Below are 526,376 nucleotides of genomic sequence, written 5' to 3' on the forward strand. Positions count from 1 at the left end.
GCTTTGAAGTAGACCCCGAAACCGAGGGTGTAAATCGGCGATCCGGTAAACAAAGAAGACAGTTTTACAGCTCCACCCCAAGCTGGGGAGGAAGAGGCCTCATCACACCTGGACAGTCTCTTGACCTCTGGAAGACATGCCTTTCCATGAACAAAGGCATACGGCATGGACACTATTTTAAACATCTTTAAAGTGTGCCAGTAGGGCAAAACGTATTTACATATATTTACTCAGGTCCTTTTATTCCTGTGTACATGTTTGATTAATCTGCATAACGTTCAAGGTGTAATCAGCATTTACAAACCTTTTTATTAGATACAGGAAGGAATGAGTGGGTAAGATATGTAATGTTTGGTGTCAATCTCAAGCTGGCTTTATTTCAAGAATGTTGGTGAACATGGGTAATTGGTAGCATGAACAGAGCTCATGCAAAATTACTTTTTATAAAGTATTAAAAACTCCAACCGGATGGGTCACACGTGACAGCCGAAACACCTGGCTAATTTATGCATGGAAAGAGGGACCACGTGAGGTGTGGCTAAGCCCTGCAATCACATCCGATTGGAGGAATCACCTGTGGGACGGACTGACCCCCAAGGGACAAAAACCCTTAGGAAGTCCACAGGAAAAGAAGAAGAGAAGATATCATCACAACTGCAACCTACAACATCTTCCAAGCAGCTCGGGCTCCCGCCCTTGCGGGCGCTGCGCCGCCGCTGCTGGCGTCATCCGCTCTTTCAGAACTCTCAACGAGACTTCGTGCCAGAACTCCAAAGTCCCACAACGAAGGAGACCTCAGGAGAAGTTCCAGAGCGCAGCCATCGGTAACCAGGCAACCAACGCCTCACCGAAGGGCTTTCCTGACTGACGTCATCTCTACAACAGCGCACCAACCAACCAGCAACGCCGTGATTCCCTTCGTTGGAGGTGAACCAAAGGATGAGAACGAAACGTAACGCAAGTAAACAAACAATGCTGCATACCTTGCTGAAGTTGGTGCTCGTTTCATAACTAAACCGTAAGATTGAACCCAAGACTCTGCTCTTGTGACTTTCGTTGATCTAGTAACCAGTACTAGAATAACTTCATTCATTTTCACTTGCCAAATTGTTTGTGTGTGTGTGTGTGTGTGTGCGCGTGCTAGATTTTGTGTTATAGCCGTTGGCCATGTGATAACCAGAACTGGTAAGATACACTAAATTGTGCTAAACGCTGGACGGGTAGTCAATATAGTGTACGTTATAAATTTTGATTCAATTAATCAAATTAAACCAAATCGTTAAAGATTCGATACAACTCTGACCCAGAGCTAAAAATTACTTGTTAATGATGACGGATGCGTTGGCTTTGTGTTCACATTAAAATGTCTATATTTATTGGTGGACAATGCAACCGTCATTCGTTGTCTTGATTATGTAAACCCTACGTATTAATGATGAAGAATGCCGTAAACTATTCATGGTCATTATTATGTTAAAACTCTACCTATACACAGTATTATGGTGGAGAATGCCGGCAGCTTTTCATTGTCATTATAACGTTAAAACGCTACATATATAATGGTGGAGAATGCAGGCAGCTTTTCATTGTCATTATAACGTTAAAACGCTACATTGCTAAATGCTAAATATACATGGGATTTATTACAGTATAAGTAAATAAAAATTTAAATAAACATTTTGTGACACTCACACATTAATAGGAAAGCTGTATTTTATTTAAAGCCCATATTTACAAGTCTGTAGAACTATTTCAATTCTGTATTTGTAATGTGACCTGAACTGTTAAATATTTAACAACATTTATTTTATTTTGGTCAAATATGTTCACGACCAAAAAATTCGCCCAAAATTTGTCCCTGTTCTTGAACTTCCCTTCAGAACACGTCCAAGAAACCGCCATCAGCTGAACAAAGACATTAGTGTGTCACCCAGCATCAGTTTTGTTCAGTTGCGAAATGCAGTGACGTCCAAGCCTTGGCCATGAAGTATCAGCCGAACAAAACTTTGACAAACAAAGTGCTACAACTCATAAACAATGATGTTTATGGAACAATTGTGTAGCACAGCTACCGTATGAGATCGTGACATGATCGGACATCCTAAGCTGAAAAAAATGTGCCACATTTACTAAACACATGTATGCTTAAAATGAAAGAAATTTTACTAACTTAAAATACTACAAAATCCATTGTACATGTTGCAGAGCATTACTCATGAGTCTTAAAATAAAATCATAAGTGAGTGAATTGTACGCTGAGTCGTACAGTAGCAATTTTTCTCATGCAATTACATGCAGCGTCCACAAGAGGAGAGGGTTTAATCAAGTTTCTTTGTGCATGCTTTCCCAAACGATTTGGAACAACCCCAACATAATGGCAAGTATGCTGCACACTATACAGTATGGCGATTGTAACAAAATCAGGAGACTCTCCTTCAAACTGCAGAAACTCTTTCCCAAATTGCTAAATTTTGTTGTGCAAATTTTTGTTGTGCAGTGGTACATGAGCTAATGCATTCAATTAAAAAAAATATATATATTGGAGTGGTTAATAGTATCTTAATGAACACAAACCAAACATGATCTACTCTTATTTTAGATAAAATGTGCCTGTTTTATCAACCTCCCCGTTGTGCTCCCTCGTTTGGCTCCCAGCTGTGCAGCAATGTTCAGTCTTCGTTTTTTATATCTGAACTGATGTCATGTTTCCATATTTTGTCTGACAAGTGCTTCATATTCTTCACCCCTGTAATTTCCCCATGCTTGTGCTCTCTCTAAAGAATTTTTAGGGACAATGTGTGCAACCTTTGAACAGGAAAGCGTTCATTTTAAGGAGTCAGTCTATAGTTTGTTGAGGATCTCTCCAGAATACATGGTGAAAACTGTGGCCTCACACGACCCACAACGGAGGTAAAGAAGCATTCTTTGTGTAAGGTCGGGCATTTGGCAGTTGCATTACTATTGGTATGCTTTTGTAAGCAAATACATAAGACAAAATTACAGTATAAGTGATATTCAAGACTTTACATAGTACACCATTTAAAGTAGAAACACAAGCCACACTTGAGAACAATGAATACAAAGGTTGAACAGTTAACAAAGGAATAAAACTCAGCAGGGTTTGTTGGGATATAAACAAGAACAACAACAACAACAACAACAATAACAACAAAACTCTAACACTGATTTTTCTCCTGTAAGAACACATCCTAAAGTGTTTTAGTCTTGTTGCAAAACATCAATTTGACAAGTGTACAATTATTTATTAGAGTATAGAGTATTTTAATCATTAACTATCAATAAATGGGAATGAAGCATGACATTAGCAAGATAAGTTATTTTTTGTTACAGCAACTATGAACACTTATCCCTTCTGTCTCTGACTTTCTCTGTTAAAATGATTAGGAGAGATATATTGTAAAATTAAGGTATCCTATCGTTTTACGCTGCATAATTTATCATTGCCAGATTGGACTTTTTGAAGCAAACAACCATCATACTGTCTGCCATCTTGACAGTGTATTTGGTATTTAATCGGTTTAACTGGTCAGTCACTAAATTAAACACACCGCGGTTTTAGACTACACAGTAAGCTTAGCAGGAAGAGGAACTGCTTGAGACGCTACTGACAGTAACAACTTTTCCGAGAAGCAGGATGCAAGAAAACCTCACATTTTATTCAGCATCAAAAACAATTCTAACATGAGCTTATTTACCATTTTTATTCTCACCATTTGCTGTAAGTATATTTCTTATAACCTCTTTCATTATATTATGGATTTTTGTGCAGAATAAATCTATGAATTTATGTGCATAATAAATCATTCCTAAAATATTGAAATAATTTATTAACCTTTAGTAATGTCTTGTAATATCAAATATCACATATTTTATTTTCACTGAGTAATAGTAGTGTTTTTCTGTTCTGTGTGCAGGTGTTGCCAGTCAGGCATACAGGCATTTTAATGTTAAAAGTGGAGCATCTGTCACTATCCCATGTGCTTATGATAGGAAGTATGTAAAGTATAAGAAATACTGGTGCTCTGGTAGAGACTACACTTCCTGCACAATTCAGGCGTATATCAATCAAACAAAAGGAAAAGTGACAGTGACTGATAACCCAGCTGAAAGTCTCTTTTCTGTGACTATGAATAATCTCCAGGCAGGAGACACTGGACGGTACTGGTGTGCTGTAGAGATATATGTATTACCAGATGTTAATGAATATCTTTATATCACAGTAAAACCAGGTACAGTATTATGTTACAAACTGCAAACAATCACTGAATTAGTGATTAAAGATTAATCATGCATAACTGACTCTACATTTGTGCTTAGACCCTGATCTGTCTGTGAAGGAGAGCAGAGTGAGAGGTGAGGTAGAAGGCAGCATCACAGTCCAGTGTCTTTACAGAGAGGCATATAAGGATAAACAGAAGCAGTGGTGCAGATTCAAAGACAAGAACTGTAACACATTTAGGGACTCTAAAGCATCCCAGAATTCAGCAGTGCAGCTCATAGATGATGGAAGAGGATCATTTAGTGTGGAGATGAGTAGACTGAAGAAGAGTGATGCTGGCTGGTACTGGTGCAGTGCAGGGGATCTGCAGGTTCCTGTTCACATCAGTGTCCGTGATCCACCTCCCGGTATTATCACATACATTTATTCCTAATTTAACAAATAATTCAATGTAAAATACACTGACTTTTTTTTTCTTAGTTGTGACTAAAACAGTGACTACAACCACTCACCATGTCAGTATTTACATGTAAGTATAAAAACTCCATCTAGACATGCTGCTGTCCTCTGCTGTTTTACAGATTTTCTATATGTACAGTATATAAAAGAAAATCTTAAAAGAAGAATGTGAGCTTAATTGCCCAGTATATTATCTTGTTAGTTCACCTTTCACATGTCATACAAATTTACAGTCACTGACCACCTTATTAGGAACGGCTAAATACCTGCTTATTTATATGATCATACAGTAGCATCAGCCAAAGCATCAATCAGCGGGTGTTCTTAATAAAGTGACTGGTGTGTGTGTATGATGTGTTATGGGATATGAGTGGATTACAGTTAATTGTGTAATAAATTGTGAGCTTGAAACAAGCATCAAATATTTTACCAAATAGCCATTAAATTAAATTTCACATTGTTTATTGCATTGTACAAAAAAAAAAAAAAACTTTAGTATCACATCCAGGCTTCTCCTTCTTAATATAGGCCTTCTCCCAATTAATCAAGGCCTTCATTAATCAAGGCTCATAAATTGAAGGTCACTTTATGTATAAATGTACAGTAAGTACAAGTCAAGAGGATTGGAATTGGAAAAATACAAAATTTGGTATTAAAGAGGAAAATATTAATTTAATCTGCCTATGTAAAAAAAAAAAAAAAAAAAGGACTGCAATCACTATTTTTTTTACATATTTTTCAATCAAGCTTTCTGTCTTTTGTTTTAAATAGATCTGTTCCAGCGCACATTTCAGGTAACGCTGGATATAAAGATTTATAAGAAAATTACTCCAACTGTTCATCTCGTCATTGTTCATCAACTGTAATTATTTCTCACCTATAGCAGCACATGCGACTACAGTTTCTGTCAGTGAGGAAACCACGTGAGTGCCCACATCTGACCTTTACGCTAAATTTCTTGCTTGTTGAAACCTTTTCATGTCTCAAGTGTTTATGTAAAAAACCACATAATGGTAGCTACAGGCCCAACTACTCAATCATCTCACGACAGATGGCATGGGCTCACATGAAACAGGAAATCTATATTTATGACATGTTCCCATAGATGTGCAAAGTCTAGTGGTATGGTTATTACAGCATTATAATAGGGCTAAAAGAATGAATATTCTGCAGTGCAATTGATTTCCTGCCAAATGTGTGTATAGTGGGAGCAAGACCTTGAAGATCTGGTACCTGATTTTCTTTTTTCTTCTACTGGTGATACTGATCATCATCATATGCATGCTAAGAATGAAATGCAGTAAGTATCCCTGGTGTGTTATTCATTTTGCATTTATAGTTATATTTGTTAAGCAGCAACATTTATGTTAGGTTAACAATTATTTTTTATTCACACAATTAAATAGATTGTAGATTTAAGCAGAACAAAAAAAAGTGTCACCATGACATTGTTTTCCATACCTTATCTGTGTTGGCTAATCTGGAGCCAATTCATTACAGAATACAACCACACACTTGCATAAGCTGCAGGCCAAACCTGTAAACTCCACCTACACAGACCAAAGCAAACTTCAAAACCCTAATGCTCTACGTGCAAGACAACTTGCAGCTATAACCACTAAGCTACTGTGCCTCCACTACAGAGCCTGCTAATGAATTTTCAGATCGCCTCCCTTCCAAAAACTAACCAGGCTCGACACTGTGTACATATTTTTTTACAGTATTTATTTAAACCCATATCATACTGTAGTATTTTAGTTTGGTTAACCAAAATAAATACAATTTATTTAAGTATATTATTGTATTTACACAATATATATATATATATATATATATATATATACATACAATAAATGTACCTTTGACCAATGAAGGTTCAAATTTTGTTCTGGTCTGTGTGGGTGGCAGTTGCAAGTTTGGGTAGGTGTTATTGTGCCCTGCAATGAGTTATCAGTTGGTTTCCCATAAGCCAACACACATACAGTACCTTGCAAAAGAATTCATACCCCTTGAACCTTTTGTCACATTAGAACCACAAATGTAAATGTGATTTATTGACCCCCCAAGTCAATACCTTGTAGAACCAAGTTTTGCTGCAATTGCAGATGCAAGTCTTTAAGGGTATGTCTTTACGAGCTTTGCACATCTAGACAGTAACAATTTTGCCAAATCTTCCTTGAAGGTCTCTAAGAAACCTTTAAGTGATGCACAGAACAGTATATATTTAGCATATGTATTTATACTGAGATTAAATTACTCGCAGCTGGACTTTATTTCCTAATCAGGTGACTTTTATAGGCAATTAATTTTACTGGATTTTGATTCAGGTAAAAGTATGGGTCTGTTATGATTTTCATTTGACAATTTCGAGTCACGTAGACATTTGTTCTGTTTAAAAAACACTGTATTTTTAAATTAAAAGTATTTGTTGATTTAACATACTGTATACATTGAGGGTAATTTAACTGTCATCATCAAAATAGCCAGATGTAGTAATGAATTTCATGTCCATGTATAAACATTTTGAGTGCAACTTTTAAATGAAGAGGGCAAATTTGGATTTGCAGTGTAGCTGATGTTCTGTTACTGATATTATTTGAAATTAACAAGACAAAAGGTGTTGTGAGAATCCATTTGCTGGTGGTTTATTACCAAAACATTCTACAAATCACTAAGTCTACAAAGAGGCATCTTCTTCTTATAACTGAATTCAGTTGACTAAAAGTAAATTATCTTTATTCTCTCCTTAGAATTTTTAAAAGCAGAGGATCAAATTAGGACCAGAACAAGGAGCAATGACACCACTCTTCATACCGTTAGTACTGCATTTCATGTGTGGTGGAATGCCATCTATTATAATAACACATAATACAATTTATTTCAGTACCTTAGAACCCTAACATACCTTTAATAGACTATTATCGTCACAGTTTCTCCAATGCTATTGTTTAACAGCTAATAATTTTTTTCCAGACTGAGACTAAGCTTAACTTTATTTAAGTAATTTTTCCCTTTAATCTAATACAGAGCCCATATATTTCTTTTTAGTTATACATATACTGTATGTTTATCTTAATTAACACATAGAGATTTTTTATGAATTAATTAGTTAATTCCTTGGTAAAATAAGTATTTGGTCACCTACAAACAAGCAAGATTTTTGGCTCACAGACCTGTAACTTCTTCTTTAAGAGGCTCCGCTGTCCTTCACTCGTTACCTGTATTAATGGCATCTTTTTGAACTACTTATCAGTATAAAAGACTGTCCACAATCTCAAACAGTCACACTCCAAACTCCACTATGGCCAAGACCAAAGAGCTGTCAGAGGACACCAGAAACAAAATTGTAGACCTGCACCAGGCTGGGAAGACTAAATCGGAAATAGCTTAGCAGCTTGGTGTAATGAAATCAACTGTGGGAGCAATTATTAGAAAATGGAAGACATACAAGTCCACTGATAATCTCCCATGATCTGGGGCTCCATGCAAGATCTTACCCCGTTGGGTCAAAATGATCACAAGAACTGTAAGCAAAAATCCCAGAACCACACGGGGGACCTAGTGAATGACCTGCAGAGAGCTGGGACCAAAGTAACAAAGGCTTCCATCAGTAACACACTGCACCGCCAGGGACTCAAATCCTGCAGTGTCAGATGTGTCCCCGTGCTTAAGCCAGTACATGTCCAGGCCCATCTGGAGTTTGCTAGAGAGCATTTGGATGATTAAGAAGAAGATTGGGAGAATGTCATACGGTCAGATGAAAAACTCAACTTGTTGTGTTTGGAGGAGAAAGAATGCTGAGTTGCATCCAAAGAACACCATACCTACTGTGAAGCATGGGGGCGGAAACATCATAGCTTTAGGGCTGATTTTTTTTTTCTTATTTTGTCTCTCATAGTTGAGGTATACCTATGATGAAAATTACAGGCCCCTCTCATCTTTTTAAGTGGGAGAACTTGCACAATTGGTGGCTGACTAAATACTTTTTTGCCCCACTGTATACACACCACTGTTTCCTAGACAGTAGTAGTAGTAGGAGTCACATTATTTAACATTTCTTATTTATTATAGAAGATTTATCCAAGCAGTTCTTTTACATCCACAGTTTTCAGCATCTAAAGAGCAGGACGTTACCTACCTAAATTTTACTTGCAAGAATAAAACTGTAAGTAAATTCCATTTAAAAAAGTATATTATAATACATTCCAAGCTCAAATTTACTCTCTACTTAGCCAGGAGCTGGCTTTATATTGAGACTCTTATTAGTCTTTATTCATATCCTGTTTCAGGTGTCTCCAAATGATGATGATGATGATAAGATCATCTACAGCTCTGTGGTTTGCCGGTAAGAGGTGGGGGACTGAAAAAACGAACAAACAAACAAAAACTTGTCCTGTTCAAATACAGTGCTGTGAGCAACTAGATATTTTTTATGTTTGATGTATTGCAACAAAATATATAAAAATTAATAAATAAAATTATATTTTTGTGATGAGAGACTTGTTGGCAGTTATCGCAAACACTTGAGTGCAGTTGTTGCCACCAAGGATGGCACAAGCAGTTAAAATTAGATTTACTGGAGTACTGTTTGGCTAAAAGGAAACTGTGGCTGGTGCCTCAGGGATCTATACTGGTCTCATGGTTATCTCCAGCATTATGAACAAACCTGATCAGGACAAGGACAACATGCCTCACACTCATACTACAGACTTACATCATGTTATACATTCTATAAATAGAAATACTTTAAATTCAATTCAAAAGTAAAACTCTTATTATATAAATTTATTACACACAGGCCAATATATTTCCATTGTTTATTTCTTTTAATTTTAATGATTTTTAATGAAAACCCAAAATTCTGTATCTCAAAACATTTTTAATTTGGTGAAAACGTTTAATATTGGAGACTCATGGTGTCACACTCTAATCAGCTACAGTAATTACCTCAACACATCTGCAAAGGTTTCCTGAGCCTGTAAATGATCACTTTGTCAGGAAGGGTAAGACAAAAATGATCACTGCTAAAGAATTTGGCTGTTCACTGACTGCTGTATCTAACCACATTATTGGAAAGTTGAATGGAGCTTTAAAAAATTGTGGTATAAAAAGGTGCACAAGCAACAGGGATAACTGCAGCCTTGAGAGGATTGTAAAATGAAGCCCATTCAAGCATCTGGGGGAGATTCACAAGAAGTGGACTTTAGCTGGAGTCGGTGCTTTAAGTGCCACCAGGCACAGACATATCCAGGACATGGGCTACAACTGTTATTCCTTGTGTCAGGCCACTTAAGAACCAGAAAAAACGTCAGAGTCTTCTTACCTGCTGCTAAGTGGACCAAAGTTAAAATAAAAAATATAAAAGTAAATTTTGCATTTCATTTAAAAATCAAGATCCCAGAGTCTGGAGGAAGAGAGGAAAAGCACATAATACAAGTTGCTTGAGGTTTAGTGTAATGTTTGCACAGTCAGTGGTGGTTTGGTAGATTCATCTCATCTGTGGGTGTTGGTCCGTTGTGTTTTATTAGATCCAAGCTCAGCACAGCTGTCCACCAGGAAGTTTTAGAGCACATCATGCTTCCCTTTTCTGACCAGCCTTAGGGAGATGCTTATTTCGTTGTCCAGCAGGACGTGGCACCTGCCCACACACTCCCAAACATTTTGTGTTTGAACAACAATTTTTTTCATTGGTCTTAAGTAATATTTTCTGAGAATTTTGGGTTTTCATTAGCTGTATGTCATAATTATTGAAATAAAAAATAAATAAACACTTGAAATATATAAATCTGTGTGTAATGAATCTGTATTTTTTTTGCTAATTTATTTTTATAAGAAAAATATAATATACAGTACAAATATACAGTATAAATCAAGGATTTGTTTGTTAAAAAATGCTTGTTAAAAGCAAAGTTCACCTTCTGAACCTTGTATTTAATTTTAACAGGAGCTGATTTTTCATGGTGAAAGAGTTTATCCTGATTCCCTTGGATGCCTAGAAAAGGCCAGCACAACTAAAAGCTGTTCACATGCGGCAGAGCCAAACAGAGCTTCTTAATGGCTGGAAAGCAGCTGTCTGTGGCACAAACAAGAGAATCATCTTCCTCTTTATATGACCAGCAGCCTTATGTTGTCTAGTACAGACAGTAATTCTGGAGATTACTTTGGCTTGAGGTTGCAATGTGGAAATTCACTTTGAAAGCTGGCTGTTCTATTGTTGCAAACATGCTGTAGATACTGTAAATAAAATTATGAAAGTAAATTAATATGATGACAAGCTTGTCAAGAGTTTTCTGTTAGACAAGATGCACAAGTGATAGATGCACATCTGACATGCTGGCAGGCTTATTTGCTGAGAGTTTGTTTTGCTGTGGTTTTTCGAAGACTTCCTGCTGTCTCAGTTTTGTCGTGATACTGGTTCTCATTAACCCTAAAGAATAATACAAATATTTTTCTATGTAATCTGAAAAATCTCACAACTGTCAGAATTATTACAACTGTCAGAATTATTATACTTATATTATAAGTATGTTTGGATCCTACACATTGCTGCTTACTTTAGCAATTTTTACTAGTAATATTTTAATTCAACAAAATTAAATTGAAATGAATAATCTTGCTTTCATTTTATTTTGTAGTTTTTTCTTTTATTCCTGTCTTGCTGTATACTGTATGTGTCACAACTCTTGATTGTATTTTATGGCTCATGGCTTTCATGGTTTTCAGGTTTGTGTTGGTTCATGTTCTCCCTCTATTTTACGAGACCTTAGCAGATGAATTTCATACATTTACATTTACATTAAGGCATTTGGCAGACGCTCTTATCCAGAGCGACTTACATTTTTATCTCATTACACATCTGAGCAGTTAAGGGTTAAGGGCCTTGCTCAAGGGCCCAACAGTGGCAACTTGGTGGTTGTGGGGTTTAAACCTGGGATCTTCCGAACCGTAGTCTAATGCCTTAACCACTGAGCTACCCCTGGCTCTCAACAAAAGTTGTATGATCCTCTAAGAAAAAATAAAAATATATAAAAAAAATATATTTTACATAATAATAATAATAATAATAATAATAATATGCATTGTGTAGCATGATATTGCTAGCAGGTAGTTTTCAATGGCTTTGTCCTTACAAACTGATGCCTGAGATTTACTGAGATTTTTTGATGACAGGAGATTTGAACCACTCCATATCCAAACGTTTTTAGAGGTGGTCACGTCATGTGTAAAACTTATTCCTCATGCTCCCTTGAGCCTGTATACTATTAACAATTAACCATATCAGGATTTTTATAGTCGCATGCTTAACAAAAAAGCACCCCATAGATGATTGTTTTCCTACAGCAAGGGTTTTTGGGTTTTCTTATATCATAACAATTTGGAAACATTTTTTTTAGTGTATATTATTACATAACGATGGTTTTAAACATTTTTAAAAATTTTGCTTATGATTTCTTTAGACAAGCAAAAACATGTAAGTTATAAATTTGAAAAAGCTTGAATTTAACATAAAGTAGATAAATCTTTCACAGTGATTATGATCCTGTATTCTGTAGCCACATTAAAATCAAGAGTGCATAGGCTTACTACACTGTTTGGAAGAGCAAAAGCATTTGAATACTTTAAACTAGGTTTCTGTGCATTAGCCAATGGTTGGGTTTGGTGTAACAGCGTACTGTAGGTGCAGTCAGTGCTTTCCTGAAAGAGCAACAGATCAGAAAATAGCTTCTTGTGTCTTGAAGGAAGCGCATGTTCACCTTTATCCCAGTAAAACACATATTTAATTGAAAAACTTGTTAATATTTAAATTCTTACATTTTCTTTTATATTTTAAATACGGATAGGTTTTAAAGGACATTTTATGTACTATCAAATGTAAATTTAGTTTTTTTTGCATTTTGTGACTATGAAGGTAATTATTTCACACCCACAGCAACATCTGTGACTGCTGCTTCTAACAGTGAGCACAACACACACCTATTATTTCTTGAAGAAAACATTGGGTGTCAAAAGTGTCTTTAAACTGTAAATTAAATATCAATATGTTGTAACTTCAATTCTTTAACAGTAAAGTTAAGAATTGAAGTAAAAACACACAGAAGTGTACACTCTCAGTAGTCTAACAGGGGCACAGAAGTAAGGCTGAAAGGTCTCTGACGCCCTCTAGTGGCTGACTGCAGTACTTTCTTCAATCTACCCAGTCCCACGTTGGTGAATATAAATTTTATCTTTACAACTTGGCCTTTATCTCTCCTGCATATTTCTTTATAATAAATGTGTTTATGTAGATATTTGATAATCATAAAAAAGGTGAGGTTAATGCGTTGACAGTTTTGGACATGATCTTCGTGTATTGGGAAAGTTTAGACTTTTATTTAAACTGGCCCTTGTGTGTGTGTGTGTGTGTGTGTGTGTGTGTGTGTTTCTTTGCAGTGTTTCTGGTATGTTGCTTATTTTTTATGCCTAAACTAGCTCTCTCCACGTATATAAATAGCAATCTGATGTGAGTAAATAAAATGGCTTGACTATGACTATTAAAATTACTACGACTGTTAAATTAAGGCACACACATTGTTAAATTATGGATTTTAATGTAGCAATAGAGAGATAGTTGATATTACTCAAAGTATCATGTAAATAACCCTATAGTTAAGGCAAAGTGCCTAATTTTCCTCGTTGCTTAGCCTTAAGTATCTACCTCATGACCTAATCGACTGCATTGAATGTAGTTAGGGGCGCTAAACTAGAATGTGGTAGTTATTTTCTTATGCAGTTACATGCAGCATAATAATGTTTAGTCACTTTTATCTGTGCAAACTTCCCAAACAATTTGGAATATGTCCAAAATGATGGCAACGAGGCTGCATACTGTCTATGCATTCTTAAAATACATGTATGCACATTGTGCATAGTTTTAATTGTAACAAGACCAGTAAACTCTCTTATTAACAAGATAAACATATAAAATGTGAAACCTTGGATTACAAGCATAATTTATTGCTGAAGCATGCTTGTATATTGATGCACTCTTATATCAAAGCGAATTTGTAGACAATTCATTCCACAACCTAAAAAAATTTCTATACAAATAATTAATATAAAATGTAAAGTAAAAATAAAACTAATTATTTAGCACTTTACTTTACACACACACACACACACACAGCAACACACACACACACACCAGACTCTCACTCACACAAGCGTGCGCACACGGACAAAAGAAAAAATGCTTTAAGCGCACACACATGGTCACAGTGTTATAGTAAACAATATATGTGCATGGATGTTGACTATATAAGTGACACATGCATACTGACACTGAGCATAAGAGACGGTTACCCACAATACTTGCTCATTTACAAAGTAAAAATTTATTTAAAATTTTTGCTCGTTTTTGCACAACTCGAGGCCAAGGTACTCGCATCCAAGGTTACACTGTACTCTTTTTCCTGAATGATGAGCTATTGGTTCTCACCTTAGTTTACCAGCTAATGCATTCAAGTCACAATTTGTCATTGTACAGGTTAACAGTATAGTAATAACTACGTTCATGAAACTTACTACAATCTATTATTTTGGATAGAATGTGTCTGTTTTTATCAACCTCCTCATTGTGCTTCCTCGCTGTAATCATGTAACCATCATCCCGCAATTTAGAGACGTTCAATCAACAGCTAGCTTGACAGAGTTTTGCCTTTTGCTATTTGCCCTTGTGGTAGTATGGAGTTAATTAAAAAAAGAGTTTTTTTTTTTTCAACCTTTTTCTTATGCATAAAATAGATCAGTCTGGAAACACAATCCAGGTGCACCTTAAGGCTACCTCAAGGGACTGTTTTTTTCTTTCGGTCTGCCCGTTGGACTGGGGGTGAAAGCCTGAGGACAGACTGGGGGTGGCTCCAATGAGTCTGCAAAATGCCTTCCAAAATTGTGATGTGAATTGGGGCCCACAGTCGGAGACAATGTCATTGGGGAGACCGTGCAGCCTGAAAACGTGCGTTATCATGAGATCAGCGGTTTCCTTGGCAGATGGGAGCTTGGGTAGCGGAAGGAAATGGGCAGCCTTAGAGAACCGATCCACCACGGTCATGATGCATGAGTGGCCGTCGGATGAGGGTAACCCTGTAACAAAGTTGAGGGCAATGTTAGACCATGGACAGGATGAGATAGGTAATGGTCTAAGGAGGCCTGTCAGCGCGGTGTTGGTGTGCTTGCATCTAGCACAGGTGTCACATGCTGCCACGAAGCTGGAGGTGTCCTCCTTGACCGTGGGCCACCAGAAATGTTGTTGGACTTAAGACAGAGTTTGAGCTGAGCCAGGATGACAGGACAGCTCAGAGCTGTGTGCCCATTTCAGAACTTGAGAACATAGAAGAAGTGGAACAAACAGGCAGTTAGAAGGCATGTTACTTGGCCCGGGTTCATGAGACAGGGCTTGCTGGATCTTGGTCTCGATATCAAGCTCAGCTGCTGCGAGCAAGCATGATGGGGGAATGATGGTTTCGTTGGCAGTGGAGTCATGAGTAGGTTAAAACTGCCTGGAGAGTGCATCTGGCTTGGAGTTCTTGGACCCAGGACGATAGGAGAGGACGAAGTTGAATCTGGCGAAAAACAGTGACCACCAAGCCTGACGAGAGTTTAGCCTCTTGGCGTTCTGCAGGTGTTTAAGGTTCTTGTGGTCGGTCCAGACCAAAAATTGAGTCTCTGTCCCCTCTAACCAGTGTCTCCACTCTTTTAGGGCCAGCTTGATGGCCAGAAGTTTTTGATCGCCAATGCCATAATTCGCCTCAGCAGGGGTTAAGCGGTGAGAGAAGTAAGAGCAGGGGTGTAGCTTGTTGTCGTGTGCAGCTCTCTGGGAAAGGACACCGCCCAACCCCGTGCTGGAGGCGTCGACTTCCACAACAAACTGGCAATAGTCTGGAATCTGGAATAGTCAGGATTGGGACAGACGTGAACCGTTTCTTGAGTTCCGAGAAGGCTTTTTCAGAGTTCATGTCCCAACGGAAACGCGTCTTGGAAGAAGTCAGGGCTGTTAAGGGGCAGCAATAGAGCTGTAGCCTCGGATGAAGCAACGGTAAAAGTTGGCAAAACCCAAGAATCTCTGAAGTTTCTGTGTTGAGGTGGGCGTGGGCCAGTTCGTGACTGCGTAGAGCTTAGCAGGCTCCATTTTAATGCCTGAGGGGCCAATGACGAACCCCAGGAAAGTGGTGGTTGTTGTGTGAAATTCGCACTTCTCTGCTTTGACGAAGAGACTGTAGCACCTGCCGAACATGATGTTGGTGCCCCCCTAGGTCTCGTGAGAAGATTAAAATATCATCCAGATAAACAAGCACAAAAAAGTTCAGAAAATAACTGAAGACGTCATTAATGAGGGCCTGAAAGACGGCCGGGTGTTGGTCAGGCCAAACGGGACCACAAGGTACTCATAGTATCCTGTTGGGGTATGAAAAGCAGTTTTCCATTTGTCACCCTCTCTGATTCGGACGAGGTTGTATGCCAGTTTGATAAAAATCTTTGCTTCCTGAAGGAGTTCAAAGGCAGTCACCATTAATGTAAGGGGATAGCGGTTCTACACCGTGATCTGGTTTAGGCCCCTATAATCGATGCATGGATGAAGGGACCCATCTTTTTTGCCCACAAAGAACAAGCCGGCTCCCGCCGGGGAGGAGCTGCAGCTCGCAGTAGTAGGTAATGGCGCATGACGGGTTCCAAGCTACGATTGTGTTCCTGACCTAATCAAGTTGAGGATTGTGACGCGTTAGCCAGGGCAGGCCCAGTAGCATGTGATCCCTCCATGATAAACAGTGAAGTCTCATCTAAATGGTTGCCCGAGACTCTTAGCCCGATGAGGGGAGTTCTGTGGGTGATAGATGGGAGCGGGCTGCCGTCGAGTGCCTGAATCTTGAGGTGGGTCTCCAAGGGGAGAGCGGGGACTCCTAGGCTCTTGGCAGAAGTCGCGTTGATCAGGTTGCGGTCTGAACCTGAATCAATTAGTGCCTGCACCAGGTGGGTCCGTTGCTAGTGAATGAGAAAGACTGGAAACAGGCGGCGTTGATCTGGGAATCTTCCTGGTGTCACACCCTCCAATCCTCCCAGCTGGACTAGAAGACGCCCCCTTTTTACAGGACAGTTCTTGAGCTGATGACAAGATCTCCCACAGTAAAAGCACGCACTATCCACTCTGCGTCGGGCCCTAAGTGACACCTTCTTCTTCTTGAGCATCCCAGAGTGCAGTGCTGCAGTCGTGGTTTCCGTTGCTTGCAGGGGACCCCACTTTGTGCAGGAGAGAGATGAAGCCGTTGGAGCTGGGTCATGACATCAGCAAGGGTTTGCTTGGTGTTGAGCAGCTCCTGCTGGTGAGCTCTGAGAAGTGCACCTTGACTCTCCAGCGCTGATTTCATGCAGTCAATATCTGCTGGATTCATTTCGGTGGCTGGATTATTCTGTCACGGGGCGGAGCGCAACCAGGTAACTCCAGGCGCAGATGAGTGACAGCAACGTTAAACAAGAGTGCAGTCGAAATGCGGAAGCGGAGGTCAATACCGGGAAATCAGTCAGCGCAGCGTCTAAGCCAAATCGTAAAACGAGAGTCGTAGTCAGAAGAGAAAGCGTTAAATCCGTAACCGGAAAATCAAGCAGCGAAGAGACAGTCCAAAAAACAAGAAACAAAAGCTGTGGTCAAAACAGGGAAGCGCGAGGTCAAAACCGGGAGATCAAAGAACGAGGCAAACAAAACTGAGACGAGAAACCAAAAGCAAAAACGAGAAACAAAGCGGGCTTGGCAACGTGAAAGCAGGAAAAAATAATTGCAAGAGAAAAATACACAAGATACTGTAATCCAGCGATTTAAGCAGCGCACAGCGCGTGCTTAAATGCTGAATTAATCAGACGGGGATTAGAGGCAGGTGTGCAGACGGGGCGGAAACAGGGGCGTGGGACAGGCTAGGGTAAACATAAGCACATGGAGAAAGTGACAGCGTGGGAAAAAAGAAAGCACGAGGTAGACAGGGCATGGATCATGACATATACCTATGATGAAAAGTACAGGCCTCTCTCATCTTTTTACAGTAAGTGGGAGAACTAGCACAGTTGGTGGCTGACTAAATCTAACCCGGACCCTGGGTGTGCAAGGCGACAGTGCTTACCACTACACCACCGTGCAGCTAATGGCACTTTTGTAAATTTAGCGTGTTTGTTCTCCCTGTCCATCAATCAATCAGTGCAGTGGTTTCCGGGGGTGCATTTTTTTCCCTTCTCCGTTGCAGTATTTTTTTTTATTTTTTATTTTCATAAATTTTTTTTTTTACTCAGTAGCGACTATGATTTAAAATGTAGCGAATTGCAATACTTCAAACTAAATATACTCATATGGAGCGATATCCCGGGCAATATTTAAAAGAAATTGCAAATTATATTTGCAATTGCGTTTCCCATATGTGGACGCACAAAGTGTGCCATAATTCAAATGCAATTGCAAACTTTGCATTACTGTTTGCTGTTTCGCCTTCGTGAACGCACACTGACTGCCAAATTTCAAATGAAAAAGAAAAGTCCATTTGCATTTGTATTTCCCATATCTTACAAGTCATGAACCTGCCATATTTAAATAGCAAAATCAATGACCACGTTTGCTTTTTCACTTTCTCTGCGTCGCGTGTCAAGCCAGCCGAAATTCAAACGCAATCGCTAATCCATTCGCAATTGTATTTCCAACACGTTACACAGAAACCTGTCAATCAGCATCAGGGGCGGGTCTATACTGTGGGGCGGGATTGTGTGGGAGTGACGTCACTCGCAGTCGCCGACCAAGAGGGGGAAATTTGAGCAATGGAGGTGAACCAAGATTATCTCATTTGTTTATCAAGAAATAAACACACAAAAATGACAAATCACATATTTTCTTACTCTGAAGTGGACAGAGAAGCTATTACAAATAAATATATATTTTTAGATCTTCTCCTGTTACAGCCTGCTGGAGCTAAATCTGTCAGAAACGCTGCTTACCGGAGCTTTATAACGATGAAGTCATTAAGGGACCGTATAAAAAGTGCATAACCAAGACTCAACTGTTTGTTTACAGAAGAATACACAAGATTACAGAGAAATACGTCACAGGACATTAAACATATCACACTGTTAGGCTACAGTATGGCTAATTTGTTTATTAATTTGTTTGTTAAATTGTTTGATTAATAAATATTTCAATGTACATTTTAAAATTAATGATTACACAGACAATTCTTGTGGCAATAAAACAGATAATTTGTTAAATGAAAGTTAGGATGTTTTTTATTATTAAAATAATAATAATTGTGAAGATATGTATGAAAATGAATGCACTTCGGTACAGTCTATTATGAGTTGCAAAAATGACAATTAAATCAACAAAATTTAATAACTTTTTTGCTATAGAAATTTGGCATTTTAAAAATGTAAAACCAACCGTACTATAATGCACTCTATCCTCGCTAATAACTACAACCCTTCCCTTTGCAATGTTCAGTTTGATATTAATTCAGTTAATCTTTTTATTCATTTAAAAAAAAGAAATTAAATAAAAATGAAATTAAACTGAAACTGAAAGAGTGGATTATAGTACAACTGGTTTTACATGTGTAATTCACATAACAAAAAAGCTATTGAACTTTATTTTTGTAATGTTATGCGTTAAAATGCCTCCACGGATTGCCCCTCCCCCGACATAACCTCTATCAAATAATATATTAGAACATAAATTAATAGGTTTATGATTTACAAATTGCACCAAACGAATTTGATTATAAAATAAGCAATATAAAAAAAGACATGTTGTATTGGGAAAATTATATAAATTATATATATTTTTTCATATATATATATATATATATATATATATATATATATGTAGGAAATATTTAATTCTTAGTGTGTTTCATGATATTCTGTGTTCGCGAGAACAGAGTGTCTTTTCTTTTACCACGACACAAGCTGCACTTTCAATAAACAGATTCTATAGTAGTTTATGTTAAAGGTCGTAAAACTGTTGAACGCTCGTAAATGCAGAGCTATTCCTAAATTTATGTTCTTCCTTACCTTATCTTTTAAAAGCATTCCAGACTGGATGTAAACATTCCCACATCCACCTTTTCTTTGGTTCTTTGTGTGTGTGTGCGTATATATACTCCTGTCTCCCACAATAAACTTTGAACGTCTCACTGAACACTGACTTGTGTGCTTCATTGAGGGGTTCCCTGAGCTCAGGCGGGACAGCAGCATACAGGCGGAGCACTGAGTAGACCAAAGGGGGTCTACCAAAATTCAAGAAATCCTTACAATTTGGGGGCTCGTCCGGGATACCTCTAATCAGGTAAGTGCTGCTTTAAAAAAATTTTTCTCTATAAGCATAGAGCAAGCACACTGCCTGGTTTTTGGTATCTGGACCATATACAGTACGGGGGAGGATTGTCTTGGGGCTTTTACGCCTGTTTAGCGCGCGCTCGCTTCTGAAAGGTTCCTTGAACTGAAGCATAAGTGTGGAAGCTGTATTCTGTTGCCTGCTACTTGTCTTTGTGTGTTGTTTGTTGAAGATATTGGTTATTTCTGTCGCGGGTTAATTCACATTTATAAAATGGGTAATAAGACCACAACTATTTATCTGAAATCCTTTTGTGAGCGGCTCATCTGTGCCTGTCTTCCCCGTACCCACAAAACCGTGCTCACCTTCGTCGGAAGTGTGTGCCTCAGGAAAGGGAAAGACTCCCAAGAAGGTGTCAGGACGAACTTCTGACAGCCCTCTATCGGATGATCCCGAGGATACTGATGGTGAGGATGATGATAATTCGGACGATGAAGGTCCGGATGAGAGGTCTCGCCCCAAACCTCGACAAGAAAGCACTGCGTTTGTTTTCTCTATGGGACCAAAGGGTCCAAAAAATCCTTCCACCATCCGTAAGCACGCTGAAGGACATTGTTAAGATGCTCCCTTCTCCCAACAAGCCTTTGAATTTTGTTGATATGCTGATAAAGGCTTCTAGGCTCTGTCAGCCCGTGGGTGCGGATTATCGCTTTATTTTGCAATCGGTTTTGGGAGATGGGTACGATGAGGCTGATTTGATAAAAACGGTAAAATGCTTAGACTCTAAAACAGACAAATTGGCTGTAGTGGAAAAAGAAGAAATCTGACTTTCTTTGAGGTAATTCTAATGAGGCTATGAAACTCTTAAAAGATGAGCTAACTACTTATCTTCTTGCATGTCAGCAAGCTAGTCAAGATCTGTCACAGGTAACTAATTGTAGACAAGAAAAGAAAAAGTTTCTTGAGAGGTTTCGAGAGACCTGGACGCTTTTGGATGGTATGCCCCTGCCTGAAGCAAACCCTAACTCACTTTTCCTTACCACTTTCTTGAATAATTGTCAACCAGAAATCATGAAAATTTTAAAGTTTCAATTGTCAGATGGTTCTACAATGTATATTAAAAAAATTAGGTGAGCGTGTGAGAACAAAGAAAGGAGATGGTATTTTAGAAAATAAACATGTTTGTCTGTGGAGAGTGAAGGATACAGAGGTAGAGGAGGTCTGCAGGGTCAGAGTACAGCCCGTAGGTCAGGTAATTTTTATTATTGTCACAAATAAGGTCATTGGGCTTGTGAATGTCGCATGAAGGCCTGAGATGAGGAACGTAGTGGACAAAATATGTATAATCGATTGAATGATGGTCAGTGGCATGATGCTAATGAGGTGTTTTCTCCTAATCCTTCCCAGCAGCCGCCGTAGAGAGTGCAAAAACAACAGCAATATAGACCCAATCCCTTCTCAGGGATGCAGGTAGGAGCATATGATGCATAGGGATGCCCTCAGAGTTCCAGCCCCGCGATGTTACTTCGTACTTTCGAGTCACCTCAGGAATAGATAAAATTTTAAGCTCACTGCTCAAGCAGGGTGTTGTTAAACCATGTGTAAGTTCTTATAACACACCTGTTAATCCAGTACTGAAACCTGATGGTACGTGGAGATTTACAAAAGATCTGAGAAAAATAAATGGCATAATTATCCCTGTTGTGCCTGATGTGCTGTCTATTGTTTTCTCTAGACCTTGTCATCATTTGCATTTTTCTGTTATTAACCTTTGTTCTGCCTTCTTCAGTGTTCCTGTGGAAGGGCAGACACAGCCATTGTTCGCCTTCACCCACAGGGGGCGTCAGTTCACCTGGTCTCGTCTTCTGCAGGGTTAATTGACTACCCAAATGTTTTTTCGGCTGTAGTAAGAGATGTACTTGGTGATCTAACTCTCCCCACTGATTCTGTTGTCCTATTGCACGCAGATGTTTTACTGGTGTCCGCCGCTGCGAAGAAGCCACCACTTGTCTCCTGAAACACCTGGCAAAGAAGGGTTTCGAGGTATCTAAGACTAAATTACAGTTTTGCAGAGACATTGTAAAATACCTGGGCTTTGAACTCTCCCAAGGTCAAAGAAGGCTCTTAAAGGAACGAATTCAGCTTATCATTGACACTAAACGTCCGAGCACTAAACATGCTTTCATGGCTTTTCTGGGACTGGTCAACTACTGTCGTCAGTGGATTCCTGACTGCTCATTCTACGATAAATGCATCAGGAGAGTCATCTCACACAACGATCCGCTCCGACAGCCTCTGACATGGACTGCTGAACTAGAAAAGGCCCTATGTTCTGCTCCAGCGCTGGGCCTGCCTAACTATCAGAAAACCGTTCCATCTAAAGGCCTGTGAGCACGGGGCACCGCTATTGCTGTATTGGCACAGGAACATGGGGGGGAGTGAGACCATGTGCTTTCTTATCTAAAACTTTAGATGCTGTGGCACAAGATTTGCCTGCCTGTCTCAGGGCTGTGGCCACCTGTGCGGTGATGGTACAAGATGCTGAGAAGATTGATCTCTCTCGTCCTTTAATTTTGTATTCTCTATATCAGGTTAAACAAGTGCTACAGAACCTTTCTAACACAACATATGAAGGCTTGGATCTGGGTATGAGATTATCCTTTGTCCTACAAGTAACTTAGAGATAAAATCCACCTCTTCTTTTGACACCCTCAGATATGCTCTGGCACGCTTGATCAATGCACAGGATGACAGGCTAGTAGAAACAGATCATGACTGCTGCTTAGAGATTGTTCCCTCCACTAGTATATGTCCTGATATGTCTTCTACATCAACGACTGGTGAATCTATGGACATCCAAGGTAATACGCTAGCTTATAGTGTTGCTAAAGAAGCAGCCTGAAAAGAGATTTTCTTTCCTGACTCTGGTTCTGATTTGATCAATACATCCTTTCTTGCTAGCTCTTTGATTCCAGATGTAGATTTATTTTCTTTACAAGCTTCAGAATGATTCCTCTTTTTGGCAAGCTCAAGGTGCCTACGTTGCTTCTGATAGTTTATGGTATTGTGCTGATGGTTGTTTGTGCCTGCCGTCTCATTGTCTTCCGTTTCTCGTGCGTAAGTTCTATGGTGTTACACATCGCGCGCGAAGGGGGGTTAAGGAAGATATGAAAGAACTCTTTTACATAGCTAACATGCTTGGAACAATTGATCCCTAATATCTAGATGCTTGGTGTGTGCTCAGAATATGTTTAAATATCTTCTGGTTTTGGTAGACAAGTTTTCTAGGTGGGTGGAAGCTTCTCCGTGTGCTCGAGAGAATGCAAAGGTGAAATCCTAGTGAAAGAAATAATATCTCGTTATGGCGTGCCTTATGCTATTGACTCAGATAAAGGAACACGTTTTACATCACAGGTAACACAGAATTTGTGTAAATATCTTTCACTGTCCTGGCATTTTCACATTCCTTATCATCCACAGTGATCAGGTATATTAGAAAGAAAAATTTACTAAAGCAATGCAAACTGTGGGGAGTAAAAACTGGGTTGATCTGTTACCTGCTGTTCTAGCTGAAATAAGAATGACACCATCAAAAGACGTGCACATGTCACCATATGAAATTATATTTGGCAGACCCTTTCCCGTGCCATGGAGGAAAGGTAAACCCGCGATAGGAACAACTGATCTTGATGTACATATTGCTAAATATTCTGCTGCTCTAATAGATACTCTAACTAAACATTATGAACAAATTGCTGATGTGACTTTAATACCCTCAACAAAACCCACACATCCTTTTACTGTGGGAGATACTGTTCTGGTAAAATCTTTGACCCCCAGAAAACTGGGAGATTGTAAATATGACGGACCAGCAGAAATAATCGCAATTACTCGTATTGCTATCCTAACTGATCTTTTTCCACAGTGGATCCATGCTACTAGGCTGAAGAGATGTCCTGTCGGCGTGAGACCAAAAGATGAATAAATGCGTGTGTATTATTATCTTTCTGTCTCTGTGATTTTTGTTTCCTAGACTAAAGACGTGCTGCAGTGATGTCCAACCCATGACATGACCTTGACACACAGAGGGATCGCCTTGGATTGCCACGGGTCGACTCTTTACTTTTGCTATTAGTGTACCATTCCTGGTGGTGTCTTAGCGCCTCGTGAGGTGGGACGAGTGCAGATTGGGCGTGCCCGCACTCTGAGCATTGTAGCGTCAAGAAAGGCAATAGTTCACCACTAGTAGTTATTTATGAGTTTGACATTGTGAACAAGGTTTTTGACACACACGAGTTTGCACTCAACCTGTCATGTTTCTGTGTATTTTTCGCTGTGTGCAAAATTCTTTGTATGAGTATGTTTCAGGGTATGTTCCTGCGCCGCGTCCGATGGCCTATTGTCCGCCGGCGACTTCTTAAAAGCTCTGAGTTTTATTCAACGATGTTTCTTATGAATAAAAGGGGGGAATTGTAGGAAATATTTAATTCTTAGTGTGTTTCATGATATTCTGTGTTCGTGAGAACAGAGTGTCTTTTCTTTTACCATGACACAAGCTGCACTTTCAATAAACAGATTCTATAGTAGTTTATGTTAAAGGTCGTAAAACTGTTGAACGCTCGTAAATGCAGAGCTACTCCTAAATTTATGTTCTTCCTTACCTTATCTTTTAAAAGCATTCCAGACTGGATGTAAACATTCCCACATCCACCTTTTCTTTGGTTCTTTGTGTGTGTGTGCGTATATATACTCCTGTCTCCCACAATAAACTTTGAACGTCTCACTGAACACTGACTTGTGTGCTTCATTGAGGGGTTCCCTGAGCTCAGGCGGGACAGCAGAATACAGGCGGAGCACTGAGTAGACCAAAGGGGGTCTACCAAAATTCAAGAAATCCTTACAATATATATATATATATATATATATATATATATTTTTTTTTTTATAACGCCTATTTATAATAAAAATTGCGTTGTGTAATTTTTTATCATAAACAATATTTAGTGTAAACATTTTTGTATTACATGACAAACCCCTGCAAAATAAATGTTCCACAAAATAAACATTATATGAGAATTTGTATTACGTGTCTTAATTTCCGTATATTAATTTTCACTTGCCTAGGGTTGATTATATTAGTAATAATATATTTGATAATAATAATAATAATATGCATTTTTAAATATGATGTCCTAATATATTTGATAGAGATTTTGTGGGGGGTGCAATCCGTGACAGGGGGCATTTTAGCTCATAATACAACTTTACTGCTGTTCACCTCCATTGCTCGACTGCGAGTAACGTCACTCCCCAAACAAACCCGCCCAACAGTATAGACCCGCCTCTGACACTGACACAGGTTTCTGTGTAACGTGTTGGAAATGCAATTGCAAATGGATAAGCGATTGCATTTTAATTTTAGCCGGCTTGACGCGCGATGCAGAGAAAGTAAAAAAGCAAACATGGTCATTGAATTTGATATTTAAATATGGCAGGCTCATGACTTGAAAGACATGGTAAAATACAAATGCAAATGGACTTTTCTTTTTCATTCGAAATTTGGCAGTCAGTGTGCGTTCACGAAGGCGAAACAGGAAATGGTAATGCAAAGTTTGCAATTGCATTTGAATTATGGCACACTTTGTGCGTCCACATATGGGAAACGCAATTGCAAATGTAATTTGCAGTTCCTTTTGAATGTTGTCCGGGATATCGCTCCATATACTTAAGTAAAAGTAAAATTACAGATTTTAAAAACTACTTTGTAGAAGCACACAAAAAAACAACCAAATTACAGTAATGTGAGTAAATGTAATTCATTATTTTCTACCTTGGGGTAGGTACTGTAACATATGTATATTTGAACAATGTAAACTATTTTCAGTGTACTTTAAGATATACTGTATCTTCAGTTGTCCTCTAAATTGCACAGCTGGCTCAGCAGATAGAAAATAACATTAGAACAAGAGGTCTCACTTTAACATAATCTGTGTGGGTGTCTGTCTGTCTGTGTTTGCATGTTTGGCTAAAACAAATTCAAATTCAAATTTTATTTGTCACATACACAGTCATACACAGTACGAAATGTAGTGAAATGCTTACACGACCGCCAGTGACCTTAAAAAGAGAATTAAAACTTATAAGTAATAAATATCAATAGAAGAAATATGATTTTAATAAAATTTTAATAAAAATTTAACTAGAAAAAAATAGAACCTGAAAATAGAAATATATTGTACACATAGAACTATAATTTTGTGCAAGTATGCATAGAAAAAGTGACTTTGTGCAATGGTTATTAAAGTGACTTTGTGTAATGGTCCAGAATGTAAACGTGAACATGTAGTGTAGATGTGATGTGCGTGGAGTTGTCCATAGTGTCCATGGATGTATAAAGATTGATTGATTGATTGTGAGAATTGTGAAAATATTGTGTTAGTTTTGCCAGTGGTGTGGTTGAGAGACCTTATTGCCTGCGGGAAGAAGCTCCTCCTCAGTCTCTCTGTGTTGGCCCTCAGGGAGCGGAATCGCTTCCCAGACCGCAACAGAGTAAACAGTCCATTGTTGGGATGGCTGAGGTCCTTCACGACCTTCCTGGTCTTGGTCCAGCACCGCTTGGTGTAGATTGAGTGCAGGTCAGGGAGCTCGATGCGGATGATGCGCTCAGCTGATCGCACCACCCTCTGTAGAGCTCGTCTGTCCTGCATGGTGCTGTTCCCGAACCAGGTCGTGATGTTTCCCGTCAGGATGCTCTCTATGGTGCAGGAGTAGAAATTCCTGAGCACCTTGGAGGGCAGTCTAAAGTCTCTCAAGCGTCTGAGGTGGTACAGACGCTGCCGGGCCTTTTTTACCACGGTGTTGATGTGACAGGACCATGTCAGGTCCTGCGTGATGTGAACACCGAGGTATCTGAAGCTGTCCACTCTCTCCACGGGGCTCCTGTTGATGATGGGGGTCTGGTAGTTCCTCTCCTGCTTTGTACTGAAGTCCACTATCAGCTCCTTTGTCTTGCTGACGTTCAGGAGGAGATTGTTTCTCTGGCACCAGTTCTCCAGATTTCCAACCTCCTCCAGGTAGGCCGTCTCATCATTGTTGGTGATCAGGCCCACCACGACAGTGTCGTCAGCAAACTTGATGACGGTGGTGGAGTTGGTAGTGGCCACGCAGTCAGAGGTGAACAGAGAGTACAGCAGAGGGCTCAGAACACAACCCTGGGGGGCTCCAGTACTGAGAGTGATGGAGGCTGAGACATGGCCGCCCATCCTTACTGCCTGTGGTCTGCCAGTCAGAAAATTGGAGATCCACTGACACATGGATGAGCTGAGTCCCAGGTGCTCCAGCTTGGTGGTGAGTGTGGAGGGAATTATGGTATTAAATGCAGAGCTGTAGTTGATGAAGAGCATTTTCACATAATTCCCCCTCCGAGTGTCCAGGTGAGTGAGAGATGTATGGAGGAGATGTGAGATTGTATCGTCCGTGGAACGGTTTGGACGGTATGCAAACTGTAGTGGGTCCAGTGTGTCTGGTAGTGAAGAAATGATGAAGTCTCTGACCAGGCGTTCAAAGCACTTCATCACTACTGAAGTGAGGGCTACAGGGCGATAATCATTGAGGGAAGCAGGATGAGGTTTCTTTGGGACAGGAACAATAATGGACTCTTTGAAGCATGTGGGGATCACCGACTGAGATAAAGAGATGTTGAATATCTCAGTGAACACAGGTGCTAGCTGGTCTGCGCAGGCTTTGAGAATACGGCCTGAGATGCCGTCTGGTCCTGCTGCTTTCCTGGTGTTCACTCTCTTGAAGGCTCTCCTCATGTCGTGCTCGGTGATGATGAACGCGCTTCCGGTGCTGGCAGTGACTTCCTGTCTGCAGCCATTAGCGCCGCTAGCATTAGCATCGCTAGCGTCTTTAGCTGCAGCCTCGAAGCGAGCATAGAAAGTGTTCAGCTCATCTGCCAGAGTCACGTCTGCGTTTATCATACCGGATGTTGGTGCTTTATAATCCTTTATTGTCCTTAATCCCTGCCACAGGCTCCTAGAGTCACTCTGTTGGAGTTGTGACTCTAGTTTCCTCCCGTAGCGCTGCTTCGCCTCTTTCACCGCCTTCCGGACGCTGTATGACGCAGCCTTGTACGGTTCCATGTCCCCCGACGCGAGTCCCGTGTTGTAGGCAGCGGTGCGAGATTTCAGAGCGTCGCGGATGGTTTTATCCACCCACGGCTTCTGGTTGGGAAACGTTTTAATAGTCTTTTTCTCCACGGTATCATCCGCTAGTTTCCCGATGAATCCCACAACCGCTTCCGTAAACGTGCTGTTAAGCTTCAGAAGTAGTTGAACTTGTTCTTGCAGGCTGCAGATGCAGGAAGACCTGTGTTGACTTTGAGTGACAACTTCTTAATGTGAGGAAAGGCGGGCAATTGATCCATACCTCCAGTGAATTGACATGAAAATACATTCCAGTGAATTGAAATTCAAATACATTCCGTTTGAGGGCCTAAGCTCTTCTAGGGGAGGGAGCCCCAGCACTTAGAATAGTCTTAATTACGCTGGCTGGGGGACCAGCTTAACTTATTTTGTCCTGTTCTGAGACATGAAGGTTTCAAAACTTGGGCCGGAGGTAAAATATCGTCCCCTGCGTCTGAAAGAAGATCCCACCTCATTGGAATCACCCATGGTGAGCCGTTGAAGTGGGATACTAGATCCGAGAACCACACTCTGGTCGGCCAACAGGGCACTATCAATAAGAGGCGCAAACGCTGTTGATAGACCCTTGCCAAGACTCCCAGGAGCAGAGCCATCAGGCAAAACGCATAAAGGCGTAACCTGGGCCACGTACGGGCCAAGGCGTCCAAATCCAGGGAAGCTGGAAGAGTCAGAGAGTAGTAAAGGGGACATTTGCTGATCTTGCGAGGCGAAGAGATCCACCTCTGCTACATGAAATTCGGGGTGAAGTTTCCATTTCCCATGTGTCAGAGATTGACTGGAAAGTACAACTGCTCCCACATTCATATGCCCTGGAATGTAAATTGCCCTGAGGGACAGAAACCTGGTGCGCTAGCTATTAGCGGCGCGAGCATTGTCCGCCCTGGCGATTAATTTATGAGATTTCCATAGTGTTGTCCACCCGAACTAGGACATGGCAGCCTCTTAACTGCTGGAGGAAGTGCTTTAGGGCCAGAAATAGAGCCATAATTTCAAGGCAATTGATGTGCTGCGCAAGAAGATGGCCTCTCCAGCTTCCTTGGGCTGGACGGTCATCTAAGACTGCACCCCAGCCTGTGAGAGAAGCATCTGTCGATGACAAGATAAAGTTAGAGTGGGACCCAGAGTAAAAACCGGGGTCTGACCACATAGGAAGGGTACAAAGCGTCTGGCGCGTAACCTTTATTGGGGATTGGCCATAGAGTGAAATCCCCCGGTTCTTTACCACAACTGAGATGCTCTCATGTGCAGAAGACCCAAAGGTGTCACCGTGGATACAGCTGCCATAAAAGCCAAGATCTCTGAAAGTGATGGTCATAGCTTGAATTCCTTAAGGGTGTTGAGAATGGATTCGACTTGGGCGGGAGACTGCTGTGCCCGCTTACGCTCGAATTCCATGTGGCACCCAATATGTTGTCCTTTGAATAGGATAGAGCACGCTTTTCGTTGCATTGGGTCTCAATCCCAAGAAACAAATCCCGGGGTTAGTGGTTCGGATCTTTTGGAGGCTGTCTGTGAGGAGCGACGAGCCGTACCCTAGTCTCTCCTTCTGCGCCTCTTGCCTGGCGAGAATCAGTTCCGTTGGCCAAACAGCCTCGACTCCTGAGCACGGCGTGAAGAAATTTCCCAAACCTGTTCATACAATCTAGCCTCTCGAAACCTAGTGGCGACGTTATTGATAGCGTCGCCGAATAGGCTGGACGGTGAAACAGGAGCATCAAGGAGGAAAGTTCTGTCCTTATCCTTGATGCCTGTTAGATTTAGCCATAGGTGCCTTTCAGCAGTCACCAAAGAGGCCATAGAATGGCCGATAGCACGGGCTGTCTGTTTAGTCGCACGCAGGGATAAATCAGTAGCCCGGCGTAATTCAGTAAATGCTTCTTGATTCACTGTGCTGCTCGTGCTCAGATTTTTAAGCAGATTTGCCTGGTACGCCTGCAAAACCGCCATGGTGTGCAAGGAAGCGCCGGCCTGACCTGCTGCTTGAAACGCTTTCCCTACAAGGGTAGAAGAAGTTCTACATGGCTTGGAGGGAAGTGTTGGTTTCTTTAATGAAGATGATGCCGCAGGAGAGAGATAGCCCGCAAGCGTCTCTTCTATCTGGGGCATCATGATGTAGCCTCGTGCTTTTGCATCCACGATATTCGAATAAAATGAAGTTGATGGAACAAAAATACGGGAAGAAAAAGGATTCTTCCAAGAACGAGATAATTCGTTATGGAGGTCATCAAAGAATGGGAGAGAGCAGCGTTTTGGCTCCATCTCCTGGCCACCCGACAGGAATCTGTCGTGTAATTTTGAGTGTTTTGGGTGAGCTTGCTCCTGTGGCCAATTAATATGCAGTCGTTCGACTGCACGCGTTATAACCTCAAGCAGCATCTCATATTCTCTCTTATCTTTAGAGGAGCGTTATGAGGAAGATACTTCCATTTCCATGGAAGCAGGGGAGTAAGTTTCTTCAACGCACCCACGAGAGGCACCGGAGTGCGCTCGTGCAGTGGAAGGAGAGACTTCGGGATTGGAGGAGAGGGCGAGAGAATGGAGGGGCTTCGTCTCTCGTGCCTCGGCCAAGTCAGCCTGTGATCCCCATGAGTGCAGCGCGGCTCGGCTGTAGCAGCTTCATGGGGAGAAGATCACAGTGCTCACACTCTCCATTAAGCCCTTCGAGAGCGTGCTTCTCACCCAAACATTCAAAGCAGAAAGTGTGCATGTCACCCTTCGAAATCGCATGGAGGGAGGCATCTAGCTCTAAACGCCATTATTGTCTGGTGAGTTTTATAAGCTTTAAATTCTGCTGTTAGATTTTTAGTTTGCTTGTTGACACACACGCGCACAATGCGGTGAAGAAAAAGATCTGAGGAATATTGCCGGCTCACTTCTATTTATAACCTGCAGGTGCGTCTAATCAGATGACATCACCTGACCGAGGTTATATAAGCCAAAATTTGGCGTGTTTGGTACACACATGCTTCACAACTGGCAACATGAAAAGATATTCCCTTAGCGTTTTCACGCAGCATCGAGTGTAGCCTTTAAAAGGGAACTGCAGTATGCATCTATCCAGTGACAAGTGACTCCTAAATAGCAGACCAGCAGTCTGTTGGGGTAGCGACATAATTCACAGTGCTCAGCTTTTTGACGATCATGCTCTTCATGTGCTCTGCAGGTTTCTGTATTTTTGAGCATTATGTTTTCCTTGTCATTACTAACAGAAAATCGTAGGTTGGCCTCAAAAACAAACATTAACACAAGCTTGTCAAATGTTGCCTCTGTTACTTGCTGAGAGCCAGTGAGGAAATCTGTGAGTTTTGCCTTCCTCATAGGAGGGTCAGTATAAGAGGAGGACCTTCATTTTCTGTGGGAGTCTATTTATTTTGTATACGTCTTGATTTTGTTGGGGTGAACTCTCTGTTAACAGAAACAATATCAGGCTATGAGACTACAGGGCATTAATTCAATTAAATTCAATTTTATTTGTATAGCACTTTTAACGATTTACATCATCACAAAGCAGCTTTACACAATCAAAAGAATTAAATTTGTATGATATGTGAATGTTTATGAATCAAAATAATATGATTGTCCCTGATGAGCAAGCCGAGGACGACAGCAACAGTGGCAAGGAAAAACTCCCTGAGATGGTAATAGGAAGAAACCTTGAGAGGAACCAGACTCAACAGGGAACCCATCCTCATCTGGGTGAAAACAGATAGCAGGGATTGATGTGCATAATAATATGCGAGACTGGAAGTTCAGTATAAGAGGAGATGTGTAAGATTACAGTCCAGTTTGCTCCTGGAGGCTCAGGTAGACTAAAATAAATTTTAGTCCTGAACTATTGAGGGACTAAAGTCACAGGTCCAAAGAGAACAACTGTCTGCATCAGTCGAGGACAGGACCACCTTCATGGAAAAGTGGAACCATCCCCAGTCACCACACGCATTCCAGGCAGACCACACAGGGCATCCTTGTGATGAGATCTCCAACCAGAAGCAGGACTCCAGGCTGAGTTAGACAGGTCCAGAGGGCAGCTCAGAAGCGACATTTATAGCTCGACAGAGAGATAGGTAGAGGAAAAAAGGAGAGACGGAGAGAGAGAGAGGAGAAAGCAGAAAAGGAGAGAGCAAAAGAGATAGAGAACCTAACAGTTAGGTATGGTTACAGTCGAACAATGTATAAGGTGAATGTATATTTAGTGCAGAGTGCAAGTAGAGACTCTGGCAAGACTAACTATAACAGCATAACTAAAAAGGGAGAGCCAGAGACATGAGGGCTTCCAGAGATGTAAAGCAACCAATCACCTCACTGTCAACAAACCTGAGTGATCAATGAGAGTGGGGAAGACAGCATCTAAACATACCAGTTCACCTAATACTCTACGTCCATGAGTCCCCCAGATCTGCTCCTTTACCTAAGGCTAATATATTTACAAAAATGCTTAGCTAAATAAATAGGTTTTTAGCCTGGACTTAAACACTGAGACTGTGTCTGGGTCCCGAACACTATTTGAAAGACTATTTCATAACTTTGGGCTTCGTAAGAAAAAGCTCTGCCCCCTGCTGTAGTTTTAATAATATGCAGTACTGACAAGCAGCCTGCATCCTTTGATCGAAGTAGGCGTGTTGGATTGTAAGACACTAGCAGTTCACTCAGATACTGCGGCGCAAGACCATTTAATGCTTTATACGTAAAAAGTAGTATTTTAAAATCGATGCGAAATTTCACAGGAAGCCAATGCAATGTGGATAAGATAGGAGTGATGTGCTCGTATCTTCTGGTTCAAGTGAGAACTCTCGCTGCTGCATTCTGGACTGGATAAAGCTTGCTTAAGCACCTTGTTGAACAACCAGACAGTAAGGCGTTACAATAATCCAACCTAGACGTGATAAAAGCATGAACTAGTTTTTCTGCATCATTTGGTGACAATATATTTTTTATCTTGGCAATATTTCTGAGGTGAAAGAATGCTATCCTGGTAATATTATCTACATGTGCTCCAAATGAAAGGCTGAAATCTAAAATCACCCTGAGGTCTTTTACTGTTGCACTTGATGGAACAGAAAGGCCATTTAAAATCACAGTGTGATCAGAAAGCTTACTTCTAGCTGCTTGTGGTCCTATGACTAGAACTTTTGTCTTATCAGGATTAAGCAGAAGGAAATTAATTAACATGCAATCTCCTATGTCCTGCACACATTGCTCAACTTTAGTAAACTGTTTTTTTTCCTATCTGGTTTTGCTGAAACGTATACTTGTATGTCATCAGCATAACAATAAAAACTAATACCATGTTTATGAATTATGTTGCCCAGAGGAAGCATGTCAAGGGAAAAAAGCAGTGGGCCTAAAACAGAACCCTGTGAAACACCAAACTCAACTTGAGAACATGAGGAATAGTCACCATCTAAATCTACAAACTGATAACGATCAGTCAAATAGGATCTGAGCCATAAGAGGGCCGTTCCCTTAATTCCTACTATATTTTCTAATCTGTGAAGGAGAATACTATGATCAATAGTGTGAAAAGCTACACTGAGGTCGAGTAACACAAGTATAGTGACACAACCCTGATTAGAGGCCACTAGGAGGTCATTTACTACCGAGTGCTGTCTCTGTGCTGTGATGAGGTCTAAATCCTGACTGATACAGCTCATGTATGATATTCCTATGTTGATACGAACATAGCTGCTGTGATACTACCTTTTTCAGAATTTTAGAGATAAAGGGGAGGTTTGATATCGGCCTGTAATTGGAAAGCTGACAGGGGTCAAGGTCAGATTTCTTGATTAGTGGTTTAATAACTGCTAATTTAAGGGACTTAGGAACATACCCACTGCTAAGTGAACAGTTAATTACTTTCAACAGGGGTTCTGTTATTGCTGGAACTATCTGCTTGAGAAAATGTGTTGGTATAGGATCTAATTCACAGGTTGACGATTTTGAAGAGGAGATGAGTAAAATTAGTTCTCTCGCTTCAAGGGGGGTAAAGTATTCTAGGTTCTGATTGAATGTGATTAATTTATCATCTGTATCACTTAAATTGTCTGGTTTCAAAGCCTGAATTTTTTGCCTAATATTTATGATTTTGTTATTGAAAAAGTTAATGAAATCCTCACTACTGTATGTTGTTGTTGTGGAGATTTCTGCAGTGGTCTTATTTTTAGTTAATTTAGCTATGGTATTAAATAAAAATCTAGAATTATTTTTGTTATTTTCTATAAGAGTGGAGAGATACATTGATCTAGCAGCACTGAGAGCTCTTCTGTAGTTCAGGATACTCTCCTTCCATGCTCTTTGGAAAACTAACAATTTACTGTAGTTTGACGCCATTTGCATTCTAATTTTCGAGCAGTTTGTTTTAGAGTGCGTGTGTGGTCATTATACCAAGAAGCAAATTTCTGTGTATTCATTCGGTGCTGTGCATACATTATTACTATGAGACACTTTAATCGAGACAAGACAGTGATCTGAAATAACTTCAGACTGTGGAATTGTAACTATGTTTCTTATACTTAATCCGAAGGATAATATTAAGTCCAAAGTGTGACCTGCTTTATGAGTGGGTCTTACTACACACTGATTTACTCCTACTGAATCCAGTATGGACATAAATGTTGTTCTCAGAGGGTCTTCTGGATTCTCAAAATGAATATTAAAATCTCCAGCAATTATTGCTTTGTCTACGGAAACGACTAGGTTTGAGAGAAAATCTGCAAATTCACAGAGAAACTTAAAGTACGGCCCTGGGGGTCTGTAAATGATGATTAGCGGAATCGTCTGAGCTGACTTAATGTTACTATAGAGAATTTCAAATCCATTAAATTTAAATCTGTGTTTTTGTACGATAGCCAGATTATCGTTATAAATTACTTATATAATTATATAATATAAATTATATATCTTCCTCTACCAGTTAGCTGAGGCTGGTGTATGTAGCTGTATCCAGGAGGACTAGCTTTATTTAGAGCTACATACTTGTTCTCTTTAATCCAGGTGTCAGTTAAACATAATATATCAAACTCCTGGTCTGTGATAGTTTCGTTAATAATAACTGCTTTAGATGCAAGTAATCTAATATTTAACAGTCCTAGCTTCTAATCAGAGGTGCCGGCTGCGCATTCAGTATGATCCGAGTTTGTAATATCTATGTTAATTAATTTATTAAAACAGACTTTCTAAGTCTTTCTAAATTTTTGTTTAGCTCGGGGAACAGACACAGTCTAAATATAGTGAACCCTGAGTGACAACTCTATGCAGCTAACAGACGATTGGTTTAGCCTGTCTGTCTGCTCCCTGGCCTGGGCTCTGGATTGTCATCGATTAACTAGGCCTCTACTGAGACTATGAGCTATACTACAAGAAATAATAGCAGCACCTTCCCGAGTGGGATGGACACCGTCCCATCCAAACAGGTCAGCTTTGCCCTCAAAGGTCTTCTAATTGTCTATAAAGTCCACATTATTTTCGGAGCACCACCTGGACATCCAGCGGTTCAGCGACCATAACCTGCTGTAAGCTATGTCGCCACATCTCATTGGGATAGGACGAGAGCATACTACTTCATCGGACATCGCCTTCGCTAGTTTAAACACCTCTGAAAAGTTACTCTTACTAACCTTTGACTGACAAAGGCATATATCATTAACTCTAGCATGTACTACTATGTTAGAGAACCTACGCTGTCCTAGAGCCCTAAGATTACCTACTATATTCGGTGCATTAAGCAAACATTAAGCTACTGTATGACCATACAAATTTATAACACATTCAGTTCCATTCGCTAAAGTTAATTAAAGGAGGATTTGTGGTGATTAATTGATTGAATTTGAGCATACACTGACAAACTATTGTGATCCCATTTCTGTAACTACTTATCCAGCAGAACAAATTAGAAACTTATTAGAAATGAGAAACATATTTTTTAAGCCTTTAGCTAGTTTACTAATTATATATGCTAACACAGATGACAACGCATTATGATCCTGTTCTTTTGCTACCTTGTGTAAGCGAAACATGCTTTATATATAAGGCCAAGAGTGTTCATCCTCTACCGTTGTTGAGATAATGTACTGTAGATGCCTCTGCCACTTTTATGCTTTCATTCATGCTTGTCATTGGCTGAAGATTTTTTCCTGCTATGTCGCCAGTTTGTGTTAGGTCATGTTGCAGATGCCTCAGCTGCATTTCTCTTGCAAAAATAAAGAATATTTAATGTAAAAAATAAATGGTTAGAAAAGTAACGAGTCGAGTATAGCCGAAAGTGGCAGAGTAAGAGTACTGTTTTTTCTTCACAAATCTACTCAAAATAAAAATATGGTGCTGTAAAACTACACTTTTTTTTATTATTAAAGTTACTCAAATAAATGTAGTTAATGAAACTTGTTACTACTCATCTCTGAATATAGCCTTATTAATATCCTATATTTTTTATTATAAATAGATATTCTGTGAAATGTATTAATCTTTGTCTTCACAAGACTTTTCTTGTTTTCTTTAACCAAAGTTCTGCTGTGGAGGATTGGGACAGAAAGGTGACAGAGTCTTTTGGACACTCTGTCCATAATACTGGAAGAGCATGAACAAGCTGTTAAAGTTGCTGTGGTGTTGGAGTGTCCTTGAGTGCCTGGTCAGGTCTGTGCTCTGTACATTAAATTAAAAAAGGACTGGACATACACATATGTAGCCATCCAAACAATTATTATTTGACTTGGAGAGACTTTTCAACAAATTTGAAAATTGTGATATTGTAATATATAAAAATTAGTAAGAGACTGATAAGCAGCTGATATTCTTCAAGTATTTAACTGACCTTTAAGCAAAATATTTTATCAGGACAACATTAATACTGTAGGTGTTCTCCTTCTATCTGAAAAAAAATCATACAACCAAAACTATTTTACATCAGTTTCACTGTTTGAACATTTGCAATAAAGAGGAATCTGTTAGATGGGTGCTGTTCAATACTGCAACATGAAGAATCAAAAAGGATTTGAAGAAAAAAGCAATAGGATCAATTAATTTTAGAGTAAACCGGGGAATCCACATCATTTTAAAATGGTGTGATGATTTTGTGTATTACTAACGAACCAATGCAACATATAAATACTGTACCAAGCTGCCAACATTAACTTTATCAACTGCTGTCCTTCCTTTGGGAACTTTTTGTACAGTAGGTACTTCCAGTAATACTGCACAGCAGGAATGACCTACAAGACACATTGTTTAAGAGACAATTTAACCCAGTCTTCTAAGCATCACAATTAAGCCTTGTCCAAGGCTTGTTGCTCAGATCCTTACTCTTGCACAGCTGTCCTCCTGCCAACACATCATCTTTGAGAACGGACTGTTCATTTGCTGCCTATTATAGACCACCCCTTAATGGGTACCATGTTAATTAGATATTCACTAATATTCAAACAATTCATTTGGTCAATTCAGCCTATCATATATAAGTATAAATTGAGTCAAAGCCTTTTACAGAGCTAGACTTTATACATCACATGTGGTGTTTTTAATGAAAGAGAGAGGGAGTCAGACAAGTGTCTGTAGGACCAGGACAGCTGACTACTTTTTTCTGCTTTATTGCTGTTTTAAGGACACTTCACAGTAAACTTAACTCTACAGTAGTAAATTTTAACTCCATTTAAGACTAAGCAAAGTGTTCTTATTGGAAAACTAATTTTAAACTGTCAGTTAGTACAAGTATATTAAGACACGCTGTGGTTTAGGCTAGTTTTGAAATTAGCTTGAAGAGGAACTATTTAAGGTACTAAAGACAGAGGAACATCTTACAGAGGACCAGCATGCAGGAAAATATTGCATTTTATTTAATGTCAGAACAAACTTACCATGAGCTGCTTTTTAATTTCTTCATAAAACAAATAGAAATTCTAAAGATTAACTCATATAAATAACCAAAGTACCCTTGAAGAAGAGGAGAGCTTGTAAATTGTATGTCAGAACAGGTGCAGACAGGTTGGACTCAAAAGCACTGAGAGTGATTTTGAACCTTTTATTAAAAGTGTGGGTTGGATAGAGGTGATGGAAATGCTGCAAGAAACAAAAAGAGTGCAATAACTGTCGTTTAAGTGGTTGCTGAACTCAATGTCAGGTTTTGGAGAGTTGTCTAAAACTGATAACCAGAGAAGGAGGTGAGCAGTATAGTAATCCTGTACACAGAAAAAGACTGAATTAATAAAGGTGAGCAGGTTTAGGGAGACCCAACACGGTTTTCAATTGTAAATGTACTCACATTATGGCTAGGCATTAGGGGCGAATAAGTAAAGGCCACCTTTGACTCATGTGGAATTGATTCCACACTCATGTGGAGGTTACTTCAATAGAGAGCCCAGAGGACAACGCATAGTGAGAGCGACAAGGTTTGCTAGTGCTAGCCAGTATGAGGTCAGAGCAGATTCACTAATGGGGTTCAGGGCAGATCACCAAGGCAGTTATACAGACATCAGTTGGAGGCACACTTACTGAAAACCCCAGAAAGGGCAGAAGGAGTAGATTCCCTGCACTCGGTTTGCTAGCTGTTAATCCAAATTTTGAGAGTATGATTCACTTGGTCTATGTAACCCAACAGAAATACAGAAATTAAAAGACAGACAAAAACAAGATCTATTTCATAGTGGATTATAGACATACAGGAAGTGCCCCAAACATCATGACATTTTCTAAGAGAAATATTAAAATATTCTACTGCAGGTATTTAATGAAGATTGCAAAAATAATTTTTATTTAACAGCATTGTCTGTCATGTGTTATTCCTCGCATATCAACTTAAAACAGAGCATTAAAAGTCCTACATATTTTTGTTTCTATGATTTAAAACATGTTTATATGAAGAGATTAAAATATAGGCAAAATAACACTATAGCAGTTAAAATGAAAACCAGAACAAACACTTTTCACAATAAACATGTTGTTTACAATTTAAGGGACGCTTGCATTAATAATACATAATTACAGGAATTTCTCTTACATATGGGTCAATGTGTGGTATTTTGTATGACCACAAATAAGCATCGGTCAATTGATGTGGTCAATACATATTCTCATATACTGTATAGGTATAAATACAAACAAAGATATTGTTGTCAGTTTATCATGTTGTCAAGAGAATTTCATGAAGCTTTTCACTGAGCTGGCCTTAACACATCATTACATGTGATGTTTTTAACCCAGAGAAGGGGAAGTCAAAAATGTAATTTATAAACAGTGCAAGAACATGCAAAATATTATGTACTCTATATGCAATTTGTCTGCATTGCTAGGAATGGAGAGAAGAAGTCTGGTTGGCATATGGTGTCTGTAGGACTGGGACTGGAAACAAGAACATGACATAGTGTTAAATGTAACAGAGGTTTAAGATTTCACACAATGGACAAACAAAAAAGGGTTTCAGTATAAACAACTACAATGGGCTAGATAGAAACATCAATCCATCTATTCATCTACTGTCTATTCTGCTTATACTGTGTAGGTCATGACTGAGATCATATGTTTTCTTCATATTAATGTTTGATATGAACATAATCTAAAACTCTCGACTTGGATCTGAATGATTTTATGCACTCTACTGTTGCCAAATTTTGTATAAACAATGTAAAATACTGTACCTCAACATGAGGCTTCAAAAAAGATATGAAGGAAAATGGATTTTAGAGAAAACCAGAAAAAACCTCACATTGCAGAATGGTGTGAAAACAAAGCAATTAACATATTTCCTTAATTACTGGGCACTGAACCAGTGTAACGTATACCAAGGAATACCAAGATGTGATGCACTATCATAGCCAACATTTCAGGATTAAATTGTGCTGCATTAGCTTTTCAGTAGGATTTGGATTTAAGGCCTAGGCTTTCCTCCCTGTGTGCATAAGTAAGCCCTTTCTGTCCTTGAACCTGCTGCAAGTTTAATGGTTGTCCTTCCTTTGACCACAATGATATTCATATCACCTGCCAGAGGTTTATGTTATGTCTGTTTGGTGTGCATATTGGGCAAAAAAGTAATTTACAGTAACATTTGTGGCTCATTAATTATCAATATTTTGCATACACATTAATTATGAGAGAGAGAGTAAAAAGAAAAAGTGTAAGCAATATTTAAAACAAGTGTTGGAGTTAGTAGGTGGAACTGCTTGAGGTGCTACAGACACAGCAACACAGGGTTTAATAAAACACCAGGAAAAATAAATCCAATTTGGACCACACATTATGAAAATAATCCATGTGTTTTTCCTTACTTAACTCTTATACCAGTGGTTCTTAAACATTTTCTGTCATTCCCCACTTAAGGGGGTGGGCGAATTTTCAAGCCCCACTTGTCAACAAAATGATAACAAAAATGGCCAAGTGTACTATTTATTGAAATATCAATTTCTAAACCAATAAGATCAAATAACGTCAAGTTCAAAACAGATAAAATACACGTGCAATTGTTATAACAGGCTTACTTCGTCACTTATCTAGAGCTTTCTTTCAAAGAAGTCGAGTGGCTTATTAACGTGACTGGGGTGTGTTGTCTCTAAGTGTCTTCCTACTTTGTTGGGTCTCATGCTGTCTGCTGCCAGCGGTTTAAGACACAAAACACACACAGGTCTCTCCTCTGCCCCACCATCCCCACCATGAATCCAAGCGCAACATAGGCTTTATCATAAGCTTTTTGGTTGATTAGGCTGATGCTACTGACCCAGTGTTATGCTCTAAAATGCCCCCCCTTGCCACGGATTGCCTCCCCACACACATAATCTCTTTCAAATAATATATTAGAACATAAATTCATAGGTTTATGGTTTACAAATTACAAATTATAACAAACGAATTTAATTATAAAATCAGCAATATAAAAAATGTTTTATAGGGAAAAATATATTAATTATATATATTTTTTCATATACAACATGTCCAATTTTATATTGCTTATTTTATAATAAAAATCGTTTCCTATAATTTTTCACCACAAACAATATTTATTTAGTGTAATTTGTGATAAATAATTTGTTATTTGTACATTGACAAACCCCTGCAAAATAAATGTGCCATAAAATAATCATTTTTGGGGATTTGTATTTATCGTCTCGACGGCTGTCACATGCCTAGGGTTAATTATAATAGTAATAATATATTCGATAATAATAAACCTTTGAATGCATGTCCTAATATAATATTTGATAGGGATTATGTAGCGGGGGGGCAATCCGTGGCAGGAGGGCATTTTAGCTCATAACACCTGTTTGTGTCCGATATTGATCTTCCCTTCTGTTCAGCGCCTAAAGGATCAAAAAGCAACTTTGTTGCCACACTGGCAACTAGAAATGCCAGACTAGTACTGCCTGATAAAATATAAATGTTTAACAAAAATACAGAAACATCAGCATACACATTGGAATAAATGAAATGACATATATAATACCGAATCTTTTCTTATATATTGTTCCTCTGCAATTAACATGCCGACGTTAAACCGTTATTGTTGCACTATGGTTCCAATTTTTCTCTGATGTTATTTTTAATTTACTTGTATTAATGATCCATTTCTTTGCGTGTAATTGTTTAGTTTCGAGTGTCCGATCTTTATTGTCAATAAAGAAAAGCATGAATTAGAATAGGTACTTTCGTATTATTTTCCACTAATTCCCTCCCGTTCATTGCGCCCCACCTGTCATGCCTGTATTCCCCACTAGTGGGGCGCGCCCCACACTTTGAGAACCACTATCTTATACTATGACATCATATCTCAATGAGTGAACTGTTCTTATTGAAAAAAAAAACTTTAATGAAAAATAACTTACATTCTATTCAGCTTTAGAAGAAATTTGAACCATGAACTGTTTTTGATTTCTGCATAGATTTTTTTATTGATCAACCCAATTATGCAATTAAAGAATGCATTAAGAAGAGAAAGACTTGTGATCTTTGTAACATATGTATTAACATGTTTCAGTATTTTAGCTAAGAAAAGGATAAAGAGAGTTTCAATAACATATAACAGCATAGTCTTTTCCGCATTTTTACAGTATGTCTGTTTAGGGTTGGGTGGAGTGGTGGATTAGTCCAAGTATTGAAAAAACAGATACGTCTTAAGTTGTTGTTTAAAGTTTGTCAAAGACATCTAGAGGAAGTTAATTCCACCACCCAGGTGCTAGAACAGAAAAGAGTCTGGATGAATGTCCTTCTCGATCCCTGAGAGATGGTGGAACAAGGCGAGCAGTGCTGGATGTTCAGAGGGAAATGTGGTGCAGTACTATAGCATGTGCTAGGCCTGGGGGAAGTCTGGCTGGCATCAGGTGTTACAAAAAAGTATACAGCATAAAAATTGTACAGTGTAAAGTGTACTATGGGCTAGATAGAAACATCCATTCATCCATCCATCTACTGTTGTGGGGTCATAGTGGTCCTTAAGGCCTATCACAGGGAAATCAGGGTGCCAACTTATTAGAGGCCACAAACACACACACACCATAACCACATATTAGACTGTGGGAAATTTAGTAACAGTCTACACCACATGTATTGAGGGAGGAAACCAGAGTACTTGGTTGAAACCCACCAAGCATGGGAGACTCATGCAACCTCTACGCATACCAGATGGAGGCAAAATTCAACCTACTGTAACCACTGAGCCACCATCCTGTGCTAAATAGGAAAAAGATTCTAGAAACTAATTAAGAAGAAGCACTAGATCAGAAAAAAAGAAGACATAATGGAACAGAAAGCATGCAACATGTAAATAACAAGCTGCCATAATAACATTTTTTCTGCTTAAATTTTTTGCTACAGCAGTTTTTCAGTGGGATTAGTTAGATGACTAGATGGCCTGGGCTTTCCTCCCCATATGCATGGTTAACCCTGATGCCACTTCATCGGTTGTCCTTTTTAAACCACAATTATATTAATTTCATCCATCAGATGATTATGTTATGTCTGTTTGATGTATTTCGGGGCAAGAGTTCTTATAGAGAAAAAAAATAATTTAATGCACATTGTGGTTTTATAGGATATACTGTATATATCTATTGCATTTGTGTAACATTCCTTAGCATTTGCTTGCACAAAAATTGCAAAAGAGTTAGAGATGTTGAAAAAGTATGTATTTAAAAAAGTGAAGTTAGCAGAAAGAGGAACTGCTTGAGGTGCTACAGATAAAGCAACAAGAGATTAAAAAACACCAGAAACTATATGGTGCAAAGTCCAGCTCAGTGACAGGCTTTTTAAAAATCCTGTTAAAAACTGTAAGGTTGATAGAACTTATATCAATATGCCTATATGTATACAATTGGACCACACAAGTTGAACATATTCCATGTGTTCCTCCTTACAGAATACTAATACTAACATCATAAGTGACATGCTCTAATTGAAAAAGAAAACTGTCCTAAAATATTTAAAGATATAGACTTTAAGATACCTTACATTTTATTAGCATCAGATCCTATTTGAAACATGAAATCTTTTTGATTTATACATAGTTCTAGATAGAATTCTTAATTATTAATCCAGATAGGTAACCACAGAACACATCAAGAAGAGCAATACTTGTGATTATTCTAAGATACTAAAGTATTTTATTAATTACATAATGTATTAAGTAAAAAATATTTTTTAAAAGATTTTTTAAACAGTCTTTATATATAGAACAGCATCTACTTTCTAAATAAAAAAAAAATTCTTTGGATAAAAAATAAAAACACTTTGGTGCTACATTATTGCTTTGTTAAATACAGATCTATAGTTAGAATTCATCATACTGAATTTCTCCTGATACTCTATTTTACTGATGCCATTATAAAGTTATGAAGCTTCTCCACTTCTTGATTTGATATATTTACGCAAAATATCACTAATGCAGTTAAAATAATAACAAGATCAAATACTATCTACAATCAAGATGTTTCTATAATTTAAAGGGAACTCGTTTTGACAGATAATGGTCAGAGTTCAATATTTCTTTAACATCTTGGGAAATGTTTGATCTTTTGTCTGGCTACAAATGTAAATCGAACAATTCATGTGGTCAATTCAGACTCATTTATAACTGCAGGTACAAATATTGTCAGTTAAACATTTTTTGACAGAAATTTTAACAAGCCTTTGACAAAGAAATAGATGTATGGACTTCATACATCACAAGTGGTGTTTTGAACACATATAAGAGGAAGTCAGACAAGTGTCTGTAGGACCAGGACTGCTGACTACCCTGCTTACCCTGCTGACACTTGTGAACTTTTACCGATATGTGTAATGCATAAATTAACACATTAACAGCACATGGACCTTGTGAGTAAACCACTGTATTTAGTTGAAACCCATCAGGCATGGAAAGAACATGCAAACTTCATACACACAAACTGAATGAAAGATTCAAGCCCCGACCCTGCACATGCATCGTAACTGTGCTAACCAAAAAGCTGGCATGCTGTTGTAGATAAACACATATAAAACAAATATAAACTTCAGAAATCAGAAATAAAGAAAACGTTTCGGGTTACTTTGCTGTAGCCCTTTTCCCTGAAAAGGCGGTAACGAGATGCTGCGTGAAAACGCTATGGGAATATCTTTTCATGTTGTCGGTTGTGAAGCATGTGTGTATCAAACACGCCAAATTTTGGCTTATATAACCTCGGTCAGGTGACCTCATCTAATTAGACGCACCTGCAGGTTATAAAAAGGAGTGAACCGGAAACATTCCTCAGATTGATTTGTCTGAACAGACGTCCGGTCACGTGGGCAGTGTGGCATTGGGACGCAGCATCTCATTCCCGCCTTTTCAGGAAACAGGGTTACAGCACAGTAACCCGAGATGTTCCCTTTCAAAGGCTACACTCGATGCTGCGTGAAAACGCTATGGGAACGAGAGTACCAACGTCGCCGCACTGCAAGTGTCTGAACCCCAAGGCTGTGTAGCGTGTGCGCACAAGGCCGAGAGGTCTCAGAACTATGTCTGGGAAGCTGACTCGAGAACTCGTGAGCCCAGAGTGGCATGAACATCCAGACTATAAAATCTAACAAATGTGTGCAGTCTCCTGCTCCGAAGCTGTGAAAGGCGGAGGACAGAAGGCTTTAAGAACAGCAGGGTGCATGGTAGAGAATGGAGCTTTTGGAAGATAGTTTGGGTGAGGATGGAAAATGGCCTTGACTAGCCCAGGGGCAAAGTCCAGGCAGGGTGGGAAGGCTGACAAGGCGCGTAGATCTCCACTCCTCTTAAGAGAGGTAATGGCCATAAGAAAAACCATCTTAAGAGTCAGAAACCTGTCAGGCGCTGACTCTAGTGGTTCAAAAGGAGTGTCAATTAGACCTTCGAGCATGATAGATAAATCCCATGAAGGGATCGTGGCTCTAGTGGGTGGCCTCAACTGTTTAGCTCCACGAATAAAACAGGCAACTAAAGGGTGTTTTCCCAGTGTAGCCCCCTAAATCAGAACGTGGCAGGCTGAAATAGCGGCCACGTACGTCCTGAGGGTACTAGGGCACAAGCCCGAGGACAATTTTTCTTGCAGGAACTCCAGTACTGAGTAACAATTCGGCAGTGGACTGGGTCTACCTGCTTCGTCATGCACCAATTTTTAAATACATTTCATTTGAGGGCATAAGCTTTCCTAGTGGAGGGAGCTCTAGTGGCTAGAATGGTGTCAATTACGCTGGCTTGGAGACCAGCTTGACTTAGTTGTTCCCATTCAGGTGCCAAACATAAAGATTCCAAAGCTCGGGTCGGGGATGAAATGTTGTCCGCTACGCCTGAGACAGAAGATCCCTCCACACTGGAATCATCCAAGGTGAGTCATCGAGAAGAGATATTAGATCCGAGAAATCTTTCAGCAGATCAGCCTGATACGCCTGCAAAACCGCCATGGTGTGCAAGGAAGTGCCGGCCTGACCTGCTGCTTGGAACGCTTTCCCTAACAGGGTAGAAGAAGTTCTACACGGCTTGGAGGGAAGTGTTGGTTTCTTTAATGAGGATGATGTCCCAGGAGAGAGACAGCCCGCAAGCGTCTCTTCTACTGTATCTGGGGCATTACGCTATAGCCTCGTGCTATTGCATCAACGATGTTTGAATAAAACAAAGTCGATGGTACAAAAATACGTGAAGAAAAAGGCTTACCCCAAGAACGGGATAATTCGTTGTGGAGGTTATCAAAAAATGGGAGAGAGCAGCGTTGTGGCTCCATCTCCTGGCCACCTGACAGAAATCTGTCATCTAATTTAGATTGTTTTGGGTGAGCTTGCTCCTGTGGTTAGTCAATATGCAGTCGTTCGGCTGCACGCGTTATGACTTCAAGCAACTCCTCATATTCTATATCATCTTCAGACAAGCGTTCTGAGGAAGCTACTTCCATTTTCACAGAAGCAGGAGAACGAGTCTCTTCAACACACTCACGAGAAGCACCGGAGTGCTCTAGTGAATTGAAAGGAGAGACTTCAGGATCGGGGGAGAGGGCGAGAGAAAGGAGGGACTCCGTCTCTCGTGCCTCGGCCAGATCTGCTTGTGATCCCCATGAGTGCAGCGTGGGTCATGGTTCCCTAGAGAATGCCAGGCGCGCGCGAAGCAGCTTCATGGGGAGAAGCTCACAGTGCTCACACACTCCATTAAGCCCTTTGAGAGCGTGCTTCTCACCTAAACATTCGAAGCAGAAAGTATGCATATCGCCCTCCAAAAAGAAATTTTTGCAAGGAGGGAAATATATTATTAATACCATATTATCTGATAAGTTTAAAGAGCTTTAATGCGGCTTGTTTATATTTTTGTATGCTTTTGCTGACACACACACGCGCACAATGCGGTGAAGACAAAGATCTGAGGAATGTTTCCGGTTCACTCCTATTTATAACCTTCAGGTGCGTCTAATCAGATGACGTCACCTGACCAAGGTTATATAAGCCAAAATTTGGCGTGTTTGATACACATATGCTTCACAACCGGCAACATGAAAAGATATTCCCATAGCGTTTTCACGCTGCATCAAGTGTAGCCTTCGAAAGGGAACACAAGGAACACAGCATTTTGTGTAAAATATATATAGACTGCTTTTTGTGAAAATCTCAGGAGATCAGCATCATCTGAAATGCAGAGATCAATTTTTTTTCGTCATACTAACATTTCATTTTAATATTACCTGATAAACTTGACCTGTATCTGAATGACTTTATGTAAATATATGTGTGTGTGTGTGTGTGTGTGTATTATGTGTCAACTTATTAATGGCAGTTATAATATTATAATAATGAGTCCACACTTACAAATATAAAATAAATGTATACGCTAAATATCACTATTTCAAAAAAAAAAAAAAAACTAAAACACATGCTTTTCACAATGAAGATGTACTTCAAAATTTAAAGGAACTTGCTTTGACAGATAATGATAATTTTTTGATGCATATTTGTGGTAATAATCATTTTATACTAATAATGTGTGTTCATCATTATGCAATAAAACAATTCATGTGTTCAATTCAAACTCTCATATAAAATGTAAACCTGACAATAGTATCTTTGTCTGTACTTACAAGTTTTTTTTTTATAGAAAAGTCTTAAAGGCTTTTACAGACTTCAGTCCCGGGACTGCTGATTATTCTGGTCAGCTTTTGCTGAGTAATTGGCTGTTTGGATAATTGCATAAATGAACAAGTGTTCAGGTGTTCCACTTAAAAGAATGAACTAACCTTTAAATTATGTGTTTTTTCCACAGATATAAGAAGAAAAAAATGAGGTAGTAAATCAACAAATCTGAAACAAAAAATAGTTTACATAATATTTTCAGCAGACACGGTGACAATAAGAACTTCACAAAAAATCACATATTTAGTCAGATTAATTGGTCGGAGTTTAACTGGTCAGTCACTAAATTAAACCAGGCTGTGGTTTTAGACTATCAGGAAGAGGAACTTGTTGAGCCGCTACAAACACAGTTACAACTTCACAGAGAAGCAGGACTCAAATAAACCTCACATTTTATTCAACATCAAAAGAATCTAACATGAACTGCTTTTCCATTTTTTTTCTCATCATTTGCTGTAAGTCAATTTCTCACATTCTTTTATCATATTTTAGATTCATGGGCAGAGTAATTCATTAATGCATCAAAATCTTTAAATGTTGAAAATTTTTTATCAACCATCAGTAAAAGATTATATTATCAAGTATTAAATATTTTATTTTTACTAAGTAATTGTAATGTTTTTTTTTTCCTGTTCTGTGTGCAGGTGTTGCCAGTCAGGCATATAGACATTTTCATGTTAAAACTGGAACATCTGTCACTATCCCATGTGGTTATAATAGGGACTATATAAAGTATAAGAAATACTGGTGCTATGGTAAATACTTCCATAACTGCCAAATTCAGAATAAAGTGACAGTGACTGATCACAAAGCTGAGAGGTTCTTTACCGTGACTATGAATAACCTCCAAACAGGAAACACTGGATGGTACTGGTGTGCTGTAGAGATAGGTGGAGGGCCTGATACTGGAGAATACCTGTATATCACAGTAAAATCAGGTAGTATGTTACAAACTTTTTTTTTTTTTTTTTTTTAGCATTTTTTTAATGTGGTTAAAGATTGATTGACATTATTTTTGTGTTAGGTCCTGATCTGTCTGTGAAGCAGAGTAATGTGGCAGGCTGGGAAAGAGGTAACCTCACAGTTCAGTGTCTCTACAGCACTGCATATCGGAATGAACAGAAGAAATGGTGCAGATTTAAAGACGGGTCCTGCACCACAGCCACACTAAAATCACCAGTGAAAGTGATTGATGATCAGAAAACCACCTTCAGTCTGCAGATGAGTGAACTGAAGAAGAGTGATGCTGGCTGGTACTGTTGCATTGCAGGAGATCTGCAGGCTTCTTTTAATGTCAGTGTCGGTGATCCACCAGGTATTATCACACACATGTGGAAGAAGGGGAGGGGGGGGCAATACATTTGGGCACCAAAAAAGGGGAATTTATAATGTTACTGTACATTATAATTACAATTAACAGAGTATAATATTCATAATTTAAAATAATTTATCTTTATTTATTTTTTGTGGCAAAAAAAGCCACAAAAATCCTCTGTACTCCCCCACTACTTTAGCCTGAATATTCCAGTACTGACACCCCATCACATAATATTGATTGGACAGTCCGTGTTTTGAAAAATGTTATTAAAAATCCCTAGTGTTAAATTTTACATTAAGGAGTACTGAGTTAACATTCAATGGTTTATATTCATCTGGCTAAGTCAAATGTACTTTAAAAGCGACAGACCGACAGACAGACGACAGATTTTACTTAACAATATTGCCCAAGAGAACAGTGTAATATGGCAAGATTATTTATTTTAAATATAAATACAACAATAAATTTTAAATAGACTGAGTTATTGCACATGACAGTACTACACATTTTTTTGTTTAATAGCTAATGTGTCTTGTGTACAGATGTGGCAGTTATGAATAAAAAATATAGAGTAACGTGCAATTAAGTCTGTGAAGGGTGTATATTGCAAATAGTTCCTAACATCAAGTGACAGTGTTTGTTAGTGTTTAGTTGTCGTAAAGCTCTGGGAAGAAACTGCTCATGAGCAAATTTCTGTGTTGTGATGGACATGAGGCATCTGCTAGAGATCAGGGATTCGAACAGTGGGATGAGTCTTTTGGTATGTTGTTTGCTCTGCTGTGGCAGCGAAAAAATAGATAGCTCTTCCAGGGAAGGTTCAGTACTGTAATGAGCAACCAGTAATCTTTTGGGAGCTGTTGATCTTCTGGAGTGGTGGGGATGTGAGACTGGATTTGTGCTGGAGAACAAGCCTCTCAAATCATTTCATTATGACTGGAGTGAGAGTGTCTGGTAGTCACTGAGGGTGCAAATGGTTTAGAATCTATCTAGAATTTTTTTGCGATGGCCTGACCATACTGTGAATTCAGGATTAGAAGGTCTTGGTGGTTGTATGTGACATTTGCGCAACCAAATAAAAAAGGCAAACAACAATACACATAAAGAAGACAGAAAAGTGAAGTATTTATCCCCCCTTTTTTATGTAAAACAAAACAAAAGTGTGTCTGTGTGTGTGTGTGTGGGGGGGGGGGGGGGGGGAGGTAATTGTAATTGCAATTTAAGGAGTAAGGAGGAAAAGGTGTTACCATGAGAAAGTTTACACAATTAAAGGAAAATGTCAGTAAACATGTTCTTATAATTAGTTCCATCTTCATGTGCAAATTAATTGGTTCAATCTATTTTTATACCCAGTGTTAAATTAATGTTTGTCATGCACACTCGGAACGCGACCAGCACTAGGACCCGGAAGTTAAGCAGTTGCGAACCAGAAAGTATAAAAGGAGTAAACAAACCATAGCATCTTGCTCAGTCATTGAGTTTGGCCCATGCCTCGTCGGAATCGTTCGTCGAATCGTGAGTACTCACTTTATTGGTCTTGCTTTCTGATTGAGTGTGCATTTATAGGACGCGGGTTAGATTGTGTCTTTCCCTTGCTCCCCATTCGTGAGAGTCCTTAGATTAAAGAGCGTGATTATCCTGCCTACTCGTGTTCTTCCGCGTTTGGGTTTACCATTCACGCTACAAAGGGCTAACAGCTAAGCTAAGTCTTCTGGTCACCTCAGGTTAGTTCTTGACAGAATGACTGAGCCTTCCGCGGTGAACCCAGCGGATCATGCGCGCCTCTGCGGCGTGGTAGATCAGCACGCCGAGCTGATCAACAAGCTAACCGGGGAGGTCGCTAATCTGCGCCTGGGCCTCCAAGACGTCTCGGCCTTGCGCCGCGAGGTCGCGGAGCTCCGGCAAGAGAACGCGGATCTCCGGGCGGCTGTGGATCGCGCGGCTAGCCGGCCTCCCGTTGCGGCGGCCACGGCGCCGCACCAACCCATCCCCCTCCTTACGATGTATTTCTGGTACTTCCGGATAAATGGGATGCGAGGACGGGAAGTGCAGTGTGTTTTTAACAGCGCTTGATCTGGTGTTTGAGTTGAATTCCAACAGGTACTCCACCGATCGGCTACGCATCGCGCTTCTGGTTTCGTTGCTATCTGGGCAGGCAGCTGATTGAGCCACGGCAGTGCTACGAGCGGATACAGATACTGCCCACTCGTACAACGAGTTCACCCACCAACTCAAACTTACCTTCGAACAGCCAGCGGACGAGGTGGAGACCGACACTAAACTCTACCATCTGCGGCAGGGAGGATCGTCCGTGAGCGGTACGCCGGTGAGTTCCGAACTCTCGCCGTGCAGACCGCCTGGGGGGATGCCGCGCTCCGGACATCCTTCTACAAGAGACTGGCTTCACGAATAAAAGATGAGCTCGTCGGGCGGGAGCTTCGCGCCACACTGGAGGGATTAATCCAGCTCTCCCTCCGTATAGACCAACGCCTTCTCTCTCGCCCAAAGCCAGCCCCAAGGACCCTGCCGCCTGCACCCACCTTCTCCTACACCTCACTACCAAACCTGTCGGATCTCCACCTCCTGCCGTGGTTGACACCGGAGCCCGGGAAACGCACAGACCCAGTGAGTGCGAGGAGAGACTCACCAGGCCCCCTCCACCTCTCCACCACGACCAACGCCAACATCTCACGCTTCACGGTTCAGATAAACCTCCAAATCGGCCACAAACGGGTTCGAAGTACCGCGTTCATCGACTCCGGTGCTGCTGGTAACTTCATTGACTCTACCTATGCCAAAGAATTGGGTGTGAAGATTGAGGCGTTATCCCAGCCCGTAAAGATCACTTAGGTTGACGGTCGGCCTCTATCATCCAGCCCCATCATCCATCAGACCCAACAGATCACACTCACCATCGACCAGCACCAGGAACAACTCCAACTTCACCTCACATCCATCGCATCACCACCCATCATCCTTGGCTATCTCTGGATGTTGCAGCACGACCTGCTCATCTCATGGACCCGGAATCGAATCATCCAGTGGGGGACGACCTGCTCTGAACTCTGCCTACGGGCTGAGGCTGGGACGTGTTCCAGCGGAGTCCGAGGCCCGCGACGTCGACATCAAGGCCATACCTCCCCCCTATCGTGACCTGGCTGGAGCCTTTTGCAAGAGAAGAGCCACCCATCTGCCACCCCATCGTCCTTATGATCTGGCGATAGAGCTTCAGCCAGGTTCCGTCCCTCCCCGCGGCCATCTCTACTCGCTGTCGGCCATTGAGACGCAGGCTATGGAGGAGTATGTCGCCAGCGCCCTTCGCAATGGGATTATCCGGCATTCTTCGTCGCGGGCAGCCGCGGGGTTCTTTTTCGTGAAGAAGAAAGGGGGCAAGCTTCGCCCATGCGTCGACTATCGGGGGCTAAATAAGATCACCATTAAAAACCGTCACCCATTGCCGCTTACCAACTTAGCTCTGGTGCCACCGTGTTCACGAAGTTGGACCTCCGGAGTGCCTACAACTTGGTGCGCATCAGAGAGGGGGATGAGTGGAAGACGGCCTTCATCACTCCCATCGGACATTATGAGAGCCTGGTCATCCCATTTGGACTCTGTAACGCACCCTTGGCCTTTTAACAATTTATCAATGATGTCCTGAGAGACATGCTAGGCCGATGGGTGTTCGTCTACTTGGACGACATTCTCATATACTAGCACACCACTGAAGAACTCATCCAGCACAGCCGGGCTGTTCTCAAGAGATTGCTCGCTCACCAACTGTACTGCAAGTTGGAAAATGTGCTTTTCACCAGCACTCCACCACGTTCCTGGGTTTTGTTATCTCGCCCCAGGGTGTGGCCATGGACCCGCAGAAACTCGAAGCTGTTCGTCACTGGCCTCTACCCAAAACTCTCAAACAGCTTCAACGGTTCTTCGGGTTTGCGAACTTCTACAGTCGCTTTATCCAGGGCTACAGTACAGTTGCAGCCACTGACCAGTCTGACCAGGCCCTCACCTCATCCCTTCCACCTCACTCCCGCTGCCATTTCTGCATTCAAAGAACTTTGCCACCGTTTCACCACCGGCCATATTCTGCTTCACCCAGATGCCAACCAACCGTTCGTTGTGGAGGTGGACGCGTCGGATGTGGCACCGGCGCTGTTCTCTCCCAGCGAGGTCCAGACCAGAAGCTACACCCTTGTGGCTTCTTCTCCAAGAAATTTAATCCCACTCAGCAGCGATACGGAGTAGGGGACCGCGAGCTGTTGGGCATAAAGTGGGCCTTGGAGGAATGGGGTCACTGGCTCCAGGGCACCAGTGAGCCGTTCATTGTCTGGACGGATCACCAGAATCTCATCACCATCAGAAACCTCAAACAACTCAACCCACGGCAAGCACGGTGGGCACTATTCTTTGAACAGTTCGACTTCCATCTGTCATACCGCCCGGGGTCCAAAAACACCAAGGCAGATGCCCTTTCCCGACAACAGGAGGAGGACGCCCCCCTGGGCGGACCCCGTGCCTGTCATACCCCCTTCACGTGTAATTGCACCCCTCCGATGGGACTTTGAAACGAGGGAGTACGCCAGGCTCAGGCTGCGGAGACCGAACCGGCAGGTGCGCTGCCTGGACGACTCTACGTACCACAAACCTTAAGATCAAAGGGCCTACAATGGGGGCACTCCTCGCCCGTCGCCGGACACCCCGGGAACCGAAGGACCTGGATATTCATAAAACGGGCGTTCTGGTGGCCTTCCATGAAAAAGGACATAGAGGAGTTCGTTCAGGCGTGCCCGGTGTGCGCCAGGGCCAAGGACCCAAACTGACCCACCCCCGGAGAGCTGCAACCACTTCCCATTCCTTGACGGCCCTGGACGCACATCGCCCTGGACTTCATCACGGGCCTGCCGGTTCCTGAAGGGAAAAATACCATCCTCACGATAGTTGACCGGTTCTCCAAAGCAGTACACCTGGTGGCCCTCTCCGGACTCCCATCAGCCAAGGACACCGCCGAGCTGATACTGGAACACGTAGTCCGCCTGCATGGGTTCCCCAAAGACATCGTCTCAGACAGAGGGCCCCAGTTCACCGCCTGGTTCTGGAAGGCCTTCTGCCGTCTGATCGATTCCACCAGTAGTCTGTCATCTGGCTACCATCCCCAGACTAACAGTCAGACGGAACAGACCAACCAACAGCTGGAGCGCTACCTGAGGTGTTTTGTGTCTGATCGCCAGCGCTCCTGGGCCCGCTACCTCACATGGGCAGAGCTATCCCACAATCTCCATGTCTCCTCTGCCAGGAACCTAAGCCCATTTGAGGTATTCTATGGTTTCCAACTTCCGATGTTCGACCACCAAGAACCGGAGGTTGACGTACCATCGGCCCAACAGTTGGTCCGTAGGTGTCGGCGGATATGGAACCAAGCCAACATCGCCATCCAACGCACCAACACCAGGTACATCACCCAGCATCGCCGCCGACACCCTCCGAGACGGTTGTACAGAGTAGGTGACAAGGTATGGCTGTCCACAAAAAACCTCCATCTGCACACAGAATCACGAAAGTTATCACCCAGATTTATCGGTCCTTACCGCATCACTCTGAGAATTAACCCTGTCACCTACCGGCTCCAGCTGCCTGCGGCGCTCCGGATCCACCCAGTATTCCACATTTCTCAACTGAAACCCTTCACCACTTCACCTATGGTTCCACCCCCCCCCCCCCCCCCCTGCTCCTTCTCCCCGCATCATTGACGGTGGTCCCGCCTACACCGTGCGACGGATCCTTGATTCGTGTCCTCGGGGCAGAGGCAGCAAGGAGCGATCTTGGGTTCCAGCACGGTTTATACCCCGAGCTCACCCAGGACTACCCTCACAGGGTATCCTCCACCTCAGGACCGTCTGGAGCCGGTCCTGGACAGAGGGGTACTGTCATGCACACTCGGAACGCGACCGGCACTAGGACCCGGAAGTTAAGCGGTCGCGAACCAGGAAGTATAAAAGGAGTAAACAAACCATAGCATCTTGCTTAGTCATTGAGTTTAGCCCATGCCTCGTCGGAATCGTTCGTTGAATCGTGAGTACTCACTTTATTGGTCTTGCTTTCTGATTGAGTGTGCATTTATAGGACGGGGGTTAGATTGTGTCTTTCCCTTGCTCCCCATTCGTGAGAGTCCTTAGATTAAAGAGTGTGATTATCCGCTAAGCTAAGTCTTCTGGTCACTTCAGGTTGGTTCTTGACAATGTTAATGGTAAAGTCTGCTAGTCCATCTGATGATTTTGCAATAAATGTGGTTGTGGGTGTATCCTTATTCCGTCATCAAAGAAGTAATAATTTGCTGCTTTATTCAACAAAATAATAATTTGAAGAATAAATATGATTCATGCGTTCTATCTAAATTAGTTCTATCCTGCAATGTCATCGGTTGCAGCTCCAGCAAACCTGAGGTCATTCTCTACCAAAACCCAATAATTTACAACAGCCTTAACTCAACTTAAAGCTAACTGGAAGGTGCACAAGTTGTGCTTTCATCCATCCATCAAAGCCCGTTTGGAAATCTGTGTTTGGAATAAAAAAAAACTCTTCAAAATGACACCAGAATTAATTCTCTAGTTAAATGCATACTACTGATACTTAGTGATGAAAATTAATAGGACACAACACTTATTTTAACAGCCAAAAATATTTTAATAACATCCTGTCTGTACATTTGGTATTAAGTATACACCAGAGCTGCCAGTTTGGGGCTTGTGTAGTCATCAAGTTTGAAGGTTCAGTATATAATTATTTCAATAAGATAAGGACTTAGCAGTGACCCTACACACACTGAACCCTGATTCAAAAAATGATGAGATGCAAACCACACTAATTAATTGTCTTTTTCTTACTTTTGACAACAGTGACTACAGCAGTGCCTACAACAGTACCTACAACAGTGATTACAACAGTGATTACAACAGTGCCTACAAAAGTACCTACAAAAGTACCTACAACAGTACCTACAACAGTGCCTACAACAGTGAATACAACAGTGACCACTGAAAATGTCATGTAGTAAGTAGGAAAATTCTATTTTATTAAGGCATGCTGTTGTCCTCTTCAGCTTTGCTTATGTTGAGTGACTTATCTACTGTATGTTTCTCCGTGCATTCTCTATGTGGGTCTCCATGTATTCTCTACTGGGAGTCTTGACTTAAACATATTATAAAAAAATAATCTACTGTAAAGAAAGTAATCAACTTAAGTATAAATAGCTGCATATATCTAGATAATTCTGTCTATGTAAAAATAACTGCAATGACCATGATCTTACTGTATGTATATGAATGAAGGGAAACATTTTAAGTGGTCAACCTTTACTTTCTGACTTTTTCTTTTAAACAGATCTTTCTCAAACTGATTCAGGTAGCATCAGATGTCCATATTTTGGAGAAAATTAATGCATATGTCTAATTTTAATTATTAGATTCAGTTACAGCATTTCAGTTACAAAACGACTTAACTTGACACTTGGGCTTGTAAAAATATTCATAAGAACAGCAGCATCAATTTGTGGTTATTTAGACATCTTTCTTTAAATTGTTAAATATTTTAATCTAAATCACAACGTTCAGTGTAGTAAATGCTTCATTGGTTGGGGATGATCTACACACACACACACACAAAACAAACAAAAAAAGCTTTTCCTTTCTAGGAATAAAACATTATATTAAAAAAAGTTGTTATAAGATATAAACTATTTTTTCACATGATTCTTTATTCCTATCCCAATGTAAATATATACCTAAAATTTATTAAAAGATTGTTTGGAGGTCCATTTATTTGTCTTATCCATGCCAAAGCATGCACCTGATTCCAGTTTCCAAACATTGTCCTCTTCAGAACGAAGAGGCCACAATTTATATACATTTTGTGTTATATACATTGTGCTGAACTATTTAATAGTATGTTCATGCCACCAAAGATATTAGCAAATTTGGGGGTGATTAAAGAAATTGTTGAAGGTCAGGTCATCACTATAAAAAACAAGACTAGTCTCAGTTTACTTCAGCCTCAGGACCAAGTTAAGAGCGATTGCAAGCTGATCCGGGAGTTGACTACAGGAGCTTTAGCTGCACATCAACCACACCCCCTGGTGGTTGAGACTAGACTGCTTATTTGATCTCTACTGAATGAGAGGGCTTTGGTATGGGCCAAAGCAGCCTGACAGAATGTTTTAAAAGCTGATAACATACATTATCCACTGCAGTATCGAAGCACAACTTTAACCTCCTACACAACAGGTCAGAAATTAAATCATCTCTTTAATGTATCTGTCAGGTTAGTTGTTAAGTGTCTGACATGTGAGAGTGATGTTAGGCTAACACGTCATGATCCACCACTTACACGAATTAATTTACATCTCTTACTAGGCAGGCCGAACCCGATGAATTCTTGGGGGAATCATGCAGTCATGACCTGAAAGATTTCAGACGTGAAAATATTGCTGTATGGTGCCAAGGCCCAGTTTATAGAGAATAAAAACGTGAAATACATTCTCAAAGTCAAGTGCCTGAACCCCTGACAGGCCAGAACAGTCCTTGTTCTTCATTTGCTTTGATTTTATGTTTTCATATAGACCAGACACAAAGAAACTGAAGCAGAATGGGCTCTCCAGACAGTGACATACGCATGTATTACATACTGTACACATGTAGTGCAATTGATTCAGCCAATCTGTGCTAACAAATGTGTGTCTATAGTGGGAGTGAGACCCTAATCCACTGGTACCTGGTGGCCCTTCTTTTGCTGCTGCTGAAACTGGTCATGATAATCATCATTTGCATACTAAGAATGAAATGCAGTAAGTGACCCTGGTGTGTTTGCATTCCTTGCATAAGTATGGCAGCAGAGGTCATTAATAATAATAATAATAATAATAATAATAATAATAATATAGTTACATGTGATATATCTGTTCACCATATTGAATATAAATTAATTGAGTATGATTGACTAAGATTAAAGTGACTTTTTCTCTCTTTCTAACTTCCAGAAGCAGAGAAAAAAGTTAGGACCAGAGAGAGGAGCAATGACACGACTGTTCACACAGTTAGTATTACGTTTGATGTTTGGAGTAATGCAATCATTATCGTGTTACATTTTATTTCAGTACCTTTAGAAATTTTATCACCATAGTTTACACAGTGGAACCTTGGATTACGAGAATAATTCGTTCGGGAAGTGGGCTTGTATTCCAAAACACTCGTAAACCAAATTTAATTTAAGAAAATAATGTAAACTCAAATTATTCATTCTACAGCCCCAAAAAATAAATACATAAAAATAATTACTACAAATGAAAAAGTAAAAAAAAAAAAATTAACCTGCACTTTACCTTTAAAAATAGTAAAAATAAATCCAGACAGATAAGTGTTTCCGTTTATGCGAGCTGGCGCTGTGTGTGTCTGTGTGTGTGTATGTAATGTGCATGCACACACATACACACACATTAACGGAGAGACTGTTTTATCTGAAAAATTTGCAAGAAACATTGCTAGTCACACTTGCGTTAGCATATACTAACGGAATCACTGCTGTGAGTAGAAGTGTGTGGTGTGAGTGAAGAAGCACGGTGTCAAATTACGACGCCTGCACACACATAACGACTAACACTGATACAGTGAGGGAGAAAAAAAATGGATCTTTACCCTCTAATGAGACTTGCTTTTGCTTTCTACCCGCACACACGCATGCGTGATATATGATACTCGGTATTCGTAAACCAAGACAATGCTCATTTTTCAAGTCAAAATTTATTAAAACTCTTTGCTCATATTGCTAAACAGTTGCAAACCCTGTTACTCGTAACCCGAGGTTCCAATGTATTTCCATGCTGTAAATAAATAAAAATTCTTTTCAGAGAGTGAGTAATGATACAGCTCAATTATTAAGTCAAACCTTAGTTTTAATTTTAATATTTTAGTATAATTCAAGGTATAATTTTTTTTATTTTAATAAAGTTTCAAAATATTTCCTGCACTAGTTAAGATTGCAGTTAGAAGTAACAGTAGCATGATGTGTGTGTGTGTGTGTGTGTGTGTGTGTGTGTGTGTGCGCGCGTGTGTGTGTATGAAAACAGCCCACTTTACCAACCGAAGACTCCATTATATACAGCACTGTAATAAAACAGCCCACTTTAACACCTGAAGACTCCATTATATACAGCACTGTTCCTAAGACAACAGTAAGTCTTTAATTCTTTGGTCTATTTCTATTTTCATACCACATTATTATTATTATAAAAATAATAATAATAATAAGTAGTAGTACTAGTCATATTATTTAACATGTACCAATCACAGTATTATTGAAGATTTAGCACAGCAATTTCTTACATCCACAGTCTTCAGCATCAAAAGTTAATGAGGAGGACGTGACCTACAGCTCTGTACATATTACTTCCAAGAAGAAAACCGTAAGTTAATTCCAGTGCAATCCAAGCTATGAATTAAGCACACTACAAGGGAAGCTCCGCTATGTCAGAAAATAAATGCTTATATATGCACTGTCGTATTTATATATGCACTGTCGTAACACGTTTAGCCTAATGACTAGCTCATTTAGAATCAAGTATTTATTGTAGATTGTTTGACGCGATTATCTTGACATACAATTCCGTGCAGCACAGCGCATTAAACCCTCATGAAGCCCAGCTTCCCTGGAGCTCTATGGGCATGCACAGAGGAGCTTTTTTTCTGCAGAAAAGTTGGACAGTAATTGGATTATTGCACCAAAATGTCACTTCCAGGAAAGCTCAGCTTCTCTGGGAGTGAATGAAGCAGTAGGCGGGCCAGGATGCTGGGCTACTGCATGATGATTGGAGGAGCTGTTTAAAGGGCAGAACCCCTTTTTTGATTGACAGCATGTCTTAAGTATACATCATCGCGCCACAGAGATTCGAGTTTAGTCCCATGCGTATTTGCAGGTGAAGTGGTACGACGAACTGCTGCACTCTGTATTGTTTGCTGGTAATATAAACCATTTTTGTTAATTTTTTAAATAATAAAAAAAAACATATTATAGCGTTCTTGACTTGCTCCTTGTTTCAGCATTGTAAAGTTAGTTCGTTCATATAATTAAAGTAGCTCGTAGAAGGGGAAAGTTGCCAGCTAGCAAGCTGTGCATAATGGCAGATGCAGACGGTTCTAATATTGTTGACCTGCTTTTGGCAAAACCATTTAGTAGTCTTCCTTATGAGGAGACACTCAGAATTAAACGGCAGGGCAGACCAATGCCCAAGATTGATCTGGTGCAAAAATCAGAAAAAAAATAACAGGTTTTCAGTTCTACTGGTATGACAAGGTGAACTGGCTGACTGGAAGTTCTGTGACATTTTCTGCAAAAGGAACGGAGGGCAGAATTTATGTACAAATAACATTAATTTTATGATGAAGGCCTAATATGAGCTTCCCCTGTTTCAAAAGCTAGCAGCCGCCACTGGAATTAAGGTGGTTAAATCCAGTGTTGGGTTGGCATTACTTTTCAAAAGTAACTAATTACAATACAAAATTATCCAATGTCTGCTCCCTGGACAATAAACTGGACTACATCCGACTACAGCAAGCTACACAGCATGAGGTTAGAAACTGCTGTGTCTTTGTTTTCACTGAGACATGGCTCAGCGACAGAGTATCGGATGCACATCAAGACCCTGCTGCCCCCTCACTGGACCCACTGCAATTTGCGTACCGTCCTAACCGCTCAACGGACGATGCCATCTCCACTACACTCCATCTTGCCCTCACACACTTGGACAAGAAGGACACATACGTTCGAATGCTGCACATAGATTTCAGCTCAGCATTCAACACTATCATTCCCCAACAACTGATCGGGAAGCTGAGCCTGTTGGGCCTGAACACCTCCCTCTGCAACTGGATCCTGGACTTTCTCACCGGAAGGCCTCAGTCAGTACGGATCAGGAACTGCACCTCCAGCACCACCACACCGAGCACTGGGGCTCCACATGGCTGTGTGCTCAGTCCCCTGCTGTTCACACTGCTGACTCACGACTGTGTAGCAACACACAGCTCGAATCACATCATTAAGTTCGCTCATGACACGACCGTGGTGGGTCTCACGAGTCAGCATACAGAGAGGAAGTGCAGAGGCTAACGGTCTGGTGTAACAACAACCTGTCTCTGAATGTTGACAAGACAAAGGAGATGGTTGTTGACTTCAGGAGGACACGAGATTCTCCGCTTCGCATCAACTGGGTGTCGAAAACACCAAATTCCTGGGTGTCCAAAACACCAAATTCCTGGGTGTCCACCTGGAGAAGGACCTCAGCTGGTCCCTCAACACCAGCTCCCTGCACAAGAAAGCCCAACAGCGTCTCTTCTTCCTGAGAAGACTGAGAAAGGCCCAGCTTCCACCACTGATCCTGACCATCTTCTATAGAGGGACTATCGAGAGCATCCTGAGCGGCTGCATCACTGTCTGGTTTGGGAATTGTGCCATATCGGACCGCAAAACCCTACAGCGGATAGTGAGGACAGCAGAGAAGATCATCGGGGTCTCTCTTTCCTCTATTGAAGACATCTACACCACACGCTGCATCCGCAAAGCCCCCAGCATTGTGGCTGATCGGACACACCCCTCTCACACACACTTCACACTCCTGCCATCTGGAAAAAGGTACCTAAGCATTCGGGCACACACATCCAGACTGTGCAACAGTTTTTTTCCACAAGCCATCCGTCTCCTCAACAAAAAAAGACTAAACTGATACACACACACACACACACACACACATAAACACACACACATAAACATTATCACTCATCTTAACTACATCAAAACATTGAGACTGGACTGACTAATCAACACAAGCGCAGACACACTGACCTACACTACCAAACTATCATACACACAAATCTGTAAATACTTCACTGTTTATCTCTTTTGCACAATATTCATTACTTTTTGCACTAATTCCTCAATTCTTGCTGCTGTGTTTACTACCTCAACACCATATTTTATGTTCTGTTATGTCGTTGTTGTCGCACTGTCACTTTGTTGTCGCACTGTCACTTTGTTGTTGCTCATTTGCACATTTGCTTGTGCACTTTATGTTGTCTATAAAACCTGTAGATAGTCTTCCTTAGTTAGTTAGTTTTTGTTAATTTATGTTGTAATTTCTGTTAGGACTATCTGTCTTGTCTCTGCTAGCCAGCTAACTAGGCCTCTTAGTTAGCTAGTTTAGCTTCTCTGTTAATTTATGTTGTAAGTTTATGTTGCATGTAGCACCTTGGTCTTGGAGGAACGTGTTTCGTATCACTGTGTACTAACTGTATATGGTTGAAGTGACAATAAAGCCTACTTGAACTTGAAATTAATGTCGTTCAAAAGTGATCAGTTACATTACAGCATTACTTTCTGTTAAAAAGTAACTAGTTCGAGTACTTTTCCTTTGCAGAAAATGAAAACTCCTTTGTGATTTCTTATGCATGTTGTTTTAGTCAAGATTATTATAATTATTCTAACATCCCACTAAACATTGGATGTCGGATAGACGTGTAGATCATGTCTATATTGGGTCCGTCGATCCATGACTAATTCTGAACATCTATTTGATGTCCAAACTAGGTCCACTATTTGGACGTCCAACCATGACCCAACTTGGACGTCATTTTGACGACCTAATCTGGCTTATTTTTTTTCAGACGACATTTTGGAGTCCAAACTAGGTCCACTATTTGGACGTCCAACCATGACCCAACTTGGACGTCATTTTGACGTTTAACATTTGACCTAATCTGGCTTATTTTTTTTGGACGTCATTTGGACGTCTATGGCAGTGGCAGTAAATGTGTTTTACAAAATCGAGCCTATCAACATATGATTATACATATGAATACAGATTATTTTTTTTACATTTTCCTGTTTCCCTAAAAGTTTTTATTTTATTTAAAGTAGCCTATAATCAAGTTATTTAAATGTTTATTTTATATTGTATTGTGGCGTAGGCGGGGTGGCGGCTGACGACCATCCTGCATTGCGGGAGGGTTTCTGTGTGTTCCCCATGTTGGGGAAGTTTGTTTGGGCTAGTGGCTTCGGCCATGTTTGTGTGTTAGGGTGTGTGTGACCTGTTGAATGTGCTCTGGTTCATGCTTAGGCTGAATTGGGTGTAGGTCCCGGGTGAATATGTTACTCATGCTATACAGTGCTGTGTGTAAGTAAAGTACTTCCAGCCATTAGCATTGGGCATCAAGCAAGCTCACTCGTTCTCCAAGATCCTTCCGGTGGTAAAGCGCTGCAGTATTATATATATATATATATATATATATATATATATATATATATATATATATAGTGGAGTGAAAAACTATTTGCCCCCTTCCTGATTTTTTATTCTTTTGCATGTTTGTCACACAAAATGTTTCTGATCATCAAACACATTTAACTATTAGTCAAAGATAACACAAATGAACACAAAATGCAGTTTTTAAATGATGGTTTTTATTAGAAAAAAAATCCAAACCTACATGGCCCTGTGTGAAAAAGTAATTGCCCCCTGAACCTAATAACTGGTTGGGCCACCCTTAGCAGCAATAACTGCAATCAAGCGTTTGCGATACTTGCAACGAGTCTTTTACAGCGCTCTGGAGGAATTTTGGCCCACTCATCTTTGCAGAATTGTTGTAATTCAGCTTTATTTGAGGGTTTTCTAGCATGAACCGCCTTTTTAAGGTCATGCCACAACATTTCAATAGGATTCAGGTCAGGACTTGGCCACTCCAAAGTCTTCATTTTGTTTTTCTTCAGCCATTCAGAGGCGGATTTGCTGGTGTGTTTTGGGTCATTGTCCTGCTGCAGCACCCAAGATCGCTTCAGCTTGAGTTGACGAACAGATGGCCGGACATTCTCCTTCAGGGTTTTTTGGTAGACAGTAAAATTCATGGTTCCATCTATCACAGCAAGCCTTCCAGGTCCTGAAGCAGCAAAACAACCCCAGACCATCACACTAACACCACCATATTTTACTGTTGGTACGATGTTCTTTTCTAAAATGCTGTGTTACTTTTACGCCAGATGTAACGGTTCACGCACCTTCCAAAAAGTTCAACTTTTGTCTCGTCGGTCCACAAGGTATTTTCCCAAAAGTCTTTGCAATCATTGAGATGTTTTTTAGCAAAATTGAGACGAGCCTTAATGTTCTTTTTGCTTAAAAGTGGTTTGCGCCTTGGAAATCTGCCATGCAGGCCATTTTTGCCCAGTCGCTTTCTTATGGTGGAGTCTGAACACTGACCTTAATTAAGGCAAGTGAGGCCTGCAGTTTTTTAGATGTTGTCCTGGGGTCTTTTGTGGCCTCTCGGATGAGTTGTCTCTGCACTCTTGGGGTAATTTTGGTCGGCCGGCCACTCCTGGGAAGGTTCACCACTGTTCCATGTTTTTGCCATTTGTGGATAATGGCTCTCACTGTGGTTCGCTGGAGTCCCAAAGCTTTAGAAATGGCTTTATAACCTTTACCGGACTAATAGATCTCAATTACTTTTGTTCCCATTTGTTCCTGAATTTTTTCGGGATCTTGGCATGATGTCTAGCTTTTGAGGTGCTTTTGATCTACTTCTCTGTGTCAGGTAGCTCCTATTTAAGTGATTTCTTGATTGAAACAGATGTGTCAGTAATCAGGCCTGGGGGTGACTACAGAAATTGAACTTAGGTGTGATAAACCACAGTTAAGTTATTTTTTAACAAGTGGGGCGATCACTTTTTTACACAGGGCCATGTAGGTTTGGATTTTCTTTTCCCTAAATAATAAACATCATTTAAAAACTGCATTTTGTGTTCAATTATGTTATCTTTGACTAATAGTTAACGGTTTTTAATGAGCAGAAACATTTAAGTGTGACAAACATGCAAAAGAATAAGAAATCAGGAAAGGGGCAAATAGTTTTTCACACCACTGTATATATATATATATATATATATATATATATATATATATATATATATATTGTAGCGTTTTTCACCGCTAAGAAGCTTCCTTGCTGCCCAATGCAAATGGCTGGGAGTACTTTATTCAGCACCAGCACAAAAACCATAAACAGCCAATTTAATAGTCGCTAAACTACCCCAAACACCATTCCCCAATAGGGTGATCACATAACAACCCCTTCTGCAAAGCATGATGGTGGCACTCGAAACCCCGCCCACGCCACACTGCCCCCACCCGAGCTGTGACCGTCCCTGGTCACCATGGCGAACTCAGTCTAGACCAGAGGCGTGACGGTGGTCGGCGCTGGTGTTGTGAACGCCGGAGTCTTTTTGCAGGGGAAGGAGGGGCACAGCCCTCTTCCTGAGGCGGACCGGCCTCCACAGAGTTTGATGTTTCACCGGCGTTGGGCCGATAGGGAGCGAGACGGTCCCGGTGGAGCACGACCACTCACGACCGAACCGTCAACCCGGAACAGTTTATCTTTCAGTGAACAAAAATAATCCAACCCCGGCTTCGTGGGTAAATCCAATTGGGGAGGTGGCCCGAACACAAGGTCCACGGGCGTGCGCAACTCGCGACCGAACATTAACGCAGCTGGCGTCAGCTGTGATGACTCCTGCACTGCTGTGCGATAGGCCCAAAGCACGAGAGGCAAATGTTCGTCCCAATCCTTCTGCCGGTCGCTGGTAAGCATGGCGAGTTGGGTGGTGAGTGTTCGATTGAAACACTCCACGAGGCCGTCACTTTGCGGATGGAGGGGCGTGGTGCGGGTCTTTTTTACCCTGAGGCGCTCGCACACCGCCGCAAACACCTCCGCCTCGAAGTTACGTCCCTGATCGCTGTGCAACTGCTCCGGGGCGCCGAATCGGCTAAACACCTTATCCACCAGCACTCGAGCCGTGTTGGAAGCGCTCTGGTCAGGAACAGCAAACGCCTCCGGCCACTTGGTGAAGTAGTCCATGGCCACCAGCACATACCGATTCCCGCGATCGCAGATGGGAAACGGCCCAAGAATGTCCACGCCCATACGCTCCATAGGTACCCCCACCCGAAAGTCTTGCAGGGGTGCTCGCGAGCGCTGGGTAGGGCCCTTCTTTGCCGTGCAGATGTCGCATCTGTGCACAAAGAGTTCACTATCCGTATGACAGCCCGGCCAGTAGAAGCGAGCGTGCAACCGCCGCAGAGTTTTCGTTACCCCGAAGTGTCCTGCGCCCGCGTGCCCATGTACCATCCCTAACACACGTGCCCGCAGAGTCCGTTCGATGTCGCAACCACCCACGCGCTCTTCAACCCGCTCGCAGTACCGACAACACTCTTTGCTACACGGCCGGGGGGATAAAGCATCTGCGTTAGCATGCAGTTTTCCCGCTCGGTGCTGAACGGTAAAATTATATTAACTGCCCCTCGGGCTCTTTAAAAACTAAGCAGCCACATCAGCGAAGCGTGATCGGTTCGCAGCAAAAAGGATTGCCTATTTAAATACGGCCTAAAATGTTTAAGGGCCGCGACGACCGCTAGCAGCTTGCGCCGCGTGACGCAGTAATTTTTCTCCGGTCCAGACAATGCCCGGCTGAAGTAGGCGATAGTACGCTCTTTTCCCCCCGGAAACCTGAGACTGGACAGCCCCTAGCCCTACATCGCTTGCGCCTGTGTCAAGGATGAACATACGAGATGCATCAGGATATTCGAGAACGGGCGACGTGACCAGAGCTTCCGCAACTTCGCCCAGTCCTTCCGCTTATCCGCCCGGTGGTCTTCCAACGCCCGTAACGCTTCTTCCTCCAGTGAGAGGGCCACCCAGACGGCTGTTTTCGCCAGGACCCACCCTGTGAAGTCACCGGCTAGCTCCACCTGGGCGATAAACGCGTGGGGCTCGACTGCGCCGTTGTAGGACGGCAGGTGCAGCTGCAGGTCGCCTCGCCGGCTGGCGGCGCACGGAGCTGTAGCTTGCTCCGGGGTGCGCTCTAACCCGTTACTCTCCATCCCACTTCTGACACCAAATGTAGCGTTTTTCACCTCTAAGAAGGAACTTGGAGGGACGAGTGAGCTTCCTTGCTGCCCAATGCAAATGGCTGGGAGTACTTTATTCAGCACCAGCACAAAAACCATAAACAGCCCATTCCCAAACACACATCCACAGTAATTAGAACAGACATCTAACACACACACACACACAACCTGGCCGAAGCCACTACCCCAAACACCTTTCCCCAGCAGGGTGAACACATAACAATCCCTCCCGCAAAGCATGATGGTTGCCACTCGAAACCCCGGCCACGCCACAATATATATACATTTATGTAAATTATATTTTATATGTAAAAAAAAATCATGGTAGCCTAGCCTATCCACCTTATTCCTATCTCACAAAAGACTGTAATTGGATGTCCAAAAATAACATGGAAAAGACGTTCCACCGACGTCAACATTAGACGTGCGGTAGACGTAAAAAAAAAAGACGTCGCCTGGCGTTACAAAACAACACCATTAATGGACTGAAATTGGACGTCCAAAAATGACATGGAAAAGACGTCACTATAACGTCACATTGCACAGTGGGATCATCACTCAGCGAAGTTTGGCCCATAATCTGTTAACTACTAATACCCCTATCTCATCTATGTGGTTTTGCACGGTGGTCCATCATGATTTCACACGGGTTTTGGCGCTGTGATTGCGTTTCCATCTTTTCACGCGTCGGTCATCACGGAAGCTCGCGGACCTTGCAGAAATTCCCTGAACATCAGGTGGTCACTCATGGTGGCTTTCGATGCCTAACACCGCTTCTCATTGCAAGTCAAACCACATAGGTGAGATAGAGGTATGACAGCAGGAATAATAGGGGGGCGGGTTATCGGGGTGAGGCTTGTAGGACGACTTTCTCACACACACACACTAATGGAATGACCCCTGTCTGGCTCATGAATTACATAAATTGTCTGAATAACAGATTACATTCTTGAAAAAATAAGTAAATAACTGAGTCCTTAAATGGCGGACCTAAAGCGTTAGATTACTCATTACATTAACAAAGTAATTCAAGTACTTTGTAACGCGTTACACCCAACACTGGTTAGATCAATAATCCCCAGTTTAATTAGTAATCTGCCAGGAACTGGTTTGATATTGAGACAAACAGTAGTAACTGATATTAATCTTTATTCATATCCTGTTCCAGGTGTCCCCAGATGATGTTGATGATAAGACCATCTACAGCTCTGTGGTTTGCCGTTAAGAGGTGTGTGATTGAAACAAATAAATACGCAGCCTGCTTATATATGTAGGGTAAATTTACAAATCTTTCACACAGTGATTGTATTTATTCTCTTTGTATTAATGTACTGTTTGACTGGAAGGAAACTGTGGCTGGTGCCCCAGAGATCTCTACTGCGAGTCTCCTGTTCATCCTCAGCATTATGAACAAACCCGATGAGGACAAGGACAACATGCCTTACATACAGTGCCAGAGACTTACACATAATAATAGTTACATAATATACAGTAGCATAGTTATGTATTTTTACAGTATGGCAAGCCATTTAGAAAAATATACATAAGAGAATCGAATAAAAACTCTATATATATTGAATGGATTCTGAATATATTGAATGAAAAGTGAGAATATTAAATGGATTCCGAATATATTGAATGAAAAGTATGAATATATTTATTATAACATGACGTCATCAAAACACAGCGCCATATTTAGAGAGAATTAGTGAGTCAGTGAGAAACTTGGTTGCTGCGAATCTGAGAAATGAAGAGATGGTCAACATGTTAGTGAGTTCGTGTACGGGCCAAAGTGGTGCCGTAAGCCTCACTCAATATCAGATTTCCACATTCGAATACGTTTACACCCGCCACGGGTTGTTATTACTTTTTCCTCCCTAATGTGTCACAGCTGCGTTTGGTTTACCCAGTTAATTTACGTTGTATTTAAGCCCAGAGTTTCGTCGTGGAGTTGGCTGTTATGGTCAGTTTCTTTGTGGCTTGCTCTAATTAATTTCGCCCACTGTGAATGTTCTTGGCTACGAGCTCGCCTTATGCCTAATTTTGTTGTTTGCACATCAACTGGATTCTCAACTGCTTCGGCTTGTTTGCCTTAGTTTTTGGTTTAAATACGAATCAGTGAGTGTAACCGTCTTCACTCTCGCTACCAAACATTACATTAAAGTTTATAAAGTTTCAATTAATATATACGGAATAAATTCAATATTCTCACGTTTTATTCAATTCTCTCATGAATATTTTCCTAAACGGCTTGCCATTTTTTATATATATATATATTTCTCAGTTTTGCATATACAAATGCAAGGATTATAAAACATAAAACATTTGCATGTTTAATGAATATTTAAACGTTTTTTCCTCCTTGACTGTTATTAATGTTTTACTTAAAATTAAGAACATATAAAATTTTTATGGTGACAGTGTCTGTGTTTTTATTGTAACTTTAGAAGAAGAGTTGTTACTTAAATAATAATCAACACAAATTTTTACATTTAAGGTTGCTTTTCTTTTTATATTTAACTTTTTATAAGTGTTGCATTAACAAATATTATATCACACCAGTCTTTTTTTCTTCTAATGAACTTAATAAACTCTTCCAAGGGTACAAAATTAAAAACTAAAAGACTAGGTCATTATTTATATGTAATTGTTGTTTTAAAGTTTGTTGTTAATGCTGTTTTTGACGATTCTGGTTGTGGCTCTGTTAGAAATTTTACATTTTTATTTTCATTGAGATTTCCTCAATTCTGACTGAGGCTACAGATTCCTGCAGTTAACAAGCACAGTATAGGATTATACACTGCTAATAATTAACAATAGCTGATAGACCACAATACAACATTTTTGTGTGTTTGAATTCATTTTTAGATATGTTAGCCTTTTATGTACATATTTTGGATTTGTGTGATTATTAAAATAAAGTTTTAAGAGTTTATTGCAAAATTAAGATATCTTAACTACTTTTAAAAAAGTCATTTTTGATACACTCTAAAAAAGGCTGGGTTGTTTTTGTAAACACATTGTTGGGTTGTTCATGCTGGGTAAAATTCTGGGTTATTTCGGGTACTTTAAACACATTGTTGGGTTACTCTATGAGCAAATGAGATGTAGTGGGTATAGTACAAACAAGCACCTTGTTGGGTTATTTTGACCCAACGTCTGGTTTATTATTTATTCTCTGGTTTCTTCAAACTGCAGCCTGCAAAATGTTTGAAATATTACTATTACTGTGTCACAAAGTGTAGTTTTAAGTTTAAGTTGTTTAAGCAAGAATGTATGTGTGTACAGCTCAAAACATCAATCAGTCATTAAAGATAGCGTCAATTTAAAAAAAATGATTTACCAAAATATCAGTATCAGTATTATCAGTTTTATTAACAAACCAGATCAGGACAAGGACAACATGCCTCACACTCATATCACAGTCATGATGTCCTTACTGTAGTTGCCACATGGAAACTGCTAATGCTGAATTAATACAATTCCTTATACATGACTATTATTATACGCTATCATTATTCCCTCCATTATACACCACTCCAGCTCTTAAATACAGCATGCATATAACACAACATGCCTACACATTTAGATAAAGATGTATAAAACAAAAAACAACTGGTGTTTGCTAACAAAAACACACATTTTCAGGATCTAGCATAACTATGTATTCTTATATATTTAAAAAATGAAGGTCCAACACCAAGAAAGTGCTGCATGTACATGCCTAATGAATATTTAAATAATTTTATTTTTGTCTATCATTGAAGATTTGCTTAAAATTGATATTAAGCACATTTTATTGTGACAATTTTATTGTGACATCTGTGTATTATTATTAGTAGTATCAGTGATGATGAACCAGTGCCTGCTGATGATGACCAACACCTCTCCCCTTCTCTACCAGAGTGAAAATGATGCCAATCAAACTGAACAGGTAATCTGGAATAAAATCAGTAGCAGCATCAGCTCATGTTAGTAATTATTATTGTAGTCAATGTTATTTAAATATATTTTCTCAGCCTTATTTTAAATAAATATTGTCTACAATAAAAATTTAAATGAGTAAGTTTACTAGCCCGAGCTAATGCTGCCTCTGATTTTATTCCAGTTTATCTGTTCAGTTGATTTTCACTTGGCTCGGGTACAGAAGGGGAGAGGTGCTGGTCATCATCATCCCTGACCTTGAGGCTGCTGGATCCAGACTCACTGGCCCTGACCGTAATGTTAGAGCTGTCAGACCCTGTGGAACTGTAATTTCCCCTCACGCCGAAGGCAGAATCTGTTAATTTGAAGAATTTCACAGCATCTGCTTTTAAAGCTTTTTCTTCTTGTCGCGTAAATTTTCAGCTCCACCTTTTTTTTTTTTTTCATCCGTTGCAATTATTCATTCTTTGCTGTATCGAGAAAGGATCCATATCTCTCCCTCTGTAAATTAAAAGTGAAAGGGGGCGTGGTTTCAGAACACGTATGGAATAGGATTACAATACATTCACATGCACACAAACTGTTCCGCTTTGGGACGGATAGCTGGGGAAAAAAAAACTCAGAGCCAACAATAGCGTTCAGCACAAAACCTTTATCAGCCTTTTTTAGCGTCACAAAATTATAATACAAAACATACAGTAAAAAAAGAAAAGGGTAAAACAATAAAGCGTTTCGGTGGGAAGCAGCACAGCTGAGCTCCTGCTCTGTTCTTTCCTCTTCACGTGCACACCTCCTCAGCAGACACGCGCAGCAACTCATAAAGGGCAACATACTGTACATACATGATGTGATATACAACATAGATTTGGCCGTTACAAAACACATGCACTTTATCGGCGGCGCCAGTACGATTAACGCACTCATCTATCTGCGTAAAAAAGAGATGCAATATTATATTTTCCAACATTTTTAAAATTAATTTATGTACTAACTGGGCCGGCCATATTGACCAGCGGTCCACCAGGAGAACGCCCGGTACTCCAGACGGCCAGTCTGCCACTGCCTAGCACGTTATTGCTAGCTGTAGCGGCGGTCCGCGCAGCAGGTATTCAGGGAAACTAATCAATGTTAAAAGGCATGCACATCCAACCCACTGGCGCTGATTGACAGAACGACTTATTCTGCTGAAAAGTCGCATTATGAAATAAATAGGCCATCGTGAAAAACAGGATTTTGAAATAAAAACTGCATGAATTAAATAAAATGCCTCTGCAATTATCTCTGTTATTGGTAAAAAATAATGACCATGAAATATTATTTCATAAAAATAAGTGAATTTATGTAGCAGAGTGCAATATATTTCACAATAATATGCTTTTTTTCAAAATATGTTCCATTATTTCACAATATCATTCTCATATTACATATCTGTGTCTTATTTATTTATAGAGTTATTTATTTCATCATGTCCTATTTATTTATTTAATTTTTAACACTTTGGAGTTCCATATTCTTCAGGTCTGTGTTTAAAATCCACTGCTTTGATTCGTATTAAATTAAATAATATTGTTGTTAATCTTTTGGCTGATCCCATCAGCACAGCCAACCATCTAATCCACACAACAACTTAGCACACGTTTTACAACAGATTCTCTTTCTAACCAAACCCCTTTTATTTTATTCTGGCTCCACTGCAACCAGTGGTTGGGGCACTGGGTGGGAATCGAACCTGGGCCTCCACATAGCAGGCAGGAAACCTACCACTGAGCCACTACATAAAAATACTACTACTACTTAACTACTACTAAATAAATTTAATAATAAAAAAAAATGTCTTAAAACAGTGGCGGCATCAAATTTCAACTATCAAAAGTTTCAGTTCCTTCAATAAAGCATCAACCCTCTAAGTTTATCTTAGACATTCTATATTGTATAGGTCATGGCTGTGGAAAGTGCTCTTATAGATTAAAGACATTAATTTAACACTCTGGAGCTTTTACATGTATGTGTCCATGGTTTATTTTGCATATGAATGTAAAATAAGTTACAAGAATTCATGCCCGATCTACTTACCTAAAACTAAAGAAATAGTACCTCATGTATAATTAGTGCTGAAACTTTTCATATGACTTGTCTGTAGTAAAGCAGGTTCTGTTCCTAATAAGCTTGCAGTGTTGTCTAAAGACATTATATTTGGAACTGACCATCTAAACAGGTGTTTGTGTGCATTGTCAAGCGGCTCATGTCTATGCTAGTTGACTAGGAAGAAGTATTATTAGTGACATTACACATCCTGGCCACTTCCTGTCACTGGTTAAAAGTTTGGGGTCTATAAGATCTCACACAAACTCTTTAACAGTCTAAGCTTCTTTCATAAACCTGTGGCCTCCGTCACACCTCAATTCCAAACCACACGTGGCCTCCATCACACTCCAAGTTGTTTAGCAACCTATTATTAAATAAATTGTAATGTAAATAGCACATCACTATTTTCTGCTCTTTATTAAGTTCGTTTATTTATTGTGCTTAAATGTATTCATTACTAGTGCCCCAATCCCTTGAGTTTTCTTTGCACTGTGCATGTAGAAATACTCCTTGTTTCACTATGACACACTGTAGTGAGTTTTACTGTTTTTTTTTTTTTTGCTTTACTTTTCTTTTCTTTTGAATACATTTCATACTCGAAGATGATGGTTTAATCCTCAAAGATAATGGCCAGAAAGTGTATTTTCTATTTCTGCATACTGTAGCTAATCTAATCTAAAGTCTAATTCCTTTTGTTCTTTTTATGTGAATTTTTTCTCATCCACAGCATCATTTGTGTATTGTGATATATTATACTCAGATACGCATCTATTTTTGTAGTTTAATTTACCAAACAAATGTAGAAGTTGATACTTGGCGATGCAAATATGGAGACAAGTGCTCCCACAGTTCCGCAAAAAAACTTTTCAGACAACCTATGGCCCCTATTCCACTGCGCAGAATGTGCTTCTGTATCTAGACCGATGCACATTTGTTATGGCCACTGGAGAGCTCAGTCTCCACTGGAGTGCCCTAAGCCTCCTAGGATAGGCTCCAGGCCCCTCGCGACCCTGTATACAGGATAAAGCGGGATAGAAGATGAGAGAGAGAGTGAGATAGAACACAGGTTTCAATGCAAAAATTTGACATTCAGTAGTTTTTTTCAATACTTTTTTACTCTTTCTTGGGTAATATTTTGGATGACTACTTTTTATTTTTACTAAAATAATAATATTTTGGAGTACAACTACTCTTACTTGACCACCTACCCACCTCTGATCTTGCTGTCATTAAATGACACAAAATGAGCAACAATTTAATTAAAAGTATGACATACAGTAAGAAAAACACCCTAGTTCTTGTTATAGTAGCTATGAACACTTCGTCCTGAGTCAGCCTCTTTTTTAATCTCTGTTGACGTTATTAACACAAAAAGCCACTAAATTATGCATGCTGTGGTTTTAGACTACACAGTAAGCTTAGCTGAAAGAGGAACCGATTAAGCGAAAACATACACAGTAAGGAGAAGAGACACAGACAGAGAAGCAGGACGCGAGAAAACCCTTACATTTTACTCAACAGCAGAAGAAATCTAACATGAGTTTTTTTTTTATTTTTATTCTCACCATAACCAGTAAGTACATTCCCCATGACTCTTTAGTTGTATTTTTGTTATAATTATTTAATTATACATTTATGTGTAAAATAAATTACTGATACCTCAAAAACTGATTTAATAACCATCATTAATATATTAAATAATCAAATATTTTATTTTCACTAAGTAAAAATAATTTGTTGCTGTTTTGTATTCAGGGTTTGACAGTTTTCATTCAGCAACCAGAAAACTAAATCCACAAACTGGAGCATCTGTCACTATCCCATGTCATTATGATAAGGAATATATACAACATAAGAAATTCTGGTGCTATGATGCTCATTCAGCATTTAATTACTGCAAAATTCAGGCATATACCAATAATACACAGGGGAAAGTGACAGTGACTGATCACCCAGCTGAGAGTCTCTTTACTGTGACTATGAATAATCTCCAGACAGAAAACACTGGAATGTACTGGTGTGTTGTAGAGATAGATGGAATATTAACGCCAGATGTTAAAGAAGAGCTTTATATCACAGTGAAAGCAGGTATTAAGTTATAGGCTGCAAATACTAATCAGTGTAGTGCTGTTATTGAATATTAACTCTGTATTTGTGCTCAGATCCTGATCTATCTGTGAAGGAGAGCAGAGTGAGAGGTGAGGAAGGAGGCAACGTCACAGTGCAGTGTCTCTACAGCACTGCATATCAGAATGAACAGAAGCAGTGGTGCAGATTTAAAGACAAGAACTGTAACACATTTCAGAGGACTGAAACATCCCAGAATTCAGCAGTGCAGCTCAGTGATGATGGGAGAGGATCCTTCAGTGTGGAGATGAGAGGACTGAAGAAGAGTGATGCTGGCTGGTACTGGTGTGGTGCAGGAGATCTGCAGGTTCCTGTTCATGTCAGTGTCAGTGATCCACCTCCAGGTATTATCACACACACTCTTAAAATGAAATGAAATCACACTGATTATAATTTTATATATTTTGATAATAGTGTATACATCAGAAACTACAACCACTCACCATGTCAGCACTTACACGTGAGTAGGAAGCTCCATTTTATGCTGTTGTCCTTTGCAGTTTTACCGATTTTCTATTATAGTTCAAAAAAGGAATGAGTGCTTAATGTGCAAAATAAAGCCTTTTATTCATCCTTCACACCAGTACATGATGTATTAGTCTGCTAGTAGTATTTTATGTCATAAGAACTTAAAACTCTTGGTCTCATTGACCACTTTATTAGGAACACCTGCTTATTTATACAATGACAACCAGTTAATGCCTCAATGAGCAATTGTGTATTTAATTGTTTTCTTGAAATAGCAAATTAAGCATGAATAAAGGGGAAAAACCTTGCCAATTCATTATGATTCTGTAAGCAATTTAAAATTAAGCTACCCTGTGCCTAAGGTACAAAAAAAAAAACTGTAGTCAGCTATTCAGCGTACACTATACATTCTTTATGCAGGACTTTTAAACTAGGGATTACTTGACTTATAGATATAAGTGTTGGTCAAGATCTAGCTAGAGGATGAGTAAAGGACCAAATTTATTATGAAAAAAACCTAGAATATATCATTATAACTTAAACTGTCATGCTGTCGTGCTGCTGTGGAAATTTCACATTTATTTTAAATATTAAATATCTTTTAAAACGAATACTGATATGCTATTGAAATGTGTATAACTTGTAAATATATTATTGATTATTACTAATAATTGATTAAAGATCTATGGGTATTATTATTTTTTTCTTTTTTACAAATTACTAGCCTATGTCGTACTATGCAGTAGTACTAATCTCAACTATGTAGATTTTTTGGTTAAATTAAATTCCTATTTATATTAGGTTGACCTTGATTATAATGATAATAAATAAAAATATTTTTTTTTACGCTCCAGCAACACACAATGATTAATGGGAAATCTTTAATTTTCCAGTTGTTCTCTGCACTGTTTGTCAGTTCCCCTTGAACTAAGCATTATCACTTCCTGTTGTTTGAAATCACACTTACTGTAACATGGCTGAACACCCTGTAAATTATACTGTACTTCTCAGGGTACTTCATGCAGATTGGAATGCTCAACAGCAGTTTCTTATCACCAGAGAACTCTGCTATACTAGGCAGAAAGTATGTCGTATCAGGCCTAATCTGGGCTGGGCAAGATAGAGCACAAGATAGGGCAATGCAGGGCCTGGCTCAGACAGTGCAGGGTGTGGCTGAGGGGGTGCAGATCATGGCTCAGGCAATGCAGGGCACTTGGAAGGCAGCTGAGGGTATGAGATTTTTGCTAATTTATAAAAAAAAAAAGAGAAATCACATGTACTTAAGTATTCACAGCCTTTGCCATGAAGCTCAAAGTTGAGCTCAGGAGCATCCTGTTTCCCCTGATCATCCTTGAGTTGTTTCTGTAGCTTAATTGGAGTCCAAATGTGGTAAGTTCAGTCGATTGAACATGATTTGGCAAGGCACACACTGTCTATTCGGGCCAGCTGGCGTTAATTAACATTAATAGGATCTTAGGCTTGCTCCGCATTATAAAAGCAAGACAGGGGTTTTAGTCTGGGATCCGGGAAGTACGTGATGTGGTGGAGCACGAGAGAGTGACTTGACACTGGAAATCCGCCTTTTAATCTCAGCACTGAGGACAGTGTGAGGAATAACTGCGCGAGCTCCCGCACCGAGCCCGCCAACACCATCATGAAGGAGCGTGCAGGAGCGCTGCCTCCGCGTGCTTTGTTCTGCCACTCCGCCCACCGCCACCTACCGCCAGCTGTGTGCCTGCATGCCAGCTTGGCACTGCCCCCGGATCTGCACATGCACTTCATTCCTTCTCCTTTTTTTCCGTCCTCCCTCCTTTAGCTCTTTCCTTCCCTTTTTACCTAAATAAATTACCCTTTTCCCGTGAGACCTCGCCTCGTGTCCATGCTTCACAGTGCCGCCCATGCAATTAGGGTTGAACCCGTTACACTATATAAGGAATTGTCTGTAGACCTCCGAGACAGGATTGTCTCGAGGCACAAATCTGGGGAATATTGCAGAAAAATTTCTGCTGCTTTGAAGGTCCCAATAAGCACAGTGGCCTCCATTATCTGTAAGTGGAAGAAGTTCAAAACCACCAGGACTCTTCCTAGAGCTAGCCATCTAAACTGAGCGATTGAGGGAGAAGGGCCTAAGTCAGGGAGGTGACCAAGTACCCGATGGTCACTCTGTCAGAGCTCCAGAGGTTCTCTGTGGAGAGAGAAGAACCTTCCAGAAGGACAACCATCTCTGCAGCAATCCACCAATCAGGCCTAATATGGTAAAGTGGCCAGACGGAAGCCACTCCTTAGTAAAAGGCACATGGCAGCCCGCCTCTAGTTTGGTAAAAGGCACCTGAAGGACTCTCAAACCATAAGAAACAAAATTCTTAGGTCTGATGAGACTCTCTGGCCACTCTACCATATACTGTAGGCCTGATTGGTGGATTGCTGCAGAGATGGTTGTCCTTCTGGAAAGTTCTCCTTCATGGCAAAGGCTGTGAATACTAATGTACATGTGCTTTCTCAAATTTTTTAATTTTTAATAAATTAGCAAAAATCTAAATTAAACTTCATTCGTGTTGTCATTATGGGGTGTTGTGTGTAGAATTCTGAGAGAAAAAATTAATTTAATCTATTTTAGAATAGGGCTGTGACATAAAATATGGAAAAAGTGATGCGCTGTGAATACTTTCCGCACTGTATTACTGTTTAGCACTTGGATGGTGAAACAAACTTCCTCTAGATGTCCAAATGGTGGCAAATTTTAAATAGTGTCTAAACAACGAAAATCCTTTTTTGTTCTGATGCAAGTGACACCTCAATACTGTCATGATTGTTAGGGCTATGAGACAGACGCGGATCTTATTCCCCGGGACTGTGGTGGCACAGGTGTGACAAATACATGCTGCAATATACACATGTGTATTAATCTCTGATGTGTTTTATGTTTCAGAAAGCCAAAACAATTCTGTATTGCAAACAACTGAAGGCTGTGATTCTGGGAGCACTGAGGATTTAAGAAGCTAGCACGTTTGAGTTATATTGTAAGGGACCACCACCAGAGGTCACTGTTTTTATTTGTAGTTTTTGTTGGCTAGCTCAGTTTCCCAGCAGGCACCTCGGCTCAGGTGATGCGAGTGCACACCTGAGCCGAGGTAGCCATTAACCCATCGATAAATAGCTTTTTAGACTGGGAAACTGGGTCGAGCATTTTTGGGTTTAAATACTGTCAGTTGTGTGGGCATTTTGTTTTGTTTTGTTCTTTGTTTAAGTTCATATTTTGATTTTAGTTGTGTTGACTTGGGCTCTCTTATTGGCAATGTTTCTGTGTATGTTTTGTGTGTCTGTGTTAGTGGAGCTGATTCAGTCCTGTCCTAAATGTTTGTAAGTACTGTGGTTGTTACCACCTGTGTTCTTGTGTGTTTAGCTAGAGTCAGGTAAGTAGTTAGGTGTGTGTTTGGCTAGGAGCGTGTTTAGCTAAAATCTATGTTGAGCTAACTAGCATGCTTCTAGCCATAGCCCCTTTGTGTCTCTAACTGTTTAGTGTTTCCTACCTCCCTGGTGTCCCAGTGTGCCTAGCTTTTTAGTGCCGCCTCGCCTAGCCACTGGGTATCCTCCTTCTCTGTGTTTCTGTGCCCCCAATTCCCTAGTGTGGGGTGAGCTATTAGGTAAGTGTAGCTTAGTGCATGTTGGGGCTGAAGACATGTTTAGCTAGGTGTATGTGTAGCTGACTGCCATGGTTAAGAGCAATCTTAACCATGTTTAGCTAAAAGCCATGCCTAGCTGACTGCCATGTCTTTAGCCCTAGTCCCGTCTCTCTACGTGTCTCCCCTAGTCTCTACGTGTCCCCCCTAGTCTCCCTCTAGTGTCCAGTTTCAGCTCCACGCAAAGTTTGTGTATCCCGTTACGTGTTTGTCTTCCCTCTGCCCATGTCTCGCCACAGGGCGTGTTTGTCTTTCCTCTGCCTGTGTTACATCACAGGATGTGTTCATCCTCCAGTCTGTCTTGCCAGAGAGCCCCTGTTAGCACAAAGTTATTGAGTTTGATTGTTTCTCTTTTTTTGTTGAGTTTTTACTTATACTTTTTGTGTTTTAATGTTCCTTTTTTTTTTTTTTTTTTTTTTTTTTTAAATTACACAACCCCTCTGCCCCTGTGCCTGCTCTCACTGCCCACGGCGATCAACACCTGCCCTTACACCCCATCGTAACATATATAATTATGAGGAGAGACTTTCTGAACACATGTTAACATATTATGTTCAATTTGTATACTATTACAGTATTTTAATAAAGCTTGTGTAAATAATTGATGCATCAAAACTATTTAAAGAAATGATAATTAAAATTTACAAATTAACTAATTTAGTAATCATCAGTGGTATCATTAGATGTAAAATAATTTACCTTCTAAGCAGTGTTTTGCATGCAGGTATTAAGAATTTTTAGTCTGCAGTCACCTGTTACCATCCCATGTCTCTGTGATAAGGAAGATATTAAAGAGAAATAAGAATATCTAGTGCTGTGATGCTCATTCAGCATATAATTGTTGCACAATTTATGGGTATGTCAATGATACACAGGGGAGAATGACTGTGACTGATAACTCAGCAATGAGTCTCTATTCTTAAATGACTACAGTACATAAATCTGGAAACACTAGATGGGATTGGTGTGCTGTAGAGATAGGTGGAATAAAGGAGCCAGATGTTAAAGAAGACCTTCATACAGTGCCCACGACTGCACCACAGCTATGCTAATATTCCAGCACAACATTACAACCGCTTGTGTGTTATATGGCTAAATTATGCAGCATGATGGTGTTGACAGGGGTTGCTAATATCTCACAGCTTTAGGGGTCCCAGGTTTAAACCAGAGGCCTGGTGACTTTATGTTCTTGCACCTCTTTAAAACCTATCTGAATGATGAAGATTTGACGAATGAATGAATGAATAATTAAAAGAATGAATGAATATTCTGCACTGTAACAGGTCGTTTGCACTAACAAGTGTTTGTCTATAGCTGGAATGAATCCCTGATCAACTGCTACCTTGTGGGCCTTCTTCTTGGCCCTTTTAGTGATACTGCTTATCATCATCTGCAGAGTAATAATCATTCAGTTAGTATTTCTTGCATTTGTTTAGCAGCAGCAGGATCATTCTAGATGATTTATATTATTTGAAATGGACAGGACAGAGGAATTGAGAGAATTCCTAAGATTTTAACAGGAAATTCTACAATCCACATGTCAGTGTCCATACAGATCAGAGCCAAACACATTACAGCTTTTCCAGTAGTTGGATAAATCAGTAACATGGTAGGCAGATACAGTATAACACTCATGAGTAATAACAACTGGCAAGACTTTGAGAGTTGTGTCAGGAAGTGCATCTGGCGTAAAACCTGTGCCAGGTTGTGTGCGGATCAGATGGTCCGCTGTGGTGATCCCTTGATGAAAGAAAGATTGATTTCCTTCTTTGGATAATAATATATAACTGCCCCCGCTGTTTAATGGTATAGCAGGCTCACTGAGGTGTGATTGATATCTTCATGCAGCTCTAAATGTGTGTCAATTACAGGATTAAGCAAATAGTAATAAGTGGAGCCTCATGCTGGTGTGGGACATACAGTATTTCACAAAAGTAAATACACCTCTTACATTTTAGCACCTGCTTTATTCAATTCAATTCAATTTTATTTGTATAGCGCTTTTAGTAATTGTCATTGTCGCAAAGCAGCTGTACACAATCAAAAGAATTATTTAAGTTTGTATGGAATGTGAATGTGTTTGAATCAACATGGTCAATTTTTCCCTGGTGAGCAAGCCGAGGGCGACAGTGGCAAGGAAAAACTCCCTGAGATAGATAATAGAAAGAAACCTTGAGGGGAACCAGACTCAACAGGGAACCCATCCTCATTTGGGTGAAACAGAAAGCAGGAAATGATCTGCATTTATACAGTGTGTAAGGTGGTAGGCAGTTTAGCTATAATAGTTGATGTTTATTGATGTTAATATGGAGTCCAGGTAGTTATTGGAGGTAGACTTGTAGGAAGTTCCAGTCCTGAACTATCGAACTGTCCAGTCCCCAAAGAAACAGTTGCCAACACCAGTCGAGGCCAGAACCATCTTCTAGGTAGCGAGAATCATCCCCAGACACCAGACGCATCCCAAAGAGACACACGGGGTATCCATGTGACGAAATCTTCAACCAGAAGATTTCCACCAGGATGGGTCAGACAGGTTCGGAGGGCAGAGGGAGTCTGGATCACTGGCAGCTTAGGAACGACATGTGTAGCTCGACAGAAAGAGAGAAAGAGTGAAAAGGGGAGACAGGGGGAGAAAGAGAAGAAGAGGAGAGATGGCAGTTAGGTATGGTCACAGTCACACAATGTATAATGTGAATGTATATTAACTGTAGAGTGCAAGCAGAGACTCCGGCAGGACTAACTATGACATCATAACTAAAAGGGAGAGCCAGAAGGAAACACAAACATGAGGGCTTCCTGAGATGTAAAGCAACCAATCACCTCACCGTCAGCAAACCTGAGTGATCAATGAGATTGAGGAAGACAGCATCCAAACATACCAGTTCATCCTAATACTCTATGTCTATGAGTCCCCCAGATCTGCTCCTTTACCTATGGAAAATCTATTTATAAAAATGCTTGATTAAATAAATAGGTTTTTAGCCTGGACCTAAACACTGAGACTGTGTCTGAGTCCCGAACACTATTTGGAAGACTATTCCATAATTTTGGGGCTTTGTAAGAAAAAACTCTGCCCCCAGCTGTATTTTTTATAATACGCGGTACTGACAAGCAGCCTGCATCCTTTGATCGAAGTAGGCGTGGCGGATCGTAAGACACTAGCAGTTCGTTCAGATACTGCGGCGCAAGACCATTTATTGCTTTATATGTCAAGAGTAGTATTTTAAAATCAATGCGAAATTTTACAGAAAGCCAATGCAGTGAAGATAAGATAGGGGTGATGTGCTCATATCTTCTGGTTCTAGTGAGGACTCTCGCTGCTGCATTCTGGACTAGCTAAAGCTTGTTTATGCACCTAGCTGAATAACCAGACAGTAAGGCATTACAATAGTCCAACCTAGAGGTGATAAAAGCATGAACTAGTTTTTCTGCATCGTTTAGCGACAATATATTTCTTATCTTGGCAATATTTCTGAGGTGAAAGAATGCTATCCTGGTAATATTATCTACATGAGCTTCAAATGAAAGGCTGGGATCTATAATCACACCGAGGTCTTTTACTGTTGCACTTGATGGAACAGAAAGACCATCTAAAGTTACGGTGTGATCTAAAGTTTTACTCCTAGCTGTATGCGGTCCTATGACTAGAACTTCTGTCTTATCCGGATTAAGCAGAAGGAAGTTAATTAGCAACCAATTTCTTATGTCCTGCACACATTGCTCAATTTTAGTAAGCTGTTTTTTTCTCATCAGGTTTTGCTGAGACATATAACTGTGTGTTGTCAGCGTAACAATGAAAACTAATACCATGCTTACAGATTATGTTGCCCAGAGGAAGCATGTAAAGGGAAAAAAGCAGTGGGCCTAAAACTGAACCCTGCGGAACGCCAAACTCCACTAGAGAACATGCAGCATAATCACCATTTAAGTCTACATACTGATAACAATCGGTCAAATAAGATCTGAGCCAGGAGAGGGCTGTACCCTTAATTCCTTTTACATTTTCTAATCTGTGAAGAAGAATACTATGATCAATGGTGTCAAAAGCTGCACTGAGGTCGAGTAATACAAGCATAGTTACACAACCCTGATCAGAGGCCAATAGGAGGTCATTTACTACTTTAACAAGTGTTGTCTCTGTGCTGTGGTGAGGCCTAAATCCTGACTGATAAAGGTTATGTATACCATTTCTATGTACTGTAGATATGAGCATAGCTGCTCCGCTACTATCTTTTCCGGAATCTTAGAGATAATAGGGAGGTTTAATATTGGCCTGTAACTGGACAGCTGACAGGGGTCATGGTCAGGTTTTTTAATTATTGGTTTGATAACTGCTAATTTAAAAGATTTTGGAACATAACCAATGCTGAGTGAAGAATTATTTATTCTTAACAGGGGTTCTGTTATTGCTGGTATTGCTGGTATCTGTTTAAGAAAATGTGTCAGTATCGGATCTAATATACAGGTTGATGAATCTGCAGAAGAGATGAGTGAAATTAGTTCATTCTCTTCAAGGGGAGTAAAGTATTCTAGGTTCCGATCTGACATGGCTAGATTAACATCTGCATAACTTACATTGTTCGGTTTCAAAGCCTGAATTTTATGCCTAATATTTACAATTTTATTATTAAAAAAGTTCATGAAGTCCTCACTATTACATGATGTTGTTGTGGATAATATTTTATAAAAAAATATAATATTTTTATAATATGTTCTAAAGGGACAATACTTTAGAAATGAAAATTGGATATACTTTAGAGTAGTCATTGTGCAGCTTGGATAGCAGATTTATTGTTCTCTAACAATAACTGAATATGCAGACTTTATTGTCTAAATAACTGGCAACGAAAGTAAGTACACCCTAAGTGAACATGTCAAAACTATGGCCAAAGGATCCCCAACAAAATAAAAATAAATTAGTCTTAGATTAAAAAAAAAAAAAAAAAAGCTTAGTCTTTAGGCAAAAATGGCTAGACTGGAGTCATTGTTAAATAAAAAAATAGCACAAAACTACAAAACCCACCACCCGCTGCACTTTATCTAACCATAACATACTCAAAGCCACATGACTGTTTCCGTCTGGTATATGGTCATGTTTAATGTGCACTGTATTTAAGAGCTTGTCTATCGATTATAATTTGTTTTAAAGGGAACCCTTTTATTTTTCTATGTTCATATTTCTCAGATTTACTCTTTTATTCATGTTTTATTTGTCAACATAATTAATAAACTATTTGCACTTGTATCTGCCTCTTTACTAATACCAGCTGTGATAACAGCAACATGTGATGTTTATTTAAAGAATATAAGCAGAAGACAGACAAGATCTTTATCAGTAATGTAAAATGACAGGTACCATATGAAGTTGTTTATGGCTCTAATTATATGACACAGAGCTTAGCTTAGGGGTGTCTGTGTTTCTTTCTGGCTCTCACAGTGACACAGAGCGGAGCAGAATGAGGTGAATCCAAGCGCAGATGAAGATCACAATGTAAAACGGAGGCGGGGTCAGAATGCAGAAGAGAGGGTCAAATACCAGAGAGAGAATCGAGGCAATATACAAGATAATGTAGCGATTTAAGCAGCAACAGCTCGTCACAGTTAGTTATGCTGTTATACCTGTAGTTAGTCCTGCTGGAGCCCCTGTTTGCGCTCTAATACTGTACACTGACCCTATCCATTATGTGATGGTGAGCATACCTAATCTGTAATGTACATGCTTGTAAAGCTGCTTTTGGTCCAAGGTCTACGTTTAAAAGCCCCCCAAAATTAGAGTCACATCAATTAATATAACTACATTGTCATACAGTATAATGATGTTTACTTCTACGCCTGAATCTTTACATTATAATTAGTTTATTACAGGTTTTGCAAAGACACTTTTACATTTTGCAGGAATACACAAACATATTGCATCATGCCTGTTCATTTTTACAAAAAAAAAAAAATAATAATTTATGGTAAAGACGTATACTGACACATAATAGACACATAATTATATGCTGCCACCCACTGGTGCGCTCTTGTGAAAATAAATTCAAGATCACCAAAGACATGACATAAAATTACAAGTTTAAGTGAAAAACTTTAAAAGCAGCAGTAATAGGGATTTATCAAAAAAAAAAAAAAAAAAAAATGAATATGATCCTAGCAACACATCCTACAGTAGCAACTGTTTTGTACTTCTGTTATACTACAGCAATTTTGTGAAGCTTACAGGTATTTCTTCATTAAAGTGCATCTTATTATCATTAAATGACTCAAAATGAGCAGTATGACATAAGCAAAACACAGTAGTTCCTGTTAAAGCAGCTGTGAACACTCCCTCAGTCTGCCTCTCCTTTCATTTCTGTTAAAGTGATTAATACAGAAAGTCACTAAATTATGCCTTACACTTAGCAGGAAGAGGAACTACAGCGGCTACAGACACAGTAAGGAGAAGAGACACAGACAGAGATGAAGGGTGCAATAAAACCCTCACGTTTTACTCAACAGCAGAACAAATCTAACATGAGCTGCTTTTTTATTTTTATTCTCACCATAACCAGTAAGTACCAGTACATAATGCAATCTTTTTATTTTTTTATTCTAAAAAATATGCTTTTTATGTTTTTTTTATTTTATTTTTATTATGTGTAGAGTGAATCGCTCAAAAACTAATATAACAACCCTCATTGATATATTGAAATATCAAATATTTTATTTTCACTAAGTAAAAATAATTTGTTGCTGTTTTGTATGCAGGGTTTGACAGTTTTCAGTCAGCAACCAGAAAACTAAATCTACAAACTGGAGCATCTGTTACTATCCCATGTCATTATGATAAGGAATATATACAACATAAGAAATACTGGTGCTATGATGCTCATTCAGCATTTAATTACTGCAAAATTCAGGCATATACCAATAATACACAGGGGAGAGTGACAGTGACTGATCACCCAGCTGAGAGTCTCTTTACTGTGACTATGAATAATCTCCAGACAGAAAACACTGGACGGTACTGGTGTGCTGAGGAGATAGGTGGAATATTAACGCCAGATGTTAATGAAGAGCTTTATATTACAGTAAAAACAGGTATTAAGTTCTAAGCTACAAATACTAATCAGTGTAGTGCTGTCATTGAATATTAACTCTATATTTGTGCTCAGATCCTGATCTGTCTGTGAAGGAGAGCAGAGTGAGAGGTGAGGAAGGAGGCAGCGTCACAGTCCAGTGTCTCTACAGCACTGCATATCAGAAGGAACAGAAGCAGTGGTGCACATTCAAAGACAAGAACTGCAACACATTTCAGAGGACTGAAACATCCCAGAATTCATCAGTGCAGCTCAGTGATGATGGGAGAGGATCCTTCAGTGTGGAGATGAGTAGACTGAAGAAGAGTGATGCTGGCTGGTACTGGTGTGGTGCAGGAGATCTGCAGGTTCCTGTTCACATCAGTGTCAGTGATCCACTTCGAGGTATTATCACACACACTCATCCCTGATTTAACAAACGATAAAAAATGAAATCACACTGATTATTATTTTTGGTTTGATAATAGTGACTACAACAGAAACTACAACCACTCACCATGTCAGCACTTACACGTGAGTAGGAAGCTCCATTTTATGCTGTTGCCCTCTACAGTTTTACAGATTTTTCTTAACTTACTGTATTTAAATAATGTGTGCTTGATGTGCAAAATAAACCCTGTTATTTATTCTTCACATCAGTACATAATGTATTATCCTGTATTTTATATCATAAGAATTTAATTTACTGACCACTTTATTAGGAACACCTTATTATTTATGCAATGACAACCAGTTAATGCCTTAATGAGCAAGTGTTCTAAATAAAGTGGCTGGTGAGTGTATAATGTGTAAGTCTGTGATGTGTATGGATTAAATGTAAATGTGTACTGACTTGTTTGCTTGAAATAGCAATAAATCAATGAGCAAACCTTGTCCATTAATTATGATTATACATTACTAGAGCATATCCCAGGGGACATGGTCCACTAGGCAGGGTACTGTATGCCATAGATTGGCCATATATATATATATATATATATATATATATATATATATATAGTGTGGCGTGGGCGGGGCGGCGGCTGACGACCAGCATGCCTTGCGGGGATGTCGGTGTGCTCACCATGATGGGGAAGGGTGTTTGGGTGAGTGGCTTCGGCCCTGTTTGTGTGTGTGGGGGTGTGACGTGTGAAATGTGCTCCAGTTCAAGCTGACGCTGAATTGGATGTAGGCTCCTGAGTGAAGGTGCTGTTCATGCCATACCGGCTGTGTGCCTAATAAAGTACTCCCAGCCATTGCATTGGGCAGCAAATAAGCTCACTCGTCTCTCCGCCATCCTTTCCGGCGTAAAAACGCTACATTGGTGTCAGAAGTGGGATGGAGATTAACGGGTTAGAGCGCACAACGGAGGACCTTCTGAAAATCCAAGCGGGCCGCCGAGTAGCGGAGCGACTACTCGCGCAGAAGAAGCGCTTTCTTGACGGAGCTAGCGCGAGCACACCACGTCAACCAACGCGGAGCGGCAAGAAGAAAATCCCGGCCCTGGATCCCGTGGCGGAGGCTGGCGCTGCGCAAGCGCCGGAGCAAGATACAGCTCCGTGCGCCGTTAGCCGGCAAAGGGACCTGCCGCTGCGCGAGGCCGGTTCGTGAACCTAGCCGGGGACAGGGCTACCCGTCGCGGCTAGGCGACGAGCAGCTCTCCGACGTTTCGCGGCGAGGCAGGGGACAGCGTACCCCAGCAGCTGCTAAACTAGCGCCGGGAGGACGCTTGGAGAGCCGCGCTGGGCTTTACGTCGGCTGTGTGCTGGACGGCGTCTTACTGCTGGCGCTCGTGGAGCGCCGTCGCGACGTGGAGCCCTCCAGGCTCTCAGGTGAACGGCCGTCTGAGCCGGCGTGCAGCCGAGTTGCTGCGTCACCCGCAGTGGCTTCGCTGGTGTCACAGCTGGACCGTGATCCGCCCATCGCTAAGCAGACGGGCCCCACCCGGCGCTCGCGGGCACCGCTGCGCGACTTTCGGGTGGGGGCACCTATGGAGCGTATGGGCGTGGACACCCCCAGCCGGGGGCGAGATTTTGTTGCTGGAGAGCAGGTATGGGTGTGTTACCCCGGCACGGTAATTGCTCGGCTCTCCGATGTTTCTACCGGGTGCGGTTGGCGGGGCGGGCACGAGTTGTGCTTCACCGGGACCGTCTTGCGCCTTACCAGCCGCATGCCGAGGAAACGTCGAACTCTGTGGAGGCCGGGCCGCCTCAGGACTACGTTCGCGTTCATCCCTCACCTGCCCAAGGACGCCGGCGTTCCCACCGCCAGCGCCGACCGCCTCCACGCCTACGAAACACTGTTCGTCATGGTGACCAGGGACGGTCACAGCTCGGGTGGGGGCAGTGTGGCGTGGGCGGGGCGGCGGCTGACGACCAGCATGCCTTGCGGGGATGTCGGTGTGCTCACCATGATGGGGAAGGGTGTTTGGGTGAGTGGCTTCGGCCCTGTTTGTGTGTGTGGGGGTGTGACGTGTGAAATGTGCTCCCAGCCATTGCAATTGGCAGCAAATAAGCTCACTCGTCTCTCCACCGTCCTTTCCGGCGTAAAAACGCTACAATATTAATGTGTTTTAAACAGATCTGTCTCTAAGCAGAATACAGGTAGCATCAGATGTACATATTTGAGTAAAAATATTGCAACTGGTTTTTTTCCCACATCTTAAATTTAATTTTTTTGTTTTGCATCCAAATGCAAACACACTTATTCTTTTCTGAAAGAACTTTTTGAACACTGTGATGTTCTCTGCCATTGTACGGCTTTGTACGTTAACTGCCCTACTTATAGATGATCATCTGTTCAGTGTGCAAACCAGACACAGGAGTACTTAAGCAGTAAGTCAACATGCAAGCTTTACATGACATAGTATTTGTAGCAAGTTTCTCATGCTATGAATTCTTATTTAAATATACATGAAACTAATGAGTATTAACTTACAGATATGAATGGAAAGCAGGCAAGGCATAAGTGCAGATGTTTAGACATTGAATAAATTAAAATAAACACAAGAGCCAAAAAAGACCATGCAATGATACACAACCAAGTAACATGAGCAGACAAATGGACAGAGAACAAAACAACACAGATGTGAGACTCAGGGCAGTAAACTAGGTGACGGTATAGTGGTAGGTGCATACACCAAATAGTGCCCTTGATCAGGGATTATAAAGTGATTTGGCATTACATGTAAGTCTTGTGTAACTAGTTAGTTTTGTAGGTGTATCGTTAATAGAGGAATGGTTTAAAATGACTGAGGACCCTACCATCCCATTTCCCCCATGCTGCAATCGACAGTTAGTGTGATTAACAATTTTTGGTACGCCTGTGATGCAAAGTGATACACATGGTTAAATGTCCTAGTGGTGTTACCATAGATTATCACCACTTATGGAATGCCTCTCATCCAATTATATTACTCAGTCAGAAGTAAGTAATTTATAATTCATTTATAATTTGTTTGTCATGCTAACTAGCTTCTAACAACAAATGTGTGTGTCTATAGTAGGAGTGAATACCTGATCTACTGCTACCTGATGGCTTTTCTTTTGCTTCTGGTGATACTGGTTATCATCATCTGCATACTGATAAAGAAACGCAGTAAGTGTTCCTGCATGGTGTGTCATTTAACTTACACAACTTAGTATTTCTTTTTAACAGCAGCATGGTCATGGAAGTTGATGTTCTGTTATATTATTTGAAGAGGACAGAGGTGTAGTGAGAATCCATTTGCTGGATTTTTACTAAGAAGAAATTCTATAATCCACATGTCAGTGTACAGTACAAACACAGTACAGTGTCTCAAAATCAGAAGGACAGATCCAAAGAGTAGAAAAAAAAAATAAGTCAGGAGAAGACAGTAGTTAAGAGTATATCAAGAATAACAGGACACAAAGCGAGGATCAGACATGATAGACAAATACAGTATAACACTCATGAGTTTATAACAATTGGCAAGAGAGTCAATGTGTATGACCATGTGCTTTATTATTATTATTATTATTATTATTATTATTATTATTATTATCTGTTCTCTAAATGAAATGACTGTAAATTGTATTCAACTGACTAAGAGCAAATTGGCTTTATTTTCTCTTTCTAACTTTCAGAAGCAAAGAATCAAATCAGGACCAGAGAGAGGAACAATGACACCACTGTTCACACAGTTAGTACTGCATTTAATGTTGGGTATAATGCAATACAATATCATTTTACATACGTAATATGTGTGTGTGTGTGTGTGTGTGTGTGTGTGTGTGTGTGTGTGTGTGTGTGTGTGTGTGTGATGTGATGCCTGTCTGTCTGTCTCTCTGCCTGAAAACAGCCCACTTTCTCAGATGATGACTCTGTTATGTACAGCACTGTCTCTAAGCCAAAGGTACGTCAGCAATGCATTGGTCCATTTATAAATTCATTCGAAACTATTATTATTATTATTATTATTATTATTATTATTATAAGTGGTAGCAGCAGTAGAAGTATTAGTTGTAAAAGGAATTATATTATTGAAACTGTATTTATTTAACAAGATTTAACAAAGCGGTTGTTCCACCCACAGTCTTCAAAAAAAACTAAAGCATCAAAAGTGAATGAGGAGGACGTGACCTACAGCTCTGTACATATTGCTTCCAAGAAGAAATCTGTAAGTTAGTTACCTTTAAACAAAGTCTATTCCAGTGCATTTCAAATTAATAATTAAAGTGGTTACATTTGTAATCCAGAGTTTACTTATTAATCTTCCAGGAACTGGTTTGATATTGAGACTCTTATTAGGCTTTATTCATATCCTGTTCCAGGTGTCTCCAAATGAAGTTGATGATAAGACCATCTACAGCTCTGTGGTTTGCTAGAGAACGGTGGGTAATGCAATCTAAAACATATGTATTTAACCTGCTTAAATATGTAGGATAAAATTACATACCTTTCACACACTGATTGTTTTTATTCTCTTTAGAGACTGAAGTCCTGTTTGGCTAAAAGGAAACTGTGGCTGGCCTCAGCATTATGAGCAAACCTGATCAGGACAAAGACAACATGCCTTACACTCATACCACAGACTTACATCATATTTACATGAGCTAACTTAACTCAATTTCTTCTACACCAGCTGTCATTTTTTTCCCTCCACACAGTGTACACCAGTCCAGCTCCTAAATACAACATGTGCATATAACAATGCAGTGAGAAAAATACACTGCACTGTAAACCCGAATAAGTTGGCAAAACAAAAAAATTGAGGTAATCGGTTACATAATTTTTTGTAAAGTAATGATGTTTTCATTTTTAAGTAAACAAAACTATGTGTTTTGAGTTGTTGTACTCATTCATATTAATCGTTCTTTACTTGCATTTATACTGTAAGTAGCCTAACTCATACTATTTAATAGCAATTATATATTTTTTTTGATTGTTGAAAATCAAATAAATTGTTGTTGGTCTTTCGGCTGCCCTCGGCAATGGGTCGCTACATCAGACAATCCGGTCTGCACACGAGCTTGGCATAGGTTTTTATGCCAGATGGCCTTCCTGACACAACCCTCCCGTTTTATCTGGGCTTGGGACAGGAACTTCATCCAGTTGTTGGAAATCAAACCCAGACCTTTCACATGGCAGGCGAAACACCTACCACTGAGCCACCAGTGCCCTATTGCCCTGCTGATGTCAGAAAAAAAGTAATTAGTCTAAAAGATTTTAAGTTGGTAAAACTTTAAGGTGACAGTTACTGTTACTTAGGTAATTACAGATACTTAAAATATCAAATTTGTTCAGCTAACTTGAAAAGTGTAATTTCTACAAACTCATAAATACTAAAAAGTTCTAAATACTCATTAAGGTCTATTAATCTAAACTAATTGTAATTATTTAAGTTAACAGTACTCAATATGTTTAATTACTTTGAGCATTACAGTGTGGATGAAAATGTATAAAACATGTATGAAACAAAAAATTTATATTGATTTTATATACTTATATATTTTATAAATTCAAGGACCAAAAAAGTGCTGCATGTACATGTCTACTGAATATTTAGATCATTTTATTTTTGTTTGTCATTGAAGTACTTCTTAGAATAATAATTCATCACTTTTTTGTGACAATATTTGTCTGTACAAATAATAAAAAAGCTAGACATCCCATAAAAAATACACACGCGTGGCACTGAGGATCTGAATAACCAAGAAGAGGAGAAGTCAGGATTGGGACCAAATGTCTGTGTGTTCATAAGAAAACCTAAACTCATTGGAAAAAAAGCAAGGACAATTTAGTGGTGTTAGCAGGATAACCCCTTGAGATGAGACTTCTCGTTTTCAAGGGGGTCCTCAAGACATAGGACAAAGAGAATACAACACATGTACATTAATAGTCGCTTAAGCTCTCCCTCATCCCACCTCAGCCGCCCCACCCGCCCCACATACTCATTATTGAAAATAAATACATGTAAACAAGAAAAAACACATGTGTGTATGCAAGTATTACTGTTGAAAGCCTGACAACATGTAGCCCATATGCATATGTATATAAACATATTCACATAATATACATACACACACCTACACCCATACTAACATACACACATAATTAAGTAGTAAATAAATTACTAGATAGGTACAATCACACATAGGGAAAACATTTACAGCAATACTGTACTTTGCTTGAAAGTAGGTGAAAAGCAATGAGTTGAAGGAATACAAAGAAGTAATAGATCTTAGAGACCCAGGCAGGGTGAGTCTCCACTCCTTCGTCTATCTATCGTGGACAGTATATCGGATGGTGAGGCACCCCCCCGCCATCTGATTTGACTGTTAAGGTCCGTATTGCGCTAATCATTCAGCGACAAGTGTGTTGCGGCTCTCCTGCATTTTAAATGAGAGATGCGTGTCATCTGTCAGTGATGTTGTGCTTTCGCATCTAGCCATGTCCTTCCCCATTTGCAAAGCTTCTTTACCTGCTTTGCTTAGAGTTTTAACACTGGGCTTATTATTTGACCTCGTTATTGTTATGGCACTCAGTTAGCTGTTATCTCAACTACGAGGCCTGAAATCACACCCTCGCCTCGACGCACCTACATACAGGCTTTGCAAGGAACTTGGGGTTACTGGACAGCCGCGCTACGTTCATCGCTCCGGTCGGCACTACCTGTCAATCGTACTGCCATAATTACTGTATCTCCGTCTCCATCTGCTCTACAGACACGCAATGATTGTGCGCTTCGTCCTGCATTAGCGCTGTTCAACTGTCGGTCACTTACTAACAAGGCTTCTGTGCTCTCCGCGCTGTTAAGTGAGAAAGACCTGGATTTTTTGCTGCTTACTGAAACATGGCAAATACCAAATGACTATTTCTACCTAAATCTTCTTACCCCCTATGGATACAGCTACCTGACCAAACCCCGTCTGACATCGAGGGGCGGCGGTCTGGCTGCCGTCTATCGTAGTAACATTCCTGTTAAAACCATTGACTTTCATGCAACTTCAACCTTTGAATACCTGGTTCTTAAAATCTCTGGTACATTTCCTATGATTGCAATTCTCTTGTATCGTCCACCCAAATCAATGTTAAATTTCTTCACTGAACTGCATTAACTATTAACCCTGTCTTCTTCTATAATCTTACTTGGTGATTTCAACATACATGTTAACAAAGATTGTGCAGACTCCCGTGAACTCATGTCAGTTTTTGAATGTTTTAATCTCGTACAGCACATTAATTTTCCTACACATCTAAAAGGTCACACACTGGATTTAATTTGTACAACTGGTTTACGTAATGTTTCTGTATATGGATCTCAGATTGGACTTTCTGATCACTTTCTCATTGAACTCAGTTGTGAAATGCCTCTCCCCTGCCTCGGGTTAAAATCAACCATTACTTTTCGTAAAATTACTTCTGTTGATCATTCACTGTTTACTGATTCTGTACAGACACATCTTTCAGATATTACTGAACACAGCTCTGCTCTTGATATTCTTGCCAAATATAATAACGCTCTTTCTACTGCCCTTAATATTCACGCCCCACTCAAATGCAGAATCGTACCTTCGACACACACATCACCCTGGTTTACAACCTCACTTCGCGAATTGAAAACCATTGGTCGTCGCCTGGAACGCCTTTATAGGAAAACTGGCTTGACCGTGCATCTTATTGCATACAAGAATCATGTTCAGCTATATAAATTGGCTTTAAATAACGCGCTCTCCAGCTATTATTCTACTCTTATCACAAATGCATCTTCCCGTCCTAAAACACTGTTTTCTGTAGTTAAAAGGGTTATCCAGACACATTTTTCATTAAATGTTAATGATCTTTAGGGTCCTAATGAAAAGTTTGTAATATATTTAATTAAAAATTCTTAATGGTTGTGTAAAAAAAACACTACTTTTAACTGGTAAAAACTAGCTCTGTTCTCAGCAACCTATTTCAATGCATGTTCCTTTAAATGCTTATGATCTTTGCTGAGCCCGCCCCCCAGTTCTGTGGGGCGTGTCTTCACAACACACGTGGGGTATAGCCACGGGCTATGCTTTGTGGGTAATGCAGTCCAAACTGCATTGACTCGACTTGTCTTTCTCATCACTGCCTGGGCATGAATTAACGGGCTGTTACGCTGCCGCGAGCAACAACAACAAAAGCGGAGAAACTTACTGAGAGAGATACAGACGCGATGTGTTTACTGATGTGTTTACATGACTTCTTAATCTTCGACAGACATCGTTATAAACCATCTAACGTTACAAAAGTAAGCATAATATAGTTTTCTGACTACGTACATATTTTGCAACTAGACAATCACCTCAATGCATTGTTTATTATAAACGGGCGATTAGGGATTATATAGAGACGGATGTACATAGAGAAGAAGCCATAACCATGTTCTATGAGAGTATAAGTTAACTTACACTACGCATTCATCATGATTATTAGAAAAGGCGATCTGCAAAGATTTATAGAAAAAGGAATTACACTCACTGAGCCTGGTGAAAATGAAGCAGGAACACGAAGCGTTAGTACAGATCCATTTTTAGGAGCAGCTTCGTAGCAAAACCTGCTTTATATTGACCCTCGTTTATGAAGCAGTCTGGTGAAAAATGATTAGCGCAAACATAAACGCATTTAGGTAGATCGGCGGGGACGTTAGTTTCAAAAACTAAATTCAGCCACTGCGTCCTCAGCGGTTCAGATGTCGGTAGTGAATGATGACTGCTGTGTTCGCTGTTACACCCAACAACTGTACACAACACTCGCTTAGGCGACATTTTGCTCCAGCGGCGAAAAACAATGGCCGACAGCTTCTTCTCACTCGGGACACCAGTGTCAATCAACTAGTGTAGGAGCGGCCTCTTGTGGTGTGGCATCACAGTGACAGGCATTTGCGATTGGCCTGATTTCAGAAGGGGCATGTTATTGTAATAAATGAAAAGAAAACCACTGGGCGGCTCTTTATCATTGTAGAGTGGTTGTGTACACACTCTCCGAACACACAGTTCAGTCCAAACAGCTTAAAAAAGTGCATGTAGGCCCGTATGACCCCTTTAAAGCCAGAATGTGGCGGGACGCTACAGCATGAACAGATTTATTAAGCCCTATCCTGTCGATTACGCTAGAATGTGGCGGGACGCTACAGCATGAAAAGATTTATTAAGCCCTATCCTGCCGATTATGCCCGAATGTGGCGTGATGAGGCGGCGCGCTCGCTCCTCCGAGGGCAACTAAGGGTTAAGGTTAGCACTAAAGATCCGATTACGCCACCCTGGGACACACCTCAGGGACAAAAATATTTAAACCACTCAATTTAGAGGTGAAGCACGCAAGTTCGACTACTTTACAGCAGGCAGGAGACGTGGATAAGATATAAAAAATGGAATTTTGTTAATACAGTTATTTAAAACACATTAAAAACAAAAGAAACCAAAACAAACCCCAGGTCAAACAGGTAAACACAAAATACAGAGAAAGGAAAAAAAAACTAATTGGAAAGACCGGACTGAAATGTATATATTGTTGGATAAACTCAAAATAAACAGAATATTAAGAGCAGAATATGTGTTCTTGTCATCAAAGCGCAGATAGCGCATGATGTCTCTAAAATTTTGTCGAGACATTGTCTCTTTGAAAATAGGATTTTCCAAGTCAGCGGACCAGTAATCATCCAGATTCATGCTTTTACCGCCCGTGATACCTCTCAAATAAATGAGACCAACGAATGCTTTTAGTTCTACCGGCAAGAGCAACACAGCACTGCCTCCAACGCCCGGGTACTGTAAGGATTGCCCACTAGAGGGCACTGTTTGTGTTGTAGTTTTTTGTTGGTAGACTCAGTTTCCCAGAAGGCACCTTGGTCAGGTAATGCAGGTGCTCAACTGAACGAGGTAGCTCATTAGTCACATCATAAATAGCTGGTTGTTCTGGGAAACTGGGTTGAGCATTAATTTTTAGCTCTGTTAAGTGGGCTTTGTTATGTTCTGTTTCAGTTTGTTTAATTATAATTGGCCTTTTGGTTTCTGGAGCTTGAAGTTAGGTTTATATTTGTTTTAATTTAGTATGTCTCTTTGTCTCTGTCTCCTAGCAGGATTAGCCTCTAGAAGAATTAGTCTTTTGTGTTCACCCTCATGTTTGACTAACCTCCTTTGCATGTGTAGTTTTTAGTCTGTATAAATACTAATCAGTGCACTACTAACCTGCTTAGATCTTAGTCTGTCTAGTCTTTAAGTCTGTTTAGATCTTGGTCCGTTTAGGTACTAACTTGTTTAGCCACTAACCTTTAGAGTTCTTAGTCTGTTTCATACCTAGTCTGTTCATCCCTTGGGTCTCTGGCTACTAGCCTTTTTAGCAATAAGTCTGTTTAGCTACTAGCTAGCTTAGCAGCTAATGTGCATAGCTGCTAGTAGGCCTAGCCAAGTCTGTCGTGTGTGTGTGTGTGTGTGTGTGTGTGGCCCCTTGCATGTATTGTCCCTTGTGTTTCGTCCGCTAGGCTGTTAAGTGTCTTGTCTGGTTTGTATCCGTTGTATTGTATTAGTTTGTGTAATCCCTAGTCTGTGTATGTTCAAGTGTTTTGAGTTCTGTTTATAGTATGCTCCAAGGTAAAGCAAACTTCCTTTGTTTGTTTGCATCATTAAAAGACTTTTACACCTCATCCCCTTCTGCGTTTATGCCTCAACACCATGCCCAGTCCAACATCAACAGTACGTGACAAAATGAACAGCTCTAAGTAGCTGAATATAGTCAATTTTACTATGGTGGATTCCTGCCAACAGGACAAGAACTTAAAAATATAACGCTTAGATTTGGTTTATTATAATCTTAAAGTAGTCAAATTTACCTCGTGTTTTCTATATTCATTTATTTAGGCTTTTACTATAGGATTTATTCAATTCAATTCAATTTTATTTGTATAGGGCTTTTAGCAATTTTCATTGCCGCAAAGCAGCTTTACACAGTCAAAAGAATTATTTAAGTTTGTATGAAATGTGAATTTGTATGAATCAAAATGGTCAGTTTGTCCCTGGTGAGCAAGCCGAGGGCGACAGTGGCAAGGAAAAACTCCCTGAGATGGTAATAGGAAGAAACCTTGAGAGGAACCAGACTCAACAGGGAACCCTGTTTTCTGAAACAGAAAGCAGTAAATGATCTGCATTTATACAGTGTGTAGGGTGGGAGGCAGTTCAGCTATAATAGCTGATGTTAATTGATGTTAATATGGAGTCCAGGTAGTTATTGAAGACCCAGGTAGACTTGTAAGAAGTTCCAGTCATGAACTATCGAACTGTCAAGTCCCCAGAGAAACAGTTGGCAACACCAGTCAAGGCCAGAACCATTTTCTAGGTAGAGAGAATCATTCCCAGACACCAGACGCATCCCAGAGAGACACACGGGGCATCCATGTGACGAGATCTTCAGCCAGAAGCGGGGCACCAGGATGGGTCAGACAGGTCCGGAGGGCAGAGGGAGTCTGGATCACTGGCAGCTCAGGAACGACATGTGTAGCTCGACAGAGAGAGAGAAAGAGTGAAAGGGGGGACAGGAGGAGAGAGGAAAAAGAAAGAGGGGGGGAAAGAGAAGAAGAGGAGAGATGGCAGTTAGGTATGAAGGGGTCCGTCAGACAACGGTAATTTGTCTTCAGTCTGTTGAATTCAGCGGATGTGGACTCATAGCTGTGCTTGTTGTAACTGAAAAAATGCTGCAATTTCTTAAGTCTTTCCACTCCATGATCGCTGAAATCCGACATGACCCTACGTTAGGCTACGTCTTGACTCATTTGCATACAGACAGTGATTGGATGTTTATCGAGGGCTCAGGGGAGGTGTGTGCACGCGCGTACTTGTATTGTTATAAAAATTCTAAATGTAAACAAACAAAAAACAGCTTATTTTTTAGAGGTAAACGGAAAAGTGAAGTTGTTCGGTGTCGCTATGCAGATGTTGCACTCAGTGTGGTTACCGAAATCTTTGGTTTAGTTCTCATTGAGTGGCCACACATTACTTCCAGATTTCCCTCGCTTTTATTACATGATTCTTATGTGAGCATAAACAGTGAAACATTCCGCAGGTTTATAATACACCACGGCCAGGTGCACCATGTTATTATTTATTTTTCTTTGTCCCCTTAGAGACGCTATAGTAGGTTTTCCCAGTTGAATATGAAATTTATATCGCTGATTATCAACGCGGGAATGAATGGCGCATTGTCCAAGTGCAAGTTGATCTTGGAGCTAAACTATTTTCCAATCCTTGTGTGTCAGCAACAGCTTTTTATTCAAAACAATAGCCGGTCAAAATGACCAGTAAACCGTGTTAAAAGTAGGTAACACTGGCACAAGTTTACAGTGCACATTATTTACTTTCTTGGGAAATGTAGATTATTTGTCATAGCAAAAATGTGTTCCTTTTCAAAATTATAAATTAATATTAAAATGTTTACATTAAACATATACTATGATGGTAATTATAACATTGTGATTTGCTCATATTTTTTCTGACTGATTGATACAGTATCTGCTATGGTGTGGAGGGAATAAAAAACGGCAGGTTGCACTGTACAGAATGTTATGAACCTAAAGTGCTCCAAAAAGTTCTATATAAGTTGACTAAAACATAGTGTTTGTCATCTTATACCACAGCTATTACCAGACATCTTTAACTCTGCAGAAAATAAATTAGCTTGTATTGTAGCCCATTTTAGTAGACTACAGTTCTGCTTTTAACAAACCATCTCTTACAAAGTTACACATAAACTGTCTTTACTTGCCCTGCACATTACACTGTGACTGGCTTTTGGACTTTCTTATTGGAAGCCCCAGTTTGTAAGGATTGGAACAGGACCTCAGCCAACGTTATCACAATTACAGGTACTGTACTTCACTGAGATGTGTCCTCAGCCCTATCCTCTACACCCTCAGGACAACATCATCAAGTTTGCAGGCAACACCAGTGATAGTATACTGTAGATAACTGATAAAGCAGCCTATAGATTGTAGTTGGAGAAGGAGGACTGCCTCCATCCTCAAAAAACCCACTATGAGCACAAACTTTTTACATCTCTTCCCTTAGGTCAAAGGTACATAAGTGTGAAATGCAGGACTTTCAGGCTAAATAACTTTTTTTTTTTTCCCTCACTGCCATCAGACTCCTAAACTGCTGACATGGTCTTTCATCTAAACCTGGCTGTTGACACTGATCTTTGAACATTCATTGCACAATTTGCAATCATTTCCACAATCATTGCGCAACCCCATTGTGCATACCCATTGTGGACTTTTTGACACACTTTGCACACTTCATGGACTGTTCAAAACTGTGTTATTCTCTTCTCTTGTTTTATATACTGCACACGTGTGTAATTTGCACAACGCACAGGGACATTTTTTTTCTTTACAATAAACCTAAAACTTGAAACTTACAGTGAGAAAATATGTACATGATAAGGTAAATAAAAAAATTACCAAACTAAATAAAGAGCAGTAATTAGTGATGTGCTATTTACATTATGATTTATTTTAACCTATGTTTTTACAGAGGTTAAAAGACAGCCAGGCTCCAGGCCTCCCGCGACCTTGAATACAGGATAAAGCAGTAGAGGATGAGTGAGTGAGATTCTGTAGGACAGAGACAAGTCGCTGTGACCATGCACACAAACAACAGTTTAAAAGGTCAGTCTAAAAATTTGTTCACATTGTGGTTTCAGACAACACTGCACGCTTAGCAGAAAAAGGAACTGCTTTACTACAGGAAAGAAGTTTGTGAAATTTAATACAAATTTACCACAAGCTCACTGACTCACTCATCATCTATACTGCTTCCATATCAAAAGCTATTGTAGGTTTTTCCTCCTAATCTTATTGTTGACCATTTGTCTCCATCTAACTCTGTTTACATCATCTTGCCTTGTCACTGCAATGTTCTCATGTCCTCTCTTACTTCATCAATAAACTTTCTCTTGGACTGCTTATGACTGTACAGTACATTGCTTTTCCATTTCATAATTTTATTACATTTTTATTTCAGATTTTAATCTATTTTAATACTTTTATTTTCTTTTTTTAGGGTCATGGGCGTTGGTACAAACATTTCACTGCATATCATACTATGTATGACTGTGTATGTGACAAACAAACTTTAAATTTAATTTGATTTTTTTATAATTAAGTCACTCTGTGTACAGGATTACCATGCTGCTCACATACTTCTCCAGTTCTCCAGTTTCAGTCAACTGTCCAAAACCTGTTGTTAAGTTCCCGGTGTGTGAACCACCAGCAACTTAAACAACAGTTATTGCACTCCCTTTGTTTCTTGGACCATTTCCATCACTTGTATCCAGCCCAGACATTAATAAAAGTTTCTAAAATTTTGCTCTGGTTCTGCTGTGTCCTGCTTTTGGGTTCCACTTATCTGCACCCATTCTGATAGCTGGTCTGACTACGGTCCTGTGAACTTTACCTATCATTCTTGTCCACCCGTTCGAGTGTCACTGATCACTCCTCTTACTCTTCTCCTTTTTACCCTGCCTGCACTCTTTTCTTCACTTCTCACCTCCATACTCTCAATTGTTTTGGACAGTTGACCCTTAAATAACTGACGAAAAACAAGTAACGTACTTTAATATTTTTTTTGTACCACCATTGGCTGTTATGTGGCATCATTTTGATGAGCTTATACAAAGTCACAGCATTTTTCATCCAGACTTGCATTCATTTTTCCCCAAGATTTTGTGTTGATGATGAGAGTCAGACCATTGTTTAAAAATCTTCTCCAGCACATTAAAGCCCAATCCCAATTCTATTTTCTACCCCTTCCCCTACCCCTCACCTCTTCCCCTTGTCCCTTGAAACGAAGTGGAAAGGGGAAGGGTTAAAATATTTCCCCTAAGAAATGGGACACCACTACAACACTGTTATCCGTCATCATACGTATCCGTTCATTTACATGTACACATATGGCCATAAGCAAAACAAACAATGCGGTATTAAATGTTCGCCAAACTGCCATGCTACTGAACTTTTATATTTGTTTGTAGTATGCAGTAAAGTATATAGGACATAAAAATATATTTTTGTAATATCGTGCAATCTGTGCTATCTGCTAGCAAACTTTAGCGATTTTTTTTTGCAAACGTTTCTTTACAGAAGAACACCATAAACACAAACACAAGACTAAAGGTAATATACATATAATGAAAACTTGTCATAAAAGTCCTTATTAATGGCAAAAATTCATTACATTTATTGGTCTGCTTGCTCGAGTGAGCGGCCATCTTGAAAATTTCGCTTAGCCCTTCGTTTGAAGTGAGGTCCCGAAAAATCTTCGTTTGGAGGGCTATCTGGCCCTTCCCCTTACCCCTCCAACCAAAAGAGAAATGAGACACCCCTTAAATGTATTCTTAGTGGGGTTAAGATTGACCCTTTTCCAATGTTCCACAGTCCATTCTTTATGCTTCCTAACAAATCCCTTCTGTTAGCATTTTTTTCTGATTAGCCTTACAGATAATTGATTTTTTTCTTAAGGCTACACAGCTGTTTAGTCCCAGTCCCTTGAGTTCTCTTTATTTTGTGCATGTGGAAATGCTCTTATGTTCACCGTTAAACATAGCTGTGAGTTCTACCAAAAGATTATTAAAGATAATGCTTCACCACTATAATTACAGGTTTTAAATGTTTAAATGACCAAATTTACAATAGAAATAACACTGTTTGTAGCCTGGTACAAAAAAAAACAGTTTAAATCAGTTATATCTCCATAGTTAGATATTTAATTCATAACAAATGTAAATGGGGTAGATTTTATTTAATTTATTTTCAGTTAAACTTGCATAAAGCCTTACATTCTGCATAATTAGGGGTGTGAAAACTGTATTGCCGGTACCAAACCACTAGCTGTCTGCTATGCATCACTGTAGGTAACCTTCTACCTGCAATCAATGTTGTTTGACTTACAATATGAAATATAGGGGTATTGAACAGAATCAAGAACTGCAAAAAGAAAGTGGAAGAAAATGTTCTCATCTAAACATATTTCTGCAAAGTCTGCCTTCTAAAATGTCTCCGAACATTGCTGGTCTCATGACAATCCTATAAACTTTTTTTATACTTGCTGAAACCTTTCTGGCACAGATCATTCCTGCTACTCTTCTCTGCTTGGACCCTCTTCTTTACACAAAACTGCTCTGAATATTTGTACAATTTAGGCACTTTGGATTTTTAGTTTGTAACCTCCAAACACATTACAATATTGCACAATATTAGCTAGGCCAAGTTAGTACCAGAAACAAGGCACAATAATGGAACACTGCCACCAAACACTCATCTACAGGTATGGATTTACAGACACTGTAGGTTTAAAACCTGCATTGTAATTACTTCCCTCATAAGATTAAATTGTATTTAATATATTTACCCTTATTCAATTTAATTAAATTTTATTTATATAGCGCTTTTACCAATGGTTGTCTCAAAGCAGCTTCACAAAAATGAAAGAAATTCATAAAAAAATAAATAAATAAATAAAATAGACTGTAACTTTTTAGATTATAGATAACTTTATATATTGTAACTTTAACAGGGGGGCCTTTTCTTCTTTCATGTCACCTGCAATGTTATCATTTCACATGCGCATGTTAATGAGAATAACATTACATCATTAAACCGGGAAGAAGTCACAGTTTTAATGACGTACAGAACACAATGCCTCAGGAAATACGATCTGTCTGTTTACACGACCATTACATTAGCACATATCTCATTTATATATGATTTATTTCCACATACAGTATGAAGGAGGCCTGAAACCGATCTCAAAATATCGGAATGCATGCGTTTTTTTTCCGTTTACATGGACATGGAACATATCCGATATGTGTCACATATGAGCAAAAAATCGGAATTGGGTCACATTGAACTGACAGTGTAAACGTAGCTATAGAGAGACCCGAAAACAGACAGGTGATAGGAAATATATTTGCATTTTCTAGATAAAACAATAAGGGTTCTAGCAGACAAGAGCTGTTTGGATATATATTCCCTGTCTGGTTACAGGCTAGAAGGTGTATCACATAAGGCGTCAGGAAGCGCAGTGAGGGTGAGGATGTTCTCTGTGCACCGGAATCTTCTATCAGATTTTAATACCTTACAATATTATATCATCTTACATGTAGCATGCTTTGAATCATGAGCTGTTCTTTTCCTTCCCTAAATTCTCCCTTCTCATAATTCTACTACTGGTTAATTTTGTGGTCGAATTTTGTAACTCTGTCTCTCTCTCTCTCTCTCTCTCTTTATCTATTAGTTCAGTTCAGCAGTGTTTATTGGCATGAATGTTAAAAATCACAAATTCTTGGCACCTTTTGCGTTAAAAACCAAACTGAAAGCGGCTTCCTTTTCTTCTTGCTACCGTCCTTGATAACATTCTTGGGATGCTATTTCTTAACCAAATCTTGCACAAAAAAAATAAAAAAAATAAACTAATTTGCTTGGCTTTCCACTGAAACAAACAAGTTTTGATTGGTTACCGGAAGTAAGTGCAACTGCTCGGTCGCTCATATGCCAAAAATGCTTTACATGCTAAGGCAAACTTCTTGCAAAATTTTTGTTCATAAGGCAAAAATTAGCAAAAGAGGGCTGCTCATGGACCGAGGTATCATTATACCTGTTACTCCCATTCCTGATGTAAATGTGGATTCAGAAGCAGCACAGAATCTCTTTGATACACATCCATTTAAAGAAATCATGGAAAAGGTGATTATCATGAAAGATATAAAGAGAAAAGAAGAAGAAGAAATTTAGATATAGATTAGATATACTGCTGAAGAAGTCACTTTTTACTTACTCTATTGTCAGTTCTGTAATTTGTATATGCATATTGCATGTATCTTCTGATCCAGTAAAGCACATTGTTAATTGAATTTAGTTATGAAAATATTATTTCAATTAGGCAGCTGTAATTGCAGCAAAAGGTGGTTTTACATATCGACTCAGGGGGCTGAATATTTACGCACGCCCCACTTTGCTGTTATTTATTTGTAAAAATGTTTGGAATCATGTATGATTTTCGTTTCACTTCTCACATCTACACCACTTTGTATTGGTCTTTCACGTGGAATTCCAATAAAATTGATTCATGTTTGTGGCTGTATTGTGACAAAATGTGGAAAAGTTCAAGGGGGCCGAATACTTTTGCAAGCCACTGTATTAGAAAAGTTCAGGGTCAGGATAGAACTGTGACTTAGTCTGGATCCAGTCTGCGGTTCGCTGTTTTGTGATGTCTGCTGTAGGGGATCCCACAATAATGGTTCTGTAATTGGCAGGTACCAGACATCCAGACATCTCCTCTACATAATTATAAAAAGAAAACAGAACTTCAGAACATTTTGGTAAGATATTTATAAAAACAGAAAATTTATAAGACACAATATTGATTTTTATTAACATAAAGGTGAATACATAATTATTGCAAGTATTATTATATCTAATACAATAGAAACTTAAATTGCGAGTAACCTGGCACACATGTGCTTCTTGTTTTGACGCTGAGCATCACATAATCACAACTAAGCCAATGGTTCTTCTCTCTCGCGCGCTGTGAGATTGTGGGTAATCGCCTCCCCTTTCACGTGCACTTTTTTATTATAACACACACGTGTGCACATGCTTAAAGCAAAAACAAGTGTCATTAGAGAGGTTAACACTAGAAGCGCCGCGCCAGTGTCAGTGGCGGACTGGCCATCTGGAGTACCGGGAGTTTTCTCGGTGGGCCGGCCCAGTTAGTACGCAAATATATATATATAAAAAATGACGAAAACCATAGTATTGCATCTCTTTTCTACTCATATGGATGAGAGCGTTGATCGCACGGGCGCCGCTGACAAAAAGTGTGTTGTTACGGGAGAGAGAGGTTGATTTACAACAGCTGTTTACAGGATTGTAGTCCAGTGCGGGAGATGCATTGTGGGTAATGAGGTCCGGTGTGTGTGAACGCGAATGCGAGATGTAAGCTGGGATATAGAGCCTAAATTTAGTTTTCTTTTGACTGGTTTTTAATTCGATTTATGTGCAGGATCCACCCGAAAGGTTGTATATAACCTGACAATGCAGCAAATAAAAGAACGGGCATCGACCATTTCTGGTGCGCACATAGCTCCTTTACCTCCTGCTTATGGTCACATTCATGCACTGTTTATATAGAATATGTGCATTAATTGCTGCCAGGTCTAGGAGGTTGTAAAATACAGCCACTGGCCAGTGCCGGGTGCCTCTCCTTACTCTCTTTACTGAATACAGCCGCGCCATTTGATACATAACATCGACGCCAACTTTAGTGCTGTTGTACAGTAGTAGGAAATTGTTTCAGGCAGTTTCTTTTCCCCATTATCAGCTGAAACTGCCTGATGCATTGTGCTCAGAACGCATACATTTTTTCCGTTTTTTTGGGGGGGGGTTTTCGGTGTCTGATAACTGCTGACTAGCCGCTCTACTGTCGTCTTTTCCTAGATAGAGAATTGCGTTCAATATGTATTTTGTTTCAACATCAGCGGCCACCCAGAACCTGATACTGTACTTTCAGGTTTTGGCCATGTAGTGCGTGAAACAGCAGCGTGCTCCCCCACCCCACCGCTTAGCACTCTGTTCACATACAAGGTTTAAGTCAACAACTGGCACTTCCAGCAGACCTCATTGTCCTGTTGTCTAGAAAATTAAGCTTATTGAACTTGGTCAATTTTAAATGCTTTACTGTATGTAAATAAATAAATAAATAAATAAATAAATAGCTTGAGTGGAAAAACAAAATTCCTTAACGATCATTATTGTAACATATATGTACATATCAGAAATAAAAAATACTTATGTTTTAATTAAATCAAATGAACACAAAAATATAAAAAAATGGTCATCTCTAAGCTTTTATTTTTTATTGATCATATGATTTATTTTCTTTTTGTGGCATTAGATTTCAGTGTTTTAACTAAGGTAAATGATGCATGTCTTGAAACATAATGCAGTAATGCAGATCAAACATAATACACCTGTCCATAAATAAAGAGGAATATTTAGACCTTTATGCAAACTATATTTCACTTAAATACACAGATTAAAACGAGAAAAGAAAGGTGATGCAGACAAATGGAAGGATGAAGAAAACGGAGAAATCATCTTTCATTATTTTCCAAAACTTAAAAAAATTCAGAATTATACTCAAATGATCAAATCCAACTATAAAGTCTGATTTAATTGGTACCGTCTAACGTTTTATTTTCAATTTATTTTATGTTTTGCTGGCGAAATACATTTTAGACAGAGACGTCAGCTCGGTCTTGTTATTTTGTTTTAAAACCCCCAATGCAGCCAATTCCCCCATCAGCGAAACCGGTTTGATAACTTAACACCTATCGTGAATGAAAGGTGAGAAAAAGCTTTACAGTAACTGGGGGGGTCTGCGGGTGTTCGGCTCGGAGCACGCTGTTGCGTTGCTTATATATATATATATATATATATATATATATATATATATATATATATATATATAATAGCATGCATATTTATACATTTGGAATCTGCATCCACATTTTCATGTATAGAATTAGTTTCAGCTGAAACTCATGATCAGTGGTTTAGGTTAGTGTTAAACTCAGGCTCTATATCCCAGCTTACATCTCGCATTCGCGTTTACACACACCAGACCTCATTACCCACAATGCATCCCCCACACTGGACTACACTCCCGTAAACAGCTGTTGTAAATCAACCTTTTTCTCCCGCAACAACATGCTCTTTGTCGGCGATGCCCGTGTGATCAACACACTCATCCAGATGAGTGGGAAAGAGTTGCAATGCTATGGTTTTCTTTTGATTGAGTGTGAAGTATTTTATTTTTATTTTTTTCCATAGCGGTCAAATGACCAGTGCTCGGCGCTTCTAGTGTTAAAGGTCCATTTTTTTTTCTCTGTCATACTGCACTGATTTCTTTAGTGTGTGTGCGCATGAGTGTCATTGGACAGAGTGCCCCTTCCCTCCTCCTCTTGCTTTTACACACACTAAAACACTGCTCTGTCGCGATTCTTTTTAAAGGTACAGTGCAGATTAATTTGTTTTATTTTTACTTTGCAGCAGTGATTCCATTAGTGTGTGCGCGCACTCGAGTGTCATTAGAGAAGTTTCTTGTTTATTTTCCCAATAGAAAAATGTTTCTGTTGGTGTGTATGCATGTGTGTGTGTTTTTGTGCGTGCACAAACACACATACACAGCGCGCACTAATGGAAACACTTATCTGTCAGGATATATTTTTACTTTTTTCAAAGGTTAAGTAAAGGTTGCAGGTTAATTTGTTTCATTTAGACTTTATATTTTGTATTAATTATTTTTTATATATTTATTTTTTGGGGTTGTGGAATAATTAATTTGAGTTTTCAATATTTCTTATGGGCATAATTCATAAAACGCTCATAATCCAAGGTTCCACTGGAATATTCATATATATAACACAAGTTTATAAAACTTTACATATGGCAATTTTTTTCTTCATCATAAAACCAAGCATAGAACCCTTTAAATTCTCACCCATTTTAATTTTTATATTTTAATAAGATTTTTTACAGATCATACAGTATTAGGTGGTTTCTTTTAAAGAATTATCATGAATAGTGCATGAATATGCTATTTAAGTATATACCACAGTATATACGCCACAAAAATACAATAAATAAAAATAGGGATTTTCTTTAAGTGAGCTGCTCCATCAAAGGATATTTCAGTAAAGAAGGAAAGAGGAGAGGAGAGGGACGATCATGAGAATCAAACTCAGCGTGAACCTCTCCACACCATTACACAAGTTTCCCTGACAACACTTTAAACTTGTTGCACCAATTGCTGTTCTATATCCAGCAGCAGTACATAGGCTGTTGGATATGCATCCTTTCATGAGAAGAGTTTCACTTCCTCGTTTAACTGACAGAGAATGAAAAAAAAAAAACAATTTAGAATGAAGTTAGAAAGAGCAAAAATCCTTATTCTGAATAACGCATTTATTTTGATTACTATAATGAGTTGAAGATATTTACCTGATGCTGTAATGCAGCGATCTTCATTTCCTTTACAGCTCATTCGAGTTTCTAAGCAGCTGTGACCTTTACAGGTATAGCACTTTTTGTTATTGTTCATAACGTTTTTCTCTGACTTTGTCTCTGCTCAAAAGAGAAATAAAATTAAACAAAAAGCTCATTGTGTCTCATATGTCACCAATAATTAATGCAATAAAATACATAATTTAAAATATAAAATATCATGTACTGTAATTAAATTACAAAACATTATCTTCTATCATGCATATAACACCTAAAAAAAGAACTGCCGAGTGTAAATAAAACCTTTTCAAAGTTTTTACTGTGAAATAAAAAAATATTTACAATTTACAAAAAAATCTAAATGGAAAAAATAAAACTTTTAAGGATATGTTGTCGTACCTGAGGTTGTTTTTGTAATACATTCAATAGCTTTGCAACATTTGGCATTGACGGTAATTTTCATCTCTCCCAGGTTCATGCTCCCATTAACATGCATCTGCGCAAGTGTGCTGCAAGTCTTCGTATCAGCATTTGAAGATTTTATACCCCCTAATGAACAAGTTACATAAGTGAACATGTGCTCTGCACTACATGCTGTTTTCACATTTTTTTTTTTTTTTTTTACAGTGCCAGAGAATGTGATTGGGATGTGTGTGCGTGCATGTGTGTGTGTGTGTGTGTGTGTGTGTGTGTACACATATGGGTGCCCTCAAACTTTAAAAAAAAATTTTTGGCCTGGTTTGTGATAAATCCTGGAGGAGTATAGAGTGCCCATCACATTCGTCTGCCTTGAATCCAATAGAAAAATAATAATAAAAAAAGACTGTTGCAGTATGTAAACCCAATAATCTTACTGAGGCAATTGTCCATGAGGAATGGGTTAAGATCCATCTAAAACACTGCCAGAAGCTAGCGTCTTGCAATAGCAGGTCATAATAGCTAAAGACAGCTGTACTAAGTACTAAAGATGTTTCTCATTAAAGGTTTAAATAATTTTGATATTGTAGTAGTTATATACAATTTGTGGCAATGAGCTGCTTAGTGCAGGCGCTTCTTGCGCACACACACACACACTGCGCACACACACACTGCGCACACAGTGTCAGCTGCGCCAACAGCAGAGTACACCTACAGTAACAGGTGGCGGGCCGTGTGGAACTCACCTGGGCTGAAAGCGGACATTACCTTCATCACCATGTGGCTGTAAAGCTTGTGTTTTTTACTGCACATAGCGTACTTTACAAAGAATTGCGTACTTTGCTGCTAAACCAATGCTTTTATTAAAACCATTGTTGAGAAGTTGACACCCGCTTCCCATGGGTTCTGCCCATGTGCCGGACTCGTTACAATATATAGTAAGATCTTACCCAATTTTATTGGAAAAAATGGGGAAATGGAGAGAGTTTTAAGGATGGAGGAAGGAAAGAAGAGAAGTGCATGTGCAGGTCCAGAGGCAGTGCCCAGCTGGCATATGGGCTCATGGCGGCCGAATGTTGGTGGCAGAAGAGTGCCTCGCTTTTATAGCGTTTAGAAAGCCAAAGATCCATTAACAATTATTATTCACCAGCCATGCTTAATCCAGCGGCCTTGTCCCTTTACGAACATGTTGAAGGTGATGCCACCTACCCAGTGAACCCTCGGAGTGAGCAAGGAATGAGAAAAGATGTAGGCACATGCCCATCATATTGTGATGGCGGGCTTACATCTAGTGCTCGCACATTAGTTAAAGCTTCTTCCTTGGACCAATCATGCACACAGCATAACACATAACCTAAACCACACTACGTGCCGGAGCCGTGTGTGTGAGAAAGCAGTCTGCCAATGCACCTGGGCTGGAGCGCAATTAATGGACGCCATACTCCTGTCACCACTCTATAAAAAAGGCCAAGCCAACGCTAACTGGTGAGTAGATTAAACCTTAATCTTTGTTAACATGTGCCTCTTGTCTTTTTGGACTATGCCAAGAAGAAGGCTTCCTGCCTTGTGCCACCTTGCCCCGACCCAAGGACCCATGCTGTTAACTAGGCACCACTGAAACCGCTGTTCTGCTACAGAGCGTAATTCACCTAGGACTGCATACGTTTAATCTTATTGAATGTTTTTACCTCAATAAAGACTGTTTTGGTGTAGAAATTAGGAAATTGTGTATTGTGTAATCAAAATCTGTTATTAATGAACAACCAGTGACAAATTAAGTAGCAACAGATATACACTTTTTTTATGCAGATCTCCTAAGAATTCACAATATATACAATATTTAAATGTCTTTAAGACCAGAGTGATACAAGCCAACAGGTGAAATAAAGTAACTCAAATAATCCATTGTGTGAAGAACAGAAATCTAAGGCTACAGTAAGTACAAGCACAACCCAAACTGAAAATGTTCTATGATACTTTTCTGCTCAATAAGATTACAAAACTGATTATTTTAATAATAATGTTTTTAAGCTTCTTTCTTTTGAAAGACTTTTTTTTATATTACTTTTTGTTTTTCATTACTCCAGATAAATAAATAAAAAATCTTTAAAATATCAGCATTAAATCACAAAGTGCTCACAACTAACAAAATGACTATACTTATTTGTCAGTGTAAATACATTCAAAGGCTTTTAAGGCTCATAGGGATTTAGAATCTGATTTCTTTTACTTACATCGATCCACAGAAATGGTGGCAGTAAGACACTGATTTGCACAAGTTATCGGTTTCTTCTTTCCAGATGAAGAAATGCACTGATGACAAGTCAGTGATAAAGCTGAAAAACAATGAAAAACAGTTGCATGATGAAAAAAAAATACAACTCTCTTCGTTAAACCATTTTCATTATGGATTAACTAGTTTACTGAAATGAGATACATGTAAACCTCATTACCTTTGGAGAAAAGCATGCAGAAGAGCAGCAGTGTAACATGAGACGTCATTGTTGGTGTCTGTTGTGCTGTGAAGGAGTGGAATATAGAGTTAAAATGTAAGAATAATCTCAGCTGTAACCTGCTTTTTATGGTGATGTTCAGTGGGGTGTGTGTATGGAGGTAAGGATTTTGGAGGTAAGGAAGTGCTTACAGTAAGATTCATTTCCCTGAAAGGAAAGGGGCGTTACTTCCCTGAAATCTATTGCCTAAAATCAAATAAGCTCCATCTCAAAACTTTATAGTGTTCTTCAGAGTTTCATGGCATTTAGTGTTGAACATTTAAGCATGTTTTATTGCTATGAGAATATTTTTACCAACTGTACTAACCCCCAAGACAGCTCTAGAGTAATGATCATGTAAGTTTCTGACCTACTGAAATAGAAATTAAATTAGAATGTGTTTTTTTTTTTAGCAATCCTCTGGATATTTGCAAGGCACTGGTGGGGTGCAGTTTACACCCCAGTACTACCAGCCTTAAACTGTTTTAACTGAGGTCTTGAACAAGGTTTAATCTCCAGGGGTGCGGTATCCTGGCTCCCCCTCTGCTCTGACCCCAGACTGGTATACGCAAAGAAAAAAACATCACTGTGGTATAAGGTCTACAGTATGTGACAAATAATTTCATTATTTTAACTTCATTTTTTTTGATAGCGGTCATTGTTTCAAACGTGATGCTCCAAGCTACAGAAAGTTAAAAGAATCAGACAAAGAAAATGCAATATATCTTAGACATTTACACACTGAACATCTATATGTCAACTTCACAGCACCAAAATATTTCACAATGTTGTTACAACATACGCTATTGTAATATTATCCTCCACTAGTTTTAGTTTCATTTTTAGGACGCTGACACAGTTAAATTATGCTTTCTGTTTTTGCAGAAAAATGCACAACCTCATATTTCCTGCTTGTGCAACTCATCTGGAAATCATCGCCACATCCTCTGGTACAGTACTGACCTTGCTCCGGGCCATTTACAGTACACCAGTGGCGTTTGCTAGCTTTTGAAACAGGGAAGCTCATATTAGGACTTCATCATAAAATTCATTATGTTATTTGTACGTAAATTCTGGCTAGTTTCCCCTTTCACGATCTACTTTATATGAACGAACTAACTTTACAATGCTGAAACACTGAGCAAAGTCAAGAAGGCTATAATATGTTTTTAAAAATTATTTTAAGAGTACAAACAAAAATGGTTTATATCACCAGCAAACAATACAGAGTGCAGCAGTTCATCGTAGCACTTCACCTGCACATCCGCATGGGCAGTGGCGGACTGGCCATCTGGAGTAGCGGGAGTTTTCCCGATGGGCCGCTGGCCAGTGTGGGCGAAAGTTTGTACTATAACCTGACAATGGGACTAAACTTTAATCTCTGTAGCGCTGATGTATACTTAAAACATGCTGTCAATCAAAAAAGGGGGTTCCGCCCTTTAAACAGCTCCTACAATAATCATGTAGCAGCCCAGCGTCCTGGCCCGCAGCGTTTATCCAATAACCGTCTAGTTTCAAAGCACTGAAAAAAAAACGTTCAAAGCAGCCGCATTGAAGTCAATGGACGCTGGTCTTTAACGGGGAAATGCACTGTGACGCTACGGGAATGTATGAGAAGAAAATCAAGTCAGCCGACCTGCTATATCTTACTGATTCGAACGAACTCGTCTTTGAGATGAACGTTTTCTAACGCATTTTTAGTCAATAAAATGTTAATACAATAGTACACAATTTGACCATTAATTTTGTGACATTATAGCTGAAGCTGAGCTTCCCTTGCAGTCTTAAAGAAATCGCCACTGACTTACACGTATATGAAACATTAAAGAACGTCTTAAGAGGCTGGCGTTTTAGATGGGAATCAGACAGGCAATTGGATCATGGTTCCAGCATACTGAGAAAACTTTCTACCTTGATGATATCAAAGCACTAGTGAAACACTGGAATAAGTGTTTTAGTGTAGCAGGGGATTATATAGAAAAAATAAAATCAAACAACACACCGCATCAAAGAAGTTCCTAATCGCTCCTAAAAGGACCACTTCTATAGTCTGTTACAAGTGAAATATCAGTTGTTTTATTATACGGTTAAGTTTTAATTTCCCATGTACACTTTTAAAACATTGAGTGTACAAATGAACTAATTTCATGTTAAACCAAAGTATAATCATCAGAGCATCAGGTAATCATCGAGTAATCTTTCAGTTATTTTTGCTCGGAAATACATTAAAGTTAATTATCAGTGGAAATACATTTTAGCCTTTACAATGGCTACAGCCTTTAGCCAGTACACTATTGTAATTGTAAATCAGATAATGTTCAAATTGTTAAATAAGGTTTGGGGGCCTCTAACTTCTGCTGTCCATGCTAACATGACAAACCAAGGAGTGGTCTTTGGGAACATTTTATTATTCAAAAGTCAAAGTGTATGTTAACAACTTTTTTTTGTCTTTGATATGTTTTTTAACTTGTAAAATATTGAAGACCGGAGACCATTAGTTTCTAAAGCAGAAGTGGAAATGATCTTTCATGTTTCTACATTCTGATGAATTGAATAATACAATGTACACACTTTCAATTTCACAATTCACAATGCCGATCCCTGATGTGAGTTCCTCTGCTAACTTTCTTCTTTACTCTGCTATCTCTTCATCAAACTTGGTCATATGAACAAATCTGTCCCAAGACAGTGCTAGAGGTATACCTTCAAACAAACACAACAGTAACCAAACAGGGTCCAAACAAGACCAGGGCCAAAAACCTTACTGCTTTTCCAAAGAGATGCAGATGCAAAGATTAGTTAGATAAATCAGTGACATGGTAAGCAAAAACAGTAAAAGACTTATAAAGGATAATAACTGGCAGACTAATAAGACTTTGCAGGCATTTTTATTTTGGATGAAATGAGATGGTTGTGTCAGGAAGGGCATCCAATGTAAAACTTGCACCAAGTTGCGTGCGGATTGATTTCAGTAGGGTTCTGTAGGGTTTCAGCTCTTGGTCAGAGGTGAATTGAATCTTTAATGATTTGGGTTAATTGAATTAACCGATTTACAATTTATAGCATACCCTATTATCTTCTATCCATCCACCGTATAGCACGATTTAATGTACCTTACCAATTTTCTTTATCCCGTGACCGACAATGATAATACAAAATCAGCTATTTATCAATTGTGAGCAAGGTAACGTAAGATCTGGGCAAATGTTTAGACTTTAAAATACATGACCAAGACAACAGTTCCATATAAAAAAAACAAGAAATCATTAAACTAATCTACAATACATGGAAGTACGCTACTTAAACACACACACACACACACACACACACACACACATCTTCTTTGTCTTTCGGCTGTTCCCTTTCAGGGGTCGCCACAGAATCATCTGCCTGCATCTAACCCTATCCTCTGCATCCTTTTCTCTTACACCAACTACCTTCATGTCCTCTCTCACTGCATCCATAAATCTCCTTTTTGGTCCTCCTCTAGATCTCCTGCCTAGCAGTTCCAACCTCAGCATCCCTCTACCGATATATTCACAATCTCTCCTCTGAACATGTCCAAACCACCTCAATCTGGCCTCTCTGACTTTATCTCCAAAACATCTAACGTGGGTTGTCCCTCTGATGAACTCATTCTTGATCCTATCCATCCTTGTCACTCCCAAAGAGAACCTCAACATTTTCAGTTCTGCTACCTCTAGCTCTGCCTCCTGTCTTTTCTTCAGTGCCACTGTCTCTAAGCCGTAGAGCATCGCTGGTCTCACCACTGTCCTGTACACCTTTCCTTTCATTCTCGCTGATAATCTTTTATCGCACAACACATCTGAAACTTTTCTTCACCTCCTTTCCACACTCTCCATTACTCCGGACCGTTGACCCTAAGTACTTAAAGTCCTGCACCTTCTTTACCTCTGCTCCCTGAAGCCTCACCGTTCCTCTTGAGTCCCTCTCATTCACACACATGTATTCCGTCTTGCTGCGGCTAACCTTCATTCCTCTGCTTTCCAGAGCGTACCTTCACCTCTCCAAATTTTCCTCCACCTGTGCCCTGCTCTCACTACAAAGCACAATGTCATCTGCAAACATCATAGTCCATGGAGACTCCTGTCTAACCTCATCTCTAACCTATCTATCACCAGAGCAAACAAAAAAGGGCTCAGAGCCGATCCTTGATGCAGATCCACCTCCACCTTTAACTTTTCTGTCACACCTACAGTAATTTATAGTTTTTAATTGTCCATGGTTTATTCTACATATAAATGTAAAATAAAATAGAAGAGTAGATGCCCAATCTACTTACTTAAAACTCAAGAAATAAAATTAAGTAACTTGTAGAATTTATGCTGAAACTTTGCATATGACTTGTCTGTAGTAACACAGTACCTCTTTCTGCTAATATTGTAGTGTTTTCTAAAACCACAGTGTGCAGTAATTTTGGAAATGACCATCTAAACTGTTTATTTTGTGTTTATGTGCATGGTTACAACGGCTCATCTCTGTCCCACAGTATCTATGCTCACTGACTGAGAAAGAAAGCTAGAAGCATTATTAGTGACATCACACATCCTTTTTTTTTTATTTATTTTTTTTACTATGAACCATTGTACTGAGTTCCACTATGAATTTTTAACAATTTGATTTAACCAAAAGTTTTTCCGACCACATTTCATCAGGATGTTGGCCAGGCAGTGTATTTTCTACCTCTGCATAGCTAATCTAAAAAAATCTATATGTGGTTTCTACATTAATTATGTTTTATATTGTACATACTGTATATATATATATACATCGAGTGTAGCCTTTAAAAGGGAACACAACCAACTTACATGAACTAACAAACGGAGCAAAAACAAAACGACACAGATTTGAGACACTAAATGATCAAATACAGACCTTAAATACTTATACAAATCAGGGCAGTAAACTAGGTGCAGATGAAAGCCATTGACAAGTGCAACATGGGAAATAAGGTCTAACTATGAACATGAAACACAGAAAGTCTCTGGGCGCAAGACTCAACCTAAGAGTTATCACTAAATTTCTCTCTCTTTTTTTTTAGAAAAATAGTTTATGTCAGTGATAACCCCTAGATGGCGTCTTGCGCCCTAAGGCTTTTTCTTTTTCGGTTTTAAAGTCATGGTTTTGGCCATTTTTTGGTACAGTAACATGGGGAAAATAACATGTAATTTATTTATTTATTATGAATTCAATTCGGCACTCTGACTGTTGATACACAACCAACTTAAACGAAAAGACAAATGAACTGAGAAGAAGAAAACACAGACACTAGGTGCGTTCCAATCAGCCTGAAATACCCTGTGAAGTACCATGTTAAGTGTGATTCCAAACTGCAGGGAAGGAAAATATTCAGTTCAAAGGGAACTGCTGTGCAACAAGTGTTCACTTCACCAGAAAAGGGAATGAAAAATTTTCCATAAGTCATTGTGTCTCGCGTGACATGAAAGTTTAAAAAAGATTTCTATTTATTACCATTATCAAGGACGACATCATACTAACAGAAAACAATCATTTAAATTTTAATTTAATCAAGAAATCTTTAGTATTATGTAGACTATTAATAAAATAAAATAATCTCTATAAAATCAATTATACATCATTTGATCAATTATCATCATTATTATTATTATTATTATTATTATTATTATTATTAAATCAATAATTTTAAGTTAGACTCTAGGTTCATTAATATTTTTTATAATGGGTTTTGTCCAGAGACATTCCCTTTACCCATATTCCCTGCAAACGGCACAGACAGTAGGGAGCACGCTGTGAAGTACACTTCGGAATAGAATACAGCTAGAGAGTGTATCCCTGACATGTTGCTCAGGCAGTGCAGGGCTTAGGTGTTGCCGCGCTCACAGAAGACATCTTATGCATCTTATCCTTTCCAGCTGTCTGGATTTAGAACAGTTTTCCAGCTGTCTGAAATCATCAGGACAGTGCTCTCAGATCTAACAAGAATTGTCAAAGTTCTCAAAGCACCCGTTCCCTTCAGACCAGACAGGACTACTTTACTTTACTAACATAGTAAACAGGGTCTTCAACCAGGCTAACAGAGCAAACTGGGTTTTCAGGGCTAACAGAGCCATCAGAGCCTTCAACAGCACTAACAGAGCAGAAATACACTTGGAACACAGTGTGCACCAAACCAAACATCATTTTTCCAAACGGTAGAAATATGCATACTGTTACACCCATAACTGATCTCACAATATATTTAAGCTAAATCTCAGGAGAGGAAGTCAGCATGACTTCAGCACTCTGGCTGCTCCCTTGTGCCTACGACCACATCACAGCACAGCAGCATGACCTTGGGTGTGTTATTTCTTAAATATATATTGTGATATAAGTTACTTTATTATTAGTGACTGCGAACCTGCGTGCATAAACAATAACACTTATCTGTCAGGATTTATTTTGAACTTTTTTTTATAGGTAAAGTGCAGGTTAATTTACTTTATTTTTACTTTATATTTTGTATTTAGTATAATGATAAGGTACTGTACACCAGGGTGGAAAGTCACTTCGAGTACTTTGGGTACAGTACTTTGATACACAATGCACTGTAAGGCTACTTTTCAGAGTATAACTAAATTAGAAAATATTTTACTTAGACTTAAAAATTACATTTTCAGCCTCATTTTTGTGTGGTTATGAATTCAAAACAAGCACACTGCCTTTCCAAAAATAAATTAAATATTCCAATATTTTGTTGGACAGCCTTTTGCTGAGATTATGGCACACATTCACTGTAACTTATGCAATGTCACAACATTTATTTCATCCAGAGTTACATTAATTTCACTGCAAAATTGTTCTGCAGAACATCACAAAGATTCTCAATGGAATTAAGTCACTTCAGTAATTGTTCAATAAGAGGGTTCCTAACTATTTGTTTAGTGAACTTTTTTGGCCACCTCATCCTCTAGCACTGCTTGACTGGTCCCATCTTCTCTCAGGGTAGGCATCAATATATATATATATATATATATATATATCTCTTGGGCGTGAAATGAACTTCCTCTAGATGTCCAAAACTGGTGACTTTCAATCGGTGTCTAAACTAAAATTATTTTTACAAGTGATTATTTTAACAAAAACTCTTTATCAATATTTTAGATGTAAGCTACTCTCATTCAGTGACCTAGTGAGCCAGTAAAAGGTTGTGTTTAGTGATAGAGGCTTCAAAGCAGGAGTGTGTAAGAGCACCTGCCATGTGCCATTAATGTAAACTGTAAATCCCTTTTGTGTGCTGATACGAACGTGACACCTCAATCCATGCTGTAATATACACTGTACTTGATCTCTGATGTATTTTATGTTTCAGAGCACTAGAGCAGTTCTGTATTGCAAACAACTGAAGGCTGTGATTCTGGTAACACAGAGGATTTAGGAAGCTGGCACGTTTGACTTATAATTATTTTGTTTAGTAAAAACAGCACAGTCAGTCTAGTATTTTATTGCAGAAATTGTGCTTTTTTTTAAATGGTTTTGAAAGCCAAGAGTTTTACCCTTTCCCTGCAATTGGTAAATGTAGTTCTTTTCTAAATGATTTTTTAATATGAACGTATTATGTATAATTTGTATACTATAATGTTAATTATAATTAAGGTTGTACTTTGTTTATACTTTTTTCTGGATTTTTTTTTTTAAAATGTCTAACTGACCAAGTTTTTCTGTTTTTTTTTCTGACAAAAAAACAACAACATTTTTTTCGTACAAATGGTTGTACTGTACTGTATGTTACAGTATGAACATGGTTTTTATGAAAAACATTTTCTAGCACCATATACTGAACTGTTTCAGGAATCTTATACTACAGCTTTTCACTGATCAGGGATGTGCAAAAAATATAAATCCAATTATATTGTAGAACAGCAGTTTAGTTTTGGATTTTATTTAAAAGAAAAGGCAAGACACACTGCATGAAACTGAAACACCTTACAGTAAGTACCTGTTACAGGGTGCGGTATGGAGAGCCGCACCACGAGATGTTTTTAATGATAAGAGCCCTGACGCAGGGCTTAAGAGGGGGTCAGTGAAATATGTAGTAGTTGTGAGAGTGCTTATGACAGACACGGTGTGTGTGTGTGTTAGTGTGTGTGCACATACAGTACATGTCTGCTTAAAGACACCTGCATGTTTAGATGTGGGAAAGGAGTGTAGAAATGTGTTTGAACTCTGTTTTTTACACTAATTGTAGTCTTACTCATTCATTTTCAATGACTGGTCATTTTTGACTGGGAACACCATGAGTGTATAAAAGTTCCATAAACCACACAATTGTTTTTTTTAATATTTCAAATGTATTTTATGTATTTAAATGCCATGTGCGAACAAAGTCATTGAACCTCATGAGAAATGAATAAAATTTACTGCTCTTCTTTAGAGAGAAAACTTGTAAATCAATGAGATTTGAGCAGAACACAGCATAAGGGTTAAATTAAACTAAATAAAGTTAATAAATAGGAAAAATTAGTAATGTGTTATTTACTTTTTTAAGTTATTTAGAATCGTGTATTTATTAAAGTTTGCTAGACAACTTGGAGTGTGATGGAGGCCACATGTGGTTTGCAGTTGTCAGTATGAACAGGTGTGATGAAGGCCACAGTTTTATTTCTGAGTAAGGTGAGAAATCTATTTATACATTTTAAAATGCTCTCAAGATGATGATGATGATGATGATGATGATAATGATGATGTATATAATAATACTAATTATTATTATTATTATTATTATTATTATTAATATCATCAGTAGAAGTTGTGATATTATTTAGCATTTATTAACTATTATAGAAGATTTAACAACACAGTTTCTTACATCCACAGTCTTGAAAAAGTAAATGAGCAGGGCGTGTAAAGCTAATGAAAAGTTAATTCCATTTAAATGTGTCTCATGTGTCCCCACTGTGTCTCCTTTTCATCCTCAGCATTATGAACAAACCTGATCATGAGTCATTTCGAAAAGAGCAGCTTCTTTATTGTAGCTGCCACATGATAACTGCTTAAAATAACTCAATACAATTCAATTTACACAAGCTGTCATTATTTCCCTTCATACAGTATGGTATACACCAGTCCAGCCCATAAATACAAAATGTGTATATAACACAAGACACAAAGGGATCTACACAACTGGATGAATATAAATGTATAAAACAAAAACACCTGGTGTTTGCTAACAAAACAATTCCAGGTCCAAGGGCATTGATCTCCTGATCAGCAGGTCCCTGGTTATAGCACCAGCACCACCAAGTTGCCAGTGTTGGATCCTTAACCCTCAACAGCTTACTGTAGATGCATATTAAGATAAAACAAATTGAAATTGCTTTATTATGCCTGTCATACATACAGCTTCGCAGCGCAAGCAGAAACACCAGTCCTGACCTCACCTGTGTCATCGTATATCAAAGAAATACAAGAAACAAAAGCCGAAGAATCGACTCAGCAGCGAGCCCCTAAAGCATAAGGAACTGCTCAACTCTGAACTCTGATGGCAGGATCATATAGAAGGAAAAACCCTCGTGCACAGACAATGGAGCTGGAGAACTGGAGCAGGTCGACAAAAAGCTGTCAGACCAAAGGCAGGCTGAAGGACATACTGTACATTGGGGACACTTGTACTTTATAAGGAATTTAGAACAACTTCACATGAACCTACAGGATTGCCTATGTCCAAACTTGGAACTGACTTTCACAAAACTCCGGCAACTGGCCTGAAGAAGACAAGTCCATGATGTGAAATCCTGACTGGAATAATCGACATAATCGGTAGTATGTGACATGGATTACAACGTTAATTGCAAACTTACAGAAGCCTTCCTAGTGAGAATGGACATGACAAACATATCTGCTTGAGGTTGAGAAAGAGAACATGATGACAGAAAAGATGAAGGAGCAGGGAGAGGGGACTGAACTGAGGTGATGCAGCCTGAAGGGGAGGATGAGTCAATTTTTTTTCCTACTAACACTTCTTGCTCACAATAAAGAAACGCTAGCTATTCTTGTGTTATTAATATAGCAATTTCTTATCTTAGTCATAAATATGAAACATTCACTGTAGGTACGTATAGTATGTTACGTATAATCTTGAAGTTTCAGCAAAATACCAACAATTGAATTGCTGCTTAATGGCAAACACAGTTTTGTGAAATAGAGTGGCAGATTCCTGAACTCTTTGAGCACTTCAAGACATGCAGCTAAGGAAAACTTTACACAGATAAGTGTGTGGCTTTCTCCAGGTGTACGTACTAAACTTAGACTTTTTGCTTTCTTATTGCTCCCCAGTAAATCTATTGGAGCCTGAAGATTTCACTCTCATGAAATAAGATTTGTTGCCCCTCTTGTATGTTTATGAAAGGAAGTTCTTCAAATGTTACGATGATAAACATTATAGATTATCTGGTATGTCAGTAAATCCATTACACTGTATGTTACAGTTTTTCTGATGATTCCAGATGTGTTGTTACTGTAATGTCGATATAAGCAGTGTGCACATGAGAAAGGGTCACACTAATGTAATTAGGGACACGACGAATGCGTTATTGGTTAAAAGTAATAAGGATTAGTTATGAAAAATAATAAAAGGAAAAAAAATTGGCCTTTGGATAACAGCTGGTATAAATGAGACTGATTGAGAATTAACCTCTTATCTAACATTAAAGTACAACCTCAGAGAAGCAAATGCTGATGCAGTGCTGTTAAATCATGTGGAAAAGGGTAAAAGAAGTGGATAGAGTACAGGTCACACGACCTGGCCAGGCAGAAAATGAGGTTATCAGTATGTGAGGCTTTTTCCTTTATTTTTTTTTATGACAATTCACATTTATCATTACTCACTAAAATGTATGGGCTAAGGGCAAGCATAATGTCGGTTTAATAATTAGAACTGGTGGTGATTACCCCAAAGTAAACATTTAGGTCCTAAAATCTTTATACAGTATCCCCTCCTACCCGAGTCTTTAGCTGAAATAATTCCAGTGTTTAATTCTTTATTGAAAGCTGTTGTTATAGTACACACCAGCAACTCCTTATTGTCCAGCAGAACAAGGTCATAAAGCAAATCATATCAAAGCTACAGTTCGCACAGACAAGTCTTTGGGATAAATTGTTTGGGCACAAAAAAAAAAATTGGTTCCAAGTAAAAAAATATCCTACTGTAAGACAAATAAGAAAAATTAATGTCATTGTTGTAAAAGTGTTTTTACTGCAGAAACGTTATTCTGACCTATGCAATCCTCGAGACGCCAGTGAGCTATACACTCATGGGAAGGGTTTACTGCAAATGCAGCAGTGAAGGCAAACTTTCTCTTTTCTATAACCATAACGTGTGTGTCTGATACTCTCAGCCCCACAGCTAACCTTAAAGAGCTGAGCACAGCCCCTCCAGTAGAGAAAAGATCAAGATCATATGTAACAGTCTGGAGAAAAGCTACATTCGTTTTCACAGAAAGGGTTTGGGTACGGCCCCAATCACAAGCCATGTTTACCTAAACATTTCCTTTCGATGCAAAGTTGACACACGGATAAGGACCATGTGTCAAAAGGGGGAGTGGGCGATGGCATGTGCATTTGTGTTACTAATAACATAGGTAAAGGAATTAAGATGAAGCAAGAGCGACCAAAAAAAATAAAAGGTCATTGTAAAGATAATATGTTGTGTTATTGTGCAAAATTCTCTTCGGTTTTATCTAAAGTACAGGCCCTGGGATTATAATTTAGCAACCCACAGTGCCAGATTAAATGCTGGAGTAATCAGTGGAGAATGAGAAGATGGTGTGCAGACGAGGCGGAAACGGGACGTGAAAAAGGATGGGGGAAAGTGACAGCGGTCTATTTCTACTTTCATTCTAAATCATTATTTACTTATTATTATCATTATTATTATTATTATTATTATTATTATTGTTATTACAGCTTTCCTTTTAGTCCATATATAACGAAATTAAACTTTCACGCAAACAAAAGAAACACTTTGGTATTTAAGCAGCAAATGTGACCTTTACATAAGATACAGTATACAGTAGTACCTTCTTGCTAGTAGAAACTTTCTCATGTCACAACAGCTTATGTAAATAGACATGAAATTTTCGAGGACCATATCTAAAAGAAAGTGTTATATAGCTCCTTTATAAAGATGTCCAATATAATATTATTAATTTTATGAATATTATCAATATTATAAAGATAATACTTTATGATAAAGTGCATTAGGGTGGAATGTAATGAACTACCTCTCTAACACTCTGGTTACAGTACTTTTACTTCTACACAGTTCACTCTAAGGGTACTTTTCAAAATATAATTAAATAAGAATTTTTTTACTTTTATTTTTACTTTTTTGCCACTTAAGTGACTCCCTCTGCATTGTTCTCCCTGACTGTTAAGGCCACATTTCATGATAGGAATTCAAAAATCTACCATACTTTCTCTCCCACCCCAATCCCTGCACAACAATTTCAGGATTTCATTTTCTTTCACTTTCACATTTATCTATCTGTATGTTAGACTTAGAATGTTATGAACATTTATATAGCACCACATACTGAACTGTTTTAGTGATCTTATACTACAGCTTGTCACAGATCAAAGATATACAAAAAATAATATAAATGCAATTGTATTGTAATTTTAGGTATTGATAGGATATGAAAAGTGAAAGACACATTGCATGAAACTGAAACAAATAGCAGAAAGCATGTGCATTCCCAGAAATCAGAGGTTGTAGGACAGTCGTATGTGTGGACAGGTGTCACAAAGGGCAAAGCGTTATGAAGGAGATGAGACACTGGGACATGCACGCTAGCATGAGTTTAAATGGTCAGGCCCAATATTAGTGCAAACTGTGGTTTTCAACACTGCAAGCTTAGCAGGAAGAGGAACTGCTTTAGTACAGACAAGAATTAGCAAAGGTTCGGCACAAATTGAACATAAGATTGAACATAAGGTACTTGATTTTATTCTTGTTTTAATTTTAGAACCCAAACAATTTAGAGATAATATTTTTTACGTGTGCTTTTTAACAGCCTTGAAGAAAACAGGCACAAATTCAGTTTAAAGACTTCCTGAGGACTTTTACATGCAGCTTGTGGTTTTCTAAATGGACATTTGAGTTTAGAGTGTGTAACCATGAAAGAAAGAGAGACGGAATAGGAACTAAGGGTAGCGCATTTGCCATCTGAGTCTTTTCGAAAACCATGAGTTTTTACTCACTAGTTGGTTCTATAACTCTCTTTGTGTTATTTCTCTGTTCATCAGGTAAGACCTAACCTATCTAATTCTTCTGTAATGCATGCTTTATTCCCTAAGAGTTAAATATTATTAAAGTATTAATATAATCTTATATTAGATTAATTTCTTTCTTGGGGCAGACAGTTAAAGCCTGTTAGAATTGACACAGTGATTCCTGATTCAGTTAAATCTCTGTGAATATCAGTGTGTGTGTGTGTGTGTGTGTGTAATGTTAACACTGTTTTTTATTGTTGCTTGTGTGCAGATGTAGAGAGCATGACGACGCTAAAAAATGTAGCTGCAAAATGTGGAATACCGGTCATTATTCCATGTTTTTATGATGAGCAATACAAAACAAACTCTAAATTCTGGGGCAAAGTAAATGGCAGGGATTCCTGCAGTGTAGTAGCCTACACAAACACAACTGGAATTACATCAGTCACTGATCACCCAGAGCTGAATATGTTCACTGTACAAATTAACCCCGTCTCTGATTCTGGAACGTATTGCTGTGTAGCAGAGACTGGTGGTAACTGGGACCGTGAGAATTTGTACCTGACTGTTAGTGAAGGTAAGACACCTAAACAGGGCAGAAATATAAGATTTGTGACAGATTCACTTAAACAACTTATTTGCTGTCTGTTTATTCAGATCCTGATCTGTCTGTAGTGATGGGCAGAGTGAGCGGTGCAGAAGGTGGAAGTGTCACAGTCCAGTGTCTCTACAGTGCAGCGTATAGAGAGAAACAGAAGCAGTGGTGCAGATTCAGAGACAGAAGCTGCAACACAGTAGGGATGACTGACACATCCCAGAATTCAGCAGTGTACATCAGTGATAATGGGAGATCCTTCAGTGTGGAGATGAGAGGACTGAAGAAGAGTGATGCTGGATGGTACTGGTGCAGTGCAGGAGATCTGCAGGTTCCTGTTCACATCAGTGTCAGTCATCCACCTCCAGGTATTATTACACACACTCATCCCTGATTTAACACACCATGAGAGAGAAATCACACCTTTTTTTTAATGCAGTGACTAAAGCATGGACTACAACAGGAACTCTAACCAGTCACCATGTCGGTACTTACGCGTAAGTAAGAAGCCCCATTTTATGCTATTGTCCTCTGCAGTTTTTACAGATATTATGTGTGCTTAATGTGCAAAACAAACACTGCTATTTTTTTCTTCTCACCAGAACATGATATATTATCCTGCTATTTATATTTTTTGTCATAAGAACTTAAACTCACTGACTACTTTATTAGGAACACCTGAACACCTGCTTATTTATACAATTACATAATTAGTTAAAGATTAAATGAGCAAGTGTTCTGTCCATTTTGTGAATCTGTGATAGAAAGTATTAATTTTAATTATGTATTTAATTAAATTTTCTCTTGTCATAAGTTTCTATTTAATGAACACAGTAAACAAGAAGGAATTTGAAAGTGTTTCACAAGACAAGCAAAGATTTTTTAAAATAAATTTTGACTTGGAAAATAAACAAGTCTTGGTTTCTGAGTACCAAGTATTATGTATCACGCATGCGCGTCTAGCTTTGATGCAGAACATCGCATGATTACAATCAAGCCAACAATTTTTCTCTCTCTTGCTTTTTGTGGGTAATCGTCTCCCCTGCTAGGTCTTAGTGCGCATCTCTTACTGGTATAATCAACATCTGTGCACGCGTGTACTGTTTACTATAACACTGTGACCCCGTGTTTATATTTTGTGTTTTTTATTTTTGGGGGCTGCGGAACGAATAATTTGAGTTTTCATTTTTTCTTATGGGATTTTGGTTTACGACTGTTTTGAAATACAGTATAAGCCCGCTTCCGGAAAGAATTATGCTCGTAATCCAAGGTTACACTGTACTAACTATATCTATAGGAAAGATGAATTTATAGGATTGTCCAGAAGTCGTAGTTTGGTGCGGTTTTAAAGTCATACTTGGTTTTAAAGTCATGCTTTGGGTCTTTTTTGGTACAGTACCATGAAAAAAAATAAACATGTACTGTAATTTATTTTTATTTATTATAAATTAAACCTTCAAACATGTCAGTTTTCAGTTTCAGTGGAAATTGTTACCTTTTAATCTGCTTAAAAAATTTATTTTGCATTTTTATTTTTATTAGTTATACATGTAACATGCGTGGTTAAAGCTAAACTAGATTCACTTGCACACTAAACCAAACATTCTTTTCCCAAATGTTACAAATATGCATACCAATACACAACTATCTGATACACACCTACTTTCACCCACACTGCAATTGACAATTAGTGTAATTAATAATTGTTAGAAGACCTGTGATGAAAAGGAAGGGTCTGAGATGGTTTAGTGGTTAAGGCACTGGACTACAGTCCAGAAGGTCCCAGGTTTAAATCCCATGACTGCCAAGTTGTCCCTTTTGGGCCCTTGAGCAAGGCCCTTAGCTCTCAACTGCTTACATGTATAATGAAATACAAATGTAGGTCACTCTTGATAAAGATGTAAAAGTAAATTATTCCAATAGTGCTACCATCTATCATTACCACTCATGGAATGCCTTGAGTCCAATCAGATTACTGAGTTGAAATAAACAGATATATAATTAAATGTAGTGTTCTGTTTATGGCTAACGCAAGCTACAAAGCAACTAGTAACTAGCTTCTAACATTGTTTAACAGTAACTAGATCTAATTGCAAAATCCCTCTCCAACCCCTGATTAAGGATACGATCTGGTGCATGGAATTCTAAATTACACCCTACTGTACATAGTGCACTAGCTTTCCATATTTATTATCATCACATCACAAAGTAAAAACCCATACCTGTCACAGGCCAGTTCATCACTGGGCATAATAAAACTATATTAAATGAAAAGTGGCTGCATTTATCATTACCATGTGTACTGTATATAAATGAAGAAAAACAGTTTAAGTGGTCAAACTTTACTTTGACCTCAAGTCAGTGCTCCCTAAATTCCATCAGTATGTGGATTTTGCATTGAGGGAAAAACATGCTGGATCTTGTTTACACAAACATTTCTGGTGCAGAGCCCTGCCCCCACCTGGGCTACTCAGACTACATCTGTTATGCTACTTGCAGCATACAAACTACTTATCAGGTGTTCAAACCAGTTCTTAAGCAGGTGAAAAATTGTTTTAGCAGGAGCAATCTCTGCTCTTCAGGACTGTTTTGAGAACACTTACTAAAACATGTTTAAGGAGGCTGCAAATTACGGAGACTTCATCGAGGAGTACACCTGAAGAAGTACACGTCATCAGTGTCCAGCTACATTCAACAAGTGCACTGATGACATCACTGTCTCCAAGAACATTATCTCTCGACTCAACCAGAAACCTGGGATTACTGCAGAGGTGCATGCACTTCTAAAGACCCGAGACTCCACAAGGTGGCCCTAAAAACAGCAAATGCCAAACTTTTCCGGGCCATCGGAGAGGCGAAGTGCGCACACCCAGGGAATTCACAAACATTTCAGGGACAGCAGTGACACGCGCATGTGGCAGGGCATACAAGCCATCACAAACTACAGGACGACATCACCTGCCTGTGACGATGACGTCTCCCTTCCAGATGTGCTAAACAACTTCTGTGCTCGGTTCGACATGCAGAATGACGTGATGGCGAGGAAGACCATCCCTCCTCCGAACAATTAGTTGCTGTGTTTCACCATAGCTGATGTGAGGAAAACTTTACGCAGACACCTTCAACGACATCTTTAACACCTCTCTGAGCAGCGCCGTTGTTCCCACGTGCTTCAAGTGAATGTGTGTATGTGTATGTGCCCTGTGATGAATTGGCACCCTGTCCAGGGTGTACCCTGCCTAATTACACTAACCAGCAAAATAACTGGTTCAATAATAAAACAAATCACTGGCATTACTAAATTATGCAGCAGGGTGGTGTTGGCAGGGGTCATTAAAAAATCTGCGATATTGTGTACTAACAAATGCATGTCTATAGTTGGAGTAAATTCCTGATCTACCTAATGGCTCTTCCTTTGCTACTGGTGATGATCATCATCTTCATCTGCATACTAAAAAAGAAACATAGTAAGTGTCTCTGGTCATTTATTTTGCACATTTTGCATTTCTTTAATAGCAACATGGTCATGGTAGTTGATGTTCTGTTATATTATTTAAAATTAACAGAACATTGGGCTTGTAAGAATCCATTTGTTGGAGATTTATTGACAAGTAATTCCACAGTCTACATGTCAGCATTTAAACAGGCCAGGGCCAAATGCATTACAGTGTTTCAAAACCAGAGGACAGATCTAAAGAGTAGTCACATGAATCAGCGAGAAGCCAAACACAGTTTGGTATCCAGAATAACAAAAAACAGAGAAACAAGGACAGGGTCAAACATGATAGGCAGATACAGTATAACACTTATGAGTGATAATGATTGGCAAGACAGTCAATGTGTATGACCATGTGGTTGATGTAGCCTGTAAACAGGACATGAGTGTAACTAACAGTACATTATTATTAGTGGTAGTAGTAGCAGTAGTAGTTCTTCAAATTAAATTAAAATAAATAAAATTAAATTAATTAAACTAAATTAAATTAAGAAAAAATTAAAAGAGTAAATTTGCTTTATTTGTATCTTTTTTAACTTCCAGAAGCAAAGAATCAAATCAGGACCAGAGAGAGGGGCAATGACACCACTGTTCACACAGTTAGTACTGCATTTAATGTTGGGTATAATGCAATACAATATCATTTTACATACGTAATATGTGTGTGTGTGTGTGTGTGTGTGTGTGTGTGTGTGTGTGTGTGTCTGTCTGTCTGTCTGTCTACAGCCAACTTTAACAACTGAAGACCCCGTTATGTACAGCACTGTGACTAAACTCCCCACTTCATCAGCTGAGGACTCCAGGCCAAAGGTACGTTAGCAATGCATTGGTCCATTCCAAAATGAATTTAAAATTATTATTATTATTAGTAGCAGCAGCAGGAACAGTAAAAGATGTAGTTGTAGATGGACTCATGTTTTTTAACATTTATTAAATATTATTAAAGATTTTAAAAAGCGGTTGTTGCATCCACAGTCTTCAAAATCAAAAGCATCAAAAGTGAATGAGGAGGACATGACCTGCAGCTCTGTAAAATTTGCTTCCAAGAAGAAAACTGTAAGTTAATTTTATTAAAACAAAGTATATTTCCCTGTAAATTAAGCTAATAAGTGAAGTGGTTAAATAAATCATTTTTAGCTTACTTACTAATCTGGCAGGAACATGTTTGATATTGAGACTCTTAGTAGTCTTTATTCATATCCTGTTCCAGGTGTCTCCAAATGATGTTGATGATAAGACCATCTACAGCTCTGTGGTTTGTAAAAGGTGTGTGATACAATCAAAAACGTCTGGGGTTACTTTGCTGTAACCCTGTTCCCTGAAAAGGCGGGAACGAGATGCTGCGTGAAAACGCTAAGGGAACATCTTGTCATGTTGCCGGTTGTGAAGCATGTGTGTATCAAACACGCCAAATTTTGTCTTTTATAATCTCGGTCGGGTGATGTCATCTGATGAGACGCACCTGCGGGTTATAAATAGGAGTGAACCGGAAACATTCCTCAGATTGATGTGTCTGAACGGACGTCCGGTCACGTAGGCAGTGTGGCATTGAGCATTCAGTGTGGCACGCAGCATCATGTTCCCGCCTTTTCAGGAAACAGGGTTACAGCAAAGTAACCCGAGATCAAAGGCTACACTCGATGCTGCGTGAAAACGCTATGGGAACGAGAGTATTAACGCCGCCGCACTGCAAGTGTCTGGACCCCAAGGTTGTGTAGCGACTGAGTCTACCTGCTTCCCACACACTTGCTGCAGGGGAATACCTCTTGCTAGTGCAATAGATGAGGCGATCCCCCTGGTTATATGAGCCCTGATTCCTAGAGGCGATTCCATGCGCCCAATAGCATCTCTCACCCAGTGTAGTGGCGGCCGCCCCCCGGTTGCGGCTTCAAAACATGTAAAAACTGCTCTGATTTACGCCACTGGCTGATGCGGTGGATGTAAATCTAAAGAGCACGCACTGGACAGTAAGTAAAGTCTCTCCTACTCCGAAGCTGTAAAAGGCGGAGGACAGAAGGCTTTAAAAACAATACCTTTGAGCACGATAGATAAAACCCACAAAGGGGGCACCAACTTTAAAATACATTCCTTTTGAGGGCATAAGCTCTTCAAGGGGAGGGAGCCCTAGCACTTAGAATAGTCTTAATTACGCTGGCCGAAAGAACAGCTTGACTTAATTGGTCCCATTCAGGGACCGAAAATGAAGGTTCCAAAGCTCGGGCCGAGGATGAAATATCATCCCCTACGCCTGAGACTCGGCCAAAAGGGCGCTATCAATAAGAGGCGCAAACGCTGCTAATGAACCCTCGCCAAGACTCCCGGGAGCAGAGCTATCAGAAAAAAAAGACATAAAGGCGTTACCTGGGCCACGTACGGGCCAAGGTGTCCAGACCCAGGGGGGGCTGGAAGAGTCAGAGAGTAGCAAAGGGAACATTTTCTGATCTTGCGAGGCTAAGAGGTCCACCTCTGCCACATGAAATCTCTCCCAGATTGACTGACTACTTCGGGGTGGGGTTTTCATTCCCTGTGTGTCAGAAATTGATTAGACAGTACAACTGCTCCCACATTCATACGCCCTCTCCAGCTCCCTTGGGCTGGACGGTCATCTAAGACTGCACCCCAGCCCGTGAGGGAAGCGTCTGTCGTTAGCATCTGCGACGACAGGACGAACTTAGAGTGGGACCCAGAGTCAGAAACCAGGGTCTAAACCACAAAGGAAGGGTACGAAGCACCTGGCGCGTAACCCTTATTGGGGATTGGCCCTAGAGTGAAATTCCGTGTCTTAGCCACAACTTAAATGCTCTCATGTGCAGATGGCCCAAAGGTGTCACCGTGGATACAGCTGCCATGAGAGCTAAGATCTCTGAAAGTGATGGTAACTTTCTGGTCTAGCTTGATTTCCTTGAGGGTGTTGAGAATGGATTTGACTTTTGGGTCTCAATCCTAGAGACAAAGATGAGCTAGGACGACATGCTGATGTTGAAGCGCTAGCTACTGAGACTGGGCCAGCCAGTCATCTATGTAATTCAAATACGGATGCCCTGGAGTTGTAAGAGCCAGAACTACATCCATGCATTTTATATACTGTATGTGCGGGTGAGAGAGCTAGACCTATGGAAGGACCCGATACTGGTAAGCTTCGCCTCCGAAAGCGAAGCTCCTGTGTTGTGTCATTATTTCTATATGAAAATAAGCGTCTTTCAATTGATTGTCACAAATCAATCACTTGGTAGGATTTGAGAGCAATCACTTTGACAGTCAACATTTTGAAGCTGCACTTATTTATTTTAGATAGCAGTACAGCCCGTGAAATGGAAAAATTGGACGCAGCCCCCCATTCCTCTTGGGAACCAAGAAATACCCACTGTAGTAGCCTGACTCACTGTCTGGTAGGGGAACATGTTCCATGGCCCCATTCCCCAGCAACTTCTGTCAGCAGATGCACACTTTTCGGTTTCATAGAAGTGGAGACCAAGCCATTGAAACGTGGAGGGTGATGTGAGAACTGAATCCTGTAGTTTCTCTCTACAGTGCTTAGTACCCAAGGAGATATACTCGGCAGTAGCTTCCACGCTGCCAGTTTCTTAGAAAAGGGCAAAAGTCCGGCTGCTTGGTTAAACAGGGGGAGGGAGGATGTTAGATGTTCGGCATCCTGAAACATGGCAGGAAAAAAACAAAGAACTAACACTTTATTGGAGACTGGTGTTGCCCGAAACACGAGTGGTGGTGGAGCAAAAACACAGACCTCCTGGGGGTGTGAGGGAGAACACTTCATTCTTGAAAGGAATTCTGCATGCCTTTCCCCATTGGGGGGCCACCCCCATGGTCCTGGGCACATGAGCCTCAGGGCTTCTTTGTGAAGAAGACAATATGCCAGTCTGACCTCTTTTGAGGCGGATTGTGAGGCGTGTCGCACCCCAATCTTTACAAGTGGGTGGCTGGCTCAAAAACACTCTCCTTGTGTTTCACGCTTCGCAAGAGTCAGACCCCGTCGAGACTGGGTGGTCGACAGTCCTCACTCTTGAGCACGGCGGCGAAGGAATTTTCCGAAGGCTTGTTCATATAACTTCGCCTCATAAACCTAGTGGCAAAAGAGTTAACGATATCGCCAAACAGGCCGGAAGGCGAGATAGGGGCATCCAGGAGGAATGCACGATCCTTATCCTTGATGCGCCTGAGATTCAGCCGCAAGTGCCTCCCCGCGAAAAACCATCGCAGCCATAAAACGTCTGATAGCACAAGCCGTCTGCTTTGTTGCACGCAGAGACAAGTCTGTGACCCGGTGTAATTCCAATACGCCTTATTTATTTATTTATTTTTTGAAGAGCCCCGCCAGTGCTCAAGTCTCTCAGCTGTTCAGCGTGGTAGGCCTGGAAGACTGCCATGGTGTGCAATGGAGCACCAACCTGACCTGCTGTCTGAAAAGCTTTTCCCTCCAGGGAAGATGAAAGTCTACACAGCTTGAAAGGAAGTATTACCTTTTCAGGAAGTGTGATGTCCCAGGAGAGAGATAGCCTGGAAGCGTCTCTTCTATCTGGGCGTCATCATATAACTCCGTGCTTCCACATATTTAAATAAATAAGTCAATGACAGGAAACACAGGATAATACAGCTTACTCCATGAAACTCATATGGAGATAGCTAAGAGGGGGGAGAGAGTATGTTTGGTGTGTTTGATATACACATGCTTCACAACCGGCAACAAGATGTTTGCTATAGCGTTTTCGCGCAGCCTTGAGTGTAGCCTTTGAAAGGGAACACATGCATTTACCCTGCTCATATATGTAGAATAAAATTACAAACCTTTCACACAGTGATTGTATTTATTCTCTTTAGAGACTGATGTGATGTTTGGCTGGAAGGAAGATGCGGCTGGTGCCTCAGGGATCTCTACTGGGTCCCATGTTCATCCTCAGCATTATGAACAAACCTGATCAGGACAAGGACAACATGCCCCACACACAGACTTACATCATAGTCAGACCCTTAGTCATTCAGAAAAGACCAGCTTCCTTTACTGGAGCTGCCACATGATAACTGCTAAAGCTAACTCAATTAAATTCCTTTTACACCAGCTGTCATTATTTTCCTCACACAGTGTACACCAGTCCAGCTCTTAAATACAACATGTGCATATACTGTAACACAATGCAGTTAAACCTCACTGCATTGTGTTATAGTATATTAGAAACAGTTAATACACAACTGGATGAAAATGTATGAAACAGAAAGAACAATTCCAGAATTTAGCATAACTATTCTTTTATATTTTATAAATGCAAGGACCAAGAAAGTGCTGCATGTACATGTCTAATGAATATTTAAATCATTTTAGTTTTATCGGTCAAGTATTGCTTAAAATAATAATTCAGCCCTTTTTATTTTGAATTTGAATTTTAACTGTAGGATTAAATTTATAATTCAAGTAATCATCATCAAATTATCATATATCACTAATAATAATAATAATAATAATAATAATAAAAAGATTGCTTTTCATGAAATTGGATGCTAAATAAATAAAGATTCAACCAGGATTAAATTGTACATTTTGTTGAGCTAACATGCCTCATGGATGATTCACAACATTAAGAGCAAAAAAATATGAGTAGTTAGTGATTCATCATCATCATGAATCAGAATAATTCAAATTTTAATACTGTTTCCTAATGTAGCTTTCCAAACATATAGGGGAATTCTGAACTGGTAGCAACTAATACACAAGCTAGACATCCTATAAGTAATACACATGCATGGCACTGGGGATTGAGACCAAACAGCTGTGTGTGCATCAGAAAACCAAAACTTAGTCAAAAGGGGGCTTCAATTTGCTGAAGATTGGACTTTGCATCAATGCAAAAAGGTCATATGGTCATCACGACATGTGAGTCCAGATTAAGCCTATTCCAGAATGACAGGAGTGTCAGGGTAAGACGGGAAGCACATGAAGAGTTGCTATGATCATGCATAGTGCTCACTGTAGTCAGTGAAGCCTCTGGAGTCAGTGTAATGATCTGAATTTGCTTCTGTTGGTCATGTCTAGGCTCAGCAACATTATGTGGCCCATATATGAAGTCAGATAATGACCTAGATGTACTGAATGATCTGGTTATCACATCAGTGGAGTTGTTATTTCATGAGGGCACAGGCATATCCCAGGATTGGTAAATATGTGGATGTACATTTAAGGGATATATAGCTATTTAGTCCAAATAAAAAAAATAAATGGAAATTTTGGGAATTTGGGGAAAACTGTCAGGATCCTAAGAGAAGTAATAGCCAGCCATTCCTGGAGGGAGAAGGGAACATGAGGCATCAGGCAGCCTCTGCAACACTAGTAGGCGACGCTTTAACCAAGTTTCAACCAGCAAAAGTTTCAGTTCCTCCAATAAAGCATCAATGTGCTAATTCAATCTGCAAATTTCACAGCTGCTATTAGGGTTCTTAAATAGACAGATAGATAGACTACCTTATTTATGCTAGAGAAGTTATAATGTTACTGGCAACTATTTAAGGGACAGTGGTGGGTCAGAGGGCTAATGCATTAAGTTACTGATCGGAAGATCGACCAGGTTGCCAATGTTGGGCTCTTGAGAAAGCCCTATAACCCTAACTGCTCCAAGGGCGCTGTATCATGGCTGACCCTGCACTCTGACCCCAATTGCGCTGGAATATGCAAAGAAGAAATTTTACTGTGAAAGTAAAGTGAAGAATCGGTCACAATTCCATGTCTTTGTGAAAAACAATACAAAACAATCCCTAATTTATGGTGCAAAGGGTGGGCCTTTTGCGGTGTAGTAGGGTAGCTTATGCAAACTCATTTGGACGTACATCAGTCTTTGATCATCAAGCGCAGAATAGCTTCACTGTGGGAATGAACCCTGTTCCTTATTCTAAAAACATATTGGTGTGCAGCAGAAATTAAATGAGACCCAGATGACCATGATTATTTGTACCTGACTGTAAGGGATAAATGACAGATTGCCTTACACAACTCATTCATCTTTTAAACATTGACATTGACTGGACAATCATGGACACATTCATGCAATACATATTTACATATCTGAAACCATTGCACATGTCACTTTCATAAGTCACTTTATACAATACATGTTTATATATCTGCCATTGCACATGACACACTAAGGCTAGGTGTTGACATCAATAATCCACTTAGCTTAACCAGGCGCCAACAGCCAGCAAGAATCCGTAGGCCCTGCTAGCCCTCTAGGCCCTAGCAGCCCAGCTACCATCTCCAGGCTCTGTTTGGATACTGAGGCCCTCCTAGCCTCTCCAGGCCCTAGCAGCTCAGCTTCCGTCTCCAGCTCTACTTGGATCCTGAGGCCATTGCCATCTGATGTGAAATCCATGTCTGGTTTGAGTGTAATTCACCTTAATGTTTGCAGTTTGTTATGAAAAATGGATCTGCTTAGAATTTGGGTGAATTTAACAGATGCAGATATTGTTGTGTTATCTGAAACCTGGCTGACAAAATCAATCACTGATATGGATATTGGAATGGTTGGTCATAACGTGTATCGTGCTGACAGACCAAGGAAGGGTGGTGGGGTTGCTATTTATGTCAAATCTAAATTTAATGTGAAGTTAATTTATTCAGAATCAATCAGTAAGCAGCTGGAATTTCTGGCAGTGAAGGTGAAATTGGTCAAGGGCCTTTATGTTACTGTTGTTGGGTGTTATAGGCTTACTTCTGCCCCGAGTACTGCATTGCAAAAGTTATTCAACTTTTATCCAGATTGGATTATTCTGAAATAATTTTAGTAGGTGATCTAACCTGGGACTGGCTGAAACCTTGTTCAGATGAATTTAAGTCACTTTGTGATTCTGTCAATTTCACACAACTAATCGATTCTCCCACTCGTCCAAATTTTAAGTGCCAAGAGAAATCCAGCTTAATTGATTTAATTTTGACTAATGCCCCGCACAAATTTTCTACTGTTGGTGTTTTTTGCAATGACTTGAGTGATCACTGTGTTGTTGTTGCTGTAAGGAATACTAAGATGCCTAAATGTAAACCTTGTGTAATTTTTAAGAGGAATCTCAAAAAATTTTATGAACAGGGTTTTTGCCATGATTTGTTTAATTGTGATTGGAGTAGAATAGAGCTGATTCCCGATGTGTAGTCAGCCTGGATCTTTATCCGGGATAGTTTTTTGCAAGTAATAAATAGACACGCCCCACTAAAGAGATTCAGAGTTAAGGGGCGGAACAATCCCTGGTTTTCCTCTGAGCTTGGAGACATTCTTCATGACCGCAATTTATCTTGGGCCAAAGCAAGAAAGACAGGATCCTCGTCTGATTGGCTTGTTTTTAAGCAGTTAAGAAATAAATGTTCTTCTTTTATTAAGAAAGCTAAATATGACTTTTATCTGTCAGCCACTACAGACAACTTAAATGATCCCAGAAAATTTTGGAAGGCTATAAAATTACTTTCTTTAAACAAAGATAGTATTAATGTTCCTTCTTTTATTATGAAGGGGTCTGCAGTAGTTCACGACAAGCTTGAGATATTGAACCATTTTAATGAGCATTTTATTCAGTCTGGTTCTTTGTTTGACATTGCTTGTCCTTCTACTGTGACACCGTGTAGAGATGTACCAGTCTCTACAAGTGTCTTCAATTTCACTCCTTTCTTAGTGGCTGACGTTCAAAAAGCCCTAAAAGGACTGGCTCCTGAACCTCCAGGACCTGATCTTATAGAGCCCTACTTCTTAAAAATAGCTGCTGATTATGTAGCACAGCCTCTAACGCACCTTTTTAATCTTACTTTAGAGAGCAATACTATTCCCAAAATATGGAAATCTGCATTTGTTTGTCCATTATTGAAAGGGGGTGACCCGCCAAACTTAAATAATTACAGGCCAATTTCTAACCTGTCTGTTTTGGCCAAAACGCTTGAAACCCTGGTAAGTGATCAGATGAAGAACTTCCTGCATGTACAGGACATTTTATCCCCAGTTCAGTCAGGTTTTAGAAAAAAAACATAGCACCATCACAGCTGCAATGAAGGTGATAAATGACATCTCTGTTGCTCGTGACAAGAAGCAGCACTGTGCATCACTTTTTCTTGATTTGTCAAAAGCTTTTGACACAGTTGATCATGATGTTTTAAAGATTAGGCTTCTTAACTCGGGGTTTTCAGAGAATACCGTCTTTTGGTTCTCAAACTATCTTAGTGACAGAACCCAGTGCATTAAGCATGATGTTGTTCAATCTGGTATATAAATAACCTTGATCGGCATGTGTCTGATGCAAATTTTCACTTTTATGCAAATGTCACAGTTATTTACTGCTGTGCTCCCTCTCTTAAACAAGCCATTGAACATTTACAGAATGCCTTCACTGTGGTCCAAAACACTTTGCTACAGCTGAAACGTTTGCTCAATGCGGACAAAACCAAACTTATGCTCTTCACGGACCCTCGGAATAGATCACTGAATGTTCCCTCAGTGATTACTCTTGAAGGACGTGCAATACAGACTGTTACAACTTATAAGTATCTTGGTATTGTTATTGATGATTGCCTATCATTTGAGCCTCATGTTCAGTGTTTAGTGAGAAAGTTGAGGCAAAAATTTGGTTTTTATTTTCGAAATAAGCTGTGCTTTTCTTTTAATGTTAAAAAACGGCTAGTGGCATCCACTTTTTTATCTGTGCTGGACTATGGTGATATATTATATATGCATTCATCTGCTCAATGCCTTTATATGATTGATGCAGCCTATCATGCATCGTTGAGATTTATTACTAATTGTAAAGCACGCAGCCATCACTGTGAGTTGTACTCTCGTGTAGGGTGGTCTGCTTTGGCCACACGGAGGCTCTGTCATTGGTACACATTTATATATATTTATATATTCTTGGTGTGCTTGCATCTTATTTATGTTCACTTCTTATGAAAAAAAGCACTGATCATTACTTCCTCCGATCTCAGGCTGTTGTCTTGTTTTCTGTTCCACATATTAGTACTGAGTTGGGTAAAAGGGCCTTTGTTTATTCTGCACCCTTTACATGGAATTTGCTGCAGAACAATTTAAAACTTAGTAAATTGATTCCTCTGAGTGTTTTTAAGTTAAAAATGAGATGTTTTGAGTTGGACTCCCTCATATGTCAATGTTTTTGATTGAGATTTCATTGTAAGGGCAAAATTTGGCTTTTTAACTGTTTCTATTAATTTATTTGCCTATTTTTTATTATTTTATTTATTTTTATTTGTTTATTTTTTTTTTGTGTGTGTGTGTGTGTGTGTGTGTGTGTGTGTGTGTGTGTGTGTGTAATGTGATGTAATTAAGCTGTCTATCTTGGCCAGGTCTCCCTTGCAAAAGAGATTTTTAATCTTAATGGGCTTCTCCTGGTTAAATAAAGGATTAATAATATTTCTATATTTTGTAATATTTTTATTATGACCTTATTTGTACAGTTTGTTTATTTTACTAGTTACATTTATTTTCTTTTGTATTTTATTTCTTTTTATTAATATTTATTCCTTATATATAGTTTTTATTTTATTTTTAAGGTCACTGCATATTGTACTGTGTATGACTGTGTATGTGACAAATAAAATTTAAATTTGAATTTGAATTTGATTTGCTGTCTGTAGTAAAGAGCAGAGTGAAGATGAAAGTGTCACTGTCCACTGTCTCTACAGTGCTGTGTATACCAATAAAGGAGCTGCAACACAGTGGGAAAGACTGCCACATCCTATCCTAAATTTAGCAGTGCACATCAGTGATGACGGGAGAGGATCCTTCAGTGTGCAGATGAGTGACAAGCATAAGAGTAATGCTGGCTGGTACTGGTGCAATGCAGGAGATCCACAGGTTTCTGTTCACATCAGTGATCCACTTCCAGGTATTATCACATACACTCATCCCAGATTTACCAAACAAAGAGATGGAAACCACACTGATTACTTTTTCTTAGTTTTGAAAGCAACGACTAGAACAATGACTACAGCGGGAACTATAATCCTCTGCAGTTTTAAAAAATCATCAACTCATTTAAAAAAAGTAATGTGTGTCTAATGTGCAAAACAAATTGTTATTTATTGTTTGTACCAGTATATAATGTATTATTCTGCTAGTTGTATTTTATTTGAAAAGAACTTTATTACGAACACCTGCTTATTTATGCAATGACAATTATTTAATGCCTCAATGAGCAAGTTTTCTTAATAAAGTGGCTAGTGAGTGTAAAATATTCGTTTTGAGTTTTTTATGCGAATTGATTAAATTCAATTGTGAATTGAAGTAGCAAATTAAGCATGAATTAAGAAGAAAACCGTGCATATTAAATATGGTTCTGTAGCCACATTAAATTAGGTTCTAATGTGCACAAGGAACAAAAAAAAAAAAAACCTTTACCAATCCATGAGGGTTGGTCATAAAATTTCTATTGGTGTATGAAATTAATTTAAAATATTTGCCCAAATGATTTCTCCAGAAATTAGCACGTTTATTCTTCTTGTTTAAAAAAAAATCCGTGGTATAGTTCTGCAGGATTCCACTAGACTGTCAGAACCAAAGTTGGGTTTGCATCATAAACTGGGTCTGGATTCTTCATGACAACACTCCAGTCTATTAAGCTCATGAAACAATAGAACTTGCGGGTGACTCTGCCTCATTCTCCCTACTCCCCCACCAACACTTGAAGAAACCACTACAGGGCAGGCATTTTAAAGACAACTAAGAGGTTACTGAAGTGAAACTTTTCCTTAAAGAAGACTTCTTCAAAGACAGTCTCTACCAGCAGTGTGTTGGATAGGATATGTACTGTAGAGAAGGGTTAAGTTCACAACCAACATTCATCATTACATTCTCTTTTCTTAGCAATAATAATTTTATGACTGCCCCCCATATTAAGGTACTCTATGCATTCTCTGCCCTGGGCTTTTTAAACCCTTGGGGGTCTAAGCCTTTCTAAAGACCTGCTGTGATTCAGAGCTCTTATTAAATTTGTGTAAATTCCAAATCTTTACAAATATACTAACTTATACATTTCCATTTTTGTGTAGAGCACAAACTGGGCTTTAATAATGTAAAGTGGTCTCAAGCTGCATCCCATTCCAAAGTGTACTTCACAGGGTGCTGCCTCCTCTCTGCTCCATGTGTTGCTTCAATGTCTGATTAAATAAATGTGTAAGTCCATCGGTTTTTGAATGGTAGGCTGTTATCCTTAAGCCCCAGATGCCCAACAACTTGTAAACATCTTTCAACAGTTTGGACTAAGTTTTTTGCCCTGGTCTGTCAGCATTTTCCAGAGAAAACACACAAGACAGGTCCTGAGAGGAAAAAAAACAGGACCAAGCTTACAATTAAAGTGTAAGCTTTAATTGATCGCAAAGTCTTGTAAAGACATTAGGATATCTAGTAGCATAGTCTGTAATGACTAACATTGATTTGTTCCCTGACTTGCTCCTTTCCAAAGGGCCCATAATGTCATACTGATTATTGGGAGAAGTTGCAAAGGAACTTGAGGGCAACTGCAGAACCAAGTCACATCTTAATGTAAACCAGACCAGTCAAAAATCACCAGGGTTTTGTGTTGTACCCAACTGAACAGCCCAGGGAATAGAACTGCCCAGAGTCAGAACTGCATCTCTACTTGTGACACGATTAACTGCCTCACTGACTTGTGGCAATGATGAAGAATCTTATTCTCCAGAATATAGTACTCAGTGGTAATCTTATCATTCCCCACCCCTCTTTTTGCTTTACTTAAGCATTTTGCTAGGCTTCGATCCTGCTGCTGCAACTGGCCTATATTTCAGGCATATTAAAACCCTGTAACTACCTCAGGGCATGCAACAGGGGGAGATACCACCATGTGTTTAAATATTTCCTGCCACCTCTGCCTGCAAGAAGTCTGAGATTGAGATGGTTCTACCTCTATGCCGGCATCAAAAAGTCACCCAAAGTTTGCACTAGGTCCACTATATTAGGATAGTAGGATAGACTTTTTTGTCACCATGAACAAATCAGATGGGAACTGTTTTAGTGATGCATATGAAATGAGGGGAAACATACTGTACTGTTAGTGTAACAAGGTGTGTGTGTTTCCCGTATAGGTGGATATCAATATTTTCTATTACAGGAGGTTGACCCACAACCAAAGATTGTTTTGTGTCATGATAGACTAAACTAAGCCTCCACTCCTTAAATGGCTTTCAGGGTTGTGGACTCAGGACTGGTTCTTGGAGCAAACAGCAAAAAATATATCAGCAAGGGCTGCAGCCTTAGCTGCAGTATGGAGGTCATCTTCCTTGATTCTGACCTGGAGCTCAGGAGACAACATTTCGAGATATTGATCAAGAACAATAATTTCACTTATTCCATTAACTTCTGTTTTATCTTTTGTCTGCAATCGCCAAAAAGCTGTTTAAGTCGCACATAAGCTTCATTTGAAATCTCTTTAGATTGGACAGGCAAAGATCTAAATCTCTCAATCCTTTTTTTTTTTTTTTCAAAATTGCCAACTTCATTTTATCATTATCATGTCATCATCAACATCTGTAAGCCGGAATTGAGGGAGAAACGGACTGCTAAAAACTCGATTATTTTGTCATCAAAGCAGGTTCTGACCTAGGATCAGTTTGAGCTTAAATATACTGTATACGGTATACTGAATATACATATTATGTATGTATGTATGTATGTATGTATGTATGTATGTATGTATTTATGTAGGTACAGTATGTACAGGTATGTTGTCTTATACATGCTAACTAAATAAAAATATTTAAATAAAGAGTTAAATTTAAAATTTAAGAGTTAAATAAAGAAATTATGTACAAACAAAATTCAACTAACAAATTAACTAAATAAAGCCAAAGAAGGCTTAAAATAAGTTTTAACTTTAATAAGTCCTGGTAGACTCCCCTCCTGGACATACCAGGTTGACCTCTTCCACTTCCTGCTGCTTGCCCATAAAAAGACTTATCAGGACACACTAGGATACATAAAACAGAAGGCATTTAAAATGCATGCACTCAAATCAGAAAAACTGTGAAAATAAAATAGATAGTGTATAAAACCAAAAGACTATATGAGGTCATTACTTAAAATATCAAAAGTAAAAATAGAAAATGTAGGAGGAAAATGGAATATACTAACAGTGTGATAATATGGCTGTCAGAGTGTACAATCCTTAGTTACATACTGTACAGAGGAAGCCACTAAGAAAGGCCTTGGCCACCTGAATGCCTTTCAGTTCCCAGCTAAATGCCGTGCACTCATCGAGCAGTCATCGTGAGCCCCTCCTTCTCCTATTCCCAGAAACGCATGTCCAAATTTTACAGTAAAAAGCCCATTTATTCAAAGTTCCCTTTTATTTATTTGCAGGGTGCCACCATAAGATGGCGTTGTTTTTTCTCACATAACACATAAATCAACTATTGCCGTTACTTAGAATATTGAAGTAAACAGAGGTTGGGGCCAGTGTTGCCAGTACTTTTGACAGATTCAAAACATATGAAATAATACAAGGAAGGAGGATTGTGACTAAAAATATCGTATTTTTTAAAAATGCCGCTCTGCCATTAAGATTATAACATTTAAGATTATAAGATATTTTTTTTATCCACTATTTTTTTTGACCAGATGTAAAATTGTATAGGCCAATTAAATAAATTTTGCATGCAGTTTATTTGTATAGTTACAGGGATGTCAGCGTAAGAGGAGTTTTATGTAGCTAAGTCAAAAGAACAAGGAGAAAAATATATTATTTTAACTACTATATTGATACTATATTTTATTTAAAGATAAAACCTTGTTTGTTTAAAAAAGTGCCATGAATGAAACTCAGGCTGGATAGGCACTGTGAAAACATGGTGTAAGAAAAAGTAATCCTATAAAATAATAAGGTTGTAATAAGTACAAATTGTATTAGTGGCAACGCTGGGAGGCAAACCCAGCAGCGGGTTACTGTAACCGTTACATTACAGATTTGGATGGCCTTCGTTAATCACAAGTAAGAGAAATACGTAGATATGCTTGTGAACTTGACTTTATTTTTAAATCTTGAAAGTGGAATGTGTGTGTAGCCCAACAACATATGTGATGAATACAAGATTTACAAGGCATCTATTGTAAAGGTCTGTCTCGATGCTGCACAAATCTAATGCCTTTTAGGTTGTGCGAAGTTGTTTGTGTGTTTGTGTGTGTGTGTGTGTGTGTGTGTGTGTGTGTGTGTGTGTGTGTGTGAGAGAGAGAGAGAGAGAGAGAGAGAGAGAGAGAATGTGGGACAGAGATCCCCTATGACCATAGTAGCCTACGATATAAAGATGTGTGTGTTATGTCATATATAAATAATATAGTTGACCAGTGTTTTTAACATACAGTGTGGATGTATTACTACATGACATACAGTAAGTGTGATATATAAATTAATTGTGCTTGCATTCTTAAGACTAAACCAGGGATGATCTGCTTTCTATGTAACTGCCACCATTGTGTGAATGTGTGAGAATGTATGCAGGAATAGGAAAGAATTTCATTTACAAAGCTTCAACAAATGGCACTGGAAACAAAAGGCATCAGCCAGCTTCTGAAACACTCACAGGGAAATATTTAAAAGTTCCAAGAGCAAAAGTTTCAGTTCCTCCAATAAACTATCAAATGCTAATTTTATCTCAGGGTTTCTATATGTTATAGGTCAGGGTTGTGGGAATTGTTCTTAAATAGACAGATGGATAAAGTACCTTACTAATCCCAAAGAGGAGTTATAATTTTACAGCAACCCATTCACAGATAATACAAACAACCATACAGAGTGTGGAGGAATATTACAAGGCTAAGATTAAAATCACAAAATAAAATACAGTAAGGTAAAAAAAAGGTCAGGTGAATAATCTAAGAACTGTAGATTATGCTGCTTAAATTGTAAGAATTGTACTAATTTTGGTAAATTATTATCCTCTGACACACATAGTTGTTTATAACAATATAAATATAAAATATTAATTTTATATATATTTTTGTAATATTTATATTTACCTTATTCTTTTTTTTTTTAAAGGTTCATATTAAAACTGCTATATAACCTTATTTTAGAAGCTTTAAACTTCCATGTTTTGAGTACTGACATACCCAAATAATGTTTTAACTTTTTAACTGCCTCAAAGAAAACAAAATATTCTCTACCAGTTTGCAATACTTTTTTTTTCCCTTTGTTGAAAACTGCGAAAAATTGAGTTCTCATTTCATCTCTGTTTATATGGACTTCTGTATGGCAGCTTTCTAACAAATCTCAAACACCAAAAGATGCACACTGACTGTAAATATAATAAAAATCTATCTCAACTTGTTTGTTTTTAACACTACTTGAGGACCATGAAAATCATACGTGCACGTCAGCACTTTTACCTGCTGCTTGTGGTTTTCTATATAAATATTTGAGTTTTGAGTGTGTAACCATTAGAGAGAGAGAGAGAGAGAGAGAGAGAGAGAAAAGGAACTAATCTAGAACAAAGAAAGCATATTTGTCATCTAGGTCTCTTAGAAGACATGAGTTGTTACTCACTAGCTGGTGTTGTAACTCTCTTTGTGTTATTTCTCTATATATCAGGTAAAACTGAACCTGTATTATTTCTGTATAATTTGTGTGTATGTTTCATTTTCTGAAGGTTTAAAATCAGCTTTCATAGACTAATTATTTTAATGGAGCAGACTGTTAAAGTCCTTTATTATTGTTATTTTTCAGAACTTGACACCGTGATTCCTGATTTAGTCCAAATTATTATGAATCAGTGTGTGTGTGATGTTAATGCTGTTTTCTATTGTTGCTTGTGTGCAGATGTAACGAGTATGAGGACGCTGAAAAATGTAGCTGTAAAATATGGAGAATCGGTCACTATTCCATGTCTTTATGAGGAACAATACAAAACAAATCCTAAATTCTGGTGCAAAGGTTATTACTGGTCTACCTGCAGCATAGTAGCTTATGTAAACACACATGGAAGTACATCGATAACGGATTATCCAGCACAGAATATGTTCACTGTGGAAATGAACCCCGTCTATGATTCTAGGTATTACTGGTGTGCAGCAGAATCTGGTAGTAAATGGGACCCGGATGACCGTGATTATTTGTACCTGACAGTTAATGAAGGTAAGAAACTTAAACAAGGCAGAACCATAAGACTTGTGACAGATTCCCTTATACAACTCATTTGCTCTCTGTTTATTCAGATCCTGATCTGTCTGTAGTGAAGAGCAGAGTGAAAGGTGAAGAAGGTGGAAGTGTCACAGTCCAGTGTCTCTACAGTGCTGCGTATAGGAATACAGAGAAGTACTGGTGCAGATTGAAAGATAGAAGCTACTACACAGTGGGGAAGACTGACACATCCCAGAATTCAGCAGTGTACATCAGTGATAATGGGAGATCCTTCAGTGTGGAGATAAGAGGACTGAAGAAGAGTGATGCTGGCTGGTACTGGTGCAGTGCAGGATATCTGCAGGTTCCTGTTCACATCAGTGTCAGTGATCCACCTCCAGGTACTATCACACACACTCATCCCTGATTTAACAAACCGTAAGGTGGAAATCACACTGATTATTTTTTCTTAGATTTGACAGCAGTGACTACATCAGTGAATAAAACGGTAAATAAAACGGTGACCAAAACGGTTGCTTCAACAGGAACCACAGCCACTCACTATGTCAGTACTTACGCGTAAGTACAGAGCTCCATTTTATGCTGTTGTCCTTAACAAACCCTGTTATTTAATCCTTTCACAGTACATGATGTATTAACCTACTAATTTTATTTTATTTTACAATAACTTAAAATCATTGATTACTTTATTAGGAACATTAAAACTCATCCTTTATTATGTAATTACACAGTTAATGCCTATATAAGCAGGTCTTTTTAATAAAATAGCTTGTGACCGTTTAATGTGCTTTTTATGAGTTTATTGAGTAAATATAATTAATAATAATACGTTTATTTTATATAGCGCCTTTCAGGAGACTTAAGGCCGCTTTACAATAACAAAAATGTTTACACATAAAAAGAGACATCTGAAAGACAACAAAACAAAATAAAAATAATAAACCGGTAGGATTGATCTAAACACATATTCAAAGATTGGGAAAAGAGGAGGAAAAAAGATATGTTTTAAGGTGGGTTTTAAAATCCTGTAGTGAAGAAAGATCACGGATGTGTTTGGGAATCGAATTCCAGAGTGTAGGGGCTGAAATACTAAATGTTCGTCCTCCAAATGATGCTAGTCTATGGCGAGAAATTAACAGTAGACCATTATCTGCAGATCGGAGTGTGCGGACAGGGGAGTAAGTATGAATAAGATCCGAAATATATGGGGGGGCAAGACCATGGAGTGCTTTGAAGGTGATAAGGAGAATCTTGTATTGAATGCGGGAGGGAACAGGTAGCCAATGTAGTTTGTGTAGGATGGGAGTGATGTGTGAGGATTTCTTTGAATAAGTGAGGACCCCAGCAGCAGAGTTCTGAATGTATTGGAGCTTATTTAATGTTGTATTTGGTAGACCATAAAAAAGAGAATTACAGTAGTCAAGTCAAAAAGTAATGAAAGCGTGAACCAGTGTCTCAGCATCCTTGATGTCTAAGAAGGGTCGTAGGCGAGCTATTACAGAGGTGATAGAAGGCAGATTTAGTAAGTGAAGAAATGTGAGGTAGAAAGGAAAGATGGGAGTCAAAAATTATTTTAAAAATTTTAACGGTGGTGGAAGGTCTAATCAAGGTCCCAGAAATGTTAACAGTATCAGTACAGAGAGAAACAACGTTTTTAGGTGAACTAACAAGTAAAAAATCTGTTTTATCAGTATTGAGCTTGAGAAGGTTACTGGTCATCCAGGCATTTATGTCATCAACACAAGCAGAAACAGAGTTAGTGGGAAAGGAAGGGTAGTGTCGAAAACTGATATACAATTGAGTGTCATCTGCATAGCAGTGGAAATTGGAACCATGACGGAGAATGATTGTATATTGAACTGTTCACTTGAAATAGCAAATTCAGCATAAATAAAGGAGAAAATTAATGCCTATTAATTATGATCCTGTAACAATATTCCATTAAGCTACACAAGGCACAGATAAGCCTTTAGTGAGCTGTTCGGGGTACACTATGCATTCTCTAAACAGAACATTTAAACCAGGGGTTGCTTGACTTACTATAATAGTGGTGGTCAAGAACTCGTTAAAGGATAGGGAAATTAGGAAAATTTGTTTTAAAACATAGTAGATATAAATATAACACTCAGGTGTACTTTAATACAAAACTGGCAAATATACTCTCTATACTAATTATTCTGTACAGAGTCACGGGAGATCTGGATCGGGATAGAGTCTTTGGGCAGGGTACGACAATGTGTATATGAATAAGAAAAAAACAGAAAAAAAAGTGGTCAGACTTTTTGTCTTTTTCTATCATTATTTTAAACAGAAAGAAAATTACTGCATCTGTTCTTTTTCCCCATGTATTTCTAATTCTAATTATTTCTCACCACAGCAACACCTGTGACTGCAGTGTCTAGCAGTAATGAAACCATATGACGGCATACACATACTACTTCTTTCTCAAACACATTAAATACTTAAAAGTTATTATGTTCTCTGCATTTTACAGGTTTGTAAATATGTTGCCTTATTTAAAGATGACCATGTGTTTAGTTTACAAACCCAACAAATGCTCATCTTTAAAAAATGAACATGTGATTTACATGAGATACTATTTGTTAGTATAAACTTTCTCATGTCATGTGTTCTTATGTAAATGAACATTCCAAACCACTCTCCAAATCCTCATCAAAGGTATTACTAGCTTTCCATTTAACACTATATGGGAATTAAACGCCAGGAACCGTAAGTTAGGTCATATTATAGAGCAGAAAAAGTGGAAATATATTGCGAAACAAGATTTACAGGACTGTCCGCCACTTACATGGTTTAGGCTCCTTACGTCTGGCTACATAATACTACAGTGAAAACATTTATAGTTAATTAATCAAACTGCCGTTTGTCAGCAAAATGATTGGTTAAATAAACAAATCATAATCTGTTCATAACAAATTTAGTTGCATGAAAAAAAAATATTTCGCTTAAAGTCGTGCTGTTATACTAAATATTAGCACAGCTGTGATGCCTTTAACACCTAGCTGCATTGTTGGTCACAGCCGTGCTGATATTCAGTACTACAGCACTTCCTCTTGTGTGATATGGCAGTGTGTACTCACAAGTGTGTGTCTATAGTTGGAGTGAATCCATGATCTACTGGTACCTGTTGGGCCTTCTTTTACTACTGGTGATACTGGTCATCATCATCATCATGATCTTCATCATCATACGAATAATGAAACGGAGTAAGTGTCATTCATTTTACATGTAGCTATTGCATTCATTTATTATTGTTTGGAACAGACAGAACAGAGGTGTTGTGAGAATCCATTTGCTGGAGGTTTATTAACAAGCAATTCTACAGTCCACATGTCAATGTATAACAGTACACATTACAGTGTTTTAAAACTAAAGGACAGGTGCAAAGAGTAGTCAGATAAATCAGTGAGGAGCCAAACACAGTAATCAAGAGTATATCCAGAATCAGAGGGAAAATAGAAAATGGGAAGCCAGAGAAACAAGGCCAGGGTCTACCATGATAAGCTTTATGTGCTTTATGTAGCACATGTACATTTATTATTGAAATAAAATTGCATGCAACTAACTAAGAGTAAATTGGCTTTTTTCTCTCTTTCTAGCAAAGAATAAAATCAGGACCAAGGAGAGGAGCAACGACACCACTGTTCACACAGTTAGTACTGCATTTATTGTGTGCTGTAATGCAATCCATTATTATTTTACGTACCTTTTATTTCAGTTCTTTTAGTTTACCCTTAAGTACTTTACCATACTATCATTAACGTTTTTCACTAAGGCTGTTGTTTAACAAGTAATGGTTTTGCTTCAGGCTGAGAATTAAACAGCTCAATCATACAGTTTAATGTGTGAAAGTCAGACTGCAGTTCTTTATTTAATAAAGAGCTTAAATATCACCTTTTGGTTACACCATTTAAAATGGGGTACATTGGTTACATCCTTGTGTATCATAGTGTGTGTGTGTGTGTGTGCGCGCGCACGTGTGTGTGCGTGCGTGTTTGAAAAAGCCCACTGTAAGGATTTTTTTGAATTATGGTAGACCCCATTTTGTTTACTCAGTGCTCAGCCTGTATTCTGCTTGTCCCGCCTGGCCAGGGAACTCCTCAATGAAACACACACATGTCAGTGCTCAGGGAGATGTTCAAAGTTTATTGTGGAAGACAGGAGTATATATACGCAAACACACACAAAGAACCAAAAAAAGGTGAATGCAGGAGCGGTTATATCTGGTCTGGAATGTTTATAATAGATAAGGTCGAGAAGAAAATAAACTTGGGAGTAGCTCTGCGTTCAACAGTTTTACGACCTTTAACATAAACTACAGTACTATAGAATGTATGTTTATTGAAAGTGCAGCTTGTGTTGAAAACACTCTGTTTTTACGCACTCAGAATATCATAAAACACACTAAAAATTAAATATTCCTTACACCCACCTTAGCAGCTAAACACTCAACTGTATATGGTACTGTTTTCAAGCCAAAGGTACAATAAGATTCCATTGGTCCACTCATAAATGAATTCAAAATTATTAATAATACTAGTAGTCGTAGACATTTTATTTAACATTTATCAATAATGAACATTTAACACAGCCTTTTCCTACATCCACAGTCTTCAGCATCAAATGTTGATAAGGAGGATGTGATCTACAGCTCTGTACATTTTACTCCTAAAAAGAAAACTGTAAGTCTTAAATTTAGTCTATAGAGGTGTAATCTAAGCTAAGAAATAAAGCGGTTAAATCCATAATCCCCAGTTTACTTACTAATCTGCCAGGAACTGTCTTAATATTAAGACTTATTCATATCCTGTTTTAGGTGCCTCTAAATGATGTTGATGATAAGACCATCTACAGCACTGTGGTTTGCCATTAAAAGGTGTGTGCACATCAAAAACATGAAAAAAAAAAACTTCCGCTCAAATGTAGAGAGTAAAATTACAAACCTTTCACACAGTGATTGTATTTATTCTCTTTAGACACTGATGTGCTGTTTGGCTGGAAGGAAACTGCGATTGGTGCCTCAGGGATCTCTACTGGGTCTCATGTTCATCCTCAGCATTATGAACAAACCTGATCAAGACAAGGACAACATGCCTCACACTCGTATCACAGACTTACATCATAGTCACATGACCATTAGGTCATTCAGAAAAGACCTGTTTCCTTACTGTAGCTGCCACATAACACCTCCTAGAGCTAACTTAATACAATTCCTTTGGGCAAACTGACAAAACTTCCAGCACAACTGAACAAAAAGGCACGAAAAAACAAAACAAAAAAAAAACTGGTGTTTGCTAAGAAAAAAGGAGCAGTTCTGTGATCTAGCATAATCATGTATTCTTATATATTTTATAAATAAATGCCCAAGAAAGTGCTTCATGTACATGTCTAATGAATATTTAAATATTTTTTAACATTATAAATGTTTTTTTTCTTCACTGAAGTTTTGTTTAAAATAATAAATAAACACTATTTGTCTGTGTATTCATGTTTTTATTATTAGTATTATTATTATTATTAGTAGTAGTAGTAGTAGTTCAGGAGATTAGACTTTAGAGCAATGGAAAAATGTCATATGGTCTAATGAGTCTCTATTGACTCATCAGAGATTGCCACTTTCCCTGATTGATGTGTGTATCAGGGTAAGAAGGTAAGCACATGAAGTGATGCTACTATCATGCATAATGGCCACTGTACAAACCTCTGGAGGGGGGTTATGATCTGGGGTTGCTTCAGTCACTCAGGTCTAGACTCGTTATGTGGCAATTAAATTAAGTCAGCTGACGACCTGAATGTACTGAATGACCAGGTTATCACATCTATGGAGTTTTTCTACCTTGATGGCACAATTATATTCCAGCACTCGTTTCAATAAACTGTGAAAGATGTGAAAGCATGAGGAATCATTTTCACATGAAGCGGCACCACTGAGACCTGACCATAAGACCCAAAAAATAGCCAAAAATGAGAGCCAAGAAAGTTATTTATGGTGCCTGGAGAACTATTCCTCATAGTTTTGTGGCAGTTTGTGCAAAACCAGGTGTAAATTGGCAGTTAAAAACAACATTTCAACTTGCAATGGGTGCATTTTTACAAGGTCACACCGCTCAGAAGACCCAGCTGAACATTTTTATATAATGTATGTATGGGGTGTTCGCAAAATTATGGGAGATAAATGTATTATTTATAAGTTATTCCTGGTGGAGAAGGGTTTAAACATTAAAATTGTGGGGTAAGAAATGCAATAATAGTAGTAAGGGCTTTCAGAGCAGGTAGAGCAGGAAAAAACAAACAAACAATAAAATATATTTTTTTTTATTGTAGACATGTACACAGACCGTCTGAAACATTTGGGAGACAATTAATCTGAACTATGATTTCTATAAATACATTTGTTTGTGCGTCTTTAGTTCTAAAACAATCAAACAGCTCAATCATAGAGCTTAATGTGTCCAAGTCAGACTGGAGTTTTTTAATTAATAAAGAGCTAAAATATCACCTTTTGGTTACACCATTTAAAAGGACAGTTACATCCTTGTGTATTATAGTGTGTGCGTGCGTGTGTGCATGCGTGCATGCGTGCGTGTGTGTGTGTGTGTGTGTGTGTGTGTGTGTGTGTGTGTATAAAACTATAACTTGTTTATCACAGATAAAAAGACAATAAAAAGTATGTGCACAGTCAGTTGTTTTTTTTTCATTAAAGATCAGTTACACTGTTTTGGTATTTTGTAAGTCATATTTAGTTTTGTCAGAGGTAACATCTTAAAATAGTCACGGCATCTGCCAGTTTCTGCAACTCTAATGGGGGAAGTTTCAATCAAGTTTCAACCACAATGTTTCAGTTTTCCAATAATGCATCAACCTTCATTTTTGATTTCATCAAAAAAACTTTATAATAGGGCTCCTGAATTAAAATTTAGTAAGGTCTGGTCAACACCGGACCTGAACCCAATTGAGATGGTTTGGGGTGGACCGCAGAGTGAAGGCAAAGGGGCCAACAAGTGCTAAACACCTCTGGGAGCTCCTTCAAGAATGTTGGAAACCATTTCAGGTGACCATCTCTTAAAGCTCATCGAGAGAATGCCGAGAGTGTGCAAAGCAGTAATCAGAGCAAAGGGTGGCTATTTTGAAGAAACTAAAATATAAAACATGTTTTCAGTTATTTCACCTTTTTTTGTTAAGTACATAACTCCACAACATCATAACATTCATAGTTCAGTGAGAATCTTTAAATGTAAATGGTCATTAAAATAAAGAAAACACATTGAATAAGTGAAGGTGTGTCCAAACTTTTGGCCTGTACTGTATCCTGTATATACAGTATATATCCTTAATTTACAAGCTTTATACTTAGTTAATGTACAAAACACATAAGATGTATGCGCTGTGTTGGGAAGCTGTTGTTTAAAAAGGAGGACCATTAAAAATTGCATGTGCGTGTCAGCATTTATACATGCTGCTTGTGGTTTTCTCTACAGATGTGTGGCTGTAAAAATAAGAGAGAGAGAGAGAGAGAGAGAGAGAGAGAGAACTAATCTAGAACAAAGAAAGTGTATTTTTCATCGGAGTCTCTTAGAAAATCATGAGTTTTTACGCACAAGTTGGTTTTATTACTCTCTTTATGTTATTACTCACTATATCAGGTAAGACTAAACCTGTATCATTCCTATATAATGTAATGTATGTATGCTTTATTTCTAAAAGTTTAAATACACTCATTTAGATTAATTCCTTTCATACTGTAGAGCAGACCCTTGAAGACTTTAGGCCTCAGTATTGACACAGTGATTCTTGATTTAATCCCAATCATTGTGAACCAGTGTGTGTGTGTGTGTGATGTTAATGCTGTTTTCTATTGTTGCTTGTGTGCAGATGTAGAGAGCATGTGGACGCTGGAAAATGTAGCTGTAAAATATGGAGGATCGGTCACTATTCCATGTCTTTATGATGAGCGATACAAAACAAATTCTAAATTCTGGTGCAAAGGTTATTACTGGTCTACCTGCAGCATAGAAGCTTACGCAAACACACCTGGAAGTACAACAGTAATTGATTATCCAGCACATAATATGTTCACTGTGGAAATAAACGCTGCCAACTTAGAATATGGATATTACTGGTGTGCAGCAGAAATTGGCAATAAATGGAAAATGGATGACAGTGTTTCTTTGTACCTGACAGTTGGTAAAGGTAAGAAACTTAAACAAGGCAGAAATATAAGATTTGTGACAGATTCCCTTACACAACTCATTTGCTGTCTGTTTACTCAGATCCTGATCTGTCTGTAGTGATGGGCAGAGTGAGTGGTGCAGAGGGTGGAAGTGTCACAGTCCAGTGTCTCTACAGTGCTGCGTATAGAGAGAAACAGAAGCAGTGGTGCAGATTCAGAGACAGAAGCTGCAACACAGTGGGGAAGACTGACACATCCCAGAATTCATCAGTGCACATCAGTGATAATGGGAGATCCTTCAGTGTGGAGATGAGAGGACTGAAGAAGAGTGATGCTGGCTGGTACTGGTGCAGTGCAGGAGATCTGCAGGTTCCTGTTCACATCAGTGTCAGTGATCCACCTCCAGGTATTATCACACACACTCATCCCTGATTTAACAAACGATGAGATGGAAATCACACCAATTTTTCTCTTCGTTTTGACAGCAGTGACTAAAGCAATGACTACAACAGTGACTGAAACAGTAACTACAACAGGGACTACACTCACTTACCATGTCAGTAGTTACACGTAAGTAAGAAGCTCCATCGTATTCTGTTGTTCTCTGCAGTTTTACAGATTTTCTATTATTACTAACTTGGTCAAAAACATGTGTGCTTAATGTGCAAAACAAATACTCTGTTATTGAATCTTCTCACATGAGCTATTAGCTTGCTAGTTCTACTTTATCTCATACAAACTTAAACTCCTTGACCACTTTCTTAGGAACAAGTGAACACCTGAACACATTTATACAATTACACTTGATACACAAAGTATCAATGAGAAGGTGTTCTTGATGAAGTGGCTGGTAAATGTGTGTAAAGTGCTCGTTTTGTGTCTAAAATGTTAATGGATTAAATTTTGTTGTGTATAAATTCATAAATAGCAAATTAAGCATAAATAAAGGAGCTAAACCTTGCCCATTACCTTAAACTAAGCGACACTGTGCACAAGAGAACTTTTAGTGACCTATTCAGCTTAAAAAAGTATACTTTATGCCTTCTCTATGCAGGATTTTTAAACAAGGGTTTGCTTAAATCAGGGGCGATTCTAGGATCAGACCTTTAGGGTTTAGTTTCTAATGAGAATGTAATACTATGGTGTTTTGCTCTTAATTCTTAATTTTTGTGTTATTCTCTTATTTTATTATATGTTAAACTATATTAACACCAATATCCATTTTATCCACCAACCCTACAATGTAGCCATAACATAAGATAAGGTATAAAGCAATATCAAACAACATAAAATTAAGTGCACAGTGTTGATACTGTAAGTTCATCCTACTTATCAGTCTGTTCTTCCAAACGTTACTATGAATTGGAAATTGGAAAATGACCAAATGTGTTATACAAAAATGTGAATGTTAATTTAAAAAAATTTATATTGAAGCGAAATGGACTGAATTTAACATTATCCTGTGTAAAGTGTATGAATGAAGAAAAACTATTTAAGTGGTTAAATTTTATGTTCTGTTTTTTTCTTTTATGTCTTGATCTCAGATCTGTCTTGAAGAACAATTCAGGTAGCATCATATGTCCATGTTTGAGGGAAAATATTGTGCAACTGTCCTTTTGCCTGGTTTCTAATTTCAATAATTTCTCACCCAGCAACACCTGTGACTGCAGTATCTAGCAGTGAGAAAACCACGTGAGTGCAAGCACACACTTACTCTTTCTTTAGAAACATGCGTAACACTTTAAGCTGTGATGATGTACTGTGCAGTCTTACAAATTTGTACATTTGAATGTCTTTTTGTAATTTGCCTATACTATTTTCTGCTTCCTGATAAAATAGCTAAAGAAAAGCAAATTTTTTTTAATCATTGCATTTTAGTTTTGCATATATTTAAAAGAAAAGGCAAGACAAATTGCATGTAACTAAAATTACAGAAAGCACCACATGGGTAAATTATATGATAACAGGTAAGCAGTGAATCAATTAAACTGAGAGTATAGATTATAAATTAAATTACTTAACCCATGTATGACTGGTTCCAAATTGCCAGATGTTCTTAAGAAAACTGTTCTGGTGTCAGTTTATCAAATTTAAGATAAGAATATCTTTATCACCACACTGGGTCCAATATACATTTGTGTGGCATCTCTAAAAATAAATTAAGTTAATAAAGAGCAGAAATTGGTGATGTGCTATTTAATGAAAAATTTTGAATTATATATTTATAGAGGTAAATTGACAACATAGTGTGTGATGGAGGATGTGTAGTTTCCAGTCGACTTTACAAGTCTGCATATTTACAGATGTTGTAGGACAGTTGTCTGTGTGGACAGGTATGATGGCGGCTACAGCATTATAAAAGAAGTTGCTCTTTAGCCAGTTTTTTTATGAGATCTTACTGATCTTAATCTTTTATCTTATGGCAGCAGTGTATTTTGTTTACAGTAATTAGCTTTTAAGTGGTCAAATTTTATGTTCTGTCTTTTTCTCTTATGTCTTGATCTCAGATCTGTCTTGAGGAACAAGACCACACAAGTGTCTGCAGTGTCTAGCAGCAAGGAAACCACGTAAGTGCAAGCACACACTTATTCTTTCTTTAGAAACATGCCTAACACCTTAGGCTATGATAATGTTCTGTGCAGTTTTACATTTTTTTTTATTTTTTTGTCTTCTTTTAAAATTTAAGTCTTCAAAGATAAACATGTTTAGTGTTCAAAGTGGGTAAAGATGACAGAGTTAAAGTAAAGCAAAGTAAATTTAGCATATACATTAACTTTAGCCAACTTATAATTTTAGTTATGTTTGTGGTAAACAAGGAAAGTAGGAATGTTCCAACCAACAGACAGTCTCCATTCGTTCTGTCTACAGTACATGGATTAGCCAGGGTTTAGGTTGAGTCAGTGCCTGCCAAGATGGTAACGACCAGTGCTCCCACTGTCAAGTTTTAAAACCTCTCATCTATAGTTGTCATCATAAAATGTTTGTCCGGTTCTTACAGTATACAGTATAGTCTTTGCACCTTGGCTATCTGATGTGCCGTGTAGCAATTGTACAGAATCTAAGACTATTAAAATGAAGTGGAAGAAATCACAGCTCGACACGGGTCTTCTTTCAGTTTTTTCATACAAATAAAAAAAAATAATTCTAGAAATAAAATTTATTGTTAATTCTGGAAATAATTCTGCTGAGATTGTTTCCTAAACAACAAAACGTCTCTAGGGTTACGTCCGTAACCCCAGTTCCCTGAAGGGGAACGAGACGCCGCGTCACGAAGAGACAGCTATGGGGATTGCTTCCAGAAATCGCGTCTTGAAGACATATCTAATCAATTTCATATATACGACGTCATCGCCTTAGCGACGCAGCCGCGTCTGACGTCGACACGCGGAGGAGTATAAATAGGTGTCAGACAAACCTACTACAGCTTCCGAAGCTCACAAGCGCCCAGGCGCATATAAGTATGGCAACGTGACGCGGCGTCTTGTTCTCCTTCAGGGAACTGGGGTTACGGACGTAACCCTAGAGACGTTCCCTTTCAGGGGAACTTCGAGCCGCGTCACGAAGTGACAGCTATGGGGACGAGAATGCCCACTCCGCCATGCTTATAGGTGCCTGGCCTGAGCCGAGAGCACCTGAGAGGACGGAGTTGGGTCGAGGTCGACGGCGTAAAATTTAACAAATGTGTGCGGGGTGGACCACCCGGCGGCGTCGCAGACCTCTTGAGGTGTCGCCCCCGCAGCCAGAGCCTTGGAGGCCGCCATACCTCTGGTGGAGTGCGCCCGGACTGAGAGCGGAGAGGCTTCACCAACTGCACCATAAGCCATGGAGATGGCCTCCACAATCCACCTACTGAGCGTATGCTTGGTCGCTGGTAAACCCCGCTTTTGGGGGCCGAAGCACACGAATAGCTGGTCAGACCGTCTCCACGCCGAGGAGACGTGGACATAGTGACGGAGAGCTCTAACCGGGCAGATAAGGTTTAGCCTCTCCTGTTCCGCCGTCAGGAAGGGTGGAAGACTGAAGGCCTTGAGCACCACTGGCCTGGTCACTTTAGTAGGGACCTTGGGAATATATCCAGGTCTTGGATGTAGAAACGCCTTGACTAGCCCAGGGGCAAAGTCAAGACAGGATGGTGCTACCGAGAGCGCCTCCAGATCACCTACCCTCCGGAGAGACGAGATGGCCAGGAGGAGGAGGGTCTTCAGTGTTGCACACTTCTCGTTACTGTCCGTGAGTGGTTCAAACGGAGCCCGAGACAGACCCTCCAACACCATGGTGAGGTCCCACGAGGGTACCCTGGAGTGAGCTGAAGGTCTTAACCTCCACGCGCCACGGAGAAAACGGTACACAAGTGGGTCACGGCCCAGAGATCTTTTCCCCGCAGGGGAACGGAATGCGGAAATGGCGGCCACATAAACCTTTAAAGTGGACGGAGCTGACCCAGCAGAGAACCGCTCCTGCAGGAAGTCCAGTACGGTCCCGACAGGGCACTGAGCGGGATCCAGCAGCCGGTTCCTGCACCATGAGGTGAAAACCCCCCATTTGGCAGTGTACAATTTTCTCGTGGACGGGGCTCTAGAGCTAAGTATGGTGCTGACTACTTCCTGGGAAAAGCCAGCGTCTATGAGGTGCGCCCCTTCAGAGGCCACGCCCATAGATTCCACAGCTCGGGTCTTGGATGGAGAATCGATCCGTGAGCTTGGGACAATAGATCCCTCCTGATCGGCAACTGGAGAGGCTGTTCGTCCAGGAGAGACACTATGTCTGAGAACCATATCCGGGTGGGCCAGCGAGGGGCCACTAGAAGGAGCCGAACTTTCCGCTGGCGGACCCGCTTTAGAACCGCCGGGAGCAGTGCGACCGGGGGAAAAGCGTACAGGCGTCTGCGTGGCCACTGATGCACTAGGGCATCCAGGCCTAGAGGCGCTGGTTGTATAAGGGAAAACCAGAGTGGACAATGGGTCGTGTCGCGAGACGCGAACAGATCGACCTCTGCTCGCCCGAACTCCCTCCAGATCATCTCGACCACCTCTGGATGTAGACGCCACTCCGTTGCTGACAACCTCTGTCTGGACAGAAGGTCTGCCCCCTGATTGAGGCACCCTGGGACGAACATTGCCCGTAACGAGAGGAGCTTGCCCCGGCCCCACAGGAGGATCTGGGACGCCAATTTGCACAGTGAGCGTGAACGCAGACCCCCCTGATGATTGATGTAGGCGACCACCGCTGTGTTGTCGGTGCGAACCAACACATGCTGGCCCCTGACATCTGGAAGGAAGTATTTCAACGCTAACCAGACTGCCATCATTTCGAGAGCATTTATGTGCCAGTCGCGCTGATGTTCCTTCCATAGGTCCTGTGCGGAGCGGCCCCTGTAGATCGCTCCCCATCCTGTTCGTGAGGCGTCTGTTGTCAGTGTCACACGGTGGCACGTGGCGCCCAGAACAGGGCCTTGGGACAGAAACCCAGGCTTCTTCCATACCCCTAGCGCCCGAATACAACGGGATGAAGCCCGAATTACGCGGAACGGACTTCCTTTGGGGGAGAAACCCTTGGTTTTGAGCCACCACTGGAGCGGCCTCATGTGCAGCAGGCCAAGCGGTATTATGCTTGATGCTGCTGCCATAAGGCCCAGCAGCCGCTGGAAGCTCCTCACAGTGACAGCACGGCCTAGTCTGATGCCCCTGACGGCTAGAAGGAGTGACTGAATGCGAGCCGGCGTGAGGCGGGCTGACATCCGAGTGGAGTCCCATATAACGCCCAGATAAGAGGTGATGCATGACGGGGTAAGCACACTCTTCTTGACGTTTAGCCGTAACCCCAGCACTCTGATGTGACCGAGAACTAAGTCTCGATGACGGGCCACCATTTCTGCAGAGTGGGCAAGAATCAGCCAATCGTCGATATAATTCAGGACTCTGATACCTGACAGACGAAGTGGGGCTAAGGCCGCATCCACCACTTTTGTGAAAGTGCGGGGTGACAGAGCTAGGCCGAATGGAAGCACCCGATACTGGTACGCCTCGCTCCCCAAGGCGAACCTCAGGAACTTCTGATGTTGAGGAAAGATGGAGACGTGGAAGTACGCGTCCTTCAAGTCTATCGTGACGAACCAGTCGCCTGGTCGGATCTGGGTCACAACGTGCTTGAGCGTTAACATTTTGAACCTGTACTTCCTCAAACTGCGGTTCAGAACTCGGAGGTCCAGAATTGGCCGCAGTCCCCCACCTTTCTTGGGGACGATGAAGTAGCGGCTGTAAAAGCCGCACTCTCTTTGGGACTGAGGGATCTTTTCGATAGCCCCCTTTGCCAGGAGAGCCTTCACCTCCTCTTCCATCACCTGGGACTGCTCCGGTTTCACTAGTGTACCTAGTACACCGTTGAACCGTGGTGGGGGGCTTCTGAACTGAATCCTGTAGCCCTCTCCCACTGTACGCAGAACCCACTGAGACACACCTGGAAGAGCTTTCCACTCGTTCATGTGTTCTACTAGAGGAACCAGCCTGACGGGACTGTTTCCTGGTGATGGGGGCCCCGAAGAGCTGAGTGGAGCCAAGCTCGTGGCTCCTGGTTGCTGTCGCCGAGAAGAAGCAGTAACGGCCCCATGGGCCGATGAACGCTGAACCCCTCGGGGGAGCCGCCGCAACCTGGACCCATCAGGGTAATGGGCCTTTGGTGGCAGCGCTCCTGGCCCTGATAACTTGGCGTAGATCTTGGCCATAAGAGGGCTGCCGCCCAGAGCGCCGCCTACTGCGTCTGCCTGAGCCTTTCTGCTTCTGCGGGGGCTGACGAGCAGCGACACTCTGTCTCTGAGTCAGACGATGGGAGGACCTTGAGCTGGTGCTGGGCTGATCAGTGGCGGCCTGCACATAATCAGCTCGGAGAGGGAATATGCTGGAGAACGCTGCCTCGTTCTTCTGAGATTTCCGGATAGTGGCGGCAACGTCGTGGACGGCACCGCCAAAAAGCCCGGAAGGCGAGATCGGCGCGTCTAGCAGAAGCTTCCGATCCTTTTTCCCAAAGGACGCCAGGTTGAGCCACAGATGCCTGTAGGCAACCACATTGGCCGCCATAGATCTACCGTGCTGCCTCCTTAGCCGCCCTAATGGAGAGATCGGTGGCGCGGCGCAGCTGCTTAATTGCATCCGGGCCAACTCCCTCTCCTTCGTCCAGCTCCTGCAGAAGGTGAGCCTGGTATGCTTGCAGCAGACTCATAGTGTGCATGCAGGCTGCAGACTGACCCCCTGCCGTATAAGCTGTACTAATGATCTTAGCAGATGTACGGCATGGTCTGGACGGAAGCACTGGGGGCCTGAGTGACGACGCCGAAGTCGGAGACAAATGTCTCGCGAGATCACCCTCGATCTCCGGCATCGCCCCATAACCTCTCTCCTGGCCCTGAATCAGGTTAGAATAATCATATGTAAAAGGGCCGTGAACGCGAGAAGAATATGGCTTTTTCCAGGAACGTGTTAGTTCATTATGCACTTCCTGGAAAAAAGGCAGACCCTTCCTTGAAGGTTTAATCCTCGGTTCTAGGATGCGTTCGCCCCATTTTCCCTGAACTCGTGCTTCCTGCTGAACTTGTGGCCAGGAAATATCTAATTTCTCTGTAGCCTGAACTAAGCACTCAAGCAGGTCTGTATCGCCTATAGGGGGGTCATGTTTCACTGACTTGCGCACTACATGCCGCGCTGGCCCCGCCCCCTCCTCCATGTCTGAATCAGACACTCGGAGATGCCGAGGTGAGCTAGCCGCTAGCGGCACGCTAGCGGTGCAAGGAGTAAACCCCACGGGATCTAAAACCTCTGAGGACCCGCTGTCCGAACCGGAGAAGGTGGAAACTAAGCTATCGTTAGCCGCCTCCTCCAGCTCGACGCGGGAGCCCCACGAATGCACGCTCCGCCTGAGAGGCGCCGCGTCGCCGGCTTTCAAGGTAAACAAACGCAGGCGAGCGCGAAGGGCTCCGCCGGAGAGGGTAGCACAACTTTCGCATTCCTCCCCGGTCAGAGCCGCTTCAGCGTGCTCTGCGCCTAGGCACATCACACACAGAGCGTGTGTATCACCTGGCTCAATGAGCCTGGAGCATGGATAAATGCAGCGCTTAGCCGCACACATAGTGCCTGTCTTAGTAAACATGAGTCTACGTGTTTTATTCTCTCTTTTTTTTTTTTTTTTTCTGTCTTTGCTTGTGAAGCGAAGGAAGCTGTAGTAGGTTTGTCTGACACCTATTTATACTCTTCCGCGTGCCGACGTCAGACGCGGCTGCGTCGCTAAGGCGATGACGTCGTATATATGAAATTGATTAGATATGTCTTCAAGACGCGATTTCTGGAAGCAATCCCCATAGCTGTCACTTCGTGACGCGGCTCGAAGTTCCCCTGAAAGGGAACTGAAATATTCTGCCTGATATCCTCACAAGCTCCACAATATCTTTTCTTCATTACTTAAATTGCAGACTCCTCCTGCTTTGTTCTCCCTGACTGCTGAAGAGCTTGCCACCTTTTATGACAGGAACTGTTCCCCTTTTGTTCATTGGCACAATTTTCAAATCTAGCATGCGAAGAGATTCTGTAAGTCAACCTGTCCTCCAGTGCTACCACCTGCCTATTACATCCACAATGCCCGGGACCATCCAACAAGTCCTCTTACCCTATCATCGACAGTTCCATAATGTCTGGTCATTTACCTGCTGCATTGCTCTTACAGAATGACACCCAGCACTGCACCACAGTCTCTTCGATCTTCTCTCGCTTTATTAGAACAGTGAAACTAAATTTATTTCTAATAAGTAGTTGGGCATCTTTAACAATATTTTAGACTGAGTTAATTCTTATACAGCAACCTAGTGAACCAGTAAAAAGATGTGTTTAGTAATAGAGGCTTCAAAGCAGTTATGTAAGTTCCACTGGATAACATCTGACAGATGCCCTTAATGTGAAATGTGTCACCTCAGTACATGCTGAAATATGGACTGTGATTGATTTCTGATTTGTTTTATGTTTCAGAAAACCAGTACAGTTTTGTATTGCATACAACTGAATGCTGTGATTCAAGTAGCACTGAGGATTAACGAAGTCATGTGTTACTGCATATATATCAGTTAGAGTATTTTTATGCAGAAATTGGACTTTGTTTATAGAATGCTATTGAAAAAGGAATGCCACATTTTCCCCTGAAGATATATTAACATATATTACCATATAGTGCTCACATTAAATTTGTATTTAATTATTTTGATAATTATAATAAAGCTTGTGATATGCCTATACTTTTTTCTGTTTTCTGACAAAATGTCTAAAGAAAAACAACTTTTTTATTGTAGCTTTTAGTTTAAAATTACAAAAAGCACCACATGGGTAAACTATATGATAACAGGTAAATATTGAATCAATGAAACTAGAAATGTAGATTACAAAGAAAAACCTTAAACAATGTATGACTGGTTCCAAATTGCCAGATAACTGGCAAGAAAACTGTCAGTTTATTAAATATAAGATAAGAATATATTTGTCACTACACTGGGTACAACACTTTTGTGTGGCAAGTAAATAAAAAGCAAAAATTTGTAATGTGCTATATATTGACAATTTATTTTGAATTACAAATTTATATGAGGTTGATTGACAACGTGGGTTATGATGGAGGATGTGTGGTTTCCAGTCGACTTTACAAGTCTGCACTTGGCAGTTATCTGTGAGTATGATGAAGTATGATGAAGGAACAGTATTATAAAAGAAGCTGTTCTTCAGTCAGTTTTTTATGAGATCTTACTGAACTTAATCTTTGTTTTAGTTTTCTTCCTCAGTCAGCTAGCGTGCTTCAGAACAAGCTGTAAAAACTGTAAAATGTAAAATAATTGTATTAACCATTAACAATATCTTGTATTATCAAATTTCAAAAGTATTTTGTTCACAGTAGTTAGCTCAAAGTAGTTCACACTTGCAGGTCAGATGATACTGTAGCTCTTGGCTTGTAAGCTCATCCTTGATTGAGTCAGAGAGCCCATGCAGGAATGTCTGGAACAGGTGTGGTTCATGGCCGAATGCATGTGCTGGAGGGGGCCTGAGGAGTGGGTTCTGGAGAGGATTGCATTTGCTTAATCTGAGTGGTGAGTGATGTCACGGTCTCTTTGATTGCTTGACGGGTTTTGGTAATCTGTTGGATCTCCTGTTAAAAAATGCCAAGAAGATCCTTTGGCCCTCTAATGCCCCTCTCAGCTAAGCCCTCCTCCTCTCTGGTGGTGTTCAGGCCCAACAGGCTCAGCTTACTTATTCAAACATAGACATTCAAACATAGGTGTCCTTGTTGTCTAGGGGTGTGATGGCTAAATGGAGTGTGGTGGGGATGGCATCGTTTGTGGAATGGTTAGAATGATACATAAACTGCTGTGGATCCAATGAAAAGGGTCAGCAGGTTTGTGGTGTGTCTTAGGGTGGCGGTTTTAAAGCACATATGAATAATGGTGCTGGTCAAGGAGATCTTGAAGATGTCAGTACGAACATTTGCCAGCTGTTCAGCATTTTCTCTAAGCATTCTGCCAGGGATGTTGTCCGGTCTAGCAGCTTGACTCTGCATATAGTCTTCTTCACATCAGCCATGGTAAGACACAGCACCTGGTCATTGGGAGGAGGGGTGGTCTTCCTCATTGTCACATTGTTCTGCGCTTTAAACCAAGTGTAGGAGATGTTTAGCGCATCTGGAAGGTATCCGTCACTGTCACAGTATGTGGACGATGTCCTGTAGTTGGTGATGGCTTGCGGAAAGCTGGTGTCTGTTAAATAACACAAGCAGTCTCCACAATACATGACACCAATGCATTCAGCGGAGTGATTGATCCATGAGGATTATTTGTGATCATTAGTATGATTAGGGTCTGTGATCTGGTGTACTGTATATGAATAAAGGAAAATATTTAAGGTGACCAAACTTTGCTTTTTCTGTTACATTTTTTACTGATTGGTCTTGACAAACAAGTTAGGAAGTCAGGTGTACATGTTTGAGAGAAGATTACTGCAACTGTTTTTTTACCCACATATTTCTATTTTATCTATAATTATTTCTCACCACAGCAGCACCTGCGACTGCAGTGTCTATCAGAAAATCACGTGAGTGCAAACACACTCCCTTTTTACCTTTTTTTTTTTTACATAACTTAGTCTATGATGTTGTTCGCTGTAGATATCTTTTCCCCAAACAGTACAAATATGCATACCAGTGCATACAGTATACAGCACAACAGCATGACCTCAAGTGTCCAGCACAACATCATCATGACTGTGACTGGGGAAACTAAGTTACCGTGACTTATGGTGTTGCTGGCCAATAGTTTGTGCCAGTTAGTGTACTGTAGCTAATGGGGTAAAAGTAGTTTTCCATTCCTGTTAATAAAAAAAAGTTATTCTTTCTTTTCACTTATCCAGTGACATTACCATGTATTATTACTTGTCGAATGCCTCTCATTCAATCATATTGCTTGGTTGGAACTAACTGTTGTATAATGCATATTATATTCATATTGTCTGATCCTGCCTACCCTAGCAAGGCAGAATCGGGAAAGTATCAAACTACCTGTCGTCTGGTAACAGTACTACAGAAAATGTTACATATTTGAAGGCATCATTAAATGCTAATAATATTTTAATATTTTTACTACAGCTTGTCTATGTTTATTATACATTTACTCTATTTTATCTCACTTACTCTTATTGTCTATAGCGCTTTATCCTGTATACAGGGTTGTGGGGGCCTGAAGCCTATCCCAGGAAACTTAGGGCATGAGGTGGGGTACACCCTGAACAGGGTGCCAATCCATTGCACAGCACACTCACACACCCTCACACACTTATTCACACACTACGGGCAATTTGGGAATGGCAATTAGCCTAATCTGCATGTCTTTGGACTGTGGGAGGAAACCGGAGTACCCGGACGAAACCCACCAATCACAGGAAGAACATGAGACAGAGACAGGAATCAAACCTTGCAGTGAATCGACCCAGGACCCTGGAGAAGCAAGGCGACAGTGCTAACCACTACACCACTGTGCCAACACACTTTTTAATTTACATTTTATTTTAATTCATACTATATTTATTATGATCACCAATAAAATGTAAAAATGTTCATTACATTGTAAATAAAAATGTATTTTGTCTTAATTAGAGTCGAAAAAAGGACCATTACAGTAAACCATTTGCGCATATGCAAGCATACGGCAGTTGCTCTTTGAGTTTTTGACAGCTTTTATTTGTTTGTAACACTGTTTTGAAAGTGTTAAAATTTTTAATAATGCAACTTTAATTATGTTTTTTCGGACCTCTGTGTGATCAGCGCACAGCATGGTGTAATCCCGGTCATGTGACTGGTAAAGAGCATGTTTGTAGCCCTCATATTAAACTGCTGGTTGTTGGTCTTCGCCCATATTATTTAAAGAGAGAATTTTCTCATGCGGCAATAACTTTTGTTTATGTCATCCACTCGGACACCACCACTACAGACTATTGATTGTCTGTGAACCACATGGTGAGGACATTAAAGGCATGACTGCATTACAAAGTGTATACTATATAGTTTCTATGTTATTAAAATTTTATTTGTCACATACATACCAGTATGATATGCAGTGAAATGATTTTACAACCACACATTGTCAAGAACTAACCTGGAGTGACCAGAAGACGTAGCTTTAGCGGTTAGCCCTTTGTTGCATGAATGGTAAACCCAAACGCGGAAGAACACGAGTAGGCAGGATAATCACGCTATTTAGTCTAAGGACTCTCACGAATGGGGAGTAAGGAAAAGACACAATCTAACCTGCGTCCTATAAATACACACTCAATCAGGAAATTAAACCAAGAAGGTGAGTACTCACGGTTTGGAGAATTCCGACGTGGCATCGGCAACTCAATGACTGAGCGAGGTGCTATGGTTTGTTTACCTCTTTTATACTTCCTGGTTCGCGACCGCTTAATTTCCGGCTTCTAGTGCTGGTCGCGTTCCGAGTGTGCATGACAGTACCCCCCTGTCCAGGACCGGCTCCAGACGGTCCTGAGGTGGAGGATACCCTGTGACGGTAGTCCCGGATGAGCTCGGGGTCGAGGATGAACTGTGCTGGAACCCAAGAACGCTCCTCGGGGCCGTAGCCTTCCCAATCGACCAGGTACTGGGTGCCTCTGCCCCGAGGCCGTGAATCAAGGATCCGTTGCACGGTGTAGGCGCGACCGCCGTCAATGATTCGGGGAGGAGGAGCAGGGGGTGTGGGTGGAACCATAGGTGAAGTAGTGAAGGGTTTTAGTTGCGAGATATGGAAGACCGGGTGGATCCGGAGCGCCGCAGGCAGCTGGAGCCGGTAGGTGACAGGGTTGATCTGCAGATTGATGCGGTATGGTCCAATGAATCGTGGTGAAAGTTTCCGGGATTCTGTGTGGAGATGGAGATTCTTGGTTGAAAGCCAGACCTTGTCACCTACTTTAAACAACCGTCCCGGAGGTTGTCGACGGCGGTGTTGGGTGATGTAACTGGCGTTGGTGCGCTGGATGTTCCGGTTGGCTTGCTCTTAACTGTTGTACCCTCGGCCCGTCAACCTCCGGTTCCTGATGGGCGAACATCGGAGGCTGGAACCCATAGCATACCTCAAATGGGCTTAAGTTGGTAGCTGAGGAGACGTGAAGGTTGTGGGACAGTTCTGCCCAGGTGAGGTAGCGGGCCCAGGAGCGCTGGTGGTCGGACACAAAGCATCGCACATAACGCTCCAGTTGTTGGTTGGTCCGTTCCATCTGACCATTAGTCTGGGGGTGGTAACCGGAGGACAGACTAGTGGTGGAGTTGATCAGATGGCAGAAGGCCTTCCAGAACCGGGCGGTGAACTGGGGCCCTCTGTCCGAGATGATGTCTTTGGGGAACCCATGCAGGTGGACTACGTGTTCCAGTATCAGCTCAGCGGTGTCCTTAACTGATGGGAGTCCGGCGAGGGCCACCAGGTGAGCTGCTTTGGAGAACCGGTCGACGATCGTAAGAATAGTATTTTTCCCTTCGGAAACCGGCAGGCCCGTGATGAAATCCAAGGCGATGTACGTCCAGGGCCGGCGAGGAACGGGAAGAGGTTGGAGCTCTCCGGGGGTTGGTCGATTCATGTCCTTAGCCCTGGCGCACACTGGGCACGCCTAAACGAACTCCTCGATGTCTCTCTTTATGGAGGGCCACCAGAACGCTCGTCTCACGAACTGTAAAGTACTGTTTCCCGGGTGTCCGGCGACGGGTGAAGAGTGACCCCACTGGAGGACCTCAGCTCGTAGTGGTTGGGGTACGAAGAGTCGTCCAGGCGGCGCACCTGCCGGCCCGGCCTTCACAGCCTGAGCCTGGCAAACCCTCATTTCAAGATCCCACTGGAGGGGTGCCACGATACGTGAGGTTGGCAGGACAGGCACGGGGTCCGCCCGGGGGGCCGTCTTCTTCCTGTTGTCGTGATAGGGCGTCAGCCTTGGTGTTCTTGGACCCCGGGCGGTATGACAGATGGAAGTTAAACTGTTCGAAGAATAATGCCCATCGTGCCTGTCGTGGATTCAGCTGTTTGAGGTTCCGGATGGTGATGAGGTTCTGGTGATCCGTCCAGACGACGAATGGCTCACCGGCGCCCTGGAGCCAGTGACGCCATTCCTCCAAGGCCCACTTTATGCCCAACAGCTCGTGGTCCCCTACCCCGTATCGCTGCTGAGTGGGATTAAATTTCTTGGAGAAGAAGCCACATGGGTGTAGCTTCTGGTCTGGACCTCGTTGGGAGAGAACAGCGCCAGCGCCCACATCCGACGCATCCACCTCCACAACGAATGGTTGGTTGGCATCAGGATGAAGGAGAATAGGGGCGGTGGTGAATCGATGGCAGAGTTCTCTGAAGGCCGTGATGGCAGCAGGAGTGAGTTGAAAGGGGTAAGATGCGGGCCTGGTCAGATTGGTCAATGGTGCTGCAACTGTACTGTAGCCCCGGATAAAACGACGGTAGAGGTTCGCAAACCCGAGAAACCTTTGAAGCTGTTTGAGCGTCCCGGGTAGGGGCCAATGACGCACAGCATCTAGTTTTCCAGGAACGTGGTGGAGTGCTGGTGAAAAGCGGATTTTTCCAACTTACAGTACAGCTGTTGGGCGAACAATCTCTTTAGGACAGCCCGGACATGTAGGGTGTGTTCTGTCATGGTGCGGGAGTAGATGAGGATATCGTCCAGATAAACGAACACCCATCGGCCTAACATGTCTCTTAGGACATCGTTGATAAATTGTTGGAAGGCCGAGGGTGCGTTACATAATCCAAACGGGATGACCAAACTCTCATAATGTCCTGTAGGTGTGATGAAGGCCGTTTTCCACTTATGGCCGCCGGAGATGAGGAGGGCCGGATCGTTCCGTGTTGAAGAGCGTTGGTGATGTACTCCTCCATCGCCTGAGTCTCGGTCTTGGACAGAAAGTAGAGATGTTTACGGGGGGGAACGGAACCCGGCTGGAGCTCTATCGCCAGATCGTAAGGTCGATGAGGTGGAAGGTGGGTGGCTCTCCTTTTGCAAAAGACTCCAGCCAGGTCACGATAGGCAGGAGGGATGGCGTTGCGGTGGACATCGGGGGCCTTGGACTCCGTGGAACACGCCCCAGCCTGGGCCCGTAGGCAAAGTTCAGTGCAGGTCAGTCCCCACTGGAGGGTACGATTCTGGTTCCAGGAGATGAGGGGGTCGTGCTGCAGCAGCCACGGGTAGCCGAGGATGATGGGAGGAGATGAGATGGAGGTGAGGTGAAGTTGGAGCTGTTCCTGGTGTTGGTCGATTATGAATGTGATTGGTTGGGTCTGGTGAGTGATAGGGCTGGATGAGAGGGGCCAACTGTCGACTGAAGTGATTTGAACCGGCTGGGATAACGCCTCGATCTTCATCCCCAATTTTTTGGCATAAGTTGAGTCAATGAAGTTACCAGCGGCACCGGAATTGATGAACGCCGTACTTCGAACTCGTTTGTGGCCAAATTGGAGAATTACCTGGACCATGAGACGTGAAATGGTGGCGTTGGTCGTGGTGGAGAGGTGGAGAGGGCCCGGTGAGTCTCTCCTCGCACTCACCGGGGCTGGGCGTTTCCCGGGCGAATTGGACAGATCGCCCGGTGATGAGCCGCTGACCCACAATAGGCACATAACCCCTCTCTGTACCGCCAGTCCCTCGTAGAAGGATGTCCGGAGCGCAGCATCTCCCCAGTCGGTCTGCACAGCGAGGGTCCGGAATTCAGCTGTGTACCGGCTCACGGACGATCCTCCCTGCCGCAGATGGTAGAGTTTGGTGTCGGTCTCCACCTCGCCCGCTGGGTGTTCGAAAGTGAGTCTGAGTTGGCGGGTAAACTCATTATATGAGTGCGCGGTGTCTGTATCCGCCCGGAGAACTGCCGTGGCCCACTCAGCTGCCTGCCCGGATAGCAACGAGACCAGAAGCGCGATGCGTAGCCGATCGGTGGAGTACCTGGTGGCATTAAACTCAAACACCAGATCAAGCGCTGTTAAAAACACATTACACTTTCCATCCGTGCCATCCCATTTATTCGGAAGTGCCAGAAATACATCAGAAAGAGGGGGGGGAGGTTGGTGCGGCGCCGCGGCCGCTGCGACGGGAGAATGGCTAGCCGCTCCATCCACAGCTGCCTGGAGATCCGCGTTCTCCCGCCGGAGCTCCGCGACCTCGCGGCGCAAGGCCGCGACGTCTTGGAGGTCCCGGCGCAGATTAGCGATCTCCCCGGTTAGCGTGTTGATGAGCTTGGCGTGCTGATCTACCACATCGCAGAGGTGCGCATAATCCGCTGGGTTCACCGCGGAGGGCTCAGTCATTCTGTCAAGAACTAACCTGGAGTGACCAGAAGACGTAGCTTTAGCGGTTAGCCCTTTGTTGCGTGAATGGTAAACCCAAACGCGGAAGAACACGAGACCGCTTAACTTCCGGGTCGCGTTCTGAGTGTGCATGACACACATAGCACAAAAAGAAAAAAGAGTATTCAATTAAAGAATATGAAATAAAAATATATTAATAGAAATTATACTATTTAGGAAATATAGATATTTACACTATGTGCAAGTAATAAAATAGATTTTAAATTGATTTGAAATGGAAATGTCCAGTCACAAGCATAACAGTGTGTGAAATATGTGCAAATGAGTTAAATATGCAAATGTGCATTAATATGCAATGTGCTCAGTGGTGTATGGGTAGGAGCAGAGTGTTTAGTTCTGTGGTGTTGTGATTGAGGGTCTGTATAGCCTGCGGATAGAAGCTCCTCCTTGGTCTCTCTGTGTTGGCCTTCAGGAATTGCTTTCCTGACCGCAACAGGGAGAACAGACCATTGTTAGTGTGGCTAAGTTTCCTTACAATCATCCAGGCCTTTGTCCAACACTGCTTGCTGTCGATTTATTGGTACTGTACAGGACTCTAAACATGTCATTCCATTCCAGTAGTTCTCGGATCTCTTCTATCACTTGTATTTTACGCAGACTTTGATTTAAGTTTCAAAATCACCCTCTGGCTCTGTTGTGTCCTGCTTTTAGGTCCAACCCGTCTGCACCCTGTTTGACAAGTAGGGGCTTTTAGCCCTTAATAAATAACAAGTTGCCTTCAATTACATCCAACAAGCGAACTACAATAGAGAGGAAAAAAGGGAGAGAGAGAGAGAGAGAGAGAGAAACAAATGAGTAGAAATGGAAAAATAGTAAACACAATACAGAAATACACCAAATATTAATTATTAATTGACATAAAATTCAAAACACCACAACTGTTGCTTTAACCCAGTGGTTCTTGAACCCAGGTCCTATGCCCTGCATATTTTGGTGTTTTCTTGTTGTGGGTGTGCAGGGAACTGGGGGTCACTAATACATCATATTTAAAATGTATATAAGAATAAATAAATAAATAAATAAATAAATAAATATATATTTATTCATCATAATGCACCGTTATAACTTCAAGGACAGTCCTCAGCAGCCAGTTTGAGGAACACTAATGGGGGAAGTTTATAGCAAGATACATCAAGCTAAATTTTCACTTCCTTTAATAAAACACCAGCAATCTATTAATTTTATCTCATGCACTCTGTAAGGTATAGGTTAGGGTTTTAAAAATAGACAGAGATAGACAGAGTACTTTATTAATCATTAAGAGAAGTTATAATGTTAGAGCAACCAGTTCACAGATTATACAAAAAAGCATATACGGTAAGAAACATATTTTAGAGCTAGGGTAAAATTAAAAATAACTGCAAAAAAAAAAAGGTTTAAAATCACCTGGATAATCAAAGAACATTACGATGCTTTATTGAGTTAAGAAAAGATTGAGAGCAGAATGTGTTAAATGGAATTTACAGAATTTAATTTTTTAACATTTCATTATTTAATGACACTAAAAAGCGCACTTCTCCAACTTACAATACAGCTGATGGGCGAGCAATCAGGTCAGGACTGCCCTGACATGTTGGATGAGTTCCTCGACTGTGCGTGAATAAATCAGTATATCGTCCAGATAAACAAACACCCACCAACCTACCATGTCTCGGAGGACATTGTTAATAAATTGTTGAAAGGCGGTGGGTGCATTGCAGAGGCCGAATGGAATGACAAGCTCTCGTAGTGTCCTGTGGGGGTGATGAAGGCAAATCGCTCGGTAATGCGCCGCAGACCCAAAATAGGCGCACAGTCCCTCTCGAAAGCGCCATTCACGTTCGGCCACGGTTAGGGAGGTGCGTCCTAATCACATGGGTTGTCTGGCTTTGTTGTCAACCACAGAAGGAGTGGACATGAACCACGCGAGTTATTCTAAGGACTCTCTCGGAAGGGGAGCAAGGAAAAAACACAAATTCAACCCTCGTCCTATGAACAGACACTCGATCAGAAAGTAAACCCAAGAAAGTGAGTACTCATGAAATGGCTGGCGAACTTTCAGAAACCACATGGGCAAACTTAATGACTGAGCGATGTGAAGCGCCATCTTGTCTCCTTTTATGCTTCCTGAACCGGTCTTAGTGCCAGTCGCAGAGCGAGTTTGTGTGACAGACATATTGAAATCTGCTATATAACTTGTTTACAAGTGACTCAATACTTTTGTCCTTGACCTAATTTGCTGCTACTAATTGCTGTTTGACTTACTGCAAAATCAAAGCCTCAGTTTATTATAGATTTTGATAAAAAAAAAACTCAACCAACATATTATTTATGCTAGATAGCATACTTACTGTAAGTTACCGCTAATTTATCTTGTAAAAATAAAAAAAAAACTGTGGGAGGAGGAGTTATAGCTTTTCTGAAAAATTCATACTGATATAGCAATTTAGATATTTTTATAACAATACAGTATATCAATATGACAAACATTTTTATAACATAATTTTAACACAATATTTTGAAATTTTTGCTTTTCATCAGCCTCAAAAAAAGCAGCCATCAATAGAAAATAACTACATAAATAGAGTTTTCATTAAGTTGTTAAACTGTTTAAATAAACTTCTATACAGCAGCTTTCTGACAGATCACAAAAATCAAAAGATGCACACTGACACTATTTATTTGTTTATGACACTACTTGAAGACCATTAAAATTGCACATACATGTCAGCACTGTGACATACATGCTGCTTGTGGTTTTCTATATGGATGTCTGAGTTCTAAATTTGTAACCGTGTGAGAGAGAGAGAGAGAGAGAGAGAGAGAACTAATCTAGAACAAAGCATATTCGCCATCTGAGTCTCTTAGGAAAACCATGAGTTTTTACTCACTGGTGGGTTTTGTAACCCTCTTTGTGTTATTTCATTGTATATCAGGTGCAGTAAGACTAAACTTGTATCATTCCTATATAATGTATTTATGCTTAATTCTCTCAATGTTTAAATGAGCTCATATAGACTAATTCTTTTCGTGGAGCAGACTGTTAAAGTCTTTCATTATTGTTATTGTTCAGTATTGACTCCTGACTCAGTCAAATCATTGTGAATCAGTGTGTGTGTGTGTGTGATGTTAATGCTGTTTTCTATTGGTGATTGTGTGCAGATGTAAAGAGCATGTGGACGCTGAAAAATGTAGCTGTAAAACATGGAGGATCGGTCTCTATTCCATGTCTTTATGAGGAACAATACAAAACAAACTCTAAATTCTGGTGCAAGGGGTGTTACTGGTCTACCTGCAGCATAGTAGCTTTTGCAAATACACATGGAAGTACATCGATAACGGATTATCCAGCACAGAATATGTTCACTGTGGAAATGAACCTCGTGTCTGATTCTGGATGGTTTTGGTGTGGAGCAGAAATTGGTAGTTATTTAGATGACCGTGATTATTTGTACCTGACAGTTAGTGAAGGTAAGAAACTTAAACAAGGCAGAAATATAAGATTCGTGACAGATTCCCTTACACAACTCATTTGCTGTCTGTTTATTCAGCTCCTGATCTCTCTGTAGTGAAGAGCAGAGTGAAAGGTAAAGAAGGTGGAAGTGTCACAGTCCAGTGTCTCTACAGTGCTGCGTATAGGAATACACAGAAGAAGTGGTGCAGATTCAGTGACAGGTGCTGCAACACAGTGGGGAAGACTGACACATCCCAGAATTCATCAGTGCACATCAGTGATAATGGGAGATCCTTCAGTGTGGAGATAAGAGGACTGAAGAAATGTGATGCTGGCTGGTACTGGTGCAGTGCAGGAGATCTGCAGGTTCCTGTTCACATCAGTGTTGGTGATGAAGCTCCAGGTAATCATCATCATCCACCATCTGCAGTGCTGTTATTATTATAGGAAAAATATTTGTTATGTTAAAGTTTATATGAACCTTAGCATTTTGATTAAGAGTGGAATACAGACAGCAGATTAATGAAATTAAAGCCCAGTTTGATGGTAGTCTTGATAGAAGTAAATTTAGTTTTTCCACCCAGACTTAGTAACATGAGGGAAGAAAAGAAAGAAGTAGAGGGTACATATTTTACACTAACCATCAGGTAATATGGGTATCTACGGGTAATGACGGTATGCCTCATCTGTTCCAGATAATATGTAGACACAAGTAAACTTTACCTGCATATATATTATATAATTTCTATCACAGGTTTATTCATTTTACTTTCATCCATCCATCTAGGAACCTCTGTAGCCCAACTAGGGGCCATGGAGGCCAAAGGTGATTAGCATCTTATTTATTTCCATTTTTAGCCGTGGTAAGATCTCCAGTCAACATTCATACGCACATTAACACACTACAGGAAATTTGAGAACACCAATTAGCCTAATCTACATGTCTTTGGACTGTGGGAGGAAACCGGAGAACCCGGAGGAAACCTACTAAGAACAGGGAGAACACATGGACACAGACCTGAGATAGGAATCGAACTCTGACCCAGGAGGTCTGAGGTGACTTTGCTAAGCACTAAGCCATTATGCTGCTTATTCATAGTATTTAAATCTTAATGAGATTCATGTATAATATACAAAGCAGTCAACATTTACACTGTATGATTTATAATAACAGTGAAACAATCTTCTGTTGTATTATTCTGCTGTTGGTGGGCAATGAAATGCTTTGTTGAATTTTAAGGAGTGGTGTGGCATGAAAATCTTTGCGGAAGCAAACTGAAATTACTCATAGGTCCTTTTTTTTATTTATTCACTCTGTGTGCATGTGTTTCATACATCATATGTCCCTGCTTGATTGGCAAGATGAACATTTGAAAATATTTTACATATAAACTCGCATGCTACTACACACTCCAGCCAATGCATTTACTGACACACACACACACACACACTTTATTTTATGGTTTTAACAATATTCTTGAGATTTTGATACTAAAAAAATAGGACAGTAGATGGACACGGTGGATATGAAGTCATTTTTTTCTTCATTTATTATTTCTGAGGGAAGTTGCAGTTCTGCAGCAGCTCGGACAAAAGCACAGACTAAAAAGTGTACTTATAGATGGGCAAATTAAAAAAGATACACTATAAATTATGTACAAATGTACAAATGCAAATGTATGTACAAATACATACTAATGAGATGCAGTAAATGCATCAACATACTATTCATATATACACATATACATGGAGGAAGTACGTCAAGGGTAAGACATTAGTGCAAATGTTGCTCATGCTGTGTGCAAGATTGGACTGCATATATACTGTGTGTATATTCTGATTGTGTTATCATTGCGAAGATCACTTTTAATCATAATTTGTCATTGTTTTGCAGGTTCCTGCAATAAAGGAACCATGTGAGTACAAAAATATTATTATTATTTACATTGCTAATAGGAATAAACGGGATTAGGTGATTTCTAACATTTGAAAAGCATTTTATGCTTTTTATCTTACATCAATACAATTATATATACCATGTATACACTATTTACTGTATATACTGTATATTCTGTGTGTGTGTGTGTGTGTGTGTGTGTGTGTGTGTGTGTGTGTGTGTGTGTGTGTGTGCACAAGTACAAACTAATGTTGCAGAGAACTTTTCGAGAAAAAAAGGGGGAAATTATGACAAAATAATGTGGTCAGCTTTTTAAAAGACAGTTAAAAGTCAAGTGACTTTATTGCATAATTACGTGTTCTTAATACTTCTGCACTGTTAATTGCCTTATAAACACGTGCAATTGCAACAGGCTGCAATCCAGAAGTGAACGCAAGTGTCACTACTCAGTACATAATGCTATATACACTGTAATGGATACATCTGGTGTGTTTTATGTTTCAGAAAACTCATGGAGTTCTGCATTGCAAACACCTGAGGGATGTGATATTGGTGGTAAATTGAACAAGATAAATGAAATGTTTACATTTGGCTTATTTAATTACAATCATGTAAAATCATACAAAAAGCACATCAGCTGCAGTTCCTTACAGGGTTTAAAAGTAATATCTCACATTTCTATCTATCAACAGTGCCTTGCAAAAGTATTTATACCCCTTGAACTTTTCCACATTTTGTCACGTTACAACCACACACTTAAATGTATTTTATTGGGATTTTATGTGATAAACCAGCACAAAGTGGCACATAGTTGTAAAGTGGAAGAAAAATTATAATTGTTTTTTAATTTTTATTTTTTTTGCAAATTAACATCTAAAACCTCTCATTTCCAGGGGTGTAAGATTTTCTACAGTATCGTTTTTTAGTTTATACAGTGTTCCATGCAATCCTCTCTGCTGTAATTTATGTTTGTACCCAACTAATGGACCACAACGTATATGACAAAGTGCTTTATTTCAGTTTTTATTGTGATTGTATTAATTTGAATTTTTAGTGGCAAAGCAGTTATTTGTTACAAATTTGAAAAAAAAAAATGTTGTCCACTTCTATTGTGTTTTCAGCAAAATTAATACCTTAGAACCTTTAAATAGAATAATTTAGCACTTACTGTATATGAATATGAAAGCATATTATTTATGAATTGGTATGTTTTGTTTTTTAAATAAATTAAGAAATACATACATACCCTCTTTAAATTCAACACCATGACTTACACGGTGATTTTTTGCCACTTACTAACAGGGTGACAAAAGCATTACCTTGTGAAAAATGGATGAAGCTACAGTAAGAGGTTTCTAAGGCCCTCTAGTGGCTGACTACATTTTTTTGTACTGTCCATTCCACGTTAGTGAATTTAACACAGGGTTCCTCCTTTTGTACCACTGATGATCATCATCTTTATCCTAAGAAAGAAATGCAGTCCCTGCTGTGTCATTCAACTTTTTAATATCTATTAGTTTTTTTTTTCACCTTAATAATAATCTTAATAATAATCACTTCCCTCACTAATAATCAAGGCTCACATGCCACACGGGTGTTTAGTCTCAACCCTGTGTGTTCCCATCACATTGTCTGTGTGTGATAATGCTCCGATTAAATGCCTTGATTTCTACTGTCGTTTTTGCGACTGATGATGTGATTATGTGATCTCCATTCATGGTGGTTCACTATTTTTTCCTGATCACATTTCTTTTGTGAGGTTACCAGTTGAGCACTGTTTCCAGGCTTTAATAATGTGTTGGAGAAAAATAAAAGGAAACTAAACTTATACAACACAACAAAGTAAAAATCTTTGTCATATCATTACATGGCATCTTTTAGGTAAATATGAGTTTTTATTCACTAGTTTGGATAACACAATGTGTGGACTTACAGAACCGGAACTAAACAACTGTTTCCATTAAAAAAAAAAAAAACACTTGTTTATGAAATTAAACAGAAAAAAAACCCTTTAATTTCTTAGGGAGCATAAGGATTGAACTTTGGAGTGATGGAAAAAGGTCATGTGGTCTGATGAGTCCAGATTGACCCTTTTCCAGAGTGTCAGGGTAAAAAGGGAAGCTCATGAAGTGATGCTACAGTACGATCATGCATTGGGCCCACTGGAATTTGGGGGAAACTGTCTGTCTCATTCCTTAGTGTCAGTGTTGGTCCTCCAGTCCAATCTACTGTTCAAGTGAACACCCAAGTACTTGTAGTTGTCCACAACCCCAACCTCCTCACCCATAATGGTAACAGTTTCAATCACAGTTTTACACTACCACAACCATCTTCTTGGTTTTTATGATGTTTAATAAGGGTAACAGAATTGCAGAGTGTGGAAAAGAGCAATGGCTTTATATGCATCTTTAGGCCTTGTTCACATGAGCGTTAAAATCAAGTGCTTTAATTGCGTTCGTAGCGTCAAGCGGCGAGTGTTTTCTACACTCAATGAAAGTGTTAACACGGGCTTTGGTGACGTGCGTTTGTCCGGCTGCGCGTTTATACGGCATTAAAAAAACGTTCATGCAGCTTTTTCTTGGCGCTCAAAACCCAATGAACGCAAAGAAACCGCTTCTAGTGTGTTTTCTTCACGTTTATTTTACGCTTCGGAGGACCGGATATATCCCATAATCCTACATGTTATACATAGGGAAATGCGAAAAAAGATAAAATAAAATAAATTGTTGAAAAACATCCGTGGAAAAAAAACTTCCTTTAATCCCTTTAGTCTATGTAATCAACAGATTCTGACACACCAGTGGCGGAAGCATCAACCAAGTTTTAACCAGCAAAAGTTTCAGTTCCTCTAATCAGCACTCTACTTTTATCTAATAGGTAAAGAGATATAGAGTGGGGGAAATAAGTATTTGATCCCCTAAAGATTTTTTAAGGTTGCCCACTTACAAAGTAATTAAGAGTCTATCATTTTTATCATAGGTTTATGGTAAAGGATTGAGACAGAATATTAACCAAAAATCTAGAAAAATCACATGATACAAATGTTATGAATTAAGTTGCATTTCAATGAGGGAAATAAGTATTTGATCCCCTACCAACCAACAATAATTCTGCCTCTTACAGACTGGTTATGTGCTCTGTGTGGTACACATATTAATTTAAGAAGGTGCTCCTAACAATAATGTGTTCATAATGTGTTCAAGGCTATACTCAATGCTGCATGAAAACGCCATGGGAACATCTTGTCATGTTGCCGGTTGTGAAGCAAGTGTGTATCAAACACGCCAAATTTTGGCTTATACAGGTCCTTTTCAAAAAATGTGCATATTGTGATAAAGTTCATTATTTTCTGTAATGTACTGATAAACATTAGACTTTCATATATTTTAGATTCATTTAACACAACTGAAGTAGTTCAAGCCTTTTATTGTTTTAATATTGATGATTTTGGCATACAGCTCATGAAAACCCAAAATTCCTATCTCAAAAAATTTGCATATTTTATCCGACCAATAAAAGAAATGTGTTTTTAATACAAAAAAAGTCAACCTTCAAATAATTATGTTCAGTTATGCACTCAATACTTGGTCAGGAATTCTTTTGCAGAAATGACTGCTTCAATGCGGCGTGGCATGGAGGCAATCAGCCTGTGGCACTGCTGAGGTGTTATGGAGGCCCAGGATGCTTCGATAGCGGCCTTAAGCTCATCCAGAGTGTTGGGTCTTGTGTCTTTTAACTTTTTTTCACAATATCCCACAGATTCTCTATGGGGTTCAGGTCAGGAGAGTTGGCAAGCCAATTGAGCACAGTAATACCATGGTCAGTAAACCATTTACCGGTGGTTTTGGCACTGTGAGCAGGTGCCAGGTTGTGCTGAAAAATGAAATCTACATCTCCATAAAGCTTTTCAGCAGATGGAAGCATGAAGTGCTCCAAAATCTCCTGATAGCTAGCTGCATTGACCCTGCCCTTGATAAAACACAGTGGACCAACACCAGCAGCTGACATGGCACCCCAGACCATCACTGACTGTGGGTACTTGACACTGGACTTCAGGCATTTTGGCATTTCCCTCTCCCCAGTCTTCCTCCAGACTCTGGCACCTTGATTTCCGAATGACATGCAAAATTTGCTTTCATCCGAAAGCTGCTTCTCTGTAGCCCAGGTCAGGCGCTTCTGCCGCTGTTTCTGGTTTAAAAGTGGCTTGACCTGGGGAATGCGGCACCTGTAGCCCATTTCCTGCACACGCCTGTACACGGTGGCTCTGGATGTTTCTACTCCAGACTCAGTCCACTGCTTCCACAGGTCCCCCAAGGTCTGGAATTGGCCCTTCTCCACAATCTTCCTCAGGGTCCGGTCACCTCTTCTCGTTGTGCAGCGTTTTCTGCCACACTTTTTCCTTCCCACAGACTTCCCACTGAGGTGCCTTGATACAGCACTCTGGGAACAGCCTATTTGTTCAGAAATTTCTTTCTGTGTATCACTCTCTTGCTTGAGGGTGTCAATGATGGCCTTCTGGACAGCAGTCAGGTTGGCAGTCTTACCCATGATTGCGGTTTTGAGTAATGAACCAGGCTGGGAGTTTTTAAATGCCTTAGGAATCTTTTGCAGGTGTTTAGATTTAATTAGTTGATTCAGATTATTAGGTTAATAGCTCGTTTAGAGAACCTTTTTATGATATGCTAATTTTTTGAGATAGGAATTTCATGAGCTGTATGCCAAAATCATCAATATTAAAACAATAAAAGAACTTGAACTACTTCAGTTGTGTTTAATACTGTAAGTCTAAAATATATGAAAGTCTAATGTTCATCAGTACATTACAGAAAATAATGAACTTTATCAAAATATGCTAATTTTTTGAAAAGGACCTGTATAACCTCGGTCGGGTGACATCATCTGATGAGACGGACCTGCAGGTTATAAATAGGAGTCGGAAACATTCCTCAGATTCTTGTCTTCACCGACATTGTGCGCATGTGCGTGTCAGCATAAAATACATTTAAAACACATTTAAAAGCAGATAAAAGCATAAAACTCACCAGAAATAATGGAAGAGTTTATAGCTAAATGTCCCCCTCCTTGTGAAAATTTCCTTTCGGGGGGCGATTCACATATTCTCTGCTTTGAATGTTTGGGTGAGAGCCACGCTCTCGAAGGACTTAGAGGAGAGTGAGTGCACTGTGATGATCTTCCGATGAATGTGCTTCACGCGCGCCTTGCGTTCTTTAAGGAACCACGAGCCGCGCTGCACTCTTGGGGATCACAAGTTGATCTGGCCGAGGCACGAGAGACGGAGCCCCTCCTTTCTCTCGCCCTCTCCCCCGATCACGAAGACTCTCCTTCCATTTCACGAGCCCACGTCCGTGCTTCTCGTGGGTATACGGAAAAGAGTCGTTCTCCTGCTTCTGTAGAAATGGAAGTGGCTACCTCAGAACGCTCCTCTAAAGATGATAGAGAGTATAAGGAGTTGCTTGAAGTTATAACACATGCAGTTGAGTGACTGCACATTGATTAGCCACAGGAGCAAGCTCAGCCAAAACAATCAAAACTAGATGACAGATTTCTGTCGGGTGGCCAGGAGAGGGCGCCACAACGCCGCCCTCTCCCCTTTTTTGATGACCTCCATAACGAATTATCTCGTTCTTGGAATAAACCTTTCTCAGCCCGTATTTTTGTACCATTAACTTAGTTCTATTCGAACATCGTTGATGCAAAAGCACGAGGTTATAGGTGATGCCCCAGATAAAAGAGACTTGCGGGCTATCTCTCTCCTGGAACATCATCCTCATTAAAGAAGCCAACCCTTCCCTCCAAGCCATGTAGAACAACTTCTACTCTGGTAGGGAAGGCGTTTCAAGCAGCAGGTCAGGCCGGCGCTTCCTTGCACACCATGGCGGTTTTGCAGGCGTACCAGGCTGATCTGCTGAATGATTTGAGCACTGGGGTACAGCTCGCCGCCCTTCACAGGCCGCCTCTAAAAGATCAGATCGCCGCGCCGCCCTCTTTTCAAAGAAGAAGTCCTGAAGGCTTACGCACCCAGGAACGTGGGGGGGAGACCCGGGGAGGGGCATGTAACGTTTTTTTTTACATAAGAGCACCAGGGGATCGGTGTTTAGTTTCCGCCACCTTTGGTGTTTTGGACAACACCGGTCTTTAATGACGAGTTAGTCCTTCGGTCATAACCTGCTATATTCCAGGATGCCGAACCACTAACACCCCGCCCCAGTCATCCCCCCACCCCCCGCGCAGCCAAGTACTAAAACGTGTACCCCTTTCGGAGAAGCTGGCAGCGTGAAAGCTTCTGCCAGGCATATCTCCCTGGGTGTTAAGGACTGTAGATAAAGGCTACAGGATTCAATTTCCACATTGCCCTCCGCATTTCAACGGCGCGGTCTCCACTTCCATGAAACTGGAAAGTGTGCATTTGCTGACAGAAGTTGCTGGGGAATGGGGCCATGGAACATGTTCCCCTACCAGACAGGGTATACAGTTGGTATTTCTTGGTTCCAAGAGAAACGGGGGGCTGCGTCCAATTTTTAGATTTCGCGGGGTGTACTGCTATCTAAAATAAATAAATACACAACACAGGAGGTTCCTGAGGTTCGCTTTCAGGGGTGAAGCTTACCAGTATCGGGTCCTTCCATTTGGTCTAGCTCTCTCATGACTGGCTGGCCCAGTCTCAGTAGCTAGCGCTTCGCCATCAGCATGTCGTCCTAGCTCATCTTTGTTTCTAGGATTGAAATACAAAAGTCGAATCCATCCTCAACACCCTTAAGGAAATCAAGCTAGACCAGGAAGTGACCATCACTTTCTGAGATCTTAGCTCTTATGGCAGCTGTATCCACGGTGACACCTTTGGGCCTTCTGCACATGAGAGCAGTTCAGTTGTGGCTAAAACGGGATTTCACTCTAGGGCCAATCCCCAATAAGGGTTACGCGCCAGGTGCTTCGTACCCTTCCTATGTGGTTCAGACCCCGGTTTCTAAATCTGTGTCCCACTCTAAGTTCGTCCTGTCGTCGCAGATGCTAACGACAGACGCTTCTTCCCTCACGGGCTGGGGTGCGGTCTTAGATGACCGTCCAGCCCAAGGGAGCTAAAGAGGCCTTCTTCTCACGCAGCACATCAATTGCCTCGAAACGAGCGCTCTATTTCTGGCCCCAAAGCACTTCCTCCAACAGTTGAGAGGCTACCATACCTAGTGCGGGTGGACAACACTATGACAGTCTCATATATAAATCGCCAGGGTGGACTGTGCTCGCGCAGCTAGCGCACCAGGTACTCTCCCTCAGGGGTGCAAATCAGGTAAACAACTACAAGAAACGTCTTCCCACTGTGCTTTCCAGCAGGGGTTTTCTTTACTGAGTACTAAGTCATGTTTTGCTTGGGGATCAAATACTTATTTCCCTCATTGGAATGCAACTTAATTCATAACATTTGTATCATGTGCATTTTCTGGATTTTTGGTTGATATTCTGTCTCAATCCTTTACCATAAACCTGGTAACGCTATAGCCCTATAGACCCTTCATTTCTTTGTAAGTGGCCGAACTTAGAAAACCTGTAGGGGATCAAATACTTATTTCCCCCACTGTATGCACCGTGTTAAGAAGCTGTTGGTTAATCTGTGCATATCTGTACTTTTATAGTGTGAAGTAAAACTAAAACCTGAAATGCTAAAGATGTTGCAAGTTATTGTATTGTTTTGTATTGTACTTGCATTTGAACCCCTGGAATTTATCACATTTTGCTTTCAAACTGTTCATATTTATGTACAGCAGTTTTCTTAAATAGCAAAATATACATAATGCCTTTTTTCTGTGAATGTAATAAAAATGTATTACTACTAATTCATTAGTTTTTATCACTACTTGAGGACCATAAAATTTGTATGTGCATGTTAACGCTTTTACATCCTGCTTGTGGTTTTCTATGCGGATGTCTATTTGTGTTAAATTAAGATAAAGAGAGAGAGAGATAGATAGAAGGAGAGAGAGAGACAGAGAGCAAAACTAGAACAAATGACATATTTGCCACCTGCGGTCTTAGAAAACAATGAGGTTTTATGCTCTAGCTGGTTCAATAACTTTTTATGTGTTATTTATCTGTACATCAGGTAAGACTTAACCTGTATCATTCCTGTATCCTTTGTGTATACTTCATTTTCTAAAGGTTAAAAGAAACTGTTATAGACTAAATATTTTCATGGAGCAAATTGTTAAAGCCTTTTGTCATTATTCGTCTTTCAGTATTGACCCAGTGATTCCTAATTCAGTCCGAATCTTTGTGAAACAGTGTCTGTGATGTTAATGCTGTTTTCTATTGGTGCTTGTGTACAGATATAGAGAGCATGAGGACGCTGAAAAGTGTAACTGTAAAACATGGAGGATCGGTCACTATTCCATGTCATTATAAGGAGCAATACAAAACAAACTCCAAATTCTGGTGCAAAGGATATTACTTGTCTACCTGCAGTGTAGTAGCTTATTCAAATACACATGGAAGTACATCAGTCACTGATTATCCAGCGCAGAATATGTTTACAGTGAAAATTAACCCCGTTGTCTCTGATTCTGGAATGTATTGGTGCGCAGCAGAAATTGGTAGTAACTGGGACCCGGATGACCGTGATTATATGTACCTGACAGTTAGTGAAGGTAGGAAGAAAAAACAAGACAGAAAATTTAAGATTTGTAAGAGATTCCTTTACACATTCACTGTCTGTTTTCTTCAGATCTTGATCTCTCTGTATTAAAGAACAGAGTAAGCGGTGCAGAAGGTGGAAGTGTCACAGTCCATTGTCTCTACAGTGCTGCGTATAGGAATACACAGAAGAAATGGTGCAGATTTAGTGACAGGTGCTGCAACACAGTGGGGATGACTGCTTCATCCGAGAATTCAGCAGTGCACATAAGTAATAATGGGAGTTTATTTAGTGTGGAGATAAGAGGACTGAAGAAGAGTGATGCTGGCTGGTACTGGTGCAGTGCAGGAGATCTGCAGGTTCCTGTTCACATCAGTGTCAGTGGTAATGGAACTCCAGGTAATTATTGTAGCAAAAATGGTGGTCAGATTATACTGAACCTTTACACTGATTTATTAAAAGTAGAATTTAGGCAGCAGCCTAATAAAATCACTAAAAGCATGTAGATAGTTAGGTCCCAAATTTTTGTTTAGGAGTGCCAGGATGGTTTTATTCAGAACTAGGAAGGTTTTCCTGTTTGCTTGTTTCTTTACCTCTGCAACATTTTCATCGATTGACCATGATAACTTCTACAACATGATCATTGCACATGTAGCATATGAAGAAACCGGGCTTCAGTACATTACTGTCATAACCACTGTTTTCAATAATCTGCATTTTTTTTGTTCAGAGTGGTTTATGCAGAGCTAGTGATGTTTTCCTGTTTGCTAGTTTCATTATGTTATACTATTTTTTAGCTCTTGACCATAATCATAATCATAATACAGATTTACATGTGTAGCTTATAAAGAACCAGTGCTACAGTATCACAATTATCACTGCTTACATTAATCTGCTACAATTTGGTTTGATAGTAGTCTACAAAAAATATAATTAGATTCCAAGAAGACATGAGGTAACATGTTGATGTGGCCACATCTAAATATAGCATGTTCACTGCATTGCACTGTCAAAATCTATCTCTCTTTCTCTCTCTGTCTGTTCATGTACTGCATATACAGTAGGGTTGGACAATGAAACTAAAACACTGGCCAATTTAGTGTTGGAAATGTTACCATCCTGGTGGCTAATCTTCATTGATTGCACATTCCACCAGTAAGAGCAGAATGTGAAGGTTTAATTAGCAGAGTAATAGCACAGTTTTGCTAAAAATATTGCAATGCACACAACATTATACTGTAGGTAACAGAGTTAAAAAAAAGGGACAATTGTTGGTGCACATCTTGCTGGCGCATCTGTAACCAAGACAACAAGTCTTTGTGATGTATCAAGAGCCACAGTATCCAGGGTAATGTCAGCATACCACAAAGAAGGATGAACCAGATTCAAAAGAAATAACTGTGGACGCAAGAGGAAGCTGTCTAAAAGGGATGTCCTGTTGCTAACCCGGATTCATACAATAAAACTACCGCTGCCCAACTCACTGCAGAATTAAATGTGCACCTCAACTCTCCTGTTTCTACCAAAACTGTTTGTCGGAAGCTCCACAGCATCAATGTACATGGCCGGGCTGCTCTAGCCAAACCATTGGTTGCTTGTGCCAATGCCAAACGTTGGTTTCACTGGTGCCAGAAGCGGAAATCTTGGGCTGTGGACAATGTGAAACATGTACTGTTCTCTGATCAGTCCACCTTCACTGTCTTTCCCACATCCATTAGGGTTATGGTGTGGAGAAGTCCCAAAAAAGTATACCACCCAGACTGTTGCATGCCAAGACTGAAGAATGAGGGTAGATCAGTGATGGTGTGGGCTTTAATATCATGGCATTTCCTAGGCCCAATACTTGTGCTAGATGGGAGCGTCACTGCCAAGGACTACTGAACCGTTCTGAAGGACCATGTGCACCCAATGGTTCAACATTGTATTCTGAAGGCAGTGCTGTGTATCAGGATGATAATGCACCAACACACACAGCATCACCGGTGACAGAGTGGTTTGATAAACAAGTGACGTTGATCATCTCCCATGGCCTGGACAGTCACCAGATCTAAATATTATTGAGCCACTTTTGGGGTGTTTTGGAGGAGTGAGTCAGGAAACGTTTTCCTCTACCAAGTAGTGACTTGGCCACTATTTTGCAAGAAGAATGTCTCAAATCCCTCTGGCCACTTTGCAGGACTTGTATCTGTCATTCCCAAGACAAATTGATGCTGTAAGAGCCGCAAAAGAAGTCCCTACACCATACTAATAAATTGTTGTGGTCTAAAACCAGGCGTTTTAGTTTTATTGTCCAGCCCCTATATATAGTGTATATATACCATTTACTTCTACATACAACTACAAACAACTTTGGGTGGCATAAAAAATCTTCAGGATAAAGCACAGGCACAAGTCAAGAGATGGATGCAAAAAAACATCAATAAATCAAAGCTTTTATCACTGCCTAGAGGCACAGTAAAGTCTATATTATTAAGAAGTAGAAGGTATTTGGTACAACACAGATGCTCCCTGGATCAGGACGTATTTCTAAACTGGATGAAACAGCCAGGTAGAAACCGGTCGGGGAGGCTTCTGAGAGGCCTACAGCAACTCTGAGGCAGTTACAGGAATTTATGCCAAAAAGTTGTTATTGTGAGCATGTGGCCAAGTCACAAATTCTCCACAAATGTGGCTTGTATGAGAAGGTTCCAAAAAAAAAAAAAAAAAAAATCACTTTTCAAGAAAGCAAATCTTTGCAGAAACATAGGTGGTCAGATTGGAAATTACAATTGAATAATTTGGCCAAAGCACCAAATATTATGTCTGGCATAAATTCAATACAGCAAAATACTGTTAAACTACTGATCTTGAGTAAATCTGCTGCCATGTACCAGAGAGTTCATGGAAAAAAGGTTTACCTTTTAACATGACAATCACTCTAAGCACACAGCAAAACTGACCACACAGAGGTTGTACAAGAAAAATGTGAATGTCGGCATCTTTTAAATGACTTGAAGTCTAAATCCAAATGGTCACCATCAAATTTAACTAAACTTAAAAAATATTGCAAAGTCTAGGTGATTGACAAAGAAGCTTTTTGTGCCATTGAGAAGGTGATTAGCTTCACCTTGATTGAGGTTACCAGTTATTTTTTAGGGGGGGGGGATATTTTTTCAAATCTTTTTTTGTTTGTTTGTATGTAAAAATGTGTACATACAAATGTGTACATGTGTACATGAGTAAATACAGCTGGATAAAATAAAAACTGTAAAACCACTGTTTGTGGGCAATAAAATTTACTTTATTTCATATATCTAGACACCTATGAGAGATGATTACCTGTAAATGGAATGCGCGGTCTACTCTCTGGCGCTCCTCAGGCCGCTCCAATGTTTTGTCAGCCCTTAATTCTGCCTGTCGCATGCACTGCTTACTGTTAAATTCAGTGAGGAACACCTGTGGCACTATTACTTTTTATGTTTTTAAAATAACAATGTTTTGTAGATATAATTTTGTTAATATAATGTTCTTGGATGTAATCTTTTGAAATGTTAAATGCTTTTGTCATGGCAGACCACACAATCACGAAGTGTACTGCACAGCTCCCAGGGGACAAAGTTCAAGTTCATGGCCACCAGCAGGACACAGGAAAAGGGGGTGGGGTGCCGTACTCAGACACTGGTGGTTCCCTATATTCCCACTCAACAGCTGGGAGAGCGTGAAGGGATATAAGAAGAAGCCAGGAAGCCAGCAGTGTGAGTGAGATGTTAGACTGAAATAAACTAACATCACTTGTGTATTTGTTCTCTGCAGACTCTGAAAGTTCTGGAGAACCCACAGATTTCTGCAGTAAAGAAACCATGTGAGTACAAGAATATTATTATACTGTGCATTGCTGGTAAGAATAATTAGAATTAGGTTTTTAGTACTGTATGCAGTAGCATTTGATAATGTTTCCTGCTATTCCTGGCCAAATAAATATATAAATAAATAAAATGAAATTGTACCACATGCTAAAATTTCATTCACTCACCTTTAGTTTAGATTACAGCACACAATTTGGTGGTCAGTTCATGTGTGAAAATGATTCCTCACGCACCCAGAAGCACTCTTTTACAATATATCTCTCAGGGAAGAAAAGTCTATGGATGTGGATGTAATAACCTGGTCATTCAGTACATTCAGTTCCCTTTCAAAAGTTACACTCAATGCTGCGTAAAAACGCTATGGGAACGCTCATCTCAAATCTCTAGGGTTAAGACTCAATGCCAAGAAAAGCGTTGTCTCTCCCACTTACAGGACAACGTATTTGGGAGTTGTATGAGATTCGATCAGAATACAGGCACAACTGTCTCCTGTACGTATCAAATCCATTTTAAGTACCCTAAGGAACATCAAGCTAGGTCAGAAAGTGACTGTTCGTTACTTTCAGAAAATCCTAGGTCTTATGGCAGGTGCATCCATGGTGATACCCTTGGGCCCTGTGCATGAGACCCTTTCTGTTGTGGCTGAGAGCCAGGGGATTTTAATCCAATCCCCTGAGGCAAACAGGGTACGTTCAAGGGGCTTCATACCCTTTCTATGTGGTTCAGACCCTGGTTTCTGACCTTGGGTCCCACTCTAGGTCCGTGTTGTCATCACAAGATGCTAACGAAAGACGCTTTCCTTATGGGTTGGAGTGCGGCCTTAGATGGCCGTCCTGCCCAAAGGATCTGGAGAGGTCATCTTCTCGCATGGCACATCAATTGCCTCAAAATGATGGCTCTATTTCTGGCCCTGAAATACTTCCTCCAGCAGTGGAAAGGCTACCATGTTCTAATGCGGGTAGACAACACTATGTTAGTCTCTTACATAAATCGCCAGGGTGGATTGCGTTTGCGCTGCTTGAACAAGCTAGCGCAGCAGATTCTGCTTTAGACGCAGAAAAAGTTCTTGGGTCAATTTACATTCCGGGGCATATAAATATGGGAGCAGACTTGCGATCCAGACAAGCTGTGACACATGGGGAATGGAAACCCCACCCCGAAGTGGTCATTAAATCTGGGAAAGATTTTAGGTAGCAGAGGTGGACCTCTTTGCTTCGCAGGTCACGACACAATGTCCCCTTTACTACTCACTAAATCCTCCGATAGCGCTGCTCCCCAGAGTCCTATCAAGGCCCATCAACAGGAACGTCGCCTCTTATTGATAGCGCCCAGTTGGTTGACCAGAATATGGTTGTCAGATCTAATGTCAGATCTTATATCCCTCCTTGATGGCTCATCATGAGCAATTTCGGTCAGGAGGGATTTTCTGCCTCAGGCGCAGGGAACAATATTTCTTCCCCAGCCTGAGCTCTGAAACCTTCACATTTGGCCCTTGAGGGGGCCCAATTAAGGGATGACGGTCTTTCAGCCAATGTAATAGAAACTATTCTTTGTGCTAGGCTCCCTCTACTAGAAGAACTTATGCCCTCAGATGGAATGGTTTTGAAAATTGGTGTATGGCAAACCATAGTCCACTGCCAGATTGTTTCAGTGCTGAAGTTTCTACAGGAGAAACTGTCCTCAGGCATATGTCCTAGCACTCTCAGAACATACAGTATGTGGCCGCCATTTCAGCCTACCGTGTTCTGATTGATGAGGTTTCTGTGGGAAAGCACTCGTTAGTTGCCCGCTTTATTAGTGGAGCTAAACGGTTGAGGCCGCCCACTAAAACTACAGTACCTTCATGGGACCTAGCTATTGTGCCTGAACGTTTGGCTGAGACCCCTTTCGAACCTCTAGAGTCAGCGCCTGTTGAGGTTCTGACCCTTAAGATGGTATTTCTAATAGCCATTACTTCTCTGAAGAGAATTGGGATTTGCAGGCTCTGTCAGTCTCATCATCCTGCCTAGACTTTGCCCCTGGGCTGGTCAAAGCTATTCTGCATCCTTACCTAAATTATCTTCTGAAAGTTCAATTCTCCACCATGCACCCAGAAGGCTTCTGTCCTCCGCCATTTAATGCTCTGAAGCAGGAAAGACTTCACTTATTGTGTCCAGTATGTGCTCTACAGATTTATGTCCACTGCACTAGTCAGTGGCGGCAATCGGAGCAGCTCCTTGTAGGTTATGGGGGGATCGCAACCAAGGGAGGCGGCTCCCGCTAGACAACATTATAAGGGTAAGAGATGCTTTTGCCCTAGCCTTTGAGGTGCGTGGTCACACTTCACCTCTAGGAATTAGGGCTCATTCAACTAAGGGGTTTGCAAAGTATCCCCTTGCAGCAGGTGTGTGATGCGGTAGGTTGGTCCTCTCCGGACACCTCTGTCAGATTGCATGCTGCTTCAGGCTCGTGAGTCCTAGAGTCAGCATCCCACAATCAGGTCTAGACCTTTTTGATGATTGTGCGCACACCCTACACAACCCTGAGGTCCAGACACTTCCAGTGCGGCTGCGTTGGTATTCTCGTTCCCATAGCGTTTTCACACAGCATCGAGTGTAGCTTTTAAAAGGGAACGTCTTGGGTTACTTTGCTGTAACCCTGTTTCCTAAAAAAGTTGTAACGAGATGCTGCGCTCCAATGCCGCACTGTACGCGTGACTGGACATCCTTTCTGAAAAAGTTTACCTGAGGCTGTTTCCGGTTCATGCCTATTGATAACCTTCAGGTGCACCTAATCAAAGCACGTCACCTGACCAAGGTTATATAAGCCAAAAATTTGGCGTGTTTGACACTTCACAACGGTCGCGCAAAGAGCGTTCCCATAGCCTTTTTTATGCAGCATCTCATTCCCGCTTTTTCAGAGAACAGGGTTACAGCAAAGTATCCCGAGACTTTATTTTATTGCCACACAACGTTGCTAAGTCTACCTGACCAACTAAAGTAACCTCAGATCATAACACTGCCTCCAGCGGCTTGTACAGTGGCCTCTATGCATGGTGGGTGCATCAATTTATGCGCTTCTCTTCTAACCCTGATGCATCCATTGCACTGTGAAATTAATTATCTTTTTCTTATTGCTCCAATCTTAGTGCAAATCCAAGTCTTTTTTTCCTATTAGACTCACTAACAAGTAGTTTTCTTATGGCCACACAGCTGTTTAGTCCCAGTCCTGTGAGTTCTTACTATCACATTGTGTGTATGGAAATGCTCTTACTTTTAATATTAAACTTGGCACTGTTTGTACTGTTGATTTTTTATTATGCACCTTCACCAAGTGTTTAAGTTATCTGCTTTATGATTTTTGCACCTCACAGGCACAGATCTTAACAAATTACAAATTAACAGAAAAACAGAAATATATAACAGTATATATATATATATACTGAACAAAAATATTGTGGCGTGGGCGGGGCGGCGGCTGACGACCAGCATGCCTTGCGGGGATGTCGGTGTGTGTTCACCATGTTGGGGAAAGGTGTTCTGGTTAGTGGCTTAGGCCCTGTTGTGTGTGAGGTGGGTGTGTGACGTGTGAAATGTGCTCCAGTTCAAGCTAGTGCTGAATTGGATGTAGGCTCCTGAGTGAAGGTGCTGCTCATGCCATACCTGCTGTGTGCTAATAAAGTACTCCCAGCCATTGCATTGGGCAGCAAATAAGCTCACTTGTCTCTCCACCATCCTTACCGGCGTAAAAACGCTACATTGGTGTCAGAAGTGGGATGGAGAATAACGGGTTCGAGCGCACAAAGGAGGACCTTCTAAAAATCCAAGCGGGCCGCCGAGTAGCGGAGCGACTACTCGCGCAGAAGAAGCGCTTTCCTGGCGGAGCTAGCGCGAGCACACCACGTCAACCAACGCGGAGCGGGAAGCAGAAAATCCCGGCGCTGGATCTCGGGGCGGAGGCTGGCGCTGCGCAAGCGCCGGAGCAAGATACAGCTCCGTGCGCCGTTAGCCGGCAAAGCGACCTGCCGCTGCGCGAGGCTGAGCGCGCTGAGCCCATATCGGCGGCACATCGCGGCGGAAGAGCCGAGCGACCGCCCGCAGCTCAGTGGCGCTCGGTTCGTGAACCTAGCCGGGGACAGGGCTACCCGTCGCGGCTAGGCAACGAGCAGCTCTCCGACGTTTCGCGGCGAGGCGACGGCGCGGGTGACCGTAAGGAGGCGCTGCGCGAGGTCGAGCGCGCTGAGCCCATAATGGCGGCACATCACGGCGAAAGAGCCGAGCGACCGCCCGCAGCTCAGTGGCGCTCGGTAGGTGAACCTAGCCGGGGACAGGGCTACCCGTCGCGGCTAGGCCTCGACACCGCTTCCGAGATTCCGCGACGACGCCGAGGCCAGGGACCGCCGGACTACCGCTGCAACGTTCTCAGGCCTGAGGGACAGCCGGACTACCGCTTCAACGTTCTCAGGCCTGAGGGACAGCGTACACCAGCAGCCGCTAAACTAGCGCCGGGTGGACGTTTGGGGAGCCCCGCGGGGCTTTACATCGACTGTGTGCCGGACGGCGTCTTACTGCGGGCGCTCGTGGACACCGGCTCCACTGTTTCCCACGGGTTGTGGAACTGTGAACCGCTCATCGCCAGGCAGAAGGGCCCCACTCAGCGCTCGCGGGCACCGCTGCAAGACTTTTGGGTGGGGGCACCTATGGGGAGAATGGGCGTGGACACTCACAGCCAGCTCGGCTCTCCGATGTCATCTACCGGGTGCGGTTGGCAGGGCGGGCACGAGTTTTGCCCCACCGGGACCGTCTTGCGCCTCACCAGCCGCACGCCGGGGAACCATCGAACTCTGGAGGCCGGACCGCCTCAGGACTACATTCGCGTTCACCCCTCACCTGCCAAAGGCCGCCGGCGTTCCCACCGCCAGCGCCGACCGCCTCCACGCCTCCGAAACGGAGTTCGTCATGGTGACCAGGGACGGTCACAGCTCGGGTGGGGGCAGTGTGGCGTGCGCGGGGCGGCGGCTGACGACCAGCATGCCTTGCGGGGATGTCGGTGTGTGTTCACCATGTTGGGGAAAGGTGTTCTGGTTAGTGGCTTAGGCCCTGTTGTGTGTGAGGTGGGTGTGTGACATGTGAAATGTGCTCCAGTTCAAGCTAGTGCTGAATTGGATGTAGGCTCCTGAGTGAAGGTGCTGCTCATGCCTTACATGCTGTGTGCTTAATAAAGTACTCCCAGCCATTGCATTGGGTAGCAAATAAGCTCACTCGTCTCTCCAGCATTCTTCCCGGCGTAAAAACGCTACAATATAAACGCAACACTTTTGTTTTTGCTCCCATTTTTTATGAGATGAACTCATTCAGAAATCTGAAACATTTTCTACATACACAAAATAACCATATCTTTTAAATATTGTTCATAAATCTGTCAAAATCTGTGATAGTGAGCACTTCTCCTTTGCCGAGATAATCCATCCCACCTCACAGTGTGCCATATCAAGATGCTGATTAGACAGCATGATTATTGCACAGGTGTGCCTTAGACTGGCCACCTGTAAAAGGCCACTTTGAAAGGTTCAGTTGTATCACACAGCACAATGCCACAGATGTCGCAAGTTTTGAGGGAGTGTGCAATTGGCATGCTGACAGCAGGAATGTCCACAAGAGCTGTTGCTCGTGAATTGAATGTTCATTTCTCTACCATAAGCCGTCTCCAAAGGTGTTTTAGAGGATTTGGCAGTACATCCAACCGGCCTCACAACTGCAAACGACGTGTAACCACACCAGCCCAGGACCTCCACATTCAGCATGTTCACCTCCATGATCGTCTGAGACCAGCCACTCGGACAGCTGCTGAAACAATCGGATTGCATAACCAAAGGATTTCTGCACAAACTGTTAGAAACAGTCTCAGGGAAGCTTATCTGCATGCTCGTCATCCTCATTGGGGTCTCGACCTGACTCCAGTTCTTCATCGTAACGGATTTTGACAGATTTGTGAACAATATTTGAGAGATATGGTTATTTTGTTTATGTAGAAAACGTTTTAGATTTTTGAGTTCATCTCATTAAAAATGGGAGCAAAAACAAAAGTGTTGCGTTTATATTTTTGTTTAGTATAAATTTTGCAGGGCACTTATGTTCGCATGCTAAATGCAGGGTCTAGGAAGCCTATATAGACATGTGCCCAGGAGTCGCGCATCTAAGGTGACGTCACCTACTGTGGCGAGCACGTGTGAGGTTGGCCACAGATCTACCTGTCCGGTAATCCACAGTGAAGCTGAATGCCGAGAGACCCGCAACTCTTACTCACTTACTCAACTGAGCAAATAAAAATAAATTCAGACTTGTGATAAAAACTTCTAAAAATAAAGGGAAGTAAAGGAAATAAACAATAATAATAATAACAAAAATAATAATAATAATTATATAGCCTTTGAGTATTTATATGAAATAAATATTTATTTATATATATTTTCGTGTCACTTGTAAATATTTACATGTATTGCCCTCTTTGGATACTACTCTGTGACTGCCGTCACACAATCTAGAAATTGTTGATCTGTTCAGCACTATTATGACTGTTCCAGTTATTGAGTGAGATTGCGTGATTTTCACTCTCAATGCATGAGAGTTGGCATCTTTGGAACTTGGTGTTTAACTAGACAATAGGCTTCAATGGTGCATTAACACAGAGGCTGTACACAGTACAAGTAGAGCCTGAGCCAGCTTTTCTTCCTAAAGACACTCAGGTCCTTCAATGTTTGCAACACAAAGCACTACTCTTTCAGGGCAAGTGCTATCATTTTACTATGGTGTTTTGGAGTGAAGGCATCACAACTAAGGATGCTAACTTATTAAACAAAAAGGCTGAATATGTTGTTGGCCACAAGCGTGTTACAGTGTTACATTACACTCTATAACTTATCTGCTCATGTCAGACCCGTGTGCATTGAACTAAACTGAGTCATTTATTAGTCACGTTGATTTTATGCTTGTATGTGTTTTTGCTTATTTAATTTACAGTTGTATTATTACTAATGGTATTTTAATTTATAGCTAGATTACCTATTTTAATATTACGTTTATTTTATGGGTATATTCAAATTTTATCTTACTTTTATATATTTAGCTGCTAGAGCAATTTAAATTTTCCTTTGGAGATAAATAAAGTTATCTTATCTCATCTTATCTTATGTGTTGAAGAGTTCAAATATCCTTGTCAGGATGAACTAACCTAGGAGACCAGATGACTTAGCTTTAGCGATTAGCCCAATGTAGCGTGAATGGTGAACCCAAACCAGAAAGAAGAAAGCGAGTAGGCAGGATAACCACGCGATTTAGTTTAAGGACTCTCACAAAAGGGGAGCAAGGGAAAAACACAAATTTAACGTGTCCTATAAACACACACTCAATATCAGAAAGCGAAACCCAAGAAAGTGAGTACTCACGAATCGGTGGACGAACAGCCAGAACCGACATGGGCCAAACTCAATAACTGAGCATTGAATCATGGTTTGTTTACTCCTCTTATACTTCCTGGTTCGCAACCGCTTTACTTCCGGGTCCTAGTGCCGGTCGCCGATTAAGTGTGCATGACAATCTGTCATGATCTCTGTGTAGAAGAATTGGACGCAAAATGCAGGTATAAGTTTGCAAACACACGTGAGTCTTTTATTCAGTCTTTTGTGGGGCAAAAGTCTTCCCACGATTCTCGTCTTATATGAAAAGAAACAAAACCAAAAATAAACATAAAACAAACGAACAAAAGACAGCCTCCTCAGGCTGGGTCTGCAGGCGGGCACAAAACACTACCAAGCATTAACACCACTGTCACACGGGTCCTGCGCTGCGCTCGGCTGGCGACTTAACCGTGACCTTGACCTCGCTGCCGGTTCACTACCGGCCTTACCCCGTTCCTGCAGACTCGGCTTACTCCTGAGGAGGAGATGAGGAGAGGGCGGTGAGGTGTGAGTAGCATGTAGCAAACAAAACATGTGAACAACAGTGAACGGACAAGACACTACGGGTTCAGCTGGTTTAAATAAGGACACACAGGGGAGAGACACAGGTGTACGTGATTTGTGATTAAGTGAAGACATACCAACGTAGACACACTAGGGGGAGACAAAGCTTCGGCTCAATAATCCGGGGAACCGGATCTCACTCCCCCGGACTGTGGTGGCACAGATGTGACAGTACCCCCCCCCTCAGGACCGTCGCCTGGGCGGGGGGGGGGGGGGGGGGGCCTGTTGACTGGGTGGGTTGGTCGCTGAGCGGGGCGGCCCGGAGGTCGGGGTGCTGGGCGATCCGGCCTCTCCCTGTGGAAAGTTGTAACCAGTTCGGGGCTTAAGATGTTTTTAGCTGGCACCCAACTCCTCTCCTCCGGACCGTATCCCTCCCAGTCGACAAGATATTGGAGAGACCCCCCTCTCCTCCGTGAGTCCAACAACCTAGTTACCTTAAACGCTGGGACGCCCTCTATCTCCACAGCCCCAGGGAGCGAGGGTTCGCTTGTGCCCTCGTCGAGGGGTCCCCGGACCACCGGCCTTAGCAGAGAAAGGTGAAAAACAGGGTTAATGTGCATATGGTTTGGGAGTTTGAGTTTAAAAGAAACGGGGTTAACCTGAGCGATTATAGGGAAGGGGCCGATATATTTTGGGGTGAGCTTGCGGCAAGGGAGGTGAAGATGGAGGTCCCGTGTCGAGAGCCATACCCGATCGCCTACCTGGAGCGGAGGGCCTTCCTTCCTTCGTCTGTCAGCAAATTTCTTGAAGCGGGCCACTGCTCGGGAGATTTGCGTGTGTGCGTTCTCCCAAACTCTTTCCGCTTTTTTAAACCATTCGTCCACCATGGGTACTTCGGTGGGAGTGGCATCCCAAGGACAAAGCGGAGGTTGATAACCTAGCACACACTGGAACGGCGTTAGACCGGTTGAGGAGTGGGTTAACGAATTTTGGGCGTATTCGGCCCATAGCAGGCTGAGGGCCCAGTCGTGCTGTTGACTGCTACAATATGCTCGAAGATATCTGCCGAGTTCTTGGACAGTCCGCTCTGCCTGCCCATTAGACTCAGGGTGGTAGCCCGACGTTAGGCTCACAGTGGTTCCCAATTTCTGGAAGAACGCTTTCCAGACTTTAGCGATAAATTGGGGACCACGATCAGAAACTATATCTTCGGGTATACCATAGTATCGGAACACATATTCAAAAAGGGCTTCGGCCACTTGAATTGCTGACGGAAGAGAGCCAAACGGAATGAAACGACACCCCTTCGAGAACCTATCTACCACAACAAGAATAGTAGTGTACCCGTTTGACACCGGCAGGTCCGTCACAAAGTCCACTGCAATGTGGGACCACGGTCTGTTCGGCGTCGGGAGGGGCATTAATTTACCAACCGGTAGACTGCGCGGACTTTTTGTGCTCGCGCAGATGGCACAAGATAAAACTACTGTCTTTACGGTTTCCTTCATACGCGGCCACCAGTATTTCGGTACGAGTATTTTATGTGTACGCGCTACGCCTGGATGCCCCGAGGATCGATTAACATGAGCGTCGATTGTGAGCCGCTCGCGGAACGCTTCGGGGACATAAGTGCGTCCTGGAGGGCACCCATCGGGCACGGGGTTGTGTCGCGCCCACTGAGTGATCTCTGCGTCCACGTCCCACATCACCGGAGCGACCACGAGCGGCTCGGGAAAAATGGGTTCAGGGTTCTCGACAGGCGTTAATGCCGGATAGTACCGAGACAATGCATCTGCTTTTTTATTTTTTGATCCCGGCCGATACGTGATATGAAAGCGGAAACGCGTAAAAAACAGTGCCCAGCGGGCTTGTCTAGTGTTTAACCTTTTTGCCTGTTGGATATATTCTAAATTTCGGTGGTCAGTAAGCACTACGAAAGGGTGTTTGGCTCCCTCTAGCCAGTGTCTCCACTCCCCTAACGCCGCTTTCACTGCTAGCAGTTCCCTATTGCCAATATCATAATTTCGTTCGGCAGGTGTCAGTTTGCGTGAAAAAAACGCGCAAGGATGGAGCTTCTCGGGTTGACCGTGGCGCTGCGACAGCACCGCCCCTATCCCTACCTCGGAAGCGTCCACTTCGACTACAAACGACTTCTCCGGATCGGGAAGCCGTAAGACAGGAGCTGTGGTGAAAGCTGTTTTGAGCTTTAGGAATGCCTCCGCTGCTTCTGCGGAGAGCGCGCTAAGTCTCTTAGGTTTGCCTTTAAGCAATGCAGTGAGTGGCGCCGCTATCGCGCTAAAGTTTCTAATGAAACGCCGGTAAAAATTGGCGAACCCGAGAAAGCTTTGTAGCGCCTTTACTGACCTTGGTACTGGCCATTGGGTTACCGCCTCCACCTTGGCCTTCTCCATCCTGACCCCCTGTGGCCCTATGCGATAGCCCAGAACGACGGAATGGTCCATCTGAGGAAGCACGAAAAATTTTATCTCCTCAGAGTGACCGGGGAAAGTTAAGCGGAGGGGCGCAGTAATTAGTTTAAGAGGCGAGTGGGTGAGGGCATGACCGTCCAGAGCTTTAATAGATATCGGGCACGGAAGCTTCGACACGGGAGCTTGCAGCGAGGAAAGGACAGAAGCTGAGATGAAATTACCAGCCGACCCGGAATCTATTAGGGGAAAAACAGACAAAGTGTTATTATTAAATGAAATTTGTGCTGGCAAACAAAAAGGTGTGTGTGTGCGCGGAGGGGTGCGGCACGTTACTTTCAGCAGCGGGCAGGAGCTGACTCGATGTTTTTCCCCCCCACAGTACAAACACAGCCCCGCAGTCAGTCGCCTGGTTTTCTCGGATGCGGGGAGACGTGATGAATCCACGTCCATGGCCTCGGTGGAGGACCCTTCGCGCTCCGTTGGCTGCAGCTGATGAAGGCTCTCCTTGCGGCGCGGCTCTGGACGCTTCGGTAGTCGGAGTAGCGGTCGGCGCTGCTGGCTGCGCAGGTGTTGGTCCAGCTTGATAGCTAGCGTGATGCATTCTTCAAGTGACAAGTCAGTGTCTCGACATGCTAGTTCTAGCTGGATATCTGGTGCGAGTCCGTCTCGAAATCTTGCCAGTAAGCTTTTTTCACACCACCCGCTTTCAGCCGCTAACACCTGAAACTTTACCGCATATTCTGCCACCGGTGTGTTTCCCTGCCGGAGCCTCAGCAGCTGCTGCTCACCAGACTTGCCCTGGTCGGGGTGATCAAAGACGGCGCGAAGGGCCTCGACGTAGCGGTGGTATCGAGTGGTGATGGTGCCTCCGGTGCTCCATGTGGCTGTAGCCCAGTCGAGTGCGCGACCTGTGAGATGCTGAGTGACGAAGCTCACCTTTTGCGGATCGGTCAGGTTTGGAAAGTCCGCTAAGTACAACTCGCAGGCGAGCAGAAATCTTCGGCAGCCTTCCGGATCTCCTCCATACCTCTCCGGAGGAGCGGGGCGCGGGAGCGACGATGCTACAGGTGGCTGCGGAGCAGCCGGGGGCACTCTTGCCGTTGCCAGCTGGCTGACGCTGCACGCGAGGTCATGGACGGCGCGTGCCAGGCTTCCGATTTCCTGCTGCTGGTCTCGCAGGTAGCTATGTAAACGTGCGTTTTCGTCGGGCAGGGGAACTCCTGCTGCGTCCGGACGGGTCCGTTCATCTGTCATGATCTCTGTGTAGAAGAATTGGACGCAAAATGCAGGTATAAGTTTGCAAACACACGTGAGTCTTTTATTCAGTCTTTTGTGGGGCAAAAGTCTTCCCACGATTCTCGTCTTATATGAAAAGAAACAAAACCAAAAATAAACATAAAACAAACGAACAAAAGACAGCCTCCTCAGGCTGGGTCTGCAGGCGGGCACAAAACACTACCAAGCATTAACACCACTGTCACACGGGTCCTGCGCTGCGCTCGGCTGGCGACTTAACCGTGACCTTGACCTCGCTGCCGGTTCACTACCGGCCTTACCCCGTTCCTGCAGACTCGGCTTACTCCTGAGGAGGAGATGAGGAGAGGGCGGTGAGGTGTGAGTAGCATGTAGCAAACAAAACATGTGAACAACAGTGAACGGACAAGACACTACGGGTTCAGCTGGTTTAAATAAGGACACACAGGGGAGAGACACAGGTGTACGTGATTTGTGATTAAGTGAAGACATACCAACGTAGACACACTAGGGGGAGACAAAGCTTCGGCTCAATAATCCGGGGAACCGGATCTCACTCCCCCGGACTGTGGTGGCACAGATGTGACACAATCCTTAAATGTTTTCTTTGCTTAGTGTATCCCAATAATTTGACCTTGTTGTGTGTGCGTGTCTGTGTGCAGATACTGTATGTAATTAATGTTACTGAGAGGGTTTAAAGTATCATTGTTCATTTTTTCACTATTTGAGGGAAAAAATGAGTCTTAATGTAATTCCTCCTTCAACGTTTAGCAGTCAGAAGGAAGGAAAATGTAATGCCCTCCAGAGAGGAATGCAAGTATGACTCCTCAATGCATGCTGTAATATACACTATGATGGATCTCTGGTGTGTTTTATGTTTCAGAAAACCAATGGAGTTCTGTATTGCACACGACTAAAGGATGTGATCTTAACGTCAAAATTAAGCAACTGAAGATGATGTTCATAATTGGCTTATTCAACTACTATCATACAACAGTATGGTCAGTTGTGTTCAATTCCTGATATTAGGTTTCGAATGCAGTATCTCACATTTCCTATCTATCCATCTATCTATCTATCCATCTATCCATCTACCTATCTATCTATCTATCTATCTATCTATCTATCTATCCACATTTCAGGAAAGTAAAAACTTACAAATTTCTATAAATATTTGAACACAAATTTATTGCTACAGTATAAGTTAAAGACATGGATTAGTGAGTTTGGTGTAAAAGAACTTGTATAAAAGTCCTGATTTCAACCTGATACAGTAGAACACCTTTGGGATGAATCAGGCCTTCTCGTATCAGTGACTGACCTCACAAATGTGCTTCTGGAAAACGGTCAAAAATTAACACACTTCTAAACCTTGTGAAAAGCCTTTCCATAAGAGTTGAAGCTGTAATAGCTGCAAAGGGGGTGGAGCCAAAATCATATTAAACAATATTTATTAGATATTACTTACGTTCATATGCATGTGAAGGCAGATAAGTAAATACTTTGGGCTAAATGGTATATATATCAGTGTGTGTATCACTGTTGGGGGACGTTACTTTTTAAAGTAACTAATAACATTACAAAACTACTGTCTTTAAGTAATCAGTTACATTACAGCGTTACTTCTAATAAAAGTAATATGTTCGAGAACTTTTCCATTGCAGAATATGAAAAAACTCCTTTGATTCCATGCATGTTGTTTTAGCCAAAACCTTTATAATTATTCTACCATCATCACTCAGCGGAATTTGGCCCATAATCTGTTATCTACTAATACCCTTATCTCACCTAAGCGGTAAGTTCAGTTCATCATGATTCACCGCAAGTTTTAGCCGCTGTGAATAGGTTTCCATTTTTGCGTGCGTCGTCCTCGAAATCCTATTAACGGTCACATATCGTACTATTTTTTAACAAGTTACTACAGGTCATAGAGGCCCCCTAAAGTCTGTCTGTTAATATTCCAGCTAAAACTCACATAATGTGTTTTTCTCCCAATTCCCATCTTTATCACTACTTTTCAGAAAGGTGCCACTTAAATGGGCTACTGCTCAAGCCTGTCCTGTTGTGTTGAACCAGACCTTGATACTGCCAAACTATGCCATGCTACTACCAAAGCAGATGTGATGTCTGTATTTAGCTCCCCTGGTGCTGCTTTTGTTACCATGCATAAACAAGATTAACAAGATTAACATACTTTTTTTAGCTTTTAAAATGGCACATGAAAGTTAGGTATATGGTATATATGTTGTTTTCACTCATTGGTTTAACTAAAATTGTAAAAATATAACATTTTATTTATTATGCTTTTGGGGAAAAATCCCTAAAAAGAGGGGTTTTGTATGGAGCACCTATAAGTGGCCTAGTGAGCTCGTTGGCTCAGTTTAACCGACCTGCTATCATGTGACGTTTTCTCTCCAGAGTAAAACTCCACATCATGTGGAACTTTTCTACTGTTTTTTTTTTTTTAATCCTTGTAAAAGTGTATTACCACAACTTTTAGTTCTCTGCTGTAATTTATGTTCATAACTATTGAACCAAAATATGTTGGACTTACAGTACAGGCCAAAAGTTTGGACACACCTTCTCATCCATCTGTCAATGTGTTTTCTTTATTTTCATGACCATTTACATTGGTAGATTCTCACTGAAGGCATCAAAACTATGAATGAACACATGTGGAGTTATGTACTTAACAAAAAAATGTCTCCACAGTCACCGGACCTGAACCCAGTCGAGATGGTTTGGGGTGAGCTGGACCGCAGAGTGAAGGCAAAGGGGCCAACAAGTGCTAAACACCTCTGTGAACTCCTTCAAGACTGTTGGAAGACCATTTCAGGTGACCATCTCTTAAAGCTCATCGAGAGAATGCCAAGAGTGTGCAAAGCAGTAATTAGAGCAAAAGGTGGCTATTTTGTAAAAACTAGAATATAAAACATGTTTTCAGTTATTTCACCTTTTTTTAAGTACATAACTCCACATGTGTTCATTTATAGTTTTGATGCCTTCAGTAAGAATCTTTAAATGTAAATGGTCATGAAAATAAAGAAAACACATTGAATGAGTGAAGGTGTGTCCAAACTTTTGGCCTGTACTGTATTTATGATGTTGTTACTATTTATTGGAATTGTTTAAACTATATATATTTTTTTAGTTGCAAAGCAGTTTGTTGTTTGTTACAAATTTGAAATAAATATGTATGAGCTGTGATTTTGTCCTCTTCTATTGTAAATGATTGTTTGCAGCACAGTTAATACTTTAAAACCTTTGCACTTGTGTTTTATGAAGTGGTATATTTTGCCTATTTAAATAAATAAATAAATAAATAATATGGTTTAAACTGTGATTTTGGGACTCTTCAGTTTGGTGTCACTTACTCACAGGGTGACAAAAACATTGTGAAAAAACCTGAAAAGGCCCTCTAGTGGCTGACTACAGTATTTTTTTTTTTTTTTACTTTGTATGTTTTTTTACTTTTTACTTCATTTCCAGGTTAGTGAATTTAGCACGAGGTCCCTCCTTTTGTACCACTGATGATCATCATCGTCTGTTTCCTAAGAAAGAAATCCAGTCCCTGCTGTATCAATCCTTGTTTAGTTTTTTTACCCAAATAATAATTCTAATAAAATTAATCACTTCACTCTTTTATAATCGAGGCTCACATGCCACCGTTTAGTCCCAACCCTATGTGTTTTTCATCATATTGTCTGTGTGTGATAATGCCCTTTATTTTTTGAATACTCTGATTAAATGCTCTGATTTCCACTTTCTTTGTTTTGCGACTGATGATGTGAATATGTGATCTGCAGTCACTATTTTTTCCCGACTACACTTCTTCTATGAGGCGAACAGTTAAGCACTATCCTTACAGGTTTTAATAATGTGTTGGAGAAAAAAAAAAAGGAACGGAGCTAATCCACAGCAGCTCCACCCAGAAGTAGGAACAGTATTTGGCAAAAAGAGAACTTCAGGTGAACATGAGTTTTAACTCACTGGTTGGGTCTGTAACTCTTTTTATGTTATTTCTCTGTATATCAGGTAAGACTAAACCTGTATCATTCCTATATAATGTGTTTTTATAATTTTAGTTTTTAAAGAATTTAAATATTGTATTCACTCCTTTCACGGAACAGTTTTAATTTTTCATTATTGTTAGACAAAAATTTCTCAGTATTGACGCAGTAATGATGCTAATGTTCCTTGTGTACAGATGTAAAGAGCATGTTGACTCTGAAAAATGTATCTGTAAAACATGGAGAATCGGTCACTATTCCATGTCTTTATGAGGAACGATACAAAACAAACGCTAAATTCTGGTGCAGTGGATATTTCTGGTCTACCTGCAGCATAGAAGCTTACGCAAACTCACATGGAAGTACATCAGTCACTGATTATCCAGCGCATAATATGTTCACTGTGGAAATAAACTCTGTGTCTGATTATGGATGGTACTGGTGCGCAATCGAAATTGGGGGCATCTGGGACCCAGATGACCGTAATTATTTATATCTGACAGTTAGTAAAGGTGAGAAACTTAAACAAGGCAGAAATACAAGATTCGTGACAGATTCCCTTACACAACTCATTCGCTGTCTGTTTATTCAGATCCTGATCTGTCTGTAGTGAAGAGCAGCGTGAAAGGTGAAGAAGGTGGAAGTGTCACAGTCCAGTGTCTCTACAGTGCTGCATATAGGAATACACAGAAGTACTGGTGCAGATTTAAAGACAGAAGCTGTGAAACAGTAGGGATGGCATCCCAGGATTTAGAAGTGTACATCAGTGATAATGGGAGTTCCTTCAGTGTGGAGATAAGAGGACTGAAGAAGAGTGATGCTGGCTGGTACTGGTGCGGTGCTGGAGATCTGCAGGTTCCTGTTCACATCAGAGTTGGTGATGAAGCTCCAGGTATTATCATCATGCACCATCTGCAGTGCTGTAGTTATTACTGGTTTGTCATGTTAAAGATTATACTGAACCTTCACATAGTTAACCTAATAAAATCACTCAGGATATGAATTACACCTTTGGCATTTACTGCATTAGTTTTTTTTCCCTTTGAAACTACATTACTTCGTCTTTTTGTTCAGAAGTGCCAGGGTGGTTTTAATCAAAACCAGTGAGGTTTTCCTGTTTGCTAGTTTCTTTTCCCAGTAACTTATAACTTCAGTGTTTTCATCTATTGACCACAATTATAAATTTACTCTTGTAGTCTATGAAGGAACAGATTCTAACATGATAGTGGCCACATCTAAATAAGGCAAAATTACACAAGAGTGTGCATATTTTATGCACAGACATAATATAATAGTTAGAGTTTTATCCTTTTATACTGTTACTTACTTATATGGTACAGTATGCACCACAATATACAGTACTGAAACTCGAACATGCATGTGAGTTTGTCTATGGGTATAGCTCCAGCCGCACGTGTTCCCAGGAGTAAAACGGAAGTTGTCTAGTGCAATTGTTGTTGGAAATGGGTCTCTCGACTGAGGAAAAACTATTTATAGTGGAGTATTTCGTAGTACTGTACATTCATATATTCAGTGTTCAGAGTGTGTTCAACTGTGAAGATCGGCCAAGACCTGTGCCTGCATTACTCAAGCAAATCTTTTGCATCTTCTTTTTGAGTCTGTAGTAACCATTGATCCGGGATATGTTTGAGAATCTGTGTGAACGATATGGACACTTCAGACACTTACTGTATATTACGAATACCGTGGTAAATCAATTAATAGTGTGTATGTACTGTAAGTTTCTTTCAGGATGAATAAACTCATAGATGGCAATATTGTTTGCCTTAACATTTCAGTACTGTATATGTTTGTGCATACTGTATTATTTAAATTAATTATATTAAAGGGCGGGACATACAGTATGCATAGCAGTCTACATTGTGTAATTTACAATAACGTTATAAAACATATATTTATAATAAGAGCTATAATATTCTGTTCTACTGTTTGTGGGCAATAAACTGATATGTTTAGTTTTAAGTTATATTTGGTATAAAATTCTAATTATTACTAAATTACTGTGAATTTTATCTGAGTTGTTTCTTGTTTATTTGTGTATTTAGTCATCATTTCTGTTTTGCATCTTATACTGTTGGATATTGTTTACTAAAACTGCTTTTTGATTGGCAGTTGTGTCATAATAGTAATGTAGTTACTTTCAAAATGCAAGTCAAGAGATTATACAAAAGGAGGAAATGATAAAATTGGTTAAGTCAGACACATATTAGCTGACTCTAATCCCTTTGATATTTTATGATGTTTTCATGATGATTCATTCCCCAGGTTACTGGGTTCTCTTATTTTAGATTAGGTAAATTCTGGTTGTGTTCCTGTTAAAAAATTGCTTCTAATTATAATTTCTCATTTCTGTAGGTTTAAGTGCATTAACTACTGAATCCATGTGAGTATAGAAATGCTATTATACAGTACATTGCTGATACACTTGTATATTATAACAATTGAAAACATTTTAGACTATGTTACGAAATACACTCATGTATACTATGTATACATGTGTGTTTTCTGCAATATACCCGTGCCATCAATCCATAGATGTGATAACCTGGTCATTCAGTGCATTCAGGTCGTCAGCAGTCAGTTTGTAAAAGCAATAAAACTTCATTGGTTTCTTAAAAATTGTTGATTGCATAATTGAGAGTTCTAATCAGTGCTGCACAATCAATTGCAAAAAAATATAAATAACTATATGAACCCGTGTATTTGACACAGACTGCAATGTATCCACTATAATTTAATTAAAGTTAGTAATTTCAGTGTTTTATTTATTTTTTGATAACTTTTAAGGTACCAAAGAAACTTCATATCACAAAAATCTATAAATTGCAGTTTACAATATGTGGCATTATAATCACAATGTTATTTTGTATATATATATATATATATATATATATATTTTTTTTTTTTTTTTTTTTTTTTTTTTTTTTTTAAATAATATATACATTCAAATAACATAGCCCTGGTTCTTAACCTCCCTCAAATAGTCGTCTAAAATAGAAAAGGGAATTTGAATCCAGAGATGAATGCAAGTGTGACTTCTTAGCACATGCTGTAATATACTGTACACTGCTCTGTGTATATAAGTGTGTTTTATGTTTCAGAAAACTAGTGGAGTTCTGTATTGCACATGACTGAAGGATTCAATCTTGGTGGCAAATTTAAGAAGCTAAAGATGATGTTCACCTTCGGCTTATTCAACTACTATCATACAAAAAGCAGTCAGCTGTAAACAGGGTTCGAGTGCAGTTTAATTTATTGTGTTGTTAACTTTAATAAAACTTGTTGCTCCTACATGTTTTTATATGAGATATTTAAATGTGTGACTGAAAGCACATCTATAAATCTATGATATGATGTCTGTATTCAGCTTCCCTGGTGCTGCTTCAACACTAACATACTCAACATACTCTTTATAGTTCTTCAAATCTAATTTTAAATTCATGTGCTGTATATATCTATTGTGTTTTAACTTAAATATCACTAAACAAGGCAAAATTGAGGATGTCGCTGTAAATTAACACTCCTATCCCCACAAAAGCATCTCGGTTCCTTGTTCGCAGTTAGTCTAAATGCTATCCGCTACCCAAGCCACGCTTCATAATCACTCTTCATATGGCATGACGTTAGATTTCTCTCTGTGTTTGAAATAAATGTTCTAAACTATTGAAAATGTATCATAGTGAATGATGTATAATTCCCTGCATTCTCTGCTTTCTCTCAGGTCTAACGCCCAATCTTAGCCATTTTGTCTATTTAAATAAATAAACAATGAATAAATAAATAAATAAATAAATAAATAAATAACCCCTCTTTTTTATCCAATACCAGGCTGACACAGTGAATTTTGGTGCCATTAATTAAGACAGTGAAAAAAAATTATCTTTTAAAGACAAAAGAATTCTTATTGTTGTAGAGGGTAAATCTAAATGTTGTGCTGCAGCATATAAAATCTTTTAAGAACTGAACAACAGGGTGTAAAAAGTGCAAGTCTATCTTGAAAAATTTGTGAAGCTGAAAAGTATCTGAGGCCCTCTAGTGCCTGAATACAGTACATTTATTTTAACCCTGCCCTTTAGAGAATGGAACACAAGGCCCCTCTTTTTGTACATAGGATGATGATGCTTATCTGCATCTTAAGAAAGAAATGCGGTCTCTGTGCCATGTCAATGCAGTGTCATTTATATGTTACATTTATAAACAAATATGTATAAACCTGTCTCATTCTTAGTGCCAAGCCACTCTTGACCCAGAGACCCAGACGTCTTACCTGGGCTGGGACTAGACTGAACTGCTGCTCAGTTGGCTAAAGTCCTCTTTCCAGATGAAAGTAAATTTTGTATTTGGTTTGGAAATTAAGGTCCCAGAGTCTGGAGGAAGAGAGGAGAGGCACAGAATCTAAGTTGCCTGAAGCTCAGTATAAAGTTCAGTGGTAGTTTGGGGAGCTGCGTTATCTGCTGATATTAGACCACTGTGTTTTATCTGGTCCATAACACCTCAGCAGTGCCACAGTAAGGGTTAAACCCTAGAGGACGCCAAACGCCCAGACTCTATTTGTGTTATTTGTGTTGTAGTTGCTTTTTAAGTTGAAACTTCATGTCCCAGACTGCACCTCGGTCAGGTGATGGGAGCACTCACCTGGACCGAGGTGACTCATTAGTTAATTAGTAAAATATACTGTTTTAGTTCAGTGTCTTTGACTGATACTGTTTCTTGGGCAGGGTGGTACAGTAGGGCACACAGGACTGGGGAGATAAAAAAAAACAGGCATCATTAAAAACTGCCTTAAAAACAGACATCATTCTGTAAAGGATATGACCATGTTAGTGAGTAAAGGGATTATTATTGATTTACTGTATGTAGATAATACTGAAATAGACTTTAATGGAATTTACTCAGAGTTTTATTCTTGAGAGCATATTTATTTATTAAGTGAAAGTGCAGAAAAACTGACAAATTAAAATTATTATTTAACATTTTTTTATAGGATGAAGGGGATCAGTAGTACAAAAGGAGGGACATTGTATTAAATTCACTAAGGTGGGGTATTGTATTCAGTCAGAGACCTTTCAGCTTTAACTATTATTTAAAGCAATTACTGTAAGTTATTTTTGCAAAAGGTAATGTTTTTGTCACCCTTTAAAGTGGCACCAAACTGAAGAGCACCTTGGATTGTGAGTACCTTGGACTGAGAGCAAAAATGTTACATACCTATATGTTTATATAACTATAACTATAATTTTACTTATATTAAAATTTATTTAGGTCTTAAAAATACGAGCAGTTTTGTGGGTAATCATCTCCCATGTAAAAAATGTTGTGTTGTCTGCCTATTTGTGAGGTTTAAAACCTTTTTATCACTTTTTTTCAAATGAAGGTGGTGACAGTCAAACCCACTCTGGTGCATTGATCACACATCATATTTAGCCCAGGACTGAGATAGGTAGAAGAAAACTATGGAAAAATAATCTGTTTTATTTTTAAATAGTTTTAAATATTGGTCATCCAATATGTTAAAACTATTTAAAAAAATAATAATAAATTCACCTGACCGAGGTGCAGTCTGGGACATGAAGTTTCAACTCAAAAAGCAACTACAACACAAATAACACAAAAAGAGTCTGGGCGTTTGGCGTCCTTAAAACGCTCTGGAGGTCCAGGGCTCCCTCCCCAAGGGTCCGTATTTGGTCCTGGACTGGAGAAATTGCTCCCCTTTTCTGCGGTGTGACCGCAATGGTGTCCTTGACGGCGGTCAGCGGAGCGATCATTGGAGCACCTGAGCCGAGCGGCGACGTGGGCATGACATCCTTGGAGCTCGGTGACAGAGCTGGCATTAGTGTGTCTGAGCCCAGCTGAGGAGCTGGCATGACGTCATCGGAGTCAAACGGAGGTGGATGAAGAGGAAGCGTGACGTTCTCACTGTCGAGCGGAGGTGGAGAAGGAAGCGTGACGTCCTCACTGTCGAGCGGAGGTGGAGGAGGAAGCATGACGTCCTCACTGCCTCACCAGCCGACTGCTTCCATCGTCCGCTCGCTCTGGCACCATTGTCAATGCCACCCTAAAAAAAAAACATCCATGCGAGACACCTCTGCTATGCCACTAAAAAGGTGCAGCATTCTGTCACGAATGGATTGTATGTGTCGGCGTGGCATAAATGCAGAGGCAAAGTGACAGTTTTAATGTTCATTTAATGAAAACTATAAACCAAAACTGAAAAAAAAAACACTAGAAACTTGAGCACACTGAAGACTTTACTATAAACACAATAATCATACAAATAACAACCATAACAATATCAACAAATGCTAGACAAAGTCACTGAACTTAAACAGGATATTTTACTAATTAACTAATGAGTCACCTCGGTCCAGGTGAGTGCTCCCATCACCTGACCGAGGTGCAGTCTGGAACATGAAGTTTTAACTACAACACAAATAACAAAAAAAAAATTGGGGCATTTGGCGTCCTCTAGGGGTTAACCCTTACAATTTGGGTATCTAAGTCATTTAAGATAAACAAATGAATACGTATTTATTACATTCTGATTAATCTAATTACAATAAGGTGAATGTTTTGCACCAAGACTAAAACTATTTTAATTATGAAGCTTTACAGACCATAAATAGCATATATATATATATATATATATATATATATATATATATATATATATATATAATTTAAAGCATGTAAAAGCAAGAGAGAGAAGGAAAAAGAAAAAAGGGAAATAAGCCAATACAAAGTAACTCCAGTCGGAAGTGTGAACATAAAAATCTTCAGATGGGTCTTTTACACAAACATGAGGTTTTACCCGGAAGTATAAATAATAATGGTCATATGAGTCTTTTAGACAAAGATGATTTTTTACTTACTAGCTGCGTCTGTAACTTTCTTTTGGTTATTTCTCTTTATATCAGGTAAGAATAAAACTATTATTCCTATATAAAGTGTGTTTGTTTTATTCCCTCAGGGTCTGAATAAGCCAATTATATCATAGATTAAATCCTTAATGAATTATGGAGCAGTGACTGTTAAAATCTTTCATTACTGAATTAATTTCTCTCAGTATTGGCACAGTGACTCCTTATTCAGTCCAAATCATTGTGAATCAGTGTGTGTGTGATGCTAATGCAAACTTTTTATTGTTGCTTGTGTGCAGATGTAGAGAGCATGAGGACGCTGAAAAATGTAGCTGTAAAACATGGAGGATCGGTCACTATTCCATGTCTTTATGAGGAACAATACAAAACAAACTCTAAATTCTGGTGCAAAGGTTATTACTGGTCTTCCTGCAGCGTAGTAGCCTATGCAAACAAAACTGGAAGTACAACAGTCATTGATCACCCAGAGCAGAATATGTTCACTGTGGAAGTGAACCCTGTGTCTGTTTCTGAAATGTATTGGTGTGCAGTAGAAATTGGTGGTCATGAAGTGCCTGATGACCGTGATTATTTATACCTGACAGTTAGTGAAGGTAAGAAACTAAAATAGGCCAGAAAATATAGGATTTGTGACGGACTCCCTTACACAACTCATTTGCTGTCTGTTTATTCAGATCCTGATCTGTCTGTAGTGAAGAGCAGAGTGAAAGGTGAAGAAGGTGGAAGTGTCACAGTCCAGTGTCTCTACAGTGCTGCGTATAGGGAGAAACAGAAGCAGTGGTGTAGATTCAGGAACAGAAGCTGTGACACAGTGGGGAAGACTGACACATCCCAGAATTCATCAGTGCACATCAGTGATAATGGGAGATCCTTCAGTGTGGAGATAAGAGGACTGAAGAAAAGTGATGCTGGCTGGTACTGGTGCAGTGCAGGAGATCTGCAGGTTCCTGTTCACATCAGTGTCAGTGATCCACCTCCAGGTATAGTGCTGTAGTTATTGTAGCAAAACTGGTTATTATATAAATAAATAAATAAATATATAAATAAATAAATAAATAAATATATATATATATATATATATATATATATATATATATATATATATATATATATATATATATATATATATATATATATAACCATATTATACAGAACCTTCACACTGATTTATTAAAAGTAGGCAAGCAGCCTAATAAAATCATAAAAAAATTAAATAGTCAGGGTGACACTCATTTTTTTATTTTCTTAAAAATACAATACATTTTGTTCAGGAGTACCAGGGTGGGGTTTTTTTTCGGAACTAGTGAGAATTTCCTGTTTGATCTTTTCTTTTCCTAGTACAGTAGCTACTAACAGCAACGCTTTTTATCAATTAACCATGATCATAAACTTATACTTGTTACTTTATAAAACACACTATATTAAAAATAAGAGCTTTAATTGTATTGTTCTACTATTTGTGGCCAATAAAATGCAATGTTTATATTTAAGGTAAGTTCAATTCAATTTCATATAAAATTTGAATAGCGTTACGGCTATTACATTATTACTATGTCATTTTTATCGGAGTTTTTCTCTGTTTAGATTGTGTATTTCGTTATCATTTCAGTTTTCTTGATAGCATCTTATGCTGTTGGATATTGTTTACTGAAGTGTTAAATGCTTTTTGATTAGCAATCGTGTCATAATAGTAATGTAGTTACAGTACATCTAAACATGTCAAGAGATCATACAAAAGGAGGAAATTATATCATTGTTAAAGTCAGACACATATTATGTGACCCTAATCCCTTGGAAACAATTTTACGCCCCCAATTCTCTTATTGTATCCTTTCGGCATAAAACCAGGACATTTAATTTTATATAAAGTAATTTTAATCATTTCAAATGAAGTAAATTATGGTTGTGTTATGATTACAAATATTGCTTCTAATTATAATTTCTCATTTTTGTTGGTTTAATTTTAACTACGACAGATCCTTGCAGTAAAGAACCCATGTGAGTACAGAAATACTATTATACTGATATGAATGCATAAATAGTATTAGGCATAAGCCTATTGTACCCATCGCTCTGGAACAGGCTCAATCTGGACTCATCAGACCTTTGCAAAAGTCTAGTCTTAATGCTTCCTAGAAACTGAAGCCTTTATTCAGATTAGCCTTACAAAACAAGTGGATTTCTTGTGAACACGCAGCTGTTTAGTCCCAGTCCTCTGAGTTCTCATCAAACTGTCTGCGTATAGAAATGATCACACTTTTACTTTTAAACATGGTTATGGTTTTACTGTTGATTTTTTTTTTTTTACCATGCAACTTCACCAAAAGTTTAAGTGATCTCTATTCATGATTTTTACATGACTATCCTTCCAGGGTATAATAATGTGTTAAAGGGTTCTTAACCCAGCTCCAGACATTTAACATGTCCTTAATTGTTATACTGTTTGTGTGTGTGTTCTGTATGTTTCAGAAAACCAGTGGAGTTCTGTATAGCAAACGACTGAAGGATGCGATAATGGTGTCATGTTTACCGTAAGGAGCTAAACAAGATGTTCATGTTTGGCTTATTCAATTACTGTCATACAAAAAGCATGTCAGTTGTGAGCTATTGAGTTGTGTGTAAATTAGGGTTCGAATCCAGTTTCATTTATTGTGTCGGTAACTATAATAAATCTTGTGTTTGCACCTACATGACTATAAGTTTATATGAGATACTGTATTCAAATGTGTGACTGAAATCACATCTACAGTATAAACCTCTGTGCCATTACAGTTTTTCTCAGTTGCTTGGCAGCATTTCTGAAATCATCTTAAAGCTTTAAGGAAATTTTAAATTCACTCTGGTTCACTGCTTGTTAGAAAGGTATCAAATGTATCTATGCCTTCCATGCCTTACACTACTGCTACGCTACTCTGTCAAAGCAGATGTGACGTCTGTATTCAGCTTCTTTGGGACTGCACATATTCTTTTTAGTTCTTAAAATTAAACTACACTTCAAATTTATAGACATATCATTTGTGTTTTAACTTAAATATTACTAAACAGGACAAACTATCCACACCAAAGCATCTGGGTTTCTTGTTCACAGTTAGCCTAACTGCTATCCGCTATCTAAACCACTCATAAGCACTCTTTTTTTAAACAGCATGACATACATGACATTTATGATTTAGGATTCATGACATTTCCAAATTCAATAGAAAATCTTTGGAGGGAGCTGAAACTCTGTGTTGCTCAACACCGCCCCGAAACCTGACAGATCTAGAGAAGTCTGTATGGAGGAGTGGGACAAAATCCCTCCTGCAGTGTGTGCAAAGCTGGTGGAGAACTACAGGGACTGTTTGACCTCTGTAATTGTTAACAAAGGCTTCTGTAACAAATATTAAAAATTTTTGACTCAAGTGATCAAATACTTATTTGACACAGTAATTCACAAGCAAATTGTTAAAAAATCATACAATGTGATTTCCGGATTTTTCTTATTAGATTCTGTCTCTAACAGTGGAAATGCACCTACTGTATGCTGAAAACTGTAGACCCTCCATGATTATTATTTCTAAATAAGAGAACTTGCAAAATCACAGGGTAGTTAAATTCTTATTGACCTCACTGTATATATATATATATATATATATATTTTAAGGAGCAGCTATTAGCAGCCTCGCAAACTGCTCGCTGTGTTTCAACATGCTGTCGTCATCCTCCGCTTTCTCTCAGGACTAAATCTCCATGTTAGCCCCAGAACTGTGGGAATTTTTTTGCAGTATTGTTTTTTTAAGTTTAATCAGTGTTTTATCTTTGTAAAAATGTGGTACTACACATTTCACATTTACTGCACTTGCACTCTTGCTCTTGTATGCTAATATACTATAGGTAGATTATGTGTTTCATATATACATACGCTATATGTAAAGTATGTTACTATTTGTTGTATTTGATTTAAGTTTTTTTACTTGCAGAGCAGGTGGTTTTAAAGAAATTTGTAAGGGCAGTGATTTTTGTCCTTTTCTATTGTAAATTATTGTATGCAGCACAATAAATGAGTTTGAGTGCTTGTACATTTTATGAATTTGTATATTCTTTGCCTATTTATCTAAATAAATAACCAACCCTTATTTACATGCAATACTTTGGCTTACCATGGATTTGGGGACTCTTCATTTTGGTACTAAGAGAGTGACAAAACATTTGAGAATTGAACATGGGGGAATAAAAAGTGCAAATCTGCCTTAAAAAATAAGTGAAGCTGAAAGGTCTCTGATGCCCTCTAGTGGCCCATTACTGTACAAGCCTCAATTCTGCTCATAAGGAACACAAGGCCCTTCTTTTTGTTCCAGTGATGATCATTATTATCTGAATTCTAAGAAAGAAATAAAATGCTGCTGTGTCATACATTTGTTTTACATTTATCAATTTTTCAGTTTCAATAATAATACCCTGTCAGAGAGAGGAGCAATGACACCACTGTTCACACAGTTAGTTTGGGTAGAATAATAAAAATAAAAAAGGTATACACACACACAATACAGGCAATTTAGGAATGCCAGTTAGCCTAAGCCTGCAAGTCTTTGGACTGTGAAAAAAAACCTGGAGTACCCAGAGGATACCAACCAAGCATGGGTGCTAACCACTAATAGTGGAATGAGTGCTGCTATTAGAGAATACATAGGGAAGTGTGCTGTTTGCAGAACTGTGGATGTGCGACAGCAGAAAGAGACAATGTGCGCACATGACATTCCGATAAGGCCATGGGCAAAAGTCAGGACAGATTTATTTTCATTTAACAACAGAGCATATCTCATCACAGTTGACTATTTCTCCAACTTTTGGGAAATTTATTATCTTCCTGAGACCAGCTCAAGCACAGTGATACACAAGCTAAAGGCCCATTTTGCATGACACGGGATCCCAGACAGTACAGCTCTCAGGAATTCAAACAGTTTAGCATAGCTTGGGAATTCAGGCATGTGACGTCGTCTGCTGCATATCCGCAAAGCAATGGCAAAGCCGAGTCTGCGGTTAAGACGGCCAAACAGCTCATGGGAAAAGCTAAGAGAGCGAAAGCGGATCCATACCTGGCTATACTAGAGCACAGGAACACTCCATCTCAGGGAGTCAATGCCAGTCCTGCCCAAAGACTCATGAGCAGAAGAACTAAAACATTACTGCCGACACGGGACAGCCTCCTGCAGTGTTGTGAACACAGAGCATCAGGACTGTGCCGGGAGTTACATTACCTGACAAAAACATTACCTTTTGCAAAAACATCTACTTGCTTTGAAGAATAGGGGAAGCTGAAAGGTCTCTGAGGCCCTCTAGTGGCTAACTGCAGTAGTTCACGTGTTCAAGGTCCCTTATTTGAAAGTCCCTACTGTAAGTGGAGCCCCTTGACCTGCTCAGACCTGCACTTGCCAGGCCAATGCGTCGTACTTAAGCTTTACGTTCCCATATTCAGCTGCTTGCTGCTTTTTGTTTAAAATATGTTTCATTGATCATAAGCCATTATCCATAATTGGATGGGCTTTTCTTTTGACACCTTTTATTTTATTTAGTTAAATGAGAACATAAACTTGGGAGTTTCAAACCCCGCATCCATTTATTTTTCTGAGTGATTGTAATGCTTAAAACCTCTACTCTGTCTTCTCATCGCATTCATTTCATAAGTGCGTTATACAACCCCAACCACTGACATGCTTCACATTGTTTCTGAAGCTGGTGAAGAGTGTTGTCAGCTGTTTGTCAATCAACTATGATTGTATACTCGGTTCGTTTCACTGTCACTACAGGTTACATGAAAATATTAGCAACAGTCTATTGTCTTACAGTCAATAAGTTAACCCATGTCGAAATAGACGTTATTGGAAGAATTTAGTGCAATGTTTAATTTGCACAGAAAGTGCTGTCTTTCTTAACGCTGTCATGCAAAAGGAGTCAAAAATCGATTCCAGAACAATCAATGTCAGCAAATTCAGTACCTTCACTGTAGACAGCGCCTTGTAACGTCGGACGTAAGAGGCAGCGACTCTTAAGTGACAGTTCAGGGAACACAAAGAAAAGTAAACAACTTACGTAAGATATATCTTAAGAGTCTTCTTAGCGTGCTAAGAGTGTGCGTTATTGGGAAACGCACACGCAATTATTTCATATTTAGCTCTAAAACTTTGTAATAGCCTTCCAGACAGTGTTCGGGGAGCAGACACGGTTTCCCAGTTTAAAAGTAGACTCAAGACGCATCTCTTTAATCTGGCATACGCGTAACTCATCCCATAACCTCATACTCCAGTACACCTATCCTGAATGGCAACTACGCTAATTCTCTCCATCTTTTCTGTATTTTTCTATCCATCCCGAGGCATCTGGAGATTGTGCCAGCTTCAGTAGACAAAGGCCAACCCTGCGAGGTTTCTAAGGCATCTTGAGAAGGACCAGCTCCAGCTGGATTCTGCTTTATGATGGTTGGAGCTACACATCCTGCTCCTGTGCTCCCAGTGACCCAGACCCCATCTGCGCTCTGCACCTACTGACTCATCCCTATGCTGAACTGGACTTCATGTTAATGTTAATCTACACAACTTCTGTTATATTGAACTTTTACCTGCACAACACACATGATGTTATTTCTATCTGTTATCACCCAGATGAGGATGGGTTCCCTGTTGAGTCTGGTTCCTCTCAAGATTTCTTCCTATTGCCATCTCAGGGAGTTTTTCCTTGCCACCGTCGCCGTCACCCTTGGCTTGCTCATCAGAGACATTTCATTCATCATTCATTCATCTAATTATTATCTAGACACATTTTTCTCACACATACACACTTCCAAATATTTTCTTTTCTAAAAAAAAAAATAATAATTCTTTAATTTTTTGTGAAGCTGCTTTGAGACAATGACCATTGTTAAACGCGCTATATAAATAAAATTTAATTGAATTTAATTTAATTGAAACCGGGCTCGGGCTTTTTATAAAATAATGTGATCATGTGACCAGTGTGAGCTCTATACATATTTAACTCTGTGGGTTTTTCATATTTGACACAACTGTTTGTTAAACAGTGCAACATCATTACATGCACATTTAATAAAATGCTGAGTTCCACATTGTAAGTCACTGTCATGATTCTTCAGTCGGCTTGAGTGTTTGCGTGGCATAACTGCAGAGGCGAGCTGGCGGTTCAATAAAGACTTTTATTTAACTTAAAACACAAAAGTAAAGCTCTTTCTTTAGAGCACGTTTGAAGCTTTAATGTAACAGCTTAACAATAACACAACCGACATAAACCATAATTATAATAACAAAAGCTAGACGCCTGACAGATGTTCCTTCAGGCTATTTATAATTACCTTAATTAACTTCCTCGGTTCAGGTGAATGCCTACGTCACCTGACCGAGGTGTAACCTGGGAACTGACGTTCAATCCAAACAAAACTACAAAACATAAACCAACAAAAAAAAGCAGTTTTGGGGCGCTTTGGCGCTCTCTAGGGGTTTACCCTTACAGTCACAAATAGACACAATGCACAATGATGATTTTTGCAACACAATACATCAATACTCACATACTCTGGATAAAAGACTAAAAACAACTGGTTTAATTTGTTCAGTTGGAGATTATATATTGTAGCGTTTTTCACTGCTACGAAGGGTCTTGGAGAGACGAGTGAGCTTCCTTGCTGCCCAATGCAAATGGCTGCGGGTATTTTATTTAACACGGCACGAAAGTCACACAAACCACACATTCACAGTCACTAAACACACATCAACAGGAGACACTTCTAACACACACACACAACCTGGCCGAGGCCACTAACCCAAACACCTTTCCTAAACAGGGTGAACACATAACAACGCCTCCCGCAAAGCATGATGGTTCCTAATCGAGACCCCGCCCACGCCACACTGCCCCCACCCGAGCTGTGACCGTCCCTGGTCATCATGGCGAACTCAATCTAGAAGGCGTGACGGTGGTCGGCGCTGGCGTTGTGAATGCCGGAGTCTTTTTGCCGGGAAAGGAGGGGCGCAGCCCTCTTCCTGAGGCGGACCGGCCTCCACAGAGTTCGATGTTTCACTGGCGTTGGTCCCGGTGGGGCACGACCACTTGCGACCGCCCGTCCAACCGCACCCGGTAGACTACATCGGAGAGCTGGGCAATGACCGTGCAGGGGCCCTACCAGTGAGACATGAGCTTAGGCGAGAGCCCCCTTTTGTTTCCGGGGGAATACACCCAAACCTGCTCCCCAGTAGCAAAGTCTCGCCCCCAACTGTGAGTATCATACAAGCGGCGCTGCTTAACACCGGCGTCCGCCAAGTGTCTACGCGCCAACTCGTGGACACGGAACAGTTTGTCTTTTAAAGAGCAAAACTAATTCAAACCAGGCTTCGTTGGTAAATCTAATTGTGGAGGTGGTCCGAACGCAAGGTCCACGGGCATGCGCAACTCGCGACCGAGCATTAACGCAGCTGGCATTAGCTGAAAGGACTCCTGCACTGCTGTGCGATAAGCCCAAAGCACGATAGGGCTTCTGCCGGTTGCTGGTAAGCACGGCGAGTTGGGTGGTGAGCGTTCGATTAAAGCGTTCCACGAGACCGTCACTTTGCGGATGGAGGAGCGTGGTGCGGGTCTTTTTCACCCAGAAACGCTCGCACACCGCCGCAAACACCTCCGCCTCGAAGTTACGCCCCGATCGCTGTGCAACTGCTCCGAATCGGCTGAACACCTCATCCACCAGCACTCGAGCTGTGGTGAAAGCCCTCTGGTCAAGAACAGCAAACGCCTCCGGCCACTTGGTGAAATAGTTCATGGCTACCAGCACATACCGGTTCCCACGATCTGGAGATGGGAAACGGCCCAAGAATGTCCACGCCCATACGCTCCATAGGTGCCCCCACCCGAAAGTCTTTCAGGGGTGCTCGCGAGCGCTGGGTAGGGCCCTTCTTTGCCGTGCAGACGTTGCATCTGTGCACAAAGAGTCCGCTATCAGTATAACAGCCCGGCCAATAGAAGCGAGCATGCAACCTCCGCAGGGTTTTCATTACCCCGAAGTATCCCGTGCCCGCATGCCCATGCATTATCCCTAAGACACGTGCCCGCAGAGTCCGTGGCACCAGCAGGGAGAATGTTCTGATTTACGGGGTTCGGAGAGTGTTCAATGTCGCAACCACCCACGCGCTCTTCCACCCGCTCGCAGTACCGACAATGCTCTTTGCTGCACGGCCGGCGAGATAAAGCATCGGCATTAGCATGCAGTTTTCCCACTCGGTGCTGAACGGTAAAATTATAATCTTGCAACCGCTTGAGCCAGTTGAGCTAAGTGCCCCTCGGGCTCTTTAAAACTAAGCAGCCACACCAGCGAAGCGTGATCAGTCCGCAGCAAGAAGGATTGCCCATATAAATATGGCCTAAAATGTTTAAGCGCCGCGACGACCGCTAGCAGCAGTAATTTTTCTCCGGTCCAGACAACGCGCGGCTGAAGTAGGCGATAGCACGCTCTTTACCCTCGGAAACCTGAGACAGGACAGCCCCTAGCCCTACATCACTTGCGTCCGTATCGAGTATGAACATACGAGATGCATCAGGATATTCGAGAACGGGTGACGTGACCAGAGCTTCCCGTAACCGAGTGAAAGCACGCGCGTGCACCCTGTCCCAGCGAAACGGCTGATTCTTTCTCGTGAGCCCATGCAGCGGACTGGCGATCATGGCAAAATCCTTTACAAACCGGCGATAGTACGAGGCTAAGCCGAGGAAGGTGCGTAGCTGCGAAACATTTAACAGTTCAGGCCAATTTTCAATTTAAAAAAATCCCAATTCTGTACCGCAGCAATTTTGGCTGGATCGGTGGCAATCACTTAAGCGCTAATCACGTGTCCCAGAAACACGGTCTCTTGCCGCAACAGCTGGCACTTTCTTGGATTGAGCCGCAAATTCGCCCACCGGATAGCCAAAAATACCTCCTGTAGGTTAGCTAACGCGACCTCAAACTCCTTGCCGTGCACCAGTAAATCGTCCAGGTAGACGACACAACGGTCGCAAGGAATATGGGCCAACACTTTCTTCATCAACCGTTCGAACGTAGCTGGAGCGTTGCATAGGCCGAACGGCATGCGCCGGAATTGCCATAGCCCTTGCCCGATCGAGAACGCGGTTTTAGGTCGTGCTTCCGAGGCGAGCTCTACTTGACAGTACCCGCTACGCAGATCTAACGAGCTAAACCACGCCGCCCGCAACGTGTTCCAGCACATCATCTATTCGCGGCAACGGATAAGAATCTTTGCGCGTCACCTCGTTCAACCACCGAGAATCGACACAAAACCACCACGATTCGTCCTTATTACGCACCAACACAACCGGTGAAGACCACGGTCCGGACGCTGGCTCTATGACGTCCAAGTCGGCCACCTCACGCAGCTTTTGTTTGGCGATAGCTCGTTTAGCTAAGGGAAGGTGTCTCAGATGTAACCGAACAGGAGCTGCGTTACCCGTATCAATCGTATGCTGCCCTAAATTGGTATGTGTGCACTCGCGCTCATCTACCACGAAAATGTCCGCGAACTCATGTGAAAGGGACTTCACGGTGTCGGTCTGTGTCTGACTTAGCCCCACGCTGCTACGCTGCATAAGCTCAGCCATTATTCTTGCTCGGTCTGCTACCGGATGTTTACATGGCGCGTCCACCGGAAGTTCCGCCCCCCCCTGGTGCGCGCTACTAACACGGCCGAAGCCACTAACCCAAACACCTTTCCCCAACAGGGTGAACACATAACAACCCCTTCCGCAAAGCATTATGGTTCCTAATCGAGACCCCGCCCACGCCACAATATTATCTGAGGTTTCAATTCTCAGAAAACTTCTTTAAACCATCAGGATTTTCATTACAGCACTTAAATAAGTTTAAAATTTAAAAAGACCGGAATCACATAGCAGTGCTGCATAAGTGTTAGATTGGTCCAAAAGTTATACTTTCACTATCTTTTGTCACAAGAGTGTAAGTTTCTCCTTGAGTCTTATTCCTTATAAAGTTTAAGTCTGTTTCCTCTTTCTGTTTCGTCAATATTTTTCATGACGCTCTTTTCTTGTGCTTGCTCATTAGAGATCTAAATCTAAACCCGGACTTCTGTAAAGCAGCTTTCTGACAAACTGACTCAAAATATGCAAAATGAGTTTTAGTTCTTTCATTGTAATAAAAATGTACAGTATCTCAACTTATATCTTACTTTCTTTCTTTGTTTATTATACAACTTGAGGACCATGAAAACTTTGTGTGTTGGCAGTTTTACATACTGCTTGTGGTTTTCTTTACGGATGTTCAAACTTAGAGTGTGAAACAATAAAACAGACAGAGGGGTGGGGGGGTGGGGGGTTAGAGGGGGGAAAGGTAAGTAAGCTAACACAAAGCACCTTCACCCAGAAGTAGAAAGAGCATTGGTCATATAAGTCTTTTAGGGAAACATGACCTTTTACTCACTGGTTGGGTCTGTATCTCTCCTTGTGTTATTTCTCTGTATATCAGGTAAGACTAAACCTGTATCATTCCTATATAATGTGTGTGTATATGCCTTATTTTTAAAAATTTTAAATAAGCTATAATAAATTAATACATTTCAAGAAGCAGTGGCTGTTAAAATATTTTATCGTTAGACTACATTCATGTTGTCCGAATTATTGTGAATCAGTGTGTGTGTGATGCTAATGCAAACTTTCTATTGTTGCTTGTGTGCAAATGTAGAGAGCATGAGGATGCTGACAAATGTACCTGCAAAACATGGAGGATCATGAAAGGGTATTACTTGTCTACCTGCAGCATAGAAGCTTATGCAAACAAAAGTTGTGGAATTACATCAGTTACTGATCACCCAGAGCTGAATATGTTCACCGTGGAAATTAACCCTGTCTCTGATTCTGGATGGTTTTGGTGTGTAGCAGAAATTGATAGTAACCCAGATGACCATGATTATTTGTACCTGACAGTTAGTGAAGGTAAAAAACCTAAACAAGACAGAAATATAAGATTTGTGACAGATTCCCTTACACAACTCTTTGCTGTCTGTTTAGTCAGATCCTGATCTGTCTGTAGTGAAGAGCAGAGTGAGCGGTAGTGTCACAGTCCAGTGTCTCTACAGTGCTGCGTATAGGGAGAAACAGAAGCAGTGGTGTAGATTCAAAGACAGAAGCTGCAACACAGTGGGGAAGACTGACACATCCCAGAATTCAGCAGTGCACATCAGTGATAATGAGAGATCCTTCAGTGTGGAGATGAGAGGACTGAAGAAGAGTGATGCTGGATGGTACTGGTGCAGTGCAGGAGATCTGCAGGTTCCTGTTCACCTCAGTGTTGGTAATGATGTAACTCCAGGTATTATCCTCATCCACCATCTGCAGTGCTGTGGTTATTGTAGCAAAACTGGTTGTCATAATAAATATTTTACTGCAACTTTACACTGATTTATTAAGAGTAGAATTCAGGCAGCAGCCTAATAAAATCACAAAAAAAAAACATTGTCATTGTTGATGGTGACATTCATTTGTTATTTTCTTGAAAATACAATATATATATATAAACTCAGAAAAAAAAGAAACGTCCTCTGACTTTCAACTGTTTTTACTTTAAGTAAACTTAATGTGTATATATTTGTATTGTGGCGTGGGCGGGGTTCGGGTAATAACCATCATGCTCTGCGGGAGGGACTGTTTATGTGTTCACCGTGTTGGGGAAAGGTGTTTGGTTTAGTGGCTTCAGCCAGGGTATGTGTGATAGGGTGTTCTTGTTTTAAGCCGTCTCATGTGTTTGAGTTGTGAGATTGTGTGCTTAAATAAAATACTCCCAGCCATTTGCATTGGGCAGCAAGATAAGCTCGCTCGTCTCTCCACCATCCTTTCAGGCGATAAAAACGCCACATTTGGTGTCAGAAGTGGGATCATGGAGAGTCGCGAGTTGGAGCGCACCCCGGAGGAAATCCGGAGGATCCAAATGGGCCGCCGAGTAGCGGAGCAGCTGCGGAGGAAGAAAACCCTCCCTGATGGGGCTAGTGCAGGCAAAGAGCGGCGACCGGAGCGGAGCGGCGCGTTCCAGGTTCCGGTATTGGACCTCGGGGAGGAGTCCTCCAGTGACGTGGCGCCGACACCGGAGCAAGCTACAGCTCCGTGCCCCGTCCGCCAGCGAAGCGACCTACAGCTGCGCCTGCCGGCCTACAACGGCGCCGGCGATCCCCACGCGTTCATCGCGCAGGTAGAGCTAGCCGCCAAATTCGCGGGCTGGTCCCCGGCAGAAACAGCCGTCCGGGTGGCCCTCTCGTTGGAGGGTGACGCGCTGCGGGCGTTGCAAGATCTCCGGGCTGATGAGCGGGACGACTGGTTAAAGCTGCAGCAGTCGCTCTGTTTCCGTTTCGGCGCAGGAGACCGTAACGAGGCCGCGGGCGAGGAGCTGGGAACCCGCGTGCGGAGCGCCTCTGAGCCACTAGGGGCGTTCGCCATGGACCTGCGATCTCTCGCGCGCCAGGGCTACCCGGATTTCGGACACGGCCAGCAGGAAGAGCTAGCTCGTCGCGCGTTTCTTCGGGGAATCCGGCCGTACCGCCTTCGCGAGCACCTCCGGTTAGCGGCACCGGCGTCGCTGTCCGAGGCGCTGCGCGAGGCTGAGCGCGCCGAGCCCATCTTGGGAGAACACCACGGCGAGAGAGCCGAGCGATCTTCGGTGGCTCGCGGCCGCTGGGGAGGTGAACCTAGCCGGGGACAGGGCTACCCGTCGCGGCTAGGCCTCGACCCGGCCGGCGAGTTTCCGCGACAACGCCGAGGCCAAGGATACCGCTGCAACGTGCTCCGGCCGGAGGACAGCGTACCCCAGCAGCCGTTAAACTAGCTTCGGGGGGCGCCGAGGGGAAACCGCCTCCCACAGCCATCTTTGTTCCCCCAACTGCCGGATTTAACTTCCGGTCGGGACGGGTCGGAAATCGCGCGGGGGTCTACGTGGACTGCGGCCTGGACAACGTTTCGCTGCGGGCGCTCGTGGACACCGGCTCTACAGTTTCGCTGCTGCGCGGGGGATTGTTGAAGCGCGGAGAGCGCGGTCGTGTGCTGCCGGACCCGGCCGTGAACATTCGCACCGTGTCGGGAAGTTATTTGAGGATACGGGCCTGTCGCACAGTGCGAATACAAGTAGGTGCAATCATTCTTTTTCACCCATTCTTTGTGGCGGATATCGAGGATGATTGTATCTTGGGGTTAGACATTTTGGAAAGGTGGGGTGCGGTACTGAATCTCGCAGACGGGACTCTGCGTGGTAGTTTCGGTTTAGCTAGGTTGCTAGTGCCCAAAGCGCGGCCGGACGAGTTAGTAGCACGCACCAGCGGGGCGGAACTTCCGGTGGACGCGCCATGTAAACATCCGGTAGCTGTCCGAGCGAGAATAATGGCCGAGCTGATGCGGCGTAGCAGTGTAGGGCTAAATCAGACGCAGACCGACGCCGTGAAGTCCCTTTTGCACGAGTTCGCCGATATTTTCGCAGTGGATGAGCGCGAGTGCACGCATACCGATTTGGTGCAGCACCATATCGATACGGGTAACGCCGCTCCTGTTCGGTTACATCCGAGACGCCTCCCGTTAGCTAAACGAGCTATAGCCGAGCAGCAGCTGCGTGAGATGGCCGACTCGGGCGTTATAGAGCCAGCATCCGGACCGTGGTCTTCACCCGTTGTACTGGTGCGTAAAAAGGACGAATCGTGGCGGTTTTGTGTGGACTACCGGCGGTTAAACGAGGTGACGCGCAAGGATTCTTATCCGTTGCCGCGAATAGATGATGCGCTGGAACACGTTGCGGGCTCGGCGTGGTTTAGCTCGTTGGATCTGCGTAGCGGGTATTGGCAAGTAGAGCTCGCCCCGGAAGCACGACCCAAAACCGCGTTTTCGATCGGACAAGGTCTATGGCAATTTCGGCGCATGCCGTTCGGCCTCTGCAACGCTCCCGCTACGTTTGAACGGTTAATGGAGAGAGTATTGGCAGAGATCCCTCGCAACCGTTGTGTCGTCTACTTAGACGATTTATTGGTACACGGCAAGGATTTTGCGGTCGCGCTAGCTAACCTACGGGAGGTGTTTCTAGCTATCCGGCGGGCGAATTTGCGGCTCAATCCCAAAAAGTGCCAGTTGTTGCGGCAAGAAACTGTCTTTTTGGGACACGTCATTAGCGCTCAAGGGATTGCCACCGATCCAGCCAAAATTGCCGCGGTACAGCATTGGCCTGAGCCGTCAAATGTGTCGCAGCTGCGCACCTTTCTCGGGTTAGCGTCGTACTATCGCCGGTTCGTGAGGGATTTTGCTACGATCGCCAGCCCGCTGCACGCGCTCACGAGAAAGAACCAGCCGTTTCGCTGGGACAGGGAGCACGCGCGTGCGTTCACACGGTTACGGGAAGCTCTGGTTACGTCGCCCGTTCTCGAATATCCTGATATAGCTCGTACGTTTATTCTCGACACGGACGCGAGCGATGTAGGGCTGGGAGCCGTCCTGTCTCAGGTTGCCGGGGGCAAAGAGCGTGTTGTCGCGTACTTCAGCCGCGCGTTGTCTGGGCCGGAAAAGAATTACTGCGTCACGCGGCGCGAGCTGCTTGCGGTCGTCGCGGCCCTTAAGCATTTTAGGCCGTATTTATACGGGCAATCCTTCTTGCTGCGGACCGACCACGCTTCGCTGGTGTGGCTGCTCAGTTTTAAAGAGCCCGAGGGGCAGTTAGCGCGTTGGCTCGAACGGTTGCAGGACTATCATTTTACCGTTCAGCACCGAGCGGGAAAATTGCACGCTAACGCCGATGCGTTATCCCGCCGGCCGTGCAGCAAGGAGCGTTGTCGACACTGCGAGCGGGTTGAAGAGCGTGTGGGTGGTCACGACATCGAACACACCCCGACCCCCGTGAATCAGAACATTCTCCCTGCGCAGTCTTCCGAAGCCCCCGTCGGTAATCGGCCGTCCGAGCCGGCGTGCAGCCGAGTCACTGCGGCACCTACACCATCGCCGGTGGTCGTTTCGCCTGTGCCACAGATGGACTGCGATCAGCTAATGGTCGAGCAGGAGAAGGACCCGGCATTGCAGCGGGTATTAAGTTGGGTTAACGCGGGCCAGAGACCGGATTATGCCGCAATCGCCCACCTGGGACCCGAAGAAAAAGCTCTCCACTCGCAGTTTCACCGACTAGCGTTGCGGGGGGGCTTACTCTACCGCCAGTGGGAACGGCCGTGTGGCGCTGGTGAATCTTTTCAGCTGCTGGTGCCGCGGACTTTGCGGGCATGTGTGCTGGGGATGGTTCATGGGCACGCGGGTTCGGGACACTTTGGGGTAACTAAGACACTGCGGCGGTTGCGTGCTCGGTTCTACTGGCCGGGTTGTCATACTGACAGCGAACTTTTTGTCCACAGATGCGATGTCTGCACGGCAAAGAATGGCCCTACCCAGCGCTCGCGAGCACCCTTGCAAGACTTTCGGGTGGGGGCGCCCATGGAACGTATGGGCGTGGACATTCTGGGGCCGTTTCCCATTTCTGATCGCGGGAATCGTTATGTGCTGGTGGCCATGGATTACTTCACCAAGTGGCCGGAGGCGTTCGCTGTTCCGGATCAGAGCGCTTCCACCACGGCTCGAGTGCTGGTGGATGAGGTGTTCAGCCGATTCGGCTCCCCGGAGCAGTTGCACAGTGATCAGGGGCGTAACTTCGAGGCGGAGGTGTTTGCGGCGGTGTGCGAGCGCCTCGGGGTGAAAAAGACCCGCACCACGCCCCTGCATCCACAAAGTGACGGCCTCGTGGAGCGGTTTAACCGAACACTCACCACCCAACTCGCCGTGCTTACCAGCAACCGGCAAAAAGATTGGGACGAGCATTTGCCTCTCGTGCTTTGGGCGTATCGCACAGCGGTGCAGGAGTCCTCGCAACTGACGCCAGCTGCGTTAATGTTCGGTCGCGAGTTGCGCACGCCTGGGGATCTGGTGTTCGGGCCCCCGCCTCAAGTGGATTTACCCACGAAACCAGGTTTGGACTATTTTTATTCATTAAAAGACAAACTGTTTCGTGTCCACGAATTGGCGCGTAGACACTTGGCGGACGCCGGGGTTAAGCAGCGCCGCGTGTACGATACCCACAGCCGGGGGCGTGACTTTGCTAATGGGGAGCAGGTTTGGGTGTATTCCCCCGGAAGGAAAAGGGGGCTTTCACCTAAGCTGATGTCGCACTGGGTGGGCCCCTGCACGGTCGTCGCACAGCTCTCTGATGTGGTCTACCGGGTGCGGTTGACGGGGCGGTCGCGATTGGTCGTGCTCCACCGGGACCGGCTCGCTCCCTACCAGCCCCACGTCAGCAAAACATCGAGCTCTGTGGAGGCCGGTCCGCCTCAGGAAGAGGGCTGTGCCCCGCCTTCCCCCGCAAAAAGACTCCGGCGTTCACAACGCCAGCGCCGGCCACCGTCACGCCTGCTAGACTGAGTTCGCCATGGTGACCGGGGACGGTCACAGCTCGGGTGGGGGCAATGTGGCGTGGGCGGGGTTCGGGTAATAACCATCATGCTCTGCGGGAGGGACTGTTTATGTGTTCACCGTGTTGGGGAAAGGTGTTTGGTTTAGTGGCTTCAGCCAGGGTATGTGTGATAGGGTGTTCTTGTTTTAAGCCGTCTCATGTGTTTGAGTTGTGAGATTGTGTGCTTAAATAAAATACTCCCAGCCATTTGCATTGGGCAGCAAGATAAGCTCGCTCGTCTCTCCACCATCCTTTCAGGCGATAAAAACGCCACAGTATGAACACTAAAAGAGTCAAGACCATACGACATAAACTAAAAATGTTTCACAATGTGTCCCTGAATGAAGGGAGGCTCAAAATCAAAAGTACCAGTCAGTATCTGGTGTGGCCACCAGCTGCTTGAAGTACTGATACAAAAAACCAAGATGGCGCTGGTGAGGTCGGCTGCTGTCACGACTGCTCCGACCACCTTTTCTTTGTTTTTGTTTTTGTTTTTTAAGTTAGTTTTTAGCATTTTAAAACCAGTCAAATTACCACCATTAAGTACATTAGTTATGATAGAGACACCCTTGTTTCTATTGGTTTACAATGTACTCACAATTTGACGTTTTTAACACCGGATCCGAGCTGGCCGAGTGAGATCTTGAGGGAGAACAATGCACACGACGCGAAACGGCGGCCCCGAGGAAAACGAGCCGGCGTCAGGAACAGGCTGAGAGCTCGTGCACACCTCACACCTCTGCTTAGTATCCTGCTTGACAACGTCCAGTCACTGGAGAACAAGCTCGATGACCTCAGGGCCAGGGTAAAGTTCCAGAGAGACATTCGGGACTGCAATCTCCTCTGCTTCACCGAGACATGGCTGAACCCAGAGGTGCCGGACCACGCCATCCAGCCGGCCGAGTTCTTCTCGGTTCACCACATGGACAGGACACGGGACTCAAACGGGGAAGTCAAGGGAAGGTGGCTTGTGTTTAATGGTGAACAGCAGCTGGTGCAACAGCGCGAGCGTTGTTCCTCTTACACGCTCCTGCACACCAAATCTGGAACTACTGTCCATCATGTGTCATCCTTTTTATCTACCTCGGGAGTTTACATCGGTCATAATCAGTGCCGTTTATATTCCACCACAAGCGGACACGGACACTGCCTTATGCGAGCTGCATGAGGCACTCATACAGCACCAGACACAACACCGGCGCCGAACTTTTATCAGCATATCACCTGCCCTACCAGGGGTGAAAGGACACTAGATCATTGTTATACAACGGTCAAGGACGGCTACAAGGCACAATCTCGCCCTCCGTTTGGTAAATCCGACCACGCCGCCATCTTCCTCATGCCAAAATACAAACAAAGGCTAAAACAAGAATTTCCAGTTCAGAGGGAGGTCGCGTGCTGGATGGACCAATCGGTGGCCGCGTTACAGGACGCACTCGATGACACAGACTGACACATGTTCAGGAACAGCTCCTATGATGATGTCAGCGTGTTTACGGAAGCGGGTTGTGAAATTCATTGGTAAACTAGCGGATGATACTGTGGAGAAAAAGACTATCAGAACGTTTCCCAACCAGAAGCTGTGGGTGGATAAAACCATCCACGACGCTCTGAGATCTCGCTACAACACGGGACTTGCGTCGGGGGACATGGAACCGTACAAGGCTGCATCATATAACATCCGGAAGGCGGTGAAAGAGGCGAAGCAGCGCTACAGGAGAAAACTAGAGTCACAGCTCCAACAGAGTGACTCTAGGAGCCTGTGGCAGGGTGTTAGAATTATTTTATATATAAAGGAGTTATTTCTACTCTCTTGCTCTCTTTCTCATAGATCTGATATTAACGTGTTAAATCTTTCCTGTCGCTATCTTCCTGTCTCCTCTTGCATCTGCTCCTTAAGGTGTGAACGCTCCCACGCTCACCTTCCCATTCTCTCATGTCTCTCTCCCCCTCTCTCTCTCTCCCCCTCTGTCTCCTTTCCCCTCTCCCCCTAACTCGAGCCAACATCTTGTGATCTGTCTCTGGACGGACACCTCTCTATCTTCCTCTCCTTTGATTCTTCAGGATCTCACCAGGACTTTTACAATGGTTCATGTTCTTTGTAGTAACATATGTCTATGGCACAGGCGTTTGGTCAAACATATATAAACCCCATCTTTTGCTGTTAATAAACAGAGACCTTTCTGACAGACAACGTGTGTGTGTGTTTGACTGAGTCTCTCCTGGCGCCAGAGAAGCTTACCGAAGCACAGCGGACAGACCAAGCAACTCGCCTCTCCTACTACGTAACTTTAGAAAAACTTTACACAGGGACTAAGGACAATTACGGATTATAAAGCAACAACAACCGGTATGACGAACGCGAACGTGACTCTAGCAGACGAGCTGAACACTTTCTATGCTCGCTTCGAGGCTGCAGCTAAAGACTCTAGCGATGCTAATGCTAGCGGTGCTAACGGCTGCAGACAGGAAGACACTGCCAGCACCGGAAGCGCGTTCATCATCACCGAGCACGATGTGAGGAGAGCCTTCAAGAGAGTGAACACCAGGAAAGCAGCAGGACCAGACGGCATCTCAGGTCGCATTCTCAGAGCCTGCGCAGACCAGCTAGCACCTGTGTTCACTGAGATATTCAACATCTCTTTATCTCAGTTGGTGATCCCCACATGCTTCAAAGAGTCCATCATTGTTCCCGTTCCGAAGAAACCTCATCCTGCCGCCCTCAACGATTATCGCCCTGTAGCCCTCACCTTAGTAGTGATGAAGTGCTTTGAATGCCTGGTCATCATTTCTTCACTACCAGACACACTGGACTGACTATAGTTCGCTTACTGTCCAAACCGCTCTACAGATGACGCTATCTCTCATCTCCTTCATACATCTCTCACTCACCTGGACACTCGGAGGGGGAATTATGTGAAAATGCCCTTCATCGATTACAGCTCTGCATTTAATACCATAGTTCCCTCCACACTCACCACCAAGCTGAAGCACCTGGGACTCAGCTCATCAATGTGTCAGTGGATCTCCAATTTTCTGACTGGCAGACCACAGGCAGTAAGGATGGGCGGACATGTCTCAGCCTCCCTCACTCTCAGCACTGGAGCCCCCCAGGGTTGTGTTCTGAGCCCCCTGCTGTACTCTCTGTACACCTACTGTATGACTGCGTGACCACTACCAACTCCACCACCATCATCAAGTTTGCTGACGACACTGTCGTGGTGGGCCTGATCACGAATAACAATGAGACGGCCTACCTGGAGGAGGTTGGAAATCTGGAGAACTGGTGCCAGAGGAACAATCTCCTCCTGAACGTCAGAAAGACAAAGGAGCTGATAGTGGACTTCAGTACAAAGCAGGTGAGGAACTACCAGACCCCCGTCATCAACAGAAGCCCAGTGGAGAGAGTGGACAGCTTCAGATACCTCAGTGTTCACATCACGCAGGACCTGGCACATCAACACAGGCCCGGCAGCGTCTGTACCACATCAGACGCTTGAGAGACTTCAGACTGCCCTCCAAGGTGCTCAGGAATTTCTACTCCTGCACCATAGAGAGCATCCTGATGGGAAACATCACAACCTGGTTCGGGAACAGCACCATGCAGGACAGACGAGCTTTACAGAGGGTGGTGCGATCAGCTGAGCGCATCATCAGCACCGAGCTCCCTGACCTGCACTCAATCTACACCAAGCGGTGCTGGACCAAGGCCAGGAAGATCGTGAAGGACCTCAGCCACTGCAACAATGGACTGATCACTTTTGCGGTCTGGGAAGCGATTCCGCTCCCTGAAGGCCAACACAGAGAGACTGAGGAGGAGCTTCTTCCCGCAGGCGATAAGGTCTCTCAACCACACCACTATGCAGAACTAACACAATCTTTTCACAATCAATCAATCAATCAATCAATCTTTTTACATCCATGGACACTATGGACAAATCCACACACATCTACCTTCACATCTACACTACATGTTTACGTTTACATTGTGGAACAATGCACAAAGACACTTTAATAATGGCACCTTAATAAGACACTTTTTTTCTATGCATATTTGCACACCATCTTTCTTCCAAAAATATCAAAATTTCGTGACAGGAGGATGTCACGAAACGGGCTAGCCTCGTTTCGCGCCGACAGGAATGCAGCTCTGTGCGGTAAGACTCGCGGTGGCGGCTTATGTGTTTACATCAACACGAAATGGTGCAAGAACTCTGTGCTAGTTTCTAGTTATTGCTCATTGCTAGTGGAGTTTGTGATTGTTAGATGCAGACCTTTTTATTTACCACGGGAATTCACCACTGTTTTCATTATCGGAGTGTACATTCCACCTAGCGCTAATGCTAAGGAAGCACTATGGGAACTGTATACAAAGATCAGTGAACTGCAAAATACACACCCGGATGGACTGTTTATTGTTGCTGGAGATTTCAACCATGCAAATCTCAAGTCAGTGCTTCCTAGATTCCATCAGTATGTGGACTTTGCAACGAGAGGAAAAAACACGCTGGATCTTGTTTACACAAACATCCCCGGCGCATATCGGGCAGAGCCCCGCCCCCACCTTGGCTACTCAGACCACATCTCTGTTATGCTAATTCCAGCATACAGATCACTCGTCAGGCGCTCAAAACCGGTTCTGAAGCAGGTGAAAACCTGGCCAGCAGGAGCCATCTCTGCTCTTCAGGACTGTTTCGAGAGCACTGACTGGAACATGTTTAGGGAGGCTGCAACTTACGGCGACTTCACTGACTTGGAGGAGTACACGTCATCAGTGACCAGCTACATCAACAAGTGCACCGATGACGTCACTGTCTCCAAGAACATCATCTCACGACCCAACCAGAAACCGTGGATTACTGCGGAAGTGCGTGCACTTCTGAGGACCAGAGACTCTGCCTTCAAAGCGGGAGACAAGGTGGCCCTCAGAACAGCAAGGGCCAAACTTTCTCGGGCCATCAGAGAGGCAAAGCGCGCACACGCCCAGAGAATCCACAATCACTTCAGGGACAGCGGCGACACACGGCGCATGTGGCAGGGTTTACAAGCCATCACTCACTACAGGACGACATCAACTGCCTGTGACAGTGACGGCTCCCTTCCAGATGCGCTGAATAACTTCTATGCTCGGTTTGACAGGCAGAACGACGTGGCGGCGAGAAAGACCACCCCTTCTCCGAATGACCAGGTGCTGTGTCTCACTACAGCTGAGGTGAGGAAAACTCTACGCAGAGTCAACCCACGTAAAGCTGCTGGACCAGACAACATCCCAGGCAGAGTGCTCAGAGAATGTGCTGAACAGCTGGCAGATGTTCTCACAGACATCTTCAACATCTCTCTGAGCAGCGCCGTCGTTCCCACGTGCTTCAAGGCCACCACCATCGTCCCAGTGCCCAAGAAGTCTACTGTGTCCTGTCTCAATGACTACTGTCCCGTTGCACTCACACCCACTATCATGAAGTGCTTTGAGCGGCTCGTCATGAGACACATCAAGACCCTGCTGCCCTCCTCACTGGACCCACTGCAGTTTGCGTATCGTCCTAACCGCTCAACGGACGATGCCATCTCCACTACACTACATCTTGCCCTCACACACTTGGACAAGAAAGACACATATGTTCGAATGCTGTACATAGATTTCAGCTCAGCATTCAACACTATCATCCCCCAACAACTGATTGGGAAGCTGAACCTGTTGGGCCTGAACACCTCCCTCTGCAACTGGATCCTGGACTTTCTGACCGGTAGGCCTCAGTCCTCAGTACGGATCGGAAACTGCACCTCCAGCACCACCACACTGAGCACTGGGGCCCCACAAGGCTGCGTGCTCAGTCCCCTGCTGTTCACACTGCTGACTCACGACTGTGTAGCAACACACAGTTCTAACCACATCATTAAGTTCGCTGATGACACGACCGTGGTGGGTCTCATTAGCAAGAACGACGAGTCAGCATACAGGGAGGAAGTGCAGAGGCTAACGGACTGGTGTAAAGACAACAACCTGTCTCTAAATGTTGACAAGACAAAGGAGATGGTTGTTGACTTTAGGAGGACACGAGGCGACCATTCTCCGCTGAGCATCAACGGCTCCTCTGTGGGAATCGTCGAAAACATCAAATTCCTGGGTGTCCACCTAGAGAAGGACCTCAGCTGGTCCCTCAACACCAGCTCCCTACACAAGAAAGCCCAACAGCGTCTCTTCTTTCTGAGAAGACTGAGAAAGGCCCAGCTTCCACCACCGATCCTGACCACCTTCTATAGAGGAACTATCGAGAGCATTCTGAGCGGCTGCATCACTGTCTGGTTTGGGAATTGTGCCATATCGGATCGCAAAACCCTACAGCGGATAGTGAGGACAGCGGAGAAGATCATCGGGGTCTCTCTCCCCTCTATTGAAGACATCTACACCACACGCTGCATCCGCAAAGCCACCAGCATTGTGGCTGATCGGACACACCCCTCTCACACACACTTCACACTCCTGCCATCTGGAAAAAGGTACCGAAGCATTCGGGCACACACATCCAGACTGTGCAACAGCTTTTTTCCACAAGCCATCCGTCTCCTCAACAAAAAGGGACTGGACTGATAAACACACACACACACACACACACACAGACACACACACACACACACAGACACACTAACACAAACATTATCACACAGCTTAACTCAACTACCTCAAAATATTGGGACTGGACTGACTAATCAACACAAGTGCAGACACACTGACCTACACCAACAAACTGTTTATCTTTTTGCACAACGATCACTACTGGACTAATTTTGCACTAATTCCTCTTGCTGCTGTTTTTAAAGAATGTTTACTAATTCCTCTTGCTGACTAATTTTGCACTAATTCCTCTTGCTGCTGTTTTTAAAGAATGTTTACGTTTACCCACTACCTCAACACCATATTTTATGTTCTGTAACTGTTACGTTTAACACCATATTTTTATGTTCTGGTATGTCGTGGTTGCGCACTGTCACTTTGTTGTTGCTTTTGTTTGCACATTTGCACGTGCACTTTATGTTGTCTATAAAAATGTTATACTTAGCTAGTTAGTTTTTTTGTTAATTTATGTTGTAATTTATGTTAGGTCTCTCTGTCCTGTCTCTGCTAGCCAGCTAACTAGGCCTCTTGGTTAGCTAGTTTAGTGTCTCTGTTAATTTATGTTGTAGATTTATGTTGCATGTAGCACCTTGGTCCTGGAGGAACGTTGTTTCGTTTCACTGTGTACTAACTGTATATGGTTGTAATGACAATAAAGCCTACTTGAACTACTTGAACTTGAACTTGAATGTCTTCCCTGTCCCGCAAGGCATTGAGATTGCCTGCAATGACAACAAGCTCAGTCCGATTGTGATGTGATATACCGCCCCAGACCATGACGGACCCCCCACCTCCAAATCGATCCCGCTCCAGGGTACAGGCCTCGGTGTAACGCTCATTCCTTCGACGATAAACACGAATCCGTCCATCACCCCTGGTGAGACAAAATCGTGACTCATCAGTGAAGAGAACTTTTTGCCACTCCTGTCTGGTCCAGCGAAGGTGGGTTTGTGCCCATAGGCGGCGTTGTTGCTGGTGATGTCTGGTAAGGACCTGCCTGAGCACTGAGGGAGGGATTGTGTGTTCCTGGTGTGACTCGGGCAGTTGTTGTGGCCATCCTGTACCTGTCACGCAGGTATGATATTCGGATGTACCGATCCTGTGCAGGTATTGTTACATGTGGTCTTCCACTGCAATGTTGATCAGCTGTCCTTCCTGTCTCCCTGTAGCACTGTCTTAGGCGTCTCACAGTGCGAACATGGCAATTTATTGCCCTAGCCACATCAGCAGTCCTTATGCCTTCCTGCAGCATGCCTAATGCACGTTCACGCAGATGAGCAGGGACCCTGGGCATCTTTCTTTGGGTGTTTTTCACAGTCAGTAGACGAGTCTCTTTAGTGTCCTGTGTTTTTAGAACTGTGACCTTAAATGCCTACTTTCTGTAAGCTGTTAAGGTCTTACTGACCATTCCACAGGTGCATGTTAATTAATTGATTATGGGTAATTGAACATGCATGGAAAACCCTTTACAATGAAGATCTGTAATGTTATTTGTAAAAGTGTTACGGCTATTACATTATTACTATGTCATTTTTATCTGAGTATCTCTCTGTTTAGATTGTGTATTTCGTTATCATTTCAGTTTTCTTGATAGCATCGTATTCTGTTGGATATTGTTTACTGAAGTGTTAAATGCTTTTTGATTAGCAGTCGTGTCATAATAGTAATGTAGTTACAGTACATCTAAACATGTCAAGAGATCATACAAAAGGAGAAAATTATATCATTGTTAAAGTCAGACACATATTATGTGACCTTAATCCCTTGGAAACAATTTTACGCCCCCAGATTACTGGGTTCTCTTATTGTGTCCTTTTGGCATAAAACCAGGACATTTAATATTATATAAAGTCATTTTAATAATTTCAGATTAAGTAAATTCTGGTTGAGTTACAATTACAAATATTTCTCCTAATTATAATTTCTCATTTTTATTGGTTTAATTTCAACTACTACAGATCCTACAGATTCTTGCAGTAAAGAACGCATGTGAGTAGAGAAATACTATTATACATTGCTGATATAAGTACATACTGTAAATAGTATTAGAGTAGGTATAACCCTGTTGTACCCATCGCTCTGGAACAGGCTTAATCTGGACTCATTAGAGCTTTGCAAAAGTCTAGTCTTTATGCTTCCTAGAAACTGAAGCCTTTACTCAGATTAGTAAACTCAAACTGTGTGCGTATGGAAATGTTCTCATTTTGACTTGTAAACATAGTTATGGTTTTTAACATCTAACTTCACCAAAAAGTTTAACTGATCTCTATTTATGATTTTTTTTCTGACCACATTTTCTCCACAAAGTTAATGGTTCAGCACTATCTCTCCAGAATATAATAATGGTTCTTAACCCAGTTCCAGTCATTTTAAATGTCCTTAGTTGTTATACTGTTTGTGTGTGTGTGTGTGTTCTGTATGTTTCAGAAGACCAGTGGAGTTCTGTATAGCAAACGACTGAAGGATGCGATATTGATGTCATACAGTATTTAAGGAGCTAAACTAGATGTAAATTTTTGGCTTATTTAATTATTGTCATACAAAAAGCATGTCAGTTGTGTGCTATTGAATTGTGTGCAAATTAAGGTTCGAATGCAGTTTTATGTATTGTGTCGGTAACTATAATAAATCTTATGTTTGCTCCTACATGACTACAAGTTTATATGAGATACTGTATTTAAATGTGTGACTGAAATCACATCTATAAACATTACAACCATTACAGTTTTTATCCGTTGCTTGGCAGCATTTCTGAAATCATCTTAAAGATTTCAGGAAATTTTAAATGCCCTCTGGTTCATTGCTTGTTAGACAGGTATCGTCTCAGGTTACTTGGGTTACTTGACTGTAACCCTGTTCCCTGAAAAAGCGTGAATGAGATGCTGCATGAAAACGCTATTGGGAGCGGTCTTTGCGCAACTAGTTGTTTCAAGTGTTCAAGTAACCCGAGACGTTCCCTTTCAAAATCTTCACTCGATGCTGCGTGAAAACGCTATTGGAAACGAGAATACCAACGCCGCCGCATTGATCAAAGATCATCAAAGAAGTCTGGACCTGACTCTGGGATGCTGACTTGAGGACCTGTGAGCCCAGAGTGACATGGACATACAAACTATAAAATCTAACAAATGTGTGCGAAGGGGACCTACTGTACCTGCCGCATCACACACTTGTTGCAATGGGACACCTCTTGCCAAAGCCACTGACAATGCAAGCCCCCTAGGTGAATGGACCCCAATTCCTAGAGGTGAAGTCTGACCACGCACCTCATAGGCTAGGGCAATAGTATCCCTCACCCGATGTGACATAGTTTGTCTAGTGGCAGCCGCCCCCCGGTTGCGGCCCTCATAACATAAAGTATAAAAAGCTGCTCTTATTTGCGCCACTGACTACTGCGGTGGACGTAAATCTGTAGAGCACGTACTGGACACAGTACGTGAAGTCTTTCCTGCTCCGGAGCATTAAATGGTGGAGGACAGAAGGCTTCGAGTACAACTGGGTACATGGTCGAAAATGGAACTTTCAGGTGAGGATGCAGAATAGCTTTGACCAGGCCAGGGGCAAAGTCTAGGCAGGATAACGAGACTGACAGCGCCAGCAAATCCCCAATTCTCTTTAGAGAAATAATTGCTATTAGAAAAACCATCTTAAGGGTCAGAAACGTAACCGGTGCTGACTCTAGAGGTTCAAAAGGGGTCTCACCCAAACCTTTGAGCACAATTACTAGGACTATCTTTCTAGTGGGCGGCCTCGACCGTTTCGCTCCATGAATAAAGCGGGCAACTAATGGGTGCTTTCCCACAGAAACCCCATCAATCAGAACATGGTAGACCGAAACGGTGATCACATACGTTCTGAGAGTGCTAGGACGTATGCCTGCAGAAACTCCAGCACTGAAACAATCTAGCAGTGGACTGGGTCTACATGGTTTGCCATACACCAATTTTTAAAACCATTCCATCTGAGGGCATAAGTTCTTCTAGTAGAGGAAGCCCTAGCACAAAGAATAGTTTCTATTACATTGGCTGGAAGACCAGCATCTCTTAACTTGCCCCCACATTCTATTTTAGTCTTACTGTATGTTCATTTTAAATCTAAGTAAATCATGGGCCTCCGAGTGGCGCAGTGGTAAAGTGCTCGCCCTATCATCCGGAGATCGCTGGTTCGAACCCCGGGTGATGCTGTTTTCCTCTCACAGCCGGAGGCACAGAGAGAGCTGATTGGCCGAGCTCTCTCAGGGGGGAGGGATGAGAGGTACTTGCGCTCCCACGTTGCATGCAGCTTTTTCTTGGCGTTCAAAACCCAACGAACGCAAGGAAACGGCTTCTAGTGCGTTTTCTTCACGTTCATTTTACGCTTCGGAGGACCGGATATATCCCATGATCCTACATGGTATACATAGGGAAATGCGGAAAAAGGCAAAATAAAATAAAATAATTTTTAAAAAACTTACGCAGAAATTTTTCGCTTTTTTTTTAAACCACAAAAAAAACTTCCTTTAATCCGACGTTGTGCAGTCAGAGAGTGAACCCGGTAGCGGCGGGCTTTCATATCCAGTTCCCGACACACTGCTAACACACAAACTACAGTTGGGGCTGCAGGCTGACGTTAGACAGAGACAAACGAACGCCGGTGTAGAAGTCAATCAAGCGCCACTACAAAACACAACACAAACGTCTAGGACGTTCAGAGCACGTTCGTTTATCCAAAAACTTAACGCCCGTGTGAACAAGGCCTTAGCCCAAACTGCAAGTCTTTGGACTGTGGGAAAAATATCTACTTGCTTTGAAAAATAGGTGAAGCTAAAAGGTCTCTGAGGCCCTCTAGTGGCTAACTGCAATAGTTCACGTGATCAAGGTCCCTTATTTAAAAGTTATTTTTTATCAGTTTTTCTGAAATATGCTTCTAACATGGATAGATGAATTAACCAAACAATAGATAGATAGATAGATAGATAGATAGATAGATAGATAGATAGATAGATAGATAGATTGGTTAAATGATAGACTGATTGATTGATTGATTCCACAGTTCCATGGCCTCCCTCCCTGTTACAGGAGTGTAAGGCTGCTTTCCTTTAAAAGCTACTTGACCAGCACTATGGTTGTATAACCACACACTTTTTGTTCTTTTTTTTAATGTAATAAAAATGTTTTTAAATTTATAAAGTAATTTATTTGTTTGTTTCTTATAGAAATTAAGGATAATGTGCATCTCTGCTTTTACATGCTGTTGGTGGTTTTATTTATGGTTGTTCAAATTTAAAGCATGTAACAGGCACAGAGAAGGAGAAAGAAAGGGAACTACGCTAATACAAAGAAACTCCAGTCAGAAGGATAACGGTCATATGAGTCTTTTACACAAACATGAGTTTTCACTCACTAGTTGCGTCTGTAACTCACTTTGGGATATTGTTCTGTATATCAGGTAAGACTAAACCGTATAATACCTACAGGTATATAAAATATGATTGTTTCATTTCCTCAAGATTAGAATAAGCGGATTATATCATAGACAGATTCCTTTTATGCACCAATAACTGTTAATAAAAATCTTTTGTCACTGTTAGACTAAATTTCTCTGAGTATTGACACAGTGTCTTCTGATTCAGTCCAAATCATCACGAATCAGTGTGTGTGTGATGCTTATGCAAACTTTATAACATTTTATGCTTATGTGCAGATGTAGAGAGCATGAGGACGCTGAAAAATGTCTGTATAACATGGATCGTTCACTATTCCGTGACTTTATGATGCGCGATACAAAATAAACCCTAAATTCTGGTGCAAATTGAATCACTGGTCCACCTGCAGTATAATAGCCCATGCAAACCCAACTGGAAGTACATCAGTCACTGATTATCCAGAGCAGAATATATGCACTGTGGAAATGAATCCCGTCTCTGATTCCGGAACGTATTGTAACAAAACTTTCTGACTGTTTTATTAAGATTAGAATTCAAGCAGCAGCCTAATAAAATCATTCAAAACCGAATAACTTAGAGGAAACCGATCAAGTATGAGGAGAACAAAAAAACTCGATGCACACAGACCAGAGGTGGGATGCCTAGTAGCTACTAACTGCCTTGTTTATACATGTTTATACCAAATACAACACTGATTGCGTTTTATGGTTTTAAAACATTTTGACCTTTGTTTTTGTTTTTGTTTTTTTTTGTAATTTTTATGTTTTTGGATATTGTTTATTGAAATGTTAAATGCTTCTCATTGGCACTTATGTCCTAATAGTAATGTACTTTAACTCAGCGAGGTCATTCCATGTGCATTCAAAAACACAAGACAAGAGATTATACAAGAGAAGAAAACATTTGGACCATCTGAATCACTGTTGAAGACAGACACGCGTTAGGTGACTCTTATCCATTTGAAATAGTTTGTGCCCCCAGATTATTGGGTTCTCTTATTATGTCCTTAATATAAAACATTAGAGCTTTATAGAGGCTTAGCTACTGGACATTTACAGTAGATGGACACTGTGGATAAGGAGACATTTTACTCATTCCAGGTAATTCCAAGTAATTGGTTGTGTTACAAATATCACTTCTAATTATCATTTCTTTGTAGGTTTAACTATACAACCAATTCTACAGGTTTCTGCAGTACAGAAACCTCATGAGTACAAAAATATTATATAGAGTAGGCTGTGCATGAATATTGCTAATAGGAATAAAAAGGATGAGGTGTTTAGTGTACACTAGCATTTTATAATGCCTGAAATCTTTTTAGGCTATGCCTGGCCAAAAATAAAATTTTTAAGAGTTTCTTGCGTAATGAAAAGTTATTAATAGTGCTGCACAATTAATTGCATAAAAATGTAAATTGTGATATGGACCCATGCAAACAGGCTGCAATTTATGGAAAATAATATATCTTTAGGAATTTATAAGTTAAAAGAATTTGTTTATTTTTAAGATAATCTTTGAGGTGCTAAATAAATATCGGAAAATATATTTCTTTTAACATGACCATTTGTGCTATTATTTGCTGTGATGGATCTCTGGTATGTTTAATGTTTCAGAAAAGAGTTCTGCACTGCAGCGCCTACAAGGTTGTGAACTAAGCGGGAAATTTAAGGAGCTAAAGATGATATTCACCTTCTGCTTATTTAATTACTATCATACAAAAAGCATGGCAAATGTGTGCAATTCCTTACATATTCTGTAGGTTCTAATTCAGTGGTAATGCTTTTGGTGGTCATTTTCTTTAATAATTTTTACAGTTAGCATCGGTACATTATCAAGTTCCAGTATTTTGCACATTCTTCTTACATTTTCATACAAATACAATGACCCACAAAGTGGAAAATATACCTGTACTTGTTTGATGATATTTGGAAACTTAATTTCTAACACAATTATTTATTACTTTTTACAATATAAGAGTGTAAATCCATGTGTAAAAGCTGTTTGTAAATGCCCAAATTCACGTACAGTGCATTTTTTGTCATAAATAAAAAAAGTCAGAAATGCTGTTAGTTGGGTAACTGAAAAAAAAAAACAGGAAAAGAAACAAAAAAAAAATAAGACTTTAAAAAAGGAAGAGAAAGGGCAAACACAACAAACTACATGCTTGAAAACTAAAAAGGGAACATACAAAACTTAAAAAGGTCCAAGATGAATATATCAATATTTATTTTAGATTTATTTCAGATTAGAAGTGTAAATATACACTCCAGTCATTATGTATTCTATTTGATTTATGATTTTACTTAAATTGATTCTCAATATGGCAGCATGCTGGTTTAGGCACAGCCGCCTTGCACCCCAGGGTTCGGGTTCGATTCCTACCTCAGGGTTTGTGTGCATGGACTTTGCATGTTCTCCCCATTTTTGGTGCTCTGGTTTGTCTGACTAGCGTTGCCAAATTGAAAAGACTTTGTTTCCAGACTTTCCAGCAAGCTTTTCACCAGTCATGTCATCACCTTTAATAAATTGTATATAAATACTGTAGGCTTGGTCTTCGATATATTTTTATCCCACATCTGATCTGTTTTATTTTTCTGTTTCCAGTCCGCTGTAAATTTCTGCTATTTTTGAATTGTTGTTGGTTTATATTTTTTAATAAATGTCTTTACAGTATGTCCACACCTCACCATGCCTGCATCACCATTTTCTGACAATTGCCAATTAATTGCATAAAATACCAAATTATTCTTATCACCTTGATTGTCATTATTTTTAAAAATGAGAACGTCATTAAAACATTGAATTTTACATTGATTTTAATATTTTTGCCCACCACTATATGTTAAAACAAATCTTTTGTGTTGCTCATTTTTGCCACAATGACATCTGAGGGACTTTCCCCAATATACCACATGCAGTGTATATATATATATATATATATATATATATATATATATATATATATATATATATATATATATAACATCAAGTACATCAATTTTCTGTATTTTTATATCTATTTATTTTTATGCCCTTCTTTAATTTTCATACAAATACAGGATCATACAGGATAATTTATCTGCTTCATCTGTGACTGTAAAATAATTCATTACTTTTTACAATTTAATAGTGTACGTCTATAGTATGTGTAATAAATCCTAAGAGTCAGAAATGCTGTTAGTTGTTTAATGAATACGCAACTAACAACCAAAAAAAAAAGAAAAAAAAACAGGAAAAGTAACAAAAATGACTTTCAAAAAAAGGAGGAAAAACCTACAAATGCAACATACTACATGCGCACAAATTAAGAAGGTAACATAAAATACCTAACTGCCCATGATATATATATATTTATTTATTCCAGATTAGAGGTGCAAATATACACTCCAGTCATTATTTATCATTCGATTCATGATTTTGATGCTCCAAAGTCGGCTAAACTGGCCGATCCTATTGCCTCCCTCTCGATTACAGTAGTCTGATATTGGTTTAATTAAATGCTACTTGTCAGTTCTGTGGTTGTGTAACCATGTCACCTATACTGTATGCCGGTTGGTGTTATCGAGTGATGTTAGTCATTTCACAAGTGCAGATGATTTATGATGATAGCTCGGGCTTTTTATAAAAGAATGTGATCATGTGACCTGTGTGAGCTCTATACATATTTAACTCTGTGGGTTTTTCATATTTGACACAACTGATTGTCAAACAGTGCAACATCATTTCATGCACATAAAATGCTGAGTTCCACAGTGTAAGTCACACATATACACAATGCACAATGATGATTTTTGCAACACAATACATCAATACTCACATACTCTGGATAAAAGACTAAAAACAACTGGTTTAAGTTGGAGATTATATATTATCTGAGGTTTAAATCTTTAGAAAACTTTTTTAGACCATCAGGATTTTCATTACAGCACAAGTTATAAAAAGACCGGAATCACACAGCAGTGCTGCATGAGTGTTAGATTGGTCCAAGAGTTATACTCTCACTATCTTTTGTCACAAGAGTGTAAGTTTCTCTTTGAGTCTTATTCCTTATAAAGTTTATATGTGTTTCCTTGCAGACAATTTTTTTCTTGACGCTCTTTTCTTGTGCTTGCTCATTAGAGATCTAAATCTAAACCCAGACTTCTTTAAAGCAGCTTTCTGACGAACTGACTTAAAATATGCAAAATGAGTTTTAGTTCTTTTATTGTAATAAAAATCTCGACTTATATCTTTCTTTCTTAGTTTATTATACAACTTGAGGACCATGTAAACTCCATGTGCGTCGGAACTTTTACATGCTGCTTGTGGGTTTTTTTTTACGGATGTTCAAACTTAGAGTTTGAAACAATGAGAGAGACAGAGAGAGAAGGGGGGGGGGGGAAGAGAGAGAAGGGGGAAAAAAGGGAAGTAAGCTAATACAAAGCAACTTCACCCAGATGTAGGAAGAGCATTGGTCATATGAGTCTTTTAAGCGAACATGAGTTTTTACTCACTGGTTGGGTTTGTAACTCTCTTTGTGTTATTTCTCTGTATACCAGGTAAGACTAAACCTGTATCATTCCTATATAATGTGTGTGTATATGCCTTATTTTCTGAAATTTTAAAATGTTTCATCGTTAGACTACATTCATGTTGTCCGAATCATTGTGAATCAGTGTGTGTGTGATGCTAATGCAAACTTTCTAATGTTCCTTGTGTGCAGATGTAGAGAGCATGAGGACGCTGACAAATGTAGCTGCAAAACATGGAGGATCGGTCACTATTCCATGTCTTTATGAGAAACAATACAAAACAAACCCTAAATTCTGGTGCAAAGGGTATTACTGGTCTACCTGCAGCATAGAAGCTTACGCAAACACACCTGGAAGTATAACAGTAACTGATTATCCAGAGCAGAATATGTTCACTGTGGTAATGAACTCTGTCTCTTATTCTGGATATTACTGGTGTGCAGCGGAAATTGGCAGTAAATGGAAAATGGATGACGGTGCTTCTTTGTACCTGACAGTTAGTAAAGGTAAGAAACTTAAACAAGGCAGAAATATAAGATTTGTGACAGACTCCCTTACACAACTCATTGCTGTCTGTTTATTCAGATCCTGATCTGTCTGTAGTGAAGAGCAGAGTAAGCGGTGCGGAAGGTGGCAGTGTCACAGTCCAGTGTCTCTACAGTGCTGCGTATAGGAATACACAGAAGTACTGGTGCAGATTCAAAGACGGAAGCTGCAACACAGTGGGGAAGACTGGCACATCCCAGAATTCAGCAGTGCACATCAGTGATAATAAGAGATCCTTCAGTGTGGAGATGAGAGGACTGAAGAAGAGTGATGCTGGATGGTACTGGTGCAGTGCAGGAGATCTGCAGGTTCCTGTTCACATCAGTGTTGGTGATGAAGCTCCAGGTATATTTGTAATATTGAAAATTTGAACATATTGAATAGATGAAATTCACGAAACAAATTTTTAATTAATTATATTAATTTACAACAGTGACTATCCTACTTTAGAAGGTGTTTGGACAATTGCAAACTTCTTCAGTACCACAGTTGTTAACATAGTACCATAGGTATATAATATGGTATGTTTGTACTTACTGTACTGTACTATAGTAGACATGTCTGTACATCCAGTACTACTGGTATGGTATAATACAGACAGTATCATGGCAGGTAAAACATATTTTTGACAGTATGCTGGTACATGTTCAATAGTACCTTATTAACAAACATGATAGAACCATGTACCATACTATAGTACTTGGTAACAAGGTATGTAACATGATAGAACCATGTCCTTTAGTACATGGTAGAGTGTATATAGGTACCATATACCTATGCCATGATATAATTTCTTATGTGTTGGTTTGGGGTACTTTGAGCAATTGATAGTTTTAAAGGATTTATAGACACTTAAAAAGGAGATATCGCTTATAACTACATAAATATAGGTTTTAACGCTATCTGCTTTTAGCTGGTCATACATATTGGATGTTAATTTCTTTGTCAATTAAAGTAGTTTGTAGTTCATAAGTTTGGTATACTGTATGTGTTCAGGTCATAAGGAGTGTTTCAGTTTCTTTAAATCAGAAAACAATTCATAGCCCTTAAAGCTTAGAGCATTTTAACGATCTTTTAAATGTTTTATCTTTTGTTTTTTTTTTATAAACATAGATATGGCTCAAAATTGTACAGTATAGAATGACATATCCTTTTTTTTCAGCAAAAAATAGGCAACAGGCAACTATACAGACTGAGCAAAAAAAATAAATAGGTCTCATAGGCAAGAGATACAGAGATCACATCATAATGATCATGTGTTTTTTTTTATTTTTTTGTTTTTTAGTTGTCTATATAAATAAAATATATAGAGTATACATGTATATATATATTTTTTTTGTGACATCATTTTTATATTCTGTTAGTGGTAAAATTTACATGTTAACATGTTATTAAAGTAATGATTGTTCTATCTGACCAATCCAAAAACCAGACTTTAAATTCACAGTTTGAAATCTGAAGCCTCTCCTTTAACTCACACCAGCAAGGCAAAACACTTGTCTTATCGTTATTATAAAAAAAACCTGTGTTGTATAATGTAAATGATCTATAACTTCCTGTATTATTATCTTCATGTTGACTTATCCTTACTATAATTTTTTCTCTGAATTTACTTCATGCTCCATACAGGTCTGCCCGAACACCAACAGGATCATGAACCATTAAGGTATTTTCTTTTAACCCTAAAAGCAACTGTGTAAAATTGGTTTATAAATTTCTTTTTGAAAAATCTTTGCATGTCTTTTAAAAAATTTCTACTTTAAACAACAACAATCTTTAATGTCCTTGATCTCATCCCCTCTCTCATTACAGCGGTTCACCTGTGATGGCCCTTTGCATCATCTTTGGACTCTTGTTAGTTCTTGTGTTGCTTGGTTGGGTTATCTGGAAGTATAAAAAAAATCACAGTAAGTAGCACAGTTTCCAGTAATTCTTAAACATATACTTCCAGTTTCTTGCATTTTTCATTTTCTATTCATTTTCCTTTCTGTTTCTCTATACTGTATGTGATATTTGTAACACAACGCCTGTGGTTTATATTTCTTAAGTTAATATTGACTTATCTTATTTACTCATATTGCTGAGTTTCTCATCTAAACCACCAATATTAACTAGGCCTTCTGACAACTCTACAGTCAGGACTAGAAAGAAATCAGCCCCCACCTCTTATGACCAGTGGTGGTGCTACAGTCATTAATTCAATCCAATGTAATAATAAAAAAAAAGAAAAGAAAAAAACTTTTTTTTTATCTTTACTTTTAAATAAATAAATATATAAATAAGTTTAAATAAAAAAATTCTCTCTTTTACAGTTAGACTCTTCATCACAGACAAAAGATGTAATCACAGTCTGGTAAGTCTTGCACATTTTGTTTGCATTGCGCAAACCTTAGTGATCGGAATCTGACCTTTCCTGTCCCCTTTGTCACATAAAAAACACTGATCTGGTTTATGTCCCTGTTGAGTCATGTAATGATCAGAATTTTTTGGGTACCTCTTTGTTTCTTAGAACCATAATCAGCATACAGTATAAGAAAACCAATATTCCCTGATCATTCACAAAATTAGGCTCTTCAGATGAACTCTGCATTTTTGTGCCTTCAAATGTAGGGTCTGAAGATTCCCCGTCATAATGCAGTGACGTATGGCCGTGGAGTGAATGGACAATGCACGGTATGTTTATTTGGTCCAAGGTTGTGTTGTGTTATTAATAGTCTTCTTCTTTTGCTTCTTTGGCTGTTCCTTTTCAGGCGTCATTAATAGCGATGATAATTAAATTATTGCATGTTTCTAAGTTGTTTTTTTATATATATTATTATTTCCAATAAGGTGGGTTTGGAAATCCAATCCAAACTATAAGAGGTATGTAGAGCATCAAGGGTGAGACAGAAGCAAGTGTGGGATCCACGTTATTCACACTAGTCATAAAGCTAGAAGTATGAACAGGAACTAAATGTTAATGCTAGGCATAAAACACAGAATAGGAAATGCAACAGATGCTACACTAGAAATAAAAAAAATGGAACTTGAATTCCTAATTTAAGCAGAAATAAATGCAAACTACATAGAGATGTGGGCAAAATCAGCAGCATGTGACATGCTGTGGATGCTGATAAATGTGGTCCAGTGCTTTCCCTGGACTCAAACTATGATAATATGATGTCCAAACAGTTTTTGAAGTCCTTTTTTTTGGCTTCCAACCAACCATTGTCCCCAATCCAAATCTAAGCAGGAAAGAATTGGTGATAATTTTGAGTCAGATATACATAGCATTCAAATTTTAACCACCATTCTTGTTAATTGATTCAATACACTTAAATATGTATTTAAATACATAAAGTTTAGGTTAACATTAAAATTTTGTATAAAAAATACCATTAATTATATCAGAAAATGCTAAAAAAATTTATGTTTTATATTATTTATGGTTATTAAAAAAAACTAACGTTAATATACTGTATATTGTTTATTTGACTAGTGCACTATTTGTTCATTAATTTTGAAAGCATACATTTTGATATTTAATATGCGGTGTGTACTGTATATCTGTTGACCTCATAGACGTTGAATGTGGGGGTCCCAACCCCCCACACTCCTGCTGCCAGCATCCCAGCAGCCTTTACCCCATCAACTTTACTTTTTGAATCAAATTCCTTTGAATTTCATATTTATCTTTCATGCCTTCATATAACACATTCATTGAACTCACATTCAAAAGGTAACCACTTTATTCACTGGAATTAACAACTGGTTGACCCCACCCCTTGGCAGCAATAACCTCAACCGGATGCTTCATCAAGCTGTAGATCAGACCTGCGCATCGTTCAGGAGAAATTTTAGCAGATTGTTCTTGGCAGAACTTCTTTGGCTCTCTCTCATGTGTATGACTCCATGGCATCTCTATTGGGTTGGTCTCCAGGGGTTTTGGATCATCGTCCTGTTGCATCACCCAACTTCAACAGAGTTTCATCTAATGTACAGTACAGACATTTTCACATTTTCCTGAGGAATTTTTTCATACATTTGGGAATACATCTTCTCCTCAATGGCTGTAAGCTGGCCACACCCTGATGCAGCAACCCATGAGGTTTCCTCCACCAAACTTTAGGTTTGGGATGATGTTTTCATAACGATATGTAGTGTCCTTTTTACAGCAGACATAATGCAGCATTTTCTTTCCAAACAGTCCAATTTTAGTTTCATCAGTGCTGTGGAGTGTCAATGTGCTCAACTTCACGCGTGCAGCGTAAGGTCATTAGCGGTTCTCTTTGTGGTGCCCTGCTTTGTTCAGTGTTTTACGTACTGAAGACTCTTGAACACAGATGCTAGCCAGTTCCAATGATGCCTTCAAATCTTTAGCTGTTATTATTTTAGGCACATTATTTTTGTCAAACTCTTGACCTAGATGAAGATCAGATCACATTTTATGACAAATTAATGCAGAAAACAATGAAATTCCAAAAGGTCCACACACTTTTTCTTCCCTCTGTATTTCTATTTTGCTTTTTTTATCTTCGCTCTAAACAACAGTTCAAACATGATTTAAAGTCAAACGTTGTCCAGCGACTCACTAGCAAAGTTGATTGAGATATCGCATTGACTGAATGGAATGTTGACGTCCTATTAACCTAGCACCGGTTGAAATTTACAGAATCGACAGCAGAGTGAGTCCAACCCTGCCTTGCCCAATCAGAAATTAATGTAAGAAGTTCCAATGTCCTGGTTAACATTATAGTCAAGTTTTACCTTGACAGCATTTGATAAACGCCCTTATTTAGATTTACATTTATCTTGTTACACATACAGTATGAGCAGTTGATTGTTAAGGGCCTTGATAATAGGTCCAAGAGTGGTAGTCTGATGGTGCTGGGGTTAAACCCATGACCTTCTGATCAATAATCCAACATCTTAACCACTGAGCTACCCTGCCCCACTGTACTGTACCTGTTTTTTTTTGTTTGTTAGTTTGTTTTTTTAAAGCATAACGCATTTAACAGAAATGCATAAGGACTGAAAGTAAATTTGTGTTTGTCTGCTATCTACAGGCCTCATCAGCTCCTGAGCCAGACGTGACCTACAGTGCAGTCAAAATCTCCCCTCATCCATCAGTAAGAGTCGCATATAATGAAATACTAAGGCAGTGAATTATGTGTCAGTAAAGCAGCTGAGCAAGAAATTGAAACCAAACCCAAACCTAATAACAATACATATATTTAAATTTAAAAAAAAAAAGTTCTTTTATTCATTTTCAGGTCCCTCCAGTTCCCCGTAATGACGATGTCATCTACAGCTCAGTGAAACATCAGTAATGAGAAGTGAGTATAATAATAGCTTTAAACATTTACATACATGTACATTCACACTTTCAAGTCAGGAACAAAACATCTGGAAGTGTGCTGTTTCAGAAAGAAAAGTGTGTGTGTGTGTGTGTGTGTGTGTGTGTGTGTGTGTGTGTGTGTGTGTGTGTGTGTGTGTGTGTGTGTGTGTAAAAAAAAAAACTATTATTTCTCTTTAATCATTCTGAACACATTAGTTCCTGTTACTGTGTGCTAAAATAGTTAATATACAAAATACAGAAGTCATCGTCTCATCAGCCTCGCTTTTATCTCTGTCGCAAAGTTGATAAGACAAACTGAATCCAACAAGAAGAAAGCATGTTAACATAGTTAAAACTGTAACTCTGACTTTTACAAAGCCCCGACAAATAAACGCCAAATATAAACTATATAGACAAAAAGTATTTGTCCAGATACTTCAGGTGTTTAAATCAGGCCCCTTATCCTAAGTGAAGGGCCATCTTAATGCTTCAGCATACTGAGACATGAACAAAGCAAAAAGCAACGACTGTAAAGACTTGGGGTGATGAGTTCGGTGTGGACGAACTTGAACTGGCTTGGACACAGAGAACTGAGACCCGGAGATTGTAAGCCAGTCCTTCTCGTCCAACATCAGTGTCTGACCTCATAAAATGCAATGGAAGTTGTTATATCTGTAAAAGGGGGATTGAAGTGAATGTATTTAGATACTACGTCATTGCAGGTTTGGTTGAATACATTTGTCCATATAGTGTATGTCTACAGTAGGCTACTAAAACTGCATGTGCAGAATCAACCGTACGAGTCCGTGTGCCTGAGCTGCTGTTATAGAAAATGATTATCTGACCAATCAGAATTGAGAATTCAGCGGCGCTGTGGCGTATTACACAATAACCCATTCAGCTTTTTAGTATTATTGTTATACCTGTAACATTATTTTAAAAATAGAATGTAAAAGAAATCTTTAAAGAATATGAAGAAAATAATGACTTCAATTTTGGAATTATTTTTAGTACAGTATGTCATATGACTGAGCAAGAACTGAGTTTCATAATTATTTCTCATGTTTTTCCCCCTCAGGCTACCGAAAAAAGCACCTGCACTGGAAATTCTTGGCAAGCAGCAGTGAGACTATGTTCCCTATTTGTGTTACTCCATCCACAGTCTGGAATCATTTACTATTTACAACTACTGTTCAGTTTACTCTTTCCTAATCGTAGAGTTCTCTTTTTACATCAGCAGAAACATGTGCCTGTGTTGGAGGAAGCTATCTGCCTTGTTTAGTGGACAGTAGAACGTTTTGACATGCACGTCTTACAGAAGTGTGGGTGTCAAGGTGTGTGTGTGTGTGTGTGTGTGTGTGTATTGATCAAATATTAGATAGGATTATATACTTTCTACAAATATAGTCCTTATTATATAATATTTACTATTATATCAAAACCTGTTTTTTTTTTAATCCCAGTAAATATGCATGTAATCAACACAGCCAATGTATATACAGAGTCAGTGGTTAAGGCAGTGAACTACGGTTCAGAAGGTCCCAGGTTCAAACATCCCACGACCACCAAGTTGTCCCTGTTGGGCCCTTGTGCGAGGCCCTTAACCCTCAACTGCTCAGATGTACAGAATAATGGAATAAAAATGTAAACCGCTCTTGATAAGGGCATCTGCTAAATGTAAATGTAAATATAACTAGTGTTTGCTCGCAATCAATTTTACAAATAAACAATTGTATTTGTTAAATCTATAACACTGACTGTACAATCACTCCTCACTACAGCTACTGTAGTGTTAAATATTAGTTCCTATTAAAAGAGGGACATGAGATGTAATAATCTTCCCAGCATTTAGGCTTAATCCAAATTTATCTAAGTATTTAAAATGTTTATACCTCCTCCAGTCAAAATATTGGACTCCATGTTACAGTATGTCCTAATTTATATATATTTTCTAAAGTGTAAAACAATGTTAAAGGCTACTTATGCTCTGTAAATCCTGTCAATTCTTTCCTATTCTGAGGTGCTGTTTGTTAATCTGTGATTTCTGAAGTTCTCTTCTTTTTTTTTTGGGGGGGGGGGGGGGGGGAGCGGTTGGGAGGGGGGTTAATTTGAGTGAGTTTTATCATGGGGCTTGATGCATGTGACAATACTGGTATTGCAAGAACTGTTCCAGAACAGCTGGCCTCCATGTGTTAGGTTAACAACTAACTGTTGCTGTTGTCACTTCGTTATAATGTCATATGTGTTCTTTCATAGTTGTGAAAAAAAACAGTATTGTTCAGAATGAACTGTAGAAAATAATTGAAACGTATCCAACGTTTTGATTTATATATTTATTTCTAATTGTTTTCTAGAGTACATTTTAGAACAATACAGCGAGAGTTGTTACATGTGTGTGTGTGCGTGTGTGTGCGTGTGTGTATATACACACACACACACACACACACACACGCACACACACACACACATATATATGTATATATATATATATATATATATATACATATATATGTGTGTGTGTGTGTGCGTGTGTGTGTGTGTGTGTGTGTGTGTATATATATATTATTATTATTATTATTATTATTATTATATATATATATATATATATATATATATATATATATATATATATATATATATATATTTATTTATTTTTTTTTAAACCAGGATACATTCCAAAAAACGGAAGTTGATTTTCGAAAAAGTAAATTTTCACTGAAGCTTCGATGAAGTTTAGGAGTTTACGAGTATTGAAAAATTATGTGCAGTAAACTGGTGAAAAATTGGTGTAGTGGTTTGTCACTCAAATCTTGGCCTGTTTGCTTAATATGTGCAATGAATATATGGGCTTGCTGGGTTTCCTCAGGGTGCTCTGGTTTCAGCCTGTCAACTGACACATTGTAGACTGAGTGTTATTTCCAAATTTCCAGGAGTGTATGAGTAAGTGTGTGTGCTTGGGGTTGTAAAAAGTTGAAGACCTCAGCGACGTGACTTCCCTGTTGGCGTGAAGTCATACAGCATTATGACCAACCACCAGATATATGGATGGTTTAAATATGAGTAACCTTTTTTCTTCTTTCCCTTTACACACACTTAAATAAACAATGCAGATTAAAAGAGACTAATCGAGCAAACCTCATTCACCAAACACGTCTTTACTAACGAAATACATCTGGAATATGAAGAAAAATCTGTCTATTTGATTTTGTTGCTGTTGTTGAAGGAAATTATTTTTACAGCCTCCACATACCTTTACTTTTACTGCCCTCTTGTGGCGAAGCCCATTTCCATTCTTTCAGTTCTTCAGCCCATTCTGTGCTTACAGGAGTCTGCAACTCAACATGCTGACATAACAACAGACAAAACAACATGTATTTTTTTTTTTAATTGCTTACTTGAAACTCAAGCACAGCTCTTACAGTTCTTGTGCAAAAAAAATAAAAAAAGTGTTGGGGAATGCACACAAGTAAACAGTGGGCATGCTGAGCAAATGGTTCGAGTAGTAATACGTTTCCTGCAAACTGCTTTTCAGGCACTCATGGACATTTCAGAATGGACACTTAAGAGATGCTGATCTTCCTCCTTTCTTAGATAGATCTTCCAGAGCTGATAATATGTCCAAAAAAGAAAATCCCTGCAAGCAGAAATTGTAACACTTAAATAAAATAAATAAAAAATTTCTCTTGAATCAAATGAATAAAAAAAAAATAATAATAATAATGGAATAATAGTAATGAATAGTAATAAATAAATTGTTTTTAGCATAAAATTACCAAACGTCACTCTGAGCCATGTTCCCACTATATATCCATAAAAATTGTGTGAAGGCAATAAGAACTTGTGCTGTACACTTTGGCAGGAATGCGGTAAGGACATATCACTGTCTCCCTTGACACGGAGCTGACATACTCAAAAAAGCCTGGCGACTACATGGTTGAAGCAAGACGCAGGAAGGAACTTAATAAGGATGTACTGTAGTAACACCAGCTTAGACCAGTCACGACATAACTAACACCACTTAGGCACTTCATTGACGCACTACAAGGAACGTGTGGCACAGTTGGGAGAGACTAGATGGCATTCTCACTGAGTTGACAGCTGGATGTCACCGAGTCGTTGCAACATGAATGGACTTCTAACAATGACCTCTTTAGGGTTGTGCTATGATCATTCCATGTTGTAGAAGACCACATTTAGTTATATATCACATTCTTCTGGTGCATATCATGTTTATGACGTGCATGCAGCAGGTTATCAGAACATCTATGTTCAGAGAATTAAGTATAAAAACTGGATTCAAATCCTCACTGTAAAGAGCATGGCATATGTGATAGTAGTTATACCACCCACCCCCCAGGATGCAGCGACAACATATAGTAGTAAGCACATGATAAGTGCCTGGTTAGAGTGTGGTGTGATCTGATAGGGTGTAATAATACGTAACTCAGTTCAGTGTGGGATAGGAAATGAGCGACAGCATGATAGAGGCATCGGGAACCCGACACTGACGTGGCTAGGAAGTGGCATGAATTTGATAAATGCACATATTTTACACATTGTCTTTGCCGCAGTGTAGCATTTTAGCTGTTTTTTTTTTATTTTTTATAAATAAGCACACACACATATACGCACACACACATATTGTGTGGTTCCTTTTTTTATATAAATTTTTAATAATAAATAAGCACACACATATGCACATACACACACACACACACACACACACACACACACATATATATATATATATATATATATATATATATGTGTGTGTGTGTGTGTGTGTGTGTGCATATGTGTGTGCTTATTTATTATTAAAAATTTATATAAAAAAAGGATTATATATATATATATATATATATATATATATATATATAATCCTTTTTTTCAGTACAACCTAGGCAATATGATAAACTGAATTTTATTTTATTTTAAGCAACTTTACAAGTATGACTAAACAACAAAAAAAATGGGTCACATAGGCTACAAAATAGCACGGACACATGATCACATGTTTTTATTGCTGTTTTCAGTTGTTTCTATGACCAAAAACAATAATGAGCTCATTTTGCAAGTTCTACATTTTTGCAATGTCATTCCAATACCCTGATAGTGGTAAAATTTACAGATTATAAATGTAATGAAATGACTTTTGTTCTAACTCAAATGCACAGTTTGACATCTGATGCCTTCCAGTTTACATAAAAACAATCTATCCTTAAAGCAAAAGGATGTTGAGCTTTTCAATGGTTATGTAAAACTATGATTTTTCTTTTTAAAAAAATGACTTACTTCCAAACTACAATTTAAGTAACATGGCTGCAATGTCATCAGCATCAATATCACAATATCATTCCAAATAAAGAACAACATAATGACCCAACCTCATTTCCTTCTACTCACACTCTTTAGAAAATTCCAATGTTGTAACACTGAACATGTGACTCGTGGAATATTGCACATATTTCATAGAGGTCACCGGCTGTTTAAGCTGATGGAAAAAAAAGCAGAAGCAGAGTTTTTTTGTTTATTGTCTTAACAGAAGGTCACAACCTGTAAATGCAACGGCGAAAGCGTAATTACCCCTGTTTTTCTTCTGCGAGATTTGGGTTGACTGACCTCATTTGTGGTTCTAATATATACAGTATTTTGATTCGATAAATACAATTTCCAAATACAGAGCTCTCCTACTGAAACTGTTTTCACTATAACATTTCTCATCAACATTCAATGTGACTATATTAAGCTCTGAGCTGGAAGCATCTCAAAACATTAACATTATCAACAAGAGCACACGTACAGTATCAGAGGCAAGATTATCACCGCTGATTCAGGCTCTATATCTGTCCTCACAGACTAATGCACACTTGACTTGGCAAAATGTTTTTTTCCTAGAACCCCTCCCAGCTTTATATCCCATTCTTAGAGGGGGGGTATAATATACAGTGACACATATTAAGAGGAACACATCTGTTATCTCTCAAAGGATCTGAATGCTGAGCAGCTAAATGCTTAAAAGCCAAAGTTTTAACCTTTATGTGCATTAATAATGTATGTCTGTGGTTCCTTTCCCCCCCTATTCCCTCGGGGCAATAAAGCTTCAGTCGATCATTAAAAATTGATTTAGAAAAATGTAAAATAAATTGAGCATCATGTAAAGAAATAGGATTACTATTTGTGCTATACTTACCATTTGCAGAATCCATCAGGTTACAAGATTACTGCGTGTACTGCCATGCCCTTTGGGCTAGATATCCTGTAAAATCAGGCGTTGGCATGGTTCTGCTATGCTGTGGAATTTTGCACCTATTAAGAAGTGGTCGCAGCATGGCCTTAGGGGGAATCTGGAGCTTCCTAACACAGCATTTTTCAATTTTGATTTGTTTGTAATATTGCAATCGATGCACCCAGAACTGAACATGAGGAGGTTCTGTGGTGTCATCATACAGTAATGTCAAAGAGATGGCATTTTATATATATATATATATATATATATATATATATATATATATATATATATATATATATATGTATATATATAAGCTCAATATTTAAAGAAATATCTATACAAATGCAAAAATTAAACTATTAAAAAATACAAGATCATTCATTTCAATGTACTATTATTACATCTCTATCAGCTTACTCTTGTGATGCTAACTTGTTATGACATGGATTTGCTTTTTATTTGTTAAACAACCTAGTCAGAAGCTGCTGTATGCCATAATTGTTGAAAAAAATGGTTTCAAAATGGTTACATTATTGATTGAAGATATTGCTGAATTGGTTTTAAAGGCATTTATTTAATTATTAAAGCCTGGAAGGATAGCGCTAAACCGTCAAGTTTGCAGAAGCAATGTGGTCAGATAAAAATTATGAAAGACTGTAAAGATAACTTAAACATTTGGTGGCGTTGCATCCTAAGAAAACTTACAGTACTAGTAGAAGTTATTGTGTTAAGAACTCACAGGATTGGGACTAAACAGGTGTGAAGCCTACATGGCGTTGTGAGCGTTCTTCTCTGATAGTGTATTTGTGTCACTCTGCAATTACACCACCAAACCACTAGATGGTGGTGCAGTTTCAATGCGTATGTGCTTAGTCATTTCACCGCTCTCTAAGGTTATTTTCAAATGTTGATGGGCTAAACTTCACTAGGTTATATTCTCACATACATAAACTGCATTAAACAAGTGATTTTGTACTTTTCTATGTCTTTTAATGGCAAAAGTACTTTTTTACATTACATTTTCTAAATGCACGTTTTTTCCCCCACAACACCTTTCCAACTTTCAAGCAAACCTAAACAGAAATTACTGAGACAAGAGCGAGACATCAGTAGACATTGATCTCTCGCCAAGAATTTGCTGCCATCTAGCACTCCTTGTAGCATAGCACATACAAATCGTTCCAATGTTACATTACATAATTACCAAGGACTCCTGCTAGTTTCTGCTCAATTTTGGTCAGGGTATACCTTGCTACCGTAGCGGTCCAGTCACCGTTGTCGCGGTTTGTATTGTCACAATGTGTAGTTCAATGTTTTGGGGAGGTGTACAGGCTATGCAGTAGGGTATGGCACATGGTACAGTGCATGGCTACGTTACGGTGTAGACTTTTCACAGAAGCACAAATCAAGCCTTTAGCGAGGCTAATCAGAAAGATAGGTTTCAGGTCGCTAGGGAACAGAAATATTGGACTTTGGAGCAATGTGGTCTGATGAGTCCAGACTGACCCTACTCCAGAGTAATGTGCCCCTCGGGGTAAAATGAAACGCAGATAATAAGATGACATCACCAGGTGTGGCGAACAGCAAGTTTCATCATAAAAAGCTTTTAGATGGAAGCAGCATAAAGGATAAAAAAAAAAACTGCATAATCCGTTTTCTCTAACCAGTTTGTCTTTCATTTCTTTATTTCATCATTGCACATTCCTAATCTAAGTAAATCTGAGTATTTAAAAACAGACTATGACTGAGATTAACTAGATAAAAAATTTGAATCGGTTGACAGGCACTAAAATTTTGGAAGGAGTCTCCAGTGTCAATGCATTGTAACAGTCAGAGATTCTTCTAAGTTTTTTTTTTTTTTTTATGACAGAAAGTTCTTCAGGACAAAGCATATGGCACTTTACAGTGTGTGTGTGTGTGTGTGTGTTTGCGTGTGCGTGTGTGTTTTAATTAACTTCAGAACAAAGTGAAGGAATGACAGCACAGTATATAGCTGCTGTAGAAGAAGAGATAAATGGAACAAACTCTGACAGTTCACAATATTAAATGTAACAATAAACAGCTTGCTGCTTCCTGATAAATAAAATGTGAAATTACTGTATATATATTGGGATGTGTTTTTTTTTAGAAAAATGATCAACTTTGCAGTGATAACTGTATCTCTGTTATACATTAGGCTGCATTATAAAACACCAGCACTGATTATGTTCTTACTGTATAACAGCCCAACCCTAGGTTGTTTGTGTTCTCTATCATATACTGTACATATACACCAATCAGTCCTAACATAATGACCGCCAGCCTAATATTCCCTCCAGGACAGCAGTGCACTGTGTGATCTGACACCTTTTTTATCAGAACCAGCATTAACCTTTTCAGCAATTTGATCTACAGTAGCTCTTCTATTGGATCAGGGCCAGATTGTAAAAACTAGACAACTGAATTAGAGCAACTCCATAACGACAGGTCCTGTGGGATGTTCCTGGTCTGCAGTGGTCAAGACATACCTAAAGTGGTTCATGGAAGGAAAACCGGTGAACTGACAACAGGGTCATGAGCGGCCAAGGCTCACGATGCACATGGGGACTGAAGGTTGGCCCGTCTAGTCCGATCCAATAGCTGTAGCTCAATTTGTTGAAAAGGTTAAGGCTTGTTCCAATGTGTCAGAACATACTGTTTTGGTGGTAAAACCAACTCAATATTAGGCAGGTGGTCATAATGGTATGACTGATTGGTGTACAGTAGTACTATGAGATTTGTTTTCACCTGTGTCTCAAAAGAAAGCCAGATATCCAAAATCGGACCAAAAAACAGATTTTATTTAGCTAAACATAAACGTCACATTTATAGGACATTTGGCAAACAAAAATACATACTGCTTCAAATTATTGTACTGAGCTTAAGCTTAACACCTTCAGATGCTGTCACCAGCTGTGATGAGTGTTTTTATACCCTGAAGTAATTACTAGGCTTTTTCTGTACAAACCTGGCAAGATTAAAAAGAAAAAGCAGCAAAAATACCCTACACTCCAGAGAACAATATTATAATATCATACAAAATGCCATCTGGAGACATACAGAGCACAATGCAATCGTAGAGATGTCGGTAATCGATCAGGAAATCTAGTGTCTAGGACTTTGATTTTTCACAGTGTTACTTAAACAGAGGTCAAGAGTATGAGAAAGAGCGAGGAATCTAATTAAAGACATTAAATCCAGTAGTTTGTTGCTATCACAAACACAGACATAACTTCATTCTGTCTCTGTCTCCGTGACTCACTGGTCTTCTCGTATACAAGGAAATGTGCATCAAAGTCACATAGAAGGAGGAATGAAAAACTAAAAGGCTCTAAAAATATGAAGACATAATGTGAATAGGCAGCGAGAACAGACGACAGGACTATTCACACTGTCTGGCTGAAACAGAAAAAAAAAAATGTTTGAACTGAATAAAAAAGTGGCCTTCCACTTTACTCACTATGCCGAAAAGCACAAGTGTGTGTCAGTGTACTCAAGCATCATCCCTTTGTGAATAATAAATGAAATATCTTCTTATCAGTGGGTTCATCTGAAAATTCAAGATGTTTATGTGGCAGGCTCTAAAGAAAGAAAAAAAAAACATTCATCTTTAGCAACCGCTTTAGCATGGCCGTGATTGCTCCGGATCCAGAACCTATCCTAGAACACTGGGCATGAGGCAGGACAAAACGACCAGTCCATCATTAAGCACCATGCACCCACACAGATACACATTCACACACTAAATAACACCTAGGGGCAATTTAGTTCAGCCAATTCACCTGGCATGATTTTGAAGGGTGGGCGGAAACCCCCAGGGACATGTGAGGAACATGCACATAAACTGCGCATAGACAGTAACCCATGCTCAAGATCAAACGGAAACCGTTGAGCTGTGAGGCGGTAATATTACTGTTGCTCCCTAGGCATTTTTGGGAGTTTAATTCTAAAGCATTATGTCAGGCGACAGAAAATTCTGTATCCTTTATTGTCCTGTGCAAGGTAAGCCAGCACTTTTATCCTTTTGAAACAATCTTCGGCTTATCCTGTTTATCTAACATTAACCAAAATATAGAATAGAAATTGGCAAACTAATCAGAGATCCCATCAGGCTGACTTCAAGTCCAATACACATAGAGCTTTTATATACCTGGCCTTATGGAAAGCCTTCTCTGATCAATCTGCTTTTAGTCTTCTTCAGCAATGAATCTCATACGCGATCTGTGTGTCAAAAAGCAGACTCTGGTTTATAAATAGTCCTTCTGGGTCTGGTGGTGGACCCTCAATGCCCTCTGCTGGGGCTCTGCGAGGTCCAATGGTAGAGGTTAGGGTGCCTTGACCCTGGAGCACTTCTCTAGGCTGTAGTGCCCTGTGCTGGCCAGAAGTGGGTGGTGGAGGCAGCACAGGCTTGGCCCGGTTTAACACGTACATCTCATGGCCACGTTCATCCCGATACTCCTCAAGCTGTGCAAATGTAGTGGGTCCATCAGAGTAGTCGTTGACATAGAGGATGCTCTCCTCTTTGCCGTAGGCACCATCTTCCTTCTGGCGCTGCCGGTGGCGGCTGTAGATCATGCACAGTAGCAGCAGGGCAGTCAGTGCCAGGAGTGAGATACCTACAGCGATGGCTGTTTGGGTGGCTGTGCCAAGGGCACTGAAGTCCATGCTCTCAAGCTCGTACAACGGTTCCTGACTGACATCCCCTAAGGATGGGCGGTGATGAGAAGATGATGACGAGGATGAAGAGGGGTGCAGGTGTGGCCAACCTGATGACAAAGATGAGGATGAAACATTCACAGCAAGATTGAAGGTCACACGTGCAACCCCTCCAGGATTCCAAGCCTCACACTCATAGCGTCCTGCATGTGCCACTGTTACATTACTCAAAAACAGCATTCCACTGCCTGTGTCTTGATCGAAGCTCTCCCTGTCCCCACCATCCTCTGTTGGGGAACGGTTCCCCACATTGCCCCCGTTACCTACAGGCTTTGCTGTCACAGGCTTCCTGCTGTCCCCATCTGTTCCTTCCTCTTGCACTAAACCTCGTGGTGACAACTGTGTCCTACCGTAAGACACCTTCCTCCAGGTGACCTGAGGCTGCGGGTAACCTGAGGCCTGGCAGGACACACGAATGCTCTCACCCAAACGTACACTTAGTTCCCTTGGTTCGAGCTGCACTGCAGGCGGGATACACACCAGGCTGTTAGCTGGGACCTCGACTAGGCTCAGGTGCGAGAGGCGTGGTGGCTCAGAGCACAACAGCCTCCGGTCAGCTGAGCTCAGCAGCCGCTGACCCTCAGTGTTTATCCAGCTACGGAGCCAGTGAAGAGCACAGTCACAACGCCATGGATTACCTAATCAAATCATACAGAGAGTGGAAAGGGGGAAGAGATAAAGGTATAGGATGAAATATCAGGATTGATTAGGAAGGGAATGAAATGGGTAAAAGTTTCATGTTTTAACTAAGATATGAGAAAGCAATGACTATGAGAAAGTAAATTATCTAAATATTCAAAAGGCCACATGCAGCGTAATTAGGAATGCTTCATCTAAAGAAAAAGTAAACAATAAAAAAGCCTAAAGGAGAATATTCCACCCCAAATCAAGATTTTCCTTGCAACTCGATGTCCTCATTACCTTTCGTTCTTGGCCTTCTTGCTTTTTTCTTACATTTAATATTGCTCCTTTATGTAATTCCGGTTTTTCATCACTTTGACCCTGTTCCTTTTTTTTTTGAGTCTACAAAGGTACCTGTGATGCGCAGCACCTGCAGGCTGATGAGAGGTTGGAGAGTGACAGCGCTTAGGGTACGCAGGTTATTCTTGCTGAGGTCCAGCAGAGCCAAAGAAGACAGGCCCATCAGTGCCTGCTCATCTAACACCTCCATCGTGTTCTCCTGTAGGTGCAGCTCTTGTAGACGCTGGGAGAGAAAATATCACGTTATCCTCTGCACCCTCTTAAATGTCATTTATGTTAGCTTAAACATTATTGTTCATCATCATCATCATCATCGTTGTCGTCATCGTCGTCATTGTCATCAAACAGTACAACCACCACCTAAATTAAACCATGATGTTCTCACTTCCTGCTTCTACTTTGTTTCAGGTCAGTTGAACAGCCATCTGCAGTCTTACGCTGTCACATTAAATGCACTCCACTTCACTGGAAAATTATTCGGCACAGCGTACATAATATAGAAATGAGAACAGAATAGAAAGCACACACAAACAAACCTGCAAACCACGAAAGGTGTAATCCTCTAGTCGGTTAATGTGGTTCCCTGCAAGGTAAAGGATCCGTAGGTGCTCGAGTCCACGAAAGGCATCAGCGGCAATCAGGTGGAGCCGATTGCCATTAAGCGCAAGCTCTAGAAGATGGCCCAGACTCACGAAGGCACTGGCCTCCAAGGATGAGATGCTGTTATTCTGCAGGTACAGGTAGTGCAGGCTTCCTAAACCGGCCAGGTCTTCTGCCCGGATCTGACCAATGGCATTATCCTGCAGGAAGATAGTCTGTAAAAGAAGAAATGAGCAATATTCAAGCAACGTATTTTTGTTTTGTTTTGTTGGGGTTTTTTTTTTCAAATCACAGATTGCTGTCTAGAATTATTGCCATCCTTGGTGAAGTGGGGCAAAAATGCTATGGCAAAAAATATTACTGTTACTTTAGAATACCAGCAAAATCATTTTGTTTCCTCTGCCTCACGATTCCCCGAATCCAGAGTTGAAATTGTTCTCTCTGTATGGTATTTTGCGTATTCTAACAGTACCATGTCTATGTAGGTTTCTGTCAGGTTTTTTTCTGGGTTTCTCCCACCACCTAAACATGTAAAGTGGTATAGCTAGACTGATGTTTCATTAAATGTGAATGAGTGTGTAAATGGACTGGCTTCCTCTGGAGAATATGTACCTGTGAGTCATAACTTTAAAACTATTAACTTTAAAACCACATAGATTTTTGGGTTCCCTAGGGCTGTGTGAATGGCGTGACCCTGGCCTATTGGGGCATGGCTCTGCAGTGCTTCTGAGGGTATGCTGTGATGTCTGGTACAAGGACATTGGTGGTGGATCCTTTGGGTTCTGTGGGGTCACAATGGGTGCTCGATCGGATTGGGATCTGAAGAGTTTGGAGGCAGTGTTGGCTGACTTGGGCTCTTCGCCTGATGGCTCTGTTCACGGCAGACTATGGTACACTAGGTGCTCTGGTGGCTTTTTTATATTGTTGCCAGCCTTTTTTTCCTGCATTTTGTGCTGCATTGGATTTTCCCTGCCATTGGACAGGGTTGTCTGGCCTTTGGTCTCCGCGGGCGTATATACTGTAAGCTTTGTGTGCCCGTGATCCTGTCACCGGTTTACTGGTGTATAATTGATGATCAATGTTGTTCAGTTCAGTGTTGTTCCGTGGTGGTCTGTTAATGTTTTAGGTGATCCTGCTTCCTGCTTCACAAGCTCTGATTAAAGGCCCCTGATCCATCATTACCTAAACCAGGATAAAGTGCTCACTGAAGATAAAAGAATTAAATGCGTAATTGCTTGTTTTTTTGCTAAAAGGCTGCCAATAATTGGACTGGGCATGGACTGATTAGAACAAAAATATTTGATTGTTAGTTGTTTGCGGATTAGAGCTGCAGAACGACAATATACTGTAAAAAAAAAACCTATGAAGAACTTGCAAGGCATTTTAATTCATCTTTAAGTGGTTGTTTAGTGAGTGACACCTCAGTTACAAAATAGAACCCATACACACACACACACACACACATGTAAATATATATTTGCTCATCACGTTGAAGCTTTCTTTCAGTGAGTGAGAACTGGATCAATGCGAAGCTCGAGGCACTGAATCGACTCTTTCATAATCGTTCTCCCCAGAGTCTCCACTGTGCGGCTACTCGTAAACAACTCAATTGATAGAGGCAGCATTTGCATCAGAATTTTTTATTTTTAGTATGAACAGTGTTGAGTTCGCATGGGCCTTTCGACTTGTCTTTAGTCATTTATCAACACCATATCGATTGCATAATTCATTACTTTACTTGATTGCTCATGCTCACCATCTCTCTCTTTCCCTTGCACGTTCTCTCTCGTATTGTTTCCGCAGAAATTAATGCAGGCGAGGAACATCAGCTCATTTGTATGGCACAGGTTTCCTCGGGTTATCCGAGTAATCTATGTAAAGAAGCTTATGAATATGTAAAGGGTGTTGTGGTGTTATGGTTGGGTATAGAGGCAAGGAATCGAAGCACAGCCGTAAAGGAGGATAGTTGTATATTCGTGTGCCTGGGTGATGCCCAGAAGGGGAATATTATATAATAAAATAAAATAAAATAAAATAAAATAAAATATAATATAATATAATATAATATAATATAATATAATATAATATAATATAATATAATATAATATAATGATATTAATATTTTATATGAAATGAGTTTGGCAGAGAATTTTAATTAGAATTCAAAAACCAACACGAAAAGGCAAACACTGTTCTTGGATTATATTTTGATTATTAGATGGCATGAAATGTAAATGATTGTACTGATTCCTACCCAATATTTGTGCATTTCTAAAAGTTTAATTTGAAATTGGATTCTCCTGCCCAAAGGATGTGGATTGGTGCGTTTTTAATTTGTTCTTCCGCCGCCATCAATCTTTCCTGGTGCTTTCTGCTTTCATTTTATTTTTGTTCTGTCTTTTATTAGACTTTTGCTATGCAGTTTTTATTTTTTTTTACAATGTCCGGCCTTTTACTGCATATTATACTTTTGATGCATGTAATCCAGTTTACTTTTATTGGACTTTTATTTCTGCAGTTCGATCAACATCTGTTGTTTCATTCATAAATTTCACTTCGTGTCTAATAGGCACAGGGGGTTTCTCTGGTCCTAAATATGGAATTATATCACTATTTAGGGAATAATCGTGTTATGTAAGAACCTGGCACGTTTTCAAACAATGACCTGCGTTCCTTGAGCGATTCCCCGCGGTATCTCTTTGAGTCCAATGGATCCGCACTCCACTGTCAGGCTGTAGCACCGGCAGCCAGATGGACATCCGATGCAGGACACGGGTAATATGAGCAGAAGCACCAGAAGAAGCAAAAGACAATGAAGGAGGAATGCCATCTCAGAACAGACGGCGCCTGTGAAAGGAAAGAAGACACAGGTGCATAAAGCGAGGTGAATAATTTTGAGCAAGGGTAATGGATTAGAAAAAGGTGACTGATTGAATAGGGATGGAGTGAGATGAAAAGGGAGCGGTTCAAGATGAGGATGAGAATAAGTAAGGAATAATAGTCTAGAAGGTATGCTGTTATTGGAAGACAATCAGAAACGAGGCGGTACAAGCAGCCTGGTTCTGAATGCGAAGCAGATCGCTATCACATTCCAATTTCAGATGGTTTTATTCCTCATATTGCACAACAAGTCGTTCATGTTATCACTTGGGTTATAGCTGCTGTAAACAAAAGTTCCCCCACCACCTGCTCTTTATTTTCTCAATTGAAATGAATAACAGGTGGGTTTTTTAAGTATTGACACTACTATTCAACTAATTAACAGATTAATAGTTCAATCAGATTAAAAATGCATAGTGTAACCGCCTCAATCGGTACCTCTGCATATAAATTGAATCCGTTCCCGAGGCAAGTTCTTAAGGCGAAAATTCGTATTGTAAGCGCATTTTTCCCATAGGAAATAATGTAAAGGCGGATAATCCGTTCCAGCCAGCCAAAATATTACCAATTTCCAACACTATAATTATATTTTTGTTATTATATATAAACATTTAGAAAAGACATTTATTAGTAAAATATGAAATCAATATACATTAAACTTCATTTAATTTATGATTCCTCTTGGCACCGGCTGCTTTTCTTCTTGTTACCATCCTTACTAACATGCTTGGGGCCCATCATGCTACACTATGTCTTTATTAAATTTTGCACAAACTGTGAAAAAACAAGAAAAATAAAAACGAAAACGTGCTTCGCTTGGCTTTCCACTGACGCAAACACGTCTCGGATGGCTCCCTGGCATTCATCCAACTTTGCCGGCGTTTGGTTTGACTTGGTTCTTTCGCCCATATGCCGAAAATGCTTTGTATGCCGAGGTCACTTATAATAACACTTTATCCTGGTTCCTTCTTAGTTCAATTCATCATGAGGCAGGGAGGTTATATTCACTGTATCAGTCATATTAACACTTGATCTGATTGCTTCCTACTTGCTGGAATACATGTATTTTTTTGTGCATATTTGCCCCACATGGGGGTAATATTCGGTAAGCATATTTGCCCCACATGGGGGTAATATTCGGCCAGTCTTTACTCTGGACTTTCATTCAGTGGGTCTTTGGCTGATGAAGAGCCACTGAATGTCTCACCATCTCACATGTAGTAAAGCATCCAACCAATCATAGACAATAATGAGTCAGTTATCATAACACGAGATTTATAAGAAAAGATGCTCTACTTCATCTTATATTATTACTTTTTATTCTTGGTTTTTTTTTTTCTTCTTTTGATATATTTTCCGGCGGATTAAACCTTCACAGCGGGCAAGAACAGGGAAACAAACATCTTATCAGATCAGTGTCCGCGTAATCAGTTAAGATGATCTCTAATCAGAATGATTTCAATCAGATTGTTGAAATATTGTCTGTGTAAACAAAGCAAATATTAATAATACACTGTTATGTCGTTTTACATCTGTTTTTTATTATTAGCCTTAGATTAATAAAAAAAAAATTATTAAAAAGTAAATAGTAAATATTAAAAATGGTAAAAAATAAAGTATTAGCATGAGCGCATTAATATAATCGTGATTTGAATAACGGCTGATGCTGCTGTCAGAGCTGACGTCTGAAAATTAATCCACAGCTCTTTTGACCATCTCTCTCTCTCTCTCTCTCTTTTTTTTCGATAATTTAATAGCGCTGTGGAATAAGAAGAGAATAAAGATTGTGCACGCCTTAGGAGCCTAATCAGATATCTAATGCTTGAGCACGTTTATGTGAAAATGGAATATCGTGGTGGAGAATGTGAAAAGAGGCCATGGGATATTAAGTGACAGAAAACTTCAAGCAAGATGAATCAGACTGAGACAAACTAAATCCAATCTTGCTTTACATGCCTCGCACAGGCCTATAGAAAAAGCCTCTGTCTCTATAGGAACCCTCACTGTCTCTGATTCGGGCTTCAGTTAATTAAGAATGCATGCAGACGGGTACGCATGCAGACTTAAGGAGCTCTCATCCACTTTCCATCTCTCTCTCTAGGTTTTTTTTTTTTTTTTTTACATTTTCTCAGATAAACAGATGAGGTGTACTGCGTCTTGTCACGCTGCTTTTCCCCAGGGATGCTTTCTCACTGTAATCAAAATCTACTGCCTTTGAGCCTTTTATGTCACTCAGTCTTTTTTTTTATTTATTTATTTTTTTGAGCTTGATGAAGACATGTGGTAGGAACACACAGTCATAAATTACAGCCCTTGGCACCATTTCTAAAACACGAGTGCATTTAAATCTAAGAATACTCAGCAGAGATCAAAATTGTGTACGATGATGAGACCAGATGGAGGGAGAACACCACAGCATGCTGATCAATTGTCGGCTCGGAGTCAGAAAGAGAATTTCAAACAGATTAGGTTGCAACATTATTGACCACAGTTTAATCATTTTGGCGTCGTCACAAAGTCATGGCACAAACATCCAAATTAATTCAGATATGTTCGCTTGTGAAGTATGAAAAAGTTTCAGCTCCAGTAAAGTGGCGCTTAATGCATCTTCACATAAACAGACCACTGAGCCGTGAATAAGACTTCAATATTTTATGCGAGAAAATATCAAGTCTTAACAGGAAGGAAAAAAAAGTGGATAATGTTATAGTCCAGTCTGGGGCATAAATTGGTACGGATGTTCACAGTGTCAGTAAAATGTAAATTCAATACCGAGCAAATTCATTAAACAAAAGGCTGAGAGCAGTCCAGATTGAAAAAGACTCCAGGAAGGAGTAAGGCTAAAATAATAATAATGAAAAAAAAAAAAGTCTAACAAGCATGTAAGAATAAGAGCTAATTAGGCTCAAAAATTAAACTTTAGAAACAAGAAATCTTCCCTCACTGCCTCATTAGTTAACTGAGAAAAATAATTCAATCTAAGAACTGTTTTTGGGCTTTCTGGTAAAAACCTAATCATTTACATTTACCCTGTTTGCAGCAAAAAATTCCTAGAAGCATTCTTAGAAGCCTCCAATATACAATACCTTGCATAAGAAGGCGACTTGGACAAATAACACAATAACCAGCACAAATGACTCCAAAACACAAGACAAGAAGACAGTAATTCCAAATCTGTCTCCTCCCATGTGCTTTCACCATCCTTATCTACCTCACTGTCGTGAGACAAGTATTGTGACAAGTAGCTATATCATTAATGTGCATTTGGCGGCGCAACCATGAGAAGAAAGAAAAAAATAAAGAGTCTGGAATGTATCAGGGGAATGGTGCAAACCGAATTAAGCATTACAGTGCACTCTAGGAAATGAATAGATATCTGAAGCTTGGACCTTTGTGTAGATTTAATTTTAACCGGGCAGAAACTGCAGTTTTAGAATTGGCAAATCATAATGTCAGGAAAAAAATAAATACATTATACTGCATGTCACCAGCTGCCTGCCTAAGAAAGTCCTCTTTAACAGAGCATACATCACCAGATACGTAAGGGTTATCAGGTTCAACTCGGCAATTTCAACTGCAGTAATATATATATATATATATAAAACGCAGCTTTAATGCACCGAGCTACCACTGCACCCTATATATGGTCTTTAGATATATTAAAGTTTTAAGCCTCTAATTAAATTCAGTGATGTACTATAGAGAAATGGAAACCAATGTTTTACTGCAACAGGCTATAAAGTACCTAAAGATACTATTTAACATTTAAAACCAACAGCAACCTCATTTCCCCTCTCATCTGTTTCAAACACTCAGCATTCAACATCTCCAGTATACTAATCACCGGCCTGAGCATCTGCACCTTGTTCTCACTGGTTCCTGCCTTAAGATACAGTAGATGTGTTTTTATGCTTAAACTGCTCAGGTAGAGGGACAGGACTGAAAATCAGTGCTAAAAACTTGCCATATAAAATAAATAAATCTAGCATTTTGTAAGATTGACAAAAATAAAAAATAAAGAAAATATAAGAAATACATTATTAATAATTATATAATAAAATATTTAAAAAATGAGGGATGGCTCGAGACTTTTGCACAGTAGTGTACAACGGTACAGTTGTTTTTTTCCTTAGTTCAGGTAAGATGCTTCTGATGTCTTTGGTTTAACGGTCTCTGTAGTCTATTTGCTGAAGATGTGTGTGTGGTGGCTCTTGATGCACTGACACCAGCCTCACTCCACTCCTTGTGAAGCTTGTGAAGTTCTGCTTTGCTTGACAATCTTTTTAAAGCTCGTGCAACTTTTTCTAACACACTTTACCTTTCCAATCAACTTTCCCTTAGTTTTATTTGAACAGCCAGCCTTATTAACACCCAGCTATGACCTTTTGTGTCTGTGATCGTCTTTTGGACAACAGTCATGTAAGCCGTCTTTCGCATGATTGTGTGTGTGTAACCCATAATCATTAAAATTAAAACAAAAAAGACTTGAAATATTTCACTTCATGTGTAATCAATAAAAAAAAGTCAAAACATATGAAATGTAACTATTTAATGAGATACAAATTTTTCAAGATGCACTATAAAAGGAAAAATATCAAAATATAATTGGTACCACCTTTTACTAGATTGCTGCACATATAGAAAATGGAAAGCCACACCAGAATGAGAAAGTGTGTAGAGCCTGTATCACACACTTTAATTTTGATTCAGGGGAGAGAGCCAGTGCTGGGAACAGGTCTACAAGTACAAGCCTCAATTTTGACAGAATCAAAAAAAAATTGAGAAATACGCGTCTCTGGCAGCTCAACAAGACTTCGATACTAATGCACCAAATTCTGTTTTATGTGTCACAAACTTGTCACATAATATCAAGGCTTTGGAACGTTGGAGCACTTTTCATTTTCATGCAGTTGCCAGCAGTAACCCTAACGTTGGATGAGCGTTGTATTATAGTTGTGATGGTACTCGAGACATTCTTGTTTATAAAGTTAGATTGACTTTGATAAAATGACATTGTGATAACATTAAACAAATGACCCAAACACATGTCGCGAATACAACCTCAAACCAACGAAATTGTTACCTTTGGAGCATCTCATTTCACCTATCTCTTATGGTGTGTTGTTATTTCTCTGTTACTTTTTGTTGTTGTTGTTGTTGTTTTATTACTGTGATGTACATCTTAGTTTTCAGTGGAACCTTGGATTATGAGCATAATTCGTTCTGGAAGCGGGCTTGTATTCCAAAACTCTTGTGAAATCGAATTTTCCCATAAGAAATAATGGAAACTCAAATTATTTGTTTCACAGCAGAGAAAAATAAATGCATAAAAATAATTAACACGAAATATAAGGTAAAAATAATTTAAATTTACCTGCATTTTAACTTTAAAAAAAGTTAAAATAAATCCCGACAGATAAGTGTTTCCGTTTGTGCGCGAAGGCGCTCTGTGTGTGTGTGTGTGTGTGTGTGTGTTTGTGTGTGTGTGTATGTGTGTGAAGCTAAAGTAAGCTTCCCTAACCCCCTTCTCGTCTTGCACATTTACCCTTCCTCCACCTCCACTCACACAATGGAAACACTGGTTTATCAGAAAAATAAACAAGAAATCTCTCTCTAATGACACTCGATTGCATGTGTGCTACATGATACTCGGTACTCACAAACCAAGACTTGTTCATTTTCCAAGTCAAAATTTATTAAAAATCTTTGCTCATCTTGCGGTACAATCGCAAACCGCATTACTCACAATCCGAGATTGCACTGTACTCTTTAAATGACTTCTCTGCTTGTTTGTTTGTTTGTACCATTTTAGAGTTCCACTTTAATATTTTGGTAAATTGCTGTCGAACGGTAGTTGCTGTGGTGCTCATTGTTGCACATTATTATGTACACACATTTACTAGTATTTACTTAAGTGTCTTAGTGTATGTCACTGTGATCTTGCACCTCCAGGAGTGAGGGTTTGATTCCCGCCTTGAGTCTGTGTGTTAAGAGTTTGCATGTTCCGCTTGTGCTTGACGGGTTTCCACTGAGTTGTCCATGGGCATGAAGATCAGGCTAACTGGCATTCCCAAATTGCCCATAGTGTAGTATGTGCCCTGCGATAGATTGGCACCTTGTCCAGGATGTACCGTGCCTCAGGCTTCAGGCCCCCATGACCATCTACATATAGAATATAGATATATAGGAGATGAATAAATGAATAAATGTTTATTTAAGGTCCAGCAGTAAGAAAGTGCTCTTAACTCAGAAACTGAAATCTAAATCCTGCTTAGCCCAGTTTGATGAATATTGTTTAAAAGTAATTTTTGTGTGCAAATTATTATAAACAGTGATTTTTACAAGCCAAAGAATTCCTGGTTAGTTGGGTTATCCTAACTACACACTAATGCTGATAATAAATGATTCTATCGCTATAACAAACTGCCGACTAGTTTTCTAAAATTTTAATTCACTGTGAGATTTTAACATGCTGCGAGGAATTATTTTGTTCAAGGTCATCATGGACGGACAGCAAGGATTCAGCCATAATAAAGATATTAACCTTTTAGATAAGGATGAAATAGAACATCCGAACAGTATATACAACCCGCTGTGAGACTTGAGACTTAACCGTGACTCACCGGAATCCATCAAAACCCATTTGTATTTTGTACGTAACTCCGTATTAAAAATTTAAAATCGAAAAACCTACTGATGTCCTTCTCAACTCAATATAATCTTGGTGCTCCTGAGGAAACGAAATACACGTTTTTCATTGGATCCCATATCGTATGCTTGCTCATTAAGGTCAAAAGTAGTTACTGAAACCAAGCCATTTGTACGATTTTGATCCAAAAGCAGAGAGAGACTGAACGCAGGGGGTGGACGCAGCCCTAGGAGGGAACAATGTGTGAGAATTTAAGTGTGATTCCTCTGCAATCTAAACATTTCTCACAGATGGACTAGCTGTGCTATGTTCAAAGCATTTGTCTTTGTAATTTTCATTTTGGGTTCATAGCGAGATGGAAATACAGAGATCCGGTCTACTCCACTCTGATCCACTACTACTCTGCTTTCTCAGGCATCCTTTTAATTACGTTATCTTACTAACACAACTCACATGTTCTCCCCATGTTGGCTGGGTTTCCTCCAGGTACTCCAGTTTCCTCTCACAGACCAAAGACATGACAGTGTGTGAATGAGGGTGTGTGTGTGTATGTGTGTGCAATGGCCTGGCACCCTTTCTAGGACGTACCCCACCACATGCCCAAAGTCTAATGTCATAGGCTCTAGGCTTCCCATTGTTCAGAAGGTCCCAGGTTCAAACACCAATGCCACCAAGTTGCCACTGTTGGGTCCTTGAGTAGGGCCCTTGACCATAAATTGTTCAAATACATGATGAGATTTTAAATGGAGTTGTTTTGGATAAGATGCAGTAATAAAAATGAATAAATTTAAGAATCCAGAGAAGAACACCATATTCACAGCAGTTATTGGACTTTGGGAAACAAGCTGTTTTTTAGTCTGAATAATTTTCAACTTGAGTGGCTGAGGTGTGTTGTCTCTAATAATGCCGCTTGCCTTTTTCCACAGACAGCTAGATCATACTAAATTCTGTATTTCCATTCTCATCACAATATGTTGAGTAACCTTTATCACAAAGTTCAAATTATGGAATGTTTTGAGAAAGACTGGAGAAATAGGTATGGACAACTTATTGAAGAAAAAAAAGAAAGAAAAACCTTAAGTGGTAAGATCAGAGGTAGCTGGTCTAAATTGGCTAAGCAGGGACTAAATTTTATTAAAATACATCAATATAAGCTTTAGGCATGTGTAGTCGCCTTGCACCTCCAGGGTCCGGGGTCGATTCCCGTCTCTGTGTGCATGGAGTTTTCATGTTCTCCCCGTGCTTGGTGGGTTTCCTCTGAGTACTCCGGTTTCCTCCCACATTCCAAAGACATGTAGGTAAGGTTAATAGACGTTCCCAAGTTGCCCGTAGTGTGTAAATGGATGTGTGAGTGTGTGTATGTGTGTGTGTGCCCTGTGATGGATTGGCCAGGGTATACCCTCCCTCGTGCCCTAAGCCTCCTGGGATAGGCTCCAGGTCCCTGTGACTCTGAATACAGGATTACAAAGCGGTATAGAAGATAAGTGAGTGAGTGAGAATATAATCTTACATTTTGAGTGGCGGTAGTGAATTGGGAAATTCAAAGGTTCAGATCAGAGGTTTGGGAAATTCAAGCTGTGCCATGTCGCCAGTGTTGGGTGCATGAGCAAGAAGCTTAACTCTACTCTCCATACTGTCCAGCCAATGTTAGTTGCAAATCGGGTTAGAAAATGGGAGAGTCGTGATAGGAGGAGCATCTGATGTAAAACATGTTCCAGATCTTGAGGATCAAATGGTCCAATGTGGTGACCCCCAGGATAAAATTATCAAAGCCCAAGAAAAAAAGTATAAGCTCTTGACTCAAATTGTTTTTGTTTCTAGTGAAACAAAGCACAACAGCGCCAGAAAAAAAAGAAAAATACGCCCAGTAGTATAAAGTAGTAATTCATGCAACCAATCATTGACAGGATGATTACACAGAGTGAACCCCCCCCCCCCCCCCCCAAGATTTGATCTCCATTTGGCCTGATATTTTTCAGCCTGCTTCGCTGACGCAATCATAACACCTCATCAGAAGTGATTGAGAAAGTGCTTGTGAAATAGAGTCATGGATATAATGAATATGCACAAAGTGGATGATTTATTCTATCATTCTTCTCTTTTTTCCCCCTTAAATGGCTTTGGAAGAAAAACTAAAAGTGGATAGACTAAGCACACCATGCTCGATTGAAGTACATGAAAGAAGACAGATGAGCATGAGTTTATGATTTGTGGGTTTTAAAAAAAATGTTAAAATAAAAATAAAAAATGTCCTGTTTGCCAGAAAAATTTGGTCTAGTGAGGAATGTGTGCGCCAGCCCAGTAGATCATTATACATTCAAACTCTTAAATAGAGCTGTCTATCTTACTTTAAATGTAGTGTTAGAGTTTGTCATTATCATGCCATTAATGAGACCGTGTCACACAATGCATTACTCAACTTTAATTGTTTCATTGTCAGCCTATTCATGGATATTCTATTTTCGCCTTCACGTCTAATATCGCGACGAGCCGTCAGAGGGTTGGATGCAATCAACCCAACGAACAGAGGAACAACAGGAAGCTTTCGTCACCGACGTGCTAACGTGAACAAAACAAAAGGGCAGAAAAAAAAAATCAACCGCTACGAATACGACATTGCCAGCTCAGATGGCAGGACTATAGTGAGATGACTCCTAATGAAACAGGAACTAGACCAGCTACAAGTACGGCATCAATACATCTGGTAGCAGGAGCACAATGCTGTCACTTCTCTCGGGTTATTACCCTCGTCCTCACTTTCATCCGCGCCAATTTATGACAGTCATCTCGTTAGAAAAGATCAGCTGTGCAATCCTTCGGAATAGACAAAGCGAGAGCGAGAGAGAGAGAGAGAGAGAAAAAAGAAAGAAAATCAGAAAGGAAAGAAGTGCACAGAAGTGAGATTGAGTACAACCACCACAACCAAGAACAAATACATCAACTGAAGTAATATTAGAATCTCTTCCTGCTCCACACAGCCCTATAGGACTGTCTCTGGAGAGCAACCCATGGTTTCTTTTGAGCTTCGGTTAATGAAAGACTTGTGCAAAAAGGCACGCCCTTCTCTCTACTTCACTCTTTTTTTCTTTTTTTTTCGTTTTTCCTGAGAATAAACACACAATATAGGGAGGCTTTGCCACTCACGGCCTGGCCTGGTACCTCGCAGCTCCTGCGGGAGAGTTTTGTCACTGCGATCATCTGAATATCAAAATCTACTGCCTAGAAGGCATTTCCTGTCATGGTCGTCTCTCTCCGTCTTTATTTGGAGGGTACGAACACAAACCCTCAGGCATCCGATTTAAAGCGAGACTGCATAGAAATCCAGGAATATTCAGCCGAGATCAAAACCGCGTTCCGTGATGAGGCCAGATGGTAGAAGAGAACATCAGCATGCTGATCAGAACGCGCGGTTCTGGGAAAGAATGTCAATTAACTCCAAAATATAACATGCGAGATGTGATCCCTACAAAAAAAAAAGAAAGAAACAGGGTCAGGTGGAAGAAAGGTCATACCCAAAATCCAAATGTATGACAAGGCACCTCTGATCTGTTCAAAGCCCTGTCCGGGCACGCGTTATCTTCTGGAGCGAGAGGCAACTTCAAGCGAGTAAAACTTTCGCATAAACAGAGCAGCGAGGCGTGAACAAGGCGTTAATATTTCATGCAGGCTGCCTAATTCTGGAAGTATTTAGAGGTTCTAGATTAATGTAATGTGCCCCACATAAGCCGTTTTATCTTTTCCAAGCATGAAATTAGAAAAAAAAAAGGGAGCTGATAAACATTGCCAGAAAAATGACAAGCTATTTCCATCAGCGCCATACAGACATACAGGTCTTAGCTTCAGCCACTATTCTGTTCCTGCCAGAAAGAAATAGCGAGAAAAAGAAAAAGAAAAAAAAACATTTTGAATGAGGTTTGCGTCCAAGGGTTTCGTTTGCTACGTGTACAGCCTCCCAAACAATAGAGGAGATGGAGCTATGTACTCGCTAAGCTGGAGAATGAACTCTGATGATGATCTCGAAGCTGTTTTTGAGGTGAGAGTGGATTTTTTCTTTAAAAGAAAAAAAAGAAAGCTACAAGAAGCTGATTTGAATTTATACGTCCTTTATGGCAGGGTGTGTGTGTGTGTGTGTGTGTGTGTGTGGTGGTAGAACTGAAACATTTTTTGGATAGGGTTCAATTACTTGACAGTGATTTAGCAGCACAAAAGAAACACCACTCAAAAAATCCTTGTAACCTTATATGTAACTTAAATTTACATCAGAAAAAAAAAAAAAAGAAAAATCGATGTTAAACCATTATGCATTTGTGATATACTGTATATCTGAGGCTAGCTTGAAATATATTAAATAATTACAATAGATTATTGGACATTCGTTATGGAAATGAAAAAAGCCATTCCTTTTAAAATGCATTATACCAGAGGCGTTCGAGTCAAACCAGGACTTTTGATTATACATGATAATAAACATTTTACTTATTTTTACACTAATGCACTTATCCCAGTGTTTCACTCGTGCTTAGATACCATCAAGGTAGAAAGTTTTCTTAGTACATATTTCAGTAGGCATGATCGGACTACCTGCTTCACGTCTGAAACGCTGGCCTCCCAGGAACTCCTTTCATGCCCCAACCAAGTGGAAATGGCTTGGAGCGAGGTGGCAATAACTCCCAGCCGAGTTCCTGTAATATGCAGGTGGTGTTGGTGAATGATTGTTGGTATAGTTCCCACAGACATGATGAGACGTTCCACATACTGAACGTTAACAAGAGTGACTGCAGTGGGCATTCTTTAAAAGTTCGCACCGTTCAAATGATTAACTGCGGCTCAGAGTCTCATCACTTATAGTCTTCTGTAAATGTCAATCCGTTTTCCCGTCCTTCATTCACCAAAAATGTCACCACGAGTCCCGGTTTGACCTGAACGCCCCTCATAAAGGCTGTCCGTCCGTCATCTGTTTGCCCGTCCAACAAACAGTATGTAGTACCATATTTCAAGAATAAAATAGTTATAAAAAGCAGATGAAATGATTAGATTCTGGAAGTAGCTTTTCATGGCTATTTCCAAAAATCCATGACTGTTGTTTTTTTCAGATTTTAACTTGTAGTTAAATGTTTTACATTTTAAATTACATGAAATTATGATTGTAACAAGCAGATGAGATTTGGAACTGGAACAAGGATCAAGGTTAAATGCCTAAAGTATACTTTCTTCAAAAGCATGTTTCACGTTTGAAGTGTAGTTCTGGTGTCACTCTTAGTATTAAGTTTTTAAAGAAATTAATTATGTTTTTATTATATTAATTGCAATTCCTTTAGAAAAGTATGGAAATCTCAGTTTAAGAGTGCCTCATGCAAGAACTTGGACAACTACAGTAAAACAGTTTCTAATTCCAGTTAATTGCTCTCTAAAAGCATCACGATACCCATAATCAAAACTGTCATAACAAAAATGACTGAAAATGTTAATATTTTCTATGATATTAAGGTGTTCGGAACACAGAGTGCATCAGGTCTTGCTGTGTATGATGCTGTGTGGCTGCACACTGATCAGAGTGCCCATGCTGACCTGGGGAGGAGCTGATACCAGGATGCACTATGGGAAGAAAACAAGCCGGCAGAGGCAAGGTGATGCCTGCTGTGCATTGCTCTGCTGGGAAACCTTAGATCCTGGCAGTTATGTGGACATTACTTTGGCACGTTGTTCCAGAACATGTATGCCGCTTCATGGAAACGGGATTCCGTGGCATCTTTCAGCGGAATATTACAAGTATAGTTTGAGGACCACAACAACAAGCTTATGGTGTTGACCGAGTCTCCAAATCCCCCTGATTTCAATCTGTTTCAGCATCGGCTGGACAAACATGCCCGATCCATGGAGGCCCCACCGTGCATGTCTTAATGTTCAGAGGTCTTGTAGAGTCCATGTCTCGATGAGTCAGAGCAGCACAGTGGGGAACTACACAGTATCAGGCCAGAGGATTTAAGTGCATACTTGTACTTCGGTTTCTTTCTTACAGTATAATTCCTATAATTTAATATTTATTGCATTTTAATAATTAGCTAAAAATAAAATCCTGCTTTCTCCGCATCTTTGATTTCTCACAAACATATTCAGCAAGAGTAAACGAAACTGACTGTTTTTTTTATCCCTCTTTCTAAAAGCAAACAGAGTAGCGATGTACTTGTACAGGAATATAATGAAGTCACAGTCGCATGCGTGCATTCACAGAAAACAACCCTGTTACATTTGTGCCTGCTCTCCCCTGTGTGTGTGTTTCTGTGTGCATGAGAAAGAGAAATGACTATAGTTACCAAAACAGATGGTACCCTTGCTCATACACATACTTGATTAAGGATCTTCCCTAATTTGAAATGAACTGCCAACCACGCACTGCCTTCTGCGTTGGACACACACTTTGCTTGCTAATAGGGCAAGAGTGAAGCTGCACCAGCATTGTCTTTATGCCAGCTGGAAAGCACCACTCCATCAGTTTTATGCATAGCCGCATGAGCAAAAGCACAAAACCAGTTCGAGATTGTTGCCAGGCCTGGTCTATAGGAGGTTGTCTTAAGACGTGAGATAGATCATTCATCTGTGTTATGAAACATTTTTTTATTCAAAGATCTACAGTATTAACACATTCAATACTGCAGGTTATGCCTTGGTATGAGGTTACCTGCCGTAACTATTGGTGATAATATATAAGTGAATTGCATGTACTCTGTGGTTAGAAAGGGGACTAGTCTGACTGGCTGCTTTGTATGCTTGTTCAGTTGCCGCTTACTAATCATCTGTCTACAGGCCAACGTGGTTTGTTAAAGCCCTTTGTAATCCCCTCCAACATAATCATTCTAAATCTGCCGCTTGATGCATCGTGGAATCATCATTTCATGCTGAACAAGTCACATTTCTGCCAAAAAACAAGCTGCTCCGCTGCCAAGAAACGCACCACAGAGGTCCCAGCACTTGTTCACCTTTGGATACAAGGATGTAGATGGCTAAATGGAGGTGCATCTTACAATAATGTACCTGCATACTGTATAATGTTGCAGTAATAGATACATGCGTACACTGCATCTGGATTTCTCCTGGAACGATGGTTTTAAAAAACGTAAATCGCTTCCTAAAAGGTTCTGGGTGTATATATCTTGGAGTCGTGACGCTTATACTAATATACGTGCGAGGTCGTGCTGTCGTACTGAATATCAGCATGGCTGTAATGTAGTCATAGGCATAAGCCCTTTACAAATAGCATTTATGATTAACAGATTATGTATTGTTTGTTTATATATTCAGTTACTTCGCTCTGCCAACATATATCCTTCGGTGATTGGCAACCAAACAAACCAACCGCGACAAGTGAAACTGGCGACAGACAGTTTAAAATTCTTACTGGTACTGCAGCCAAAAGAGGGCAATGGTGGCTCAGTGGTAGTTTTGTCACTTATTATGCAGAAGGCCTGGGTTTGATTCCCAGCCACTGAATGCAGTGCCGATCCCAAGCCTGAACAAAATGTGAGGGTTGCATTAGGAAAGCATCTGGCATAAAATCTGTGCCAAAGTGTTGAACGGATTGGTTGGTCCGCTGTGGCGACACCTCAATGGGACAACTATGTGGCCAAAAGGTGAGAAGAATAAACCATGGAGGTGGTGAACAGTCCTGAGAAACATATTTATACTTTGTATTTCAACCTATTCTGCTTCAAAATATCCCCTAACTTCTGAGTTTCTATGCTTGAATCCCAAATAGTGTTTGTAAAATAGTACTTTTAGGGTGTAAGTAAGAATCCATTGTTCTACACACTTTTTCACAAAGATGGTCCTGTCCTTGGCTGATGCAAACAGTTGTTCTCTGAAGACTTGTGACTTTAATCGCTTGATAGTTCAGGACTGGAGTTTCCTATAGTCTACCTGAGCCTCCAATAACGAACTGGACTTAAACACATCTCCTGTTATATTGAACTTCCAGTCTTACACAGTATGATGCAGATCAATCCCTGCTATTCGTTTCACCCAAATGAGGATGGGTTCCCTGTTGAGTCTGGTACCTCTTAAGCTTTCTTCCTACAGTATTACCATCTCAGGAAGTTTTTCCTTGCAACTGTCGCCGTCGTCCTCGGCTCGCTCATCAGGGACTATTTTATCATTTGATTCATACACGTTCACATCTCATACAAACTTCAATAATTCTTTTGATTGTGTAAAGCTGCTTTGCCACAATGACAATTGTTAAAAGCGCTATACAAATAAAATTTAACTGAATTAAATTACTTGGTCAGACCTCAAATTGAACATGCAGTCTTTGAACAAGAATTTTAAAAAAAGGGGCGGTACGATGCAGGTACACCTGCAGAATGTTTTAATCCTCTTATACCCCAACAACTTGCCAACTATTTTAATTTATGAAAGGATAATTCATTGTAGCTTCATCCATTTGTGAAACATCCTCAAAACAAGTTCTTCCATCACCAGCCTCTCTTTCTTTCCCTCTTTCAGCTTGTCAAGTTCCTGAAAAACTGCCAAGTCCTCCATCCTGAGGACTTTACAAAATAAGAAAGCTTAAAGGGAACCTATTATGCAAACAGTCATTAGTCATTTTTTGACCACCAAATGGGTCTCCACTGCACATGTACAGTACCAGCTAAAAACCTAATAAAAGTTCCCTGTTTACATTATTTTAAAAAGAACAAGCTTAATCAAGCCAAAGCAATTTACCCCCAAATGTGACCTCATATAAGAGGATACTCCTTTAATTGCTCGCTTGTTGCTCAGCTCTGCTGATCTCTGCATGGGCGTGGCCCAATAGGAGCTCATTTACATAGACACTGTAATGTGTATTTGAAGAAGGAGTAAAAAAATATATATACATCCTGGACAGGGTGCTAATCCATCACAGCAAATGCATTATGTTAGAGGTATTTTAGATGGAACATACTTTGAGGAAGCTCAGAGACCAGTGTTGGCTTGTTAAGGAAATAGTAAAATATGGGACCTTTAAAGAACAGCATAATCAACAAGTTATTCGTTTTTAGTTAATGTTGTGGAACATCTGAGATATTGGTTTCTGTTCTCCCTTACATTACAGCAGCTATAAATATTCATTGCTTTACTAGCCTGTCTTTTTTTCTAATAAGTTAGAGTCATGGAAAATTACAGCCTTATTTCTAGGTGACTCACTCAATAAATATTAAATAAATGACATCACTCGATAGTTGTTACTATACAAGTGACAATATTGCAGAATGACTATATTGAGCAGAAAACTAATCCGTACATTATGGCCAATCGGGATTAAACATTCAGCACTGTACCCTATTATTTATTACCACATTCAGCCAGATGCTCCCTGACCTGCATTGAACCCTAATCAATGCCCAATTCTCTCTCTTGTTTCCATAGCCTAAAGGCCATTTCATTCTGTCTCTCTCTCTCTCTCTAACTCCTTTCTTCCTTCTTTGAATCTGACAGCCTTCAAGTGTCCCATTATCCTCAAAGAGTGACTCAGTTGCTCTTATTATCTTGGTGACTGTGCAAAAGCGAGGACATTGATTAAATGCTCCTGTCCAAATGTGCTGTATTGATGGTACAGAATAATGCTAACGGTCAGAGCTTTTACTGCGACCCATTCTCCTTTCTGCCACTGCTGGCTGTTATCAAGGAACAAAATGCACAAGGCTGAAGATGCGGATCAGATGAATATGATTTAAGGGCCTTGAACCAATGCACACACTCACGGAGCGAAACGATAAATTATCTTCTGTTGTAGTGGGCGGCCAACGAGCTCTGAAAGGCAATAATGACTGTCGGCTGGCTAAAAAAGCGATTTTTCAGAAATAAGATTTAATCGACAATACACTGTGTGTTTCTTCAGCAGAATATACACTCTTTGATGAATGTGTTTCTAAAAACAGTATGCAGGAGCAGATATACAGTACAGAAGAGTGGGCAAATCATCAGAAAGTTTCAAAATGCAATGCAAAAATATGTAGAAATATAGCAGCAAAAGCTCGCTATTGTTGAGGGGGCAAATTATCAGCCTGCATCAAGCAAAAAAAACAACTAGGGAGATTTAAAATGACTGGAATTGGGTTCAGGACTGTGCAATGCATTATTTATACCTAGAAGGATAGTGCTGAACTACAGTATTAACTTTAAGGAAGAAATGTGGTCAGAAGAAATCACTTACATACTTGGTTGCATCATAAAAAATCTGAACATTATGATAGTTAGGTAGTAAGAGCATTTCCATACACACACAATGTGATGAGAACTCACGGGACTGTGACTAAACTGAAAATCACTTGTTCGTGAGACTCATCAGGAAAAAAAGTTTCACAAGCTTGGACGTTGGAGAAATGGAAAAGTGTCCCAAGTCCAGACTGACCATATGCATCAGGGTGACAAGGGAAGCGCATGAACGATGCACCCATCATGCATGGGCCTGGGGCCTTAGCGTATCCATCGCACACACATTACGGGCAATTCACATTCATACATTCATCCATCTAGGAACCTTTGTAGTCCAATTATGGACTGTAGTGTCCAATCGTGACTATTGTATTTATTCCCATTTAGTTTAACCATGGTAGAACCTTAGGTCAACATCAACACACTACAGGTATTATGGGCAGTGGTAGCTCAGAGGGCTAAGGCACTGGGTTACTGATTGGAAGATCGGCGGTTCGATCCCCAGCTCCACCAGGTTGCCACTGTTGGGCCCTTGAGCAAGGCCTTTAACCCTAACTGCTGACCCTGCGCTCTGACCCCAGTTACACTGGGATATGTGAATCAGGAATTTCACTGTGCTGTAATGTATATGTGACAAATAAAGGCTTAACTTAACACACCACTCAGCCCAAATCTGCATGTCTTCGGTCTGTGAACTTTGAATCAAACCACCAACCCTGGAGGTGCAAGGCGACAGTCCCAACCACTAAGCCACCGTGCCACCAACAAGTAACTTTAAAAAACAAAAGTTTAACATAAAGTTCAATCAGCAAATAGCGGAACAACTGCACTGTAATGAGTCTAACTCTATATCATTACATCGATCCCGAATCCTGCGCCAAATACCAAACTCCCTCCAAAGACTACTAATCCCACACTTGTTCCCAATAACTAATTCACTGCATTGAGACACCACAAACTGTGTTCACTCTGAAGCATTACTCCTACCTCATTAAAAGTGACATTATCGAGCGTTAATGCTTGAGTGCGCTATAGTCGGGTTTTGACCCTGTTTATTTACCTTATCTAGGTGCTCTCTTGTTTAGTCTAATCCTTTTGTTGATCACCTGTAGCTGTTGCTTAGTTGTGGCTTCGAGTCTGTCTTTGCCCTTTAGATTTGTCTGCTTTGCCATTTGAATCAATAAAACCTTGCACTTGCCTGCGAACCACTGTCCGTGCCAGAGATAATCTGCCAGGACTCGTCCTTTCACGGTATAATTAAGTAAGCATATTGCCCATACGCAGGTACTCGGCCGACCCCGCCGTGTTTCTATAGTAACAAAAGAGGGATGCTTAATGAACATATTTTCAACCAAAAAAAAATACATCATTGATGTAAGGAAGTATATTTCGGTAGACAGTGTCTGGGTTTTGTAACCGTCAGAGGTTAGAATGTAAGTGTAAGTTTTCTGAAAGGCTTCGGATGAGAATGGATTCTAAGTAACATGACAAGCTGTATGCCTTATTAACTTCAAGAGAGACAGAGACAGATGCAGAGAGACAGAAAAAGAGAGAGAGAGAGAGAGAGAGAGAGAAAAAAACTTGTTTCAGAGACCTTCCACATGATTAAACCTAAACTATAATGGATTTTATTCATTAATAAATAACATGCCGTGGTATACAAGGAGAAGAAAACACAGCTGCTTTTGTAGAATAATAACTTCCGGGTGATAACGCTAACCCTGTTCAGTGCCCAGTTACATCGTATCATCTTGTTCTTGATTATTTTCCTATAACAGCATGTCTGCTGTGCCATGCCGTGCTTCCGTCCTGACATATGGCTCGTCTTGCACGTTCGCGTGCACAATATGTTTGGGTGGCTGCGGCCCAATATGTATGTGTGGGCAACAGCCTGCTGCTCGTGTTTTACTTTGTGTTTTGCATCGTGTCCATGTAAATGCCCTCCTTTAATGTATTTATGTGCACTTCTATGTAAGAGGCAATATTAGACCAGTGAAAAACACTCAATTATCCTCTCGCCCGCACTCCAACTCCATCCTGTTGTGCCGTCTAATGCACTGCACCCCGCTAAGTGTTTTGTCTCGTCAAGGTTGTGTATATTTACTCTCTCGTCACTTCTATCTTCAGCGTTTCATAACGACACCAGACGCCGGGAGAGTAATCAATGCCCATGCTGTAGCATGAACGTCAAACTCTTATGTAAAAATAACGCACAACTCGAACCGACTGCACACCACCATCCGGCCCGAATCAGGCCTGAACGGTAATCACTACTAATCAATGACGGCTGAGGTTATGTGCCTCAGTACGGCTACCCGCTGTATCCATAGAGATTGACGTGTAATCATAAATGACGCTCGATATAGTCAGGCTGGATGGGTTTTTTTCCTGTTGTTGTTTTTTTGACGTTGCAGACTATATAGGAACAGAGAAGAAATACTAGTCTATGTGCCAAGATCATTGTGTGTGTGTGCGTGTGTGTGTGGCCTTGGTCAGCTGTGATTGCGCAGCAGGACACCACTGAAGGAAGAACAGCATGCAAAAAAAAAAGAAAAAAATGAATATGCTGACAAAAGACTCTCTTGTGCTTGTTTGGACATTTTTGTCCTCTTTGTCTGGGCAAAATGCTTTTCGTGATGATACATCCCATTTTTATTTTGCAAGGATGTTTTGATCGCTCTTCGGAAGCTTTTTTTATTATTTTTTTTACTTCTTTTACACACCGGGAGTCCTTTACTTCAGGGTGTCATTGGTGAAGGAAATTCTTTTGAGGTTAAAAGTTTAGGGAAAAGAAATCGGTAACACAATGTTCCACTTTTGTCAGTACATCTCAAGTGTCTGGTGTGTTTGTTGCTGTAGTTCTGTAGTTTTAAGCTGAAGATATACCAATATAACAATGTGAGCTACAACAATACTAAAAAAAATTCATCAGGGTCTGTCAGATAGAAAGAAATTGTGGTTAACACATGTCCTAAAGGTCCCGTATTTCATAATTTCTTTATAGTTAATACTATAAAATTTTTATGCTAATGTCTTCGCTAAAATACTCTCCAGATAATGCATTCTTTTCATACCTTACACTCCTTCTGTTTAATCCTCCTTTCGGAATGCAGTTTTAGTGTCAATGAGCTACAACTGAGCCACCAAGCCAGGGAGGGGCCCCTTATTAAATGAAAAGAAATCTACTTGGCTTCTTTAAAATCATTCATTCATGTTCTATACCGCTTATCCTATAGAGATACAGGGTCAGAGAGAAGCATGGATCCCAGGTCACACGGAGGGGTACGCCCTGGACAGGGTGCCAATCCATCACACATACACACTACAGGCAATTTGGGAACACCGGTTAGCTTACGCTGCATGTCTTTGGACTGTGGGAGGAAACTGGAGTACCTGGAGAAAACCCATTAAGCATGGGGAAAACATGAAAACTCCAAGGTGGGAATCAAACCCAGACCCTGGAGGTGCAAGGCAACGGTGCTATCCGTTATCACCCAAATGAGGATGGGTTCCCTGTTGAGTCTGGTTCCTCTCAAGGTTTCTTTCTATTGCCATCTCAGGGAGTTTTTCCTTGCCACTGTCATTTTAATTCATACACGTTGCGACAATGACAATTGTTAAAAGTGCTATACAATAAACTAAATAAAAAAAAAAGTTGCCTAATAGGTCCCTTATATACTGTATATATGCATTATTCTGCATATTATTTTGGGGTAACCTTAGCAATAGTTGCAAGATAATACACAGAATGCATACACACTATTCAAACGGTATGCACAATTAAAGCTGGGGCTGATTTTTCTTTCTAACACATGCACGTGAGTTATGTGGGTCTTTGGTGTGATAACTGGAAATGCAGTGTATTTTCTTTATGGTGCACAGGAAGGAGAAAATAAAAGTAGAGTAGATTAGACTAAACTTATTTCCTCAGTTGTCAATATTCCATTAATTAAGGCATAAATCCCGACGTACCATTATAGGAAACTAATCAGGTGACTGACAGGGTGATGTGATGTGATGTGATGTGATGTGATGTGATATGGAGCGGAGCTCCTGAACCACCACCACCCCAATGCTGGTTATTTTTCTACAAGGCTGTCATGAAAAACCCAAAGTTACAGCTTCACCCACTGACTGTAACAAGGCACTCCAACCGAAGACTCTTTTCATAACTGCTAAATAAACGTCTCCGCGGAGAAAACTTCACCTGCTAACAATGACATAAAAAACAAGGTATAATCCTCACCCGAGCTCAGCCTTATGAATAGACCCTTCACTAAATCTTAAATCTAAACCCTATTTTCTTCCCCACAGCAACTTCAGTAGATGAGTGAATAACTCTTTATTAGTGTACTTTTGAGGTTTTGAGGCTTAACACCACTCGGTTATTGATCTTTTTTTTGTTCTCTGGCATCTCCTAGTGTGCAAAAAAATGCTTTCATTAAAGAGTGCTGCACACGAGCACAATACATCACAGGCCTATAAGCCCCTCAGCCTTGATCATTCTCAGCACGGTTTATACAAGAGAAAAGGCCAAATGTGTCCCAAAGCTAACATCATATTTTTTTTCCCCCTCATTTTTCTCCAAGCTTAGGTTAAGCTTAAAATTTAACTAATACTTTTACTTTTGCGGTCTGTGTCAAAACCTCACAGATGTTCGGTATATGGTACACAGTAAATGTATATGGGTTCATTCATTTATATTCCGTAAATGCTTTTCGCTGGTCACAGAGGAGCTGGAGCCCATGGAGGAGATGCCAGGCTTTAAAATGTAAGGGCAATTTAGAGTCACCAGGCCCCATACTTTTTGGAAATTAGCAGGAAACCAGAGAACCCAGAGGAAACCCGGACATGGTGAGAATGTTAAAATATAGTAACCTGAGCTCATGGGGTGAACAAGAATAAAACAATAAGTGAAGATGGCTGAACAGGCAGACACACACACACAGGTGGACAGATTGATGATGAATGGATGGCTGAAGGGTTGGATGCATGGCTGGATGGATGGATGGCTGTATGACTGGCTGGATGAATGAATGCCCGGAGAGATGGGCGGACATTTGCTAACTAGATGGTTTGATAGATGGATGAATGGAAATTAGATAGACGGGCTAGTTAGTTTGATGGATAGATGGGTGGATGGATGCATAAAGTCAACATAAAACCACAGTGAGTACATTTAATTAGACATCATAACTTTATGTAGACGACATGATCAAAAACTCCTTGCTCAGCAATGCACAGCAAGCATATTGATGGATAGATGGACGGATGACTGGCTGGGAGGAAATCGACAGCTTGTCAAATGGACGGATGGACAGATGGTTATGTGGTTGGAAGAAGAGATAGCTGGACAGATGGCTAAATGGTCAGATGGATGGATAAAGTCAACATAAAACTACATTACATTCATTTAGGCATCATCATCACTTTTAGTTATACAACATCATCAGAAATCCCTTGATCAACTTATTATGCAAGATGTTGCCAGTGTATGTCAAGCATGTGGATTAAATGATGGATGGATGGATGGATGGATGGATGGATGGATGGATGGATGGATGATTGGCTGGATATCAGGATGGCTGGACTAATACATGGAAAGTGTGGACATCTAGATGGATGATTGGATGGCTGGACAGATGGTCAAACTACAGTGAGTAAGCATCATTAGAAACTCCAGGTTGGACTCATTAAGCAAGATGTTGGCAATGCATGTCAAGATTGCGAACATTTATTAATATGCACCTGGAATAAAAACTGTCATGAGTTTGTATGTAATTATACTTTGATCTAATCATACAAGGGCTCGTTTCCACCTCAGCTACTTGTACCTTATTTGTACCTACCTCAGTAGTTATGACTTATCGTCTATCGTACCAAATCATAGGTTTTTATCACATTGTATGTTTTTAAGCATTTGGCAGCATGATGGTTAGACGTGTCACCTTGGACCTCCAGGGTCGGGGGTTTAAAATCTGGTCTGTGTGCGTGGAGTTTGGATGTTCGCCCGGCGCTTGGTGGGTTTCCTCGAAGCACTACAATTTCCCGTACAATAGACGTGTATTGTGAATTGATTGGCATTTCCGAACTGTGCTTACAAAGGCTTGCGGGTAGCGAGAGGTCGGGGGCCTCGAGCAACGTAACTTCCTCTACAACGACGACCGCTGGAGTGAAGTCATAGGCCAATGCGGCCAACCGCTGCTTACTGATTAGTGATCAAAACACAAATACACACTTAGATTAAGTTCATGAGAATCAATGCACACACACAGACACTAAACAGATTGAAATAACAGGTTAAGATTGATTCCATCCTCCTGCATTCTCACTAGCAGCCCCAAAAGATGCAAATCTCCACTCTGGTCATGTGCTTCGCTAAACAGATCGATCGTCGCCTATTAAATTCCCGGCACGTCCAAACTGGCTGTGACACCACAGCTCTGTGCTTCCAGTGAAGCTGAACTCTTAGTCACTAGAGCTGCACTGAACACGCGAGACACACCGCTTCTCTCCTCGGCGACCTGTGGATTCCATTTTGCCGCGGTCGATACCCTTCTCCAAGAAAATCCATTCTGTCTGATACTTAACGGCATGCTTATTGCACGTATCTCAAATCCGTGACTGACAGGTCATCAAGCTGACATTCAATCCGCAGTCTCTGGAAATTTTTTTTTTTAAATGAGCCTGTTCGATGGGTCCAATATCTCCCTTGTGTTTTTCGAACCGAGGCTGAAAAGACAACTTGATTTGATTTAGAGACGCACAACATATTTCACAGTCAAAAGAACAAAGAGGCTTATGAACACATTACCTTCGCATATGTTTATCATTGTCAGTCTAGCATTGTCTAATTCTGCGTTCTGATTGGTCGGAAAGTGTGCAATCATTTTTTATAACAACAGCTATGACAGTAGTTCTGGCTACAAGACAAATCACAGACTGTCACATATTAATGTGCTTGTTATTAATACTTTATGGTTACTATAGTAACAAGTGTACGGCAAAAACGCTATAGTTTTTCGGATTATTCATAAACAGATGTGTATTTAATGTTGAATTATTGGTTAACTAATTCCTGCCAAGAGCATCAACTCCAGTTGGGTAATATATTGTACAGTAAATGGATTCGCTCTAATACAAAACTGTTTCTATACTAACCACTCATGGACAAGAGCAGTACTGTGCAAAAGTATTGAGCCCCTCATCTCTTTATATTAAATTAAATTTAATGATGTAAAACAAATGTTTTACCACAACATCCTCCGAAGTGATTTAAAAAGTGCTAGTTTATGCAGCGGCCTCATTTCCCTTCTTGTCCGTTCCAACCACTCATCATTCAGCATCACCAGTATACTAATCACCGGTCTGATCATCTCTCATCATCTGCACCTGTTTAGTTTCTCACTGGTTCACGTCTTAAATTAGATTTGTTGCTTGAACGATTTATAGGTCACAGTGTGTGTCTTTAAAAAAAATTAAAATAAATATTCCTCTTGGGTCCATGGACTGTACCTTAAAAAAGCGAGATGGAAAAATTCCCTGAGGAAACCTGAAGAACTATTCCTCAAGTCTACATTAAACATCCAAGAAAGTCTGATGGATTGGAAGCAAAATCTAAAGAAATGAGATGAGGAGAGGCTCAAGATACACTTCGCACAGCACTTTCACATATGCAATATTTACTCCATTTGATTCAGACACCGCTGTGCTTGCCTCTCCCGTGAGGTTCATCTTGTACAAGTGAGAGCACAACAAGCAAACTGTGGTGGACTTCAAAATAAGTGGTCAGGTGGGTCTCAGCAAGATGGTCTCAGTATGGTTCCAATCAAACTCTTGCACGGTTCGACCTGACCGTGAAAGCGATTCGGCTCTGAATCGACCTGACTGCAGGAAGTGAACCAAACAAACCCGTCTGTTTGGAGACGTGCATGGGACTTTTAAACACCTGAGCCGCGGGGTGCTAATTGAGCCAAAGTATGAAACTGTAGTGCTGAGGAAATGTTTTCTAAAGATTTGGACTCAACAACATAAAAGTTGTTGCAAAACTCTTGTACTGTACAAAAAAAAGTCTTAAACCCTTAAAATCCTTCATAGTTTACATCTAACGTTCCAGACTTTTTTGTATTTTCAATGTAGTCTTTAGATCTCCAGGCCTCCTGAAGGACTTTTTTTTTTTTGCCTCTCAATTTACCTTGTACCTTAGGTGGGTGGTTGTTAAGCCACACAGTGACCTTTGAATCATTCAAGCAGGAAAAAAAACATCTAACTTAATGATGAACCAATGGGAAACAGGTGCAGATGATGACAGATGATCAGGCCGGTGATTAGTATACTGCTGATGCTGAGTGGTTGGAACAGACGAGAGGGGAAATGAGGTCGCTGCTGAGGTTATTACATAAACAACCAAATTTTTTATATTATCTTTACGATTTGGCACTTTGCAGAGTGTCGCAGTATAGCATGTGTTCCCATTTATAGAATTTAATCTACATAATTTTATTTCATCAAATAAGTAGAAACGAGAGGGGATCAAAACTTTTGCACAGCACTGTATATTAATAAAAATAATAATAATAATAATAATTCTCAAAATCTTTTCTCCATCAACATTTTTCTGACCAATGAATGACGGATGTGGGTGTTTCAACCCCCCTTTTTTCCCACAAATGTAACTACACAACATGGCCAAAAGTATGTGGACACTTGACCATGTTTGTTAAACATCCCATTCCAGATGTTTCCTCCCTTACTCTTATACAAAGTATAAACAAACATATAATCCATTATATTTTACTTCAATAAATATATTTAAAAAAAAAAAAAAAGTTTCTCACTGTTGATTATTTTCCGAGTGGTTCATTGTTCATTTCTGCTGCACTGACTGTATTGTTACGATGCTGATTTACAGAATGTTTCAGGTTTAATGCTCGCCGCTGTTGACACGGGATCAGTTTTACTTCCTCACTTTCTTTTCCAGTCTGATGAGCTGGATAGGGAAATGCTTCACCTCTTCACTTCCTGTCACCGCTCATCCATCTACATAAGAGGCGGCTTTGCACCCTTCCAGCGCGCTCTTCCTGCTCCATTCCACCCGTCTCCTGTCTTTCCCTCATCTTTTTTTCCTTCCTTTACATCAGTTTCCCTAGTTCATTATTCTGTCTCACTCTCTAACTCCTCTCCCATAACCCTCTCTCTTTCATTTCCTCACTCTTACTCTTCTCCTGTCTTTTATCCCTCTTCTTTCATTTTTTTCCCTCCATCCTCTTCATTCTTCCATGTTTCCTCGCTTCCATTTTTCTTTTCACTCATTTTTATTCCTCCCACCGTTCCTCTCACTTCTTCCATCATCTTTCAGCTCCCCCTCCTGCATCCTCCTGCATTTTTCTTTCCTTCTCTCTTCACTCTGTCTTTCCCTCCTACTTTCGATTTTTTTTCTCCTCCTTTATTGTGCTTGCCTCCATCCAAATATCTTTCCTCCTCACTATTAATTCCTTTCCTTTCCCTCATTTTGTCCGTGCCTGTTTTTCTCCTGTTTTGTTTCTCAATTCGCTCTCTTTTTATCACTCTCTTTCTCCATTCATCTCTTTTACTCCATTTCTTTTTTATTACACACTCATTCATCTTCTCTCTTTCTTCACCTTGGCTACTTCTTCCCTTTTTTTCTCCTTCTGCTTTGCTTTCTTTCCTTCCTTATTTCTCTCATCTCCTGTCCAACTTCTCGTTCTATCCATCATATCCATCATATCCATCGTTCATTTCTCTCATCCTCTTTTGCTTTTTTTCCTCCCTCGTCTATTTTCACGTCTCATTTTCACATTATTTTTCATTTGTTCGTTTTTCCATTCGGTCTGCTTCACCCCTCTTCACCTTCACACTCTCCTTTTTTCCTTTATTCCTTTTCCTTATTCTCTTCTCACTTTAATGTACCGTCCTCTATCCTCTCCGTCTTCCTCTGTATTTTTATTCTCCTTTTTCTTGCTTTTTTTGTTCTAGTCTCTCTTTTTCTTTTCATCGCACTCTTTCTCATTTATCATTTGGTTTTCCTTCAGCTTCACAATCTTTTATTACTTCATCCTATCTTTTTTCCTCCTATAGGACTCTCAACCACAACCCCTTTATTTACTGATTCTCCTTCTGTCACTGTTCTTCCCTCATTTGCTCACATCTTTCCCTTCTTACTTCTTTGTTTTTTCATCTTTCATTCCCTTCCTTTCTCTCTCTCTCTCTCTCTCTCTCCTCCTCATTTTTATTTATCTTTCTCTATATTCACTCTTCTTTCTTCCTTTCTTACTTCCTCTTACCTCCCGCTCACATTTCTTCATTCTGTTTTTTCTCAATGTTCCCTTCTTTTTTTATTCCCATTCTTCTGGTAAATATTTCTTTCTTACATTTTATCTAATATTTTATCTCCTTCTTTTTTTTTTTCGCATGTTCATCTTCGAGAACGCTTTTCTATCTTTTCTTTCTTTCACTCAACTCTTTCATTTATAATTTTTTGCTGCTAATTGAGCCAAGGTATAAAACTGTAGTGCTGACAACACACAAACACACACACAACCACGCATTTCTTCATAGTTTACTTCGAAAGTTTCAAACTTTTTTTTATTTTTAATATTTTTAGTAAAATTCTCCAGGCTTAAATGTAGGACATTTTTTTTTCCGTCTCATTTTGGCTCTTATTTTCAGTCTGGTCCATGTACCTGAGCAGGTCCAGAGGAATGTTTTTTGTTTGTTGAGCCACACAGTGACCTTAGAATAATTCAAGCAGAAACAAAAACATTACTCTAAAGGCATGAACCGGTGAAAAACAGGTGCAGATGATGCCAGATGATTTTCAAATAGAATACGGTTCCTTTATTTTTTTTTCTTTCATATTCCCTTTTTTAAAGCTGCTATTGCTCATATTTTCATCACACTTATGAATATAATATACTGTATAAAGTAAACTTTTGTACATTATTTGTATTGTAAATTATGCCTGTTTCCCGCCTTCTATCTTATCATTCTCAGAGGGGAGAACAAAAGTAAGAATTTCATTGCAGCAGTACATATGACAATGAAACTCTTGAATCTTAAATGATCAGACCGGTGATTAGAATACTGGTGATGCTGAATTCTTTCTCTCTTTCTTTCTTTTCCAATGTTCACTCTCTTGCTTCATTAAATGCTCACTATCTTCCAGGGCTCTCTCTCTCTCTTCTTTCTCTCTATCCTCCTTCTCATACCTTACATTCTTTAATTTCTTCATTGATAATTTCTTTCACACTCTGCTGCACTTTTGTCTATCTCAATTTCTTTTCACCCCTCTCCCCTCTCTGAGTCTCTTCCTTTTTCTTGTTCTTGTTGCTTTCAGTGCTGTTTTTTCCACCTCTCCCTCTTTCTCCCTCTCTCTCCCTTTCTATTTCTTTCTCATTTTTTCCAATGTTCACTTTTTTACTTCATCCACTATCTTCCAGAACTCTCTCTATCCTCCTTCGCATACCTCATACCCGGGGCAGTGGTAGCTCAGAGGGCTAAGGTATTGAGTTACTGATCGAAAGGTCAGTGGTTCGAGCCCTAGCTCTAACCAGATTGCCACTGGTGGGCCCTTGAGCGAGGCCCTTAACCCTATCTGCTCCGGGTGCGGTGTATCATGACAGGCTGACCCTGCGCGTTAACCCAAGTTACGCTGAGATACTGTATGCAAAGAAACAATTTCACTGTGCAGTAATGTAAATGTCACATATAAAGGCTTAACTACTTACTGTACATTGTGCTTTACTGTCACTCTGCTGCACTTTTGTCTATTTCTATTTCTGTTCATCCCTCTCTCCTCTCCTCTTTTTTCTTGTTCTTGTTGCTGTCAATGCTGTTTTCTGTCCACCTCTCTCTCTCTCTCTTTCCAATATTCACATTCTCTTACTTTATCCACTATTTTCCAGAACTCAATCTCTCTCTCTCTCTCTATCTCTCGCTCTACTACCTTACATACATTGTCTTTCATTTCTTCCTTTATATATTTAATTTATTTAATGTATTTAATTTATCACACTCTGCTGCACTTCTCTCTCTCTCTCTCTCTCTCTCTCTCTCTATTTCTTTTAATCTCTCTCCCCTGTGAGTTTCTTCCCTTTTTCTTGTTCTTCTTTCTTTCAATGCTGTTTTCTGTCCACCCCTCTCTCTCTCACACACACACACACACACACACTCTGGCAGAACTCCACACTGCTGTGTATTGGTTGTGGATGGTCACTTCGGTCAGATGTACTCTGTTTTGCCATGTCTGCATTTTGAACGTCTGCTGTGCAGTTACAGCCATAAATATGTTGATGCTTAAATAATAATAATAATAATAATAATAATAATAATAGAGCTTCAAACTCAGCACAGATTTCCCCATGCACGCAGATCAGCTTTCAGTCTCGGTCGGGTTTCATCACTAAAATGACAAACATGATCAGTAATGAATGATATGATTATGGATTATAATAAACACACACACACACACACACACACACACACAGGAGGATGAGGAGGAAGAGAAACCGACCTGGCTGACAGGCGGGTCGTGCTGAGTGCCGAGTGTCGCGGTTTCGCGGGTTTTTTATCCGCTCTCGGTGGGTTTAGTTTAGACGGCTGGACATCACAGAGCTGAAATTGTCCGGTGCTGCCTAAAGGCCAGAGGTCTGGGGTCCGTCCACCTCCGATCACCCGCCGGTCCGCGGATCACAAACACCGAATGAGCATCAGTCACTTGATCAGATCCGCGCGCGCGCGCACTCTCTCTCTCTCTCTCTCTCACACACACACACACACTCCTCTCACTCTCCTGTCCTTTCTGCTCGGCGGTGACCGCGGATTTCACACCTCGTCTCCCTCTCGCGCTCTCGCCCTTCCGTTTCCCCTTCTCTCCTTTGTCAGGCAGCAGACCCCCCCCCCACCCCGCCCGCCACACACACACACACACACCCACTCCCGCCTCTACCCGTCTCTCTCCACTCTCCACCCCGCACCGCAACGCACCGCACAGCCGCCGCCGCTGCTCACGCACGTCCTCGCGCCAAAAAAATAAAAACAGAAAAAAAAAACGCCGGCGCGTGTCACCAGCGCGTGCTGTTCTTTATAACCCCGTGGGTGTATTTACGCTCTCACTGTACTTTAACACCCAATCCCTGGGGTGCACACAATTTTTAATCTTCTAGTACTGTATGGAAGCTGGAAGAGAACTCTAGGTGCCAAATGAAAGCAAGTTTTTTTTTTTTTTTTTTAAAGTAATAAAGTAAATAATTTTTTTTTTAATTTAGAATATAAATGATGAAACTATCAGCAGGACACATATACTATGAGTATACATAATAGTGTCTAAATTCTGTATATATATTGATATGGCGGCATGGTGGCTTAGTGCTTAGCGTTGTCGCTTTGCACCTCAGCGTCCGGGTTTGAGGCCCGCTTTTGTGTGCATGGAGTTTGCATGTTCTCCCTGTGCTTGGTGGGTTTCCTCCAGGTACTTTGGTTTCCTCCAACAGTACAAAAACATGCAGATTTAGCGAATTGGTGTTTGAATGAGTGTGTGAGTGTGTATGTGTGTGTGTGTGTGTGAGAGTGTGTATATGTATGTGTATGTGTGTGTGTGTGTGTGCCCTGCAATAGATTGGCACCCTGTCCAGAGTGTACCCCGCCTTGTGCCTTTAGTCTCCTGGGATAGGCTCTAGGCTCCTCGTGACCCTGTATACAGGATAAAGTGGTATAGATGTACTCTGTTTTGAATGACTCACACTATATGGACAAATGTTTGGCCAAACCTGCAATGACATAGTATCCAAGTACATACACTTCAATATGGAGTTGGTCCTCCTTTTGCAGTTGTAACAGCTTCCTCTCGTCTTGGAGGGCTGTCCACAAGATATTGGAGTGTTTCTGTGGGAATTCATGTCCATTTATTCTGTAGAGCATTTATGAGCATTTATATTATTATGTGCATCCCAAAGGTGCTCGATGGGAAGTCAGGGCTCTGTGCTGGCCAGTCAAGTTTTTTCAAACCATGTCTGTAAAGTCCTTTGTAGTGCTTTGTGCCCTGGTGCACCTTGGCAGTGTGATGACCAGAACAGGGAAACCGGGAAAACCAGAGATGAAACCAAGGGAAGAACAAAATTCAAGAACCTACAGCAATGTTTTGGGTCAGGGGGCAACCTCGTACCAATGCCAGCTCAGGAACAAAGAAGAAATAGAAGAAGCACTGGGGCACAGTTATGTTGGAATAGAAAAGGGTCTTCCCCAAACTTTTGCCACAAAGTTGGAAGCATAACATTGTCCAAGATGTCTTGGTATGCTAAAGCATTAAGATGCCTTTCACTGGGGATAAGGGGCCTGATTGAAACACCTGCATTCAATAATTAACAGGTTTGGCTAACTACTTCAGTCCAAACAACAAATAAAATTGTATACACTGATACCAGGTGACCTGAACATCATTGATTACCACTTAAGCCTGATATACACAATTAAAATTGATGGCCGGATCATGGCCACCTAAGCTTCACCCATGCCTACAGAGACCAAAGTACAGCCTGTCTGATACAATCCCATAGAAAAGCCAATACAGCACAATTTGTCAAAAAAAGTCAATGCCTGCCTTGTTAGAAAGGCACCAGAACACCCTGTGCAACACAGCTTGCTGCACACAGGGCCCCACAGCCAAAGAGCCCAATGCCACCCACCTGGCCTCCAAATTCTCCAGATCCCAATCTGATCGAGTGCACATAGACAAACAAGTCCGATGCATGGGAGCCCCACTCTGAAACCCACAGCACCCAAAGGATCAGGTGCCAATTCCTGGTGCCAGACACCACAAGACACCCCCAGTGATTCTGCAGAACCATGCCCCTAAGAAGCCAGAACCAGCCTGGTGGCACAAGGGGAACCCAAAATCTAGGTGGTTTTAATGTTACGGCTAATCAGTGTACATACATACATACATACATACATACATACATACTGTACATACATAAATAGTCCTTATCCTATGTATGCAAAGTCTTCATACATACATACAGACATACATAACAAACTATACACTACTACTGTATACATACATAGTATTTATAATACTGTACAAGCATGATCAGTATACATAGTATCCATAAATACATAGTATTAAATAAAATGTTTACACTGCCTGCCTGTTGTTTTTATCCACTTGGCTTTTCTCATTGTTACTGTACTTTACTGGAAAACTGAAATGCTTATTTGACACTAAAATTAAAATGAATTAAGATAAAATTTTAATATTTATTAAACCCTGGCTATAGATAATGCATTTTGTTATGAAACTTTATACATACTACTGTATATAAAAATATATTTCTATCATTCTATTTTTCTATCTATCTATCTATCTATCTATCTATCTATCTATCTATCTATTTGTCTGTCTATCTGCTTACATCATTATCTATATAACTTTTGACCCCTTTACCCCAGTACAAGTTTAATATTTAAAGGCAAAAAACATACTCCATTTGCCTGTAAGTTGCAATTATTTAATTAAAGTGGTAAAAAAAAAATGGGTGTATGAGTTGATGATATAATTAGGATAAATTTGACCTCTAACAGTTTGCAGTGATTAATTCATTTGAAGAGCTCACTAACACTTAGCAAGCGCAAAAACACGCAGCGGGAATTTCAGAGCATCACGTGACCGCGTGCGGACGTGAAAATGAGCATGAAGGGCAGGAGAGCTGTGAAGTGTTCAATAAGTAGCTTACACCAGCCACTTAAAGTGTACAAGCACCGACCCCTGCTAATTACTCCAACTCTATGAGAGACAGCCATGAATGCTAACAACGCACCATAAATCTCTAGTGTTCATACCGACACAGGAAAATCTGTACAAATGACATGTGTGGACACTGGGTTTCCACATCCTGCAAAAAGACAGGATATAGTAAATTAGCTCTTATTCACCCATTCACTGTCAGGGGTAAATGTAATATATTTATCATATGTCCCTTACATGTATTTTTTACATATCCCTATTATAATACATGCAGTACATGTATGTAAGGGCAGGGGTGTCTCAGTGGTTAAGGTGTTGGACGAGAAGGTCCCCTGTTCGAGCCACGACACCCCCAGATTGTCACTCTTGGACCCTTGATTAAGGCCCCTTAACCCTAAATGGACAGATCCAATCGGGCGTCAAGCTGGCCACCCGACCCTGTAAACAACTGCTATAGAAACAAAGAATAGTCTCATCTAATGCTGTTAATATAATGAATGAAAGCTATGCTAATTATTTTCCACCTATTATTTCTTTTTCTACCCATCCCGAGGCAACTGAAGATTGTGCCAGCTCCAGTAGACAGAGGCCAACCCTGCAGGGATCCTGAGGCATCCAGAGAAGGATCACCTCCAGCTGAGTTCTGCTTCGTGATGGTTTGGAGATCCAGGTGTCCTCTGCCCTCTGCACCTGTCTGACTTATCCTGGTGCTAAACTGGACTCCATGCTAACTTAAACATCTTCTGTTCTATTAAACTTCCAGCTGCCAAACACACAGTATAAGGCATAAAATTCCTGCTATCTGTTATAACCCAAATGAGGATGGGTTCCCAGTTGAGTCTGGTTTCTCTCAAAGTTTCTTCCTATTGCCATCTCAGGACGTTTTTTCTTGCCACCATCGTTGTTGCCCTTGGCTCGCTCATCAGGGACAATCTGATCATTCTGATTCATACACATTTTTCTCGATAATTTGCTTCTGATTTTGTGAGGCTGCTTTGAGACAATTTCAAGGGCTCAACAGGGGCAACTTGGTGGTGCTGGGGCTTAAACCCACAAGCTTCCATTCAGTTGCCCAGTAACCTACAGTCTTAACCGTTGCCCCAATTATACATGAAATCATGAAAATGACCCTGTGCACAAAGAACGATGTCTGAGGTCTATGGTTTGCCCTGACCTCAACCACCCTGAACACCTTTTGGATGAACTAGTACTCTGACTCCACCCCAGGATGTTCTTCTGGCAAAATGATCACAAATTTCCACGGCTATGCTTCAAAACCTAGTGGAAAGCCCTCCCAGAAGCTTCTTCGATTTCAATTTTGATTGACCTTTCACAATGCTCTACCATCTGTTTTAGTCCATAGCATCACTTTTTAATGTCTTTGTCATTCATAGCTGTGTTCTCGTGAGAATATCTTTGCTTCCTCTTTTCTTCACATAGGTCACTTCAAAAAACCACGTTTAGCAGGTGTTCCTCTGTCATTCTTGTGACATGGCGAGCCCAACACATCCAAGATGGTGTAACGATGGAGTCAGCATTAAGGTTCTCAGCACGTTCGAGTACCTCTACATCTGGTACCGTTTTTTCTCGCCATTTGATGCACAATATTCGCCACAGATGTCGAAGTTGCGTCCTTGTCAGCTCCTTGATGTGTCTGAGATACTGTGTCAACGTTTCAGGTGAGTAGAGAAGAGATGGTAGAACAGCACTTGTCGTGACAAAACCACAGTTGCTTCTGAAGAGCACTGGCTTTTAACAAGAAAGTAAGCATCTAGGAGGTAAGTAAGGAAGTTTTTTAAAGCTGTTATATTGTTAAGAATGTCAGTTTGTTGTTGAGAGAGAGTCTTGTATAAGAACTCAATTTTAGAGACATTTATCTTCAGCTTGAAAAAAGTGGCAGCAGACGAGAAACTGTCCACAATTTCTTGTGCAGCATCTGCCTCAGTAGCAACCCAGGCTCAGGAGCTTTCTGACACTCATTTATCTTGATCTAAGAGAAGACCTGAAATTTAAGTGGTTGAATGGTTTCGTATCTGAGGACTTTCTAATGTATACACCTTTGTCCGCTACAAGAAGATAAAGTGTGAAGAATGTTGGAGCAGGAGTACATCCCTCTTTTACCCCGTGGTTGATCCTGAAAGCTTCTCTAATCTCTCATTGAGTTGATACTTTGCTAGATGGAACAGTTTAATCATGTTGACTAATCTATCTGGGCAGTAGTACAGTATGTTCTGAACTCTCCCCACAGTGTTTCTCAACAAACCCAAAATCTTTTTTTATTTTTTTTTTATTGCCAGCTATTGGACATTAAATGGTAACATTGGTCCATTTTTTTTTTATTTAAAGAAGACACTTTGTGTCTGCATGCTTTATATTATTTCCATGCATGCATTAACAATCAAAGAGACCATTGTTTGTATTGTACATGAGAGTATACAAGGCACCTAAAAGTATTGGCACCCATAAAATCTTAAAATCACAGCCTAGTAGGTGCGTCTTAAATCGACCGCTGGATAGAATGAAATAAAATCAAAATGTCGAGTAAAAGTGATGTTATGAACAGTTATGTGCATTTAATAACCTACTTAAACTTTCTCAATGTAAACAAACACCTGCACCGAGTACTTAGCGTAAACAAGGCATAAGTTACTCAACCTTACAAATTTTTATTTCTTTGTATTAATAAGTTAGGCAGAGAGTTCTGCCGTACAGAAACACAGGCAGACATTTAGATTCAAGATTCAAGATTTAAAGAACTTTATTAATCCCAGAGGGAAATTGCTTACGTGGGCTTCAACCTGAAATAATAATATCACTGATTACATTAAAGCTGATCATCGTATTTTTAGCTTTAACCTTTTTCAACAATGGGGACACACACAGAGGGGCTGAAAAATATGTATACACATTTCAACAATTGTCATGGATGCCCTTTTTCAAAACTTGAATTGAAAAAGTCAGAAATCTTTCGAGCAACGGAAGATCATTTGAAGTGGTTTTGTACATGTGTACACTGTACATTTGTAGACCGGCTGCACTGCGGGAAGAAATTGAGGTATCATGCAGAGCAATCCCTGTCGACACTCAGTGTTGTTCATACAGTAGTTCGGCAAAATCGAAAATGTCTGGATGCTAATGGTGACCGCTTCGAGCACTTAATGTGATTGCATAATATATATATAGCACTGTGGCCTTAATACTGGTTAATTTTATAAAGTCTGCCTGTTTATTTTCCTGCTTATCTTTCTTTTTCACTTTATAGCATTATCTATTCTGTAATTATTGCACATATTCACCGAATAGCCATGTTATATAATAATTACTGCATTAACTGCACTGATGTGTATATACACTACCATTTGCGCTTTTGGTAGAGGCTAAACTGAATTTTGTTGCTGAGGACCTGGACCATGCAATGACAATAAAGTAACTATCTAAATATCTGTCTATCTGGGCAGTGGTGGCTCAGAGAGCTAAGGCGTTGAGTTACTCATTGGTGTTATAAGGACTAGTATAAAACTTCTAGACTAAAACTACTCTAAAAAAGTTAGAAAAACTCTGAGCCTGTCATAGACTAGTTCAAGGCATGCCAACGCCCCAAAAAGTACTAATCACTCTTTCATCAGGAGGTCTTAAACATAAAATATACATTGCTGCTTCTCCCCTTTTCTTCGTCTGATCCAATTGTATTAATTATATCATTAGTTGTATTATAATCTATTCCCCGATGCCCCAATGTCATTATGTTGGGTCTCAAACCTAATTTTTCGTTCCTCCCTGTATTTCTAAGTCATAATTATTCATGTCAGTGTAATGGCTTAGTAGTTAGCACAGTCACCCTGCACCTCCAGGGTCCAGGTTTATTTCTCACCTCTGGCTTTGTGTGTATGGCGTTTGCTCCCATGCTCTCTGCTTGCTCGGTTTCCCTGCCACAGTGCAAAGACATACGGATTAGGTTAATTGGCATTCCCAAATTGCCTGTAGTGTGTGAGTGTTGACCGGAGGTCCCACCACGGCCATGAAATTGGAACAAATACGATGGTAATCATCATTGACCTCAACGGTCCCTAGTTGGACTACAGAGGTTCCTAGATGGATGGATGGATACTGTAGAATTATTCATGTGAGCTGTCCATTCTGACTTTCTCTCAATCAGAATCATTAAATTTTCTCTTACTGTAAGGGTTTTTTTGTTAGGTTCTCATTTTCCCCAGAACTGGTATAGGTCTTACATAAGACCAAAAAAATATTTTTATCTTCTGATTCCAATATAAAAATGTGTAAGTAATTAAAAAAAAATCACTTAATGTTTGCACAGTAGATTAGTGTCGCCTTGCACCTCCATGGTCCGGGTTCGATTCCCGCCCCCATGACCCTGTATACAGGATAAAGCAGTGAGACTTATTTCCCTATATAGCCTGTGGCATGCTCGCTTATACACTAGAGTTAGCCAGTGTTGGGTAAACTGAGAATGCTGCACAGAGTATCACATCACAACACATCACCGGCTTTAAATTTCTCAGTCTGCACTCCACATTTTCCCTGCTATTTAAACTTACAATAAATGTATTCTTAAGGGTCCTACTGCAGTGACAAGTGATGTATCATTCATTCATCTACAATAAGCACTTTATCCTTTTCAGGGTCACAGTGGATTCTGAGAACACTAGAATAGAAGCTGAATAGCAGGGGAGACCATAATAGGGCACTGTACACATATTTAGAAATGATTTAGAGTTGGCAGTGCATGTTTTAGAAAGCCGGCAGGACCCTGGGCAAATTCATTGTATGAAAGAACGATGGACATCCGAGGGTGGGGAGTTTTCACGGTGGATGAACCCTTACCCTCTGATTGTCTCAGTATTACCTCATATCCTTTTCTCACATTTGAATTTAAACTTTAGCATTTTTAAGTGATTAAGTTTCCTTAAACCCCTGTTTAAAAAGTGATCTCTTCCTCCGTATTTGTATCCTCCTCAGGTATACAGAATAAACTGACCATGATAATCTGATCACAAACAACAAGCTACATTTTTAAGTTCCACTGAATATCAGGTAAAAAAAATAAATGATTTCCAGGCGTTGTCATGGTTACGCTGTTCATTTTTAATGGTATTGTACAGCTTTTGTAAGACTGCTTTTAGAAATAGATGACCTCTTTGTACCCAGCTATGTGTGCGTGCTTTTTGTGGGAGTGCCTTGATGATCGTGATGATGGTTCTCCCAGCGCATGCTGTGGAGGAAGAACAAACGCAATTCACCTTCAGTCATTTTAACCAGGCGTATTTTTGGCACGTCCACGTTGCTAATTAAGGAGAAGCCTGAAACATACAGGCTGCAAGGGATCGACATCCTGACGTCTCCCTCAAGGCCGTAGGGAGGCCAGAGCGTCTGTCCTTAGCTAGGTCATACCCGAGCGCCATTTATTTTTAATCAATAAAGAAAGGTGAAGGACTGACAATTGAGTATGGAGTTTTCTGGAGACGGTGCTCGCACAAAAGCCTGGGTATCCATGGTGATGCGATCCTGTCCTTTTATTGCAGCACTTGCAATTTCATTGTCATTACACATCGCGAAGCTGTAAATGCCAATGGCGTAACGTGAATGCTGGGACTACAATATTGAGTTGAGCCCCGGAGGTGGTTTTTTTTTCCCTTCTTATGATCACAAAATGGAGCATGGATAAAAGGAAATGTCTTGGTAAAGGAAAGGTTTTGCTTGTAGGTGGTGAATCGATGAGGGTGGTGGGGAGAGTCTTTGTTGTGTGCAGTGGGTTTTATGAAGGATGGACTTCTTCAGGAAATTCTATGGGCTTAGCGAGCGCTTAACATGAGTACTGTCCTCCAGCCTCGAAAAACCATCTAGCTGTCACCTCAAAAGCCGGTATAATTCATGGGCCGGGACCACCAACATAAACAGGAAGTGGTTGTTGTGGTTGAGTCACAGGCATTTTCTGTTACTTTTCAAGTTTTCATGTTAGTTATTCTACATAAAAGCACTTCAAACAATAGACACCAGGCAGGTTCGCATGCACCATAATATTAAAGAATTCATTCATCTTCTATACCCATCTTCTATATCTTGTGAAGGATCGCTTTTGACTTGAGGGGGACACCCTGGCCAGGGCCAATTAGCCTAATCTGCATGTCTTTGGACTGGGGGAGGAAACCAGAGTACCAGGAGGAAAACCCACAAAGCACAGGGAGAACATGCAAAATATACTTCTCAGTAGTAAACCTCTGAAAATCTGTTAGCCATGTAGACACTTATCTGATCGTTCCTCATGAGGGGGTACCATAAGATGACCTGACGAGTTTCTGTAAGGGGAAATTTCTCTCTTCCACCTGTCTTTACTCCAGACTTTCATCCTGCCAATCTCGCCATTTTACTCGTAGTAAAGCATCTAACCAATCGGAGATGAGACTGAATTCTTGTTCCTTATTTATAACACAGTAGCCTAACCTAACCTTGGAATTCTTTTTCTCCTCCTCCTTTTTCTTCTGTTATATTTACGAACTTGCATTCTGATTAAACGCTTTGCGCGTGTAAACACACATCTTATCGGATCAGTGTTCATGTATACAGTTCATTTGAAAACTCTAATCAGAATGAGTTCAAGCGGATTGAACAAATATTGTCCATGTAAACATAGCTACTTTTTTTCCGCAGCTCTGCAGAAATTCTGCATGTACTGTAGATTTACAACTCCTTCTCCTTGGTTTAGTAGGTTCTATGTGGTTTTATTAACACAAAGCAGCACACACACACATATACACAAACAATACAACACCATTGTATGTGTTTGATCAAGTGCTGCCGAAAAAAACCAACCATATACAGTAAGTCGAGGAGCGTTCAGGTCAAAACGTGACTTTTGATTGCACGGAATAACAGAACACAATTATAAGAATAAAAACTCAGTTTATTTCTCTATATAATCTCCAGCTGCACTAATGCACTTATCTCATCGTTTCACTAGTGCTTGGACACCATCAAGGTAAAAAGTTTTCTCAGTACACCGGAGCCATGATTAAACTGCCAGATTCAAATCTGAAACCTAAGCTTCCCAGGAACTCCTTTAATGGCCCAAAGATGTGGAAATGGCTTGGAGTGAGGTCAGGACTGTACAAAGCATGAGGCGATACATGACAGTTCATTACTGTTCTGTGCTTGAAGTGAGCTGTAAGTTTCAATCGGCTTTACATCTTCATAAAAGAGAAGAATTCACAAGAAACGTCCAGGTTAAACTTGAACACCTGTCATAGAGCTATACAACAGCAAGCCAATGTTCATATATTAGATTTCTTGGAAGTTCTTTCATCAGTCTGCATTTTCTGCTCCTGATTTTTGTCATGGATTACATTTACATTTAGGCATTTGGCAGACACTTTTATCCAGAGCGACTTACATTTTTATCTCATTACACATCTGAGCAGTTGAGGGTTAAGGGCCTTGCTCAAGGGCCGGTGTGGTTAGCACCGTCGCCTTGCACCTCCAGGTTATGGGTTTGATTCCTAGCCGGGTTTGATTCCCATCTCCGAGTTTGCATGTTCCCCGTTTGTTTGGTGGGATTCTGGTTTCCTCCCACAGTCCAAAAACCTGCAGATCAAGCTCATTGGTGTTCCCAAGTTGGGATTTTGTTGAATAAGAGTCCTGAGATAAACAGGGGTCAGTCTGTATGATTAGATGGCATATTACCAATAGATAGCCAATCAGATCGCACCCTTCAAAATTCTGAAGCATTCAGCTGGAAAAGTGTACCAAAAGTATCAGACTTTGTGCATACAAAAGAGTCTAAAGTTCGGCGTACTGTAAATCTCTGGGACTTTCTTTCCTTCCTGGTGGCATCTCCGGCTTGCTCATTAGATCCCTAAATCTACTTATGGATTTCTGTGACACTGCTTTGTCTGCACTATATATATATATATATATATATATATATATATATATACTGTATATAGAAGATGTCAGTCAAGCATGTTGGTTCGAACATTAGGTTACTGAGTGGAGAGTTTTCATTCCAAGTTTGGTGGAAGTTCAATATACCAGTCTACTGATATTGTTACTGTTTAATATTTCACACAACGCTCCCTGGGACTGTAGCTACTGTGTTGCCTGAGAAGTAGTAGCAGGTAGAAGGTGGAGACTTTAGAAAGGCAATCTTTTATCTTCATCTTGACTGGAACCCTGTCTATTGGCTCTCATCTATCTCTTCTCTGTGGGCTCGGGGAGTTTTCCCTAGCTGGAGAATTGTTAATATTTGGGTCACATCAACATCTGAGCGAGAGGGAAAGAGAGAGAGAGAGGGAGAGAGAGAGACAGAGGCAGAGAGAGAGAGAGAGCAGGCAGTGGTGATCGAAGCCTGCCATGGAGAGATGAGCTGACCCACATTTGAAGCTTTTGAATACGGTCTCTGGATAGTCCGGGGTTCTTTAGGGATGGCGCGCTGGATATGAGATGAGCTTAGGCTTTTAGAAATCCGTCTACATGCTGTGTGTGTGTGTGTGTGTGTGTGGAGCAGACTGTGACTGGTTCGTAGACGTGACAAGCTTCGGCTTATAGGAATGCGCAGTATGTGTTAAGTGTGTGGGTGTCCATATTAGTGGACGTCTATTTTGATAAGAGCTTGTTAAGCCCCTGAGTTGCGTTGATCCATGTCAACCTAGATCAGTGTAATTAACATCAGATATAAATGTCAGGGGGACATGGAGGCGGTGAGACCTAGCACAGCATGATGCACATGCTACATTTAGGCCCACACACACATACACACACACACACACACACTTTTTTTTCTGCAATGCCGACAGCATAGTGTTATGTTATCAATATCTGATGAGACCTGGAGAGAGAATATGGCTGTGTGGGTGATTAAACTATGTGTGTGTGTCTGAGTGCATGTGTGTGTGTGTGTGCATGCGCGCACATGCCGTAATGTGCATATCCTTTTTTCCTTACACAAAATGGTTTCAGGCATTAGAATCTTGCCAGAGTAATGAAGAATTAATGACTGCAGTCTAGGCAGTGCAAGGTTGGGCATAACAAAAGGAGAACAACGTGAGCAGCAGTGGGTCTGACAGATGTTTCTCTCTTCAGTAATCTTGGTTTAGGGTGGAAAAGGAATTACAGCACACACACACACACACACACACACACACACACACACACACACACATGCAAATGAAATATGGATGTCAGCTAATCAGTGACCTCATGTAGAAGCAAGCATTCCTGTGTGTGTGTGTGTGTGTGTCTGTGTGTTTGTGTGTGTGTGTGTGCCTGCTTGCTTGATATCATTTCTATGCATGCGTTAACGATCCCAGAGACCATTATTTGTATTGTACATAAGAATATACAAAGCACCTAAAAGTATTGGCACCCTTAATATAAATATAATAGTGTTACATTGACCTTGACATTTTTTTTTTTTTTTTCCGAAAAGAGATTTAAAAAAAAAAAAAAAAACCTTAGAGCATTAAAAATGCAGGCAGGTTTTTTAGTTTGCTTGTTTTTGGTTTTTAGAAACTTGTAGAGTGTTAAACATGAGTTTGTGTTAGAGTTCGTGATAGTATAATATATAGATAATATATATATATATATATATATATATATATATATATATATATATATATATATATATGAATTATGTATACAATATAAGGATAAGAATTTATGTATATGTGTAGTAATACATTTTTTTTTCTAAATTGAAGCTGATGGTTAAAAATAAGGTAAAAAGAAAAACTTTTTGTCTTTTTTTTTTTTTTGCCGCATCGAGCATGTGTGCGTAGAGACATACAGTACAGGGTAGTCTGACTGACCTTTCCGAATTGCCCGTAGTGAGTGAGTGTGTGTGTTTGTGCTTGTCTGCCCTGTGATGGGTGGCATCCCGTCCTGGATGTACTGAGTACCCAGGCCTCCTGTAACCCTGTACAGAATAAGTGCTGTAGAGAATGAATGAGAACATGCAATTGTTTTGAAACTAAGGATGAGGATTAGGGCCACCATAAAAACCTCCTGAGATCAGAAATCTGAGACAAAAAAACCCATATACATCCTCTTCCATCGATAACAAACCAGAAATGTAAAATTTGTAAAATATAAGAATAGGCCCAAGGGGCTTTTATTTGTTATATAATAACCTTACAGTGAGACACATTAGATCAATTTTCCTTTATTAAAGATGTTTTCATTTGCTTCGAGTGAAGCTATGTAAACAAATATACTACATCTGCAATCGATAAAAGTATCAGAGCACTTACAAATTTTTCATTCATCCTTGAGATAGAGCTTTGTCTCGATCAGGGTTCTGGTCGATCTATTCAGGAACATGGGAATACAATGAATAGATGATGATAAGGAAGAGGAGGAGGAGGAGGACAAGGAGAAATGTGAAGTGTTTTTAGCCTGGAAGGAGGAAGGAAGACTGAGGAGACTTAAATGTTATTGGTGCAACTCTTATAATGAGGGTTGCTTAAGGATTTATCAGTGGCTTATTTGCACATTTAATGACAATAATGTCCAGCGGGCGGCTAGTCGCTTCACACTCTAACATTTCTGTTCATCTGTTTCAGTGTAATTAGGAAAGTCTCCTTTTTTAATGTCTTTTCAGAAGCAGCACTTTGGCCGAAAAAAAATCCAGCTACTGGCTGCCAAAACACATGCCATACTGGTCAAACTGGAAGAGACTACTCGCCAGCTGGTGATTATTTCCCCAGCTTCCTTAATTAATTCTCTGACTATCTTACCCTGTGCTTCGGGACGTTCTAGCTAGAAAGCACCGGGAAAGCTCCACTCTCTATAGTATAGCTCCTGATCTAATCATTTATATGAATTACAAACTCTATCTCTCTGACAGAACACAAACAATACATATTAATATCTCCTGCATCACTGGATTCCCCCCAAGAGTGTCCTTTCTCAATATTACTTCTTCATCTTCCACCTCAGTGCCTCCAGGCCTTCACAGCATAATTGCCACGTGATGAGGGTTAAAGAAACACAGTGGACCTCTTTCCGTTATTATCTCCTCCGCAAGACCGCGTGGCCGCCCTGCGCACGTCCGGAGGGGGGAAAAAATGTGTGTGACAGCTCCAGTAAGACCCAGGACAGAACCGTGACCTTTTCAAACAAGGGAACATGCCGCGTCAGTACATTGCGTTACATTGGTCCACAGGGAGCCGGTGGAGGTGGTTAAGAAATACAAATGTCCAAGCGGTGTCTTTGATGACAAGTTATCGTCCGAAGCCAGACAGAAGAAATGCCACAGATGTCAATACATTTCGTGAAATTCAATTATACGCCTGTCAGCAAGAACATCCCAACCTTCTAGGGAAGGTAACATAACAATTTATTTCGTTTGCTGGTCCGAATGCGTTGCTTGTCAGAAAACCATACGCTCAAACATTATTGAACGCTTCCTAATATGCAAGCACGGTAGTAGATTAGTATGCACGTCAGTCAGCATGGCAGGATACTTGTGTTTATGTATGCTAGTAACAGGTGCAAGTAGCCTGGCAAATGATTATGAACATATTGGAAAAACATAGTAGACAAATGTGGCAAGATGCAAAGAAGATGAAGTTTGTACCCAAATAGGATGTCATTTTACTTGTGATTATAAGTACTTTGTTATGAAAGAATGCAAGGATGTGCCCATAATCAATCAAGCTGGTTTGCAATGCAAATATTCTAGTATGCTAGTATTCAGGAACGCATCTGTACCTAATACCTTTCTTACATACTAAACCACTTGCATAGAAGTCAACGTGCACACTAGGCTACTAAAATCTTGTTTACCTGCAATAATAGTTAACATTTCCTACTTTTAACCTCACTGTATAACAGAATGCTTGTCCACTTGCATACTAGCAAACCAACCTACTAAAAACAAATCTACCTACTTGCCTACATCTAGGAAGCTCAGTAGTCCAACTAAGAACTGTGGAGGCCATTGTATTTATTCCCATTTGGTACGACCGTTGTAGGGCCTTCGGTCACACATTCGACCACTATAGGCAATTTGAGGATGCCATAATTAGACTAATCTGCATATCTTTGGACTGTGGAAACCGATGACCCCGGAGGAAACCCACCAAAAACATGCTAACTCCATGCACACAAATCCGACCTGGGAATCGAACCCAGGACCTGGAAGTGCAAGGCGACATTTTCAACCACTCCGCCACTGTGACGCTTGCATACTAGCCTACTCACATAACAACACACGAGGCTACTTAATCTTGAATTGCAAAACTAACACACATACACTGAATACTAGTACTGTTGCTTACTAACATACTAACTTACTAATGTGATAGCATAATAGCATAGTAGCATAATACCACACTGGTGTACATGTGTACTAGCACTACTAGCTCATTTGCAAACTCCTACAGTATATATGCAAATCATACTAATCTACTAAATCTACTGTTCTTGTCTACTTGAAGTCTAACTTTTGTATATAATAGCCAACATGGCTACCAGAATAAACAAAAATAGCCTGTTTGGTTATTAGGAATATCAGCAAACTAGCATCGGGGATCAAGTGGGAGGGTTAGGCTTATTCCTATGGCTTATTTGACTACTAAACTACTTTTAGTCAGCTTTTATACTTGTATAGCCTTCTTGCAAAGTAGTTTACTCCCATACTAGCATATTAGCTCGATTGCTTAATAGCTTCCTGACAGAATGCTAGCATACTTGCCTATTTCCTTACTGACCTCTGTGCACACTAGCCTCAATCATACTTACTCAAACTATCATACTTGCCTATAATCCATATTATAACTCAATTGCACATTTAATTGATCTATACTGGCTGTTCCCTACTATTTCCCTACTAGCCTATTAGCTGCCTTGTATACAAGCATAATAGTTTACTGGTATAATACCATAGTAGTTTACTTCTATACTTACATCGCTACCCATAGGAAACCTTGGTAGTCCAGTAGTACCTGTAGTATAGTACAGTATGGTACATGGTTCTCTGTAGTATGGCACTATTGAACACATACCAGGATTTTATCAAAAATGTGTTATACATGTTTACGTACCATAATGGTCATATTTATTCACTGTTGTATGGTACCATTGTATGTATGTAACAATAATATGGTACTGTTTGTACTATACCGTACAAGTGGTACAAACATATCATATTAGAAACCTGCTGAACCAGCACATATGTATCATGGTATTCACCAAAATATTGTGGCACACACCAGGGTAGCACTTCCGTGGGTACTGTGGTAGTGCTGTACTCAGGTGTGTAGGTGTACCAAGGTAGGCACTAAGGCACTTCAGTGGATATCGTTGTAGTACTATGGTGTGCATCACCGTACTTTGGTGAATACCACGGTAGGTATTGTAGCACTTCACTGGGTACTGTAGTAGTACTGTACTCTGGTGTATACCAAGGTAAGCACTATGGATTACCAGAATAGACATTATGGCACTTCAATGAGTACTATGGTAGTACTATGGTGCATACCATGGAAGGTACTGTACTGTGGCATGGCGGTACACACCATAGTACCACCTGAGTACTTACTGAAGTGGCATAATGTCTATTCTGGCAATCTATAACGTTCTAAGATGCCTACCATGGTAATGTCTGAAGTAGCATACTGTACTAATATTAGACCATGCAAACAGAATTTACACATCGGATCAAAATTTCGCTCTTTAGACTCCAGATGTGCACAAAAGGATTAAAAAAATATATAATAATAATAATAATAATAATAATAATATACTTTGGTATATTATTACATAGTAATATCTTCTTTGTCTTTCGGCTGTTCCCTTTCAGGGGTCGCCACAGCGAATCATCTGCCCCCATCTAACCCTCTCCTCTGCATCCTCTTCTCTCACACCAAATAACTTCATGTCCTCTCTTACTGCATCCATAAATCCATACTATGGTATATTACAGGATGTACTATAGTACCATATTAAAAATGCTTATGGGAAGCATATTAAAATACTACAGTAGCTACACTTGTCTATATGGTCTGTATTAAACCTACTTGCTTACTTCCATACGAGTACACTAGATTACATGACTACTAGAAAGCTAGTCTACTTCATGTACACTATAGTCTACTAACATTCCATATTAGCAAACATGGCCATCGGTATGATGCGCACAATTCTACATACCTACATACTAGCCTACTAACATACTTGGCCACATGATTACTAATTTAACAGTAACTACTTTGCTTACTTGCCTCCTTTTATAGGAGCTCAATAGCGTAATAGCTGACTGGCTTTCTATCTTAAGTGACATTTCATAATTGTGCACGACGTACTGCATTTATTCATCGATAAGTTCAAAGTGTTGTTTTCATTTTCAATCATGATCAGCACCGTTTTATTTTTTTTCCGTCATGAATGTAAATTCAGTTGTCTTTTCACCTTTGATGCTTTTTTAAATTTACTCAAGCATCTCTCTCTCTCTCTCTCTCTCTCTCTCTCTTTTAAGGTGTCCTTGTGAGCTGGTTTTCAAAAGCAACTTGGCCAGAACATTCTTCACAGATGCTGATGTTTTTTTTGTTTTCTGTTCCTTTTTGTTTTTCATATGTCAATACTGAGAAAACAACCTTGCATTGCTTTTGATTTGATCAAACCACACAAATCACGAATATTGTATAAAAAGATCAATTTAACACAAGCCACTTACACTCTCTACTCTATATCAATTTGGAATACCTGAAAAAGTGAGTAGTCTGATTTGTATATGGAGCCCTTGAAAAAGGGAGACATGAAAAAGGGGGAAAAACATTATGTAGAAGGGAAAAAAGCCCTTTTATTCAGGAGGTCTTGCTAAACCCTGAGTGACTTCTTGGGGTGCGTTGCAATCGGCGAAGTGTTCGACCATGTTCGACTCAGTTTAAAAGGTTATGAAAAAAAAAGTTCACTGGAACGCACAAATGTACCGTATATATATATATATATATATATATAATTATTATGGTAGTCGGCATAATATTAATATAATGCAATCATTTCACATTTCATTGCTCAATATTTAGTAAAAAGGTTTGGCTACTAAGATATACAATAATTATAATTTCTCCGTACATTATGTAAAGCAACAAATTTATTTATATGACTTATACACATTTTTATAACTGTTCACGGAGAAAAAAAAAACAGTCGTTTTTTTTTTTTTTTTGCCAGATTCAATCCATCACTAGGGGTCTCCTACATAGAAAAAGTGCCCTTGAACTTCTTCAGGATGGCCCATGATTATTACATGTTTCCTCCGAACCATGTGACCCCAGCCGATGGCATCTTTTCGAACTGCTCGCTCACGCACCGCTGGGGGCGGTGTAACAGCCGTAATTAATATGAGAGCTAAGTGCCTTTCTTCCCATCCTACTGAGAAAGCTCAACCAATCAGCTCTCTTTAGGAGAATACAGCATCACTCGGGAATTGAACTAATAAACATACCTTGATCTGTCCAGACATCTTTGAAGGTTCAGTTTTCATAGTGTACTTGCCTTTGTTTGGAGTAATCTGTTCTGTGTTCGTTCGTGTTTTGTAAGGATTTAGGTGCTTTGTACTGAAGTACTGGCAAAGTTTCATTAAATTCTGTCCTGATTTAAAATTTTATGTAAATTTAATAATAATGCAGACGGTGGGATTTCTTAACCTTGCTTGCTAACACTTCTAGCAAATCCTCTTCTTACACTGACACGAATAAACTCCCGCACAAATTTTTCCTCTTTTTTTTGACTGTATTTTTTTTCCTCCGTTATGTCCTTTTTTCCATATTTTTTCCCTTCTATGTCCATTAACTGCCACGGTATGTTTATTTGATGTTTCAGACGTCTAAAAAATCCAGGAAACCTTGTTATCACCCCTTTACTCCATCAAAAGTCAAATCGCACTGCCGCTTCAGAGACGTGTAAATTGGGTAATTGCTGAGTAATGCCTGAATTGACAAACGCGAGAGCAATAATTGAAGTTTTCCTCCAGACTTATACTGGAAATGACTCAGCCTACAGAATTAAGATTTCACAACAGCTACTCAAGTCTCCTTATGTAAATCCCGTTGCAAAACTGAAAGCTGAAATACAGTACGGGCAATAGATTCTGCAGCTCTTTCAGGTTCTTAAATCCTTGATTATTTTCCACCTCATCAAGCATTATGGGAAACTCTTAGCAAAAAAAAAATTATGTTAAAACCAGCTGATTTATGAGTGCAGAACGAATCCGTTTGTATTCATAATTCGAGTGCCGTATTTATTAATAATTCTTGAGGTTCACGGAAAACACGCCGCCCACAAAACAATATCCATCAGCGCGGCTCTGGAAAGTTGAATCTCCTTATTGCTTTCCAATCTGCGATTTCTCAATTCGCTTCATTACTATTTCAGAGGCACATTGCACCACAATCGATGTGTCCCCATTAACGTGATGAACGGCAGCTTTTCAAAAGCTCTTCAGTCTGCGGCTGATTAAGTGGCAGGCAGTCAAGGCCGAGCTGTGACAAGCTCCACCGAAAGAAACATCCGGGAGATGAATATGAGCTTTATCTGTTGGTGAAATGAAGTTTGCCAGCCTGGATATTCGAAAGCATTTTAATTCAGCCCTTACCAGAACATTGAACATAAAAGCTGCAATTAATTAGCAGTGCAAGTGGAAATCATATGCTACAGGATTTACAATTACTCAAATAGTTTGGATGTGAAATGTGACGTTTTGTTATCAAACGCTTTTGGCTTTATAGGGCATATTAACATCTGAAAGTATTTATCAATTCCAAATATGAGCTGACTTTTCATATTTTTTCGACAGGTTTTTAAGAACATTCATATATTATTAGATACAGTATCATTAGACTATATTATAGCTAATAATACAGAATAGAACTTTCTTTTTCTACCAAACTTTGCCAGTGATTACACTAATTGTTTCTAACGCCTAATGCTGTATAGAGGGTCACAGGGGGCCTGGAGCCTGTCCCAGGTGGGACAGGGTGCCAATCCATCACAGAGCACACACCAACACACATGCACTTACACACTCATTCACACACTATGGGCAATTTGGGAATATCAATTAGCCAGCACAGGGAATAACATGTAAACTCTGTGCACACAGACCCAAAGCGGGAATTGAACCCTTAAACCCTTACCGTTCAGTAGGTCCAACGTCCCCAGGGTCACAACCACAAAGTTGTCCCTGTTGGGCCCTTGAGCAAGGCCCTTATACCTTTTACTGCTCAGATGTATAATGCGATTAAAATGTAAGTCACTCTGGATAAGGGCATCTGCTTAATGTATTTATTTGTTGCTATTTTTATTATTGTACTACAGTATGTCCACAAAACAAGACATTCCCATTGTGAGCAGAGGTGTGAGGTACCTGAGTACAGTACATGTACTAGTGTACACGTAATTAGTGGGCAGTGACTCAAATGGTTAAAGCTCTCAGTTACTGATCAGATGGTCAGGTGTTCAAGCCGCAGCCTCAGCAAAGCCAAGTTACTTGACTACTGATGGGCCCTTGAGCAAGGCCCTTAACTTTATCCTCTCCAGGTGTGCTGTATCCTGTTTGACACCAGCTTCCTAACACAGAAATGCGAAAAAAGAAAGAAAAAAAACTCCAAAATCATGAAAATTTTTTTTATCTTATTAGAAGATGCTTTTTACTTTTACTCCACACATAAAACTATAGCAAACTCCTGTACTTTTACTTATCTTTATGGTGTTGCAGTACCAAACCACAGTGCTGTGTAGCACTTAAAGGGGGAATTTCACCACCTGTTGACTATTATGTGTAACTGCATGACTTGGCTTTCATTTGAGACATGGCGAATGATGTAACAGGTGGTTGAAATCAGAAGTGAAGCTGGTTGCAGACAGTGATGGTAACCATGGAGAATGTCTGAGTAAAAGAAAAAGAGAGATTTTTACTATGAAAGAGGCTACAGTGAGCTAATAAACGCCCGTTACTTTTGATATTCAAATAAATTTTAAGGTGATTATTTCTGTACTTTTACTTAAGTACATGAGGTATATGATGGACTTCTACTTTTACTTGAGCAATTTTTGCCTTTGAATCTGTTCAGGTACAGTACATTACACCCACAAAAAACCCTCAGGTACAGTGTTTGTGAACTTTGCCCACCACTGATTATCAACAATACAAGGCTACAAAGTGCTCATACTGGAGACTCCTTCTTTAATTAAGCAATAAACTTGTTTTTTTTTTATTATTTGATTGACATTTCTTCCACAATACAGAGAAACAACATTCTGTGACCTATCATATTCAAGAAATTATCACTTGCCTTATTTGTACATGTACTGTATGTTAACACTTATATTAAAAATTAAAAAATGATCAATATTCATACAATCTACAACCACCTTAATCTCTTGACTGACAGAAAGGGAGAGAGAGAGAGAAAAAAAAAGAAGTAGCTGTTTGTATGTAGTGCAGCTGCTAAGTAATAGATGTAATAGATGTACCTTAAATAATAGATGGTATGGAGGAGAGGGCTGGAGGTGCTTCTCTAGGTGTGCGAAATCTGTGTTAAAATAGGCATACACACCACACTGTGCAATGCAGGGGAAGTAAAAGGACATGTCTGGGGAAGACTGCACTATGACAAGGTCAGAATCCTATTCCGTCTCTCCTAACGCATCAATCAAAGTGACGTCCTGTACGTCTTAGAGGATGATGCTCGACTTTGTTGGCAATTTTTTTTTTTCCCCAGCATAGAAGGACTGTTTCCTGATCAACTCAAGGTCATACTGTTTCAGGGAGATCATAAGATATCATGCAGCGTTTCAAAGTTGATCGATAAAAGCAAGAAAGATGCCTAAATTTGCTTCTCTTTACGATCCAGGTTTTAGATTTAAACTGTGGTATGTCATACATCCATACATTTACATTGAGATACACTTAATATGGATGTCTTTATCTATGATGTAGGTGTACCATAGAAAGTACATCATCATTTGGTGTATCGAGAGCACTTGCGATTGTCCAGTCAGCAATCAAGTGGAAGCAGCACAACGCATAAAATCATGCAGAGTGATGTCGAGAGCTTCACTTAATGTTTAAATCAAACATCCGCATGGGAGGAAAAAACGCAGTGATCTCAGTGACTTTGACCGTGGTATTTTTTTTTTTCATCTTTTTTTGTGCCAAATGAGCTTAGTTGAGTATTTCAGAAACTGATGATAACCTGGGAATTTCACACACTTTTTTTTTTACTTATACAGTGCCTGGCCAAAATAAAGAAAGTCGCCATTTCAGAAGGGTCAAATTATTGGGCTGCACTAAGCAAAGAAAACAACTAAGGAGATTTCAAATGACTGGAATTTGGTTAAGACCCCTTTAACACGTCATTAAAACCTGGGAGGATAATACCGAACCGTCATCTTTGTGGAAGAAATGTGGTCGAGGAAAACAAATCACTTGGATGTTTGGTGAAGTTGAATGATAAAAAAATATCAACGTTTAAAACCAGAGCTATGTTTAATAGTAAAGGTCAGAGCAATTCCATGCATACACAATGTTACAAGAAGTTACAAGATTGGCACTAAACAGCTTTGTGGGCGTAAGACAACCTCTTTTTAGTGAGACTTATCAGAAAAAAAAAGTACTTTTTTTAAGTTTGGACTTTGGAGCAATAAAACATGGTCATGTGTTCTGATGAGTCCAGATTGAGCCATCATGCATAGCGTCCACTGTACAAGCCTCTGGAGATAGTGTTATGATCTGGGGTTGCTTCAGTGGCTCAGCTGACGACCTGAATGACCAGGTTATCACATCTATGAAATGTTTCCTTGCTGATGGCTCAGTCATATTCCAGGACTCAGATTGTGAAAGAGTGGTTCTGAGAGCATGAGGAATAATTTTCAAACATGGACTGGACACCACATTGTGAGCTAAATTGTAATCAAAGCTAAAGGTAATCTAATGAAATCTTAGAGTATGCAATTTGTTTTGGCCAGACAGTGAGTCAGATTTTTTTTTTTGTCATTAATACCTTATTGATGAGAGGTAACAGTCAGATTGGTTCAAGCTGACAGGGACACTATGATAAATCAAATTTACAACTGTCGTAAGGAGAAAAGCAATGCAAAAAACTCTGGAAACTTTATGTTAGCCAAGAACTAAATGGGCATAGTCTCACCAAAACTGTATATTGTATTGTATATTTGTTAACATTTGTCCTTTTCGCTGTATTAAATGGGTTTCAAGTAATTTGTTATTTCCAGCAGTGTATGTGTTAGAACTAGATAATAAAAAGAATTGCATTAAACTGACAAAAACAATGGCTTAAAAGCGAAAGTAGAAAATCTGTACATTTTCAGTTAAACCTATGATTGAAATTGTGAATTAATATTATTTTATTTTATGGAATATTTTAAATAATCACACATTATTGGAGGTGTGAGGCCACAGTGCTAACCACTACCTGACCGTCCTTGTGCTCCATGTAATTAATGTCCACTCACTCATTCACTTACTCACTCACTCATCTTCTATACCGATTTATCCTGTATTCAGGGTCTCAGGGACCTGGAGCCTATCCCAAGGGGCTTAGGGCACGAGGCAGGGTACGGCCTGGACAGGGTGCCAATTCATTGCAGTATTTTTTAATCCAATTTTGAAGGTCAAGAAACAAAACAGTATTTGGCTCCATTTGAAAGGGATTTGAAAAGTAGTATGTGAATATTTTAATATAATATGAAGTATAAAAATATATATTTAAAAAAAAGTTAAAGTGGTACCAAAAACAGGTTTAATAACCTGCAAACTACACTGTTTTACTTTCTTATTTATTTATTTATTTATTTATTTTTTTTTTTTCAGGAATTACGAGTCGAGAGAAGTATAGGTTTATTCCCAATATATTCCCTGAGCCTCTGGAACAAGAATCGATTCTCTGAGTCGACTCTGTGTATTTCCAACACCTGTGGAATGAGAATCGATTCTTTGAGTCAACTCCGTGTATTCCTAACACCTCTGGAATGAGAATCGATTCTTTGAGTCGACTATGTGTAATTTCAACGCCTTTGAATGAATAAAAATCCATTATTTTAGTCGAATCCAGTCGTGTATTTCCAACTTTTGTGGAATAAGAATCGATTCATTGATTCGACTCCGTGTATTCCCAACTCCTGCGGAATAAGAATCGAATCAGCCACAATGTTGGGGACGAGCGGGCCGCGGTTTAAGCCACGCCCATGCTTACTTTTAACCAATCGGGTCTTTCTTAAAAATGTTTGATTCCGGAAGTGATTAATTGTGTTGAATCGTGAATCTCGGCGCGTAGTTTGCTGAGTGAGTGACGGTCCAGCTGTCGAGGTGTGAATTTTAAAGAAGTATTATTAGACTAGATTTAGTGCACTCTGTATGTAGTAGTGTGCTTATACAGGGAGCAGGAGGCGTTTATAACTGGACCAGTGAGTTGGACAAAGTGGCAGAGTCGTAATGTAAGTGCTGTTTTTTTTTCTTTCAGGGAATTAAATGTTCTAATTTGGTTTTTATTGCACTTATAATGCCTGTCGGGGGTTCAGTAAAATGGAGGAGGTAAAGTTATAGCGTATAAAATAAGGTTTCTGTGGAAAGCTTGAACTCGTGTCGAGGATATTTCCCCAATAAAGCCCACAGGTTAGAGATATACAGACCGGAGGGGCGCGCGCTCGGAAATAACGCAGTGACGAAGCGTTTATGGGCCGCGTTCACACTGAGACGAGCTCGTGACTCCCCTGAGCCGGTTAGACCCGGAGGCGAAACATAATAATAACCCCAACTATATTCTGCACAAACGCCTCATGTAGAAGTGTCCTGCTATTTATTATGGTTCCTCGTTCATGCAGATTTCCTTCTCAAGCTGTCCAGGAGGAAAGTAAAAAGCACCAAAGAGGGAGGAGGAGGAGGAGGACAACTTAAGAGATCATTTAGGAGAGGAAATGACTTTCCTGACTAGTGCAAATCAATACGAGTGAAAATATAATGTCTGAGTCAAAATATCATGTTTTGTCTTTTTTTTTTTAGCTTAGGAGTGGACAGAAACTAAGATGAGTTAGTGCTTTAATTTCCAGATCATGTCTGCGGTTTACAATTACGAGACGAAATGAGGATTTTAAAAGGCCATTCTCTTGGGTCGGACACAACAAACAGCCTGATGTGGTGTAGATCCACATCTGCCTTGGCCTGTCGTCCCGAATCAGATTCTTCTTCTTCCTTCTTTTTTAACGGCGTCTCTAATCCAGTAGGTAGGTTACATTACCGCCAACTGTAGGTCTCATCTTCCCCCTCATAAAGCCGAGTTTTCCCTTTCCGCATTAAGTTCCTTAAGTTCATGATCGATTTGTGGCGGCCTCAGAAACGATTACTTTCCACACTGGTCAGCGTTCACATTTTTTTTTTTACGCTTACATATTTACGCTCTCCTAAACAGCAGGTGGCAGTACACACCTATTTGGTTTGTGATCTTCCATCGAACGCAAGAGGAGAAAAGATTCTTCAAGTACATGATCGATTTGTGGCGGCGGTTACTTTCCCACGCTGGTCAGCATTCACGTAGTTTTTTGTTCTCTGTTCTCGGGTTTGCTTACGTATTTGCGCTTTCCTAATCAGCAGGGGGCAGTATGAACCTACCTGGTTTGTGAGCCACCTTCAGGGAAAAAAAAAAAAAAAGAACAAGGAAGTTAACTTTCACGCTATGATTAATATTATTGATATTTCTTTTAAAAATGCCCTACTTCATCAGCTTGACACTGAGATTTTGGAAGAGGCCGACGGCGCTGATGATGTCGTGTCTAAAAGGCGACCTATTTCCGATCTGACAGACAATTGGTTTCCGTATCTCATTCGATCCTGAACACTGACTTGTTTTTGGGCATGGTTCCTGAGCGCAGAATGATTGGTTAATTTTGATCAGTAAGAACAGTGTTTGGTGTCCAGTGTTCTCAGAAACAATCCTAATATGAAACAGCTTATGTCACGTAAGTTGCCAGGTGGGCCCTCTGTGGATCAGACTTGTTTGTGCACCAAAGTGAAGTGTGCTAGTTCTTGTCTGATGCTAGTGCCGGTTCAGGAGCAAACCTCCTAAGGACTGGCTGGTTTTTTTTTTTTTTTTTTTTTTTTCCTTTATGGGCTAAAAAGTCACCCCATTACACTACTGTACATATCCGTGTATATCTTTACTTTCCAAGCAATGCTAGCGGCAATAGTATTGGTCAAAATAATACTAGCGGCAAAAAACCCATAAAAATGCTAGCAGCGAGAACAACAACAACAACAACAATGGTGAACATGGCATTGCAAAACTACTCTGCTTTAAAGATGGTGGTCACAAACTTTCGTTTGTTTAGTTGTGATAATACCAGCACCTGATGTAGGCATTTTTTTAAATTAATTATTTATTATTATTATTGTCTTATGTTGTAGCCCAGCTAGGTGCCACAGTGGAACTTCTTTGTTTTTTATCTGTCTGAGGGCCAGTGCTTTGGTTGTCTGAAAACATAGGAATTTAACAAACTTTAAATAATTTTTTTGATTGTGTAAAGCTGCTTTGCGACAATGTCAATTGTTAAAAGCGCTATACAAATAAAATTTAATTAAAAAGAAGTTGGTTCCAAATTGTGCTCTGTCTTTAAACTATCTCTGGAACTGCCTTGGTGGAAAAGGGCTACTTGTCATGATTCTCGAACCTTTTCTGAATTCAAGCATTGTACTTGATCTGCAACAATATTAAGGTAGGTGCAAGGTGTCAAAGTAACATCCACAAATACCCGGACCTAAGGGTTGTCTCGAAGGGGATTACGCAGAGCCTCTTCATCTGCTTGAATCCCTGTAAAGCCGTGTGTGCCAACACCTTTCTATCAAAACCAGCATGATATATTCTACATTTTGACATTTGTAACAACATAGTCAGTCGTTTTACTTCACTTTACATGTCACTGGTTTTAATGTTATGGCTGATGAGTGTATAGATTGTGTATGAATTTAGAACTTAGACAAATGTACTCTGTAAATGTTCTCAACTTAATTTGCGTTTATCACTTTGTAATTTAGTTTAGCACGTTGGGGGGGGGGGGGGGTAATTTTTTTTTTTTTTTTTCGATGATTCATTCTGTACTCCTCCAACTGGCATCCAATCATATGCCCTCTAGCAGCAAGTTTGCTTCCAACATTGCCAATCCTTGTGTTGGAAGGATGGTGTGTGTGTGTATGCTTTCTTTTACAAAATTTTTATATTGGCTCTTAAACATGTACAGTCCTTGCAGATTGACCTGTAATGATTAGTCCATGCTGTCTTTTAAAATACTGTGTGTGTGTGTGTGTGTGTGTGTGTGAAATGCTGCACAAGGACTTGGAAATCTGAAAGAACGGCCTGTGTATTAGTGTGTCTGATAGAGTGTGTGTGTGTGTGAGTGAGTGAGTATCTTAATGGTTGTATTTTACTGCCTCACACACTGCCACATGGATAAGGTTAAATTTTTATTATTATTATTATATATATATCTTGTAAGGCTGCAGGCCAGTGAGAAATGAGTCAGCGTGCCAATTTGAGACGTGCTGGAACAAATCTCATTCCACACACTAATTTCGAGTGGGCCCCGTTTTTCACGTAGCTCCTTCCGGCTGAACTCGTCCGTCCTGTGTTTCTCGCGTCCGCCTCCACGCTAGTGTCGAGCAGCAAGCCATGCGGTATGTTCGATGGACTCGTTAACCTAACGAGCCACCCGAGTCACGTGGTAAACCTGACGGATTGTTAAAAGGAGCAGCATTTTTGTCTTTTTTTTTTTTCCTCCACTGTGCAAATTGTGCAAAGGAATTGTGGTCCTGTGATTGGATTCGGTTTTAAACCTCACTAAAGATTCACGGGTTCAATTAAGTGCGGCGGCGTCTTAATAAAATTACAGCTGCAACGATTTTCAGCAGAGTTAATCAGGGGAAAATTTGGGAGCCATTCGATAAGGGTGTGTCTGTGTTGGTGAAGTCTAACACACACACACACACATATACATCTTAGAGTTCATGTTGTTAATTATTCATTAAGATTTCCATATACATTTTCCTTTAGCGTGTTCCTCTTGCTCTTACTTTTCAGTCTAAGTAAAGAAGATGGCGCCTCTCAGTCCCAATGAAGGGGTGTGGCAGGTCCAGTAAAGGAGGCGTGGCCTACTACTTAAACCTCTTTAGTAGTGTATCATACTGTAACAGTAGAAAGAGCTTCATCTAAATCACGCTAATGTGGTTTAATCGCTGTGGGGTTTTTTTCCCCAGATTGATTAAAGGTGCAGTTTTGAATCATTTTAAAGGTTACGTCTTGTTAAGTCATTCGAATTACGTCTTGTCAAGTCATTCGCCCCCTAGTGTCTGTCAGAGGTGGTGCAGGTCTCTAAAAATATAATTGTTTAACTTTAATCATAGCGATTAATAAAGCATTTATTTTTGTTCAGTGGTGTTTTTGCGTGTTTCTTCGTTACAGGGACGACCTCTTGTTATGGATGTTGGCCATCCTGCTGATCCTCTTCTGCTTCTTGGATGTGTGGTACTACCTTCGCTTTGCGGCCGTCCTACTCCGAGCCTGGTTTCTCTCTCCGGTGTTTGACATCACGGCGGAGCAGGCCCTCGGAGGCCACGTGCTTCTCCACGACATCGACATGTGCCACATGAACAACGCACGCTACCTGCGCGAGTGCGACTTCTCCCGCATCTCCCTGTACGCCCGAAACGGCGTCCTGAAGGCCACGAGGGCCCTGGGGGCCACCATGGTGGTGGGCGCCACCACCGTGCGCTACAGACGGCCCCTGTGCGTGGGCGAAAAGTTCGAGCTGCGCACGCGTATCGTCACATGGGACGAGAAGGCGTTCTATCTCGAGCAGCGCTTCGTGTCCAATAAGGATGGAATGGTGGCAGCCGTGATGTTCTGCAAACAGAACGTGGTGCGGAGCAGCCCAGATAAAATCCTCCAGCACCTCTGCAAGAGGAAGGTAAGAATGAATGGACGTGACACTAGATTCCTACAAAAGCAATGAAATGTGTATAGTTCTGTGCAAAAGTCCTAGGCACCATATTATATGCTGTACCAATTTTGTTATATATATTTATCATGTCTGCATAATTATGTACAAAATCATTCAGTGTTTTCATATATAACTTAAAAATATATAAAGAAATTACATTACAGGAGAATATATGCATGGCTGTAAAGAAAGAAATATAAAGTACAAGATGTCCAGGTTTTAGATAGAAACAGGAAAACTTAATGTACGCTTCTGGGATTTAGATAAAAATAGAAAGGAGCGAGTGTGACAGTTTTTTTTTTTTTTTTTTTTTTTTCTCTTGAAGTTCATAATTTCTCCAAAAGTACTTTTATGCAAATGTACAAAAGCAAGCTTCAGACTCTGGTCACGTGACTTGAGTGTCACATAATTTCAATTCCCTATTTAAAAAAATATATATATCTTGTGCAAAACAAAAGAAATTTCAGACACCGAACTAGAACTGCACGATTCTTGCCAAAATGTCAATCACAATATTTCACCATGGGAATTTAAATAACGATTCTTTCTCCTTTTTTTTTTTTACTTGTCTACACAGAACATTCAGTTCTCTAGTTTTAAAAGAAATCGATTTTCTTTATTTTAGATCCCTATGAGGGAATAAGCTGTTGAACGTAAATAGAATGTTAACAATAATAATAATAATAAAAAAGAAATGCAGTGCCTTGCAAAAGTAATCATACCCCCTAAACCTTTCCATATTTTGTCACGTTACAACCACAAATGTAAATGTATTTTATTGGGATTTTATGTGACAGACCAACACAAAGTGGCACATAATTGTGAAGTGAAAGGAAAATGATAAATGTTTTCAAAAAATGTTTACAAATAAAAGTCTGAAAATGATGTCATACATTTGTATTCCGCCCCCTTCACTCTGATTCCCCTAAGAAAAATCCAATGGAACCAATTCCCTTCAGAAGTCAGCTAATTAGTGAATCGGGTCCACCTGAGTGTAATTTAATCTCGGTATAAATACAGCTGTACTGTGAAACCCTCAGAGGTTTGGTAGAGAACATTAGTGAACTAACAGCATCGTAAAGCCCAAGGAACACACCAGGCAGGTCAGGGATAAAGTTGTGGAGAAGTTTAAAGCAGGGTTAGGTTATAAATTTTTTTATTTTTTTTATTTGGACATCCCAAGCTTTGGACCATGGAGCACTGTTCACTCCACCGTCTGAAAATGGAAAGAGTACGGAACAACTGCAAACCTACCAAGACATTTAAAGTCCAACTAAACAAACAGGGCAAGGAAAGCATTAATCAAGGAGAGAAGCAGCCAAGAGGCCCGTGGTAACTCCGGAGGAGCTGCAGAGATCCACAGCTCAGATAGGAGAATCTGTCCAGGGGACAACTATTAGTCGTGCCGCTCCATAAATCTGGCCTTTAAAGAAGAGTGATAAGAAGAAAGCCATTATTAAAAGTTTGTGACAAGCCATGTGGGAGACAAAGCTTACGTGAAAAAATGTGCTCTTATCAGATGAGACCAAAATTGAACCGTTTGGCCTTATTGCTAACTGTGTGTGTCGGAGAACTGTGAAACATGGTGGTGGCAGCATCATGCTGTTGGGATGCTTTTCTTTAGCAGGGACAGGGAAGCTGGTCAGAGTTGATGGGATAGGAAGATGGATGGAGCCAAATACAGGGAAATCTTAGAAGAAAACCTGTTAGTCTGCAAAAGACACATTCCACATGAAAACGAACCTAATCATAGAGCCAGAGCTACAATGGAATGGTTCAGATCAAATCATATTCATCTGTTAGAATGGCCTAATCAAAGTCCAGACCTAATACTATTGAGAATCTGTGGCAAGACTTGAAAATTGCTGTTCACAGACGCTCTCCTTCCAATCCGACTGAGCTTGAGCTATTTTTCGAAGAAAAATGGAAAAAATTTCACTCTCTGGATGTGCAAAGCTGGTAGAGACATACCATTAAAAACTTGTGGGTTTAAAAAAAGATGGTTCTACAAAGTATTAAAAAAAAACCACGGTTAAACGTATACAATCCCAATAAAATGGATTTATATTGATGCTATTGTAACGTGACAATAGCATCAATATAAATCTAAATGTGAAAAAGTTCAAGGGGTATGAATACTTTTGCAAGGCTGTAAATATCCAATAAATAGCACCTGTACCTTTAGGACAATGCAACACTTCATCATCTCATGCATTCATTTATTATAATAACAACAATGTAAACATAAGGTAAATGTCAGAGTTTGTTAGGTAGTTTGTAATTAAATACATAAATTATGACATTTATTGTCAAAGGTTTTATTAGTCATAACACACTTCAGGTAAACTTCTCTGTAGCTTTCAATCTGTTCTCAGAGTCTCTGTAACGCTAGAATCAACATGTCAGGTTTAATTAACTGATACAGTAAGTTATATCCAAATTATAAATGTACGCTCGGTTAGTACTGATTGGCTGGTATTGTCCCTCTTATAGCCTCTGAATAGCTGGAATTGAGCTAACACAATGTTTGACATTGAGGAAAAAAAAGTTGAAATACAGTTTGAGCACACAGCGAGTGAGAGTTTGATGGCGCAAGAGAGTGTTTAACGGCGCAAGAGATTGTTTAAGCGATCGAAAATAAAATGAAACAAGCGTTTTACACCCAGGTTTTTGGCACGGAAATAACGGAATAGTTCTCCAGCTCTACCAAGTAAACTGACTGGCTTGTTTAGGACTAATGAGCGTGACTGATACAGAAATCTGGGATTAAAATGAGATTGTGTTTATGTATGAATTGAGATTAGACTTTTGCATTATTCGTGCAGCTTTATGACTATGATTTGCTGATCCTAGCTTCTGACGCTCTTAACAGGTTGAAGTTCCCGAGTTTCCAGAGGAGCTGCAGCACTGGATCAGCTTCATAACAGCAAGCAGCCAGGCTTTAAAGGCCGAGAGCGGACTGGAGAAGAAAGGCGAATGAGGATCGACACAAGTCTGTGATCTTTTACGAAACAACAACCACCATGTTTACCTGCTAAAGGTTTTAATAAACACATGGGACATGCATCTGGTGTTAATTTAAACTGGAATGTGATTCAATGAATCGTTTATATGTGAATCGGTTGAATCACACAGCTTAAATATTTTGTGCCGATTGTTGCTACAGTGTATTTTTCATTTTTCAACATTATATGTTGCTGGAACTAAGCATTTAACTTTTTAGCAACCAAACAAAGTGAATCACTGGTTATCGTCACCAGGACGTCATTGTAAACGTCACTGGTGTGTTTTCACAGTGTTTCCGTTATTTTCTGATGAAGAATAAAACAGTCCTGACTAATGGTCTGGCACATTTTACTTTTGACTAGCAGTCTTCATTCATGAATTAAACACATTCAGAACACATGCGAAAAAAGAGAGTGGGCAGTTTGACAGCTGTGCTAAACATCCTTTATTTGTTCATCAGCATCATCAGTCGCTATGTGAATAAGCAGTCTGTTGCAGAATCGTCAGTCATCCTTTGTTGAGCTTCCGCTTAACAAATTTTAAAAATTCTTTTTTTTAATTAATTTTACTTAGTGTGCATTTTTTTTAATCTGTAGGATTATAAAATGGCTAATATGGAGCAAAACTTATTTTATAAATACCTCTTATCTGACTTTGTGTGAAGCATTCTTTAGGATCTCAATGATTGGGTGTTTTTCTTCACAGCACCAGGGAGAGATGCCTTCATAGCACCTGAAAATATACACTGCCCAGCGGGGAAAAAAAATTACATTTCAGATGGGACCAATTATTGAGCTGGGTCAAACAAAGAAAACAACTAAGGAGATTTGAAATGACAAACTGGGTTAAAAAGTCTTTAACACATTGATAAAACCTGAAAGGATAGTGCTGACCCTTAAACTTTGTGGAAGAAATGCGGTCGGAAAAATCACAATGGGAAGTTGCATCAATAGTATAAACTAGCAAAAGTAAAAGTATTTCCATATGCACACACAATGTGTTGAGAACTAACAGGATTGGGACTAAACAGATGAAAACCACTTGTTGGACACACAAGAAGAAAAGTCTTCAGTTTGCTGGGGAGCATAAAGATTGGACTTTGGATCAATGGATAAAAATTGTGTGGTCTGATGAGTTCAGATTTCAGAGCGATGGGTGCATCAGGGTATGAAAGAAGCACATGAAGTGATGCACATACTATCCATCATGCATAGTATCCACTGTACAAGCCTCTGGAGGCAGTGTTATGATCCGGGGTTGCTTTAGTTGCTCAGGTCTAGGCTCAGGATGGATAGAATGTCCTCTAATAATATAACACAGCGGTACCTCGGCATAATAATTTAATCTGTTCCCAGGAGTAAGTTCTCAAGATAAAATTTCATATTCCAAAACACATTTTCCCATGGGAAATAATGTAAATGCAGATAATCCGTTCCAGGCAACCAAAAATCTTACCAATATTACCAATTTCCAACACAATTATGTTCTTGCTAACATCCTTGATAACATTTTTGGGACCCATGGTGTTATATATTCATTAAATCTTCCAAAAAATGAAAAAAAAGGCAGTTTGGCTCAGCTTGGTTTATTCATTTGTATGTTAAAAATGCTTCGTATGCTGAGGAATTTTTTTTTTTTTTGCAAAATGCTAGGACATTGCCTACCAATACTGATGATGAGGACACTGCCTAATGTTCTGTGAGAAATGCCTGTGAAAGGCTCACATTTTGACATAAAATTTGATGATTGTAATGACACTGCCTACCATTACATTATTTTAACTTCTGTGAGACTCGCCTGAGAATTTACATAAACAGAATTTCTTAGTTTAAGTACATACACAGAAAAACACAAACAGAATTCCTGCGTTATATACAGTGAATAAAAATATATGAGCAGTGTATACAAATATATAAAATGGTGCGGGCGGGGTGGAAATCATTAATTTTGGGATTTTAAGGATCCAGGTTCAAGCCCTGCTCTCGGTGGGTTGCCATGTTCAGAACAGAGTGTAATGTAATCTAAGAATCTAAGTGCATAAATACAGGGCATTGGTGGCTCAGTGGTATTGTAGGCTTCTCGGTTGCCATGTAGACGGCTTGGGTTCGAATCCCAGCCAATGCACAAACCACAGCCACTGCATGCAGTCCTGGTCCCAAGCCCAGATAAAAAAGAAGGGTTCTGTCAGGAGGGACACCTGTGCCCAGTTCTGTGAGAATCAGATTAGTCCGCTGTGGGGACCCCTCACTGAGAGTAGCTAAAAGAACAAGCAAAGTATACAAATGTATAACCCAATATTTATGCTAACGTTATAACCACAAACGTTAAAGTGACGTAATGAAACGGCAGAATCGTGACGTCACACGGATTTCATACGTCGCGTGTTACCTTAGAAACACTTTGATTCAGGGGCTTAGAGAAAAGGGCGGGATTGTCAGGAATGCTTGTGGCGCTTGCTGGGAGCTCATTGGCAGGTGCGTCGGTCACGTGACTTCCAGTGACGCCCATCGCACCGAATCGCGGAAGTATCAGTCTGCTGCAGCCGGCTTTCCCTCCATTAGCGTGAGTACACGAAAATGCGTTCATAAGAAAGAAATATTACGTCACTAATGATAGACACAACCAATGCGACACGATTGAGGTGTGATTTTGTTTATTAGAAATAATGTTGGAGGATTATTTAATCACATTGTAACACGGTTAGCCCTGAGTAAATAAATGAACGAGCTGTGGGACTAGCATGCTGCTCTCCTCTCCTCTCGTGTTACTGATGCAGCTGATGAGGATAGGAGTTATTTTACTGATGAGAATGTTTATAATGCTGTTATGGCTTTAATGTTAATATTTCTAAAGTAAGCAGGCCTTTACCCCTGTGGAGAATTTATTTATTCCAGAGTTCTGGAGGTCTGTAGTAATTACTGTGATGTTGTGGTGGAATAATGAGATCCTGACCTCAAGGCAGTTTCTAGTTTCTAACAGACAAGCAAAGGGTTTAGTTATAAATGTATAAAGTGTGTGAGCAGGGTTTCAGTCAAGGTTGCTTGTTTGTTGGACGATACAATATTCATTGAAAGTCATTTAATCATCAGGAAGGGGTGGGTTCCCCTCATAGGTGTGTGTGAGAGAGATCTGTGATGAAGGCCAAATAAATAAATACACACATGTAATAAATAAACATGTGGTTGTGTTTTTAGGTGCCATTTTATATATATATAATGTCCTCCTTTCAAGGGTACATCTTTAGCATACTATATGGACAAAAGTATTTGGCCAAACCAGTTAATTATTGAATTCAGGTGATTCACTCTGGCCCCTTATCCCCAGTGAAAGGCTAATTTTACTCCTTTAGCATAGCATTATCCAAGGTTTCTTGATATGCTTCCAGCAGTTTGGTGAAGGCCCTTTCCTATTCCAACATGACCGAGCCCCAGCATACAAAGCAAGGACCATAAAGGCATGGTTTGATGAGTTCCATGTGGAAGAACTTGACTGGCCCAAACACAGAGCCCTGAGACCTCGACATCCATCAAGCACCTTTAGGATGAACTGTAACAGAAAAGTGCGAGCCAGGCCTTCTCGTCCAACATCAGTGCCTAATCTCATAAATTCTCTACAGAATGAATGGGCACGAATTCCCACAGAAAATCTTGTGGACAGCCTTCCAAAAAGAGTGGAAGCTGTTATAACTGCATATTGAAGTGTATGTATTTGGAAACCATGTCATTTCATTGCAGATTTGGCCACATACTTTTGTACATATAGTGTATCTGAAAAGGCGCACTTGATACGTTCAATCCACTTTTGCTAAGGATTTTGATTAGAAGTACAGCAGAAGTCCAAGTATGTACTATTACTTTTAGGATTACAGTGCTGAAGGTACACTGCCTGGGCAAAGGAAAAAAAAAGTTGCCATCTCAGAAGGGTCAAATTTTTGGGCAGCATCAAGCAAAGACAACAACTAACACTAGTGCTATGTTTAGTAGTGAAAGTAAGAGCATCTTCAAAAGAAAATCACTTGTTAGTGAGACTTATCAGAACAAAAAGTTTCGGTTTGATATGGAGCATAAAGATTGGACTTTGGATCAACGGAAAAAGGTCATGATGAGTTCAGATTCCAGAGCGATGGGCGTGTCAGGGTAAGAAGAGAAGCTCATGAAGCGATTCACCCATCATGCATAGTGTCCACTGTACAGTTCTCTGGAGACCGCGTGTTATGATCTGGGATTGCTTCAGTTGCTCAGGTCGAGACTCAGCAACGTTATGTGGCAATAAAATGAAGTCACGTTGAGATATTGTCTTTAAAAGGCACTGAAGTCTATTTTAAACCCTTTAGATCTTTCTCATCACTAATTTTAGAAATTAAGTTACCTGACTGTACATTCACTGTACTGTTGTTCCTGCAGTGGTACTATTAAGTGTCTGACTTTTTTCTAACTTTAGTTTAGTGACTTTCATCTGTAAACGTGCACATGGTGTACCTTGAATGCGCTTTGAAAGGTACACCAGGAGTCCAATTACATGGCTCAGATTACTTTGAAGGCTTCACTGCGTCCCTCTTTTCATGTGAATAGGTACGTCCACCAAACAGCCATAACATTCTGACCATGGAGCGGTGAAGAATAACATTGATTATCTCTCATTACAACACCACCTTGAAGTGAGTGAGATATTTTAGACAGCAAGTGCACATTTTGTCCCTCATTGGAAACAGAAAAAAAAAAATGGACTAATGGAAGAAGGTGGCCTGGTCTGATGAATTATATGGATGGCTGGGTGCATATGCCTCACTTTACTTGGTAAAGTCATGGCACCAGGATGCATTATGAGAAGAATACGAGCAAGCAAGTAGAGGCAATGTGATGCTCATCCTTGGGAAACCTTGGGTCCTGGCATTCACGTGAATGTTGCTTTGACACGTCCCACCTACCTGAACATTAGTTTAAACCAAGTTTTTGACCCCCTTTATGAAAATAAATGGTGTTCCGTGATGGCAGTGATCTCTTGATGCACCCTGACACACTGCTAAAGTGCTTCATGAACGGTTTGAGGAACACAAGAAGAAGTTCGGGGTGTCATCTTGGCATCCAGATTCTTCAAATCTTAATATAATCTCAACGCTCATCTGTGGGATGTGCCGGAAAACCGGTCTGATCCATGGGGGCCAAATCTCACAACTTGCAGCGCGTAAAGAATCTGCTATCGACGGCTGGGTGCCAGACACCACACACACAGAGGTCTTGTGGAAAAATCTTTCCATCAGTTTTAAGTGCCCCCCATTTCCAACCATGTACGCCAAACTCCAGCCTCAAAAACTTATGGTTTAAAATAACTAGAGTTAGCATGATAAGTAGAGCATTCATTAGCAGTGTCTGTCTCGACATCATTCTCAAGCGTACAAGAGATCCAACTGCTTGCAAGCCGAATCACAACTTTAGAAACATTCAAGTTCTGCTCATAAGAATTTCTGAGAATATAAAGTGCCATTGGGGGCGTGGCTATAAAACGACTGACGAAAAAAAGGGGCCATATTTCATGACAGAGCAGTTTTCAGATGGAAACAAACCTAATGTAGGTTCTTGGGTTTTGCATGAAAAGAGAAAGGAGCGAGTGTGACAAAGTTACCAGAAGATCTTTGGAATATTCTCCACCACGCTCAGTAAAACCTAACAGCTGTTTTACTTCTAAAACTACTGATTATCTTTCACGCATGAAGAGTTTTTACACCAAATGTCGACTGTTATTATTTTATTACAGTTTAGAGACCTTTTATAGATTTATCTTTGATGTAGAATTTTTTTTAAAGGCATCTTGCACAGTACTGTAAGTAAAACAGTTGTTAGGTTTTAGAGTATGAGTTCTTCTGCTTACTTTGTCACACTCGCTGCTTTGTGTTTTTATTCCGTTCTTAGTGTAGAAAGAATAATTCTTTAAGAATAATTTCTCCAAAAACAACTAAGAGCTGAAGAAGGCTAGGTTAGCTTAAACACTTAACCTAGCAATTAAAAAAATTAAAAAATGATTCATATTATTTACTGTAGTTTATTGGTGCACCTAAAATGGCAGAACTGGGCAGAGTTGGGAGTTCAGTCTGTGGTGAGGGTTTCTTTTGGTATATGAGGTCCACAATTTAATGACTAAAAAGTGGTTTTACATAATGTCCTAAAATAAATTTTTTAATGAAATGATATATTCATAATATATTCATAAATGAGAGATATTAACGTGATTCTGTTTTATATTTCAGAAAAATGCTGCTGTGGGTTCTGCTCAGCTTGCTGGTGCTGTTCAGTACCATTGACTTCTGGTACTTCGTACGAGGAGCATGGGCGGTCCTGAAGTACCTGTTTCAGGCCCCGATCCGAGATGTGTTGGCCGAGCAGGTCGTCCAAGGCCGGGTGCTGCCCCATGATATCGATTACATGGGCCACATGAACAACTCCCGCTATCTGAGGGAGTGCGACTTCGCCAGACTCTCCTATTACACGCGCAACGGGATGTACAAGGCTTATCACACGCTCGGCGCCAGGATGGTGGTCGGGGCCTTGACCATCCGCTACCGGCGCTCGCTCGAACTCGGAGAGGCGTTCGAGCTGCGCAGCCGCATCGTGGCCTGGGACGAGAAGTCCTTCTTTATGGAACAGCGCTTCGTCTCCAAGTCCGACGGCTTCATCTCGGCCGTCCTCCTGTGCAGGCAGAACATCACCCGGAGCACGCCCGAGGAGGTTTTGCAGCACATCTGCAAGAGGAAGGTAAACCCGTATTCGAGTCAAAGTGTTCAGACGTTTGTACGCTCACAGGTTAGGAGCTCTCGTAACATGTCTGGGTTTTTGTTTGTTTAGGTGGAATGTCCTGAGATCACAGAGGACCTTCAGCACTGGATCAATTTCATCTCCGCTAGCAGTCAGGCGCTGAGAGCCGAATGCGGCTTAGACGAGAAGACCAAGTGACGATCGGCGGCGGCGTTTTATTTATCTAAGCACATTTTATTTATTATTAATATTTATGTTCAGTCGGTATGTTAGAGGGGAAAACTGGGGAAAATCTTGAAAACGAAATCACAGAGCCATGCATGGAGACTAGGGATGCTAGTACTGTTTATTTATCAAAAGAAAATCATCATGTCCATTTGCTCATAAAAATGCTTGAAAACATCCAAATAAAAAGACACTATAGCATCTTCCTATTAAAAATAAATACTGACAAAACACTGTATTTTTAAAACAGAGGACGATTGTGACTCGTCTGAGGACACCAGCAGTATCAGTGGGCGTGGTCTTTAAATCAGGCGAAAGGTGCCAGGAATTCTGCACGCACACTCACTTACACACTCACTACAAGTATTCGCAATCGTAGAGAAAACCTGTCGGGCATTAGAGTTGTGAGTGCTCAAAACTGTGGTGAGTCAAACTGATAATGATGATGATGATGGCAACTTGCGCTAATTTGTAATGGCACCCTTGATAATTCTGCTCCGTTTAAACACCGTAATATGTTTAATTTTAAACTCAGCATGAACAGTTTGTAGCCGTTGGGACATAAACAAAGCAGCTACAGGCATAAGCAAAGCTAAATGAAAAACGAACTTGTACTTAGTTTGAACGAAAAAAAAAAAACAAGTATTTATACACACTTAGTTCATTTAAATAAATGGAGTGGGAAGTAATTACATGTAGTGACTGTTTAGGTGGTCGGAGCTCTAGGTTGCTAATCGGAGGGTCAGAGGGGTTCGAGCCCCACCACCACAACCAACAGGTCGACACTGTTGGGTCCTTGGTCAAGACATTTAACCTGACGCCTCATAAAACCCAGCACAGTCTGGTTAGATAATGGGAGGAGGTGTTACAGGACGGGCATCCAGGATAAAACTTGTGCAGACTCCGTGAGACGGCCCCTCGGTTAAGAACAAAACCAAAGGAAAAAAAATTCTCTTTATAAATTATTTGCAATTTCTGATACTGTATTTTACCCTGAACTGACACACATGTCTTTGACTCAAAAGGGAACATTTAACCTAGCTGCGTATGTATTCTGTACAATTTTTTTTAATTATTATTATTTGACCAAGTTCAGTATAGGAACACGATTTCAAGCTTGAAAAACGATATGAAAATTGCTGTATGACTGTATAACAGACAAGATTGCGCTGATATAATAGCTGTGTCAGTCTCGTTGTATTGTTTGTAGATTTCTTTTAAAAGATTGGAATGTCATTTTTAATCGATTATTTATTTATTTAAATAATTGCACTAGAGAATAGTGATGTACTGTAACGCAGCTTGCTGCTGGCAAGACGTTTGCATGTTTTCACTTTAAAAACGCACATTGTTGTTGATGAAGCGACGAATGAGACGATGAACCAAACCTGTGTTTTGAAAAGAAGCTGTTTGAATAACGAGGTTTGTGATGGAGTTTAAATAAAAAAGAAAACGCTTATTTTACGACCCGTTTCGCAACTTTGCCTTTTTTTTTTTAATTATTTGTAAGATAAAAACCTCACGATTTACTGTATGGGAATAGGTATTTGCACTGTAGTACACAAATATAAATCTAGTAGATTGACTTAATGGCGTATTAACGATTACAGGTTTTTTGGGGTTTTTTTTCCCTCAAATCAAAAGTGAAATTCTTAAAAATATTTACTTTTGTAAGATACTAAGGACTCTTAGCAAATTACAGGCTTTTACAAATAATTAGTTGTTTACACTAACTGTCTTGAGAAATGCAGACGTTAAACGCTTCAAAGCGAACAGGAAAAATCGTAATGCTGCCATCTACTGCCAGATTTTCATTTTAGCTAGGTTAAGAAGTTAGGTAACTTGCCCTTAGGTTGTGTTAACCTATATTATTATATCTAATAATAATTATAATAATAATAATTAAGACTTAATTCCTTGTACTGGAATAAAACATACACAGGCTGACTCGTCTTATCGACCGAAATAAAGAGAATATTGCAAAATATAAAGAGATATAAAATATGCTTACTAAAGCATATTATTTGTCTTAGAATTTCACACAACGTATCTGTTAAATTCTCAATTCTGATTGCTCAGAAGGTGTTGATGAGTTTTCCATGACGACGACCCTGATAGGGGCTCCAGCTACAAAACAACTTCCACATTACTGCGCTTGTTTGGATATGTTATTGTTTCTATAGTAAAGACATGCACGGGTAATTTTATGTTCTGACATATTTCGTATAAATAAATTAACAGAGAAACGTTGATTTGGTTAAGGTTCATTTTTTGTAAGAAGAAGTCTATTTCAGATTTATGAAAGGAGTCTCCAGTATCAGGACAGATCTAGCAAGATATATAAAAATGTTTTTTAGGACTAATGAATGTGAGGGATACAAAAAGATAAGAATTACATTTTTGTTTCAAAATATGCACACCTTACATGAAACCAGAAGTATTACCTAATATTTATTTATGCATTGATTAATTTTTCGACATAATCTAGCTTTTCAACCCACTTCGTCCAACTGTCAACAAGCTTTATTCTTTGTTGTTTAGCAGCGGTTGGAATCCAGTAGGTTACATTACCATCAACTGTAGGTCTCATCCTCCCTCATCATCCCGGCTGATTTTCCAGATCAGCCTTCCTAAAACATCTAATGCAATCTTTCCCCTTGGCTTGGTCGGGCTTCCTTGCCCGGGCGGTTGGTTTGGGATCATTGTCATGCTGAAAGACCCAGCCACTATTCATCTTTAATACCGTTGCTGATGGAAGGAGGTTTTCACTTAAAATCTCACGATACATGGCCCCATTCATTCTTTCCTTTACACGGATCAGTCATCCTGGTCCCTTTGCAAAAAAACAGCCCCAAAGCATGATGTTTCCACCCCCATGCTTCACGCTTCTTTCTCCTCCAAACACGACAAGTCAAGTTTTTACCAAAAATTTTGACCCCAAGGTGTGAGATCTTGCGTGGAGCCCCAGATCAAAGGAGATTATCAGTGGTCTTGTATGTCTTCCATTTTCTAATAATTGCTCCCACAGTTGATTTCTTCACACCAAGCTGCTTACCTATTGAAGATTAAGTCTTTCCAGCCTGGTGAAGATCTACAATTTTGTTTCTGGTGTCCTTTGACAGCTCTTTGATTTTGGCCATAGTGGAGTTTGTAGTTGACTGTTTAAAGTTGTGGGCAGGTGTCTTTAATACTAATAACGAGTTCAAATGGATGCCATTAATACAGGTAACGAGTGGAGAACTGAGGAGCCTCTTAAAAAAGTTACAGGTCTGTGAGAGCCAGAAATCTTGCTTGTTTATGGGTGACCAAATACTTATTTTACAGAGAAATTTACCAATTAATTCATAAAAAATCCTACAATGTGATTTTCTGGATTTTTTTTTTCTTATTTTGTTTCTCATAGTTGCGGTATACCTATGATGAAAATTACAAGCCTCTCATCTTTTCTCATTTTTAAGTGGGAGAACTTGCACAATTGGTGGCTGACTAAACACTTTTTTGCCCCACTGTAGTTGGAGTTCCATAGGTTACATCAACACCACCACTAGGTTTCACTCTCCTCAGCTTCCCTGACATTCCCTGATGCATTGAATTACAACATTAAATGCTTCCTTCTCTGATAACTAACTCTCTATTCTAAAAGACTCTTAACATTGCTTTCTAGTCTCACTAGTTCTTGGAGCTGTAGTTCTTGGATACATTACCTGCACAATAGCAGAACATGCTTGAGAGTCTCAGTTTCCTGGCATTCCTCACATCTCCTTTTGGGTGTTTACCAACTATACTATAAATAGAGGGCAATTAAGAATCCTTTGTCCAGTTTTTGGACTGCTAATTAATACTTCCTCTTTCTGATTTCCCTACCTCCTTATCACATCTACTTGGTCCTGTACTAAATTAAAATTTTTCACTTTTGGTTAATCATTCCACTCACTTGTTTTGTCTTCTCCACACTCTACCTTTCCCCTTTGACTTTAATAGTTTGATATTTACTTCAACATCCCTTTTTTTGTTCTTTTTCTTTCTTTTATTAATTCATTCATTACTCTTCTCATTCTCTGTTTTCTTTGTTTCTATTTATCCATTGTTTTCCTTCTTTCTGATTTTAGTCCTTTCTATCTGTTCATTCATTTATTTATTCTTCCAATCAACCTTTTAACTTATTTCTCCTATTTCTATATTGTGTTCGTCTTTCGTTTTTATATATACATATATCCCTATTAGAGGATGTCATTAATTCATTCATTAATTTCTAATTTTCTCCCTTTTTGCTCTTTCTGTTTATTTATTTTTTCATCTTTCTGTTTTGGTCCTTTCTATACTCTCCTACTTCCATTCATTCATTTATTTATTGCCCTTCTCCAGTCCTCCCTCTTCTAACTTATTTTTCCTATTTCTATAACTTCTTCATTTCTTGTTCAGATCTCTTTCTTTCCTTTACTTTCTTTAATTCATTTATGTCCTTCTTCTCATTCTCTACCTTCTGTGTGTTTATTCCTTGTTTGGTTTCCCTTCTTTCTGTTTTTGGTGATTTTTATACCCTCTTACTTCTATTTATTTATTTATTTATTCTTCCAGTCCTCTTCTAACCTCCTATTCCTCTATTTTCTCACTCTCTCTCTCTCTCTCTCTCTCTCTGTCACGTTCTTCCCTTGCCGTTCTTTCTCCATGGCAACAGACTCCTCCCTTTCCTCCCTACAGGCCACGCCCACGGTCACATGACTCACTTCGTACAAAAACAAAGCCGTCAGCTTGTCACCTCGGCGCAGAGAGACTTTGCGGCGTGTTTATATATTTGGACATGGCGCAGGCGGGTGTGTTTCTGGAACATGACCAGTTTAACTGCTCGATCTGTCTGGATGTGCTGAAGGACCCTGTCACGGTCCCGTGCGGCCACAGCTACTGTAAAGCCTGCATTAAAGGCTACTGGGACCAGGATGACTACCTGGGGGTTTATGGCTGCCCCCAGTGCAGGCAGAGCTTCACTCCCAGGCCTGTGCTCGGTAGGAACACGATGCTGGCAGACGTGGTGGATAAACTGAAGAGAACGTCGTTCCTCCAGCCTGCTTCTTCTTCTTCTTCTCCTCCTTCTTCTCCGGTTAAAACCGAGCCGAGTCAGGCCGAGCCGGGGGACGTGCCGTGTGACGTGTGCACCGGAAACAGAAACCGAGCCGTCAGGTCGTGTCTGGTCTGCTTGGCGTCTTACTGCGTGGATCACCTGAAGCCGCACTACGAATCCGCTGCGTTCCAGAAGCACAGCCTCACAGCGCCGAGCTCCAGCCTGCAGGACCGCCTGTGTCCCCGCCATGACCGGCTGCTCGAGGTCTTCTGTCGGACAGAGCAGCGGTGCATCTGCTATCTGTGTTTAACCGACGAGCACAAGGGCCATGACACAGTCCTGGTCTCCATAGAGATGGCCGAGAAAAAGGTGACGCGTGCAAAAAAGCGCTCGTGCTCTGTTCTCGTGCATTCATTCTTTCATGTGTGGGAAGTAAATCATGTTTACTGCTAAAAGCAAACGCGAAAGAGTTTTAGTTGACAAATAATTACACTCCACAATAACAAAAACATACGTATTAAATGAATTAAAGCCCAGAAACGGGTTTTAACTTTTGTTCTCTTTTTGTTTTGTTTGTTTTTTAGCCTGTGTGCTAAATCTTGACAGGTCTGTTTAAACCAATCACACGCTGCCACGTCATCAGTTTGACTCTTTTTGTTTCATTTACTGGAATCTGGATCAAAAGGAGTCGACTCCACAAAACGATTCCTCTGTGTAAACTAAACAGGGCTGTATAAGTCATTAATTTATTTACATTATATATTATATGAACCGCAATGAGGTTTTAAGACTTTTATTGACTTATGTGAGACTCCCCAGGGAAAATATTGTCTTGTTAATATTAAAGAATCATTCTGTGTGCTCAAACCGCCAACATACAAGGTGGTGTCGAAGGGTTTTGAGATCCAGATCCAGTCGCTTTCACAGAAAGTCCTCCCTCAGAAGGCTTAGCAGTAGAATTCACTTTTAACGCTATGTCGAAAAGGATGATGAGCATGCACATGGTTGAGCCGTGGATCTGCGTCGCCTTTTTGTGCCCGTGGAGATGATGGGTCCGTCCACTGTGAAGACTTTTGCTTCGTCTCATGGTCGAACCCATACACCCGGTGGATGGCAGAGATACATGGTGCTCAGTAAATGTTTAACTAATGGTATAGGGAAAGGCCTAGTTCTAATAACTCATCTAATGTTTTTAAAGGTCTAAAATTGTGGCATTCGAGATATTTATAAACTCATGATACTTCTAAAATCACAATATTAATCGGTTTAGCACCTAGGTATCTTGATAATATTGTATGAGGTGATTGGTGATTCCTTACCCTGCTGCCTACTGTTATTGTACAGTCAGTGAGGACGTTGCCTACTGTTAGTCCCGATTTGACATAAAAGTTGATGATGGCGCTTCCTACCATTATTTTTTGCCAATGTCCACCTGTGACACCGCTGTTCTGTGACAGAATTACCTGTGCAAACACAAACAGGGTTTTAGTTTTCTTTTTCTTTTATGAACAAATTTTCATGGTGTAAGGGGAATAAAACCTCTCAGAATATGTGGCTACAGAAAAATAATCAACTTCAGAGTGGTAATGCTAATTCCGCTTTATCACACATCCCTGTTGTTGGTTATTGTCCTATAACAGCACACGCCATGGGAAAAAAACATTTGCTACCATTCCAGTATTATTTACAGTAATGTGTATTTACAGGACGCTCTGGCAGAAACACAAAGGAAATCCCAGCAGAGAATTGAGGAGCGAGAGAGGGAGTTGCAGGAGCTGAGGCGAGCCATGCAGTCTCTCACTGTGAGTCTAAGTATAAATCGTGTCATCTTCTTCATGAACTCTTTAATCATTCTCAGGGTTTATCTTTAAGTCATTAAAAGAGGCAGTTAGTAATTTTAGAGCCCTCTATAGCCGGAGAGGATTTTTTTTCTCTCTTTCACAAGGAAAACGAGCAGCTGGGAGGGGGAAAAAATCCAATAAATCAGCGAGTTTTATGCGAGTCCTAACGTTATTGTTTCTTGCGTGTTTCATCACTTCCAGCTCTCGGCGCAGGCGGCTCTGGAGGAGAGCGAGCGGATCTTCACGGAGCTGGTTTGCTCAATAGAGCGGCGACGGACGGAAGTGAAGGAGCTGATCTGCACGCAGGAGAGGATGGCCACGAGTCAAGCCGAGGAGCTTCTCCGGCAGCTGGAGCAGGAGATCACTGAGCTAAAGAAACGAGATGAGGAGTTAAGCCAGCTTGCCCAAACTGACAACCAGATCTCCTTCCTGCAGGTAACACTTTTGGGTCCAGCCTCATGTAAAGAGCTAGAAAGCAATGAACATTTGCGTGAACATAAATATTTTTCTTTTGCCGTCCTCTGTTTGCTGCTGTTGTTTAGAGCTACGGGTCAGTGTGTATCCAGCCTGTGTGTATGGACGTCCCCAGCATCACAGCGGACCCTGGTTTTGAATGTATGATGAGCGCAGTGTCTGAGTTCCAAGCCCTGCTCGATGACGTGTGCCAAGGTGGATTTGTCAATATTTCAGAAAAAGGTAAGCAGAAAAGAAAGAACATCACTTTGTGAAATGCATGTGTCAAAATTGTAATGCAGCTGTTAGATAGTTAACTTTTTTTTTTTAATATGTCCATCCCATTTTAATGCTCTCTACTGTAGACAACAAGATCATGGCTTTCAACTGGAATGTTGTCAAGTTGCCAAAATTATCCAGTGTACAAATATGCTGCCTGTAGGATCACAGTACAACGTACAACACCGCTTGATTAGGACCATAATGGCTGAACATGCTTATGAAATTGCTGACTGCTCATTTCTTTCCTCTTGTTTCCAGCCAGTGAAGTTAGAATTATTCAGAATACCAAGTCAAAGCCTGATGCGGAGTCGAACACAGGTGAGAGTGCAAGAGTGAAGTCTTGCAGGAACTTTTTACATTGTCCTAAATCCCATTTGTATGCCGGTACTATGGAAATAAATACATATTATATAAATATATTGATATTCTTTACATTATGGCTGCAATGCATTACTGTAGGAGACCATCAAGACTGACTCAATATGGTCGTCTTATTATCAGTAAAGAGCGATATTACAGCCTGAGGGCTGTTTATTTTTAGGCTTTTATTATTTATAAATGTTATCAAGTCAGTTTGCATTTGTGCCATTTATGCATTGTGTGTGTTTGTAAGCTTGCAGTCATGTTCTTTATGAATCCATTGCTTGCTTTTTTTGTAGATTTTTTTTCTAAGAATATAGAGCCAGATTTTCCTTCAGAGAAATAAATAGTCTCAAAGAAAGCTGGGTGTATATTGTATGAAGCTAATCACATGAAGAATTGAGTCTGGAAAACTTGGAATGAGGACTCCTCCATCTTGGAGACTTGTAATGAGGGAGTCTTAGTTTTGGACACTAGAAACCAGGGAGTCTCAGTTTTGGACACTAGAAACCAGGGAGTCTCAGTTTTTGAGTCTAGGGATGAGGAGGGAGTCTCTGTCTTGGAGTCTCTGAACAAAAAGATTCCTCTGTTGGAGTCTTGAAACAAGAAGATCTCTGTGTTGGACTCTTGGGAACGAGGGAGTCTCGGCCTTGGACTCTTGGGAACGAGGGAGTCTCGGCCTTGGACTCTTGGGAACGAGGGAGTCTCGGCCTTGGACTCTCGGGAACGAGGGAGTCTCGGCCTTGGACTCTCGGGAACGAGGGAGTCTCGGCCTTGGACTCTCGGGAACGAGGGAGTCTCGGCCTTGGACTCTGAACCATGGGAGTCTGAACCAGAAACTTGGAAAAAGAGAATCTAAATCAGATTACTAAAAATTAGTTCAACAAAACCTGATAGTCATTAGAGAATGAATCAGTGAGTCAAAACGTTTATTTGCCAAGTGTAAATGTGCAATGAATTAAACAGCATGCACTGTTCTCACAATATTCACCAAGCACTGTGCAATCATTTACCTTATATACAGTAAATACATTTGTGTACCTATCAATGTATAAATATGTTTTTCATACTGTAGATCTTCAGACACCTTCAGTCTTTCAAGCTTTTGTTGGCCAAAGCGTTTTTAGTGCTGCAGTGCCATTTGGTGGTTTCACAATGTCCTCAGCAATTGGTAAGTTTGTGTTTGTGGTTTAAATTATACAAATTACACATTTAGGAAAAATGAGTTTCACCTTAATTCTTTACGATATTTCACTGTCCATTTCTCTGAGCAATTGCTTCTTCATTGATTTTCCCCACTCGCCGTAGGCAGCAGAACGGCTCCACGACTGAGACTTCATCAGCGGAGGAGGCGGCGGTAGCGCCGCATCTGTCCACACTAACACGTTAAGCTATATTTAAATGTAACTGACAATTATAACTTATATGTTTAAGGATGTTTCTTATTTAAAAAAAAATCATAAAAATTAGTAAGATAATTTACTATATACAAATAAAAGTATTACAGACACCAGATTTATAAGTGTTTCTATTTAAAAACAAAATGTAAATAGAGGAACAAAAAACAGGAAGCGAACAAGTTTTAAGAGAGCCTGTATCATTCTGTTTAAAAAATGATTGTAAAGTATTTATCTACAGTAGAAATGTGACTGTACGTGCTATGACTTAATTTGAATGATGTGCAGAAGTTAACAAATGTAATGCAAAACTAATCATAGCTTTATTGTTTGTGGTTTGATTACACCAAGTTGTATTTATGAAGCTTTGTGTTAAGTGCTTTAATGTTTACAAATTAATGTTTTTGTTTTTTAAATAACCGCAATGCCAAGTGCAAATTTTTCATAACATGAAAAATAAAGTGTGTTTGCAAATGGCTTCGTGTTTGACATGGTTTGTTTTTTTATGTACAGTATGGGCAATTTATCCAAAAAAAATAATAATTTTGATTAGTGTTGTTGGATTTTTTTTTTAAACAACAGTTAGTTCCAACCAAGTGATCTGATTGGCTGAGAGACATTCCACAAGTGCTGATATAGAACATAACAGCACTGGGACTTTTCTACTGCTTCACACGTGTTCTAATAATCATTAACCACTAAACAAGTGCTCTACTTGATGTGTGGAACAAGGGATTGTACATGGGCACTAGCTTTCTATTTTACCATATTTGGCATTTAACTCCAGATCTAGAGGCTAGAAGCTTAAGTGTTAATATAAAGAGAAACTTGTGAGATTTATATGGAAATCTACCACCTGATATTTTATTCTCCCTACTTTCCCAACTTAGTTCCAGTTAGAATTTAAACCTACTGTATGTTCACTTCCCTGTTAATTACACTGTTGGTCACCAGCTCTGCCAGTCGCGGCCAGTTAGTTCCACCATTCGCAGAAAGAAGGATGTGTGTTGGTGGAGCAAAAAATATTGGTTAAATAAACAAACAAATCTGCAAAGCTCTTGTATAAAAGCAATATCCTACTCTGCTGAATATCAACAAGGGGGTGTCCTAATTTTTTTACTGTAGGTAATGAAGTGCTCATAGTGCATGTGATCAAATTAAACACGAACCTAATCTGCAAAATTTGCCTTTCAGTCAGGTTTAAAAAATCAGATGGGTCTCTAGTGTGTGTACAAACAAGAACATGCTGTTTCTTGTCATTCGTCTATTGTTCTATTGGCTGAGGCTTAAATAAGCCAATTAGATTTTCCCCCCAATATGATCTCGTACAGTATAAGAAGATCCCTTCCCCAAGTGCGTCACTGAATAGAGTCAAGCCAGTTTAAGGTACAAAAAAATGCGTTATTTAAGAATATTTCACCTGAAGCGTTAACATGGTAGAGCTCTGAGACCTGTTTAAACCTGGTAAATAAATAGTACAATATGGGACCTTTAAGTGTAGTACACAAGGGTTAAGAAAACAGGAGGTTGTAGCAGGTAGAATTGTACTGTACGGTACTGTATCTGTGTATTGAGTTTCAGGAAAACAAGCTTTTGTTTGTGTCTATTGTGAAGGTTAAATAAACACTGGATTATTCCTTTAACCACCACGTGACTGACAAGTTCACCAACTTTACTGTTTTTCTTAATTTAATATATTTTTAAGTCCTTTGAGTGAAATGAAGGTTGAGGGAAACTTACAGTACAATATGAATAATACGAAGCATAATCAGGGTTTGGATGTTTGCTGTTCCCTGAACATTTTCCTATCAGCTGTATGTAAAGCAATCTGTCCACCTGTTCCTGTTCCATGCCTGTAACACACAAAAGTGACCCTCCTAACTCTTCCGTCCTGGCTTCCGATTGGTTGCTGCGAGCCGTTTTGGGTGCAACCTGGATCGCCTTTCACCTGCGCGGCTCTTTCCACGCCCACTGTGTGCGGCCGTACATAAAAGCCTCGCTCTGCTTCGGCCTTATCTGTGGATAAACATGGCAGCCGCAGCTACTATCTCAGTGGACGAGGACCACTTCTGCTGCCCCGTGTGTTTGGAGGTGTTGAGGGATCCGGTGACGATACCCTGCGGCCATAGTTACTGCATGGAGTGTATTAAAGACTACTGGAGGAAAACCGAGCACAAAGCGGGATACACCTGCCCTCAGTGTCGGAGAGCCTTCAACCCTAAACCTGCCTTGGCCAGGAACACCGTGCTGGCAGGTCTGGTGGAAAAGCTCATGGAGAAGCTGAGTGACACCAGGATCCAGGAGGCTCCTGGTGCTGAAACGGTGCAGGTGGACTGCGATGCGTGTCAGGGGAGGAAGCGGAGAGCTGTGAAGTCATGCTTGAAGTGCTTGGGCTCGTACTGCGACTCTCACCTCAAACAGCACAAGAAGCACAAACTAACGGAAGTACAACCACAGCTGCACAAGAGAGTGTGTAACCGGCACGGTCGGCTCTTCGAGCTGTACTGTCGCACAGATCAGCAGCTCATCTGCCCTCTTTGCGTGACGGATGGACACGGAGGGCATCACACGGTGCCAGCTGTCGAGGAGAGGACTGAAAAGCAGGTGAGATTGAAACCTTGCAGGGATTTTACACACTTTTATTGTCGTGTACAAATGCTAATATTTGGCAGTTTTTTCGAAGGTTTCATTGTTGTAGAGTAATCAGAGTCATTTCCTCGTCATGCACGAATGAGAAAGCAAACACTGTTTGCTGAGGGAGGAGACTGAAGGGCGGAGGTGAAACGTCCGTCGCACTGATTCTGAGAAATCTATGAAGCACAAACTTATATAACAATCAAACTAACAACAAATACAACAGAAGGCGGTTTAACGCAGGTCATTGTCTAGATGAGTTGAATACATCCCTTTGATTTGATTATATTTATTTATACTTATTATTTCAAAACAATAAACAAAGATTTCAGCTTTAGTGCTCTAGTTCTGCTGTGTGAGCTGGCTGACCTTACACTCGTACTAATCATTAACTCCACACATCCTGCCTCAGGTGACCAAACACAATTAGCACTACTGATTATGATTTTTTTATTGGTCAAGTGCAAACATACTTGGCATGCTTTAGATTCAAGAGTCGTGATTTTTATTTTTATTTTTATTTTTTTCAACACACACTCAAACACATTTAAGGTTGTAATTTTGACTAAAGGCTGAACTGAATTTATTTGAAAATGCCCCTTAAATGTTTTAAAATAGTTATTTAAATATACGTTTTATTTAACTATTTATTCATGGTCACTTATTAAATCTGTCAGTCACCCATTAAACTGTGTGGGCGGATTGTAACGCTTGTCTAATCAAGTTGAGAGCTTTGAATTGCCAGTTACATACCAGCTAACTACATCTTAGAAACTAAATATTATATTAATAATTATTATAGTAAATTAAAAGATAACTATGCTTATATGCTACAGTGTTATCACTTTTTATTAGCAGATTTGCCTTCCCTTCCTTCAAAGCAGGTGTATGAGATAGATAGATAGATAGATAGATAGATAGATAGATAGATAGATAGATAGATAGATAGATAGATAGATAGATCGATCGATCGATCGATCGTTTCAATGCCAAACATTGGTTTCAATGTTGCCAGCAGTTACAATCTTGGGCTGTAAAACATGTATTGTTCTCTGATGAGTCCACCTTCACATCTTTCCCACATCTGGGAGAGTTACGGTGTGGAGGAGCCCCAAAGAATTGCATACTGCCCAGACTGCTGCATGCCCAGAGTGAAGCATGGGGGTGGATCAATGATGGTTTGAGCTGCAATATCATGACATTTTCCAGGCCTAATACTTCCATCACTGCTAAGGCCTACCAAACCATTCTGGAGGACCATGTGCACCCAGTGGTGCAAACATTGTACCCTGAAGGCGGTTTTGTGTATCAGGGTGATAATGCACCAATACACACAACAAGACAGAGTGGTGACAGAGTGGTTTGATGAACATGAAAGTGAAGTTGAACTTCTCACATGGCCTGCACAGCCACCAGATCTAAATATTATTGAGCCACTTTGGGGTGTTTTGAAGAAGCGAGTCAGGAAACGTTTCCCTTCACCAGCATCACGTAGTGACCTGGCCACTATTCTGCAAGAAGAATGGCCACTGTGCAGGACTTGTATCTGTCATTCCCAAGACAAATTGATGCCGTATTGGCTGCAAAAGAAGGCTTCACACCATACTGATGAATTAACCTACGGTATATCTACTGTTTCACAAGTACAGGATTTGTGTTTTCTTTGCCCGCCTCTGGTGGATAGTGGCACAAGCTTCCGAACAGGCAACCTGAGCTTGATTTCTGGAGAGTGCATGTGTGGAGCAAGTTTCTTAAGGAAATTGAAAGAGGAATGAAACTACACCATCATCTTCTGCTCTTATAGCTTACAAACATTACAGTGTTTAACGAAGCCAGTTGTTTGAAGGTTCTGTGGTTTGGGGCCCTGCCACCGCTGGGTTGGGCACTTATTTAGGGTCCTTAACACTATACCTATACAAAATAACTGCTCTTTTGGCAGTCATAAAACCCATGAGGAATAAGGAGGGCTAAAAACACGGCCTCATAAAAACCACCACTGCAGCACAAGAGGAAGAAAAAAGCAGCATAGGGGAACAACAAATAATAATAAGAGTAGCGTTAGCTATCTGGCTAATGGTAGCTAGTGACTTTGGTCAACTGCTGAATTAAAGATTCTAGTTATTACATACCTGATGCTAGCTACTAGTTTTACATTAATTAACTACATTAAAACTATTAACTTGAGTATATGGGCATTAAACTCACCCACTGAGTTGATGGGGTGAGATGGGTGACTTTGACAGATGTAATTATTTCACGTTTCACTGAATTCATAACTATATTGAAATAAAATGTCATAATAGAATAAAATGTTTAAATATCACTTTCAAATAGTTGGCAATTTAAAATGTAATTATGTAATGAAATTTCATTAATTGCTACAATGTTTTTTTATTATTATTTATGTGCTATTCATACTCACTCTCAATGTGGAATCACATACCATTACATAAATATTACATCTCTCCACGTTTGACTTGTAGGAACTTCTGATCACATTAAAACCATAACCTGAAAGTGATGTGAACTGAAATAAACATACATTTAAAAAAATAAGAGATAAACCATGCAATTAAATGTGAGAAAAATAAAGTGGCATTGCTTTGCAACAGAAAATAAGCTTTTGTAGGAGTTTAAAAATCAAGTATGAAAATTTGATGTATAAAAAGTATGAAAATAAATGATTTATGTAAAATATTATGTGCAAAAATATTAAATCATCGATCCTTCACTCGTGCCAAAAAAGCAGTTCTGTAGCAGGACAGACTAAAACACAGCTCGGTAGTTAAGGCACTGAAGTATGGTTTGGAAGGTTTCAGGTTTAAATCCCATGACCACCAAGTTGACACTGATGGGCCCCTGAGCAAGGCCCTTAACCCCTTAACTGCTCAGATGTAGAATGAGATAAAAAAATAATAAGTTGCCCTGAATGAAGCACGGACTGAAACATAGACAAGTACTTTGGGGGAACCGTAGACTTTGTCTTGAGAAGACAGTTTTTAAGACATCTTTAAAACTGAAGCTGCAGACTTTAGAAAGCAAACGTTCCTCAGCTGAATAAGTAAAAAAGTGTAAAATATCAAGTTATTCTAATTATTATGTGTCTTACTAAATATGATATTGATGTCTCTCCAAAATCAGAGGCAGTTTGAGGAAGCCTTGAAAAGATCGAAACAAAGGAGCAAGGAGAAAGAGAAGGAGCTGAGGAACATCATGAAATACCTCAAGGTAAGCAGAGGGCAGTAACAGGAAGGTGTCCAAATTTTATTTTATTTTATTAATTTTAAAAACATGGAATTGCGTTTCTTATATTCAATTGAATAAGGAATTAAATACTTGGGAGTATTATGTTAAAGGAAAATACTCAGTTGATCGTTTTCCAATAACAGCACAACATATGAGGGGCGTTCAAATCAAACTAAGCTTTTAGCCCTAAGGGACTAAGCTTTAAGCACAGTACAGAGATGAGACTCTTGGGCCTTGTTCACACGGGCGTTAAATCTTTGGATAAACGAATGCGCTCTGAACGTCCTAGACGTTTATGTTGCGTTTTGTAGTGGCGCTTGATTGACTTTTTTGTCTCTGTCTAACGTCAGCCTGCAGCCCAAATCGTAGTTTGTGTGTTAACCTGTGGGGGCAGTGTGTCGGGAACTGGATATGAAAGCCCGCCGCTACTGGGTTCACTCTCTGACTGCACAACGCCGGATTAAAGAAAGTTTTTTTGTGGTTTATGAAGAAATGCGAAAATTTCTGCGTATGTTTTTCAACAATTTATTTTATTTTATTTTGCCTTTTTCCGCATTTCTCTATGTATAGCATGTAGGATCATGGGATATATCTGGTCCTCCAAAGCGTAAAATGAACGTGAGGAAAACGAACTAGAAGCGGTTTCTTTGCGCTTATAGGGTTTTGAACGCCAAGAAAAAGCTGCATACAAAATTTTTTTAATGCCGTATAAACGCGCAGCCGGACAAACGCACGTCACCAAAGCCTGTGTGAACACTCTCATTGACTCCTATGTGTAGAAAACACTCTTAATCCGCTTAATCCGCGCTCACCGGACGCCACGAACGCAAGAAAAACGCTCGATTTTAACGCCCGCGTGAACAAGGCCTTAAATGCAGAAAAACATTTGAATGGTGCAAAGAGTTTAAAGAATGACGAGGTGGATCGGAGCCCACTGCCGTGGTTCATGTGAACATTCAGTGTGTGGAATGCCTGATCCTTAAAAATTGATGGACAACTTCTAAGCTTGTGGAAGTCTGACCTCGTACAGTCCTGTCCTCGGTCCAAGCCCATTTCTAAATGTTTGGGTTATTAAAGGAGTTCCTGGGAGGCCAGTGCTTTAGATGTAAGGCAGGCAGTTCGATCATGTCTCTGGTGTACTGAGATACGTGCATTAGTGTAGCTGGGGATTTATGATTTACTTTATCTTTAAATAAAATAAGATTTTGACTCCATTTCTTATCAGTAGGTTTAGATTATGTGGCATGAAAACCATTACAGGTAACTTTAAAAGTGATGTTATCAAGGAAATGATCACGTAATGTACTGTAATTCCATAAAAAAGTTAATCCTGACTAGATGCTGTGGAAATTCTTCATTTCTGGAATGTTTCCCTCCGCAGCGCTCAGCACAGGCCGTGGAGGAAGACAGCGAGAAGATCTGCACCAAGCTGCTTCGCTCCATCGAAAGGAAACACGTCGAGGTTAAAGAGCTGCTCAGGGCTGAAGAGAGAGCCGCGCTGGCCCAAGCCGAGGTCCTGCTTGAGCGTCTGGACCAGCAGACTGAAGATACGAGGAGGACCGAAGCCGAACTGGAGCTGCTCTCACGTACTGACGATCACATCCACTTTCTGTTGGTAAATTTTCTTTTGTCCTAAAGAGGTTGCTCGAATGGGCTGGTTTAGTTCCTTCTCAAGGAGCATCATGTCACTCGGGAGGAAATGATAACCAGATGTGCGAAGAAAAAACAGCAGATCCAAGTTCAAAATTAAACATTTTAACCACTGATTTGATGTATATGTGGAAGTTTTGTAGTCTGATTACATCTCATTGGAATCGTATTCCATGTCCAAGGTTTCAAATTAAATCAGAAAAAAAGGATTTAAAGTCTGGTTTTTGGCGGCACAAAAACAACCCAAACAGTGGACATAATGACGCCTCAAACCACCACCTAATTTGTATAAAGATAAAAAAAAAAATTTAATCTTCATGCAAATATAAACTATTGCATTCATTCTCAATTTGATGTAATTCGACTAGGAAACGTCAGGTACAAATTCCTTCATTAAAACTTTTTTCTTGTTCTGTAGGCGATAAAGGTGATATTTTGTATTAGTCTGATTTCTAACTTCATCTTCTCAGCATGCTGTTTATCATCTGTTTGTGGTTCAGAAATGCAAACCCCTTTTCATTCCTGCTGATCCCGATGAGCTGCCCGATGTTGATGTCCATCCATATTTCTCCTTGATTGTTCTGAGAAGAGCGATCACGGAGCTGAGAGAGCGAGTGAACGACGTCTGTGACAGGGAGTTGGTCAGGATCTCAGATTTAAGTGAGTTCGCACTCAGTGGCGCGCCGCTATGGGAAAATAATCAACAGTAAGCCGGGGGGATCCCACCGTACAGTACCAGTTGTGTGCACTCTATCTATAGCTGATCATGTCCTGTACTTTTCTGCTCTGTGCTTCCAGTTAAACATGAGCAGAGTCCGACAGCTGAAAGCACGTCCCCTGTCCCTGCATGTCCAGAAATAGGTACTGAACTCCAACACACACCAAGAACCTTCATCCTCGTGTCTTACATGAGCTGAATGCTTCTCATTGAAATTTTCAGTTTCTCCTGTGAAAAATGTGGACCAGGCACAAAGTGAGCCGAAGACCAGAGCGGACTTTTTACGATGTAAGCATGTTTTTCTCAGAGATCTGCTAATCACAAGCTTTCATCCAGAAATACAGTACAGTACTTGCTGTCTGATATTTGCTACCATAGTTTTGCATTATGGATATGATGCTAATGTCGGTAATGAGTCTGCCAGACATGTTTTTTGGGGGGTAAATAATAACTTCAATCCATTTATAGTTCCTCAGTAATAAGAAATATGATTTATCTGTGAAAATGCCCAACATTTCACCATACACTGTGGTGCAGAGCTATATGCTGTAATCTTATGGTTGCCACCATCTTTGTACTAGAAAGCTGGAAGTGTAGAGAATGATGTGATATAGGTGGCTTTGCGGCCACCTCCAGGGTTAAGAGTCTGATTTCCACCTCGGGTATGTCGGAATGGAGTTGGCACGTTCTCCAGATAGTTGGTTTCCTCCGGGTACTCCGGTTCCCTCGGTTCCTTACCAGTTTAAAGACAAGCAGACAAGGCTAATTGGTGTTCCTAACTGGCGTACTCCACCTTGTACCCAAAGTCTCCCAGGATATGTTCCAGGCCCCTCCACTACCCCAGCCAGTACAGGATAAGGACAATCAATCAATCAATCAATCACTTTATTCTCCTCACCATTTGCTACATAGTACAGGCAGGAATTTAAAACTTTTAAACTTTCACCCCTGTTAATACACTGTCGTTAAGTAAGTTCCACCAGTCGTGTATATATAAAATCACTATCAAATATTATATTAGAACATAAATTTATAGGTTTATTATTATTAAATATGATATTACTATTATAATAGACCCTATAGGCACGAGAAAGACCATCAAGACCGTTAATACAAATTATTGTATAATGTTTATTTTGTAACACATTTATTTTTCACGGGTTTATCATGAATATGCAAATAAATATTTATATATAATAAAAATATTTTTTTTATAATGAAAACTTGGATGAAACTAATTTTATCATAAAATAAACAAAAGTATACATGTTGTATTTTTATTGTCTTATGTCATTTGTAATTTGTAAACCATTAACCTATGAATTTATGTTCTAATATAATATTTGATAGTGATTATGTAGGGGGGGCAATCCATGGCAGGGGGACATTTCAGCGCATAACACGTGTTACAAAATAATTGAGCTCGCTCTTTTTCCATTTGGTCAACCAATCAAAGGGGATGTGATCAGTGTTTCTACTGTCGATGCATATCGCCTTTTAAACCAACGCACGAACGCGCAGTAATCCTAGACAACTCAATCCAGCTATACTAATCATCAACAACAGGTGTGCCCGAAGAACCAACTTAGCCGGATCGTAATTAGCACGGTGATCTCATCTTAGATGTGTCACTTCCTCCCGGGTGTGTCAAGCGACGTACGAAGAACGGACTCCTCGTTACATAAACAAACATCATAATCTGTTGATAATAAATGGTGTTTGTGGAGCTGTTGTATAAGAGCAATATCACTTTTGAAGTCGTGCTGATATCAAGCACAACAGCACTCCATCTTGTGTAATATTGCTTAATTACACTTCCATTTTCCCCCCTGACTTTCTTCCTAATTTAGTCTTGGCCTACTTCCACATAACACCCAGACAGGTCTCCTTTACACAAGCCAAGGTGCTTCCTCAGAGGCATGTGAAGCCAGTTCACAGCATACTGTATTTTCAAATAGCTGCTCATGCAGCATCAGGGGGCAGCATCGCACTCTCAGAGGATAGTGCTATCCACCCACTTCTGCATTTGTGAGCTCACTCCATTAGTGCGACACAAAGTGTTCAGAGTCCATTAGGAGATCTGGAGACCAAATCTGAATGAAGCCACCACTATTTGTGACAAGGAGTATCCAAGTCCTGTTATTCAAACAGGGATGGACTACTCTTTACTAGCCACTAGTGGGCATCAGTGAATTTATGCATCTGAAAAAAGGGCAGATACCTCTCCTCCCCAACCCCCCTGTTGCACTGCCCTATGGTGCAAAAAGATGGTTCTTATGCCTGAGGAAGTATGTTAATGGCTCTCCTTTGACAGGGGGACGTGCAAACTATCGCACATGAATAGGAACACAGGGGTGGACACAGGGTTGGTCAGAGTTCCTTAAAAAGCAGGTGGGAGAGGGTCTAAATCTTTTACCAGTGCAAATCTTCTTTTTCAGTCACAAATATAATCATTTTCTTTATCCACAGTCTGCTGCGAGGTGACGTTGGACCCAAACACTGCCAACTCCTACCTCTGTCTTTCAGACGGGAACCGGAAGGTCAGCACGTGCTACGATTCCCAGTACTATCAAGAACATCTGGAGAGATTCAGTGGCTGGGCTCAGGTGCTGGCGAAGGAGCCTGTCTCCACGCGCTGTTACTGGGAGGCGGAGTGGAGTGGAAAGGGTGGGATCGGTATCGGCATATCTTACAAAGGGGTTAACCGGCATTGTGGGAACGCTGACGGAAAACTGGGCTGCAATTCCAGATCGTGGAGTTTGAACCTTTCTGAAGGCCACTGTATATTTCAGCACAATAAGACCAAGCTGGAAATTCCATCTCCCATTTCAGCTAGGATAGGGGTGTATTTGGACTACAAGGCAGGGATTCTAGCATTCTACTGTATTTCTCCTAGAAGGGACACCATGACCTTGCTGCATAGAATACATACGACTTTCTCACAACCTCTATACCCTGGATTTTGGCTTGGCCTTAATTCTACAATTAAACTGTGCTCCATCCTTAACTTCTCAGCTTAGAGAAAAGGGGAGCAAATCCACAAAGCATGGTCCGGTGGTACTTTTAGAACTAAAAATAGACTTCAAATCTATGCTGGACTGGAGATCCCATGGACAAATTGGTACTTGTGAGTTTGAATCCCACAGGTCTTGGCAAGCACTAAGTAAAGGACTTCTCATTGAGGTCTATTGCTTAATTGAAGAACTGAAACTGTACTAATGTATTGTAATAAGGGCAGTGGTTAAGATGGTGGACTACTGATTGGGAGTTCCCAGCACAGCCAAGCTGTCACTGGTCAGTCCTCGAGTAATGCCCTTACTGTATAACCCTACATGGCACAGATGGTATAAATGAGAAAATGTAAGTCAACGCTGATTAAGGGTGCATGAAAAAGGCCATCAACGTTAATGTGTTCAGAATTTGTTTAGGAGACTCGTCTGGACAGGTTGTATTACTGAAATACCCCACAAGCTAGAAAACAAAGAGGTGACAAAGTTTTTTTTTTTTTTTTTTTTTTTAAGGGTAATCAACAAGCTTGGGTAGTTAATGCTGATATTAATATAACAGCTGTTTAAACCTGGCAAATTGGTGCAAATAAACCGACATGAAAGTCACATTAATTTTGACCAGGCGGATCTTAAAATTATAGTAAATAGCAATACATGGGTATTGCATACATAGGTGCCAACATAAACAGGTCTTGCAGGATAGAAATAAAGCCATAGGCAAGGCCACAGATGAATTTCATTACAGCCCGACGTCAAACAGTAGACGAAAGATGTACTGCTTTAAGCCTAATTGTTCTTCTTGAGCTCATTATGCCATGTTTCAGATTTCAGTTTCACCTGTAATCCAAATCAGAGCTGTTGTTTTTTTTGTTCATAGTCATAAAGTTAAATAAATTTTACACTGTATGTCAGATGAGGAAAAACTTAAATTTCATTAAGTGTAAAATTTGTATAAATACCCAACCAATATCTTTACAGGTTAGCATCTTCAGGACAAAACATCCTTTGGCCTCGCCATGCCACGAAGTTTATTCAGTACTAGCTTTTGTTTTCTATTTGTTCGTGCATTTACAGTCCAGAGGTCACCTACTGTATACAACTCCATAAACTATGAATTAAACAATAAATGACCATTCTGCATGTTCAAGACTGAACTGTAAATATTGGCACCTTTTGTGATACACCGATATAAAATCTTGTAAAACTCACATCATTAAATGTATTAATAATGAGACATTGTTGCTAACACCTGAATGACTGGAAAGTTTGAAATGAAAATGTATACAGTACACCATGTATAGTTGACACACACATCAAAAAAAAATAAGCATGACTCTGGCGGAGTTTGTAAGGCTTTGTAACGGTTTATTGGTAACTGTGCAACAGAGTAGCAGCAGGCAGCCCTTTGAAATGAGGTGATGAGTTGATTGTCGAGCAAAAGCTCAGATCTTGTTGAAAGCAGCAACATCAACGCTCTGGACCTGCGTACAGAAAATGAAAAATAATCCAAAAAGTTACTGCTTGTTTGAACATGACGTGCCGTACCTTACCAATGTTAACATTTTGAGATAAACTTGGCTCTCACATAGTCCTCAAATTTGGTGATTTCCTCCTCGAGTATGTCGACTCCGACTTTGTCGTCCTCGACCACGCAGTTGATCTGCAGTTTCTTGATGCCGTAACCGACAGGCACCAGTTTGGAGGCGCCCCAGAGCAAACCGTCCATCTGCACCGACCGCACACACTCCTCCAGCTTGGCCATGTCTGTCTCGTCATCCCACTGTTCATAAACAAACAATACAAACTATTTTAATCGCAATAACAAAGAACATACTAATTAAAGCAATAAATACATGTTTTACTTTGATCGACAAAGAACAATAAATCCATAATTTTATAATTTATTACCGTTAAAATTAGCAAGGTAATAAAACATTTTAAAGAGTAATATGGTATAAAAAATGTGAGGTGAGAATTTTCCTGTATAATGGAAGAAATTAGAAAAAAAAAGAAACTAAAAAGTTTTAAGTAAAGAGCTAAACAAATAAATAATACAATAATGAGTAAAATAATCTTAATGTAATCGTATGAGAATTTAACAATTGGCAGAAACAAAGGAAGGAATGGATAATGAAAGAAACTAACATAATTACTATATATATATATATATATATATAAAAAGAAAAATATTTATTACAATAATTCAATAATAAGTAAAAAATATTAATGCAGAAAACAACAAAGAATTAAAACCTTGTATACATATAATTATAGTCTTATAGATAATCAAACAATCATTTTAATAGTATAAATATTAAAAACAACAAAAGCACATTATTTGCATGAACACAGCGTACAGGTTTGACGTCGAGTATGATGGACGACTTGGCGATCAGGGCGGGTTTCTTCGCCTTCTTCGCTGCGTACTCCTGCACCCTCTGTGCTTTAATGCGCTCTGCCTCTTCATCCTCTTCGTCGCTGCCAAACAGGTCGATGTCCTCATCCTCGTCCGCTTCTTTCACCACCGCGCTGGGTTTGGGAGCCGGGGCGGCCTGCGGTCGAAGAGGACAAGCAGATAGATAGGGAGAAATTGAGGTTGCATAGTGTCTCACAAAACAGAATGGATACATTCAGGGGCACCAACATCATGATGCATCAGCACGCTCAATCCCCTCCCCCTCACCTGTGGAGCGGCCGAGGCTTTGGGAGCCGGACTCGAACTCTTCTCCAGCACGGACAGTCTGCTCTCTAGTTTGGACAGCATGGCCCTCAGGTCATCCACCACTAAACAAAACATAACACACAACACAATACTAATGTAAAGTCTTGTGCAAATCAAATTTTTTTTTTTTTTAAATCATACTATTCATGGCTTTTTTCATGGAACGAAAAAGAACAAGGGCGTGGCCTGACGTACATAACGTACACATTCCATCATTACAGAAATAAACTGGAAGCTTGTTGCGCTGCTGTTTCCTTATTCATATATATATATATATATATATATATATATATATATATATATATATTAATCCAATCAATGTTATGCCAATCATGTTTATTACATGCTGTTCCAACACTAGCTCCATTTTCCTCAAATAAAGCATGTTGTGTGCCAGACTATTAAAGAAAACATCTTAAAAGTGCATTAGGGAGGATTGATAATAAATTGATAGAATTCTATCTCACCCTAAGTTCACCTTCAGTAACCATCTTTATCATCATTATTATTATTTTCTAAGAATGCATAATTGTAAATTTATTTAAATTTTTTTACTTATAAATGTATAATCAAGCATCACTGTCAGAGACAATTGGTGCTCACCAATATATAAAAGCAATCCCCCCCCACACACACCTTTATGGAGGTTCTTGTTCTCCAGCTCCAGGCTCTTTACACGTGAGACCAGCCCGCTCTGATCATCTGATTTGCTGGCATTCTGACTCTAAAGGCAAGAACACAAACACAGACAATTAGAGACCAGGAGAAACAAAAAACAATAATGTGAATGCACAGGAATACACACCATGCAGGCAGGCGAATTAAAACCGCACTCCATGTGAAGGTGTGACACGGCGTCAAAACCTCAAAGCTTAATGTGTGGTTTAGTTACGGTTTATCTGATGTACTTCAAATGACCTGAGCATTAGCATTATGTGGACATGCAGCACAAGCACCGATGAGAAATGTCCAATAAATAAAAAAAAATATATATATATAAAAAAAAAAAAAACGAGGCGAGTTTATAACATCTAACTTTAGGGAAAATCATTTGAGGTTGGAGTTGATGCTTTTCCTGGCAGAGCAGTGAAAGAACAGCGTGTAGCATCAGATCGACAGCTGGCTCATTTCCACACAGTGTGGTTTTTTGGCTCAACTTGGATTACTTATTACTTGACAGGAGGAATATGATTCCTTAACCATAAATGCAGAATACAGATCATAGAGCACCACAGGATAGCAAAACAATCAGTAAACAGAAAAAAAATAAAAATGGGGCATTCAAGTCAAACCAAGATTTCTGATGAAATTTCTTGAGCGTGACTCAAGAAAGTTTCTTGAGTGATGAACACCTCATCCTTGAAAATCGATGCATAACTTGTTGCTAACTTGTCTGTGTGAACTTTACACACGATCATTCACCAACACCACTTGCACATTACAGGAACTCGGCTAGGAGTTAACTTCACATGCCCCGTACAGTCCTGACCTCACTACAAGCTATTTCCACATGTTTGGGGAGTTCCTGGGAGGCCGGTGTTTCAGACATGAAGAAGGTAGTCCCGAGAAAACTTTCTACCTTGATGGGTCCCGGTTTGACTTGAACGATCCTCTATTAAAATGACTTTCATTAAACAATGTTATGCAGAAAATAAATCAATCCTTTACAACACATTCATAAGTCATTTTCACAATTGCAAGATCATCCAGTCCAGAAAAAGTCTGATCTTTGTCTTCTAAACACAAACCGAATGTCTAGCTATAAAAAATTTTAATAAAAATATAAAAGCCAAGCAATTAAACCAAGCATGCACATGTATTCTGACATTGAGACGTACACATCACACACGGTCAAGCAGAAAGTGTGTGTGCATGTGTGTTCTCCTGTGCGAGGCCCGCGGTACTGTGGCACTTACAGACTTGCGCTCGCGAGGCTTTTGGGCACGAGGATGTGCTTTACCCGAATGCAGTGTTGCCTTCACCTGCCCACGCAAAACCCCGCCCCCGGGGCAGGAAACACAAGAGGGAAGAAGAAGGAAAGAAGAAAAAAAAAAAGGAAGGAAAGAAAACACACGAGGTTACATCATGCACGAGAGAGAGAGAGCGAGAAAATATTTAACATACAGAACGACAAATTCATCACCGTAATAAGCAAATTAACTCCTGAGAAAACAATGAAGGCTAAATTCATATTCTGTAACATCTATTAAATAAAAAAATAAAAAATAACAAAAACACATTTCAGAAACAAACTAACTACAAAATTAGTTTTAGACACACACACACAGTACCAGTCAAATGTTTGACAATATATATATAAAAATAAAGTAGGTAATGGAAAAATATTTGTTTAATAAGACTCATTATTCTTCTCACTCCTGATCTCACTCGGTATTGCGTTGTGGTACTGTATTCTTGTCCCTGGAAAAGCTGCTTGAAATTGTCCACGGATTTAACACGTATTTATCGCCAGCTTTGAAAACGTGCTCCACTAGATAAACATTCTTCAAATAGTTCACATCTTCACACAAAAATACACGGCCGATGTTAAGCAAAGAACTCAGATGCGTACAACACACTGGTGGCGCCAAACAAGAGCAGATGAACGCTCTACTACAAGTCTAAAGTCAGACCAGGACAACCAAGTGTTTTGCGGCCACGTAATGACCCTTGTAGATATATATGGTGTATAGATGATATCTTGGCAGACAATCTAGACTCTGAATATGATGAGATTTTTTACAATAGTGGCCAAAATACTGAATTTTAAACTTTGAAGCAAAAAGTAAAAGTGTGTTAATTTAAATGACCTTGTGTACAAGTTTAATTTTCCCACATTTCAGAACAAGTTTTATGCAGCGTATATCCACAAGGGAGATTTTCACTGAAGACAAGAAAATAAACCAGATATCCACTGCAGAATCGATAGTCCAAGGGGTGACGCCACATCTGCATGTCTAACACCTAAAGTCTAACCCCTCATCCATATACACACACACAACGAAATTACACAAAAAAAAAAAAAAAAAAAATCAACCAACTTTAGAATAACAAAAATCAAATTAAATTAAACTAAACCCCACCCCATGGGGTGGACTTTTTGGTGATGAGGTGGGCGTTACTTAGAACAGTCCACCTGCTGGTGTTTTCTTTGATGTGACCAGTGTGGTGTAGCATAATTACACCTTGCTGTTTTTTTTATTATTATTGTTTTTAAATTAAGTAAATCAATAAAACCAAAACCAAGTCTACAATGACTAATAAATAAAATAAAAAAAATAATTCAGTATTTTGACTATTATTCTGTTACATTTTATACAGACTTATATAGAGCCTAGAAAAATATGATTTTTTTTGTCATATTCAAGAAAAAATATTGGTCAATTAAAAAAATACAAAATGTTTCATTTTTCATTTGGGGATTTTTAAATGGATATGGATAATATAAATTTGCACACATTTATTATTATTAATTCGTTTGTTTTAGCAGTTTTTCCAAAGAAAAGCCATCAGTACATGTTTGATCAAATCTCACAGTGAAGAGAGTGTTAACAGTTCTAGCCTTCAAATACAGATCAGCCTTTAAAGTGTGGTGTTGAAACCTAATATGTTTTAATACATTTAAAACAGTACAGTACACTAATCTGTACATTAAACAGGTAAATGTTTGTTCATCTGCATGTGTGGAATATAAGCATTAGCACGACACAACAAAACAAGAACCATGAGAACATCAGGCGTGATGTCGGGCAAAACCGACTCCAACACCATCACACACAAAGTACTGGACACGACATTAACATCAGCTGATGGCATTTACAACCTCAAACATCTGGAAGAAGATACAACATTTGTCAAGTTGGAAGATTTGGACCAGTCGATGAAAAGAAATTGAAAAAAATGGGGGCAAGTGAGGAAGTCTGAGAAAAGACTACGATGAAATAGAGAAGAAAACTGGTGTGAGAGAAGAAGATGCTGTCGAGCTGAGTAACATCACGATTGGTGAACTTTTTAATGAAAAAAGCAAATGTACACTTAAAAAAAAAAAATTTAGGACTGTTGTGGCATTACAAAAGTCCTAAATAAATACATCACAGCTGAAGCGGTGTCGATATGTTTAAAGCAGTAGCAGAAGCAATGGCAAAAAACTAATAATAAATGTACTTTTATTTATATGGAATAAAAGCAAATAAATAAAGAATAAAAAAACTAAGATAAAACAACTGCATCTAATTAGTGACAGGTGCCAAAACTTAGAAGTCTGTAAACTTCCAAGGGAAAAATGAATGCATAATCCATGCATCATCCACACAAATCATCCGTTTTTTGTTCTTTTTTTTTTAAGATTGTATTGACTAGAACTTAAAAAAGGCACTTAGATTTTCCCCCTAATGTGACCTCATATAAGAAGATAGACACTGAAATGTGTTTGAACAAGGAGTGGGGTTGGAGACTAATTTGTTTGCAGAATAAAAATAAAAAAAACAGCAGATTTTTAAAGCGCGCAAAAAAAAAATGCATTTCTATTGTGAATTAGCCACCAAGTTTGTTTAGAATTGTAACAAAATCTTAATCAGGATATTTCTACACTTGTGATGTGTACCTCCCAGGAGATTCCCCGCCCTACTGATTGGTGAATTTAGAGCGTGGGGTCAGTACTCACTCCGGCTAGAGACTGCTGGACAGCCTGGCGGGCTTTGACTATGTCCTGCAGGAGGCCGTTAGCATCTGCGTCCTGGAAGCGTACAGCGGGGTGGAGAAAGCAAAGTCAAAGAAGCAAGCCAGGGGCAGACAGGAGAAACGGCAAGCAGAGCAAAGCAGCTGTGCGACGTGTTAGGTGTTTACAGAAGACACTGTGCGTTCTCTTTGGCCTCAAACAAACAAATAACAGCTGAACAAACATCACACTCTCAATAGTGTTTATTATGTAATCTCAAAGTGGTTTCAGGTCGACTTTAAACAAAAGGCTGATCTGACTAATCTCGACGTGCACGAGGTCACGAGGCACAGCTGGACTGATTTCCACAGTTCGGTTGTGTATAACGAGGTACCTGAGGAGCCGAAGGCACGCCGTTCATTCCCTCGTAGAAGCATCGCTCTGCTTCGTCATATCTGGATTTGTCGAACCAGATTTTCTCCTGGGTGAGGCACTGGAGTCCGCTCATGATGATGCTGCGATAACAGAAGGACAGAAAACACATCGTGATCAAAGGAACTAATGCATTTCACTACATTTCGTACTGTGTATGTTTGTGTATGTGACAAATAAAATTTGAATTTGAAAATTTGAAGAAACTGAAACAAAACTTCAACTCGCACTATGGTGCGCTGCGTGACCATGAACCCTTGACCTGATTTCAGTGCCTTAAGTGTCAACCTACACCCGAGCGCGGGGATATTTTATACTCCATGTATCTGTCAGTACGTCCAACGTGAACATTATGAATACTAGAGGCCCCACAAGCGAGAGCGAAACTGATCAAGACAAACAAACACATTTTACACTGAACACAGTCTCAACAAAACAATCCAAAAGAAACACCTAGTTTTTTTTTTTAAGAATTTTCATTTTCCGTCAGGATGTGGAAAAGGCTTCTCAAAATTTTCGCAAACACCCACAAAACAAGACACAATGTCTAACAAGTCTCCAAGTTCTTAATATTCCTCTATTAGATCAGCATCCTCTATATCCTATAAGGGTCAGGCCGGTGAACAGGCAGTGTTATCGTTCACAAACAGTGCGAATTTCGGTAAGTGACTTCTTTTTCTGCTGACTAAAAGTGAAGATGGCGTGCCAAAGCTGGCCATTGACAGGAAAAAAAAAGTGGATTTTGAAAACCCCGAATTTAGAGTGAGCGGACAGAAAAATATGCATTCGTGCTCCGTGTGGGAAGCAGAAAACCAAATGTGTTTACCCTGAAACGAGACGGTAGCAAGCATCAAATATGGTCACTTTGTCACCTTCTGGACACCTCCACTTCCTGCAGAAGATGGCCCTTCAAATTCTCACAACGTTTCCCTCAACGTAATGCAGTGAATTTTCGGAAATTCCGGAATTTTCACCTTTCAAATTTATATTTAAGAACCCCTGCTTTATATACATCAATACTTAAATGTCTGATGTTCGTATCTGAATATTTCTGTTGTATACAATACAATCAGATCGTATCAGAATTGTTGAATTTACGCATTTTGCGCAGGAGTTAGTGCTGCACAATTAATCACATAAAAAATGTAATCACAATCTAAACCTGTGCAATTATCCAGGCGTAAAAGATGCTAATTAGATGTAAAATAAATAAAGAAATTGGAACAAATGCTTTAGCGCAACAAACTGCATAAAATGTTTGCAGCAACCTCATTTCCCCTCTTGTCTCTTCCAACCATTCAGCATTTAATCACTGGCCTGATCATCTACACCTGTTTCTCACTAGTTCATGCCTCAAGGTAGATCCTTTTATTTTTTTTTTTATCCTTGAAAGATTTAGGCATTACTGTGTAGCTTAACAAGCGAAAACATTCCTCTGAAACTGATCAGGAACGAGAAGTGAAAATGAAAGCCAAAAAAGGCCTTCAGGAAGCCTGGAGAACTCAAGACTACATTTAAAAAAAATAAAAATAAAAAAAGTCTGACTCTTTAAAAGCAACAATTCTCCAATTTTAACAAGACTAAAAAAAATGTGATTTATACAATAAAGCTGCAAAGAATTAAGCAAAGATGTTTTATGACTTTTATGCTGTCAACTATTATGACCAAGAGATCTGAATAACATCAAGCCCAGAGCTGGGAAATATGACCACATATCACCATCATGAAATACATACATCACAATATGCTTTACTAAGTAAACTAACTGTTAAACTAACTAAACTAATTAGGTGTTGAGATTATTTTTTCCCCCAACTCACCCAGTCCTAACTGAAAGTCTCTAAAAGAGTCTGGTGATGGTGATGGTGATGCTTTCTGAGGAAATCAACTGAGATTCTACTGGAGTTCCTCAAAAGGTTTTTGGTAGAACCTCCTTAGAAAGCTGACCAACAAAGCTAAACTCTCCAATGTTTACAGAAACTCCAAAACCATTAAACATTAAAAATATCAGACTTTACCTCCAATGGTATACACAAGGAATGCAATTTCACGCCTTTAAAAAAAATAACTAATTGCTGTTAGGGTTTTTTGTGAAAAGAGTAAGAAATAGTTTTTCCATGGGTGTGTGTTTTAAAACATCAGTAAAATCCATGCATTGTTTTATTTTGCTGACGAGCCTGAACACAACAGTGCACACCCAGAACCTTCCTTTTCATCTACCGGATGTTTTTTTTTTCTATTTGTTTCCATGCAACAAACAGAAAAACACAAACCAGACAAAAAGGAAAAAGCCTTGATACCCCGTCACTGGTTTGTCAAAACGAAGACGCGACTACTAACAACACACAAGCAGACAACCGAGAGCTTATCCAAATCCCTGAAAGGTGGCATACTTGTCCCGTCTTCTCTGAGTGGGATGTTCCGTCTCCGAGTAACCCCTCTTCCTGCGTCCCCTCTGCGGCTCGGAGGACGAGCGCTGGTTTTTCTGAGCGCTGTAGGAACGGGAACGCATACGCTCCACCTCTTCGCGACCGGGCTGGTTCTCCGGTTTCCGTTTAGATCTGAACACCAGGGAGCGGTGGACCACCTGCTCTCTGGGACTCGTCCCCATTCCCGTCCCCAAGCTCAACGAGTCCTGAAAGTAGTCCTGGGCTTGCATGTTGCTGTTGAACCACACGATCTCGCCTCGAGAGCCATGCACAGGCCCAGTCGCCTCGGGGAAGAAGGCGGCGTCTTCTGGGGCATGGCTTTCAGAGTGGGATGAACGCTGGGCTCCTCTCCTTCCGCCCCCACGGGGGTTGCGATGGGTAGCGGAGTTGGCTGAGCCCTGCCTCTGGCCACCTACTTCCTTGGGGCGGGACTGAGAAACCCTCTGATTGTCCATCTTATCACGCGTTAAAACGGAGGCAAAAGGAAGAAACGAGTGATAAGGGGACAAGCTGAATGGATTCAAATGTTAATCATAAAGTGCAAATGCATCAACCTGAGAGAACTACTGGAGGGGGCACAGTAGTTGAAAGACTTTCCAATTCAAACATACCAAATTTCATGCCACAAGCGAATCTTGTTAAGAGTAGACCTGGTTACTATAAGCGTGTTAGTACTGGATCAGTACCAGGTGTAAGTGCTATTCAGGGCTTTTCATTTCAAGTACCACTGCAGAGCAAATCAGAAGGTAAACAACATGTCCACAGGGGAAGTAAACGTTCTGATGTGATGCCCAGTCGCCAGGATTGTTTGCAGAGAAACCTGACTCTCAAGGTTACAACTGGTGTTTCATTATTGCATCACATGTTAAAAATGTTTCTCAAGTCTGGACCATCGATCTTTGGACTAATTAAAACCAATATACAGTCAGATCATGTGCAGTGGCGCAAGCAGGGGGATCAAGCGAGCCTTCATGCTAGTCAAGCAAGCCTTCATTTCAGTGAATTACGGATTTCGGATTTTGGGCTTGACAGTACTTGAAAAGGTGGTCTGGATGGACGTGCCAATCTCATCCTCTGAACTACATAGCCCTAAACCGAAAAAGCTGATTCAGTACAAACCTATGCGAGTGTGCCGCTCTCTTCACTTTTCCCCTAAAACACCAATATTCTTAAAGTGTAGACTCTGAAGGTTGCCGTCCTTGTTTTCTTCCCTGTGTTCATTGATGGCTCAAATAAACCGGTCGATCAGCCAGTGACCAGAATCGGCTGGTTTTCAGTTTGATTGGTCGTGACCGGTAATCATCCGATCAGCCTCATTACGCTAAAAGTGTCCGATCTGCCTTTTTCTCCAGACTCTATGAGCGAATTAGTCACAAACAATTCTAATCATAAACAATTTACTCAATTACATCCTGTATGGTAAGACGAATTACTTTGCTAAGTTAGTTTAGCAATAATTATGGTGAATGACAGATACGTGCTGCTCAGTTGAGAGTTAAAATCTTGTATTTGATGTTAGTTTGTATTGTTGAGAAAAACTAATGTTATAATGAACGGGCTACATTTAATTACTCAAACTTTAATAGTTTGGAATTAAATAACTATTTCATATGCAATAAAATTGCAATACATATAGAATAGTAATTTTAATCGAATCGATACCTGAAAATATCGTATTGGGAAGTGACTGGTGATTTAAATCTTTAAACAACCAAGACATGAAATCTGCTTGTCCCATGGACCCAAGTTACTGATTTTTCCACCTTCGAAAAAATAAATAAATAAAATATCTACACAATAAACAGCCATTTTTTTTTTCACCTGACCATTTATGCTTCTTTCCCGAACTGTTACCACAAAGTTGTATACACACAAAAGTCTGCCAAGTCTTTCTAAGCTTTAACATTACAAACTCCCTCTCTCTTGATGCCGAAACTTGAGCCCCAAGAAGACATGGTATGTTAAGGTTGAACAAGAAGAACTGGAGCTTCCTCGACATCCATCATCACCTGACCAACGAATGCTCTCGTACTGCAGCGTTACGAGAACTTCCAATGATGTTGTAGCTAACCGAATATAATCCCTATGCTCAACAAGCAGGCTGTATATAAGTGTAAAGGTCAGGTTTCTGCACTTTTTTGACCATGCAGGCTACACTGTGATATTCAACATGACACAGTTATGCTCAGTCAGTCTTATTAATAATGCTATTTCAGATAGAGTTAATAGTGGCACAGGTTCACGGCTCATCATGCGACTACTGGTTCATTCTGGAATAAGAGACGTTTCTGCAACAATGCACAAATCCTAAAATGCATAAAAAGAAATACATAAAAAAAGAACATTTAAATCTATAAATGTTGCTTATTTCAACTTGCCTTTGACTTCGAACTACAAGAGCGCGCACACACTCACACACACACAGTATATTATATATACAGAGAGAGAATATTGTCCAGATATAACACGACAATGCAAACTATGTCAAACAAAATGCAAAGAAACATTCCAACATTCACTCCAAATATTATACAACGTGCACAACAAAGAGAAACCTTTATAAATAATTTTTTTGTTTGTTTATATATATATATATATATATATATATATATATATATATATATATATATATATATATATATATTTATATATACATACACATACACACACACACACGGGTCCCATGCTCCAGTCATACATAACAGCAAATAACACTGGTAATGAAGATATATTACACATGCCTGCTGAGAGAAAAAACAAAAACAAACTATAAATAAAAACAAGCAAAAGCTTTAAATAATTAAATCTAATAAGGGAAATAAACACTGCATACATTCAAGCAGCACACGATCCACACAATGTACATCATCAGTCCAGGCAAGGATCTGCTCCAGGTCTACATTACTCTAAAGCTCAGGGATCACACACACATGCCATGAGAACACACACACTCACTCACCTTCTGATGAGCTCAGAGGAGTTAAAAAGTCAAGCCCGGGTTTTTCGGGGTCTCTTTAATAACGAGCATTAGAACCATTAAAAGGGGAGAAACACATGTATAGAGGAAGTGCAAAAAGTTTGAGCACCCTGGTTGTACATTTTATGACATACACAAGCACTAAATGACTACAATTTCTTGGGTTGCTTGTATTTTTTTGTTAAGTTTTTTTTTTTTTGTGGCTGTACACTGACTCCAAAATTATTATATTATATTATTATTATTATTAAAAAATGTTTGCAATTGAAGCGGTAAAGTGTTGCCATTCCACTATAATCCTACAGGTGGTGCTCTAAACTGTTCACAAATTACTAATAATTTTAGAATTGTAATAAAATCTGAAAAAAAAAATAATATTGAATCAGGAAATTTATAAAATTGTGATATTTGAGGATCTCAGTACAAATAGAATCGGCACCTGGGTGTCGTGATAACATCGTATCGGGTGGCACCTGGTGATTCCCATGAATAATAAATATAAAATTTTTAATAGACGTATTTGTCTTCTTATGGATTTTAAGTAAGTTTAAAAATTAAACCTGATGCAAACTCGTATCAGTTTAATGCTTCATTTGAAATATGCAAGACATCTGGTGTTCACACTAAACTGAAAGCATTACTGAATATTGCTTTTTGCAAAAGTACAGTATACACAGTAAATAAAAATCTAAAATGAAGACAAACCAAATCAACCACAATAATACCCCAGGACTTTCCACGCTTCAGGTCAGTACAGGTATAATCTGTGTAAAACGTATTAATCGCATAATAATCTGGCAACTGTTCCATCAGACTTGACTCTCAAGTGAGCTTTGAGCCGTCTCTATCCTTCCTTTTTCAGGATGGACAGTATTTGCTGTATATGAAAATATTATTTAATTTGCCATTTAAACAATTCTACCCTTGTGATTCTGCATGTTGAATTCCTATGGGAACTCCGGTTTCCTGCTACAGTCCAAAGACAAGCAGATTGGGCTGAATGGAGTTTCTAAATTGTGTGTATGAGTGAGTGTGTGCATGCTTGTGCCCTGTGATGGACTGGCACCCAAAACCGGGGGTAAGAAACGATAATTATGGTGGCTGACGGATGGCAGAGATACAGGTGAAACTAGAATATTGTGCAAAAGATTCTTTATTTCATTAATGCAACTTAAAAGGTGAAACTAATATATGAGAGACTCATTACGTGCAAAGAAAGATAGTTCAAGCCGTGATGTCATAATTGAGATGATTATGTCCTACAGCTCATGAAAACCCCAAATCCACAATCTCAGAAAATTAAAATATTACGTACAATCAATAAAACAAGGATTGTACATGGAACATATCAGACCCCTGAACAGTACAAGTATGCATATGTACTCAGTACTTGGTTTGGGCCCGTTTTGCAGTAATTACTGCCTCAATGCGGCGTGGCATGGAAGCCATCACCCTGTGGCACTGCTGAAGTGTTATGGAAGACCAGGATGCTTCAATAGTGGCCTATTTTGCATTGTTTGGTCTTATGTTTCTCATCTTTCTCTTGGCAGTGCCCAATAGATTCTTTATGGGGTTCAGGTCAGGTGAGTTTGCTGGCCAATCAAGCACAGTAATCCCACGGTTATTTAACCAGGTATTGGTGCTTTTGGCAGTGTGGGAAGGTGCCAAATCCTGCTGGAAAATGAAGTCAGTATCCCCATAAGTGCTCCAAAATCTCCTGGTAGGCGGCTGCGTTGACCCTGGACTTAATGAAGCACAGTGGACCAGCACCAGCAGATGAAATGGCTCCCCTAATCACCTTTTTCTTTCACACTTTACCTTTCCACATAACTTTCTATTAATGTGCTTTGATACAGCACTTCGGCAATTACCTTTTGATACAACACTCTCTTACCTTTTGAGGCTTTCCCTCCTCATGGAGGATGTCAATTATGTTTTTTTGCACAACTGTCAGGTCAACAGTCTTTCCCATGATTGTGCTTCCTACTGAACCAGACTGAGAGACCATTTAAAGGCTCAGGGACCCTTTGCGGGTGTTATGGCTTAATTAGCTGATTAGAGTGGGACACGTTGAGCCTAGAATATTGAACCTTTTCACAATATTCAAATTTTCTGAGATTGTGGATTTGGGGTTTTCATGAGCTGTAACCCATAATCATCTCAATTATGACAAATCACGGCTTGATCTTTATCTATCTTACTATCTTGACCTGCATGTAGAGTCTTGCTCATATATTAGTTTCACCTTTTAAAGTTGCATTACTGAAATAAATGAGCTTTTGCACGATATTCAAATTTTTCAAGTTTCACTTGTATGACCTGCTCAGTAAAATGTTTTTGAAGTTAGTTTGTATTGTTTAAATGCTGCACTTGGTTTTTATATGAGAAAACTAATGGTATAAGGAATATTTAAACATCACTAAAACTTTTTTTAAAAGGTTTAAAATTATCAAAATCAGGGGGAAATGTAATATCGAATCAAAATGTTTTTAAAAAACTGAGATACTAATATAATCCTAATTTTAATCAAATCACCACTGAGGAATTATGATATGCAAAAATCTGAAAATATAATAAAACTGTAAAGTTGGCGTGTTTGCAAAAATAATTAAACGTAAGACGAGTGATAGAACACATCTAAATGTGTGCACACTTCACGTAAAAACTACTAAATTTATTTTTGAGGTTTTCACAGTTGTATTTGGCTGAGCTTGAGGTAACATATGGGCTTTGTTTCATCACAGTTGGCCCAGAAGAGAAGATATGCTATTTAAAATTTAAATAAAAACACTCTTTTATATGTATTTATATATAAAATATTAATAATAAATAAATAAATAAATAAATAGACCTCCCAAAAAAAATCCACATTTTTAAACACACTTATGAGTGTGCAATTACATTCCATGCGAACATAGTCCCAGGCACATCTAGTATTGACTTAAGATTATACTGAACTACCCGACTGCACTCAGGGGCACTAGGCAGAGCACACCCTGTACGGGATGTCAATCCATTGAAGCGCACACACTCACTCACTCTGAGCAATCTGGAAACATGAATTAATCTAACTGGCACATCTTTGGACTGTAGGATGAAACCAGAGAACCCAGAGGAAACCCATCAAGAACCAGCAGAACATGAAAACTCCACACACATTTGCAGAACATAAAAACTACATTCGTACAGTCGTAGAAAATTAAATCCGACCAATTTTTCTTTAATTTGATTCCAACTTTGGACACTTTGAAGGATTTTAAGCTTGTATGCAAGGATGCATGAACATTGCTTCATATTAGGCCTTGCTTTAATTTGTGCTGATTTAGATTTGCACCAGAACCAAAGTTCAGAAAGTGGATTTTTTACCTCATGTGAACAAGTTGTTTTTTTTTTTTAACAAGAAGTAAACAATTTAAACCAATCATGAATCAAGAGGGTGAATAATTTTTTTTTTAAATAAAATTAATGACTTCTCTAAGCTGTCACAGCTGAGCTCTGTGTCAGGAATACACAGGTATACATCTGCTTCAAGTGAGGTTTAGACTTATATGGGTTTTGTAACACCGTGTGAAGTTATAATAGTGTAAATAAAGAGACCTAAGGGTAAGTGAGGGTCAGGTTGTTGGTTTTGTGCTCAGCTCAGCTCTGCTATAGATAGACTTCCTGACAGCTTCAAGCCATTTCAGTCTCAGCCACGTGGCGATAAACCCGACACCAGTGTTTCCACATCTCCAGAAGCACGATATAAACTCTATTTAGATCTTTTTTTTTTTAAATATATATAAACCAACACGTTAAAATATCTTGAAAGTTTATTTGACTTACTTTATAAGCCGGTGTGTGACTCTGAAGGCCGAGTGAGCGTCTCGAGCACGACCGTTTGTTCAGGAAAGAGATTTCAGCCTCCGGCGCGCTGAACTTCACCCGCACACAGGGGGAGACACAAACCCGTAAAGTTATCAACTTTTAATATAGCTCAAAATACATCTCTTTAAATTAATTAAAAGTGTTGGATTTTGGGGGAATTATGTTTTTCTGATGTGATATTAAGCAAAAAAAAAATGCGACATTGTGGCAGAATACAAAAGTTAATAAAGAGAGTTCACCCCCTGAAGAGAAAGTGGTACAGTCCAGCAACTCTAGAGTGCAACTTTGTATAACTTTGTACTACAGTGCATACTTTAGAGAGAGGGAAGATATGAAAATAGGAAAAATATATTTAAAAATAATATATGAAATGAAACAAGTGAAATACGGAAGTATATACAACAATAAATGAATTAATATATTTTTTAAAGTTATTATTTATTTATTTATTTATTTAATAAATTTTCATCATAAAGAATTCTAACATTTTTCACTATTTGTGGTATTGTACTACCGTTCAAAAGTTTTAGAACACTTTCTAACTCCATGATCGTTCCTGATTTTTATTTCTTTCTACATTGTAAAGGAATGCTGAAGGCGACCAAAAATGCATTAATCTCCTTTGAACAGTTGATGGTGAGATGTTTCTGCTACTTCTGCTCTGTTAAGACTTCATAACGCCTCTAATCTGAGCTGCTGTTAATTGGTCATTTTTCAGGCTGATAACTCTAAATGAACTTCTCTGCAGCAGAGGTAGGTTTTGGTCTCGCCCTCCTGGGATGGCCTTCATGAGAGCCAGTTTCATTATGGTGCTTGACGGATTTTGCAAATGCACTTGACAATACTGTTCTTGCAAGAACTATTACAGAAAGGCTGACCTCTGTGTCTTAAAATAACAACTAACTGTTGTTTTTCTTGTTGTTACATAATTACCTAATTCCATATGTGTTATTTTATAGTTTTGAAATCCCCAGTATTGTTGTAGAATGAAGAAAATGAATCACTAAACAAAAACAAAGAAATTTGCAAGTGTTCTAAATATTTTGAACGGTAAATTTTGAAATATTTTGAACGGTAGTATAATATATATATATATATATATATATATATATATATATATATATATATATATATTCAAGACTGAAACAGAACGGGCATGACCAAGAGCTGTTAACGCTTCATCCACTGCCTATGGACTGATGCCCATGTTGGATCAAAAACAATTCCTGCTGCATATTGTACTTTAGTGCATGCATACTAAAGGATTAAAGTTAATATAATCTTGACTTATACAAACTGGATGTGTTGAATTGACTGATTGGTGGTTTTCCTCCAGCTACTTCGGTGTCCAAAGACATGCTGATTAAGTTGTCACTCCCAAATTACCTGTAGTGTGTTTGTGTCCTGTGATGGATTGGCATCCTGTCCAGGGTATATCCCCACCTCATGCCCTAACTCTCCTGGAACAGGCTCTGAACCACCATGTACACAAGACTAAGTGGTACTGAAGATGAGGGTTTTGATTAAGCATATTCATAAGCATATTAAAGGCAACATAGGAGAGAAGCATCACTTCTACCAGGAGTGGGGTTTGAACCCACGAGGACATCTATCCATTGGATCTTAAGCCCAACGCCTTAACCACTCAGCCACCCTGGTTCACATGTGGTGCTGTCTGTGTACAGTTTGCATGTTCTCCCCATTGATGGGTTTCCACCAGGTAGTCCAGACAGATTAGGTTGTCCAGGGTATATCCCCATGACCTAACTGTCCTGGAACAGGCTCTGGCTTTGAACCACCCTGTACACAAGATTAAGTTGTACTGAAGATGAGGTTTAGTATACTGGAGCTGTTTATTGGTCAGAAATAAAACAGTTTATCTTATCACTTCCTGGTTTCCTCATTTTCCAATTGAGAGTTAGCTGGTGTAGTGTTTAGCACTGTGGCCTTGAACCTCCATGTTTGAGGGTTTGATTCCTGCTTTAGGTCTATTTGATGAGAATTTACTTTATCACCGAAAGAGATTTCTGTAGGTTTTGATTAAGCACATTGTGCTGATGTTTAAAGGCAACATAGGAGAAGGAACACTTCTACCAGGAGTGGGGTTTGAACCCACGAGGACATCTGTCCATTGGATCTTAAGTCCAACGCCTTAACCACTCGGCCATCCTGGTTCTCGGTGGCGGGTTTTCTCAAGGTACTCCGGTGTCCAAAGACATGCAGATTAGCTTAATTGTTGTTCCCAAATTACCTGTAGTGTGTTTGTGTCCTGTGATTCAGTAAAACTTAATCTTGTGTAAAGGGTGGTTCAGAGCCAGAGCCTGTTCCAGGACAGTTAGGTCATGAGGTGGGGATATACCCTGGACAACCTAATCTGTCTGGACTACCTGGAGGAAACCCATCAATGGGGAGAACATGCAAACTGTACACAGACAGCACCACAAGAGAACCAGGGTGGCCGAGTGGTTAAGGCGTTGGACTTAAGATCCAATGGACAGATGTCCTCGTGGGCTTTGAACCACCCTGTACACAAGATTAAGTTGTACTGAAGATGAGGTTTAGTATCCTGGAGCTGTTTATTGGTCAGAAATAAAACAGTTTATCTTATCACTTTCCAATTGAGAGTTAGCTGGTGTAGTGTTTAGCACTGTGGCCTTGAACCTCCATGTTTGAGGGTTTGATTCCCGCTTTAGGTCTATTTGATGAGAATTTACTTTATTTCTGTAGGTTTTGATTAAGCACATTGTGCTGATGTTTAAAGGCAACATAGGAGAAGCATCTCTTCTACCAGGAGTGGGGTTTGAACCCACGAGGACATCTGTCCATTGGATCTTAAGTCCAACGCCTTAACCACTCGGCCATCCTGGTTCTCTTGTGGGCTGGTATGTATTTGCATCTTCTCCCCAGTGGCGGGTTTTCTCCAGGTACTCCAGTGTTCAAAGACATGCAGATTAGCTTAATTGTTGTTTCCGAATTACCTGTAGTGTGTGTGTGTGTGTGTGTGTGTGTGTGTGTGTGTGTGTGTGTGTGTGTGTGTGTGTGTCCTGTGATGGATTGGCACCCTGATGGGTGGATGGATTGGTTATATCCCCACCTCATGCCGTAACTCTCCTGGAACAAGCTCTGACTCTCCACCATCTTGTACACAAGATTAAGTGGTACTGGAGATGAGGTTCAGGATCCTGGAGCTGTTTATTGGTCAGAAACAAAACAGATTATCTTATCACTCCCTGTTTAATGTTTTTTTTGTAGTATTTTATTTATTTACTTGATACTATTAATTACTTACAGAGTTTTATGGAAGCTTCTGGCATGCGCAGATGATTGGCATGGAAATTAAATGGAAAAGTAAAAAACTGATTAATCACAAGGAACAAAATTCATTAGATTTGACAGCTAAAGCTCAAAACCTACCAGAAGTAGGATTCAAGCTCATGAAAACATGTGATCCACTGAATTTTAAGCGCAACAGCTTAACCAATCAGCCCTCTCACTTACTTGATGACAGTATATGCAGAATCAACATATTGACGCATGTTGGATTTTTCTGTCAAGTAATTTCCATCCATGGTTTTAGGAAAATCTACAGTCTAATAAGAAGTTTGGGAATGCCAATTAGCCTAATCTGCATGTCTTTGAACTGCAGGAGGAAACTTATCAGTTAAAGATTTTTTTTTAACCAGGAATGGGGTTCAATCCTATAAAGACAAAAAAAAAAGTTCATTTAAAATGAATTTTAAAAATAGAACATGCTTTTTTTTTTTTTTGCAGACTTAGTGACATGGCAATACAGTAGATGCACAGCCTCTTGAGGTATGTTGCTCTATGTCTATGCTCTATCACGCTCGATCAATTTAAAAAGATTATCTAAATAATAATCTGCTAATTAGTTAAATGATAAAACAGGGCTTTGGAATTTGTGCATTAAAGAAAACAGTTTGATGAGAATTTGCTTTACACAGAGATGAGATTTTTATTAAACACATTCTGCTGATGTTTAAAGGCAACATATGTAAATCTTTACTTCTACCAGGAGTGGGGATCAAACCCACAAGGACATCTGCCCATTGGATCCTAAGTCCAACACCTTAACCACTCAGCCATCCTGGTTGACAACCAGAACAAAAAAATACTGTCTTTGATGATCTGGTAAAAAAAGTTACATTTTATAGTGCTTGGTGCTTTTCCTCCTGGTACTCCGGTTTCCTCCAACAGATCTAAATCATAGCATGTTGGTTATGTTTGCATTTCCAAAAATCCCAGTAGTGTATGAATGCCTGCATGATCCTACACAGGATAAGCAGTGTAGACAATGGATGGATGACTTTCAACTAAGCAGTTTGTAGTATAGTATTGTTCTGATCTTGAAATGTCACAGTTACCATAAAAAAAAAAGTCAGATCCAACAATCAAAGCCAATCATACTATCATTTAACTTGAACCTGAAATGTATATCTTATTTCTCTGGTTTCTTTTCTTTTCTTTTTTCATTTTTTTTTTTTTACAGAATCCCCAGGCATTTGTTTGCTTCATCAAGCTGGGATCACACCATGGTCTCGTCATCTCAAAATTACTGCAATCACAAGCTTCCGTCTGTGCTAATAAGATGTAATTACCAGTCAGAAAACGGTGCCAAGACTGAAACAGAACCAGCATGACCAAGAGCTGTTAACGTTTCATCCACTGCCTATGGACTGATGCAAACTGGATGTGTTGAATTGACTGATTGGTTAGCATGCCAATTAAGAGTCAGGTGGTACAGTGTTTAGCATTGTTTTAGCAATACCTTTGTGGTTGAAGGTTTGATTCCTGCTTTAAGTCTGTTTTATGAGAAATTACTTTTCTCATAAAACAGAGGAGATTGCTCATATTTAAAGCATCACTTCTACCAGGAGTGGGGTTTGAACCCACGAGGACATCTATCCATTGGATCTTAAGCCCAACGCCTTAACCACTCGGCCACCCTGGTTCACTTGTGGTGCTGTCTGTGTACAGTTTGCATGTTCTCCCCATTGATGGGTTTCCTCCAGGTAGTCCAGACAGATTAGGTTGTCCAGGGTATATCCCCACCTCATGACCTAACTGTCCTGGAACAGGCTCTGGCTCTGAACCACCCTGTACACAAGATTAAGTTTTACTGAAGATGAGGTTTAGTATCCTGGAGCTGTTTATTGGTCAGAAATAAAACAGTTTATCTTATCACTTCCTGGTTTCCTCATTTTCCAATTGAAAGTCAGCTGGTGTAGTGTTTAGCACTGTGGCCTTGAACCTCCATGTTTGAGGGTTTGATTCCTGATTACTTTATCCCCAAAAGAGATTTCTCTAGGTTTTGATTAAGCACATTCTGCTGATGTTTAAAGGTAACATAGGAGAACCAACACTTCTACCAGGAGTGGGGTTTGAACCCACGAGGACATCTGTCCATTGGATCTTAAGTCCAACGCCTTAACCACTCGGCCATCCTGGTTCTCCTGAGGAGGCTGTATGTATGTATGGAGTTTGCATGTTCTCCCCAGTGGCAGGTTTTCTCCAGGTACTCCGGTGTCCAAAGACATGCAGATTAGCTTAATTGTTGTTCCCAAATTACCTGTAGTGTGTTTGTGTCCTGTGATGGATTGGCACCCTGTCCAGGGTATATCCCCACCTCATGCCCTAATTCTCCTGGAACAGGCTCTGGCTCTCCACCACCCTGTACACAAGATTAAGTGGATGAGGTTCAGGATCCTGGAGCTGTTTATTGGTCAAAAATAAAACAGTTTATCTTATCTCTACCTGGTTTCCTCGTACCTTCTGATGAGAACTAGAAGAATAATATGATGAATATTAATATAATAATATTGTTGTAATTTATATCAAAATATTTTTCAATATAATACTATTTATAATGAATCATGATATATTCATAATGATCTATTATAATTAGTATTAGATTTTTATTAGGTATTTCTTTTTTTTCTTTCTGTCCTTGGAAATTCTTTTTTTTTTAAACATTGAAAATACCGTTGCAGTTTGACCTTCAACCATTTTGATATTTCAACCATGATTTAACATTTTCACCTTTTGTCCAAGCAGTTAAGCAAATTCTAAAAGACATTTACCTTCATCCCTTACAGGCTTTAATCATTTAACCTTTAATTAACCTTTACACACTTAACTCTAAACACTTTCACTTTTACATCAGTGACACTAACACATTGTAATGTAGTTTAAGCTGTTAATTACAATGTTAATATGGTTTGTTGTTGATCAAAGTTCATCTAAGATCTTTAATCCAGTAGTTTGTGTTTTACTTAATTAATTCATCTTTTTAGTTTTGCAGGAAATGTTACAAAAATAAAGACGCCAGTTAGCTCAAATTTGGTGAAAAGTCTATGTTTGAATCTTCCGTTAAAGGTGAATCATTACAACTTTCACCCGTACAAGTTACACACGTGATGTTTAATGTGATGTTTTTATTTGCGTCTAATTTCATGATTTGTTTATTATTAATATATATGCTTTAAGTAAGTATCTTATTTATATTTTATTTAATTGAATTCAGTATTTTGCAAATATTTATATTATACATATACTGTAAGTACAATTTCATCCTTTCACATCATTACACCTGTCATTATTTTTATTATTATAAACTGCTTTTCCCATAATGTGACATACTGTAGCAGTAAAGTGTTTATCCTCTAATGTAGTGTATAATCTGAAGGACACTTTATTAGGACAGTGTGTGTGTGTGTGTGTGTGTGTGTGTGTGTGTGTGTGTGTGTGTGTGTGTGTGTGTGTGTGTGTGTGTGTGTGTGTGTGTGCGTGGGTACGAGTCAGAGTGTGTGTGTGAGAGAGCCAGTGTGTGTGTGTGTGTGTGTGTGTGTGTGTGTCCCTCCATCCTGTCCTCAGCTGCAGGCTCTGGTGAAGGATGCGCTCTTCTCAGTGAGGAAATCCGTCCACTCTGCTACATTTGATTGTTTCCGCACAGAATGAAAGTGCTTTGACTTTGGATCCTGGCAGATTATTTGGGGCAATTGCATTCAAACGGCTCGGATACCAGGGGACTAGATGGACAGTTTGCACATGGACGTGTTATATCTCTGGATGCTCGGCTCTTTCTGGAGATCTGTGAGTTTTATTGTTTATTGCAAATAGTTTTGTAGGGATTTGTTTGGGTTACAGATTTGTCTGGGTTAAAGCAGGCTAAAATAGTAAAATTAACAGCGTAATAAACAACTAAAATGATAATTAGAACTATGATTATTTTTATTTATTTAATTTATAACTGCAACAATGTATTCTATTTATTATTATTATTATTATTATTATTACTCGCTCAACAACACAACAATTATAATAATAATACAATAATGAATTTATTTCAACATATTTAATAATCATATTTTAAATATGACAATATAATGACAATAAATACGCCTCAAGTAACTTTTATAAAATTGCACATAAAAATAAACATTAAACTAAATATTAAAGAAGGAATATTCATAAATATAGATGATATTGTTAAATACATTTTTAAAAACAACTAACAACCTTTACGTCTCTGCATTTTTCTATAAAACACAATAATAAAACAACCTGAGTGTAAAAAAATTATAAAAATTACTACAGTTCTTACAAATTTCCTTATTTAAGCAAATATAACAAATCTGAATTTTTTTTTGCTGTACGTTTCTAGGCATGCTAGGCTTTTTTTTAAAAACCACAGGAGTAAATTGCATTCGCATTAATATTTTGTTGATTTCTAACGTATATTTGGAACACCTTCATTACTTTATCTGAACAGTTAATTTGCTGATATTAATTAGGAACAGTATTTTTTTTTTACTTGTTCCCACAAGATAAACAATCCGTTTGCACAAAATAACACGTTAAATGTAAATACAGTATTATGGAAATGTTAATGTTAAATTTATAAATTAAAGTTCTAAAAAAAATCTTTCTAAAAATCTATTGGATACCATTTTTTTTTAATTAAACAAATTTTTCCTCTATGGTCCATAATATAAAGGTTATAGACAGTCATTTTTCTCTAAACTACTACTAAAATGCATATACAAAATATATATATAGTATAAAATATACTAAAATGTAGTATATACTGTGTGTGTGTGTGTGTTTATATATATATATATATATATATATATATATATATATATATATATTCTGTCATATTGTTCTATTGATTATGTTAGAATATTATATTATTCTATGTTGTGACATCAGGGCACAATTTATGCATCTGTACAGTGTTGCTCAGTGCTAAATTATGTATTTAAGGCATCAATGCAGAAACATAAATCACTAAATTTTAAAACAAGTCCTGCTTTCATCATTACCGCTTAATTTGATCTTTGCGTTTGCACTGGGTCCATAGGTGGAGGGCATCCACCCAGATTGCGCAATCATCTCACAGCACATGAAGGCTCGGGAGCTGTGCCGTGAGACCAAGAAGAAAGAGAGCAAGAACCAAACGGAACCACAGGGTATTCTAACAATCATTATACACTTCCCTGTTCTTTTCTATCTATACAGTACATAATGCTGCTGGTTCATGTAAAAGGGTTGAGATTCAATACATTTCTAAGGAATTTCTGGGTATCATGGGATCTTTGTATCTGGTAAATTGTCTAAAACTACAAATATGATTAAACTCACACTTTTTCTTCTTTGATGTCTAACTGGATGTTAGTCTCACGATGCATATTTTATATCAAAGAATATCATGATGTATGTTTTGTCATATCCTCCATCCCAGTGTCAGGAAAATTAACAAGCTTAATCTTTTCAAGAACCGGCTCATGTCTCATCTCAAAGTCTTTAGCCGAACCTCGTCTCATTTCTTCACATTTTGCTTCCAAAAAAGGAGACTTCCTTGTATTTTTAATGTGGTCTTAAGAAATAGTCCTCCAGGCTTCGTGAAGGACTTTTAAACTCTCACTTTTGTGTGTGTGTGTGTGTGTGTGTGTGTTAAGCCGCACAGTGACCCATGAATCACTGAAAGATGATCAGGCCAGTGATTAATAGACTGGTAATATGCTGAGTGGTTGGAACAGACGAGAGGAGAAATGAGGTCGCTGCTGAGGTTGTTACATAAATCGTATCTTTAGACACTTGCAGCCTGTTGCAGTAAAACCTTTGCTCTCATTTCTTTCATTTGCAATTTTAAAATGAAAAAATTGGGGGGGGAAGCTTAAGATTTTTGCAGAAAAAAAAAGGACATTAATTCTAGTTGCGGTCCTAAAACTGCTCTGGAACTTTTAATGTTTAAATCTAATGCTTATGCTTCTGTATGTAGAAAAGAAATCATCATGCATAACACAGATGATTGCCCAAAATGGCATATTGGGCTGCTTGGACTGTTTTAGGCAATCATCTGTGTTTAAGCAGCATTTATTTTGCATTGTGCATCATGGCCCGTAAGTAACGCAATATACATTACAGTACATAGCTTTAGATGTAGCTTAAAGATGGTTACCAATGTCATGTGACGAAAAAATGCAAAACTCTAATTCAATTTAATTTTATTTGTATAGCGCTTTTAACAATTGTCATCGCGGCAAAGTAGCTTTACTCAATCAAAAGAAACATAGAAGTTTGTATTAAATGTGAAGGTGTTTGCATCAAAATGATAAGATTGGTCCTGATGAACAGGCCGTGGATGACGGTGCTGCGGAAAAAACTCCCTGAGATGGCAGTAGGAAGAAACATTGCGAGGAACCAGACACAACAATCATTTGGCAATGATTATTAATGATTGTGATCATCCAGGAACAAGCAGAATCGGACTATTTTCTGATGTCCCTGAATAACCTCAAATTACTGTAGTGTGTTCTTAGCTACAGTTACAGAAGCTAACGATATCGACTTTTTTGTGCTAATATACTGTACGCAGTTCAATTACAACACTAACTTCACATCTAGGTGAATATCATTGATTATCGATTATATAACAGAAAAAGCATGGTGATGGTGGCTCAGTCCTAGTGTGTTAAGGCTCTGAGTTACTGTTCGGAAGGTCGGCAGTTCGAGCCCCAGCTCTGAAAGATCGCCACTCTTGGACCCTTGAGCAAGGCACTTAAGATCGAAAGATATCAGAACACCCACTGGATCATAGCCTGCCATCAATAGGGTTTAGGAGGAAAGAAGTTCAAGGTTGTTGATCAGACCTCAGAATTCCCCAGATCTTCCTCTGATCAAGCATCCATAGGGTACGCCGGACAAACAAGTCCAATCCATATAACACTAAAACAATCTGCTGATCACATCCCAGTGCCAGATAACACCACACACCTGTAGAGGTCTCATGGAGTCCTTCCCTGAGAGACCAGCGTTGCCTCAGTGGGACAAGCAGAACCCAGACAATATTGGAGTTAATGTTTAATGGTCATTGTTAATATTGTTTTTCCTTTGATTATTATAATATGACTTGTAAGATAAGTTGTATCCATGTATCACATCTGCTATTCTGCTTGGTACTGTCATTGGGTCTACCCCGCCCCCTCTCGATATAGTGAATAAGGCATAGTTTTGACCACAGTGTCTGTAAATCTGTGTTGTGTTGTCTAAAATGATACCAGGCACTGAATTATGGTCAAACTAATATCTGATATCATCCAAATGAGGATAAATTCCCTGTTGAATGCGTTTCCTCTCAAGCTGCCTCCCTTGTCTTCCTTGCTCATCGAGGATTGACTCATAGTTCTCAGTTGATTTTCTAATTCATTTCAATATTCTACTAATTCTGTAAAGTTGCTTTGTGAAAATGAACATTGTCGAAGGCGCTATACAAATAGAAATTGAGCTAAATCTAGTTAAAAGTGAGAAATAGAAGCAGTTAAGCATGCTCTGTATGTGCTGTCGGAATAAACACCACCTTAACCTCCATGCACTTCGTGATGAATAGATCTGTTTAGCCATGATGAGCCTCTCCTAACCTTGTTACTCTAATTAAACATGGCAGGATGCTGTTGATGCTGCTGTAGAAGATAAACGATAACGAGGTTCAGGTCATTTTTGGGCTCGAGTCAGATTTCCATCTCGACATGAAAAACTTCCAAACGTACTGTAGCTTCGGACGCCGTAGATTTCATTTCCCCTGACTTGCGTTTGAACTCACATCTGCAGACAGGAGCGAGATTGGATCCGAAATGGGATTTGCATTACATAATGACATTAGTTCCCGTCAAGCTGCTTCTGTTTGAACCTCGTCTTCCTCAAATGAATAAAAAGGACTGAAGTGAAACGACAGGCGGCCGTGAGAGAAGACGGAGGGAAATTCTCCCACAGAAACGCTTTTAGCCGCCAATTTTAATCTCCACACTGATTTCCAGAGGCACTGCATGAGTGAAAGAGTTGTGACTCCTGTTGATTTCATCTCTCCCTGTAGGCCCGCTCGCAGAATTAAGGTGCTATAAATAGACGAGTTAGTGAGAGCGCAGTGGGCGAGAGACAGAACAAACGTTTGCCACCGTGCTAATTGACCCAAATGGAAAAGGGTAATTGTGTTAAACAGGTAAACAGCAACTCTGGGGTGCTTTCCTGGAACCGGAGAAGAAAACATAGTACATTTATTCATACTTATGGCATTTGGCTCCCATGTGTATTCAGAGTGACTTACATTTATATCATGGATCTTGTTTTTAACCATGTAACCATGATCTATTGGATCCAGACTTCCCTCCAAGTGCATCAGTGAGCCTTAGCCACCCTTGACCCTGTCCAAAAACACGCATATTATGCTTATTGGTGTTTCCAAACTGCCCATAGTGTGCGAGTGAGTGTGTTTATACCAAGGATTTGCACCCTGTCTAGGGAGTACCCTGCCTAGTGGCTCAAGTCCCCCTGGATAGGCTCCAGCCTCCTCACAAACTTTAAAGCACCTTAAAAGGCCTCTTAAAGTAAGTTTGGGTTTTTTTGGGAGCCAGGATGGCCGAGTGGTTAAGGCGTTGGGCTTAAGATCCAATGGGCAAATGCCCTCGTGGGTTCAAACCCCACTCCTGGTACGGTCTAGCCTTTACAGCACTACCTTTTAAAAAAAACTTATGACGAGGCTTGTCAGAAAAAATCTCTTAATTCTTTATCATGTTAGATTTATACATGTTACAAAGTCAATATGATGATGTCATTAAATGTAAAATGTTGTCTCTTAGCCATAGCCTGCACTGGTGGCACGGTGGTTTAGTGGTTAGCACTCTTGCCTTGCACCCCCACGATCCTTGGGTTGATTGCTCTGTCTGGTTTGTTTGTACCTGTATGCAGTTTGTATGTTCTCCACCCACGTGATTAATAATTGTTATAATAATAATTAGTGATTATTAATAATAATTTGTGTTTCCAAATTGCCTGTAGTGTGTGAATGTTGGGGTAGCATGGTAGTACAAAATGGGAATAAATGCACTTGGACTATGAAGGTTCCTAGAGGGATGGATGGAATACCCTACACTGAGAAAAGTTAACTCTAATAATTGAAAACTCTGTTTTTTTTTCTCTCATAAATGCACTGGAACTTCAAGACAATATCTTATTCCAGAGCTTCTAAAATGAAAAACTGGCTAAATAGGACTCTAAAGCCAACCTCTCGATCAATCAACAGAACATCTGAGTCTTTCTTTTAGCCTATCTGCGTGAGGAGCAACAAGTGGTTGGGGACATAATTTTCAGTGGACAAATGTGCTGCAGGTTAAAGAATAAGTGGGAATCTGTCTATTTGTCCATGCATACCCCCAGGAATAAACCAGGATGGCCGAGTGGTTAAGGCATTGGACTTAAGATCCAATGGGCAAATGTCCTCGTGGGTTCAAACCCCACTCCTGGTAGGATTTGGAATATTACCATTGCTTTCAGTTTTAGTGGAAGTCTGGTTTATTTGGTCTTCTAAAATTACCCAGGTAATCATCATCTGAGATAGCTTAGTAGTTTAAAGTGTTTAAACTTCTTACAGAGTTACTCAAGTTGATAAAGTATTAGACGCAGGCATTAGGCATACCTTCCAATTCCATGGTCCTTGGATGTCTTCCTGAAGACATCCAAAATCTGCAATAATCTTCTCTGAACAGTTGATATTGAGATGTTTCTGCTACTTCTGCTCTGTAAAGCTTCATAACGGCTCCAATCTGAGGTTCTGTTTGTTAACTGGTGATTTCTGAGGCTGGTGACTCAAAATGAACTTCTCCTCTGCAGCAGAGGTCAGTTTTGGTCTTGCTTTCCTGGGAAGGTCTTCATGAGAGCCAGCTTCATAATAGTGCTCAATTGGTTTTGCAAAAAAAACTATAATGTTCTTTCAACGGTACTCTTCTAGAATGTAGATAAGAAATCCAAACTTTTGACTGGTATTGTGCGTTTTTGTGGTTAAAGACTGCACTGAATAACTTCAAGTTCAGTACTGTCAGCCTAAAACAATATGGGTTCCATTATGCATGCCAAAATTGTGACAGATGTTCAGTCACATCAGCAACTGACAATCTGCAAAGGTGTTGATTGAAATGTTTAAAGCAGCAGGAGAAAAAAACAAGTATGCCTAAGAAATGCCTTCAGTTGAAATTCCTAGACATGGTTTCTGTTATAAGTGTCTCCGTGGGTGGCAGTTTCACTTTAAAATCTTATCTCCGCCTGTAAATTATCACATCAAGGAATTTGAAGATAAGATATATGACTAAGTCGAAAGAATGGATAGATGATGGATTATAAGTATCAGGAAATGCAAACTGTTAGACAAGGATAGATAGAGGATACTGCTTGGTTGTGATCCAACTTGTGTTTGCTTCTGCCTGTTTTAGGCTGCAAGACAGAATGGGATGAGATCCGCTGCTGGCTCAGAGCCGACGTCAGCCAGGTGGTTAACGTGTCCTGTTCTGAAGTGTTCCAGCACTTTTCCAGAAAGCAAGGTCAGCGAACGGAGAATTGCAGTGGTTTATTCTGCATCAAGGTGATGTAATCAAAGCGCACTGCTGAGAAAAAAAAAATCTTTGGAATGACATTTTTAAAAGAATACGAGTAGTTATTTTAAGCATCCTTTCCTGTTATGACACTAAAACCTACTTTAGTTAGGGCCCCTTGGCACTTTGGAAGAGTAACAAACTGGGTCACAGATGCTTTTATTCCTGGCTAAACAAACCCTATCCTTGTCTTTGAGCTCTAAGGACTCGTATTTACATACTGTATTTCCTTGAAAGACATCGCTTACAGTAACTGACTAACATGCAAACATGGTTTCAAGCAGACTTTCTGTAACCTAAATCTAAAAGCTGGATGCCGAAATGGCTGAAATCTTTCGCTCTAAAGACCTTGGTGTCTTCACTGGCTTGGGGTCCATTAGTGGAAAATGCAAAGTGCTATAAATTAGGCTGACGTGTTTGTTGCACAGAAGCACAGAGTTCCCAAATGATTTCGAGCCTTGCCCTGTCCTGATTTTTATCGGCCGTAGCCAAAGATCTTAAAAGAAGAAATTTCCTTAAGGAGAATTCTGGTTATTTTAGGTGGAAATGGGGTTATTAATTACTTTTTCAAACACATTTGCTGTCCCTTTACATGGCTAAAGTACTTTTTTTTTTTTTGTTTTTTTTTGGTGGAGTTCATGAAATCCAGAGCAGATTTATGACTTCCAAGAAACAGCAAATCGACAAATTGCTACACATCATTTACAATTAAACTATCAAGAGTGAAGTGTTATGTATAATACAAAACTGGTGGTTCTAATGTTTTCTAACCCAGGCAAAACACATCATATCATAAAATATAAATCCTTTATTCTTTATGTTCTTTGTTAAATAGAAAAATCAGGAAAGCTTAAGCAAGAAGGAGGTATGGTACCTGTACATGCATGATCATGATCAATACTAGAATTTTTTTATTTGAACAGGAATTGTTGCACGATTCTCTCAGTCTCAGTTTTTCAATTCACGAGATATAACACAACCACAAATAGTGCAAACTGATATCTAAAGAAAAAAAAGCACTTGGTAGCATCTTTTAAGCATAGAAGAAGATATACCAGATAAATAAATAAACAGATACTATTGCCCCGGTGGCTTAGTGGTTAGCATTATTGCCTTGCACCTCTAGGTTCTGGGTTTGATTCCCACCTCGGTGTTTGTGTGCATGGATTTTGCTCGTTCTCCCCATGCTTGGTGGGTTTTCCTCCCACTGTCCAAAGACAAGCAGAGTAGGCTAATTGACGTTCCCAAATAGCCCATAGTGTGTCAGTGTCTGGTTGTGTATGTGTGTGCCCCCTTCAATAGATTGGCACGCAGTCCAGGGTGTACCCCACCTCCGGTTTGCTGGGATAGGCTCCAGGCTCCCCGCGACACTGTATACAGTGTACACTTTATATAGGGCCAGGGGTAGCTCAGTGGTTAAGGCATTGGACTACGGTTCGGAAGATCCCAGGTTCAAACCCCACAACCAAGAGTTGCCACTGTTGGGCCCTTGGGCAAGGCCCTTAACCCTCAACTGCTCAGATGAGTAAAGAGATAAAAATGTAAGTCGCTCTGGATAAGAGCGTCTGCCAAATGCCTAAATGTAAATGTATACAGTAAAAAAGTGGTGTAGATGATATATGGGTGTATAAGAATGATGCTGTTGCTCCAGAATTATACTTAATAACCTGTGTAAATGCCATGTTAATATAGAAAGATCCAACTGGAATCGATTCTGCATTTTCTTATTTAACCTTATTTAATGAAAAATTTTCTGTCCTTTCCACTGTAAAAAAAACTATTTCCGACCTCATATATAACTGTGACATATAAAACTAACCACATGTACAACTCCACATGTTTTTACCTTAAAGGCCATGCACAATGTGTGCTGAATCATTTTGACCTTTTGGATGAATTATTCAATTAACTTGTTTTGTATTTAATAGAATAAGACCAGCTCTCATTATGATTCTAGTCACTGTAGCATAATAATTAGCTAGACTAATCTGGAAATTCAGTCTGTTGAATTCGACCCAGTGTTCTTTAGGAAGATGGTGATATCATTATTCTTTTCTCAGCAGTTACAGTACGTGTGCAGCGGAGCCGAGCGCTTCTTCATTTAGCGCTCGCTGAACTTTTTCTAAGCAATATCTTGCCAAAAGATCCTGTTATTTTAAAATGGTATTTAAATGGTTGACATATAACAGAATATTATTTTTTAAAAAGTGGAACAAATGTGGTGCTTTTAAGCCAAGGCCTTTAATATGAAAATGTAGACGGATGATCATAATGATGGATTCCAATTCCTATGCAATTTCTGATATGAAGTAAGACGAACGTAGAACATATTTTATATCATTTGACAAGATTTTTAAAAGTATTAAAAAAGCATTGGCTTGGGATCATAGATTATCTTTGGGACACAATGAAATTAATAACCAAATACTTAACTTTTTGAGCACCTTAAAAGACATTGGAAAGGGATAAGAAATTAAATAAATAACATGGGGAAAAAGGCCTTTGTAGGGATTGGCAAGAGTGTTTAGTATGTGGGTCAATGTTAAAACAGCCATTGAGGACAAGTACTCTTTGTCTAGACAAGAACTCTAGTGTGTTTGGACTGTGGGAGGAAAATGGAGAACATGGAGGAAACCCACCAAGCACTGACTCCATGCACACAGACCAGATGTGGGAATCGAACCCAAAGGTGAAAGGCAACAGTGCTAACCAGTAAGCCATCAAATCCCACTTTCTTATGATGGGTTCCAAGAATTTAGTCTTGTCTATGATCTCTTAGAAATTTACTGCAGGAAGCTGGGATTTAAACCATTGTGTTTTTAAAATTAATTATCAGTTGATCAATTGCTAAGGTGATCTAAAGTGGGTACTAGGGCGTGGCTTGATAGCTTCACAATTAGCCTGAGAGACTGATTGGTTGCCTAAGTAAAATGAGTCCACCCCCATGTCTCTATGATAATGGAAGTCACCATATAGCTGGAAATGCAATGCAAATTTGGGCACCTTTTGCGCCCCATGGGTACAAATTATACCCTCTTGCGGGGTTTTTGACTGACAGCTTGTAAGCATCTTCAAATGTGGAAAACTTGTCAAGGACAATCTGATCATTTTGTTTCATACACATTTTTCACATTTTAAACAAATTTTCATCATTGATAAAAGTGCTGTACAAATAAAATTTAATTGAATTGAAAATTTTATTAAGACTGATATTTCTACAAAATTCCTGCTCTGTGCTAAAATCCATCAAAGTTTCTCAATGTTAAGTCTATGGGATTTTTTGGGTAGTAGATTGCCCCCTTAGAAAAGTCATAGCACCCCATTTCCGAATAAGCCGCACGATTTGACACCTCTTTTATGAGTCTAGGACAAACGGTACGGGAAAAAGAATAATAAGCCTGCAAGATAATACAAGTGCTGCTTTGCTTTGCGAGCACCACCACTAATAATAATAATAATAATAATAATAATAATAACAATAGGGTTATTACTACAAAAACTTTTTTTTTTTTTTTTTAAAGAAACTACAGAAATAATATAATTACAACAGAAATAGTCTTTTACAGCCTGGTACAAAAAAAAAGAAGTTTTAGTCTCCATAGCTAGATTTGCTTTTTATGCCACAGGGAGTGAATTTTTCTGTAACTCATCCGTTTAAATTATATTGAGCAATAAAATTATACACAATTTAGGGCATAGCCGATTTGAGTGACAACTAGCTAGATGCTATGCATCACTTTAGCTAACCAGGTAACTGAAATCATTGTCGTTTCATGTACCACAAGAAAGGTACGAGTCAACACGGGATGACTTGTAGGGTCAGGCTCATGGAGTTCAATTAAATGCAAAGTAACATTAGTGTATTAAGGTTAGCCACCTTAGACGGCAAAAGCTACAGTATGCTAGCTAGCTTGTGATAAGTAGGTGGTGAGTAGGTGAGTTTCTACACAGGCTCTGTTCATTCTGCCCATTTATGGATTAACCAGGGGTTTAGGCGAAAACCACCAGAGCTGACAAGACGTCACGGAGGGTTTGTCCAGCTGATTTGATCCAGTCTATGAGTTGAACAGACCAATGAGACTAGATAGTAGTCTATAGCAGAAGTCACATGACTCTCAATTTCCTTAATGCTGAAATATAATGCAAACCTAATTCTCTTATCCAGTGGCACATCATGTAAAGTGATCACATTTACACCCTTTTAAGTGATCATCTTGGCACGTTTCGGCACAAATAAAACCAGCCATTTAGGACCTGTCCTTGACAAGGTTAAGGATGGGCTGATCATTATGGATATTAGCTAATTTGTTAACCTTTCCAGGTTACATCTACAGGAACTGCACAGCAGATGGCTGGAGCGACCTGTACCCACCTTACGAGAAAGCCTGCGAGATAGGAAATGACACAGAGCAAGAATCTAAGGTTCTTCTAATTCCATATAGAAATAGCAATGACTCAGTGCAACTAGTAGAGGATACACCAGTGTGGACTAAATCTTTGGCCTTAATTTGTTGTGGGTTTTTTTTTTAGACAACCTACTTCTCAACGTTTAAGCAGGTGTACACAGCAGGATACGCCACATCTCTGATATCTCTCATAACAGCTATCTTAGTCTTCATTTCCTTCAGGTACATTGCTCTTTGTGATGTAATTAAGCCAAAGCAAAAATGTTCCTATTTTTAAGGTTGTTAAAAATTATATCATGAATGACTGCGCAAATGTTTTCACCGCAGGAAATTCCACTGCACCAGGAACTACATACACATCAACCTCTTTTCTTCCTTCATCCTCCGAGCCAGCGCAGTCTTCATCAAAGATGCGGTTCTCTTCTCGGATGAGTCTCTGGATCACTGTTTCATGTCCACAGTAAGGAAACGATATCGAGATATACTGTAAGGCCGTGAACTATATAGAGACAATAAAGTGGACATCAAACCATCACAATCATATAAGCTTTTTATTTCAGAGTTTGTCCTCTTCATTTCTTTTCAGTAATACAGTAGCCGCCAGTGTTTAGGGAAGTTCCACTAGTTTTCTGAAACGTGGCTCTGGGGATTTTTTGTTTATTTAGCTACAAGAGCATTAGCGAGGTCAGACACTGAGGTTAGGTGAAGCGGTCTTGGTGCAGCAGGTCATCTCAAAGTGGTTCAGTAACATTAAGATCAGGACTCTGTGTCTTCCAGTCCAAGCTTTAGGCAAAAAGTCTCCATGGATTCTCCTTTGTGTATAGGTGCACTGTAGTGCTTGTCATGTTTCAATGAAAGTAAATTTATTTCAATGCTGAGACATAGACATACCAATTTTATAGACATTCTCGTTCCCTCCGATCTTCCAACACTGCTCGACTGGTCCCACCTCAATAGAAGTCGAGGTTCAGAGATCGAGAAAGACATGCGTCTAGGCTCTTTTCTGTTCTGGCACCTACTGTAGGTGGTGGTGTAATAGTGAAAGTAACAGCATTTCCAGACACGCACACTAAATGGATTGGGACTAAAAAGCCACTTGTTAGTGAGACTTACCATAAAAAAGCCTTTAATTGGCTAGGAAGCATAAAGATTGGACTTTGGAACATAAAAAGGTCATGTGGTCTGAGTCCAGACCGATCCTACTCCAGAGTAATCAGCATGTCAGGGTAAGAAGGGAAGCTCATGAAACGATGCACCCATCATGCATAGCGTCCACTGTACAAGCCTCTGGAGGCAGGGTTATGATCTGGGGTTCCTTCAGGCTTGCTGATGACCTGAGTGTACTGAATGGCCAGGTTTCACATCTGTGGAGTTTTTCTTCTCGGAGGTGTGAAGCTATACTAGCACTCAGATGTGAAAGAAGAGAAATCATTTTCGCACCTGAACTGGCCACGATATTGGGTGCCATAATCGAAGCTGAATGCTGCTGAGTGAAATCTTAGAGTGTGTGAATTTTTTTGGGACCGGGCACTACATATATATTAGGAAATCATACCTATATATTGTTTCATGTAGGAAAGTAGGATAGATTTATATGATAATGAAAGATGTCCATTTTCAAACACTGGATAAGAGACTTTGTGCATTATGTGAGATTAGAGAAAAATCCACCACTCTATAAAAGGTTGTGATCTTATTGTTATATTAGATTTATTTATTAGTTTTTTTTTTCTGCAGAAACGGTTGAAATACCTCAGGATGAAAAGTTTAGAAAAGTGGTTCGCTTTCAGTTGAGTAAAAGTAATGCATGGGAGCAGATTGAAATGTGAAAATATTATCAAAGTCTTCATAGGATTTGAAGAGTAAAATTTTTTTGACAGCTTTAATGCATCAAAAATTGACCTTTAAATTTTACCGCAGAGTCATCGTTCAGCATCAGGGCATTTGCACAAGGGGTTCACCCCCGTTTAATACTGGAAAATCTAATACTGTGAATGAGTCATTTTTCAAACCTGATATATGAAAGAATACCAAAACTATAAAAAATGATGTATGTTCAGTGAGATTATTCATACAGAATTTGGTTGGGATTCATCTGAGGGGAACCATTATGGGATTTAAATAAGCGCTGTCATAAATAGTTCTTGTACAGTTGTAAGACGAAGTATATCATAATTGGCTTCAGTAATTACTTACGGTATCTTAATAACCTTTTAATTTAGGTGATTAATGAAAAAAAAATAAAAAATCCAGGATTCAGTTTTACATTACTACTGCACGTCAGAGAATTTGATACAGTATAGCCTGTTTATAATTTAGCCAACTTTCATAGTAGGAACCGAATGAACCGTACAATCTCTTTGAATAATTTGTTCTTTGAGTTGGTCTACAGCATTAAGTTCCCCGGACTGAGCTCAGGACCTCAAAACAAGCACAGGGAACCTTTATGATGTCATTTCAGTGAAAGTTATCTAAATCAATAATGTGCTAGTGATGTTGGTAATGGGTTCGCTGCAGGCTACAGATCTTATCACAAACTATATCCAGTGTCGGATAAGCTAGTAGGGTATGTTAACAAACATAAGTGTTATACTAGGCGATTTTATGACAAACAGTACTGTGCAAAAGTCTTAGGCACCATATTATATGCTGTAACAATTATGTTATATATTTTTATTATTATTATTATGTCTGCATAATTATCCAGTATTTCCGTAAATAACATACAATGTAATAAATAAATAACATTACAGGAGAATATATGCATTACCGTAAAGAAAGAAATATATAATACAAGACAGACCAGTTTTCAGAAGAGTGAAAACTCATTGCTTAAAGTCAGGAGTTTTAGACACAGATTTGTGCAGTTTTTTAAGAGAACAGCTGTTAGGTTTTACTGAGCTTGCTGGAGAATACGAGTTCGTCTGGTAACTTTGTCACACTCGCTCTTTTCTATTTTTATGCAAATCCCAGGAGCGTACATTAGGTTTTTTTTGTTTCCATCTGAAACTGGTCTGTCTTGTACGGTACTATATTTCTTTCTTTATGCATATATTTCCCTGTAATGTTATTTGGTTATAATTTTTTAAGTTATATATGAAAATACGGAATGATTTTGAACATAATTATGCAGACATGATAAACACATATAATAAAACTGGTACAATATATAATATGGTGCCTAAGACTTTTGCACAGTACTGTATATAATATCATACTCATAAGAAGATGACTGTGTATTTTGCTCATTTAAAATTTTTCTTCCTTTTGTTTTCTAGGGTGGATGACTGATCGCTTTGACCTTTTCTTATTTAGTTTTTATTCAACGAGCATCAGGACATGACACACCTCTAATTAAAAAGCCAAGACTAAACTATTGTACCTCGGGGGTGTGTAGACTTGTTATATACTGTATTATTCTACAAAACAGAAGAATACAATATTTCTGCGAAACTATACAGTACAGTATATATTCACAGTGTTATGAATGAACTGTGATTTGTTAGTATTTCATAGATATGCCCATTTCCCCTCTGTTCCCTGCAGTCAGGCTTCCAGTGGGGAGACCTGAGGTGATGCCCACTTAACCAGCAAGATTAATTAGCCATCACGCTGAAATGCAAATGATTGATTACATCATCATCATTTAGAAATTATATATATAATTTCTGAATGATGATGATGTATACTGTATATATATATATATATATATATATATATATATATATATATATATATATATATATATATATATATATATATATATGAGGTGTTTAACGAGGACAATCAAAAACATTATATTCTGTAAATTGTTATTTCCCAAACATATTTGATACCTTTAATACCCATGAAAAACAATTTACATTCATATCAACCATGCCCTGAGGAAAATTGTGTTTAAACAGTTTAATGTTCCTTTTAATTCACATGGTCTCTCTGACTCACATTCCGTTTAATCTGACCAGTTGAGAATCAGAAACTGACTGCTACGATTTATAAATCCACTCCTCTGCTTACCAACACTTCCTTACCAAAACCTACTTACTACAAAACCATTTTGCAAAGCCTTAAATGTTTTGCTTGCCTTCTCTTTTAGTCTCGATGCTCATTTATGAATCTTTTGGTGAGATTTAAATTGTAAATATGAGACCTTTTTATGACATGTTGACCTCATTACAATTCAGTCTCCAACTCCTGGGGTAAAATGTCAGATGGTGTGTGGCTCTAAACTTGCGTGTTAGGTTAGAAATGGATGAATCCGTTTCAGTGAAATATAATACATGTAATATCTAATACAATTATTGTATCAAAATATATAAAGGCAGGAGAACCTCTTTTTGGTCAAGACCTTTAATGTATTTTGATTATTTCCAAGAATTCAACCGTAGTGACGTCTGAAGGGTTTAATCCAGACAGTCACATAGTGCATTACTTTCCATAAGAAAGTCTTTATAACGCTTGTTGATTAAACACAACAACTTACAAATACCTAAAGATTGACATTAACCATGCATGGTTACAGGCATACAAGCTTGGCACAGGGATTTACAGCAGATGCCCCGTTCTGGCACAAACCTCCAATTTTTTCCAGGCTTGTGACCAGCACTGCTTCCAGTGGCTGGGAATCAAACCCAGGCCTTCCACATGGCAGGCGGAACACCTACCACTGAGGCACCAGGGCACTTGGGCATTTTTAATGAATATTCTTTTTTATTTATTGTGTACTTGTATAGTCTGAATCAAAATTTAAGAAGAGTTATTGATTAAAGACTTTAAAAGATCTGAGCAGTTGAGGGATTAATTAGCTCAAAAGTCCAACATTGTGATGGGGTTTTAACCTGGGACGCTTTGATTAAGCTATGCCTTAAGAAGACTTAAGCAAGGCTTGTTGATTGAAGACGAAGTCTTACAAAGATTTTAACAAATTATTCATTGACACCAAAGAATAAGGAAGAATTGTTGAGTGATGACTAGAATATTTATGAAAAATTCTTCAATGAAGACAATGTTTTGAAGCATATTGGTTGAAGACAACAACTTACGAAGACTGGGGAGATCTTTCTATCAGATTGCTGTTATTTTACAAGAATTAAGTCATGAAGTTCAAGATCCCCGCATGACATCATTCAAGTGAAGTCCAAAGAAAACTTTTATGTCCAAATCAAGTCCTGGATAAAGAAAGGCTGATGTCATATATTGTTTCCCTAATGAACAGCAATAGAAGTGATAAAGAAACAATATTAAATTTAATATTATTGCAGATGAAAAATGATGTATGATTATTAAAGCTCATGGAAGCATCTGCAAAACATCTTCATTATTTGAATTTGTCATATATACAAAACGTTGTGCTTACTTGTGCATTATTTTTGGTGTACCTTATATATATTATATGTCATAATCTAAAAAGAAAATCTAGGCTGTAACATTGTTAAAAGTTAATTTCATGGTAAAGACACTATTTTAGACATTGGCATTTGAAATTGAACACAATCGCAATGCTAATCAACTTTTTGAAAAATCTCCTTGTAATATCCTTTTCATTGGGGATGGGGAATGCAATATTTCGAAGATTTTATGAAAAAAAGGTATGTGATTCCAGTTTAGTTTTACGTGATTCCAGTTTAGTTCATGGGAACTATAAGGTTTATAAAGACATATCACATAATGACACATAACCCGCCCAGAAAACATGAAATCCAGTTTTTGATAAGTATACTGTATGATCTCATGTGATTGTAGATAGTGTGTGGAGTTTAAGGCTTCTTCAAAATAAATGAACATCTCTAGAAAGAAACAGTGAAATCAACATTTGTGTAACGTTAATAAAATAAAAAATATTTCTAAATCTAAAAACATTTTTCCTTGTTGTGTCTTTAGGGCGAATACATCTTGATAGCTTTGTTCTTTCTTTTTATCACTTTTTTTTTTTTAGATGGGATGTAAATCAGCTGTAGCCTTCTTCCAATTCAGCATCATGGCAAATTACTTCTGGTTGCTGGTGGAGGGCATGTACCTGCAAACGCTGCTTGCGCTCACCTTCGTCTCGCAGAGGAAGTACTTCTGGTGGTACATTCTGACTGGATGGGGTCAGTACATTAATAAAATGAGTTCTGAGTTCAGGGGAAAGTCAGGGTATGACTCACTTTCACCTAAAAGCACCCTCGCTCCCAGAACTGTTTTGCTTTTTCAAGCTGTTTGTTTGTTCCCATAAAAAATTTACTATACTATATAAATTATAGTATATGTACTATATAATACATACCATAATATATAATGGTATTGCTGTTATACTTCAGACATTGTCAGTGCCACAGTACCTTTACTGGAGTAGGTACTGTGGCACTTTAGTGGGTACCGTGGTAATACTATGGTGTGTACCAAAATACTTTGATGAATACCATGGTACTTCTTGGGTAACACAGTGGCTGTCAAAGTTCAGCAGGTATCTAATATATAATGTGTATATATACTGTACCATATTAGATATGTTAGTACATACTATACTACTGGTTTGTGATAGTACAACCAGTACCATATTAGGTGCTGGACTTTGGCCAACTTTGTTTTATAGGTTTGCTTGGTTTATTATTTTTTCTATCATCATTATTACTAAACTTACACTAATTACACTTTCTCAATATTCGCAGGCGTTCCATCAGTTGTCCTTATTGTTTGGGTGTTGGCACGAAATTTCTACAACAACAGTGGGTATGTCCACCTCAATCATTGACAACATCAATCATTATTTAACATGTAAGCACATGTTTACTTGCTTTATTCAATCAGAATCTGCTGTTCTCATTTATAGTTGTTGGGATGATACGGAAAATCTTGGAATCTGGTGGATTATCAAAGGTCCAATAACAGCATCCTTATTCGTGAGTAAGAATGTTATGTACTTTCTAACAGCAAACCCATACGTAATCTTACCATAGTATAGGTACCATGGTAGTCTGTTGGTACCGGTACCATCGTATATAGTATTATATTTAGTACTGTATATAGTATTATAGTATTATAGCATAGAATATTTTTGACACACACTATAGTACTTGGTTCTACCATGGTATGTACTTTGATACAACGAAATTTAACAACACAATAATACAACAACAGTACAATTTTGGTGAATATCTTGGTACTTATTGGGTACCACAGTAGTATAGTTCAACAGGTATCTAATATGATCCTATACCATACTAGTAGTAGACATATAACGTATCTAATATGTTACAGTATGTACGAACAAAGTATTCAACAAAGTATTGTGGTACATACCATGGTACTGACACAGTACCTAAAAAAAGTGAGACAGTACCTATGGTACTCTAAAAAGACCTTTGCTTATTATGGTAATGTCCAAAGTACCATGGTAAGAATATTGTATATTAAGGTATGTACTATAGTTCATAGTAAAGTTTCTTACTTCTCTATGAACTATAGTAAAGTAAGTAAAGTTACTTACATAGTAAAGTTTCTTACTATATATGAACATATATATTCTTATGAAATATATATATAGGAATTTATATTTTTATATTTTTCTTAAGAATATATATATTCTTAATGCCTTTCAGGCTAACATTATTATCTTCCTAAACGTCATCCGGATCCTGGTTGAGAAGCTCAAGTCAACTGGTGTAGGAGGCAACGACATCAGTCATTTCATGTGAGTCTTCTAATAAAATTTCTCCAGATCACAAACAACAGAAACTATTTCAGTGAGCACGAAGCAGTAAAATGGAAAATTGTTGACATGTATATACTGTATTTTCATACTTTCACATATTGTTTTAGCCAGCCTGCTAGCATAAGTGAAGCTGACAGGATTTTTGCATTTCATGGCATATTCATATATTTCTTATGAAGTTTACTGCCAGCACCATTCACCAAGTAAATAATCTGAGCTAACCTGACAGGACCTACTGAGAGAATTCATATCCTTTGTAGCTAACTAAGCAGCTAACCTGACAAGATTTAGAAAATTACTTTTACGTCATATTTATTAAACAGGATGTTTATTGTATATTAAAAAATGTCTTTTTTTGCTGCTGACACAGCTTGCTACCCTGCCAAGAAATTTCTAAAAACTTTTCTAAAAGTTTTTTTTTAAAGACATTTGTAATTACTCAGAAATGTTTAGAATCTTCACTGCAAGACCTAGCTTAATGAGCTAACCTGACAGGATTTAAATTTTAAGCAATATATAAAATTTAATAAACAAAAACAAACAAACAGGTTAGCTAACATAAGCTAATCTGACAGGATTTCTTAGTCATGTTAATAAATGTTTGAAACTTTTTACAGTTTCAGTTTTTACTGCTGAAGCTAGCCTCAGGTTTTTTCGTTCGTTTTTTTTTTTTTTTTTCTATCGGAGAGGTCATATAGATAAATGGTCACAATGTCCATGGCTAAAGCTAAGTAGATGTGAATGCAAGTTAAAATTACTTGTAAAAATTCAATGTTCAGTTAATAAGTGAAATTATTTGTCATATTTGTAAAACTGTTTATAATCTTTACTGGCATTTATAGACAGCCATGTAACAAGAGCTTACCTGAATTTCGAAAAAAAAAAAAAAAAAAGTCCTATGCAGCTAAAGCTAGTTATGTGATGTCATCTTACTTGACAGCAGTTTCTCAGATGATTTTTAATTCACCTCCTTCACACTTATCTGAGAGAATTTACATCGGTAATATATTAAAAAATAACTTTCCTGCTAAAGCTAATAGCTAACTACATGATCTAGCCTGAGAAAAATAGTAACAATAAATGCTCATGATCATTACTGCCTGCCATTAGACAGCTAGCTAAACAGGCTAAAAGGATTTTGAAAATGAATTCAAATTTATGTACCTTAAAAGAGAACATTTAAAGGATACTCATAAACATAAACATGATTTCTGGAAAAACTTTCATAATAGCTCATAAAACCTTTAGCATCTTCATGGCTAATGAGCTAACCCGACAGAATCTTTTTTCTTAGCTAAGTCGTATTGTCAAAATATGCGAGCTAGCTGGCCAACCTTTGCTGACTTGGCAAATCAAACTTAAATTGCCTGGATGTTTTGGCAGGAGGTTGGCGAAATCCACTTTGTTCTTGATCCCTCTGTTTGGGATGCACTACACCGTGTTCGCTTTCCTGCCAGAGAACACGGGAGAAACAGCAAGACTCTACATTGAGCTAGGTCTAGGCTCTTTCCAGGTGTGTATGTGTGTGTTTGTATGTTTTTTTGGGTAGCTGTAAAACTTGAATCTATAAACTTACAACTTTAATCTTATAACTTTTAACACTAATTGATAAGCATAAAACAACCATAACATTTATCATATGTTTCATAAAATGAAACAGAAAATGCTAATTATTCTATAGCAAGCATTCTATTATTTGCATGCATTGTCCTTTGGATGTGATGTATAATGATCCTAAACTAACATGTGTATCTTACAACCTTAATAAGATTTCAATGATGTAAATCCAATGTATATGTATCTTTATATGTATTTTGTATTGTGAAGTATGTTGCTATACTTAATCACACTGATAATGCTGTTATATTTCTTTTAGGGATTTGTCGTTGCTCTTCTATACTGCTTTCTGAATGGAGAGGTATGCATTTCTATGGTGGTACCGTATGTGTCCATATACTCGTTAATTTTGCAATATAAGGTAATTAACGAAAGCTTAAATAATTTGACATTTAGGCTACAACTATATTCTAGATAACAATGCCATACAAAGCAAGGTTATAGGCTGAAAAAATATGATGATAAAATATGATTTTCTAAAGAGAACTTTTTATTCCATTCCATCATTCCTGGTGGTATCTTATTAAACCCCCATTCATTCAGATCAGCGATCAGGGGTTATTCGCTCATTTTTAGATGATGTGCAAGTGCTTCACTTGGCGTCCTTGGATTCTTCGGTTCCAGTGTAATGCCTCTGCTACTGTAGCTCTGCACATTTCTGTTTTTCTTCAGGTACAGGCCGAGCTAAAGAGGAGCTTGTGGAAGTGGCAGACCCAGAATCAGCTCAGTCCTGGTAAAAAGCGCCGTACTACGGTCACTCGGATAAGTGTGCTGGAAAGGAGCGAAGTCATGCCGTCACATTTTAATTCCACTAAAGTCACATCAGAAGTGTGAAAGTTGCAGCAACGGGAATGCAAGCAAATAGGAAAAGCCTTGCATCTTCTGAGTAAGCAAAGGGATGTGAGGTGCAGAGCAGGAAAGTGCCCGAGCGGAGATTTACGTACAAAAATGTGGATCAGTTTAAAAATCCAAAAGATAACACAAAGCCTGTCATGTTGGTAAGGGAAAAAAAGGAAGGTTTAAGCAAGTGACTTGCTTCAAATAATTTAATCCAGAAGATCTTGCAATGCTTACAATGCTCTTTTAGGCGTAATAGCTATAAGCATAATAGCTGTGATTAACATTTCAAGTTCTATAGATCCAATTCTGAGGATTCATATGCTCAGATTTAACTGCAGGCTATAGCACCATTATTCAGTTTGGCATTAGATAAATAGTCCCAGCGCTCCCCTGAAGACTGCCATCTTTAATATTCAGGTCCGAGGCGTCTCATTACTGTGATATACACGTTCTTGTTAATTGCAGCTGTTTCACAGTTCCTTTTTGGCACCTGTAAGGTTTCTCTTAGGGAGAAGACTGAAACAAACAGCGTGATTCATCAAATACAAGTTCTATACGTGATGTACAGTGCATCTGGAAAGTATTCACAGCGCATCACTTTTTCCACATTTTGTTATGACACAGCCTTATTCGAAATTAAATATTAGATTAAATTATTTTTTTTCTTCGAGTTCTACACACAACACCCCATAATGACAACATGAAAAAAGTTAGGATTTTTACACTTAATGCAAATAAAAAAATTGAGAAAGCACATGTACATAAGTATTCACAGCCTTTTCAATATTGAGCTCAGACACATCCAAGAAGCCGATGTCAGAGCTCCAGAGGTCCTCTGTGGAGAGGGGAGAACCTTCCAGAAGGACAACCATCTCTGCAGCAATCCACCAATCAGACCTATATGGTAGAGTGGCCAGACGGAAGCCACTCCTTAGTAAAAGGCACATGGCAGCCCGCCTAGAGTTTGCCAAAAGGCACCTAAAGGACTTTCAGACCATAAGAAACAAAATTCTCTAGTCTAATAAGACTCTCTGGCCACTTTACCATCGGGTACTTGGTCACCTGCCTGACTCAGCCCTTCTCCCCCAATCGCTAAGTTTAGATGGCTGGCCAGCTCTAGGAAGAGTCCTGGTGGTTTCGAACTTCTCCCACTTACGGATGATGGAGGCCACTGTGCTCATTGGGACCTTCAAAGCAGCAGAAAATTTTCTGTAACCTTCCCCAGATTAGTGCCTCGAGACAATCTTGTCTCAGAGGTCTACAGCCAATCCTTTGACTTCATGCTTGGTTTGTGCTCTGACATGAACAACTGTGGAACCTTATATAGACATTTGTGTGCTTTTCCAAATCATGTCCAATCCACTGAATTTACCACAGGTGGACTCCAATTAAGCTCCAGAAACATCACAAGGATGATCAGGGGAAACAGGATGATCAGGGGAAACAGGATGCTCCTGAGCTCAATTTTGCAAAGGCTGTGAATACTTATGTACATGTGCTTTCTCAATTTTTTTTATTTTTAATAATAAACTTTTTCATGTTGTCATTTTGTCGTAGCAGTGATGCGCTGGGAATACTTTCCGGATGGACTGTATATGGAAAACTATTGTTCAAAATTGTAGCATAGCTGTCTTTAAATTGCAGTTATATGCCTACAGTGTACACCTATAAATAAAGTATTGTAAATAGTGCTGTGAGGATGTATCATTTACTCATATTTCCATTTATGGAAATATTGATAATACCTAAGACTTAGAGTAAGATAGATGATAGATTTTTTGAGGAGATGCTAACTTTGGGAAGGAGTCTCCAGTGTTAGGTGTAAAGCTCGACATTTTTCGAACACATGATCGAGGAGGTAAGGCTAAGGCTTTTTAGTAACATGATTATTATTTTTTGTGACTTATTGACTTCAAGTGAGAAAAATGAAATGAGATTGGCGAGAATTAGCTTCTCTATGGTAATGTGTCACGTCCACGCTAAGCTTTTCAACATAACTATACACTGGTCAGCCCTACACATCAACTATCACCATCACCACCACCACAGCTAGGTAAACTAAATAACATTGATTATCAATTGTGGTAGATTTATGGGCACGCAGGGTTGATCTATACCTATAGGAGAAAAAAAAGGAGAGCCTGTCTGGTCCAATCCCAGAGAAAAGCCAATGCAGCACAAATTATCAGATCAGAAAGGTATCAGATCACCCAGTGCATTACAGACTGCTGCATATGGGGCTAAGCTGGCAAAGAGTTTGAGGTAGTTGATCTGGCCTCCAAGTTCCCCAGATGGGATGTACTGGACAAACAATTCTGATCCACGGAGGCTCAACCGTGCAACTTCCAACACTTACAGGAATGCCAGCATACAATCAGAGGTGTTGTGGAGTCGTGTCTTGAGGGGGTCAGATGAATGCTGTGCTGGTGACACAAGGGGAACCTAAAACCTTTAGGGCTTTAGTTTGTAAATTAATAGAAGATAAAATAGATAAAAATTGATAATAAACAGAAATTATTGCCAAATCGCTGTGGTATAAGAAAAAGAAATAACTTTTCATTAACCCAACACCTCTAAGTGTTTTATTGTACAGTATATACAGTATGTGTGTATAACATTAAAAGGAAAAATCAGATCCTAAATCACATAACATCCATCATGGATTCATGTATTTATTGAATATTTGGCACTTTTACAAAGAAATAAATATATATATATATATATATATTCTCAAAGAATATTATACACCTAGTGTCCCTGTTTTGAATGCTGAGTTTTAGTGTTTGTTTTGTCCATTGTTTTTTTCTTCTTCTTTTTTTTTTCTTTTTTTTTGTCCATGAACAACCACTGGCTATTAACAATGAGGCCATCCCAGACTGCATCAGCTTTTCCACTGCGCTCTGAAGCAGACAATAAAAATCCATATACAGATACAAAATTTGGCACAGACATCAGAAATACCAAGTTCATCTACAATGAAATTCGACACGTAGAAAAAAACGCGCAGATGTTTACAAGAAGCTAAGAAGCAGGCTATGATACACAACAATTCATTCTGCGAGTACCATACAATTCTGTCCAGTACATTCGAGGTTCGAGAGCACGTCTAGGCCGCTCCAGGACGAGTCACCAAGAGCCGTGTGTGGATTTAAAGGCTCTGATGAGCGCAGTAACCAAAGAGAAGAATACAACACCACTTGGTGGCGGGAAAATGCAACACACGCTCTCTCTCTCTCACACACACACATACACACGCACAGCTGGCATTGGTTTATAACAGCTTCGAGACATGGTCGTTACCTTCTGAGCATATTCACTCAGAAAGACAGCTGGTGTCAAGAACACAGAAAGCAGCAGCTTTTCCTCATCTTTTTTTCTATGTTACATGCAGGTGCATTCTTTCATTCATCCATTTTTTCGTTCGTTCTTTCTTTCTTTAGAAATAGTTTTTTTTCTCTGTACATTCAAAACATTTGCATCTCAATCAGGTAAATACATCATTTGTTCTCTCTTTTTACACGCTTTATGTGTTGGATGATACCGTACCAAAAATGGATAAATAATTATAAACATAATAATTAAGCATACAAGCTGAAATAAGAGCATCACAACTAAAGCAATGACCAAACCAAAAATTTCTGTCCATTACATACGGTGTGTATTACACATGAAATAAAACAGGAAAATAACTCAATGCATTCCTGTACTGAAAAAATAAATAAATAAAAAAATCTAAACATAAAAATCACTTGGACGTCTAAGGGCAGTTCTTACTTTACATCTTGTAAAAGTTTTTTTTATATTCATATATTTTACGTTCAGAATAGGTACAATTTATCCATTTAGCAGACTTAACAAGAACAAAATACCAATGCTTCGTTACTATAATTAAGTTTTTTTTTTCGCGTATCCGTATTTGACTTGAGTATTTTCTTTATGTGACACTTTTTACTTCTACTCGCTACATTTCCTGATCAAAACCTGTACTTTTACTTCCCGCATTTTAAACAGAGACGTATTACTGGGTCTGCGTTAAGGGTCTGTGTTTCTTGATCTGAATGTTCGGGGTTCAATGCTGCCACTGCTGAGCCCTTGAGCAATGGAGTTAACCCTATCCGTTCCAGAACTGCTGTATCCCGGCTGACAGCACGCTGTGAGATACATGTAACAAATAATCGAACTTTAATAATGATCACAGAAAAGCGCAATGATTTTAATCAATAAGCATTTACGATGTCACTCAACATCAGGACCGAGCTACACACCATGTTGGAAGGACAGAAACAGATTAATCTCACCAGTCCAAGTTTACAGAAATGACTGGCAGGTCATTATAACAGCGCAGATTATTTGGCATACCAAAGTGATTGATGGTTCCCTGGACAACGGATCCCGCCCACTTTGTCTCAGGGCTGCGGATTTTCTGACTTCTTTAGATAGAAGTACTGTAGTCTATCTAAGTAGCTAACGCAGTGAGCAGAAGAAACGTGAACTTATTTGATTTGTGATTTAAACTAAATGAATGTATGACATTTTTTAAAATAATTTTTTTTATAATTATAATGGTTTGGAACGTCCCCTACCCATGTTATATTCTATGAACTTATAAACACTACTGGGTATTAATTCAACACTGGGGAATTCTCAAGTTCTACTAGACATAGATGTTATCAATATTTTCAACTTCAATTGCATTTCAAATATTTTCAAATTCTGTTTATCACTTACTCCAATAGATATCTGAAAAAATCTGTTTCTTTGTGGAGTACTTGTACCATGTTTACTTAAAGTGAGTATTAAGTACATCGCTTTCGCTCATGTTTCATTTTGGTAAAATTTTTTAATTTTGGAATTTGTATGATATAGGAGGTTTTTTTTCAAACAATTTTAAGGTGCATTAGGTAAGATTAGTCGATATACACAGTATATATTGTCAATATTAGGTCTCTAATAGTTACATAGATGGCGCTTTTACCATTTTGATCATTACTATTTTTCAAACTTTAACTTGCAGGTGTTCTCCCCGTGCTTTGTGGGTTTGTTCCTTGCTGTACCCATTCTGCGTTGCAATAGGTTCGCACCCCATCCATGACCTACCATGACTTGTGCCCTGATTTCCCTGCGGTTGGCCCCCAAAAACCACACTCAATATAAGCGTCATTCAAAGCAAATGAATAAACAAACTTTGGCTTGTTCTATTCCCAGTCATCTCTACGAAGCTTCACTCTTTAGGGTATTTGTGGCGTGTAGAGCAGCCAATCCAAACCCAAACAAGCATTCCGGACTGGTGCTCAGTTCCCCAAACAGGCTCCTTTAACCACTTGGTACAGGTTTGTTTTTTTTAAATCACGTCACAGGTTATTTCGTTAAGGATGGACAACTTTTAAAAATCCAATATTAAATCTTTGAACGCTGCCCTTAGACTTCCATAATGAGTGGATTAAATTGACATTTCAGCATTTAATCATAATCACATGTAGGCTACAGAGACATGGTTTATATTTTAGACTGAAAATAAACACACTGTATTCCTTCACTACACTGCTCTGCATTCTGTTTTTTTTTTGAGGATAATTCACATTTTATTGACACCTCTTTAATTAATTAGAATTAATTTATTTATTAGACTTCATGAGTCTCTGACATCCTTATAAGATGAACCGATCACATGGAGTATGTTATATATATATATCTGAAACACGCAATTCAAACTCGACTCTTGGAGAGACCGATGGAGAGACAAGAAATACAAAGCATTACAGGACCATCCCGGGAATGTTGGCGCTCGATGAAAAAAGCGACCTTCTCATCCTGCTACCATCCGCACTGAAAGCATTTTCATATTGCACATGATGTGTTTTTTTTTCCTTTTTTCCTTTAAACTCACAAAATAATGACTGATTTAGCTGCGCTAATATTCTACACACATTTACAGTATTTCTGACTGAACGAGACTGAAAGTACACCAAGCAAACACGGCAATCTTTACGTTCCCGAATAAGTCATAGTTAAAAAAAAAAAAGAAAGGAAACAACAAAAAAAATATATGATTGTCAGCAAAATTTTGGTTGGCGTGACTAGGTTTGACATCAGACTACACTTTGTAAAGGGTCTGAAAATGATTCAGTATCGTCAGTCATTCATTTGAAACGTTTTAGCCCTAAATTTCTTTGTTTGCAGTTTAACGTTGAACGTGATCACAGTCCGTGGTGCACCGATAGAATTTTTTTAAATCATTTTTTTAAATCCCTAACAATACTAGTACTAGATATTCACTGCTCTTAATACTATAAGCTAATAAAAGACATCAATAGAACATTTTTTATTTAATATCACTGTTTTGTTAGTTTTTTTAAAGTGAGATAAAATAATTGACCAGCAGGCACTTTAAAGAAGTTGGCAATATAATCTAAGATTATATAACATATTATGTATTATGTATTATTATTATTATTATTATCAATTATAAAAGACAAAATGTTTGACGGGCTTTTAGTTTTATCATACATAAATTTGGTCAGAATTTCATGTTTTTTCCTCCTAATTTTTACTTTTAAAAATGTATTATGATATAATACAGATTCTTGTGTATATATGATTATATGGCAAGTTTTTTGTAACATAAATATAAATTTCCTTCTTTAAATAAAATCCGATATTAAGATGTAGAATAGTTTTTAGCATTTTTGAGATCAGCTACAGATTCACATATAATCTGAAAACAACGTACAAATTAAAGCAACGGCAGGACCGATCGAAACCAATATTAAATTTACGTAAAGACACTAATTAGACAATAGTTCCCGAGTCTTCACGTTGTTGACATACTCTGTACTTGTGGCTGATTGTAAAATTATTTGTAAAAAACAAACAAATTAATAATAATAAATTAAACAATTGCAAGTTTATACAATAACAGCCTTTTTATCGAGATACACATTTCATTACGGAAGCTTTAGCCTTTTTTTTTTTTTTTTTTTTATAAGCGATGGTAAATATAGAGAATTTCAATATGATATTTATATGGTCACTTTGAAAAAAGAAACACTATTTTACAGATAATACGATATCAAAATAATCATATTTTGGCACTTCTTACTACAGTATCAATGAACGATGGCAGAAATACGGAGTATTTTTATATACAATCGATTCGCTCTGTAAATCTGTTGCTCTTTGTTTCTGAATATGAAACATGTGAAGGTTGTAAAGTTTTTGTTTTGTTTTTTAATGAGAGAAAAATATACAATTTGAATCATTTGGGTTTAAAAAATGTACTACATACGACTGAGGAAATGTACTGTAAGGTTTTTTTTGTTGTCTTAATAGCTTTGTGTTTGTGTGTAAGAGAGATGCTCTAACATTAAATTAACTACGAGAGGATAAAAAGTGCATTAATAAATTAAAATTAATCGTAATTAATTGGTAAATTGTCATCATAAAACGCTCAAGAGCATGCTGTTAAAGAAAAGTCGATCATTTTCCTATAACAAGACGCCTTAAAGTGTTTTACACCTTATCCAATGATACCATTTTGACAGTTTAATTAATTGACTTAATTAAAGCTATTCTTTTGATCACAGGAACTTTTAGACGTATCCAAATAGCAGATCATCGCAGTATGTTCCTACGATGTCACTCAATGTCAGATCTGCTTGTCTTATTAATAGGAGCGATGCACATTTTCCAGCACTGACCTGGAGTGTGGCTGGTCTGAGATCAGAAGTTCCATCCATCGAATCAGACTGAACGTCAGTGGAAATATAGACGTTAAAATATCATGTGAGTGCTAATGACGTTGAAGTGCTACGGTAAAAATAGATATAATAATAAAAATAATAATAATAATGTGACCCATCACTTTAAATCAGGCATTGAGTCGCATTTTGAGTTATGTACTATATTTTAGATTCCTGGTTCAGCTTCATTTTAATATATATGTTTATTACTGCATAATATCTGGTTCCTGAGATATGGCCAGGGCGATTTTATTTTATTTTTATTTTTTACCAGGAGAGAATCAAGAAACAGAGTCGAAATTCTATTTTGGAATATTTACACAAAGATTCCATGACATAATAAAAAAAAAGGGGAACCCGCAGCCTCATTTTGACATCCGGATTTTCCTGCTAGTCGTAAAAATAGTTTCACCAGCAGTGCGTGATGCGTGTTTTTCTATGACATCTGGAGTAACCAGCTTGGATAGTGTTCATTAAAGTGCTTCAAAACAATGTTTAGGATTAAAACTTATTCAATTTTGTTGAAGGATCAGAAAGATAAGGTTAAATTTTTTAATTATTTCCTGAAATTGAAGATTTTCTTTAAAAATCTACTGCACTCTGCTGGCTTTAGCATGAACCTTACCTGTGTGACTTAATACCTGACTTGATGCGACGGGTCATGAATTTTCATCCTTGAATCTCGATATAGCGTATTCGATTGTAACAAATTTCCAAAACAAAAGCCTAACGTGTCATATTATGTATCACGTGTCATGTATTTTTGTTTCATTAACGGACAAGTATTCATAATTAGAGAGCCTTTTCAGCCTGTCCAGGGAGCGAGACCCCACTGCTAGAGCGGGGTTTATTCAGATAGGGGTGGAATCGAGGGGCGGATTTAGAGCTGGCTCGTCCGATCAGACGCTCAGGTTGGCAGGTTGAGGGTCGCACTCTCGGCCTGGGGGCTGGACATGCGGATCTGCGAGCTGCTCTTGCTCAGGATGGAGAGCTGCGTCCCCCCGTTCACGCCACTGCTCGCTAGCGAAGGGTGACGCTGCTGCTTCAGGTCCACAGCAAAGTACCTGTTCACCGTCCAGCTGCGCCATTTCCTCTTGATCTCCGACTGCACCTTCAGGCAGAAACTTGAAAAGGTCATTTTTTTAATGGACTCAGCTGCAAGGGGGTAACGCGCTCTCCCACCTGCCCGAACATGACATCATGACAACTCTCCTAATGAATCACCCAGATAAGAGGACGATGCTGAGTTCATTTTAACCTCAGGTCTTAAAGGAAAAGTCCTCCCTGAAAAAACGTTTTTTAATATCTGTCAAATTTGCACTGGTTGGTGCTGGGTATTTCCATTATTCCTTGCTGATGTTACAGTTGGACGCTTATTGGTTGGACAGTTAGGTAAAAGACTTGACTAGTAAGGCTAGCTTGTGGTCTATAAGATGACAAGCGCGATAGCGCTGGCGCTGATGTTATCATAAAAGTCTCAAAACTGTAAACATGAGGATTTGAGGCCAATAGATGAACTAAAAGACGCTGCGTTGTTCTCTTTAGTTAGCAATAAAATAAAATAAACGTTCACTGACTAGCATTTATTAAATGCTAATGTTTATGCATATTGATGTAACGGTAATGCAAACGTCAACGTTTAAAATAATAATTGGGAAAAAACAATTGTAAACATTCAGGGTGGATTTCCTTTAGACGGAGGCTAAAGTCTGTGAAGTCTAAGTCTATGGTACAAGAACCTTTTTGCATTGGTTGTTTTAGCTAGCTAATGCTAAAGTACTACTGACACATAATGTAGAAAGAAGGCTTATTGTAAAATTGGCTACGATAGCTAGCTAGCAAGCTAGCAACGATCAAGAGCTAGATAAGACAAGCATGCTGTGTTTTGCTCTGAGTTCAGTAATGTTCATGAAGTTGTACTTTTAACAGAAACTTTACTCAGGCTACGTCCACATCACCAGCCTGACGTGACTCAACTCTGATTTGTTCACCCTAATTTGAGACAGATCTGATTTTTTTTTTTTTAAACTGTGGTCCTAGATCTGATACATATACATATACTATATACATATTTGATACATGGTAATGTAACCTGAATGAGTTCCCCAGCAGCGTAGGGATTTCATAGCAGTGCTAGCAATAGCTGCTAAGATAGCTAAAGCGAGGCGTCTGTCTTTCTTCCTTATTCTGGAGCGCAGGATAACTGATTGTTGTCTACTGATTAGGTTCAGATAAACGTCATTTGTAGTTATAAATGTGAATCGCCATGACATGCAAATGACAGATCTGACCAACAAAATAAATAATAAATAAATACAGACCTGAGCAATGTGGTTTGTAATCTGAACGTAGCCTCAGTTACACAGAAGATATGATAAGAAAGCAGTATAGAGAAATCATGCTTGATATTGTGAAAGTAATAACAACAGCTGTATAAAGCACAACTATATTGATCAATCAATTACAGACCACACACACACACACACACACACACTCACACACACAGATAGAGAAATTGGCTTTAAAGACATACCTCTCCGTTCAGGAAGCAGTAGAGCACAGCCACCACGAAGCCCTGGAGAGAAATCAGCAACAACACTGTTGATCTCAGAGGATTTAGTGAATCTGCAGAAAGCAGGAAACATGCCACTGTTCCCTCCGTCACTTCACAGTGTGTGTGAACGGGATCCATGTCTCACACTGAGTCAGGACTAGCGCTCAGAGCACCACGAGCAAGAGATTTGATTTCATTCAAAGCTTACGTGTGATAAATGTACTTATAACAAACACGTAAGATGTATAACATGTAAATTACAAAATAATTACATGTACTTTAGCAAAAATGCTGTGAATTTATCATTAAAATTATTGACATGATTGATATTAAAAGAAAAAAAACATTTCTTTTCATTTTTTATAGTATTTTAAAATATAATATACTTTATTTAATTATAAAATATAATATATAATATTTCATTATATTTTATAATATAAAAAACATTTTGAACCAGGGCTTGCATGTTTGAATGTTGAAGCTAACATTTAAGCAATTCATAAGTAAGCGCACCCCACAGACACATTCACTTTCTTGTTATTAGAGGTTCAGTTTTTTCATTGAAAGACATTTTTTGTTATTATAGGTTCTGATTTATTACAATTTTGCTAATGCATAATACATTAAATAGAGCTAACATATACAGTACTTTAATATTTTATGTTATCTGTGTGACATGTACGAGGGGCGTTCAAAGAAAACTGGGACTTTTTATTAGTGTTTTTGAGACACCAATGCACTTATCCCAGTGTTCACGTGCTTGGATACCATCAGGGTAGAAAGTTTTCAGCCATGATTCATGTCTTAAATGCCGGCCTCCCAGGAACTCCTTTAAATGTGGAAATGTCTTGGAGCGAGGTCAGGACTGTACAGGGGATATGGCATCATTCAGATATTACTAATTTTATCAGTTTTCATCGGTTTCACTTGAATGATCCTTGTAATTTATTTATTGAATTTTTGATAATAAATTATAGACACTTCATCATCATCATTATTATTATTATTATTATTATACTGGCATACGGTTACACTATTCAGTTTGTAAAAAAAAAAAAATTTTATAAATAAAAAAAACGAAATTAATGTGACATGCAATTAGTTTTATTTATTTAATCTTGTACATTACATTTTTTTGTTTTGTTTTAAAATAAATGTTTTAAATTTGATGTTTGTATTATGATCGATGGAATAAATCTAAAAACAAAAACAATAAAAAAAAAACCTTAAAATTAATTAAAAAAAAAAAAAACTAAAAATTAAGGTAAAACTAAATTCATACATTTATTTTTTAATTTAATCTAAATTTTGACCTTGATGTAAATTTCTTTTAATGTTATGTGGATATTTACATCATTTTTAATTTTTACTATTTTATTATATACTTAAAATATTCTTTAGGCTTAAAACCACTACAAAAAGGAAATAACGAGAGCAGGTCCGAGCGATCTTTACCTGGAAAGAGCCGAGTCCGAGCTCGAACACGAGCCTCTCCCGTTTGCTGACTTCTTCTGGGGAAAAGGCGAACACGGTGTAGTGGATCCCGAACAGAGGGATGAGCAGCAGAGTGGAGCGAGCCAACCTCCTGTTAACACACACACACACACACACACACACACGCATGTCAATACACACACACTCCTGAAACGACTCAGTTCTCGAGTGATACAGTGCGGCTGAATCAGTGATGGGCATAATGACTCGCTTTAGTGAGTCGACTCTTATGAATCAAACAGAGATTCACTGAGACAAATCATATTAATACTGTGTGTGTAAATGGAGAGATCATGGAACAGACTTGACTTCAGGGTGATGAGGACACAGATTAGGGTTCCAGGTTTATATCCAATGATGCTTCACATATACTAATCACTGAATCTAAAAAAAATCTGATATGTCCGTAAAAATCTATAAATAATGGTACAACTTTTTGGTCACACAGCCAGCAGCACATTTGGCTTTTGTTCTTTCATTCGAAAATCTCTCTCTCTCTCTTTAAAACATACACACACCAAATGTTTAACTATTTACAGCCTGAAAATATATAAAAGATAATTAAAAAACAGACTTTTGTGAATGTTTTAGTGTGAAAAATGGATTCCCCTAAAGGAATTACTTGACTCAAAGAATCGATTCACTTAAAGAGTCATTCTGAGTGAACAAATCTTTCATGAGCTGCCCATCACCAGCTAAAATGGAGTTTCAGAACCCAGATATACATGTTAGACATCAAGGTAACGCAAAAGCAATGAAGCTTCTTAGCGATGAAGCTAACATTCAAGCAGTGCATAAGTAAGCGCACCCCACAGACACATTTTATTATTATTATTTGATATTATATGTTCCATTTTATATTTTTTTTATGCATAATACATTCATTAGATTTAAATATGTACCTGAGTATATAATATTTTTTTAGTTCAAGTCAAACCGGGACTTTTGATTGCACATGAGAATAAAACTCCCTGCTACACTAATGCACTTATCCCAGCGTTTCACTAGAAAGTTTTCTAAGTGTGCTCAGACAGCCTGCTTGACTCTGAAACGCCGGCCTCCCAGGAACTCCTTTAATGTTCTAAAGTTGCGGAAATGTCGGAGGGAGGTGGCAATAAGTCATTGTACTATACTTGTTTTTTAGTTTGCGCCGCCATTCATGGGAAATATTATCACAAGTCCCGGTTTGACCCGAACACCCCTCATAATTGAAATTATTTCTATTTTATGGTTCAGTTTTGTCTGTTTTTTCCCCCTAATAAAGTTCATATTTCTAAAAAAAATTAGAGTAAAAAAATTCAAAGATGGCATAAAATCTTAAAGAAATAAAAAAAAAGAATTTGAACATGTACACTTGCATGATGTCATCTGTTATCTGGGGTTATGTGATATGTACAGTATATGCACATATACAGAGAGGATTTTATATCAGTTAGCAACCGTATAATACTGTGTGTGTTCAGTAATATAGCATCGAGCTCCATGCTAGTCGCTAATCATGCACATTTCTTTTACTGCAATTTTTTTGTATAACAATCACACGTCCAAATCAAATACCCAGATGAAAGCATGAAACACACACACACACACACACACACACACACACACACTCTCTCTCACACACACACACACACACACACACACACACTCACTCACACACACACACACACTCACACTTACAGGGTGATGGTAGAAAGCTCTGACATCCTGCACGAATGCTGGACAGCCTGTGCGGGCTCACTGAAGCATTTCTGAGCACAGCTGCTAAACACGACAAAGACAACATAGCAGACGACAAACACCTCTTTAGGACAGAAATGTACACACACATACACACTTAGATTCTCCTAGCACTCTTACACACTATGAATCGATTTAAGCAGGAGCACTTAGGGATCTCTTTAAAGAAAAACACATACACCACACACACACACACACACACACACACACACACACACAACCCTGTTTTTCTGACTTTCTGAGGACCTTCCCAATGACATAATATTAACCCTGGTGAAGTAATTTCGGTCTAAACTTAAACCTAAAATCTTATTCTCACAAATGAGACATAAATATTTCAGCTGGTTTTAGTGTGTGGGCTGGGTGATTTGTGAGGACATGTGACGCTGTCCTATCATTATAGGGACCTGGTCCACACAGAGGGATAATATACACACATAACACACAAAGGCTTACGAAGTGGACCAGAAATGGGACTGTATGTCTAAAGTCGGCTTTTCATTACGTTCTGAAGGACAAACTAAAGGTGGGACATTGGCGTGTGGTGTTGCTGCCTGAAAGCTCCCGGGTCCTCAGTTGGATTCCACATTTAGTTAACTCTCCGTGTTGCCGTGTACTAAAGATGAAAGAATGTGGAAAGCCATTGTAAGAGATGATCCCTTGCTAAACCGTGAAGAACCGTAAACTTCTACATAACCTTACAACCAAACCCGAGCCAAACTTTCACTGAGGCTCCACAAAACTACAGCTCTCCAACAACTTCTACACTCAATAATAATTGTCATTCATAAAATCTTAAACCAGTCAATGCCAGTCGAAACGTAACACCCATTCATTCCTCACAAACCTACACAGGTCCTGAAACACAAACAATCAGCCATCCAGGTGCCTCAGAGCTGCACAGGGCATGTGTATGGGAAATGTGTTGCCATGGCGACCGAGGCAGGCTTGCTTACAGGTAAATACTCGACTCGTTCCCGCCGACATCTGGCGACTGCAGCTTCTGGACGAGGATGATGATGATCCCGATGAAGAGCACAAAGTTAATCTGATGGGACGGAGGATAAAAGGGTCATTGCAGCATATATAAATGTAATATGAATGTATATACTGTTTATTATATGCATAACCAAAAAATTACATTTTGACTTTGCTTTACTTTACTGCATCACATTTTCATAATAAAGCAAGGTTTATTATGTGTTGATATATTTGCATAATATTTAGTAATTAAATTAAAATTCAGAAACGAATAGTATTGTTTTTATTATTATTATTTATAATAATAATAATATTTTAATTAAACTTGTATACCAACCATAATCGAAGTAACAACAGGTCCCTTGATGACCCACCAGAGGGCAGTGTTGTCATTCGTATCCCAACAACTGCAACAAAACAATGAATCATTTACTCACTGCTGCTTATCCTATAAAGCCGACCAAACCAGCCAATGTTTTTTTTACTGTAAAGCTTTTATTTTAATTTATTATAGCATATTTCTTTATGTTTATTTTCGAGCGTACACATACCCAGAGTCGTCAAAGTGCAGACGGAGAACTGCCCATATAGTCACACAAATAGTTGGAGTTCCTGTAAGGAAAGCAAAAGATCAAAAGGGAGAGGGAACTTTACATATTTTATACACTTTATTTCAAATATATATATTGCGTGAACAAACAAAGGTGACCATGTGCACTGTACAAATACTAATATATACTGTACAATCAGATTACAGGGGAGGGGGAAAATCCACACTGAATGACTTAATAATATACAATGTTAAGCAATAAGAGATTATTCCATCTCTTCCTCATTAGGAAGTCATTTGGTGTGGCTACTGCTGGGAAGAAAACATATTCTAAGGTATACTTTATTCCTGTACACACACTGTATAATAGGACCAATGTGACACATGCGGCTTAATTAAAAAAAATGAGAAAAGTGCAGCCTACCCCAGCCGATGAGGGTGTACCAGTAAAAGTATCTCCTCTCCGGGAAGAAGGTCTCCACGAGCAGAGTGAAAAGGTACAGGCCCTCGATGAACAGCCAGAAGTAGTTGGACATGACGCAGTAATGGAAGAAAACCATCACCGCCTTACACGCCACCTAGAGGCCATTTCTTTGAGTTAGTGTCAGGGTACGGGCAAATCCTCGTTTATCTTCATTAACTCTAACAGCATGAACTCCTGCAACGGTTATTGTGCTCGTATAAGCACTCAGATGGAGTGATGTCATCAGATTTGGCCTCTGATTGGCTGATCAAGAATCGCCAGCATGTCTGAGCAGGTCAGAGGATGTGTAAGATGTCTAGACGTAGTTGATCAAACAAGAAGTCTAAGGCGACGCAAATAACCGCTTTTTATATCAAAGATGAGCAGGACGGTAATCTCAAAGGTCACAGCATGAGGGCCAATTCAGGGGTGATAGAAGATTGAAAGGGTTTATAAAGAGGGATTATAACTCGAATGATGTAGCCGAGGCTGAAGAACCGTCAGAGCTACAACTTATACACCATTCTGACACCACTGCAAACTCGATCACTTTTTCGGAGGCTTATAGTGATAGGGGTTTACTGAATATTAAACAAATCAAGTCATTCTGCCGCTCCCATCGAGGGGTCGCCACAGCGGACCATCTGATCCACACAACAAGAAAAGTTGGTCATGTATGAAGATCACTTAAGCTCTTAGTAAAGTTTTATGGTAAAAGATGTCAAATAAAAGTCAGAGCTATGTTTAAAAGTAAAATTAAGAGCATTTATACATGCACATTGTTATGAGAACTCATATAATTGGGACTAAACAGCTGCGTCCATAGGGACACCCCTTGTTAGTGAGACTCATCAGAAAAAAAAGGCTTCAGTTCGCAGGGGAGCATCAAGATTGGACTTTGGAGCGATGGAAAAAGGTCATGTGGTCTGATGAGACCCCGGCGTGTCAGGGTAAGATGAGAAGCACATGAATCCAGTGGTGCACCCATCAGGCCACTGTACAAGCCTTTGGAGACAGTGTTATGATCTGGGGTTGCTTCAGTTGCTCAGGTCTAGACTCAACAACCTTCTGTGGCAATAAAATAAAGTCAGCTGACCACCTGAATGGCCAGGGTATCACATCTATGGAGATTTTCTTCCCTGATGGAGCCCCATATTCCAGGAATCAAATTGTAAGTGACTGCGAGAATAAGGAATCATTTGAACTGGACACCACATTGTCTGCTCTAATCAAGACTAAAGGCATTTTATAAAACCTTTTTTTTTTTTTTTTGGCCAGCATTAAACATCTCCACCTTTAACAGCTTTGATTATTTTTCATTTTATTTTTTACTCTATTAGTTTTATTTCTTTACACAGCGACAGGAAGGGTTCTCACCGTGTGGACAAAACAGTGGTTGCTGTCCTCCTCGGCATACAGCACCCCGTCTTTAATGAAGACGGAGATGGCTCTCAGGATGAACGACACGAACAGGTTCATGTGGATAAAGTTCCTGGTGCAGTGCAGCTTCCTGTCAAAGCCAGACAAAACTCAAGTCTCTCTAGCATACGCATTGTACTCATCTGGTCTGTGTTCAGATCGACTCTGGAGCTGAGAACAATAACATCAGCTGGGTAAAGAACTCTCCACCGGGGTCGGAGAGCATTTCATTGCAACTCCAGTGACAGCATGAAAAATCTAATCAGAATCACTTCGAGTAAAAAAAATAAATAATAATAATAATAATAATAGGCCGACTTCCAAATGGCAGGATGAAATGCAATTTCCACTGCAGGGAAACTGAAGCTGAAATGGGATTGAGCCCCGGGGCGATTTCCCCCAGTCTCTGCTCTCTCTCTCTCTCTCTCTATATATATATATATATATTTAAGAGATGTGATTAGCGCTTAGCAGAGCTTTTACTGACCTGAACCTGCAGAGGATGACCATGGCGGTGGTGAGGGATACCAGAGATGTGCTGTAGCCCACTGTGTACAGAGCCTTCACTGATGCATAATACATATCCTGGATAAACAGTACACAGAACAGAAGAAGCTTAGAGACGTTCATATCGGAATTCCATATATCCATCCATCTAGGAACCTCTGTAGTCCAACAAGGGATCATAGAGGCCAGTAATGACCATTGCCTTTATTTTCATTTGTACGACCGTGGTAGAACCTTCGGTTAACATTCACACAGTATGGCCAATTTGGAAACGCCAATTAACCTAACCTGCATGTCTTTGGACTGTGGGAGGAAACCGGAGGACCCCGGAGGAAACCCACCTCTTATATGAGGTTACATTAGGGGAAGTTTTAATTGGCTTGTTTATACAAAATAATTTTTTTAAGATTAAGATTTTTTTTTATCTTACATTTTTTTAAGATTAAGAGTTAATTATTTGTGCATGTTATTACATGCACTTTACAGCACAGTGAAATGATTTGTTTTGCATATCACAATAAGAAGCTGCGGTCAGAGCACACGGTCGGCCAGGATACAGCACCCTGGAGCGGACGAAACTTAGGGCCTTGCTCAAGGGCCCAACAGTGGCACCAATACTCCATAGTACTCAGACTCTGGATAAGCATAATAGGTCCACTTTAAAAAATAATAATAAAAAAAAGAACATTATTAAAAAATAACTTGTGCTGGATCAAGTGTTATTTTATAAGATGCTGGATATTGACAAAGGAAGCCACGTTAGACACTTATTTCAATGCTTTTCATCTCCTCATTCATATATTCATTTTTTTTTACATAATATTTGCCAATTATAATTGCCATTTTCTATCTCATATATTTTTCAGCTTGTGTTGAAGCTGGTGATCTATAGTGGCCTCACGTAAAAAAAAAATACCATCTCAAATGTTTTTCCCAAAAAAACCTACCAAGGAGGTGAGAACTACATGCAGGTGATTTCCAAACTATCGAAAGCAAGAAAACCAACTCAAGCAAGTGTTTCGATTTCTGAACATAAATATGGACATAATGAATCTCAGGAATGAACTACTGTCATGCAATCCTGTATCATATGTATTCTAACAATTTGCAATACACACCGGCCTGGTGCCGTTTTCATCGGAAAGGCAAGCGTCCAGGTAATGCGGGTAAGGATCTGACCAACCGTCTTCTGTACAGTTCCTGCTGAGCTTCCCGAGCCCTGAGAACCGAAACAACCACAGAGTAAACCTTCGCACACATCTCTACACTGGATTCAATACTGTATTATAAAAATACAACAAATACAGTCAGCTTTATACATGAGAAATCACTCACCTTCCTCAGGGCTCATGAACTCAAAGAGCTCAGGGCAGCTGACCACCACGACCTCGCCCACGCTCGCCGCCTGCCAACACGTCAGGTTATCCCACTCCCAAGCACAACCTGAAGGACGACAAGGCACACAAAATAATGAAATCTAACGTCATGCAATCCTGAGTAAAGGATTTAGATAAAATAATCGACTCCTATGCTTGAAAACATCACACCTAGTCAACTCGCGACCTGTGGGCTGAAGTGGCATTTTAACTAGCCACTCAAGACCTCTTAAAAAATTGATAATAAGCAACAATAATGCAGATGAGTAAAAACGACATGGTCAGTGGAACATCCTCTGCCTTAACTTCTACACCTTTGTAGTCCAATTATGGCTGTGGAGGCCAATGGTGACCATCCAACTCTACCACCATGGTAGGACCCCCAGTCAACATTCACATGCCTGTTCACACACTACAGGCAATTTAAGAGCGCCAATTAGCCTAATCAGCATGTCTTTGGACTGTGGGAGAAAACTAGAGTAACCGGAGGAAACCCACCAAGCACAGGGAGAACATGCAAACTCCATGCACACAGACCCTGAGGTGGGAATCAAACCCTGAACCTGAAGATGCAATGCTCACCACTAAGCCACTGTTCTGCCTTAGTCAAACATATACTTTTGGTTTCGAAACTGCGACCAACACGTTAGTTCCTTAGCTACAAATTCCTTTGCCATATCAAGTAAAATGGAACCATATTTACTCATTCACTCACTCACTCATCGTCTACAATGCTTTATTCTGCATTCAGGGTTGTGGGGGGCCTGGAGCCTATCCCAGGAGACTTAGTGCATGAGGAGGGGTACACCCTGAACAGGGTGCCAATCCATCGCAGGGCACATACATTTACACACTACGTGCAATTTGGGAACTCCAGTTAGCCTAATCTGCAGGTCTTTGGACTGTTGGAGGAAACCGGAGTACCCAGAGGAAACCCACCAAGTACGGAGAAAACATGTAAACCCCATGCACACAGAGGCGGGAATCGAGCCTGGCGCCATCCTATTTAAGTATTAACATGATGGTACATAACATATTTTCGACAATATCCCGGTATGTGTTCCATAGTACCATACTAGGGTACATGATAGAACCATGCACCACACCATGGTAAATACAATGGTAATTAGTTTGGTACATGTAATATATTAGAAAATAAGTATGATGGTACTGTCAAAAATATCATGGTGATAGGTACCATTGGACTAGCATGGTATCTATATTATGATAACATTTCTTATGGGAGAGTTCCAAGCATAGGAGCTTTTCAGGAACTTACAAATAGTTAAATGTTATTCATTTAGCCAAACATCAATCCTTCAATCTATCGATCCAGGAACCTCTGTAGTCCAATTATGGCTGTGGAGGCCAATGGTGACCATCCAACTCTACCACCATGGTAGGACCGCCGGTCAACATTCACATGCCTGTTCACACACTACAGGCAATTTAAGAGTGCCAATTAGCCTAATCAGCTTGTCTTTGGACTGTGAGCACAGGGAGAACATGCAAACTCCATGCACACAGACCCTGAGGAGGGGAATCAAACCCTGAACCTGGATAGGTGTGCTTTTTAGGGTTTAAGGGTTATGCTTAGGTTTAAGGGTTCCGCCGAAAAATGACAGAAAGAAATGAAAGCCTAGAGTAACTGGCCAAGAATAGCCAACAGGGGGCGCTTGAACTAATCGTTGCTCAGGCATTCTGTGTAAGAAAACACTCGATTTGTCCCCATCACCATGTTTCTTTGATGCAGAGAGTAAATTCTCTGCTGAAGGCATCAGGATTTGCTCATATCACCTAATCCAGGCCTAACCTCTGCTCTCAGGAGTTATGAGCAATTCTGTGTATTAGGAAGTGCTTTTTCATCAAATCCCAACATCCTGGAGCTCTCTCTCTCTCTCTCTCTCTCTCTCTCAGAATGAAATACCAGCATTAGGGCAACAGCAAGGTGCCAAATCACCAGAGCAGATAATCTCTGATTTAAGAGATTTGAGATTTGCTTTAATACCCAGTCTGATCATCATCATCATCATTTAAACCCTGTCAGACGATACACTCAGAGACACTTTTGAGACAAAACGTGAGGCTAATTTTACATTTTTTAGGCTTAAATTTTGCTTCTGAAAAACGGATAATATTTATCAAAACCCATTTGCCGTTGTGTTTTTCTTCTCTTCTGTGCAGAGTCCAGGTGGTTTCTCCAAAAGCAAAGCCTGGAAATCCAAAACGTTCCAGGTTCTTTCCACGCGGCCCTTTTTCTTGTTATTTTTGCAATCAAGCTGATTGACTCCAGATGTGTGACTTAAAAAAAGTCCACAAATAGAAGACAACCTTCATACTTTAATTTAATGGATATATATTTTTGCAATTTGTACATCTACAGTACAGTTATTCATGTGTGACTGTTATAGCCGCTCTGGACCTGGGCAGGATGGTGTCTTGTTTAAAATTAAAAATGAGACAGACCAGTTGGTCTTTAGTCTCTGGTTATTTTTTTTTTTCCCCTTTGCACATGACGGTGGAAGAGGGTGAAATGGTGCAGAGATCGGTTTTGTCTGGTTTGTGGAAAGACACAGCCTCCGTCCTACTCCCTAATCTGTTTGTGCTCTGTCTGGCAGCCTGAAACCAAAGCTAATTACATCTTAAAGGGCAAATAAGAGCAGTCTGAACTAGCGAAGGAAAAGGTGGAATTGTCATGGTCAGCTATCAGGAGTGAAAGAATACGCTGGAAAGGAAAGGTCCTGCATTTTGTTTTTCCACATAGTCATACATGTAAAGTCTAAGTCTGAATCAATGCACATAATATCAGTCTTCCAGATGGATATAACATTAATATTCAACTATTTGTCACATGTACCTTACAGTAGAGGGAAATGATTCTTTCACATATCCCAGTTAGGAAGCTGGAGTCAGAGCACAAAGTCAGCCAGGATACATCAACCCCTTAAATAGACAGGCCTCAACAGTGGGAATGTGGCTGTGCTGGGACTCGAACCCCAAACCTTCTGATCAGTTTCCCATAGCATCAACCATTCAAGCCACCACTGCCCTACGTAGGGTACTGGCCCCATGTGCAAGTACAAAAAAAACACTGCCTGCTTAAACAAGCCAATTAGATTTTCCACCTAATGTGACATCATACAAGAACATTTTCCTGTTCTCTAAATGGGCGTGGCTCAGAAGGAGCTAATTTGCATAGACACTGAAATGGCACATTTTAGGTAGGAATAAACAAAGCCATTAGCTGGAACATTAACAGACCCTGAGACACAGGACCTTTAAAGCAAAACAGATTTTAATTGGTAAAATAAAATAAAATTTTGTGCGACCTGACATATTTAAAAACCCAAATTAGATGTCTATATATATATATATATATATAAAACATAAAAAGATGTTGATTAGTTTTCTATAACAGTAGCTCTGACAGTAGTTATGTAGTAGTTCATTTACATGAATGCTCTCATACTCTCTAATACATGAACGTTTCTTACAGACACTTGTTTGGAAGGAGTCTCCAGTGTCAGTTATTAAAGGTACATGTTTCAGGCATGGTTAGCTCAGGATGGAGGAGTTTGTGATTCTTCAGTAATGAATAAGAGATGAGAGAGAGAGCGAGAGAACTACCTTGTCTCAAGAACATTAACATAAATATTACTGGATAAATAAATAAAGGCAATCGTCGACAAATTGTTTTTAAAGTAAGAACAAAACAACTTTGCTTTATTCTATTCCTTATTTATTGTACTACATTCTGAAACAGCACGGGAGCCTGTGATCTGAATGGTCTGTCGTAGGAAAGAATGAAAGAATGAATGAACAAATGGTCCTTAAATGGCACGTCTACAAACTTCCAGGAAATCATCCTTTAGCAGAACACTCATTTATTCTCGAAACCAGGCCCTAGCGCTGACTCACATCACCAGAGCGGACAGCAGGACAGCAGGCGCTCGTGTAGTGTGTGATACAGCACACTCATAAGCTCCGGCTGTGGTTTATTATTGCTGTTGGTCTGTCCTGGGCATCTTAATGGAGCGTTACGAGAGTCTATTCAGCTCCTGCTTTAATGAAAGGGTGATACAACAGCTGGAGCACTTCTCTTACCTCTCTCTCTCTCTCTTTCTGACTCTCTTCTGTCTCACTTTTGTTTCTACACTTGCATTTACAGTATAGATGCCCTTTCCGAGAATGGCTTATATTTATCTCATTATACACTGCCTGGCCAAAACTAAATTTAAAAGACTCTAATGTTTCATTAACTTTGATGACTCCGAATGCAGGGGTCAATTCATGCGTGAAGAAAAAATTGATTATGCTACCCAGAACCACTGTTTCACAATTTATGTCTCGGAAGCTGCCCAAGGCAATGGGGGTTCAGATGGTTAAGGCTCTAGGTTACTGATCAGAAGGTTAAGGGTTCAAATACCGCCTCTGTTCAGCCATTGAGCAAGGCTCTCCACCCTATCTGCTCCAGGGGGCGCTGTATCCTGGCTGAGCCTGCACTCCGACCCCAGCTTCCTAACTGAGATATGTGAAAAAATAATTTCACAGTGCTGTAAGGTTCACATGACAAGTAACTGATACTAATTCTAACGCCACACTGACAGCAAAATAATATATATATATATTTTTTTTATTAACGTGTTTGAATTTTAAAACACTGCTGTTCCTTTATAATCCTGCAGGTGGTGCACTCTGAACTATTCAATGTTCAATGGCACAAGTATGGAGCAAATTATTTGCAGATCTGAAGCAGGAATCAAACCCACAACCCTTGACATTAGGCTACAGTGCTTCGTGCAACCCACAGTACCACTGAAGCATCTTTCAAAGTGCTTGTTTTTAGTTTTTTTTCCCTTTTAAATCCAGCTGTGCGAACGTGCCCTTTAGAAAGCATCCGCTGGCTAATTGGCCGCTTTACCTCTTAAAATCTATTATTATCGTTTCTGAACAATCCGGAGCGGCCTTGAGGGTGTCGACCCTGTGAGTCAATGTTTTTCTCGCCCCTTCCTCTCTCTCTCACTCGCTCTTTGATATGGCTCTCACTATCCTGGCTGGCTCTCCTTTTCCTGTCACTGTTGTTACAGCATCTGGACATGTCATAACAGGATACAATGGAATAAAAACGAATCCTAGTGTATGAAAGCTCACCGAACTCCTGGTCCTGCGTCGGGTCGTGGAGAGCGATCCTTTCCATGCATCTCTCTTCCTCTCGCTTGATGACGCAGTTGGAGATAATGGACCGCACTGGCTGCACAGGGCAAGAAACAAGAGCATGTGAGTATGAAATTTAAACAAATCGAAAAAAAAAAAAAAAACAGACTACTAAATGTTGGCAGCGTGTCATGTGATGGTGCCTGCGGAGAGATACACTGCTGAGTGCCGTTTTTCAAGGGCATGATGGCGGTAAAGGAGCCTGCAGCCTGCTGGCATGACCATACTCGACCTCTCAACTCCACAAGTATTCCATTGGATTTGATCATCAACATTCCAGTTCTTAGTGGCGCAGACAGCTAATAAGAACGTTAATGATCCGTAACAAATGGCCGTAGCCAATGAGATGCAGACACATCCTGATAAATGAAGGTAAAGTCATTAAATAGATTATTTTGCAAGGGGAACTTTTTTTTTTACTCCAAACATACAGGGCTTCTCTGGAAGCATGACATCATGATTCGTCTTGAATAAGACAATTATACAAAAAACTGGGACTTTTGATTTGTGCAGAATAACAACACAGTTATGAGAGTAAAACTCTTTATTTCTCTATATAATCCCCTGCAACACTAATGTGCTTATACTGTGCCAGTGTTTCACTAGTGCTTGGACACCATCAAGATAGAAAGTTTTCTCAGGATGGCAGAGCCATGATCGGACTACCTAACACCCTAGCCTCCCAGGAACTCCTTTAATGGTACAAACAAGTAAAGTTTGCAAGTTCTGCCACAAGTTTCAAGGATCAGGCGTTCCACTCGCTGAATGTTCAAGGGAAACAAGGAATGGATGGATTCATTCACGGATATATGACTTTTTTTAAACATTTGCATCATTATTTTTTTTTACTTTGGTTTTACACCTTCATTCAATTTCATTACAAGTCCCGGTTTAACTTGAACACCCTTTACTACGTACTACAATGCTAAGTAAAGTGAGACTGAGAATAAGACCATGGTAGCAACATAACCCTAAGTATGGACATTATTGGTCATATCGAACTTTATCACAATCTTGGAACGACTCATAAAGATACGTATAAAGGGGTCACTGTTACCTTTAAGCCACATATCAAGTTGTAAGCTTAAGGAATCTTTGATTTTGTGGTTATAATATAAATTAAAAAATATTACGGTTTGTCTCAATGTGTTAATATGTTGCGACATACAATGTCTAATTAAAAAACTAAAATTCACAATTTTACCTTAAAGACTTCATACTTTAGTTGTCTATACTTTGTACTTTTACTGTGCAAAAGTCTTAGGCACCTGTTTTATTTTTTTAAATACATAGTTATTTTATGACTTCATTATTAAGTCATAAAGTAAACATGAAAAAAACATTTCTTATGTCCAAACATTATTAATCCAGGAAAATAAATAAACTTACAAGAAAGTATTAGAAGGCCAAAAAAGAAAGCAGCATATTATGGGGGAAAAAAACACTTTCATGCAAAAAAATAAATAAAGATATTAAAATATATTATATTCTGGGTTTTGCGTGCATGAAACAGCAGCAGGTGCAACAAAGTCGTCAGAAGGATGACTGGTTCTGCAGGATGTTCAGTAAAACTACGCAGATGATTTCTTTATAAAACTGCACAAATTGTACCTGAGACTATATTTTAAGCAAAGCTTTTAAAGCTTAAAGCTTTTTTTTTAAGTTATTTGCATGTACCCAAGATTTTTACACAGTACTGTACATAACCAAAATCCATCTAAAATCCTTTTTGCATAAAAAAAGTTTATCATTAATGAATCACAGACAACACTTCCCTCGTCCCTTGAAGAGCTCAACTGTGATATTATTGAGGAAGACATTTTGGTTTCAGTTTAATTACAGCGCAGTTTGATAGTGTTCCACTCCTCCTTCCCACTCACTCACTCATCGTTTATATCGATTTTTCCTGTATACAGAGTCACGGGCGGGCTGGAGTCTATTCCAGGAGGCAATTGGGGAACGCCAAATAGCCTAATCTGCATGTCCTTGGAATGTGGAAGGAAACCGGAGTACCAGGAGAAAACCCACCAAGCATGGGAAGAACATAAACACAGATCCCGAGGTGAGACTCGAACCTGGACCCCGAACAGAGCTAACCAATAATATACAGTATGTATACAGCATATATGAACAAAGTGCTATTTACAAAGAAATGGCAATAATTTATAAGATGGTTCGTAATGTTAACTTGCCCAATGTAATAAAGTTCTTTCTTAAAAATAAAACTTTTACAAATGATCCATCCATCTAGGAACCTCTGGAGTCCAACTAGTGACCATAGAGGCCAATGGGTGACCACTGTATTTATTTTCATTGTGTACAAGCACCTTTGGTCAACATTCACAATGGAAATTTTGAAACACCAATTAGCCTAATCTGCATGTCTTTGGACTGTGAAAGGAAACCGGAGAACCTGGGGGAAACCCACCAAGCACATGGAGAACATGCAAACTCCATGCACACAGACCCGACATGGGAATGAAACCCAGAACGTGGCGGTGCAAGGCGACTGTGCTGACCACAAAACCACCATGTGTCATTTTTTACTACATAAATAAATATTTTTCCATGTGCTTCATAGCTTTGGAACAAAACAAAGGAAAATCACGGTCGATTGACTTTTGAGCTCAAGTCTCACTGACCTTCCTCAATTAATTCATAATGAAATGGAAAAACACTTAGAATGGAATGTTCTGCATATTTTTTGAATGACGTAAATCCCTTCATTCAGCTCTGCTACAGTAGCTCACAGCTCCAGAATCCCGGCTTCTTGTGCTCACGTGGATTCCTCCAGGGTTTTCCGGTTTCTCCTCCCCTCCCAAAAAACTGGCCAGTGGGTGAACTGGCAACGCTGAAGGAGTGAATTCCCGCAGTGATGAGAAGAACGCAGGGACACTGGAGCTGTGAGGCTGCAAAGCGAGCAACACATTTTCCCACCAACATTTTTTTTTTCTCGACAAGTGATTTCACAGAACATTCCGCACAGAACATTTCTCATGTGATAAACGGGCACCTGTCGACTTGGACACGCTACATTACACACAAACAACAAGCGGGAAAAGCACTGATCTGGGAGCGCTCCACTTCTACAACCTCATGCTAACTTCAGTTCTCCTTCTCTCTCATCTTAACCTCCTAGAGTCATCCTAATATCAGATTAGCACTTCATCTGACAAGGACTGGGTGCTTACATACACCTAGGCAGTATTGCTGTACAGCTGGGTGGTTATGTTCAAACCCCAAGTCCTTGAGCAAGATCCTTAGATCCTAAACTGCTTATTTTAGTGCTGAGATAAATATATCACTAATATGTCATCTGACATAAATGTACAAGCTTCATACACTGCCCAAACCCAAGCTTTTCATTCAACCACCTTCAGCCACATTGCCCATGCTCCCAGAACTACTCTTTATCAATCTAAGCTCTTGAATATACCAGTGCCATGAGGGAAGAAAACCCCCCATAGATGTGATAACCTGGTCATTCAGTACGTTCAGGTCGTCAGCTGACTTTGTTTTATTGCCGCATAACGTTGCTGAGTCTAGACCTAAGCAACTGAAGCAACCCCAGATCATAACACTGCCTCCAGAGGCTTGTACAGCACTATGCATGATGGTTGCATCACTTCATGCGCCTATCCCAATGCACCCACCAATGCTCTAGGTTCAATCACACCTTTTTCCTTTGCTCCCAAGTCCAATCCTGAAGTCAATCTTTTTTTCTGATGAGTCTCACTCATCAGTGGTTTTCTTCCGTGACTTCTCATCACGTTGTGTTTGTAAGGAAATGCTTTGGCTTGCACTATTAAACATAGCTCTGATTACTACTGGACAAGTTTAACCATGCAACTTCACCAAGCGTTTAAGAGATCTCCATTCATAATGTTTCTCTGACTACATCTCTTCCACAAAGTTGATAGTTCAGCACTATATCCCTCCAGGTTTTAATAAAGCATTGGAGAATTCTTAACCCGGTTTCAGTGACTCCAATTCTCCTTAGTTGTTGTCTTTGCTTGATGAAGGCTAATAATTGGACACTTTGAAAAGGGCTATTTTTTTGTATTTACTCACTCGCTCATCGTTTATACCATTTTATCTTGTATTCAGGGTCGCGGGGAGCCTGGAGTCTATCCCAGGAGACTTAGGGCACAAGGCAGAGTGCTCCCTTGACAGGGTGCCAATCCTTGGCAGGGCATACACACACATTATGAGCAATCTGGAAACAACAATCAGTCCAATCTGTATGTGTTTGGACTGTGGGAGGAAACACACCAAGCACAGGGAGAACATGCAAACAAAGTTGAAGCTATGTTAAAGCTGAGGCAAGCTGAGGTGTCAAGCAACGAAGTACAAATACCTCGTTACCTTACTTAAGTAGAAATTTTGGGTATCTATACTTTACTGGAGTAATTATTTTTCAGCCGACTTTTTACTTCTACTCCTTACATTTTCACGCAATTATCTGTACTTTCTACTCCTTACATTTTAAAAATAGCCTCGTTACTCCTATTTTGTTTCAGCTCGTCATTAAAAAAAACCAAAAAAAAACATCCCGATAAATCGTGCCATCCGGATGGAGCGAATTCGATTGTGGTTGGATGAGAAGTATAAACATATCATTCCGACACCCTATTGGTTGGTACGCGATCCATCGCACCTGCACATGACGTCACGTCACACACTCCAGCAAGGACGTTTGAATAAAATAGCATTTTCGGTTGATACGGTTGTGATAAGTAGACGGAGATGTCCGTGATAGAGACTCAAGATTCGAGCGAAATGTCACAACCAAGCACCAGCGAGGAAGGTAACAGATAACAACAATATATATATATACAGTATATAATTTTTTTTTTGATTAATCACTTGGATTAATCATTCATTCTGCACTAATGTTAATTGTAGACAACTATACAAGGGTAATTGTTACTAAGCCTGCCCTGGGTGCACTAATTTTCTTGTATGTTGCCCTCACAGATTCCTGCAGCTAAGCTTGGATGTACATTTACATTCCAATAAAGGTTACTGATGACACGCCTCTGAAGTTTGACTTTTTGCACCATTAAAATTATTATAGGCAACTAGTTATCATATCTTCTTCTCCATAAAACATGTTAATACTCAGTAGTACACATATATGGTTCTTTAATGTATTTGCATTGTACTAAAATGCATTCTTTTTCAATTGCCATATACAGAATCCCAAATCCCCATGGCCGGTAAAAAATACAACAAAAAAACAACAACACATTTTTCTTTTTTTATGAGGTGTTAGTGCAGTATATAAGCCCATGGCACAGCCTAAGCTTTTATCCTTAATGCTTTTTCCCCCTTATGTTACTTTTACTTTTATACTTCAAGTAGTTTTGAAACCAGTACTTTTACACTTTTACTTGAGTAAAAAGCTTGAGTTGATACTTCACCCTAGTATCTATACTTCTACTCAAGTAATGAATGTGAATACTTTTGACACCATTGGAGGTAAGCAATGATAGTGGTTCTTGCTATAAGTATTCTGAACTCAGGATGGTTTGTGCTGAACGGGAGGATACATTATTGCAAATAACCTCCTTTACGACCGCGTTGAGCAGTGAAGCATCTCAAAACAAAACCTAACAGAAATCTAGAAATTTGAACGCATTACAATTTTTTTATGCAAATTAATTACATGACCACGTTTGACTCGTAGGGCTTCCCATATTCTGTGTGTGATAATGGCACGTCTATTGGACAATAAGATGAGGAAACATTCACCAAGTGTCCTGTTTTTTATTATAACAAAGCTTCTTGATGGAAGTTTGGGGAAGAAAAACTAAGTTGTGTGCTTGAGCTACCTTCAAGGGGAACTATTAATACAGTCAAGATAAGCTGTGTGAGTGGAGGCTCAGGCACTAGGTTACATTTACACCATTTGGCAAACACCATAACCCAAACAACGTACATTTTTAGCAAATGTAGATAAAACGGTACATCAGAGAAGTTGAGGGTTAAGGTCTTTGCTTAATAGGCCAACAGTAGCTACATGGTGGCATTGGGGTTTGAACCTGAGACCTTCGGATCAGTAGTGTAAAACCTCAACCACTCAGCTACCCGTTCACCACAGCCTCGAGCCATCAGTGGGTTGCCACACCCAACCCCACCCAGCCACTGTATGCAGTGCCGATCCCATTTGAGAGATTTTAATTGAACATTTGTAATGTTTGAGATGTTATTAAACTGCATAATCATGTTTCTCCAACCCGTTTGTTATGCATTTCTTTATTCCAACACTGCACGTTTATAATAGTTAGTAAATCTGAGTGCTTAAAAATTGCGATTAATCTCGATTAATTACACACTATGGCTGCGATTAATCTCGATTAAAAATTTTAATCTGATCTATTTTTCCGGTTTTAATCTCAACAGCGTTGTTCTGGCTCATCCTCTTCAAAGTCCAACATGTTATCTGTTCTAAATGCTTCTTAGAGTTACAAGCGTGAGGATATTTAAAAAAAAAAAACTAAAATGTTTTTACGTTTAGTGTACAGTTAGCATGAGCGGGTGTTGGTTTTAATCTGTGAATTCGCTACGAGAGCTCACGTCGCCTGTTCTTTTTCAAGCAACTTCACGAGCGTAGTGACAACTTGAGAACACACTTTTCACACTTTTTAGTGTGTGTGTGTGTGTGTGTGTGTGTGTGTGTGTGTGTGTTATTTACAGCAAAAGGCAGACAGTGCAAATTTGTAGCAAGTTCTTAATTAACCCCTACTGTACGAGTAAACGACACAATTTCTAGTGCACGCTATAAATAAACATACAGTTATTATAGTATATTATAGAAATACATAGTTTATATTTTTAGCTGTTAAATTACTGATGAATCTGGAGAAGAAGGAAGTTCTTCAACAGTGACTCGGCTTTATTTGATTATTTTCTTATTGCAACACAATTATATTAATTCTTATTTAACAACAACAACAATAATAATAATAATAATAATAATAATAATAATAATAATAATAATAATAATAATAAAACTGCTATTTGTTAAATTTATCCAACAGCTCAGACATGTTACTCATAACTAGTGCACACAATATAACGGTTAAAATTTTTTTTCTCTTTCTTTTCTCCGGAGGAAGTTCTAACGTTCCTAGTGTCACTGAGGATGTGTCGGTACAGGATCCCCACAGATGGGCCGTGAAGTTCCAGTCAGCATGACCATCTGCCGCGTGCGAGGAGAAACCTCATGCCCGAGTGCTAGCGATCATATGGTCGCTCAGGCCGCGCATCCACATGTGAATCCGCGCAAACGTTTAAACCCATGCTCACTAATCCCTGACTCACACAAATACAAATCCTGAAACTTAGACTCCTGTGTCCATATTGTGTATGTGTGTGTGTGTGTGTGTGTGTGTGTGTGTCCTCACCGGAGAGATACAGAGGAGGAGGAACAGGGGGAGGAAGATGGCCCCAGGTTGCTTCATTCTGTCTGTCGATTAATGCAGCCTCCGCAGAGCCTCGCTGACTCCTCAGTCTAAAATCACCTTGGGAAAAAAAAAAAAAAAAAAAAAGAAGAAGATTCAATATATTATTTTATTATTTCTCAGGAAATGCACAGAGAGCAAGACGTTGTTTAAAGCAGCACCAATTCTGACTACAACAATAGTAGACAGAACTGTACAGTATAACGTTACAGTTAAAAAGAGAAAAACAATTAATCATGATGAATCAGTGCAAAGTGGTTTGCTAGAAAGCATAAGGCCGTGAACGAGCTCCAGAGCTCACATAGTTATTAAGCAGATCTTTATCCGGCAAAATGTTTGTTTTCAAATTGCTTTTTCTCCCAAATTGAATTGTATAGAAATATATATATATATATTTTTTTTTTTTTTAATTATTATTATTATTTTTTGCTCTAAGGAGATTTATGGAAGGAGTCTCCACCACAAGCTTTAACCAGTACAGGGTAAACTGGTCTAAGTTCTAAAGATCTAATTTACCCTTTGGGAAAAAGCTTTGCAGTTTTAGGATCGACTTGCCATAATTGATAAAACTACAGTATGAATTCTGCGCTCTACTGGAAAATCCTGAAGGAGAATGTTGGAATCTCACAGCCGGAGGTCTAGAGAGAGCTGATTGGCCGAGCTCTCTCGGAGGGGAGAAATATGAGAGGTACTTAGCGTTCCCACATTAATCACGGCTCTACAGCCAATCAGGGGCGTTTGTGAGCTCACGCAAGCGGAAAGAGCCGATAGCGCTGTCCTCCGAGTGTGTTACACCGCCCCACAAGGAGTTAGGTTTAGGGGGCAATTACTTTTTCACGTAGAGCACATTGATGATCTGAATAAGTGACAAAAATGCAACAAAAAAAATCAGGCACTTTATTTAAATATATATAATTATATAATAATAATAATAATAATAATAATAATAATAATACAGTTGTTGCTGTTAATACAATGTTGCTGACTCTGCCAGTGTAATCATTAGCAAACTGCTTACACTTCAGGATGTGCTGTTAGAGGAAATGATCAACTTCAGGGTCATATCATAGCATCTGTGATTATTTTTCCGTCTAAGCATCTTATTCCTTTAATAATAAACGTTTTCTGGCTAATGTTGAAGTGTTCAGGTCAAATCGGGACTTGTTATGAAATTTCTGGTGACTGAAGGCGTAAACATTAAGTTGACTGACATCTACAGAAGATCACAGTACGGTGATGAGACTCTCAGCCGCAGTAAACATTTGAAAACGTTTTAAAGACGGCCATGTGTCCGTAAATGATGATCCTGGTGAGGCGGCCCACTGTAGTCGTTCACGTAAACATTCATTTAGTAGAGCACCTGATCCTAGAAAATCCTTAAAATGTCTGTAGGAACTGTGCACGCAATCATTCACCAACACCACTTGCACATTACAGGAACTCAGCTGGGAGTTATTGCCACAACCACTGTCCTGACCTCGATCCAAGCCATTTCTAAGATGTTTGTGACATTAAGGAGTTCCTGGGAGGCCGGTGTTTTAAACGTGAAGCATGCAATCCAGTGTACTGAGAAAACTTTCTACCATGATGGTGTCGAAACGTTAGTGAAACACTGGGATAAGTGCATTAGTGTAGCAGGGGATTATATAGACACATAAAGGGAGTTTTTCTTCTCTCTCTCGTTCTGTTTTTTTTGCGCAATCAAAAGTCCCAGTTTGACTCGAACACTGTACTGTACTCCGATTGCAGAGAGATTCCGTGTCTATAATTTTCGACCAGCCTGAAGTGAAGCTATCTAAGATGTGTTTAACTTCAGGTGGGCACGTAGGAGGTGCCGGGATTGGCACGTGCACGTGGCAAGGGTGTGTTTTACAAGAAACCATACGATAAATGGTCAGGAAATTACAGTGACCAGCCCCAACACTCTATTTTTTTTATCATTATGACCACGATAGATAGATAGATAGATAGATAGATAGATAGATAGATAGATAGATTATTGAGGTATAACAGGAAGAAGACAAATACATATTAAGATGACAGACGGCATGTGTCTTTACGTGTTGATATCTGCTCTTAGTTAATAGAAAAAATAGATTTTAATCATGTCAGAGGAGAACTGGAGGGACAGCAGGACTGAAAGACCGAGAGAGAGAGAGAGACTTTCTGACACTCTTTCTGTCCCAGTTGCATTAAAGCATTTGTAACTCAGCAGTTCCCTAAGAGCATTTGTCAGTCAAGCAGCAGACGAGCTTTTTATGGAAACAGCCGCGCGCTGCGGTTCTGATAGCGATCTAAATGAGGAGCAACAGGGTGGGGAATATATAAACTGAGATCTACATTCAACCTCTTGTTCTGTTCTAGATCAGGAGCAAGCAGATGGAAAGAATAAAAATTACCACTGCATATCATGTGCTCTGGATGGATGGATGGATGGATGGATGGATGGATGGATAGATAGATAGATAGATAGATAGATAGATAGATAGATAGATAGATAGATAGATAGATAGATAGCCCATCTACCATTCTTCTGTAGGAATAACACTGAGATGAGTGGTCCAATCACTGCATCCACTCACACACCATGGAACACACTAATGGAAACAGTCCACACACAACTTGGCACAGGTTTTATGCCGGATGCCCTTCCTGATGCAACCCTCCCATTTTAATGCACCAACACGCCATGTAAATGTAAAACGCAAAATTCTGAACTTAGCAATTAGAGACAACCGTCATCATTGTTTATGCACCGTGTGTGTTTACTGTCCTCTAACCTTCATCAGTGTCAGGTCCTGACCACAACGTTGCTATACTCAGACATTATATTACATGTACACCAATCAGCCATAACATTCAAACCATTAACATATAACCACCTAAGGTTTGGGTTCCCGTTGTGCCAACAAAACAGCTTTGACCCGTCCAGAAGAGCACGACTCCACCAAACCTCTGGGGAGGGGCTGGGGTGTCTGGTACCAAGACGTTGGCAGGATGTTTGGGCGTTCTGGGTTGTAAGGTGGGGCCCTTATGGATCAAACTTGTTTGTCTGGTGCATCCCATGGGGGCCCAAACGGAGCCTGGCCCCATGTGCATGGGGTGTGGTGCACTCTAGTCTGGAATTTCCGTTGGGATCAATAAAGTGTCCATCTGTCTGTCTGTCTTTCTGTCTGTCTGTCAGACCAAACAGGCTAGCCTTTGGTCCCCGTAGCCATGGGTGAGGCTTGGTTGCCCATGATCTTGCCACCAGTGGGTTACAGTTGGTGATCAATACTGTCCAGGTCACCTGGTGGTGGTGTTGATGTTACATGTGATGGTTATATATTTGTAAGCAACAAAAGGCTCCAAGCAAAGAGGGGCTAAGAAAGCAGCCTACTATGCTAGAGATGTGTGTGTGTGTGTGTTTGTGTGTGTGTGTGTAAACTTATTTAGACAACTTTTTTGAAACATTTGCAACAGACATACCTCAAAATGACTTTATTTCACTCCTTCTCCAAATGCGCTGCTTCAGTGTCTATTTAAAAGACGAGCTTCTGCTGAGCCACGCCCCTCCAGAGAACAGCAAAGCTGAGCAGCAAGCCAGAGGGAGGGGATCTTCCTTTATGATGTCACATCAGGAGGAAAATCTACATATGGCCAATACAAAAATGGGAAAAGGACAAAAGGTAGAGAATGTTAATTGTTCTCACGTTGTTATTTTTTTGTCCACGCATCTGAATTTCTAACAATAATTTTGCATAATAGGTCCCCTTTAAAGGTCCCATATCCCAGGTCTCAGACCTCGACCAAAGTCCGTTAACGCTGCAGCTGAAATACCTCTCAGGTACTGTTTACCACAAACTTTCTTTATTTTACTCCTTCTCTGATGCGCTCTTTCAGTGTCCATATAAATGAGCTAGTGCTGAGCCACGCCTCTCCACAGACCACAGAGCTGAGCAACAAGAAGGAAGGAGCGTATATATGAGGTCACCTTGGGGGTCTTTTGATTCCTTAACACTAAAGTTTTCCTCAATCAAAATCTTGATCTTACAAGAAAACATTTCTCTCATGATGGCTGTGGTTCCTTCTGCCCCACCCATATTTCATGAGGGCTCACTGGATAGTTTGATGAGGTTAAAAACTATGTAAACTCATATGCTTTGGAGTTCTTCAACTTCAGTTTTGGAGGTCCAGTGTCTAGAACAGCTTGAAATTCACCAAAACACACCTGCTGAACCTTGTAATGAACAGCTTTGTTTTTGCAGAAGAATCACCAAACTCTGCTGGACGCTGGCTTTGTGGGAATGGAGTTGAAGACCCCTGATCAACACAGTCAGAAGATCTTAGTCCAATCGTGCAGATATGGAAGATCTTGGACCATTGATTATCATCATCAAAAGACCAAAGTCTAAAACATGGTATTGGTGCTAAGATGTTTCTCACCTTGGTGAAAAAGTGAATTTTCAGATAAGATCATATAGCACCATTTATCGTAATACTTAATGCTTCTTATCTCATCTCCCAATCCATGCTTTGATTTTTGTACATAAGCATCTCTATATATTTTTTATCAGATAAAAAAAGAACATATTTGCTAAATAAAATTTCATGCCCTTTTATGTAGTGTCTTCTGTCATTCTTTCTGTCATTCAGATAAATTTTACATAAAAAGATATAAACCTGAAAAAGTGTATTATTCTAAAATGCAAAATTGTTAAGAATTATTCAGAAATTGTTAAGAAAATTTCAATTCATTTTAAGCATTTCATGCAAAACTAAGGATTTTTCCCCCAAGAAACCTGTAGTGTCCGTAACCAGGTCACATTCATTTTGTAATATCAATCCTTAATTTTACATGAAATGCTTTAATTTAAGCAACAATTTTTTACAAGTCATATACTTATAGAAGCTTACACCAATTTTAGTATCAATACTCATAAAGAAATATGAATAATTTGCATTTTACAGTATAACTGTGTGAAGCACGAGAGTATAGCGCTGAAAAATGGCCATTTTTAGGGCGGATTGGTCACTTCCATGTTGCATAAACTTCAGAAGTAGCTTCTTTGGCACACACATTTTCTGTATTATATGTATAACACGCCAAAAAAAGAAGGAAAAATCAGCTCCAATACTGTGTTTTGGCCGTAACTGAGGGACCAGCTGGGCAAATGGAATCTTTGTTGCAGGTCCAGATATCTGTAGCATCGTGTTGAAGCTGTTCTGGTGGTATGTTGTAGCACAACAACCTCACCGTGTTTGTTCCATCGTTCGTCTTTGGTGAAGCCTTTATCCTAGACGGCGGTGGATTTGGATGCTATCTTGGAAACAGTGGGACCAAAGTGGGAATGAAATGTGGGCGAGATGCTGCTCAAGTGCAAGACACACTCTAGAGTCCAAGTGCAAGCTGGAGGAACCACAGAACCTACTGGCTTGTTTGGGTTTTGATAGAAATGTAAGGAAACCAGAGACGACCGATCATACAAGAAATACATCGTAAGCTCGGCTCAACCCTCAACCGCATTTACCCCCTGCATATTTCTTTTGGATAAAAAATGGCCCGCAAAAAGACTTGAAATGCAAATTTTAGCATTTCCATTTCGACATTTCAAAGCCTTTTCCTTTCGCACTCTTGTTTATTGTGTTTTTTCGAGTCTCGAGTGCCGCCGCAAGCTCAGCAAGCGGCACGTCTTTAATCTTTAATCACAATATTTTTTTGGATTCCCAGATTTCCCTAAAAAAAAAAAAAAAAAATTGCCTGGATTTATTCACCTTATCTGAATTCAGCTTCTCAAACCATTTAACACAATGTTCCAGTCTGACTCACAAATGTCACATCATCACACAAATGCCTGCCATTCCGTACACTGAACACACCAACAGGCTCGTCTGTGTGTCATTAACTGCACTTACTCACCCCACAACCGGGAAGACTTTTGCTTATAAATGTAGTAAAGATCATAAATCATGGACGCGATTTAAAACTTAGACGTACAGATTGTCATGTCGCCCTGCTGTTGTTGTTTTTTTTCTTTTCTCGGTATAACGCTTTAGACACACAAACTACTAATTACAGTTTAAATGTAAGTCCCAAAATAGAGCTTGTCGTCCTCTAGCAGCTGCTTCAGCACCATGAGCTCGTGGGCAAATTCAAGAATTATCAAGAGACATGTTGAATAAAAAAAATAAAAATAAATAAATAAATAAATTGTTATTGTTCCCATACAAATATAAAAGTGCAGATGAAGCTCCTCTTGCCTAATGGGATTCGTATGCAGTAAGCGTTTTAGCAATCTGCTAATGAAAACCTTGTGAAAATTTGTTACATATTAGCTTTGTGTATAAGCATTAGGAGAGATGTTGTTGGTCTTTTGGACTCTTTCGCTATCCATATTCATTCATTCACCCATCAGATGACTTTGTCCAGTTTATAACCGAGATTATACGTCATTAAATAACGGCTTCCTCTTACGTCTGTCTTCATACACCCCGGCAACAGGAACTCAACTTCTCACATCCTTACACTTTAACCTCTCAGAACTTTCGGATCATGACCTTATCACAGCGCTGAACTTCTGTCCTGCACAACAGATGGCCGACGGATAACGGCACCGCTCTCATCAAGTGAAGCGCTCCACTTACTCTAGACGACTAAGAACTGAGACAACGGCTGGTTTTATTGTATACAGCAGACACACATGACTGGGTCATTTATTCATTTATTCATCCATTCATTTGTTGAAACTTCCTTACATGAATTCATTCTCTGATCCATTTTTTGATCCATTCATTCGTTCCTTCCATTATACACCTAAACGTTCTTCCATGCACTTGTATATTCATTCATTCATTTATTCATTCATTCATGTGTTTATTAAGACACCCAACAATTTGTACATTTATTCTCTTGTTTTTTTGATAAACCATCCATCCATCCAGCCATCCATGCTTTGATGGGTCTATGCAATAATTAATTAATTCATTCATTCATTTATTTATTCATGTGTCCATTTATCTATAAATCCACCCAGTAATCCATTTATTTATTTATTTATTTGCTTGTTCATTTATTAAACCATACATCTATCCATGTCTTTATCCCTCCATCCATTCACGCACCCATGCATCAGTGGTTTCATTCAACATGTTAATTCATTCATCCACCCTTCCCTCCATCCAATAATTTATTAATTTACTCACTCATGTGTAATTTTTTTTGCTTGTACGTTAGATAAACCATCCATCCATCCATCCTTCCATGTATCCATCTGTCCATCCATGCATCCATGCATCAGTGGATCCATTAAACAAGTCATGAATTAATTCATTTATTCACTCTTTCACCCATCCAACAATTTATTTATTAATTCATTCATCCTGTTATCTATAAACGCACCAAGTAATTTATGTATTCATTTATTTTCATGTTCATTAGATAAAGCATCCATCCATCCATATCTCCATCCATGCATCCATGCATCATTGAGTCTATTGAACAATTAATTGATTAATTTGTCCATTCTTTCACCCTTCCACTCATCCAACAATTAATTCATCTATTAACCCATTTATTCATACATCCTTCCCTTCATTGATTGATTCATTCATTAATCCATTTACTGTACTTGTTTGCCAAACCATTTAATCATCCATCCAGCCATACATCTACTGTCTTAACCACTTCAGCTAATCATTCACCCATGCATCCATTTTTTTTACTTGTCCTTTAATCCATTCATGTATTCATTCTCAAATCCTTCGAGATTATTTAAAATTATTTATTTACTTATGCTTTTATTTATCCTTTCGTCCATCCGTTTAGACATCCCTCTAATTGTTTACTCCTTCACTTCTTCACTTCTTCACTCACTCACACTAGACCATGTTGTTCCTGCACCCTGCTCACTGCAGTCCCTATTATACACTGATACAAGGCAGCTTCAATGAAAACAAAAACACCCAATTCCAATAAATCTATTCAACAAACAATCGCTTAATTTTCCACAATCTCCCATGCCATCAGCACACACACACACACACACACAAACACACATACATACACACACATGCAAGCGTACACCATAATGATGAATTACTTATACATGTCACCTTTCTGTACAAGTTGCTGTCTTCGGGAAAAAAAAAAAAGAAAAAAAGTTGCATGAATGTGTTTGAATGAATCTTAAATAAACCAGCAGACGGTTGAGGAGGATTGTGCTCACTGATCAGATCAGCTTTTCTGATGATTTTTAGGTGTTATGTTATGAGCCTGATGTGGTGACTCACTGTTGCATCAATGTGCCATTGCAGTGTCTAGACAGGAACCGTAGTTCAGCCACTGAAGATGAAGATGATGATGGTTTTATTATTATTATTATTATTATTATTATTAGAATTTATGCTTTACTTTGGTTGACTGAATTTCAGATCTGCACTAGCTCCATTTATATATTATTTATTTATTTTATCTTGTTTATTTTTTTATTTGTATAAAAAAAAAGAGCAACTTCATTTCTAAACCTAGTATGCATGCATGCACAAAGGCAAAAGCAGGCTACATGTGCATCCTAAATAAATTATTTTGCATTATTCTGTTCAGACCTTCTTAATTCCTTTATGTGCTGGGATGGGAGTAACAGTAGCAACAGCACTGCAGCTCGCGCGTCTCTGCATCAATCTGTCTGATGCTTTACAGATCACACATTCATACTATCTCGTTTTCTTTTTTTCTGTAATGCATGATGAAGAAACTGCATGCACCATGCAATGCAATTCAATGCAAAGCAATGCACCACTCTCTCTCTCTCTCTTTGTATATATATACACGCGCCCTTGCTCTCTCTCCCCTCATAGTAAATCTCCATGACTGAAACTACAAAACGGTAATATTTCGTATCCAGGTATTTTTTTTCTCCCTCTCTCTCTCTTTTTCTCTCTCTCTCTCCTTGCATCGAATGAAGATCTGCGTGAATGAAGTTAACAAACGAAGGTCGTACTCACCATCTCGTGCACTGCTGCGATCCCTCTTTTTTTGCTGTAGGGACTGACTGTGGTACCCGGGAGAGCGCGCGAGTCATGCGTGCGGTTTGCGCGCGCACACGCGCACCCACACGCGCGCGCGCACTCACGCACACACATACATATATATATATACACACACACGCACGCACACAGGCAGTCAGTCACTGCGGGGCAGAGCTTTATCTAGATAAAGAGCACGCGCTCTCACCTCATGTCCGCATTCTAGTCTTTCCTAAAGTGAGTCTTTGATGTCCTAAATCGCAACATTCTATCCGAGAGCATCAAAGGATCCCGAGAGTAAGACAGTATTCGAGCAGTACTGGATACATCAGGCTGGTGGATCTGGGAAATACCCGGATGCTACACTGTACCGTCTCTGGATTTCATCCAGCATTATTCTATACACAGTTCAGCCATAACATTATGACCAGGTTGCACTGTAATTAACTTCATTTCACCTCTTTTTTTTTTTTATAAACAAACAAACAAACAAAGAAACTTGTCATTCAAATGACAGCACACTGGCATAGTTAGCAGGTTAGCCCTGTTGCCTTGCACCTCCAGGGTCTGGGTTCGATTCCCACCTTAGGTCTGTCTGTGCATGTTCTTCCTGGCTTTCCTCCAGGTACTCCAACTTCCTCCTACAGTCCAAAAACCTACTGTACATTTGGTGTTCCTAAATTGCCTGTAGTGTGTGTGTGTATATATCCTGGGATATCTGTATACCTATCTAAGATAAAGCGGTATAGAGAGTGAGTGATTTATTTTCTTTATTTGCATGTTTTTTAGCTTAGTGTTTAGCAGTGTTGCCTTGCATCTTGCATGTTGCCTGTGCCCTTTGATGGATTGGCACACTGTTTAGGGTGTACCCTGCCTCGTGCTGTAGGCACCCCCGATCCTTTATACAGGTTATAGCGGTGTAGACGAGTGAGTAATTTACAGGATGGGGGAAAAGTAACCAGACATAAAGAATTGATAATAAAGTCCATATTTCTAATAACAATGTATTCAAATAAATTGTACACCCACATTTTTACATAGCAAAATGAAAGCAAATCTTAAACTTTCCACGTAGGCACAATGTCCAGGAAAATGCCGGTCTAACCATGCACACATGCCCAGCAGGAGCAAAATGGGGTGGTGCACCAACCTGCCTGAAAATACAGTCGCCAATGTTCTTCAGCTGTCAACCTGTATATGCTTTATTTATATGCATACTGTATATATTTATATTCATATATATCTTGTTTAGCACTGCATTAATAACTTCTGGTCAGCTCTCATATTACCCTGCGTCTACTGAGTGTATGTAAGATATACAATGTGCAATCACATCTACAAACCTGATTTTGTGTTACTGTCTCTATTTCTGCTACATTTCTGGAATTTCGTCAGGGATCAATAAAGTGTCTATCTATCTATCTATCTATCTATCTATCTATCTATCTAATATTGAATAGGTCCCATTTTTGCCACCAAAACAGTAAGGCTCTGTGTGCTCTGACATATTTTTATCACAACCAGAATCAACCTAGTCAATTTGATTCAGCTTTCTCTCCCCATGTGCATCAGCGAGCCTTGGCCACCCATGACCCTGTTGCCAGGTCTCCTTCCTTGGATTACTTTTGTTATGTCCTGACTACTGCAAGCTGGGAATATACCACAAGAGCTGCAGTTCTGGAGTTGCTCTGACCCAGTCATCTAGCCATCACAATTTGTGCTTTCGGTGCTCTAGGGCCCTGACCTTTAATTAGTGCCTCAGTCATTTAAGTTATTACTGCCCCAAAAAAAGGTGAGAATTTTACCACTGAACCACCAATGCTTAACTTAAACAGGTAACCTCGTGTGAAGACTGAGCTACTGTAGCTCATATTGTTAAAAAGAATTAATGCTGGTTGTGATAGAAAGGCATCAGAACACACAATGCATCACTGTTTTGGTTGTAGGAGTTGGGACCTACTAATTTTTGAGCAGGCGGTTATGATGTTATGGCTGATGGGTGTATGAGGTCACTTAAACACTTTGTGCATGAAATCATTTAAAATTAATTCAAATTCCTTAAATAATAAATTGTCTCATGTTAAGTAAAAAATTGTCTTATGAATATTGTCCTTTTCCAAGTAACACAATAAGATGTTTGTGTATAATCCTTCTGCCTATCATGTACAGGGGCACAGGGGGGCCTGGAGCCTATTCCAGGAGGCTTTGTTACACCCTGCACAGGGGGCCAATCCATCACAGAGCACATACACAAATTTACACGAGAGAAGTTAGGGAATAAAATAGAAGATTGCCTGTATATTTGTTTGTTTGAATATTTATTAGTTAGTTAGTTAGCTATTTGGATAATACAAAGTGATTATTCAAGTGATTGATTGTACCCAAAACCAAAATATTTATACCAGAGACATGCTGCATGTCAGGAAGAGCAATAGTAAGAAGGTCTGGGATTTCTACAGTTTTGACATAATAGTGGTAATCTTTTCAAAATCTCATCACTGACATTTTAGATGCAATTTGAAAGCATGCCTAACATCTTGTATCCTCTGTTGGCATGGTAGTGCCAACACTGCCCGGAAGAATTTACTCAGCAAGGTAGTGAATCTATTCCTTCTCTGTACTGATTTATTCTGTATACAGGGTCGCTGGAGCCCTGGAGCCTATCCCAGGAGACTTCAAGCATGACACAATGGACAAGGTGCCTAGTCATCACAGAGCACAAACCCACACTTACTATGAGGCAATTTGGGCATGCAAATTACTAATTAATGCTAATGATCTTGAAGGTGCGAGGCCACATTGCTAAACGCTACGGCAGCCAAGACAGTCAATACAGGCAGCAAAATGATTGATTTTAAATAAGTGACAGTTATAACATCATGCTGCATTTATAACGTTATGTAAACATTTATATTCATATATATATATATATATATATATATATATATATATTCAAAAACTGTTACTTCAACCACAATACGTCTTCTTTCGAAAATTTCAAGCCCTGCCATTAAGCTGATGCCTTTAGGCCCCCATGAGCAGAAATAACAAAATAAGATTTTTTTTTTAGCCCATCAGCAATTACCCTGTACTGTATAAGGCTATGAACCAAAAATTAATGAAACAAAATTAATTGAAACAAAATAACACCTTTTGACACCACCACTTCAACCCTAGTCTGACAGGTGGGAGTGTTAAAATGTGTTATTTTGCTTTAATTAACTTTGGTTCATTATTTTTCTTCTTTTTAAGCTATTTATATTTTATATAGATATCTTTATGTGTTTCTGATTTTTATGTGTATAGACTGTCCATGGTCTATGCTTGGAGATAATAAATTGAAGACTATATTATTTAATATATTATTATATTCATCACTGTGTTCTTGTGTATTGTTGTCAATGTAAATTCAATTTAGCAATTTAGATACTATTTTTTTTTCTACAGCTAAGGTCTTAAATTCCGCACTGAGCAGTCTCTTGGCTCCAGTGACCTTCAATAGTCTTTCTTAATGAATGGTTGCCAATAACTGATGTCCTAAATTACACACTTGTACTTGTAGTAGACTACCAAAATAGCCCTCCAGTGAGATTAGCGTGTCTGTGACCAGCATTTATCTGTAAATTTAGGAAATGCACCATGTGATGCTCTGTGATGGACTGGAGTCCCATCTAGTATGTTGTCCTGCATGGCACTCAGCCGTTTTGGAATAGTCTCTGGATATTTAGATTTACATTTCCAGGATAAAGGGGTTTCTAAAGATGAATAAAAATTTTTTGAATGTGCCACTAACCTCACAGGCTCACTATTAGCATAACAGGTATTAGCATGGTTGAATGAAGTTGAGTTGTGGTTAAAGCAGCAGACTCATGCTTCAAGGGATGAATGACCTTGCATATTCGAAGCCCATGACTGGTAAGGTGTCATGATTAAAGAGAATGCTTTTTATCTTGCCTTACAACAGGAGTCTTCAAGCTTAAACACAAAGGACCTGAGTGGCTGGTGACTTTTATTTCAGGCAAGCTAGAAGCACACTTAGTAGTTGATTGGAAATCAACTGATTAAACATGTGAAATCAGGGAAAATGCTGCTTGGTTGGAATGAGCATGTAGCATCCAATGCCTCCTTAACCTTTGACCAAGGCCCCAAGAAAGTGGTCCTCTACTGTCATTGTGTGCGACATTTTTGTTTATGCTTTCATTTGCAATGTAAGTACATACAGTTCTCTAGCACTTACAGTATACATAAGCAAATAACTTTCTTTATTTTCCAAAGTATTTTTTCCTTACACAAACAAAGCATGTGGTGTCCCAAAGGTTTGGAGGTAAACATACAACCAAACACATGATCCTTACCAGGAGTGGGGCTTGAACCCACGAGGACATCTGTCCATTGGATCTTAAGTCCAACGCCTTAACCACTCGGCCATCCTGGTCATGAAGGAGTACTCATGCCAACAGTATTTCCACATTTTTCATTCATGTATCTTCGGTAAATTCTTTATCTTTGGTCTTGACCTCATTCCCAAAAGATGGAAAATGTGCCACAATTTAGAAAAACCAAGTGGATGGCCAAGTGGTTAAGTTATTGGACTTAAGATCCGATGGACAGTGGTGGTTAAAGCAGCAGACTTATGCTCCAAGGGATGAATGACCTTGCATATTCAAAGCCCATGCCTGGTAAGGTATCATGATTAAAGAGAATGCTTTTCTCATGCCTTACAACAGGAGTCTTTAAGCTTAACCACAAAGGACCTGAGTGGATGGTGACTTTCATTTCAGGCAAGCTGGAACCACACTCAATAGTCGATTGGAAATCAACTGATTAAACATGTGAAGTCGGGGTGGATCTTGCTTGGTTGACATGAAGACAAGACACTAAAGCAAGATCCATCGGACCCTCATCCTGTCCTGCATTTGTTTGCAACAGTACCCTAGAAAGCATTTTGTCCTTGTACAAACCAGCCAGTAGGCATATTGTAGCATCCAACACCTCCTTAACCTTTGACCAAGGCCCCAAGTACCCAAGAAAGTGGTCCTCTACTGTCATTGTGTGCGACATATTTGTTTATGCTTACATTTGCAATGAAAGTACATACAGTTCTCTAGCATTTACAGTATACATAAGCAAATAACTTTCTTTATTTCCCAAAGTATTCTTTTCCTTACTCAAACAAAGCATGTGGCATTCCAAAGGTTTGGAGGTAAACATACAACCAAACTCATGATCCTTACCAGGAGTGGGGCTTGAACCCACGAGGACATCTGTCCATTGGATCTTAAGTCCAACGCCTTAACCACTCGGCCATCCTGGTCATGAAGGAGTACTCATGCCAACAGTATTTCCACATTTTTCATTCATGTATCTTCAGTAAATTCTTTATCTTTGGTCTTGACCTCATTCCCAAAAGATGGAAAACGTGCCACAATTTAGAAAGAACAAGTGGATGGCCCAGTCGTTAAGTTATTGGACTTAAGATTCGATGGACAGTGGTGGTTAAAGCAGCAGACTTATGCTCCAAGGGATGAAAGACCTTGCATATTCAAAGCCCATGCCTGGTAAGGTATCATGATTAAAGAGAATGCTTTTCTCATGCCTTACAACAGGAGTCTTTAAGCTTAACCACAAAGGACCTGAGTGGATGGTGACTTTCATTTCAGGCAAGCTGGAACCACACTCAATAGTCGATTGGAAATCAACTGATTAAACATGTGAAGTCGGGGTGGATCTTGCTTGGTTGACATGAAGACAAGACACTAAAGCAAGATCCATCGGACCCTCATCCTGTCCTGCATTTGTTTGCAACAGTACCCTAGAAAGCATTTTGTCCTTGTACAAACCAGCCAGTAGGCATATTGTAGCATCCAACACCTCCTTAACCTTTGACCAAGGCCCCAAGTACCCAAGAAAGTGGTCCTCTACTGTCATTGTGTGCGACATATTTGTTTATGCTTACATTTGCAATGCAAGTACATACAGTTCTCTAGCATTTACAGTATACATAAGCAAATAACTTTCTTTATTTCCCAAAGTATTCTTTTCCTTACTCAAACAAAGCATGTGGCATCCCAAAGGTTTGGAGGTAAACATACAACCAAACTCATGATCCTTACCAGGAGTGGGGTCTGAACCGACGAGGACATCTGTCCATTGGATCTTAAGTCCAACGCCTTAACCACTCGGCCATCCTGGTCATGAAGGAGTACTCATGCCAACAGTATTTCCACATTTTTCATTCATGTATCTTCAGTAAATTCTTTATCTTTGGTCTTGACCTCATTCCCAAAAGATGGAAAACGTGCCACAATTTAGAAAGAACAAGTGGATGGCCCAGTGGTTAAGTTATTGGACTTAAGATCCGATGGACAGTGGTGGTTAAAGCAGCAGACTTATGCTCCAAGGGATGAAAGACCTTGCATATTCAAAGCCCATGCCTGGTAAGGTATCATGATTAAAGAGAATGCTTTTCTCATGCCTTACAACAGGAGTCTTTAAGCTTAACCACAAAGGACCTGAGTGGATGGTGACTTTCATTTCAGGCAAGCTGGAACCACACTCAATAGTCGATTGGAAATCAACTGATTAAACATGTGAAGTCGGGGTGGATCTTGCTTGGTTGACATGAAGACAAGACACTAAAGCAAGATCCATCGGACCCTCATCCTGTCCTGCATTTGTTTGCAACAGTACCCTAGAAAGCATTTTGTCCTTGTACAAACCAGCCAGTAGGCATATTGTAGCATCCAACACCTCCTTAACCTTTGACCAAGGCCCCAAGTACCCAAGAAAGTGGTCCTCTACTGTCATTGTGTGCGACATATTTGTTTATGCTTACATTTGCAATGAAAGTACATACAGTTCTCTAGCATTTACAGTATACATAAGCAAATAACTTTCTTTATTTCCCAAAGTATTCTTTTCCTTACTCAAACAAAGCATGTGGCATTCCAAAGGTTTGGAGGTAAACATACAACCAAACTCATGATCCTTACCAGGAGTGGGGTCTGAACCGACGAGGACATCTGTCCATTGGATCTTAAGTCCAACGCCTTAACCACTCGGCCATCCTGGTCATGAAGGAGTACTCATGCCAACAGTATTTCCACATTTTTCATTCATGTATCTTCAGTAAATTCTTTATCTTTGGTCTTGACCTCATTCCCAAAAGATGGAAAACGTGCCACAATTTAGAAAGAACAAGTGGATGGCCCAGTCGTTAAGTTATTGGACTTAAGATTCGATGGACAGTGGTGGTTAAAGCAGCAGACTTATGCTCCAAGGGATGAAAGACCTTGCATATTCAAAGCCCATGCCTGGTAAGGTATCATGATTAAAGAGAATGCTTTTCTCATGCCTTACAACAGGAGTCTTTAAGCTTAACCACAAAGGACCTGAGTGGATGGTGACTTTCATTTCAGGCAAGCTGGAACCACACTCAATAGTCGATTGGAAATCAACTGATTAAACATGTGAAGTCGGGGTGGATCTTGCTTGGTTGACATGAAGACAAGACACTAAAGCAAGATCCATCGGACCCTCATCCTGTCCTGCATTTGTTTGCAACAGTACCCTAGAAAGCATTTTGTCCTTGTACAAACCAGCCAGTAGGCATATTGTAGCATCCAACACCTCCTTAACCTTTGACCAAGGCCCCAAGTACCCAAGAAAGTGGTCCTCTACTGTCATTGTGTGCGACATATTTGTTTATGCTTACATTTGCAATGCAAGTACATACAGTTCTCTAGCATTTACAGTATACATAAGCAAATAACTTTCTTTATTTCCCAAAGTATTCTTTTCCTTACTCAAACAAAGCATGTGGCATCCCAAAGGTTTGGAGGTAAACATACAACCAAACTCATGATCCTTACCAGGAGTGGGGTCTGAACCGACGAGGACATCTGTCCATTGGATCTTAAGTCCAACGCCTTAACCACTCGGCCATCCTGGTCATGAAGGAGTACTCATGCCAACAGTATTTCCACATTTTTCATTCATGTATCTTCAGTAAATTCTTTATCTTTGGTCTTGACCTCATTCCCAAAAGATGGAAAACGTGCCACAATTTAGAAAGAACAAGTGGATGGCCCAGTGGTTAAGTTATTGGACTTAAGATCCGATGGACAGTGGTGGTTAAAGCAGCAGACTTATGCTCCAAGGGATGAAAGACCTTGCATATTCAAAGCCCATGCCTGGTAAGGTATCATGATTAAAGAGAATGCTTTTCTCATGCCTTACAACAGGAGTCTTTAAGCTTAACCACAAAGGACCTGAGTGGATGGTGACTTTCATTTCAGGCAAGCTGGAACCACACTCAATAGTCGATTGGAAATCAACTGATTAAACATGTGAAGTCGGGGTGGATCTTGCTTGGTTGGCATGAAGACAAGACACTAAAGCAAGATCCATCGGACCCTCATCCTGTCCTGCATTTGTTTGCAACAGTACCCTAGAAAGCATTTTGTCCTTGTACAAACCAGCCAGTAGGCATATTGTAGCATCCAACACCTCCTTAACCTTTGACCAAGGCCCCAAGTACCCAAGAAAGTGGTCCTCTACTGTCATTGTGTGCGACATATTTGTTTATGCTTACATTTGCAATGCAAGTACATACAGTTCTCTAGCATTTACAGTATACATAAGCAAATAACTTTCTTTATTTCCCAAAGTATTCTTTTCCTTACTCAAACAAAGCATGTGGCATCCCAAAGGTTTGGAGGTAAACATACAACCAAACTCATGATCCTTACCAGGAGTGGGGTCTGAACCGACGAGGACATCTGTCCATTGGATCTTAAGTCCAACGCCTTAACCACTCGGCCATCCTGGTCATGAAGGAGTACTCATGCCAACAGTATTTCCACATTTTTCATTCATGTATCTTCAGTAAATTCTTTATCTTTGGTCTTGACCTCATTCCCAAAAGATGGAAAACGTGCCACAATTTAGAAAGAACAAGTGGATGGCCCAGTGGTTAAGTTATTGGACTTAAGATCCGATGGACAGTGGTGGTTAAAGCAGCAGACTTATGCTCCAAGGGATGAAAGACCTTGCATATTCAAAGCCCATGCCTGGTAAGGTATCATGATTAAAGAGAATGCTTTTCTCATGCCTTACAACAGGAGTCTTTAAGCTTAACCACAAAGGACCTGAGTGGATGGTGACTTTCATTTCAGGCAAGCTGGAACCACACTCAATAGTCGATTGGAAATCAACTGATTAAACATGTGAAGTCGGGGTGGATCTTGCTTGGTTGGCATGAAGACAAGACACTAAAGCAAGATCCATCGGACCCTCATCCTGTCCTGCATTTGTTTGCAACAGTACCCTAGAAAGCATTTTGACCTTGTACAAACCAGCCAGTAGGCATATTGTAGCATCCAACACCTCCTTAACCTTTGACCAAGGCCTCAAGTACCCAAGAAAGTGGTCCTCTACTGTCATTGTGTGCGACATATTTGTTTATGCTTACATTTGCAATGCAGGTACATACAGTTCTCTAGCATTTACAATATACACAAGCAAATAACTTTCTTTATTTTCCAAAGTATTTTTTTCCTTACACAAACAAAGCATGTAGTGTCCCAAAGGTTTGGAGGTAAACATAAAACCAAACTCATGATCCTTACCAGGAGTGGGGCTTGAACCCACGAGGACATCTGTCCATTGGATCTTAAGTCCAACGCCTTAACCACTCGGCCATCCTGGTCATGAAGGAGTACTCATGCGAACAGTATTTCCACATTTTTCATTCATGTATCTTCGGTAAATTCTTTATCTTTGGTCTTGACCTCATACCCAAAAGATGGAAAATGTGCCACAATTTAGAAAAACCAAGTGGATGGCCAAGTGGTTAAGTTATTGGACTTAAGATCCGATGGACAGTGGTGGTTAAAGCAGCAGACTTATGCTCCAAGGGATGAAAGACCTTGCATATTCAAAGCCCATGCCTGGTAAGGTATCATGATTAAAGAGAATGCTTTTCTCATGCCTTACAACAGGAGTCTTTAAGCTTAACCACAAAGGACCTGAGTGGATGGTGACTTTCATTTCAGGCAAGCTGGAACCACACTCAATAGTCGATTGGAAATCAACTGATTAAACATGTGAAGTCGGGGTGGATCTTGCTTGGTTGGCATGAAGACAAGACACTAAAGCAAGATCCATCGGACCCTCATCCTGTCCTGCATTTGTTTGCAACAGTACCCTAGAAAGCATTTTGACCTTGTACAAACCAGCCAGTAGGCATATTGTAGCATCCAACACCTCCTTAACCTTTGACCAAGGCCCCAAGTACCCAAGAAAGTGGTCCTCTACTGTCATTGTGTGCGACATATTTGTTTATGCTTACATTTGCAATGCAGGTACATACAGTTCTCTAGCATTTACAATATACACAAGCAAATAACTTTCTTTATTTTCCAAAGTATTTTTTTCCTTACACAAACAAAGCATGTAGTGTCCCAAAGGTTTGGAGGTAAACATAAAACCAAACTCATGATCCTTACCAGGAGTGGGGCTTGAACCCACGAGGACATCTGTCCATTGGATCTTAAGTCCAACGCCTTAACCACTCGGCCATCCTGGTCATGAAGGAGTACTCATGCCAACAGTATTTCCACATTTTTCATTCATGTATCTTCGATAAATTCTTTATCTTTGGTCTTGACCTCATTCCCAAAAGATGGAAAATGTGCCACAATTTAGAAAAACCAAGTGGATGGCCAAGTGGTTAAGTTATTGGACTTAAGATCCGATGGACAGTGGTGGTTAAAGCAGCAGACATATGCTCCAAGGGATGAATGACCTTGCATATTCAAAGCCCATGCCTGGTAAGGTATCATGATTAAAGAGAATGCTTTTCTCATGCCTTACAACAGGAGTCTTTAAGCTTAACCACAAAGGACCTGAGTGGATGGTGACTTTCATTTCAGGCAAGCTGGAACCACACTCAATAGTCGATTGGAAATCAACTGATTAAACATGTGAAGTCGGGGTGGATCTTGCTTGGTTGGCATGAAGACAAGACACTAAAGCAAGATCCATCGGACCCTCATCCTGTCCTGCATTTGTTTGCAACAATACCCTAGAAAGCATTTTGTCCTTGTACAAACCAGCCAGTAGGCATATTGTAGCATCCAACACCTCCTTAACCTTTGACCAAGGCCCCAAGAAAGTGGTCCTCTACTGTCATTGTGTGCGACATATTTGTTTATGCTTACATTTGCAATGAAAGTACATACAGTTCTCTAGCATTTACAGTATACATAAGCAAATAACTTTCTTTATTTCCCAAAGTATTCTTTTCCTTACTCAAACAAAGCATGTGGCATCCCAAAGGTTTGGAGGTAAACATACAACCAAACTCATGATCCTTACCAGGAGTGGGGCTTGAACCCACGAGGACATCTGTCCATTGGATCTTAAGTCCAACGCCTTAACCACTCGGCCATCCTGGTCATGAAGGAGTACTCATGCGAACAGTATTTCCACATTTTTCATTCATGTATCTTCGGTAAATTCTTTATCTTTGGTCTTGACCTCATACCCAAAAGATGGAAAATGTGCCACAATTTAGAAAAACCAAGTGGATGGCCAAGTGGTTAAGTTATTGGACTTAAGATCCGATGGACAGTGGTGGTTAAAGCAGCAGACTTATGCTCCAAGGGATGAAAGACCTTGCATATTCAAAGCCCATGCCTGGTAAGGTATCATGATTAAAGAGAATGCTTTTCTCATGCCTTACAACAGGAGTCTTTAAGCTTAACCACAAAGGACCTGAGTGGATGGTGACTTTCATTTCAGGCAAGCTGGAACCACACTCAATAGTCGATTGGAAATCAACTGATTAAACATGTGAAGTCGGGGTGGATCTTGCTTGGTTGGCATGAAGACAAGACACTAAAGCAAGATCCATCGGACCCTCATCCTGTCCTGCATTTGTTTGCAACAGTACCCTAGAAAGCATTTTGTCCTTGTACAAACCAGCCAGTAGGCATATTGTAGCATCCAACACCTCCTTAACCTTTGACCAAGGCCCCAAGTACCCAAGAAAGTGGTCCTCTACTGTCATTGTGTGCGACATATTTGTTTATGCTTACATTTGCAATGCAAGTACATACAGTTCTCTAGCATTTACAGTATACATAAGCAAATAACTTTCTTTATTTCCCAAAGTATTCTTTTCCTTACTCAAACAAAGCATGTGGCATCCCAAAGGTTTGGAGGTAAACATACAACCAAACTCATGATCCTTACCAGGAGTGGGGTCTGAACCGACGAGGACATCTGTCCATTGGATCTTAAGTCCAACGCCTTAACCACTCGGCCATCCTGGTCATGAAGGAGTACTCATGCCAACAGTATTTCCACATTTTTCATTCATGTATCTTCAGTAAATTCTTTATCTTTGGTCTTGACCTCATTCCCAAAAGATGGAAAACGTGCCACAATTTAGAAAGAACAAGTGGATGGCCCAGTGGTTAAGTTATTGGACTTAAGATCCGATGGACAGTGGTGGTTAAAGCAGCAGACTTATGCTCCAAGGGATGAAAGACCTTGCATATTCAAAGCCCATGCCTGGTAAGGTATCATGATTAAAGAGAATGCTTTTCTCATGCCTTACAACAGGAGTCTTTAAGCTTAACCACAAAGGACCTGAGTGGATGGTGACTTTCATTTCAGGCAAGCTGGAACCACACTCAATAGTCGATTGGAAATCAACTGATTAAACATGTGAAGTCGGGGTGGATCTTGCTTGGTTGGCATGAAGACAAGACACTAAAGCAAGATCCATCGGACCCTCATCCTGTCCTGCATTTGTTTGCAACAGTACCCTAGAAAGCATTTTGACCTTGTACAAACCAGCCAGTAGGCATATTGTAGCATCCAACACCTCCTTAACCTTTGACCAAGGCCTCAAGTACCCAAGAAAGTGGTCCTCTACTGTCATTGTGTGCGACATATTTGTTTATGCTTACATTTGCAATGCAGGTACATACAGTTCTCTAGCATTTACAATATACACAAGCAAATAACTTTCTTTATTTTCCAAAGTATTTTTTTCCTTACACAAACAAAGCATGTAGTGTCCCAAAGGTTTGGAGGTAAACATAAAACCAAACTCATGATCCTTACCAGGAGTGGGGCTTGAACCCACGAGGACATCTGTCCATTGGATCTTAAGTCCAACGCCTTAACCACTCGGCCATCCTGGTCATGAAGGAGTACTCATGCGAACAGTATTTCCACATTTTTCATTCATGTATCTTCGGTAAATTCTTTATCTTTGGTCTTGACCTCATACCCAAAAGATGGAAAATGTGCCACAATTTAGAAAAACCAAGTGGATGGCCAAGTGGTTAAGTTATTGGACTTAAGATCCGATGGACAGTGGTGGTTAAAGCAGCAGACTTATGCTCCAAGGGATGAAAGACCTTGCATATTCAAAGCCCATGCCTGGTAAGGTATCATGATTAAAGAGAATGCTTTTCTCATGCCTTACAACAGGAGTCTTTAAGCTTAACCACAAAGGACCTGAGTGGATGGTGACTTTCATTTCAGGCAAGCTGGAACCACACTCAATAGTCGATTGGAAATCAACTGATTAAACATGTGAAGTCGGGGTGGATCTTGCTTGGTTGGCATGAAGACAAGACACTAAAGCAAGATCCATCGGACCCTCATCCTGTCCTGCATTTGTTTGCAACAGTACCCTAGAAAGCATTTTGACCTTGTACAAACCAGCCAGTAGGCATATTGTAGCATCCAACACCTCCTTAACCTTTGACCAAGGCCCCAAGTACCCAAGAAAGTGGTCCTCTACTGTCATTGTGTGCGACATATTTGTTTATGCTTACATTTGCAATGCAGGTACATACAGTTCTCTAGCATTTACAATATACACAAGCAAATAACTTTCTTTATTTTCCAAAGTATTTTTTTCCTTACACAAACAAAGCATGTAGTGTCCCAAAGGTTTGGAGGTAAACATAAAACCAAACTCATGATCCTTACCAGGAGTGGGGCTTGAACCCACGAGGACATCTGTCCATTGGATCTTAAGTCCAACGCCTTAACCACTCGGCCATCCTGGTCATGAAGGAGTACTCATGCCAACAGTATTTCCACATTTTTCATTCATGTATCTTCGATAAATTCTTTATCTTTGGTCTTGACCTCATTCCCAAAAGATGGAAAATGTGCCACAATTTAGAAAAACCAAGTGGATGGCCAAGTGGTTAAGTTATTGGACTTAAGATCCGATGGACAGTGGTGGTTAAAGCAGCAGACATATGCTCCAAGGGATGAATGACCTTGCATATTCAAAGCCCATGCCTGGTAAGGTATCATGATTAAAGAGAATGCTTTTCTCATGCCTTACAACAGGAGTCTTTAAGCTTAACCACAAAGGACCTGAGTGGATGGTGACTTTCATTTCAGGCAAGCTGGAACCACACTCAATAGTCGATTGGAAATCAACTGATTAAACATGTGAAGTCGGGGTGGATCTTGCTTGGTTGGCATGAAGACAAGACACTAAAGCAAGATCCATCGGACCCTCATCCTGTCCTGCATTTGTTTGCAACAATACCCTAGAAAGCATTTTGTCCTTGTACAAACCAGCCAGTAGGCATATTGTAGCATCCAACACCTCCTTAACCTTTGACCAAGGCCCCAAGAAAGTGGTCCTCTACTGTCATTGTGTGCGACATATTTGTTTATGCTTACATTTGCAATGAAAGTACATACAGTTCTCTAGCATTTACAGTATACATAAGCAAATAACTTTCTTTATTTCCCAAAGTATTCTTTTCCTTACTCAAACAAAGCATGTGGCATCCCAAAGGTTTGGAGGTAAACATACAACCAAACTCATGATCCTTACCAGGAGTGGGGCTTGAACCCACGAGGACATCTGTCCATTGGATCTTAAGTCCAACGCCTTAACCACTCGGCCATCCTGGTCATGAAGGAGTACTCATGCGAACAGTATTTCCACATTTTTCATTCATGTATCTTCGGTAAATTCTTTATCTTTGGTCTTGACCTCATACCCAAAAGATGGAAAATGTGCCACAATTTAGAAAAACCAAGTGGATGGCCAAGTGGTTAAGTTATTGGACTTAAGATCCGATGGACAGTGGTGGTTAAAGCAGCAGACTTATGCTCCAAGGGATGAAAGACCTTGCATATTCAAAGCCCATGCCTGGTAAGGTATCATGATTAAAGAGAATGCTTTTCTCATGCCTTACAACAGGAGTCTTTAAGCTTAACCACAAAGGACCTGAGTGGATGGTGACTTTCATTTCAGGCAAGCTGGAACCACACTCAATAGTCGATTGGAAATCAACTGATTAAACATGTGAAGTCGGGGTGGATCTTCCTTGGTTGACATGAAGACAAGACACTAAAGCAAGATCCATCGGACCCTCATCCTGTCCTGCATTTGTTTGCAACAGTACCCTAGAAAGCATTTTGACCTTGTACAAACCAGCCAGTAGGCATATTGTAGCATCCAACACCTCCTTAACCTTTGACCAAGGCCCCAAGTACCCAAGAAAGTGGTCCTCTACTGTCATTGTGTGCGACATATTTGTTTATGCTTACATTTGCAATGCAGGTACATACAGTTCTCTAGCATTTACAATATACATAAGCAAATAACTTTCTTTATTTCCCAAAGTATTCTTTTCCTTACTCAAACAAAGCATGTGGCATCCCAAAGGTTTGGAGGTAAACATACAACCAAACTCATGATCCTTACCAGGAGTGGGGCTTGAACCCACGAGGACATCTGTCCATTGGATCTTAAGTCCAACGCCTTAACCACTCGGCCATCCTGGTCATGAAGGAGTACTCATGCGAACAGTATTTCCACATTTTTCATTCATGTATCTTCGGTAAATTCTTTATCTTTGGTCTTGACCTCATACCCAAAAGATGGAAAATGTGCCACAATTTAGAAAAACCAAGTGGATGGCCAAGTGGTTAAGTTATTGGACTTAAGATCCGATGGACAGTGGTGGTTAAAGCAGCAGACTTATGCTCCAAGGGATGAAAGACCTTGCATATTCAAAGCCCATGCCTGGTAAGGTATCATGATTAAAGAGAATGCTTTTCTCATGCCTTACAACAGGAGTCTTTAAGCTTAACCACAAAGGACCTGAGTGGATGGTGACTTTCATTTCAGGCAAGCTGGAACCACACTCAATAGTCGATTGGAAATCAACTGATTAAACATGTGAAGTCGGGGTGGATCTTCCTTGGTTGACATGAAGACAAGACACTAAAGCAAGATCCATCGGACCCTCATCCTGTCCTGCATTTGTTTGCAACAGTACCCTAGAAAGCATTTTGACCTTGTACAAACCAGCCAGTAGGCATATTGTAGCATCCAACACCTCCTTAACCTTTGACCAAGGCCCCAAGTACCCAAGAAAGTGGTCCTCTACTGTCATTGTGTGCGACATATTTGTTTATGCTTACATTTGCAATGCAGGTACATACAGTTCTCTAGCATTTACAATATACACAAGCAAATAACTTTCTTTATTTTCCAAAGTATTTTTTTCCTTACACAAACAAAGCATGTAGTGTCCCAAAGGTTTGGAGGTAAACATAAAACCAAACTCATGATCCTTACCAGGAGTGGGGCTTGAACCCACGAGGACATCTGTCCATTGGATCTTAAGTCCAACGCCTTAACCACTCGGCCATCCTGGTCATGTAGGAGTACTCATGCGAACAGTATTTCCACATTTTTCATTCATGTATCTTCGGTAAATTCTTTATCTTTGGTCTTGACCTTATTCCCAAAAGATGGAAAATGTGCCACAATTTAGAAAAACCAAGTGGATGGCCAAGTGGTTAAGTTATTGGACTTAAGATCCGATGGACAGTGGTGGTTAAAGCAGCAGACTTATGCTCCAAGGGATGAATGACCTTGCATATTCAAAGCCCATGCCTGGTAAGGTATCATGATTAAAGAGAATGCTTTTCTCATGCCTTACAACAGGAGTCTTTAAGCTTAACCACAAAGGACCTGAGTGGATGGTGACTTTCATTTCAGGCAAGCTGGAACCACACTCAATAGTCGATTGGAAATCAACTGATTAAACATGTGAAGTCGGGGTGGATCTTGCTTGGTTGACATGAAGACAAGACACTAAAGCAAGATCCATCGCACCCTCATCCTGTCCTGCATTTGTTTGCAACAGTACCCTAGAAAGCATTTTGTCCTTGTACAAACCAGCCAGTAGGCATATTGTAGCATCCAACACCTCCTTAACCTTTGACCAAGGCCCCAAGTACCCAAGAAAGTGGTCCTCTACTGTCATTGTGTGCGACATATTTGTTTATGCTTACATTTGCAATGCAAGTACATACAGTTCTCTAGCATTTACAGTATACATAAGCAAATAACTTTCTTTATTTCCCAAAGTATTCTTTTCCTTACTCAAACAAAGCATGTGGCATCCCAAAGGTTTGGAGGTAAACATACAACCAAACTCATGATCCTTACCAGGAGTGGGGCTTGAACCCACGAGGACATCTGTCCATTGGATCTTAAGTCCAACGCCTTAACCACTCGGCCATCCTGGTCATGAAGGAGTGCTCATGCCAACAGTATTTCCACATTTTTCATTCATGTATCTTCAGTAAATTCTTTATCTTTGGTCTTGACCTCATTCCCAAAAGATGGAAAACGTGCCACAATTTAGAAAGAACAAGTGGATGGCCCAGTCGTTAAGTTTTTGGACTTAAGATTCGATGGACAGTGGTGGTTAAAGCAGCAGACATATGCTCCAAGGGATGAAAGACCTTGCATATTCAAAGCCCATGCCTGGTAAGGTATCATGATTAAAGAGAATGCTTTTCTCATGCCTTACAACAGGAGTCTTTAAGCTTAACCACAAAGGACCTGAGTGGATGGTGACTTTCATTTCAGGCAAGCTGGAACCACACTCAATAGTCGATTGGAAATCAACTGATTAAACATGTGAAGTCGGGGTGGATCTTGCTTGGTTGGCATGAAGACAAGACACTAAAGCAAGATCCATCGGACCCTCATCCTGTCCTGCATTTGTTTGCAACAGTACCCTAGAAAGCATTTTGACCTTGTACAAACCAGCCAGTAGGCATATTGTAGCATCCAATACCTCCTTAACCTTTGACCAAGGCCCCAAGTACCCAAGAAAGTGGTCCTCTACTGTCATTGTGTGCGACATATTTGTTTATGCTTACATTTGCAATGCAGGTACATACAGTTCTCTAGCATTTACAATATACACAAGCAAATAACTTTCTTTATTTTCCAAAGTATTTTTTTCCTTACACAAACAAAGCATGTAGTGTCCCAAAGGTTTGGAGGTAAACATAAAACCAAACTCATGATCCTTACCAGGAGTGGGGCTTGAACCCACGAGGACATCTGTCCATTGGATCTTAAGTCCAACGCCTTAACCACTCGGCCATCCTGGTCATGAAGGAGTACTCATGCGAACAGTATTTCCACATTTTTCATTCATGTATCTTCGGTAAATTCTTTATCTTTGGTCTTGACCTCATTCCCAAAAGATGGAAAATGTGCCACAATTTAGAAAAACCAAGTGGATGGCCAAGTGGTTAAGTTATTGGACTTAAGATCCGATGGACAGTGGTGGTTAAAGCAGCAGACTTATGCTCCAAGGGATGAATGACCTTGCATATTCAAAGCCCATGCCTGGTAAGGTATCATGATTAAAGAGAATGCTTTTCTCATGCCTTACAACAGGAGTCTTTAAGCTTAACCACAAAGGACCTGAGTGGATGGTGACTTTCATTTCAGGCAAGCTGGAACCACACTCAATAGTCGATTGGAAATCAACTGATTAAACATGTGAAGTCGGGGTGGATCTTGCTTGGTTGGCATGAAGACAAGACACTAAAGCAAGATCCATCGGACCCTCATCCTGTCCTGCATTTGTTTGCAACAGTACCCTAGAAAGCATTTTGACCTTGTACAAACCAGCCAGTAGGCATATTGTAGCATCCAACACCTCCTTAACCTTTGACCAAGGCCCCAAGAAAGTGGTCCTCTACTGTCATTGTGTGCGACATATTTGTTTATGCTTACATTTGCAATGAAAGTACATACAGTTCTCTAGCATTTACAGTATACATAAGCAAATAACTTTCTTTATTTCCCAAAGTATTCTTTTCCTTACTCAAACAAAGCATGTGGCATCCCAAAGGTTTGGAGGTAAACATACAACCAAACTCATGATCCTTACCAGGAGTGGGGCTTGAACCCACGAGGACATCTGTCCATTGGATCTTAAGTCCAACGCCTTAACCACTCGGCCATCCTGGTCATGAAGGAGTACTCATGCCAACAGTATTTCCACATTTTTCATTCATGTATCTTCAGTAAATTCTTTATCTTTGGTCTTGACCTCATTCCCAAAAGATGGAAAACGTGCCACAATTTAGAAAGAACAAGTGGATGGCCCAGTCGTTAAGTTATTGGACTTAAGATTCGATGGACAGTGGTGGTTAAAGCAGCAGACTTATGCTCCAAGGGATGAAAGACCTTGCATATTCAAAGCCCATGCCTGGTAAGGTATCATGATTAAAGAGAATGCTTTTCTCATGCCTTACAACAGGAGTCTTTAAGCTTAACCACAAAGGACCTGAGTGGATGGTGACTTTCATTTCAGGCAAGCTGGAACCACACTCAATAGTCGATTGGAAATCAACTGATTAAACATGTGAAGTCGGGGTGGATCTTGCTTGGTTGGCATGAAGACAAGACACTAAAGCAAGATCCATCGGACCCTCATCCTGTCCTGCATTTGTTTGCAACAGTACCCTAGAAAGCATTTTGACCTTGTACAAACCAGCCAGTAGGCATATTGTAGCATCCAATACCTCCTTAACCTTTGACCAAGGCCCCAAGTACCCAAGAAAGTGGTCCTCTACTGTCATTGTGTGCGACATATTTGTTTATGCTTACATTTGCAATGCAGGTACATACAGTTCTCTAGCATTTACAATATACACAAGCAAATAACTTTCTTTATTTTCCAAAGTATTTTTTTCCTTACACAAACAAAGCATGTAGTGTCCCAAAGGTTTGGAGGTAAACATAAAACCAAACTCATGATCCTTACCAGGAGTGGGGCTTGAACCCACGAGGACATCTGTCCATTGGATCTTAAGTCCAACGCCTTAACCACTCGGCCATCCTGGTCATGAAGGAGTACTCATGCGAACAGTATTTCCACATTTTTCATTCATGTATCTTCGGTAAATTCTTTATCTTTGGTCTTGACCTCATTCCCAAAAGATGGAAAATGTGCCACAATTTAGAAAAACCAAGTGGATGGCCAAGTGGTTAAGTTATTGGACTTAAGATCCGATGGACAGTGGTGGTTAAAGCAGCAGACTTATGCTCCAAGGGATGAATGACCTTGCATATTCAAAGCCCATGCCTGGTAAGGTATCATGATTAAAGAGAATGCTTTTCTCATGCCTTACAACAGGAGTCTTTAAGCTTAACCACAAAGGACCTGAGTGGATGGTGACTTTCATTTCAGGCAAGCTGGAACCACACTCAATAGTCGATTGGAAATCAACTGATTAAACATGTGAAGTCGGGGTGGATCTTGCTTGGTTGGCATGAAGACAAGACACTAAAGCAAGATCCATCGGACCCTCATCCTGTCCTGCATTTGTTTGCAACAGTACCCTAGAAAGCATTTTGACCTTGTACAAACCAGCCAGTAGGCATATTGTAGCATCCAACACCTCCTTAACCTTTGACCAAGGCCCCAAGAAAGTGGTCCTCTACTGTCATTGTGTGCGACATATTTGTTTATGCTTACATTTGCAATGAAAGTACATACAGTTCTCTAGCATTTACAGTATACATAAGCAAATAACTTTCTTTATTTCCCAAAGTATTCTTTTCCTTACTCAAACAAAGCATGTGGCATCCCAAAGGTTTGGAGGTAAACATACAACCAAACTCATGATCCTTACCAGGAGTGGGGCTTGAACCCACGAGGACATCTGTCCATTGGATCTTAAGTCCAACGCCTTAACCACTCGGCCATCCTGGTCATGAAGGAGTACTCATGCGAACAGTATTTCCACATTTTTCATTCATGTATCTTCGGTAAATTCTTTATCTTTGGTCTTGACCTCATACCCAAAAGATGGAAAATGTGCCACAATTTAGAAAAACCAAGTGGATGGCCAAGTGGTTAAGTTATTGGACTTAAGATCCGATGGACAGTGGTGGTTAAAGCAGCAGACTTATGCTCCAAGGGATGAAAGACCTTGCATATTCAAAGCCCATGCCTGGTAAGGTATCATGATTAAAGAGAATGCTTTTCTCATGCCTTACAACAGGAGTCTTTAAGCTTAACCACAAAGGACCTGAGTGGATGGTGACTTTCATTTCAGGCAAGCTGGAACCACACTCAATAGTCGATTGGAAATCAACTAATTAAACATGTGAAGTCGGGGTGGATCTTGCTTGGTTGGCATGAAGACAAGACACTAAAGCAAGATCCATCGGACCCTCATCCTGTCCTGCATTTGTTTGCAACAGTACCCTAGAAAGCATTTTGACCTTGTACAAACCAGCCAGTAGGCATATTGTAGCATCCAACACCTCCTTAACCTTTGACCAAGGCCCCAAGTACCCAAGAAAGTGGTCCTCTACTGTCATTGTGTGCGACATATTTGTTTATGCTTACATTTGCAATGCAGGTACATACAGTTCTCTAGCATTTACAATATACACAAGCAAATAACTTTCTTTATTTTCCAAAGTATTTTTTTCCTTACACAAACAAAGCATGTAGTGTCCCAAAGGTTTGGAGGTAAACATAAAACCAAACTCATGATCCTTACCAGGAGTGGGGCTTGAACCCACGAGGACATCTGTCCATTGGATCTTAAGTCCAACGCCTTAACCACTCGGCCATCCTGGTCATGAAGGAGTACTCATGCCAACAGTATTTTCACATTTTTCATTCATGTATCTTCGGTAAATTCTTTATCTTTGGTCTTGACCTCATTCCCAAAAGATGGAAAATGTGCCACAATTTAGAAAAACCAAGTGGATGGCCAAGTGGTTAAGTTATTGGACTTAAGATCCGATGGACAGTGGTGGTTAAAGCAGCAGACTTATGCTCCAAGGGATGAATGACCTTGCATATTCAACTGCTTTCAATTTGCAATGCAAGTACATACATTTCTTTAGCATTTAGAGTATACATAAGCAAATAACTTGGTGTCCCAAAGGTTTGGAGATAAGCATACAACCAAACTCATCCTTACCAGGAGTGGGGCTTGAACCAACAAGGACATCTGTCCATTGGATCTTAAGTCCAACACCTTAACCACTCAGCCATCCTGGGCATGAAATCTCCAGCTAGGACTATACTCAGAATCGATTCCTTGAGCCATGTGGAGATAGTGCTTCTAATTGTGCAGCCCAAGTGTGAAATATGAAATGCAAACATTTCCAGAATAGAATATATGCGCTTAGACAGTCTGAGGTGTCATATGTGCTTTTAGACCTGATTGTCCTTTCTTCAATTGTCTGGATGGAGATTTTCCAGGAACAGCTACTTGATGAAAGTTTTTCGTATAAGCCATATCCTAAAAATGAATAGCTGTGTGGTGGAATGCTTTCAGGAAATTCCTAGTGAAATGTTCCACAATTCAGAAGACCCTTACAGATGAACCAGGATAACCGAGTGTTTGAGCCATTGGACTTGGAGCCATTGGAAGATCCAGTGAACAGATGTCTGCATCGGTTAAAACCCCACTTCTGGTAAAGGCTTAGCATTTTCTGTGTCTTTTGTTGGTTAAGCTGGGGCTCTGCAATTATTGTTTTTTTTTAAATAGAGGGCAAGAACATCACAGCTGGCCAATATTAATGTTGTGGTAAGAGCAGTGGAGTTCTACTTTGCAAGTTTAGCAAAGCCTTTTCCGACTTAACAAAATGGACCTCTGGTTGACACCCAAGAAGTCAGTCCATCACTTTCTTGTTGGGGTGATATGGCAAGGGAATGCAGCATAATTAAACATAATTAATGGACAAGAATTAATACAATCTCTAAAAAAGAGATTTTGGTTTCTACTGCTGGTTCTACTAAAGCAGCCAATAAGAGAATGACACTATTAGAGCACTGCACTTTTGTCAATCCTGCTCTTATTCTTAATTGTACTTAATTAATTGCTTTAATGACTTAAAAGAAGCATAAAGTTGACACTTCAAGCATGTGAATGGTGCCAAATAGGATTTCTGGTCATGCAAGATATCCCACTGTATGTATTGTTGCAACATTCGGGAGATGGTTGTATATGAAGTTTGTAATAATTTAAATGATTTAAATAAATAAAAATACCCATGTTTGACCACAACTTTATTACAAGCCTGGTCTGTTCTGATACATTTAATTTTGTGTATATTGATATGCAAATTATGATGTTCAATGAAGTCAGTTAAAATCAAATTCAAATTAGTACAAAATGTAGTGAAATGCTTATAACCCTTGAGTTTCTTAAATACTGATAAAAAGATGTTTTTAAGTTCACTTTTTTGATTTCATAGTGCCATATAAACCTCTTTAGAACTTCTCTGAAAAGATTTGGAGGAAGAATAGACTCAAAGCAACCTATGAAAATTTTTTGAATTTGAAACACAGTTAGTTCAGTACCATGGACAGAGACCCGTCATTTGAGGATTCAAAAAGCAAATTTTAAAATTTTCTATATGCTTATAATTTTTTTTCTGAAAGGTGATTTCTAAAGTGTTACAACTCCACATTAGTAAGCTACGGGTTATGGTAACAAATCTCATCAGCACGTGGATATAACAATATAACAAAACAGCGGTAGATTCCTCAACTTCCTGATATGGTCCTAATATTTTTGTTGCGAATTTACCACACAGTTTTTGTCTTTATCCTACACATTTTTATGCTAATTCACCAATTTCACCCAAGTAAATTGCTGTCTACTTTATCACAATGTATATACAGGGAAATTGTTCATGAATTGTGGAAAAGTGCTTTGCGAATGAAAACCATGAATGCAACTCACAATTTATATTATATAACATTATCAAAAAGAAAATAGTAATCTAGTATTATGAAAGAAATATAATGTTAAAAATAATCAGCTTCGGGGTGGTAACTACATTGTTCCAATAACAGCACATCCTGCTTAATGTCTGAAACCCTGGCCTTCCAGGAGCTCTTTAAATGGCCCAAACATGTGGAAATGGCTTGAAGCGAGGTCAAGACTGTACGGGGGATGCGGCAATAATTCCCAGCCGAAATCTCGTTTTTCAAGCTTCATTGGAATATTCATTAGACCAACGGCAGCGGGCTATGTGCCACCTCGGCCATAATTGTCACTCACGGATGTATGAGCTTCAAAACCTTTGCACCATTCAAATGTTTTACTGCAGTTAGAAGGGTTTTACATCTTTATCTTCATTCAGTCCTGGCTTGACTTGAACTTCCCTCATATACTGTATATATATTATATTAAATTTTATTTTCATGTCAGTGCTCTTTGAGTTTAAGTATATTTACAAAAACAATAAAGGGCATGGTTTTCTACTTTCATTTTGTTATTATCTATTCTAATCTCTTGTATGATTGGATTCCAGTTTAGTCCAACAGATTAGAATAATCACATAAGAGATGTGTGAAAGAGAGCGAGAAAGAGAAAGAGAGAGAGAGAGAGAGAGAGAGAGAATAAAGACAGAATAAAAAACAGCCTCTTTTTACTACATACTACATAATATATAAAACAAATAGCTCTACTGCAGTAGGTTGGACTGCAGGTCATTAAACAAAGTGAAAAATGTGGTGCATTTGTAGCTCTCCCGCTTCCCCCTCCCCATTGAGATGAACTGCGCTTTAACTTCCAGAGTGCGCACCAAGCTGAGAAGACACAGTGAGCTCCTCCAGTGCTGCAGAGCACACATGGGGGTGTCAAGTGCCCTATAATACCTGCAGGGCATCCAGCACAACAAGCCGGCAGAATCTAGAGTGGTACTGCTCTAGAAAAAGCATGAATCTATACCGATCAGCTATAACATTAACACTGCATGACGACATTTGCACTGATTAACATTTATATTTCAGTCAACTGGTGGCTCATTTATGCCTTTGGTGAACAAAGACTAACTTGTCTGGTCTGGTCTGACAGAAAAGCCAATGTAGCACAAATAGCTGACGAAAGGTCAATGCTGGCTATGATGGAAAGGTATCAGAACACTCAGAACATCACAGCTTGCTGTGTAGGATAAGGAGTTCAAGGTTGTTGATCCAACTAACCTTTAAATTCCCAAGATCTCAAATCGATCGAACAGGTCTGATTCATGGAGCCTGGCGGTACAACTTACTGCACTTAAAATATCTTCTACCAACATCTTGGTGCCAGATATGTGTAACACATTATACCTTCAGAGGTCCAGTGGACTAAGGACTGACTCGAGGGCTTTTGCTGTTTTGGTGGCACAAAAATTTGGGAAGCTATATAATACTGGGCTCAATGTTTTAAGATTTTAATGTTATGGCTGATCAGTGTATATTCTCTACATACAGTACAAGACATACTCAAGGTTGTTGTTTTAAAAATAAATGAATGCCAAGATCTACTGTAAGATCTACTGTCAACCGAACTCGAGGATTATGTGTTTTGCACTTGAAAAAAAAAGAAAGAAAGGGAAAAAAAAATAACAACTCAAATCAATAGCTGGTGAACTGTTTCCATGGCAAAAAAAGATTATTTCAAGCCTTTCGGCACAGCCAGCAGGAGCCTTGCACAGCTTTAGAAGAGCTAGTCGAGGCTCTCAGCCGGAAGAGATGGCCACTCCTTGTTAATATCCGCCCCCAGATAACTAACCACGACATCCTCAACAACAAACAAAGGGCCTATTGCAAAATTACACTAACCTCTTGAGCCTTGTTTTGACATTTTGTCCCTGGTTCGCTTACGAGTAAATCCTTGTATGATACTTATATGAGGTTTTATTCTTTTGAGAAACTTATTCCTGTATGAAGAAGTTTATACTGTAGTTGTCAGGTGCTAATAAACAGAAACTCTAACGAAAAAGTACAAGGTACACAGCAGCAGAGCTCAAGTCTCAGTAGGGTTAAAGAAGCCCAGAGAATATATCCATCCTGTTTAAGATTGTGTGATGCCCTGGATGGCTAGTGCGTATGCTTTTAATGTTTCCCAGCATTGTTTTTTTGCAAATTGTCGGTTTGCAAATGTCTTCAATGGAGCGCTTCAATTAGGGCCCGAGTGGGCTGGATTGCCATGGTGATGAGCCTGTGAGGCAGACAGCGAAGGATGCTTGAAGCACAGGGCAGCACAACACTGTATTGACAGAGCCCTTGGGGGTGGATGGCCTCTCAACATACCATCAACCCCCACTCTCATTAAAGAAAAGAAGAAGGGGGGTGCATTGGATGGAGCATCGACTGCTGCGCTCGCTCCACCCCCACATGTAAGAGAATGTCAATGTCATACAACAAGATATAGATGAGTCATATGAATCATTCGGCTTTTTCTATAGGAGGACGTTTGAACGTAGGCCGTATGGTGGATAGCTGCTATTTAGAGGTTGTAGAGTGGATTAGGAACAACACAACAACAGATATGGAAGCTAATACGGATTCGAGGAAGAGTAATATAACTCAGGGAAGATTCTCACCCAGCCAGAACTTTCCTACAGTAAAGGCGAACACATGCTTTCTCCAAGCTTAGCCAGTATTTAAACTGCTTCTCATGCAACATTGATTGCCACAATTGGGTAGGGTCACTACGATTGATGGGAAAACAAAGTTTACCATTCCTTACACCCAAAGGTCAATGTCATTGGATCCTGGCCACTTATGGATGTGGCATCTTCAGGATTTGGAGAAAAACAAATTAGAAAAGAAATCAATAAAAGGTTGTCAAAAGTCAAATGATAAAATTGGGATGATAAATCATGAAAATGCACGTATGACTAAAAAGTGACTAAAAACAAGAAAAAAAATTACAAAGATTTCATAATTTAATAATAAATAAAAATGAAAGTGAACAGGTTCCAGTGGCCCTAAAGCAGAAAACCCTGTTACCAAACAAAAATAAAAACACAACATTGACATCAACTCAAAAGGGAAAAGATGTAGGAACATCACGTGCTTCTTTCTGATTAGCTGGAGTGCCTTGTGTCCAATCAGAGATGAGTATGTGATGCCCACTCTTTTTTTTTTTTTTGCAAGTTAATGTTGTTGCACTATGGAACAGGACTAGGGCCACCATATAAATGTATTTGAGTTTTGAGCTTAATCTCAGATTATTTTAACCTTTGGGAGAAAAAAATAAGTGTTCTGTGAATTTAGATTTTTATTATTATTATTATTATTATTATTATTAATATTTATATCAGAATTCAGATTTTTATCTCAGGATTTTTCTTTTTCTTTTCACAGAATTTTTATCTCAAACTAATTTTTTACTTTTATCCCTCAAAGGTCTGACTTTAACCTCAGAGTTCTGAAGTTTTTCTCAGAATTCTTTAATTTTAGAATGAATTATTTTACTTAAAATTCTGGCTTTAATCTCAAAAAATATTTATCTGATATTAAAGGCTGAATTCTGAGAGAGAAAAAAACGTCAGAGTTTTACAAATTTGATTTTGTTCTCTCATTATTCTGATTTATATCAGAATTCTGATTTTCAACTAATTTTTTTTTTTTTCTAAATTCTGATTTTTTAAATTTTTGGAATTTTGACTTTTCCCCTCAGAATTCTGACTTTTTATAAGTTTAATCTTCAATGTTTTTATTTAAGATTAAAGTCAGGATTCTTAGAAGAAAAATTCACGAATTCTGAGGAAAAACTGCTACATTAAAAGTTTTTATTAAGGTTTTTTTTTTTTTTTTTAAATCAGTGATTAGCATTGGAGCCTGTTAAATACTTATTGTTAGTTAGTCATTGTTATTATAATCTATTATCATCTTAACTCACAACCTTGGAAAGATGTACCAAAGATGCTGAACAGTTATCTTCTCTTAAGCCATTACTAGAATAAATAAAGACTGAGCGGAGGATGTCATGAGGATGTACTATAAGAGTACAGAACACCCCGTGCTATGTTTCGGTGGAACAGAGACCCTTAGTCCTTTAAAATAAATATACAGTCAGTCATGCTCAAAAAAAAAAAACACTAGTGTAAATATCATCCATCCCGAAAGCCACAAACATCATGTCACATAGTGTTCAAACCCGACACTTCCAGACTGCAATCCCTCACCATCTGCGGTCGGCGTAATTTGTCTGTTTCATTTTGTTCCATTTTGTTTTTGACAAGTGCATTCAGAGGCTGTCTGGCGCTGAGGCAAGCTTGTTGGAGGAGGACGACTTTACAGAAAAGCTCTTTTCTTGCTGTAATTACAGGCTGTCTGTGTGGAGAGCGCAGCCACAGGAGTGACACATGTCACTCTGTTTTGTTGGAGAGGCAGAAAATTAGTTTGACACTTAAGGCCTGCATTAAAAAAAGAAAAAAATAATAAGAGCATGGGGAACAGGTATAGAAATGAGAATAGGGATTGTATTAAGTGAGAGTATAGGATTTGATACTACAGCTCTTAGGGGAAAGGTTAGATTAAGATGGTGAGCTGATCAAATATAATCATCAGCCTTGGGCTTGTATGTATTAATAGCAGCTTGTACCAGAGTGTTGCTCAAATCTCTGATCTGATCCGATCGGTGATTGGGTTTCTATAACAGCAGCTCTGACAGTAACGCAGCTGCACATTAAAGCACTCGTTTGATTACATTAATATGTTTCTATGGTAACCGCTTATTCACAGGCTGAATGCTCCACCTAGTCTAAGACTTAAATAGAATTTTAAAAATGCACTGTTATTTAAGGATATAATCATTGAGAGAGTGAAGATTTCTATAAGTACTGTAGATGTTTGTTTATCAGTTATGCAAGGTGCGAATTAAAAAAAAGTTTCTCTGAAAAATATGATACTTTTCTTTTTGGTTTGCGTTTTTGTATAATTACCTTAAAGAAAGAGGGGAAAAAAACAAAAAACATAACCGTTAATAAAATGATGATTATCTTTGCTGTAATGCAAAAGACTTTTACAGTCATTAAAGAAATGGACAAATAGAAAACTGTGTAATTCATCAATATTAGATTTTTTTAATGTTGGCAAATTGCTGAGGTGTAAGAAAAATTAAAACATTTATGGGATATATTGGAAAATAATAATAATAAAAAAGATTGCACTGCAAAAAGCGATTTCGTAGTAAGCGGAAATATTTTAAAACCGGTGAAACATTTCATTTCATTTTGTATTTATGATTAAAACAAAGCAAATATAAAGTTATTAAGCCTATTTCTTGATAAGTTTTAAAGGTCGAATTCTTAGCATTGCATTCTAAGATTTGTTTTTTGTTTTTTTTTAAAAAAACAACAACCAAAATTATTAGAACAAGAAATCTATGCTTTTAAAATTTGTTTCAAATAGTCTTATATTTGGTTTGTTATAATCTTATATCAAGAAACTGTAGATTATTTGATGAGATTCAAGATCAAGATTTTTTCACTTGCTAAGATCTTATTTTTCTGCGTGTGTGGGGGGGAATAGTAACTCCACCTGAGGTCACACCACCCTCACACCTGATTAGTTTCCTATAAATGCATGCTCCCAGGCTTTTCATCTTAATCAATCACATTTTAAATTCAAATTCGTATTTCACACATACACGACCAGTATGATATACAGTGTAATAATAATATAAAAAGAAAGATAGAAAGATTTTACTACAATAAAAGTAAAATTACACTATACAATTAAACAAAAAAATTTAATAAATTTAAATAAATACATTTAAATAAAAATCTAACAAAAATAACAAGTTACATGTAAAAAAAACCATTACAGTAACATTCAGCTGTTAAAACCATGACTAGGGACTAATATGACCCAATCGTACCAACAATAACCGCCCTGGCAGCCTGCTGAGCTCAGGATCGCTGACCATGTTTGTTGGTCCTGATATTATCTTACATCATCTTTCATATTCACATGGACGAGATCATCTCTGAGAGTGTTTAAACGTGCTGAAAGCAACAGGTAGCACAAGTAAAACTAATGCCAGCTGAGAGCTCTGAAAGCAACCCAGCGAAGCTGAAATGGCTGTCTGGCGAATGAAAAGGACGCCAAGCTGAGATGATGCTGAGTGGATACAGTAGCGCTCTCTCAGAGCGCTCTGTGAAAACGCACGCCGCTCGCACTTTCCTTTTTGGCAAAAAAGAGCAAAGGGACGTCGACTTTGGAGTAAGGCATGTTTTTTTTTTTGCTTAGGATATAATACTCTCGACCTTATTCTGACTTAAATTGCAATATTCATGACCCTAAGCATTAATCAACATGCCTCAAACAACGCTCCTATTGGCCACCTCACCGCCCTGAACCCCATGCAAGACCAAAGTTGCTCTAATCAGATAGTTTACATGAAAGGTATGTTAATTATAATATAAGCATCACTGACATCTCTATAATCTTTTATGAACAGCATATACCCATGTCTAGGCCATGTACTACACAATGATCTAAAGAAATAACTCCAGGTAATAATCTGTACATCCCATGCATGTCTTATCACGTTATTTAAAAAGACACTACAGGAAATGTATTGTTTTTCCAAATTACACCAAGTCAAGTGCTGGGCTGGTCTAAAGGACAGAAAAAAGGATTGACATAGTGAATGACGAAGTTTTTACATACATGTTAGGGGCACGTAGGCAATGCATGCTCAAATTTGTAGACTTGCACCCTTGTCACAAAAGTGATACTAAAAGGGCAAATCAATTCAAAAATTGATTGAAAAACATAGATAGAGCCAAAGGTTATATCTGCCAATACATGGTGTGATCACAGTAAGTGCATGATGTAAATATATTCCTCAGAATGAATTAATATGAGCAACGTCGCCAAATTGCTAAAAAGACTCACCCGTTTGTGGGAAATGTACACACAATCATTCAACAACACCACTTGCACGTTATAGGAACTCAGCGGAGAGTTGTGGCCACATCCCCCATACAGTCCAGACCTCACTACAAGTCATTTCCATATGTTTGGGTCATTAAAGGAGTTCCTGGGAGGCCGGAGTTTTAGACATAAAAAATGGCTTCGGCGTACTGGAGAATCTTTTCTACCTTAATGGTGTCCAAGCACCAGTGAAACACTGAGATAAGTGCATTAGTGTATCAGGAGATTATATAGAGAAATAAAGAAAGTTTTTACTCTTATAACTGTCAAAAGTCCTTATTTCCAGATGAATATAATTATACACTCTGGGCTTTTATGGATAAACAGAGAGAAGAAAAACAAAAAAAAAAAGCTGATTAAAATTTTAAACAAATAATCTAATAAATAATACAGGCAAACAAGTAAATAGATAAACACAAATACAAAAAAACATTAAAAGTAAAAATGCTTTATATTTAAAGTATATGTCTTTATATATTTAATCCTTCTCCTTCTTTTTTTATATAATAATTTCGGGTGCTGTTGTCCCAACTATGTTTTGCAACACTGGTGAAAAAAAGTGTGTTTTGTTCTCTAAATTGGTCCTCCTCATCATCCTCATCATCATCATCCTCAGCCTGCTTCAGCGCTACCCCAACTCAGCTGTATCCGACAAATCCCTCAGTGTTAGCACACATACTTACATAAGCCTGTTTCTGAGTGTTTGAGTGTGATCCCCCGCTCGCATTAGCATGCCGAATCCACTACGCACCCATTCGCTCACAATTAGCTCTAAACCCTATCTGCCAAAATCCCAAAAAAGCGTGTCGGAATTTCTCCGAGCAATCTTGCGTCTCTTTGATGTGGCTCAGGCCTTGTTTATTCTGATAACAGCACACGGTGGGGATAAAACCGAGCCAATTACTCCCTCATGTTCTGCTTTATGTATCTTGGCCTGAAAAGCACAACGGATCGACGGGAGACTCGGGGCTCTACATGTGTGAACGCTGGGAGCAGACCTTCATTAACCTCCGGCTGGAGTGCAGGGGGGAACGCTGCCAGAGCACACGGCCACGGCGGCCTCGAGCCAAGCCTGCTCTGGCTTTTGGGCTTTGCTCCAGCTCTCGGTAGTTGGTGAAAAGCGATGAATCACATTGGGAATCACGGTTTATGTCAGTTTTGACCTTCACTGATAGAGACATGATCTAAGCGATGGAGAGTCACTTCTGGGGCTTGGATCTAATACTATAGAAAATGCAAAATCTCTATATATTTTATTCTTAAATCTACAGCTCTGATGTACTCTTTGGACAAGAGTACTTACGTTTTCGGTGAATCATTTGTGTCTGTTTTTGGATTTAAACCCAAAGTGTGAATGATACAAACCAGATTTTATTTCATTTAATACAAACATGAAACTGGTGAAAGTATGTGAAATGTCTAAACCACTTAAGCTCATAATTGGTCACAACTAGAGATTTTTAAAATTTTTAAGTCCAGGCTCGCAATCTTCGTTCCATTTCATCCCAAAGCTGCTCCATGGGTGTTGAGGTCAAGTTCATCCACACTGAACTCATCAAACTATGACATTACAGCCTTGTGCACTGGGACACAGTCATGTAGGAATAGAGAAGGGTCTTCCCCAAACTGTTGAGTCAATGTTTAAAGCAATCTCCAATCTCCTCCACACATCGCTTACTCACCTGGACACTAGAAAAGGGAATTATGTTAAAATGCTTTTCATCGACTACAGCTCAACATTTAATACCATAATTCCCTCCACACTCACCACCAAGCTGGAGCACCTGGGACTCAGCTCATCTCTGTGTCAGTGAATCTCCAATTTCCTGACTGGCAGACCACAGGCAGTAAAGATGGGCGGACATGTCTCAGCCTCACTCACTCTCAGCACTGGTGCCCCCCAGGGTTATGTTCTGAGCCCCCTGCTGTACTCACTGTACACCTACCACTCCACCGCCATCATCAAGTTTGCTGACGACACTGTCGTAGTGGGCCTGATCACGAACAATGATAAGTCGGCCTACCTAGAGGAGATTGGAAATCTGGAGAACTGGTGCCAGAGGAACAATCTCCTTCTGAACGTCAGCAAGACAAAGGAGCTGATAGTGGACGTTGATACAAAGCAGGAGAGGAACTACCAGACCCCCATCATCAACAGGAGCCCAGTGGAGAGAGTGGACAGCTTTCGATACCTCTGTGTTCACATCACGCAAGACCTGTCATGGTCCTATCACATCAACACCGTGGTGAAAAAGGCCTGGCAGCGTCTCTACTACCTCAGACGCTTGAGAGACTTAAGACTGCCCTCTAAGGTGCCCAGGAATTTATACTGCTGCACCCTAGACAGCATCCTGACGGGAAACATCACGACCTGGTTTGGAAAGGATCTCAGCCATCCCAACAATGGACTGTTCTCTCTGTTGCGGTCTGGGAAGCGATTCCACTTCCTGAAGGCCAATACAGAGAGAATGAGGAGGAGTGTCTTCCCGCAGGCGATAAGGTCTTTCAACCACAACACAACACAGGCGTAATAACATCTTTTTAAACTCCCAACATTGGCTGGACAATCATGGACACTATGGACACATTCATACACGCTTGCACTATATATTTATATTTCCATTTCTGGACCACTGCACAAGACACTTTAATAAGACACTTTTTATGCATATTTGCAAAACCATTGTCACTTTCAAATTTTATATATATACTTTTTTTTTTCTTCTATATTTCTATATTTTGTAATATTTTTATTATGCCCTCATTTGTACAGTTTATTTTACTAGTTAAATTAATTTTCTTTCGTATTTCTTTTTATTCATATTTATTTCTTACATATAAATTTTTTATTTTTTAAGGTCACTGGCGAGCGTATAAGCATTTCACTGCAAATCGTCCTGTGTATGACTGTGTATGTGACAAATAAAATTTGAATTTGAATTTGAAGCACAGCATTGTCCAAAATGTCCTCTGACTTGGTATTCTGAAGCATTAAGATTCCAATTTACCGGGGATAAGGGGCCTGATTGATTGAAACACCTGAATCCAATAATTCCCTAAATGGACAAGGGGTGTGCGAGTCAAATAGGTACAGAATAACAGAACACAGTTAAGCCGAGTCCCTGTAGTGTGCAAGTGGTGTTTGTGAACGATTGTGTGTACAGTTCCCAGAGATAAATGCATCTCTTCTGCAAGTTGGTCGATTTTCAAGTTTTGGATGTCCTGCTTACTCAATAGAACGACTGCAGTGGACTCTGAGCCACCTCGGCCGGGATCGTCATTCACAGACATACGGCGTTCTTTAAAACATTTGCACAGTTCAAATGTCTTACTCCGGCTAAGAGTCTCATCATCGCATTCTGTAAATGTCAATCATCTATCCGAAATTTCATCACAAGTCCCGGTTTGACTCGAACGCCTCTCTGGCATTGAAACATTCCTTTTGAAACATTTACAACTTTGATTTTATTAGAAAGGGTACTAATCTGTACTGGTGCTTGTTGCTGGGGAAGTACCCATATCTGTCGTATTTTTGACCTGTGGATCTAAATCGAGTTTAGCTTTAAAGATGGTACATTTAGTTAAATTTAAGAGCAACTGAACATTTTATCCGTTTTACCCCAAACAACAAGAACAGAAAAAGACCTTGTGTGTGCTCTTTCTCCTGAGATTGCACCATTCTACAAGCAACTGGGTATGCCCTATGCTCAACACACACTCACGCACACACTAAATAAAACACCTGACTTCATCCCCCATGACCTGCTACTGTTACAACCCCCCCCCCCCACCTCCTTATTCCCTTCATATGACTCCTATAGTCCTAATGACGCACGATGAGCCGATCCTAAACGTTTCGACGAGGTGTGCAGTAGGGTTCGAGCGAAGGCTAGCTGTTTTTGGCACTTCCCTGTCCACCATTCTGCACAGCCGAGCTCTCTGCATGTCTTCCCGAGCCTCAGCGCCAAATCTCTCATAGCTACAATTTCCATGGCAACTTTGACCAAGTCATTACTGCAGCATTTGTTCCATATTGTGAGTACAGGTCTGAGATAAAATGCACCAGAGACTGGTACATATCAACTGACAGGAGGACGCTAGATCAGATATTAGGGATGAAAAGTACTGTCGAAAAGGCGGGTTAAAAGGAATAAAATGATCCCTGTGTCTGTTAAATACTTCTGCAGAAATCTAGAACGGAGTGTACCTTTTTTTCCGTGTCAAAATTGTACACTAAGAATATTCTGACAGCATGAGGTGTGTGTGCGTGTGTGTATGTGTGTGTGTGTGTGCTGGAAATCTATCAATGCTGTATATCTGAAAAACAAAATAATTAAGGAAATAATTATTTCAGAATTCTAAATCATGCCACTCTGAGTGTCAAAAAAATGTTGCTCCATTTCTAAATATAACCCTGTTGTACCGTATCAAAAGAGCTCAGACACATGTAGGATGTAGGACAGCTACATCTTTCTTTTTTCTCCATCTTTTTTTTTTTTTTTAGAGCACAAAAATAGACACAGTGATCGTATCACTATGAAAGTATGATTGGAAGATTCTCCCGGGATCCTGGAAAAGCCTCTGTTCTCCGACCAAATCAAATAGCTGTGGGATGTCATGCTTTATAGACGACACTGACATGAAGATTAATAATAACAAAACGCCGATATAACGTGTGACTGGCGGCTAAATTTGGGATAAACCCAACCTCCATAGAAATAGACTGAACAAAACAGTCAATATATTGTACAGTCAGAGTGATATGTGTAATCTTTCACAGGGACGGTCGTTTCAATTTGTTTACAGGATGTGAAACTAAGTGGACTAAGATTGTAACCGAATTAGCGGATAACAAATTGAATTGCTGATTAGCTTGTGACGTCTCCACGATTTTCATCACTGAATTGAAATCCTCTGACATGTACAATTGGCACATCCAGTGTTTACTGGAGTGAAGTAAACAGAAGCACAATGGCACCGCCCTGATGACCAAAAACCCCTAAAGTGTTGAAGCCTTTCACTTTTAACTTCACTGCTGGCAAAGCTGACCCTTGCCTGGCAATCAATTAGGAACATTGTTGGCTCACTGGGTAATGAAGTCACTTCTTTATAAATTAGTTAGCTAGTTAAGTCGCTGACCAATGCTTGAGATAAACGCTTGGCCACTTGCCTTAAGCAAGTAAACGTCTCATGCAGTTGCTCTGTCAATCAAGTGAAAAACAACCATTCAACCTATTTTTTATATTAAAGGCTGACTAAGATTTGATTCTCTTAACCAATTATATGCTGCAATCCTCACTTGTTGAACAATGAGATGCTGTGATGCTGACTTACTGACCAATCATAGGCTGTAGTTCTGACTTCTTGACCAATCAGGGGCTGTAATTCTAACCCGTTGGCCAATCAGAGGCCGTGGTTCTGACTTACTGACCAATCACAGGCTGTAGTTCTTACTTGTTGACCAATCACAGGCTGTGTTTCTGACCTGTTGACCAATCACAGGCTGTGGTTCTGACTTGTTAACCAATCGGAGGCTGTGTTTCTAACCTGTCGACCAATCACAGGCTGTAGTTCTGACTTGTCGACCAATCACAGGCTGTAGTTGTGACTTACTGACCAATCACAGGCTGTGGTTCTGACTTGTTAACCAATCAGAGGCTGTGGTTCTAACCTGTTGACCAATCAGAGGCTGTGGTTCTGACTATGTAGCACCTCTAATCTCAAACACCTAAACACCTTATGGCTTTACCATTGGGAAAAAAATATCTCTTTTTATACAAATCCCCTTTTTCAAATTTATTTCAAATTACCTTTAAGAATGTTTTATTTTAATGGTCCTACTTTGCTTAGACAAAAAAAGTGGATATATTTTTTTTTTAGCATGAATGTTCATTAAAAGAGTATTTTTGAATAACATACTAATTAGCACATTAGAGCCATTGTGTAACTGCATGATTCATAATCCAAACAGGTGATTGTTTTTTAGTATATAGTTAAATATTTAGACAATCAATACGGTTATTAGCGGTGGCACAGTGGTGTAGTGGTTCGCCTTGCACCTCCAGCATCTGGGGTCGATTCCCGGCCAGGCTCGATTCCCATCTCTGTGTGTATGGATTTGCATGTTCTTCCTGTGCCTGGTGGGTTTCCTCCCACAGTCCAAAGATATGCAGGTTAGAAAAAATTGGCGTTCCCAAACTGCCTGTAGTGTGTGTATACATATGTGTGCCCTGTGATGGATTGGCACCCTGTCCATGGTGTACTCTGCCTCGTGCCCTAAGCCTCCTGGGATAGGCTCCAGGTCCCTGAATACAGGATAAAGCGGCGGTATAGAAGATGAGTGAGTGATGAATACGGTCATTGCTCCAATATTTGAGAAGAATCCTTTTGTAACACTTTCTCTGAAGCACATATTCATAACATTGTAAGTATCATGTTCTATAATCATACTGTTTCATTATTCATTATTTTAATTCGTTATTGTTATTATAAGACTTTTGGGAGGGGAATAATCACTGTTTTCAGGCATCATCAGCGGGTGGATAGTACTGTTTTAACTTTTGTTCAGAGTGTGTGTTCCACTCCACTGTGATGCATAATGATCAGGAGTTTGAAGAAGGTCCTGGTTCTTGGCTAGCTTTGGCGGGAGCATGTTTTAGCCTTCACCCTGAACAGCGATGGCCCAAGAGCCTACTATGTCTCTGTCTTGGTAGTGAAATGGATTGGATTTGATGGATGTGAGGTGTGTATGATGTTAACGGAGCCACAGAGAGTCTGCCTGGTTATTATGAAGATGTCAGCACACTTAGAACCCATATTCAGTGCTTTGATATCAGTATAACATTAAACTTTTTTTTTTTTTTTTAATGGGATTGGTACCTCATGTGAGGCTGGTGTTAGTGAAAGCACACTGGGAAAGTACTCTTCTCAGGCTCTCGGTTTGAACAGGATGGAGTGGGAAAGGACTTCACACCAGACCTGTGTGGAGAGCTTTTACCGAGAACTCTCGACACAAACACACACACTCTCTCACCCATACACACACACCTGTCGTCTGTGTGAGCGCCCACGCGCTGCACCGCACTTCATCTGTCAGCTCTCGGGGCGACGTGCTGTCAATCAATCAGCCGTTTCTTTACAGTACGAGAACATTGGGTCTCCATTCATAACAGCAATAATAAAGGTCCAAGTGATATGACTGCTGTTCCAAGACCTTTCCAAACATGTAATTTGATTCCGGGGCCAAAAATAGAGACAGGAGAGGTAGCAATATAATCATTTAGGTTGGCTTGGCATTTGGCATTTGTAGAATTAGAAGTACTTTCAACGGCTGTGCTGATTGAAACGTAATTAGAACTAAAACGGCAAAAAACCCGAGAGCGTTCTCGTTTGTTTTGCTCTCTTTTTTTTTTCCCTCGCTCGGTTTCTGAAACTAGGGTTAGCTCGGGCATGATGGATGTCGCGCGCAGAGCGCAAAGAAGCGAGGCAAGAACGGAGAAATGGCAAATGAATAAAAGATCACAGCGTTCATGTTCCAGTCTTCGGCGACGCTCTAATGAGCTCGTCAAGCCGGGATAAAAGCTCTTTTTTTTTTTCCACAAGAAGTACCAGACGTAAGACCTTCTCGCTTCGACACGCTCTTTCCAACAGCTGAGAAAAAAAAGGAATCACGTTTAAATACCTGACGGGTTATTATAAACATGCCGGATGTCTCCGTCTCGGAACGCATTAGCAGCACGCGGATCCTACGAGGCTTTAAGGGCAGTAATTAGCAGGGCTAATCTCTGCTGTAATTTTTCAATTAGACGTTTTAACTCCATTTGGAGCAGGCGGAGCGGCACACCTGTTCCTGTAATTCGCTGTTCGGCGAATAAGGGAAAGACTCGCTGTCATTCCGCTGAAGTAAGACTCGTCGAGGCACTCGGGGGAATGTATCAGGGGAATTATACTCACTGAAAATTGTCGACGCGTACCAAATACTCACTGAAAATTTACAACGCGTACTAAACAAATTTCACTTTCTGTGAATTTGCTAATTGTCACCCATCCCCCGACATGCTCCGCCCACTCACTCTGTTAATGGTGGTTTAATAACTGAACACATTTGCATACTGGACCATGATTGGCTCTGATGTTTTGTGACACAGTAACACTGACTATGATGAAGTCATGCTAAAAGATCACTACACAGTAGCGTCTAGCATAAATGAAGCATGCTAGCTTCTTTTATTTAATGTTGTTCTGCACCATCATGAGCTGCTCAGCAGAATCCTAAGCAGGGGAGTGAAAGTTTATATTAAGCTAGTGAGCTAAAGGAAATATTTTAAGCTAAATACGGCAACTTTGTCCATATAATAGCCAAATTGCTTTACGTTTAAATGATTGTTTCACTACTACTACTCTACTACTACTAATTGTTCCTTAGAATAAAAGCAAAGCTTAACTTCAGCATGTTAGCCAAGTTAGCACTTAGCATGGTCTGACTCTTAATTGTTTGCATATATTTTTCATAATGATGATAACAATGTTTAATAAATCAAAAACCCCACAGGATTAAACAGGCTTCTTCAGCTCCGTTCTGATTAGCGCTCCTGTCTAAGAACCTTCCATACTTCGCATATAAAGATCCTCAGGGTGCCGTCCTGCTCTCTAATGAAAGTCAATGATATGCGTTGTCAGGGATTGTACAAAGCGCCGTGAGTAACCATGGAAACTTTGCTTGTCCATCATGAAGCTCATGAAGGCTTCGTAGTGTTCGGGTTTTTTTTCGTGCCAGCACGCGGAGGAAAAAAAAGAACAACAAAAAGAAAAGCGAATGTACATTAAAACATGATCCAGGGTTCATTCATCTGAAACAACAATAGTGTGTGTGTTAGTGCGCGATCGCTAACGCTACCTCTGCCTGGTCTCATTAGAGCAAAACTAATCTCATTTGCTGGTCATCTTTACAGCAGGGTGCTTTCGTCAATGTCAAGGAGGAGAGAAAGGAGAACAAGAAAAGGGGTAAAGGGTCTACATGCAATCAGGGCTCATTTAGAGCTTGGGGAAATGGTAAGGGACACCACGGCGTTCCCTGTGCGTCTCGCACTCTTGTGCACTTTCCCTGATGAAACACTGCTCAGTTCAGGATGCAGTCAAGGGTCTGATGGATTAATGATTTTAGCTATGCCTAATTAGCTGTTAGATTTACAACTAGCAATTGAGGCTTTTGACCCAAAGTCAGATGGGTACTTGTGCATGAAGGCGTAAAATATTTACAGAAGACTTTAAGCTCAGTATGGTGATGAGACTCTTAGGCGCAGTCAAACCAACGTTTTAAAGAAGGCGGTACATCTGTGAATGACGATCCCGGACGAGGTGACTCGGAGCCCACTGCAATTGTTGCTGTGAACATTCGGCGAGTGGAACACCTGATCACTAACTTCCAGGAGAGGCGGTTCCCTGGGGGGCCAGTGTTGCAGACATGAAACAGGCAGTCCAATCATGGCTTCGGCTTAATGAGACAACAATTGAATTAAAAGACTTGAACATACCTCATATGTTTCTTGTAAGGTTAATTTCTCAAATGATCGGTCTAAATGTATGTACACTGAATTTAGTTGTAAACCAAAACCCTTTATAGGGTTCTATCAATGACCTTACTTTAATATTTTGCTATTGTTGCTGTAGTAACAGTTAATTCACAGAGACTTGGGTAGCAAATGGTTGATATAAAATAGGAGAGCTGTGATTTATGAATGAAAAGTACAATAGTAAAGTTTTTTATAATAAAAAAAGGAGTCTCTTTTTTGGAATTTTTGGAAGGAGTCTCCAGTGTTAGCAGGTTTTCCACCATGATTTTTATCTTTTCAGTAACATCTGTTTTGCTTTCTTAGAAGGAGAGACTGGTAAGAAAACTAATGCTGCCATAAAATGCAGGTGATGACAAAAAGTATTGACACCCCTGGTAGTGATACGAATCATCGAATCTCGGCCATCGGCATGGAAGGAGTCATTACGACTTTGATCTGTTTGTCTCGGCTAAAAGGAGCTGTTGGTTTTGCAGCGCGTTAAAAATAAAACCTGTTGTGTTTCTCTACGAGACAAACATTCTTACATCGACCCCTCCTGATGCTGATGCTCTGGAGCCTTTAAAACAAGATGCTGGGCTGCCGTGGGTCGTCATGGAAACAACGGACATAATGCGGCTATCATCCAGGAAAGCTAAATGAGTTTTAAAAAATAGATTTAATGAATGAACAAAGCGGCTTTAATATGACGTAAACCTGCAAGATCTCGCCAAAACAAATCAGCATCCGGGTGTATTATTTATTTATTTATTTATTTTTACAGAAAGGTGGAAATTACTAAAGAGGAGACATGGATAGAGGTCAAGGTCTGGTTCTTCTTTGAAGAATGGGATGCTGAAAGCGGGACAGGATTATTACGCTCGGATTTATTCCTTGGTGCTCTCTGTTTCTCTCTCTTCTTCTCAGTGCCATTCATCATGAGAGACTCCATGCCATCTCTGCTCTGAGAAGCACTCCGATTCAGTCCAGAAAGAAGCCGTGATAGATAACAGGAAGTGCTGGATGATGGTTATACTCAGATATATGAACTGAAGCCGCGCAGGAAACCTCTGAGGTTATGGATTTTTTTCATTTCCTTTTAAATCCTTTATTACTCGTAATCTTCGGTCAGATATATTTATAAACCTCACCCAGCGGCTAAATATCCTGGCAGCTAAATATTTGCATTTTTCTCCCTTTTATAATACTGATATATGAAGATATGAATGAGACAGATGAGAGATGAGACCTTTTTGTTCTCCGACGGATTTGAAGTTTGCGCTGAAAGGTCTCGGGAGAAAAAGCTGCAGTGAAATTGTGTTTGACATGAGCAAACAGCGGGTACGCTGGGTCAGCGGTCAATCTGTTACCTCGGCGGGAAGTTTTCTCCACACACACACAAATAAATGAAAACTAGTACACAAAAAACAGACACACAGGAGCAGCCGGGACAGTTGCAGACAAATCCATAGGGGGGACATGAAATTTACACAGCGTTCCGCTCTCCTAAAATGTACTTTGATCAGCCGTGACTTGTTTTAGGATGTTTCCTTCTGAGGCTGAAGATTCAGACATCACGTTTGACCGGAACCTCAAAGAGCTGGCTGTGTGTTTTTGACCATTTAAAATTCCTAATAATAAAAAAAAAAACCCTTTATAAGCTATTAAGAAAATTCTAGCAGAAGCACAAACATATTTAGAAAAAATATCATAAAAAAAAAATCAAACAGTTTCAATAAATGGCGCACTTAAAGCATCATCAAGATAATCTATTAAAAAAATTAATATATAAGTTGTTTTAATTAGTTATTTTAAAAAAATTACTAAGTTGCACATTAGCCCTAATAAAAAGAGGCGTGGCCTTTATATCTGTCAGTTAAACTAACAGAGGCATGGCTGTCTGTTAGACCTGCTGTAGGAGGCGTGGCCTTTGTGTCTATCAGTGATGGGGAAGGAGGCGTGGCCTTTGTGTTTGTCAGACAGTAAGGGGGTGTGGCAATTAAGTCATTGTAGAATTACTGAAGAAGGCGTGGCCTTTGTCTCTGTTAAACCTTCTAAAGAAGGTGTGGTTCTTGTCTCTGTTAGGAGTACTTTGTCTCTGTCAGACCTACAAAAGGAGGCGTGGCCTTTGCGTCTCTTGGTGACATTGAAGGAGGCGTGGCGTTTGCGTCTCTTGGTGACATTAAAGGAGGCGTGGCCTTTGCGTCTCTTGGTGACATTGAAGGAGGCGTGGCCTTTGCGTCTCTTGGTGACATTGAAGGAGGCGTGGCCTTTGCGTCTCTTGGTGACATTGAAGGAGGCGTGGCCTTTGCGTCTCTTGGTGACATTGAAGGAGGCGTGGCGTTTGCGTCTCTTGGTGACATTGAAGGAGGCGTGGCCTTTGCGTCTCTTAGTGACATTGAAGGAGGCGTGGCCTTTGTGTCTTCAGAAAAGAAACATGGGTTTCCTAAGAATGTCTGTCACACTGAAGGACACCTGCCAGTCAGTGTAAAAGAGGTGTGGCCTCTGTGTCCATCAGGCGCAGTAAGGGACTAAAAGAGGTGTGACCTTCAACCCCTCCATGCTGAGACAGCTGTTTTCACAATGTCCTGCTGTTGTAATTATAATGTAAAGTCACTGAATATGCAATCCATTTTTTTTTTATTTTAACCCAGATATCGCAGAAGGACAGACAGACACCTGACCACCCCAGCCTCCTCTTCCCACTCATCAGTCCATCATCCAAGTCCAGGACAGAAGGTTGACTCCCAGCTACACCAATTTGGTTTAAACACACCATCTCGCTGCACTTTAGTCATGAATAAGAATGTGAATCATATTTACTCCAGTCATGCTCATGGAGTTGGACTGAGGTGGCGAAGGCTGCCACCTAGTGATTCTCCAGTTCACGGCACACTGCAGAAGTCTGCAAATAGAAAGAAAACATGCACAGGACCCATCTGGAACTTAAGATCATTAATTCTCTTGCAGACTTGGGAAAACGCTTTGGTTTAAGGCAGTGTGTTTGAAACGCTGTCTCTCTCTGTCTGTCACACAAGAAGCTGCGACAGGCAACCTACAGAGCTCGGGGCTTTTTAAAGCCTTGTCTGGAGGGTATGTCTGGCACAGAGGGGGGCACGGCTGGCACAAAAACACCCAAAGGCGAGATTGATGACGCCGCTCGGCTGGGCTCCGTTCAGAATGGATGGCGGCGTTTACGGATCTCTCACCTGGCTAATGACGCCTGTGCAATTGAATTTAGAAAGAAGAGTGTGTGCTAAAGCGGATGTTCAGGGGACGCTGATGAACGAGTGGCGAGATCGCTTCTGAATTGAGCCGATGTGCTTTTGTAGTTTCAGCATTGAAATTACAAAGCCCTCCACATTTATTGGCACCCCTTGCAAAGATTCATTTAAAAATAAAATTTGGGAGGGAGGCGCCTTCTGGGAAGTCGATTCATCTCAAACTGAGAAGATGAGGGGAAAAAACAGACCTTTAATTAAAGGGGAACACTTGGGTTACAAGTTTTAACCACTTTTTTTTACCACAGTTTTAATTGGGGTGAACATTCAAGATGTTCTCCATGACCTCCTGATTAACCAAGGTACAAATATGAGCTGGCAGATATGAGAGGCCAAATCTCTTTTAGTCGTCCGTCATAGTGGAAAAGAAATTTAAGTTATTAAAAAAAAATAATAATAAAATAAAATAATAATAAAAGTTACCTGCCTAAAATGCCCATTTCTACTTTTTCTACGTTAAAAAAAAACTTTTATAACCTCAATGTGGGTTTGGCACAAAGAAAAAGAACAATTCTTATATAACTGTAAAACTTGGTGGAGGCTCTGTGATGTTGTGTGGCTGGATTCCCGTCAAAAAACAGTGTCATCAAGGATTCCATGACATACCAACACAAGAAGAAGTAAGAATCAAGCTTGTGCCTGAACCCCAGGGATATCCTGTGGGTTGGAGGGCTGAAGAGAAGGGAGCACAAGAGAGGGCACTAGGACCCTGGATGATCTGGAGAGACGGTGTTAAGGGGAACAGTCTCAGAGGTCCTTCTGTTTATTTTCAACCTTATAAAATGTTATATGAGAAGCTGTGTTATTGGAAAGGGAAGGTTGTACAAAGTAATAAAGGCTGGAGGGTCGATAACAGTGGCATGTTTTTGTTGTTGTTGAAAATAGTTAATCAGAGCTGATTTTTGTTTTGCTTTAAATGAATTGATTTCAATTAAAGGCTGGATTTTCTCCATTTTTTTGAGAGGACTTTACCAGCCTCTGATTATGGTATTGAGAAACAGCCTGACAGTCTTGAAACACATACAGTAGCTGTGGTGGAAAAACCTCCAGTCTACCAGCTTTTGGCTGACACTGGAGACTCCTTACAAAACAATTACAAACAAATATAAACCTTAAAGACGCACAAAAGGCAAATATTAAGGTGACTTTCAGGCTCGGGTCACCAGCTCCTCTCTGAAACTCTAACAATTCTGAATCCTAAAACCAAAAAAAAAAAAAAAATCAGTGTGTTTTCGAGCGCTTCATAAAATAAAGGTGTGTTATTTACAGAGCATGTGCAGCACTGGCTTATTTACTGCTTTCAGAGGTTATTGATATGCAGCCCACGTGTTTGTCCAACCTCCATCCCCCTCATCCTCCATCCAACCTCTCTCTCTCTCTCTCTCTCTCTCCGTGTTTAAACCACAGAAGGAAAAAGGCAAGGCTGGGTCTCACGGCTCGGGTTATTAAACGGAGATGAAGACAAATTACACATTAGGGCCCAATTTGAACTGATTTCTAGCTGAAGGCATTTAAAGTTTTAATTGCTGTTAAAAAAAAAAGCAATCATTTCATATAGGAGCCAAACAGTGCTGTCAGATTGTTCACAATCAGTTTAATTATTCAATTTATTCCTGTGATATAATTGTACAATACAGTCATATAATCAATCACTCTCATAAATCTAGTGCCAGTGTCCGGTTGCATATTCGTCCACGCTTGTACTGGTGAATCAGAATAAAGAAATAAAACCCTGTTTTTAAACCTGTCGAAAAAAAACAGGGTTAAAATCAGTCAAATAAAAGTCAATTTCTACAGAAGTGACAAAGGAAATACGTTAGAGAAAAATCAAGTGCATACAATTAGCTTAATGTGAAAATGCAAAACTAAAACCGAAATCTAAATCTCAAACCAGATTTTTTCCTGTAAACATCTGCCTCAAAATCGCATCCACGTTTAGGACATTGTTATAATATGAGGATGTACAGGATATATGAGGATGAACAATGTATAACAAACTGTGAAACAGAACAGTATTGACCTAAACAGGGTAAAAAAACGAGATTGTACGGCTTCACCGTCGAATTTATTAACCTGCATAAGAAAACAACTCGATTTAGAACTAAAACGTTGGTAGGAATGGTTTTATGGTAATCTATATAGTAAAAAAAAAAAAAAACATTCAGAACCACAATTGTTTGAGGTCGTGGACTTGGTGACGAGTTACTGAAATTTTTTATATACGGTTCATGCTGTCAAGTTGGTCAGGTTGAAAGAAATCCGTAAATTAAAACTAGACAAGCAAGAAAGGAAAGAAATGGCGCGCTATAAACACAGGACGAGTTCTTGCGCTTAGTTTTTTCTGCCCTTTTATAAAGTTTTGTGGGTGGAGCTAAATTTAAAATGTTCGTCCATATGTTAATCGGAATTCCCTAGGGAATTTTTATATTTTAAAAATCATTTCAGGTTAATTACATACAACTTTATGTAAAAAAGCTTTTAAATAAAAAAAAAAAATGTGTTTAAATTTACGACAAAACTTTTATTTTTATTTTTAGAGTCTTCAGTTCGCTTTCTGGCTAGAGTACAAAATGAGAAACGCGTACAGTATGTTGTTAGCCAAACATCTTCTAGATGGAAAATTGGAAATGTTTCATTTCTCAACCCACCATTTTAAATTCTCATCAATAGAAAAAAAAATATATAAAAAATAAAAATAAAAATCAAATACAAATACTACTGTGCTTCAGTTTGGTACAGCCCACTGAGTTACAGACCAGGAGTCTCATTTAAATACAGAGCAGCGATGGTCTTGTTTATAAAATTTCTCGTCACGTCAGCGGAACAGAACCGCAGTGAGCTGTAAAAAAAACGTGCCTTTTTTTTTTTAAAGCTCGTTAGGATGCGCTTGTGCTTGGTGCAATTACACGTCTCATCTGGACGTACGCGTAATCGCTCCGAGACGCTCTAGAAAACCTTTAAACGCTCGGAACCGCTGTCCCCGGATAACGAGACGGCACATTTCTGCTGTCTGAGATAAAATTTTAATTTGAAGCTTGTGCTCTCGTAAACACTCTTGTGCATATAAGACTTTCTGTCTTAAGTAGCATTATTGGGATGAATCCAAACCATTTCCCTTTTTTTACAAATCATTTGCTATACTATATTTAACATAACATTCGGTCTTTGTGTTAATGGGTTGATCATAAATAATGTAAAAATAGATTTGTATTTTTTTTTTATAATAGCAGACTTTTCCATAAAGCAGCACAACACTAAATATTTAAAGCGCAGCAATGATTTTGTAGTGCATGTCGTCTCCGGCCGATCGCTCACGCTGTAATTGGTCACGTGACTAAAATGCTTTTTGTACTAAAAATAATTTCTATGATATCTTGTATTCTGATTTGTTTTAACGAAGACATTGAATCAGTAGGGTGTTGTGCTCAAGGAATGAGTTTGGCTTCCTATGGAGGAAGAACTCAGGTACACCAGCTGTCCTTTGACCCAGACAGACAGAAGTCTCTACGATGAGTGCGTCTCTTGCTCTAAGAGCCGTCAATGCCATCGTAGACCACCGTCTGCTCCACTTTCAGTTTGTACTGCACTTTTTTCGAGATGAACCTGCGGGAGGAAAAGGAAACGCAGTCAGACGGGGTCGTGTACGAATCATCATCTGAAATGCTGTGAAATAAAGTTGGATGCAGACCTGGAGAAGGAGTTGTCGAAGATAAGCGTGTATTCTCCAGGCTTGCGAGCCTTCACTTGGCCCTGGATCGTTTCCTTGTGAGACTTACACCGGGTTAAAGGGATCAGAACCTGTGACAGGGATAACGAGGGTTCCAGTATACACCAGGATGATGTAATTATGAAATCATAAAACGAATCACTTGAAAAGTGGGTGAGCGTGAGGGTGAGACCTTGGCCTGCTCCAGTGGTGTGTCTGTGCTCTCTTTGTACACCACGCTAAAGCTGATGCTCTTTGGCGTAGAGGAAAACACCCAGCTGATGGTGGGTCCGGCGGTAACCACGGTGACGGGGATGGTACTGTAGCAGCTTGACTTTATGAAGAGTTCTCTGGAATCCCGACCGAAGCTGGAGATCTCTTCCACGCTGAATGGTATGGACAGCCTGCGGGAAAGCACAGGGTTGATCACATGACCTAGTGACAGCCAATAGACCATTGCGCACCAATCATATGAGCCACTGACAACATAACGATAGGGACAAGTAGATCACATGACCTTTTTATAAGTGTATAAAGCGTGTTCTGATCATATGATCCTCAAAAGGCATACTAAAGAGCATACACTGATCACATGACCTTCCCATAGCGAATAAATTGATACACTGATCACATGACCCTCCCTGTATTAAAGAGTTAACATGACTCCGTATATGATACCGTATGTGTATTAAATAAACGTCACTGATCATATGACCCTCCAAACACGAATAAATTGCATACTGATCACACGTCTAATCACATGACTCTCTAAATGGTTATTAAAGAGAATACACTGATCACATGATCATCTAATTACATATTAAAGAGAATACGATGATCACATGACCCTTCTAATTGTGTATTAAAGAGAATACACTGAACACATGACCCCCTCATTGTTTATTAAAAAGAATTTACTGATCACACGATCCTCTAAGAGTGTATTAAAGAGAATACACTGATTACAAAACCTTCCCATAGCAAATAAATTGATCCACCGATCATATGACCCTCTGATTGTGTATTAAAGAGAATACACTGATCACATGATCATCTAATTGCATATTAAACAGAATACGCTGATCCCATGACCCTTTAAATGGATATTAAAGAAAAAACACTGATCACATGACCCTCTGTGTATTAAAGAGATCAAATGACTCCCTGAATACGTATTAAAGAGCATACACTGATCACATGACCTTCTGATAATGAATAAATAAATATATCAGCTGTAATCGTGAGCACAGATATACACATATGAGTCAGAGCCTCCTCACAGAGACACCCTGAGCACCTCTCAGGCTGTTTATTAATAATAGATTTGTTAAGGCACTCTCTGTGTGTGTGTGTGTGTGTGTGTGTGTGTGTGTGTGTGTGTGTGTTCAGCTCTGCATGTCTGTAACATGTACATACGTGATATCTCCAGACTTGAGCAGGCAGAGCTCTGCGTCCTGCACCGAGCTCGGCAGATCCTCCGACTCGTCTGCGGTGAGGTCACCACCGCTCGTACTGCTGCTACTGCAAAATCAACAAACAGGATACATGTGATGTCTCTAAAACCATAATAAACTGTATATTAAGACCTGAATTGTATTGAATATGGATATTCAGCTCGGCCTCCCCCAAATTGACGGACATGCACTTGCGAACATTTGAGTTACAAACATTTGGAGATGTGAAGAAATCACGGAAGTTGCTCACATATATTATGATTTAAAGACAGAGAGACAACATTGTTACATTTGGCATGTGCGAGATTCACTTTCTTAGGCATGGTTATGGTTTATGGCCACATGATGGCAGTGTGGGGAAAGCCATCAGAAGACAGAGATTTAATCAGATGGTTTGGTATGCTTTAGATTGTATATTCATGTCGAAGGAACATAAGACTTACTTTGTCGGACTAAAGAACAAATCAGACTTACAAACGTGCTCCCGGAACGGAACTTGTTCGTAAGTCAGGGACTAGCTGTACTAGACTAGCTTGCGCATGATCGCCCCCTGTTGTTGTTGACTGGCTGAGATAGTGCTGTGTGGTGCGGTTACACAATTTCAAATATGACTAAAATAAAATAAAATATAAAAATCTAAAATACTGTACTAAACAGTACATCAAAATGAATGTTTTAACACTTCATGGTTTAACAGAATTGCAATTTATTTTTAAGGTTTAAAAAGACAGTAGCAGGTTTCCATGGTAACCTGGTCACTTCATCACTGCATTATTCGTTGCACAAAATGGCAGCTAATTGAAATAATTTGGAGGCATTTGGAATCATTTGGGAGAATATTTTAACGGAGAAATGACCCGTGTGTGTGTGAGACTCACATCTCGTGTGTTGTTCCTTGCTGTCCGCTTCCTGGAGACAGAGCCGTGGTGTAGGGCAGCATGTCGCTGTTGTCGTAAATGCAGTTCACCTCTTCATCTGTAATGATATCGAACGCTGCGTCGTCTGCCCTGGGGGACTGCGGTGCCACTGTGGAGAAAGAGAGAGAGACAGACAGAGAGAGCGAGAGAGACAGAGAGAGAGAGAGAAAGAGAGAGAGCGTCACATTACGGCTCATTACAGAGTTTAAACTGATTAGTCCCAGATCCCAGGGCTAACAAGATAAGCAGGTTTTCCACTGATTATTACTGTCTAATTCCTGCCACATTTCGCCACTAACAGAGGCAAGACTGTCTAAAGAACCGAGTTGCGCACGGCTGATGATGATGAAATCAGTTTCCTTTGGAGCGTGTTATTGCATCTTTCACGTTCACAGATTAGGATTTTTATTTTTATTCAATTAATTAAGCGTAATTACATATAACTTAGTTCTGACCGAGTAATCTGATTGGACGAGAGGCTTTCCACGACAGTAGTGATAACGGACAGCAACAGCACTCGCAGTCTCCACCCGAATTCATCCTAAAGGTGTTCTATCAGGTTGAGGTTAAGACTCTGTGCAGTCCACACCAAACTCGCCCATCCGTGTCTTCATGTCTTTGCTTTGTGCACTGGTGCGCAGTCATGCTGGAACAGGAAGAGGACGTCACTAAACTGTTCCCACAAAGTTGAGAGCATGATATTGTCCAAAATATCTTGGTGCTGAAGTATTAAAAGTTTCTTTCACTGGAAGAGAGGGGGCGAGACCATTGCACCATAAACAATCGTAATCTGTTGATAATAAATGGTGTTTGCGAGATCTGTTGTATAAAAGCAAATATCATATGTGAGGTCAGGCTGCATTACTCGATATCCGCCTTGTGCCTGAGATTTTATCACAGCCGGCACCGAAGCACTCCCTCTTGTGTGATAAAGCCTGATTAACCCGGGATACTGGGAAGCCCTGATAAACTCTATTAGTCTAGTTTTCGTGACCTGTGACACGTTAAAATGACTTATTTTACAACTTATCCCACTGCACACTATAAGGTTTTATTAATAAAGGATTTATTAGACACCAGGTTTGACCTCTGACCTGTGACACTGGGCATGGAGGCTCTGGTGGGAGTCGAGCTTAATGGGCTGTGGGACACCTGAAACGGACTTCCGAGTTCCTCCTGAGGGGGACGATCTGCTGCACCGTGCCGTGTGTAACAGTCCTTACAGCAGCGCTCTCTGACGCCGCCCTGCGGGTTGTTCACTGTGTGGGCGCAACAGTAATAACAAAAAGGCCGGCCGCACAGCCTGGGGAAGACGCACACACACACACACACGGAACAAAAGTAACTTAAGTTACTTGTTACAAGTTGGTTTACTTATAAGATTGTTTGCACTGATGTTTATGAGATTATTGTTTATGAGATTATTGCACTGATGCCAGTTTTATGGCATGAACATGTGGAGGTTATGAGCTCAGTGCAGTCTCATGATTCTCTGCTGAGTTCTACAGCATGAGCAGTGTGCGCAAGTCCTACTGAACATCACACACTCCTGCCTTAATCAACACGCTTACTGCTTACTGCTTGATTAAAAACTTATAAGCTTTAGAGAAAAAATAAGAAAGCAAAAAGAAACAAAGAGCGACCAATAAACAAAATGAAAGAAAGAAAGACGAGAGGTAAAAAAAGAAAGAAAGAAAGGAAAAAGAAAGAAATGGGTAAAGAAAGAAAGAAAGAAAGAAAAAAGAAAGAAGAAGAGATGGGTAAAGAAAGAAAGAAAGAAAAAAAGAAGAAACAGGTAAAGAAAGACAGAAAGCAAGAAAGAAAAAAAGAAAGAAAGAAAGAAAGAAAGAAAGAAAGAAAGAAAGAAAGAAAGAAAGAAAGAGAGTGCATGGGACCAGTAAGGAAAAGAAAGAAAAAAAAGAGACAGATGAAAAGAAAGAAAAAAAGAAAGAAAAGACAGACAACGAAAGAAGCAAGAAACAAACAAACAAAGAAACAGACAAACTGACAAAGAGGTTATATATATACAATGAAACCTTGGATAACGAGCATAATTCGGTCCGGAAGCAGGCTCATATTCCAAATACACTCGTAAACCAAATAAAATTTCCCCATAAGAAATAATGGAAACTCAAATTATTCGTTATTAGACGCACACAGACACACACAGCAGGCAAAGAACAGCCTAAGCCTTGAGCAGAGAGATGGATCTTTAACCTCTCTAATGATGAACACTGTAATGCTGTACACACACGCATACAAACAGAAAATAAAATATGTTTTATGCGCACACGCGTAGTCACAGTGTTATAGTAAACAGTACACGTGTGCACAGAGGTTGATTATACCAGTAAGAAACTAAACACTAAGACCCAGCAGGGGACAATTCCGCAGCGCAAGAGAGAGAAAAACTATTGGCTCAGTTGTGATCACGTGATGCTCGGCTTAAAAATAAGAAGCGCATGTGTGATACATGATACTCGGTACTTGTAAACCAAGACTTGTTCGTTTTCCAAGTCAAAATAATTAAAAATCTTTGCTTGTCTTGCAGAACTCTCACGAACCGCTTTACTCGCAATCCAAGGTTTTACCGTAATGAAAAAAGTAAAAAAAGGAAGCAAAAAAAAACATACCGTAGTTAATAAAGAAAAAGGATAAAATTGAGAATGTAAGAGAAATGAACTTCACTAAAGCACATCCTGTGTGTAAGAGGGGACGGTGGTGGCGGTAGCGGCGGTGATGTTTGGGCGGTTTGGGAGAAAGAGACCCGTCCCCCGGGGGTGGTGGTGGTGGTGATGGTGGTGTGGGTGTGGAATGTGTGACACAGTGATCTTACTTGCAGTTGTGTCGGCGCAGCCACCAGCTGAACTGTGTGTGACACTCCGCGCAGTAAGGAAGCTCTCGGTCCGACTGCTCCTCGGCTCTCAGCTTCTGCTCAAACTCCAGAGCGTCGGATTTCTGCCACAGGGCATCTTTCTCCCTGCAGGGGGCGCCAAAGAACTGCACATCAACACATCTCCATGCTGGCTGCCACACTGACACTGACATCAGGCAAAACTGACAAAAACTCCATCATTATTTATTGATAATGTAGTTTTTAAAACATTGCAGTTAGACATGACTACCGAATGAGCTCAATAAGTCTCTCCTCCAGGTTTCTCTTTGTGCGATAAAGATCGTCTATCTCTGCAGATGACTTTAAATCACTCGTCTCCTTCTCAAGGAGCGTTCTGCGCAGGTTCTCACTCAGGTCCTGACAGGCTTTCTGGCTGAGAGCGAGTTCCTCCTGAGCCCTGACACACACACACACACACACACACACACACACACACGTGTCCAGAGCTGAGCAGAGAAAGTCCGAGGCGCTGAGAGAGTGTACAGTATGTTGTATGTGTTAATGTGTGAATTGACTCACTTTGCCAGGTCGCTTTGTATTTGTTTCAGCTGTTCCTCTTTCTGCTGGAGCAACATGTCAGATTTTGCAACGTAGGCATTTTTCTCCTCAAGCGCATCACTGTGGCTGCTGTTGTTCACCTTAAAACACGAAACACACACTTCAATAACTGCTGGGATTTTTAGGAAAAGTCATGAAAGTTAAATGATTACAAGATAAATCATGAGACATGTAATACAAGTATCTTTTGGAAAGAGACAAAGAAGGTAAAGAAGAAAGAAACAGGAAAACAAAACTAAGAAAGAAAGAACATCTGTACTCAAACTAAACAATAAGTAATAATAAATCAGAATAAACCGTTACCTAACGTTGTTTATTTGCTCACCTCATTATTATCAATGTTAACGATGTTTAATTAACCAACGAGGCCAAAATCCTGTTCACAATTCAAATGCATTTAAACGTGCAGTAACAAAGTGAGATTCATTTGAAATTGAGTGATTTCTTAGTTTCTGCGAGTGTTCTTATCATGTGGTCATACTGCCCCCTGCCTTCGCATATCAAAAGCACAACGTTAAACAGTGACAGATGTGTTTGCTTGGGCCAGTATTCCTGGAGCGAACCCACCTCGAGCTCTGTAAGTCTGGTCTCCAGAAGGGACACTTTTTCACGCTCTGCTTCCATCTGAGACCTTGTGCCCAGCAGCTCCTCATTTAAAACCTGCAAACATGGAACATATATTCGGTCTGTGCATTTGTTTTCAGACAATTGCATTTTGCAGAGGAGAGAATGTACAAGATAACAACCTTCATCTGGTTTTGGTGGTTTGTGGTTGCTTCGTTCAGCTGAACCCGAAGAGCGCTGAGCTCTCTCTGGTGGCTTTTTCGCAAGCTCCTAGCCTCCTCCTGCGCCCCCTCAAGCCTCTGCTGGAGTTCCTTCTTGCCTTGCATGACACCCCCTGCTTGTCTCAGCTCCTCTTGGAGGCGCACATTGTCATTTCTCAGGGTCTCCACTGAGTCGTTGAGAGTCTGTAGGTTATTTTGTCCCCCCAGCATCTCCTGCATCTTGGCTGAGAGTTGCTCACAAAGCAACCTGGCCTCTTCGTTCTGCCCGGTCAGCATACACACCTGGACGCCCAATTCAGCAGTCTCGGTATTGGCCCTGTGAAGGGCTTCCCTAGCGTCTTCGTTCTCCAGGGCGAGGGCATTGTTCTGTCTCTTCAGCACATCAAGCTCCTCCTTCATGGAGTCCAGCTCAGTCTGTAGCTTGGCTTGAGCCTGGGTGTCAATATTCAACTTTTTCTCCAGAGCCTCCTCCTTCTCCCTACAATGCAGGAGCTTCTGTACGTGTTGACGGTTCTGATCCTCCACCTGCGACTTCAGCTGCTCAGTCTGAGCACAAAGTTCTGCCCTGGATACCTCAGTAACCTCCTGCAAAGCTTGAATCTTCATCCTCTCTTCTAAGGCCACTTGGAGCCGGGTTCGAAGATCTACAACCTCCTCCTGGAGCCTGGAGACCTCCTTCATGTTTAGGTCTAGCTGAGCTTCAGCTAGAGCTAGTCTGGAAGCTGCTTCTTCAGTTTCAGAGTGCTGGGTTAGGTGGAGATCTTTTATGTGAGCTGTCTGCTTAATTAGCTCTTCAGTTTGGCCATCCATTAATTCATGGTCAGCTAATGTCTTGTTCTCCTGGGAACTTGGTCCATTGGTGGCCTTGATCTGCTCCTCGGAAGCTCTTAGAGAGGCCAGTTCTCTCTCCAGAGCAGCTTTGGTCTGCGTCAGCTCCTTGTTGCTTTCCTCGCTCCTCTTTACTGTACTAACCAACTTTGCATTGATCTCCATTAAGTTGACACACTGGGTCTTGTACTCCTCCAGCTTCTTGCTTTGGCTTTCCAGGCTCTGGTTTTCTAACTGCTGGAACTTCTGAGTGATGATCGAAAGCTTGATATCCTTTGCCTTCAACTGCTCTTGCAGAGACACAATGTCATTATCTAGTGCTTCCTTTAGGCTGCAGTGTTTTTGCTGAAGCTCCTGATGCTCAATCACTGCTTTTCTCTTAACTTCCTCTAGCTGGTGAACTTTTTCCTGTAGTGCGGTTTGCACGTCCTGCAGCTGAGTATGCAAATCCTTTGCTTCCTGTTCCTTTAAAGTCAAAGCCTCATTAAGGCGATTAACAGTCGCTTGAAGCTCATCAGCCTGCTGGACTGAAATGGTTCTTTCTTCACTAGATGCACGGAGCCTGTGAAGCGCCTCTTCAGTTTCTTTTAACTTTTCTCCCTGAGCCTTGAGTTCTTGAGCCAATCTTTTAGCCTGCTTTGCCCAATCCTTGGTTTCACTCCCAGCCTCTAGCTTCTCCCCTTCAGTCTCGTGATTAGGTGACTGCTTTGTTGCTTTGCCTACACTCTCAGCAGCAAGTAGCTTCACATGGAGATCCGCAACCTCCTGCTTTAACTCGGCTGCTTCATCAGTCAGCAGATGAACTTGATCTTGAAGTTGCTGCTTCATTAACTCTGACTGGTCAAGTTCAATGTGCAGGTCATCTACAGCACTACAAGAAAGTTCTTCTAGTTCCCCAAGGTCTGCTTGAAAACTGCTACCGAACTCTGGGCCTGGAAGGAATTCGTGCACTTGCTGCAAAAAAATCAAAATGGCAGGGACTCAGGACACACTTAATTTTACTAGTAGAAGTCCATCCTGTGAGGAACACACTGCTTACATTTAAGACTATCAGTCTTAAACAAGCAAAGCTGATAAAGTGAATGTTCAACCAGGAAGCTAAAAGGGCACGTACTGACTGTATAATAACTGGCAAATATTTATTTATATACTGTATATGGTATCAGCATGAAATGATGGAGACCTGAGAGTAGTTGCTCACGAGGCTGTTGACACTGGAGCAGCGGCTGGGCGGTCTCCACACGTTGGCACCTGTCACTGCTGACCCCATAGTTCTCCTACAAGTACCAAAGTCACACGCCATTACTAAAATAACAGTCTTTTCATCGGGTATAGAGAATCACTAAGAATTAATTTTAGTCTTACTTATCAAATATGATGGGAGTTATTTATCGGCGGTACTTATGCACAGATATTTGATGAGAACGTTTGCTTAAATTGCCTAAAAGTTCCTGCTTTGGTGGAAGAGAAGGGCCTTTGTGAAGTGCCTTGGTTTAAGACCAACTGATCTGGATATGAAGGATGAATCATTTGAATTAGGTACGAAAATCATTTCTGATTAAGTTTAAATGCGCTTTAAAAAGCCAACACATTTGTGGTTACTCTCAGCTTCTAAAAATGATTTCTTGGAATGATTTCTTGTCACTTTGCCACTTGACAATTCCAGTGCATTTTAAGGATAACACAGGTATTTTTTTCTACGCTGTAAGCTGCACTGCCACAAACAATGCTAATGTATTGTCCATTAACTGGAAATCCACTTGTTGAAGTGGCTAACAAGATGCACAAATGTTATACTCTCTGTATGTAGTACTCTTCGTTACAGGAAATTATTAGGGAAAAAAGGGACTAATACACTTGTAACAAGTGCATTATGCTTTCCTGACATCGACAATTAAGTTGCATTCGTGCCAAAATATACAGAATGTACTGTGCAAGTCTTAGGCACATGCAAATAAATTCTGTAGAAAGGATGGTTTTTAAAAACTATAAAGCCCAGTAAACATTAATTAATTAAACTAAGCCAGTTTTTGGCGTGACGATGCTTTGAGGACCGTTTAGTTTCAGTTTTATAAGCAAATTAGCTGTAACCCCTTTTTGGCATTCAAACCCAGTAGCTTTAATTTTGTGAAAAAGTTGAGCACTGAAAAGTGCTCGATTATAGAATATATGTTGCTTTCTTTTTTGGTATACATTTTTTTTTTTTTTACTTTTAATTTTGTGTTAAAATACTGATGAGTAAAAATCGAAAATGATTCTGTAGTATCTCAATAATCAAGTCCTAAAATTCAGAATTAATCTTATATCATAGACACAATGAAGTAATAAAGCAGTGGGCATAGTGGGCACATGCCTTTATACCATAATGACATAATTTTAGATTAGGGGGAATTTTATGTCAAGATCTTCAAAAAGCCCCGAATGCTGGAAAAAAAAGCATCACACTACGATGACACTTACTCATGTCATGGTGTAATTACACTCATTATGATGGTATACAGTATGTTCTTATCCACCTTTCAGCATAAGTTTATGGCATAATGCGTGGGTTACAAAAAAAAAATGTATGGGAAAGTTTCTACTAAAAAACATAGGGTGCCTAAGACTTTTGCACAGTACTGCATGTCACATAGTTTTCGTGTTTGTTTTTTTTACATGACCAAATCATGACTTGCTACAGAAACTTTCCAGTGGAGGTTATGAAAACTCGTGTGTACATGACGAGGAACAAACGATCGGTATTTCTGAAGATCCATTACTTCACTGTGTCTATGACATAAGATTAACCCTATTATTATAAAATATAACTATACAGTACTTGTAATGATTTCATTCTGCATGCTGCGAGAAAGGTGAATGCTGCATGCTACTTGGTGAAAGCAACAGGAAATTCATGAACAGTTATTTGCTACTCGATTACCACAGGAGGAAGTACTGAGAATCAGGAAAGAACTAGGCCTTGGTGAGGTGAAACAAACAGGAAATAGCAGTGTGAAAACTGATGTAACAGGTTTTAGCAGGTTTAAATGCAAAGCGAGGGTCTAGCCAAACCACATCCTTAGACTAACCTCACGGGTCCTTGATGCTGAATTGTTGTTGACTGAAAGGGGACTGACGTAAATAAAAAAAAATTGTAAAATAGAGGTGTGATGTTAACTGCGGAATAAATACCAGAGGTGTGAATTTGTGAAATTTGTAGCATGATAAACTAACATGACTGAATGGGGGCAAGGGGTTACCTTTTAATTCTTAGCATTTAGTGGATAGTTAATATATCTATATATATATAAATATATATATATGACAGAGACGTTCAACTAGCTCCATGGACTCTGGACAGATGAGACACACGTTTGCACACGTTTCTTTCTCTGGTTGTTTTGAGACATTATGTCTTCATCCTCGACTTTTTCCTTCCACTATGTCTCTAGCTCTGTAGCTAGGCTCTAATGCAATAATCCGCCTTCTGGAAATAATTTACACGAAAAAAGCATGCAAGTGGATACGGCATCACAAGTTGAAGGTTTGTTACGGTATTTTTTTTTTAAATTGAAGTATTCAGGTTAGTTTCCTGAAATTTTATATAGTTTGAAGCTCTCTTGGCATATCATCCCTCCCCTCTCATCTACAGCAACAACATGAGGGCCAATCATGAGTGTCTACGTGTAAGAGAGCGGCTATACAGGAGACCCGTCTGGTGGGTGAGATATGAAGAGGATAACTGGCAAACTGGCAAGCTGTGACCTGGAATTTCCCCCCCCCCCCACCCCCAATATCCTTAAAATATTTGAAAAAAATATATAAAATTCCGAATCACATTTTGCCAGTTTTCACGCCCTATATCTTATTGCTGCAAACTTCCTGCTCAACCTGGCGAACGTGGGCCACTCGGAGTCTAGATCATATCCTCTGGATGCGACGTCAAACTGGATCTCGTTCAGCTCGTACAGGTGATTGACGATGTCCACATTGAGGTGGGACTTCAGAAAAGGACTGCGGGCGTAGTACCAGTCACTGCATGGAATAAATAAATCAATAAATAAATAAATCAATAAATACAGAGTCGCTGGATGATGATAATGATGAACACCATAACAAACAAACAATTGCAAATGTAAAATTGTAAGTTAAAGAAAGCACATTGATTTCAAGAGAGGAAGAGAAATTTCTTCTAAAATGTCAGACAGAAGTAAAACTGAGGCAGAATAAATAAACAAAAACAAGGGATGGGCTGAACTGTAGCTTCTGTACAGAGTTTAGCGACATAAGCTTACATGATGGTGTTTAATTAATAACAAAACTTGCACTGACAAATTTAAAAGTAAAGACTATAATTTTTAGATTTAAAATATATATTTTTAAAAAGTTTAAACCGTACCCTTGTGTAATAATTGTCATTATTATTATTATTATTATTATTGCACACACCTTTTTACCATTTTAAAATGTAATCCATACAAATTTAGTTAAATTAATATTTTTTTCATATCGGTTATATTAAGTGTATTCTGATAAGCCACAGTTTGTTGGTTCTAAGCGTTACCTTAAAATGCTTTACTTCCTTTTATCTGTGTGTTTGTTTTTTCAGTGTACCCTTACCGATGGGACACGTTTCCTCAATCTTGGTCTCTGTTATGTCATTTTAACTTTCAGTTCAGTTCAGTGCTCCCACACACAAAATAAAATGGGGTTCTGGTTTAAAATACACTGCCTTACACATAAACAAGGCCGTGGCGTACAACAAGTGTTCCCACGCTGCACGCACGAGCACGGGCGAGAACGGACGAGAGCGCGCACCGATTCTGCAGACGTTAAGCGATATGATGTCTTGCCTTTTGATAAACATAAGTCTGGTGTATGATATATTATATTACATTATTATGTCACCCTTGGGACATATTATTTTTCGGTATTACTGTGTAGTAGCATTTAGAAACAAAATTGTATTCGTTTGTTTCTATGACAACCATCTGTAGGAAGGAAAAAAGAAGCCTACATAACAAAACAGTGTGTACAACAACATTGCTGCACATGCTAAGAGAAATTAATTTAATAACTGCTTTATTATAATATAATTCACAAATTTTGTGTCTGCATGTACTGTACACATGCAGGTATTTAAAGTACTGTGCAAAAGTATTGAGCCCTCACACTTACTGCTACAGGCTGCAAAGTGCCTAAAGATAATTGTTTCTCGAAAAATCTCAACAGCGACCTCATTTCCCCTCTCGTCTGTTCCAGCCACTTAACATTCAGAATCACCAGTGTATTAATCACCGACCTGATTATCTGCACAAGTTTTTCACTGGCTCATGCTTTTTGTTTTAATGCTTAAATGATTTATAGGTCACTCTGAGGTACAGGAACAGGACTGAACATGAGAGACAAAACGGTCCTTCGCGAAGCCTGGAGAACTATTCCTCAAGAAATACAAGAAAGTCTGACTCTTTGGAAAAATATGAAGAAATGAAGGGGATCGATACTTTTGCACAGTACTGTATATCATATCTGTCTCTAAATTGACTCCAATTATATTCTAACACACCCATTATCGAAAAACAGTCGGCACCCGAAATCCGCAGAGGTTACTTTCCTAGAGCACTTTCAAAAATGCCTAATAAATGCGTATTTTAATAGTTTAAACCCCAAATATGCTTCCATTGTATTTTAATTTCATTTCAAACTCAGCTCAATTCATTACCCTAAAAAGACAAAAACAGAAAATAAAAGAATGTAAAGTACAAAAAATTTTATACAGTATTATATTTTATATGGAAATGTAGCTGAATTCATGTTAATACTTAAGTTACAAAATTAGTAGATTATATTTTTCTTAATAGTTAAGTTTGACGCATGAAATTTATTTATTGCCATTAAAAAAAATCATAAAAAAATGCGAAGGGTATTTAGGGTTTCAGTGAATTTGCAAGGGTTTTCGCTAACAATTATTGGTAAGGTCCGACTGAACCCGCGAACTCCGATCCGCGACTTTGCTGGAGTCGACTGTATAGTGAATTATGCATTAATTTAGTTCAAATTAGGAAAATTACACTATTCGTTTTTGTGTATGATGGGAAAAAACATAAAAAAGGAAAAAAGTGATTCTTTTGCCATTAAAAAAAAAACACAATAGAATAAACTCCCACCTTTAATAAGAACTCAGCTATGATGAGTAATCATTAATCAATACATTGCTATTAAAACATGACCTATCAAAAGGTTTGTTTTGCATATACTGTAGTGTTCATCTTGACACTGTGATGGATTGGCACCCCGTCCAGGGTGAACCTCTCCTAGGATGGGCTCCAGGGCCCCCGCGACCCCGTTTACAGGATAAAGCGGTATTAAAGTTGAGACATTACCCTTGACAACTTAGTTGTAATCTGACACTAGTTGAGCTCGTCGGAAACACTAGCCAGGCTTCTTACATACCGTGATTTCTTTCCTGTAAAGTGGATTTTCTCGGTTACTCATGCTCCACTTTCTCTTCCGCCATCTTTTTGAGAAACTTTTTTCGAGAGTTCTGGCACAAATCGCATCGCTGTTGTTTCTAAAAACATTTTCACAATGTGTATGCAAGGAAAGGCGTGGCTAGTACACTGTTACAGTGCGTGTTCGTCTGTGAAAGATGATGTATGAGTATGATGATGAAGTATGATTTTAGCCATTTTACATAATAAACAACAAAACAAACAAGTGGTTCTGGTTATCATTATTTATGCATAATTATTCGGGTAACTGATTGTTTACCGGTTCCACTATGCGTAAAGATTAATGTGCAACGATAAAATTGGCAAAATTTTAGCTAAATTGTATTTATTATTAAAAAATACTTTTAAAAAATAGTTTTTTTTTTTTTTAAATCTACAAAGAAAATATGAATGTAATTTATGAGCGTGATTTAATGGACTGTTCTTTAAACCCAATAATGAGTAATCGCTGCGGAGGATATCGAGTCCTGATGATTCAACATCATGAGGTGTCACATGGCATTTATTATTATTCATTCTCATTAGTAATGACAGTGTACTACACCGATAAGTACATAACATAGTGTTTAGTGTGTGATTTGAGACACAGCCATAAGTGACGGGCTGAAACAGCAGCATCCAGTATACAACCTGGATATTTTTACCGTCCTTCCCTTCAGACAATAATACAGGCACATGTTTTCTAGCAAGGCGCCCTGTGCTCTACTTCCTGATAAACATGTTCTGATAGTGAGCACTTGTACTTCCTGATTTTCCTACCATGTGACTCTCTGGTTCATCAGACATTGCTGGAGAGTGTCGGCCAGTCGCTGGTGCACCAGGCAGTACCGGATAAAGGCTCGGCCTTTTCCCAGAGACGTCTTCAGCTGCGGCACACGAAAACATAAAACGTAAATAAGACACATTAATACGAGGCTTTTTAAATCAGGAAATCTTGTTTTATGTTGCACAAACCCAAACTAAAACAGTAATTTCCATAAAATGCCAGGTTTTGTCCTGAGCTGCGTACTCACTGCCGAGTGTCACCTCACAGCACGGCAGATGGCAAAGACTGCGCGGAGTGGCCAACATACGGACAGCAGATGTCATGTCACAGCTGACGAACGACACGCGCTTCTACTGGGATTTTAAATTCTTCTTTAATGGTATTCAAAGGTGACTTGTTACAATTTGTGTCTCAAATAAACAAAAATCTGCTTAAACTTTTAACAGGAATAAACTCATGAAGGACTTTCAGATACAGTGTATTGCCAAAAATATTCGCTCGCCTGCATTTACATGCATGTGAACTTCCAAGTCTTAATCCAGAATTGAGTTTTAAGGGTTAATCGTCCAGGGTTTTTAAAGAAGAGCTCGTTCACTGTGTTTCTCTGCAGAGTATGGTGTGCCACCATCAGTACGTCTTTCTTATTTGTTTCTTTATGACAGGTGGCATATACAATACACGACAGCCCACCTAAGTACATTCTAAGTGTGACAAACACTGCACTAAAAAAAAAGAAGACTTTCCTGTGGAGGAAAAGATTCTAAAGACCTAGCTTCAACAAAGTACTCGCACTGGAGACTCCTTCCAAAAAAGTTACATTATATAAGTTATACACACCGATTTAAAATTGTTTTAGTTTTTTTATTAAATCACTTTAAGAAATATTCCAAATCTACATAATAAAAATTATAATCACCTCTGAAATAGATTTGACGAAGCGGATGCCGTCATTAGCCCCTTTGTTCTTGGCCAAGCAATCACAGAAATAGTCCCAGTAGTCCTTCCTACTGCGCAGAAAAGTGGCTTTCTCCTTCTGGTCAAACTGGAAAAGAAAAAAAAATTAGTTAGTTCACATAAAGATGAATAAAAAAATGTATATAGATTTAATATGGAGGTTTAATAGATACTGATAATATGTATGAATAACCATAGAAACGTACTTGCAGTAAGTACTCTAGTTTGGACGAGAACTTATGGAGACTAGGGCTGTCGTCTGTGATGGGTTCTCCGCTCTCCACATGCTCCCTGGTCAACTCAGCAACTGCATCTGCACAAGAAAATGATCCGAGATGCATCGCCCGGTGCGAAATGAGTTATAAAGTAAGGGTAAGATTAGTGTGTGCACAAAGGCACAACACATCACTATGGCTGTCGCATCATACATAACGTTTGTGTGAGTGTAAATTTTGTGATTGGATACCATGCAGATCTCTGATTATCCTTTGGAGCTGATTTTCACCAACTGTCACAGATGCCATGGTGAAGCAGGAGAAAAACAAAGGCAGCTCAAAGGTTCATAATGAAGCGTGATCGATCAGGGCAACCTACGATAAAAGGAAAAACAGATCAAAAATCAGGGAAAATGTACTTTCTGTATGCATACTTTTATAAAAATCAGTAAGATAAAATATCCTAACAAAATGAAATGGGCAAGTGTAAGGTGAAGATTGTGATGACTGGGTTTCCAAGGAAAACTGGGAAACTTGTGACAGGGTCAAACACGGCCAAAGCTTTTTGATGCTCGTGTTGAGCAAAGGCGGGCTGATTCTGACAGAAAGGTGTCAAAACACACAGTTTGTTAATGCAGACCAGTCAGGGTGCTCGGGAAAGGAGACAGCACCAGGATGAAACTATTCATCGACTTGTGCATGATGATGGTTAGAGAACAATCCACAACATTGCTGCCATTGTCGGTGTGCCAATGTCATCCGGAACAGTCCAGACGATCATAACATGCACCGTGTTGCTTCCGAGTTCGTCCCCAGACTGCTGACCCGGGATCAGAAGGAACATCGTGTTAAAATCTGCCAAGAACTCCTTCAGCGTGTCGCAGATGACACATTATTTATGTCACTTGGGTGTGTGGGTACAACTCTGAGCCAATTCAACAGTCTTCGTAGTGGAAGAGCCCATCATTGCCATGACCGGAAAAAGGCGAGGCAGATCCGCAAAGTGCATACTCATCATTTTTCCGAAAACCACAGAGAATTCGTCATGAGGAGCCAGACAATAGCAAATTCTACTGCCAAGTTTTAAGGCGGAGGATGTACGGCAAAAAACAGACCTGGTAAACAGAGCTAACCCCCTTGTTACATTATTATTATTATTATTATTATTATAGAAAAACTGAGATACAACCAAAGCTTAAACAACCCATTGTAGGGATGTTCAAAAAGTACGAAAAATATAAAATATATTTAGTAGCTTATTATTATATTTATATAATGATTGTTCACGCATTCCAAACATACAAACCTGTAGTGGTTTATTTGTTAAACATTTAACTTTGGCAGGTCACATCAGCAGGATCCGCTCAAGAAGTTTCACCCTCAGTCCAATACAGTCATTTAATATCTATTCAAAAATGTACTTTTATAAATTATACTTTTAATACAATTTATTATTAAAAGTGTTAAATGATCAGGTAGTTATTTAATAAATAAACCGACAGGAAGTACTATCAGACAAACTGTTATGTACAGAATTACAGTATGTATGTGATATTATTGAGCCAATAAAGTTCAAAAGTAAAGAGTTACGTCATAGGCTCGCGCTTCTGTAAACACACACCGGTGATTGGAAACGATAAAGACATTTACAGCTCAAACCTTTTACATTCGTTTCAATTCATTACGACGTCATATTGAGGAATAGCAACACCTACCTGAGCAAAATAAATTGTTTTTTTTTTAAAAAGGGGAAGAAAGAAACTCTTTAGCTTTAATCGAGCGCCGCACCTGCTCTTCTCTTCCTCAACTAACAGTTTAAACATCTTCACTTTACTCACGCTGAGCATACACACATCTTTAATTCATTTAAGAAATAAATCGATAAAAGACTATGTACATTTAATATGTATAAAGTGTATAAACATACTGTAGTCCCGAAAGGAAAGATGATCCTCCATATCGATTTATTTACAGGACAGGACAAGTGGAACTATCATGCGCTGGGTGGGACGTAGGAATGATCGGCAGCGCGTTCGACCAATCAGTGGCAAGAAAGAGCGAGTCGCGTCTAGCAAGTTGAGTTGCGCCGTATGGCCGAGGTAAATAAGGTCATGTGACCGAAGGCTGAAACCAGGCAGAAGTGTTTCGAAGAGTTTGATGGACCAAACATTGAGAGTTTATTAATAAAATACGTGCTAGATAATGAAAATTACTTACGTTTACCTCATGTTATCGTAATATTATCGAGTATCTTTGTACTTTACTGAGTTAAAATAGTTTACACTCAACTTTAATGTCATTATGCAAAGTACACAAAATGCAGTTAAATTCTAACCAGGAGCAAAGTATTGTATAAAATAAGAACAATAGTATAAAATGAATAAAAAAAATCCAGATTATAAGGCTAAGTATGGTCAAATGTCCCTGAAGCAGGGGTCCTATGTACGTACACCAATCAGCCATAACATTATGACCGCCCACCTAATATTGAGTAGGTCCCCCTTTTGCCGCCATAACACTAATGCACTGTTCTGACACCTTTCCACAACCGGAATGAACCTTTTCATCAATTTGACCCACATGACCCTCTCGCCAGTTCACTGGTTTTCCTTCCTTGAATAACTTTTTGCATGTCCTGACCACTGCAGCCTGGCAACGTCCCACAAGAGCTACAGTTTTGACCAACTCTTCTAGGAATCACAATCTGGCCCATGTCAAAGTTACTCAAATCTTTTTTTTTTCTGCTTTGAACACGTCGATTTCGGTAAAAAAGCTTCACTGGCTGCCTAATACAGTATACCCCACCCAATTTCAGCCACCATTGTAATGGCTACACAACTGTGTCAGAACAACCCAAAACTGCAGCTCTTGTGGGACGTTCCTGTCCGACCGTCTGACCAGTCCGATCCGATAGAAGAGCTACTGTAACTCAAACTGAGGGAAGGTTAATGGTTCCAATAGAAAGGTATCAGAACACATAGGTCACTAATGTTACCATATCATTATGACCGCCTGCTTTATATCAAGCAAGTTCCCTTTTGACCCCAAAACAGCCCTGAAACACTGAGGCATGGACTCTAGTCATCATGACCCAGTCACCTAGCCATCACAATTTGGCCGTTGTGAAAGTGGCTCAAAACCTTACTTCCAGATGCCACTATAACAAGATAATAAACGTCACCTCTCAGTGCTTATAGTATATGTAGTACTTATGTAAGTACTCGTCATTGAAGCTAAAAATAAGCTGATCAGCTTTAATGTGATTTTATATATATATATATATATATATATATATATATATATAATTATATTATTCTATTATTATTATTTCAGGTCAAACCCCACATAGATGTCTGCTTGTCTTTATGTACGGCAGAGCTCTCTGTCTAACTTCTTAATATAAAGAAATAACATTTTGTAAGGTTGAGTATCTTATACCTTGTTTACACTAAGTTGTACTTCTTTCGCCAAATACTGTTTGGTAATCGGTAAGTGAATCACAGATGAGAAATTGAAAAAGTAGATAAAAATTAAGTTTAGTCTTAAAATGACTGCGGCGCTGTTAAAATTCACTTATACAATGTAAGCGCTGTTATTTCATCAGTGAAAATATTAGGTAATTGCGGTAAAAATATTAAGTTCAGATTTTTTAATTCATTTCTATTGGTCCAGGTGTTTATATACATTGAGCAAGAAGGTTATTGGTATCTTATTTAAAAGTCAATTATTTGATGTGGCACATAACTGTTCATAACGTCACCAACATTTTTATATCAGTTATGTTTAAACTTCAGGCAGATATCTGCAATAATGCAATAGTTTCATTAAATTCTGTCCAGCGTTTGATTTAACACGCGCCCACAGTTTGACACATATGCGGTACGCTGACAAAACTTGGGGTTTATAATCTTATGGCACAAGGTTCAGTTTTCATAGTGTATGTCCCATTTTTTGTAGTAAGCCCTGATGAGTCACACCGGCATGTGTGTAGAAGACTTAGCCGGCTTGTAGGTGTATTACCATCATTTTTTTGTCTGTGTACAAACAGCAAACTTTTACACTGATTGGCTTTGTTGAGTGACATGTATAGCCACGCCCACCTCAAGGCAAAAGCACTGAATGAGTAAAAAAAGAACGTTAGATGCTGTAATGAAATCTGGCTGGACAGACAGACATACAGACAGACATACAGACAGAAAACTTTCTGACACTGGTTTCAGGTCCTTCAATATATGAAATGTAAAAATATCATTGATATCATCGAGTTCTGACCAATGTACAGACAAAACCTTTCTTTTATTTATATAAATATACAGACAATGGTTGTGCATGTGCTCTAGGACATAATTAGTGTGAATGTTAATACTGGCGAATCTAAAGTGGCCTGATAAGCGAAATTGACTTCAGTCAATGTATAAGACCTACTGCTTCCAGTCAGACTTTAACAGTCCTTAACATGGGTTTTACACATTAAGTAAATATTACTGATACCAGGCTCCATGCATAAGCCCTACATGCTTGGGATGCCACATAGTAGATTTGGTAAAGTCTTTTTTTTTTTATAGCAAAACAAGAATAAATAGGTCACCGCTTCAAAACAAAGTTTTTCGATTCCTTAGTGAAAATGTAACTGAAAAAAGTTTTCAGTTACTCATGCATCTGTAAAACCACAGAGCACGAAAACTGCATGGTCTGGACAAAAAGAGAGAAAGTAAGACAGACAAGGGCAGAGAAAGCGAGCAAAAGGAACCGTAGAGTCCATATGTAAACTATTTCCTTTAACATGGTTTATAGTTATACTGTAAGGGGAGGACGTTTCCACCCCATATCAACGGCTCCCGTATTAATAGCGCAACAACGAGGGAAAAAATCTTAATGTGTTGGGGCACACCAAAAAACCAACTGCACTGAACATTTGCATATTCCACAGGACACATATGTTACACATTTCTGGCTCTGTTTACACATAAATGAAGATTCATATTGCACTTTACAAATGGACAATACCACTGTTGCTCATCAGTTTTTTCACACTCCATGACCACCCATACTGCTGCTGTTTGCACACTGCACATTCCATATATACTCAGCAAAAAAAAAAAGAAACGTCCTCTGACTTTCAACTGTTTTTACTTTCAGTAAGTTAATGTGTAAATATTTGTATGAACACTAAAAGAGTCAACACCATAAGACATAAACTAAAAATGTCTCCCAATGTGTCCCTGAATGAAGGGAGGTTTAAAATCAAGAGTACCAGTCAGTATCTGGTGTGGCCACCAGCTGCTTGAAGTACTGCAGTGCATCTCCTCCTCATGGACTGCCTATTGCGGACAGTCTGAGCACTGATGGAGGGATTGTGTGTTCCTGGTGTGACTCCGGCAGTTGTTGTGGCCATCCTGTACCTGTCACGCAGGTGTGATATTCAGATGTACCGATCCTGTGCAGGTGTTGTTACACGTGATCTTCCACTGCGAGGATGATCAGCTGTCCTTCCTGTCTCGCTGTCTTAGGCGTCTCACAGTGCGGACATGGCGATTTATTGCCCTAGCCACATCAGCAGTCCTCATGCCTCCCTGCAGCATGCCTAATGCACGTTCACGCAGATGAGCAGGGACCCTGGGCATCTTTCTTTGGGTGTTTTTCACAGTCGGTAGACAAGTCTCTTTAGTGTCCTGCGTTTTTAGAACTGTGACCTTAAATGCCTACTTTCTGTAAGCTGTTAAGGTCTTAACGACCATTCCACAGGTGCATGTTAATTAATTGATAATGGGTAATTGAACATGCATGGAAAACATTGTTTGAACCCTTTACAATGAAGATCTGTAAAGTTATTTGGATTTTTACAACATTATTGTTGAAATACACAGTCCTGAAAAAGGGACGTTTCTTTTTTTGCTGAGTATGCTTTATAAAGTTTCTTTATACAGTTTATATCATTTGCATGTCCTGTATATTTCTATTTTATTCTTTATTGTGTTGTAACAAAACTAGATTTTATATCTGAAATCCTTTTCTATTGGCATTTGCCTCTCTTATTTAAGCGTCGTGTAGGCATTTCACTGCATATCATACTGTGTAGGGTTGTGCATGTAATGAATAAGAAAATTGAATTTGAATTTTTTAGCCTTATTATTGACATCACTGGAGATGTTTTCTATTAAACTTTTAACCTTAAGTGTTATAATTTATCATTTTCTTTAACTATATTTTATAACCATGTTCGTGTTTTGGAATTCTGGAAGACGAGGTGATCTTCAACTCTCCAGTTTTAGTGAGTCTGAGCACACTGTACCCTCAGACTACTGCTCTTCTCTGACAGGCCTGGAACCTGATATCGTCTTCTGCTTTTGTAATCCACATTCTTCAATATTTAACATGTTAATTCCGATTATAAAGAGTGTCGAGTTCAGCTTTAACCAGTCATACCATTCATCTTTGACTTCCCTCATTAGAAGGTTGTTTCTGTCTGCAGAACTTATGTTTACTGGACTTTTTTTTTTTTTTGCTTGTTTTTCACACCATTCTGTAAAAAATACTGAATTTTGACACTCATATTGAGTTCTTACAGAATGGTGTAAGAAAAACAAGCAAAAAAAAATGGAGCAAAAAACACTACCTCTAAAGACAGTGTTATGATCTGGGGTTGCTTCAGTTGCTCAGATCTAGGCTCAGCAACGTTATGTGGCAATAAAATGACGTCAGCTGATGACCTGAATGTACTGAGGTTATCACATCTATGGAGGATTTCTTACCTGATGCCATGGGAATATTTCAGGACCTGTGAAAGAGTAGTTCTGGAAGCATGAGGAATAATTTTTTTTTAAAAAAGGTCAAGTTTTGACATTAACTCCATTGATGGTCCTTCATATGTTCTGGAGAAGACGTTACAGAGTGATTAGACTTTCCCATCATGAATCCTAATCAAAGTGCTCGGCCAAAAATGATTGCAACTCTGGAAGGAAAAGAAAATGTGATTTTGCATATTTTTGTCGAAACTAAAAACCACAGATTATACATAATCTGATATACACAGAGATATACACACTGAATTCGGGTTTTAATTTAGGGGTCTATTATAATGCCAGGATTTGCATGAAATCTTGCATTTAAAATCCATGTTTTATTTTTTTAGCTACTACTCCTACAGTCTGACATTTCAAAACACTGAAGTGGGTTTACTAGTGAAAATAGGGAGGGTTTAATGAGAACCTTAATAGGAACTATGTATTTCTGAAGAGGTTTCAAAAGGGAATAAAAGGAGTATCAAACGCTAAATCAACTGCTGTTTTGAAGAACACATTGGCGCTCATACTTAAGGTATGTAAATTTAATAATTGTTTTTTTTAATGTACAAAGCAATAAAATTAGTCCACCAAGGTGAAACGTAATTTTAAAAAAATCTGTTATAAGTGGGAGATCGCTTTTTATGATTGAATCAGTAAATGTTATATTGTGAAGACTTTTTGTGAACATTTTGAACCTTTTGAAAAATGCCAAGCTACCTGACAGACCAGATATTTCTTCTGTATGTTTTCATTTTTGTAGTAATAAAATGTATATATTTTTTACTTCTTCTTTTAGCATGGACCAGAATATGGAAGAAAACAGTACAACAATATATGATAATTATAGTAATAATTATTATGACATTTCTGATGAATCGTGCAACAAGACTGAAGTCATTCACTTTGGAGCAGTGGTCACCCCAGTCTTTTTTACGATGGTCATCGTGTTCAGCTGTGTGGGCAATGCCTTGGTCCTGTGGGTGCTGATAAAATATGAGAATCTGAGATCCATGACCAATGCGTTCCTCTTAAACCTGGCCATCTCTGACCTGATCTTTACTCTCGGCCTGCCCTTTTGGGGCTTAGACCTCGTATTTGGCTGGACGTTTGGAGAATCAGCCTGCAAATCAGTGAGCTTCATCTTCTACCTGGGCTTCTACAGCAGCCTCATCTTCCTCACAGTCATGACGGTGCATCGCTACATGGCTGTGGTGCACCCGCTGTCTATGCTCTTGAACAGCACCACATACTATTCCATTGGGATTTCTGCATTTATCTGGTTCCTGAGCTTCTGTGCCGCCACCCCTTATTTCATCTTTAGCGTGGTCAGCAGTCATCCTGATTCTGAGTCTTTTCATTTCTGTCATTTTAACGACATCAAATGGAAGCTGATTGGCATTTACCTGCAAAACATCTTCTTCCTCATTGCCTTCCTCACCATCGCTTTCTGCTACATTGAAATTCTCAAACGCCTTCTCAGACCCATGTCGCACACCCGGCCCAAGACCGTCAAGCTGATTCTCTGCATTGTGGTGGCTTTTTACTTGGGTTGGACGCCATATAACGTGGCCATCTTCCTCGATTCTCTGATATCATTTCAAATCTCGCCATTTAATGAGTGTCATGTCAGCACCACTGTGGATTATGTCTTTAACGTCTCCCGACTGGTGGCGTTCTCTCACTGCTGCCTAAATCCAGTGTTTTACGTCTTTATGGGGGTTAAGTTCAGAGATCACCTAAAGAAAGCACTGAGGAGTTTCTGCAGGGGCAACGATCAACCTACTGACAAACGACACAGCCATCTGATTACCTCAAACGGAGAGGAAATTTCCATGTACTAGCTGATCTTGCAGGAGGTCTATGATAGTAGGAAAGCAGTCAAATGTATTATCAAATATTTGGGATTTGTAAATAGCTTTATGATTCCATATTCTGTATTGGTTCTATTTAGACAGAATGTTGTAACATTACATACCATCAAAAAAAAAAAAAAAAAAATAATAATAATATATATATATAAATTGTACAGCGCCAATAATTTTTACTTATTCTGTTGTTACTTAATGCCAGTTTCTTATGTACTCTATACTTTATATCAGCTTTACTGTGGGATATTACACTGTGACAGAGCTGACTTTTTTTTTACCTGGCTTCTGTTTAAATTATTTTTTTTCTTTTTTGAGAAAAATGTGGCTGATCAAGTCTTTTGTGTTTTTTATCTCTAAAAACAGAGCTAAAATCAGTAATAAATTCTGCAAATTATTTTAAAGCTGTGTAAATGTTTGCGATACGAAATAAATTTTTATAAAATATCATGTTTACATCTTTTTTTTGGCCTTTGTTTTAGACTAAATCATAGCTGTTTACCTGATATCGTCTTATGCTTTTGTAGCCACATTCTTCAATATTTAACATGTTAATTTCGATTATAAAGAGTGTCGATTTCAGCTTTAACCCATTCATCTTTGACCTCTCTCATTAGAAGGTTGTTTCTGTCTGCAGAACTTATGCTTACTGGACTTTTTTCGCTTGCTTTTTTCACACCATCCCGTAAAAAATCCTAAGTTTTCGCACTCATAGTGAATTTTTACAGAATGGTGTAAGAAAAACAAGCAAAAAAAAAATGGAGCAAAAACACTACCTCTGGAGACAGTGTTATGATCTGGGGTTGCTTCAGTTGCTCAGGTCTAGGCTCAGCAACGTCATGTGGCAATAAAATGACGTCAGCTGACGACCTGAATGTACCGAGGTTATCACATCTATGGAGGTTTTCTCACCTGATGCCATGGGAATATTCTAGGACTTAACCTGTGAAAGAGTAGTTCTGGAAAGCATGAGGAATCATTTTCAAAACACAGAGTTCTGACCTTAACTCCATTGATGGTCCTTCATATGTTCTAGAGAAGACATCACAGAGTGATTAGATTCTCCCATCATGAATCCTCATCATATAATCGGCCAAAAATGATTGCAACTCTGGAAGAAAAAAAATATTGTGATTTTGCATTTTTTTTGTCGAAACTATGCCATGGTGAATGCCATTAGCTTCATGGTCTGACATTTCAAAACACTGAGGTGGTAAACAAACGAAAGAAAGTGGGTTTACTTCTGAAATTAGGGAGAGTTTAATGAGAACCTAATAGGAACTATTTATTTCTGAAGAGGTTTCAAAAGGGAATAAAAGGAGTATGAAACGCTAAATCAACTGCTGTTTTGGAGAACACATTGGCCCTCATACTTAAGGTATGGAAATTATTTTTTTGAAAAATGCCAAGCTACTTCACAGACCAGATATTTCTTCTGTATGTTTTCATTTTTGTAGTAATAAAATGTATATATTTTTTACTTTTTCATTAGCATGGACCATAATATGGAAGAAAACAGTACAACAACATATGATAATTATAGTAGTTATTTTGACATTTCTGATGAATCGTGCAACAAGACTGAAGTCATTCACTTTGGAGCAGTGGTCACCCCAGTCTTTTTTATGATGGTCATCGTGTTCAGCTGTGTGGGCAATGCCTTGGTCCTGTGGGTGCTGATAAAATATGAGAATCTGAGATCCATGACCAATGCGTTCCTCTTAAACCTGGCCATCTCTGACCTGATCTTTACTCTCGGCCTGCCCTTTTGGGGCTTAGACCTCGTATTTGGCTGGACGTTTGGAGAATCAGCCTGCAAATCAGTGAGCTTCATCTTCTACCTGGGCTTCTACAGCAGCCTTATCTTCCTCACAGTCATAACGGTGTCCACATACTATTCCATTGGGATTTCTGCATTTATTTGGTTCCTGAGCTTCTGTGCCGCCACCCCTTATTTCATCTTTAGCGTGGTCAGCAGTTATCCTAATTCTAAGCCTGGACATTTCTGTCATTTTAACGACATCGAATGGAAGCTGATTGGCATTTACCTGCAAAACATCTTCTTCCTCATTGCCTTCCTCACCATCGCTTTCTGCTACATTGGAATTTTCAATCGCCCCTTCAGACCCATCTCGCACACCCGGCCCAAGACCATCAAGCTGATTCTCTGCATTGTGGTGGCTTTTTACTTGGGTTGGACGCCATATAACGTGGCCATCTTCCTCGATTCCCTGATATCATTTCAAATCTCGCCATTTAATGAGTGTCATGTCAGCACTACTGTGGATTATGTCTTTAACGTCTCCCGACTGGTGGCGTTCTCTCACTGCTGCCTAAATCCAGTGTTTTACATCTTTGAGGTCAAGTTCAGAGATCACCTAAAGAAAGCACTGAGGAGTTTCTGCAGGAGCAACGATCAACCTCCAGCCATCTGATTACCTCAAACAGGGAGGAAATTTCCATGTACTAGCTGATCTTGCAGGAGGTCCATGATAGTAGAAAAGCAGTCAAATGTTTCGTCTAATACTTGGGATTTGTAAATAGCTTTATGATTTCATATTCTGCATTGTTTTTATTTAGACAAAATGTTGTAACATTACATACCGTAAAAAATATATACATATATTGTACAGCGCCAATAATTGTTACTTATTCTGTTGTTTCTTATTGCCAGTTTCTTATGTACTCTATACTTCATTTCAGCTTTACTGTGGGATATAACAGTGTGACAGAGCTGACTTTAGTTTTTTTTACCTGGCTCCTGCTTTAATGCATTTTTTTTTTTGGTTGAGAAAAATGTGGCTGATTAAGTCGTTTGTGTTTTTTATCTCTAAAAACAGAGTTAAATCAGCAATAAATTCTGTAAATTATTTTAAAAGCTGTGTAAATATTTATGATTAGACTCTTCCATCATGAATACTTATCATATGCTCGGCCAAAAATGATTGCCACTCTGGAAGGAAAAAAAAATGATACTTATATTGATATTATATTTTTGTCGAAACTGTGCCATGGTGAATGCCATTAGCTTCTACTCCTATGGTCTGACATTTTAAAACACTGAGGTGGTAAACCAAAAAAAAGAAGAAAAAAAAACAAGGATTCACTTCTGAAAATAGGGAGGGGTTAAAGAGAACCTAATAGGAACTATATACTTTTATTTTTTATTTTTAAATTTCTACCTTTATATCAAAAATAGATTATAGTAAAAAAAACAAGTAAAACAAAGAAATCTTTTCTTTTAATACATTTTTTATGACATGAATAGCAAATCAAAAACTTTTTTTATAACCCTTACAATGAGATGTGCCATTTCTTATTTTTCTCTCCCCTATAAAAAATCTACACGAAGTATTTCTTTATATAGCTGGAATACACATTAACAGTATTGTCAACCCTGTGTTTTTCAGTACAAACTTTTTGATCATTTCTTTCTTTTTTATATTATTTTTTACCACTTTTCAAACAAAAAAATGTGTTTTGCATGCAAAGAAGAAGCATATATGTATATATATAGATTCATGTATTCACTTGTATATTAATCTTATTTATTTATTTATTCACTAGCAACATATATTGCATTAGTACATGCTATGTGTATCGGTTCTTATTTTCAGTTAGTATTTTATCTGTAAAGTGTGAAATTTCACACTTCAGTAATATAATATTTATTATATATTAATAAAAAAGGAATAAAAATCACATTTGATTGAGTCTGTGGCATTGTTTGAAATTAACAAGTCATAAAAGTCATTTATAATTATTAATGTGTTTCATCATAACATGCAAATACAATCTGAATGGGGAAAAAATCTGAATTTAACTATATGGATTGTAATGTAAACATAGCATAGGAAAGGTAAGAGTAACCTTTTTAAAGGGCCAAGTCGATTAATCGAGGGATCAGCATTTCTGTGTACCCTGACCTCTATTTTTCTTCAATCTGGCCAAGCTATTTTTAGAATATTAGTAAGAAACTTACTAGTGCTGTGGAATGAAACTGACAAAGTGACAATGAATTACGTCTTTAACATCTCCAGATCGGTATAGCGTTCTCTCACTGCTGCCTACATCCACTGATTTATATCTTTATAGGGGTCAAGTTCAGAGATCACCTTAGGAAGGTTATGAGGAATTTCTGTATGGAAGATGATCCAGCTAATGACAGGCAAAGTCAGCTGATTTAGAAGGAATTTCCTAACTGAGAAGGAAGTTTTTATGTACTAACCAATCCTATAGCGATTCCTATATAGTGGGAAAGCAGCCGAAAGTGGCTTAAATTTCTAAATAATCCTTAAATATTTTGTACTTATATATGCATTTGTTCCATATACCACCGACTTGTTAAAAAATATATATATATATTATTATTAATTAAAATAATAAAATTGAATAAGTTTAGGTTCTTGGTCACCATATGTAATATTACAACAAATAAGTTTTAATATATATATATATATATATATATATATATATATATATATATATATATATATATATATATATATTATATTTTAAAACTTATTTGTTGTAATATTCCATACTTGAAAATGGTTACCAAGAACCTAAACTTATTCTTTTTTATTATTTTAATAAGGATTTTTATGCTTTAATGTTGACACACACCATGATGTTTATTATACTCATTTCTCAGACAGCAGGTGGCGCTAAAATATTGCGTGTGTGTGTGTGTGTGTATGTGTCATCTTAACATATAACCATATTTTATTCAATATTTATAAGATACCTATACTTCACTTCACTTTTCACATTTTTAATTTAACATTTCATATGTCTATGATATATATATATATATGTTAAATTAAAAATGCCAGCATTTAAATTATCCAATTTTAATAAATCTTTTAAAAGCATTTTATATAAATATATAAATAATATATATACAGTAAAGTGAAATGAAGTGCAGCTATCTAATAAATATTGAATAAAATATGGTTATATGTTTAGATGACAGGACTGTTTTTTTTTCACAAGTTGCTCACTACATTTATATTCATGCATGTGAATTTAGGATTTCTGATTTCTTTTTATTTTTTTGCTGTAGCAAATGTGTGCAGAACCAGCTTAACCTGATGTGTAAATATGTGTTTTGGAGGGTATTTTTTTCTGAGTAAAACTGAAACACAAATCTTGTGAAAATAAATGAGTGGAAAGAAAAACCCTGGTTTTCAATGTACTGTACTACCTACAGTAATGTACGCTGTGTCCTACTGTACTTCCCATTATGAGAAAAGGAAAGAACATCTGTCGTAAAAATTCTATATTTTTATTTATCGGGGCCCAAATAACAGTTGTGAGGTCTCACAAGCTTACAGCATATAACCAGCTTATATATATTTCAATATCTGAAATTATTTTTCCTCCCAAAAATAAATCAACATTCAAAAATCAAAGAAAACAAAAAACAAATACACTCTTTCTACTTCCACAATTATAAAGTGAATAATTAGTAGCTCTGTGTTACAATGCACAAGATCATATCTCAACATCAAGGAACAAACACAATTTCCATAAAAGCAGAACTTTGGTCTTTGTTGAAATTTGGTATTCTGGAGAAATCTCGGGTGTTTCTACATCATACCAGGAAGCAACACCATCGGCTACGGCCTAAAAAAAGTCCCATCAGAATGAAATACATGTTTGGTGAAAAGAAACAAAGAGAATATATTACCACAAACACATTGTACCAGCTGTGAAGGATGGTGGTGGAGGGGTGATTTTTTTTTTTTTTTTTTACAACCACAGAACCTGGGAAACTTGAAGTCATTAAGGCAGTAATGAATTCCACTTCACACCAGAAGACAAATGCGAGGCCATCTTGTCATCAGCATCAGCTGATCCGATCTCGAGTCGTGCAACAATACAATAATCCTGATATTGACATCTGAATAGTTAAATAAGAAGCAAATCAAGGTGTTGAAATGACAAAAATCAAGACTAGCAGTACAAAGCACGAGAATCGTGAGAAAAGAGAAGAGGGGTTGTGGTAATGCAACTTAGTGGATGCCAACCGCCGTAAAACAAGAAGAAACAGAAGAAGACCTCGCCCTAGACGTTGTTTCACGATGGTAAGACAGTTATGCGTAGGATTGAAAAGAAAATAAACTGAAGCCATGGTGTTTGAACATTTCTTTGAAATTATGTAGGAATGAGTGAATGAATTATGTATACAAAATTATAAAATTATTATGTTTCCCATCACAACCAGTGAATTCATGACCCAATATATACATATACAGTATACACCTGCTCACAAAAGTGAGTACATCCCTCTAATTTCAGCAAACATTTTAGTATATCTTTTCAAATGACAATACTATAGAAATAAAACTTAATGGATATATATTTTAGGGTAGTCAATTACTGTTCTCAGAAAATAACTCGACATACAGCCATTATCAAAATAGCTAGCAACAAAAGTAAGTACACCCTAAGTTATAACAGCTTTACATCTTTAACCATGCAAAGTCACATGTCCTATGTATTATGTTCATGTGCTTGTCAGCTTGGTAGGACCATACAAATTTGTGTATCTTATATAACCTGTGGGGCGTCCTCAAGCGGAAGGTGGCGAAGCGCCATTGTGTTTAACATCCAACAGTTCTGTGATATGATTATGGAGGAGTGGAAGAGGATCCCAGCAACAACATGTGCAGCTCTGGTGAATTCCATGCCCAGGAGGATTAAGGCCGTGCTTGGTAACAATGAACACTTTGGATACAGTTTTGACGAGTTCAAACGACGAGGTTTTGTACTCACTTTCATTGCTAGATAATTAGACAATAAAGTCTGCATGTTGAGTTATTGTTAGAGGACAGTAAATCTGCACTACTCTAAGTAGATCCGTCCCTTGAGAACATATAATAAAGTGGTTGCTGAAATGGCTGTACTCACTTTGTGAGATGCTGTATAACTAACCAAATAATTAGGAGCCTTACATTGGATAATCACTGCTATTATTAAGATGGTTCAGCTCGCAACAACTTATTTAACCCTAACTGAGGCAGTGAGGAGCTTCTCATTTGTTAAACAGCCATTACAGAAGACATATCCCGTTGTCATGGCAAAGATGTTACTGTTGTAGAAGAATCAAATTATTACTAAGGAGACTGATGAAACTACTAATATTAGGTTAAGAATTGAAACATGCATTATTAAAACCTGGAAGCATAGTGGTGAACCATGACGGAAGAAATGTGGTCAGAAAAGCATCCTGAACAAGCTCAGTGAAGTCAAATTGTTAGAAAGTTTCCAGATGCACACTGAGAAGAGAACTCAAGGGATTGGGACTAAACAGCTGCGTAGACATAAGAAAAAAACACTCTGTAAATCTAATCAGAAAAAGACTTCAGTTTGCTAGGGAGCATAAAGAATGATCTGTGTATCATTGGTCTGGATTTACCCCATTCCAGAGTGATGGGTCAGTCAGGGTAAGAAGAGAGGTGGATAAAGTGATGCAAAAGTCATGCCTACCTTCCAAGTCTGTGGAGCAGTATTATGATCTGGGTTTGGTTTTGTTGGTCAGGTCTAAGTTCCACAATGTGATGTGCCCAAAATATGAGGTCAGCTGGTGACCTCAATATACTGAATGACCAGGTTTTTCCTTCAATGGATTTTTTTTTCTTCCTTGATAAAAAATATTCTACGGGTATATTCCAAGATGATGATGCCAGGATTCATCAAAGAGTTGTTCAAGAAACATGAGACTTCATTTTCACATATGGATCGATCACTACAGAGTTCAGACCTTAACCCCATTGAGAATCTTTGGGATGGATTTGGGCTACTTTACGTAGCGCTCCGATTCTCATATCATCGATACAAGATCTTAGAGAGAAATTAATGTGACTCTGGAATAAAATCAAAATTGGGACTTTGTACAAGCTTTTTCGGGTTGGACCCCTTTCGCCTTTAGAACAGCCTTAATTCTTCATGGCATAGATTCAACAAGATGCTGGAAGCATTCCTTAGAGATTTTGGCACATTTATTTGAGTTCCTGTTGCATTTCTATCCAATCTGGCAATTCTCCTCTGACCTCTGGCATCAGCAAGACATTTTTGCCCAGAGAACTGCCCTCATCTGATATTTTCACTTTTTCAGACCATTTTGTGTAAAAATCCCAGTAGATCAGCAGTTTCGGAATATATTCAGACCAGCCCATCTGGCACCAACAACCATGACACATTCAGTCACTTGCTACTCATCGGTGGGTAAATACATGTAATATGCGGTCAGGCTGTAACCCATAGACAAAGACAGATTAAAGGGAAGAAGGTTCAAATATATTATACTTTACTTTTTTCTGATATCTATTATGGAGGAATAATGTTCATTTGAGTGTTAAGTGTTGTGAATAACATTATGAAACATGTTTGCTTTAAAATGAACAGCCCAGCTGCAGCAATAAGTGGTTTCCTGTTTAGGAAGACTTGAGTCATTTTATGATCGTATGTAAAAGTGAAACTTGAGTTAACACTTATAACTTCCAGTACCTGTTCACAAGACAAATGAAACACTGATTGAGTCTTCTTTCATTTTCATCATGAATCAAATAAGTCCCTTTTGTCATATTAGCCCGATTCCAGATCACAAATACTAGTAAGCTAGCTAGCGAAGCTAAATGAAGAAGGCAATAGGAGTAACATTATTTAGGGTGCTGCAATTTTATGTTTTATATAATGATTAGTCTCTGTAAATCTACAAATGAAAATAAGTATATTAATGTTTTTTTAAAAATTTCAAACAAGCTTAGCTAGCCAGCTGAGGTACTGTTTTCCTTCAGGCTAAGCTAACTAGCTTAGCCTGAAGGAAAACAATAAATTGCCCACAGTACCTCAGCTGGCTAGCTAAGCTAGTTTACCACTTTAAAACATTGTTTTTCAAAAAAGATCTGTTGGAATACAGCTACTGATTCTACTAGCTGTATTTTTGGATCTAAACCCTGTTGCACACTAATACGCACAGGGAAAGCCCACTTATTAGGCTGGGTTCATAGCCATATTATGCAGGTAACCCAGAGGGTCTGGGGCTCGAACCACCAACCTTTTGATCACCATAACTCCGAGCCTTAACACACTAACAGACCAGTTTAGCTGTATTACTTTAAACTGTAGACATCATGCTGTAAATAGAGATGTTTAATTTAAAATGCAGAACTGATTCTTTAAAACTGACAGCACTTTCTTTTTTACATCTAAAGTTAAATCTAAATTGCACTACTATGTGGTTATGCATTCAAATGGGTCAGACATTTGAATGAATGAATGAATGAATGAATACACACCTTATATATTACTGTTTCCATAATAAGAATTAACAAAGTGCCATTGGTATGGTAAATGCTCCTCATGGTTAGATTAACAGTGTGTGTGTGTGTGTGTGTGTGTGTGTGTGTAAGAAGTCTCCCATGTCTTTTTTTTTTTGTGTGTGTGTTACAGTCAAATATATACTTTTAATTTTAAGAGCGCTTTGTAGCTTTTTTTTTTTTTTTTTAAAAAAGCTAAAAGGGGAAGGCGATTAGATGTAATTATCGGAATACAGTCAACCAGGGGACTTGAACGCTTTTAACAATGCACATTGTCTTTACAGAATCCCCCCCAAAATTATGCAAATGAGTTTTTTAATGTAAGGCGATATGTATAACTTAAAATAATCAGATGGTCCCTGATGAGCAAGTCGAGGGCAACAGTAGGAAGGAAAAACTCCCTGAAATTGCAATAGGGAGAGACTTGGAGAGGAACCAGACTCGACAGGGAACCGTTCCCCATTTGTGTGATATCAGATAAATATAGCAAGGATTGATCTGCAGTCATACCGTGAGTAATGAGGCAAAAAAAAGTTCAGTATAACGGGCGAGGTGTTTAGAACTCTTAAAATGAGATTATAATTAGTATTTTATTTATTTATTTAATTGTATTATTTTATTGATAGAAACAACCAAAATAGCAATGAGATTGTGTGTATCTGTGCTTATTCTTTGGTTATGTGAACCTTTTAATCTTTTTTTTTTTTTGCTCAGTCATGTTTGTATATTCGGTTAAAATTACCTAAAATTCAGTTCATCATATTGCCTAGGTTGTGCTGAAAAAAGAATATGTCACTCTATACTGCACAATGATTGGCACTGTTGGGCCTTTATACTACTGAGATGTATAATTAGTTTAAAACTCAAGTTTTAGGGACATCTGACGAATTCTGTAATGTAAATAAGGTTTACGTATATAGTTTGCAAGCCGGGACTTTGGTATGAGTAATTATGATGCCATAACGAGAAGAGAGAGCAAGAAGGACAATGTTATCTAATTTGTCTTTGCAAAAGAATTTACATTTTACTAAAAAAAAAGAATGATTGTGATGAACATAAGAACGAAAACAGGTGATTTCTGCTTTCTTTCACATGCTAAGGAAAAACGAAATTTGGACACCGCACTTATGATGTTGCTCAGAATTATAATGTTGCTCAGAAGAGTTGCGCAGGACCTGTCATGGTCCTGTCACATCAACACCGTGGTAAAAAAGGCCCGTCAGCGTCTCTACCACCTAAGACGCTTAAGAGACTTCAGACTGCCCTCCAAGGTGCTCAGGAATTTCTACTCCTGCACCATGGAGAGCATCCTGACGGGAAACATCTCGGCCTGGTTTGGAAACAGCACCATGCAGGACAGACGAGCTCTACAGAGGGTGGTGTGATCAGCTGAGCGCACCATCCGTACCGAGCTCTTTGATCTGCATTCGATCTACAGCAAGCGGTGCTGGACCAAGGCCAGGAAGATCGTGAAGGACCTCAGCCATCCCAACATTGGACTGTTCTCTTTGTTGAGGTCTGAAAAGCGATTCCGCTCCCTGAAGGCCAACACAGAGAGACTGAGGAGGAGCTTCTTCCTGCAGGTGATACGGTCCCTCAACCACAACACAACACAGGACTAATTACCATCTTTTCGTATCATCCAACACTGACTGGGCATCCATGGCCACTTTGGACACATTCATGCACACTGCACTATATATTTATATTTTTAAATCTATGAACCACTGCACAAATCACTTTAAATAAGACACTTTACTAAGTCACTTTTTATGCATATTTGCACACCAGAGCCATTTAAAAATTCTATTTTTATTTCTATTTTCTTTTCTATATTTCTATATTTGCTATATTGCTATTTTGCTTTTTATAGATATTTTGTTCTTATTTGTACAGTATATTGTACTTTTACTTTGTACAGTACATTGCACTAGTTAATCTTATTTTTCTAACTTATTTCCTTTATTACAGTATATTTTACTTTGTACAGCATATTTTACTAGTTAATTTTATTTTTTAACGTATTTCTTTCATTCATTTCATTTCTTATGTATAAGGTTTTACTATTTTTTTAAGGTCACTGGCAGTCATATAACATGTATGTGTATGTGACAAATAAAATTAGAATTTGAATTCGGACTTTTCTTATATGTACAGTACATTGTTGTTGCTGCATATATCTGATTTGTTCTTGTTGCATCATGCTGCCCCTAATCCTTTTTCTAACCCTTATAGGATTAAAACATCTCTATTCTCTATTTTTTCTTGCTCCACCTGCCAGTCAATTCAGAGGCTTTGTGGTCTGTAAACACGCAAGTCCTCAGTGAACATGCGAACACTGTTTACAAAAGTGTTAGTTTCACAGCTTCTTCCTTTCTGAGTAGATGAATAAGTAAATTTACGGCAAAGCAGCGGAGAAAAAAAAAGGGGGAAGGA

The 526,376-nt window shown here is 39.8% G+C and overlaps 23 protein-coding genes, 2 long non-coding RNA genes, 29 other non-coding genes and 1 pseudogene across 64 annotated transcripts in view; 23 read left to right on the forward strand and 32 right to left on the reverse strand.

Annotated features, from left to right (window-relative positions):
* LOC128513468 (uncharacterized) overlaps positions 1-345 on the forward strand; it is a 2,507-nt pseudogene extending 2,162 nt beyond the window's left edge.
* A 3,015-nt stretch (positions 346-3,360) lies between these two features.
* Positions 3,361-11,188, forward strand: LOC128512937 (polymeric immunoglobulin receptor-like). The gene is made up of 10 exons (XM_053486480.1): positions 3,361-4,250; positions 4,339-4,647; positions 4,721-4,769; positions 5,471-5,493; positions 5,583-5,622; positions 5,905-5,999; positions 7,450-7,514; positions 8,805-8,864; positions 8,989-9,044; positions 10,644-11,188. Exons 1-10 carry the CDS (start codon positions 4,148-4,150, stop codon positions 10,648-10,650), a joined length of 807 nt encoding a protein of 268 aa, XP_053342455.1. The 5' UTR covers positions 3,361-4,147; the 3' UTR covers positions 10,651-11,188.
* A 5,992-nt stretch (positions 11,189-17,180) lies between these two features.
* On the forward strand, positions 17,181-78,711 carry LOC128513469 (polymeric immunoglobulin receptor-like). Its single transcript, XM_053487216.1, has 5 exons — positions 17,181-17,274; positions 48,442-48,735; positions 48,822-49,112; positions 75,276-75,584; positions 78,638-78,711. The coding sequence occupies exons 1-5, from the start codon at positions 17,181-17,183 to the stop codon at positions 78,709-78,711; spliced, it is 1,062 nt and encodes a 353-aa protein (XP_053343191.1).
* Positions 78,712-85,716: 7,005 nt separating this feature from the next.
* On the forward strand, positions 85,717-86,874 carry LOC128513470 (polymeric immunoglobulin receptor-like). Its single transcript, XM_053487217.1, has 3 exons — positions 85,717-85,935; positions 86,133-86,465; positions 86,540-86,874. Exons 1-3 carry the CDS (start codon positions 85,845-85,847, stop codon positions 86,872-86,874), a joined length of 759 nt encoding a protein of 252 aa, XP_053343192.1. The 5' UTR covers positions 85,717-85,844.
* Positions 86,875-86,935: 61 nt separating this feature from the next.
* On the forward strand, positions 86,936-91,668 carry LOC128513153 (uncharacterized). Of its 2 annotated transcripts, XR_008356356.1 has the most exons (7): positions 86,936-86,977; positions 89,946-90,040; positions 90,550-90,605; positions 90,765-90,818; positions 90,999-91,082; positions 91,237-91,296; positions 91,395-91,668. XR_008356356.1 is itself a non-coding variant. In XM_053486814.1 (6 exons), exons 1-5 carry the CDS (start codon positions 89,977-89,979, stop codon positions 91,288-91,290), a joined length of 312 nt encoding a protein of 103 aa, XP_053342789.1. In that variant the 5' UTR covers positions 89,830-89,976; the 3' UTR covers positions 91,291-91,296; positions 91,395-91,668. The 2 variants fall into 2 exon arrangements, 1 of the variants encoding a protein (XP_053342789.1); XM_053486814.1 differs by lacking the exon at positions 86,936-86,977 and having other exon boundaries at positions 89,830-90,040.
* Positions 91,669-108,489: 16,821 nt separating this feature from the next.
* LOC128513155 (uncharacterized) lies at positions 108,490-111,736 on the reverse strand. Its single transcript, XR_008356357.1, has 4 exons — positions 111,635-111,736; positions 109,383-109,532; positions 108,981-109,103; positions 108,490-108,867 (listed from the first exon to the last, which is right to left on the reverse strand). It is a non-coding gene; the product is annotated as an uncharacterized LOC128513155 (long non-coding RNA).
* A 13,689-nt stretch (positions 111,737-125,425) lies between these two features.
* LOC128513471 (polymeric immunoglobulin receptor-like) lies at positions 125,426-128,809 on the forward strand. Its single transcript, XM_053487219.1, has 3 exons — positions 125,426-125,720; positions 125,801-126,106; positions 128,727-128,809. The coding sequence occupies exons 1-3, from the start codon at positions 125,426-125,428 to the stop codon at positions 128,807-128,809; spliced, it is 684 nt and encodes a 227-aa protein (XP_053343194.1).
* Positions 128,810-145,745: 16,936 nt separating this feature from the next.
* On the forward strand, positions 145,746-148,786 carry LOC128513099 (polymeric immunoglobulin receptor-like). The gene is made up of 5 exons (XM_053486744.1): positions 145,746-145,821; positions 146,050-146,364; positions 146,445-146,750; positions 146,823-146,928; positions 148,748-148,786. The coding sequence occupies exons 1-5, from the start codon at positions 145,761-145,763 to the stop codon at positions 148,770-148,772; spliced, it is 813 nt and encodes a 270-aa protein (XP_053342719.1). The 5' UTR covers positions 145,746-145,760; the 3' UTR covers positions 148,773-148,786.
* Positions 148,787-149,309: 523 nt separating this feature from the next.
* Positions 149,310-151,753, forward strand: LOC128513102 (uncharacterized). Its single transcript, XR_008356351.1, has 5 exons — positions 149,310-149,597; positions 149,991-150,043; positions 151,002-151,073; positions 151,208-151,267; positions 151,368-151,753. It is a non-coding gene; the product is annotated as an uncharacterized LOC128513102 (long non-coding RNA).
* Positions 151,754-153,917: 2,164 nt separating this feature from the next.
* LOC128513098 (polymeric immunoglobulin receptor-like) lies at positions 153,918-163,607 on the forward strand. Its single transcript, XM_053486743.1, has 8 exons — positions 153,918-154,034; positions 154,264-154,581; positions 154,662-154,967; positions 155,047-155,131; positions 156,106-156,128; positions 156,214-156,253; positions 157,069-157,128; positions 163,020-163,607. The coding sequence occupies exons 1-8, from the start codon at positions 153,974-153,976 to the stop codon at positions 163,042-163,044; spliced, it is 918 nt and encodes a 305-aa protein (XP_053342718.1). The 5' UTR covers positions 153,918-153,973; the 3' UTR covers positions 163,045-163,607.
* An 11,013-nt stretch (positions 163,608-174,620) lies between these two features.
* On the forward strand, positions 174,621-175,783 carry LOC128513101 (polymeric immunoglobulin receptor-like). Of its 2 annotated transcripts, none has more exons than XM_053486746.1 (3): positions 174,621-174,923; positions 175,004-175,309; positions 175,694-175,783. In XM_053486746.1, exons 1-3 carry the CDS (start codon positions 174,626-174,628, stop codon positions 175,738-175,740), a joined length of 651 nt encoding a protein of 216 aa, XP_053342721.1. In that variant the 5' UTR covers positions 174,621-174,625; the 3' UTR covers positions 175,741-175,783. The 2 variants fall into 2 exon arrangements, with proteins under 2 accessions (XP_053342721.1, XP_053342722.1); XM_053486747.1 differs by lacking the exon at positions 175,694-175,783 and adding an exon at positions 175,491-175,528.
* Positions 175,784-184,811: 9,028 nt separating this feature from the next.
* Positions 184,812-189,292, forward strand: LOC128513472 (polymeric immunoglobulin receptor-like). Its single transcript, XM_053487220.1, has 4 exons — positions 184,812-184,919; positions 185,143-185,460; positions 185,538-185,846; positions 189,240-189,292. Exons 1-4 carry the CDS (start codon positions 184,859-184,861, stop codon positions 189,290-189,292), a joined length of 741 nt encoding a protein of 246 aa, XP_053343195.1. The 5' UTR covers positions 184,812-184,858.
* Positions 189,293-205,076: 15,784 nt separating this feature from the next.
* On the forward strand, positions 205,077-208,638 carry LOC128513100 (transmembrane domain-containing protein TMIGD3-like). The gene is made up of 4 exons (XM_053486745.1): positions 205,077-205,436; positions 205,517-205,816; positions 207,301-207,328; positions 208,047-208,638. Exons 1-4 carry the CDS (start codon positions 205,133-205,135, stop codon positions 208,078-208,080), a joined length of 666 nt encoding a protein of 221 aa, XP_053342720.1. The 5' UTR covers positions 205,077-205,132; the 3' UTR covers positions 208,081-208,638.
* A 15,031-nt stretch (positions 208,639-223,669) lies between these two features.
* LOC128513488 (polymeric immunoglobulin receptor-like) lies at positions 223,670-253,471 on the forward strand. Its single transcript, XM_053487248.1, has 11 exons — positions 223,670-223,796; positions 223,876-224,154; positions 230,165-230,182; positions 246,443-246,748; positions 248,033-248,069; positions 248,216-248,310; positions 248,716-248,756; positions 249,014-249,076; positions 251,449-251,511; positions 251,656-251,718; positions 252,799-253,471. Exons 1-10 carry the CDS (start codon positions 223,685-223,687, stop codon positions 251,710-251,712), a joined length of 1,071 nt encoding a protein of 356 aa, XP_053343223.1. The 5' UTR covers positions 223,670-223,684; the 3' UTR covers positions 251,713-251,718; positions 252,799-253,471.
* Positions 253,472-260,760: 7,289 nt separating this feature from the next.
* lrrc24 (leucine rich repeat containing 24) lies at positions 260,761-296,805 on the reverse strand. Its single transcript, XM_053487227.1, has 5 exons — positions 296,517-296,805; positions 266,930-267,111; positions 264,201-264,479; positions 263,719-263,887; positions 260,761-263,321 (listed from the first exon to the last, which is right to left on the reverse strand). The coding sequence occupies exons 2-5, from the start codon at positions 267,092-267,094 to the stop codon at positions 262,165-262,167; spliced, it is 1,770 nt and encodes a 589-aa protein (XP_053343202.1). The 5' UTR covers positions 267,095-267,111; positions 296,517-296,805; the 3' UTR covers positions 260,761-262,164.
* A 24,229-nt stretch (positions 296,806-321,034) lies between these two features.
* On the forward strand, positions 321,035-329,123 carry them6 (thioesterase superfamily member 6). 2 transcript variants are annotated; one of them, XM_053487245.1, is made up of 3 exons: positions 321,035-321,218; positions 325,229-325,733; positions 328,639-329,123. In XM_053487245.1, coding segments are annotated over exons 1-3 (615 nt in total). In that variant the 5' UTR covers positions 321,035-321,216; the 3' UTR covers positions 328,747-329,123. The 2 variants fall into 2 exon arrangements, with proteins under 2 accessions (XP_053343220.1, XP_053343221.1); XM_053487246.1 differs by lacking the exon at positions 321,035-321,218 and adding an exon at positions 321,780-322,004.
* A 2,148-nt stretch (positions 329,124-331,271) lies between these two features.
* Positions 331,272-337,210, forward strand: si:ch73-52e5.2 (protein THEM6). The gene is made up of 3 exons (XM_053487247.1): positions 331,272-331,334; positions 335,017-335,521; positions 335,612-337,210. Exons 2-3 carry the CDS (start codon positions 335,021-335,023, stop codon positions 335,717-335,719), a joined length of 609 nt encoding a protein of 202 aa, XP_053343222.1. The 5' UTR covers positions 331,272-331,334; positions 335,017-335,020; the 3' UTR covers positions 335,720-337,210.
* Positions 337,211-340,463: 3,253 nt separating this feature from the next.
* On the forward strand, positions 340,464-345,614 carry ftr67 (finTRIM family, member 67). Its single transcript, XM_053487231.1, has 7 exons — positions 340,464-341,174; positions 342,512-342,607; positions 342,848-343,081; positions 343,189-343,342; positions 343,640-343,699; positions 344,817-344,912; positions 345,050-345,614. The coding sequence occupies exons 1-7, from the start codon at positions 340,548-340,550 to the stop codon at positions 345,100-345,102; spliced, it is 1,320 nt and encodes a 439-aa protein (XP_053343206.1). The 5' UTR covers positions 340,464-340,547; the 3' UTR covers positions 345,103-345,614.
* Positions 345,615-347,166: 1,552 nt separating this feature from the next.
* Positions 347,167-356,411, forward strand: ftr87 (finTRIM family, member 87). The gene is made up of 7 exons (XM_053487249.1): positions 347,167-347,742; positions 350,914-351,000; positions 352,400-352,633; positions 353,169-353,328; positions 353,467-353,529; positions 353,609-353,674; positions 355,856-356,411. Exons 1-7 carry the CDS (start codon positions 347,167-347,169, stop codon positions 356,404-356,406), a joined length of 1,737 nt encoding a protein of 578 aa, XP_053343224.1. The 3' UTR covers positions 356,407-356,411.
* Positions 356,412-357,735: 1,324 nt separating this feature from the next.
* Positions 357,736-373,576, reverse strand: eef1da (eukaryotic translation elongation factor 1 delta a (guanine nucleotide exchange protein)). Of its 6 annotated transcripts, none has more exons than XM_053487232.1 (10): positions 373,437-373,524; positions 369,594-369,646; positions 366,599-367,089; positions 364,168-364,288; positions 363,780-363,851; positions 359,753-359,840; positions 359,078-359,178; positions 358,752-358,946; positions 357,980-358,174; positions 357,736-357,875 (listed from the first exon to the last, which is right to left on the reverse strand). In XM_053487232.1, exons 3-10 carry the CDS (start codon positions 367,087-367,089, stop codon positions 357,837-357,839), a joined length of 1,302 nt encoding a protein of 433 aa, XP_053343207.1. In that variant the 5' UTR covers positions 369,594-369,646; positions 373,437-373,524; the 3' UTR covers positions 357,736-357,836. The 6 variants fall into 6 exon arrangements, with proteins under 6 accessions (XP_053343207.1, XP_053343209.1, XP_053343212.1 ...); XM_053487234.1 differs by lacking the exon at positions 363,780-363,851 and adding an exon at positions 361,033-361,098 and having other exon boundaries at positions 373,437-373,510; XM_053487237.1 differs by lacking the exon at positions 366,599-367,089 and having other exon boundaries at positions 373,437-373,511.
* Positions 373,577-375,054: 1,478 nt separating this feature from the next.
* Positions 375,055-375,137, reverse strand: trnal-uaa (transfer RNA leucine (anticodon UAA)). The gene has a single exon. It is a non-coding gene; the product is annotated as a tRNA-Leu (tRNA).
* Positions 375,138-375,569: 432 nt separating this feature from the next.
* trnal-uaa (transfer RNA leucine (anticodon UAA)) lies at positions 375,570-375,652 on the reverse strand. The gene has a single exon. It is a non-coding gene; the product is annotated as a tRNA-Leu (tRNA).
* Positions 375,653-376,263: 611 nt separating this feature from the next.
* On the reverse strand, positions 376,264-376,346 carry trnal-uaa (transfer RNA leucine (anticodon UAA)). Its single transcript has one exon. It is a non-coding gene; the product is annotated as a tRNA-Leu (tRNA).
* Positions 376,347-377,505: 1,159 nt separating this feature from the next.
* On the reverse strand, positions 377,506-377,588 carry trnal-uag (transfer RNA leucine (anticodon UAG)). Its single transcript has one exon. It is a non-coding gene; the product is annotated as a tRNA-Leu (tRNA).
* Positions 377,589-378,364: 776 nt separating this feature from the next.
* trnal-uaa (transfer RNA leucine (anticodon UAA)) lies at positions 378,365-378,447 on the reverse strand. Its single transcript has one exon. It is a non-coding gene; the product is annotated as a tRNA-Leu (tRNA).
* A 415-nt stretch (positions 378,448-378,862) lies between these two features.
* On the reverse strand, positions 378,863-378,945 carry trnal-uaa (transfer RNA leucine (anticodon UAA)). The gene has a single exon. It is a non-coding gene; the product is annotated as a tRNA-Leu (tRNA).
* Positions 378,946-380,528: 1,583 nt separating this feature from the next.
* Positions 380,529-401,976, forward strand: ghrhra (growth hormone releasing hormone receptor a). The gene is made up of 13 exons (XM_053487239.1): positions 380,529-380,588; positions 381,859-381,967; positions 387,260-387,367; positions 391,740-391,840; positions 391,949-392,046; positions 392,152-392,284; positions 397,760-397,913; positions 398,475-398,535; positions 398,636-398,705; positions 399,405-399,496; positions 400,901-401,030; positions 401,394-401,435; positions 401,807-401,976. The coding sequence occupies exons 1-13, from the start codon at positions 380,529-380,531 to the stop codon at positions 401,966-401,968; spliced, it is 1,320 nt and encodes a 439-aa protein (XP_053343214.1). The 3' UTR covers positions 401,969-401,976.
* trnal-uaa (transfer RNA leucine (anticodon UAA)) lies at positions 385,404-385,486 on the forward strand. The gene has a single exon. It is a non-coding gene; the product is annotated as a tRNA-Leu (tRNA).
* trnal-uaa (transfer RNA leucine (anticodon UAA)) lies at positions 386,217-386,299 on the forward strand. Its single transcript has one exon. It is a non-coding gene; the product is annotated as a tRNA-Leu (tRNA).
* Positions 401,977-410,157: 8,181 nt separating the features above from the next.
* Positions 410,158-442,519, reverse strand: adcyap1r1a (adenylate cyclase activating polypeptide 1a (pituitary) receptor type I). Of its 3 annotated transcripts, none has more exons than XM_053487228.1 (16): positions 442,460-442,519; positions 436,946-437,106; positions 433,421-433,537; positions 425,949-426,048; positions 420,757-420,864; positions 420,540-420,640; positions 419,402-419,499; positions 418,873-419,005; positions 417,457-417,610; positions 417,034-417,094; positions 416,820-416,889; positions 416,458-416,549; positions 415,442-415,525; positions 413,723-413,852; positions 412,247-412,288; positions 410,158-410,824 (listed from the first exon to the last, which is right to left on the reverse strand). In XM_053487228.1, the coding sequence occupies exons 3-16, from the start codon at positions 433,475-433,477 to the stop codon at positions 410,621-410,623; spliced, it is 1,434 nt and encodes a 477-aa protein (XP_053343203.1). In that variant the 5' UTR covers positions 433,478-433,537; positions 436,946-437,106; positions 442,460-442,519; the 3' UTR covers positions 410,158-410,620. The 3 variants fall into 3 exon arrangements, with proteins under 3 accessions (XP_053343203.1, XP_053343204.1, XP_053343205.1); XM_053487229.1 differs by lacking the exon at positions 442,460-442,519 and adding an exon at positions 441,569-441,651; XM_053487230.1 differs by lacking the exon at positions 415,442-415,525.
* A 4,313-nt stretch (positions 442,520-446,832) lies between these two features.
* On the reverse strand, positions 446,833-446,915 carry trnal-uaa (transfer RNA leucine (anticodon UAA)). The gene has a single exon. It is a non-coding gene; the product is annotated as a tRNA-Leu (tRNA).
* Positions 446,916-447,711: 796 nt separating this feature from the next.
* On the reverse strand, positions 447,712-447,794 carry trnal-uaa (transfer RNA leucine (anticodon UAA)). Its single transcript has one exon. It is a non-coding gene; the product is annotated as a tRNA-Leu (tRNA).
* Positions 447,795-448,590: 796 nt separating this feature from the next.
* trnal-uaa (transfer RNA leucine (anticodon UAA)) lies at positions 448,591-448,673 on the reverse strand. Its single transcript has one exon. It is a non-coding gene; the product is annotated as a tRNA-Leu (tRNA).
* Positions 448,674-449,469: 796 nt separating this feature from the next.
* trnal-uaa (transfer RNA leucine (anticodon UAA)) lies at positions 449,470-449,552 on the reverse strand. The gene has a single exon. It is a non-coding gene; the product is annotated as a tRNA-Leu (tRNA).
* A 796-nt stretch (positions 449,553-450,348) lies between these two features.
* Positions 450,349-450,431, reverse strand: trnal-uaa (transfer RNA leucine (anticodon UAA)). The gene has a single exon. It is a non-coding gene; the product is annotated as a tRNA-Leu (tRNA).
* Positions 450,432-451,227: 796 nt separating this feature from the next.
* On the reverse strand, positions 451,228-451,310 carry trnal-uaa (transfer RNA leucine (anticodon UAA)). The gene has a single exon. It is a non-coding gene; the product is annotated as a tRNA-Leu (tRNA).
* A 796-nt stretch (positions 451,311-452,106) lies between these two features.
* Positions 452,107-452,189, reverse strand: trnal-uaa (transfer RNA leucine (anticodon UAA)). Its single transcript has one exon. It is a non-coding gene; the product is annotated as a tRNA-Leu (tRNA).
* A 796-nt stretch (positions 452,190-452,985) lies between these two features.
* trnal-uaa (transfer RNA leucine (anticodon UAA)) lies at positions 452,986-453,068 on the reverse strand. The gene has a single exon. It is a non-coding gene; the product is annotated as a tRNA-Leu (tRNA).
* A 788-nt stretch (positions 453,069-453,856) lies between these two features.
* Positions 453,857-453,939, reverse strand: trnal-uaa (transfer RNA leucine (anticodon UAA)). Its single transcript has one exon. It is a non-coding gene; the product is annotated as a tRNA-Leu (tRNA).
* Positions 453,940-454,735: 796 nt separating this feature from the next.
* Positions 454,736-454,818, reverse strand: trnal-uaa (transfer RNA leucine (anticodon UAA)). The gene has a single exon. It is a non-coding gene; the product is annotated as a tRNA-Leu (tRNA).
* A 796-nt stretch (positions 454,819-455,614) lies between these two features.
* trnal-uaa (transfer RNA leucine (anticodon UAA)) lies at positions 455,615-455,697 on the reverse strand. The gene has a single exon. It is a non-coding gene; the product is annotated as a tRNA-Leu (tRNA).
* Positions 455,698-456,493: 796 nt separating this feature from the next.
* trnal-uaa (transfer RNA leucine (anticodon UAA)) lies at positions 456,494-456,576 on the reverse strand. The gene has a single exon. It is a non-coding gene; the product is annotated as a tRNA-Leu (tRNA).
* A 788-nt stretch (positions 456,577-457,364) lies between these two features.
* Positions 457,365-457,447, reverse strand: trnal-uaa (transfer RNA leucine (anticodon UAA)). The gene has a single exon. It is a non-coding gene; the product is annotated as a tRNA-Leu (tRNA).
* A 796-nt stretch (positions 457,448-458,243) lies between these two features.
* Positions 458,244-458,326, reverse strand: trnal-uaa (transfer RNA leucine (anticodon UAA)). Its single transcript has one exon. It is a non-coding gene; the product is annotated as a tRNA-Leu (tRNA).
* A 796-nt stretch (positions 458,327-459,122) lies between these two features.
* Positions 459,123-459,205, reverse strand: trnal-uaa (transfer RNA leucine (anticodon UAA)). The gene has a single exon. It is a non-coding gene; the product is annotated as a tRNA-Leu (tRNA).
* Positions 459,206-460,001: 796 nt separating this feature from the next.
* Positions 460,002-460,084, reverse strand: trnal-uaa (transfer RNA leucine (anticodon UAA)). The gene has a single exon. It is a non-coding gene; the product is annotated as a tRNA-Leu (tRNA).
* Positions 460,085-460,880: 796 nt separating this feature from the next.
* Positions 460,881-460,963, reverse strand: trnal-uaa (transfer RNA leucine (anticodon UAA)). Its single transcript has one exon. It is a non-coding gene; the product is annotated as a tRNA-Leu (tRNA).
* A 788-nt stretch (positions 460,964-461,751) lies between these two features.
* Positions 461,752-461,834, reverse strand: trnal-uaa (transfer RNA leucine (anticodon UAA)). The gene has a single exon. It is a non-coding gene; the product is annotated as a tRNA-Leu (tRNA).
* A 796-nt stretch (positions 461,835-462,630) lies between these two features.
* On the reverse strand, positions 462,631-462,713 carry trnal-uaa (transfer RNA leucine (anticodon UAA)). Its single transcript has one exon. It is a non-coding gene; the product is annotated as a tRNA-Leu (tRNA).
* A 788-nt stretch (positions 462,714-463,501) lies between these two features.
* On the reverse strand, positions 463,502-463,584 carry trnal-uaa (transfer RNA leucine (anticodon UAA)). Its single transcript has one exon. It is a non-coding gene; the product is annotated as a tRNA-Leu (tRNA).
* Positions 463,585-464,380: 796 nt separating this feature from the next.
* trnal-uaa (transfer RNA leucine (anticodon UAA)) lies at positions 464,381-464,463 on the reverse strand. The gene has a single exon. It is a non-coding gene; the product is annotated as a tRNA-Leu (tRNA).
* A 23,500-nt stretch (positions 464,464-487,963) lies between these two features.
* fyco1b (FYVE and coiled-coil domain autophagy adaptor 1b) lies at positions 487,964-507,994 on the reverse strand. Its single transcript, XM_053487223.1, has 18 exons — positions 507,892-507,994; positions 506,216-506,339; positions 505,956-506,062; positions 505,712-505,837; positions 504,789-504,895; positions 501,409-501,552; positions 498,722-498,815; positions 496,672-498,492; positions 496,493-496,585; positions 495,887-496,005; positions 495,597-495,764; positions 495,308-495,451; positions 493,566-493,774; positions 492,433-492,580; positions 491,517-491,621; positions 490,294-490,504; positions 490,083-490,192; positions 487,964-489,997 (listed from the first exon to the last, which is right to left on the reverse strand). The coding sequence occupies exons 2-18, from the start codon at positions 506,271-506,273 to the stop codon at positions 489,922-489,924; spliced, it is 3,840 nt and encodes a 1,279-aa protein (XP_053343198.1). The 5' UTR covers positions 506,274-506,339; positions 507,892-507,994; the 3' UTR covers positions 487,964-489,921.
* A 5,152-nt stretch (positions 507,995-513,146) lies between these two features.
* On the forward strand, positions 513,147-515,090 carry xcr1b.1 (chemokine (C motif) receptor 1b, duplicate 1). The gene is made up of 2 exons (XM_053487240.1): positions 513,147-513,281; positions 513,546-515,090. Exon 2 carries the CDS (start codon positions 513,547-513,549, stop codon positions 514,588-514,590), a length of 1,044 nt encoding a protein of 347 aa, XP_053343215.1. The 5' UTR covers positions 513,147-513,281; position 513,546; the 3' UTR covers positions 514,591-515,090.
* Positions 515,091-515,258: 168 nt separating this feature from the next.
* Positions 515,259-518,092, forward strand: LOC128513485 (chemokine XC receptor 1-like). Its single transcript, XM_053487244.1, has 2 exons — positions 515,259-515,992; positions 516,107-518,092. Exon 2 carries the CDS (start codon positions 516,108-516,110, stop codon positions 517,047-517,049), a length of 942 nt encoding a protein of 313 aa, XP_053343219.1. The 5' UTR covers positions 515,259-515,992; position 516,107; the 3' UTR covers positions 517,050-518,092.
* Positions 518,093-526,155: 8,063 nt separating this feature from the next.
* xcr1b.2 (chemokine (C motif) receptor 1b, duplicate 2) overlaps positions 526,156-526,376 on the forward strand; it is a 2,173-nt gene continuing 1,952 nt past the window's right edge. Inside the window, exon 1 of the mRNA XM_053487241.1 lies at positions 526,156-526,376. This exon is cut by the window's right edge and continues 1,952 nt beyond it. The gene's annotated coding sequence lies outside the window, so the exon portion shown is untranslated.

Source organism: Clarias gariepinus, chromosome 25 (genome assembly GCF_024256425.1).
Source record: "Clarias gariepinus isolate MV-2021 ecotype Netherlands chromosome 25, CGAR_prim_01v2, whole genome shotgun sequence".
Lineage (NCBI taxonomy): Eukaryota > Metazoa > Chordata > Actinopteri > Siluriformes > Clariidae > Clarias > Clarias gariepinus.

What these genes read in the sequence shown, in the direction of transcription:
- LOC128512937 (XM_053486480.1), top strand. Translation starts at nt 4,148, where the DNA reads ATGAATAATCTCCAGGCAGGAGACACTGGACGGTACTGGTGTGCTGTA. An exon ending in TGTCCGTGATCCACCTCCCG is followed by an intron (nt 4,648 to 4,720) that starts GTATTATCACAT and finishes TTTTTTTCTTAG; the next exon opens with TTGTGACTAAAACAGTGACT. An exon ending in CACCATGTCAGTATTTACAT is followed by an intron (nt 4,770 to 5,470) that starts GTAAGTATAAAA and finishes TGTTTTAAATAG; the next exon opens with ATCTGTTCCAGCGCACATTT.
- LOC128513469 (XM_053487216.1), top strand. Translation starts at nt 17,181, where the DNA reads ATGAGTGACAGCAACGTTAAACAAGAGTGCAGTCGAAATGCGGAAGCG. An exon ending in CGCAGCGTCTAAGCCAAATC is followed by an intron (nt 17,275 to 48,441) that starts GTAAAACGAGAG and finishes TTCTGTGTGCAG; the next exon opens with GTGTTGCCAGTCAGGCATAT. An exon ending in CAGTGTCGGTGATCCACCAG is followed by an intron (nt 49,113 to 75,275) that starts GTATTATCACAC and finishes ATTTGTGCTCAG; the next exon opens with ATCCTGATCTATCTGTGAAG.
- LOC128513470 (XM_053487217.1), top strand. Translation starts at nt 85,845, where the DNA reads ATGAAGGGTGCAATAAAACCCTCACGTTTTACTCAACAGCAGAACAAA. An exon ending in TTTTATTCTCACCATAACCA is followed by an intron (nt 85,936 to 86,132) that starts GTAAGTACCAGT and finishes TTTTGTATGCAG; the next exon opens with GGTTTGACAGTTTTCAGTCA. An exon ending in TTATATTACAGTAAAAACAG is followed by an intron (nt 86,466 to 86,539) that starts GTATTAAGTTCT and finishes ATTTGTGCTCAG; the next exon opens with ATCCTGATCTGTCTGTGAAG.
- LOC128513153 (XM_053486814.1), top strand. Translation starts at nt 89,977, where the DNA reads ATGGCTTTTCTTTTGCTTCTGGTGATACTGGTTATCATCATCTGCATA. An exon ending in CATACTGATAAAGAAACGCA is followed by an intron (nt 90,041 to 90,549) that starts GTAAGTGTTCCT and finishes TCTAACTTTCAG; the next exon opens with AAGCAAAGAATCAAATCAGG. An exon ending in ATGACACCACTGTTCACACA is followed by an intron (nt 90,606 to 90,764) that starts GTTAGTACTGCA and finishes GCCTGAAAACAG; the next exon opens with CCCACTTTCTCAGATGATGA.
- LOC128513471 (XM_053487219.1), top strand. Translation starts at nt 125,426, where the DNA reads ATGACGACGCTAAAAAATGTAGCTGCAAAATGTGGAATACCGGTCATT. An exon ending in GTACCTGACTGTTAGTGAAG is followed by an intron (nt 125,721 to 125,800) that starts GTAAGACACCTA and finishes CTGTTTATTCAG; the next exon opens with ATCCTGATCTGTCTGTAGTG. An exon ending in TGTCAGTCATCCACCTCCAG is followed by an intron (nt 126,107 to 128,726) that starts GTATTATTACAC and finishes TCTCCCTTCCAG; the next exon opens with ATGTGCTAAACAACTTCTGT.
- LOC128513099 (XM_053486744.1), top strand. Translation starts at nt 145,761, where the DNA reads ATGAGTTGTTACTCACTAGCTGGTGTTGTAACTCTCTTTGTGTTATTT. An exon ending in GTACCTGACAGTTAATGAAG is followed by an intron (nt 146,365 to 146,444) that starts GTAAGAAACTTA and finishes CTGTTTATTCAG; the next exon opens with ATCCTGATCTGTCTGTAGTG. An exon ending in CACTATGTCAGTACTTACGC is followed by an intron (nt 146,929 to 148,747) that starts GTAAGTACAGAG and finishes TTCTCACCACAG; the next exon opens with CAACACCTGTGACTGCAGTG.
- LOC128513098 (XM_053486743.1), top strand. Translation starts at nt 153,974, where the DNA reads ATGAGTTTTTACGCACAAGTTGGTTTTATTACTCTCTTTATGTTATTA. An exon ending in TCTAGCAGTGAGAAAACCAC is followed by an intron (nt 156,254 to 157,068) that starts GTGAGTGCAAGC and finishes TCTTGATCTCAG; the next exon opens with ATCTGTCTTGAGGAACAAGA. An exon ending in TCTAGCAGCAAGGAAACCAC is followed by an intron (nt 157,129 to 163,019) that starts GTAAGTGCAAGC and finishes CTTAAATTGCAG; the next exon opens with ACTCCTCCTGCTTTGTTCTC.
- LOC128513101 (XM_053486746.1), top strand. Translation starts at nt 174,626, where the DNA reads ATGTGGACGCTGAAAAATGTAGCTGTAAAACATGGAGGATCGGTCTCT. An exon ending in GTACCTGACAGTTAGTGAAG is followed by an intron (nt 174,924 to 175,003) that starts GTAAGAAACTTA and finishes CTGTTTATTCAG; the next exon opens with CTCCTGATCTCTCTGTAGTG. An exon ending in TGTTGGTGATGAAGCTCCAG is followed by an intron (nt 175,310 to 175,693) that starts GTAATCATCATC and finishes CCATCCATCTAG; the next exon opens with GAACCTCTGTAGCCCAACTA.
- LOC128513472 (XM_053487220.1), top strand. Translation starts at nt 184,859, where the DNA reads ATGAGGTTTTATGCTCTAGCTGGTTCAATAACTTTTTATGTGTTATTT. An exon ending in GTTATTTATCTGTACATCAG is followed by an intron (nt 184,920 to 185,142) that starts GTAAGACTTAAC and finishes GCTTGTGTACAG; the next exon opens with ATATAGAGAGCATGAGGACG. An exon ending in GTACCTGACAGTTAGTGAAG is followed by an intron (nt 185,461 to 185,537) that starts GTAGGAAGAAAA and finishes TGTTTTCTTCAG; the next exon opens with ATCTTGATCTCTCTGTATTA.
- LOC128513100 (XM_053486745.1), top strand. Translation starts at nt 205,133, where the DNA reads ATGTTGACTCTGAAAAATGTATCTGTAAAACATGGAGAATCGGTCACT. An exon ending in ATATCTGACAGTTAGTAAAG is followed by an intron (nt 205,437 to 205,516) that starts GTGAGAAACTTA and finishes CTGTTTATTCAG; the next exon opens with ATCCTGATCTGTCTGTAGTG. An exon ending in GCATTAACTACTGAATCCAT is followed by an intron (nt 207,329 to 208,046) that starts GTGAGTATAGAA and finishes TTTATGTTTCAG; the next exon opens with AAAACTAGTGGAGTTCTGTA.
- LOC128513488 (XM_053487248.1), top strand. Translation starts at nt 223,685, where the DNA reads ATGTTCACCGTGGAAATTAACCCTGTCTCTGATTCTGGATGGTTTTGG. An exon ending in CAGGATCATGAACCATTAAG is followed by an intron (nt 248,070 to 248,215) that starts GTATTTTCTTTT and finishes CTCTCATTACAG; the next exon opens with CGGTTCACCTGTGATGGCCC. An exon ending in AAATCTCCCCTCATCCATCA is followed by an intron (nt 251,512 to 251,655) that starts GTAAGAGTCGCA and finishes ATTCATTTTCAG; the next exon opens with GTCCCTCCAGTTCCCCGTAA.
- lrrc24 (XM_053487227.1), bottom strand. Translation starts at nt 267,094, where the DNA reads ATGGCATTCCTCCTTCATTGTCTTTTGCTTCTTCTGGTGCTTCTGCTC. An exon ending in GAATCGCTCAAGGAACGCAG is followed by an intron (nt 264,480 to 266,929) that starts GTCATTGTTTGA and finishes CTTCTTTTACAG; the next exon opens with ACTATCTTCCTGCAGGATAA. An exon ending in GCAGGTGCTGCGCATCACAG is followed by an intron (nt 263,322 to 263,718) that starts GTACCTTTGTAG and finishes TGATTTGATTAG; the next exon opens with GTAATCCATGGCGTTGTGAC.
- them6 (XM_053487245.1), top strand. An exon ending in AGCACCTCTGCAAGAGGAAG is followed by an intron (nt 325,734 to 328,638) that starts GTAAGAATGAAT and finishes CGCTCTTAACAG; the next exon opens with GTTGAAGTTCCCGAGTTTCC.
- si:ch73-52e5.2 (XM_053487247.1), top strand. Translation starts at nt 335,021, where the DNA reads ATGCTGCTGTGGGTTCTGCTCAGCTTGCTGGTGCTGTTCAGTACCATT. An exon ending in AGCACATCTGCAAGAGGAAG is followed by an intron (nt 335,522 to 335,611) that starts GTAAACCCGTAT and finishes TTGTTTGTTTAG; the next exon opens with GTGGAATGTCCTGAGATCAC.
- ftr67 (XM_053487231.1), top strand. Translation starts at nt 340,548, where the DNA reads ATGGCGCAGGCGGGTGTGTTTCTGGAACATGACCAGTTTAACTGCTCG. An exon ending in ACCAGATCTCCTTCCTGCAG is followed by an intron (nt 343,082 to 343,188) that starts GTAACACTTTTG and finishes GCTGTTGTTTAG; the next exon opens with AGCTACGGGTCAGTGTGTAT. An exon ending in TGATGCGGAGTCGAACACAG is followed by an intron (nt 343,700 to 344,816) that starts GTGAGAGTGCAA and finishes TTCATACTGTAG; the next exon opens with ATCTTCAGACACCTTCAGTC.
- ftr87 (XM_053487249.1), top strand. Translation starts at nt 347,167, where the DNA reads ATGGCAGCCGCAGCTACTATCTCAGTGGACGAGGACCACTTCTGCTGC. An exon ending in ATCACATCCACTTTCTGTTG is followed by an intron (nt 352,634 to 353,168) that starts GTAAATTTTCTT and finishes TTTGTGGTTCAG; the next exon opens with AAATGCAAACCCCTTTTCAT. An exon ending in CCCTGCATGTCCAGAAATAG is followed by an intron (nt 353,530 to 353,608) that starts GTACTGAACTCC and finishes TGAAATTTTCAG; the next exon opens with TTTCTCCTGTGAAAAATGTG.
- eef1da (XM_053487232.1), bottom strand. Translation starts at nt 367,089, where the DNA reads ATGGACAATCAGAGGGTTTCTCAGTCCCGCCCCAAGGAAGTAGGTGGC. An exon ending in TCCAGCAGTCTCTAGCCGGA is followed by an intron (nt 359,841 to 363,779) that starts GTGAGTACTGAC and finishes TCTTGCCTTTAG; the next exon opens with AGTCAGAATGCCAGCAAATC. An exon ending in TCATACTCGACGTCAAACCT is followed by an intron (nt 358,175 to 358,751) that starts GTACGCTGTGTT and finishes GTTTATGAACAG; the next exon opens with TGGGATGACGAGACAGACAT.
- ghrhra (XM_053487239.1), top strand. Translation starts at nt 380,529, where the DNA reads ATGGACAGTTTGCACATGGACGTGTTATATCTCTGGATGCTCGGCTCT. An exon ending in ACACAGAGCAAGAATCTAAG is followed by an intron (nt 391,841 to 391,948) that starts GTTCTTCTAATT and finishes TTTTTTTTTTAG; the next exon opens with ACAACCTACTTCTCAACGTT. An exon ending in AATTTCTACAACAACAGTGG is followed by an intron (nt 398,536 to 398,635) that starts GTATGTCCACCT and finishes TCTCATTTATAG; the next exon opens with TTGTTGGGATGATACGGAAA.
- adcyap1r1a (XM_053487228.1), bottom strand. Translation starts at nt 433,477, where the DNA reads ATGAAGCAACCTGGGGCCATCTTCCTCCCCCTGTTCCTCCTCCTCTGT. An exon ending in GACGCAGGACCAGGAGTTCG is followed by an intron (nt 420,865 to 425,948) that starts GTGAGCTTTCAT and finishes GTCGTCCTTCAG; the next exon opens with GTTGTGCTTGGGAGTGGGAT. An exon ending in GAGCTTTCTACCATCACCCT is followed by an intron (nt 413,853 to 415,441) that starts GTAAGTGTGAGT and finishes GTGTGTTAACAG; the next exon opens with GAGGTTGGCTCGCTCCACTC.
- fyco1b (XM_053487223.1), bottom strand. Translation starts at nt 506,273, where the DNA reads ATGGCATCTGTGACAGTTGGTGAAAATCAGCTCCAAAGGATAATCAGA. An exon ending in GATAATCAGAGATCTGCATG is followed by an intron (nt 506,063 to 506,215) that starts GTATCCAATCAC and finishes TTTCTTGTGCAG; the next exon opens with ATGCAGTTGCTGAGTTGACC. An exon ending in ATGAACCAGAGAGTCACATG is followed by an intron (nt 501,553 to 504,788) that starts GTAGGAAAATCA and finishes TATTCCATGCAG; the next exon opens with TGACTGGTACTACGCCCGCA.
- xcr1b.1 (XM_053487240.1), top strand. Translation starts at nt 513,547, where the DNA reads ATGGACCAGAATATGGAAGAAAACAGTACAACAATATATGATAATTAT.
- LOC128513485 (XM_053487244.1), top strand. Translation starts at nt 516,108, where the DNA reads ATGGACCATAATATGGAAGAAAACAGTACAACAACATATGATAATTAT.